This window comes from Homo sapiens, chromosome 6 (genome assembly GCF_000001405.40).
Source record: "Homo sapiens chromosome 6, GRCh38.p14 Primary Assembly".
Lineage (NCBI taxonomy): Eukaryota > Metazoa > Chordata > Mammalia > Primates > Hominidae > Homo > Homo sapiens.
In genome coordinates this window covers 450,375-946,258 of record NC_000006.12, presented here as the reverse complement: position 1 = coordinate 946,258, position 495,884 = coordinate 450,375, and the positions used below count along the sequence as shown (strand labels likewise).

Below are 495,884 nucleotides of genomic sequence, written 5' to 3'. Positions count from 1 at the left end.
CATATGTGGACAGTGCTGACAATTTGAAACAAAGGCTAAAGAGACATAACAACAAATTGCAATGTGTGACACTTGATTGGATCCTGGTTTAAGAAATAAACAATTATTATAAAAAACATTATTGAAACACTTGCAGAAATTTGAGTATGTACTGCGTGCTAGATATTATGAAATTATTTCTATGGAATTATTGTTTTCTTAGATATAATAATGGTATCACAGTTATATAGGATGTTGTTCTTTTAAAACAAATGCTAGTATAATTAGGGGTGAAATATCACGATGGCTAAATTTATTTTAAAACATGTGGCCATATATATTTATAATTTAACACTTTATAATCATATTTGTATTTAAATATTTTATTTATGTTATTTTAAAAATATATTTTATATAATAAATATATTTTGATCATGTTATATTTATATATTTACACATTTACATGTATTTATACATATATATCTGTGTGTATACATAGATAGCTAAATATGAATCTGAATGAAAGTTAACTTGGTATTCATTGTGCCATTCTTTTAACAGCCATTCTCTTTGTTAGGCATGTTTCATGACAAAAACTTGTGGAGAAGTTCACAGCCCCCCAAAAACACCTTTTGACTAAAATCAAATGTCAAAATCATACCACAGTGACAATCAGTTGGAAGAAAGCCTGTATAAAGTAGTCACAGTTCAGAGAGTCAGATTATAAATAGCTATTTTAAGATAATGTATATATTTTATGCAATCTTATAGACTAATTTATCTATGAATATACAAAATCCCCTTAAGTCTTGAAGTTGTTTGTTTTGCTTTGAAGAAGCAATACTTTGAGGTATACCAAAGACAACATTTTACCTGCTAGAAATTGCCATTCATCCATTTGAGAGTAGATAGATGAGTATTCACTTTCTGAGGATGGTAACCTTCAGTCCATGTCTTTGGTGTAATAGTATACATCTTTTGAACCATACCAATAGGCCCTACCCATGGTAATCGCTCTCAATCTGACAGCTCCAATTTTTGCATTCACATCCACATCCACTTCTACAGAACTTAATCAACAGTAATAGCCTTAAATACTGCCTGAGGGTTTCTTCTATTAGGATGACATGCAAAACAAAGCTTATAGCAGTACAGAAGACTAATGACACTGTGCTTGACAGGTTTAAGGACTGAGTAATACTGGTTGTGAAACAGAAGTAGTTTTTTGGTAACATATTTATTTGGAAGCAAAGACTATGGTATCACCACATTACTTCAGTCAGAGAATGGTTCTTAATATCACTGCAAACATTAAATGGCAAGGAAAACTAGGTTTGTGGAAGACAATTGTTTAAATTTCTTTAAGTACAAGGAGATATTTGACGTTTATAAGAAAAATCTATTATGGTCCAAAGAATATGTCTTTATGATATCACAGGCACCAACTTAATTCCTGGACAGCTCTAGCTCTTGGGACTTCAGGAGATGATCCTGGAAGTCAATCCAAAGGAAACTGGTGTAAGATCAGGTGCCCTAAAGAAAGTTCAAATGTAACCAGAATGTCTGGAGTGTGGCAAAGTCAATATATAAACTACATATTCACTATGTAATGTAAATATTTTTCTGGAGTTGTCCTACCATTCCTCTCCATCTTGAATTGCCCAGCTCAGAAAACCCATTCCCAGGGACCTTTCCTTTCCCAATCCTGCCAAGGAGGCCCATCATATCAACCCTTGTGCCTCTGTCATGCTTTCTTCTTTTCCTGAGAGGATACTTGACATTTCCTTGTCATTTCCTTATGCCCACTGAGCTTGCTCGAAAGCACAGCTGAGCTTTTAAGGCCTTTGATCTTGCCACAGAGCCTGGATCACAGTAGGTTCTCAACATATGCTCAGAGGAGTGGCTTTCAACATTTTTTGACTGAAATCCCCCATGGTCACCAATACTTTTTTGGGGGGTGGGGAAGGCGTCTCACACTGTCACCCAGGCTGGAGTGCAGTGGCATGATCTCAGCTCACTGCAAGATCCGCCTCCTGAGTTCACGACATTCTCCTGCCTCAGCCTCCTGAGTATCTGGGACTACAGGCACCCACCACCACGCCCAGCTAATTTTTTTTGTATTTTTAGTACAGATGGGGTTTCACCGTATTAGGCAGGATGGTCTTGATCTCCTGACCTCATGATCCACCTGCCTTGGCCTCCCAAAGTGCTGAGATTACAGGTGTGAGCCACCATGCCCAGCCCAGTCACCAGTATATTTTAAATGCAGCTCAGCAGACATGCCCAGAGGCCTTGCCTATATAAACTGGAACAAGTATTTCATTAAAAAGCATTTAATCTTACTACATGAAATGCATGGATATTTTTTAATGTACTATAGTTTGGATTTTATAAATATTGTTTTTTAAAAATAAATATCAATACCATTCAATTGATTTCAAGTTTAATGAACTCTACTTTTAAATTGCAGAAGTTACCCACCTGCTAATGATCAGTTAATTGGCTTATTTAGGATAAGTGCAATGAAAAAATAGTCTTTCACCAAAGGTAAATGTAGATTTCCTTGGGGCCTGTTATATTTATTGCTAGTCTAATATAAATTTAGGGAAAAATCACTGCTGTGGATGTTCCATCAACTTCTTACCACCTATTACCCACCTAAGAAGGCATGACAACGTCAGCCTCAGCATTGTCTCTTATACTATGACCTCTGCAGTTACCTATATTTAGCCCCTGCTACTTGCTTGGTACAGATTCCTTGCGATCTCATTCCTTTAGTCAATCTGGAAGAAAGTGGATATAAACCTTAGTGCCACCATTCAGTGGAGTAGAGCAGTAAGTCATACTCCCAAAACTCAGGATTAAGAGGCTGAGCCTCAACTCTGGCTGCCATGTTTGACCTCCCCATCCCTCCCAAGTCCTTGGTGCCCAAGCTGCCCACGAATTGGAAAAGTCCACAGAATCCTGAGTGCCTGTATATCCATCCTGTAGTTCCTCTGCTCTTCTTTAGACCTGGGTTTCTGCCTTGAACCCCAACAGAAGCTGGGATCCTGGGACCCTAGTTCAATCTTGCCAACCTTCCTGCCTTTTGCACCCTCAGGAGATCATTGCTTGGTGCTCAGTAGGTCCCATGTCCTGCACTGTGCTAGCATGGAGTAGGGGTTGAGACCACATGCAGTGGCCTTTCTTAGAGCAGCCCTGCTGCTGGTCAGGACATGGACCTCCTGGGGCTGCCTGCTGCCCAGGCTAGCTCACCAGTTAAACAGCTTTATGAGATCATGAGCAACCACATACCATGGTTGGTCCCTTAGGGTCTTGTCCTTGCCTGCTGCATTCTTTTTGCACTGTGGCTTGAAGAGCTCCATCCAGAGCCCCAGAGTGTGGATTCAAGCCCTTGCCAACTGCTTCCCTCTCCCACTCAACCTGTGTTGCAGGGTCTCAGCCACTGTCATAGCCCCAAGACCAAGGGACAGGGGATGGAATATGCCAAATCCTCCTCTGGAGGTAGAAAAAATGAAAAACGTAGGGATTGCCTGAAGAAGCCCATAAACAACATGTATCTCTCCAAAAGGGTCTGTGGTTAAATGCCCTTCTTAGGGCAAGGAGCCTGAGATCTATGAAGTCAGCCCATTCTGACTTTTGTTTTAGGTTTGGTTAGGTGATTAATGTGGAGAAGCAAAGTGAGCATGAACTCCAGATCCCACTCTCCACTCACTTGCTCTGTGACCCTGAGCAGATTACTTAACCCTCTGTGCCTCAGTCTCCTCATCTGTGAAACTGGGAAAATAATGGTGCATATCACTTAGGGTTGTGATATGGTTTGGGTATTTGTCCCCTTCAAACCTCATGTTGAAATCTGATCCCCAGTGTTGGAGGTGGGGCTTAGTGGCAGGTGTTTGGGTCATGGAACCGGATTCCTCATGAATGGCTTAGTGCTATCCTTGCAGTAATGCATGAGTTCTCACCTTAGTAGTTCCCACAATAACTGAATGTTAAAAAGAGCCTAGCACCTCCCAGCCTTGCTTCCACGTTCATCATTGGATCTCTCTTCTCCAGCTCCCCTTTCCCTCCACCATGAGTAGAAGCAGCCTGAAGCCCTCACCAGAAGCAGATGCTGGCACCATGCCTCTTGTACAACCTGCAGAACCATGAGCCAAATAAACCTCAAGTTCCCCAGCCCCAGGTATTCCTTTATAGCAACACCAATGGAATAAGACAAGTTGTTATTAGGATCAAGTGAGTTAAAGAACTAATGTACTTAGAGCAGTGCCTGCAAGGGAGACTAAGTGTGATAACGGATCACAGGAAGTTAAGGATGGCAGGTACCTCAGGGTCTTTCACATGAGGGCATTGAGACCCAAGGCGGTGAAGGGACAAGCCCAAGGTTCATCTCACAAAGAGAAAGTGAGAACCACAAGAAGCTCTGATCCTTCCCTAGCTGGTTTTTTTCCTTCACTCTAGTTTGTGTACTTTGGAGGCATTTATAGGTAGCATGATCATTAATCTGGTCTGCAAGAGGCATAGGACAAGACAATAAAAATATTCCAAAGTCCCAGGAGAGAGAGCAGCCCCTCCTGGCTGGCCACCTCCTTCCCCAGTGCAGATATAATTAATGCACAGAAGAGAAGCAGGGGTGAGTTTACATGGTCCAAATGCCCCTTTCTGGTATGTCCTCTAAAATATGTTTAGCAAGAAAAAAGGGAAAAACCAATATTAATCAAACATCCTCCTGCCAACCATTGATTAAAATCATCAAGATAACTTGGGAAATAAATAATATTCCCATTTTACAGATGAAGAAACTGAGGGTCACAGGGTTAGACAATTTGTCCAGTTTAAGCTTGCTCTTTAGGGTGAAGTTGGGAATCAAACCCAAGACACTGACTCCAACCCTGTGTCTGCCACTGACTTACAGCTGCATCCTTTACCAGGTGAGATGTCTTCCCTCAACACACATGGCCGTTCCACCCAGGAAAATCTGAGGCATCCAGGTGCTGTCTCTCACTCACTCAATTGATGAAACTTTGTGAGTTCATAAAAAAAGGAGCAACAAGAATTTTTTCCACACTTTTCCACATTTTTATTCCATGAGTAGTTTCATAAGTAGCTTATTGACTGTGAGACCTGGAATCTCATAAAAAGTCCATAAAAATCCATCTGATGATAGTGGGCTATGTCTTTAGGAGTAAGCCCCTACTTGAGTTGGGGAATGGTTCCTTGCATTATAGAAGAATCTTCCAGAAGCAACCTTTAAACAAATGCTTACTCAATTAAACTCCAGTTCAACTCCCCAAAATTCCATTTCCTCCCACAACTCTCCACAAGAATTTCCTACCTTCTAAGTCTTTACCACCTACTGACTAAACCACGCCAACCAGTGGTGAGTGTGGCCCTGTTTTCCTCACGAGAAGCAGTCCTGGGAGGTAGAGCAGCTGGGCCTGGCTCTCGTCTTCCTGTCCAGGCCACTACTAGTGTAACCACCTTGTCCAGAGGGCCCCGGGTGTACCCAGCTGCACTTTCCATTGTGAATTCAGCATCACCATGGATGCAAGAGCCCCTGGGTCCATGGGTTTGGATTCTATCTGTGCAGATGCGTAAGGTGGGCCCTGAAATGGCAAGTCTGAGCTCCTCTTCCCATCCTCTCAGCCCCAAAACCACCTCCACTCAGTCCAACCTGCACAAAATCATAGCTGTACCGCCTTGTCACTGCATCCCCACAGCTACTCATCACTTTGGAGGAATGAGTTTACGCTCCAGTTCACAGGACTTCTGTTTTCCACCTCTGCCTTCATTTCTGCTATGTCCAATTGGGCTGCCCCGCTCCGTTTGCGATGCGGCCCTGTGTTTCTGGGCCAGCATCAACCAGGCCTCTGCCCAAAAGACACTGCTAAGGCCTGCTGGGCTGACGGACCTGGCGGCCCTTGAGTGCTAGCTGCTTTCCCCCCAGCAGGGGTGGGGCGGGGACAGGGGCCTGACTGCACATCTTTCTCCTCCTCTTCTTTCCCCAGAGATTCAGCCGCTCCTGGCCCATCCCTTTTCATGGGATTCATTTGTAATAAAGCATGTATATCGTGCGGCACGTTGAAGTCATGATTGAACAGAGGTTGAAAGAGTTTGAGAACCCCTGTGAGATGATATCTCAATGGGACCTGAGTGTGGGAGCATCAGCAGCACAGTCTCGGGGCAGGTGATGGCCAAAACTGACACTTGTGGGTTTCCAAACCTCTCCTAGGGTGGCAGAGGGTGAGGGAGGACTGAAGGTCACGAAGCCGGGGATGGGGACCCCTGCACTGCTCCCAGCCAGGCCTGAGAGGGGAGCTTCCCCCACACACCTGCAGCAAATCCCCAATGCTCACTCAACGAGTCCACTGCAGGAGCCATAGCCCAAGCTGGCTTTGGTCCCTTCCTGGGGCTGGGGAGGAAGGCTGGAAAGAAATCAAGAGGAGGAAGAATTGGGCATTGAGCGTGACCACAGCACAGCAGTGAGAACAGCTCTATTCCAAGGAAGCAGGACAGCTGTGGCTCACACGTAAGAACAGCGCCCACTTCCTGGCGCTGTCTGCAGCAGCACTGGGTGTGCACTGACCATGGGCTGGCACTGTGCAAAGTACAGCTGCCAGGGTTATGTGGGCCCTGGACACAGGCTGCCCAGATATGCCTCCCAAGCATTTCACCTCCTTTTCTTGTCTATACAACGGCCCCTGCATCCTAAGGCCATTTAGAGAACTCACTTAGTGAATAACAGAAAGCACTGAAAACAAGGGCACATCAGAATTCCTCAGGAAATGTCACTTCTTATTCCCTTCTCCATCTTACAAATGAACAAGAGGCTTAGGGACGTTCCATGATTTTTCCAAGATCACACAGCTAATAAGAGAAAGAGAACTGGAAGCGAGTTTTGTCTGGCCCATTGCCCATGCTCTCCGTGAACTTTCTTTCATTTGCACTTACCATGGGACCCCCGCCTCCTCGTCACCCTCCCCATGCCCCTTGCCAAGAAGAAAAAGAAGCAACTCCACTGTCATTTGAACCCACGTCAGCTCTGCCCCCACCACCTCCCTGTGCTTGGAGCTTGGCAGCCACCTTTTCCAAGGCACTTAGAAGGAAAGCTATTATTCAGGTCAGGCGCCTGAGTCTGGGGTGGGGACGCATGACTCAGGTTCAGGATTTCAGCCCCCACCCAGATCCCACTAATAGGAATTTAAATGAAAAGCCCAGGAGATTAAAGGTGGAAAAGGCCGACTAGAGATTTTGAAGTGATTTTTTTTTCCCCAGCAGAAGTTAAATGCCCTCCTTCAAAGCAGGTGGTTCTGGCTGGATGATCAGAAGTGCGGCTGATCAGGCCCCTGTCGAATGGCCAGAGAGAAGCCATCTGGGATCCCTTCAGTGCCCCTGTGTGTGGGCTTGGCTGGCCTCATGAACCACACAGGGGTAGGAGCACCTGATTTGCCGGCTGGGCATTGGCCTCTCTGTGGCTGAAGATACAATGCATTGGTAGAAAATGTGAGGTTCGGTAAGGCCAAAGTTCATGAAAAGACCATAGAAAGATAGTGTGTTACAGATCCCAGGAGGAGGGGGCACGCCATGCCAAGGGGGCCGCGTGGGGAAGAACGGTTGGGTCAGGAGGTGGGGGACTGAGGAGCTGTGCAAGGGCCTTTACTGCGGTTTCTGTGGAACAGGCAAGGGAGGGCACGCAGGGTTAGGATTGTCTCGTTTGGATAGTTTCAGCAGGTTCGGGGATGTGAGACCTGTCCCTAGTTATCTGTTACCTGGCCCTGGGGGATTAGGGCAGGGAGTTAGCGGCCTGAGTGTGAGACCCCAGTGGAGGAGGAGGTTGGGGCATGGGCTCTGGATGGGTTTGCATGTGAAAGGCCACGGTGAGTCAGGGCTGCATTAAGGGGAATAGGAGTAGCAGGAAGAGTGCCTGCCGGAGGCCGAAGAGACCTGAATTCCGGCTCCAGACCACGGTCATCCTAGCTCTATGACCCCAGGAAAGGCACCAGCCTCTCCCCATCTCAGTTCCCTTATCTACAGAATGTGGGTTTGGACTAGGTAGCCTTGGACTAAGCTTTTGAGCCTTCCACCTGTACAGATGCAGAATGAATACTACTTGTACAAAAATGGGTTTAGAAAGACACAAAAATACTTTCAAATATCCTTCTACTTGGGAGACAAAATGGTTTTGAACATCCTTATTCTTCTACACAGCAGCATTTGACTCCTGCAGAGCTGACTGTAACGAGAGATTTATCTCCTGCTACTTCTCTAAAATGTCATTTCTTCCAATGTCTCCCAAGTTTAAGCGCTGAATTTTAATGTCATCCTAGTCTAAACACATTATATTTTATACATGGATCCATATTGACAAAAATGTCACAGTTGCTTATTAACTTGATAGGATCTGAGCACAGGATCAGGTAAAGGAAAAGGTATTTTTAAAAATCCAAGGGTGATGTACCCTGAAGGGGCCTTTTCCCACTAGAAAGAGGCTCCAACCTCCAGACCAGGGCTTTTGGTTTTTTCAGATTTTTAATCACCAATCCAGTCCAGTGAATGGCTCCTGTTATTTGTTGCATGAGAAGAGGAAGAAGAAGAAGAAGGAGAAGAAGAAGAGAAAGAGAAAGAAAGAAAGAAAGAAGATAGAAGAAGGGGAAGGGAAAGGGGGAGAAGGTACAAGAGAAGGAGGGGGAGAAGGAGGGTGAGAAGGAGGAGAAGGAAGAGAAGGAGGAGGAGGAGAAGGAGGAGGAGGAGAAGGAGGAGAAGGAGAAGAAGAACTCCTTGGAGAGCTCCCTGGAGAGCTCTCAGTGAATGGCTCCTGCTATTTGTTGCATGAAAAGAAGAAGAAGAAGAAGGAGAAGGAGGAGGAGGAGGAAAAGGAGAAGGAGAGGAGGAAGACAAGGAGGAGGAGGAGGATGGAGGGGGAGGGGGTAGGGGGAGGGGATGGGGTGGGGAAGGGGAGGAGGAAAGAAGAATTGTGACTTCTGTAATTAATTGTCTGGAGGGCTGGAGATTTGCTCTCTTGTTTCACAGGTGAGGAAACTGATCAGTGAATCTGCATTTCCTGCCCGGGCAGTAGTGGAACTTGGATTAGAGACCTGGGTCTTTGGGCTTTTTTACCCAAGGGCCTCCACCTGGTATGTTTTCCAAAGTAGATTTAAGAAAGTCAACTATCTTTTCAACCAACAAAGAGAATTTTGGATAAACTCGTGCTAAGTAAGGAGGAGGTTAAGCTATATCAGCAGAGGTTTATGAATTTGAAGAACTAGTTTGGAATCTCAGTTGACCTTAAAAGCTCTTAAACTCGCTTTCAATGCAGGTGACACCGGGCTTGAAACTTTCACCTGCCCACCTGGCCACACAGACCACGCACCTGTTGTGCAAGAGCCCAAGAGGAAAACGCCCTGGAGCCTCACAGCAATATGTGAAAGGAGCAGAATATATTCTGCAGAATATATTCCAGGAGCAGAAGAAAACAGCAAGCTAGGAAAAGCAAGAGGCAGCGCTGGGGACTCACCTGCCCATATGGTGATTCCTATCTCTTCCCCAGACCTAAGAAGTCTGTCGTCGCTCCCTTCCCATGTGCCACTTCTTGGTTTTATTACTCCTTGAAGTTTAGTATTAAAATTTAATCGCCTCTAGAAAAGACACAATTATGAAGAAAATCAAAAGGATCAGTGGTGCCAGGAGGTAGACCTGGTCGACCAGGTCGACCACCTGGTCTCCCTAACAGGAGGTAGTGGGGAGGAAGGCATGAGTCGGCAGAGCACAGGGGGTTTCTAGGGCAGTGAGGTGATTCCACATATTACCATAACAGGGGATACAGGTCATTACACATTTGGCCAAACCCACGGAATGTCCAGCACCAGGAGTGACCCTAAGGTGAACCGTGGACTCCAGGTGATGATGATGGGCCAGTGCAGGATCCTTGATCATATCAGATGTCCCCCTCTGGTGGGGAGTTGATAATGGGGGAAGTTGTGCCTGTGCGGGGGCCGGGAGGGGCTGGGAATTCTCTTTTCCTTCCTCTCAATTTTGCTGTGAACCCAAACCTGCTCTAAAAAAAAATCAAGCCTATTAATAAAACACATAACATGGTAATACTATAAACATATTTAATTGGCTAACAAGGATCTAATGTAATACTGGGCAATTCCTATCTCTATGTGAATTCATCATGGCTGCCTAGAATGGATCGGAGTTTTGGAGAAGCGAGGAGACAATTTACGAATTGTGAGCGTGAATCTCTGTGGCAGACTGGACGGCATGGGGTGCATGGGTAGCAGAAGGGCCCTTGGGGCAGCAGAGGAGAGAACGGCCGACAGGAAGGTGTAGACAGACGAACACAACTCTGGACTGGCCATCAGAGACATTGGAAACAGATCTCCTCTTCCGAGGAGAACTCCCAAGACCTGGAATTTGGGCTGGAAGTATCAGTCCCCTGGTTCAGGTTAAATAGAACAGCTCTGGGGCCACACAACTGAACCACACGGACTGGGGTCACACAGAAGGCGTGGGGAAGCCAGGGGCTGCCCTGGGGCTGCTGGGGTGTGTACACAGTGTCCATTGCCTCAGCCTCCAGCTCTGATATCAGAGCCTGGGGAACGAGTTTCCTCCCTAACCCTGGTGCAGATTTGGAGAAGATTGCAGGTGTGGCTCTGGCCAGGATGGAACGCTCTTTCTCATGCCCTCCTCTCCCAACACGTACCTTAGCCTCCCACCCTGGGGTCATGTGCACAGTGATTACCAGCCAGTTGTGCCCCAGCTCATGGGGTTCTGTGTGCCAATCACTGTGGCATGTTTCATGGCCTCTTTTCTTGTCTCTGGATTCGGACACAAGTCCCTGGAGAGTGGAGTCTGCAGCCCAGCAGTGCCCGGCGGGTAAACAATTACTGTGAGTGGATGAATGCACGAGCCAATCTCCTAGACACAGCCTCTCCCACATCCCGTTGCTCACGCGCTCTCCAAAGCTCAGTCTGGCCGCCTGATTCTAGCGACCCTGTCCTCCCTCCTTCCTGCTTAGCTCTTCCACAGGTCATCCTCCAAATTTCAGCCACACGCAGCATCTGTGGGGTGGAATTCTGCTCACAGCCAGCATCCTTGCTTACAGAAACCTTTCTCTGGCTCCCCTGGAAACCTCTCTCCAAGTTCTCATCCTTTCAGGCCTCTTTCATGCTTTCTCCTCATGCTTCCTGTAGAGGTCAAACTCCTCTTCACCATCATATCTTTTTGTGACTCCAGATAAAACTTACACTCTCCCCTTTGCTCTGGCAGATTCCTGCAGGGCTTTGGCAGTGGACTGACAGACACCAGGTGACCTGCCTCTCCAGGAGGATGGAGCAGAAGCCCTGCCAGTGTCCCCTGAAGGGCAGGGCTGGGGACCGCATGAGGACAAGGCTGGAGAGTATCCAGAGCCTTGTGGGCAGTCTCTCCAGCCTCCATGCAGCCACTGCGCACACACCCACAACAAAGAGGCATGTGCCATTCATCCATTTAGCCTGAGCCGGGTTCAAGGAGCTTCTGCTCAGGATAATCATGTACAGTTGCACAGTTCTTACACTGAACAAAGACAGCAGGCTGAAATCCATTCTACACTGTACTCTGTGTGCCCTGGCAAAGGGATGCTTTTCTAAATCTGGACAGACAGGACTCATTTTCCTAATTTGCACACAGCTACCTTGTAGGGTAGTAAACCAGCTCTCCCCACCTCACAACTTCTCTCTTGTGTTACTGCTGCATGCAGGGCTTTGATGACAAGTCACACAGGTGTTCTGTGTTTACCAGCATCCCCCAAACCTTGCACTACCAATCCCCCAATGCAGAAGCACAGGAGACAGAGTTGAGCCTCTATTTCCTACACTTTGCCTGTGCGACAGCCTTACAAGTTGTGGAGAACATTGCACATGCTGAACCTTTAACGTGGACGATGAATCCTGTGAAGTTAGGGACCCCAGCTGTTCTGTTCCCCACCTTCCTAGCAAAGCCCCCAGCACACAGACGGGGCTGCAGCAACGTCCATTGAATAGCTCAGACATCCACTTGTCTGCAGGAGGCTCTGCTCCCCCATCCTTCCCCCAGGCCTGCCTGGTCCCTTGGGCTGGCACTTATGCGTCCCACAGCATTTGGTTCTTGATCTTTTCCTTGGTGAAACCTTCCTTGCAACTCCTGTACAAAGCTCTTTGGGATCGGACCCATATGCCATGCCCATGATGGCTGCCAACTGTGGGTCCCCTTTCTATCCTGTTCAGGCGTCAAGGACAGGGGCAATGGCGTCTTCATTTTGTGAGTCCAATGCCCAGTGCACTGTTTAGACTGCGGAGAAATGGGTCTTCAGTGATTAAATAAGAGTCCCTAAGATTTTGCTTCTGAGAATCTTTCACATCTTTAATTAATAACAATAATAATACTTAGTTACTGCGTTACATATTTTCCTTATCTTGAATTGAGAAACATTTCAAACATACAGAAAAGCAGAGTAATACAATAACAACTACCACCTTCTACTGAGGCCAGACAAAAGCTAATATTTACTACGTTGATGCAGGCTTTTTTTTTTTTTTTTTTTTTTTTTCAAAATAAAGCACCATGAATACAGGTAACTACAGATAAACCTCTCTGTCTCCATTTCCTGTCCCCCTGACACAACTTCTCCACTCAAGTTGGTGTGGCTTCATCCATGTATATTTTTGGCTTTTACTACATATGTATGTGTTCAAAAACTATGAACTCTTCTGTGTATTTAAATATTACATATATCGGATTACATGGCATGAAACATTTTATAACTTGCTTTTAAAAATTTAACACTTGAAATTTTTCCAGGTAGATACATGTAGATCCAGTTCATTCATTTTATTTCAAAACTGTATTATTTCAAAACTAGAGTTTATCAATTCCATGAAAACCTCATCATTATGCACATTCTTGTACTAATCTCCTGGTTCGGGGTACAAGATTTCTCTAAGATATATCCCTGGAGGTGGGACTTCTAAGCTGTGGATAATATCCAGCTTTAATTTTACCAGATATTGCCCGAGTGATTTCAAAGTTGTAACAATGTGCACTATAACTGGACTCTCTAAGAGCTCTGTGCCCTGCACGACTGAGACTGAAATCACAAGCAAGTGTCAATGAATCTCAAGCATGTGAATGTGGAAATGGAGATCATCCACCAAGCCCTGCACCACACCCACTGTTAGAGGGTAGCTGGCCAATGGACTCAACGTGGACCGTGCCTCATTTAATTTGCATTCGCTCAAAGATCTTCACATATACATTGGCTGTTTGGATTTTGTTCTCTTTCAATTCCTTTTTAATTTTTTTGCCATTTTTCTGTTGTTCTTTATTTTTCCTTTCCTCATCTCTTTAAGGAAGTATTTTTTAAAAATATTCTGAGTACTTGTCAGTTTTATTTATTACAAATAACTTCATCCACTCTGTGGCTTGTGCAGTTTTCCTCCAGTGAGGTTATATATTTCCCATACTGTAATTTCTGGGCTGGGGTCAGGCCTGTAATCCCAGCACCTTGAAAGGCTGAGGTAGGACTTGAGCCCAGGAGTTTGAGACCAGCTGGGAAACATAGTGAAGCCTCATATCTACAAATATATGTATATACAAAATATATATTAGCCAGGCTTGGTGGCATGCACCTTTAGCCCCAGCTGCTCAGGAAATTGAGGTGGGAGAATCACCTGAGCCCCGGAGGTTGAAGCTGCAGTGAGCTGAGATTGCTTCACTACACTCTAGCCTGGGCATTGGAGTGAGACTCTATGCAAATCAAAACCACAGTGAGATACCATCTCATGCCAGTTAGAATGGTGATCATTAAAAAGTCAGGAAACAACAGATGCTGGAGAGGATGTGGAGAAATAGGAACGCTTCTACACTGTCGGTGGGAGTGTAAATTAGTTCAACCATTGTGGAAGACAGTGTGGCAATTCCTCAAGGATCTAGAACTAGAAATAACATTTGACCCAGCAATCCCATTACTGGGTATATACCCAAAGGATTATAAATCATTCTACTATAAAGACACATGCAGACGTATGTTTATTGCAGCATTGTTAACAATAGCAAAGACTTGGAACCAACCCAAATGCCCATCAATGATAGACTGGATAAAGAAAATGTGGCACATATACACTATGGAATACTATGCAGCCATAAAAAGGATGAGTTCATGTCCTTTGCAGGGATATGGATGAAGCTGGAAACCATCATTCCTAGCAAACTAACACAGGAACAGAAAACCAAACACCGCATGTTCTCACTCATAAGTGGGAGCTGAACAATGAGAACACGCGGACACAGGGAGAGGAACATCACACACTGTGGCCTGTTGGCTGGTGGGAGGCTAGGGGAGGGACAGCATTAGGAGAAATACCTAATGTAGATGATGGGTTGGTGGGTGCAGCAAACAACTTTGGCACGTGTATACCTATGTAACAAACCTGCACGTTCTGCACATGTATCCCAGAACTTAAAGTATAATAAAAATGTTTTGTTTTAAAGACCCTATGTCTGTGTAATTTGATCTCTGGAAAGATTATTTTAGCTTTTGGAGGGTAAGTTACTGAGGAAGCCCATGTATAATAAACCAACTAAAACACACTTTTATACCAACCCACAAACTTCGTCGGCACTTATCAAACAATAAATAATTAAAAATCATCCTTGGCAGTACAAAATAAATTTAAATAATAATTCCTGAAGTGATTGTGGCTGGGATTTTTGTCCTGTTAGCTCTTCAGATTTTCTGATTGATATTGATGACATATATTATCATTTTTCAGCTTTCGTATTTTATTCAGCAACTTTAGTGAACTATCTTGTAAGTACTCAGGGAATAATGTGAGTTACATTTTTTTCTTTCCATTTCTTATAACTCTTGTTTCTGTCCTTGTCTGAGACATGTCGGAGATATGACTTTAACAGGGATGTTTCTAAAGTTTGACCAATCTGTCATGTTTGCTGTGCTTCTGATAGATTCCACTTTCTAGTGCACCTTTCACAAACTGTGTTGGTAATTTCCTTTCCCAGGAATTTCTCTTTCGACCTCCATTACCACAGTAACTTGCTTAAGATTCATTTATATTTGCTTGTGATTCCAATCTCAGCTGTGTTTACTCTTCCCTCGACCTTTCCAATTCTAATATTTTTGTAAGGACTTTTCCCTTCTCTCTTCTGCATATCACTTCTCTATATGTTTCTAATAATATTTGCTAGGGGTTTGTTTATATCATGAGCCTATTCCAATGAATAGATTTTTCCGTTTTAATCTTTTGTGTTATTGTTTTCTTTTTTATTTCAATGATTTCTGATCACAATTTCTTCCCTTCTTGTTTCCCTAGTTTGTTAGGTCGCTCTTGTCCTAATTTCTGGAATAAGAATATGAGCCCATTAATTATTTTTTCTAATGTAATTATTTAGGATTATAAATATTCCTTTAAGTATTTCTTTAGCATTATATCAGAGGTTTTTCATGTAGTATATTCATTGTGGATCAGTGCTAAACGTTTTAAGATCACATTGTCACATTTTAATTGATTCTTCCATTGTTAGTTTTTGTCTTGAGTTATGTTTAAATTGTTTAAGGTGCATTAATTGTAATTGTACAGTTTGATGGATACTTATTTACATCTATGCCTATATTTAACCACCACCCAGCTCGGATGTGAAAATTTGCTGGGCTTCAGAAGTTTTCCTCATGCACTTCCTAGTCTATAGCCATCTCCCTGCCCCTGAGAAAAGTACTATTTTCTACTTGTGTAAGAAAGTATTCGTTTTGCCTATTCTTTTGCATTTCCAAATAAATTTGAGAATCTGCTTCTCAGTATCTTTAAGAAACCAGTTGAAAATTTGATCGGGGATTGTATTGAACCTGCAGATCAATTTGGGGAGGTTTGACATCCTACAGTATTGAGTCTTCCGAAGCAAACATGACATGTTTCATCACTCACATAGGTCTTGGGCAATTTTTGTCAACAACGCTTTGTATTTTTCAGTGTAGTGATTTTGCATATCTTTTCTTACATAGATTCCTAGATATGTAATGCTTTAGTTGTTACTGCGAATTGTACATTTTAAATTTAATGCTCCTCTTATCACTTGCTAGAAAATAAAAATGCAAATAAGTTTTTGTTTGTTTTGAGACGGAATCTCGCTCTGTCGCCCAGGCTGGAGTGCAGTGGTGCGAGCTCAGCTCACTGCAAGCTCCGCCTCCCGGGTTCACACTGTTCTCCTGCCTCAGCCTCCCGAGTAGCCGGGACTACAGGTGCCCGCCACCACGCCCAGCTAATTTTTTTTGTATTTTTAGTAGAGACGGGGTTTCCCCGTGTTAGCCAGGATGGTCTCGATCTCCTGACCTCGTGATCCGCCCACCTCGGCCTCCCAAAGTGCTGGGATGACAGGCGTGAGCCACCGCGCCAGGCCCCAAGTGAGTTTTGTGTATTAGCTTTCTGGTGAGTTTCCCGTGAATGTGCTGAATCCATGTATCAAACCAGCAGCTTTCTGTAAATTCTCCAGGATTCCTTATGTACACAGTTTGGTTCTTCCTTCCCAAACTTTATGTCTTTTAGGTATTTTTTCTGCGTTAGAGCACTGACTAGGATCACCAAGACAATGTTGAATAGAAACGGTGATGCTGGACACATTTACCTTCCCTGATCTCAGGGAGAAAGCATCCAGTATATTCATCAAGGGTGCTGGCAGCAGAAGCACCCTCATATGCCTGGTTTGCACGAGTGGAGGATATGAACAAACTTTTAGTTTTACCAAATGCTTTTCCTCCACATCTATGGAGATGATCAAATGGTTTTCTCCTTTATTCTGTAATGTTCTGAATTCTGTTGATAGATTTTGAAATATTAAACTTACGTTGCTAGGATTAATCCAAATGGGTCATGTTATATATATATATATATATGAATTTGATTTTAGGTTGGCAGTTTTATTTTTTTATTATACTTTAAGTTCTAGGGTACATGGGCACAATGTGCAGGTTTGTTACATATGTAGACATGTGCCATGTTTTTGTGTTGTACCCATTAACGCGTCATTTACATTAGGTATATCTCCTAATGTTATCCCTCCCCCCTCCCCCCACCCCACAACAGGCCCCAGTGTGTGATGTTCCCCTTCCTGTGTCCATGTGTTCTCATTGTTCAATTCCCACCTATGAGTGAGAAAATGCGGTGTTTGGTGTTCTATCCTTGTGATAGTTTGCTGAGAATGATGGTTTCCAGCTTCATCCATGTCCCTACAAAGGACATGAACTCATCATTTTTTACAGTTGCATAGTACTCCATGGTGTATATGTGCCACATTTTCTTAATCCAGTCTATCATTGATGGACATTTGGGTTGGTTCCAAGTCTTTGCTATTGTGAATAGTGCTGCAATAAACATATGTATGCATGTGTCTTTATAGCAGCATGATTTATAATCCTTTGGGTATATACCCAGTAATGGGATGGCTGGGTCAAATGGTATTTCTAGTTCTAGATCCCTGAGGAATCGCCACACTGACTTCCACAATGGTTGAACTAGTTTATTTTTCTTTTTGGCACTTTAAAGACAGCATTGTACTGTTTACAAGACTCCACTGATGTTGATGAGACGTCATTTCTTGTTTGGGACTGATATGGTTCAGCTGTGTCCCCACCCAAATCTCATCTTGAATTGTAGCTCCCATAATCCCCAAGTGTCATGGGAGGGACCTGGTGGAAAGTAATTGAATCATGGGGGCAGATTTTTCCCATGCCGTTCTCATGATAGTGAATAAGTCTCCGGAGAGCTGATGGTTTTATAAAGGACCATTCCCCTGCACACACTCTCTTGCCTGCTGCCATGTAAGACGTGCCTTTGCTCCTCCTTTGCCTTCTACCATGATTGTGAGGCCTCCCCAGCCATGTGGAACTGTGAGTCCATTAAACCTCTTTTTCTTTATAAATTACCCAGTCTCTGGTATGCCTTTATTAGTAGCACGAGAACGGATTAATTCAGGGACACTGTTCGCTTGTAGGAAAGATGTTTTTCTCTGACTGCTTTGAATATTTCATCTTTATGGTATATTTTCAGAATTTGACTATTTATGTGTCTAGATGTGATTTTCTTGTATTTACCTGGCTTGATGTTTGAAGAGCTTTGCAAACATAAAAAAAGTTAATGCTATTTAAATAAATTTGGGGCAATTTCAACCACTATTATTTCAAATGCTTTTTTATTCCAGCCTGTCTTTTGTGAATTTATTACATTCATGTTACAGTGCATGGTAGGTCTCCAATACCGATGAGCCTCTGTCTATTTTTAAAAACTCTTCCCTTTTTGTTCCTCAGATGAGATCATTTGTATTGACTGTCTTTAAGTTTACTGTACCTCCTTCTATTGTTTCCAATGTGTTATTAAGTCATTCAGCACTTTTGAAATTTCAGGTACTCTTCAGTTCTTGAATTCTCCCTCAACTTGTAGGGAGTGTGTGTGTACAACATCATGCTGGATGTAATAGGCAATGCATTGCAAGGATTTGGGATTATGTTGTCTTTCTTTAATGGGCATTAAAACTTCACTCTGACAGACAAGTTTCTGGCAAGCTCATAAGTTTGTCAGGCTTTACTTTATTCTTTACTGGAGTTGTGTGTTTTGTTCTTTACTGGAGTTGTATGTTGTTTGCTTTATTCTTTACCGGAGTTTTGTGCTTATTCAGGCCTGTGGACCATTCTCAGGGGTGTAGTCCTTGTTCCTGGGACCTCATCTGAATGTCCCACATCCTCCCTGCAGTCTCTCCAGCCAGCGGGTGCCCTGTGTCCTGGGGATCTAGAGTGGCCCCTTCAACCCCTCAGCTCCACAGTGGCCGCTTGCCCTCAGGAGCCTCATGGAATCTCACCTGTGCAAAGCACAGCACAGCCATGAGCTGAGGACACACGGCTGAAGTCCGCAGACCCCGGGGCCCTCCCGTTCCTCATCTCCGGTGCCTGCCCCGGTGTCCCAGGCGTTGAGCAGTGCTCCCGTCACCTCTTCAGTGCAGCAGGAGCGCTGAGCTGTGTTTGTGCTCATCTCCCTGAGTGACCCAGAAAGTACCTCCAGGGAGATGGCCAGGGTGAAAGTGTGGCTTAACTCATTTTCCCTGCTCTTCAGGGCCATGGTCCTGCACTGCCTGCTGTCCAGGGGCGCATAGATTTTGTTCAGTTTTATTGTTTCTCACCACACGTGTGGCTGGTAGCAATGACTCAGCCAAGACTGGAAGCACTGGACCTGGGTTTAACCCCCAGGCCCCAGGATGGCTCCATCCTCTGACTGCTTCTTGTCCAGCAGCTCCTTCAGCACCTGATTACCAGGACAGTGTGGTGGCCAAGAGCCCGCCTGCCTGGGTTCTAAGCCTGCTTCCACCCCCAGGACCTCTGAGACACCAGGTGAGAACCTCTGTAGCTCTGTGCCTCAGTTTCCCGGGCTGCAAAACAAGGATGGTGATAGCGTCTACCTCACAACGTTGTTAACGGGGATCAAACAAGTTAATCTCCATAAAATACTTAGAACACTGCCAGGTACAGCACACCTTCTCAGTGAATATTAGCTGTTATCATTGATGCTGCTTTGCACTTTTTGGACAAATTTAACTGTTTTTATTTCATTATTTAAAATACATTGTTTATTTTAGAATAGTTTTAGATTTACAGAAAAATTCAAAGATGACATAGGGAGTTCTCTTCAGCTCACAGCCTGTTTCTCCTGCACAGTTATAGCGTTCATTTGGTACAATTCAGGAATGAATACTGACACGTTATCAGCAACTGAAGTTCATATTTTATTCAGATTTCCGTATGGTTTGCCTAATTTTCATTTTCCGCATCAGGATCCCGTCCAAACACCACATTACATTTAGTTGCCACATCTCCTCAGGCTCCTCTTGGCTGTGACAGTTTCTCAGACTTCCTTTGTTTCTGAGACTTTCAGAGTTGACAGGAACACTGCTCAGGTATTGCTCAGATCTCCCTCAACTGGGATTTGTCTGCCTTTTCCCTTGTGATTAGACAGGGATGCTGTGTTCTACGTAGGAGGGCCATAGGGGTGAAGTGCCATTACCACCACAGCCTTTCAAGGGCACAAACAAAGGGCGAGTCAGCAGGACTCAGCCCTGCAGATGCTCACCTCCAACACCTGCTGAGGACACAAGCCATCCTCAGGACTCACCCCCACGGAGCCTCACCTCCCTCACCTGCTAAGGACACAAACCATCCCCAGGACTCACTCCCACTGAGGCTCACCTCCATCACCTGCTGAGAACACAAACCATCACCAGGACTCACCCCTGCTGAGGCTCACCTCCTTCACCTGCTGAAAACACCAACAATCCCCAGGACTCACCCCTGCTAATGCTCACCTCCATCACCAGCTGAGAATACAAACCATCCCTAGGACTCACCTGCTGAGGGAGAGAGCACCAGCAGGACTCACTGCTGCTGATGCAATGAGTCACCTCCATTACCTGGCTCTGGGAAGACCTTCTCTGGTTTTATTTAAGTGGATCTGGCCCTGGCTGTTCTTGAACCAACAAAGTGGGAAATTTCTTGGAAGCTGCAAATGTGCTAATTATTTACAACTTCCTATTGCCTAGCATAGTAGTATGCACACTCAGGAAATGTCTTTTACACTATTTTCTAAGAATGCAGTGGGACTTTATTCCATAGAAGAGGAAGGCAAAGGCTGTGACAGGCATCTTTCTCATTGTGAGCTGCTGCCAAAGCCAGTGCTCCTGTGTATCTCCTGGGTGAGGGTTTCCCAAGGGGCCTTTTCACTCCTGAGGCTCAAGATGAATTCTTCCAGTTACTGTCTCAAGCTCTGAATCCAACTTGATCTCAACTCCAGGTAGGTGCTCTCAGGTATGGAGAAGGGAAGAAAAGGTAAAAATTAATAAGGGCTTCATATAACTCTGCAACATCATGGGGCTATGGAGCGTGTATCTCTTGTAAATATTTGAAATTTCTGTAATTCTATCTTGAAAACACCTCTAAATTTGCTGGGTTTTTTTCCGACTAATTATCCTCTTTAATGGACTCTATAAATAGTTTAAAATATCTGCTTCTCCTTGACCTTCCTGTGAGGAAAATTATTACTGGAAACAATTATTATATACCTGGAAATTTTCCATTGGGATTTGTGCCCTTAAAGCAGCTGATAACATTTAAATACTTTCAACATAGTGAAATTTTGCTTCGTGATCATGCATTTTTAAAAGTCTAGCCAGGGGCCCTGAAAGTAATTCTATAACCACATAATGGTCCTCTGCCCTTTAAGGTACAAAAATGTGTTACAGAAAATGTTGAACAGAAGTTGCTCCATGTGAAACAGGAAAGGTTCCCTTGTTCCCCTCGCAGGGCGTGCGCTGGGGGCGTGGCTCGCTTCTTCTGTGCCCCGCTGCTCAAACCTCTACGGAAACACACAGACAGGCAGGTTGTGGGGCTCCCACCCTACAGCAGTGTCTAAGGGTGAATGTTTACAGTTCCTGAAGCCCCTGTGGGCGTGTGTTACAGGGTGCTCTCTTAATTTGCCATCTATAGGCAGCTTGTGTTAGCTCAATTAGACCCTCTACCTTGTCACAAAGACAGAGGGCTTTCTGTATCCCGGGCTTTCTTGCCTTAGTTTACTGGAAGAATTGGATCACACGTGGGCTTAGAGAATGAGTGCAAGGTTTTATTGAGTAGAAGTAGCTCTCAGCAGATGGGGCAGCCAGAAGGGAGATGGTTTTCCCCTGGAGTCCAGCAGCTCAATGACCCGACTCTTCTCTGACAACTCTGGCCAAACTCTGTGTTGCTCCACCAGCCAATGGCTCCATGGCCTGCTGGCCTGCCCGTGCCTGTCGGCATGCTCTTCCGCAGGGTGGGCGCTCCACGACCAGCTGCTTGTGTCTTATTCCACCGATATCTTCCTCGTGACGTCCAGCCTCTTCTATCTCTGCCTTGCTAGGGTCTTGGGTTTTTATAGGCACAGGACAGGAACATGGCAGGTCACAGTGGTCTTGGGAAATGCAACAATAATGCCTGTCCTCACCTAGGTCCGTGTGGGTGGAGCCCCAGCCAGGGACCACACCCTCCTCTACCCAGCACTTCCCTTCTCCCTTCCGTATCATTTAAAGGGACCAGGCTCTTCCCTTCCCAGCACTTCCATATCATTTCCCCTCTCTGAAGAAGTGCATTTAACTGCCATTAGAATAGGGATGATGACCAGTCTTAGCTGCTTCCTGCTGACAGGGGGCGTTGTTTTGGGGAAAATGGCAGTCAGACTCCTCCCAGAGGTCTACCTAAGGGTTCCTAGCAAAGCAGAGCCACTGTTGGAGGCTCTGGTTGCCTGACCTTTTGGAGTTTGATGGCTTCTAGGCGTGAGAGAAAAAAACAAGTTTTATAAGGTTAAGTATGCATGGGTTCAATATATGTATTATACAAGGAAAGAATTTAGTTCCAAAGATTAAACAGAAAAGAAGATAAATATACTAACAACAACATTGTACCCGAAGCTGTTCCACCCTGGTGAAAGACATTCAACCTTGTATGGGAGCAGTTAAACTTTAGAAGAGGTAACTGTTCTTGACATATCTTTTAGCAGTTAGCAAGTGCACCCCAGGAATACCTGTATCTCCTCACTCTTTCCTGGGCCTCCTTTTTTATTATAAAAGACCGAGGTGACCACTTTCAGGTGGTCCTCTAATGTACTATCTGGTCTAAGGGTCCATTTATGCAACTTTCTGCTGATATCAGGAGCTGCCTGAGTAATAAGTTTATCCTTTAGGATTAGCTATCCCTCAGCTGAATCAGGGGATGGTGAGGTGTGTTTTACCAAGGACTCTCTTAGCCTTTCCAGGAAGGTGGTGGTCTTTTCATCCAATCCCTGGTCAGTCATGGACAAGTTAGTATAATTGAGAGGCTTGGTCCTAGTCCTACGTAAGCCCTCCATTATGCACACCTGAAAGTGTCTCCTCTTCTTCCAGTCTGCCACCTCGTCATTGGGATCCCATTTACGGTCATTCACTTGTACTGCTTCTCTCCCAGTTGGATAATATTCACCCCCTTCCCTGACGCTATATGTGATACAAAGCTCATCCACAAATCTCTCTGCTGCTTGCAGGGCAGCCTGCTTCTCAGTGTCTGTCAAGGTCTAATTCAAAAGTAACATAACGTCTCTCCAGGAGAGTTCAAATATTTGGGTGAAATTCTGGAAAGCCTCTATATATCTATCAGGGTTATCTGAAAACTTGCCAAGATTCCCCTTAATTGGCTATAAATCCTGTAGGGAGAAGGGGACCTGGACCTTACTGGGCCCAAATTCACTGGGCATCTGTTGGAGGGTCAAAAGTGAGACTGGGGCTTGTTTAGGTTGAGAATTTCTAGGCAGGAGCAAGTGAGAGGCTGAAGCTGGATAGGGAGATCAGGGTGAACCCAGAGAAGCAGGGATGGAGGGAGCTGGATCCTCTCCTGGAGGTGCCTCTGGGACTCGTATCTTTACTTCCCTGGGCCTGCCCCTTGCAGCCTTCCCTGAGACAGCAAACAGGAGGGCTGGATCAATCCTGCACTGTCGGCAAAGGTCTGGATTGACTTGCAAGTTATACAAAGCCTGCACATATGGGGCCATCTGTCCTCACATCTACAGAAAAGTTCCAATTGCCAGATTGTATCAAAATGAATTGTTCCTTCTTGAGGCCAAGCCTTTGTGCAGAGCGCTATGAGGCACTTTTCCTCCAGATTTGGAGGGTCAAAGCAGTGGTTCAGGACACACTCCAGAGGAGTATAAGCTGGGAGTGGTGAAGAGAACTGGTTGTCCTTCTGAAAGACAGGGAATAGAGGTGTCCCTCATTTCCTTCCTTCTTTCAGTGAAAACCCAGGCGTGACGGAGAAAGTGAGCATCCTCCCTCCACTCCCCATCCTTTATCCCTGAGCTGGACATAGGTACCACTGCAGTATGTACCCCTGAAGCAAGGAAACCTGGAGAGTAGGAATTAACCACCCTCACCTATGCTTCACTTTCTCCCTGCTGTTGGCACACTGATTTCCCTGGGTCTGTTTATTCCATGAAGCATAGCCTCCTTCCATGGGGTGGGAGATTTAGTCAGCGGGAATTGGTCCTGCCCATTTACATTATGCCTGGGGTGGGGGATTTAGTCAGTGGGAATTGGTCCTACCCATTTACATTATGCCTGCTGCCTGGCTTTGGGTCCCTCAGACCTGGTTTTTCTTTTTAAGTCCTCAGCCTGAAGCTTGGAATCAAGTTTGGGACTGAAAAAGTATTTTAGAGGCTGTTTGTATCTGTTTAGAGTGTCCCAAAGATGCCCTGCTGAATTTGCAGTTCTCAGCCAGCAGAGTCCATTCCTCCATTAACTTCTCTGTCAGAAACAGTGTGTGGCGGGGGACCTCTCACTTAGAAAAGGAAACAAAGAGAAAAACAGTTTAAGGGGTAAAATGGGGGAGATTCTGGGGGAAGAATCCCTTGCTTAGTGCAAGTGGGCCCCCTAATCCTTATATCTTTCCCCTAGTTCAGACCAGGTTGAATTCCTTGGACAAGGGAGAAAAGGTTCCATTGGCATGGCAGGTGAGAAGCACCCTGTCCATTGGCCCTGTGGGGTTGTGGCTACTGTCACAGCTTTCTCCCGCAACCACTTGTGGATGTTGGGATCAGCCTTTGTCTACCGTGGGCAAACCTAAGTGCCCGAGCTAGGAGAAGAAAGGATAAGGAGAGGTGCACTGAGCCATGAGTGCCTGTGGCTGTAGAGATGGAGGCATACATGGCACTTCTAGGAACAGTTGGTCTGATTTGCACCTTTGACAGCTGAGTCAAATGCTTACTTTACTTAGTGACATTGCTGTAGCCTGTAGTGAAACTCTTAACGCTATAAAGACACAAGAGCCATTTCAAACCATGTGAGAGAGAGAAAAGAGACAAAGTCTGGGGGTTTTGACTGGCCAGTTAGGGCAGAGTTTTTGAAGGAAAACACAGCCTCTTACCCACGGAGAGAGAGATGGCAGGGTTTTGGAAGAGAGGCAGGCCCAACAGCTTTGCATTCATTCACACTCACCTTCCAGGATCCCGGACAAGCCCCCAGTTGAAATAGGGAAGGTTCCCTTGTTCCCCTCACAGGGGATGCGATGGGGGTGTGGCTCACTTCTTCAGTGCCCTGCTGCTCAAACCTCTAGGGGAGCATTTGGACAGGCAAGCTGTGGGGCTCCAATCCCATGGCAGTGTCTAGGGGTGAATGTTTACAGCTCCTGAAGCTCCAGTGGGCATGTGTTACAAGGTGCTCTTTTAGTTTGCCATCTACAGGCAGCTTGTGTTAACCAGCTCAGTTAGACCCTCTACCTTGTCACAAGGACAGAGGGCTTTCTGTATCCTGGGGTTTCTTGCCTTGATGTACCAGAAGAATCAGATCACATGTGGGCCTGGAGAATGACTGCAAGGTTTTATTGAGTAGAAATAGCTCTCAGTGGATGGGGGAGCCAGAAGGGAGATGGTTTTCCCCTGGAGTCCGGCAGCTCAGTGACCTGGCTCTTCTCTGACCACTCCAGCCAAATTCGGCATCATTTTGCCAGTCGATGGCCTGCTGGCATGCCGGTACCTGCCTGCGTGCCAGTGCCTATCGGCGTGCTCTTCCACTGGTGAGCTCTTGATGACTAGCCGCTTGTGTGGTCTTCCACTGATGTGTTCCTCATGACGTCCAGCTGCTTCTATCTCTGCCTTATTAGGGTCTTGGGTTTTTATAGGCACAGGATGGGGGCATGGCAGGCCAGGGTGGTCTTGGGAAATGCAACAAAAATGCCTGTCCTTAACCTAGGTCTGTGTGGTTGGAGTACTAGCCAGGGACCACATCCTCCTCCACACAGCACTTCCTTTCCCCCTTCTGTATCATTTAAAGGGACCACGCTCTTCCCTTCCCAGCACTCCCATATCACATGTTCACTAAATTACACAATAAAACATAACAAATACATTTATATGTTTAATATGTTAATCCTTTTTTGTTCTTTATCACCGAAACCATTTTCTAGTATTCTTTTATTTAGAAAAATATGAATAAACATATTTTACTGATTATTTCTCATTTTGTCCTTGCATAATAATTCAACATGGTCATCCTCTTAGAAACTAGCAAAGATTTGTACTCAGACATGTAGCAGGTTGGTGAAGGAATGCTAGTAGAACATAGAGCCATATGCTATTTCCTCTATAGCTTCTGCTTGCTCCTTAGGCACAAAAAGTGGTGAGAGAGCATATTAAACCTCTGAGGGACTATGACCCCATTAATTCCTTTCCCTAGGGAGTCCTGGGAGTAATCCCGAGAAGTATGAAAGCTACTTAACTCCAGAAGTTTTTAGTCTCATTATGTAAATGACCTATTTCAGGGTAATAAATGTTGCCCAAATGCCCTGCAAGAAATGTTGCCACACATAGAGTATTCAGTTCTATTTTGTTTTGGGAACCCATCATTGAGCAAAAGAATACTCCATGTAGGAAAATGCTTTTCAAAGAGAAAAGAAAGCTGAAAGTAGAAGTCAGCAGACCCAACTTTCTCTTCTGATTTTTCAGTTCACCTGCTGACCCCTAGTGCCCTGCTGGCCCCAGGTTCACATGTTGCCTTAAATATTTTCCTTTACTCTGAGTTAGTCTGCCATTTCATAAATGGAATTTAATACGAAGGAAAAGATGGGGAAAAAAGGCAAAGAAACATAAAAGAGTAGTGTGCAAAAGTTCTGATTAAGGAAATCAATAATTCTTTTAGGAAAAGGGCTCTACAAAACTCCAGTGTCATTACTGTGATGCTTAAAATATCAACTTGAATGTCCCTTGCCCAATTCCTTTCTCCCAGCATTTTGAGCGCTATCTTGTTTCCCAGGCACCAGGAAACTGGTCTACCTGAACATCTGACTCTATTCCAGAACATATTTGAACTTTCCAAAACAGAACCTTTTCTTTTGTCTGAGATAGGAACTCAACTTCATACTCATTTTCCATTTTTATTCTGGGAAAACCTTACATGCACCTATTTTCTCTTAGCAGTGAGTCCCAATGAGCTGTAGCTTGTCCTGGCTCAGGTCTCAGATGTCCCCTCTCTGGAATCCTTGGATGACTCATTAAGATAAGCCTCACCTCCTTTCACACACACAGATTTGCAGAGTCCATCCATGGCAGGTGCACAATTTAATATTATGTTAGCCATATAGTAAAAATGATAGGCATACAATAAAAATTGGTATACATGTAGCCACAGAAGGCACCTCCTCTCACTCTTGCCTTAATCACAGTAATGAATCTCACAGCAATACCATCTAGAAATGATGTGATATACAGCCTGAGTGAGAAATTATGTCTGCAAGTGATTTCTTCAGCCTTTGGGTCTAAAAGACAGTGTAAACTTTCATGACAAGATAAGAATTTTTCAAACTATGCACTTACTTCTTCTGATGCACCCACAGGCCTAAAAGACCTTGGCAGGGGGCAGCCGTCCACTGCATTTTGAAGCAGGTAAATGTGTCGTTGTGTCTTTCCACCACTTCACTTTCCCCAGTTGACCTCCTGGCTTCTCCTGCAAGCCCATCCAAGATTTGTACAACGCATACCATTTCTCAAAATCTCCCATGTGCCAAAATATTCCAGTCTAATCTTCAATCATAATCATATTTTTAAATTCTAATCTCTGTTGAAAGCTAAAGGAAAGCATTCTGATTAACAAGCCCATGAGGCAGGAGTAAACTAGAACCACTGCATTTTCTTCACTTTCCCCTCATGCATTAAACTCTCTCTTCCCTTGGCGTCTGCCATGTGATCATTCTACTTGTGAAACCAACCCAATAATCCCATAGACAGGGTTTTTTTTAATAAACATGGAAATTGACCTTTCTAGTCTTAAAGTGTGACACTTACAATTGTTTTATCTGAGCTTCCCCTTCAGGAAAGGACCCCCAGGCCTCTCAGAAAGTAACAAAGGACTGAAACTCACCAGATCATGGCATCCAGACCATGAGACGACCAGGGCCCTCACTGATCATGATTGCTTTCCTACCCCTCCGGAGTTCCTGTTTTCCACACATTGTTAAATTTCTCTCCTGCTAGATAAGCCCCTAGTTTTAGTCAGTCAGGAGTTGGATTCGAGATGGACCATCCCCCATCTCCTCAGCTGCAGCACCCAACTAAAGCCTTCTTCCTTGGCAACATACCTCATCTCAGTGATAGACTTCTGTGAGGCCAGCAGCAGGATTTAGAACAAGCCCCTGGGGTTTCAATAACAATTGTTTTTACATTTTTTCTGCTTTTCCCTCCCTCCAACTGCTACTCTATTGTTTCTTTCACAAGCCTATTTCCCTTTACATGGCTGTTTAATGTTGTTCCTCAAGGCTGGGTCCTAGGCCTTCTTAGATGTGCCCACTGAGCTCCCTAATTTTCAGGCTATCTTTAAATCTGCTCTCCCCCTACCTGGAATGTATTTCCCTCTCCTCCTAACTTGGAGAATTTAACTCATCTTTAAGAATCAACTGAAGCATTGTCTCCCTCACAAGGCTTCCCTGATCAGCTTCTCCTGGGGGCAGTGCCTTTCTGGCTTTGGTGAGTGTCCCTGGAGTAGCCCCTGTGATCTGCTTCATTGTTTAGCTCTGATGAGCATGAGGACGTTGGCCATCCATCTCCTCCTCTTGACAGGGGCTGCATGGCCATCATGCTTGGCTCCCCAGTGCCCACCAGAGTTCCTGATGCAAAGTAGTCACATCAGTATTTACTGAAGAAAGGAACTTGGAAAGGTGGTAAACAGGAACTGATGCTTGGCACTTTCAGGCACATCATAGCCTCCTGGCAAACACTGTACAGTTGACCTTTGAATAACACAGGGGTCAGGAGTGCCACTGACCCGTGCTGTTGACTCCTCAAAAACTTAACTACTTATAGCCTGCTGTTGACTGAAACCTTCTCAACAACATAAACAGTGGTTTAACACATATTGTGTATGTTGTATGCATTATATCCTATATTCTCACAATGAAGTAAGTTAGGGAAAAGAAAATGTTATTAAGAAAATGATAAGGAAGGAAAGTATATTAATTATTCACAAAGTGGAAGTGGATTATCATAAAGGTCTTCATCCTTGTCTTCACATTGAGTAGGTTGAGAAGTGGGAGGAAGGAGGAGGGTTGGTTTTGCTGGCTTAGGCGTGGCAGAGGAAGAAGAAAATCTACATGTAAGTGGACACTCACAGCTCAAACTCATGTTGTTCAACGGTCAACTATACTTATAAAATACACAAGACCTGGGATATGAAGAGCCCAGAGAGGAAAATATATATCACAGTGGTCAATAAGAACATTTGTATAGGGCTTTGTAGTTAAAATTACTTTTCCTATCTTCTCCCCACAGTAATCTCATGAGGTAGACAGGGCACCATCATCTCCACTGGGCAGCTGTAGAAACCGTGACTCTGCGAGTTTAAGTGATTGACAGAAGGTTATAGGTTTATACATTCTAGGGGCGGACAAAGAACACAGGTTTTCCATGGTGATGTGGAACTTTTTCCATAATACCTTAGACGTGACTTCTTTTTCTGTATAATTTGATGAGAAAAGACCCAGAAGTGGTAGTTTCTAACTTATCAATATATAGCAACCTAATATGTGTCTCCTAGAACTGTACATCTTTACCTATACTACAGAGAAAGCCACACCAGACAGAAACTTAGTTAAAACTCTTCTTGTATTTGCTGTATAACTCATTTATGACTCTGAAACCCTGTAATACTATTGTGTTCAGAATTGGTTCCTCCCAGTGGGTTCTTGGTCTGGCTGACTTAAGTAATGAAGGCCCAGGCCCCTCACAGTGAGTGTTACAGCTCTTAAAGGTGGCACGTCTGGACTTGTTTGTTCCTCTGGGTGGGTTCGCGGTCTCACTGACTTCAGGAGGAAAGCTGCAGACCTTCGCAGTGTTACGGCTCTTAAAGGTAGTGTAGACCCAAAGAGTGAGCAGCAACAATGAAGAGCGAAAAAACAAACCTTCCGCAGCCGAGAAGGGGACCTGAACAGGTTGCTGCTGCTGGCTTGGATGGCCAGCTTTTATTTCCTTATTTGGCCCTGCCTATGTCCTGCTGATTGATCAATCTTACAGAGTGCTGACTGGTCCATTTTTACAGAGTCCTGATTGGTGCATTTAGAAACCTTTACCTAGACACAGAGCACTGATTGGTGCGTTTACAATCCTTTAGCTAGAAAGAGAAGTTCTCCAAGTCCCCACCCGACCCAGAAGCCCAGCCGCTTCATATCTCACTATCAGCTGTGATCATAAGCTTACCTAGAAAGGTGGGGGCTTGGGCTGGGCGCAGTGGCTCACATGTGTAATCCCAGAACTTTGAGAGGCTGAGGTGGGTGGATCACAAAATCAAGAGTTCGAGACCAGCCTGACCAACATGGTGAAACCCCATCTCTACTAAAAATACAAAAATTAGCTGGACGTGGTGGCAGGTGCCTTTAATCCCAGCTACTCAGGAGGCTGAGGCAGGAGAATCACTTGAATCCAGGAGGTGGAGGTTGCAGTGAGGTGAGATTGCGCCATTGCACTCCAGTGCTCCAGCCTGGGTAACAGAGCAAGACACCGTCTCAAAAAAAAAAAAAAAATGTGGGGGCTTGATATGAGGTGCTCAGATCTGGTCACCTTCCAGGGGTGCAGGTGGCCAAGGGGCAGCAGGACATGGCTAGGGGTGGGACACAATCAAATCAGAGATGTTTCCTATACTTGAATGGTCTCTCATACATCTCACTGCAGTGCTGTCTCCTTGGTGCAGAGTACACACAGGAAAATCTTTTGAGGCTACATCACTTGGTTGGACTGGAGCATGGCTACGAAGAAAACTATTGGGGCCAATCCCCAACCTCTAAACTTCACAGATTTATTTTTCCATCAAACTATTGACATACGGCAACATTGAGAACTTCAGCATCATCGAAACCTCCGCCAGGTGTCTTGCAGAGCCGTCACAGTTCACATCAGCATACTGCACAAACAAAAAAGACTTGAAGAATGAGGGAATTGAATACACAGCGTTCTCGAGCCTGAGAGATATGCTGGGAGAAGATCTATGAAAACAGATTCGGTGCTGCATACACACTGTGCCCATCACAGCCTCCAGAGATGATGCTGGCTGGTAGGTGCCAAGCATGGGACTCTGCACTCACTTGTACTCATAGACGCTAATGGATACTTTCAATTTAAATCTAGAATTGTCTTTTCATTTCGAGAGTAAACATGAAAAAGAATGGTTTCAAGACAGCGAGCCTGCCATGAAATAGTTACTGTGTCTTATAATTTGATGTTATTGAATTTAATGAAAAGTCCAGAAAGACAGCACAATTGATGTCAACATGCTGAAGCTTGAGGTCAGGAACCATGAAACCCTTCTGTGGGTCCATCAAAGATGGGAAGCCAAAATCTTCCAATGATGTGGAGACCATGGATTGCTCACCCACAGAGTCCCCTACAGAGGGGCTTTTAGGAGGTCACCAGTAAGACCAGGAACTTTTTCTCATAATTGAACAGAATTTGTGTGCTTCTAGTCACTCATTTGTTAATTTATAATGAATTATTACGGAACATGTCAGGCATGATACTTGGCAAAATAAATACTACAACCAATGTTGGGAGGCCGAGGTGGATGGATCATGAGGTCAGGAGATTGAGACCATCCTGGCTAACACAGTGAAACCCTGTCTCTACTAAAAATACAAAAAAATTAGCCAGGCGTGGTGGCATGCACCTGTAACCCCAGGTACTCGGGAGGCTGAGGCAGGAGAATCGCTTGGACCCAGGAGGCGGAGGTTGCAGTGAGCCTGAGATTGTGCCACTGCACTCCAGCCTGGGCGACAGAGTGAGACTCTGTCTCAAAAAAAAAAAAGAAATATTACAACCAACAATGCATGGCCCCTGCCTTAGCTCAGGGTGGGTGTGATGATGGCTTTTTGGCTGACAGGGCCAAAGGAGCCCTGACCACAGACCAGGCAGGGGTGGGGTTCCCAGTGCAGAGCCCCGACCCTAAGGCTGCCAGCAGCCATCTCTGCAGAAGGGACTAGAAGCTGCTTCCTGCATGCACAGGTTGGTGAAGCAGTGGGAAGCTCCTGTTGCTTGCACCTCTGGCTCTAGTGACCGCATGAAGGAGGTGCCAGCAAGCACGAGTCCACATCAGGAGCCCAGAGGCCAGGATGGGAAGGGGGTGTACAGTGGTGGTTAGTGCCCGGGCTCTCAAGTCAGCACCTGCGTTCCCATCTCAGCCCTCCCATTTATTATTAATAGTTGGGAGACTTTGGACAACTGGATACTCTTTCCTGAATCTTAGTTGTTCCAGCTATGAAACAGTCTAAGCCTGGTACGTGCCTCCTGAGTCTATGCAAACTGCAAGGGATCGTGTATGGAAAGCATCAGCACAGCACCTGGCCATGACACAGTTTCCCTGGGTTCATCCTAACGGTGGCCCCCCACTGGGGCTCCCTGCCACAGTGCCCCCATCCCGGGGCTCCCCCCAACAGGACCTTTGCATGGCCTGAGCTTGGCTTCAGCTTGCTGAATTATAACTCGTTAGTTCACATGTCTGCCTCCTGCCTATTCCAAGAACAGCTCCCACCTGGAACAGCAGCTTGTGTGTATCTGTATTCCTAGCACATACCATCTATTCCCAACACATAGTAAATATGCAATAAACATTTTTGAGTCAAATACTTGTGTTACGAAGGAAAGTTATGAGTCATAAAGTTTTCTTAGATTTTGATAAAACCAGGGGGCTAACATAAGATAAGGAAATGTCAAGTCTGCAATGTTGAGTATTTTCTCTTCCATACCTTCATTATTACCCCAGTTCTGACCACGTGGGCCAGGAGACACAAAAGGACTTGCTCCTGTTTTTCTTTTAGGTAAATCATTTCTCATACTTTCTCAGTGAGTCTGTGATAATAGAGACAACAGTGATGTCAGAATATTCTGGAAGGACGGAAAGCATGGCCCGGTTTCAGCTTGGGATGCTGATATCATTCTGGGGTTTTTCCAGCACATTCATCAATAAAGACCCATGCAAATTAGAATCCTGGAACAGCATGACAAAGTCAGTCCTAAAATCCTGCAGGTGCTTCTGATGCCGGCAGGAGGTGGGGGCGGGGGAGGGGGGCGCGGGGGGTGGGGAGCGGGGGAAGGAGCCTGACGGAGGAGGTAGCAGCGACCTGGATCTCGAACCACTGCTGTCCTCTTGTGGCCTGGCAGATGATGTGCTTCTGCTCACCAACTCAGTTCAGTCAGAAACTGGAGCTTCCAGGGCCACCCTCGTCATGCTCCAAAAGCTGCAGTGGAAATTGAGTTTATTTTTCCAAAGAATGCATAATAAGAAAGAACTCTCTGCTTAATGCATTGCCCAGGATGAGTGTGACCTACTGCAACTGGGTTATGAAAAGACAAAAATAACTGTGCCTGTCAGGAAAGAAGGCTGCATTCTGAAGTGGAATTTACCCAGACCCTTGGTCCTGGTAGAAGGGTAGTATTCTTTCACTGAGGTGTGGACACCTTGGCGTCAACATCACGGTGGGACAGAGGGCACCCCAGCTGATGTGACACGAGGGGTCCTGTCTCAGCCTCAGGACCGAATGGTAGCAAGGAGCTGGATATGACAAATCTCTCCCCTTCTAAACTCAGGACTTCAGAGCAGTCAGTATGTTAGGCTATTTCACCAGAAATCATTATCTTTGTTCTATAAGTCCCTCATTTTGAGCAGCATCAAAATACACTTTGTCATTTTTGTCATTTGGCTCATTTGTTTAGTTAACAAATGTGCACTTAGCACTCACCATGAGCCAGCCATCTCAAGGGTCCCACAGACACTCATCCCTGTCCTGGGGCTCACCTTGTTAAACTCTCTCTCTCTCTCTTTCTCTCTCTCTGTGTCTGTCTGCCCCCCATTTCTACCCACCCCATGACCACACACACTTGGATGCCTAGGTTTTTGTGTGAGGCTCACATGACAACTCATTAGCTGCTAGTTGAGTTGGCTGCTGCAAAGTTCTCCACAGGGACGCCCAGAGCACATTTCTGCCCAGATCAGACTGAAATCCATGTGGACACCAGGAATAAATGACTGGTATATAGAAAGCTTTCTACATCTCAAAGATTCTCTACTTCAGGCATGCACAGGAAGAGGTCCTCTCAGCCTCTCAGGATGCAAAGCAGGAGCCCGGGTTTCTCTGGAGAAAGGAAAGGGGCTGTTCCACAGAGTAGCCCTAAGGATGCCCCGATCAGGCCTTCCTAGGGGTGGCAAAGAGTCCTCCAGGCTGTTACCTACTGAGAGCTAGAGATGCTGTCTGCTGGAACCTTCCTTTCTGTCCAGTGTTTTCTTGCATCTACCTTCGGATTAACAAAATAGTAAATGCTGGATGTAGAACACCGTGCAATGTTTGGAGTTTTCTAATCCAGCTAGTGTAGTTGCCCAAGGCTGGGTCTGCTGGTCTGTGTGGCTGTGGCCCCAGGGGACGCCAAGCCCCAGCTGCAGGTCCAGGCCCTACTGGGACGAACATGAGGAAGGAAAGACCAACAGAAGTGCCCCTGTCCTCCCATACCCCATGGGAGTACTGCTGTGAGGGCTGCATGACAGGTGCCAGAGCAAGGGTGGCTTTTCCGGGGCTCTTCACGCTGGAGGGCTTACTTTCTCACTCACAGCTCCTCTGCGCATTCATTTGAGTAACATTTCAATGTGGAGCTCAGTGTCCCAAGGAGCTGTCTGCCTGGGGCCCCTCACCTGTCTGTAGGGGGCCCCTCACCTGTCTGTAGATGGCCCCGAGAAGAGCATGCAAAGTGAGGAGAATGAGTGGGATGGTTGAACAGGTACATCAGTCCCATTCTGCATCCCTGATCCTTCATCAGAGGAAGCAGCGCATCATCCTGAAGGAAAAGTCAGGCTGACCTCAGATCGAATCCAGCTCTGCCATTCAGCTGTGTTAATCAACCTACTGACCCTATTTCCTCATCTGTAAAATGGGTGCAAGAATATAAACCTCACAGGATGGTCATGAGACTTAAGTGAGCTTATATAAAGTGTCTAGGACAGTTTCTGGAACATAGAAATTAATAAATGGGAATAGTTGTGTACATTGCATTTTTGCCTAAAAGGAATGGGAAACCTTTAGGGCCAATGAAGGAGAACAGGGGAACACCATGTCCACTTTCCCAAAAAAGTGCATCTCAGGATACAGTGAGACCACCAGCTAAAGCGTGCAAAGCAGAATTCAATAGATGACCACTGAGGTCCGACAGGCCTGACTTCTTCCACACACTCAGTGTATCAGACTGGATGAAAGAAGGAAATAGGGGCCTCTGTGAGCACATCAGAAGTTATCCTTGCAAAAGTGAAGAAAGGTGAGCCGCACGATCCTGTCTGTGGCGCATTGGAGGAAGCCTGATTGACTGTCTTTATAGGAGCACACGGGGGCCTCACAGGAGCTGAGGGACAGCATGGGATGTGAGGGGCTCTGAGTGAGAAGACCGTTGATGACATGATGTCAGGGGCTCTGAGGGAGAAGGGGCCCATGAGATGATGTGAGGGGCTCTGAGCTGAGAAGACCGTTGATGACATGATGTCAGGGGCTCTGAGGGAGAAGGGGCCCATGAGATGATGTGAGGGGCTCAGAGCTGAGAAGACCGTTGATGAGATGATGTCAGGGGCTCTGAGGGAGAAGGGGCCCATGAGATGATGTGAGGGGCTCTGAGCTGAGAAGACCGTTGATGACATGATGTCAGGGGCTCTGAGGGAGAAGGGGCCCATGAGATGATGTGAGGGGCTCTGAGCTGAGAAGACCGTTGATGACATGATGTCAGGGGCTCTGAGGGAGAAGGGGCCCATGAGATGATGTGAGGGGCTCTGAGCTGAGAAGACCGTTGATGACATGATGTCAGGGGCTCTGAGGGAGAAGGGGCCCATGAGATGATGTGAGGGGCTCTGAGCTGAGAAGACCGTTGATGACATGATGTCAGGGGCTCTGAGGGAGAAGGGGCCCATGAGATGATGTGAGGGGCTCTGAGCTGAGAAGACCGTTGATGACATGATGTCAGGGGCTCTGAGGGAGAAGGGGCCCATGAGATGATGTGAGGGGCTCAGAGCTGAGAAGACCGTTGATGAGATGATGTCAGGGGCTCTGAGGGAGAAGGGGCCCATGAGATGATGTGAGGGGCTCTGAGCTGAGAAGACCGTTGATGACATGATGTCAGGGGCTCTGAGGGAGAAGGGGCCCATGAGATGATGTGAGGGGCTCTGAGCTGAGAAGACCGTTGATGACATGATGTCAGGGGCTCTGAGGGAGAAGGGGCCCATGAGATGATGTGAGGGGCTCTGAGCTGAGAAGACCGTTGATGACATGATGTCAGGGGCTCTGAGGGAGAAGGGGCCCATGAGATGATGTGAGGGGCTCAGAGCTGAGAAGACCGTTGATGAGATGATGTCAGGGGCTCTGAGGGAGAAGGGGCCCATGAGATGATGTGAGGGGCTCTGAGCTGAGAAGACCGTTGATGACATGATGTCAGGGGCTCTGAGGGAGAAGGGGCCCATGAGATGATGTGAGGGGCTCTGAGCTGAGAAGACCGTTGATGACATGATGTCAGGGGCTCTGAGGGAGAAGGGGCCCATGAGATGATGTGAGGGGCTCAGAGCTGAGAAGACCGTTGATGACATGATGTCAGGGGCTCTGAGGGAGAAGGGGCCCATGAGATGATGTGAGGGGCTCAGAGCTGAGAAGACCGTTGATGAGATGATGTAAGGGGCTCTGAGCTGAGAAAGGCGCCCATGAGATGATGTGAGGGGCTCTGAGGTGAGAAGACCATCGATGACATGATGTGAGGGGCTCAGAGCTGAGAAGGGTGCCCGTGAGATGATGTGAGGGGCTCTGAGGTGAGAAGACCATCGATGACATGATGTGAGGGGCTCAGAGCTGAGAAGGGTGCCCGTGAGATGATGTGAGGGGCTCTGAGGTGAGAAGACCATCGATGACATGATGTGAGGGGCTCAGAGCTGAGAAGGGTGCCCGTGAGATGATGTGAGGGGCTCTGAGCTGAGAAGACCATCAATGAGATGATGTGAGGGGCTCAGAGCTGAGAAGGGTGCCCGTGAGATGATGTGAGTTGCTCTGAGTGAGAAGGGTGCCCATAAGATGATGTGAGGGGCTCTGAGTGAGAAGGGCACCCATGAGATGATGTGAGGGGTGGCCAGTGACAAGGGCATTGATGAGCTGAGTGGCGTTTACTCCAGCTGTCATGTGGCCCTCCACAGCAGCCGAACTCCTTGTAGGTAATAGCACTTGTAGGAAGTAATTTGGGAAATCTCACCTTTATCCCTTCTTTCCATAGTCTGCTACTGACCACCCAAATTACTTTGAGGGGAACATGGTTGTAACCCCACCGTTTTGGTCCATTTGGGCTATAATAACACTATACCTTAGCATGAGTGACTTATAACAACAAAAATTTGATTCTGGTCGTTCTGCATTCTGGAAGTCCAAGATCAAGGCAGTTTTGGTATCTGGTGAGGAACTGTTCTTCCTAGACAGTGCTTTCTCACTGTGTCCCCACATGGCAGAGAAAGGACACTTGCTCTCTGGGGGCTCCTATAAGGACACGAACCCTATTCACGCGGGCTCTACTTTCATGACCTCATCTAACCCAAATTACTTCCAACAGACCCCCATCTCCTAATTCCATCATGTAAGGGGGTAGGGTTTCAACAGACACATTTGAGGCTTTTGAACATTCAGTTAATAACACCCACAAAAGGCTTTCTTAAGGTTCAAGAACATTCATCTTCTTTAACTTATCTGGTCTCTCAGGCAATGCTACATCACTATTCCAGAGAGACTTCTGTTTGAGAAGGCCACCCGACCATAGAAATTATAGTCATGCATCCATTGATGATAGAGATACTTTCTGAAAATTGACTTAGTTTGCCCTACCCTTGAAGAATATCAAGGTTTTATGAAACAGACCGTGGCTAAACAGCCAAAGGGAGTCCTTACATTGTAACCTGCCACTCCTCAACAGGTGGATTCTGTCCCTGGAGAAGGGACTCCACCTTGCACAAGATTTGAGCTCACAGATTCGCACTCTGGCTTGACTTAGCAGATGCACGTATAAAGCTGCACTGTCAGGATCTTGCTAGAGGAGATCAGGGATGCCACTTTTCCAGGCTGCAGTGGGGATGGCAGTCAGACCCTTACTGTGCATTGATCGGGGCTGCAGCACTCACATTTGAGTGATGATGCGGTAGTCAGGTTATCTCCAAATCTGATCCACATTCACAAAGAGGAGCAGCTTAGATGCCACGAGTATTACTACCAATAACATCTTATGCCAATAGAAAAGCTTATTAGAGACTTTTCTTATCCTTATTTTCATATTGATCTTTAAACTGCCCAGTGAAGGAAGTGAAACAAATTTTTTTTTCCCTTTTGCAAAGGTCTGGAGAGATGGAGTGATCTGTCCAGATCTGGGGAAGTAATGAGTAGGCTCAGGGAGAGAGATGGTGAAAAATCACTGCCCTGCTAGTCTCTTGGGTGAGTGAGATTGGGTGAAACAGGTTTTTATGGTAGAAAGCACAATGTAAATAGTAAGATTTTTATGGTTAATTAAGCATTTCAAATAAATCAGGACACTCAGAGAAACATTTTCCATTGCCCCAAATACCAATAGATGTGTTTGTGTTTGTTTTGTTTTAATTCATTTCTGGCTTCTTTAAGAGATATTTAAGGTGGAAGGAAAATACAACTTCATCCTCAGTTTTCAAAACTCTGCAGGTTTATATTAATATAATGAATAGAAAAAAGCTGGAGAAATGGATAAATGGTCTTCAAAGAAAGATGAAGATGCCATAAAAATGGTCCTGTTCCCAACAGTTGTCACCGTGGACGCGGGCTGCAGGGAGGCCCGGACGCCCATCCCAGGTTTCGGCCTCACCCTCAGGCTGATGCAGCGTGCCCAGCGGGGAGCAGCAGGACGGGATCTCCTTGCTGGCGTGCCTGCATCCAGCTGTTTACTGCACGTTAATCCTGAATCTGGGGGGCCATCTGTTTGAAAGATGCTATTCCAAGGTGGCCCCCTTGTGTGGCGGCCCAGGGATGGTGACTCAAGGCTTTGGTTCGGGCAGATCTGAAGGACCTATCGGTTATTTTGTCTACACAGAAGGAAGGTTACAATAAGCTGATGTCATTGTGACGGCCATTGGTCTGTTCCCGTCCGAAAGAATTCATTTTCAGCAGTGGGGGGTATCTGTTAGTTCTTTGTTTATCTTGCAGCTGAATTCTCAGCCAGGTCCATGGAATTTTGAGTCACCAACTTGTGTGCAATAATCCAGAGGATTAAAGAATTCTTTTTTTCTTCTTGATACAAAAAGGTATTTTTTTTAAATTCACAGAGGAGAAACATAATTTAATTTTTGAATATTTTCTTTAACATTTTCAAATACATGTGAAAGAGAGAGGGCTTGGCTGGCTTCAACAATTGAAACAAATGCAGCATCTCTCATATTAAAAGTGTTACATAAAATGTAAGCACAATACTACAAATGCTAATGTAATTTATTCTAATTGAGGAATTACTCTGATTCACTATAACTGTGTATAACTATATATAAATTAATGGTATTTTTAAAAGAGTGTGGTAAAAAGATATATAAATAGGAAACACTAGAAATGATAATATGATATTTATTTAATGACTATTTGATGTGTCGGAACATTTTGATTCTGAATAAATATGAGTTTAGTGTATCAGTAATATATAAATATAGCATCATCAAATATAGCAAAACTAATATAATTCAAATATAATATATAATTATATACAATTATATATTTTATATATAATATATAATTATATTATATACAATTATATATTTTATATATAATATATAATTATATTATATACAATTATATATTTTATATATAATATATAATTATAAATGTATATTATAAGAAATAATTATATATCATTATATGGTATATAATATAATAATTATATAATAACATAATTATAATTCAAATATAGTTCAAATTAAATATAGTCAAATTAATACTTTGATAACAAACTAATTAAAAATAAAAACAAGTCTCAGAGGCTTAAAATACAAAAGAATATTTCTCTGCCACGTTTGGTGAGCAGAATCAATTACTACCTTAATAGCATTATATTTATTAATAAAGAGCCTAAATAATTTTCTTTCATTTTAGAATTACTATTGCATTTCAACTTTCTTATTCAGAAACAATAAATTAGCATGGCAGAGATGGCTAATTGCCTCCTGGTTTGGGGGCATTGGTCTGAACATTTTCCATTTTCTTAATAACAAGACCCCAATTTTATTAACATTTATTTATTAAGGGCTAAGCATGACTGTGTGCTCAGCTACATTTCCTGCCTCTCTTGCAGTTCACAGTGGCCACATGATACAGTTCTGGTCAAGTGAGACTTCTGGGAAAGCCTTTACAAGTGAACAGATTTGTCTAGATTGTCCCTTTTGCCCTTTGCCATAGTCTTTCTTTGAGCCAGGAATGTGGATGTGATGGCTTGAGTGCCAGTAGCCATCTTGCACACATGACACAAAAGCTCACACCCTGTGGACTATGGATGGCTACAAAATCCCTAGAAAGGAGATTTAGAATGAACTAGAGTCCCTAATAACATCTATTGCTTATTTTCTTGTTAGTGAGACATGAACATGTATCTTCTATGAACAACTGTTATGGAATTTTCTGTTAAATACAGCCAAACGCAATTTCCACATGATACAATTAAGACAAGGAATAAACTACTAAGATGATAAAAAAAACATTGTGTTCTTCTTGTATATTTCTTGTTCATGATTATTAAATATTTTCTGAAAATCTTGGATTGCTGAAGGAGAAGCCTCAAAATGAAATTTAACCTTCCATTGTGGGCCAGTGTCCTCTACATTTAGTCTTTTTTCATACTTTTTATGAAATATGTACCACTTACAAAGGAAAATCTGATAGATGATAGGTAGATAGACAAATGATATGTAGGTAGATAGGTAGATAAATAAATAGATGATAGATAAATTATAGATTGATGATAGATGATTGATAGATTGATAGATGATAGATAATAAACAGATAAATGGTAGATGATAGAGAGAGAGAGATAGATGATAGATAGATAAATGATAGATGATAGATGATAGATAGATAATAGATAGATAATACATAATAAATAGATAATAGATAATAGGTAGATAATAGATAGATAGATAGATAATAGATAACAGATAATAGATAATAGATAGATAGATAATAGATGATAGATAGATAATAGATAACAGATAGATAGATAATAGATAGATAATAGAAAGCAGATAGATAGATAATAGATAGATAATAGATAATAGATAACAGATAGATCGATAATAGATAGGGAATAGATAATAGCTATATAGATAGATAATAGATAGATAATAGATAATAGCAGAAAGATAGATAGATAATAGACAATAGATAGATAGATAATAGATAATAGATAGATAATTGATAATAGATAGATAATAGATAAATAGATATTAGATAGATAGATATAGATAGATAATAGATCGATAGATATATAGATGGATAATAGATAGATAATAGATAATAGGTTGTAGACACCTTGGTTCCTTCAGGGCTCCTCCACTATCCTATTCTACTCCATGTCTTCCCGAAGTCGCCATTATCATGGATTTTATGTTTATCATTTTCTTGATATTCTTTTTATGTATGTGTTCTTAAGCAATATTGTTTAGTTTTGCATATATTTTATACAGATGAGATTATGCTGTTTGTATTCTTGTGTAACTTCTTTTTCACCCAACATCGTGTTTCTGAAGCTCATCCACATCGATCTATTTGGCTATAATTGATTGATTTTTCACTGCCATGTAGCGTTCGAAAGTATGAGTATACCAAATATATTTATCCACTCTCTAAACACATTTGAGTTGTCATGTCCAGTTTGGGGTTTTTACAAAGAATATTGCTATGACCATTCTTAAAATGTCTCCTGGAGCACATGTATGAGATTCTACCTGGTGTAAATATTTAGAGAGAGAGTTGCTATGTTGCAGAATTGTCACTGGACTCTGGAAAATTATTTTACAAATGAATTTGTCCCAATTTACACTTCCACCAGCATCACAGAAGACTTTCTGTTGTTCCATATGCTCATCGATAAGTATTCACTCTGCCAAGTGCAGCCTGCCAGGAGTGGGGAAAAGGCTGCCTTGGAACATAGGCCCAGCTGCAGCGTCCATGAGACTACAGTCATTGATGCACTCAGGCCACTTGTCAATCGAGCTTATCAAATCCAATCCACTGATTGGTCTTTCACTAAGGAGTCATGAAAGAAAAATGTGGAAAAGAATTTAATGTAGTGCAAAGAGCCAAGTACTGAACCACAAGTCGCATATTCAAGTTCCCGGTTAATTTATTTTCTTGGGTCTAATTTCCTCGACCTGCTCAATAAGGATGTCACACTTGGATGACTTCTGATCACCCCTGGTGGGGGTCTTCAGCTCTGAAATCTTAAAATACCTTACTTCTATTTTACAAAGCAGAAGAGAGGCTTATATTTGACAAACTGTGAGACTCACTAAGTTTCTGAAAATTTTTTACCACATAATCCCTTAATTTAGACTCTGAATTCTTCCAACTACTGGTTTAAAAATAATAATAACTTTTGCTTGAACTTGGCGACAGGCTTAAATTAAAACTTGTACTTAGTGGTGACTTGGTCATAAACCATTGCTTTATGCTGGAAACACTCAGCTTGCTAACTTATGTTGGGCTTTTTTTTTTTTTTTTACAGAGTCTCACTCTGTCACCCAGGCTGGAGTGCAGTGGCGTGATCTCAGCTCACTGCAACCTCCGCCTCCTGAGTTCAAGTGATTCTCCTGCCTCAGCCTCCTGAGTAGCTGGGATTACAGGTGCACACCATCACGCCTGGCTAATTTTTGTATTTTTAGTAGAGATGGGGTTTCCCCCATGTTAGCCAGGATGGTCTCAAACTCCTGAACTCAGGTGATCTGCCCACCTCGGCCTCCCAGAGTGCTGGTACTTACAATTCAATACAGTTCCATGTTTGCAGGGCTGAATCATTACTTCAGGCAACCCTTGCTGCCAGTGACCCCAGCCTCAGAAGGTCCCTGGACTTGATAATGCTCTGTCGTTCCCATGTGGCACTTCTTAATCCTTTTGAACTAGGGGCCTCAAATTTTCATTTTGCACTGGGCCCCGCAAATTATGTCGCTGGTTCTGGGTGTTTTGTATGTAAAATCACCTCTGTGCAAATTTCTCCATAAAACACAATCACGACAAAACCAAGAGAAAGAGGTAAATTGTTTCTAAGACAAAATGAGCAACGTTTTTGTTGTTTTTTCTTTCTTTTTTCCTTTCTTTAATTGCAGTCCACATGCAGAAATGCTGCTTTGCAGAGTTTGGAAAAGATAGCTTTACCTTTCTCCTCACCCCTGCTCCAGAGAAAAGAGTTCTTCCATAGGTCTGTTCCTAGCCACTTTAAAACAGCAGTTCTGACCAGGTGGCTCACACTTGTAACCCGGCCCTTTGGGAGATGGAGGCAGGAGGATCCCTTGAGACCAGGAGTGTGAGACCAGCCTGGGCAACAAAGCGAGATGCTGCCCCTACAAAAAGCAATTATTTCGCTATTTAGCAGGGCATGATGGGCCTGTAGTCCCAGCTACTCAAGAGACTGAGGTGGGAGGATCGCCTGAGTCCAGGAGGTCCAGGCTGCAGTGAGCCGTGATGAAGCCACTGCTCTCCAGCCTGGGCAATGGAGTGAGACCCTGTCTCAAAAATATTTTTTTAAATAGCCAGCAACTCCTACATCTCCCTACCCACGTACATGTGCTTATAAGAAGGAAAGGGTGAGAGAGGGAGGGTAAAGGGAGGGAGGAGTTAGGGAACTTACATCTGTCATCCCCTCAACACACATGCACACACACAATGCCACACACCAAGAGCTTTCTATCCACGGCATACTTGGGAATTTTCAGCGTGCTCATCATCTGATGGACACTTTATGGGAAGAGGGATTTCATTGCTTCTTTTATAGAGCATTAAAGATTTTTTTAATGTTGCTTCAGTGCTATGTACACTGGGCAAGAAATCTCCAGTGTTTCTGCATTTGTTTTAGCTTCCATTTAAGACTATTCCATTAAATAAAATTTCTTAAAAGCTGCACGTCAGTGTGTTTTGACTTAAAAGAACACGGCAATTCTTTTGATTTTGTTAATATTCCAAAAATAAATATTTGACTCATAAAGGTTAAGGAAAATTCATTCTTGTTTACAGTGGCTGCACATGTCCTATGCTCGTTCCAATTCTGGCAGCCAAGCAGCTGGCCCCTTCCACCGGAGCTCCCCGGCCAGCTGTGTGCCCAAGGTTGCTTGAAAACTGTTAAAAAGCATTTACAAACGTTCATATAGACAGGTGTTCTTGCATAAAGCAAAGCTGCCTTCTAAGAATCTAATAAGAAGGATCACACATTTAACTCCATAAAATAGTCAAAATTAAATGCAGGTAATGAAACAAAAGGGACGCCCAAACAACTTAAACAATAGGCTACTTCTGTGCCAAATCGCCTTTTGCCTCCGTCTCCCAAAGGGCTGGGTCCAGGACGTGGGATGCGCTATGGCCCTACCCAGGGGTACTCTCTGTTGGTCAGATTTCTATACCAGGAACATCTGTGCCTACAGAAAACACCTCCCTTAGGATTCGTAGGTGCTACCAAGTGTGCTAGGAGCTGGAGAAAGGGACTTCTCGTGTAGAAATGCCTCTCGTGCTCATTCACCTTGGTGGAGTATTTCATGGGGATTTCTCCAGCTGCGTGATTGAAATTATAGGGAGAAGCAGCTCTCACTGCCACATCAGGACACAGCCAGCACCAGCACATGCTGGATTCAAGCCAACGTGTTAGAAACACGCAAACTCAGGTCGCTCCATGTCTTGTCAGATCGTGTAACTTGGAATGCCTCTGCGGGAACCATAAGCCACCCACCCTTGAGCAGAAACCGAGAGTAAACATTTAGAAACTTTTCTAGCAAATGTTTAACTTTTTATATTTTGAAATAACTGCAAATTTACTGAAAAGTTGCAAAAGGGGTACAAAGAGCTTCCTTCCTGCTGTGTACTCTTCACCGGGGGGGTCCCTAATTGTTAGCATTTATCTCAATACCGTCACATTCGATGTGTGAGGACGGGGCTGGGTGGTTGTCGTGTACACCTGGGTGTTCCTGAACCAGCCAGTGAGCTGCTCATGTGACGCTGTGTCATCTGTTCTTATTAATACTACACTGTGCATTCCCTACGCACAAGGACATTGTTCTACATAAACTAAGCACAGCGTCAAAATCAAGACATTCACACGGCTCTATACAGCACTGTCACATCAACCCCCATTCAAGTTTCCCCGACGGCACTAATAGTGTTTTTCAAAGGTCCAGAGTGCAATTCAGGGTCACACGTTGCCTGTGGTTTCACAACTCCAATTCCCTTCCATCCGAAACAGTTTCAAAGCCTTTGTCTTTCACGATCTTCACTTTTTAAATACAGGTCTTTCGTTGGATAAAAATGCTCCTTGGTTTGGACTTGTCTCAGGTTTGTCACTTGTGCATTTTGGGCAAGAATCCCTTAGAAATGACCCTGTGCTCTTCTCAGTGTACCACATCTGGGGGCACTGTGTCAGGCTGTTCTTGTGTTGCTATAAAGAAACACCTGAGGCCAGGTGCGGTGGCTCACGCCTGTAATCCCAGCACTTTGGGAGGCCAAGGCAGGAGGATCACCTGAGGTCTGGAGTTTGAGACCAGCCTGGCCAACATGGTGAAACCCTGTCACTACTAAAAATACAAAAAATTAGCTGGGTGTGGCGGTGGGCACCTGTAATCCCAGCTACTCTGGAGGCTGAGGCAGGAGAATCATGGGAACACAGGAGGCAGAGGTTGCAGTGAGCTGAGATTGTGCCATTGCACTCCAGCCTGGGTGACAAGAGTGAAATTCCATCTCAAAAAAAAAAAAGAAAGAAAAGGAAAGAAACACCTAAGGCCAAGTGCGGTGGCTCACGCCTGTTATCCCAGGACTCAGGGAGGCCAAGGCAGGTGGGTCACCTGAGGTCAGGAGTTCGAGAGTAGCCTGGCCAACATGGTGAAACCCTGTCTCTGTTAAAAATACAAAATTAGGCGGGCATGGTGGTTGGCTTCTGTAATCCCAGCTACTCGGGAGGCTGAGGCAGGAGAATTGCTTGAACGGGCGGGGAGCCGGAGGTTTCTGTGAGCCGAAACCCTGCCAATGCACTCCAGCCTGGGCAACAAGAGTGAGACTGTCAAAAACAAACAAACAAACAAACAAAAACAAACAAACAAACAAAAACACCTGAGACTGGGTAATTTATAAATAAGAGGTTTAACTGGCTCATTGGCTCATGGTTCTACAGGCTGTACAGGAAGCATGGTGATCGCTCCACTTCTGGGGACCTCAGGAATCTTCTAATCATGGCAGAGGGAAAAGGGGAGCAGGCATCTCACATGACAGGAGGAGGAGCAAGAGAGAGTTTGAGGGGAGATGCCATCACCTTTAAATGACCACATCTCTTGAACTCAGAGCAAGAACTCACTTATCACCAAGGAGATGACCCAAGCCATTCATGGAGGGATCTGCCCCATGATCCAAACACCTCCCACCGGGCCCCACCTCCAACACGGGGACTCCATTTCAACATGAGATTTGGGCAGGGAGAAATATCGAAACTGTACCAGGCACCCGAGGTTAGTTTGTCCTATTGGTAGGTGAAATTAATTTATCACTTGGTTTAGAGGAGATCTGGTAGGTTTCTCCACTGTGAAGTCAGGTAATGAGTTTCTGATACTCATTAGTTGGTAAGGAATTAATGAGTATTTTGTGGAGAAAAGCTTTGAGACTTCAACAAGAAGGTAGGCTTTTCCCTTCTCTCTCATTTATTCATTCATATCAATGTGAACTCCTGAATTCCTATTTTGCTCAAAGGGTTACAAACTGTAGCGCACTATTATTTTGATGCTTAAGTGTTCCATTTGGTCAGTGGGAGTGACTTTGATCTGGTTCCTGGACTGGTTTAACAAAGCCCACATCACTTTTTGAGCACTTCCATATTTTCTGGCACAAAATAAATTCTCCAAGCTCATCTAGGATTTTCTCTGGCCAACCCTGGAGTCAGCCATCTCTCCAAGGAGCCTTGGTTCCTTTCAGTGGTGTGTGGCATTTAGAACCCAAGCTATGGGTACCAGGTGTGCTCACTGTTGCCAGGGTGTCATTGCTTCCATGCCCTAGCAGCATAGATAGAACCAGGAAATACATGGATATGCACATACATTGTAAATGCATATGTATACATATGCAAGTACATTTTATTTCTACCTATCTATTTTAAACACCATGAGCTGACAACAATACCTGCAATCCCACCCAACACTGTAGGACTTATTTTTACTCATTCCTCTTTCCATATATGTAACTTCCTCCTCCAGCAATGTGAAACATCAACTCTCGTCATCTCAAAGGACTTGTTTATTGTCTGGATTTCACCTGTGTAACAGTCTCTGGCCTAAGCTGGCTAAAAACTAGGCCCACAGGCACACATCCTCTTCCTGGCCAGGTGCAGAGCCAAAGCTCTGACCCATTGAAGGGAAAGGGGAAAGGGAGGGAGAAAGCAAAGGATGGAGGTGGGAGAGAAGAACAGGGAGCAGGGAGGAAGGAGGAAGGAGCTACTGCTGCGGAGCAAGTGGACACAACAGTTTCACGTCTGTGGAATCTCATGACAAAACCATGTGGCTTGTATTTTGGAAGCTTTCATTTTATGTTCTAGTGATTCATGTTACCGTATTTTACAAAATGATTGGTCTGCAAAGGACTTGAAGTAAAAGTCCAACACTAGCTCATCACCACGGGGAGTTTGGAAGCAATGCTCCCATCACACTTCCTTCCTCAAATAAGGAGATTGGCAAAGCCCAGCCTGGGGCTGGCACACATCCTTACGGCAGCTTCTGTGGCAGGAAATGTCTGCTGACCTCTCACCTAATATTACTGTACCATTTACATATTTACTGCACATATTATTATGTTCTCCCTCCCTCCCTCTCGCCTCTCTCTTTCTCTCTGTCTCTCTGTCTCTCTCTCTCTCTCTCTCTGTCTCTCTCTCTCTCTCTCTCTGTCTCTCAGCTAAACCAATGAGGACAGGCATCTCATCTGTTTTTCTCCAGAAAAGCACCTGGGAAAGTACCTGGTGCATAACAGTGGTGCAGTCATTAGCAACCCCCAAGGTACGCTGGAATTCAGATATGTTGGATGTCATGCCTAAGGTCAGCCCAACATTTAATGACAGAGCCTGGAAAGAAGCCCATTGTCCCAGCTCCATAAATGCCTAGACGGGTTCTCTTTCCACTCTTCATCCCCCTCTTAATGCTGGGTCACTCCAGCCATCGGGCTTCCTGCACTGACGCTCAGTCGCTGTCACTGCTTGAGACCAGTTCCCCATTTCCGTAGCTGCAGTTTCATAACTTCAGTGTGAATAACACCATCCTTTCAGGGTCCCTGGAAAAGAAGGACGGCTAATGTAGGTGAAGTCCTTGAACTGGAAGGCACAAATGCTGAACGTACGTGTCTGTGTGCATACAAGTTCATACGGTTATTCTCAAGATCCAAATAATTGTATGAACCTCAGCTAAGACTGACCCCTTAAAACACCTTGTCTTGAGGCAGACCTAGAGGATTGGGCTCCGGAGGCTCCACTGCACCTCCTAGAGATGCATAACTTTTTTGGCTATAAACACGGCAAGGCTACGTTTGCAGCCATGACACATGCATTTACTCCCACTATGCAGGATTCACCTTGATGAGAGAAGCCTAGTTAGAGAGGCCAAGGGAGATGGCTGCCATCTTCCCAAGGCAGGACCTGTCTGCTTGGAAAATGGCACAAGAATCTCCTTGATTCTAAACGGTATCAGGTTTAAGATGCACCACTGATTTAAAGATAACGTTTTGCAGGGTGAGGGGGGTGGGGAGGAAATACCCCTACAATAAGCTTGTACATCAGATAAAGAAGAAATACAATTACAGAGAGATTAAAATGAAGAGCGAGAGAGGCGGGGTGCAGTGGCACATGCCTGTGGTCCCAGCAATTTGGGAGACTGAAGTGAGAGAGAAAGAAAGGAGAAATTGTATCTTCAATAGAAAAAACTACCGTACAGATTCTCCTCCTGGGGAAGTCCACTTCTTTATCCAGAAGTTCACTAACTACCTGCACTGCCACCTGCCCTGCTCTGAACAGCAGCCTGTGGCCCAGGCCTTTGCGCCCTTGTCTATCTCAGGCATGGAAAGAGAATGTAGAGAATGTGAAGCCCTCACCCTTACGTGTGTTGCTCAGCCTAATCTCCCATGTTTTCCTCCTTGCAGTTTTCTTCCTCTGGGGCGAGGAGAAAAAAAAGAGAGCAGGATTCCTCATTCATCCAGTTTGCGGGGAGTGAGTGGGAGGAAGTCTAATGATGGAGGCACAGAACAAACCCACACTCACAGCTGCTTTTAGCCTCCCCGTATCTATACCCACAACACCTCCTTACAGGGCCTAGTGGTCAGTATTCTCAGTGCCTTTCCAGAAACCACACCTGGCCCCAGAGGTATGGCATGGTGCCATCTAACAGCCTAGGTAAGGTCCCCTGAGCACTGCCAAGCAAGAGGCAGTCTGTACAGCCCTAGGGTGTACGGGATTCCTAAGTGCAGGAGATGGTGCAGCTAGGAGTGCAGATGAAAGCCCTCAGCTGCCTGAAGCTCACATGCAGTGGAGGAGGGAATTGGCTGTCCAGGTGATGGAAGTGCAGGTAAGGCAGCTGGAGACAGGTAAGCCATCGTGGAAGCTGCGACCAAGCCCAGGGATAGAGGAGCAGGGCGGGGGGTTGCGGGGAGGGCAGTTCTTGCACACAGCAAAAGGTGGGGGGGCAGAGGGTGACCCCAGAGGCAGGAGAAGGGGTGTACATTCCTGAGCCGTGAACCCTGGGACAGCTGGAACTCAGGATGCAGAGGGAGGGAGATGAGGGATGCTGCAAATCATCTGTTTAGAGAGGAAGTAAGGTAGACTGAGGCCAGACCACATCAGCACGTCCCTTGCCAGGACCTACATTAGGGTAAAATAATACCAGATTTCAGTCATTCCGGGCTTCCAAGCACTTTCTTCAGACGATTCATCATTAACACCCCTAAACATCTTTGCAGAAAATTCAAAAACATGGCCTTCCGGAAATATTTGCTGCTAGACAAATGTAAAAGCCCTAAAGTGCCTATACCAAGGGGAAATGAGAACAGTCAACATCCTCATGTCCCTCCAGAAAGTGTCATCAGCTTCAGGCCCACGGGCACCCAGCTACCTGCAAGCCACCTTCGCACCAAGCTGCGGGCTCTGAAATGCACTCAGCGGAAGATGACCCTGAGTCCTGTGCAGCAAGACAGCAGTTAACTTTATCCCCAGAACTTCCTGCATGAAACTAGCTAAGATAAAGAGCCAACTCGAGTCCTCAGAACACACTGTGAGGGCACCAGGCTGTGTAGACCACCCACTCGGTGCCAACTTCACCCCCACTTCCGTTGAGGCAGGCATGTTTATTGGAAATGTAACACGTTTTTGGTTGGGGGACATTGAGTGCTTTTGAGTGATTTTCATTAGAGTATAAGGTATCTTGATTAAAGCATTTAGTTAAAATGCTTTCATGCTGTGTCTCTTGTAAAAAAAAAAAAAAAAAAGCCCGTAAGGTCTCAGGACCCACAAGGACAAGGTTGCAGTTTGTTTATCAAAAGCTTTCCCCTCCTAAGCAGAAGAAATGCCAACCCTTCACAAATGCTGTTTTGTTAGTAATTCATATCTGCCATATCCTTATAAGGGGAAAGAGAAAATATGATCTTTATATGTTTTATTTTTTAAACTGACAAATAGTAACTCTACATATTCATGGGGTACATAGTAATGTTTCCATACATATAAGATATGGTGGTCAGATTAGGGTAACCAGCATATCCATCAGATCAAACACTTATCACTTCTTTGAGTTGGGAACATTCCATATCCTCCTTCTAGCTATTGAAACTGTATATTATTGTTAACTGCAGTCATCCTATGGTGCCACAGAACACTAGAACTTTTTCCTCCTATACCTTGCAATTTTGTATCATCTTTGTGTTTTATCACTGCTAAAATGCAGGGACCCCGTGACATGGATTGGGGAAAGAGTCAGAATTTGAGCCCAGGGGTGTGGTGGCTCACGCCTGTAATCCCAGCACTTTGAGGGGCCGAGGCAGGCGGATCACGAGGTCAGGAGTTCGAGACCAGCCTGGCCAACACGGTGAAACCCCATCTCTACTAAAAATGCAAAAAAAAATTAGCCAAGCATGGTGGTGCACACCTGTAATCCCAGCTACTTGGTAGGCTGAGGCAGGAGAATTGCTTGAACCTGGGAGGCGGAGGCTGCAGTGAGCTGAGATTGTGCCACTGCACTCCAGCCTGGGTGACAGAGGAAGCCTCTGTCTTGGGAAAAAAAAAAAAAAAAGAAGAAGAACTGGAGCCCAAGGAACAATGCTTGATACATTAAAGTCTGTTCTTCAAACGATGTCCCTGGAACCCACGCTAGCACAGGAAGACAAGAATTGGAAAGGCACCGGGGCCTTGGCCTTGTTGGATGCAACAGCTGAATCTGTTTGCAGCATGCACAGGCCTGTAGGGGGCACACCGCAGGTGAATTTTTAGTGGAGGTGGTGGTAGTGGTGATGATTACGCTGATGATGATACTGATGGAGACTGTGGGGATGGTGATTATAGACTGATGTCACCTAGCCCAAAGTAGCTTTCTGAAACAGTATCAAGTTAGCATCAAGAAATGAGTTTGGTGTGGAGGCACTTCCACTGGCCCACCACACGTGGGAGAATTAAGTAACACAACCACATGGGAAGGAGCCGTGTAGCAGCCTCACACAAGTTGCTTGCACCTTCCTCATTCCAGCGGTATCATTTGCATCTCGGCCACTTGCCTGCCAGCGAGTCGTACAATGTCTAGGGCATCTTTTGCATGGTTGTCCTGGATTGCTATTTAACTCCCAGGGTGATATAAATGTCCCTATACGCATGTATTAGATGTCCAGCTAAACAGTATAATGTTTCAGAGTAGGAGCGTGTCCTTTTCCTCCCCAGAGGCTGCTTCCTACCTGAGTCGGGGCCCGGCCTAACGTGGGGGCAGTAAATACTGGATGAATGGACACTCACTGGTTAGAGAGGCAGCCCAGCCCACGCCTGCGGCTAAGAGGTAGATATGGCCCCAGGAGGAGGCCAGGGCTGGGCAGGCAAACTGGCAGCCCTGGCATCAAGCACTCGCTTGTTTGGAGTGTGCTGGGGGCACAGGCCCCGCACCAGACCCCACTAGCCTCCAGAGACTCACTGTGGGGACAGAGGAAGAAAGGGCTCTGCCCGTCCTTCTTCAGGATGGCACAGGTACCAGCAGGCTTCAACAGCTCCATGGTGCTGGGCAGATGCGCTGGGACACAGAGATGTGCTCCAGGGCCGCGTGCAGGGAGCAGCAGATGGCTTTAGACAGCTGCCCCAGGCCCGTTGGTCTCTACGAAAATATCTCAGGACTTTCATAGCTTGTTTTTTTCCTATGAAATTTCTTTCTTCTCATTTCTGTTAACTTTGCTAGTTAAACTGTCAGGCCAATTTTGAAAGGGAATAAAATCTTTGTCCCTCCTCCCATCCTGAAGCCAAAATCTATTTTGGTTCATATAAAAATGATCAAATTACACCTTTTGGCATGTTCCTTAACTAGGAAAAAATAACTTGGATTAACTAGTGCCAATAAACTAAGTATTTTCAATTAAATTCTAACATTAGTAAAAATATCAGTCATACCACTCTAAATCCTAACCAACTTTAAAACAGTATGTGTAACCCTCAAAGCAGCTGTCTGCAAAAACAGCTTCTATTACTCATATCAAACTCTGGGCAATAAAAGGAGTTGCTTGAGGGACTCCAGCAAGGGCACATGTCCGGCGCAAAGACAGAGCCCGGGCACGTCTGGGCTTTCCATAATAGGCCATTTATGCCAAAGACAAAAAAACTTCACTTTCCCTAGTTTCTGTCCATCAGAATCCAGCTGCCTCCCAGAGCGTTCTCAGGGTCCCGCAGATGGGTGGCAGGTGGGGGTCCCACTGTGGCTGGAGGCGGATAAAGCAAACCCTCTGGAGAGGTCTGGCACAGGACATTCCTGCTGTGCACACTCTGCCCATCAGCGTTTGTTCATGTTCAAGTCCCAACATGAGGGCACAGAAGGCCCAGTGAGTCTGCGCTCCCACGCTAGGCGCTGTCCCGTAACCCCTCTGCAGCCTGTAGCGGGGCTCTGGTGGTGCATGGAGCTCTGGGGGCTCACAGGGCTCTGGTGGCACGTGGGGATCGTGGCACACGTACGTTGTGCCACCGTGTCTCAGAACCCTCCTGATCATTTGTGGGACCTGCCCATGGTACTCCTCAGCTCATCTGCACTAAGCTAGGGGCCTTACTCTTCTCATGTGAGTGGGGTACCTGGCTAAATCCCCATTATCCACTGCTTCATTCAAGAAACCTCCATGGAGCATCTGAAGGCCAGGCAAAGTGCCAGACACACAATTCTCAAGGTTGATTGAATACCATCCTGACCCAAAGGTATTCATGGTCTAATGGGACAGACATACCTCAACAGATTATCCCAGGGCAGCCCAGTAAGTGCCCCCAAAGTGTGTGCAGGACATAACCACGGGAATACAGATGGGCACCTATCCCAGGAAGAGGAGGATGTGCAGACGAAGGCTCAGCAGCTGCAAACAGGAACTGAGCAAAAGCGCACATAAGTTGGACAAACTGCATCTGCGCGCATAGAAGACAGAGGACGGGCGTCTCCATAGCCAATATCAGCAGCATCTGCATGGCACAAAATAAACATACGGAAGTCATTAGTCATTATCTGTTTAAGTTTTAGGATAAAGATTATGTGCTTACATTAAGATCACATTAGTTTGTAAAGGCTATTAATTTAAGATTGCTTGCATTAAAACTGATTTCAGTTTTCAAACCAAAAGGATGGGGAATAGGCAAATTTATATTCAACTTTTCTAAACTGTGCAGAATATATTCACTTCAACAAACAATTAACCTTCATTTTATGAGTGTAAACAGTTCAACTAATTCTTCTTTGACAGTTGTGGAATTTTTTATTCTAATGAATCGATTTCATATGTTAAAATGAAAATAAAATATTTTTGCTTAGAAACAGTTTTCAACTAATTCTTCTTTGACAATTGTGGAATTTTTTATTCTAATGAATCAATTTCATATGTTAAAATGAAAATAAAATATTTTTGCTTAGAAACAGTTTTCAAAACTGACCAGCATTTTGCAGGGTGGTTAGCAAGCTGGATGATACGATACTTGAATACTCCTGAAAAAAACTAATAAAATGCAAGATTCAACATTTACTTTCAGTTGTCAAATGACTGTATTAGTCACGGTCCAGTCAGGAACACTGAAGTCACACAAGTCCATTCGACAGAGGGAATTTAATACAGACACTTTGTTATGTAGGTGTTGGAGCTTAAGAGGCCAACATGGAAGCCCTTGGTAACCCAGATGTCATAACTGCAAGGAGAAAATACTACCCTGGGCTGTGGACACAGAGAAAAGACACTGGGGTGATGATCAGTACCACCGAGCTCATAGGAGGGGGCCCTGCAGAGCTGGGACTCGGCCCTCGAGGAGGGGCATGGTTTGGGTGGCAGCACTGGCACATTAGGGGGGCCATGATGACTGGTCTGGCAACCTGGCAGAAAAGCTCTCGAACACAGCTGGCCACCACTGCCAGGGCTTTGGGAGTGGTGCTGAAGGGAGCAACTGGCCAAAGAAAGCAGAAAATCCCTTCGCTGTCCTCCAGAATTGCAGCTTCCCCTTCGTGGAGTGGCTTTGAAGTTGAAAGACAGGAGCTTAATAACTTGCGCAATGGTTTAAGATACAATATCCATCAAGATCTAAAGAAAAACAAGAGAATACTTATCACTTCATGGCAACGTGGCCTCCTTCCCAACAGTAAACTTCAAAATTCTTTACGGAAAGGTTTCTTGAGGGTGAGAAACCAAGGATGACAAGAGACAGAACCTAATTCCTGTTCTCAGATGAAGGCTCCTGATTTTAGATGTATCTTCACAGAAAGCCCACGTCGTTCATCTCTGCAACCTGCTTGACATTCGGCATGTGTTGGGCACACAGTGAGTGTGGCTGATCCCGCCTGGCCTTCGCCTCTTCTCAGGTACTCACAGGTAAATTCTCCTGCCCAGGCCTCCTGCACTTTGTGTGGGGCCACGTGAGACGAAAGCAGAGTGTGAGCAGAAGGACGTGATGTATGTCAGTTCCCAACCAGCCGTAAGATCTCCTGGGTGCCATCCCCATTTCTCCCTTCTTCTTTCACATGTGGTTGTGATGTCACCACGTGGAAGGGGTCACACGAGGAGCAACACATCGCCCCCACCCGCCACCAGCAGCATGAGAAGCTACTGAAATGTTGAGATTTATTTATCACAGCTTAAGGCAATATACTCTAACCCAGTGGATACTCAATGGCAGTTCACTAAATTTTGTGAATATTTTAATTATGAAATGCAGGTGTAACTTTACTCATAACTACTCATAGAAATAGAATCACAATTCAGGGATTTGTTCATGAATGATCTAAATGCAGGAGGTGCTGCGTTCTCCCCATGCTTTAGAATCTAGAACAACTGGTTTGAAAATCATTATTCACATCTCATTCTTTCTAATGGAACTGACCCAGGGTCACATGGCAAGCTAGTGACAGAGGTGGAAACTGCATTCACATCTCCTAATGCAGAGTCAATTGCTCTGTAAGTGAAGTGCCGGTAAATTCAGGCCCCTGTTTCTGTGGATGTTCTTCCTCCTTAGCGGCTGCTACTGTCTGTGTTGTCAGTGCTGACACAAGCCAGTGGGGCGGGGAACCACAAAGGTGAGGGTATTGAGTGGTGAGGGGGGAAAAGTCAAGCAGCAAGCATCAGCAAAGGCCAAGGGCCCAGAGAGAAAAAGAAGAAAGGCTTTCTTGAATTGGAAGAGTCTCTGGGTCTTTAAAATGGCCGGGGGCAGAGCCTCAAGCCTGTAATCCCAGCACTTTGGGAGGCCAAGGTGGGCAGATCATTGGAGGTCAGGAGTTCGAGACCAGCCTGGCCAACATGACAAAACCCCGTCTCTAATAAAAATACAAAAATTAGCTGGGCGTGGTGGCGGGTGCCTGCAATCCCAACTACATGGGAAGCTGAAGCAGGAGAATCACTTGAACCTGGGAGGTGGAGGTTGCAGTGAGCCGAGGTTGCACCACTGCACTCCAGCCTGGGTGACAGAGTAAGACTCTGTCTCTAAATAAATAAATAAATAAATAAGTAAAATAACCTGACAGTCACTTTAGAGCATGTTACGCCTAATGGAAAGGATACTGCTAATCGCATTTGCAGAAGTAAAGCAGCAAAGGATTAGAAAACGCAGTATAGAATACATTTCCTTTTATGTTCATTTCAAATAGTTTTCTTTCCTGAGCACGCTCTGGTAGGAGTGACTATTGTGTAGGAACAGGACAGGCCTACGCAAGGGATCTCTGACCTCCTGCACATAGACTGGAGTTAATGAACTTAAGATACCCTTCAGCATGAGCCTCACTCAGGGTACAACAAACTTTTTCTGTAAAGGGCCAGATATTAAATATTTTGGGCCTTGTGGGTCAGAAGGTATCTGTCTCGACTACTCAAGTCTACCATTGTAGAGACAGCAGCCATCAAAGCAGCCACTGACAAAATGTAAACAAGTGAGCTTGGCTGGGTTCCTATAAAACTTCATTCACAAAACAGGCAGCAGGATGAATTTGGTCTGAGAGCCATAGTTTGTGACCCTTAGTATAGCTCATTAACCTGATGAAACCCCAGAGCTTCTAGGAGCTTGCCATAATCACAAATACAAAGCTATATAATAAAGTCCTAGCTTCTCTTTCTGATCATGTAATTGAGTATGGCCACTGGGGCTCGGAGAGCATTGATACCTCACACAACACCTCAGTCCTCCAAGGAAAATAGCTTAGAATGCACGTACCACTCATGTGCGTGGGTCTAATTCTGGAAGGTGGCTGGCTGGATGTGAGAAGTTTTCTGCTTCCCAAGTTGGATAGCAGAGGTAGGGCTCTTCTGATTGGAATTAACTATGTCCTTTTGTCAGCAGGGCACTCTTGTAGTTACAACAGTAGAATCTCACCTTTCCGGGAAGACTCTGCAATACCCAGCCCTGGTCACCTGCCGCGTACCTTGGGTGACTGAACGGTCCCTCACACGTCCCACTGAAGCATGATGCCTGCTGGTTGAGGGAAACTGGGAGCCTGATGCTTTTGCTGTCTTCTGCTTTGTACGGATTTCATACACAGCAAACCTACTATGAGAACACACTCTTTAAAAACAAGTGCAAACTGTCAATAAAAGGTCCTCTCTTTCAAGTCCTCGGAGGTTCGATGACTGAGCAAAGACAGTTTGGGAGCATCATTGTGCATTAAACATGCCCTTGCTGGGGATGGGAAATTGATGCTATTTTATAAATTAGTTGTTATTAATTATAATTAAATGAGAAAATGAAGTTATACAACTTTTTATTAATTACTTTAAGTAAAGAAACAATTATTTATGGAAGTATCAATGATAATAGCAAAGCCATTCATTAGCTTGATTCCAACAAGCATGCCCAGCATCTCATATTGCCCTTAAAGGAAGACTCTTCCTTCCTCACGTGTGTCCATGTAAGGATGTTCACCTAACCTTCAAATTCTAGCTCAAGTTCTTTCTAATTTTGGAAATGCCCTACGGCCTCGATGTTGCCAGAGCTCTGTGAATTGTAACTTAAAATACGCTTGTCCAGCATACCTCCCTGAGCACATTCCACATTGGAATTTCATCTAGGGGATTCTTGGGGCAGCCTAAGAAGGTCCTGCCCGGGTTTGGGAACGCTTGTCAGGACTGGTGTGTGGCTAGTAAAGGTCTCAAAGGCTGCGGCTGCGGAGTCCGTTTCTCAGGAGGCTGCCCTGAGAGCCAGGCCTGAGCGTGGAGGGCCCGCCCGTTCGCAGCAGAGTCCTTGTCACTGTAGGCAGCGCCATGCACAGGGCAGGACAGATGGTTTTCCTCCGCCACGCACCAAGGCTGCCCTTGGCTAGGTCCTGGTGCTGGGACCTGCCACCAGCACCCAGCGCGGGATGGCTGTGCGCAAACGCGCTGGGGAGAAGGCGCCCCTACACTTGGGTCCCCTCTGCTGGTGGTGCTGGCCGCACAGACGCGCTCTGGTGGCTAAAACAAAGTTGGGACAAAATGGGCTGTGAGGAATGCGCGGAGAAATCCTCCTGCCCCTGCAAGCAAGCCGCCTCCCACTTGACGTCACTGGTCCGTGGTGGGGCGCGCAGAGCCAGACGCCAGGCAGGTGCACAGGACCCGCACTAGTCCGCCTCCAGCTGTGGCGCGGGGGTGGTGGATTTTGACCGTTGGGCCTTGAAACGTGTTTGCCTCTTTCTCATCAGAAACAATTCCTTGTTCTAGAGTATTCTCTGTAACAGGGAGCTGCAATTCTTTTTTTCTGTAAATATCCAGAGAGTAAATATTTTTGGCTTTGTGGTCCATAGTGTTCTGTCGCAACTGCCAAGCCACAGACAATGTGTAAACGACTGGACAGAGCTGTTTTCCAAAAAGAACTTTATTTACAAATATAGGCAGTGGATGGACGAGTGAGTAAACAATTTTAAAAAATGGAATATTATTCAGCCTTAAAAAGGATGGAAATTCTGACCCATGCTACAACATGGATGAACTTTGCATATGTTACTCTAAGTGTAATAACCCAGGCACAAAAGAGGAAACACTGTGTGATTCCACTCATGTGAGGCACTCACATGGTATCAAACTCACAGGGACAGAAGAATGGGGTTGCCAGGGGCTGTGAGGGGAGAACGAGGAGTTCTCATTTAATGGGTACAGTCTCAGCCTGGGAAGAGAAGGTTCTGGAGATGGAAGGCGGTGATGCTGTCCAACAGCGTGAATGTATTCATCGCCAGTGAACTGCATGCGTTGGAATGGTAACGTTTATGTTGGGTGTATTTTACCACAAATGTAAACCGGCTGTGGGTGACTCTGCTCTATACTCCTGAAGGGTAATGCACTTAGGAAACACAGAAATATTAAATTTTTCACTCAGCAGATAGTCCCAGTGTTTCAACAGCATTATTCCTCTAGGGTATGGAGGGTGGGGACAAGGGGAGCAATGTGCAGTGTGGTCCCTGTTTTACTGGGGACAACAGAAAGCAGTCATAAGAATTTCTTGGATTTTTCAAGAAATTCAGAAAAGAAGATAAAGGACAAATTTACTTCTTGGAGGGAATGGGGTCATCATTTTTTTCTCAAAGACAGTCCATTGTAAACCTGTTTGAACACATAAATTGTTCTCAGTGCCTAAGAATATTTCCCAAGGGGCTGAGCGCGGTGGCTCACGCCTGTAACCCCAGCACTTTGGGAGGCCAAGGTGGGTGGATCACATGGTCAGGAGATCAAGACCATCTTGGCTAACACGGTGAAACCCCATCTCTACTAAAAATACGAAAAACTGGCCAGGATTGGTGGCAGACACCTGTAGTCCCAGCTACTCAGGAGGCTGAAGCAGGAGAATCGCTTGAACCCAGGAGGCAGAGGTTGCCGTGAGCCGAGGTTGTGCCACTGTGCTCCAGCCTGGGCGACGGAGTTGAAACTCCATCTGAAATAAATAAATAAATAAATAAATAAATAAATAAATAAATAAATAAATAATAAATGAAATAATATAATATATTTCCCAAGGAACTCATGTAACAGAAAATTTAATTCGGTTCAGACAGCCACGTTACGTTAGTCTACAAAATTCAGGAGAATGTCCTCAGTCAGTCCTTAGGGATTGAATTGTTTCCTCCCAAAATTAATATGTTGGAGCCCTAAACCCCAATGTGATGGTATTTGGAGAAGGGTCCCTTGTAGGTAATTAGGTTTAGATGATGTCATGGGGATGGAGTCCTTGTGATGGGACCTTAGAAGATGAAACCAGAGAGCTTGTGCATGTGTGCACTTTCTCCCTCTCTCCTCTCTCTCTCTTCCACACACACACACACACACACACACACACACACACACACACTCTCTCTCACACTCTCTCTCTCTCTCTCTGCCATGTAAGGACATAATGAGAAGGTGGTCTGTCTGAAACCCAAGAGAGGTCTCACAAAATCTGAACCTGCTGGGACTTTGTTCTGCTACTTCCAGCCTCCAGAACTGGGAGGAATAAATGTCTGTTGTTTAAGCCCCTCGGTCTGTGGTATTTTGTTACAGCAGCCTGAGCTAAGTTTATCACATGTATGTATATGTGTGTGCATAGGTCCTGTAGATATAATCACCTATACATCATGTATGTATGTATGTATGTGAACACACACACAAGCACACATACCATTAAATGGTATTGAATCAACCTATGTAGATGTGCAGGCATGGAGAGAGGGAGGGAGCACAAGTCCAAGGCCCCTCCATAGATACTAAATTTTCAGTAATTTTAAACGTTCTCATGGAATATGGAAACTTATAACCCAAGAGCAGGAAATTCTCTGTGGGTTCAGGAAAGAATAGAACAGGGAGTGGCCCAACAATGATACCTTTTCTTTGCCCTTCTAAGGTGTGGACTGAAGTTTGATTTGGTTAAGAAACACCCACGAGGAAATGGCAGGGGTTGGTTAGGTGACACAATCTCATTTCCTCTCCTTACATAAACTCATGAGCAGAAACACTGATTCGAGGTTTTGCTCGCAATCTAACATTATATTTCATTTTGTTCCTGTTCTCCAGCAGGGCTTGCTTTATGGAGAGCTCAGTGAGAAGGGTGCTGGGAGTCATTCATTGATATATCACATAAACCTAAAAATATTCCATCACCACCCCTCGGCCGGCTTTGAACCTGTGAACTTGTGGCACAAGGCCTGGGGTCCTGTTGGCAACCCCACTTTATCATCTCATCCGGAACCTCCATCACACCCACCTCCCAGTGTCCCCAACTTTTCATTCCAATCCTTTAAAAAAATGGTTATGTTACATCCTGATTCCACTGTATATCTACAAATAATATTGCTAGGTTTGTAGATATTTTCATCCCTAATAACTTTATGGTGTTTACTTAACCTTGCTTTGATACTGCTATTGACTTTGGAGTTACAATTACTACCACTAAATGAGAATGCTTGATGATAGATGGAGGCAGGTTGACCAACCACTATGTGGGAAAGAGTGCAATGGCCGTCATTAGAAACCAAATGGCACAGAACAATCTTAATTAGACATGACTAACATCAGCTGCCCCTGTTCTCAGGGTGATTAAGGCCCAGAGTTAAAAAAAAAATACTGAAAGTCACATTACCTTGTTTGATCTTGAGAAGGGTGGGGCTGTCACATTTGCCTCTAAGAGCTTTCCTGTCTCATTTTAAAATGAGTTTGGCTTTGGTTTAGGATTAAGCAGCCGGATGTTTTCTGCCTGTTTGGAGAAGTCGTTCTACCAGGTTTATGACCAACACCACCGAGAGGTAAAAGTGATCAGTTAGATGTTTGGATAGCTCAGGATAACGATTTGCTCTTCCTCACTGTTGAAGGCCAAACCCTTCTTAATTAAAAAGAAGCAGGCAGGGAACTGTGCTGCATGGCTCTTTCACTGAAATGGAATTAGCTTTAATGAAGACCCCATGACAGTGGCCCAAATGCTAACATAAGGGTGGTAATTATTTGTTTTTAACCCTCTAATGTGTAAGTAATCCTGAAACAAAGGCAAGGCACTCAACAAACCTCACTGAAAAAAAAGCCATACTTCAGAGGAATTCTGCTGAGACTCCTCCGAAAGTCCAGAACTCTCTTCCCCTGTGTCCCATCTCAGCAATTCTATGCACCACCAGCAATCAGCCACCATCCCTCCCCAGACCTCTCCTAACCTGCACCTCCCTACCCCGCCCTCCTTCCCCAGTGCCCTATTTTCAGTGTTCTACTGAACTTCTTCATCTCAGTTCCCAGCCCAGGCCCCAGACTTAGATGACCAGAAGCACCGTTAGCATCTCTGCCCTCACCTTCCCGTTCTTCGTTACCTAAGTCAACCAGGATTCACCTGGCTGTCTCCTTTCACTCCTCTCTCTTTCGGCTTCTAAAGCTCATCAGTGCTGGTGGTGTTTGATTTTTATTCTGTCTTGTTTTTCCATTCCTGTTGTCACTTTCTGATGGTGAACATGCCTCCCCACTTCTTCCTGAACTGCTGGAATAATCCGCTTGGTAGTCCAGTCTCCCACATAACCACGCTCCAAGCTGCTGCCAGGGTGACTGTCATCATGCACAGCTTAACTGTGTTTCTCTGCGGGTCGAAAGCTCCCAAAGTCCCCAGAAAAGTGCAAACCACTGATGGAAACCATCTGGTTCTCTGCCAAAGCCCCAACCCCAAGTCCCTTAGCACCTTGACACACTTTCATCGAAGTGGACTGTAGAAGTCTTGTCTCAGCTTACAGCAGCACAGCCTGTGGGGGTTCCTAGTGGACCACTGCTCAGAGCACAGAATTTAGAATGAGAATCGGCTTCCAAACCTCACTCCACCACTTCCTAGGTTTGAGATTCCGCTTTGGCAAACCCTCCAACTTCTCTGAAACTGTTTCCTCAAACGTGGAATTCATCATAATCTGTATGTATTTTTAAGCATGTGTTGTAAAAGTGAAATTAAATGCTTAAAACTTAAACAGCAATTTACTAGTGGAAAGAAGTATTTTTTGGGGGTCTTTGGAAGCTAAGCCAGAGGTCTTCATTAAGTTGAGAAAGCCATTGGCCAAAAGCAAACTCTGGACGAAAAGACAGTCTCAATAGAGGAACTGAGGAACAGAAGATGGTCTGATGGAGCAACAGATTTAGATAGCAGCTTCCGTCTGCTAGGGGAGAGCATGCAATGAGAGACCACGTTGTCCCCCTGGTAACTGCTGTGTTTGCAGATGAAGAATCTCACCTCTAAAAGGGGCTGCATGTCATCATGCCTGATCATAGTCATTCATCCTCTTGTTTTATTCATTGTAGTAGGAAGACCAACAATTCATGGACTCTAAAGTGCTTTCAGAATCTCAAAGATCAATGGCATTAAACCTTAAGATTAATTAATTAATTAATCTTGATTTCAATTAATCCACATTAATTGAAATAATTGTGGATATGGAGTGGAAGAAAAAACCTAAACCTTCCTGGTCTCCTATTATCTGGAACAGACTTTATATGGAGAAGCTCCCTTTTCCCTGCAAGCCCCCCATGAACAGGCCCCATCCCCATCTTCCAGGACAGAGAGTGACCAGGGAGCGGCAACAAGCACCCGGCCTCCCTGAGGTGGCTCGTGGCTCTTCGGCTTCAGGGTGCTGTTGCTGTGCTCCTGCTCCCCTCCATAAACAATCGCCTTAATACATCTCCTCCTATCTTAGTGAATTACTCTCTGGGGCTCAGGTGGGGACATGGAGGGAAGCCCTTCTGTTGGAACTGGCAGTAGCAGTTGTTTAAACGTAAAGGAGGACTTCCTCATCATGGGTTGCTTTTTTTCATTTGCAAATTACATCCACATTTATTCATAAAGGAAAAGATAAACAGAGTCCCAGCAGAGCATCTGAGCTGAAGCTGGCCCTCGCCGACGCCCCCGGCTTTCGGGTCCCCCACGCACTGGCATGACCGGCCCTGCTTGTCGCATCCTGGCTCTCTCTGTTCTGTCCTTGGCAGCCCAGATTTGGAGGTCAAGAAAAACAGGAAGGTCTGCTGGAGGCACGGGAAGCACATAGGCTGGCAGAGGGCAGAGGCCACAACCTGGGTGGGCCCACACTGAGGGCACAGTTTCCCAGTGGAGGCAAATGACCACAGGCTGCGACCCAGGCTTCCTGCCTAAGAGTAGGACAGGCACAGAGCTCTCTCACACAGCTTGTGTTTGGTGTCAAGGCTTTCTTATTTTTACATTTCTGTATTTTCCAAAAATAAGTGTTCTAAAGTTCTTATCATAAGAAAAACTAATTAAATATGAAATATATTTGAAATCAAAATAGGGCTTTCATATAACAAAAGTCAACATAATAACATAGTACACAGATACATATTTAATAATATAAAAACTTCATAAATAAAAAAGAAAATAGAATGCTTCAAAGCATCTTACATATTATTGAACATCTAGTGCATACGTCATCTTGCCCACGAAATCTTAGTGGCTCGAACACGTGCAGTACTTGAGAGACAGCGCTAATGTAGAATACAATGCACTTCCATGCATATTATCATAGAATCCACTGTATCTCTGGGAGAAGAAAAGTGACGACTATCGTTCCCCAATTTTACCCCCAAGACAATGGGCTCAGAGAGCTGATGCAATGCACAAAAGCAGCCAGCATCCAGGGCTTCTAACGCTACTCTGGGCCTGGCCAGGATAGGTAACGCCTTCCATGACTGTCTTTGGTAAAATAAATTTCTCCCTCATATATACAAACTGTCCAGAAAGAAAACAAAGATACGTAAATAACTGCTAAAGTCAGTTGCTTAAGAAAGTTATGTGTGATAAAAAGCAAACAAACAAACAAACCAGCTCCAGGAAGACGGCTGTTTCCTTGGGGTAATAGGCAGCTATTCGGAGCTCTGCGACACTGGCTGGCTCGCCTGCTGCACTGTGGCTGCTGCCACTCCAGAATTGAGCAGGGCCACCGGGCCACAGTGGTAACTACACACATTGTTGGAATGAATGAATGAATGAGTGAATGAATGACACTAAAAATAAGCAGAGTTGCCTAAAACAGGCAGACATGATGATACCCTGTCTGTGTTTTCTTAGGCATATTCTTGCCTTCTGTGAATTCTGTATGAGAATTTTTAACACAATGCTTTCTTTTCATCTAACATTTACTGTTTGCAGTGAGAGTGACCCTTTAGGATCACCCAGCTCATCTGGGCTTGCCTGGGACCGTCCCTTGTCCCTGGAAACAACTCCATCCCAGACAAACAGGGACAATTAATCACCCTACATCTAGATGGCTTCTTCAAGACAAAAATACAGTGTCAAGAATTCACAGCCTGAATTTGTCTGTGCTTAAGGTCTTGTAGCCACTTAGAGTGGCAGTGTGACCTCTGAGTGCAGTGTATTTTAAAACCGGGGAGATTCCTTTCGGTGGTCCCCGCTCTTTTGACTCTAAAAGGCACAGTACTCAGTGAGGGGTGGGGCAGTGGGCAGGAGCAGGAGGGTTTGATTTCAGCCCCTCACCCAGACCACATTGTCCCCTTCTGCAAAACCGAGGCCTTCATCCCAGCCAGGAGTTTCTTAAATTCCTTCCAAATACCCAACTCGCTGCACTGATGAAGTCAGCTTTCTGGCTGCATGGGAACCCCTTCTCACCTCCTACCCTGAACTTTGGAAAAGTTATGTCTTCTTCATCCCTAGCACTGCCTCTGCCATGAAACCTTTCTGGGCCTTCCCAAACATCCGATTACTTTGAGAACGGCTTGTCCACTCCCAACCCCTAACATGGACCCACGTCCCTCCACCTGGGTGGACCTTATGGAAATGGAACCTCTTCGGCATCAATTTCCCCACTTGTTAAACGAGGGAGATGCCCATCAAAAATGACTTTATGAGGATTCCATCCCCACCATTCCACTGAAGTTGAAAACATCTTTTTCCTTAAATGTGAGCCATTTGTTGCTTCTGTTGCTTTACTTAAGCTATTTCTTGTGCAAATAAAACAGTACTCTATGCAAAACCTTCTTCACTATGATGAACACAGACTACTCAGTGGAGTGTTAGTACATAGTAACTCCTCCATAATTCTGTGTTGGTCCTTCTCCTTCTGCACACATGGAATCAGAAGAATGTAGAGGGGCCCAGTCTGGAGCTGTATGTGACCTGGGCAGTATTATTTGAATTCAGAATCTATTCTCCAAAGTATCTAATCTGAAATCTTGTGCCTAAGGAGACTTGAGCACCAGTAAGAGTTTGATTTTGAACGTGGAAAAACTCAAAACTGTTTTTTCTCTGCTCTCACACCAAAACAACAACCAACAACACAGAAGGCTTCTGTGAGTAAGTGTAGGTGATTTCTCTCCACCAATAAATAAGCAATCAACCTGCTGCTGACACCATGGGTGCCCTCCAATTCAATTCTGACACCCTCCACCTGGAGACAGTGTCACGTCCCACAGGGTGAGGTTCAATACCACAAGACTGCCCCCTCCTCCTTAAACACCAGTCTCAAGTTCGGGTCTCTGAACTTCTGACAAACTGGCTTCAAGTTGGGGTTCCCATGACCCCCTGTTTGGGTTTGGTTAATTTGCTGGAGTGGCTCACAGAACTCAGGGAAACATGTTTTCCAGCTTATTATGAAGAATGTTTTAAAAGATGGAAGTAAACAGCCAGATGAAGAGATACCCAGGGAGGTCTGGAAGTGTACCAAGCGCAGTAGTTTTTGTCTCTGTGAAATTGAGGTGTGCTACCCTCCCAGCACGTGGATGAGCTCTTGTTCACCTTCCTGTCAGCCCCCATACGTTCAGCTATCTGGAAGCTCTCCAAATCCTATTCTTTTGGGTTTCTATGGAGGCTTCATTATGTGGCCATGAGTGGTTAAGCCATTGGTCATGGTCGATCAACCCTGGAGGCTGCATGGGGTGAGGAGGTCTAAAAGTTCCAATCCTGCCTTGGTCTTTCTGGTGGTCAGCCCCATCCTGAAGGTACCTAGGGCCTGCTGTCATTAGCATACAAAAGACATTACTTTGGAGCCTCTAAGGATTTTAGAAGTTGTATGCCAGAAAACATGAAGTTGAAGATCAGATATGTCTTTCGTACATCACAGATTTCATGATACTCTCTTTGACAACAGGAAAAGTTCTCATTTTTCCACGAGTAGATTAAATCTACCAAAGAATTTTCTTATGTGAACTATTTACATTTTTAAATATTTTGACCTAATTTCACTTTTACAGAACAGTTGTGAGAGTAAGCACAAAGATGCGCAGGTGTGCTCCACCCAGAATCTCTAAATTTTGCTGTATTCACTTTTCTTTCATAGGAACTCTTATACTTGGAGGGGGCCATAGAGAACATTTATTCCAATATTCTTGTATTTGAGACTAGGGAACCAGACCCAACCACTCAGTCTCCTGCCCATGGTACTGACTGGTACCCACAGCCTCCAAGCCTCAGCTCCGAGTCCACTTCCTTTTCCCAGCCACACATCACCACATCATCACAACAGCTCCTGTTTCAACAGCTCGCTTCCCAAATGCTTAGAGCTGTGGTTGGCACGTAAGGGATACCAACACCTCACAACCCTTCCAGACTCGTCTGAAATGGACTTGTTGCCACTGTTCACTCTACAAATCACACCTGCTGGAATATCAGCCCTTTTAGGAGAACAGGTTTGCATCAGCAATGACACCTGCTTTGGAGAGAGGAAATAATTCCGCTGGGAAAAGTGAAAAATTATTTACCCCTCCTTAGTTTGAGGAAAAATATTTAAGTCATTATCTATGTGAAATTTTCATTGTCCCAACGCCTCTTAATTTGTCCTTTTTATTTCCTAGTGAAAAGTAAAATATGTTTGCTCTTGCAAAATTGCGCAATGAAGACGCTCGGGGATATTGCCTTTCTTTCCTTCCCCTCTCTGGTTGAGCTAGTGGTGAGAAAAGGCATAAAGGAACACAGAGGAGGGAGAGGTGGAATTTGCTTTAGAGAACACTCTTTCAGCAAGCGTCTCTTCCTGCTTGTCTCCTGCCGTTGGCAACGGCAGTCCCGCTCACTCTGCACCCGCGGCTCCTGAGATAATGTGTTACAGGTGATGAAGCCGCTCATAGCCCTCACTGAGATTCCTACAGCAATAACCTGAGAGTTATAAATTCACTTATGGACCTAAACAAATGAACAGGAGTAAGTATCCTACTCTGCAGCCAACCTGTTTATCTGGTGGAGCAAACTTTGCCTTGAACATATGGTTGAACAATGCCTGTGAAGAGAAGCAAGTGCCTTCTTCCCATGTGACTAGGTCTGACTTGGGATGAGTGGGCAATGCCAAGGCCTGTACGAGTTTTCCTGTGGCTCTTTTCCAACTCTCAGGTGGGCATGGAGCATTTCAGCAGAGGAAATCTTGATTGATTATAGAGAAGTTTACCTCCACTTGTGTAGTTTTCTCATTAACATAAGTTGACGATAACTTCCCTTCAGGAAAATGTCAGGAAGGTCTCTGAAAACGCTGTATTAGGTTTCACAAGTTGCACTGGAATATGTATACTCTTATAGGGCAGGTTAAGACCATAAACATACAAAAGTCACAGTGCCCAGGTGTGGGGCCTCAAAACCACCTGCAGCTGGGGAATGGCCTTTCCACCTAAAACTGTGAAAATAAATTTTAGGGGAGAGAGAGTCAGGGAGATGAGGTGAGCAATATGGACAATTCTCTTGATCTCGTCTGAGTCCAAAGCAAATGATGTTTTGTAAACCTGTCTTTGTGGATTTTCCAATTTTCAGCTGAATGCTGAACCCTTTAAATTTGCTGCTGCCTTTCAGATACTTATTACAAAGAAGCTTGTTTGGAGAAGAGGTTACTCCCAGGTTAGGGGAAGGGCAAATGTCTCCCGTTTCAAGCATCAGAAACTGCATTTTCAGTACAGGAATAAGGGTGATGGGTTTTGTCCTGAATTTATGTGTGTATAAACCAACGAAAATGAAGCTGGAAGAAGCTTTGTATGTAGAGCAGTATTATACAGCAATGTTCATTTAGCAAAGCATGGTGATAGCATTGGAGTGTCATCTTACAAACCCACTGCAGCCCATGGCATGTGCCAGAGAAAGTCAAAGATGCACAGCCATCCCTGAGGAGAGGGACAGAGACTGAGGATCTGCTTGCTTCTTCGAGGCTGGTACTGAGATAATGTCACAAGGAGTGTTTTCTAAGGCGTGGGTGGAGAAAAGTGGAGTTTCTCTAACAGGAAATTCTTTAAGCTAGAAAAATGTTCAAGCAGCCATTGTAAAGATGTGCTTGGAAGGTCAAGAATTGAGACCTTGGATACTGACAGCAAGTACCCCTAAATTTGGAACCTGAATTAAGAAAGCTAATCCCTTTGAGTCCACTTTGACTAGTTAGCCATTGTGGAGTGAGTAGCCCCGTCTGCTCTGCAGAACTTCAGGTGATGCTGGGGGGCTGAAAAGCAGCATAGGACTCACCAAAGCATCCTCTATCAGCTACAGGAACCACACATTATACAAGTTAATAATAATCACATCCTTGAATTCCCTGCTCCCGTCCACACCATAAATGCCCTGGTGGCAACCGCCTCCTGCAAGCTCTTCGGGATCACAGACAGCTCACAGTGCAGCTCCTACCTTCTGCTTCGGAAGCAAAGTTTACCTTCTTTGAATAGTTTGGGTGAGGTCCTCGCTAACATCAAAAGGACAATGAATATCTCAATTGGTGTTTAATATTTTATTTTGTGCCATTTTAAAAAGCAATTTAGATTTTACGTGAATTAGACGGGTGTGTCTTACTCCCATCCAGATAAAATATGGGCAGGGAAGCCTGGACTCCTGGAGATGTTCCTGCAGGAAGTCCATGGGCACCTGAGTAGTTGGAATGGGAAGGGAGAGTTTGACCCGAGACAGAGCATGAGCTCCTCCCAGGAACAAAGGCTTTATGAAAATATCCTGCTTCCCATCCCTGGGAGAGGGTCAGGGTGGGCGGAAGGGTCAGGAGAAAGAAAGATCATCAAAGAAGAAAGTCAACCAAAAACTGGAAAAGAGCGGACCCATCCCATTGTTTCCACTGAATTCATGTCATGAGAACAGACTCCTGGGGTCCCATTTCCTGTCTCTCCTGCACTTTTTCTCATGAGAATCTTGTCTTGGACTATGGGCCTGTAACAGTTTTGGACAGTCAAGGGCACCAGGCTATCAGCTGAGAATAAGGTATAGGGAAAGACAGCCTCCTTGGCAATCAAATGATTAAGCCAAGAGATGAAGCATCAGCCTTTTATTAAACTCTCATGCTAGCTACGTGTTCATTTCCTAAAGCGTCTTCTCTAGACCAGTGGAAGAGTGTAAAATGGGAATGCAATCCAGCTTGCTAACATTACATCAGAAGCTCAGTTTGGTATGGTACCTCATCCCCTCGTGTTGCCCTCACCCAGCAAACAAACAAAACCCTGCTAAATCTCAGTCCCAGAAAACAAACAGCTCGACCACTATGGGAGGAGATCACTTTTCTGGGAAATCTGGAGAAGAAAACAATTGATTCCATTCTGTCACGAATGGTTTGGTCTCATCTCCACATAGACGCTGAAGTGGAACTGAACAATCTCATGGATCTATCCTCTTTTTCTCTCTTTACATAACCCACCTCCTTTTCCCATCAGGGCTACAGAAAATAGGACATAACTGGGTCATTAGGTTCAGGCCCAGAGATCTGTCAAAAGGTCAATGGAGTGATATTTTCACAGCTAACAAGAGAGTAGTTTTCCCACTGACAATGTGGGGGTGAGAGACATTTGTGCTTCCCTGATTTCCTATCAAGTTTAGATTGCAAGTTTAGATAGCTGCATGGATGGGTAGATGATAGAGAGACGATAGGAGATGGATTGATAGATACATGAGATAGGAAAATAGGCAGACAAGTGCACTCTATAAAAGAGGAGATGAAGGGGAAAATTAGAAAAATGACAAAGTTCTTTTTGGAGTTTTTCGTTTGTTGGCCTGTGTTTTGGTTCTGTTTATATTTAAAATAGAGTATAGGGATTGTAAAGACGGTGGCCAGGTGAACTCTTGTCTCAAAGCCTTGCATCTCTCTTCTAGCAGGGCTGTTGTAAGATGAGTCATCAGGACCCAGAAAAGGCAACGTAGCAAGCCACCGTCCGCCAGATCACCTTTTCTAGAGTGCAGTGGGTTATCTTCCTCATGAGTGAGCCCAGAGGAAACACTGGATCTCCATGGAAAAATCACCCCCATAAAGGGAAGCAGACCCCGACCTGGGCCGCAATCTTCACCCAGCCCTCCATCTTCTAAAAATAACAGCGCCAGGCCACTCTTCCTTCCAGCTGCAGGCTCAGGACAGGGACTTTCTAAAAAAAAAGAAAAAGAAAAAGCACTTCTTCCTGTTTCACTAGTACTAGACACAGATGGCCAAGGACTCCCCACACAGATGCCCTAAATTTCACGTCCACTGTGACCAGGATGATGTGAAAGGGAAAACAGGCTGCTGCTGGCCATGGTTAGAGAACCGGGAAACAGGGCAGCTGTCCGTGGGGCTTTGGCCATTAGAGCCACGGGAAAGACATTCGCTGATTTCGCCTGTTTTCCTACCCTCTCCACAAAGCAAGGGCAGGTGTTTTAGAGACGCTTTGGTGTTTTAGAGATAGGCGGGTGTTTTAGATATGCTTTGGGTTGGAGCTAGATGTTACATCTTCACTCAGAGGGACCTGAGTGCACACACAAGCCAGTTCCTGGGCACTGGGTTCCACTCTTGTGTGCTGCTAAGTGGTAGGGCCCTGGTTTTCTAGAAGAGCAAAGCAGCTTTCTATCATACCAAAGCAGCTTGAGTCTCACGCTGGTCCTCAGGCAGCAAAGCAAAGGATGGGTAATACTTCCCTCCACAAACGAAGGTTCAACCAGAGAGGCTCCCATGCTCCTGGGGTACCCACAATGTTCCAACAGCCTCCTGATGGGTCCTAGTGGTGAAAAGATGCAACGGCCCAGCGCCAGGCCTCAGGGGACCTCCCCCATCCCCCCACAGCATCTGTCCCACGGGTCACTGCAGCCTCAGCCTCAGGCAAAACCTCTGGAAATCAGGAAATCTCCAGCTGTTTCCACAAAACCTCTAGCCCTTCGTTCTACTCTGCACAAACCCTCTCCTGGGAACTATATTAAAAATGAAATTAAATTTTATAAGAGCAGGCATTATATTGCCAGTTCTCACTGTGTACTGTATAGGTACATAGCCTGAGCTTGATCACATATGGGATTTTTGTTCTTTGTATAACAATTTGGGAATCAAGCACTTAGTCCATACTATAACCTCCATTATAAAACTTTTCTGTTAATAAATTAGATTAGACTTACATCATTTCAACTTGTAGTGCCTTTCCCAGAAACATAACCAGCCATAAGTTCCAGGAATGCAGTTTTGACCAGAGGGAAAAAGGGGCTCAAGGCCAAAGACCTGGGTTCAATCCCCTTTCTCTGCTACTTCCTGGCTGAATTTCTTAGGGAAGTTGCTCAGCTTCCTCCCATGTGAACTGTAGTTAATGGTAACAGCCACCTGCCTTGCTTGTTTTCATGATCAACTGTGAAGATAAAATAAAAGCACTTTATAAATGCTTTATGAACATCAGCTAGAAAGATAAATACCTTTGCTTGAAGCAGTCAATAATGATGAAATCCATACAAGCCAATCAACATTTCATTTAATGTTCCATGTTCCATTTCCAAAGGGAAAAAATTCTCTCCACAGAAGTTGGTAAAAATAGAGGAGTATTAGTTTGCTAGAGCTGCCATGACAAAGTACCACAGACTGGGCAGCTTAAACAACAGAAATTTATTCTCTCACAGTTCTGGAGGCTGGAAGCCTGAGATCGGGTTGTGTAGGGCTGGATTCTCCTTGGGGCCTCCCTCCTTGGCTTGTAGATGACGTCTTCTCCCTGTGTCCTCACATGGTGGTCCTTCTGTGCGTGTCTGTGTCCTAATCTCCTCTTCTTACACAGTCCCCAGTCAGATTGGATTGGAGTCCACCGTGGTCACCTAATTTTAATTTCACGACCTCTCTAAAGGCCCTGTCTCTAAACACAGCCACATTCTGAGGAACTGGGGGAGTTGGAGCAGGACACAGTTCAGCCCACATCAGATGGGTAGGACAGAAACTTCACCCATAAATTGAACTTGTTCATTTACTTTTTTCACTCTTTAATTTCAATCATCGAGTTCATTCAAAGAATGGTCTCTGATATAATGAATCTAGAAACTTTGGGCTGGCCTCATTTTCTCTACAACTTGATTTGTGGCCACGCTTACTAAGCCCGGGAACGTTCACTTTTGTAGAAGAAGAAAAGGAACAACAACCGCAGACAGAGTCCTGGCCGTGTCTGAACCACCTGCCCCAGGGTGGGGCTGTTTCTCCAGCTCTGCCAGGGAAGCATTTGGCAGTCCAGAGCTGATGAACTTCCATGCGTTTATTTCCCTCCAAAGGTTTTCAGAGTTTGCTAGGCCTTACTTTCATTGGCCAATTCAGACAAGAAAAGCTGACGTCCTGAGTGCTCCTCATCAACAGTCTCCCTGACGTCACCATTCAGGGAACCCTGACCCTACTCTCAACAGTGCAGCTGTGCTCAGGATGAGGTACAAAATAAAATTAATGAAGAGAAACTGTAATTTTACTCAAGAATGGATGCCAAAGCCACTATTTTACTGCAGGATAATTTGACAGAAATATGCTTATACATTTCCATAAAGGATTTTCATCACACGTTCCTTCAGTGGAGGTAGGTCTCATATTTAGTAGAAAAAAGTATTTTCGTGTCCATAGTATAATAAACATTCTGCTTTCAAATAACAATTGCTTCTTATCTCTAAGCTGAAAACTTAAAAAGTAGTTTCATACTTAACATCTCACTTTAAAAATCTTACCACCACCTCTCTTTAGGTAATTGGCATTCTAAAAGGATTTTAATTTGTTTATGATTAAGAAGCTGTGTCCTGTAGTAACAAAAGGAGACATACATTAATTGGATTTAATCAAAGCTTAAAACTTTTTATTTAAGACACCATCAAGAAAGTGAAAAGACCCGGGCGCAGTGGCTCACACCTATAATCCCAACACTCTTGGAGGCCAACGTGGGTGGATCACCTGAGGTCAGGAGTTCAAGACCAGCCTGGCCAACATGATGAAACCTCGTCTCTACTAAAAATACAAAAATTAGCTGGGCATGGTGGTGCACACCTGTAATCCCAGCTACTTGGGAGGCTGAGGCACGAGAATTGCTTGAACCCAGGAGACGGAGGTTGCAGTGAGGTGAAATCACACGACCGCACTCTAGCCTGGGAGACAGAGTGAGACTCCGTTAAAAAAAAAAAAAAAAAAAAAGACAACCCACAGAATGAAAGAAAATATTCTCGAGTCATGTATCTGATAAGAGGCTTGTATCTAGAATATATGCACTCAATAATAAAAAGGCCGATAACCCAATTTCAAAATGAGCAAAAGACTTACATAGACATTTCTCTGAAGATATGCAAAAGGACGACAAGCACATGAAAACATGAAAAGATGCTCAGCCTCATTAGCCACCAGGGGAATACCAAACAAAACCACACTGAGGTGCCACTTCCCACTGACTAGCATGGCTCCAATCAAAAAGAGACAATAGCAAGTGTTGGCGAGGATGTGGAGAAATCGGAACCTCGTACGTTACTGGTGGGAATGTAAAATTGTACATCTTTGAAAAATAGTCTGGGAGTTCCTCAAAAGGTTAAAGATAGAGTTGCCATATGACCCAGCAACTCCATTCATAGATATATACCTAAGAGAAATGAAAACATACATCCACATGAAAACTTGTATAGTTTGAGCATTGGTTATCCAAAATGCTTGGGACCAGAAGTGCTTCAAGTTCCAGATTTTTTGGCGGGGAGGATTTTGGAATATTTCCATATACATAATGAGATATCTTGGGGATGGGACCCAAGTCTAAACATGGAATTCATTTATGTTTCATGTACACCTTATACACACAGCCTGATGGTAATCTTATACAACATTTCTAATAATTTTGTGCATGAAACAAAACGTGTGTACACTGAACCATCAGAAAGCGAAGGTGTCATTATCTCAGCCACCCATGTTATGGGTCTTGGCCCCTTGTGGGGCCCTGTGGGGAACCTACCATTGGTGTGTCCAGCCTGCACACTTGCCATTTTATTACCCTTTGTAGGTGTGCTGTCCTGGGGGGAGTTGGGGCATGTTATGGAAAGATATTTCCCAGCTGAAGGGGGATGTGTTTCCACTTAGGGACGCTGAATAAATTGTGTTGTGCGCCTGCATTTTTACTGGGACCCGTCACATGGGGTCAGGTGGAGAATTTTCCACTTCTGGTGTCATGTTCATGATCAAAAAGTTTCAGATTTTGGAGCATTTTGGATTTCAGATTTTTGGATTAGGGATGCTCAACCTGTATATGAATGGCATCATTATCCATAACAGGCAAAAAGTCAGAACAATCTAAATGTTCATCAGCTGATGAGTGAATAAATAGTGTGCTGTATTCATGCAATGGAATGTTATTTGGCCATGATAAGAAATGAAGTATTGGTACAAGTTTCACTGATACATGCTGCAATGAACCTTGAAAATATTAGGCTAAGTGAACGAAGCCAGACACAGAAGATCCATTTTGTCTGAGTCCGTTTACAAGAAATATCCAGAAAAGGCAGATCTAGGGAGACACAAAATAGATTTATGGGTGTCAATGACTGCGGGTGGGAGGGAGAAAGGCGGAGTGGCTGCTAAGAGGTACAGGGCTTTTTGGAGGGTGATAAATATGTTCTCACATCTATCCTGACGATGGTTACACGACTCTAATCCACTAAACAACATTGAATTGCACCCTTTAAGTCGGTAAAGGCATATGGTATGCAAGTTATATCTCAACAAAGCTGTTATTAAAGAAAGGAAAAGCTGAGTCCTGCCACACCTCATGTCATGTCACCTCTTCATTTAACAGGTCACTGGGCCTGTTCTCATAGTCTTTAAAGAAAAGAGTGGCAATATATACTTTAGTCCCACCCATGATTGTGAATGTTTGGGTAAGTTCAACTGGAAATGTGACACACCTTCAGGAAATCTGTGGCAGGACCCATACGAGAAAAACATTTGGACTAGCAAGTAGAACTCAGGGTCCACCTCATTCCTCAAGAGTGATGGCCGAGGGCACACCCCAGGGACAAGGTCAGTGGTTGATACGAGGAGGCATATTTAGAGTTCCTCTACTCAGCATCCCGGGATGTGTGTCCCAGCGGGCTTGCCTCCTGGGGCTGGGGTTGTACACAGAAAAGACGAAATCTCCATGCACATGTTGCTGGGCAACCTTGTCTATTTTATTCATCATTGTATTTCCCGGCACAGCAGATGCTCCATAAATGCTGAATGAATAAGTGAATAAAAAGCTTATGTGTTTTTTCCTTACCCCTCATCACCTTAGCATTTGTCCTGAAATATGAGGCACAGCCATCTGGAAAATGGGCTTCCTGCATGTCCAAGGAGGAAGCTGGTCTCCCTGCACAGCTGTATTTTCCATCTTGCTCTTACCCATAACAGGTATTTTAACTCAGAAGGAGAGATGTGATTGTTGCTAAATGCATAGTGGGCGCTGGGCTCAGTTCCCGATTGCAAGTGTGTAGGAAACATAACTTCCTTGTTCTGTAGGTGAGCTGACCTCGATGAGAAGCCCCATTCTGCACTGACAGAGATGCTCTGCACCAACCTGGGGTCCCTGTGATTCCACAGGAGACAGGAGGATCGCCTGGGGGTGGGTGGAGCCTCACGGTCCACTCATGCAGGGTGCTGTGGAGACACCCTGCTGGCCCTCTGGTTGGGATACAGGCAGGTCCTGGCTGCCCCTCACACCTCTCCCCTGCCACAACCATGCAGCCCTTGGGTGTCCAGGAAACGTTTGATGGCTCCAGGACAGAAACCTCCGCAAGGCTCCCAACCTGGTCCTCCAGACACACCCGCAGACCTCTCCTCTGTCCCTGCTCCACGCTGGGCACTCTGAAGTCAGCCCCCAGCCTCACCTCCACCACCAGCCCAGGGCATGAGGGGCAGAATACAGGGTCCCTGGGGAGGGCCACCACTCTCGCGGCCCACTTCCCCTCCAGCTGTCCAGCTTCCCACTCAAGAAATACTTTCTGGGGCCCATTGTGAGTTCTGTGCCAGGGTCCAGACTTTTCAGATTCAAAAACCAAGAAATCAGCTAGTGTGTTATCTGTGTTCTGCTATGTTTTACCTGAGGAGGACATTCCCTGGAAATAAAGGCAGAGTGGGCCAGTGCCCAGTGAGGGATGGTCGAAGTAACAGGAAATACCCAGGAGACCACTCAGTGGCCTTGTCCTGAAGATTCCACTGTAGAATTTTACAAAAGTTAAGAAGCATGTTGAGTGCAACCACATCAGGCAAGCAAGAGGAGAGGAGGGGAGCCTGTTGCTGCTGTACAAGGCAGATCTTCGGCCACAGACCCACCAGCTCCAGATGCAGCCCAGCTTCCACCAAAGACAAGGCGAAATGGGAGTGGGTGGGCAGATACCTGGTCCTCAAAGTTGGAAGATGAAATCCTCGCAGACTTCTGCTTCATATCTTCTACCATGACCCTTTTGGAAGGTGTCAGGGCAGATGGCCCTACTGCAGAATTTAGGTCCTGGAGGTAGAGGGAGGGCTCTGCTCTGCTGTCCCCGGGTGGGCCTGGCTCTAGAGACTTCCCCTGTGGGGCACGCTGGGAAAGAAGGAGTCTCAAACCCATGTCATGTCACAAACAGCTGACACACGCCAAGAGCTTCTAGTCCAAGCTGGAGAAAGGAGGTGCTGGAAAGGCTGGGACCAACCCAGGTTGCCTTCAAATATCCCGAGGCTGTCAGAGAACAAAAGAATGAGGAGGAAGTTACAGGGAGGTGGGGTTTATTCAAATAAGAAAGATCAGGTAGTTTCTGTGAGAGTTAGCACCTCGTCCCTAAGTGCGTCCGGGCCGAGTTTGACTAGCAAGGCAGGACTGTCATGAAAGAGGTTTTCCATTAAACAGTTTCATCCAAATGGTCTCTGAAGTCACAGCTGACTGTTAAGAGTCTATGACTACAGTGTCCAGGTCAAGGTTGGCTGATATTGGATATTGAAGCAAATATCAAACCAAAGAGCCAAATGATCCATCTTTTAGAATAGATTCACATTTTTTTTTTTTTGAGACAGAGTTTCGCTCTGTCGCCCAGGCTGGAGTGCAGTGGCGCGATCTCGACTCACTGCAAGCTCCGCCTCCCGGGTTCACGCCATTCTCCTGCCTCAGCCTCCCATGTAGCTGGGACTACAGGCGCGCGCCACCACACCCGGCTATTTTTTTGTATTTTTAGTAGAGACAGGGTTTCACCGTGTTAGCCAGGATGGTCTCGATCTCCTGACCTCGTGATCCGCCCGTCTCGGCCTCCCAAAGTGCTGGGATTACAGGCGTGAGCCACCGCGCCCGGCCTAGATTCACATTTTTTAAAATCCCATTTCTGTTTATTATGAAGTCACTTTTATCTAATTGTTCATAAAAATGAATCTTAAAAATCTACACTTAGTTGAAAGTTCATAAAACATGTAATTAGGGCATTGCACGTCCACCACACATCTGGATTTATGAGTTCATTGAAAGCTGACAACAATCACTGAGATCACTCGTGAGTCCTGGCCGCCTGTCAGAGGCCAAAGGCTGCAGCTATCCTTTAACAGCCTGGTCTTTGCACTGGCCAAAGAGACAGTCAATGTCAGTCAGCATTTGCTGTTAATAGTGGATGTGGCCAGGTGTGGTGGCTTACGCCTGTAATCCCAGCACTTTGGGAGGCCAGGGAGGGCAGATCACCTGAGGTCGGGAGTTCGAGACCAGCCTGACCAACATGGAGAAACCCCATCTCTACTAAAAATACTAAATTAGCCGGGCGTGGCGGTGCATGCCTGTAATCCCAACTACTTGGGAGGCTGAGGCAGGAGAATTGCTTGAACCCAGGAGGTGGAGGTTGCAGTGAGCCAAGGTCATGCCGCCATTGCACTCCAGCCTGGGCAACAAGAGCAAAACTCCATGTCAAAAAAAAAAATAGATGTGATATGAAACTTTTACTAAGCATTTTATCTCTGCAAATATAAATTTGTCTAACACAAGCAGATCTGCAAATTTTCAATTTTCTGACAGTAAGTCACACACTTTAAGATTATATTTAATTACAAAAAAAAAAAAAGCCTTCTTTTGGGGGTAGAGGAGTTTGCGCCAGGCAGAAGGTCTGTTTTCAGATCTGTAAATGGGAGTGATAAGGGAACGTGGAGGTCTCTAAGGAAACACTCTACTATAAAGATTATGAGTCTAAACCCGCTCCTTGTCGATGGGGCCAGCTGCAAGAGTTCTTCCCTGTTTTTCTGGAATTTAAGTGTCTAGTCATAGTTCATCAGCTCATTTGCATTACTAAGTGGCCTCTTTACGTATAGTCTCTTGAGATAAGTATCAAAAATTCTAAAATCTGAGTTCAGAGGTTTTCCTTTTCATACCAGCTGCCTTTTACCTCTCTCCCTTCCCCACACACTTATTTCATCTGGCTTTATTTTGGGCACCAAAGGAGAAAAATGTCACACACACAAAAGTCAACCTGTCTTTTATTTCTATTTGGAGGGGAAAATATGCCCTATTTGTTATTTTCGAAACAGATGATTTTGGGGGTGGGGAACATAGTATTTTCAGGAAGTAGCCAGCCAGGTACCAGCAAACTCGAACTGAAACCCTGCAGCCGGTCCCGGCCCGTTCTGTGGCCGCCAAATTCAGTGCTGAAGTCAGGAGTCTCAGCCCGGGCAAGCCAGGGAGGGCCAGTTCCACTTTTGGCTGCAAAAAGTAGATTAAATGGAAAAATACTTTTAAAAGTAGCCCACACCTTTCTTTACTTTTCGGTTTCACTTGATTAACTCTCTCGGGTTATTTTTTTCTTAATGGTAAACTTAGGCAATGGAGGGTTTGGTTGACCTGTGTCAGCCCTCGGGGTTTATTCTGACCAACTTAACCTTTATGTTAAATAACTGTTTATATCACTGTTTATCATTCCTAATGCCAGTATTGAAACAGGAGCTGATAAAATGGGTCCACGCAGCCCTGTCACCATTTTCCTCTCAGAAAAGGTATGAATTTGTGAAGGAGTTGCTATCTGTCGTCCTTAAGTAAGTAAGATAAAGGAGTTATAAAATGGGCGTACTCTACTTACAGTCAGTATGAGAAGTCCCACCTGAGATTAGCCCTTGGAAACTGTAAATTAAAATGAAAACATTGTGTGCAAACAGTCACTTGGTCTCAGCCCAGAGGAGGGCAGGGAGAGGTACTTCTGGAAAGTTAGCTGCCCCTCCTGGGTCAGCCACCCCAGCCCCTTTCCCTGATGCCCCCAGAGTGCCAAAAATGTCACCCTGAGAGGCCGCTCCTGGGCTCACACTGTTGGGCCTTCCAGCCCCCTGACGCATCAGTGGTGTCCAGGCAGGGACCCCCACACAGGCCTTGGGGCCTCCGTTTGTCTAAGGTGACTCCACCCTTCGGGCCTGTCCTGCAGAGAGCCCCGCTGCATGTGAAGGTCTTCAGGAGGCCAGCAACCCCGGTGATAGCCTTTGGGTGGTCCCTGTCTCACTGAACTAGGACCCTTGGCTTACAGCCTTGCCACCTCATGCAACCCTGAATCCCCAAGACAGGATATGCACCACCTGGCATACAGAAAATGCGCTGTCAATGCCGAACAAAGGCACAAATGTTCACTTTGCTGTCTGCAATGCTCTCACCCAAACCCAGTAAGTCAAAACCAAAATGCCAAAGTAACTACATTCCTTTCTTTTTTTTCTTTTTTTTGAGACGGAGTCTCGCTCTGTTGCCCAGGCTGGAGTGCAGTGGCACGATCTTGGCTCACTGCAACCTCCGCCTCCTGCATTCCAGTCATTCTGCTGCCTCAGCCTCCCAAGTAGCTGGAACTACAAGCATGCGCCACCACACTGGGCGAATTTTTGTATTTTTTTTTTTTAGTAGAGACGGGGTTTCAGCATATTGACCAGGTTGTCTCGAACTCCTGACCTCGTGATCAGCCCGCCTCGACCTCCCAAAGTGCTGGGATTACAGGCGTGAGCCACCGCGACCGGCCTACACTCTTTTCTGTAACATGTGGTTCTATAGCCTCTTCACACAAGGTGGGAACTGCCAGGAGTCAAACCCTAGAGAAAATGGAGAACAATTGTCCCCAGACACAGTCCCTTGGCATCTGGCGATGACACGCATTCCTGGAAACAGTAACAAGTAGGCAAATAAGGGATTTCACCAATACGCCCTCCCACCAAGAAGCTCAGGAAACACACAAGTAGTTCCCAGTGACTTTCCCATTAGCTATGTTTTCCCTCAGAGAGTAAAAAATAAATATCTCTAGGCTCTGGAATTACTTCGAAAATAAAATAAAAGCTAGGTTGTGCTATGCGGGATGCAAACCTTTACTAAAAACTCAGACAGCCTCCTATGTTCCTGACAAGCCCTTATCTTGAGGATTTTTATTTAGGAACTAATAAAAAGTCTAGGAAAACATAAGTAGCTACATAAATATCTTAGAGCTACAAATGCTTACTCAGAACAGTCTCAGGTTACTTCTGAGATTCTGAACCCCACCTAAATATCTTCACAAGTAACATTTTCTTAAACTTGTGCACAGCAAAGGCCTTTCTTGATAAGATCTGTATTTCTAGAATTAAAGAAGCTGATCTCAAAGATGCGTAAGGGAGGGTGGAGAAAGGAAAGACAGGCAGGAGTGGGCACCCTGTTCTGTGCAGTCAGGGTCTTGCTAGGTCACCAGGGCTGGTCTTGAACTCCTGGCTTTAAGCAATCCTCCCGCCTCAGCCTCCCAAAGTGCCGGGAGTAAACCACACCTGGCCACATTTTATATTCTTTATATTTAAAATTATAAACAGGATATACTTCCAAAACAATAGCATAAATCAATTACTGCTGGGTATGCAAATGACAGCAAGGAAGCTTCCTAAAGCAGGAGAAAAGCTAGGTGGGGGCCATCATTCCTCCTCTCTTTGGACAAGACTCCATTAACTGTCTGAGGTGAGAAACACCCAGGTATTATCTACCTTTCTCCTTGTGCCCTCATTTAAGCAAACAAATTGACCCCCAAAAAAGGCACTTTTGAAAGCCCTTTGCAATTTTTGCTATGATTTCAGAACAATTGTGTTCATGCTCTTACTGGCAAACCCAACTGTAACATATCCCAAGGGGGCTGTTCAACTTATTTCATGGAAATGGAATATTCCAATTGACTTAAATGTTACTTTGAGTAAGTAGACAATTGCCTGAAGCAAAGACTTGTTGGTAAAAGTATAGCACCAAGTTATATTTATGGTAATGAGATTTGATCTGTAACCAGACTTCAGTAACTGGGTGCCGAGACCAGCGTCCCTCACACAGCAGGCATGGCAGGTGAGTCTCATGCCCTAACACCTCTTTTCTTTTAATAAAGGTGCTGCCTTCCAACAGCACACTGGACTGCTGGAAGCTTGCTTTCCAGATACAGAAATAATATGACTCAGGAAGTGGTGGCTTCCCGATGTGGATTCTTGTCCTGCTCCAACAGCACACTGGACTGCTGGAAGCTTGCTTTCCAGATACAGAAATAATATGACTCAGGAAGTGGTGGCTTCCCGATGTGGATTCTTGTCCTGCTCCAACAGCACACTGGACTGCTGGAAGCTTGCTTTCCAGATACAGAAATAATATGACTCAGGAAGTGGTGGCTTCCCGATGTGGATTCTTGTCCTGCTCCAACAGCACACTGGACTGCTGGAAGCTTGCTTTCCAGATACAGAAATAATATGACTCAGGAAGTGGTGGCTTCCCGATGTGGATTCTTGTCCTGCTCCAACAGCACACTGGACTGCTGGAAGCTTGCTTTCCAGATACAGAAATAATATGACTCAGGAAGTGGCGGCTTCCCGATGTGGATTCTTGTCCTGCTCCAACAGCACACTGGACTGCTGGAAGCTTGCTTTCCAGATACAGAAATAACATGACTCAGGAAGTGGTGGCTTCCCGATGTGGATTCTTGTCCTGCTCCAACAGCACACTGGACTGCTGGAAGCTTGCTTTCCAGATACAGAAATAACATGACTCAGGAAGTGGTGGCTTCCCGATGTGGATTCTTGTCCTGCTCCAACAGCACACTGGACTGCTGGAAGCTTGCTTTCCAGATACAGAAATAATATGACTCAGGAAGTGGTGGCTTCCCGATGTGGATTCTTGTCCTGCTCCAACAGCACACTGGACTGCTGGAAGCTTGCTTTCCAGATACAGAAATAATATGACTCAGGAAGTGGTGGCTTCCCGATGTGGATTCTTGTCCTGCTCCAACAGCACACTGGACTGCTGGAAGCTTGCTTTCCAGATACAGAAATAATATGACTCAGGAAGTGGTGGCTTCCCGATGTGGATTCTTGTCCTGCTCCAACAGCACACTGGACTGCTGGAAGCTTGCTTTCCAGATACAGAAATAATATGACTCAGGAAGTGGTGGCTTCCCGATGTGGATTCTTGTCCTGCTCCAACAGCACACTGGACTGCTGGAAGCTTGCTTTCCAGATACAGAAATAATATGACTCAGGAAGTGGTGGCTTCCCGATGTGGATTCTTGTCCTGCTCCAACAGCACACTGGACTGCTGGAAGCTTGCTTTCCAGATACAGAAATAATATGACTCAGGAAGTGGTGGCTTCCCGATGTGGATTCTTGTCCTGCTCCAACAGCACACTGGACTGCTGGAAGCTTGCTTTCCAGATACAGAAATAACATGACTCAGGAAGTGGTGGCTTCCCGATGTGGATTCTTGTCCTGCTCCAACAGCACACTGGACTGCTGGAAGCTTGCTTTCCAGATACAGAAATAATATGACTCAGGAAGTGGTGGCTTCCCGATGTGGATTCTTGTCCTGCTCCAACAGCACACTGGACTGCTGGAAGCTTGCTTTCCAGATACAGAAATAACATGACTCAGGAAGTGGTGGCTTCCCGATGTGGATTCTTGTCCTGCTCCAACAGCACACTGGACTGCTGGAAGCTTGCTTTCCAGATACAGAAATAATATGACTCAGGAAGTGGTGGCTTCCCGATGTGGATTCTTGTCCTGCTCCAACAGCACACTGGACTGCTGGAAGCTTGCTTTCCAGATACAGAAATAACATGACTCAGGAAGTGGTGGCTTCCCGATGTGGATTCTTGTCCTGCTCCAACAGCACACTGGACTGCTGGAAGCTTGCTTTCCAGATACAGAAATAATATGACTCAGGAAGTGGTGGCTTCCCGATGTGGATTCTTGTCCTGCTACCTTCAGTGACGCACTCTGTTCCTCCTTCCTTCGATGACCCTGGCACTGGTGTCCAGGGCTCTGAGCCTACAGAAGCCACAGAACCTCGGGGATTCTGCATAGTGGCATCATGGTGGCTGCAGGAGCTGTCTTTCTCCCAGGCCCTTGGAGAGCAAGGCCCCACCTGCTCAGGGTGGGGCTGCTCCCTGCGCCCATCCTTGGATAATCAATGGGGTGGCCCTAATGAGGTTGTGACAGCCCTCAAGAGGCAAACATCATAAGAGGGGGTTGAGAGGCTGGTCCAGGGCCAGGCCACCTTAGTGGGGCGTGGGAAGGGAACCATACAGGAGCAGCAGCAGAAAAGTAGCCCCCTGTGCCTAGGCCAAGAGCAGCGGAACAGAGGGCCCCACGGGGGGCAGGCAGAAGGTGTGCGGGGCCTGGGGCCTGCCAGGAGGAGAGGGTGTCAGGGCTTCCACTGGGGCCACTCCCAGCCAAAGCCTATCTCAGCTACTTTTGCTGTGTTTTCCACATCTGAATGGCGCGCTTCCATGTGGGAACAGGATCCCAGTGGCTGCGGTAGAGTGTCTAAACTAGGTGAGAGAACCCGCTGAGTCTTCCCTGGGCCCCTCCCTTTGGACCCATTGGCCCCTCTAGCTCTGCCCCTTCATTCTACAGCAGTGTTGCTGTAGGTGTGTTTATGTTCCAGAGAGCACCAGCCACAAATGTGAACGTAACATACACACACACACACACACACACACACCAGACTGTGGTTAAAATGTTCGGAAAATGCCACATTACCGTAGAATCCCATTAAAGGCTCAAACTAATGTCACAGCAAGGAGCTCTTTCATTTACTTCAACCCCATGTTCCCCCAATTCATCTTCCCACAGAACCTTGCGTGGCGGAATATCTACCCTGAGGCCATTTGTGCGATGTGGAGCGCTCCCTGGGAATCGCAGATGTGACCAATTTCCTTGTCTATTGGCTAAACCATTAGATCATCTTACAGTGTGGGACTTAAGTCAGGTGAGGCAGGTGAAGACAGGCCAGTGGGGAGGAGTGGGGGGCTCCAGGCACCAGAGCCTCTCCTGCATGCTGCACCAGAGCCTCTCCTGCATGCTGCACCAGAGCCTCTCCTGCATGCTGCACCAGAGCCTCTCCTGCATGCTGCACCAGAGCCTCTCCTGCATGCTGCACCAGAGCCCAACAACGTACTTGTGGTGTGTCCCTAAATCATCCTCCAGCTCCTACGTCCAGGTGAACTGATTCTGCTTTCACCCCAAAACCAATCTGGACACAGACCAAAGAGCCTCAAGGCTTTCCAAAAGAACCCACTTGCCTGGAATTATTACTGAGTGATGTATAACTTGCCTGAGATTTTGCAGAGAAGCTGAAACTGCCTTTGCAAAAATTATAACAGAAAACTATGGTAGTAAAAGAGATCTGATCTAACCCACCCCCCATCTTGTCTTCCCCTTAATTATTTCTGGGCTTTGTGGCTGAGCTAACTTCAGAAGACATTTAGGTTAGAGCTTAAATGATGATAGCCCTTCCCCCAAGTTCTACAGCCTCTGTAAAGCTAATGAAAGGCCATCAGGGCAGGGGAGGAGAGGAGCCTGGTTCTGCCAAGGTGTGGACTGGTCAGGAGATACTCCTGCAAATAACAGCATTGTGGTAGATGGGCCTGTTGAGAAATCTTTTCAGGATTTTTGCATGTGTGACACGCACGGCTCCACCTGGACCTGATGGCTCTGCCTAAACCCACCAACCCCACCCTTGTGGCCCCACCCAGAAGTGACTCAGTGGGCAGGAGGACAGCTTCAACCCCCTGTGATTTCATCTCTGTCCCAACCCACCAGCAGTAAGCACTCATTACCTGGCCACCTCTACCCCTTCCCTAAAACGGCCTTTGAAAGCCCCCTAACCCAGGAGCCTGAGATGATATTGATTTGAGTAATGACTCTGTCTCCTACGTGAGGTGGTTGGCCTTGTGTCTATTAAACTCTTTCTTTCTTTCTTTCTTTTTGAGACAGAGTCTCACTCTGTCACCCAGGCTGGAGTGCAGTGGCTCACTGCAACCTCCGGCTCCCGGGTTTCCGCCATTCTCCTGCCTCAGCCTTCCGAGTAGCTGGGACTACAGGCACCTGCCACCATGCCCGGCTAACTTTTTGTACTTTTTTTTTTTTAGTAGAGATGGGGTTTCACCATGTTAGCCAGGATGGTCTCGATCTCCTGACCTTGTGATCCACCCGCCTCGGCCGCCCAAAGTGCTAGGATTACAGGCGTGAGCCACTGTGCCCAGCCTAAACTCTTTCTTTATTGCTATGCTGTGGTCTTTGTTTGTGCAGCAGACAGGAAGAACACATCAGGCAATTACAAAGCCAGAGAAAGGGGATTGTGTGTGATGCTCAACGCCCAATACCTACAAATTGTCCATACCAGCAAGGAGGTGGCTCCTCTCTTCCCAGAATTAGCCTCCTTGTCACCTCTTTCCCATTTTATGCTGAGCAGTTTATTTCTGCCCTGGCTTCTGTCCCCAAATGTGTATACTAAAACTTACCTAAGTGCTCAACAAATCAAAATCCCCTCTCATCAATCATTCCTACCCTTAGAAGACTATTGAGAAACTATCCTTTGTCTTTGAGCATGTTCACGGGAGTCTTATACTAAAATATTTCTTCCAAACAAATACAATACTTTCCCCAAGGGCCTTATGGTTGATTACATTTTCTCCATCACACCAGCATCTAGAAGTGGCCTCTGCCCTGCCAACAACATTCTTCTGACCCTCTCCTCGGTGACACACGGGCTTTGCAGTCCTTTTCACACTTTATCACCAAAGCCACACAAGGAATATTTCTCCTTCACTCTTGACATATTAAATGGCCAGCGTATTCCAACAATTGTTCCAGGGTGCAGGCCTCCTCTAGGCCATGGACTATTTGCTTTGCAGTTAACTAGAAACATGATGCAGTGCCGCGTAAGGCAAATTAACTGGAAGAGCCTCCAAAGGCCATCTCAGCAGGGGAGAAGGTGAGCAAGTAGAGGGTAAGCCTCCCTCTGGTTATGCTTTCATCAGAGGATCTCTGGGAAAAAGAGAAAGATTTTTAAGTATTCTACATATAAAAGATCTATCACTATCCATTGCCTCATTTACCAATAATTAATTGATCATCTATTATATGCCAGGCAGTGAGCTTTATTGCCAAAAGGCGGGATAGGGGAAAACAAAGATAAATGAGATTGAACAAGTAAATTTGATGAGAAAATCATAGAGACAAGATCCATCGAGGAATAAAATGAAACTAACGACAGGTGGCTGGCACCTAAACTGACTTAAACGATATTATCAGGAATAGGAGACAGAGAAATGGCAAAAAGTGCACACATAGAGAAGCCAGAGCCTGACAGCGAAGGCTCTATCGGGTAACTTACCCAGAGAAGATGGAAAACCAGGCCCCTCCAGAACATGTGCTCTGGGAAGAGAATGGTTCCTGGGAGCTGAGCTAAGCAGAGGGCTGCTTGTTGTCTTTGATTCGTAGTTTCCTCACTTACAACATGAGGCCTGAGTGAGGATGTTATTCTTTGCAAATGCCAGTTCTTTTCGTAATTTGGGGCATGCTATGGTTTTTGTTCTTTAATTGCCTTCATATTCTTGATTTCAAGAAAAAGAAATGCAAAAGATTAGTCACGCATGTTATGAAAACTGTACTCTCCTGATGTATGCCCAGGAGTGTGGGACCACCATAAAGGTTTCCTAACTTATGAACTTACCAAATACTAACCACTTGGAGAAAGTGTAGGGACTAAGTGCACACCTTCCCTTGGAGGAAAGTTTCCCATTGGCATCAGCCTCATCTGGAAGAGGCTCAAAGACAGAAGTTGGCCCAGGGTGTGAGCTCCAATACAGCAGGGACTTTTTTTATCTCTTTTACTCAGTTGTGTGACGTGTGACCTCAGCTCCTAAAATACTGCTGGGTACACAGTAGGTGCTGAGTAACTATTTGTTGGATAGACACATAGATGGATGGATGGATGGATGGATAGGTGGATGGATGGATAAATGAGAGGATAGGAGGATGGATGGATAGGTGGATAGGTGGATCGATGGATAAATGAGAGGATAGGAGGATGGATGGATGGATTGATAGGTGGATGGATGGATGGATTGATAGGTGGATGGATGGATAAATGAGAGGATAGGAGGATGGATGGACGGATAGGTGGATGGATGGATAAATGAGAGGATAAGAGGATGGATGGATGGGTGACTAGGTGGATGGATGGATAAATGAGAGGATAGGAGGATGGATGGATGGGTGGATAGGTGGATGGATGGATAAATGAGAGGACAGGAGGATGGATGGATGGATGGATGGATGGATGGATGGATGGATGGATGGATAGGTGGATGGATGGATAAATGAGAGGAGGATGGATGGAGGAATGGATAGGTGGATGGATGGATAAATGAGAGGATAGGAGGATGGATGGATGGGTGGATAGGTGGATGGATGGATAAATGAGAGGATAGGAGGATGGATGGATGGATGGATGGATGGATGGATGGATGGATAGGTGGATGGATGGATAAATGAGCGGATAGGAGGATGGATGGGTGGACGAGTGGCAGTGACTGAGGCACGACTTCTCCTTGAGCTAGGACTCTCACATGCACATTTCATAATCTGCATTATTTGACCACAATTATATTGAATTTTAAGGTTTAGGCTTTTCTAACACAATTAGTATATTTTAATTTATTTCCTCTGAAGAGAGCAATCTAAGAAAAAAATGCAGCGATGGTGCAATAAGCCTGAATATCTAGCCACATTTATAAAATGTCCAACCTTAGAAGGCTAGAATGCCCTTAGCAGGATTCATACATTTTGTTGCAATATTATCAGCTTTTCTATAAGGCTCCTATCAGCATTTTCACTTGTCAAAATATGCAATCTTTTTTAAAAATATAATATAGAAAAAATTATAACTGACTTTATTTTTCCAGAAAAGCAGCAAATCCAGTTTTCAACTCTATGTTTTTCTTCAGCTAGAAGATTTTAGGAGCTTCCGATTCAAAGTGGCAATCCATCTACATTTTCAGTTTACTTTCTGAGCACTAATGTTTACTACAACACTTTCTGTTTTACAAAGAGATAGGGAAAATAGACACCTGTTACCCAAGAAGCAAGGCCGGGATTGAAACCTGCCAGATGTGGCTGGGCGCAGTGGCTCACGCCTGTAATCCCAGCACTTTGGGATGCCGAGGCCGGCGGATCATGAGGTCAGGAGATCGAGACCATCCTGGCTAACACGGTGAAACCCCATCTCTACTAAAAATACAAAAAATTAGCCGGGCGTGGTGGTGGGCACCTGCAGTTCCAGCTACTCGGGAGGCTGAGGCAGGAGAATGGCGTGAACCCGGGAGGCCGAGCTTGCAGTGAGCTGAGCTCGCGCCACTGCACTCCAGCCTGGGCGACAGAGAGAGACTCTGTCTCAAAAAAAAAAAAAAAAAGAAACCTGCCAAATGTTGTCCACAGACACCCTAGAAGTTTGGCCGACCACTGTGGTGCATAGGGGTAATAAGTGCTGAGAATGGGAGGTCTCGCACTGGCTCTTGGCATCAGTGACTGGACTTCTATGGCCTAGGAACTAGATTGCAGAAGTGTGTCACCGATGGGTCAAGCCACCCTTGGAAAGAAGATAATTCCTGTTTCTGTTCCACAGAGTAGACTTTAACTTTCCATCCTGGAAAACACATGGGATTCAACACTTGAAAGCACCTTAGTTCAGTTTTCCTCTTTATAAAGGACATGTGACCTGCATTCAGAAGGCTTCCTTTATACTGAAGCCTGTGGTTTATCTGTCGTCTGGCTTTCTATAAGTCACTTACCTTCTCTGCACCTGACTTTCCTCATCCAGACACGGAAGGTTAATTTTCTTAGTGATGTGGTACCGTGTGTTCCATGTGCACGAACTCTTTGTACCCATAGACTCTTCCCTTCCTGGCTCTCTTCCTCCCAGGGTTCTACCTTCTGGAGGAGATTGCATTAGGGGGTTGGAAAAAGGCAGAGATAATGAGGAAAAACAGGCAGACTCCCGAAGTGGGGAAGGGCAGGAAAAGCGGCAGGGCCCACCATCATGAGCCTGGGAGGGGGCAAGGCTGCAGAGGAACGTGCAGAAATGTGCCTAGGGAGGTGGAATCCCCGCCCCAGGGTCCCTGAGCAAGGACTCCTGAGCCCACACAAGGCATGGAAGCAATGACACCGCAGGCTTTCAAGGAGAAAATTCCCCAAAGGTTGAATCTGCATGAGAACCCTGGGAATCTAGGACATTTCTTTGAGTCTGGGAAAGCACCCCAATAACAACGGAGAACAAATTCCTAGTTGACACCATAGACCAGGGAATAGAGTGGAATCAAACCTCTGGAAGTGGGACTGATTTAAGGAGAACAACGGAGCAGGAGGTTTTGCAGGCAGGAATGTTGTAGTGAAACACTCAAACACTCGCACCTGCCAAGTGTAACTGGTGGACCAACACTGGACGCCACGGGCCTCCGGAAGATAAGCAGTAGGGAGCTGCAAAATCTAAAATGGCATGCAAACGTCTTCATTATTTGATGGTAAAACAGTCTGACAGACGTGCGTTTTTCGTCTTGTGCTCAGCAGTCTCTATGATGGCGAGGAGGGCATTCGCTAACCCAAGGACCTCTTCCAAGTTTCTCTGGGATGTTTTTAAGATGAAACACACTCCACAACAGAGTAGGGAAGTTTAAGAGGACTTGGCATTTTGAGATTAAATTGTCTCTACTAAAGGAAAAAAATATAAAACCTCAAACACAAATCAGGCAAAGTAGTAAGGCTTTAATTCAAAAGAGCAAAAACTTTCTGTTGAGCATTACAGGATTATGCTCTAAGAAGAAAATTGGCATCAGTCTCCAAAGTCTCACAGCCTGCTGGCCTAACTTACTACGAGGGATAGAGCTCATGGGCATCTGCTCATCTTACAACCAAACCTCTCCACGTAAAGTAATGCCGGCAACTGCTCACAGGAAATAAGAAACTGGATCCAAAACATTTGAAGTGTTTTTATTTGGACAGTGGGTGGGCGAGGGCAGGGATTGGATGGAATGCTGTGTGTGCGTGCACGCTGATGAGTTCCTTTGTAGATAACAGTTTAGTTTCAGTTTAAAAAAATATAGATATATATAAAGAGCAAGCAAGAGGGAGGGAGATCATCAGGAACTGTTTAGACTGAGAAAACTCCAGCAATCTGGTGCCACATGCATTTTCCAAGGGGATTTTCATATGAACCGGTCACGTCCAACGTGTCCTCTGTGGCAGTGCCTCCCCCACGCAGACAGCCCACACACAGGACTTTAATGATCTGGGGCACATTCCTTTACTGCTCTGTCTCAAAAAAAATGTATAAGGTGCCTAACAGATGATAGATCTACAGCAGACAAAACCAGTGACTGCCCCTGGCAGGAGCCCGTGAACCACATCAGCCACAGGTGATCTCCACGTGGCTCACCTTTCTGATCCTTCAGAGAGCACACACTAGAAAATGCCTCCTCAGAGCACTGAGAAGGGCAAAGCCCCCAGGCTTCAACATTCTGGGACATTCCGGGAGCTCTGTGGAAGGAGAAGAACTGAAGCCAGCCTTAGGTCCAGTTTCTGTCTCTCAAAAGTAAACTCACTTAACATGTTCTCCTGGTACAGGACATGCTTCGTTTCTCTAACTGCCCTGTGTTAAGAAGTCTCCTTCTCAGATGCGGTTAAAATCTAGCCTCAAAATCAGAAAGCAGAAGCTCTCAACCAGAAAGTGAGAGCAAAGATATGCTCATCAAATCGTGCATTTGCTACAAGACACAAAGCTCACTCTTTCTCGTTGGACAGGAGCAAGTGATAGCGTTCTGAAGGTAGATAGCATTCAGAGGGCAAATGGCAGAATTTACCTAGGAAAAGGAGGATGACCAATATCTTCTCATTGCATCTTCAACACAGCCACCAAAAGACAGGGATGGAAGAAACTTCCCTGGCCCCAGAAAGGATGTTTTCAGATGGAGAGTCATAGGATACACTTAATTTGGCAGAGGTTGAGGACTTCTCTCATGCATGTTGGTCAAATTATGAGAAAAATTATTCTAAATTAAGTAGACAGAACCTAACTAGTTCACTGTTCAACTTCTTTGGCCTCCTGACCTGGGGGTGCAGGGTTTGGGTTGAGGATACTCACACTTACTGGAAACCTACGTTGTATAGATTGACAAGCCGTGACCTGGCTTTGTCCTGCTCCTCTGAATGGGAAATCAGCCCAGTTAGATTTGCTACAGAATAAACCAACAAGAGTTAGTGATTTCCAGCAATCATCTGGTTAGCAGCTTGGGCTGGACTAGGCCAGGCCATGCTGCTGCTCTGGGCCAGGCTCACTCACGTACCTGAAGCCCACCAGCCGGCTGAAACTGGCAATGAGTCAGCCTGCACTGGTCACAGGGGGCCTGAGTGGGCTCCAGGGAAGCCTCATCTCAAAGCCCAGCCTGGACATTTCTGGCACATTTTATTGGCTAGAATAAGTCCACAAAGTCAAGTGATAGTGAATAGTCCTTCCTCCCTGAGCTGCAAAGTCACAATGCAAAAGAGTGTAGCTGCAAGGAGGGGAGTAATTTGCAGCCATTTTGGCAATTACTGCAAAAATGAGAAAAGCCACCTGTATTCATTTGCCAGGCTCGCCATAACAAAATACCACAGACTGGCTGCTGCAAACTACAGAAATGTATTTTCCCACAGTTCTGGTGGTTGGAAGTCTAAGCTCAAGGCATCCGCAGGGTCAGTTTTGCTGGCCTCGGCTTAGCCTGCAGACAGGGCCATCTCCCTGTGTTCTCACACGGTCCTTCTTCTGTGTATCTCTGGTATCTCTACATGTCCTAATCTCCTCTGCTTATGAGGATACCAGTTAGATAGGTCCACCCCAACAGCTTCATTTTAAATAAATTACCTCTTTAAAGGCCTATCTCCAAATAGTCATACTCTAAGATATTGAGGGTTAAGGCTGAATTCTGGGAGAACACAACTCAGGCCAATACACCACCAAAATCAGAAACAATCAAAGATGTGGGAGTGTCATCCTTATGGGGCATAGTCAGTAATAGTATCATACTGTAACAGTACATTGGTGATGGGAGATAAAAATGAAATTTTTTTTATTATACTTTAAGTTCTGGGGTACATGTGCAGAACGTGCAGGATAGTTACATAGGTATACACATGCCATGGTGGTTTGCTGCACCCATCAACCCATCATCTGCATTAGGTATTTCTCCTAATGCTATCCCTCCCCTACGCCCCCACCTCCTGACAGGCCCCAGTGTGTGATGTTCCCCTACCTGCGTCCATGTGTTCTCGTTGTTCAACTCCTACTTATGAGTGAAAACATGCAGTGTTTGGTTTTCTGTTCTTGTGTTAGTTTGCTGAGAATGATGGTTTCCAGCGTCATCCATGTCCCTACAAAGACATGAACTCATCCTTTTTTATGGGTGTATAGTATTCCATGGTGTATACGTGCCACATTTTCATTATCCAGTCTATCATTTATGGGCATTTGGGTTGGTTCCAAGTCTTTGCTATTGTGAACAGTGCCACAATAAACATATGTGTGCTGTGTGCATGTGTCTTTATAGTAGAATGATTTATAATCCTTTGGGTATATACCCAGTATTGGGATTGCTGGGTCAAATAGTATTTCTAGTTCTAGATCCTTGAGGAATCACGATACTGTCTTCCACAATGGTTGAACTAATTTACACTCCCACTAACAGTGTAAAAGCATTCCTATTTCTCCACATCCTTTCCAGTATCTGTTGTTCCCTGACTTTTTAATGATTGCCATTCTAACTGGCATGAGATGGTATCTCATTGTGGTTTTGATTTGCATTTCTTTAATGACCAGGCATGATGAGCCTTTTTTCATATGTTTGTTGGCTGCATAAATGTCTTCTTTTGAGAAGTCTGTTTATATCTTTTGCCCACTTTTTGATGGGGTTGTTTTTTTTTTTCTTGTAAATAAGTTTAAGTTCCTTGTAGATTCTGGATATTAGCCCTTTGTCAGATGGATAGATTACAAACATTTTCTCCCATTCTGTAAATTGCCTGTCACTCTGATGATAGTTTCTTTTGCTGTGCAGAAGCTCTTTAGTTTAATTAGATCCCATTTGTCAGTTTTGGCTTTTGTTGCAATTGTCTTTGGTGTTTTAGTCATGAAGTCTTTGCCCATGCCTATGTCCTGAATGATATTGCCTAGGTTTTCTTCTAAGGTTTTTATGGTTTTAGGCCTTACATTTAAGTCTTTAATCCATCTTGAGTTAATTTTTGTATAAAGTGTAAGGAAGGGAACCAGTTTCAGCTTTCTGCATATGGCTAGCCAGTTTTCCCAGCACCATTTATTAAATAGGGAATCCTTTCCCCATTGCTTGTTTTTGTCAGGTTTGTCAAAGATCAGATGGTTGTAGATGTGTGGCATTATTCCTGAGGCCTCTGTTGTGTTCCATTGGTCTATATATCTATTTTGCTGTTTTGTTAATAGCACCATGCTGTTTTGGTTACTGTAGCCTTGTAGTATAGTTTAAAGTCAGGTAGCATGATCCCTCCAGCTTTGTTCTTTTTGTTTAGGATTGTCTTGGCTATGCGAGCTCTTTTTTGGTTCCATATGAAATTTTTTTTTTTTTTTTTTTTTTTTTGAGACAGAGTCTCGCTCTGTCGCCCAGGCCGGACTGCGGACTGCAGTGGCGCAATCTCGGCTCACTGCAAGCTCCGCTTCCCGGGTTCACGCCATTCTCCTGCCTCAGCCTCCCGAGTAGCTGGGACTACAGGCGCCCGCCACCGCGCCCGGCTAATTTTTTTTTGTATTTTTAGTAGAGACGGGGTTTCACCTTGTTAGCCAGGATGGTCTCGATCTCCTGACCTCATGATCCACCCGCCTCGGCCTCCCAAAGTGCTGGGATTACAGGCGTGAGCCACCGCGCCCGGCCCCATATGAAATTTAAAGTAGTGTTTTCCAATTCTGTGAAGAAAGTCAATGGTAGCTTGATTGGGATAGTATTGAATCTACAAATTACTTTGGGCAGTATGGCTATTTTGACGATATTGATTCTTCCTATCAATGAGCATGGAATATTTTTCCATTTGTTTGTGTCCTCTCTTATTTCCTTGAACAGTGGTTTGTAGTTCTCCTTGAAGAGGCCCTTCACATCCCTTGTAAGTTGTATTCCTAGGTATTTTATCCTCTTTGTAGCAATTGTGAATGGGAGTTCACTCATGATTTGGCTCTCTGTTTGTCTGTTATTAGTGTATAAGAATGCTTGTGATTTTTGCACATTGCTTTTTTATCCTGAGACTTTGCTGAAGTTGCTTATCAGCATAAGGAGATTTTGGGCTGAGATGATAGGGTTTTCTAGATATACAATCATGTCATCTGCAACACAGACAATTTGACTTCCTCTTTTCCTACTTGAATACCCTTTATTTCTTTCTCTTGCCTGATTGCCCTGGCCAGAACTTCCAACACTATGTTGAATACGAGTGGTGAGAGAGGGCATCCTTGTCTTCTGCCGGTTTTCAAAGGGAATGTTTCCAGTTTTTGCCCATTCAGTACGATATTGGCTGTGGGTTTGTCATAAATAGCTCCTATTATTTTGAGATATGTTCCATCAATGCCTAGTTTATTAAGAGTTTTTAGCCTGAAGGGATGTTGAATTTTGTCGAAGGCGTTTCCTGCATCTATTGAGATAATCATGTGGTTTTTGTCATTGGTTCTGTTTATGTGATGGATTATGTTTATTGACTTGCCTATGTTGAACCAGCCTTACATCCTAAAGATGAAGCTGACTTGATTGTGGTGGATAAGCTTTTTGATGTGCTGCTGGATTTGGTTTGCCTGTATTTTATTGAGGATTTTTGCATGATGTTCATCAAGGATATTGGCCTGAAATTTTCTGGGTTTGTGTGTATGTGTGTGTGTGTGTGTGTGGTGTCTCTGCCAGGTTTTGGTATCAGGATGATGCTGGCCTCATAAAATGAGTCAGGGAGGATTCCCTCTTTTTCTATTGTTTGGAATAGTTTCAGAAGGAATGGTACCATTTCCTCTTTGTACCTCTGGTAGAATTTGGCTGTGAATCTGTCCGGTCCTGGACTTTTTTTGATAGGTAGGCTATTAATTAAAAACAAAATCTTAAATACAAAGAACAGAAGCCAGCACAGCACCGTCTTTATCAACTGCAGCTTGAATGCAGTGGTTCACCAGTTTTTCACATCCCAAATCCCCTGAGACCTTCTACTGTACTATTCACATCTATTTAATGTCACCCTCTTCCTGCCATGTGGTCTACCTCCTCTCCTGAAAAATACCATCCACCGAAGCAGAGCTTAAATCAAAGGACACAGAGTGTAATGCACTTGTCTAATACAATTGCTTTCTAGGCCTGATGTAAGTTGTTTGAAACCCAGTGGTACCCGGTCACCTTTGGCCTAGTTAAAACTTTTCCTCTCCGTGTGATTGTTTGAGATAAAACCTGTTTGTTCTTCATCCCACTGACCCAAAACTCTGCAAAGCCCACAGCTGCTGACCATGATAAAACATAATGGTCAGCCCGAGTCATGTAAATAAGCTCTTCCCCTTGCATGTGCAATCCACAACCCCCACAGGAAGGCCCAAGGGATCACGTCCATGGCTTAGTCCCACAGGTCCCCACTCTCTCTCTCCTTCTCTCTCTCACCCACCACCCATCACTTGAGCTCCCTGCCACCTGCAAACTTCCCGTTGGTCTCCTGCTGGCACCCCTAACCTCTCTGTACCTGTGAGTAATAAATTTTGTCTGTTTCATGCATTCTGTTTTCACTTTCTCATTGTGTCTCACCAGACCCACATGTGCAATTCCCACATCAGGGTTCTCCTAAAAATGGCTGTCTTGGCTTAGGGTCACTCTCAAGAGAGACACCTCAAGACCAAATTAGAAAGAAACTGTAAGAATCACAACACTGGGGAATCTCAGAATTCTTTAAACCTGGAGTATCCTTAAGGAATCAGGAGAGCCCAGGTACATGTGGAGTATCCGCTATGCTCAAGGCAAATGCTCGGGCGATGCAAGAATCCAAGCCAGGCAGAGACGATGGGTCCTCCCAGCCCCCCAGGTACATAGAGAACAGATGGAGAATCACAGGGCCCCTCTTAGAGCTGTGGTTTCTGGGTAGGAAACCTCAGGAGTGTTTTGTTTGTTGTTTGTTTGTTTGTTTGTTTGTTTGTTTTTTAATGAAACAATTGCATCCTTGCGGCTAAAGGTCAAAATGAACCTGGGAATAAGGAGGTTTGACCCGCTCTGAGAATAAATTCATTTTTTGTTGAAAAGATATTCCCTTGGTGCTGTTAAGGACCTCTGAATATGTCCTCTGCCCCTCTGGGTGTTCAGTTCCAAGTAACCCTTCTTGCCATGTGCATTTGGGACAGGCATGGGCATGGAATCTGATATGCTCTTTTCCCTGTAAGTCTTAAAAAACATCTGCTGCTCTAATAACTAAGCCTGCAAGTTGCCAAAGCAAAATACAATACGAGGAAATAGAGCCCAGCGTTTGTCCCAGATCTGCTTTCTCATTTTTGCAGCAATGCCAGCCTTGTTTGATCAACATGGGAGAGCTGCTGTTGATTCATGCACCTCGCTCTTCCTCGTTTCTACTTAGAAAGAGCTTCGAGGAAGTTGGCCAAATACCTTAAGTCAATGCCTTGCTATTATGAACAGGAGAAGCAACGATGGAGAAAAGAGGGGTCCATATGTCATATAGTCATAAATGTTGGAATAAAATTAATGCTTCTTTTCTCTCTCAGTGAAACTCTATTTACATTTTAGCCTAACTCAATATACGTCCATACATGTGAAGTGCATAGAAGAGATTTTTCTTCTCCTTTTTGTCTTCCAGGGAAGCATGGCGGCATCAGTCCATAAAACGTGGTGATAGAGAAGGGAATCTCTTTGTAATCAGCAAAGCTCAGGGAACAGGAATATAGCACAGATCCATTCTGAGCCTGAGTAGTGAGAAAACGGAGACACACAGAGCGAGCTTGCTTCTAATAGCTGGATTCTATCCACACTTAACTTTTTAAAGATGTTTTCCTTATTTATGAATTTTATAGGTGGGCCACATTGAAACTATGGAAAAGACATGTACATCTAAAAGCATTCTTAAGTATCAGTCACCCTGTATCCATTATTGGTGAGCTGGGGGTTGGGCTTGTCACTTCGTAAGACTATGTTTCCTCTCCCACTTCCAGTGGAGTCCCCACATTTCTATATAAATGGACTTCAAAGGACTCGAGGCTGGTGTGACCCACAAATTAATATTTTTCATGTAATACATTTGGTAAACTCACAATCACATAATAGATATACTTAATTAGAATGTTATATCAACATGCAAACATAGCCATAAGGTTTCTACACATCTTATTGGCTTATGATGACTTAAGTCTTTTTTATAGGTGGTTTTTGTAGATACTCAGTAAGGCATTCTAAAATATGCCCAGTCCCACTGTCTCCACTGCATGGTGTCTGAGGAATGCTGAACGTGTCCGTCGTTCGAGAGTACACAGTGCCAGGCATCGGTCTGTGGGCAGCCCAAAGACTTGGAGTATTCTCACAATGGGGAGAGGGAGAGAAGCAAACTATTGTGGGTTCTGGGGAAAGCAGGTGCAATGGATGCCAGTAGCTGAAGATCAAGTTGCCGAGCAGCCCAGAGGAGAGCCGCCCTGATATGCCGCCCACAGGAGCTTGATCCTCAAAGATTATGTGAGTCAAGAACAGACACTTCAGCCAGGGAACCAATCTCTTGCTTGGACCTGCTTTCTATACCATGTGATGTCTCAAAACCAGAGCAAGACTGTCATGAGCCCTGTGGGGAATGGTGCCTGCACTAACCACGCATTCGTGTTTCTAAGTGGCGGGCATAATGTTGAAAGTTCTCTGCATTCATTCACTCCCTCCTGACGCTATGCAATAGGACTTCTTAGTGGCTAACACTGACTGGTATTCTTTTAATCTCTTACTCTCACTTTCTTCTCCTGAAAGACTTCTTCAGCAAAGGTGTGACCAGATAACAAGTAGCAACAACCACGTTTGAAAATGGAAAGCAACTCTGCGTGGGGTAAATACACCCTATGTCAATATCCAAGAGTTAATCCACCTTATTTAGGAAAAGATGAAGCCTTACAGAGTAGAATAGACAGACATCCAACTAACATTCCCAGAGGCAGTATCACATGTCTGGCACTGAGAAAGAATGCCCTTCCCTGCCTGGCCTTGTGGGGATACTCCCGAGACCTCCAGACTTACCACTCTGCACCGCAGTCCCGGATCCTCTCCTGGCCCCTGTGGCTAACAGGTGTGTTTCCTGACGTCTCTGCAGATTTCCACCTCCACTTCCATCTGGATACTTCGAGTCTCTCAACCTCTGGCCGCGGCTGCCCTCCTACAGCCAGGTTCATCTCTCTTTCAGTCTCAAATAAACATGAACAGTGCTCAAGGTGCCAGCTCAGTAGACCTCTCCTACCTATACCAGGAAAGCCCCCCATGCAATATGTCCTGGTGTTATTTTAAACTGGATACAAAAGGGCAATAGAGCCTTCCTTCCTGAGTTGGGAGGAGCCACAGATCACCTTGTGTAGGCTTTCATAGGGTACAACAGCCACAGGATAACAATGGTATGTTGCCACAAGTTATTAGACGGGTGAATGGATTCTCCCATGTAACAAAAGCAATAGTTGTTAAAGGTTTTCACCTTGTGCTAAGAACATCAAACAGGGATATAGTTGGCAGCCTCTGAGATGAATCCCAACGATCCTTGGCCCCTGATATTCTCGCCGGGTGTAGTTTCCTTCCACGTTGTGCTAAAGGTGGTGACCAATAACACACAGCAGAAGAGATGCTATGTCATTTCTAAGATTATGTAATTAAAAAAGACTGTGACTTCTGTATTGGATTCTCTTTCTCTCTTTCCCTCCCCACTTGTTTGGAGGTAAGCCTGCTGATCTGCTGGGAGAGACCCACATGGTGAGGAACTGAAATCTCCAGCCAGCAGCTAGCAAGAATCCAAGGTCCTGCCAGCAAGCACGTGACTGAACTCAGAAGCCCAGTTGGGTCTTCAGATGTCACTGCAGCCTTGGCCAATGGCTTGACAGCAACTGCATGAGAGACTTGAGCCAGAACCACCCACTGAGATGCTCCCAACTTCCTGACCCATGAAACTGGGAGATAACAAACGTTTGTTGTTTAAAACTGCTAAATTTAAGACAGCAATAATCTGTTATGTGGCAATAGATAGCTAATACAATGAATTAATGTCAGCCTCCTAATTGTTTCAGGCAACTTATGACGATATCTTATCATTACTTAATGTTACTCTTAATAAAATTGTTCTTTCACTCATTATTTTATGTCTTATCTATCCAACCAGATTATTTGGACTTTCTGAGCAGACACAACTGTTTAACCCAAAATGAGATGGATACACCATGCAAAAAGAATGCTGATAAATATTTGTCCATTGATTGCTTTGTAAAATCACATGTGAAACCACAGTGTCATCTGCAAAATGCTGAATGAGCCAGCATGATAGGACCACATGGGGCGGATGTCTGGGGGTGTTTCCCTGCATCCTCCCTCTTACTCTGACCAACAGCACTCCTTTCCAATCTCAGCCATTTGTCATTGGTGGGTCCTAATAAGCTCTAACCAGCCCCGGGCTGCAATGGGACATACCCTTGACTTATTTGCAGAGGCTAAATTTAGGCTGGTGAGAGAGAGGACTTGTGCAGGAGCTTCTGTGAAGATTCCTCTCATTTCCTCCAGAACTTTGGGGCAAGACTTTGGGACTCCTGGCTGCTGGGCAGCCATGAGTGGACCTAAGAGGGAAGTCAATTGGGGAGACAGAGCAGCCAAAATGACAGCTTCTGAGGTGCTGGATTACACCTCATTTAAAGTCAGGACTGTCTATCTCAGCTCCTTCTGCCTATAAATGCTTATTTTCCTCTCTCTCTCTCTCACTGAATCCATTTCTGGCCAGGATTTTCTATAACTTGTTACTGAAGTGGACATAACTAATTTACATCACCTAAAGTGTTCTGGATGTATGTAATGCTGTGTTAGATATGAAATACCTCATTCTAGAACTTTCTAAACCTTTTTACCTCAAGAAATGTGTGGGCTCAACATGATGGTGTCCTTTTACTAACTGATGATTAAGCAAATGACAGCAGTATTAAAGTTGTGTGTATTTTATTCATTACAGTAGCATCTTTAGCCAAGAAGAAAATAATAACGCATCCAAACATAGGGTGATGGTTATTCAGCCTCTAGGAGGTACTCAGAGCTCATGAGATTTTCAGTATTTTCATTTTGTGGCCTCATCCCTCTAGAAATACAAGACAAATAAAGTAAAATTTGGAGACTAGGCCAGAATAAGGGTAGAGGTAGGTTAAAATAGAGAGTTTGAGAAATAAAGATTTATCAAGATATCCTTTGCTGCTAACACACAACCACAGGTACTTTCCCAAAGGAACTGCAGGCCTGAGCCAGGCACAGGGCTGTCAGATGAGACTTTGCCATTTTCCCTGGAAATACCTCTCAGTGCAGACAAGAGGGTGCACACACCTGAAGCTTGAGGGAGTGAAGCCAGAGCTAGAAGTTGGTGCTTCGCCTTAAAAAATCACGTGAGTTTCTCATTGTCTCATATTATATTTAATAGGTATACACTTGGCATTAGAAATTTAAATCTTCTTGTCTTTTTTCTTAATTGGCAAAATGCTAAGTGAAGAGAGCTAATGTCATATATCATGTCATTTAATTAGACATTTGTCTAAGAACAGAAATATTTAAACCACCATGTTCATAAAATTACATCCTTACCACTCCATTCACCTATTGAAGGATACGTTGGGTGGCAATTATGAATAAACCTGCTCTATGTGCAGGTTTTTGTGTGGATGTAGGTTTTCAACTCATTTGAAATCCCAAGGAGTGTGATGCTGAATCATATGTTATGAACTGAATTGGGTCCCTGCTCCCTGCCCAATTCATCTGTTGAAGTCATAACCCCTAATGTGACTGTATTTGGAGATAGGGCCTTTAAGGAGGTAAGGTTAAATGAGGTCATTAGAGTGAGGCCCTAAGCCCATGGGATTGGTGTCTATACAAATAAGAAGAAACACCTGCTATCCCCCACCCCCAGACCCCCACCCACCCAGGCACACGCAGAGGAAAGGCCACATGAGGACACAGCAAGAAGGCACCATCTGCAAGCTGAGGACGGAGGCCTCACCGGGAACCAGCCCTGCTGACACCACCATCTTGGACTTCCAGCCTCCAGAACTTGTAAGAACCTAAGTTTCTGTTGTTTAAGCCACTTAACCTGTGGTACATTTTTATGGCAGCTCAAGTGGACTAATCTAACACATGGGGTAAGACCATTTACTTACTGTAAATTCCCGCCAGCAATGAGAGTTCATGCTATCTCATTGTTGTTTTAATTTGCAATTCCCTAATGACATATGATGTTGACCATCTTTTCATATGCATACTTGCCATCTGTATATATATATATATACATATATATATATATATGTATGTATCTATCTATATATATATAGGTATCTATCTATATATATATAGGTATCTATCTATATATAGGTATCTATATATATGTATATATAAGCCATCTATATATATACTTATAAATATATAGGGGGTGTGTGTGTATATATATACATATATATACATATGATGTGTTTTTTCACATCTCTTTGGGTTGTTTTGCTTCTTTTTGTTGAGTTTTAGGAGTTATTTGTGTATTTTGGATACCAGCTCTTTAGCACATATGTCTTTTGCAGATATTTTCTCCCAGTCTGTGGCTTGTGGGCACTGTTAAAACAATTTTTCATTCCCTTCATACAGGTTTCTATAAAATTGAGATATAAACACATATCATAAAATTCACCTTTATAAAATGTACGATTTCAGAGGTGTTTAGTATATTCACGAAGCTGTGCAACCATCACCACAATCTAATTTCAGAACATTTTTATCACCCCCCAAACCAACCCCATGCCCAGGAACACTTACTCCCATTTCACCTCCCCCTAGTCTTTCAGCAACCACTCACATGCTCCCTAACCCTATGGATTTGCTTATTCTGGAGTTTATATGCTGGAATCATGTAGTTACTGCTCATCTGACTCACTGATTTCACATCCCATTAGAACCATAGTTTTTAATCAAACAATTAGCTGCATCTTCAGTGAAAACAAATGGTTTTAGGCTATTTCCTTCTTTGACAAGAGTTAAAATTCCCAAGCCATGGAGTAGCTCAGGTCCCTGCAGCTCGCCGCCAAGTCTGTGAGAAACTCTGTCCCTGTCAGTGGCATTTTTGGGAGGAGGGGCATGTTTCCTGCCTAGTGAACCTCTCATCAAGTTCCAGTCCAAATAAAGCTGAAAGAGTCTTCAGATCGGGAGGCCGGAGGGCGGGGAGCTTCTGGTGAGAGCGAGGAGCTTCTGGTGAGAGCGACTCTGTCCATTTGTTGTTTCTAGTATGGGGCTTGCCAATCAAAGGAGCAAGTAAGCCAGGCCTAGCCCTGCACAGACTAAACAGCCAAAGGGCTGAGGATGGGAATTTGCTTACAAAGGGATTTCCTGCGTGGCTTAGAGGTCAGTGGCAGCGAGAAAAATTTAGTGGAGGGGCTTATTCTATGACTCAACATATGTTCCCAAATGTAAAACCCCAGACTTGCATGTGAAGCTGTAAGCAGGACACCCAGGAGGGGGGACCCTTCACTTTACCTCCACCGGTAAAGGTTCATCGCCAGCAAAATATCACACTGAGACAGGAAAGGGATCCCAATTCAGACCCCAAGAGAGGATTCTTAGATCTCACGCAAGAAAGAATTTGAGGCGAATCCATAAAGTGAAAGCAAGTTTATTAAGAGAATAAAGCAATAAAGGATGGCTACTCCATAGGCAGAGGAGTGGGATGGTCTGCTCAGCTGCTTATACTGATCGTTACTTCTACATTATACACTAAACAAGGTGTGGATTATTCATGAGTTTTCCAGGAAAGGGGTGGGCAATTCCCAGAACTGAGAGTTCCTCCTTTTTTTTTTAGACCATATAGGGTAACTTCCTGACGTTGCCATGGCATTTGCAAACTGTCATGGTGCTGCTGGGAGTGTCTTTTACTAACAGCGTGCTAACGCATTATAATTAACATATAATGAGCAATGAGGACAACCAGAGGTTACTGTGGTCCCACCTTGGTTTTGGTGGGTTTTGGCCGGCTTCTGTACTGCAACTTGCTGTATCAGCAAGGTCTTTGTGACCTGTATCTTGTGCCGACCTCCTATCTCATCCTGTGACTAAGAATGCCCGACCTCCTAAGAAGGCAGCCCAGTGCCTCTCGGCCTCATTTTACACAGCTGCTACTCAAGATGGAGTTCCTCTGCTTCAAACACCTCTGACAACACCACACGGGACACTGTACCTAGGTGTCCTGCAAAGCAACAAAACTAGATCGCATTCCCAACTGCTCGGGGCTGTATCTTTTAAGTTAAAAGAAGAAGAGAGCACATACCACGGTATGGTGCTCAGAGAGATTAGACCAGAATTTGCCTGTTCTTTTGTCAGTTTGTTTTTAAGTCGAACTGATTACTAGCAGAACTGTTTGACTAGATTTTAGTTCTTATCAATGATCAAAAATTCATTTCTTACAGAGCTGAAATAAATTGCCACAGAAAATAGTCCAAAATCACCAAGTTATCCTATAGTTAAAACATGTAAACACTGGGAGGGTAGACACTAAAAATCAGGACTTTGACTTTGGAAATTCTGAGATAAATGAGAAGCTCTCATTAGTAGGAGTAACTATCAAGAGTAACTAATTAGAATACATAATTGTGCTTTTACCAATACCTACAATCAAGGACAGTGATTCTTAAATAACCCTGGGACTTCTAAAGTATATGAAACCAATATGCCACCGTAAGAACCAACAATGGCTTACAAAAAGGAAAAATAAAAATTTGAGTTATGCAGTAACTGTAATAAATTTCGAAAGAAATGCCAGTAAAACATGTCATATGGGTTGGGGAGTTGGCCCATGAGTTGAGCAGACTAGAATCTTCCCACGGCGGCCACTTACCTTCTCCCGTAGACTCGACCTACCTGCCTGGGCAACATGGCATGTCAATAAAACATCTTCCAGAGTGGTGCATTTGTCGCAATCCATAAGCCAACATTGACACGTCATTGTTACCCAAAGTACATTAGATGTCACTCTTGGTGTTGTGCATTCTATGGGTTTAGACAAATATATAATGAATGTATCCACAATTATATTAATACTATCATACAGATCAGTTTCACTGCCCTGAAAATCTCCCGTAATCCTGTTCAGCCCTCCTTTCTCCTCCCTCCCCAGTCCTGAGCAAACTACCAATCTTTTTACTCTCCCCACAGTTTTGCCTTTTCCAGAATGTCACATAGTTGAAATCATACAGTTTGGAGCCTTTTCAGATTGGGTTATTTCACTTAGCAATGTGCTGATTCCTCCATATCTTTTCATGACATGATAGTTAATTTTGATTTTAGTGCTGAATAATATTCCATTGTCTGGTGGTGCCACAGTTTATTAATCTGTTCACCTGCTGGAGGACATATTGACTGCTTCCAAATTTGGAAAATTATGCATAAAGGGCAGCTATAAACATCCACATGTGGGTTTTTGCATGGACACAAGTTTTCAACTCATTTGGGTAAATGACAAGGAGCATGATTGCTGGATCATATAGTCAGGGTACTTTCAGTTTTGTTAGAAACCACTAAACTATTTTGCAAAGTGGTTGTACCATTTTGCATTCCCATGGGCCATAAATGAGAGTTCCCGTTGCTCCACATCCTTGCCAACATTTGATATTGTCAGTGTTTTGGACCTTATAATAGCTGTGTAGGTGTATCTCTTGTTGTTTTAAATTAAAATTCCCTAATGGCATATGAAGTAGATCATCTTTTCCTATACTTACTTGTCATTTGTGTATCTTCTTTGGTGAAGCTGCTGTTCAGATATTTCCCTGTTTTTTTTATGGGAACTCTCCATACTTTCACTAAATTTTGCTGTAAAGTTAAAAACAGCTATAAAAAAACTACTTAAAAATTTAAATAATTCTAAGAGGGACAAAAAATACAAAATATAATAAAATTCAACTGACTTTTCAACCAGACCAGTGCCTCACATCTAAATGAATATTGTGCCACCAATCCAGTATTGTGTCTTCAAACTAGAGAATTATGAAAACATCATGAATAATAATTTTTGAAGTTTCTATTTTTAGTAAACATTTGATTTACTTGTCAAAACATAATTTCCCCTGAAAGCCTTCTTGAACTCTTCTGAGCTGAGTGAGCGACTTTTCTCTCTGATCTGAGAGCATCCTGGGCATACGCATCACAGAGGTTTCCCACTGTGGAGTGATGGTGGGGTTCCTGTCTGGCTCTGCTAGAAGACTTTGAGCTCCTGGAATGTAAGGTCAGCAACTTGCTTCTCTCTGTCTCCCAAGGGCCTAGCAAAGAATCTACTAAATAACTGCTTATTGGGTTAATAACTGAGTAAATGCATTTATGTACATGCATAAATGCAGCTACAACTATGACTATTGTAATCACATCTTTCCCTAATTAATCTAAAAAAGCCAAAGCTGCTTCACACATGACTGAAACATGCTGCATGTTTAGGAAGCGATCTCTTCTACTGAAGAGCTTAGTGAAACTATTCTACATTGAATTAATCAGAGAGAAATACATATAATAAGTCACAGTGAATACATCATAAAGTGTCATGTAATATGTTAAATAATTCCTTTATTTACTGTAAAAGTCATTTTAATATATTTAAGTACGTAGCATCAGCTGCTAAGCAGAGGCTCTGCAGGGTCTTCACTAAAGAGCAATTTGTAATCAACTATTTGTGAAATTGTTCTCACAGGGTTAACAAGAATTACGTACTGGGTTCTGGACAGAAATATAATTATAATTAATCATCATCGGGCTGCACTTTGGTCCACTTTGTTGTAGCTAAAGGTCACTCAATGCTGACCATTTACATCCTCATTGTTCCTATATAGGAATCGTGTCTGACATTGGAATCATAAGGCTTTTGCTTCAGATTTACTTAAGATGTTCTTCAGACCCTGAATTCCACTGGGAATTGCTGATGCCAACCAGAGTGAAAATCCCCATGAGGAACCAAATCAGCATGAGAAGGCAGTTTCTTCATCCCCTCATCCCATAACTTCACCCTGCTCTCTTTGACCAGTCAACAATCCCCACATCCCATGACTTCACCCTGCTCTCTTTGACCAGTCAACAATCCCCACACCTTGGTCCATTCCAAACTCCTTAAAATCCCTAGCCCCGAATTCCTTGGAGAAGTGGATTTGAGGTTTCCTCCCATCTCTTTGTTCAGCTGTCCTAAGATTATTAAACTCTTTCTCTGCTGCAGTCCCCATTGTCTCAGTGTTTTGACTTGCCATGCAACTGTTTCTACAGAAGAAATTGAAAATATATATATATATCTATACATCTTTTTTGAAGCTCTTTATGCTACCAATATGCTAAGCAAATTGTTTTCTGATAAATAACTCCAAGGCAAATTTCAATTTGGTTCTGAAGGAATCATGAATTAAGGTAAATTAAATATTTGGTATTAATTAGCAAATATCAGAAAGAATGGGTTTGTAGAATATAACTATGGACAGAAACTAATTTGAATGACATAAATAATTCTCTAGTATATACTTTTGTGAGCTGATTTGTTTTACTTATTTACTTTTGGTTTGCTTTATTTTGAAAAGAAACAAACACATTTACATACCTTAGGTCTCTTAACGTTTTAAACAATATATAGCCTTCTTTGAAAAGAAAACTATTTTAACTGAGTTAGCTATCTCTGAATTAATAAATTCAAATGGCAACAAACTAAATTTAGCTTGGCTTGCTCTAAACAACTTTTCCCCCATAAAATCACTACATTAAAAGCCATGTATAACTGAACTAGTACAACCTAAAATAAAGCCCAATTTAAAAAAGTTAATTTTACAAGTCCTGACATAAACCTCAATCAGATCTTACAATTTTAACGTCCATCATTTGGACTGTAATGTAACAGAACCCAGAGGCTCTGGATTTGATGACAGGTCATTCTGTTACCAGTAGTGTGCTCTTATGTGAGTCACTTACCTTTGAGCTTTAGTTTCCTGACCTGCGAAATGTACATCATCAATGTCATCATGCATACTTTGCCTGGTGTAAGTAGACGTATTTGTTTATTGCCTAATATCCAGTAAAACACGGGCTAAGTGCACTGTGTTTTCCAAACTAGCCTGACAATAAGAACTGCCTAGCATACTTATTAAAAAATAAATAAAAGTTCCCAGAGCCCACCCCCAGACCTATTAAATCAGAATTCCCAGGGGAAAGCCCCAGTCATCTGTCTAAGTAACAAGCATCCCAAGTGATTCTTATGTTGCAAGTTTGGGAAACTGTGTTAAAGCATCTAAAAGAAGGTTATTTTTCTTTATAATGCTCATGAGCTGTTGAAGGAGTGAATACTGACCCTGAAAAAGATGCATAAAATGAATAGAATCTTACAGATCAGATTCTAAGTTCATACAAGGAAAAGATCAGTGTCGTTCTAACTGATCAAACTACATTGCTTTAAAACAGTGATTTTCCTACATTCGGATTTACTTAAGCACTGCTGCAGTAAAACCAGCCAATCTAATCCTGATGCTGTAACCAGGTAGCCTGGGGCTTTTGCACCAGGAGAAAAGGCTCCTGAGACCAGAAGCCAAGGTTGTTTCAGCCCAAGGAATGCTTATGAAGAGAGGACAGTACTGATACAAGGCAGTTCACCCGAGACTAAGAGCAAAGACCCTGGAAACCCCTTTCATCTCTGGCACGCATCACCACGCAAAAACCAAACCCCATATCCCAAGCAACGGTAGGTGAATGCCCACCCAGTGGAGCTGCCATAGGCAAAATAGCTCATGCAGCTCTTTGCAGTTTGTAATCTTTTGTCCTTTCCTTCCTCTTAGTGCTTTGCACTTCCATGCCATTCTCTTGTCCAGAAATGCCCTTTCTTGGCTTTATTCATGGGATTAGTGCATCCTTCTAAATGCTACTCCAATGTCACCTCTTCCAGGAAGCTCTCCTGAACTTTTCCCCACCCAGCGTGGGCCCCATGGTGGGTGTGGCAATGCTTCCTTTCCTCAGTGTGGCAATGCTCCCTTTCTCTTCCCATCGCTTTTTAAAGGCAGGGACTGTGTCTGTCCTTTTTGACTTTGTCTGCCCAGCACACAAATAAGCAGCCAGTGTGTAAAGGCAGGGAGGGGAGGACCAAGGGAGGGCCAAGCAAGGGGAGAGAGAGTACTGGGTGATTCACCATGAGCTGACAATATTATTAGCAACTGGGAGAGTCCAGGTGAAGTTCACAAAACTTCCCTAAATAGAGTCCATGCATGTGTTTCAGTGGGATATGTTGCCATGTTAAAAGCTTGCTCCAGCAATATTGATGGGCCAAATATGGACTGGCTGGGCTTGGAGTGCAGATTTTTACCTGAATACATATCCTAATAATACTGTTAACTGACAAAGAAGTAAACAGTAATCATTTTGTAAAGCATTAGTTCCCCTTTCATAAAATGGTTACTGTCTACCTCTTTGCCAGCGTGGAAAGTTATAGCTAGAAACTATAGCTAGTGCTGTAGAATCCTTTCAGGTCATAGAAAACAAGAATTCATGTCTTTACAGTTTTAATGACTTGTGAAGGCACAGACAAGGAGCTGGTGGAGGCATTAGGCATAGAGAGGATTTACAAGCTAGTTTAATATTTGAAAAGCCTAGATGAGTCATTGTTCAGGTTGTAGAGGTCAGCCCACACTGGGGGTGTGGGCAGAATCCTACAACATGTCTGTCATTAGAAAACTGGGGTGAAACCAAAATCCCAAGAGTATGTGAGAATATTCACAAAATCAGCTCAAAAGGGAAAGACTTTTTTAAAACATTTTTGATTCACCCAACAAGGGATCCTTGAAATGAAGCTGCAGTAGTCAAGCTTGACATTTAAAGAGGAAAGTTAAAAGACTGCTATTTTAAGACATATAAACCACTAAAATAACAACTGAGACCAGGTCTAAACATAGTCAACCAAATCTCAGAGATTAGTGTCCTTGGCCTGTCTCTGCGTGTGTCTAGCAGCCGCTGAGTGATGGCCCTGGGCTCCTTGAATGCCAAGCATAGATTCTACTCATCTTGGTGTCTCCTGTGTGTGTCTCTCTCTCCTCTTTTCTACAGTGCTTTTGTTTGGCCTTCCCACTATTCCTCCTGAATATTCCCATGAAATTTGCAATTGCTTTTCCTATCTAGCAAATTTTCTAAATGCTGTTATGGGTCTTATTTGCTGCAATGAATGGGAAGTTGCCTACATTGCTTTATATTTACCTTTTTATCCCCACTGTCCATATTTTTATATGGATTTTATTTGTATTTACAACATTACTTAATGTAAGTTTTATTTTTCCTTACAATTTGACCCAGTGGTGGTGAAATGACAGTAAACACAGATGCGGGGGGTGGTGGAGGCCCTCCAACACCCAGGCTGCATGACACAGACCAGCCTACAAGCTTCAAGGAGATTTTCTCAGTTTGATCTTGACCAAAAAAAAAAAAAAAAGTCAGCTACGACAAATGATTTTCTTTTGAAGTATTGCCTTACCAGTGGCTCACATTCAAATGTTTACTTGTCAGAAAGTTTCCTCTGTGTGAGAATCATCCTGGGATTTTGCAATAGATGAAAGATTTTGTAAATTTAGTAACATGCATAACCAAAAGCAACTGTAAAACCCTAAAATTAGGCCAGAATTACCAGTGGAACATTCACCATGCATATAATATCCCTGCAAAATCCTTCAAATGAAACTTTACACCTAAAGATCTTGAGGTGATTAATACATGGAGATTATTTCTGCTCTGCAGTGTGGTCAGGAATAAAGCTTAGCCCCTTTGATAAGGGTTTACTCAGACACCCAAGGCACAAATGTCTTTCAATAATAAAGTATTCGAAGGAATGGGGGAGGTGGGGAATCTAGAATGAATTCCAAGTAAATCCCCATTAACATATTACCATGAAGACAAGTCAGTGAACTTTAAACTAATTCATTTTTTAAAAATGAGAACTATGGAGACCAATCTTTGTGGAGTCCCATGAGAACAAAAGCCTCTCAAGTCTGTCCAGAGTCATTCCTTCTCATTGCTGACAAACACTCAGAACAGGTGTGTCACAGTGGTTGTCACCTTGCATAAGGCCTCATTTGCAGGGTTCCCTGTGTGGTAAGAAAGATGGAAAGTGAAAGGAAGGAAGGGAGGAAGGTGGGAAGAAGGAAGGAAGGAAGGAAGGAAGGTAGGAAGGAAGGAAGGAAGGAAGGTAGGAAGGAAGGAAGGTAGGAAGGAAGGAAGGAAGGAAGGAAGGAGGTGTATTAGTCCGTTCTCATGCTCCTGTGAAGAAATGCCCAAGACGGAGTAATTTATAAAAGAAAGAGGTTTAATTAACTCACAGTTCCACAGGGCTGGGGAGGCCTCAAGTATCTTACAATCATGGCAGAAGGGGAAGCAAACACATCCTTCTTCACATGGTGGCAGGAAGGAGAACTGCCGAGCAAAATGGGAAAAGCCCCTTTAAAAAACATCAGATCTCGTGAGAATCACTATCACTCACTATCACGAGAACAGCCTGAAGGTAACCGCCCCCATGATTCAATTACCTCCTACAGGTTCCCTCCCATGACGTGGGGATTATGAGAACTACAATTTAAGATGAGATTTGGGTGGGAACACAGCCAAACTATATCAGCAGGCTAAAAGACCAATTTGAATTCCAAATTTTCTGAGTTTAGATCTATTAAACTGTTAAGAGCTGTTAAGATCCTATCCCTATCCAGTTTTGACAAATTCTAAATGTTTAGAAAAATTGTTTCCAGGTCTAGAGCATAAGTAATTGGGTTGAAAGCATCCAACTAAAACACAGGCTAAAAAAGGCATAAAACCCTCATGATTAGATATATTGGACTGATGTTACTTAGGAAAGTTTTCATGTAAATGTCTGAAAAGAGAGGAGCCCATATTCAAATGATAATATATTTTCAAATTCGATTCCAACTCTCCCATCTATCAGCCAACATGTCTCCATTCATGAAATCAGTTCAAGAAATAACACCAAAAATTATTGGAAAAGTATTGCATGGTAAGTATGGTGCTAATTACTTTGAATATGCTAAGTAATTTAATTTTCACAACAAACCTTATGAGGTCAGTTTTCTTATTATCCTCATTTTATAAATGAGGTAACTGAAGCTCAAAGGTGTTAGGGAACTTATTCAAGGCACCCAACTAGAAAGGAATAGAAACTTGAGTTGAACCCAAATAATGTGGTTCTAGAACTTGTATTTTTTTTTTTTGCTAGTTTCTTATTTATTTATTCATTTATTTTAAATTTAAGTTCCAGGTTACATGTGCAGGACATGCAAGTTTGTTACATAGGTAAACGTGTGCCATCGTGGTTTGCTGCACCTATCAACCCATCACCTAGGTGTTAAGCCCAGCAACCATTAGCTATTTTTCCTGATGCTCTCCCTCCTCACACTTCACCCCAACAGGCCCCAGTGTGTGTTGTCCCCCTCTCTGTGTCCATGTGTTCTCATTGTTCAGCTCCCACTTATACGTGAGAACATGCAGTGTTTGGTTTTCTGTTCCTGTGTTAGTTTGCTGAGGATAAAGCCTTCTAGCTCCATCCATGTCCCTGCAAAGGACATGATCTCCTTCCTTTTTATGGCTGCATAGTATTCCATGATGTATATGTACCACATTTTCTTTACCCAATCTATCACTGATGGACATTTGGGTTGATTCCATGTCTTTTGTGAATAGTGCTGTAGTGAATATACGTGTGCATGTATCTTCATAATAGAATGATTTATATTCCTTTGGGTATATACCCAGTAATGGGATTGCTGGGCCAAATGGGATTTCTGGTTCTAGGTCTTTGAGAAATTGCAACACTGCCTTCCACAATGGCTGAACTAATTTACACTCCCACTAACAATGTAAAAGTGTTCCTATTTCTCCACAGCTTTGCCAGCATCTGTTGTTTCTGGACTTTTTAATACTCACCATTCTGACTGGTATAAGATAGTATCTTGTTGTGGTTTTGACTTGCATTTCTCTAATGATCAGTGACGTTGAGCTTTTTTTCATATGTTTGTTGGCTGCATAAATGTCTTCTTTTGAGAAGTGCCTGTTCATGTCTTTTCCCCACTTTTTAATGGGATTGTTTGTGTTTTTCTTGTAAATTTGTTTAAGTTCCTAGTAGATTCTGGATATTAGAACTTTGTTGGATAGATTGCAAAAACATTCTCTCATTCTGTAGGTTATGATAGTTTCTTTTGCTGTGCAGAGGCTCTTTAGTTTAATTAGATCCCATTTGTCGATTTTTGCTTTTGTTGCAATTGCTTTTGACATTAATTAATTTTTGTATAAGGTGTAAGAAAGTGGTGCAGTTTCAATTTTCTGCATATGACTAGCCAGTCTTCCCAGCACCATTTATTAAATAGGGAGCCCTTTCCCCATTGCTTGTTTTTGTCAGGTTTGTTAAATATCAGATGGTTGTATATGTGCATCTTATTTCTGAAATCTCTTTTCTGTTCCACTGGTCTATGTGTCTGTTCTTGTACCAGTACCATGCTGTTTTGGTTACTGTAGCCTTGTAGTATAGTTTGAAGTCAGGTAGTGTGATGCCTTCAGCCTTATAGAACTTATATTCTTAAATACTACTTTTAATATTTTGAGAAATTAATATTTTGAGAAATACTTTGAGATAATATTTTGAGAAATTATCATCATGGTACTGAATAAAATGGTATATATGAGCATGCACTACAGGCTGCTTGGAGTCACCAGTATCCAGTGTCTCTGATTATACTTTCTCACCCACAGGCAGGAATGTGTAACCAGTTCAGGCCAAGAAGTTGTGAGTGGCAGTGACGTGTGCATTGAATTCTAGCATGAAACTTTCCACCATTCTCCTCCCCTGCTTATAGTAGTTGAGGGAGAAGCTTCATGCTAAAGTGAGGAAGCCACAGACAGAAGCCAGTGAGGACACCGATATCTGAGAAGTGTGCCCCACACCTCCTCCCAGACCTACTTGCCCTACTATTACAGTCCTGTTCTTTTCCAGTTCTTGACCAGCCTGTTATCCACTACACATGAATCAGCATAAATTTGAAACTTGAGTCAGTGGAAAACCAGACGTATCACCCCAAATTCATCCCGCTCTATCAAATTCACAGTTTATTTTTGTGTTGATGGGTAGAATCAGGATACAGTAGCTGTTGGCACTACTTCTTGCTGGTATCACACCAGGAAGACCTCTGCTGTGCATTCCCCTTTGCCTGTCCAGGTCCATGCCCACCTTACTCCATGTTCCAGGAGCCAGACCTTTATCAAGTGCATCAGACAGACTCCCTTGCTCTCTGGCTTCCAGTTGGATTTGGCCAGCTGGTGGCAGTTATTGAAATGAGCCAATTATGGCCTCTGCAAATAGACTCCTGGGTTGTTTATTTCTTCACTGCAGGCTGAGATCTATTACCTCAAAAGCCCACAGGTGTCAAATTCAAGTTGTTGGACATCCAATTATTTTAAAAATAGCCCAACTAAGCAGATCTGGGGCTAGTTAGAGCCCATGTGCTCTGCATACTCCAGGACACCTCATCCTGCATCTGTTGGCCATTATAAGATAAAGCCTCATGGTTGCAAGCTCCCCAAGCCACTTCGGCCCTTCAGAGCTCTCCGACTTGAGCCCCCACTATCATGCTTCTGAGTGGCATCACCTGGACACGTAAGCTCCTCCTCTAATCCTCCTCTCCCCAGGAGTTCCCTTGCTCTCCTCCCCTTCTGGGTGTGTCCCTCCCATAAGCCACTGGCTAGTCTCCTGCTGTGAGGGATCCTTTATGTGATCCTATCCAAGCGCTGCCCAGTGAAGCTTGCTGGGTGTTACTGCTTCTCGTGGTCAAGTCTTCTTCTTCGGTCAGCTCCAAATCCCTTGAATCCCTTTTAAAGGCATCAGGAGAAAACTTGAGCTTGAGGGGTGAGAGAGGTCAGTGTATTCATCCTTTGAACTTTCTTTCTCCAAAATTACAACTTGGCAATGATGGTATACTTTCCCCAAATCCACAGATCTTTTGGAGGGAGGCAGCCTTCTCTGTCTAATGCAGGCCTCCTCAGGTTCTCAAAGTCATCACCTTTGCTTGCGGTTTCAGGCCTAGCATGTTATCCGTTTCTCAGTGTTGTTAGCCCTGGGGTGCTAACTATTCCTTATTTCCCTTAACCCTGCCTACCCATATGTAAATACATACTATTTAGATGGCTTGTCTGTTTCATCAAAGACCCCATTTCATACCAAGGTCCTTACTTTTTCACAAGATACATCCATTAACTAGGCCCACTGTTTTCCCTATTCTGTTCATTTTATACAGGAAACTCCCAATGAGGCCATAGATTCAGCTTGAAGGAGAGGTTATGAGGCAATAGGAAAAGGTAACGTGGTATCTGAATCCCTGTGCATGCATGCCACTTACCTGTGCCCTCTGGCACCTGCTTAGCTCCATCCCACACATACTGTTTTCTTTAATAATGAATGCAATGTGGCACAACTTTATAATTCAATTCATTGTGTAATATCCAGTTCACAATGGGCATCTACCATGTTGTCACTTGGTATCCCACGGTTAGACATTCCATCTCTGCAAGGGACAAGTAGCAAGTCAGGAGCTGCCCTGCAAGTGGAAAAGAATTGTTGTAACCACAAAAGGGCATAGCCTTCCTCTAAAACCTCAGGCATCTGCTCTGCCAGTCTCCTATTGAGACTTGCCTGTCCTTCATACCACAGCCTCACTTGCCACAGACTCCCAGTGCCATTGTGCTTGTCGGTTTATTTTCTCAAAGATTAGAACAGCTTGAAGAAGAGCTTAGAGCCATTACAGTCTTTTCTTATGCTGAGCTTACTCAGCAGGTTTACAGAGCAGCACGCTCAAATGTGGTACGTGTTGCCTACAAAATTGAAAGAGAACCACTCAGCATTGTGCCTTTTTCTCCATGGTGGGCAGAACAAGATTCAATGGTTTGTCACTCACTTTACTTCTTGCCGTTTTGCTTTGGTTTTCTGTAAGTCTCGTATCTTTCTTATTCTTTAATTCTTCCATGCTAGCTTCTTTGTGTTTAATTGATTTTTTATAGTGTATGATCTTTATTCCTTATTCATTTCCTCTTCAGAAAAGTACATTTTTATTAATAGTTGCTTTCTTAGTTGTTACCTTGGGTGTTACAATTAGGATCTTAAATTAGTAACAATGTAGTTTGAATTAATATCAATTTACAGACTCGGTACTATACAAAACTCTTTCATGCAGCTCCATTTCTCCCTTTTCAGATTGCTATATCGTCACAAATCACATCTTTAGACTTTGTGTGCCCATTAACATAGATTTATAATTATTGTTTCATGCCTTTGTCTTTTAACTCATCAAGGAAAAAAGTAAGCTGTAAACCAAAAATACAATAATACTGGTTTTAGTATTTACCTATGTAGTTACCTTTACACTTGTATTTTATTTCTTCCTATGGCAAGTTATTGCCTCCTGTCTGAATCTGAACGGTTCCCTTTAGCATTTCTTTTTTTTGAGATGGAGTCTTGCTCTGTCGCCCAGGCTGGAGCGCAGTGGTGTGATCTCAGCTCACTGCAAGCTCCACCTCCAGGTTCACATCATTCTCCTGCCTCAGCCTCCCGAGTAGCTGGGACTACAGGCTCCCGCCACCACGCCCGGCTAATTTTTTTGTATTTTTAGTAGAGACAGGGTTTCACCATGTTAGCTGGGATGGTCTCAATCTCCTGACCCCGTGATCCGCCCACCTCAGCCTCCCAAAGTGCTGGGATTACAGGCATGAGCCACTGCGCCCGGCCCCCTTTAGCATTTCTTATAGGGCAAGCCTGTCAGGAAGGAACTTCCTCAGCTTTTGTTTAGCAGAGAATGCCTTAATCTGTCCTTCAGTCTTGAAGAATATTTTTGCTGAATATGAAAAGCATTTTTTTCTTTCAGCACTTTAAATGTGTCATTCCACTGCCTCTGGTCCCATGGTTTCTGCTGTTAATATAACTGACAGTCCTTTGTATGTGCTGAGTCTGTTATCTTGCTGCTTTCGAGATTTGATTTTGGCTTTTGACTTTGACTATAAGGTGTCTTCTTGTGCATCTCTTTGAGTTTATTCTAACCAAAAAGAAGTTCATTGAGCTTCTTGAATGAATAGGTTCATGTATTTGTCAAATTGGGAGGTTTTAACTATTATCTCATCAAATATTCTCCCTGCCCCGTTCTCTCTCTCCTTGCCTCTGGGACTTCCATTATGCCTTGGTTGATGCACTTGATGTTGTTGCTTGAGTCTTTTAGGCCCTCTTCATTTTTCTCCATTTCTTTCTTTTTTCTGCTTCTCAGACTAGATTGTTTCATTTGACCTATTGACTCTTTTTTCTGTCAGCTAAAATCTGCTATTGAACCCCCTCATACGTTTTTCATTTTAGTAATACTTTTCAATTCCAGAATTTATATGTGATTCATTTTCATAATTTCATTCTCTTCTTGTAATTTTTTACATATTGAGATATTATTCTTCTTGTGCTTTTTGCTCTTTGTCCATGGTGTTCTTTAGATCATTGAGCATGTTTTAGACAGTAGACTTAAAGTTTTTGTCTAGTAAATCCAGTGTCTTCGCTCCCTCAGGGAGAGTTTCCGTTAATTTATAGTTTTTCCCTGTAAAGGCATCATAATTTCTGGCTTCTTTGCATATTTCATAATATTTCTTATTGAAGTTGAATATTTTTGAATTTTAAAATATCCATTGTCAAGTGACTTTTGAATGAATTTGTTGGAAATTTGATATTTTTAATATTACAATATGAAAAAGGAGAAATAAAATGAAGAAGGAAGAAAAGGAAAGGAATGGAAATGTTCCCAGGTATTTTCAGATTGGCTCTGTGTTAAGACACTCCACTTAGCCAGGCCATTTACAACTCTGCCTTAGCCTTCACTTCCTGTCTGTGGTTACCTCAAGACCAGCCAAAGGTGAAAGTTTACCAGCCATAAACTTTCTCAGTTCCTTTCTGAGTGTGTGTCCTTCCCTGAGCATGTGTGCGGCTTTTTAAGTTCCCCATACATGCAGTAGCTTTTCAAAACCTCTATTCCACCCCCAACAAATCATACTTCCTAAGTATTCCCACTCAGCTTTTTGCATGCCTATTGTTTGCCCAACTTTTGGCTTTTATTGCTTTTGAGAACCACATAGCTGTTTCAGTCTGACAAGGTACAGATTAGGCTTAAAAAAGGAAGCCCTTGCCACAGTCCTCTGGAGAAAGCACAGTCAGGTCAAAACAGACAGACACATTCCTCAGGGAAAACGCCCACGCTTCTCCCCTTGAATCAGGTAACCATGCTGGAAGTGCAGACTGCAGTCTTCAAGAGGGCCACTGCAGCAGGGAAGGGGTTGCTGGGGTCACGGTAAGCTAAAATGCCATGAAGCTCTCTTACCCTTTTTCAGTGGCCTTTCTCCTGGCTAAACATTTACTTGGTTGTTGCAAATCTTTTTTTTTTCTCAGTGCCATGGGAGGGATGGGCCCTAGAGGTTCCTATTCTTCCATTTTCACTGACATCATCTCTCACCAATCTTCTCTCCCACTTTAATGGAAATATCCCACATGTTCCAACCACTCTACTCCTAGAAACTTCACTAAGGCCTAAGAACTTTCTCAGGGTTTGTTTCCATCCCTCTGTTTTACAAAAGCTTCTGGGACAATTCATGTTTCTTATTTCTATGCCCAGTAATCACACAGACAAACCATAATGCTGTATGGGAAATCAAGAAAATTAATGTGATTTAAATATAACAGAGACCAGAACTGATAGAATCCTGATATGAGGCAGTGAGTGTGTACTGCTGCTCCATCCAAATGAAACTGATCTGGGCTGGGCACGGTGGCTTATGCCTATAATCCCAGCACTTTGGGAGGCTGAGGCGGGCAGATCATGAGGTCAGCCTGGCTAACATGGTGAAACCCCATCTCTACTAAAAATACAAAAAAAACAATAGCGGGTGTGAGCCTACCAACCAAAAAAAGTCCAGGACCAGATGGATTCACAGCCGAATTCTACTAGAGGTACAAAGAGGAGTTGGTACCATTCCTTCTGAAACTATTTCAATCAATAGAAAAAGAGGGAGTCCTCCCTAATTCATTTTATGAGGTCAACCTCATCCTGTTACCAAAGCCTGGCAGAGACACACACACAAAACGGAGAATTTTAGACCAATATCCCTGATGAACATCGATGCAAAAATCCTCAATAAAATACTGGCAAACCAAATCAAGCACCACATCAAAAAGCTTATCCACTACGATCAAGTTGGCTTCATCCCTGGGATGCAAGGCTGGTTCAACATACACAAATCAATAAACATAATCCATCACATAAACAGAACCAAAGACAAAAACCACATGATTATCTCTATAGATGCAGAAAAGGCCTTCAACAAAATTCAACAATCCTTCATGATAAAAACTCTCAATAAACTAGGTATTGATGGGACGTATCTCAAAATAATAAGAGCTATTTATGACAAACCCACAGCCAATATCATACCGAATGGGCAAAAACTGGAAGCATTCTCTTTCAAAACTGGCACAAGACAGGGGTGCCCTCTCTCACCACTCCTACTCAACATAGTGTTGGAAGTTCTGGCCAGGGCAATCAGGCAAGAGAAAGAAATAAAGGGTATTCAAGTAGGAAAAGAGGAAGTCAAGTTGTCCCTGTTTGCAGATGACAAGATTGTATATTTAGAAAACCCCATCGTCTCAGCCCAAAATCTCCTTAAGCTGATAAGCAACTTCAGCAAAGTCTTAGGATACAAAATCAATGTGCAAAAATCACAAGCATTCCTATACACCAATAACACAGAAACAGAGAGCCAAATCATGAGTGAACTCCCATTCACAATTGTATTCAAAGAGAATAAAATACCTGGGAATCCAACCTACAAGGGATGTGAAGGACCTCTTCAAGGAGAACTACAAACAACTGCTCAACGAAATAAAAGAGGACACAAACAAATGGAAGAACTTTCCATGCTCATGGATAAGAAGAATCAATATTGTGAAAATGGCCATACTGCCCAAGGTAATTATAGATTTAATGCCATCCCCATCAAGCTACCAATGACTTTCTTCATAGAACTGGAAAAAACTACTTTAAAGTTCATATGGAACCAAAAAAGAGCCTGCATAGCCAAGACAATCCTAAGCCAAAAGAACAAGGCTGGAGGCATCACACTACCTGACTTCAAACTATACTACAAGGCCGCAGTAATCAAAACAGCATGGTCCTGGTACCAAAACAGAGATATAGACCAATGGAACAGAATAGAGTCCTTGGAAATAATCCCACACATCTACAACCATCTGATCTTTGACAAACCTGACAAAAACAAGAAATGGGGGAAGGCTTCCCTATTTAATAAATGGTGCTGGGAAAACTGGCTAGCCATATGTGGAAAGCTGAAACTGGATCCCTTCCTTACACCTTATACAAAAATTAATTCAAGATGGATTAAAGACTTAAATGTTAGACCTAAAACCATAAAAACTCTAGAAGAAAACCTAGGCAATACCATTCAGGATATAGGCATGGGCAAGGACTTCATGACTAAAACACCAAAAGCAATGGCAACAAAAGCCAAAATTGACAAATGGGATCTAATTAAACTAAAGAGCTTCTGCACAGCAAAAGAAACTAACAGAGTGAACAGGCAACCCACAGAATGGGAGAAAATGTTCGCAATCTACCCATCTGACAAAGGGCTAATATACAGAATCTACAAAGAACTTAAACAAATTTACAAGAAAAAATCAAACAACCCCATCAAAAAGTGGGCAAAGGATATGAACAGACACTTCTCAAAAGAAGATATTTATGCAGCCAACAGACGCATGAAAAAATGCTCATCGTCACTGAATGCTCATGCATTTCTCATCAGAAATGCAAATCAAAACCACAATGAGATACCATCTCACACCAGTTAGAATGGCGATCATTAAAAAGTCAGGAAACAACAGGTGCTGGAGAGGATGTGGAGAAACAGGAATGCTTTTACACTGTTGGTGGGACTGTAAACTAGTTCAACCATTGTGGAAGACAGTGTGGCGATTCCTCAAGGATCTAGAACTAGAAATACCATTTGACCCAGCCATCCCATTACTGGGCATATACCCAAAGGATTTATAAATCATGCTGCTGTAAAGACACATGCACACGTATGTTTATTGCGGCACTATTCACAATAGCAAAGACTTGGAACCAACCCAAATGTCCAACAATGATAGACTGGATTAAGAAAATGTGGCACATATACACCATGGAATACTATGCAGCCATAAAAAAAGGTGAGTTCATGTCCTTTGCAGGGACATAGATGAAGTTAGAAACCACCATTCTGAGAAAACTATCGCAAGGACAGAAAACCAAACACCGCATGTTCTCACTCAAAGGTGGGAATTGAACAATGAGACCAACACTTGGACACAGGGTGCGGAATGTCACACATCAGGGCCTGTCGTGTTGTGGGGGGAGGGGGAGGGATAGCATTAGGAGATATACCTAAAGTAAATGACGAGTTAACGGGTGCAGCACACCAATGTGGCACATGTATACATATGTAACAAACCTGCACATTGTGCACATGTACCCCAGAAGTTAAAGTATAATAATAATAAAATAAGATAAAATAAAATAAGCAGCCAGGTGTGATAGCGGGCACCTGTAGTCCCAGCTACTCGGGAGGCTGAGGCAGAAGAATGGCATGAACCCGGGAGGCAGAGCTTGCAGTGAGCTGAGATCGCGCCACTGCACTCCAGCCTGGACGTCCAGCCTGGGCAACTGAGCGAGATTCTGTCAAAAAAAAAAAAAGTAATCTGTTTATCTTTACCTTTGCTCATTAGAGGATTATACATATCATTACAAAGAAGCATTTCCTCTAGTAAAGACGCAACATCCAGAAAATTGTAGCTGTGGGCATTAAGTTTATGATAATCCAGAGTCATTCTGCGAGACCCATCTCATTTTGCATAAGGCTCATAGGTGAGTTAAGCGAAAATGCAATAAAAATCACTACTCTGCATCTTTCACATCTTTTAAGGTGACATAAATCTCTGCAACTCCCCCAGTAATGAAGCATTGCTTTTGGTTTACCATTTTGCTGAGAGGTGACGGGAAGTGGGCAATTCTAGGGGCTTCCACTTGACTCTTTTTACTCTAAGAGCCATCGCTACATGGATCAGTAACCAGTGGTCTGCCGGTTAGAAAGGTATCTGTTCTGCCTGTGCATTTTGGGACTGGGACTGACCAGGATTTGTGGCTTGTGGTCATTCTGGATCCATTATAAGAAAGACTCAGGTTGTATCACCTGACTTTCATAAGGCCCCACTTTTACTTATAGAGGCGTTTTTAGTTTCCTGGAATAGCACCGAACTCAGAGCCAGCATTAATAACCCCTGAAAACAGCTATTTTTGTTTCTCAGGAAACAGTCACGATGGCTGAGGATAATCTGTGGATGGCTTAAAGAATTCCACATATGTGGAATAAATCCAGTGTCCTTACTTATGGGAAACTTCAAATAAGGGGCTCTGGAGCTGTTACCTGGATAAGAGAGAGCGAGTGCCCCTATAGCGATTTGAATCGGGTTTCTGCCACCACCACACTTAGACATTCCCCACTTATGCAGGTCAAGAAGGAACTTAGTGTGCCTCTGATCACTTATTTAAGCATAGTCCATAGATTCTGACGTGATATTTTCATTATCATTATTTACAATTCTGTAATTTCTATTTGTACTTCCCTTTGCCTAAGAGTTGTTTAATAGAATGTTTTCCATTTTTCATGTGGTAAGACATTTTTGTTTTGTTAATACTTTTTACTTTTATTGCATTGTGCCTAGATAGTGTAGTTTGAAATACTTCTTCTTTATGACATTTATTGATGTTTTATTTGTGACCTAATATATGATCAACTTTTGTGAATAATCAGGTGTCTGAGATAAAGTGAGGGTCATTATCACAGTATAAAATTGTACGCCCACAACATCTGTCTCAAAGGCTATGTTGTTTGGATCTTGTTTCTCATTGTGTGTTTTTGCTCACCTGTTCCCTCTCCTACTGAGAGTGGCATATTAAAGTCCCCTCTTGTCAGAGGCTTTCCAGCTATGTCTCCTTTCAGCTCCTGTAGCCTCTGCTTTATGTGAATGTTTTCTTCCTTGTCTAACTGCTAATTTCTTTTTTTTTGGTTGTTGTTTAGTGCTGTAGGCCTTAGGGAAACGGAAAGAGAGGAGGGATTCCAAAACCCAGCAGAGCTGTGGCCTAGGATAGGGAGGAGCTGGGAGCTGGGATCATACGTAAGGGGCATAGCCATTGAGAAACCAGTCGGGAAGTGGGATATGGGGGAAGCCACGCCCAACCCCTTCTCCTCCAGCCTTCTGATTTCACGCCAATGCCCCCATCGCATGAACCCAAGCTGAAGCCAGAGGGTGAGGGGACCAGCTAGATGCTGAATGTAAAGGGGCCCAGAGCAGGGCAGAACGGGGGAGTGGACCTGGTAGGGCAAATGCAGAATAACAAGGCGAGGCTATGAGTGTGTGCTATTGGGGCACAGAGACGTCCTGATTCAGCCTCATACCCCAGTGTCCAAAACAATTTTAGCTAACACGTCCCCAAAGTATCTGACTACAGAGCACTTTACAAATTATAACATAATTTTAAAGAAAATAAGAGCTCTTAAATTATAATGCTGCTGAGATTAAAATAAATAGCAGAGAAAAAATAATTTGAAATACAAAGTAATTGCTTCAAGATATACTCAAAATTTTATTATTCATTACTTATATTTCATAAAAAATGTAACTATTACCTTATTTCTACTTTATTAAGAATTAATCATGTAAGAGTAGGTGAGATTATTTCACTTTGAATTACTCTTAAAATATGTGGCATCTGCAAATGCAAATATTCTTATGAGAAACAGTTTTTGAGTCTTTTAATTACACAACTGCATCACCTTGGGCATGAGGTACTGAACCGGCTCCTCAGGTCAGCTGAAACAGCAAATGATTTACATACTTTATTTTCGATGCAGTGTTTAATAAATGTCTGGGTTTATACACACAGTGATGCAAAAAAATATTTTGTATTATTTGCATCAGTTAAGTTATTCAGTTATTGTTCTATCTTGAATGTCTTCAAATGTTATGAAAGTTAGAGACTTTGGTTATCCATCTTCTTTTGGAAATATTCAAAGCATGCTTGCTTTCTTGTCTTGACTTTTTCAAGCACTGTCTGTGCACTTCAGAGCCCTCCTTTCTATTGAAACATTTCTCCCAGCAGCTTCAGATCCCTGATGAATGGCAGATTTTAACATGATAAATGTTTAACCTATTCATTCTGAATAATATGAACAGAACAGTGTGGAGAAAAATTAATTAAAATTTCTCTTAGGAAGAGTTGTGTTTTGTGTCTGTGTGTGTTATAAGGACTGCCTTGAGAAGTTCAGGGCATGATAGAGAGAGAAATAGGCATTTGGAGTTTCTGGGGAAGAGGGGGTCGGCACTCTGGGTTGGAGGGTATTCAAAGGAGACGCAAGAGGGGAAAGGAAGGAGCGTGATCCTAGGGAGATGGCAGCTGGTTCTTCCCTGAAACACCCAGACCTTTATAAACCCTACAGAACTCAGGTGTGCTTGGTGTGAAAGGATTTGGGGGTAGAAACCCTAAAAAGGGACAGCTTTATCTACAGGGCGGGCCATTGCTGCTAGAGCCTTATAAGCCTCAGCAGACATCTGGGTTACAAAATTCAAGATCAAATACCTTCTGCTGCCCAGAAACTCTGGAGGAGTCACAGCAGCAACTTTCACAGCTAGTTGCTGGGTGCTGCTTATGCACCAGGGCATGGAAAGAATAGCATGCATTCCTCTGGCTTCTAGAAGGAAGACTGTCACATTTTAGTAAGAAAAATTCCATAAATATATAGAGTTTTCATAAGATAGACAGATAGAAAATTGATAGAGATGATAGAGAAATAGATTAGATAGATAGATAGATAGATAGATAGATAGATAGATAGATAGATAGATAGATAATTTTTGAAGAACAACTGCCACTTAGCATTATTGAAGAAGACATGGCTTTTTGGGAGGAATAGCTCTCAACACAGTCCTGCTGCTTCATCCTAAATGTCCAGCTTCCCATCAGGAATATTCCAGACATGGAAGAAGAGAGTTCTGGTAAAAGAATGGGAAGAATGATAAAAATTAAGAAAAACAAAACATTATGTTTCCTGCATGCTGAAGAAATCTACTTCAAAAAGGCAGCTATGATCCTGTATCATTGTTCTCACTTTTCCCAGCTGTGGAATTTAAAAAATAAAGCCTTAAGGAGTGAATAAAGAATGATTAGAAAACATGAGGACCTTCACTGATCAAACACACATTGTTCACTTGGACTTGTCCAGACTATATGAGCGACACTTGGAACCAAGTACTTCTTTTTGCCACTGGATTTATAAAGTAATTTATATTCGTATTGGGCAATTCTTTTCTCTTCAAGGCAATGCAAGTCAATATAATACAAAGTAACATTCTTTTCTTGCTAACAGGCAACCTTATTCATTTACTTATTTGCTCAGAAATATGTAGTTGGCACTTAAGAAGTTCAAGACTGGAAATGCTGGTGGCAAAATCACATGCAATTCGACTTCATTACAAATAAGCCACCCTGCTACAGCTCCATCCTGTCGGAAAGGTGATTTTCAGATATTGAGGAAAACGCAAAAGTCTGGCAGCTTTACTTACTTAAAAGTAATGGAACTTCAAAAGTATATTAAATTAGCATGTTTGTCATTATGTGAGAAACTTCACATTTACATTTACCTGCTGTGTGATTTTTAGAAACAAACCAGGTGTATGGAATATGGCACCAAATAACAAGCAGACTAGAGAGCCTTACAAACTAGCGTTACTTCTACTTCAAGGTCCACAAAATGTTTCCTCTTTTATAATAGCATTCCCTTTCCTTGTTTTTAATTGTCTAGTAATCAGCACTCTACTAGTGTCATTCAAACCCATGGTAATTTGCTATAGCCATTACTGCAAAAGGCAGGCATCTTGCTCTGATTTTCTACAGAGCAAGATGTCTCCCTGTACTAAGTCCCCAGAGGGAAGCAAGCTGGTTACTCAGAACTTCTGTGTTGTTTAATGAGTAACAAATACTCCTTTCAGCTGCAGTATATTATCTCATATTTGACACTCCAAGGTATGCACCGGCCTTGGACAGGACATAGCATCAGCTCTTTGGAAGATCCGGTTTGCAGGATTTTCTGTTAGTTGACTACACCCTCCTAGTGACCAAAAAGAGGCCAACTGTCCCCCTATCAGAGGCTAAACGATTGCCAAGTTCACGCTTGCTCTGCCTGGGAGCCAGCTGAGCCAGCTGGGCCACATAGTGCCTGTCCACTGAGGCATTCAACTTCCCGAACTGTGAGGACTCCAGCTCATCCCCAGGCTCCTCAAAGCAACCTCAATCTCTTTGCATAGTTTCCTGACCCTGCTTATTTTAAGGAGGCAAAGACTTGGAAGGGGCTTTCCTGCAGTGCCCCCTAGGACAGAGATCCCCTACCTGCATGATCATCAAAATCAACGGGAAAAGTTTCAAAATCATATTCCTGCTACAACCCAGGCAGCAGGGTCAATCGTACTGGGTACAGAGACCCTGAGCCCAGCAGAAGGGATGCCATTGCCCTGAAGCTGTGGCTAAGGAACCACAGTGTTCAGACAGCAATAGTTCAGCTTGGGACATCCAGAGGTTGGTCTGGTTGAAATTCCAACAAGTCTAAAATTCTGATAATTCTATGATGATGGCTATAAATGCATAAGCATTCTTTTTTGGTACTTAGAGGAATAAAAATAAGATGTAGTAAGCACAGAGTCCAGGATACAGGCAAAATTTTAGCCAGAAAGGGGAATTCATGTGGCCTCTGCCTGGCCTTTATCAAGTCACCTTTTAAATTAATGTCGTAATTGAGTTACAAGTCCAATCCTGTGCAGGTCCAGTTAATTCCTTCTTAAGGAGCTGATAATGAATAATTGTCTGCCAACTTCAAGCGGTTTGTTCCTGGACAAAGTCTAAGCCCTGGACCCCTGGAAAGGCAGGATTCTGAGAACTAAGTGCTACAGGGAACAGGGCCTGGCTGGGAAAAGGTGGCGTTCTGCTGATGAAGCTATTTTTGATCACCTATTGCTTTAGGTCTAGTTGAGGGAGAGAGGTGACTCACACATACATAGTCTGAATAATTTATATAACCTGTCTCAGGCTGTGTAAACACAAGTGATCACATTAACCTTTTCAACATTAGAAATAGAAATACTTGCTAGTTCCATATATAGAAGGGGAAAATGAAGCAAAGAGAAAATGAGTAATTATCTCCAGGAATGAGGTGCACAGAAAATGAGTAATTATCCCCAGGAATGAGGTGCACAGAAAATGAGTAATTATCCCCAGGAATGAGGTGCACAGAAAACGATTAACTATCCTGAGGTTACAGAGAGGTTTGTCCTCCGATTTTAGAGATAGATTCTCTTTGAAAGTGACAGGAGAGCTTTGACGGGGTAGGAACAGGGGGATGTCACATGGCAGCCACGGGAGATAAGAATATTTGAGTTAATGAATGTGGAGTCTTGGGACTAATACAGGTGGCAAGTGTATGATTTAAACAACCATATATTTGTTGTTGTAATGTCCTGTTACAGTGTCCACACCCTGGCACATCCACACCATGGAACGCTACTCAGCAATGAAAAGGAACAACGTTCTGATATACACAGCACTTTGGAGGCATCTCAAGGGAAGCATCCTGAGTGGGAGAAAAACACCAAAAGGTGGCATATCGTATGATTCCACTTATATAACAGCTTATTTAACATGTCTGAATGAGAAAATTATGGAGAAGGAGAACAGGTTAGTGGCTGCCAAGGACTAGGGAGGGGTTGGGTAGAAGTTGGTAGTGGTTATAAAAGGGCAGCACACGGGATCCCTGTGGGGAGCTGCTCTCTGCTTTGCATCTGGACTGTGGTGCCCACAGGATCTGCCCATGTGATGGACATACACACACACACACACACACACACACACACACACACACACACACACACGTAGAGCCAGGGAAATCTGAGTGGGGTTGGCAGATTGCACCAGTGTCATTTTCCTGGTTGTGATATTGAACGTAGTTTTTCAAAATGTTACCACTGGGGGAAACTGGATGAAGGATATGTGGGATCTAACTGCATTATTTCTTACAACTGCATGTACAGTTATCTCAAAATAAAGTTTTTAAAAAATACTTTATAAAGACAAGATGTTAAAAGCGAAATGGAAAAGTCTATGAAAGAAAAGTAGATGGCCTAAAAATATCAAAGCTACCTAAAAACACTTTACAATACCCCACCTTCACTTTAATACATTAGAAAGCTTGCTGGGAGCTGAAATACACACATACACACACACACACACACACACACACACACACACAGAGACAGACTGTGTTCGAAGGCAGCAGGAAAAAGGTAGGTTTTAAAATGTGGGTTTTATTCTTATTCAGGTATGGTGAGGCCAGCAGATCAGAAGATGACTCGATGACTGTCATTGAGAAGACAGTTTGTTATTCACAGTTCCGAAGGGGAGAGGGCAGCACACATCACATGCAACACACCACACGGGCCACACAGGGAAGTGCAGGAGGCGGAGTGAGGGGAAATTGTGACATGAGCCTCTATTGTGGTATCAGCAGGAAGGAACAGAAGAGGCGGGCAAGCAGCTTTAGGACTGGGCAGTTTGCGTAATCTCAGTGGGCTTGGGCACACGGCTGTCTCTAGCTGCCTGTTACCTGGCCCTGGGATGATTAGGGCAGAGGGATAGTGGCCTGGAGTGTGAGAACCTATAAAGGAGGTGGCTGGAATGTGGACTCTGGGCTGGTCGGTTTGCAGTTAAAAGGTGCACTCACTTTACTGTCTCTAGGAACTAGTGAACCCTGGGAGAGGCCATCCCTTCCAGGGTCAGCAAGGCCCCAGATGTCAAAGCATCAGAATGAAAAGACGTGCTTGATAGGAAGCATCGTTGGCCGACACTGATGAGCAGCAGGCCTCCTTTCATTGGCTGGCTTTCACACGCTAACCAGGCAGGACAAAATACTGGAACAAGAAGCCTTCCTGAGGTTCCCAGCAAACATTTCTTCTTCTGCACTACGGAACTTATAACTCGTAGCACCTGATTTTTTTTTAACGCTAAGATCTTACACAGATATTGAAATCTTTTTTTTTTTTAGACGGAGTCTTGCTCTGTCACCAGGCTGGAGTGCAGTGGCTTGATCTCGGTTCACTGCCACCTCCGCCTCCTGGGTTCAAGTGATTCTCCTGCCTCAGCCTCCCAAGCAGCTGGGATTACAGGCAAGTGCCACCACGCCCAGCTAATTTTTGTATTTTTAGTAGAGACGAGGTTTCACCATGTTGGCCAGGATGGTCTCGATCTCTTGACCTCCCACCCGTCTCAACCTCCCAAAGTGCTGGTATTACAGGCGTGAGCCACCACGCCCAGCCTAGATATTTAAGTCTGTGTGTGTGTGTGTGTGTGTGTGTGTGTGTGCGTGTTATCTCCCTGCTCAGACAGTATGTTTCATAGGCCCAAACTCTCTCCATTATTTTTATAAAGTGATTAGAACTGTACAAACCCCCACAAAGACGTCTCACTAACTGTGGGATTATTGATGACTTGCAATCATTAGGATAGATCACTTGAAGGACTTTCCCTTTCCCTAGAAGTGGCAGTGAGTTTGCTCCAATCCACCAACACAAGTTCAAGCAACTATTCATTACCTTAGGCAACTGGCAATAGGATAGTAACTAGTGGGAGATTTATGTTCAGAGGAGAATGGCTCAAAGGTATGGACAAGAGACAAAACGGGGAGGGAAATGTTCTTTCCATCATCCATCCAAATTGCTGTCAAACTGTGACAACATTGCTCCATTTGCACACCAACATATCTGTTGTGTTCTACAAATACCCATGAGGTAACAAGTGCAGACCACTGGGGGTGCTGCTGGACACTCCCTCCTGGTCAGCACAGTGGCTGTGACCAGTGTGAGCTGCGTCATTAAGCCCTCAGGCCACACACATGCACAGAAATTAATGGCCTGGTGGTTTAGGTTTAGTTTGTTCTGAGGATCGTTTCAAATCTTTACTATTCTATATGGATTTAGTCTTAGAAAATTTGAACACTCATTTACCTAAACAACGCCTGTACAAGGTATTCACACATTTCCACAGGATTACTTCCCTTCAACAGCAAAATACTCTCATGGAACATTTATTTACCCAATCCTGAGGAACAAATCAGCACAGCCTCAAAAGACGGAGACATCATCATTTGTACTCTCTCCCAACACTACCCAAGACAACACCCAAAACCCCAGATCAACTTCCCTCCGGGAAGCAGTGGCAGATGAAGGAAGCTCCCTGCCCAGCTTCACATTTCCGTCTGGAAAATTGCCACTGCAGCTCGTGTTCTCAACCTAGACTGGAAAACGGTTCACTTGAACAGTTTTAAAAATACAAATGCTTACCCTCAAAAACCTCTGTGTAATTCCTTTAGGTGACCTGCGCGTCAGGATTTGCCAAGCTTCTCAGCAGTTCTAATATCCAGCCAAGGCTGAGAACCGCAGCCTGCTCTCCACCTGCGGCCCTCACTCCTTCCTGCCTTGGGAGGGAGGCTGAATGGTCAGATTGGTGAGTTTGGGGAAGAATGGAGCTGGCTCAGCTCAGCATTCCCCTCTGTTTTCAGATCTTTCTGCCTGCAGATCAGGGGGAAGTCTTGACCACATGGTTGGTTAAGGAGGCCAGCAGTTGGCCAGCAGTGCCTAGCCGTGGGTAGATACATCCACTATCAAGCCCATTTGGCCACAGATCAGTCTCTGTCCTACTCCTTCGGTAACATTTCCGACCTTTTAATTTCCACCTGGTGTCTCTGTCTTATTTCTCGGTTGGTTCCACCTGGTGTCTCTGTGTCTTATTTCTCAGGTGGTTTCAAGCACAGGAAGGAAAAGTATTTTTAAAAAGGGGCTTTTTTTGGCCTTCCTCAAAAGCTCAATAGTTATAACCAAGTCAAGAAAAACATAGTCAATACCTTACTCTTGGCATTTTCCCTTTACAGGACTGAATGGCTATAGTAATAGCAACATTATCATATAATACTTTCAAATAGGAATCTTAGGCTGTCTGATTTAAATAAACAGAAGTTAATTTTAGAAGTTGCCAGTTCTCCACCATTTGAAGTGGAGACATCTGGAGTAACAAAGTTAGCTTTAAAGCCCGTATTTAAGTTTTGTAATTCCTACAAGTATAAAATATATTAGAATTTTTAAAACTAAGCGAAAGAAATTAAGTTACTATGCCTAAAAATCCCCAGCTGAACTCTGTTCCTATAATCCTTAAATACCGCAGGCTGCCCGGTTAAAGGCAACAGTGGCTGGTACCCTGCATTGCACCCTGGCCTCTGCCTATTTTCAAGAGGCGAATCTTCATACAAAGCCAGAGACAGACAGCAAAATACACCTCTTTCAGACTCTTTTTTTTTTTTTTTTTTTGAGACAGAGTTTTGCTCTGTCCCCCAGGCTGGAGTGCAATGGTGCGATCTTGGCTTACTGCAACCTCCACCTCCCCAGTTCAAGCTGTTCTCTTGCCTCAGCCTCTGGAGTAGCTGGGACTACAGGCACGTGCCACCACGCCCAGCTAACTTTTTGTATCTTTAGTACAGCTGGTGTTTCACCATGTTGGCCAGGCTGGTCTCGAGCTCCTGGCCTCAAGTGATCTGCCCTCCTCGGCCTCCCAAAGTGCTGGGATTACAGGCGTGGGCCAGGTTTCCGCTTCTCCTTTCACTTCATCAGAAATCACAATTTTCATCACCAATGAGTCACTAAGCCAAGTACCTTTTATTTAACAAAGCAACTTGCAACCCTTCAAGAACTACAACAGGGACCAACATGGACCAACAGGGACCAACATGGACCAACATGGACCAACATGGACCAACACAGCAGCTCTACAGGCTCTTGAAGGGCTACAGGTCGCTTTGTTAAATAAAAGGTGTTTGGCTTTAGTGTGTCAAATTTAGGTGCAAGGAACAGAAACCTAACTCAATGAGCTCAGATAAGTGGCAGTTTATTATGTGCACAACTTCACATAATGTAAGGGGAAAATGGAACTAAATCAGGATAGCCACAGGGATCTCAGCTTTAGGAGTTCATGGATTTTAGGGGTTGAAGGCACCCAACAAATAAATCTGCTTGTTAGTCTTTACTCGATGAAAAATTTCAACACATACCCAGGTTCATAGCTAACCTGAAGAGAGGCAGAGATAAAATGACTATTTTCATATTGGACAAAAGCTGGATCAGAGCCTACTGTTTGCATATGGGGCCAAATGGCCTTGCTAATATAATCATCATTACTTATTAAAGCATTTTACTTTTACCATTATAAATATGCATTTACACCTTAGCGACTGTTACAATTTCAACCCAGAGGGCACATAAAGAGATTGCTTTACTTCAAGTTACCTGTCTGAATGGTACATATATATGAAAGTGAATATTCAGATAGTAACAATAAAGATGAATGGCTTGCCTCATTTTTAATACATAATCTATTAGGCATGATGACCATCTATATAATTGATCACAAAGGAGATCAGAAATGTCAGAAATGGCACTGAATAGGCATCGTCTATTTGGTGTTCCACCCAAACCAAACTTAAAGACAGATTTTATCTCAAGCTTGAGGCCTAACCTCCCTAAATAAAAAGATAGACAGGGGCCAGGCGTGGTGGTTCATGCCTGTCATCCCAGCACTTTGGGAGGCCTAGGCAGGCCGATCACAAGGTCAAAAGATCGAGACCATCCTGGCCAACATGGTGAAACCCCATGTCTACTAAAAATACAAAAATTAGCTGGGTGTGGTGGCACACGCCTGTAGTCCCAGCTGCTTGGGAGGCTGAGGCAGGAGAATCGCTTGAACCTGGGAGGCAGAGGTTGCAGTGAGCCGAGATCATGCCATTGCACTCCAGCCTGGGCAACAGAGTGAGACTTCATCTCACAAACAAACAAACAAACAACAACAACAACAAAGATAGGTAGAGAATAGGCTGATGGATAGACCCATAGATAAACACTCTAGTAATGTAGAGCCTCTGAGTTATCTGGAGGCCTCCTCCTTCAGACCCCTGAAATTTGGTCATTTCATCATGGGCTGTAAATAGAAGGTAGGTAGGGTCAAAGAAAAAATATAAAATCCATCAGATTCTGGCTTACTGGTATTCAGCACTTCTTGCAAAATATTGGAAGGCCAGATAATTAAATAAAAACTAAAATTAGAGATTTCATGGTCAATTGTGGATTTCAGTGATTCTTATTTCCTTTCATTGTAATAAAAATGAAATTGGTTGTATAAGTGCACACCTGGGTTTGGTTATAAGATTTTAAATCTTCCCCACTTGGAAGTACTTCACAACAATCTTTTAAACAATATGACTAATATGCTTTGCTTGAAACTCTTGGCATCTGTTCCTGGAGGATAAAAATTTAACTATTCTGGCTCATATGCTAAGAAGTAGCAGAGTCCATTCAGAGTGCTGCTGAGCAGTCCAGAGGACCCAAGAATCACGAACGTAAAAGGTCTTCATTATCTGCTGTGCAATTCTAGATTGTGTCCAGGTTGCTACAGATTTAGGGGAGAGGAGGAGTTCAACACAAACAGAAGAATTTCAATACAAACAATACAAACCATTGTTTTGATGTATTTCAAATCACCTTAATAGGTGCTTTAAAATTCTTCCCCTAGGAGAAAATTGCTGTGCCTTTTTATGCATCTCATCTTTTGGGTATCCTACCCCCTTCTCTATTAAAGGGCTTGAATCTTGACCCTAGCCTCAGATACTGGCCATCAACACCTGATCAAACAGGCTCTCACACCAACCAGATAGTATATTCAAGTGCTGCCTTCCTCAGTTAAAGGTGAAGGTGGAATGAAAGGCATTTGGCAAGTGCTGTCCAATAGCCCAGCATGTGTGGTATACACAGTCACACTTTTTCAGATTCAAAATCCATGACACACTCCAAGACAGTTTTATATTTAATGCTTATGTGAACAATCCTCAGATATACTGCATATGCTGTAATCAAAATCACATGACGACTGCTTTCCAAAATACCAATGATATATCTACAAAGTATTCCCATGTGGAATGGCTTACAGTCATCATGAAGTTTCTCCATTTCAAGGATTCAGGCCTTCATGGAGTGGAGAGTGTGATTTGACTTGGGAAGCTGTGTAACATCAGAATATTTACAGGAAGTAACACAACATCACCTGATACCTTCATATTGCAGAGTAAGATTCACAAATTAGCCTGCCATTACTCTAAAATGTTAAAGTCATAGAGGCCGTTGTTGAACTTTCTGGTAGCCAGAGAAAGTCTCTACCAATTTATGCTATACCCATTCTGTAGATTTCTTTATTAACCATCAATAAGCAAATGTATGCACAATAAAGATGAATGTTGGGTGATTTTATATTCTCCAGCATGGACCAACACAACCAGTTTGAAAGTTAGTCAATGCCCAACATTTTAGAAAGAGTTACCTCAGGCTGAAAATGAAAATGAAATGAAAATGAATTTCGTTTTTCCAGAGTACTCAACAATGGCTGACTATAGGGAAGAATGGCATGCTGAAAGTTGAATAGGCCCTAGGAGAATGCAATGATTTCTCCGCTTTGGAAATTGGCACATAAAAATTCTAAATAAATTTAGGCAATAACTACTATTACGATGGTGAAATTTTATATTTCCTTATCTTTTGTATTTTCTTAGAAATTTGATGCATCAAAATCATATTGTATTTCCTGACGCATTTTTTGAGAAACATCTGTTGATTTGCTGATGGGAATTACATCAACCTATGGTGACATTCATTCACTCATTGCAAATACATATTGCCCCTTGACATAAAGAGGATGGGGAGAAAAGTTGCTCCTTATTCTGACTCTGATCTCATTTGTGAAAGGTAACTGTGTGCAGTAATTCTGCAATCTCGAAAGATGTGACAGTTATACTTTGCACCCAATTATTTGTGGCCCTCCTATTAGAGGATAATAGATCCTTAGTGACTGTCATGTAACTTGTGATGCCTTCCTGTGAGAGAAGGATGTCCCTGTGGCCTTTGATGCTTAGGCACGGCCCAGGACTTGCTTTAGGCGACAGAGCATGGCATACATCTTATCCGAGGTGAACTCTAAGAACTGCTCTATGATTCCCCTCTGCCTGTCTTTTCTTCTCTCATGAGAATGGTATGTTTCCAGTGAAGCTATTCCTCAAACTTACATCCTGGAATGAAAACCTTCAGACAACATATAATGAGAGTGAGAAATAAATCTTTGTTGTTTTAAGCCACTGAAATTTAGACGTTATTGGTAACTGCAGAATAAACTAAAGAAGTTGAATATGGTAGTCCACTCTTATACAAAGTTTTGCTTTTTGTTGCTTCAGTTACCCAAGATAAACAAAGAAGGCTGAGTACAGTAAAAGAAAGAAATTCTGAGAGAGAGATACAACATTCACATAACTTTTATTACAATGTACCATCCTAATTGTTCTACTTTATCTTTAGCTATTGCTGTTCGTTTCTTACCATGCCTAATTTATAAACTAAACTTTATCATAGGTATGTATGTACAGGAAAAAACATAGTCTACACAGGGTTTGATACTGTTGTTGGTCTCAGGCATTCACTGGGGGTCTTGGAGTGTATCCCTCACGGATAATGGGGGATGACTGGATACAAAGCAGTGAGGCTGAAGATGAGGAGCCCACACAGTAAGGATGGAAGCTCACAGGCAGAGGAAGTGTGGCTCCCTAGTGACACTGCCAAGCTCCCATTCCAGCCTTTGAACTACCTACCCCTAGAATTGGCAATATATGAGACAATTAATTAAACTTCACTAGTACTTAAGCCTTTCCCCTTCTTCCTTCACATCTGCCACGCTGGCAGGGGAGTCTTGCCCCTGCTTCCATGTGCCGGCCCACTCCCTTCTTACCTTCTTGGGCCGTTTCTCCATCAGTTGCCATCCCTCCCTGGACTGGGTCCTCCATGCTTGCATTTGAGTGTCATCAGTCACCATCTCTTCCTGAAAGTCTACATTGACCTGTCAACAGCTGCCTGATTCTCAGTCTGCATCTGGTTTCCTACACAGGTGGGAAATCATCCACAGTATCCTATGCTTAACTTGTCTTAACACTTAGCATACTTTATCCTCATTGTCTGTCTTCTTGCTTGTGTTCAATATTACATGTAGGTTTTAATCTGTTTTTTCATGATTCTTTCATCAATACCTGTTCAGAGAAAATTAAGAATATTTGGTAGAGAGTAAGCTCCGAACTGATAGTATCTACCAAATTATCTAGAAAATGACAGGAGCTTAGTAAATGTTTCATTTTGTTTTTCTGTTTTTTGTTTTTGTTGTTTTTGTTTGTTTTTGTTTGTTTGTTTGTTTGGGACAGAGTCTCACTGTGTCTCCAGACTGGAGTGCAGTGGGGTGACCTCGGCTCACTGCAACCTCTGCCTCCTGGGTTCAAGCGATTCTCCTGCCTCAGCCTCCCAAGTAGCTGGGACTACAGGTGCACACCACCATGCCCAACTAATTTTTGTATTTTTAGTAGAGACAAGGTTTCTCCATGTTGGCCAGGATGGTCTCGATCTCCTGACCTGGTGATCTGCCCGCCTCGGCCTCCCAGAGTGCTGGGATTACAGGAGTGAGCCACCGCGCCTAGCCTAGGGGCTTAGTAAATGTTTATTGTAAAATACATGTATCCCTGAAGGATGAAGGGAAGCAAGTATCTAGTTCTAGTACAAGGAGGTTGTAGGATAGGCAAATAATGGAGGTTGAATTGAAATGAGAGGTTGTGGTCTGCTCATAGAGAGCAATGAAAGTCCTGGTAAGGTGTGTGTTCTTCCATCTTCAGGCAATGGGATACCATTCCAAGGTTTCAAGCAAGGAAAATCATATTTCATCCTGCATCTTAGAAAGAGCACTGATGACAATGAAGGACATGAACAGGGAAAGGAATTGGCTGAAGATTATGTTTCTATCATCAGGCTAAGACATTCATTAAACTAGGCTGGTAGTATAGATTTTTAAAAAGAAGACATGATATAAGATACATTTAAGAGACAGAATTGACACAGCTAAAGACATCAGCTAGTTGTATAAAGAGAGAGGGAAGAGTTGAAGACGAGGCAGGGGTTTCTTGCTTGCCGGTGGTGGTGTTAATCAAGGCCAGAGAACAGGAGTCATCCTAAAGGATAATGGCATCACTCGCAGATGCACTGAGACTGAGGCTCGGCCAGTGCTGGGGCTGGAAGTGCAGAGAGCTGGTAATTAGGAAATGGCAGTGAGTGCTCCCCTGAGGAGAAACTGAGGGAGCAGAAAGATAATCCATTCAAGGACACAAGGCTGGGTGGTGCCTGTGATTTAGAGTAGCTCAGGCAGAGGCACCAACTGAAACACAAGAAGTGGCCGGAAATCAAGAAGTAAGAACATGTGGCTTCACAGAACCCAAGGGCAAGAGAGCTTCAGGTAGGAAAGATAGCACTTTCAATGCTTCAAATAAAGGAAAACATTGACAATGAGTCTCAGGACTCTCTCACATATAGAATTATTTTAAAATTAATGTTCAGCATTCCTAGAATCAGATAAATTGATCCTGGGATAATAGATAAGACTGGAAAAAATAAATTAATATAAAGGTGTATTAATATAAGGTTATCTGTAAACAGAAGATCTTGATTTCTAGTAATAAATGTTTACACGAACTGACTACATAACTTTACATAAATCACCTAATCCCTCTAGGGTCTCTGTTCATCATCTGAAAAACGGACTAAGTAGATTCAATAATCATCTGACCACCACATCGAGCTCTCAGAGTCTACGTATGTCCTGTCAAACTAAAGTTTTCAGTAAATTTGTCCTTTTGACTTGAAAGCACAACATTGAATATGTATGTCCACTCTGACTCCTTTATAACTTCATTCTGTAGAGCTGAAGAAGATTTTTTGGTATTAGTCACTAATTTTCTTATGAAAATTCCCAGCTCTCAAGCAATGGCCAAATCAAAGCTTAAGTTTGAAAACCATAATAAGATACATCTGTGCTTTTAAAAATTGAGAGATGCTTATGAATGTCCTTTTAAAGCCCCGTTCCTAAATCACAAAAGTATTTCTGCAAAGAAGGGTGTGGTGTGACATTTATTCACTACATTTAGATATTATTTCTTCCATACAAATAGCATTAATGTATCCAAAAGGCCCAATTATGGTAGGTAAATATTTCCATAAAGAACATCTGGCTTTTTGGCAAGATGGTTTCGCTGATAGTTATTCCGTTTCTCTGACATGCTTCATGCTCTGATGGGGCAGATACATCTATTCTTAGGCTGCTGAATGCTTTTCCCTTTCACCTAGAACGCAATTCTCTTTGCCTTGTTTTCTCTCATTCTTACTCTGGTTCTGTTCCGGGCTTAGCAGCAGTGCCAGACTTGAGAGGCAGCTGCTCACTCTCTCTCACTTGTCACACTTTCATCCATACATTTCCTTTATCTCTAAGTTTTATTTTATGCATGAACGAGTCTAAAACCATCATATATCAATTCAGGTCTGTTATTTCTAAGCCCTAGTTATGCTCAACCCTTGTCTGTGGCTGTAGGTCGATTATGAATCTGGTTCTGGGCACCAAAAGGGCAGAGAGACCACATGTTGACATCCCCCTTACCCACTCTCAACAAGAAACATCCCAGGTTGAGTATAAAAATCTTTAAGCCAATCTGTAGAGCTGAGCACATCTGGGTTTGATGCAGGCTGAAAGTTGGGCCTAGGGTTTCTACTCCATGTGTCTCCTGGTTCTGGGACACAGGCTGAAGGAGGTAGCACCAGTGGGGACCTGTGGTTCTCTGATGATCTCGAGAAGCTCAGCCCAGCAATGCAAGTGGAGGTAACACCTCCTTGGACATGGCCAATGCCAGCCCACTCATGTTCCACTGGGTGGGGAGGAATCAATATTTGTTAGCAATCATACATTTTATCACACTATTTACAATGGGAGTGGAGGAAACAAAACTGTCATCATACGTAGATGATACATTAGTTTCATGGAAAAGCCAAAAGAACATAAGTGAATACTAGCCAGATTCCTGGCTCTGAGATTGCTACACAAAAAAATCAACTATATTTCTGTACAACAACAACAACATTTTAAGATAACCACCATCTTCATTAGCAGCAGAAACAACAAAAATGCACCAAGGTGTGGGAGTGATAATTCAAATATATTAAACTTGGCATAACTCAAGTGTGGACCAACAGAAAGGACAGCATCTTAGCACTGGGAAGGGCCCCTGCAGTGATGGCCGTTATCCCTTTGGCTGCTGGATCATTGGGTGGCACAAGAGAGCCTCAAGAATGTGGCTTTGCAGGGCACTCAGTGGCTCTGTGTAGTGGTTACCAGCATATTTTTAACTTAAAATCATCAATAGATATTTTTCTAACAAAATCTAAAATTGTTTCCTTTCCTTTGCTGGAAAAATATACATTGAAGACTGTTTGTACAAGCGACCACTAAAAATAAAAAGACATAAAATGCATAACTTCCAAACATGTAAAGAAATATTTTATATCTCCAAAATCCATGGAGAAGACTGACTGATTTTGTCAATGTTTCTTCTAGAAAACTCTCATTCTGAGGCTTACACTCTCCTAAAAGTAAACAGGTCAGCAAGGAATTCCCATCTCTTGCTCTCTAGATTCTTTTTCTGATTAGAAGAGAAAGAAAAAGTATCTCCCCAGTCCCTTCCTTCTGCAAGCTGTGCCCTTCCAAAATCTTAGGCAGTTGTATTTTTTTTTTTGAGACTGAGTCTCACTCTGTCACTCAGGCTGGAGTACAGTGGCGCGATCTCGGCTCACTGCAAGCTCCGCCTCCCAGGTTCACACCGTTCTCCTGCCTCAGCCTCCCAAGCAGCTGGGACTACAGGCACCCGTCACCACCCCTGGCAGATTTTCTGTATTTTTAGTAGAGACAGGGTTTCACGGGGTTAGCCAGGATGGTCTCGATCTCTTGACCTCTTGATCCACCCGCCTCAGCCTCCCAAAGTGCTGGGATTACAGGGGTGAGCCACCGCGCCCAGCCAATCTTAGGCAGTTTTGTGTTGAACTGATAATGTGTTTGACTTTTGAACATCCTTTCTCCCCTATATAATCTAACTCAGTTTTGGTAATATTCTTCCTATATTTCCACCTGGACCAATGAATGCATGGGAAAGTTTTGAGAGGGTCCTTCGGGGAAAGAGAAAGCAATACTTTTTCTTAATATGAGCAAGGAAACTTGTTGCCCAGTTGTGACTGGTGGCCATCTTGACGCCATGAGGGAAGCTAATCAGGGGAAAATGCAGTGGGTAGATGAATGCGGCACAGAGCCGAGCGTGTCATGGAGCACTCAGCGTGGGCAGACAGGAGGAGTCAAAGGGCTTCTCATGCAGCTATGGGTCGCCGAGGAAAATCCTTCTCCAAGCCAACTTCTCCTAGAGCTCAGTGGCAGGACTGGGTCAATGCCCAGCCATGGCTGGCAAAGAGAAACCAAGTTGCCAGGATAGAGCAATCATAGCTTATGCCTTGGTGCCAGGCATGCTGCCTTCCCTGTGACGGTTCACTTCTGTTAACAAAGAAGGAGGAAGGCCGGCTGTGGAGTGGACGAACAGTCTCAGCCTCAGGAGACTGACCAGGCCCCAGTACTCCTAGGACTCCTCTCATCTGTCCTGGCATCATGGTGAGCGCCCCTAACCAACCGTCTCGCTGGGTCCCCAAGGATGCCTACACTAAAGTAAGCAAAAAGTTTAGTGAAAATAAAACACAAATTAGAGTTGGCTGAACCTGAGTTGTTTAGTAATTCTTAGCTAGCAGCGCTTCAGCGCCATGCTGCCCAGAAGCTCCACATCTCCAGGCCATGCTCCTCCTTCCCCCGCAGATGGCCGGCCGGAACGCCTGGCACGCAGCGTCCCTTCCAGTGTGTGATGAATATGAAGGCTAAGAATCATGATGGTATGAACCCTGGATCTCATACAAAAATGCCTTGTCTGCGACACACTCACTAAAGGGCACTGAAGCATTTGGTCAGAAACATGGAGGCACTGGTGGCTGTGGCCTACACAATGCCCGGCACTGCAGTCGGCCCCTTCGATGGTATTCTCATGCCTCCAGTGTTTACCCTTCCTGAGCCATCTCACCAGCAGACCCTAAGAACAGCTCACAGAGTGTTTCTCTCACTGGCAACATTAAACTTCCCATGAATTTCTCCAGATTCTGACAGCAACCTTCCTGTTCCAGTGGTGGCCACATCATTGCAGAAGTTAGCTCCATGTTAGAAGCAATGAATGTGGAATACGGACTGTTGAAAACAGAGTTTGTGATGTGTCAGCCTTGAGAAAAACGACACAAAATTAAATGAAAAAAAAAAGGTATGAAGTAAAAGTGATGAAAACAAACATAGCAAAAGAAACTCTCAATTGCTGAACAACACTTGGACATTTTCTGGTGAAGTTGTTTATCTTCAAGAGAAAGTAAAGAATCCTATGATGATTCAGGCAGCAGTTGGCCTCGTGCAAGGGAGAAGATTCAGGTTGACTCTGCTTTTTCCATGTCTACAGTCAGAGCCAGAAGACAATGAGGAGAAAGCTGTGCTGTGGCGCGGCGGGACACGGCATAGAGTTCACCGAGGGTCGACCCAAGCCTAAGGTGCTGTCTAACTACAGCTACGGGAGTGAAGGCAAGTGCTGCAAGACCTCGACTTGGAAGAAAGAGTCATGTCACTAGCTAAGATTGGAAGCTGAAAATAAGCCATGTGAAAGTGTAGAGTTGACCTAATTTCTCCATATTTCAAACTGGTTCTGTTGAATTATCAATAAACAGGGTCGAGAGGAAAGAAAGAAAGAGAGAGTGAGAGAGAGAAAGAGAGAGAAAAAGAAAGAAAGAAAGAGAAAGAAAGAAAGAAGAAAGAAAGAGAGAAGTAGAAGAAAAAGAAGGACGGAAGAAGTTGGTCCATATCTACAGGAATGGAAGGACAACAATAAGAGATAGGTGTCAGATAGATAGATAGATAGATAGATAGATAGATAATAGATGATGGATGGATAGATACATAGATAATATATAGAAGATGGATGGATAGATGATAGATAAATGGATAGAAGATGAATGGTCAGGTGATGGATATGTAGATACACAGGTGCACAGATGATGGAAGATGAATGGGTAGATGACAGATGGATAGATAGATAATGGATAGATAGGTGGATAGATATGAAATTGTAAGTGGAAAAGGCAAAGTGCAGGGCGATAGACATAGCATGATGTCATTTCTGTAAAGACAAAATTAGACTTTCTATGTGCACGGAAATGAGTCTGGAACAATATACAACAAATGGTTTCAAACTGCTAATGGTTGCTTCCTCTAGAAATTGGAATTAGGCCAGTATGCAAAACATGTTCACATTTATCTTTATATGCTTATACCTTCATGTGTATTTGAACTTTTTCAGCCTAAAGTTCCAAAAGTTACGTACCCTCCTGTAACAGCATATGATGATACTGGTCCGCGTAAGGCTTGTCTCTCACTTCATGGATGTATGGACACGTGATTGCCTTCTGTGTCCATCTGTCATCCCATTCCCTATAGCCGACTTTTCTAATGGGTTTAAAATAGATCCGTCCTCGTACTGTTTTTTTTTTTCTTTTTTTTTTAGATAGAGTCTTGCTCTATCGCCAGGCTGGAGTGCAGTAGTGCAATTTCAGCTCACTGCAATCTCTGCTTACTGCAATCTCCACCTCCCAGTTTCAAGCGATTCTCCTGCCTCAACCTCCCGAGCAGCTGGGATTACAGGAGTACCACCACACCCAGCTATTCTTTGTATTTTTAGTATAGATGGGGTTTCACCATGTTGGCCAGGCTGGTCTCGATCTCCTGACCTCATGATCCACCCACCTCGGCCTTCCAAAGTGCTGGGATTATAGGCGTGAGCCACCGCACCCAGCCATGCTGATGTATTTTTAGTTTATGTAAATGGTACTGTGTTACACACTCCATTTCTGCCTTTCAAACTCAGCACCGTGCCTTCCTGCTGTCCACACTGCAATGCCTGCAGCTTGCGGATTACCTCTAACTGCCCATGCGCTCCCTGCATGTTACCCGTCCCCTCACCCAGGAACGGATGTCTGAGTCCCCACTCCCTACCTCCTCAAACAATGTCACCAGAAAAAAAGCCTCACACCTGTTTCTGATGGAGGTAGGTGTGATTTCTTTGGTATAGGAGCCCAGGAGCAGAACTGCTGTGTAAATGAGTACATGCATATTTAATTTAACTAGGCACTGGCAGACATTTCACATTTACAAGAAAATACTAAAAAGAGCATTAATATGTTTTTAAATTAAAGAAAACACTTTAAATTTCTGGCAAAAGAAAAAAGACTTGATTTATGGAAACTTTTAAAAAAAATTAAGCTATCATTCACTCTTTACCACAAAACACTCTTGCCATATACTACAAAAATGAAAATGTTCTCTAGTGAATCACAATTTTAGAAAGAGAATATATTTCTCTTTCTCAGGGCTTCCTGTTTCCTGGTGGGGAAGGTGGTGAGAATTTGAATTCAGGTTACACCCAGTGTGACCCAGGAGAGCTCAGTTTTGGTACCCGGGGCGTTACCTGAGGACGTCGACTGGACCTAGGGGATGAGAGATTTATCCAGGTCATATGCAGTGGTGAAGAGTGCTGAATTAGAACATATTTGGCATCAGTATATGCACAATTGTCTCAAGTTGTTTTATAGTAAAAAAGCTAAATACCAGACCGGCTGGTTCGAAACCAGACACCTGGCAGCTCCAAAAAATTCAATTTTCTTCCTTAAAAAAAAAATCACACCTACAGGTATTGTATGTATGTCAACTTCCAAGTTACATTAGGGCAAGTTGTGGCACAAAGAATTGAAAAATAAAATAGAAAACAGATAATACCGCCCTGGCTGAATGCCACTGTGAGAGGAATCTTATGAAAGATTAGACAGTGTTGAAAATCACAATTGTTTTACAATTTGTAACATAAACATACTGCATAACATCCTGTGAGAAAAAATTATTTCTGTAGTTCTATTTCATGAACTTATTCATAGTTAAACTATTTCTGCTTCTGAATGGTTCCCCTAATCCTGGCTGCAAAATGTCAGTGTGTCTATTCTTTTTGCTGTCTCTGAGCATAGATTCTGTTTCTGCCAACGAGGACACCTCAGGCTGATGCCTAAAGAGGTCAGCTGACTTGCCCCAGTGCCTCAGTGACTTCGTTTTTCCTAAATCCCCTTTTCAATTAGGCTCCACGGATGGAGCTTCTTTGTCTACTTCAGGCTCAAGACAAGCATGTTCCCCTAACTCTCACCACCCGGGCGTGACGGGAGGTAGAATGTGTATGTGTGTACGTGTGTCTGCACACATTGATCTGCCTGTGTACGGTCTACATTTTCTTTCATTCACTCATTCACTCATCAACTCATTCCTTCCATGGTTTAGGCTCCACTCACTTCACAAAACCTGGAAGGCAGAATAAGAAGATGAAAGGATGCGGCCAGGCACGGTGACTCCTGCCTGTAATTCCAGCACTTTGGGAGGCCGAGGTGGGCAGATCACCTGAGCTCAGGAGTTCGAGACCAGCCTGGCCAACATGGTGAAACCCCATCTCTACTAAAAATACAAAAATTAGCCAGGCTTAGTGGTGAGCTCCTGTAATCCCAGCTACTCGGGAGGCTGAGGCAGGAGAATCCCTTGAACCCAGGAGGTGGAGGCTGCGGTAAGCCAAGATCACACCATTGCACTCCAGCCTGGACAACAAGAGCGAGACTCCATCTCAAAAAAAAAAAAAAAAAAAAAAAAAAGACAAAAGGATGCAACCAGCAATTGCCACTCAGCCTACTTCATATCAAAGATGAGCTTTATACAAACACCTATCCAACGAATCAGACACAACTTCAAGTTTCTATTTTGCCACCTCTTCATCATGATGACAGAATTCCAAGTCTCTTTCCTGTATGAACGATTAGGAATCAGAGGTTAGAACTCAAATCTAAGCATATTCTCAATTCTTAACCCATAGAGCATCATAAGCTTTTCACTGCTCAAAGAGTGAATTTTGATTACTTTTTCCTGACAAATGTATCCTGGAATCCCAGGCAGCAAGTGCCTAACGCAGATATGCTTGGAACCCTAAAGTAACAGGATATGTTTAACATGCCATCCTGCTGGCCTTATTATTAAAGGAAGCAGCCTCCTGTGGCCCTGTTCTTTGTACTAAAATGCCTTCACTGTATAGCTCTGGAGATGATGCCTCCTGATCTATGACACCGGACTTCCCGTCTCCAGAGACACTGCTCTCCATGAGCCCACAAATGTGGGTGCTTGGTCTCTAGATGAGACAGATGAGCAGTTTGTAGCCTGGACAGGGAACGAGTGCTGGGTGGTGACCTTCCCTTCCAGCCTAAGCCAACACACCCTGGCTCTTGAGATGTGAACCACTTGTTAAGGGAGTTAAATGGCCTGAGCTCCGGATGGGTGGCCCTGGACAACTAGAGAGGCAACCCTGTGTTGTAAGAGACATCAAGCTGTGACAACATGAAACGAGTTCGCCACTCAAAAGCAGTATAGCAGCCTTTAGTTCCTGGGAAAATGAGACCATGTCCTCCATGCAGAATCAGCATGATAAAAGCACTTGTCTTATTAGGTGGGAAGATGACCAGATAGCCTCAAATTACTTCCCCAGTTCCAGGATTCTACCTACAAATAGAGGATGCCCCACACATTCAAGGAGCTGAAATGTTTAACATCAGAGAAATAAGCCTCAAGAGAGATGGGCAGACATGACCGCTGCAGTCAGACTCTATGAATTAAAGAAAAGCAAACCAACACACATGCAAACACGTGAGCAAGGAAGACTGTTTCCCCAATGCTCTTGCACGTTTTCTACTGTGACACTTTCGGGGGTTTTCAACCCTCTTTTCGCATTTTTGGATACCCATAGTAAGCAATAAGACAGCGAAAAGAAAAGATCAATGCTTCACGGAGCTGAGTTAAAACTAGCAAAGTAAAAAACGTCAAGACAAATTTCACCTACCAGCATGCTGTGAGGGCTAGAGAGTATTGTGGGATTGTACAAGATTTGGGAGAACCAGACAGATGACTTTTTGTTTTGATGTCTTTAAAGTATTTATCTTGAAGAGGAAAAGAAAACAAATGTCTTAGTATGTTACAATTTTTGGCTGTATTAAAGATCCAGCGAAATGAGAGAATTCAAATGTGAACCACAAAAAAATCTTTCTTCATAAAGGGAGAGGTAAAAGAGTAGAAAGTTAATCAATTTGGAATTTTTCTCTCTCTAATTCAAAACACGTTTCTCTAAAAATGTTCCTATGTCTGAAAAATACATATCACTACTTTTCTAAATTTAAAAATGCTGGTTTAAAAAGTAAAGGGGCACAGTTAAGCTATGTATTTATTAAATATATATGAATCTGACTGCTTGCTAGATCATTTATTACATATAAAGTTCCAATTTGGGAAATTCTTATAAGTTTAATTAGGTCTTTTTAATAAAAAACTAATTTTATTAAAACCTTAAAATGTAAGTAATGTTTTATTCAGACTTCCAAATTCAAGTAATTTAGCAAAAGGTTCAAACATCTGCTTCCAAAGCAAGCTTAGCAAAAGTTAGACAAGAAAATTGTTTCTCCATCCTCACTCAGATAACATGTAAATGTACAGAGCTTGCTGGAAATGAACTGGAAGGCTCCTAGGTTTCCAGTAAGTCACAAATAAGCAAACAGCCTGAGAAGAGTCAATGGAATTTGTAGATCTAAAACAGCACCTTAGGGAGAAAGCTCAGCCCCACATTTTACAAACAGGAAAAATGAATGGAGAAAGGTTAAGCACCTGCCCAGCGGCAGCTTGCAGGCCCCTGGCGGAGTCGGGCTCGGAGCCTGGAGCTCCACACCTTCTGAGGGCCGTCCTTTTCCAAGGATCTTCTCCTGGTTGACTGCTGTCCCTTCCAGAGCTCCCAATAAACTGTTTGGGGTAAATTAATCTATCTTTATTTGAAGTGAAGTCATTGACAAAAACGTAAATCATTAAGACATATTGTAATTTATGATCCCCAAACCCATCAACACTCATAGGCAGATAAACCTGGAGATTTCCACATACAGATTTCTAAAGTGCCGTATGTGTGAAGCCATTGTTGAAACAGTTCTAGTGAGATGTCGTTTTTATAATACGCAATTCACTTAAAGCGTTCAATTCAGTGACTTTTAGTATATTGACAGAGTCGTGCATCCATCACCACAATCAATTTCAGAATATTTATTACCCAAAAGAAGCCCTAAGCCCCTCAGCCATCACCTCCATTCAAACCTCCTTTCCACCTAGCCCCCAGCCCTGGGCACCCACTACCCCCATCCCCATCGACTTGCCTCTTCAGGACATTTTGTATAAATGGGAACATACAATATATGTGGCCTTTGTAACTGATCCAAGTCATTTTTTAAAGACCTAAAACAAGCATTTATTCAAATCTATATTCTTTTTTATTTTTCAGTAATCTAGCTGACTTTTCAGTGAGTTCAAACTTCATGTTTCCCAGTTTTGAAGATGTGGTTGTAATGTTGTCCTCGGGAGCGGATAAACGTTTGGCTGTACTGGAAGGTGCTCTCTGAAAAGAAATGAACTGTTCCACAGCCATTGTGTATGCTTTTGTGACCCCTGCTGGCAGGATGTAATAGTGTGCTTTCAAAATCAGTTCCTTGAAATGCTTTTCCTATCTTAAATTTTAAAATAATGAATAGAGCACGTGACTATTAATGGGTATAAAATGTAATTAAAGTTGGTTGCTATGTGTATGTATCCTGTTCTTTTCCTAGAAATTATAAAGCTGCAGGCTGTTCCTAAAGCTGTTGTTAAAACCCTGTCCAAAGTGCTACTTACTTAACACTTTCCATTTTTCACAAGGAAAATGCTTAATCTGATAGCATTTCATCTCAATCCTAACAAAACCATAAAATCTGAAAGCTGTTTTATTACTGTTTAGAAGAATAAAATGCATGAGATGAAGATTTTATTAAAACAATGTGTGAAGGCTACTAAGAGAAAAAAGAAATATAAAAATACAAAACATGTATAAATAACAATAAAGTCCCTCTGAGGCTTAGAGGCTTGTGAAAATTATTTTTAGTACAATTATTTAACATATCTATTGCTCTTTGAGTATTTCTCAATTTTAAAGTGGGTTTAAAATTGAAACTTTGATATTTACTAGTTTTTCCTAATCTTAAATTTCCTATTTTAATTTAAAATAGAGGAGACAGAAAAAGAAAATAAATTCATAAATAGTTTTCTATGCCCTTCATAATACAACAGATTAGTGCTTCCAGTTTTATAAACATTAAAATTATTTCTGCTTTGTTAATAAGATTCCATAATCCTAGAACTAGTGCTTTAAAAAATCTATGCTTAAAATTATCCGTAGAGATTTAACTGTTTTTTAAAACCATTGTCACCAGAAATGGTTTTTATCTTGCAGAAACTTTGAGAACTCTTCAAAAGCGAATGTTTGATTTAACACACATTACTGTTAATTTATTTCCTGGTTAAAAAAAGAAAAAAGAAGAAGAAATAACATTTACAGCAGATACATGAGTTTATTTTATTAGCCCTTCAGTTATTTTACAATTATTTGTATGTTCTGGGTAAGTTTACACAGAGCACCTTGTGCTATTTTATGGAGATTTTAAAACATATTCATGTACCTCCTAAGGCAAAAAAAAAAAGTGTTTAATCAGTTTATGTATACATAAATAAACTTTTTGAGTTAAAGGATTCAAATTGGGTTACCGTACTCATTTTTATGTTTTTAATAAAATGTCAAAGCAGAAATGTATAGATAAGATATGGATAACAAATCATTGCTTTCTGAAATGCAGAGTTTACATGTTTATGTGTGTATGTGGTTATAAACATAGGCAACACACAATGAGGAAAGAAACTTTTCCTTGGATCTGCACGTCAGTAAGGCTTTGGCTTTGAAGGCTGACAAAGAATAACCAGGATCAGAAAGCACATCTAGGAACTTCGAACCTGGAGATCTGATCTGCTGTTAGAAGCAAGAAGGAAGGGATGAGGTAGTCTTCATTCAGCATTGGAGAAGAGAGCAAATCGTTTTCAGGATTATCAGAACTCATGTGGTCTATGGAAAACTGAAATGAAGGAGGACCTATATGGATTATTACTCCCATATTTAGTATGTTTCAATACTCACGATTGCAGGTACCTCTGCAGAATGTACAGATTCACACATCTTAATATTTAAAAAAAATTCTGAGTAAGAGTCCCTCTTCTTTATCATTACCTGGAAGATTAATCCAAGCTTTGCTTCTTAAATAAAACAGCTTTAATTTCTCATATATTTCAAACCTATGTAGACTATTAGCTTCCCTCATTTTTTGTATTTTTTTAAACATTCACTTAATTGTAGGTGACCTTTCTCCTTCTGATATTGGATCCTACTTTTACCTCGTTGAAAAGTCAAAGAGAAACATAAAACATAGGCAAAATGTGTCATAAGCATTTCTTACTTGTTTTTTACAATTTGTAAGCAGTTAGCTCAACCCATTTTTCCTATCCAAAGAAAAGGAATACAAAATTGGAGAATCATTTACTCTCTTGGCCTGGTGAGGCTAAATGATAGTTTCTAGTTGTAAGGGGCTAATGAGAATGGAAGACCTTGTCTTAAAGGAGTTCTACCTTTTCTCAGAAAGTGGCCAATTACCGTTTACGGCCCCAGCACTCTTTGATACTAATCAGTTAATTCAGTCTCCTGGCCCTCAGATATATTGGTGTTTACTCTATTAAGCAGCACACATTTCAATACGGTGAAACACATGTTTGGCTGAAATCGGATCCTTCTGCTCATCAGCTCCCCTATGCAGAGGTTAGGAAGACAAGACAAAAGACTGTTGGCAACAAACACAGCCAAATTAAGAGCAGTTTCCAAGTGCATTTCCTTAAAGCAGTAGGGATGTTAGAAATCGGTAGGGGAGAGTTTTTGGTGAAGCAAGTTTAAAAGAGACAGACTCCGGCGGAACATCTGGCAGCATGTGCCCCCCTTCAAGCCCCCACCCTCCTGCGGCTGGCCAGCCGTGTGCTCCAGCGATAGCCCCAATATAATTTCATTGCAGCAGGAAATCTGGAGCCACATCCTGACACTGACAAGGTAATGAGGCACTGCCAGACGCAGTGAGAGTCTCTTGTATCTGCACTGGGGTTTTATGGTTGCAGCTTCCATTTATTATCAGTCTAGATTTGTTACCTGCTTCTATGTCTTGGACAGGAATCCATCACTAGGAGCATTGAAACAGGGATGCTGAAACAGATGGCAGTCTAAGCATGTCTCCACTCTGGGGGGCTGTGTTCCCAGGGGTAACTGGGGAGATTCCTAACGTGGTCGTGATTAAATCTCCCGTTTTATACAATAGACATTTTTGCATTTTGTACTGAACTGATGAAATATGTGAAGGTGATATTTCATGAAAACCCTCTAAGAATATTTAAAATTTATCTTATATGCACATGAATTTAAAAGCCTTGTATGCCATTACAATCACATATATTAAGAAACCTATTTTTTACTACAAAATGCAAAGTTCGAACCTCAAAGTTTCATTATCTTACTCTTTCCTCTCTATGGCACCAGAGGATTGGGGACTGACAATACTTCAGGCAATAGGTCCAATGCAGGGCTCAGAGACTTCTCCTCCCTGCTGTCCCCTTAACAGATAAATAACATGTGAAGGAAAGGACCTTTGAAAAAGAAAACTCCTTGAGGCTGGTGCAGAGGCTCCCGTGAAGATGTCATCCTCAGGCAGATTAAACCATCATCTCCTAAAATCGGATCTACCCACTTTGAGACTCGCTGGACTTGCAGGGTCATCTCAGCACCGCCCCCAACCCCGTGCCTGTCCAGTGGATCACCCACCCCCAATTGTACACAGTTTCCCAAAGAAAGGAGGGTTATCATAGAGGAACACAAATAAAGCCACCATCCCAAAAACCATTTGGCAACTGCCTGCATTCAGTGGGCATCTAATCAAATCTGCTACTAATTTGTGAAAAAGTCCAGTTATTGGGGCATATAAACCCAGAACCTTATCATTACATTCTGTTTACACACTCCAGGTCATGAATGCACCTCACAAATTCATGCTACATGCGTCCTACACATATAATAAATAATCCTCTAACTATATGAATTGATGTGCACATATATGCAAAAACTGATGCAATTTATTCATTTCAGTTTTGTTAAAAGTCACAAAATAATTTAGAAATACCATTTTTAAAGAAAATAAGCAGCATATGACCAGATGTAAGGGTCCAGAGATATTCTAAAGTAAACTATGGGAGGTAAACATTGAATAAACTCTTTCTATTAAATAAACTAATACATGAACAAAAAATGGAATATGAGTAATGGGCAAAATATTTAAGTAAATGTTACCCATAAAAGGCTTTCAAACTTCGTATTAACTCCTAGATTCTATGATCTACAAATGCCTCATTTTTAAGTGGTAAAACTTACAAATGAAATACAAAAAAAAAAAAATAAGTGAGAAAGAAATTACATCAGTTGCCATTGGTGCCATTTTAACAGCGGAGTTGAAATTGAATGTCATTTATTACACACGTGCTGGCGCTCCTTAAGCCTGTGCGGAGGACTAAAACGCCCCGCAGGGATGCTCCGATCGGGATGTGGTGGTGGGAAAATAAAACCCCTGTTTCCAGCCGTCGACCATCCTGTGGCATGAAACTCCTGGAGCGAATCTTGCTTTTGCGTTTCTATGCACAGCGTTGCCTTGGTTTACATTAGTTCTTTGTCTGCATCTCACAGTCTGTTTATTCTTCCATTTCTCCTCTGAAGCAGAGTTGGGACATTTGCGAGAGCAGAGCGTGGGGTCAGGCACTTGTGCTTGGTTTGGGTCTGGAAGGAGATGCCTGCTGAGGCGCTGGCCTGGGGCTGGGAGCCTTTGGAAGGAGGCAGGATGGAGGAGTCCGACGGCTTCTCAGCTTCTCCTGTTCTTCCCCGGCTTCCTGGTGAGCCTTCTTTATTTGGTGAGAAGTGAAATTTCAGACAGAACTTCAGGCACATATTAAAATGTACGTACAGAAACAAATCCCAAAAAGCCAAATATAAATACGTTTGGGATCATAATTATTTTGGATTGTTACCGTGATTTCTTTTCTTGTCTTGGTTAAGAAATAAAGAGATAATGTGCTGCAATGGATGAAAACAGACAGATTTTCCTCGTAACTTATTTTTCTTTCCAAGAAAATAAAATATCGTAAGTGGGCACATTGTTCAGGAACGCCGCACTTCCTTCCCGAAATGAAAACAAATTACTGTCTCCTCATTGTACCATGACCAAGCCTCTGTCAAGAGCTTTCAGAATGTGTCTTCTCTCCAAAGCCTGTTGGTGAAATCCACACTGTTTCAAATACTACAGTATTTCTGGTGGTTTTGAGTGAGGCTGTGACCATTTCCATGGTAACCCTCAGCCTTTCTGTCACTACCAATTTGCTGAGAGGAACTGAAATGAGCTGAAACTTCCACGTCAGCCCTCAGCGAAAGCAGATCAATGCACCCGCCTGAACCGGAGAATGACAAAGCACGACAAGGGTCGGGAAGAGCTGCATGACCATATTTTTGGCAATCGTGTAGTTGTCAAGGAAATAGTGCAAAACCCGAAGGAAAAGCAGGTCTCATCAGTAGGTCCAATTCAATGGAAGACCTTGAGCAGAAAATGGAGTCAGCGGAATATAGTGCAGTCTTGTGAAGAATTAGGCCAAGACTTTCTGGACCAGGGTGTTGATAGCTCACCTGCGGATTTCCGCCACACACACAATCTACATCTTTTTATGCCGACTTTGTATTCCTCTGTGCATTGTAGCAACAGCTACCAGGTCTTGGCAGCAATTTAGACCAGCCTCTCTGCTAGAGAGGCTGCTTTTCATACAATAACTCTAATTTTTACAATAAGCAAGATGTCATTGTCCCATTTTACAGATGAGACAGTCGCCTTCTCAATTGCACACAATCGTGCCAGTTCTGGCTCACCCCGGCCTGTCTATTGCAGCAACGTTGCATCGTGCAGTGGTGAAATTATAAGCAGTAGCCCAGATCGCTAGCGTAAAGTGGTTTCAAATCCATAGCACACAACCCTAATCAGAGGGTATAACACACCCATGACCGCAAAACCTGTTGTGGGTGAGCAGGAGTCGTTTTTAATGTTGAAGGAATGCTCCCCTTAGACTGTTGTCTGTCAAATGCTTGCACTCTGCTAAATAGTATACACACTCAGGGTGTTGAGAAGAGTAAGTGAGACAATGCAGGTGTCCTCCTGACATCGTGAGGACCCAGAAGAGCCACCCTCTGGCCTGTGAGGGCCTGCTTTAAGGCTACGTTAAGGACAGGAAAGTCAATGAAAAATGCATGAAGACGCACATAGGCTTCTCTTAGAAGACCGGCATGAGGAGCCTCTTCCACGGGCATAGGGACATTCTAGAATTAGCAAGCAGCACAAATTGTTTTTCTTTTTCTTTTTTTTTTTTGAGATGGAGTTTCACTCTTGTTGCCCAGGCTGCTGGAGTGCAGTGGCATGATCTCGGCTCACCAAAACCTCCGCTTCCTGGGTTCAAGAGATTCTCCTACCTCAGCCTCCAGAGTAGCTGGGATTACAGGCATGCGCCACCGCACCTGGCTAATTTTTTGTATTTTTGGTAGAGACGGGGTTTCTCCATGTTGGTCTCCAACTCCCAACCTCAAGTGATCCGCCCGCCTCGGCCTCCTAAAGTGCTGGGATTACAGGTGTGAGCCACTGCGCCCGGCCGCACAAACTCTTTTTCTAGCATTGAGCATTCAGCCACTTTCCACACAAATAACTGTTTTTCAGCCCCCAAGAGCATTTTGCAGGCCATCCATGACATCCAGAAAAGTTTTGCTCTGTTAACCATTTAATCACCTAATACTTGCTTGGAAAAAGATATTTCATATCCAAGAACTTCTTTCTGCTGTTTTATGAAACATTTTCTTTTAGAACTGAGGTTCTGAGAGGTGAAGCCAACTGGACTTCCTGGGTGGAGTGGGGATTTGGAGAACTTTTCTGTCTTACAAGAGGATTGTAAAATGCACCAATCACTCTGTAGCTAGGACTGTAAAATGCACCAATCAGTGTTCTGTAGCTAGCAAGGGGATTGTAAAATGCACCAATCAGCGCTCTGCAAAATGCACCAATCAGCGCTCTGCAAAATGCACCAATCAGCACTCTGTAAAATGCACCAATCAGCAGGAGTCGAAAAGTAGCCAATCACAGGGAGGATTGAAAAAAGGGCACTCTGATAGGATGATAGGACAAAAACGGAACATGGGCAGGGACCAATAAGGGTATAAAAGCTTGCCACCCCCCGGCAGCCAACACCTCGAACTCCCTGGGTTCTCTCCCATACCGTGAAAGCTTTATTCTTTTTGCTTTTCACAATAACTCTCGTTGCTGCTCACGCTTTGGATCCGTGCCATTTTTAAGAGCTGTAACACTCACCGTGAAGGTTTGGGGCTCCGTTGTTGAAGTCACTGAGACCACGAACCCACTGGAAGGAACCAGTTCTATTACCAGGCAGAATAAAACATTTTTTGAATTTTAGTTCCATCTTAAAATGGTTATAAAGTGAATGGTCTTGAAACTGCCTGAATATTAAAATCACTGGCTCTGGTTCAGATTGATTGAAAAAGAGATGAATTGAGGAGGAGATGGAAGAAAAGGGGGCAGATGGAATTAGGTCTTGCTCACTCCTGCCTTAATTGTGTGTCCTGAAAACATGTTCCTTTACTCTCCTGCCCTTGGCTTCCTCATCTGTAAAATGAAGGTGGTTTGCTACGTTGATCCCAATACTTGAATTTCTGAATCCTATGATTCCCAGTGAACATCATCCCAGGCCCAAGTTTGACACCCACGTGGGGCTGCCAGCAGCTCCGGAGGAAACCCTAAGTAGAGCGAGTGAGTGGCAAAATGGGTTGGATCCAAATGCTTGGATCAGATGTGAAGCATCTCCGCGTTTCAGCTGCTCCCAGGCCTCACTCGTCCACTTGACGGATTTTCTTCCAGTAGTCTGCAGAGTTAAAGCGGACAGGACACGAGTGACAGTTTCTAACATAACCATCGGTCTGCGGCACCTTCCGTGAACATTTGGAAGTTGCAAATGCATCAGGGGCTGTTCCCCCTCCACCCTTTTCCCTCTCCAATTAAAATAGGTTAGCAGGGGAAAAATACGAAAAAGACTTTGACTTTACTGACAACGCTTTATTTATTTTATGTAAAGAATGATCTGAAGAAAATATTTTTAACACATTCACATTTGTTAATCTTCAAAGGTGAGCACTTGAGTTTTGGGTTTTATTATTTTCAGTATTTGTATTCTTTAAAAATTTTCCAATAGAAAAGACAGCAATAGTCATACAGGCAGGGTCTCACTCTGTCACCCAGGTGTGATCTCAGCTCACTGCAACCTCCGCCTCCCAGTCTCAAGCAATCCTCCCACCTCAGCTTTCCAAGCAGCTGAGACCACAAGTGCGCATCACCACGCCTGGCTAATTTTTGGTACTTTTTGTAGAGATGGGGTTTTGCCATGTTGCCCAGGCTGGTCTCAAACTCTTGAGCTCAAGCGATCTGCCCACCTTGGCCTCCCAAAGTGCTGGGATTACAGGCATGAGCCACCACACCCGGCCAGTGAGAGATCTCAAACACACAATATTAAAACAAGAAATTTAAGATTTCCCGAGCAACTTAACAATCTTAGAAAATTTGAAATCAGCTAAGTGTTTTATTTTCTCCATATCTAAATTTGTCAATAAAGTGAATATTTCCCTGGAAAAAAGAAGGAAGAATTCAGAAATCCCAAGGTAGTGTTCATAAATTAATATTTTGGTTTTTCATATCAGCCATAATGGCTACAAAATGTCTGTAATCCCTCAAATTCTCCATTGTCAATCTCATTATTGCCAAACCAACTACATCAAGATAACGTCACATTGAGATAAATATAATTCAATTGATTTATGTTTGCACTAGTTAGATAATTTCAGGTTGCAGGGAAATCAATACTCATAGTTTAACAATTATTTGTTATAATCATCATATTAACTTTTATACAAAATGTGCAGACATATTCAAATGCCCTTCAATTGTACAAGAAAGTTTTTTGAAAACATTCAACCTGCATTGAAAGTGATTTTAAAGTTGTGCACATGCGATATAATTTATTAACTCTAAAAGGAAAATGTCAAATCACAAAGCTAAAGAAAAAGTATAGTGGTTCATATTGGCATGTACCGAGTAACAAAATAGAGCACGTTTGCTGGAAAATTAGGTCTAATGCTAGGCACTGACACTGCGAGAGCAAATAACACCATCATATCTAGCAAATACTGGGAACTAAAAAGCCATATTATAAAATAACTTTGACTCTTTGAGTGTGAAACATGAAAGGCAAATATAGCAGTAAAACTTTTACAAATGAGCACCAAAATAAAATTGTGAATGAACAAATTCCTGGACAGGATTCAGTATATGTAAAGCAAAAATATATATATATTTACAAAAAACAGCAAAAAAAAAAAAACAGTTTTGAAGGAAGTATAATGTCATGCTTCTGCATGATTGAAAGCAAATGCAACCCTAAAATTAATACAAATGGGGAAAGAGAATAAAAAATCCTGTATTCCAACAGAAACTGGTATTTCAATTACGATCACAGCTACATATATAATATGCAGAATAAGTGTGTTTTTTAAAGTTATAAAAATTTCTATCTTTATGCCAAAAGAATGGAAAACAGTCCTCTTCAAAAGCAGGGGACCCACCCTCCTGGAAATCCACTCTTGCTGTGAGACTCCAGATGACTCCCTTTCATCATCATGGGCTTCTCCTGATTGTATCCTTAGCCATCACTACCTTCTCACAATAAATCTTTCTCCATAGAGCTGGGGACATTGCTAATTCCACATGTTGAAGGGATTTCACCACTACCTCTAGATCTTCAGCATTCCATGACGTCGTAACCGCTCACCCACATGCCTGACAAAGACGGCCACTTCCTTTTTCCTGTGGGGGGCACCCCACAAGCCCAGGCTCGCACCCACCTGTTCACTCCTTCCTGAGTCCCTTAAATCGCATTTAGAGAATCACATCTGATGCCTACAACTGGCTTCAGCTTGTCCTGAATTACCGTGTATCCGCCACACACTTGGCACAGACTACCAGAGCTGAGGTCTTAGAAAACACAACAGGTTGCCTGGGCCTCTCTTTACCTGTTAAATATTTCACTCCATCCTCATCCTCCCCCCATTTCACATGAGCATGAGCATACGTTTCATTTGAGGTTCTTTTCTGGTACAATATTTCTTCTCATAATTAGAAATGATGGTCTTTCAATAAATCAGAACAACACACTAACACACCTCTGCAGCGTGCGTCCTCATGCCCCGCAGTTTTTAACTGCACAGACTGGGGTCTCTCGGAGTTCACTTTTTTTATTTTCTTGCTTTTAGGATGTAAGTAAGTAGCAAAAGAACTTTGGCCATGTTTACTATCTGTGAAAGGCCAAAATGCAGGTCCTAGCATCATATATTTTTGTTGTTAAAGTTGATAATTTTAGCTTACTATGTACCTGGTATATTTTGTGCTCAGTATAGCTCAATTCTCCTTACTAATCTGTAGCAACAAAAGGGTGGCTCCATCTGTAAATTGCTACCAATTGTTTCCAGTACGTTTTCATTTCAACAGTTACTAAATTCTCCAGGTTTCTCTTATCTCATATTCACATGTGTAGAATGTTGTGGTTGTGGCCACGAAGATTCTTTGTCTTGTTTGATTATAGCTCCCAGCACTTTGCTTCTCTTTTTGATTTCTAGAATCTTTATTATGTATTCAGGTGGGCGGGGACACAATTCCACTCAGCAGCCCGGTTGCTGATTTCCTTTACCGAATCCATTAACAGGGGGCATCTGCCTAATATAATACCAATATCTCCACTGATTTTGAGCCACAGGTTATGTTAACAATAAACTTTAAAATAAAATGTTCTACCTATCAACATGTGCTCTGCTCTTTTTCAAAAAAAAAAAAAATAAACAAAAAGCCACAACAAATGTGAGGCCCCATCTTTGTTAAATTGTGTGTGATACTTCACTCCACCGCTAGAAGGCAGCAGTATGGCTGCGCCCATAATCCGCTCTTGCCAATGGTAGACCTGGGGACCTGCCTTACTATTATTATGATTGTTTCAATAGTTCTTGGGAAAAGGGTGGTTTGTTGTTACATGGATAAGTTCTTTAGCGGTAATTTCCGAGATTTTGGTGCACTCGTCACTCAAGCAATGTACACTGTACCCGATGTGTGGTCTTTTCTACCAGCATTTCCTTGACCTTGTTAAGTGTCTTCCTCATCACACCGTGCATAAAGTGTTGCTTAGCATTAACAAAGGAAATCATTCAAAAACCTATTCTGATGCGAGTTATGTGTGCCGTTAAGTAGCAACCAACAGTGGGAGGATGTGAAATTCCATCTGCCTTTAAGTCAGTCCATTCTTTACTGCCTTCCATTCTTTTTTTTTTTTTTTTTTTTGAGACGGAGTCTCGCTCTGTCGCCCAGGTGGGAGTGCTGTGGCGCGATCTCGGCTCACTGCAACCTCCGTCTCCCGGGTTCACGCCATTCTCCTGCCTCAGCCTCCCGAGCAGCTGGGACCACAGGCGCCCGCCACCATGCCCGGATAATTTTTTGTATTTTTAGTAGAGACGGGGTTTCACCGTGTTAGTCAGGATGGTCTCGATCTCCTGACCTCGTGATCCGCCCGCCTCGGCCTCCCAAAGTGCTGGGATTACAGGCATGAGCCACTGCGCCCAACCAGCCTTCCATTGTTAACATTCCACCCATCACACAGGCCCCGGATGCAGAGTCATTCTCTGTTATAGTTCTTTCTGGGAAAAATAATGCATCTTTTGTTCTATCAGATGTAGTAGATGTAGGAAAGCAAGAGAGAGAAGAATCTCAATAGTCAGAGAGGCTGAAATGTCATTCGCAATACATCGCTGCCCTTGTGGCCTAACACGGCTTCAGCACCTCCCTCCCCATGTCTAGATGACACCCCACCCGCCTCCCCAACACGGCTTCAGCACCTCCCTCCCCGTGTCTAGAGGACACCCCACCCGCCTCCCCAACACGGCTTCAGCACCTCCCTTCCCATGTCTACATGACACCCCACCCGCCTCCCCAACACGGCTTCAGCACCTCCCTCCCGTGTCTAGAGGACACCCTGCCTCCCTGAAGTCCTGGGGCTCCTGCAGTCATCTGCCACTCAGGTGGCCCAGTGGCTCCCTGCCTGCATCCGAGGCCAACTCTTGTCCCTCTGTCTGTCTGAACGGGAGGGTGCACTGCAGGGCCTTTGCTTACCATTTCATCTCTGGTGGTCTCTTTATTTTAGCACAATTCTGTCATTCATCCATTTTCTCCAAAATCCTTTGTTTGAGCACCTAATACGTAGCAGGCACCTTTCCAGGCACTGAGCAAACTATTAAACAAACTATGGCCTACATTTCAGTGGGGGAAATAAAATGAATAAGTACAAGAAAAAAGGATGTAAATGTTGAACACAGGGAAAAAAGGCAAGGCGGTAAGAAGGTGAGAACGTCCAGGATGGGAGGTCTGCATTTTCAGGAAGGCCATCAAGAAAGGCCTCGCTGACAAGGTGACCTTGGAGCAAAGTTTGGGTGGAGCTAAGGGAGTGGGGTGGATGAGGCTGTCTGGGGTCCGCTGGAGAGCAGCAGTCATACATCTAAGCAAGACCGGTCCACTAGCTGAGTGTCCTCCAGCTATCTTCAGCTAGATGGTACACATTAGGCTGGAGTTGGCCTAAGCCAAGTGATTTTGATGACAAGAGCAGGGGAGGGGAGCTGAGGGTGTGCGAAGGATGAACTGTCATGGTGGAGCGCAGACTTCATGCTGTTGAGAGGCTCAGCAGCCTCCAGCACCCACACAGCTGCTTCCTTTTTTGTGCCCTGGAAGAGAAAAGGCCTGGCCTTGGCAGGCACACGTGAACACGAGGGGCCCGTAGCCTAAGCTTCCTCCGTGCTGCGGCAGATCCACCTGTGCTTTCGGAAGCAGAACAGAGAAGGGGAAAGCCACGTGGGAATGGGGGTGGTGACCCTGAAGCCCTGGGCTTCTTGTGGAGATGGAGGTGAGCCAGGATGCAGAGCCTAGGGGTCTCTGGCAAGCATCAGGATAGGACTTGGGCCATGGGAAGCTGTCAACAGAGGGATGGTACTCAGAGCCCGGCCACCTTTTTGTTCCGGAAGTAGTGAGGGGAGGTTTTAGCTACAGCATCCAGGTTGTCAGGACTCCACCTTAAGCCCTGAAACACCTGAATATGTCTGACTCCATGTTAACTCCTGTTGCTAAGGGAAGTGGAGAGGCCCAGGATGAGGGTGGTCTTACCTGCAGTAAGACCTGTCTGTGTGAACTGGAGATGCGCACGCCACCTGGCTGGAGGGTGGGATGGGGCGAGCTTAGCACAGCAGGTTCTATCCACTCCAGAAAATGATGACATCGTGCATTTAGAAACCCCCATAGCATTCTCCAGGAGAGACCTGGCCTGTGCCTTCCTCTAGTGCCCACTGTCTTCTGGTTAAAAGTCAAGTCTGGGAAATGACAGGGAGAATCCAGAAGCTTCAGGCAGCTGGAGCAAGGGGTTGTTGGGTGACACCTTGGGGTACCCCCCCATCCCCAGAGGCTATAGCCTTTTGCATTCAAACTCCACCCAAGAATATCTTATGGCATTAGCCAAGTGTGGCTTACAGGGCTATGCAGAGACCATGAGGAGAGTGTGAGAGCGAACCCCTTGTTAGCTGAGTGTGTGCTGCACTATTCAGTTATTATCTTCACCACTGGAGATATTTTAACCAATACCACAGGATCACTCACAAGAAATGACGTAGAGAGGATTCATGAATTAAAAGGGAGTCGGAGAGGATGATTTCTATGGTTTCGGAACTGCTTCTGTAATTCTTTCAGCCTTCCATGAACTTGCATTGCTTTCAGGTCTCTGCGTACTTGCTGTCGGTGCCCTGTGAGTCAGTAGAGAGGCCTCTGCATAGACAGTGAACTTCCCGAGAACAGGGGCCTGGCTTTATTTTCTTTTTGTATCCCCAGAACCTTGAACACAGCATGGGAACTGGCTCTGTATGGTAAGTTCTCACTTAACGTCAGCAAGAGGTGCTTGGAAACTGTGACTTTAAGTGGAACAACAAATACAGAAACCAACTTTACCATAGGCCAGTCGATACAGACAAGACTTAAGTTCCTAACAACATATTTCTGGTCACAAAAACATCACCAGTCTTCTAAATATAGACCCAAAACATTTCTAATATTCAACACTGAAATAAATGAGCCGTACATACATTTAAGAAAGATTAATTAAAACAAGTAAGATCATTATTTATCCAATTCCTGGTGAATCAGGGAGTGACAGTAGTCATTGTGGTGGGGGGTGAAATCAAAGCAAAAACTGTGAGGACCACCTTCTACTCCCACAAAGTTAAAAACAAACAGGGTGGGCTCCCTGAGCCCTCTCCAGCCACTTGGGTCATTGCCATGCATTTGTAGGGTGATAGTAGACTTTACAAATTGTTATTTTACAATAATTTGTTTTTATGCATTCGTTTCCCAACCCGCTTATTCCAGTTCAGGGTCACAGGTGATCGGAGCCCATCCTGGCAGCAGCTCCGGGCGCAAGGCAGGAAGCAGCCCTCGGGCAACGGCAGGGCCCCTCATTCTCACACCCACGCTCACTCCCAGGACGCCCTGTAGACACACCCATTCGTGAACAGGCACATCTTTGAGATGTGGGAGAAAACCAGAGCACCGGAGAAAACCCACAGAGTCATGGGGAGAAAGTGCAAGCCCCACACACACGGTGGCCCTTGACGGGAAGCAGCTTTCTCCTCGCCAACACTGTGATGAAATGATACCGAACAGCCCGGGCGTGGTGGCTCACACCTGTAATCCCAGCACTTTGGGAGGCCAAGGCAGGTGGACCACCTGAAGTCAGGAGTTTGAGACCAGCCTGGCCAACATGATGAAACCGCTTCTCTACTAAAAATACAAAAAATTAGCGGGGCGTGGTGGTGCGTGCCTGTAGTCCCAGCTACTCAGGAGGCTGAGGCAGGAGAATCACTTGAACTCAGGGGGCAGAGGTTGCAGGGAACCATTGCACTCCAGCCTTGGCGACACAGTGAGACTTCATCTCAAAAAAAAAAAAATGACATTGAACAGAGTGGCATCATTTGAGGACCTGCCGTGTTAAGTGACTGATTGGTGGATTAGTAGATTGATGTTGCTACTGGGGTTACCTAGCACAGAAATTACAATGGCTTATGTCCCAATCAACCCATTGTAAGTTGAAAATATCATTTTGCAGACATGATGGGACGCGAACACACAAAATATCCAGAAAACGCTGGCAACAGGGCACACCGTAGCGTATGGGTTGTCTGCCCTTCTGATGGTGCAGCTGCCTGGGAGCTGGTGCTGGTGGCCCTGCCCACACGCAGAGGGCACATCACACTGCACATGGCTTCCCAGGAAAAGATCAAAATTCAAAACTTGGAGTGCTGGTTTCTACTGAATGCGTATCACTTCTGCACCATCATAAAGTTGAAGAATTAAGTCGAACCATCGTAAGTTGGAAACCATCTGTACTATGACCTTTTCTTTCAAAAATGCCGTAATATATAATTATGAAGTAAATAGGACAGAATGATAAATGTGAAGACTAGCTGTAGGGTAAAGGAATTGGTTGTGCAATTTTTGCCTTTCTTTCCCTCAAATAAAAGTGTTCTAAAGACAAATAAAACTCACTTTAAAAACAAAAATAGCTGGTACCAATGAGAGTGTGTGACCATCGGAGTTTGACTAAGTCAACGTAGTGTAGTCATAGGATGGACATGATCCAAGACCATCCTGAAAAGCAGTGCATAGCTAATGACATAAGGAAGCGGTCAGGAAATGTGGCTTTAAAAAAGACTGAAAAAAAAAAGCATTTTATCACTTTCCCTGCAGCAACCTCCCTGCCTTCTCTCCTCTGCAAACACCTGGCAGCTCCGTTCTGCTCCCAGTCCTTTCCACTGTTAGGTCAAAACAGCGTGAAGGATCTCATGCTCATCCCATCCCCATCTCAAACTTCTGACACCCTCAGAATGATGTCCTTCCAATGGGAAAAGATTTGCAACATGTTTCTTCTCATTCCCTCTAGCTAAGTTGCTTCTTTACAGCTCCTCATTTGGAACTTGTAATTAAAACTGCCCAAATATTGCATATTGTGACAAGAGGCAAAGGGGGATGTGGAGCTGACCTGACCAGTGTCCACTCAGGACCAGCTGCGCCTCCACTATGCTAATCATTTCGGCACTCACTCCTCACACAAGGCTGCAGGGCACAGGGAGTGCTGAGTCATGGAGACACCTCCATTCTCCTTCCTCAGATCTGTCCAACCCTCCTCTATCCTTATGGTTAAACAAGAAGCCTCTATTTCCATCTTCTCCTCCCCACAGGTACCTCGTGTTCTGCTGAAAGCTCTCGGCCCGGTGTGCTCCAGCTCACCTGTGGCAGACACCGAGTGCTCACTGGAGTCACAAGACACGTTCTGGCCAATGGTGACATAAATGGTGCGTGACCCTTCCAGGCTGAGGCAATCAAGATAAGTTCCATCTGCAGTCCTCGCTTCCCCCCACCCGAGGGACCTGGGAGGCCACAGCTCTGATAACATGAAAGTAGAGTCAGAATCCCCGAGTCACTGCCGGAATGTGAGCCCTGGGCAGCCCAGGCAGGATTTGGGGTGAGGGAGAAAGCTTTGTTGTGTTAAGCTGCTGAGATCTCAGGGTTTATGTACCAGCTGCAGTAATTGCCCTGATTAATGCAGAAATGAGACGTAAAAGAGGGGAGCTGCCCTAACCTCGATCTAAAATATGTGGCTTTGAGTAGCCCATGGCAAGGAATCTGTTAGAGGAGGCAGGAAAGGCAAACTTCTACCATACTCTGCAGGAAGAGGTTTGGGAAAGCTACTGCTTATAATACACGGAAGGCAGGCCAAGTGCCACCTGTCCTCGTAGCTCTAGGGCAGGACATAGGAGAACTGGGTGCCACTGGATGTTACTTGGATGTGTTGGCTGCACTGCTCAAGGTATTTCAAGGAAGAAGTGGTCTCAGGAAAGAGTCATTCAGTGTGAAACAAGCAGCCATAAAAATGAACAGAGAAAGTCCAAAACTTCCAAGTCTTAAAGTACTGGAAACATGAACTGTTTCTAGATTCCAAGGTTTAACAGATGGGACTAAAAGCGGCTTTGTGAGCAAAAGCACATAAAACCTTTCACTTTGGTAAAATCACTAAGGGCAAAGAACAGATGGGAGGTATGTGGCTTTCACAGTGATTGCCAGCAGGCCAGCGATGAAACAGAGTGCTGGCCAGAGCCAGAGCAAGAAGGAGAGACAGACAACAGACAGACAGACAGACAGACAGACCGGGGAAGCTAGGGGCAATGGGACAAGAAAGTAGAGAAATTAAACAACTTGAGGAATTTTCTTGAAACAGCCTTTGGATGTAGTTAATGGCACATGGAACTGACTGGAAACAAGTAAACCAGAAGTCTCCTTTAAAGTTTTCAACAGCTTTATTGAGATACAATCCATATGCCATAAAGTTCACCCATTTAGTGTATATAATTCAATGAGAAAGTTCACCCATTAGTGTATATAATTCAATGAGAAAGTTCACCCATTTAGTGTATATAATTCAATGAGAAAGTTCACCCATTTAGTGTATATAATTCAATGAGAAAGTTCACCCATTTAGTGTATACAATTCGATGATAAAGTTCACCCGTTTAGTGTATATAATTCAATGAATTTTACCATATTCTCAAAGTTGTGCAACCACCATCACAAGCAATTTTCAGAGACCTTTCTCACCTCCCAGAAACGCCCTCTACCCATAGCAGTCACTCCTCACTTCCCCCCAGTCGCCCCACCCCCAGCCCTAGGCAACCAGGAATCCATGTGCTGTGTCCATAGAACTGTCTACCGTGGAAACTTCATATGTGTGGAATGACACATGTGGCCTCTGCATCTGGCTTCTTTCACATAGCCTAATGTTTTCAAGGCTGGCGCATGTTGTAGCATCTATCAGAACTTCATTCCTCCTTACAGCTGATAACACTCCATTATGTGGATATGGATATGCCACACTTTATCTTTTCATCAGTTCGTGGACATCTGGATTGTCTCCACTTTTTGACTACTGTGAGTATTGCTGCTGTGATCACTCTTGCACATATTTTTGTAGGGACGTATGTTTCAATTTTCCTGGGTATGGACCTAGGAGTAGAATTTGCCAGGTCACATGGTAATTCTGTGTTTAACTTTGAAGAACTGCCAGACTGTTTGCCAAAGTGGCTGCACCATTTCCCATTCCCATGAGCAGTCTGTGAGGGCTCCGATTTCTCCACGTCCTCACCGACACGTGTTTGTCCATCTTTTTTATAATAACCATCCTAGTGGGTGTGAAATTCTATCTTACTGTAGTTATGATTGCATTTCCCAGATGGCTAATGAGGTTGAGCATCTTTGTATGTACCTGCTGGCCTTTGGTATACCTTCTTAGAAGAAATTTCTATTCAAATTCTTTGCCCATTTTTAAATTGGGTCATGTTTTTATTGTTGAATTGCAAGAGGGATATATCCTGAATTAGACCCTTATTAGACATACGATTTACAAATATTCCTGTCATTCTACGGGCTGTCTTTTCACTTTCTTGACAGTGTACTTTGAAACACAAAATTTTACAATTTGGATCAAGTCCAATTTACCTATTTTTTCTTTGGCGGCTTGTGTTTTTGGCGTCATAGCTAAGAAACCAATTTCAGCCTGTGGTAATTTCCCACTCTATACACCTCCAGTAACTTTTTATTTATTTATTTTTTTATGAGACAGAGTCTCGCTCTGTTGCCCAGGCTGGAGTGCAGTGGCACGATCTCCACTCACTATAAGCTCCACCTCCCGGGTTCACACCATTCTCCTGCCTCAGCCTCCCGAGTAGCTGGGACTACAGGCGCCCGCCACCACTCCCGGCTAATTTTTTTGTATTTTTAGTAGAAACGGGGTTTCACCACGTTAGTCAGGATGGTCTCGATCTCCTGACCCTGTGATCCACCCATCTTGGCCTCCCAAAGTGCTGAGATTACAGGCCTCAGCCACCGCACCCGGCCACACCTCCAGTAACTTTTAATAGTTACAAAAGGCTAGGACCAGCCCTCGTAAGAATTTTTGAGTTCTATTTTTTAATCAGAGATGTGATACAATACAAAAATTAGTCTGAAATGACTGAAGTATTGTATCTGCAAATGAAAACAGCATCCCTTTATCCAGAAAAGAAAATAGAGGCCAGTCACTGAGACACATCCCGGTTAGACTGTTGCACTTCACTCAAACTGTGAAGATCATGAACATTTTCTTCCAATATCCCAGAAGAAAAAGGAAGACACCTACAAAGGGGAAAATTCCTTTTAGGCTCAGGTTTTTACAGCAGGCAATGCTAGAAAATAATGCAAGTCTGCAAAACTTTGCGGGAAAGAAAGTGTGACTGTGGAATATTACATTCTTATCATTGAATAGTTTAAAAGCTGCAGTGAAGTTTTAAAAATCGTCTCTGTAGCGTCTCCTCTGTCACCAGAGAATCACACCATTCACACATCATTCTGCGCTGCTTCTTGCTTTCTAGTGGTCCTGCATGTTATTATTTCCAAACCTGGACTATAAATCCCTTGAGGGCAGAAACATTTCTCTTTTGCTCTTCACAGCACAGGGCTGCCATCGATACTCTACCCAGTGTCATAAATACTGAGGTGTCACAGACACCTCCGTGCCCAGCCTGTCCTCCTGGCTTTTAGAAAGTTGGCTTCCCTAAGGCAGGGATTCTCAAACTTCCATGCACATTAGGTCACCTGGAGGGCTTGGTAAGACAGACTGCCTGACCTCACCCTCAGAGGTCCTAATTCAGCGGGTCTGGGGTGGTCTGGGGTGGAACTGCATTTCCAACAGTTCCTGGATGACGCTGATGCTCTGGTTAGGAGCACACTTCTAGAACCCAGCTCTAATGCCGTCCCCAAATTTGGCTGCACATTGAAATCACCTGGGAGGATTATTGCTGATGTCTGGGTCTCACCTCCGATACAAAATGATTTGATCAGTCAGAGCGTGGGCTGAGTACCCAAGTGATTCTAATGCACATCCCAGGTGGAAAACCACCACTCCAGTGCCCAGGTGAGTCTGTGTTCCCCTTCATCTTCCTGTGTCTTCATTTGCATCACGACATGGATAGACACAGAGAGCTGGACCTGAATATGATTAAGGCAAGGGCTTTGGTGGGTTTATTTATCCCCTTATCCCCAGAATCTGTAACAGTAATCAATAATGGGGGCTTCAAAATGCTCTCTGAATGAAAGATGGAATGAAAGAATTAGGACAAATCACACCAGGGAGTTATCACGCAGCGTCCCAGGGGAAGTCCCCTCTCCCATCCCTCCACACAGCCTGGCTTCGTGCCTGGGACAGGATCGCACCCCCTGGACGTACTCTCCTGCCCCAGGTTACCTTACTCTGTGTGGTCTCCTCTCCTAGGTGCCTCAGGGTTTGCCCTGGCATTTGGTCATGCTCTGTCCAAGTCCCACGGGGGCGGGAGGCAGGTACGGCAGCCAGAGATCCTGTCCCATGATCTGGCGTGCACTCGAAGGCCACATCAGATTTATTTTTTCTAAATTTCTCACCATTGCAAAAAAAGAGCATGCGTGTTTCTTGAATAACTGAGCTTTTTATGTAATGTCTGTCAAATGGAGCTTTCCAATGCATTACAGAAATTACTCTTGTTAAATTCAGCAAGGACCTGCCTCTGGTCAAACACAGCGGTTAATTTTCTATCTTCATCTCACACAACTTCTCGATAGTTTAGACAGCAATGACCATTGGAGACGCTTTCATGGCCTGGCTTGGGTTGTACTCCTTTTCTCCGTGTTTCCCCTCCCTTTGCAGCTGCTGCTCAATGCTTCTTTGCTAGTCCTTTATCTTGGCTCAACCGCCAAGGCTGGAAGGTCCCTGGATTCTTTCCTGAGTGCCCTCCTCATCTACACCATCCTCATCAGTGATCCTATCTGGACCTCTTGGGTGGGAAACGGGGAGAGCAAGAAGGGAAGGCGGGGAGGCCAGTCTTTCCCATTCGATTATGTGTATATATAGTACATGGTATATCATTCACAACTAAAAATCCTCTCTGTTGCAGACACGTTCTGAATTACCAGCGATTTCACTCACTCAGAATACATAGAGACGAGGCTCCTCATTCAGAATCTCCCTGCACCTCATGATGGACTTGGCTGCACATGGGACAACTCAGTCATTTCCTGGAACTTGCATTTCACTGGGAGAGGCCTGCTCTCAGGGAGGGTGCTTTTTGTGGTCTTCCATGTACAGCTAATTAAGATTCTGACTGGGTTTAGGATCAAAGAAAGCTGTCCCATTGCATTCCCACATTCTTCCTTCTTCTTTCAATGTCTTCCAAGATCTATTTTAAACGGGAAGTGTTGTGTACTTTTCAGGGGCCCTTTGACCTGTTCCCAGTAAATCAAAACAGGAAGGTAGGTCTCAGCCCTTCGCCTAACAGCCAATCAGTGTGAGACCAAGGTCTGCACAGCTGTGTCTATGTCCAGTGCCCAACCAGGGAAGTGGTATTTCCAAAGGCTTCCCTGAGGTCGGTCTATGGTAGCTGTTTGCTAATCTGAATCCATGTTGGTGATTAATTTTGGAATTCGACTCTTTGAGTGTATAAGGGACAGGGTGCAAAGGGAAAACATCTCAGAGAACTTCTACAAATATTAGGAGTTGGTGCAAGAAGTTCACAGTGAGCTGGGAAGGAGTGGGAAGAAATAACAGGGCCTTGGATCCTTTCCAATTCCCACCCCGGTGCGCTTGGCAGCTCACATGATACCTCGACTTTTCCAAATATTGGGGAGAAAAAGCAGCCAAGGTTTTATGTAAGAATGAAAAGGGCCTGAAGCATTTCAATTTCCGGGTGGCTAAACAAAAGAGGACACACACCAGGGAAAGCCCCTTAAAGTGTGTGCAGAAGAGTTGGACAAAAGAGAAGAGGCATTTAATCAGACAGAGAAAAAAATAGAAATGATGTCATTATTTGGGTATAGTGAGGTTGCCATGTAGGTGTGTTTGTATAAATTCCTTGGGCTTTTCCTAGTAATGAGATAATGCTGTAAGGTCCCCAGTTCCTCAAAAATTTAGCTAAAACTTGGAGCGATACTAATTACAAAACACAATCGCCACGCAGGTAAAGCTATACATATCATAAATATAGTCTACTGCTTACAGGATGAGACCCTTGTTAGCATGGGAGGGGCCCGATTTCATAATTTGTACACCTGCAATGCAGGGACTGATCTCTCTGTAGGTGCACATTTGCCTCAGGGTACACTGGCCTAGTGCGGCACTGCCCTACAAAGGCAAATCCTCCATCAATACATAATGAAAAACGACCCATCAAAAAAATAAGTCAGAGTTGGGGAGGCACAGAAAAAGTGACAAATTGATTCCAGACTCTTCTTTTTTAGGCCATCATGGAAACAGTTACTGGATTTATATTGGAAAATTCCTACCAGGGTGTGACGCCTTCAATCGCCCTTCGTTTCCCGTGATCTCCCCAGGAGCAGGCAGAGGGGCATCCTGGGAACCGACCGCGAGGTGGCCTGGATCTTACTGCTGCCACTGAGTGCCGCTCCCAGGAATGTGGGCACGGGGATCCAAAACCTCAGACGCACTGCAGGAATGTGGGCACGGAGAGCCAAAACCTCAGACGCACCGCAAGGTGCCCACAACCTCATTCGTGTGCTTGGACACCTGAAAATCCTTTACCTGGTACCTTTAATTGACAAATTTCATATAATCACCACTTTTCGTAATATCTGAGGAATTCCACTAAAGAAAGAGGGATGCCTGAACACTGGAGACACACAAATGTCCGTATTTTATATAAGAAAGGTCAAGGCAATGAATTTAGCGTTCTAGACTGCTACATTTAATATGGATACCTTGAAAAGCGATGATGGAATAATTTATTGACAGCTTTGTTGTATTTTAAAAGTAATAAAGGAGGCATCCAACCAAACAAGTTCATTGAATTTTTGATGGGGCCATGAGACCTGTAGATCAGAAGGACACAGGCAGTGTGATTTCCTCAAAGTGTTTGACTTGACAAAGGAGGGAGGAATTAAAGTGTAAGGAGACGTTGATAGTTGATTAAACAACAGCGACCTAAAGGGTGCTGAGAAGTCCACTGCTGTTAACCTGGAGGAAAGTCCCCTGAGTCCCAGCTGTTGGGGACAGCTCATCTGCCAGGCAACAGAATCCATGTTCAAGATGATTTCAAGGCCCAAAGGAAGAGACAAAAACAAATACAAACAATTCATTAGAAATAAAAGTTTTTTAAAATGTGAAATTCTGATTTTAGATTCCCACAAATAATTTCATAATTTTGGCAGAGATAACATCTAGCTTGGGAGTGGGTTTTGAGAAAACAGGCTTGAAGATGAGTTGTAAGAGCACGAAAAAGGAAAAATGCAGGTGGGCTCAGTCTTCATTCATAGAAGCATGGAGTCCCTATCAAGGCAGGTAATTAGGATGTGCCTCAGTTTCCCCAGGACCCTTTCTGCTAGCTTCGTGCACTTGTGTCAGAAGAGGCCATTAACCATGCTGTCCCCAGACTCCCTCCCACATTTCTTGACTTGTCAGGCTTTCCTGTGAGACTCATTTTCCCCTCCCTGTTGTTCTATTCTTTGACCTAATTACTGGCTGAACTAACAAGCGTTACTTGCCTTCAATGTATTCTCTCACCCTTCATCTATTAAAAACATAATACCCATGCTCAACTTTGAAGGCCCAGCTTGAATCCTACCTTCTCAGTGTGGTTTTCCTCTTCCTCACCAACAGAAATGACCTGGTCTTCCTCCAGGGGCTTGTGAACCTAGTGGCCATGGTCCTTAGGACTCTTACCAGCCTTATCACATGCACTATTGTCTTCTATGAGAGTTGGTACATTTCAGAGCATCCTAAATCATTTCTTAGGCAACAGAGGACATCAGTTGTACTTTTATAAAGATTCTATTTAAGATGTAGCTTTCTGTCAATAAACTAGGTATTGAAGGAACATACCTCAAATAATAACAGCCATTTATGACAAACCCACAGCCAATATCTTATTGAATGGGCACAAGCTGGAAGCATTCCCCTTGAAAATCGGCACAAGACAAGGATGCCCTCTCTCACCACTCCTATTCAACACAGTATTGGAAGTTTTGGCCAGGGCAATCAGATAAGAGAAAGAAATAAAGGGTATTCAAATAGGAAGAGAGGAAGTCAAATTGTCTCTGTTTGCAGATGACATGATCCTATATCTAGAAAACCTCATCATGTCAGCCCAAAAGCTTCTTCTTCTTTTTTTTTTTTTTTTTTTTTTTGAGATGGAGCCTCACTTTGTCGCCAAGGCTGGAGTGCAGCAGTGCGATCTTGGCTCACTGCGACCTCCACCTCCTGGGTTCAAGCAATTCTCCTGCCTCAGCCTCCCGAGTAGCTGGGGCTACAGGCACATGCTGCCGCGCCCAGATAATTTTTTGTAATTCAGTAGAGACATGGTTTCATTGTGTTGCCCAGGCTGGTCTCGAACTCCTGAGCTCAGGCAATCTGCTTGCCCCAGCCTCCCAAAGTGCTAGGATTATAGGTGTGAGCCACTGTGACCAGCCTCAAAAGCTTCTTAAGCTAATAACCAACTTCAGCAAAGTCTCAGGATACAAAATCAGTGTGCAAAAGTCACAAGCATTCCTATACATCAACAACATACAAGCAGAGAGCCAAATCATAAATGAACTCCCATTCACAATTGCTACAAAGAGAACAAAATACACAGGAATACAACTAACAAGGGAAGTGTAGGACCTCTTCAAGGAGACTACAAACTATTGCTCAAGGAAATCAGGACACAAACAAATGGAAAAACATCTCATGCTCATGGATAGGAAGAATCATTATTGTGAAAATGGTCATACTGCTCAAAGTAATGTATAGATTCATGCTATTCCCATTAAACTACCAATGACGTTCTTCACAGAATTAGAAAAAACTATTTTAAAATTCATATGGAGCCAACAAAGAGCCCATATAGCCAAGACAATCCTAAGCAAGAAGAACAAAGCTGGAGGCATCATGTTATCCAACTTCAAACTATACTATAAGGCTACAGTAACCAAAAGAGCATGGTACTAGTACAAAAACAGACACATAGACTAATGGAACAGAATAGAAAACTCAGAAATAAGACTGTACATCTACAACCATCTGATCTTCAACAAACCTGACAAAAACAAGCAATGGGTAAAGGATTCCTTATTTAATAAATGGTGCTGGGAGAACTGGCTAGTCATATACAGAAAATTGAATATGGACCCCTTCCTTATACCTTATACAAAAGTTAACTCAAGATGGATTAAAGACTTAAATGTAAAACCCAAAACTATAAAAACCCTAGAAGAAAATCTAGGCAATACCATTCAGTGCATAGGCACGGGCAAAGATTTCATGAAGAAAATGTCAAAAGCAATTGCAACAAAAGCAAAAATTGACAAATGGGATCTAATTAAACTAAAGAGCTTCTGCACAGGAAAGGAAACTATCAGACTGAATAGACAACCTACAGAATGGGAGAAAATTTTTGCAATCTATCCACCTGACAAAGGGCTAATATCCAGAATCTACAAGGAACTTAAACAAATTTAGAAGAAAAAAACAAACAACTCCATTAAAAAGTGGGCAAAGGACATGAACAGACACTTCTCAAGAGAAGACATTTATGTAGCCAACAGACATATGAAAAAAAGCTCAACACCATTGTCATTAGAGAAATGCAAATCAAAGCCACAATAAGATACCATCTCATGCCAGTCAGAATGGTGATTATTAAAAAGTCAAGAAACAACAGATGCTGGTGAGGCTGTGGAGAAATAGGAACACTTTCTATACTGTTGGTGGGAATGTAAATTAGTTCAACCATTGTGGAACACAGTGTGGCAATTCCTCAAAGACCTAGAACCAGAAATACCATTTGACCCAGCAATCCATTACTGGGTATATACCCAAAGGACTATAAATCATTCCATTATAAAAATACATGCATGCATATGTTCACTGCAGCACTATTCACAGTAGCAAAGACAGAGAATCAACCCAAATGCCCATTAATAAAAGACTGGATAAAGAAAATGTGGTACATATACACCATGGAATACTATGCAGCCATAAAAAGGAATGAGATAATGTCCTTTGCAGGGACATGGATGGAGCCAGAAGTCATTATCCTCAGAAAACTAACACAGGAACAGAAAACCAAACACAGCATGTTCTCACTTATAAGTGGGAGATGAACAATGAGAACACATGGACACAGGGAGGGGAACAATGCACACTGGGGCCTGTCATGGATGTTAGGGAAGAAGAGCATCAGGATAAAGAGGTAATGCACATGGGGCTTAATACCTAAGTGATGGGTTGATAGGTGCAGAAAACCACCATGGCACACCATTTACCTATGTAACAAACCTGTACATCCTTCATATGTACCCTACGACTTAAAATAAAATTTAAAAAATAGTAATACTAAGATGTAGCTTTATTTATGACTTGTGTTGTAAAATTTAGACTCTCTTAGGTTCAAGCAAAAATTTCTACACATTTCTCTACTGATAAGGAAAACACTCCTCTATAAGGCATCAATATTAGCAAATGTACATAACCAAGGAATGCATGACACTGAGATACATATTTAAAGCAATAGTTACAGCAAGTAGCTTGAATGAAAATTTTAGGAGAATGCAACTGATCTTGTCTTAAGATAATATGGAATAACTGAGGTACAATGGGAAAGAAACAAACAAAGATCATCAATCAAATATGAGAAGGCTTCCTTGATTCCAGCATTTTGGGCCTAACTCTCAATCTGTAACAAGTCTCCCAAGAAAGGTAAGTGAGTGAGAGAGAGAGAGAGAGAGAGAGAGACAGAGAGAGACAGAGAGAGAGAGAGAGAGAGAGACAGAGACAGAGAGAAAGGAAGGAAGGAGGGAGGGAGGGAGGAAGGAGAAAAAAGAAAGATTTTCATTCTTCATTAACTAAATTATATTTAGTGCATACTCTGTGTCAGGCACTGCCATGTGCTTTTGAAATAAAGAAGTTAACAAAATGTACATAGTCTCTGTGTTCATGGAGCATCCATTGTACCTCAGGATCGGAATAACCCAGTAAAAGGTCAGGTACAATAATAACTATAAGAATTAACAGGTTATGTGAGGGGGATAGAGAGTGATAGCGGTGGTATTTTATAACTGGTGTTAACTGAATCTTCACAATAATGCTCTGAAGCAAATAAAGGCCGTTCATTTGAGGCTAATCTTAAAATGAGAAAACTAAAGCTCAGAGATGATTACAGGAAGCAGCAGACTCAAGACTAAGTCCCAGCATTCCCAACTCAATCTGATACTCATTTTATTTTATCACCTTGCCTGATCAGAGGATCAGGAAATTATGCTTGTTTGAAGAGCTCTTCTTAACAAAGCAAAATGTGGGGAAGCCAAAGCTGTAGGCGACCACTTTTTTATTATTATTTTTATTTATTTTTTATTTCAATAGGTTTTTACGGAGCAGATGGTGTTTGGTTACATGAATAAGTTCTTCAGAGGTGATTTCTAAGATTTTGGTGGACCAATCACCCAAGCAGTGTACCCTGTACCCAAGGTGTAGTCTTTTATTCCTCACCCCTCTCCCACCCTTTCTCCCCAAGCCCCAAAGTCCATTGTATAATTCCTATGCCTTTGCATCCTCATAGCTTAGCTCCTACTTATCAGTAAGAACATACAATGTTTGGTTTACTATTCCTGAGTTAGTTCACTTAGAATAATAGTCTCCCATTCCATCCAGGTTGCCGTGAATGCCATTATTTTGTTCCTTTATATGGAGGAGTAGTATTCCATGGTATATGGATGTAAATATGGTATATTTCCTTTCCTTTCTATATATATATATGTATATATACGTATATATGTATATATATGCATATATACGTATATATGTATGTATATGTGTGTATATATGTATGTGTATATATTATATATATGTATGTATATATGTATGTGTATATATATGTATATATATGTATGTGTGTGTGTGTGTATATATATATATCACATTTTCTTTATTCACTCATTGATTGACAGCCATTTGGGCGGATTCCACATTTTTGCAATTGCAAATTTTGCTGCTATAAACATGCATGTGCAAGTATCTTTTTTGTATAATGACTTCTTTCCCTCTGGGTAGATACCCAGTAGTGGGGTTGCTGGATAAAACTATAGACCTACTTTTAGTTCTTTAAGGAATCTCCACACTGTTTTCCACAGTGGCTGTACTAGTTTACATTCCCACCAACAACGTAAAAGTGTTCCCTTTTCACCACATCCACGCCAACACCTATTTTAAAAAATTTTTATTCTGGCCATTCTTGCAGGAGTAAGGTGATACTGCATTGCGGTTTTGATTTGCATTTCCCTGATAATTAGTGATGTTGAGCATTCTTCCATATGCTTGTTGGCCATTTGTATATCTTCTTTTGAGAATTGTCTACTCATGTCTTTAGCCCACGTTTTGATGGGATTGTTTGGTTTTTCCTTGCTGATTTGCTTGAGTTCTTAGTAGATTGTGGATGTTAGTCCTTTGTCGGACATATAGATTATGAAGATTTTCTCCCATCCTGTGAGTTGTCTGTTAACTCTGCTGATTATTTCTTTTGCTGTGCAGAAGCTTTTTAGTTTAATTAAGTTTCATCTATTCATCTTTTGTTTTTATTGCATTTGCTTTTGGGTTCTTGGTCACGAAGTCTTTGCCTAAGCCAATGTCTAGAAGGGTTTTACTGATGTTATCTTCTAGAATTTTTATTGTTTCAGGTCTTAGATTTAAGTCTTTGATCCATCTTGAGTTGATTTTTGTACAAGATGAGTGATAAGGATCCAGTTTCACTGCTACATGTGGCTTGCTGATTGTCCCAGTATTGTTTGTTGAATAGGGTGTCCATTCTCCACTTTATGTTTTTGTTTGCTTTGTCAAAGATGAGTTGGCTGTAAGTATTTGCCTTTATTTCTGGGTTCTCTATTCTGTTCCAGTTCCATTGGTCTATGTGCCTATTTTTATACCAGTGCCATGCTGTTTGGGTGACTATGGCCTTGTAGTATAGTTTGAAGTCAGGTAATGTAATGCCTCCAGATTTGTTGTTTTTGCTTAGTCTTGCTTTGGCTATGCGGGTTCTTTTTTGGTTCCATATGAATTTTAAGATTGCTTTTTCTAGTTCTGTGAAGAATGATGGTGGTATTTTGATGGGAATTACCTTGAATTTGTAGATTTCTTTTGGCAGTAGGGTCATTTTCACAATATTGATTCTACCCATCCATGAGCGTGGGATGTGTTTCCATTTGCTTGTGTCATCTACGATTCCTTTCAGCAGTGTTTTGTAGTTTTCCTTGTAAAAGTTTTCCAACTCCTTGGTTAGGTATATTCCTAAGCATTTTATGTTTTTTGCAGCTATAGTAAAAGGGGTTGAGTTCTTGATTTGATTATTAGCTTCGTTGCTATTGGTATACAGCAGAGCTATTGATTTGTATATATTGTGTATCCTGAAAGTTTGCTGAATTAATGTACCAGTTCTCAAACACTGTACTTTAAAATACAGTTCTCATAAACTGTACTTTAAAACTGTACTTTATATTACAAATAGTTGCATTTGTAATAAAAGTATATTTGTGTTATAAAGAAAGAAGGTGGGGGAAGACGGAGAGGGAGGGAGAAAGGAAGAGAAGGAAGAATACAGGGAGGGAGGGAAAGAAAGAAGAAAGGAGGACAGTAGGGAAGGAAAGAAAAAAAGGGAAGGTATGAGGGAAAGAAGGAAAAAGGGAGGCAGGAAGGAAGGAGAAAAGGAGGGAAGAAAGGAGGAAAGTACAGAAAGAAGGAAAGAGGAAAGGAAGGAGGAAGGAAGGAGAGAGGGAAGGAGGGAGGGAAGGAAGACAGGCAGGCAAAAAATGGAAGGAAGGAAGAAAAGAAGGAAAGAAAAGTAAAAAGGGAAGGAGGAAAGGGGGAAGGAAGAAAAGAAGGGAGAAAGGGGGGATATTAGCAGTCAGAATGGGCATGCCGTCACAAAGAAGGAATTACGGTCAGTCACGTGAAATGCTACACTGTATATGACACTGGTTTGTGAATTATAAAGCTCTATAGCAGTGTGAAGAGTTAAAGTAATCCTCACAAGCAATTACTTTGAGATAATCAGGCTTCATATTTGAAGAAAGACACTTCTTGGTTTACACAGATCAGTCCCTTAAAATAGGAAAATCCCATTGTTGTCATAGCCCACCCTCCAACACACACACATGTTGGCAGGTGTCTATGATAACGCAAACAAAGAGAAGCAATTCAACCCCAGAATTCCCACACATCAGGTAGGAAAACTAAGCGCAGAGAAAAATGTGTTTCTAAGCCCAGCAATAATTAATTAAAAGGTCACAGAAACATATAAGCATTTTTCCCCCTGGGGTTTATGTAGACAAAACTAGAGAAAAATGCAAGTATAAAACATATTACATTTCAAGCCAGTAAGGCTTGCCTCAAAACGTTTAAAGAGGTGCTGGCTGCATGACTAAAACTGGTAAGCGAGTCAGCCTTGGGAGAAAACAGTGTTTCGAAAATGGAAAGAGAGTGGTTCGGGAGAGGATCAACTGGGCCAGCAGACTTTTCCATTAACAAACCTAATTTGTTTGGGAAGCAAATTTCTCCCAGGCTTTCTTTTTTAGTGGATTATTGTCATTTCTATTAGTTTTCTCTGATCTCCACTTTTTGCTGAGACCTCAGATTTGCCAACCTTGATACTTTTCAGAAATGTGACTTTCGTGTTAATAACTGTGCACCCTCTCAGTATATTCTCACTATCTCTGTGTACCTATGATAGGTTTGCACATGCGAAGTCAACAGCTTTTATCTAAAGGGCTCCCAGAGGAAGATTCTAGCTCTCAACCATCATGGCTATGCATACAGCACGGTAACTAGAGGCAGGGACTCAGCCTCACCCCGTCTGTAAAGGAACAAAAAATGAAATGTTCAGAGCTGCTCATATAATCCTTGAACTTGGACATAAATACATCAAAGGTTTGGAAGAGATCATGGTAAGCCGTGAGAACAAAACTCAGATTTGTTTATGACACCACCCCAAAGCAAAGATCTGAAGGGTGCTTTCATTTTCAAATTCAGGGTTATTTGACACAAGGCTGATGGTGAAATGTACCCACGTGTTCAACCAAGATGGTTTCGCTCAAACAGTGAAGGGCATCAGCCTGTGAAAACTACATCGTTAAAAAAAAAAAAAAGTCTCATTTAACTTGCTGCAAATCCAGCCCATTAAGTTCCCCTCTAAAGTGGTTACGGAACATGTGGAACTTGCTGGATTCTTGGGATATTGCAAAGACAGATTTCTGATGGAGAACATTATGCACTTTTCCCTATTTCATACTTCAAATTTATTATTTTCTCCTTTTAAAATATTTTTTGCCGAGTAAAGTTTGGATTAAGCCAAAACCTCAATCTTTATATTTTATTTCAGAACATATTGTAAGTAGGCACTTGAAAGCAAATTTTAAAGCACTTGTTCTCTTTTAACTAATCCAGAACAAAGAATTTAAAATAAACTTTCCAAGGCGCTTATCAATTTCAAGATGTACAAAAACTTTTCAACACATGAAAATCTTACTTTTAAATATTATGTTATTTACATCATCAAAAAAATACATATTCAATATATTTTTCTTGAACAGCCAGATAGCTTTCCAGGTGAAGTATCACTAAATTTACAGCAATAATCCTATCATTAATCCAAAACAAAATTACAATAAGAACATTACAGTGTCCAAATATTCTGGAAACAAGGGAAATACCATATATTCATTGCACTTTTTCTGACTAAAGAGTGAACCTATTGCTTTAAGTTTAGACTTACTTTACCTACAAAGGTGTCTGGAGGTTGAGGAAAAATAGAATCAGTATATTATTGAATGTTAACTAATAAACCCTTTGAAATAAGTTTATCCTCTGTTTCCAGACTTTTCAGACAGCTTGTATATTATTTTGGCTCAGATAGCATTTTACATACTAATGAATTACATATGGGTTGCAAAACCACTGCCCAATATTAGCTAAAGATATGAATGTCCATACTGATCTACAGAGAGGGGCTGACTAGGGCCAGGGACAGAGCACAGACCATCTTTTAATGCTCAAGCTAAAAAATAAAACCTCGAACAAAATTAGGGACCGACTTCCTCCTGGGGGAACCTGGTTTTTAATAAGCACACGGTTACTAAAGTTCTGGGATGGCCAAGAATCTATGCCTTAGGTGTTGACGGCGAGCTCCAAGTCAATTACTTGTGCGTTTATTCCACACACACACTTACTGAGTGCCTACCCTGGTCCAGGCACACGCCAAGCATCACAGTCCCTGGGAAGCTGGGATGAAATGTAGCCAAATTCTCAGCACGAACGCCCTTTCTCTGAACATTCGAGAGAAGTGTGCACAAGAGGGGGCTGCCCACACGATGCACCCTGATAGGGGAGCCTAGGTTTCTGGGGGCACCTTTTGGGGCACCCCCTGTTGTTTGCTGGCCTGGAACCAACCTTAGGAACCAGAGAGATAACACCCTTTGGTTGCCTCTGTTCAAGAAGTGAGTCCCAAGCACAGCAGGTACCCCCAGTCCTAAGTTGTAAACTCACAGTAGCATAAGCATCGCCACGTTACTCAGAGTAAATACGTATTCAATTTCAATCCCCGATTGGGTACACACCACAAATATAGACTACTTTATCTGGTTAGATTGTACATGGTCAATACAATATGACAATTTACTTGCAGAATATCAGCTATATTGGATTGCTACTGCCACTCTACTAGGGCACCCCAACACAATTCATTTTCCCAACCAGATGTCCCTCCATAACCAGATGTTCAAACATTCATTGAAATGTAAGCACACAAACCTCTGATGTGCTTGCTCAGGGTCACACCCTATTCCTCCTTCAGAATCTTCCCAGGAAGTATCTCAGTGTCTTCCCCTCGCCGAAGCCACCTCCACCCTATACCCTCCATCAACAGCATCCCCACTGAGTCACCATATGCCAGTTTGTAAATACCAGAATTGAGGTCTGAAAGAACCGTCTGAGAGCTAAGCCTCAGAACCGTGAACGAGCTCAATGTAAGGGAGAATGCCAACGACAGAATCATCCACATGAGTCCTGTGTCCTTCCGGCTCCAAGCTTACCCTGAATATCACAGCCAGGTTAGTTTCCCTAATCTGTTAGTTAGAATATGGGTTTAGTTATGTTGACAACAGTCTGCGCTTCTACTCCATAAAGTGTCAAGGGACTCAGGTTCCTTCTGCGTTGATTTTCTGCCCCCTTCAAAATGCTGCTTCATTCACAGCCCTCTGCACCATCCGCACATCTGAGCCACCAGAAGGAAGGGTGGGGACCTGGACAGCCCGTCCTATTTCTTTAAGGGCAAAGCATAGATGTGCTCACATCATTTCTGTTCACAGTTACTTCCAGTGAACTTAGTCACATGGCCACACCTTGCTACAAGAGAGGCCGGGAATAAAGTCTGCATTTTGTTCAGCTATGTGCCCAGATGAAAATTCTATTGCTATGGAAGCTGAAAGAATGGATGCTGGGGGCCGGGCTTGGTAGCTCACTCCTGTAATCCCAGAACTTTGGCAGGCTGAGGCGTGTGGATCGCCTGAGGTCAGCAGTTCGAGACCAGCCTGGCCATTATGGTGAAACCCCATCTCTACTAAAAATACAACAATTAGCCAGGCGTGGTGGCAGGCACCTGTAATCCCAGCTATTCAGGAGACTGAGGCAGGACAATCGCTTGAACCCAAGAGGCGGAGGTTGCAGTGAGCCAAGCTCGTGCCACTGCACTCCAGCCTGGGCAACAGAGCAAGACTCCGACTCAAAAAAAAATTTTTTTTTAATTAAAAAAAAAAAAAGAATGGATGCTGGGGAGCAAGGGAGAGGCTCTGCCATACCAAAATACTTCATGTGTCTCTGCTCAAAATGTCCTGTCCATGTGGCACACTAGGGCAAACATCCGCTTGCACTGCAGCCATTCCAGAGCAGATGGTACTCAATGATCCAGCTTTCATCACCAGCTCAGGCTCTCCACAGCCTCCAAAACTACACACTCCACAACACTGCCTCACCGTGCCTCTTCCCCTCTTAGAGAGGCTGAGTCAATGCCCCAACTCCTCCATAAACTTCTCCCTTCTTACTATATCCCATAATACTCTTCCTCCCCTGAACTCCTTTTGCCCTTGTTGTCAGCCCAGTCTCCATTCCCTCAGTCATGATAGTGGATGCCGTTCAATGCTCACCCTTATGCCCTCGGTCCTCAGCTTCCAGGACCTGTGGAGAGCATCCATCTACAAGAACCTGCTGTGCTCCCTCTGAAGGCTTCTCATGATCTGCACAGCAGAGGCCAGAAGGGCTAAGGAGTTAACGCTCCCAGAAGCAGCTCTCAGGCAATGAAGGGGGAGAGAGCTGGAAGATGACTAGCCCATCTCCCTCACCCTCAGGCAGACTAACACCAGCTTCCGTTCCATACCATTTCCCAGTATGGCCCGTTGCCCCCAGTGCCAGTGAGCCTTGGCTGGCTTCCTTCCTTTCCCTGTCTCACTTCTGTCACTCTCCTTCCTACCCATGCTTCCTGGGTCATTCTTATTCAACTAGTAGTCCTCAGATTCTTGCCTCAGTGTCTCCTTCTTGGAAATCTGTATTAATTAGGGTTCTCCAGAGAATCAGAACCCAGGTGGGAGACGTGTGGGGAGATGATAAGAAATTGTCTCACATAATTGTAGAAGCCACGGCAGCTGCAAAGCTGGAGGCCCAACAGAGCCAGTGGTGTGGGTTCAGTTTGAGTCCGAAGGCCTGAGAACCAGGAGAGCCGATGGCATAAAAAGACGGCAGGAAAAGAACCATGTCCCAGCTCAAGAAGTCAGGGAGAGAGAACAAATTCCCCCTCCTCTGCGTTTTTGTTCTGTTCAGGGCCTCCTCAGATTGGATGGTGCTCACCCACTTAAGGGAGGGCCATCCGTTTTACACAGTCTACCAGTTTAAATGCCCATCTCATCCAAAACACCCTCACAGAAACACCCAGGATAAAGGTTAGCCAAATATCTGAACTAACCTGGTCTGGTCAAGATGACACGAAATTAATCATCACAGAACAACTAAGACAATCATACCTCATCCTCCCTACCCTCCCTAGAGTTCTGGACAATGCAAATGCCCCCATCTCATTGTGCCATATCCCCAGTGCCTGGTACACACACAGTAGGTGCTTAACAGATGTTGGAGGTTCGTCAGAACTGACTATATTTGCATGTATATTTTCCTCTCTGTTCTAATGCCAGTGTTGTAATTTGTTAGTTCAACACCCAGTCTGCTAAAGCAGGAGTGGTTGCTGCAAACTTTGTAACTGATGGTTCAGGCAGGTACCAGCCTTGTCATAACCACGCAGTAATTACACACGAAAGTATGTTTCCCTGTGCTTTACAAAGCATAAAGCTATTTGTTTTGGTTTCATCCCATCACTTCATTAAGCAGCAGAAGAGTTAGGTTATATACTGAACCAATTTTGTACTAAGCTTTGTTTACTTTCTGTTCAATGAACATGCTAATTCATTGTCATAAAATTCATAGTTTACATGAAAATCCATTGTCCCCTATTCTACCAAATGTTAACGATTCAAAATGTGCAGCAAATGGTTCCATTTAAAGAGCAACACGAGTGAGTATCGAGAACAGCCATGGAGCCCCGGAATAGGCGTCTCTTCCCCCTTTCTCCCCTCCCTGCCTCATACGCCCATCTTTCTTCCGTCTCCATCCGCAAAGAGAAGCTCATAAAAGAGAGAAATGTTTCCATCAGGCACAGCAGTGCAGAAGCTGCATACTGTTTGCATTTGCACAGTATCGTTTTTGTTATCTCCCCACGTCGTTTATAACAGTTTTGCAGTTGTGTGTGGGCGTATAGGTAAAAATTTCTCGAGTATTTTGAATTCTATAAAATCCAGAAGAAACTTTGCCAAATGTATTCCCATCTTGCTTTTTAAACTCACATACATTTAAAGGGATATTCAATACTTTTGTTTTTGACTTGGTTACTCATAGGCCATTAAAGGGTTGTCTTTTAAAAGCTATTTGCTATTCCAGGAGACTTGGGAGCCCATTTTACGATCCTTTCTAAGTCCTTTTTCTCGGAACGGGAAGTTGCATCTTGCCAAGAGTAGGCACACTGAGCAGTGCGGTAGGGCCGGGCTCTGTGAACGGCTGAGAGCTGCATCCCTCTCCTCCTGTGTGTGGATCTCACAGGGTGAAAGCTTGATCAAGACAATTACAGTGAGAAAGCAACGTGAGAAAAATCAGGAGCTTAAATGCCAGCCAAGAACCGGGCTTTCCTCTGGGTCTGAAACTAGACTGGGGAAGACGTGCCTTTCTCAAAATCCAGAGAGCTGCCCCTCCGGGCAGTGCCATCACCTTTCCGAGCTCCGTGCACCAGCTCCCGAGTCCTGCAGCGTGTGGCCGGCCGCGGCCATCGGCTTTCCTCACTCTCGTCATTTCACTTGTCATCAGCAGAAAAGGCAGAAGGAGCAGCTCTCCTTCCCCGCGTGGGGGGTACCCATCCCGGCCAGAGACACAGAGAGCTGGCCTTTCCTTCTCTTCTTACCGCTTCGCATCTGTCAGCCGAGGCCTGGGCTTAAGGGAAATGCACGGCCACGCTGGGCGGGTTTCTCGGAGCTGCCCTAACACGCTAGCACGGCCCGGGTGGCCTCCGACCACAGGCACATTCTCTCAGGCTTCTGGAAGCTGGAAGTCCAAAGTCACCGCGCCGAAAGGGCCGCCTGCCCCCTGCAGCCTAGGGAAGAATTCTCCCTCGCCGCTTCTCGTGGTGTTGCCAGCATTGCTTGATGCTTCCTGCTTTGCAGATGCGTTACTGCAACCTGCTCCGCCCCCCGGGTTCAAGCGATTCTCCGGCCTCAGCCTCCCCAGCAGCTGGGACCACAGGCGCCCCCCACCACGCCCGGCTCATTTTTTGTATTTTTAGTAGAGACGGGGTTTCACCGTGTTAGCCAGGATGGTCTCGATCTCCTGACCTCGTGATCCGCCCGCCTCGGCCTCCCAAAGTGCTGGGACGACAGGCGTGAGCCGCCGCGCCCGGCCCCCAACAGGTAATTTCTTATCCCCAACATTGCCTTTAATATCCATACTTCTACCAAGTGTCTTCTAGGCTTTTAAAAGCATGTACCTCAAGTTTCTTCCAGTCACTTCCCATTACCCAATTCCAATGCCACTTCTGCATTTTTAGAAATTCGCTACAGTAGAACCCAACTTCCCAGTATCAAAATGTGTGTTAGTCAGGGTTCTCAGAAAAACAGAATCAATCAAGAGTGTACATAGATACCCACGCACATGTATATAATATATACGTAAAAATCTTACTAAATATTATATATGCTATATGTTATATATGTTGTGTGTTTGATATTATTTGGCTCTGTGTCCCCACTCAAATCTCATCTCAAAATATAACCCCCACTTGTCCAGGGAGGGACCTGTAATCCCCACATGTGGAGGGAGGGAGGTGATTAGATCATGGGCACAGTTTTCTCCATGCTGTTCTCGTGATAATGAGTGAGTTCTCACAAGAGCTGATGATTCTATAAGTGTTTGACAGTTCCTCCTTCACATGCTCTCTCTCCTGCTGCATTGTGAAGAAGGTGCCTGCTTCCCCTTCTGCCATGATGGTAAATGTCCTGAGGCCTCCTCAGCAATAGGGAACTGTGAGTCAATTAAATCTCTTTCCTTTATAAATTACCCAGTCTCAAGTATTTCTTCATAGCAGTGTGAAAATGGACTGATACCGTGTTGTGTATTATTTATTAATATACATACACCTACTCCCAAAAAGAAAGAGAGAGAAGGAGATATTTATTTGAATGAATTGGCTCACATTATCGTGGGGATTGGCAAATCTAAAATGTATAGAACAGGCTGGCACGCTGTAACCTCAAGCAAGGAGTTGATGCTGCAGGCTTGATGAAGAAATTCTTCTCCGGGAAACATCAGGTTTTGCTCTCAAGGCCTTCAACTGATTGGGTGAGGTCCACCCACAACATCCAGGAGATCTTAAAAGTTAACCACATCTATAAAATGCCTTCACAGCAACACCTAGATTTGCATCTAATAAAATAATGGGGTACTATCATCTAGTCAAGTTAACACATGAAACCAACACACATTCCCAATCTAATGAGACCTCCAAGAATCAAAATCTTGTGTCTAGGTTTTATTGATCATTATTTTACTTATTTTTAAGATTCGACTGGCCTAAAATGGAATTATTATGTGAATTTCAGGGCAGCAGAATTACTTTTCCTATCAAAGTTCAGAGATGAATACAATGGAAATAACAGAATAGTACATGCACAAACAGCTAACCTGTCCTGGCTTCTACAGCCTCAATAGGTAAGTGGATTGAAGAGCAGTAAGAGAAAGGCCCTCCTATCCAATATGCAATGGTAGACTGTCCATGTGTCAAAAGCCATGTGTCATACATACAGGAAAGTACGCTTGATTTTTTTTTTTTTTTTTTGAGACGGAGTCTTGCTCTGTCACCCAGGCTGGGGTGCAGTGGCACGATCTTGGCTCACTGCAAGCTCCGCCTCCTCCCGGGTTCAAGCAATTCTCCTGCCTCAGCCTCCCGAGTAGCTGGAACTACAGGCGCCTGCCACCACGCCCGGCTAATTTGTGTGTGTGCGTGTATTTTTAGAGAGATGGGGTTTCACCGTGTTAGCCAGGATGGTCTCGATCTCCTGACCTCATGATCCACCTGCCTCGGCCTCCCAAAGTGCTGGGATTATGGGCGTGAGCCACCGTGCCCGGCCTGATTTTTTTAACTTGGCTTTTTAAACAAATCTTTATTTCCCCTGGTTACAAAAACAATGTGCTCACTTTAGATAATTTGAGAAAGGCAAGGAAGAAGAGAAGAAACATCATTTTTAATTCCACTTCAGACATAGCCCTTCCTAACACTTTAATGCTTTAATGTATTTTTTCAAGTATGTTTTGCTGAATATGCCTGTATATATTTACATGTATACATATATAATCCAGAAATATATGTGGGTATACACAGACATGCACACACGTATAATTCAAAACATCATGAAACCTTACATTCTGGTTTAGCGATCTCATGTTTCTCACAAACAATTATCTCTACTTATTTGTAAATTTACTTATTTGTGGAGAGATTAGATCCTTCACAACATCCAATGTGTATTAAAACCCATATTCTAGAACAGATGTCCAGAGACTATTAAATAAAAATTCATTTTTCATTCCAAGTTGCAAGATTTAATAAGATCAGCAGATCTACACACAGAAACCTCGACTAACTACGTGAGTCTAGTATGTTTATCTCCACAAGACTGTGGCCTCTCACTGTCATTTACGCACATTTCCTGCAATTCTGACATCCTGAGTTTGCTAGAAGGATGAGAATCTGTATAGGAGGACATCTCAAACTCTAGTTTCCACCACCGAGGTAACCTCCTGTTTAGATACCCCACATTCACATTCTAGGCATCAGGTTCTAGAATAGCTGTAATATTACTTAGCAACTATATGCAGCAATAACACGACTGACTACAAAACAATCTGATGAAAAACCTAATCACTAATTAGTCAATAATTGGTGAGTATCCACTAATATGTGAAACAAGGTCATTCCTAATGGATTTTAAAGAATCACAGCATTAAGGGTCACGAATCAGTTTCAACGAGCCTAGAAACTGAGGATGCAGAACTCAAAGCCTCTCACTCGTGTCACTGAGCTTCTTGGAGCCATAAACAGGTCTGAAAACGAGGCCTCCCAGCGCCATGGGGAGCGCTCTTCTTCCTCACCTCCTGTCCCAGATTGCATTTGGAGGAACACATGTCTCAAAATACATTCTAAACAAAAGGGTTCTGTTGCAAAGTAAGCCTAGCAGCTTCTTGGGTTGTTAGCATACTTGCCTCATAAGAGATCCCCAGTTAAATAACCTTTTTTAACCAGCGTTTTCCAAACCTCACTTATCCCAGAACCTAGAGCCCCAAAGCTTGAGTATTTGGGGTAAGGAACTGGTTTTAGAATTTGCACATCTAGGAGGAGGAGAGGGTAGGATTTAGTTTCATCTTTCTTTTATATTTTGCTATTTTAATGGCCAATTCTTCCACAATCAATGTAGTCAATCATGCAGTCTGTGCTTATTTACATAATGACAGAAACTAGAGAGAGAGATAATTCAAAACAGCAGGTTTTAAAATAAATAACAAAGAATTGGCTTTGGAGTGAGTTGTTGAACTGATATTAACTCATAATGAAGTAGGCCTGACGGGCCAGACAACGGCCCCAACACTCCAGCAAGCTCAAGGCCTTGTGAGCAACCATGGAAGGCGGTGGGAGTCTTTACGCCTGGTGGCTCCACATAGAAATAACAGGTCCTTTATCCCAAGGGTCACATAGAACACAAAAGCCTCAATATGAAGACATCACTCAGGTTAAACAGAAGAATCTGTCTCTCCCAATTACTCCCAAAAGTCTGCTCCGACTTGGTAACACCACGTCTTTTTAAAAGACAAAACCAAGAATGTTGTGATATGCTCAAAAACTTCACTCACTCTTTTCCTGTTTTAAAGAGTAAAGGCTAAAATCTGGAGTGGTTCTTAAGGCTCACATCTGACCCAGGCCCACATCTGGCTCTGTTGTTTCTCCACAGGGAAGCCTCCATCACCCCCGCTCTTTCCTTCCCTAGTCCACTTGCCTGCAGTGACTTTCTCTCTCCTTCTCAGATATGGTGTATCGGTTTCCAATTGCTGCGTAACAAGCATGATATAATGGCTTATGACCACAAATGTGTATCTCCCTGTGGTTCAGTAGGTGAGAAGTCTCACGTGGGTCTCCTGGGGATAAAGCTAAGATGTCAGCAGAGCTGCTTCGTTTCTGGAGGATCTAGGGGAGACTTCACTTTCTTATCTTTTCCAGATTTTAGAGGTCGTTAAATTCCTAAGGCCATGGCCCCTTCCTTCATCTCCAAATGCAGCAACGTTGCCTCTCTCTGACCAGCCCTCCAGAGTCATCTCCTTCTGACTCTCTTCTTATGTCTCCTTCTTCTGTTTTAAAGGATCCCTGTGATTATACTGGGCCCACCCAGATAATTCAAGACCATCTCCCTACCTTAAGGTCGGCTGATTAGCAACGTTAATGCCAATGTTAATTCCCTGCAACTTTGATTCCTATTTGCCCTGTAAAGTAATGTATTCACCAGTTCTCGGAATTAGGATGTAGAAATCTTTGGCATTGGGAGGGATTATTTTGCTAGTACAAATGACAAGAGCTCTTTACTTGTGAAGGTTCTGTGCCCCTGTAGTGTTTGTTTATTGCTTCTATTATACTTCTCATCACAGACTTATTTGTACTATTACTTACTTACAAATGTATCCTCCACTTCATTACAAGTTCCTTAAGAGCAGGGACCACTCTTGAATCCCATTTTTGTCTTCTGAGGCCAGGTCCAGTCATTGGCACAAAGAATTTTTTGATGACTGGCATTTTCCCTGACTATTGCAAATTCTGCCTTCTGTGTAAGTTTCTTGCTTAACTTAGAATCAATTAGCAATCTGCAGCCAAAGCAAATGAAACTGGTGTTCACAAAGCCTTCACTTAGGAGATTAAGTGGTAAACATCTTAAATTATCAACACAGATCAAAGAATAATCCCAATGAACACTACAATTTTATAAGATCTCTTTATAAAATAAACCCAGAGGTTTTCCAGGCCCATAATTTCAAATTGACTTTAGCAAAACAGCTTAACTTTAGCAACAGATCCGTGGCAGAAGAATATTTTCACACTTTTCCTACAAGTCTTTTTAAAAATTTGAAGAATGTGTTAAAATTCAGAAATAAATGATAAGAATGTATCTGCAGACAAGACCCAGCAGGAAACAGCACACCATACTGACTGAGTAAAGGGAGTTTAACGAAGGGGGCATTTCTAACTATGTGGGCAGAGTTTAGGAATGGCAGCAAGGGGTGATGCAGTATCTCAGGGCTAATGATGGTGGGGGGTTCTTACTGCTCTTTGACCTGAAGGGGAAAGGGAAAGGAGAAGTTACTGCAGCCCAGAGAAGGGAGCCCAGTGGGAGCCGTGGCCAGGTAGGGGGACTTCACTCTTCTCATTGCCTCCCGCCTCCTGCTGATGTTTCCCTGTAGCCCCAAGTAGGCAGAGGGAAAAAAATAATAGACAAATCATAAGTCAATAAAATAGAAAATGCAAAAACAAGACAGAAAAATCAATGTAAACAAGAGCTGATTGAGAGGCTGAACAAAATGAATAAACCTCTAGCCAGACTGATCTGGAAAAAGAGGAGTCACAAATTACTGACGGGAGGAATGAGAGTGGACCTCTCCATAGATCCTACAGACATTGACAGGATGGTTAGGGGACATTAGGAACCACTGTGTACTAATAAACTCCACCACTTTAGATGAATAGGCAAGGAAATGTGTTTCCTTGAAAGACACAGGCTAACAAAACTCACTCAAGAGGAGGCTCCTTGCCAGCTGACTATAACATCTGACTGACAGTATGTACTATATCACACTTTGGTTAAGGAAGAGCCCTCCAGGCCCCACTAGAAAGGAGGTAAAGAAGGAGGAGGAGGAGAAGAGACCTGATTAGAAGGTAGGTAAGCAGGTTGCATGTAATAGGCCCATTCTAACTTCCCCATTTTTCCTGGAACATTGGATAGAGAAATTCCAGAATTTGAGCCTCCTTGACTCCAGGTGACCATTGAGTCCAGGCTTCACTCAGCCAACCTAGTAGACTCAAGCCAACACATTACATTCCAAATCCTGAGTGTTTATACCTACCTCAATAAATACAGCCCAATCACTGCTTCCATTTGATTTTTACTAGTCTAACACCCTTAGATGGCATCCCATAATACTCCCCAGGCTCCAGCAGATGTACACTGGCAAGATCCTGTAATTCTCTTGGTAGATAGACTATCTCCTCCAAAACCAGGATTTGTGTCTCTCCATCTGGGCTGTGTTGGGATCTAATCTTATTATGGGCCTGGTGGCAGTTGAGGTGGTAGGGGCTTACAGCTGAGGGGAATGTGCACCTGTTTATGAGCAGATTCCCCAGGTGTATTCTCTGAAGGGCATTTATACCTAGAGAAGGAGTTGCCTGAAGACAAGTTCAGGGAGAATTGGAGTTTTAAACTTCTTAGCCTTTTACATGTCTCAGTCTCCCACCTCTCCCCACCCAGCCATTACCTGAGAGTGAGAGCCGTGGGGCTGTGCCTTCATCGAAGCTGCAGCTCCACAGCCCATACATCAGGCAGAGCTCAGCCACATCTACCATGATGGCAGGAAGTGAGGAGCTCCCACTAAGCTGCCAGGCTTTCTCACTGTCTAAGTGTGCTCTGAGTAAAACACAAATAATACTAATCAATAATAATAATCCTCACAATCTCCAATTTCTCCTTTTCTCTGTATACAATGTCTAGTGTCACCAGAAACAGCCAGCTGACCTCACGATCCTTATCTCACTTTTGCTGTCAAAGCAACCAGGACTGTTGCCCTTTGATCCCATCCCTAGTCCCTCCACCTGCACTTCCTCTCATGCCACCACTGAGGACAATTCGAGAAACTGATGCTACCGTGTGGAACAGCTTACCAGGGCCTCATCTCCTGCAAAGTTATTTGTATACTTCTCCACTATAGGAGCAACCCAATGCCAGAAGTCTTTTTAGAGGGTTTGTTTTCTGGGGCCATTTCTGGTACCAATGACTGTCAGTCAGATGTTATAGCTGTTACACTTAAATGGAGTAATTGAGAGAATTTAGTGAAGAAGCTATTTTAAAGGGTCTGCACAACAATGGAGATACATAGATGACAGATTATTGACAGATTGATGACAGATAAATGACAACTAAATAATATATAGACAAATGACATAGATGATAGATAATAGATAGATAGATAGATAGATAGACAGACAGATGGCATGGAAGGGGTTTGGGGAAATCTGTTAGGGATAATGAGGGATCCAATTATGTTACAACAGTATGAGAGCTACCTAGAGAAAACTGTGGCCTTGACAGAGACACGCAGTCAAACCAAGGTCCCTGGATGGAGCCAGAGGAATCAGCAGCCCAACCCCACTCTTCTCACCGTGCCTCCATAAAAAGCCACACTGATGAGGAGCATGTGGGTTACCCTTCAGAGAGAAGGGTGGAGCAGGGACCTGGAGGCCCAAACAGTAGATGCCCAGCACATGATTCATCCAAAACCTTGCCTTGCCAGACCACTAGGTCACTCAGTCACTGAAGCTTCCCTCTGACTCCAGCTCACTTTCTCCCATCGTGACCCACACAGTCCTCTGATGCTCTAACAAGGACACCAAAAGGCAAATTAGTATTCACCTAATTTTCATTGTAAATGACTGTCTTGTTAGTGAAGAGGACCCTCTCCTGCATCCTGTTTCCTTAGAACCACCACTGCTGTCAGTAAGCTGGCTAATCCAATAAATCCATGTGTGTTCGTGAGGTCAATCATGGTAAGGACTTCCTGCATTGTTTATATCACACAAAAGACCAGGGCAGACAGTGCTCCACCCTGGTGCTCACTCCCCTGTTGATAGATTTCTCAGTGTAATCCCCTTGGGAATACCACTATTCTCTGTCCTTTAAATAACTGTACTGTGCTTCCAAAGTTAATGAGATCAAACACATTTAAGCATTTTATTTAGAAAAGAATCTGATGGAAATAGTAACTCAATACAATGAAAACAATACCTTTGTTTTTTCAGTAGGATGCACATCTTTAAAAATTCCAGTGTTATATTTCTTTTAAAAATCTTCCAACTTAGGATAAAATTTCATTGGGAATTATCATAACCTGTCTTTAAAAAATCATGCTCTGGGTCGGGTACAGTGGCTTATGCCTGTAATCCCATCATTTTGGGAGGCCGAGGCAGGTGGATCACCTGAGATCAGGAGTTTGAGACCAGCCTGGACAACATGGTGAAACCCCATCTCTACTAAAAATACACAACTTAGCTGGGCGTGGTGGTGGGCACCCGTAATCCCAGCCACCCGGGAGGCTGAGGCAGGAGAATCATTTGAACTCAGGAGGTGGAGGTTGCAGTGAGCTGAGATTGCACCACTGTACTCTAGCCTGGGCGACAAGAGCGAAACTTCATTTAAAAACAAACAAACAAACAAACAAAAAGCATGTTCTGGAAAGTTAAGTAGTCTGACTCTAATGAAATAGGACAGTAGGAAAAAAATGCTTAGTCACCATAAAGCATAGAATGATGGAGATTTTGTAAACCAGAAACAGCAGGACATTTAGAAAACAAAACTGGCTGAAATGGAAGATGCCTGGAGAAAATATTTGTCTCACCCAATCAAGAAATCCATGCCATATAGCATTAGGGTTAATTCTGGGTGAAACTGTGAAATAAGCAAAGTTGATATTTGATGATTTCATTGTTGGGCTGATCTCCAGTTATTAGCAAACCTTATTTTTCCCCATAGACATTGCGTTTTCTTCCTCTCATCTCCTCTTTCTTCTCCTTCTCTTTCTCTTCTGTCTCTCTCTCTCCTCTTTTTCTCTCTCTCTTCTCTTCTTCCCCCACCTCTTTCACAGTTACCACCCTAATCTATCTGTTCTCACTCCATTTATATTCTAATTTCAATAATCAGGAAAGCATCTCAGCAATTCCTTCACATTGATGGGAAAGTGACTAACAGATCTCAGTATGTTACTATTTTATGAACTGTTACCATTTCACAGGTGACAATGGCTTTTTAAAACTCCAGGCCAAACTTATATAATTGGAATTTAGGCAATAATAAGTGGAGTGAGGATGTTCCTATGATTGAAGGTGGGCTACAACCTTCTGGTCAACCAACCACAACACATATCAAGTGCCTCCTTTGAGCTAGGCACTCTGCCAACAGTTGGAAACGCAAATGTGATAATACGCAAACTCAGCTAATTGAGAAAGCTCTCACAATGCAATCTTCTCATAAATGAACCAGGTACAGACCATTTCACCAGTAAATCGTTTCAAATATTCAAAGAATGTATACTTCTAATTCTATTTCAACTCTCGCAGAACATTGAGAAAAGTTTCACACCACTTTTATCATTATGTGAAATACTTATATTGAAATCTGAGACAAATAGCACTAAAAAGAAAAATAAATATAAGGTTTTCAGTAGTAGAATGGCTGTTCACAGAAATTACCCAAATGCAATAAGAAGAAACAGAAGGGCAAACGCAAATTCCATCTTTGACACGACCAGCATACAGCTCTAATTCCTAATCACAATATTTGAGAATGGGCTGCCAAATGTCCACCCTCGAAGATATTCACCAGCCTTACTGATGAATGGAGATGAAAACAATCCTAGATAAATGAAACTGAGCAGTGTTTGTCCAAAACGAATTCATTATAGTCAAGTAGAGTTTGTGCCAGCAATAAAAATCTATTTGTAAATGATATTAACTAAAGAAAAATTGTCTTATCTCAATAGAGGCAGAAAAATCATCACTAAAATTAAACATTCACTTACAATTATAAATAAAAAGAATGATTTATAGCTAGTAATAGAAGATATCTCTTTTGATAGAAGTCATTAAAGTAGGGCAACATCATGTGTAATGATGAAAATGCACAAGCATTCATATTAAAATCAGAAATAAGGCAAAGATGGCTGCTATCATTACTCCTATTCCACCTTGGACTGAAGGCCTTAACCATGTAATATAGCAAGAAAAAGAAATAATAGGCATGATAATTGAAAAGGAGTTGATACCTTGCCTCATAGAAAACCCAAGATAATCTATGGAAAGACAACTATAATGAATAAGAAAGTTCAGCAAGATTGCAGGATTTTAAAAAGCAACTCGCAAAATAACTGGCATTGCAGTATGCCATAATAAAATTTTTAAACGGAAAGGAAAAATGATAGATACAAAATTTCCAATAACAACAAAAACTGTAACTGACATAGATTTGATCTAGCAAAAGTTATAGGCCGGGCGCGGTAGCTCACGCCTGTAATCCCAGCACTTTGGGAGGCCGAGGCAGGTGGATCACCTGAGGTCGGGAGTTCAAGACCAGCCTGATCAACATGGAGAAACCCCGTTTCTACTAAGAATACAAAATTAGCTGGGTGTGGTGGTGCATACCTGTAATCCCAGCTATCGGGAGGCTGAGGCAGGAGAATCGCTTGAACCTGGGAGGCGGAGGTTGCAGTGAGCCGAGATCGTGCCATTGTACTCCAGCCTGCGGAACAAGAATGAAACTCCGTCTCAAAAAAAAAAATGTTTTAAAAGGCTTTTTTTGTCATTGATTACCAAACATTACTGAAAGGCAAGAATAATTGAGTAATTAGAAAGCTGAACTATACCCATGGATGAAGAGACTCAAAATCATAAGAATATCAATTCTCCCTTATTTAAAATATAAATTAAAAGCAATTACAACATAAATTCTAATAGGGTATTATAGACTTTGGCAAGATGACTCTTGCCAATATGGCCTCAAGTGGCCTTGTTCAAGCTGAAGGCTCACCTCTTGCCTTCTACGTCACTTGCCAGTATGGAATGTGGAAAAATTGAGGACCAACAATAGCTAAGAAATGTTGAAGAATGAGGAAAAGTGTGGGCGAAGGATTACCCAGGTGCCGAGGCAAGAGACTGAAGGCACAAACTGTAGCAATATAATAAAGAAAATAGTTAGAATAAAGAATAGTTGTAATACAAATTAGATATAGAGATGATCATGGACAATTATCAATCATTAGTATAAACCTTATTAATCATTAGCTTTTAATATTACTCTTTGTTGCATTACTAATATAACCTAGGAATAACCGGCAGATATAGGGTCAGGTGCCGAAGGGACATTGTAGGAAGTGACCTAGAAGGTCACTACTAGGGCGGCCCTATCTGAAATGCAATGTCTTCTGAAAACCACACTCAGCACTTCTACCTGTCTTCAAAACAGTCCAACGAGGCAATGCGTGGACACAAATGGGATGGTTCACTTAAGATAAAAGACCAAGTCGCACTTCCCAGAGGAAATTGAATCCAAACCCCCATTAAGCAGTTTTGTTCTCTCAAAGTTTCTCTTCCCTGACAACTATCTCAACCCTTGTCTTCTCTTCTCTAATAAGACCTAATCCAAATATTAAGCTCTTGTCCTCACTTTGCAAAACCCACTCAGGAGAACAAAACCCCACAGTGAGCCTTACAGTGGCAATCTATCATCTTCTCGCTAGCAGTGCCCTTAGGGACCTCATCTCCCAGGACAAGCAGCCTCTCACAACACACCTCCCTAGGAGAGGGAGAAAAGATCTTTTCCCATTCTGTGCATACACAACTGAACTTGTTTCCAAAGGGTTTTATGGAAGTCATATGATTAAATACCCACTGCAACTACACATCTACAGTTGTGAAGATACAAAAATGCACTGAACTCACAGATGCCAAAACAAGAGCACTGAAAAAATAGAGGAATTATCCAATATGCCATAGCTAATGGCAACATTTATACCATAACTTAGTCCTCTGATAGCCCAACTTTCTTCCCACTAAGGAGCTCTGCCTCCCAGCAAGGACCAATGTTTCTGCTTGCATTGGGTCCTTAGTCTTTATTTTCTCATCCATAAACTGAAGCTGCACCTTATCCTTGAAAATTGTACAAGGATCCATACTGTGAACGTGTGCATACTTTGTGTTTCGCAGAGGAAATATATTTGATCAATACAAGGTGTTTCTCTAACAACGATCTATGTTTTGACCTCTGATATATGTCAATGACTGTTGTCATACATTTCAAAGCAAAATGCAGCCCAATATTGTCCTGGTAAACCAGGCATGTAAATTAACTCAGCCATAAAACCTTTAAAAAAATTAAAGGAGGGGGCTTTGGCAACTAGATTAAAATACGGAACCACGTAAGTGTTCAGGCTGTTGGTGCTCCTTACTGCCATCCTGTATGCTACTGTCATGACATTGACAAGCCCGAGTGGGACTGGTGACTCTGCTATGGGCTAGTAGGTATTTTTAACCCTTTCAGATCATTCGTATTAATTTATCTCAAACTGCATCAGCTCAAAGAGAAGAAGAGGAAATTGAAACTACCAGCTGAGATCAAGTGGATAATCAGTCTCACCTCCTCCCTCCCTTCTCCCAGCACTTTGCCTATCAGGATATACTGTGGCAAACTGAAGCAAAGGTATAGCCAGTAAATCATTTCACTTTACAATGTGACTGATTCCACTGTGCCAAGAGAAGCACGACATCTTAAAGCATAGGTGACAGTTGGTGAACCCAGTGGCATTAACTTCATGCCCAGGAATCTGAATTTGCTGGGTTTTTTTTTTTTAAATACAGAAAACACACTTGAAATATATGTGTCTGGCAGGGGGGTAAGATTGGCATTAAGGTAAACAACTAGCAAATTGTTCGTAGCAATGAACTGGTGCAGTGCCTTTTCATTCCAAAACTGTAGAAATTAGAGACTGTTCACCAGATGTTGTTTAAAAAAATAGATTTTTAAAAACTAATTTAACTAGTAAATTGCTAAGAGGTACATTCTGGTAAGTCCTCTTTTAGTTGAAAATGTCTGTGTCTTGTTAAATGTTTATTGAATAGTGTAATTATATTGCTTTTGCTGTTAAATGATATTGACATTCTTGAATAAGAAAGATTTTTATTCAGGCAAGATGAAATGTGAACATCTGGCAGCAGCCTTATGTGGAACGTTGAAACAAACAAACAAAAATCTTGACCAGCATGTTCCTTTTTTTTTCTTTTTCCCTTTCCCAAGTTTTCTGGATGTGACTCACATCAGAATATACTTAAACATGAGGACCCTGTCACTTACCATAGAAATGTTCAAAGTAAATGCTTAGCAAACCGGTGGCTGCCGAAGATGAGGTCAATTCACCCATGAAACAACTGTTTCTCAAACAATGAGCCGGCTGCTTGGTTCACTTCAAATTATTGTGAGAGTAAAAAGAAAAAAAATAATTTTTAAAATACGTGTAATATAATGGCCATTTGTCATAATATTACGAGAAGCTTAATATTTTATATAACGAATTTATTTGGCCTCTAAGACACCACAAACGGGTAAGAAATTAATACCTAGGTGATATTGTTCTGCTTGCTAAGGGGCTTTTTCTCTACACAGAATGTCTTAGTTTTAGGAATATCTTGATTTTATCCACTAGATGACTGACCCTCACAAAGTGACTGTGACTAGGTCACAGGAAGAGGCTCAGCAGAGTGGCTGGCTCTCCACGTTCCAGCACATTTCTTTCTTCTCTTTCCCATTTCCCAATGTGTAATGGAGCACAACAGAAACTTGGCTCTCCTGCACCCTGAGAACTCTTCATTAATTTAACGGCAAGATTTTGATTCACAGGGAAAAAGAAGTTGCCTATAACCCCGAGTGTTTCCCAAGGAATCTTCTATGCAGAACTTTTGTTCTTTTAGGTATTCCTGTCAAAAAATAGATTTAGACATCAGAGCAAGTAAAATATAATCAAATGCAAATGTCTAACACCAGCTGTATCTACACAGCAAAGCAACAGTTGTCAGGCCAGTTCCCTTCATCCAAGCCCAGCTCTGAAGGCTTTCGTTCCTCTGAAATATCCAGAGTGGTTATCAAGAATGTCCCCAGTTGGCCAATTTCTCAGCTTCCTGTTTGCTTTAGTGGCTTCCTCCCATACAACTATGGCGTGACAAGACATGACCAGAGGTCTCGCTCCTGCTTTTCCGCTCATCCACACAAAGGCTCTTCTAGTTTGTCAAGAAGGCCCTGGGCAAGAGGGGAGATCCAAATTCTATAGTCCCTGAACAGATCTGAATCTAAACTATCTCCACTATCTATTAAAATAGCCTGGGAATCTCCACGGTCTTTAAAATAGGCCTGGAAAGATGAAGAGAATTGATAGGGACATTCAAGTTGGGGAATAGCATAGGAACACAAGTGTTGGTGTTCACAGGGTGGTGAAAAACGAGTGGCTGAAGCCAGTCAGAGCACGAGTTGTGTTCAGTCTTGAACATTGTGTAGGTGGAGGGTGGAAGCAAGTAACATAAGAGAACCACGTGTATAATGGCTTACATTAACCTGGCGAGTGAAGACTACTGCAAGAAGCTTGGCATGGCTGAAGCACAAATTTTGGATAAGAAGAGATTTAACCAGCAATAAAGAAATTAAGTAGGCAGGAGTCAGGTAATCAAGTCCCTGGCAGGCTGTGAAATTTGAATTTAATCCAAGAGGCAATGGTACTTTTGACAAGGGTATAATATGATCAGCTTTGTGTTTTAGAACGATCACCCTTATAATTTTAGAAGAATGGATTGGAGGGATAATAACATAAGGATGAAGAAACAACATGGATAGGAGAAATTCTGCAAAGTTAGCATACACAGGCCTCCTTGCTTGATAGAATGGGGATGGTGATGGAGAGCACCTTTGTGGTTTCAGTCACTGTCTCCATGAAGATGCTGGTCTTTTAAACTGGAGGAAGAAGATGGAGCTTGGTTTGAGATATGATACCCCCAGAGTTTCTTATGAAGCTGTATAGCAGAATCCCCAGTGGAATTCATGAAGGATAACTACAGAAAGACAGAGAGAAAAAGAGAGAGAGAGAGAATGTATAATGTATATATACACATATATATGCATATATATAAATTATTTGATTAAAATAACACATGTTCATTTTAGAAAATTGATATGCAGCTGGACTGGATATTATAGATTCAGTAGTTAAATATCTTAAGTAATAATCACCATCTAACTCATATGTGGAGCATACATTTCAAAGTTAGTATATAATAAAATGCATTTAAAAGTAGAACTGAACTGTATTGATGACGTAGTTTGACTATCATGAACTAAGGATGACCTTAAAAAGCCAAGTTACCACAAGAAAGAATAGCTCAATATTAACTATGCCAAAATCTAAATTACATTCAAATGGGAGACACTAAGTAACACAGAGTTAAGCCAGGTTAACTCTTTAACTTCATGGAAATATGTCTGCAGCTAGCTCATCTTGGCAGGCCCATTACAAAAGAGCTGCACAAGAGACAGATCCTCAGGTTCATCTACAGTTAAGGCAACTAACTCTACCCCTAGGATTTTCCATTTTCTCTGCATGGAATTCCAGGATCTCAAATAATAATTGCTCAAACACATGAGCAAATCAAAAACTCTCTTTAGGAAAAAAAAGTTGAGTTTTTTTTTCTTTTTCTCTATAACTTCCATTGGGAAGTGAAGTGGAACCTTCTTGGGACAAGAATAAAAGTCAGGACCTGCCATTTTCTAACTTTGAGGTTCAGTGGTACATGTGCAGGTTTCTTACACAGGTAAATTGCATGTTATGAGGTTTGGTATTCAGATTTAATTAATTCATCACCCAGGTAAGAGGCATAGTACCCAATAGGTAGCTTTTCAATCTTCACCCTCCTCCCACCCTTTACCCTCAAGTAGGCCCTGGTGTCTGTTGTAGGATCTGCCGTTTTCATAAAAGATCATAAACTTTAAGATTCCTATATTAGCATCTGATGTCCATGGAAACTCCTCTCTCTCACGCACATAGAATATATGCACCCCAGGCACCTCAGAAAACTGCTCAATGTTTTCTTTGTTTAATGAGGTGTAACTTACATAAAATGCACACACCTAGACCTGCATCACTGTTTGAACTCTTACATGTGTATACACCTGTGCAATCACCAAGGCAAGACAGAGAACATTTTCAACATCCAAAAATATTCCCCATGTATTTACCCAGTAACCACTGACCTGGACACTACAGATAAACACTGTTCTGACCTCTGTTGCCACAGAGTTGCTTTGCCTGTTCTTGAAATATAAGTGGAATCACACAGTATCTTTTTTATCTGGCTTCTTCTGTTCAATACATTGTTTCTGAGATTCATCCATGTTGTTGCATATGTCAGTAGCTTGTCCCTTCTTATTGTGTGGTATTCCATCATATAAATATACCGCAGTTCATGAATTCGTCTTCCTTTGATGGACGTCTGAGCTGCTTCCAGTTTCTGGCTCTATGAAAAAGCTGCTGTAAACATTCTGGTGCATATCTTTTGGTAGACATAAGCACTTCTTTTGCTCGGATATTACCTACAATGGGTATGTGTATGTGTAGCTTTGGATGTACCGTAAAACAATCTTCTAAAGTGGCTGCACAAATTTATGCTTCCACCAGCAGAAAATTTCATCGTGACTTACACACCATCTCTTTCTATGCTACTGTGGACAGAAGTAACATTATATTGGAATAATATATGAGCCATGCCAACTTCTCCTTCTGCTAGGTCATTAAGTGCAGACCTTGTTTCAAGCTAAAGCACCAGAAACGCTTGCCTTTATTATACTATTTTTGATGCTCCAAAGAATATCTCATTGTATTTTCTTAAAAATCCATATGTGAAATAGACAGAAGAAGTGTGAGAATTTCTCATTGTTACGACAGACAGCTGAAGGATCCTTCAGCTTACTCAAAACTAAAGACAGTTGGATTTGGTCATTTAAACACATTTTAATTTTTTTATTTATACATAATATACATATTTATGGGGTACATGTAATAGTTTGATATATGCATATAATGTGCCGTGATCAGATCTTGGTATTTAGGATACCCATCACCTCAAACATTTATCATTTATTTGAGTTGGCAGCATTTAAAATCTTCTCTTCTTGACATTTTAAACATATAGCCAACCTCAAAAGTAAGAATTTTAAAAATCCTTTGTGCCTTAAATTAAAAAGGACATTAAAATTAGAGTACAATATTGGAATTGACATCAAATAATCTATGCAAATATTATAATAAATGCCCAAAGTAGAGAAGCCTACACACTCACTGAGAATCAAGAGTCAAATGTTCACATCGATGCCTCCAATTGATCTTGTCCCAAGGTAAACTACTTATCTTGTGGATTTCCAAACTTAGTGAATTTCATTCACCCAATTACCCAAGCCAGATTCAGGGATTGGCAAACTTTTTCTGTAAAGACTCATACAGTAAACAGTTGAGGCTCTGCAGGCCAGATGGTCTCTGTCACTCAACTCTGTCTCTTGCAGTGCAAAAGCAACCACAGACAATGCATAAATGAACAGCCATGGCTGTATTCCTATAAAACTTTATTCATAAAAACAGGCAGCAGATCAGATTTGCACCAAGGGTTATGGTTTGCTTACCCCTGCTAATTAGGGAATCTAGGCTCCTCCAACTTATTTAATCCTTATTAAAAATTGCACTATAACCAGTTCCCTCTTCTAATGCGTTAACTACTCAAATTTATGATATTTCTGAGTCTTTCCTGTTATTGTGTATACTTCATTCACTTTCAGCCATTGCATAATATTTTGATGTGTCAACATTTTTTAAAAACCTGTTTATCCGTTTTATCGTCAATAAATATTTGGGCTGTTTCTACTTTGGGACTTCAATTTCCTCATCTATAGAATATAATACTATCTACTTTATATGTTTTTATGGATTAAATAAGACAATATATGTCAACTGCTTGAAAATGTGTCTGACACATGATACATCCAATAAAAAGTTTGCTATGATTGTTGTATTATAGTTATGTATGGATGCCCTGCTCCTACTATACTGCTATTTAACTGAGTTTGAAGGTCATGTTCCTTCACTTTCTTATTCGCAGGACCTACTATAGTCACTCAGTGAATGATTATTAAATGTTGAAAATGAATGAAAAATTTAGGAGAAAATTAAATATTATCCTTATTTAACACACACATGCTAAGGAATTCCAACCAAAATCTCAACAGGGCTTCTGTGGAATTTGATAAAATAATTCTTAAATTTATATAACATAATGAAAGACCAAAAACAGATAAAATACTTCTAATGAGGAAACTGAAGAAAGTGGAGGGGTATACCCCATCAGACATCAAGAATAAATATAAAGCTACTGAAATTAAGAAAACGTAGTATTTATATAGAGATATAAACGTTGAAAAAAAATAACAGAAAAGAGAGCCTGAAAGAGGTTTCTGCATTTGATGAACTATGATAGTTGTTGGAGATGGCATTAAAAATCAGCCAGTGGGAAAATTGGGGGCTAATTAATAAATGGTGCTGGGGCAATTAATTATCAGTATGAAAAAAATAACATTGGATCCCTACATCACACCATAAACAAAAATCAAAGGCATAAATATATGAAACAATTCTCTAAAATTTTTAGAACTATAAATATAAAACTTAATATATGCTAAAATTAAACATTTCTATTAATCAAACGGCACTCCTTAAAAGGGAAATTATGTTGGTAAACTAGGAGAAATTATTTGCAATCCATACAGGCATACCTTTTTTTATTGTGTTTCACTATATTGTGCTTTGCAGATACTGCTTTTATTTTTAAAAATTGAAGGTCTGTGGCAATGCTGCATCCAGAAAGTCTACCAGCGCCATTTTTCCAGCAGCATGGGCTCACCTTGTGTTCTTCTGTCACATTTTGGTAATTCACACAGTGGTTCAAACTTTTAAATTATTATTATTTCTGTTATGGTAATCTGTGATCAGTGACAGTTGTTGTTACTATTGCAATGGTGCCACAGACTGAGCCCATATAAGAAGGTGAACTTAATTGATAAATGTTGTGTGTATTCTAACAGCTCCATCAGCTGGCTTTCCCCATCTCCTGCCCTCTCCTCAGGCCTCCCTATTCTCTGAGACATAATAATATTGAAAGTAGGCCAATTCATAACCCTACAAATGGCCTCTAAGTGCTCAAGTGAAAGGAAGAGTCATCTCTCATTTTAAATCAAAAGCTAGAAATAATTAAGCTTATTGAGGAAGGCATGTCAAATGATGAGAGAGCCTAAAGCTAGGCCTCTTATGGCAAAAAATTAGCCAAGTTCTGAATGCAAAGAAAAAGTTCTTGAAGAAATTAAAAATGCTACTCCAGTGAACATTTAAATGATAACAAAGTAAGACAACCCTATTGCTGATATGGAGAAAGTGTGAGTAGTCTAGGTAGACCAGACCACAACAAACCAGCTACAACATTCTCTTAGGCCAAAGCCTAATCCAGAACACAGCTTTAACTCTCTTCAATCTTTTGAAGACTGAGAGGAGCTGCAGAAAAAAAGCTGCAGCTAGACTGAAGCTAGCAGAGGTTGGTTCATGAGATTTATGGAAAGAAGTCGTTTCTAGAAAGTACAATTACAAATGAGGCAGCAAGCGCTTTGCAGAAGCTGCAGCAGGTTATCCGGAAGATCTAGCTAAGATCACTGATGAATGTGGCTATGTGAAACAACACACTCGGAAGATCTAGCTAAGATCACTGATGAGATCACTGATGAATGTGGCTATGCGAAACAACACATTTTCAGTGTAGGTGAACCAGGCTTCTTTTGGAAGAAGATGTCATCCAGGACTTTCACAGTTAGAGAGAAGAAGTCAACATCTGCTTCAAAGCTTCAAAAGACAGGCTGACTCTCCTGTTAGAGGCCAATGTATCCAGTGACTTTCAGTTGAAGCCAGTGATTATTTACTATTCTGAAAATCCTAGAATGCTTAAAAATTATATTAAAACTACTCTGTCTGTGCTTTATAAATGGAAAAACAAAGCCAGGTGACAGCATATCTGTTTACAGCATGGTTTACAGAATATTTTAATCCCGCTTTTGAGAGTAACTGCTCAGAAAAAAATATTTCTTTCAAAATATTAACACTCATTAATAAGGCACCTAATCACCCAAGAGTTCTGATGGAGATATACAAGAATATGAATGTTGTTTCTACACCTGCTAAAACAACATCCATTCTGCAGTCCATGTATCAAGTAGTAATCTCAACTTTCAAGTCCTACAATCTCAGAAACACATTTTATAAAGGCTATAGCTGCCACAGACAGTAATTCTTCTAATGGATTCGGTCAGGCAAAGTGAATTGAAATCCTGGAAAGGATTCACTGTTCTGAATGCCATTAAAAACAGCTGTGATTCATGGGAGGAGGTCAGAATATCAACATTAACAGGAATTTGGAAGAAGCTGATTCCAGCCACTATGGATGACTTTGAAGGGTTCAAGACTTCAGTAGAAAAAGGAACTGCAGATGTGATGGAAATAGCAAGAGAACTAGAATTATAAGTGGAGCCTGAAAACGTCACTGAATTGCTGCAATCTCATGATCAAACTTGAATGGATGAAGAGTTGCTTCTTATGGAGGAACAAAGAACATGGTTCCTTGAGGTGAAATGTACTTCTGGAGAAGATGTTCTGAACATTGTTGAAAAGACAACAAAGGATTTAGAATATTAAATGAACTTAGTTGATAAGGCAACAGCAGGGTTGCTGAGGATTGACTCCAATTTTGAAAGTTCTATGGTGGCTAAAGTGCTGTCAAACAGCATCACATGCTACAGAGAAATCTTTTATGAAAGTAAGAGTTGGCCGGGCGCGGTGGCTCATGCCTGTAATCCCAGCACTTTGGGAGGCCGAGGTGAGTGGATCATCTCAGGTCAGGAGTTCGAGACCAGCCTGGCCAACATGGTGAAACCCCATCTCTGCTAAAAAAAAAAAAAAAAAAAAAAAAAAAAAAAGACTACAAAAAATTAGCTGAGTGTGGTGGCATGCGCCTGTAATCCCAACTACTCAGGAGGCTGAGGCAGGAGAATTGCTCGGACCCAGGAGGCGGAGTTTGCAGTGAGCCAAGACTGTGCCACTGCCCTCTTGCCTAGGGGACAGAGTGAGACTCCGTCTCAAATAAATACATAAATAAATGAAGGAAGAGTCAATTGATACAGCAAACTTTATTGTTGTCCTATTTTTAGAAATTACCACAGGCCAAGCCTTCAGCAACCACCACCCTGATTGGTCAGCAGCCATCAACATTGAGGTGAAACCCTTCACCAGCAAAAAAATTATGACTTGCTGAAGGCTCAAATGATTGTTAGCATTTTTAGCAATAATTGCAGTATGTGTGTGTATATATATAATATATATATTTATGTATAAATATATAATATATAAAATACCACATATATTTTTATATCTATACACATTTTTATATATACAGCATTGAAACATATGCTATTTCACACCTAATAGACTACAGTATAGTGTAAACATAACTTTTCTATGCACTGAGAAACCCCAAAATTCTCAGTCGTATTTTGAGATTTGCTTTATTGTGGTGGTCTGGAACCAAACCTGCAATATGAAGGTATGCTTGTAAAACTGAACAAATGATTCATATCTAGAATATATGAAGAAATTCTAAAAATGAAGATGAGGACAAATGACCCACTAGAATTATGAGTAAAAGATTAAAACAGGTGCTCCACAGAGGAAGAAATACATATGGCAGTGCCCTCAGCCTCAGTAATCATGGGAGTGTAAATTAGGACCACAGTAAGAGGCAAAACCTGGCAAGAGTTAAGAAATCTGGGCTGGGTGAGGTGGCTCACGCCTGTAATCTCGCACTTTGGGAGGCCGAGGCAGGTGTATCACCTGAGGTTAGGAGTTTGAGACTAGCCTGGCCAACACGGTGAAACCCCGTCTCTACTAAAAATACAAAAATTAGCCAGGTGTGGTGGCGGGCACCTGTAATCTCAGCTACTGGGAAGGCCAAGGCAGGAGAATCATTTGAACTCAAGAGGCGGAGGTTGCAGTGAGCTAAGATTGCACCATTGCACTCCAGCCTGGGGGACAAGAGCGAAACTCCATCTCAAAAAAAGAAAGAGAGAAAGAAAGAAAGAAAAGAAAGAAAGAAGAAAGAAAGAAAGAAAGAAAGAAAGAAAGAAAGAAAGAAAGAAAGAAAGAAAGAAGAAAGAAAGAAAGAGAAAAAGAAAGAAAGGGAAAAAAGAAGGAAGGAAGGAAAGGAAAGAAAGAGAAAGAAGGAAGGGAAAAAGGAAGGAGAAAAAGAAAAGAAAGAACGAAGGAGAAAGAAAGAAAGACAGATCTGACAATATAAAATGTTGCAGAGAAGGGGACCAACGGGAACTCTTACAGACTGCCAGTGGAAGTGAAAGCCACTTTGGAAACCAATTTAGCATCATCTTATAAAATTTAACATTTACCCAATGACTACCTATATGCCATAGATAAAGTCTCACACATGTGTACCATGAGGCATGTAAAGAATGTTTATAGCAATACTGTTCAGAAGAGCAAAAAACTAAAAACAGCCCAAATATCCAATGGTAGGAAAATTGGTACATTGATTTTCTTTCTATTTAGACAATGGACTACTGTACAACAGTTTAAAATAAATTAATTCTACATGACATGGAAGACTCATAGAAATATAATATTGAGTGTAAAAAGAAAGTCTCAGACCACTTAAAATTATAATTATCAAGCCCAAAAAAGTTGAACAATATATTGTTTAGAAATGTAGACAAACAAGATTATATTTTTAAGGTAAGAAGATGATAAAAATTTAAAAATTGAGATAGTATTCACTTCTGGCACCTAAGAGGCATGCGTGGGGAAATGTCAGTTACTGGAAACACTGTTGGTTTCTGTGTGGCTTTATATTCTGCCACTATGCATCAGTTTCCATATGTGTTACATATATTCTTTAATATCAAATATTATATAAAATTATAATTTAAAAATTAGAGAATGAATGAACCAATCTCGTTGGTGGGATGCCAGGCAAGATACTATTATTTGTATCATACAGAGCTTAATCTCCTGCTCAGGTTTGGGAGGGAAAAGCAACACATTCACCAGCATAATGGGGAATAGATAATTCTCTCTGGGAATATCTTGGAGTGACCAGATTTTCCCCAGGGAAAACCAGGCTTCATTTCGGTATGGAAGTAAGAAAAATTGTTTTAAAAAATATTCAGAATATAGAGGAGTTCACTCAAAATTAAACAAGAAATTCACAAAAGTAATCAAACTTCTATTTAGATAAGGAATTATAACCACATGCGAAAGCCCAAATTATAGATGCAAAAAAACCATGCGTTTCCCTTGCTTCCGTATAGTTGTGATAATATGCTCTTCTCTTTAACCTGGTCTCCACTTGCTGATAAGGAAGTAAATATTTTATTAGATCATTTCTTTGCTAATTACAATTTTAAATCATTACAAACTTTAGTTGACAGTCCTCCAGCTTATCAAATGAACTGTAATCAAATGCAGTAATTAATATACTTCTGCCAGAACTTCAAACCCAATGAAAGAATTGTGTAAATCAACTCACTTTTCTAAGCTTAAGTGTAGAAAGAATGTTCCCTATCAGCTAAGTTTCATGAGCTGGAGATACATTTATAAGTACAAAGGTACTAAAGTTTTAATATGAGGTGAAAATTGACATAGAATTTTTCCCACTAGAAACTTCCTAGGCTCTTTCTAATGTGTTATATCAGGAAAAACAAATAATTGTCTTGCTTCGATGCTGTCATGAAATTGGCACTAGAAAGAAACATGTGACTTTTAAAGCGATTTGGTCTCAGCAGCACCTAAATTCTCTTTGCTCTCATTCCCCTTACCACATTGTAGCATCTTTAAAAGATCTCTTGTTTTTCCCCGTTATAGAACAAGAACATTCCGCTAATGGTGATGCCCTGAAGCTCACTGTTTCCCTCATCATGAATTATTGAAGTCATGTGGCCTGAAAAAGTGCACACTGGGTAAGAAGCAGCCAAAGCTATGACAAGGTTTTCTTTTCAGAACTGGTTATTATGCTTAAAGCATGTGATTGAAAATCTAAGATAAGATAGGGTAAACTGAACGTTTACAGAAACCACTCCTGGTGCACCACCATTAAAAGAGAAGACGTAGGAAGATCTAGTACAATGCGTGACTGAGCTGGCAGAAGGGAAGGGAGCTCCGAACAGAAAGTCCTTATCCCAGGAAGTAAGCAGGTGTTCACCAGGGCCGGGCTGTGCCTCGGGGCCTATGCCCAATGCTGGTGGCCGAGCTCCTGGATTGTAAGGGGCCACCCCCCAGAAGAGAAGAGGCAAAACTGGGACCTGAACAGGCTGGATTAGATCAGAGCATAGACATATCTACTGGGGAGCAGTGGCTCCTTCGAGTTAGGCGGAAACACAGGGGCGGAGAAACAAGCCGGAGCCTCCCACGCTCCCCGTGCCGTGTTACTGTTCAGTTGCGTGGTGGGTACACGGGGCGTACTCTTTCCATGACATTTTTTAGTGTAATATGAAATAACTTTGCAGACGTCAAACCCATGTCAAAATATCAAGGGCAATTTCAATTCTGAAAACAATTTTTGTTGCCCATAAAAAGCACAGCTGGGCCGGGCGCGGTGGCTCACGCCTGTAATCCCAGCGCTTTGGGAGGCGGAGGCGGGCGGATCACGAGGTCAGGAGATCGAGACCATCCTGACCAACACGGTGAAACCCCGTCTCTATTAAAAATACCAAAAATTAGCCGGGCGTGGTGGCGGGCGCCTGTAGTCCCAGCTGCTCGGGAGGCTGAGGCAGGAGAATGGTGTGAACCCGGGAGGCGGAGCTTGCAGTGAGCAGAGATCGAGCCACCGCACTCCAGCCTGGGCGACGGAGCGAGACTCCACCCAAAAAAAAAAAAAAAAACAAAAAACAACCACAGCTAATATGTTTTGTTTTGTTTTTGAGACGGAGTCTCGCTCTGTCACCCAGGCTGGAGTGCAGTGGCTCGATCTCCGCTCACTGCAACTGCCGCTCCCGGGTTCACGCCCCTCTCCTGCCTCAGCCTCCCGAGTAGCTGGGACTACAGGCGCCCGCCACCACGCCCGGATAATTTTTTGTATTTTTAATAGAGACGGGGTTTCACCGTGTTGGTCAGGCTGGTTTTGACCTGCTGACCTCAGGTGATCCACCCACCTCAGCCTCCCAAAGTGCTGGGATTACAGGCATGAGCCATCACGCCCGGCCAGCTAATACGTTAAAATATCTGTACATCTTATTTCATTGCAGGGGACATGCTTTAATGTCAGTTTCATAATCATCCTCCTCCTGTGCCTCATCATTACTTGAAAAAAATCAGAGAAAATGCTGAGCCATGGCTCGTTCGATTAACTAAAGCTCCAGTGTCACGACACTCAGTGCTTTGCTGTCAGTTTCTAACAGATGACCCTCTCATCATCAGGACTAGTTGGGAATAATTTGCAAGCTTTCAAAAATCAAATTCATATGTCCAATGCAAACAGTGATCAAAAGTTTTATTTTAATTTTCCAATCTTTGGAAAAAAATTCCAATCCCAGCACTTTGGGAGGTCGAGGCAGGTGGATCATGAGGTCAGGAGTTCGAGACCAGCCTAGCCAACATGGTGAAACCCCGTCTCTACTAAAAATATAAAAAATTAGCCAGGCGTGGTGGCGGGTGCCTGTAGTTCCAGCTACTTGAGAGACTGAGGCAGGAGAATTGCTTGAGCCCAGGAGGCAGAGGTTTCAGTGAGCCAAGATCTCACCATTGCATTCCAGCCTGGGTGACAAGAGCAAAACTCTGTCAAAAAAAAAAAAAAAAAATCCAAAGAAATGCAAAATATTTTAAGCAATAGCCTCTTAGCAGACTATGTGTTCAGCCTCCCAAAGGACAACTCTGAAAAGGCCAATATTCACTGGAATATCAGAAACCTTGTGGTATGTTTCTAAAGAATTGGTTTCAAGTTGTTATACCCAAGTGGTGCTTTATTAATGAAAAATTGTCTCTGACAATCCACAAACTAGTTAGAGAAAATGCCAGCTATTAAAATATTAAAGTTAATTCTTTTTGAGTATTTGGAGAAACAAAAAAAACGTGCCATTTGCAATTTTAATTAGATTATTTTAAAATACAATCTGTAGCCTTGAGACCTAGCATCCCAGGGTGTAATCTAAACTCAGAGTCGACCCCACTCCCCAGTAGCTGTATTCTTAAAGGAAGACCTCCAATCCAGTTTCTTCGGCCTCTTGGTTCTTCCCAAACAACATCAGGCATAGTCCACCTCGGGACATTTGTACCTGTTGTTCCTTTTGCCTGAATCACCCTTCAGCCTGGTACCCACAGGGCTTAATGGCTCATCTACTCGGCTGTTTGGCTCTTTTGCAAACTGTCTTCTTTTTTCTGTGAGCCATCCCTACTATGCTGTTCACCACTGGACCCCTTCCTCCAGGATTCTCAATACCCCATTCCTTCTTTATTTCTCCGTACTAGCGGTCACATCTATATACTGTACTTTTGCATATGTTTTTATTTTCTCTCTCTCTCTCACTGGAAGGTAAGCCATGTGGGTGCAGGGATTTCGTGATTTTGGTCACACTGTGTGTTCATGTCCAGCCCCTCGGAAGTGCACCTGGTGTGTGTCAATCTGCACTAAATGTACTTGAATGAATGAGTGAAAGGAGGCTGCCTATGCCCACCTATCTCAAACAATTATAATGGGGACGCTTACAGGTAAGAATCTTTGAAAGTGAGCCCAGCCTTCCAGTCACCTTGGTTATGAGGGTCTACCAGCACGGTGACGGCCGCATCCCCAGCCACCCCCTGGCTTCCTGGCTGCGCTGCCCAATCAGAATTAGAGAGCAGGGCACACTTGCGCAAAGAGTTTCTCCTTTTGCCCACTCTCTGAATCAAACAAGCATTATAGAAACATCCCTCATTCCTATCGATCTTGCCAAAACCACCCAAAGGATGTTTCAGCACCAACTCTCCGAAGAAGAAGGCTTTCTTCACACAGCTGTCTTTCTCAGGTTGCTTTCCATGTCTGTTTTTCTCTCCCCATGTACAATGCTTAAGCCTTCAAGTTCTGTGCATTTCGTCCGATGAGAGATTTAATTACTCGTATTTTGAGTGGTACATGTTCACTACAGGAACGATGAAAGGCGCCTGGAATCCTCACTGAGAGCTGTGAGCAGGCAGTGGTGATGATGGAAGTGAGCGGGACTGGGGGCTGCGTGCGGCGGCACCCGTCACCCAGGCAGGAGACCCCAAGCCCACACAGCCATCCATCAGCTCAGAATCCCCCAGAGTATCAGATGATTTCATTTTCAGCATGATCCTCTCTTAAAATGCTCAGTGATAAAATCTTAGCGCAAACATTCAGCATTGAAAAGCCAATTGTTGTTACTATGTTTTTCCTCCTCTGTGTGCTACTTCTGAAGAAATAAGGTGGAATTGTTCAAACTGAAAATTGTTTCCTTGTACTCTGACATCCATCCATAACTCAGTTTCATTGGCTGGCACAACGGTAAAATGAATATAAATAGAATAACCAACATTTTCTCCTTTAACACACTGGTTTCTTGGCCATGTTCCAACCAGCTATTAATCCAACACAATTTACCACATTATGGAAGCTGAGAGTGCACAGGCATTGGATGACAATCACACACAGTGGAATGGAAACAAGATGATATTACTAACCAGCCACTGCTCGGCTTCCAAATCAGACAGAAACGGTAAAAAAAAAAAAAATAGCTTCCCTATTTATCTGCAGATCCAGTGTGTGATGGTTACTGTCATTTGTGCTGAGGGATTCAAAAGAAAATATAACATTTTTTTCAGTTTATTCAATAGTGCTAATTACTCAAACTCCAGATGCAAAACTAACCTCCTACAGAATCTCCTTGATCTACACAGACACGTCTATATCCTGGATGGATGGGGCTCATTTTACGTATGACTCTTGCGCGTGACTTCGAGTGCACGGAAAATGCCATAGCCTCACTTTTAACTAAGTGCATGCAGAAGGGAACATGCTGTACACAATGCTGCCCGCACTTGAGGTCCTCTCATTCCCCTCGTAGTTCTCGTCATCTACATCACATCATCTGTACTTTCACTTTTTAATAGTTCCCTTTACATTCCATCAATAATTTTCTTTACAAACCTACTTTTGTCTTCATTCCAAGTAATAAAAGTCATCAGTTTTAATCATTGCTTCATTTAGCAAGTATTTATTTGAGCATCTACTTTGTGACACACATTCTGGGGAGCTGGAAATATAGCTGTGAATAGGCCAGACAAAGGCCCTATCTCACAGTGGTTACATTTTAATGGAGAAGAGAGTCAAAAAACAAATAAATATATGACATTCCCACACATGTGAAGTTCCTCCACATTCTATCGCAAGGATCGCACGCAGTGTTCAGGGACCCTTCGTTTGTGAGATGCTAGTTCAGTGCTTTGAACCCAGGCTCTGGAACCAGATGCTTGGGTTTTACTCCCAGTTAACTAGCTTATTGCCTGACACAGCTTTTGCAAACTACTTCACCTTTCAAAGCTTCAATTTCTTTGTCTAGATAAGCAGGATGCTGATAGTTCACTCACAGGGCTATTGTAAGTATTTAGTGGGACAATGTATATGTAATACTTAGCAGAGTACTTCATAAATAATAACTAGTAACCATTGAATAACTGTGAGCAATATAATTAATGGTGACACCCAGTTCTTCTCACAATAACCACAAACAGCACTATGTTAATCTTATACATATATGTGTTAATTTTTAGTTACTGCTGTCCTCACCCCTAAGAAGAACCAATGTTTTTCTTTTTTATACTGGGCATTTAATAAACGGAATTCACATATTGAAATATTAACTGCTTTCCCATCTCAATTGGTGGTGGTATTGGTTCCCAAATAATTTTAGTGCTTCAGGTTGAAAGTTCCAGGAAGGTTTTTTTTTTTTTTTTCTCTCACAGGTGAAATAACAGCTGGAACTTACCAGAATTCTCCTCCTCAAAGAGTCTGCATGCAGTGGCATAAAACTAACACAGGTGCCCCAGCATGCTGACAAAGAATAAATAGAAGCACATGTTCTGAAAGGTCCATAAGACTTTGCTTCTTAGAATACTACTTATAAAACGTGGTCAGCTTTGTACTGCAAATTGGCTGACACCTCACACAGAGGCACCGCTGTTGATGTCCGCGTGACCGTGCCACCTGGATTCCCTTATCTCGTTTATTATTATTAACCGTTTCAAAAACACTTTGGAGATTTAAAGAAAGGGATAGATTGTGATCTCTGCTCAGAGTGTGGTCCTGCCAGGAGGCCAAATGACTTTTTAAAGGTCCCTTTAGTGACATGGTATGTCTTAACTGATATTTTCCTTTTAAAAACAACTGTCCTTTAGGGGGGCGCCCAGAGAGGATATGAGGGATTACATTTGAATAGAAACTTTGGAACTCGCTTTCCTATGCCCCTTTTTTTTCAGGGAAGAAATCCTCTTGGAATGTGGAAAAGAAATGAGTTTGAGCATACTAAATCCAAGTAACACAATGCTGATCTCTCTCAGCCACAAGTCAATACAATAGCAAAAGCCCCAATAATGTCAGACTCGCCGTCAGGAGATGGGCACAGTGACACGCTGTGCCTGCATGAGATGGATGGGTGGTCTGGAAGACGTGATCCTCCTGTAAAAACCAGCGTGTATACACACACATGCTTATAAAACTTCTCGGAGGAGGCCTTCCAAGGAATCTCTGTGCTGCCACCTCTGATTCCTCCAACTGCAATGGAAGAGCTAAGTTCCCAAACTTTCACGAAGAAATAGCAAGTACTGGGCTTCCCTGTGCTTTCCTGACTTGAGACTCACTTGACCAACCAAATCAATCACCATCCGAGGGCAGCCTCCCCAGCCGAATGCTGCACTTCCTTCTAGTCATTGACATGGGGATGGCCCCACTTCATAGATTCTCCAACATGAAATTCCGTCAATTGAAATGCCATCAAAAGACAGAATTTCAGAGTCGAGCTGAGCCCAGTGAGTGGGTTACCAAGGTCAATGACAAAATCGTTCACTGCAGCCCAAATTTACCCGAGAGTTCTTGCAAAGTTCTCACTTAGGTTGACAATGTGTAGATCTGCAGAGTTAAGCCAAAGTTAACCTAGGCTTGTGGTAGTAAAAAATACTAGAGAAAGTCCAAGGACACAGTCTTTCCAACCTGGTCTCCTGAGTCTAAATGACACGCTCGTGTCAGAAATGCTTTGGGGAATTGGTAAAAGGCTAGATTTCTCTACCCGGACTCTTTCTTCTTCTAGACTCTTATACTAACTGAATCAATCCACATATTAAAAATGTAATAAGTGCCCTATTTATGGAAAATTTTACAGCTAAAATTGTAGAAATAGCATGGTCAGACTATTTTATGAAAGAGCCAAAACACATAGTAAATTAAGATTGATTTGCATGAAATGTTGCAGACATCCAGATGATATTAAAAAAGGAAGCAAACTTTGTTTGAACTCTGTAGCTGTTAGATTAGATTATCCCCCTTTGTCTGTACTCTACTGCTGTTCCCAATTTAACACCTGTAAATTGGCATGGAAATTGTATATAAAATGTACATTTCATATTGCAAAGGTAGGAAGTTCAAATTGTGTGAGAGTCAGAATTGTATTAGAAATTCTTCAGCTCATGCCCTTCCCCAGCCTTGAAAATGTGGGCAATCCATTTTCTACTAATATCGTTTCTTTTTTGTATCTCATAGTGTTTGGCAATAGTCAACAAAGGTGGTCTGGAGAGCCCAGTGGCATTGGTGGGACCATAAGCCATGGTGAAGAGATGGAACAGATTGAGTTTGGACTTAACAGTCTTCTAATTCCCTATTTAAAATCAAGTTCTCGCTCTTAGGAATTCTCCATGTTTCTGTTGAACAAAGGGACAAATTGGATCAGCCCCCTGGGAGCTCCAGTGATTCTGGACTCTTGAGATAAATGGTCGGCCAGGTCAGGGAAGGTGGGGCTGGCTTCTCTAAAGTAAGTAGGTGGAGTCTCCCGGGCTGTGCTTTAAATGCCGCATTATATTAGCTTTCTTCTTTCCACAGATGGACTTGTTGATTCACTGCTAAAAGAGTCAAAAAGCTAAGGTGCCAATCAGAGAAATTATTTCCCAAGGGCACTTATATACAGATCCTTCCAAAATATTTCAGGAACTGGGGCTTTCCAGCAGGAGTGGTGAGACTTTGAAATCATTCTTGCCAATGTGCCTTTGCTCTTTTCTACTTTCTTGCCTGATCTCTCTCTCTCTCTCTCTCTCTCTCGTTTGTTAAGATGCAGGAGTACGGAATCAGATGCCCACAAAGTGCAGAGACATGTTTCTGAGTGTTACCGGGAGCCAGCCAGGCAGAGCTGCAGTGTGGGAGCCCGGCCTCAGAACGGGACACCCCACCATCGATCAGGAGACTGGCTTCTGCCCATCTGCTCTTTAAGCCTGTGTCTCAGATGGTGTGAAATAGGGATCACCCTGAGAGAAAGCTGTCACTGCAAGATTCCGGGATACACTGCCTTCATTTTTATAAATGCATGCAATTAGCTATGACTTTTAAATTGGCACCATGGTGAACAAGCATGTCTCAAGCATACATGCCAAGTATTACAAGCCGTTTTTCAATGGCTTCAACTTCCTCAGCTCCAAAACCTTGGATCTCACTCCAACTCAGCATCTACTATTATGTTCTGTGTCTCCATTATATTAGATTTGCAGGAGGTTAACGAGAAGCACAGCACATAATTCACATGAATAGGCTTTGAAACCTAAGTGTGATGAAAAGTATTATTATTACTGTTATGCAAAGTCCTTGCAGCAAAAATTACATTATCCTTTTTCCAAATATATTGTGAACCTATTGCTGCGCTAGAATTCAGATCTAGGCTTTCTTAAAACTCCATTTGTGATGCTTGCACTTACTTCATAAACTTCCTTGGGTATGAAAACACTTAAGTTTTCTTTTCTCCCCAATGCCCCAGGCAGTTGACAGGTGGATAATGACATCAACAGGCAGGTGGCCATCAAAGACTCAGGGTAGGTGTGTTTTTGTGAGACCCCAGGTGGTTGATTTCTGTATGATACCTCTCCATAAATGTGAATTTCCTATTCTTTATTTCTTAATCTTAATAAATCACTATTTAAATAACAAAACTTAACATTCAATCGTTATTTTAAAGATGACTTTTTAAAATAACTCAAAGAGACAAAGGCAAAAATTCCAACTAATTTGCGTCTTTTCCCCATTTTTCTGCCATATGTACAACTTCCAGTTCAAGGCTCACTTTCCTCTGGCATTTGTTGCATCTGTTTGAGCTTCCCAATAGCATCTCTCACGATCAGCTCAACTCCGATTCGGCGGCTATAGAATGGTCAAGGGCTGTACATGGCTTTAGCTATTCACCTGGAAGGTCTTTGGTGACTGGGTGTTGATTTGCACCTCCACAGACGTGTGGTAGGAGAGACGCAAGGAAGAAACTGACAAGGGGATCCCGCTGGAGCAGTCCTCCGCTGTCCAGTTAAGAAGTGGTCATTTCCACTCCGTTCTTATGAGTTCCCACCACCTGTTAGTTCCTTAACGTTGCTAGGTAGCCCTAGGGGGCAGCCGGATTTGTGTATTAAGCTCATTTATTTGTGCCTTTACTGTCGGCAACAACCTGAACCCACAAACTACTTCACAAAGAAAAGTCTGAGCAAAATGTAGACAACTCTTAGGACAGGTCTTTGCCATCATTTGATCACACCGTCTATCAACCGATGCTAATCTTCAAGTGTCACCTGGTCTTCCAGGGCAGGTTCCGGTAACGCAGTACAGCTTTGGCATAACTTCAGAACAAGAAATCCCAGTGGATCGTAGCTATCTACTTATAAATTATAATTTTCCCCTATGTAGAAGAAAATATTCAAGACCTATATAATTCACATACTTAGAAAAGAAAACAACTTATTTTTTTCCCTCTCTCAAATTGCCTGGAGGTAAAAAAAAAATGCTAAACGGATAATATCTTTCAACACTGAATTGATTTCTCAGCTTAATTTAAGCAAAGAAATTATGTGCCAGATGGCATAATCAACATGTTCTGTTGAAAGATTGCAATTTTATTCTTATAAGAAAAAATAAGCATTTTTCCACGTGGTCTACTCAGCAGGGAAGAAAGTTTATATATGCTGGCTCTAACAATGCCATCTTTGACGAGGAAAAAGACAATAGCTTTGAATGTATTAACTGATCTGTTTTGAAAGCAGAAATGGTACTTTGTTTTATTCTGCCAAAAGTATTACATAAGACCTATGGTAAGTAACTGGAAAAAGAACTATTAAAATGAATAGTCATGAATATAGTAAAATTTATCTTTGCACAGTTGGGCATTTTAAAGATTTTCTGAAGTGTATTTTATTTCTAATCATGAAATAACTGTATTCATTCAATATCCTGAACCACGGTGCTATAAAATCTGAATATGCCCTTGGCTCCCTCCTCCCAGGGAGGTCATTAAAAGATTTGCCTATCTTGGGGGAGATGGGAACTGCCTGTTTTCACAACTCATTCCATTTTTATGTGACATCTCTATTCCCTACACTTCCATAAAGCACTTTGCTAAGAAACTCGGCCATGAGCTAAAGAGAAAAGCATGATGTTTATAAGAAGGAAGAGTCCAAACAGCATTTGAGCACTCAGAGCTGCAAGGAGGGATGAGGAAAGGGGATGAGGGAAGGGGAGAGAAGGAAGGAGGAGGGCAGAAGAGAGGAGAGGGAACCACCAGATCACAGAGGAAGAAAAGCACAGGTAAAATAATTAGTGACCTTGCTTCTGAAAAATGAGCCCAGGCACGGTGGCTCATGCCTGTAATCCCAGCACTTCGGGAGGCTGAAGCGGGAGGATTGCTTGAGCCCGGGAGTTTTGAGACCAGCCTGGGCAACATAATGAGACCTCATCTCTACAAAATATTTTTTTTTAAGTAGCCAGACACACACTGGTGGTCTCAGCTACTTGGAAGGCCGAAGTGGAGAGACTGCTTGAGCCCAGGAGGTTGAGGCTGCAGTGAGCCTAGAGGGAACCACTGCACTCCGGCCTGAGCAACAGAGCCAGACCCTGTCTCAAAACAAAAAAAGAAGGAGAAGGCCGCCTTGCCTATGACAGGTAAATTATAGATAGAAAATATGGGGATCTCTCTGACGACTTTAGAACAATTTTTGTTTTTTAAAGACAAGGTTTCGCTCTGTCACCCAGGCTGGAGTGCAGTGGCATGATCATAGATCACGGGACTCACTGCAGTCTCAACCTCCAGGTTTAAGTGATCCTCCCACCTCAGCCTCACAAGTAGCTGGTACTACAGACACGTGCCACCATCCCTGGCTAATTTTCTTTTTTAACTTTTATTTTAGGTTCAGGAATACATGTACAGGTTTGTTATATAGGTAAACCCATGTCACGAGGGTTTGTTGTACAGATTATTTCATCATGCCAGTACTAAGCCTAATACCCAACAGTTATTTTTTCTGCTCCTCTCCCTCCTCTCACCCTCTACCCTCAAGTAGGCCCCAGTGTGTGTTGTTCTCCTCTTTGTGTCCATTGGTTCTCTTTATTCAGCTCTTACTTATCGGTGAGAACATGTAGTATTCGGTTTTCTGTTCCTGAATTAGTTTGCGAAGAATAATGACCTCCAGCTCCATCCATGCTCCTGCAAAGCATACGATTTCATTCTTTTTAATGGCTGAATAGTATTCCATGGTGTATATCTACCACTTAAAATGTGGTAGACTGGTCTGCCATTCACGGGCATTTAGGTTGATTCCATGTCTTTGCTATTGTGAATAGTGATGCAATGAACACACACGCATATGTCTTTATGACACAACGATTTGTATTCCTTTGGGTATATATCCAGTAATGAGACTGTTGGGTTAAAAAGTTCCATTTTTAGCTCTTTCAAGAATCCCCACACTGCTTTCCACAATGGCTGAACTAATTTACACTCCCACCAACAATGTATAAGTGTTTCCTTTTCTTTGCAACCTCACCAGCCTCTGTTAGTTTTTTACTTTTTTATAATAGTCATTCTGACTGGTGCGAGATGGTATTTCACCGTGGTTTTGATTTGCATTTCTCTAATGATTAGTGATACTTAGATTTTTTTCATATGCTGGTTGGCCACATGTATGTCTTCTTTCAAAAAGTGTCTGTTGATGTCCTTTGCCCACTTTTTAATGGGGTTGTTTTTTTTTTTCTTGCAAATTTTTTAAGTTCCTTATACACGCTAGATATTAGATCTTTGTCGAATACATAGTTTGCAAAATTTTTCTCCCATTCTTTATGTTTTCTGTTTACTCTGTTGATAGTTTCTTTTGCTGTGCAGAAGCTCTTTAGTTTAATTAGATCCCATTTGTCAATTTTTGCTTTCGTTGTGATTGCTTTTGGCATCTCCGTAATGAAATCTTTGCCAGTTCCTATGTCCTGAATGGTATTGCCTAGGTTGCCCTCAATATAATAAGAGCCATCTATGACAAACCCACAGCCAGTATCATACCGAATGGGCAAAAGCTAGAAGCATTCCCCTTGAAAACTGGCACAAGGCAAGGATGACCTCTCTCACCACTCCTATTCAACACAGTACTGAAAGTCCTGGCCAGCGCAATCAGACAAGAGAAAGAAATAAAGGGCATCCTAATAGGAAGAAAGGAAGTCAAATTACCTCTGTTTGCAGACAACATGATTCTACATCTAGGAAACCCCACCGTCTCAGCCCAAAAGCTCCTTCAGCTAATAAACAACTTCAGCAAAGTTTCAGTATACAAAATCAATGGACAAAAATCAGTAGCATTTCTGTACACCAACAACAGCCAAGCTCAGAGCCAAATCAGGAAGGCAATACCATTCACAACTGCCACAAAAAGAATAAAATACTTAGGAACACAGCCAGCCAGAGAGGTGAAAGACCCCTGCAATGAGAATGCAAAGCACTCTTCAAAGAAATCAGAGATGACACAAACAAATGGAAAAAAAGTCCATCCTCATGGAGAAGAAGATTTAGAGGCTACTGATTAGGAGTTTCAGTGGAAAGTGGGGTCTGAAGCCAAATTGCAGAAGTCTGAGGTGTATGTATGCAGTAAGTAAAGAGACAGCAGATAATGAATCTTCTTTAGAACACAGAGCAATTGTTTTCCTTTTTTTTTTTTCATGGAAGGGAAAGCAAGTGTCTAATATATCATGACAGCCCCATGTTGTTCTCTAAACACTACTATGCATCCTGAATTTTCTTTGAATTTTGCACTCCACTTATTTTACGTTTGGGAGATACTAAATATTGTGTATCCTGGTTTTGCAAACTGAGAAAAGACTTGAGTGCAGGCAGAAAGGTCAGGGAAGAAAGAAAAGGTGTTAGGAGGGCATGGTTGAGCTGGGTTGCCACTATGGGCAACTGGAGCTGGGTCTCACTGAGAGCTTTGGAGGAACCCAGCAGAACACACTTCTGAGGATCATCCCTTGGAAGGGCTGGAAGGTGGGAAATGTATGCTGACGTTCAGTGGGTGCTGACTCCTGCCTCCAAGGACCAAGAGTTGCTCCTAAGGGCATTAACTCCCCTGGCACCTCCACAATGGCTAACTGCTGGCTGAGAAGGTACTTCTGCTCTAGAGAAAGACCGTTGGTAAGCTGAGAGAGTCCATGAGCCCTCGGGAAGGCATGCATGGGGACTGTCCACTATGCTGCAACAGAGGTGGCATAGTGCAGGGCACAGGCAGCATGCCAGTTCCATCTAAAACCTCCAACTTGGCTAATCCTGGAATCCCTGCTCCAGGAGGTGCCATGCTGACTTTGTGCTCTTTCATGTCCCCTGGCACATGGCAGGAAACGCACACACACCTGTTTGAAAAGCATAAACTTAGAAGCTGCATATGTTGGATTCTTTAAAGAAACAGATATCCAAACAGGTGGAAAAAGCCTAGGCCAGGCACAGTGGCTCACGCCTGTAATTCCAGCACTTTGGGAGGCTGAGGCGGGTGGATCACGAGGTCAGGAGATCGAGACCATCCTGGCTAACATGGTGAAGCCCCATCTCTACTGAAAATACAAAAAATTAGCCGGGTGTGGTGGCGGGCGCCTGTAGTCCCAGCTACTCGGGAGGCTGAGGCAGGAGAATGGCATGAACCCAGGAGGCGGAGCTTGCAGTGAGCCAAGATCATGCCAATGCACTCCAGCCTGGGCGACAGAGTGAGACTCCATCTCAAAAAAAAAAAAAAAAAGAAAGAAAAAAGAAAAAGCCTAGACCTTGCAAAAACTGATTCAGTCGAAGCTCAGCTTCCAAAAGTCCAGGCTGAGACAGGGAGGGCCAGGCGGACTTCACTTGGAGATGGAAAGGCAAAATATTGCCTCCAGCAGACATACAACATGGGAGCAGATGATCAGTTCTCCTACTGGTTCCTGCCTGTAATTGCAAAGCCAGGACCAAACCCATGCCTCCGAAAAGTGAATGGAGAAATGAATACTTCCATTGTAGATATCACTGAGACAAATACTTCCTTTGCTAAAAAGCCTAAGTGGTTAATAATTCATACTTTAAACACTGTCATAGTGTTAATACAATAGCACAGGGAAATCAGTGAGAAGTGACTGCATACCCAGTTCCAAACAAACAACTTGACTGTTTCCATACCATCCTCTCTCCATGCCCAGAGGTCCTATTCAGTTGACAGGCATTACACGTTTAACATGGCTCAAAGATCAGTGATGCCCTTGATGAGGGTTATCTTTCCATGTGAAGACTAGCCATGTTCCCTCCCTCAGTCGAAACTGAACTCTGCAGCATCAGGCATGTCCTTTCTTCTTTCTGATGGAACTCATAATGCTCTAAACCCTGTGGGACTCAAAACTTAGCTGTCACGTCAAGAACATCACCTGGAAACTTGTTAGAATACAGATTTTCTTCCACTCCCCAGACTTTATGAATCAGAAACTCTGGGAATAGGGCCCAGAAATCCGTGTTTTTTCGAGCCCTCTAGCAGAGTTGAATGCAATCTAACGTTTGAAACCCACTGCTCTAAATGAGACCCTAAGGAAGGACTCAGCCATGCTACAAAGGCCAGGTACTAGGCAACGGGGCAGGCACGAGAACACATAGGGAAGGCCAAATCCTCATTCTCATGATCTTGCATTCTAGGGAGGGTATTTGTGGGGACATGTAGGAGATGGGCACATATGCTAACTTTCAATAAAAAGTTGAGAAAGGTTGACCTCGGATCCTTGGATAACGCATGAATGTTTCAGGCATCAGATGGTACTAATTTAAGGATCTGGACTGAAAGCATGGAGTCCTTGTGGCTCTGAAAATCCCACAGGACAGTGGCTAAAATTCTAATTGTCAGGATAAGTTCTGTGGTTCTGAACTGACCTGTGGTTTCACAAGAGAAATACCCACAGCTGTAGAGGAAACCACGAAGATCTGGAAACTGCCTGCAGGGGTCAACAGCCGTAATATATTCTACAAACCATCTTAAGGAACCACAGAAAATCATCAAAAGGAAGAAAAATGCATTTCTTGGCTTGGAACTTATTGAATGTTTAAAATCAGGGAATGGACTGGGTAAGAAAGGAAAGACCTCGTGGGCTTTATTTCCATAGAGAAATGGTAGTTGGACTCTATATATTCATTTCCCACTAAGGCTATTTGATAACAGAATACCAAAGAGGAGTTTCTTTCAGAATATATCATTATTGCGTTTTGCATTTTGATTTCATTTTTTCATCTCAAAAGACTTCAGGAACTTATATACCTCTGCAAAAGCTTAACAATATTCATCTTTTTTGTTTAACAGATGTGCTTTTACAAAAGAAATGTTCAAGTAAGGAGAAAACTTCAATCGTCTAACTTTAGCTTTTTGATCATTACCCTTAAATTCGCTGCCTAGGAAACAGCAACAAGTAAGTCATCACTGTTATGAAGCAAAATTGTTTACATTTGGTTTAAGATCCGCCTCCTAAGGAAAGGGCTCCGGCGGCTCCTTTGCGTGCCTGGAGAGGCCTTCGCATGCGCCCTCTAGTGGGTGCTTGGAGCTCATAAGCAAAGGGTCATTTCCAAAGTCTACAGTGGAAATTGACGCTGATTTTCAAATCCAAAAATTGGTCTATCGCTATTCTCCCCAAAAGGGACATTTTTCTTAATCTGCTATAAACATAGTGAAAAGTTGTTACTTCATGGTAAATTATTAGCACGATATTTGAATAGTCATTACATTCATTAAACTATTCTTTAAAATTACAATTATAATGTTAGTACTTGCATTATACATCGTGTTTATATAGTACCATTAAAGTCAAATGGCATTTAATATTCACAGCATAAAAGATAAAAGTATCATATAGTGATATTAGGAGGAAAAATCCTCCTGGTATCATTAGGAGAAAAATTTCTTCTAATGGAAAAAACCTCCATTCCCCAACTTTAGCTTTTTCAGCACCATCACTTGTGCTCCGTGCCTCACCTCACCAGCCGCAGGAGAACCCAGCTCCTTCTGACGGGCCCTGTCTCCTGCACCACCAGTTGGAAGGCTTCATTCCCGGCAGCAGACAAGCAAGGCTTGCTCTAGTTCAGCATAAATAACTCCTTCTTTTACCCCACATCCCTTGGAGATTCCCTACCCCCACTTCTCTACTCTTCTCCACAAAACTTTCCACCTTCTGGCCTCACATTCTCTCTCGAACATGCTCTGGTGAAAGCAGTTTTCATCTTCATGGCTCAGCTAAAATGGCTCTTATCAAAAGCACCAACTACGTTCCTCTGGCCAAATGCAGCGCTCCATCTGGGCCCTTTTCTTACTTCCTAAGTGGTATCTGTGAACGCATTTGCCAATCTCCCTTTCTGTAACATCTAGTACTAACATCATGTGACACATAACAAAATTTTGGTCAATGAGAGACTGCATCTATGATGGTGGGCCCATAAGACAATAAGATACCATATTTTTACTCTACCTTTCCATGTTAAGATACACAAACACCATTGTGTCACAACTGCACATGCTGTGCAGGTTTGTAGCCTAGGAGCAATAGGCTATACTAGAAGTGTCCAATCTTTTGGCTTCCCTGGGCCACACTGGAAGAAGGATTGTCTTGGGTCACACATAAAATACACTAACACTAATGATAGCTGGTGAGCTAAAAAAAAAAAAATTGAAAAAAAATATGTGTTAAGAAAGTTTACAAGTTTGTGTTGGGCTGCATTCAAAGCCATCCTGGGCCACAAGTGGCCTGCAGCCAGCAGGTTGGACAAGCTAGTGCTGTATCAGGTTTGTGCAAGTTCACTCTTTGATGTTCACAAAATGACAAAACCTGTAAATGATGAATTTCTCGGAGTGTGTCCCCATCGTTAAGTAACGCATGACTGCATCGGAAACTTACCCAAGCTAAACTGTAACTCTAAATCGGCACACCCAAACCTGCTTCTCTCAGTCCATGTCACCACCGTCCTCCTGGACACTTAATGCCCCTCTTTCACTCACAAACATATTCCACCTAATAGCAAATCCCAGCAGCTTAACTGCCAAAAGAAACTCTGAGCCTTCCATCCCCTGCCGATTCCTATTGCTGACACCCCAGTGTAGCAGCAACACCTCCACCCTCAGCAGCTAGGACCACCTTAAAATAGAGATAAAATCTTATCATCTCCCAGTTCACAACCCCCCAGAGGCCACCAGTCTAATTAGGATGAAACACACCTCCCATGGCCAACAAGATGCTATATCTAGCGCTTCTCAGTCCACAACACCTGAAATCCCTCTGACCCTGCCTGTAGGCTCCACCCATCTTATCTACTTTGCAAGAGCAGTTTCCTCTACATGGGATGTTATTCCCCTGCATGGCCAGCTACCTCTCATCTTTCATATCCCAGGAGTCCCGTCACTTCCTCTGTCCACTTATCTGACCATGCTACCAGAAGCACCCCTTCCCACCATCCCACTGCCCCTTTCAGAATCTTCATAGCACCCCTTTTCATCCTAAATCATCTCATTAACTTATGCCTATGTTTAAGTGTCTCCACTCACCAGGATAGAAGCTCAACAAAGTCAGAGATATATTTGTGCTCATTCAACATGATTGAGCAAATCAATGAATGAATAAATTCCACTTCTTGTGCGTGGCCAAGTGGCCAGCTCACTGCAGTGGCTGCTGGGGCTCCCTCTTCCCAGCGTGTCTCTGGGTTTACAGCTTGTTTCTGTCTTTCAACACTCCTGTGGTGCTTAGGAACCTGCACCCGTAGTGAGCATCCTCTTCATATTTTCTCCAGTTCTCCAACAGGTGAAGTGCCCTAAAGGGAAGCTCTGACTCCAATTAATCCTATTCCTGGCTCTGGTCCTAAGACAGATGACTTGGAAAGAGTGTAGGGAATGGGTTGATTAGGGCAGACATGAAACCAATATGAAGACTTTTCTAATGGTGCAGGAAGAAGGTAGTGAGTGCCTGAATGAGGGCACCGACAGTGGGGTTGCTGGAGAGGGAAGAGATTAAAGAGATACCATGATTAAAGAGATTAAAGAACATCATTCAAATAGGTATGTGAGGTTAAGTGTATTAGTCAGCTCCAGCTGCTGTGACAAAGTACCAGAGACAGGTTGGCTTAAACAACACGTTTTTGAGTTTCAGAGGCCGCAAGTCAGTGATCGAGATCAAGATCGGCATGCCTGGTTTCTTCTGAGACCTCTCCTTGTCTTGCAGATGGCGCCCCTTGCTGTGTCCTCCCATGGCCCTCATGCCTCTCTCTCTTCTTATAAGGACATCAGTCCTGTTGGATCAAGGCCCTACCCTTCCAATCTCATTTAACCTTGGTTATCTCCTTATAGGTCCCATCTCCACATACAGTCACATACTTCAACATGTGAATGTTGGGAAGACGCAATTAAGTCCATAAAGGAAGGGACAGGTTAAGAAGCATTAGTGGGCCAGGCGCGGTGACTCACGCCTGTAATCCCAGCACTTTGGGAGGCCGAGGTGGGTGGATCACCTGAGGTCAGGAGTTCGAGACCATCCTGGCCAACATGGTGAAACCCCCTCTCTATTAAAAATACAAAAAGTTAGCCGGGCGTAGTGGTGGGTGCCCGTAATCCCAGCTACTCAGGAGGCTGAGACAGGACAATCGCTTGAACCTGGAAGGTGGAGGTTGCAGTGAGCCAAGATCATGCCACTGCACTCCAGCCTGGGCAACAAGAGCAAAACTCTGTCTCAAAAACAAAACAAAAACAAGAAGCATTTGTGAGGATTTCCAAAATTACACGATTTGTCTGATTGCTTTTCATTGCTAGTACAGATGTCTTATTTATTTGCACATTTGTATTAAACACATAGGATCATTTTAGAGGGCAGGAAAACTTTCTATTACCTGGAGATCATCATCTATAGATTGGTTTTAGGACACAGAATCTCTCAATTTCCAACTCACATCCATAAATCCGTTTGTGCCAAATTGTGCACCATTCAGGTGAGTGTGCCAGTGTCACTAGTTTTAAGCAACAGAACCATCATTGCTGACTCTGATTCCTTCCTGAAAGAATAGGAAGGGAACAAGAAAACCATGGGCCTTACAGCAGTGCCAACATGAAAGTGAAGGGTTTGTAAAGCTCAAGCTTGCACGCATCTGGGCGGAGGCACCCTGGCGGCTGCCTTTCTAATACACCATCTGCACTTTCTCACCTGCCTGCTCTCCAGGCCCACTCCGCAAAGGCGTCTGACCTCACACAACACTGAAGCCTCTTGTACAAGTTGCAGCGTCCATGGCTCCAAACTTTACTGGACTTTGTGAGTTGGCCTTGCCTCTTTCTTGAAGCACTGTTTCTCTTAGAAAATGAACACTTAATTTTCTCCAACACTGTCGGCCCTTTCTTTTAACTCCCTTTGCTGACTCTTCCTCCTTTCCCCAAGCTCTCAATGTTTCTGATCTCTTTCAGGAGTCATGCTTTAAAGATCGCATCTCTATTTCTAGTTCCTTTTTCCCTGGGACCTTCAGATTCCTATGTCCAGCTCAACACCTCTGTGTATAAGTCTGATAAACATCTTAAACTGAACACTTCCGAAACAGAATTCCTAAGATTTTCCCCAAAATTCACTCCTCCTCCAGTCTTCTCCATCTCAGTAAATGGCACCAAATTCACCTAATTGCTTAATTCACCAATAATAGTAATTACTAACACATATATTCTTATTGGAGGCCAGATTGTGTTCTAAACACGTGTGTGTGTCCCATGCACACTCACAATCCCCAGTCGAAGGAGATACTATGATCATCCCCATTTTACAGATGGGCACAGACAGGTTAAATACCTTGCCCAAATTTACACAGCTAGTAAGGAGCAAAGACAAGACTTGAACGACGTAGGCTCTTATCATCTCCTAACCCTAGGGTTACGGTTAGTCTTTGCTCGTAAGCACTACTATGCTGTAATAGTTTATCTTTTTTCTCACCCTCCTCACATTCACTCCATCAGCAAGGCCCCCAGTTCTACCTGCAAAGCACAGCTCAAATGCACCTGCTCCTCACATTTGCCTCCACTCCTTTCAGAGCCATCACCATTGCAGGCCTAGGCTAACGCAAACGCCTGCAAATTCTTCTCCATGTTTCAGACTCTTGCAACCCTATAGCCGATCTCTATACACACAAATCATATCATCCTCTCTCCTGCCCATCAAAATCCCACAATTCCATCCAAACTCCTCACTGTGCAGCCCGTGGTATCCGCCCTGACCTGCTTCCTGCGTAGCTCATCGACCTCCACCCCATTGTTCTTGCCCTCTTTTTCTGTGATTGCCTGGAGGACCACTTTGCTCTTCCTGGATCACATTCGTGTATGCCTCAGGGCCTTTGCACTTCCCGGATCACATTCGTGTATGCCTCAGGGCCTTTGCACTTCCCGGATCACATTCGTGTATGCCTCAGGGCCTTTGCACTTGCTGGTCCTTTCCACTTAGAACACTTCCCTTCTCCCCTGAATTCTTACGACTTACTCACTTCATTAGGTCTCTTGCCAAATGTCATCTCCCTCAGTTGTTTCCCATGACCTCCATGTGAAATAGGCCCCCTGCCCTCCGGTCAGCCTTTATCTCCTCCCCTTGCTCTCTGCTTTCTCAGTGAATGCTGCCCCGTCGGGCATTATATTAAATATGCAAGTGCTCATTATCGCTCTCTCCCTCTGGAACGCCTGTGCTACCTCTGGGCAGGGAGGAGTGTTGCCTTGTTTCAGGTTCCTCACTAGAGCCTAGACCTGTGTCAAGCATATAATTAGAACTCAACACATGTGTCTTGAATGAATGAATCTGCTGTTTTTTGGTTTCACGTTTTCTATGTTGGGCTTCCTTTTTGCCTTTGTTTCTAAGGGAAGTGTTTTGTGGGCAGTGGAGGCGCACATTCAAGTGACACGCGCACCAGCTCTCCCCGGCCCAGACTCTGCTCGTTCCAGCGCAGACTGCGAGTGCTGCCTGCCCACCTCCTGGCTTTGTTGGCTCCTAAATAACCTTCCCCGCCTGGCAGATGCCATGCCCCCTTTTGTGTGGTGAGAATCACCTAATGATAATAATTATCATGGCTGTTTTACAACTGGCATAAAAAGAATTCATGCAGATGATGTTGCCTTTGAAAATTATAACAGGATGGACTATTAGAAGCACAACCACAAGAAAATACCCTGGCCAGAACTGGAGAGCCACAAGGTAACAATAGCACACGTGGTGCTTTCCAATACTTCCAACGACTGCTTTGTGTCACCTCCTTTCAGCCATGAGGAGCATGCTCTGAAAGATGCCACCCCCGTGAGCAGCTGGGGCCTGTGACGATGACCGGGAACACGCACTCCCTGCCTCAGCTTTTGGTGGCCATCTCTCATTGAAGGGCTTCGGGGCGTGCGGTTCAGTTTCATAAGCAATCCTGGGTCTGGGTAAACATGCTTGACTGATTAATGATAACAGCTCTTAAAACACCACAGACATTTCCAGTGCCCAGAAATGTTTATTTTTTATACTAAATTAAATTCATTTTCCTTCTCATTCCCTCTAAGGAAAATGGTGACAAATTTAAATTCAGAGTGGACTGCTATATTGAAGATGGCCATGTGCCACAACCTCTAAACAGGCTATGGTTTGGGAATGTATTTCATCAGGAGGATGGTGGGAGGGAGGAGATTTAAGGGCTGGGAAGGAAGGAGGGAAATCCTGGGTAAGCACCGTGCCAGTGAACATTAGCCCTGAGCCGATTGCTTTGCTCACAGAAGGAACGGTAACTATTTTGTATTTAGCAAATACAGTCACGATCAAAGGTAACTGATTGTGTAATAATTTAAAATATCATCAAAAATCAAATAAAAACCAAGTCAATAAAAAATAATTAAGTAATCATCATGAAGAATAATTTGTTACAGCACATAATAAATCCTTATTTATGATGGAAAAAGAAAAGGAAACAAATATTTAAGGTACCTGCTTGTGCCATGCACCACGATGCAGACAAGTAGAAAACATTATCTCCATCAGGCACATTAAAAAACTGCAGCTTAGAGTGGTTAATTTTCCCAAGGCAATAGAGGGCAGAACTAGTATCTAATCAACAGCCCCATTTTCCATCTGTTTATGCATGTCTACACTGCCTCCAATGATGACATCAACAGTAAGTACTTATTTATATGCAGTATCTATTTTATTTCTATAAATCATTCTGGCCATTTTGTGCTAACAAATTAATTACCTCTTTTAAAGAACTATATTAGACTCTATTAGTCATAGCATCCTGACTGATGTGGGTTTTTCCATATCACCATGGCTCAGGTAATTCCCACCAGCTGTAAGGTGTCCAGTGGAGAGATCCTTCCAGAAAAGCATGTCCGTCCACGGACAGCTGTCCCTGGTTTCTGGGGATTATAGCTCAGCCATATGATTCAGAAACATGCATGGACCATAGAATGAGCTGGGGCAGGAAGAGACATTCACATTATTGTGAATATCATTTTAAAACACTGAGCTGAAATAAACAATGGTTTGCAAATCAATTTCAAAGGGCAATTACATATTGCTTCTTCTCATTTTTTTGGTGACTAAATTTTTGTGAATTTAGTCACAAATGGATTTGCAAAGGCACCCATGGTCACAAATAAAACAGGAAGATGCCCAGCACAGCTGTGAACCCTCTTCTAAAGGAAAACATTTGACTCGCTGTTCAGGGTCGGCCATTACACACGTTGGGTGAATCATGATGATGATTTTGATTTTTCTACATATTGAAGAGAGGCACATAATACCTTCACTTCAGAAAATGGGCACATTTTCTACATTTTAAGATTGAGGCAGGCTAGCCATATTTATTGATTTATTCCTCAATAAGCATTTGCTGCATTCCCATTTGTGTCAAGAACTGTGCTCAGCTTCAGGATATCAGTTCAGCAAGACACTCACCCTGCCCTTGAGTAGCTCAGTGTCCAGGATAGAGAACACAGATAAAAGTGGACGAGTTATCCTTATACATGATCAGTGCCTAAATATCAGTAAAATGCTGTAAGCCATCAAAGACTAGGTAGACACGTGTGGTGATCCACAGCAACCTCCTCTCCTTCATAAAACAAAAACAGACAACAAAATACTTGGCCTAACCTAGTAAACATAATTGTATAGTTAGCAATTAAATTCTTTAGGTTAAGCCTCTTTCTGCTGTTAAGAGGAACATGTTCCTGTAAGAAGTAATAAAAACTGCACTACCAACTTTCTGAAACATCCCAGGCCTTTCTGTTCTAATGTCTCCGATCACAATGAGCCTTTACCACAAATGGCTGTTTCCTGCCATCTCTGAATGTCAAATTCTTATTCATTCTTCAAAGTCCAGTAGAAAAGCCACCTCCCCAGATAAGATCTGTGTGCCCTGGGCCTGCTTTCCTGCTTTCTCATAAATACGTTCCCTACTGGCCTATGTCATGGATATGTTTTCTGATTTTTTCTTTAGGAACACGTGGCTCACGTTGAGGCTATCTGAAGTTACCAAAAATACAAAGACAGAAAGCACATCTTCATCCTTTTTTTCTGGAGAGTCTCTCCCACCTGGACAGCTAAGTTGGGGCCCTGAATTTCAAATGAAAGCCTCTCAAGGCGTGGGTAAACCTGGCCACTGCAGGACAGCAGAGTCCCTGGCTTTCCAGGTGTGCCCTTCTCTGTCCATGCCCAGCCTGGGAAAAGACCAGACCGTCCACGGAGCACTGGAGCACACAGTACATGGGCGTCTTCCGTCCATGAACCCAAATCAGGATCCCAGTGCACATGAGGGTCCCGATTAAGGTTAAACTGTACAGAATGGAACAATACCTGCTCTGTTTTGACGACACTGGATGTATCAGTCGGCTGAGGCTGTGTTAGGCTGCAGTTACAAGCAGCTCTAAAATCCCAGACGCTTTCTGAAACACAGGTGGCTCTCATTCCTATTACATGCACCTTAGCTGTGGCTGAAGAAGCAGCCTTTATCCAGATTAATGTGGATGCCCTGGAAGAAAAAAAAAAAAAACAAAGGCAGATAGCTTCTGTCGCGCTACGGCATAGGTCACCTCTGCTCTCATTCCACTCTCAAAGCAAGTCAGGGCCAAGGCTGATGTTAGTGGGATGAGGGTGTGTCATTCCCTCAGTGGGAGAAGCCTGTCAGAGGGGCAGTGAATATTTTAACAGCAATTTCATCTACCACAACATGTGAGAAAGATTTGGATATTGATGCAATCCAGAAAGAGCAGCAGAGAGACCAGCAGATTTCTACGGAGTTTTAGTGGAAATCTGCTCATGTCACTGGCTAGTTCTAGGCCTTAACTTTCTCATCTATGAAATCAGAGGTTTGGTCTGCGTGGTATCAAGGTCCCTTCCATCTCTGACACTGAGCCCAAAGCCTTGCAGGGTGGTGATTTATTTTGGTATTTTATCAAGTGCCAGCATCATTTCTATATTTCTCAGAGACCTCAACAAGTAGGGTGCTTGGAAACATTTGCACATTTGCTGAATAAATCAGTTAAACCCTATGAATAACTTACACTGGTATGAATTCATTAGATAATTCTCTGGAAGCCACTTGGATGGATGGAAGGTGCTAACAAACGCCAAGAGCTGCCGGTATGGTGGTGAAAAGACAGAAGACAAGAAGAGAAGCAGACCGCGGCACCTGAGGGCCAGAGGGGCAGGCTGGAAGGCCACAGCTGCGCATGCTCCGTGGGCCATTCCTCCCAGAGCTGCCCTCCCTGGGAGTGAGAGCAGATGCTACGGCAGTTCACAGTTCTTGATTTTCCTGTGGCTGGAAATTCCTAAACTTACAAAATCTCAAGCCATGTATATTTTGAAACAGTGTGGGGATTCCTCAGGGATCTAGAACTAGAAATACCATTCGACCCAGCCATCCCATTACTGGGTACATACCCAAAGGACTATAAATCATGCTGCTATAAAGACACATGCACACGTATGTTTATTGCGGCACTATTCACAATAGCAAAGACTTGGAACCAACCCAAATGTCCAACAACGATAGACTGGATTAAGAAAATGTGGCACATATACACCATGGAATACTATGCAGCCATAAAAAATGATGAGTTCATGTCCTTTGTAGGGACATGGATGAAATTGGAAATCATCATTCTCAGTAAACTATCGCAAGGACAAAAAACCAAACACCGCATGTTCTCACTCATAGATGGGAATTGAACAATGAGAACACATGGACACAGGAAGGGGAACATCACACTCTGGGGACTGTTGTGGGGTGGGGGGAGGGGGGAGGGATAGCCTTAGGAGATATACCTAATGCTAGATGACGAGTTAATGGGTGCAGCGCACCAGCATGGCACATGTATACATATGTAACTAACCTGCACATTGTGCACATGTACCCTAAAACTTAAAGTATAATAATAATTTAAAAAAAGAAAAAAAAAAGAAACTATTGCAAATGGAAAGAGACTTTTTTTTTCTGTTCCTTGCTTTGTATTGGAAAGCTAGGTAAAGAACACACTCCCAAACCATTAGAATTCAATGACAGGAAATGCTGTAGTATTGCACAAAATGAAATTCCTGATTTTACTGTGAAAAGGAAATGATACCCTTTTCAACCTAACAAAAGAGTTGATTTGCCAAGAAAATGGGCTCAACTGGAAGAAGCTGACTAAGAAGAAATACACAGTCAGTGCTTTTGTTCCCATTCATTCTACCTTTGCAGATAAGAATTTTTAAAAAATCTCTCCTATGATTCCCACAAATACACAGCATTGCTATTTGAAAAATAACAAAGCACAATTTGAGTTTCATATTTGCTGTTTGGCTGGAGTGATGGCTATTCATCTTCTCTTTACCCAGGCCATTGTTCCTGCCCACATAATCACAGCTTGAAGAGCTCGCTTGTGAGTTCCTTCCTTTGCAACTGTGGTCCACACTAGCTACTCAATTAGTTCATTTCTTGGTTGTAAGAATAAATAGAATGTGTACATTTCCTTCTTGTTTACCAATGCAACCTGAAGGGGATCCAAAAATTTGGCCTGGCTTGAGAAGTAAAAAAGGTTTAGGCTCACAACAGATAAAACGTATCCCAAGCCGGGACACCACGGTGCTGCGGAAAAACCCACCCTTGATTTTCCCCTCGTCTTGTCTTCAGTTCAGCATGATGAGCTGGAAAGCTGCAAACGCTGTAGTGATGATCTGAGAAGTGAAACAGAAAGCAAGTGAGGGGAAGCAGGAGTCTGTACACATGTGCCCTGAAGAATCCTTTGCTTTCGTCTTTCCTTTTTCGGCTTTAAGTGCTCCCGTCACACCAGTGATTCGAACATTTCAGAGAAACACAACGGAGGGAAGGAGCCCGGCCCTGCCTTGTCAGCGCCCTGGAAGACCTGGCTTCCTCCCTGACACTCACTCTGGGGAGGGAAGACACCCGTGCGCCTCGCTCCCTCGTGGCCAGTGGCTTCCCCGGTGGGCTAGGGCGTGTCAGCAGGGCGTGCCCACCGAGGGAGCAACAGCGATTCCCAGGCCTAACGCTTTTCAAATCAAAAGCGCCTGACGCTTTTTACAACCGAGCAGAATAGGGCTGTTCCAGGTGGCTGACGCTTCCCGTGGCGGGGAGGGGGTTATGGAGAACGTGGATGAAGCTCATCGTGTAAGACGGGAAATGCCACTGGAAGTGAGCGTCCCTGCACCAGGCCGCGTCCCGCCCAGAGTGAGGCACGGCCGCCCCCTCGCTCAGAACCTGCAGCCCGGCCGGGCTGATGCGGGAAGCCGGCCCCGCCTGTGAGCGCGCAGTTCTCCCTGGAGACGGGCCACCCTCACCCTGTGCCTGCGTCCCCTCCCAGCCCTCGTCCCTGCTCTCTACCCACGACCCGGCCTGGGGTGCCTCGGACGGATCTCCTGCCATTTCCTGCATTCTGCAGGAGCACTCATTGAAAATTTGGGTGGCCTTGCTTATTTATTTTCCTGGAATGCAGTGGGTTCTATTTCCGTGGTATTTTCTCAGCAGTGCAGCGTTTCCATTTCAAACTACAAGAAGAAGAAGAAAAGCCAGTCCCCGTCAGCACGCAAACACACAACAGAAAAAAACGTCCCGGGTTTGACTCGCAGTCCTGCCTTTATAAATTGTAACTAAATATAAGCCACCAGAGTTGCCTGCTTTTGTCATGAGACTAAAAAGACAAGTTTACTTCTTCAGGGAAAAGGGGAAAACACAGTGATGTGCTCAGTTGCTGTGAAAAGCAAAAGACAAATCAGAGGTAATATAAAAAGTTATTTGGTACCATGGAACAATTGATGCCGAGTGTCTAAAATCATCATAAAATGGACTGAATCTAAATTTTGGTCAGATTAATATAAAAAAACTAAAATTAAAAAAGAGCTTGCTTCATCACTGTAGCACTGGGGCTTCACACAAATTTCAAAATGTGCGTGTTACACTAGCATTGTTAGGAATATGAAGGTTGACGGTGAAATATTTTATTTTCTCAAGATGCTATACCACGTCGCTCTAATAATCTACCACCGCTATAAATTTTGTATTGCCTACCATTCACAGAAGGCTCTATTTCAATGGATTCATGTAAAAACACAATTTTGGCAAAAATTAAATTTATATACCTGGCTTAGATAATTTACACCTTAAAACTGACTTTTGATTTCATGTTGGATGTATGCATCTTTAATTTCTAAACTAATGTAGAGAGAATAAATTGTTAAAATCTGATGCATTTTGCATGATACATATTTTTAAAAAGATTTAGAATGGTTGAAAATATGTACACGTTTGGTAGACTTAGTTATCAAAGACGGTTACTTTTATTCAATACCCTGAAAGTGTGTCCATTGAAAGGCAAATACATTTCCATTTTTCTGTCTTTAAAATGAGACTGAACTTAGGTCATTTTCTTAATCTTGAGAGCTACTTTCTCTTGGTTTATATGCATTTCTGCTATTGGTGTAACTGATGAGCATGGTAATTGCACATCAATTTACCTTGAAACGGAAAATGATAAGAACTTTCTGTGGAGCAAAAGGTGGCCATGTCTGTGAGCTGAAAGTAAAAGCTAGAAAAACATTTGATCTCTCATGTGGGCAACTGATTTAAGAAAGAAAAGAAACTTCATCTGTACATATTAATCAAAAAATTAATGGTATAAATTTGCTATTTTTCATTACTTTTTATAAATTGGTGATAGCACTAAACTGTCAATCAAATTTTATCTTTACATTTAACAAAACATGTAAAGGTATCTGACTTCTTGGCTGAAATAACTTATTAATGCCTTACTGTAATTCATAAATAGAATTTTTTCATACATATTTTGCCCTAAAATTAAAGGTGTCAAAGAGGGGAAAAAAATCTGTTTGGACTATGCAAATATTGCTAAGCTGAGCCACTTATTTTGAATATGCCCATGTGAGCTAAATAAGATAATTAGGGTTTTTCACATGATACTGATTCTGCATTTGAAATGCAGAATCATAAGAAATGCTGCACATATAATAATGGCAATACTTTATGTTTTTATAGATCTTCATAGACTATGAAAGTATTTTTACATATGCAATTGAGATTCATAATAATTCTCTGAGGCTCACTTGTTTAAAAAGTATATTAAACTAAATAAGAAAAAGATAAAGGAAAATAAGTTTGTTTATTAAAAATATACACACAGTAATAGAACCGAGTATGAAGAAAAGGAAATGTGCTGCAGTTTAAATAAAGAAGAGACTTAACCTTGGATGGCCCTGCAGAATATTTAATCCAGTACAGAGGAGGGTTCTTACAGCAATTCCACTCTTCTGAGCAGTTTAGAAAACAAGCTAGAAAGCATTCATTCACTTGGTAGATTAAAATATATTTAGCATTTTTTCTTTTCATTTAGCCGTTCTAAAATTAAAAGTTAAATGCAAATCACACTATTCATGGCCATATCATTTTCTTCCTGGTAGTGAACCTCTGGCTCTTTCTGTCTTGTTACATTAAATGATATCTTAAGAAAATAAATGACACCTGGGTTGTTATAGTCCATTTGGCTGCCTGGGCTTTTGTGGGTAAGTCTGAACTGATATGGGGAAAGGCATGTTTTACTATTTGTACAAAGTCTCAAAAAATAAAAATTATACCTCTCTAATATTTTCCACGATCATTTCCACTTTGCTAGGCTTAACAATAAATTTTAGCATGGCTGATGGTTTCCCTTCTGGGGTTGAAAAACTAAAATGTTTTTCAAAGAAATGTACGTCACAGAATAAACAAGAGCAAAATCACTTTTTGTGACTTACCCTTTCCTGGTATGGCAAGAGGCTGCCATTTCCTTTCAACAGAGACGAACGAGGCCAGAGTATGTTTTACAATCTGTGCACAGACTCATTCACAGCTGAATCTAGGCATTGCCCAAAAGCAATTAATTTCTAAAATTTCACAACTATGCCTCACAAAATGCAAAGTCGAGGCGGGAGGATTTATATGACAGAGGGTGGGCCACCACCTGCAGAGCACACCAAGGAGGGACAAGGTTGCTGAATGGTACGCAAAAAAACCCAAAACAAAACAGGAAAGCCTAAGTATGAACTACCTTCTCATCTTTGCTTTCCCTCGAAACTTAACGACTTAGACAGAAAGTTGGAGTCTATGTACAATGTGGGATAACAGAGTTATTGGATCTATGTATCAGCTTTCTCTGTTTGACATTCAACTGTAAACAACAGACAACTCACCTGATTTGGATTAGTTTACCTAAAGCATCAGGCAAAATACACCAGGTTCCTGATTTCTTTTTCTTGGGAAAATACATTGGTTCTTCTGAACACTTTCTCGTGACACACGCAGAAAGAGGCACTATAACTAAGAGAGCAAGGTACCTCTCAGACCACCAGGCCTGCAGATCGTCCAGCGCAAAGACGGTCAACTTACTGCAAGATGGGAGAGAAGATGCCTTGTGGCCAGGAAGCCGAAACCCTCCCAAACACAATTCTCCAGTTACACAATCCACAAATGATCTTAAGAGCTGTTGAAAGCAAAGGACCAGTGAACAATCCTCCTATGATGAGTGGTTCAGCCACAAAAGAGAAATGTGTTAATCAGAGAGAATTTTTTAAAAAATTCGAATGCCACTGTCAGCATTCTTTTCACATAAAATTCTGTCAAAGACCACAATTTACAGAAAAGATCAAAGAGATGTAGAGAAAACAAATATTTAAATTATGATTGATGAGACAGAATGATACAAGGTAGGTTAAAACGAGGCTAAGATACAATGGAATCTAAACATCCTAAAGGCCCGGAGCCCTGCAGCCTCTTCCCCCCAGTTCCTGACACCCACCATTGTGATTTCCAGTGGGACCTGTCCCCAGTTAGCTCACTGCAACTCTTATTAGTAGCTGCTACCTCCAAATTCAGTTTAAGTTTTCAATCTTTTCTTAACAGTGTGTGTGGGTGTGGATGTGGACGTGGATGTGTGCATGTGTGTGGGTATGTGCATGCATCTGTGCGTATGTGCATGTGAGTGTGGACGTGAGGATGTAGGAGTGTTTGCATGTGGACGTGTATGCATGGATGTGTAGGTGTATGCATGGATGTGTACGTGTATGCAGGGCTGTGTGGATGTATGCATGTATGTGGGTGGGTGTGCATGTCTGCATCTGTGTGTACCTGTGAGTGCAGGTGTGTGTACGTGGGGGGTGGTGTGTGCATGTGCACGTGTGCTTGCATACGTGCATGTGTGTATCCATGCATGTGAATGCAGGTGTGTGTATGCAGGGGGTGGGGTATGCATGTGTACATGTGTGGATGTGCTAGAGGACAGTGGTGGGCAGTGACCCACAGCCCTCCCTTAGGCTACCTGCCAGGTGAGGCTTGCCCATGATGAAGTGGGAGGCCCTTTGAGCAGGGAAAAGTGACTGGCAGCTGCAGGAGGCCTGCCTTCATCTGCCACTGCCTTGAGCTTCACCAAGAGTGAAAGCTAAAACGACAAAGTCATGGAAGTTACTTGTTACTGTTTCAGAATAAAAAGACTTCTAGTTTTCCCAGGAAAATTTGTTCTGTTAAAAAATAATATAAAGGTGGGCTAGAAGAAGGGAGGAAGGCATAGAGAAACTTATAATCAGTTTTTTGCCAGTTTTCGTCTCTGTCCACTTCCACTCATTTTTTTTTTTTGATCGGTTAACTAATAGTTCTCACTTGCCTGCTGTCAGTCATTTTTGGATTTGTAAAATTCTTTCTTCTTAATATTGAAGTGTGACTTTCAGGAAATAAAAAGGCACAGGAATAATAATCCTTATAAACTGAAGATGAATTATTCATGCAAAAGGAATTTTTAAATTGACATCAATTTCCTAATTGATGTCTGTCACCACCCTCATCTGCAGACCGAAGTGCTCGCTTCAACCTTGTGGAATGTTCTGGTGGCCATGATGTACTCAGTGCTTCCGGACGTGGGGCATTCCTGGACTGGCCATCAGGATCTCTGTGCATTATGTTTACCATGGCCTGAGGAGAACTTGGGGTGTGTCCGTAACCAAAAAAATAGATGGCAATTTTCACATCTGGGACTCCCATAATTTTTATACACGAAAGAAGGCTTTCATCTCTAAGTGCTCCTCAGCAACTGGAAACTATTTTAAATTATAAATATTAGCAATTTATTAATAATATGCAAAAAGGATGCCAGCATAAGCTCACTGATCAAAATTACTATGTTTTTATATTTAGTTATTTCATATTTAAATAAGCAGATTGCTGAGACTTCGTGGAAGTACTTCACTAAATACTGTTTTTACATCACAAAATGCTTCTACAATGGGAAATATTCTAATTTCTACTTTAAAATGTAAGGGAGCTTAGGTTCATAAAAGTTAAATTGATGTTGCTATTAGTTTGTAAGCTAAGAAAACATGAAATTTCATTGAATAAACTAGAAAGCCTTGATTCCATTAAAAACTAACTGTATTCTATAAAACATGTTTTATAAGGTCAGTATTCTAAATTATTTAGGTTCATTAAATGTTGTGAAACATAACATTCCTAATAATTTAAAATTTTAATATGTAGTTATTAGATTCCTAATCAGGATGTACATACAGATTTCAAACACTTTTGAATAATTAGCTATAATCATTTTACAAAAATAGTCATCATGATGTGTACTTAATTGTATACTTATCATTTGAAGTTTACAAATGCCTACGTAGTATTTCTACATATTTCCAATAGAAGTCTCAATAATGTGTATGTGAATGTATATGTGAATAATTTTTCCAGTATGAATAAGTTTGCATTAAAAGATGGAAAGATTAATAGACTATGGGGCACAACATTTTAAAGTCGTGAGTTTATTCATCCTTGAGTTGTAAAAAGATTAGTTGCGACAATAGCTTGTGCCTGGGACAATTTCTGCCCTCAAGTACTGCTTACATAACTGTGTTTACACATAAGCCTGACCAATAGGACAGACTTTATTCAGTTCTGCTAGAAATTTGCTGATTTAAATATGTTAGAGTGTGCTTGAAAAATAAGCAGGAAAGACAGATTCGTCAGAGTTTTAGTGGCTAGTTTCTCCAACAGAATTTCTTAGGTAACTGACTTGTATCAATCCCAATCGTAAACACTGAGCAAAGAAGACCTGGCACAAAAAATAAAAAGGAGACAAACCTGGATTTTCCATTTATTGTCCACACCTCCCACCATTCAAAATATGTTTTCCTTGTTTTGTTTTTGGAAAATTAATATTTCAATAATAATTTGAATTATCGTGTCTGTACTTTAATAGTGGATTAGCCTAACTTATAGAAAGCAAGAAAGAACGTGTAGAAAAAGGAACATTGCCTGGGGTGTAACAGGCAAATGTCAATATTTGTTGACTTGAAAACAGTTGAGCTTAAATTACTCCAATGTGCATACACAGAAGACCTCTCTGAATTAGTAGCTAGACAATTTGTGTGAAAATAAACCTTTGTTGTAAGTGCTGTCGAGAATTGCACTGCCTCTAGGATCTGTGAAACACAGATTTCTTAGACAGCTTTAAAGAAAAGAATTATTGAATTGTTGTAAACCAAGAAAAGAAAGTAATGTGAAAATTCTGTAAATATAGAAGATGGACTAAATATGTGAAAGACTCCCCTGTTTGATGTGGGAAGCTGACTCGTCTCTTTCTGGAAGAGCATCCTAAATTCTTTGAGAATTAATTTATATTTTATTTCTCTTAAAGCATGCCAAAAACCATTTGAGGGGCAAGGGCTGATACAGCCATGCATTTCATTCCCTTTTTTTTTTTTTTTTGGCTGGGGAATGGGGGCAATATCCTACTTTACATTGTAGGGTTTCTGGCCCGAAAATATGTTTACTAGCAAAATCACTGCCAAAACTGAGAGTCAGTAGTTACCAGCATATTTATGTAAAGCAAGAGCTTAGAAAGCTACATGGCGTTTAGGACTTTTTTTCTGGATACTAATCAGCATCGTGCCTCATCACACAGTGCCTAGTCATCGTTCCACGTGGCAGCGCAAGAGGACCAGTGCTTTGAAGCAATCCAGCATTGTCACCAAGGAAAGCATGGTCTATGAATTCTAGTTCAAAACTGATTTTCCTAAAAAATGAAAACTTCCTTCTCAATGTGTTTAACAAATACATGCTTGCAAACAGGAGGTGACTTAACAGCAGAAACAATTATATTTGAACAAATCCAAAACAAAACAATGTGCAGGAACAAGCAGCAATTACGAGCATTTTCTTTCACAAAATGAAGTCTGCAAAAAGGTTTACCATCCACTGAGGTGGCCTTTCTAGGATTTAATTCTAATTATTTAATTGAAGAGAGATTCTCCATTTGTTCTCAGATAAAACTCTGTTGAAAATCCTCACTAGTCTACAGAGTCCTGAAAAGCTATTGTTTCTCAGAAGGAAAGCAGATACGTGTGCTTAAATCTATCATTCATGTCTGTGCATTCATTTGAGTTCTAATGAATGTTAGTGGAATGAATATGCATCCTGTCAAACATATATATAAACCACAACAATGCTGCAAATCAACACAGACTCACATATCCGGCCTCAGAAAAAAATGTGGCCGAGCTCAGGGAGAATTACTTTATGGAAAAACAGGAATTCAATAAAAATGCAAAATTGAAAATGCAACCCACATATTTAATATTATATTGTTTTCCTCTTTATCACTATACTTCACATCTAACCTATTGTGGTTTGGCTTTCTATGTCCATAACCTAGCCAGGGACAAAAAAGCAACATCATTAGTTCACGGAGCAGAGGCTTTTGGGGAGGTGTAGAAGTAGAAAGGACAGAGGAGCAAAAAGTTATAGAAACAGAAAAGTACCAGCAATCTGCTTTAAGATCAGAGAAAGTAACCAAGTTCCCAGTTTAAAATGGATTGCGCTATAGCTAACACATTTAAAGAATGAAGCACCTGGAAGAAAAAAACCCTTTAACTGAATAGCAGAACAATCAGTGTGATCTACGACCGCTGCTGGTATACAGTTATTTGGAAAAACTCCACTACCACCACCCATATGTCCTGTTCTACGCAGATGGCCAGAGAAAGGCGCCAGAAGAGAAGGCCCCACAGTTCAGCCGAGACTTGCTGCAGAATCGTTGTTTATTAAAAAGTGCAGCCGGGCGCGGTGGCTCACGCCTGTAATCCCAGCACTTTGGGAGGCTGAGGCAGGCAGATCACGAGGTCAGGAAATCAAGACCATCCTGGCTAACATGGTGAAACCCCATCTCTACTAAAAATACAAAAAATTAGCCAGGCTTGGTGGTGGACACCTGTAGTCCCAGCTACTTGGGAGGCTGAGGCAGGAGAATAGCTTGAATCCGGGAGGCAGAGGTTGCAGTGAGCCGAGATTGCACCACTGCACTCTGGCCTGGGCGACAGAGCCAGACTCTCCCACAAAAAAAAAAAAAGAAAGAAAAAAAGAAAAAAAAAGAAAGAAAAAGAAAAGTGCAGTCATGGGATTTTTGAGCTTAAAGGGATTTTTGAGATTCTCCTATCCAACTATCTTACTTTTCAAATGAGACAACTGGAACTCTCAAGAGGTCAAACAATCAGGGTCAGTATCAGGCAGGATCCAGAATGTAAGGTTTGGAATTTTCAATGTAATTTTTTTTTCAAACCAACAGTCCTATAGTCAACTCTTGATTTTTCAGGGGCTGTGGATATTTTCATTTCTTCATTTTTAGTTTCTCACTGCTAAACATTTTTATTATTTTCTTCACCAGGTGTGAAAAAATAAATTCAAACTCAAATTAACTGGCTATGTTCTATGTTCTCATCTTTGTTACAAGGGCTCAGTCAGGAAGAACAAAGGTTCAGACTGTTGGCTAAAGTGTGTCCTGAAAATTATCTTCAATCCTGCATGTACTCCTCGTCCTTTAGTACCACAGAGAGTTCAAAGATGAGCTCACAGGAGGCAACTACCTGCAGGGGGCAGGACATCCAGGGACCTCCACTGGAGTGTGGCCAGGACACAACTGGTGGGCACTCCGGTGCATGCCATCACCTTCAGAAATTATAGTGTGTGCCTGAGAGGGGAACGCAGCTCAGTTGGCATCTTAGGGGAAACCTACCAAACACAAAGGGTGAGAAATCTGCTGTTAAGGAGTGAAAAATATTTTACTGGGTTTGTGCAAAACCAAGGGAGCAATGAAAAACTCAGATAAAATTCATGTCATGTTAGATCAAAAGAAATGAGGTATAAAGACAGGCTTTATACCGCGTTTCATATGCAAGGCGATCCTGATGCTCCTGGGCAGTGGGAAGCCTTCATAAATGAGTGTCAGCAAGGCTCAGATCCTGCAGCAAAGGCCAGAGGCCAGCACCGTGTCTCCCTCCGACGTGCAGCTGCAGCTAGTGCTTCTGCTCCGGGTGGGGTGATATGCCTGGACAGTGGAGGTGCAGAGTGGCAAGCCAGCGGCTGCTGCCCTAAGACTCAGTCCACACTGCACACCATCACATCAGTGGGTAAAACTGGGAAGATGGTGCCATTTCCCATGTCTTTCCTATTACTGCTGACATCACTGACAAAATGCAAATTGGCCTTGTTCCCACTGAATAAAGAGGACCTTCAAATGGAGAATTCCAAAAGACAAGACAAAACAAACAAACCACCCCAAAACAAAAAATCAACCACCCACTCCCAGCTAGCAATTTAAGTTAAAATGCTATCATGCGGTCCGTTAGAAATCCTTCTTTTAGAACATAAAGAGATCTAAATCCTTTTTCACAGAAAATCACATAATTAGGTTATTCCTGCCCTCTGCAGCACAGGGCAGGGCTGGCAGGGCCGGGAGAGAACCCAGGTCCTCACTAAGCACAGACATTTTCACATTCTGACTGAGTTGTTCCCTCTCTCCAGGTACTGGGCTCTCATATCTCTGGCAGTGTGTGCCTCTCCTCAATTTCTCCTTTCCTTCTGGACCACCTACAGACACAGCCCACTGCCAGAGACGCCCAGATATAAACACAGGTGCAAAACACATCTGCATTATTGTGCTGGATGGCAGCACGGCCATATGGTTGGAGTAACACTATTGTAATACCATATCCCTGCTGTAGAACCAGCTTTATTTACAATTTTCTTATTAAAATATGCAAATAGCAAGTAAATAGAAAACCACAGAGCTCTGTTTTGCTGTAAAATTGATTGGAGACGTTTGACTATTTTAAGGACTTTTGATATACAGAGCTCTGAATATAAAAAGCTCTGAAGCCAACATAAAAGAAGATGGTTAAGTCCACTTAAAGGCATTTGCTAGGAGCACACCATAGTACGATTAAGGTTAAAACAAAAGGATGTAAGGGGCTTCCTTAACTAATAGGTCCAATCCAGGAATTGCTAAAACAGAGTTGAAACTTGCAGTCCTGCAGAATTTCAAATTGTCCTGTAATCCTAAAACACAGAAGGCTCCAGCAAAGCATGGCAATGCTGGGTGGTATTTGGTGAAACATCTCAATCGTCCATTTATTGTCAAGATGTGTACATATCAAATTTTGCTGATAATTTTGTGTCTTTAAGTGGCCACTCAGCATATTTTGAACTAGACAACTGGACACAGGCATCTCCTCCAACTCTGTTACTATCACAATGTACTGTATTCTTATTTTTGTTTTTGAGGCAACGCGTATTTGTTGAGCATCTATTATGTGTGAGGCATGGATGAGCATTACAGCATCCCTCCTCTTAAGTTTACATTCTAGTGAGGGGAGAGAAACATTTTTAGAAAACAAATAGATAATACTGTATTTACAGGTTGTGGTGAGTGCTGTTACTGAATGGGCAGCCTGATGTATTGAATAACTGTGCTAGGAAGCTCTGTGGTATCTACAACAGTGAATAAGGCAGGAATCTGCAAGCATGGAGTTGAGAGCCTGTGAATAACAGAAGACCAAATAATCATTAGTCTTCAGTAAAAAGGATGTCTAAGATACAGCAAATTACAGTAGTTTTGAGGGTTAGGTTCTGTACTAATTATGGCTTACCACACACTGATGTGCCACACACTACAGAACACAAAAGGTGTTGATTTAACATTAAAAAAATCTAAGAACAGGGAATTGTGTCTCTCCTAGTACTTCTAAAGACTGTTTGCAAAGGGATTTCATGCTTCAGAGTTATTCTTTCTCTCCAGGTCAAACAAAACCTGAGACAGAATTGAAAACACAAAGCTATGCAACGATATTCAATCGCTCTAACAGCTACCACTGCAATTTTAGGTTTAATGATTTTATTTGCTGCCAACTTCTGCATATACTGCACTAATGTTTGCTAGCTGGCTTTGGAATTAGGACCAGAAATGTAAGAAAAAAGAAAGAAAACACCACCAGTACTCTTTATGTTAACAAAAGAGTCTCTTTCCTATTCTGAGTGTTTTTGTTTCAGGAATACAGTGTTATTTATTTTTTTAATCTGTGTGTTCTCAAGGCCCATACATCCTGGCTTAATGGCAGGATCACCTAACCTGGGAAACGGCAAGTCACCGAGACCCAGAGGGTTTGGTTTCACTGTGAAGGGGGCGTGCCGCTGCCAGGGATTTCTCACTTTATTTTTTTCAAATGCTGCTGCCAAGCCTCAGATTCACATTTCCTAGCTTCCCCCTTGCTCTTTATAATTGATGACGCTGGGGACAGTCAAGTGATTGCATACTGGCTGCACTTCAACACATCCTCTGATAAAAAGGAGAGGAAAATGAAGTCATGCTAGATTCCACATCACTTTTTTGTTCCAGGATGTACTTCCCTAAAAAGTGTGCAATTCAGCACATAGATATTTGAGGCTGGGTGTGGTGGCTCATGCCATGGGAGGACTGCTGGAGCACAGGAGTTCGGGACTAGCCTGGGCAGCACAGCGAGATCCCATTTCTACAAAAAACAGCAACAAAAATTACGCAGGCATGGTGGCACGCATCTGTAGTCCTAGTTACTCTGGAGGCTGAGGAGGAGCATCCCTTAAGCCCAGTAGTTCAAGGCTACAGTGAGCTAGGATCTCACAATTGCAACCCAGCCTGGGTGACAGAGTGAGACCCTGTCTCTAATAACAAATATATATATCTTTGAATTGTAATAAGTATAGGTTGTTTTAGTCTGTGATAATAACAACCTTGACTGGATTCCCCCAGAAGCTGATCCAGGGCTAGCATTTCACTTGGGAGGTGACAGCAGGAAAGAGCAGGAGGGGAGTGGGGAGGCCAGTAAAGGTGTGCTATGGGGCACTTCCCCGAGGGAGACTGGAGCAGCTCCCTGGGACTCTGCCATGCAATGGGGCACGTGCAACCAGCCAAGCTACCCCCGCCAGGGCATTTACACACCAACTCTTTGCCTGCCATTGGCCGAGGCCTTCTTCTGAATTAACTCTCTAGGGCTTCCAGCTTGCTCTGCTCCAAAAAGAAATCCCTCAAGCACAAAGAGAGATGCAGGTGTTCCCAGAAAGCAGCCTTCAGTTGGGGGAATCTGGATGGGCACTGATGGCCTCTGTTACCATCCTGCCTGGTATGGCGGATCCACGGCTACAGATCTCTGTCCTGGCCCTGATTCCTCATGATGGTGTCCAGTCATACTTTACTGGGGGAAAAAACCCACCTCAGGAGGGTCAATAGGTTGGGCTATAATGCCCACTGCTGCAGTTAGTTCTAAGGCTACAGTGATTTTCATCATCTTCTTCCTTAATCACCCGGCTCCGTTCTCTTCACCTGCAGCTAGCACTTCTGTGGCCCAGGCTGCTTCCTCAACGAGGTGACCCAGACCTTCTTCCCTGTGAGGTCTGAGCCCTTGGTTATCATTCCTTGTCAGGCCAGGGTTGCTGCATTGCCAGTTTACTGGTATCACCAGCCAAGGAAAAGATGCCCAGTGAGTCCCCTGCATTCCAGAAATAATCCTCCCTCCCGTTTCCTACTCATAACCAGGACCAAATTTTGTTGCCTGGGATCCATGAGGATCCCAAGTAAGGAGAGGCTTTTAGATTTAGTGAACCCTGTGTCACCCAGGAGAGCATCTTCGGCACATCCCAGGGGCCAGGACCCTGGCTACTGGGGATGCTGCACCATACACTGATATTAGGCTCTGAATATATACTGCATCCCACAGCACAGCTTCCAACTCTGCTGGAGCGTTCGCTGTGCCTTTGTGGGGCCATGCTGATGTCCTATCAGGGTGGCAGTCTGGGGTGTGCGATCTATGGTGGAACCAGTGGAGCTTGCGGTCACGTCCCCTCTGTCTGCCTCTTTCGCTCTTACAAGGGTGCTTGGTCCAAGGTGGTATTATGGGAAATCCTGTGATAAGGCAAGACATTCTGTAAGCAATTGGGTAGTCATGCCTGGAAGGCTCTACAAGCAAGGAAGACAAACCCAAACCCAAACCCAGAATATGCATCTGGGCCTATGGAAATCAACTTGCCACCGAGAGACGGCAGCCACCATACCATGGGCTGCCCATTGGCCTCTACGGCTGGAGAGGGCAGAGGCACTGTCTAGATCTGCCTTTTTCTGTGGGTCCCTGTAGCCTCCAACCCTGTGAATGGCCATTCCATTCACAGGCCCATTGTGCAGAGACTGCCTGACCTGCCCTAGCTGAATCATCCCATTTGCTCTGTGCTCTGCTGCGGATGCTGTCTGCCGGGCAGGCATTTGTGTAAGACACATAGATGGGCCAAATACTGTTTGTGTGAGGAGCATGTGTGAGTTCTTGAGCTGAGAGGCTGTGATATCCACAGCATGGTTATGCAGCTGCTTCCTGGCCACCCTCCTCTCCATCCAGCTCTTATGTTTCTCCAGCAGGTCTCCTACCTTTGGGAATTTCTGCACCAAAAGCAGGCACATACTCTTGGTCACATATAGTCCTGAGGGCAGCCCAACTCCGCCAAGAACTCCACACTGATGCTCAGCTCCACTCTGACAGCAGCAAGCACAGGCTCGTGGGTGCCTCGAGCCAACAGGTACTAACCCAGATTAAAACAGCTGAGTGAATTCCTCATAAGCTCCAAAAGGCATCTAACCCAGATTAAAACAGCTGAGTGAATTCCTCATAAGCTCCAAGAGGCGTCTAACCCAGATTAAAACAGCTGAGTGAATTCCTCATAAGCTTCAAGAGGTGTCTTACCCAATTGCTGGGGGCTTTCTTTTCTTCCTTTTCTTTTTTTTTGACAGCGTCTCACTCCGTAGCCTAGGCTGGAGTGCAGTGGCACAATCTCGGCTCACTGCAACCTCCGCCTCCAGGGTTCAAGTGATTCTCCTGTCTCAGCCTCCCAAGTAGCTGGGACTACAGGCACGTGCAACCACGCCCGGCTAATTTTTTGTATTTTTAGTAGAGACGGCGTTTCACCATGTTAGCCAGGATGGTCTCAACCTCCTGGCCTCATGATCCACCCGCCTTGGCCTCCCAAAGTGCTGGGATTACAAGCATGAGCCACCGCGCCCGGCCAGGGGGCTTTCTCTATAGTGCGGGGAGACTTTAGGGTGACCATATAGCGTCTAAAAGGAACACTTTTGACAGTAAAAAGGGCACTCAATAATTAAGCCTTCATAACAGACACAAATCAGTCATCCCACGCAAAGTGGAACATGTGGTCACCTTAGTTATCTGCCTTCTTTGCCAGTTCAAGTGGCCAATTCCAGGATAACCAGAAAAACCCATCTAAATATCCTGTCACACCAGCTTAAACCCCATGATCCTGTCTGATGTTATTTCTCTGCATAGAACCCGAACTCCTCTGTTCCCTGCTCCATCTTCTGTGTCAAACTCCAATCTCAGCTACAACTAATTTTCTAACTCCCTGCCTGCACTAGAGCAGCCAAAACAACACAAGCAGGCCGACTGGTTCCATTTGAGACTTAAGACCACACATCCCAAGTGGGCATTCTGCCCTGCCTGGCAATCTGGCTACATATCCTTAACAATTCGCCTTACAATGTCTAAGTTAACAATCTCACCCCTTCTCAGTCCTCCCTCGTCCCCACCCCCTGCTCACAGATGATCTTGTTGGTTCCTTTGTTAACACAGAAGCAACCAGAAGAGTATTTTCTCACTTTCTCCTCACCATGTCTACCAACCCACAGCTATAGCTTCACATTCCGCTCACTCTCCTACTACACAGCTCAACTCTGGTGGCTCCTAAGAACAACCTCTGCCCTCGTGCAACAGGTCCTACCCTCTCTTACCTTTCTCAAAGACTTGCTCTGCAGTTGCTCCCTCTCTCCTGCATCAGCGGTTCCCTCTTTACATGTTTTGTTAATAGCTCCCATCTTAAAACAGACTTTTTCCTTGATACCATGCCTCTCTAGCAACTACCGCCCATCTCTGCTCCCTTTGTCACACAACTCCTCAGAGGGGTTGTCAAAGTAGCCAGATGAAAATACAGAACATCCAGTTAAATGTGAATTTCAGATAGTAACAATTTAGTATACGTATGTCCCGTGCAATATTGGGGCCGTACTTTTACTAACAAATACTAAAACTGTGTCTGGAATTGGTAAGTTCTTGGTCTCACTGACTTCAAGAATGAAGCCGCGGACCCTTGCGGTATGTGTTACAGTTCCTAAAGGCGGCGTATCTGGAGTTTGCTCCTTCTGATGTTCAGATGTGTTCGGAGTTTCTTCCTTCTGGTAGGGTCGTGATCTCGCTGGTTCAGGAGTGAAGCTAGAGACCTTCGCGGCGAGAGTTACAGCTCATAGAGGCAGTGTGGACCCAAAGTATAAACAGCAGCCAGATTTACCCCAAAGAGCAAAAAAATAAAACTTCCACAGTGTGGAAAGAAACCGGAGCAAACTACCACTGCCAGCTCGGGCAGGCTGCGTTTATTCTCTTATCTGGCCCCCACCCACATCCTGCTGATGATTGGTCCATTTTACAGAGAGCCGATTGGTCCATTTTACAGAGAGCTGATCGGTCCATTTTGACAGGGTGCTGATTGGTGCGTTTACAATCCCTGAGCTGGACACAAAAGTTCTCCACCTCCCCACGAGATTAGCTAGACACAGATTTTGGACACAAAGGTTCTCCAAGTCCCCACCAGAGTAGCTAGATACAGAGTGTCGATTGGTGCATTCACAAACCCTGAGCTAGACACAGGGTGCGGACTGGTGTGTTTACAAACCTTGAGCTAGATACAGTGTGCCGATTGGTGTATTTATAATCCCTGGGCTAGACATAAAGGTTCTCCAAGTCCCCACCAGACTCAGGAACCCAGCTGGCTTCACCCAGTGGATCCCGACCGGGGCCGCAGGTGGAGCCGCCTGCCAGTCCCGAGCCATGCGCCCACACTCCTCAGCCCTTGGGTGGTCGATGGGACTGGGGGCCGTGAAGCAGGGGGCAGCGCTCGTCGGGGAGGCTCGGGCGCACGGAAGCCCATGGCGGGGGGGGTTGGCTCAGGCACTGCAGGCTGCAGGTCCCCAGCCCTGCCCCGCGGGAAGGCAGCTAAGGCCCGGGGAGAAATTGAGCACAGCAGCTGCTGGCCCAGGTGCTAAGCCCCTCACTGCCCAGGGCCGGCGGGTTGGCTGGCCGCTCCGAGTGCCGGCCCGCTGAGCCCACGCCCACCCAGAACTCGCGCTGGCCCGCAAGTGCCGCACGCAGCCCGGGTTCCCACCAGCGCCTCTCCCTCCACACCTCCCCACAAGCTGAGGGAGCCGGCTCCGGCCTTGGCCAGCCTAGAAAGGGGCTCCCACAGTGCAGCGGTGGGCTGAAGGGCTCCTCAAGCACAGCCAGAGTGGGTGCCAAGGCCGAGGAGGTGCCCAGAGCGAGCGAGGGCTGTGAGGGCTGCCAGCACGCTGTCACCTCTCAAAACAATGTTTTAGTAGAAGTATATCCCATGCAACATTAGTTTAGTGATAAATATATCTATACTACAAATTACTTGTTGTTTATCTGAAATTAAACTTTACTGGGTATTTGTATTTTTATTGCTAAATCTGCCAACCTAGGTTGTTGAAACTTACTTTTTTCCACTTCACTTAATATTCTTTTCACAGTCCACTCTGACGAGATGTAGCTTCCCCACACTCCTTTGAAACTGCTTTTGTCAAGGATGCCAATGACTGGCATATGCCAAACTCAATTGTCTCTGGAGTCTTGGCCTCACAGTACTTCTGAACATTGGCTATCAATTCCTCCTTCCTGAAACTATTTAGCTTCCAGAATCCGCTACCCCCACTTTCCTGATTGTCCTTCCTCCCTGGCCATAGCCCCTGAACCCGAGCTTCCCCCAACCTAGAGCATCCCCTGACCCTAAGTATCCCCCCAACCCTGAGAACCCCCTGACCCCGAGTATCCCCCGACCTCGAGAACTCCCCGACCCCGAGCATCCCCCCAACCCCCAGCATCCCACGACCCCGGGCATCTCCCCCGATCCTGCGCATCCCCTGACCTGGTATGGCGCCCTGACCCAGTGCAGCCCTCAAACCCCTGCAGCCCCCTGACCCCATGCATCCTCCTGACCTAGGGCTGCCCCTGACTCAATGTTGCCCCCGGACCCCAGTGCCTCCTCCTGACCTGAGGCACGCCCCCCAACCTGGTACAGTCCCCTGATTCCAGTGCATCCTTCTGACCCAGTGCTGCCTCCTAACCTGGTGCATCCTCCTTACCCAGTGTGGCCCCCTGGGGATGCACACTCCAGTGCATCCTCCTGACCTGATGCTTCCTCTGGTCTCGGTGCAGCCCCCCTGACCTGGTGCAGCCCTCTGATTCCATGCATTCTCTTGACCTTGTGCATCCCCCTGTTCCGGAGGGGTCCTCTGACCCGATGCAGGGCCCATCGTTGTGAACTGTGGCCCACAAACGCACTATCATCCCACAGTCTCCCTGAGATGACCCGAGGGCACGGGGATGGATGGTGCACCCGGCCTGCCCCTTGAGCTTGTATCCTTCTTTCCCTCCCTCACCGCTTCCCGCCACCGCAAAGACGCCCAGCAAAAACCTCCTACTCGTGTCCATTCAGGCAGCTGGGTCCCTCGGAACCCAAGGCATTCCAGCGTCCACCGCCCACGGCCCCTGCTGACCTCCAGCACCCGCGCCGGTCTCCTCCCCTCCTCTACCCTCCCCTGAAGGCTCCGCCCATCGAGGACTCGGCGCTCGACTGCCAGGCGGATCTACACGCTCGGCGCTCGCGGCGGGCGGAAGTGAGGTGCCGGCGGCTGGCGGCCGCGGAGTCTTCGGCGAGACCTACCGGGCCCTGTCTGTGCCGGCCGTGAGCTGCGGCAGGACGGCTGGAGGTATGTGTGGGAGGCTGGAGGGCCTGGCCGAAGGCCAGCGGGACATGGACGTCAGCTGCACGGAGGTGGCCGCCTGCGGCGTCCGTCCAGGCCTCAGCGGTGAAGGGACAGCCGCGCCCACTGGCGCCGTCGGTCACCTGCGGGGCCCCGCGACCCCCCGCGGTTCCCAGCCCCGCAGCCCCCATCCCCGCCGTCAGCCGCCTGCTGGGCTCCGCGCCCACCCCCGCCAGTTCGCACCCCCGCGGTCCCCACCTGCGCCGGTGAGGGGCGTGGGCTGCAGAGGGCTGACTCCAGGCCCCGCCCGCTGGAGCTGGCCCCAGACTGCGCCGCTTCGCCCTTGCGCAGTTGCCACTCCGTGAGATTTGAGAATTTCTCCGGAAAAGTGAACGCGAGGCGGGTGTTACCTGTCTGCCTAGGCGTGCATCCCGCTCTGGCTGTCCTGAGCGCTTAAAAGGCGCCTGCCGCTGTTGTCAGCGTTTGCGTGCACGTACTTGATCCTCGCGCGGGTGTATGTACGCTGCCGTGTGACCCATTTTACGGATAGGGGAGCGGCGGCTCAGAGTGCTTGAGCAAAGAGCCTGAGGTCCTGTTGTAGCTGCCATTGAGACCTTGCGCGCCGGCTCCAGGTCCGCACACCAGCAGCCTGGAAGCCTGGTGATGCGTAACCCTGTATCCCAAGATTGTTAAGAAAACACTTTAGTAATTCCGAGAAATAGTTCTTGAAAGAACTCGTCTTTGAATGGAAGTAAGTTATTTTTAATCTGCCAAAGGTCAACATACTAATAAGTCTGAGAAATTTTAAGTCTGATGCCTTTATGAATCTGTGAGTAAACTTACAAGGAACACTTAAAAAATATTTTTTCTAAGTTAGCCACACTTTAATTAAATCTTTTTGTGTGCACTATGCAATATTGAAAAGTTACTTCTGAGCTTATGTGGATCTGTCTTCTAATGCATAATAATGTTTTGTTTATGAATGTTAGTATGTACTGGCCCATGCTTTGTGTAACTGACTCCTTTAATGACAAATCAACTGAAAGCCAGAATCTTCTCAAAGATGATTTTTTTGTGCTAAAAGTTGGCGATTCCCAGAGTAGTAATAGAAAGAGGGTGATGTGTGCTTAGTACTTACATGTTCACTTGTTTGTCTAAGTAGAAACTTAATAAATTAAAGCAGAGAAGCAGAGTTCCCCCAGTGTGACTTGGACCAACTCTTGGAAGTTTTAGAAAGTGATCTTTTTTTCTTGTCAAGTATTTAATTTCCTGTATTGAATGCCATTTTGAACTACAGTTGACCCTTGAACAACACTGGGGTTAGGGGTGCCCACGCAGTCAAAAATTTCCATGTAACTTTTGACTTTCCCAGGACTTTACTAATAGCCTACTGTTGACCAGAAGCCTTACTGATACATAAACAGTTGACTTACATGTATTTTGTATGTTATACGTATTATATACTGTATTCTTAAAGTAAGCTGAGAGAGGAAAATGTTAAAATCACAACAAATGTATTTACTCTTCTTTAAATGAAAGTGGAGAATCATGAAGGTTATTATCCCCATAGTCTGCATGAGTAGATTGTGGAGGAGGAAGAAGAGGAGGGATTTTCTCAGGAATGGCAGAGATGGAAGAGATGGAGGAAGTGAAAGGGGAGTGGGAGATGCAGGCACACTCAGTGCAACTTTTGTTGAAAAAATCCGTGTATAAGTGGATCTGTCTCATTCAAACCCATGTTGCTTAAGGGTCAACTGTATTACTTTTCTAAAAGATGGTTATTAACTTGCTAAGTTCTTGGGAGCCCATTATGTAAGAATCATATGGGAAATGAAGTTGGTACTGAAAAAATAGTCTTCTAGCAAAGAACTTTTAATATTTCTAGTGTCAAGCAGCAGCAAGATTAGGCCATACAGGAAGTGCTGGTTACAGAGGTGTCCTCTCAGTTACTTTTCCACTCATTCTCCAGTTTACGCATCTTAATCCAGCCTGGGTTCCTAGTCCAGCGTCTGCCACATAGTAGGTGCTTAAATGTTTATTGAATGGATGAATTTTAGGTCACTGTTGAGAGGATTTTGAAACTGGGAAATAACATTCATTGATCACTCTGCTAAGCGGTGTACTAGGATGTTGATTGTACTCAGATCCTGGGGAATATGTTCTTGGACCTTCTGGACTGCCTGCTGAAATCACATGGTGATAGTGTGGACTTCTAATCATATGCTTTAGAGTATGTTTATATTAGTCAAAAATTATTATTGATATGAATACACAAACTTAAAAGTAATTGTAATGAAATTATGAATCTTTTTTGTATTTTTAAAGACAGAGTCTCACCCTGTTGCCTAGGCTGAAGTACAGTGGCGAGATCTCTGCTCAGTGCAAGCTCTGCCTCCCGGGTTCACGCCATTCTGCCGCCTCAGCCTCCCAAGTAGCTGGGACTACAGGCGCCCGTCACCACGCCCGACTAACTTTTTGTATTTTTAGTAGAGACGGGGTTTCACCGTCGCGATCCTCGTGACGGTGGACCTCGTGATCCACCCACCTCGGCCTCCCAGAGTGCTGGGATTACAGGCGTGAACCCCTGCGCCGGGCCGGGAAATTATGAATCTTAAAGCGATGGGTGACACACGCATCGGCATCCTTCAATCTCAGTTTGTTTATTGATTGAAAGGGGGTCTTGTTCTGTCACCCAGGCTAGAGTGCAGTGGCACAGTCACAACACACTGCAGCCTTGAGCGCCATGATTCCAGAAATCCTTCTACCTCAGCCTCCCAAGTAGCTGGGACTATAGGTGCGTGCCACCGGGTTCGGCTCATTTTAAAAATTATTTGTGGAGGTGAGGTCTTCCTACGTTGCCCAGGCTGGTCTTGAACTCCTGAATGCAAGTGATGCGCTGGCCTCAGCTTCCCAGTGCTGGGACTATAGGTGTGACCCACTGTGCCTGGCTGATCTCAATTTGAAAATCACAGAGTCAAAAGGTATTTTTGGCTTAGGCGTCAAAGCAACTATACACTGGTCCTTGGTCTAATCTGGTCTGCTTCATAGTACTGGCTGAGTTGCTTAGATGCTTTGGACTGTTTCCTTTTTTGTGTATTCAGAGAATACATGCAGTTAGATTATCTCTGAAATCCTTCCTGCCTTGAAATTTTCCAACTCAGTGAATCCTATAACCACCTAGCACTTGTCTTATAGCACTTGTGTTGTGTTAGGGACAATATTATTAATGGTGTTTACATACACCAGTAAAAGACTAAGCTCATTCTGGATCGGGATTAGTTTTAATTATTTTTGTATCTTCCAGTCTTACTGTATGCCTGACACATATATTAAAAATCAAATAATATTAGCCTGGATTCATAAGGGGTATTTTTGCCCTCTCAATTAAAGAATAGCTAAGAACTAAACTCTGTAGTATTGAGTGTAAGTCCAGCAGAAGCTCAGAGGTAGGAAGGATCCGTTGGGGCTAGAGTAATTGGGAAGCTTTGATGATAAGAGCTTGATGAAGGAAGGCGTGTGAACACCTGGGCTGCATACCAGGAGCAAAGGCCCAGGGGCTGGTAAGTGAGTGCATTTTGGATTATGGGTGGAGTGCCTTGACTGACAGGCAGAAGAGTTTGGAACTGATTTGTTAGACAGTTCTTTTTTGTTGTTTGTTTTTCCTGGAAAGTTTTATTAGGCCAGCTCAAAAGCTTCCTGAACATCCTTTACCTTAATTCCCTTGGTAGCATTTCAGATTAAAAATACATCATCCAGTTTGCTTTATTTTTGTTTTTGGGTTTATCAGTTTTTCTATGTAATATTTTCCACAGTAAATCTTGGTGCCAATAATGGAACGAACACTGGACACAGGACTGGGGAAGACTGGATTTCAGCTTAGGAGAAGGTGAGCTGCTCAGGGTGGATCCAGAGAGCTTCAAGACTAGTGCCCGGCACATCTTAAGCACTCAGTGACAAGTGCAGCGTTGAAGGCTTTTTTCCCTTTACTGCTTGCTAACAGTGCCACTTTGCACAAGGCTGCCCCTTCGTTTCATTTGTAAGCATGGATGAATTTTTAAAGGCCTTTTCTCATTTTAAAGGTTTGTGATTTTGGAGGGCATATGATTTAACTTTCATTGTATTATAATTTTAGCAAAAGACAAAACGAGACAAAAGGCCATGTTTGGCTTTAGTTTAATTTTAATGAAAACCCCATGTGAATGATAATGATGTATGTCTCAGCAGGAATCAGAAGTCATGCCAGATAGCTCAAATGAAGAAAGGTGCAGAGGGGATTAGGGAATATACAAGGAGTGGTGAGGAGCAAAGGGAAGCTAACAGTAACCAGAAAGGACAGAAGGAGAAAGTAGGGCTGTCTGGAGGAGGATCCGACTGTTGCCAGAGAAGTAGTGCTGGGGGCTGGAAGAGTAACACCGAACTGCCTCAGTGTTGGAACTGGTCCACTTCTGAAATCCAAAGTGCAGGCCTCCCACTGTTTGCTTATAGTCCCTCAACTTTCTCAGTCTCACTCACCCCCACTGCATCTATCAGGCGCTTCTGTGATCTTCAGTCACTGTCATGCCAGTGTGCTCAGTTGTATCGTTGTTGTTCTGTAGCATCTGCCTGGCAGCTTCTCAGCCTTGGGCAGTCTCAACTCTCTGCCTCCTGTAATGCTTGACCTGAGTTGCTGGGGCCAGCTGGGGAAAATCACAGTATCCAGATCTGTGCCCCTATAAATCCATGGTCACCAGCTCAGCTGGGCCATCAAGGAATCTTCCAGAATTTTCCTCATCAGTACCCGCTTCTTATCTCTGCAGAATGTACTTTTCAGCATTTTCACGCTTTTCGAACCTTTCATCCTTTCACATCATTTACACACACTCTTAGCAAGCGGTCTTGCCACCTACATCATAAATGAAAGAGATGTAAGTGGAGAATCGCAGGGGCTTCCTGCCAAAAACTGTTCCTCCTCCCCAGTCACAGTGGAAGAGGTTGTATTTATGCTAAGACCAATCTCCTACCTGGGCTGTGGATCCCATCTACCCCGCCTTTGTGAGGACTTCACTCAGGTGTTCATGTCTTACTAAAGCCTTCCTTCTGTTGGCCTTTATACATGCTTAGAGACAGACAAGAATAAAGTAAAACAGAAAAAACTAGAATCCTCCCTTGATTTCACATTGCCCTTTTAAAATTCCTCTCTTTTTCACTTTCCTGCCACATTTCTTAAAATAGTTGTTTGTAGCCAACTTCTCACCCATCCCAGTGCTGTCTGGTTTCAGCTACGATCACTCTCCTGAAGGCCAAAGTCATTCTTGAGCTTCTGGTCACAAAATCTTGTTCCTGTCATTTCTTCAGGGTAATGCCTGGGACATAGCAAGTGTATAATAAACATTTATTTGACTGAATAAATCCAAGGATGTTTCCTTTTCACAGCCCTAGTTTTTCTGTTTTTCTGGGGTATAGGAGTCCAATACTGTCATCTTTTGAGGATCTGGGTGACTAGTCATTGTATCGCAAATCATCTTGACGGACTAGGTAAAGATACAAATAAATATTATTTGAGGATAAGTTCAGTGGCTCAGTGCCTGTAATCCCAGCACTTTGAGAGGCCGAGGTGGAAGGATAGCTTGAGCCCAGGAGTTTGAGACCAGCCTGGGCAACATAATGAGGCCCCTTTTCTACAAAAATTAGAAAAAAGTTAGCCGAGTGTGGTGGTACATGTCTGTGGTCCCAGTTACTCAGGAGGCTGAAGTGGGAGGATCACTTGAGCCTGGATCACCTGAGGCTGCAGTGAGCTATGATTGCACCACTGCACTCCAGCAGCCTGGGTGACTGAGTGAGACCCTGTCTCAAAAAAAAAAAAAAAAAAAAAAAGAATATTATTTGATAATGACTTCTTCAATCTTGTTCAGGTGATCTGTCTTTCTGGGAAAATAAAACCCTGACATCTTTTTTTCTGAAAAACTATACTTCCTAAAATACTAAGACTTACTGTTTTTATCTATGCATATAGATCTAATAAGAGTAGTAGGGCATTGGGTACTACTGGCAATAGATTTGTGAATAAATAATGCTGTGCTCTTGTATGAAACTCTTTTGTTTTCCTATTAAGTAGTGTATCTTCTTTGAAGTTTTTGTCTTCATTTATTTGTTGGGGGTGGATGGAGGGGGATGAATTTGCACTGGCCTGGTTCATTTTTGACATGTCATCAATGTCCAGTGGCATCGGTTGGAAGTCCAGTCACCTTTAGACCTGCAGCCTTTCCCTGTGCAACATAGTGACAGTCCTTGTCCTCTAGGAGGAGACATGGCATGCTAAGGCAGAGGGCTTTATGGTTCCTGGGGGAATAAAGCAGACCTCTAAGTAACTTTTCCAATTAAGATAGAATCCAGTGCTTGTTTTATGAGAACAGCTGAGTAATCCGGTATATATATAACAGATCTCTTTTATGGGGGCTCTGAGAGCTAAGTTGTCAGGCATTCCCTATATACTTGTCTGGCTTCCAGTATTCCTTCCTAGTCATCTCATGCACATTCTCGTCCCCTTAATCTCTCACCTCCAAACATTGTAGAGGGAGGGAAGGCCTTTATTCCCATTCCTAAAATAAATAAATAAAAATCAAGTGTCATTTATCAGTTATATGGTTTAAATTATTGGATTATTTTCCCAAAAGAATTAAAATATAAACAAATATGCTTTCATTTGAAACCATAGATAGTAGTTCATGTATTTTTTTGTTTGTAGAGGTAGAGAAGGAAAAGAAGTATAAAAAGAGGTCCAGGAGGCCGGGCGCGGCGGCTCACACCTGTAATCCCAGCACTTTGGGAGGCCGAGGAGGGCGAATCATGAGGTCAGGAGTTTGAGACCATCCTGGCCAATATGATGAAACCCCGTCTCTACTAAAAATACAAAAAAATTAGCTGGGCATGGTGGCGCATGCCTGTAATCCCAGCTACTTGGGAGGCTGAGGCAGGAGAATCGCTTGAACCAAGGAGTCGGAGGTTGCAGTGAGCCCCACTGCACTTCAGCCTAGTGACAGAGTAAAACTCCGTCTCAAAAAAAAAAAAAAGAGGTCCAGGAAAGCAGGATACATTAATACATTACTTCTTACCTGTTCAGTCCAACCTGGCGACAGAGCAAGACTCCGTCTCAAAAAAAAAAAAAAAAAAAAAAAAGAGGTCCAGGAAAGCAGGATACATTACTTCTTACCTGTTCAGTCCTCCCCTTCTGCAAATGGCCCTTCTGAGACCCAGCGAGTCTTCTGCCCTTATCAGGCCGTAACTCTATACAATTTGGCCCCTATGAGTTCTTTCAGATCTGTGCATGCTTGTATTTTTGTTAACTATGATTTGGGGATGGAGCAGGAGGAGCAAGAGGATTAATTTGGAAAACTGGATTACAGAGTTCATGACCCTGTCTCTGAGACTTGTCCCACTGTGTGCTGTTATATGGTAGAATTTGTGGCAGTGCTAATGTAACTTGCACTTGATCTCACTCAGGAAGTGTGGAGTCTGTGTTTATAGAGAACTGGGGAAGAAAATCACCATTTTCCCGAACCCTTTCCCCAATATCTCTGGGCAATCCCTTTGGGTCCAGCCCAACCCAGCCCAGCAGGGACAAGTCTGTCTTAGGTTAGGTTGGGCCTGACTCTAGAAAGATTTGGTGAATTCTCTACTTTGATTATATTTTATGGTGCCCTGAGAGTTGGCTGAGCCTAATTTTACTGTTGAAACTCACTAGGCAGCTCTGCAACAGGATTCTTCTGGGGTCCTCTGGACCCAAAGTGGTTCTGGACAGCTAAGGCTACTGAGATTCTGCTTGATTTGTTCCCTGGTGATGCCAGTGCTGCCAGGTTGAGGCATATATGGGGAAGGGTGGACGTTTGGGAGGGTTGTGTGTGTGTGTGTGTGTGTGTGTTTTCAAATGATTGTGGGGAAAATCACCTTTCTATAGTCTGATCTGTTAGCGAAATAGTGTTTTCACATCATGAGGCCTTCCGTGGCCTGTTGAGTAGAGGTTATCCTAGTCTTCAGTGAGTCAGAACTTCTGTATTTTTCTGGTTCCTGGCCTTCTCTAGCTGAGAAGAACATCTGGGAGCATGACAAGGTGAGACCGTGATCACTCATTTTGTTCAGATTTCTTGTCTGCTGTTGAAATCAGCGAAACTCTTCATTACTAAATAGTAAAAAGTACTGCTTTTATGATTCTAAAACTACTTTCAGTTGTGGTTTCATTTCTGATTTTTTTCTTTATATTATTACTGCTAACTTTTTCTGTGTATTTTTAGTCTGAAGTTCTGTGAAAAATGACAACTTACTGTCTTTTTTTCTAGTAGTAAATATTTTGGAAAATTAAAATTGTGCCACAGTTTTAATTTGAGAAATTAAATATGGGAAAATTATAGAATTAAAATTTTCTGACTTCTGTTGCAGAAAACACTTTAAATCCATCCCTGTATGCTTCATTAAAGGAAAAGAGGCAGATGGTTTAAAATTAATATAGTATATCTATAAGGAAAATGTATTTACTTAAGTGTACAGTATAAATTGTAAGAAAATGTGGCCTTTTGTCTTGATTTTAGTGAAATGCTTTTGTAATAGTAATTTTCTCTTTTGACCTGTGATGGATAGGAGGTTAATTGATGTTAAATGGATGCTTTGTTAATCCTTCATCAGCTACTAAATTGGTATGGGGGAGTACAGGTCAAGACTACACAAGGCCATGACCAGCTTGTTTTCTCAGGGAGGTTTATGGATTCCACCCCTCCCCCTTCTCTAAACCACACATCACTCTCTCCAGCTGCACATAGGGAAGACTCTCCTGTCTCCCCTCCCCCTCTTCCTGCGGTCCTGTCTCCCCCTCCCTAACCTCATCCTTCTCCCTCTCTGGGCTGCTGCAGAGTGACAGCTTGTAGATGTTGCGTGCGAGGGAGTTCAGCTGGCGCTGTGTGGTCCGAGTGTGTGGTCTCCCGCTCAGCCGAGAGGCTGCTAACAGGGTGGATGAGAGAGAGAGCAACACTGTTTACTTTAATTTATTTCGGATGCCGGAATTGTGCCCAGAGTTTCTCCTGAGCTTGATTCCATAGCTAGCAGCTTCAATCCTTCGCAGCTGCGGTGCGTTCTGAACTCTGGGCTGTCCTTTCCTGACAGGCACTTTCCATAGCATCTGCCTGCTTAATCCCTCACGGCTCAGAAATGTTAACGGCACTGTTGAGTGCTGTGATTATTTTGCTTTCACTATGTCAAGATTTATGGCCTTCGAGAAGCTTCTTTTGAGATAGAGCTAGAGAAGGAAAGCAGAATTTGTAAGATCAGTGACAAAGTTGATGTATTTTTGGAAATTGGAAAAGCTATTATACAAAATTTGGGTCAAATTAATCCAACTTTGCTCATATAAAAGAACCTGGGAGTTAGCGACATCCTGTCATGTTTAACAGTTTTAATGAAATTAACCAATTTAAGCTGACGGTTGGTTTCTTGACCTTTTCTGAAACTCTGCATTGATTTTGGCATGCCTGTTTACCATAGTTATTATATTTGTCAGCGGTGATATTGGTTTATTTCATCCTAAAGATTTGACAAGTCGAGACAAATGAAACTTTGTTTTTATGTAGTAGTATAAATTTAGGAGAATATCTTTTTATCCAATCCTTTCATTATGAATAGCTTAGTAATATTTTCTTGATTTTGTTCCTCTCTCATTCCTGAACATTATTGTTGAGATGGTCAAGTATTTTGTTATTTGAATAAACATATGTAGACTCTTGATATCACTTGGGATTTTGCATTGTTTAGCTTCTTTATTTTCATGTCTTCCTGGCAGTCTTGCTGGAATGGAGTTGGTGGTGTTGATGTTTGTCAAGGATTAGAAAGTCTAGGCCACTCACATCTTCCCGCAAGGTCAGTCTGTTTAGCTTGGAGTTGTTCTGCTGCTTTATTTGCTACTCTTCACCCTGGGTTTCAGTACCTGAGCTCTGTTTCCATCACTGCGAGGGTAAAGCTTTCTCCTACCCTCCTGGTACCTTTTCACTCCTCGCCCTGGTGTACCTTTGCCTCAACTGATCTGGAATCAGACTTCAGGAATTTAGTCATGTTGGGCACTTTTTAAAAAATGATACCATCCTGTATTTCTTTTTGTGTTCAGTTTTTTGGGGTTCTGTGTTTATGGTGCTAATGATGTTAAACTAATGCTCAGAGGAATTCTGAAGCACAGTTATTCACAAAGTTGTACAACCATCACCATTATCTAAGTCCAGAACAGTTTCATCACACCCGGAGAAAACCCTGAATCCATTATCAATCCTTTCCCACTTTCTGCATCCATGGATTTACTTATTCTGAACTTTCATATAAGTGGAATCATATATGTGGCCTTTTATGTCAATTATGACATAATATATGCATAATATTGTTAGTCATTACTGTATGACTTTTACCTAGGAAGTGAAAATTCTTTGGAGAGAGAGAGAGAGGAAAAAATACTGATAAATGATGGTTATAGTTAAGTAATCATGTGTGGAAATGAACTTGTATTTTAGAAACTCGGGGCCGGGCGCGGTGGCTCACACCTGTAATCCCAGCACTTTGAGAGGCCAAGGCGGGCAGATCACGAGGTCAGGAGATCTAGACCATCCTGGCTAACACAGAGAAACCCTGTCTCTACTAAAAATACAAAAAAATTAGCCGGGCGTGGTAGTGGTTGCCTGTAGTCCCAGCTATTCGGGAGGCTGAGGCAGGAGAATGGCATGAACCCGGAAGGCAGAGCTTGCAGTGACCCCAGATCCTGCCACTGCACTCCAGCATGGGTGACAGAGCGAGACTCCGTCTCAAAAAAAAAAAAAAAAAAGAAACTGGGAAATATTTAATAGGAACTGCGGAATGGTCAAGGCTTGTGTTGGATAGAAGTGCCCTATGTGTGACTGGCTGTTAGTCACCAGCACTTTTCTGCAGTGCTGTGTCATGCAGGTTCCTGTTCCCAGCCCTTCTGGAGTTTCACCAATGCCGGTGCTAATTGGTTGTTTAAAATTCGATGTAGAACTCTAAATGAATAAATCCTGACTGAACAGATTCCCTCCATTTCTACCTTAGCTTTTACTGGGCAAAATCCTCCAGGAGTTAGCAGTGAGCAGGAAAAGGACCAGGGTTTTGCTCTCTGGTAACTAAAGGGGGAATTATCCTCCAGAGCAGTTGATTCTCTTGCAAGGGCAGAGAAGCAAAGTATCTGTAGAACCACAGTACCTTGACAGCACTTTAAAAACCCTATTTCCAAGTGCATTTCTGTGAAAACAAGGTTATCTTTAAGAAAAAGATTACTACCTTTATTTGCACTTTTCATTAGAACTGAAAAGTTAGAATTGTTTTATATATTCTCAGTACTATCCCATTCTCTTTTATGGCTGGATTTTTTAAATGGAAAAATCAAGCTTAAATGAGTTTTGGCCTAGTTTTTATAGGACTAAAGGATAGTTGAAAAACAAGTTTCTCTGGTAACTTTCATTATAAATATCTTAGTAATATTTTAAAATTTATTAGGGGCAAAACTCATTTTGGTTTAAACATTTAAAATACTTCTTTGGTGGGGGGAGAAAGGAGACACAGCATTAAAGATCTGCACCTACAAATTAGAATTTCTGGTTTTCGTGTAATTCTGTGTGGAAGCAGTAATAGAATATCAAACTTTTCACCTCTTGGACCTTTCAGTTAAAGGTCAGATTTGAACTGGACCTCTTGTCACCCAGAGGTGACCGATAGAAAAGGAGTTGTTCTGCTTAGATGTTTGGTTAATTTGGATTTATCTGATTGTTTTCCTTAGCATGAATTGTATTGAAGATCAGGAGGAGCTGTCACAGGTTGATTGTGACCTTTTAGGATGTAATTAGGGCACTCAGGTTTTATAGTGGTTTTGGCAGTTGCTCTTGTGACCAGATTTATTGGTTTAAAAGACAGTGCATGGCACACAGTACAGAATCAAGGAATGGCATCTGTCCTGTGAAACAAATCTAGCTGACACCCCTCTCAGAAGCCGCATCTTATAGCTTCTTATGGCAGGAATTTCACACAGCCTTTTGAGGTCTCTGCTGCTGTTGTTGAGGAGATGAAAGAAGAGCCCGTGCATCCCCAGATCTGGTCAGCCCGGCCACCGTTTCACTGAGTGTCTGGCACTGGACTAGACACTAGAGTGAAGAAAGAATATGATGACAAGCCCAGGCAAGCCCACTGAAGATTGCTGGCAGAGAGCTTGGCACAGTAACTTTTTTTCATCCCTTTTTCTTTAATGTAAAGGATACTATCATTTGTTATAATCACTTTCTTAAGATAGTTAATTTACAGGAGAAATGAGCACCACCCCCAGCCCAAAAAAATGCATATAACTCAGAGCTGCCAAGAGGAAGCCTCATGTGGTCAGCGTTCTTAAGGAGACCCTCTGCTGCCTGGATCTCCAGCCAGCAGCTGCCCTGCAGGGCTCTGGAAGTGGGCTATTCTGTGTGGTCTAAGGCCTACCTACGTTTCTAAAACATGTATATACATGCTTATTGCCACAGGGAAGGCAATGTAAAAATATTTAAAGGCACAATTTCCCTGGCCCCTCCACCCTTCTCCAATCTCATTCTCAGGATAATTGACCCCTGGTGTGCATCCTTCTAGCCCTTTCTCTGTATTCATATAAGCATAGGCCCTTGTTTGTATAAAGGTAGCTTTTGTTCTTCTTTTTTAAATGGAAACATTGATTGGGTCCTGATTCTAACACATCAACTGCAAAATAACTTTTAGACCATATGAAAAAATTGACCTGGGGCTGGGTGCAATGTCATTTGTAGAGGTACAAACTAAGTCATTTATGGATGAAATGATACAATGCTTTAAAGAGCTCCCTCAACAAACAACATGAAAGTATGTTGAAGGGGAGAGGCAGCTAAAACAAGACACAGAATGTTGAAGCTGGGTGATGGGAACTTGGAGGTTCCTTATGCTAGTCTCTCTTATGTATGTTTAAGATTTCCATAATAAATAAAAAAAAAAATAGTCATCCGGAGTATAGCATAGAGCAAGGGTCTGGTTTTGAATCCCACCTCTTTCACTTAATAGCTGTGATTTTTGACAAGCTATTGAATCTCTGATAATCCTACCCTTGTTAATAAACCATTTGGCATTTTAGAATACTTCCTTCTAGGAACTTTTTCTGTACATCTGTCTGTTCATACCTATCTGCCTATTTATTTATTCGTATGTCTTTCTATTTCGCTAATTTGTTGTAAGTATTCTCTTGGTTTCGCATGTTTTTCATAATGTTTCACTGGCTGCATAGTTTCCTTGACTGAACCTTTACATTTTACTGGATGTTTTGGTGGATGTTTCCGTTTTTTCCCCGTCTTGCTGTAATACATTTTTGCAGTTATGGGAATCTTCATGCCTAATAGCAATCCCCATGGTTTGAATTATTTTAGTCATTGTTCACTTTTCAAGAATACATTTTGAGTCAAACTGTGGAAGCATGTCTAAGGCTTTGACACGTGGCCGAATTATTTTTCAGAGTATTGGAACAGTTGTGCTGCTGCCAGCGATCCGTGGGAGCTGTGTACAGATTCAGCCGACAACTATGAGCCTTCGAGATCATCTTAAATATCTTGTGTTGTTAATAGGCCAGCGGTGGAACCTCTTTTAGTTGATGTTTCTCTGAGGTTGGGTTTTGTCTTTATGTTCGTTGGTTGGTTGCATCTCCTCTCTTGTGAACTGTAAGCTTATACCTTCTCAATTTTTTTTTGAAGCTCTTGGTGTTTTCTGGATTGATTTTTGTGAGCTGTTTATATAATAAAGTTATTTGTATTTTGACATTTTGAATATATTTGCAGACTTCCTGTTTGGCTTTCAAATTTCTTATCTTTTATTTATTAACTTATAGAAGATGTATATTTCTTTATGGCTAGGAACTTAGTGTGTTCACCGTTGTGATTTTTCTGTCAAGTCCAAATGTTGTCCTTCCACCCCAACAGCTGTAATATACACTTACTTTATGTTCTTCTAGTTTTTTTAATATACATATAATTAAAATTATATGTATATTTGACTTTTTACATCACCAGGAATTCTTTAACTCTATAGATGTTTGAAGTTATGTAAGCAAGAACATTATGCTTTTGGAGTGTAACTGAAACATTTCTGGGATTGGAGTTAATATGCTAAAAATTAAGAGGCAAGAAAATAAAGCAGTAGTTTGTTTAGAATAAAATTCAGCTTAATCTTTGGCTGTCCTGACTACGGCCCATCATCAGTGTTTGGAATTTTCCCACCGTGTTATGTAGTGCAGTGCTGTGGCTTTAAAGAAGCACTTCCCCCTGTTGCCCTGGAGCCCCATGCCCTGGTTCTGGGAGGTAATCACGATTGTGTACTGTTACTATATTGTGTCAGCCCTCTCTGCCTGCTGCTTTCATCTTTCTTAAGTTATGCAGCACAAATCTTAGAATGTTTCTCTATTTTTTCTAATTAAAATACTTTCTATCCTAAAACAATTGAGGACCATTCTCCTAGAAGGTTGCTCACCCAGTCTCTGGCGTGTCAGCGCAGCTAATGACGCACCTGGCCCACGAATTCACTTACAGTTGGTTTTTGATGCATGAATGGTAGCAATACTAGGTTACTTTTATTTTGGCCTTTAAAGTTTGCAGAGATCTTTGGTACACATGATTCCATTTAATCCTTACAGGATTCCTGTGACATTAGTTATTATTCCTATTTTAAGATGAGAAAACTGATAGAAATTAAAGGGACCTGAATAAATCATATAGTTAGGATTTGAATTTCTGCCTTCTGACTCTTGGTTAAGTGTCTTTTCTCCCTCTCCATGGCTGAACAAGTTGATTTGTCTGGCAAAAGTGTGCTGTTAATGACACCAGTGTTCTTTACCCCATATTGGTCAATCCACTTTGCACTGATTAAAAACTGTTGGTCATGTCCTTCGTGCCAGTTAGCATCTCTCATTGCGTGCTCACGGTCACACTGAAGAACTGGTCAGGGAGGGAGGCACTTTGGGGAAAACAGTTCTTTTGGGGGACCCTTTTCATATGTGAGTGACAACGTGAAGAGTGTGTGTGTGTGTGTGTGTGTGTGTGTGTGAGAGATTATAAGCACAGCCCCTGATGCAAACTGCCTAGGTGTGATTCCTGCTGTGATAGTTATTGGTTGTGGAGTATTGGACAAAGTATTTAATGAGCCATCCTCATAGGAGAGTTCTGAGGATTAAAAGTTATTGCATGGCAAGAACATAGAAAAGTACTTGGATAAGGCTGGGCGCAGTGGCTCATGCCTGTAATCCCAGCACTTTGGGAGGCCGAGGCAAGCGGATCACAAGGTCAGGAATTTTAGACCAGCCCGACCAACATGGTGAAACCCCATCTCTACTAAAAATACAAAAATTAGTCAGGCATGGTGGTGCACGCCTGTTATCCCAGCTACTCAGGAGGCTGAGGCAGGAGAATCGCTTGAACCCAGGAGGCAGACTCCATCTCAAAAAAAAATTAAGTACCTGGATAAAATAAGTCATCAATGTTTGCTTAATATCTAAGATATATTATCTGTTGATTGATGGCTAGTTGTGTCCTAATGTAATTGGTATTGTTTCTGATTTTATATTGAAAAATATTTTAAATAAAGGCAAGAGCCATGTTTATTCCTACATATACCACCTCAAATGCTAACTGTGCACTAAACACAAAAACTTCAACCCACTAATGAAGGGGTCAAAATCCCTATAAAGTGTAATATGGGAAACCACAGAGTCGCCAGGGGAACCTGTCCTTTCCGTAATGTTGAAGAGTATGGGGAACCGCAGAGTCTCCAGAGGAACCTGTCCTTTCCGTAATGCTGAAGAGTATGGGGAACCGCAGTCTCCAGAGAAAGCTGTCCTTTCCGTAATGTTGAAGAGTATGGGAAACCGCAGTCTCCAGAGAAAGCTGTCCTTTCCGTAATGTTGAAGAGTATGGGGAACCGCAGAGTCTCCAGAGAAAGCTGTCCTTTCCGTAATGTTGAAGAGTATGGGGAACCGCAGTCTCCAGAGAAAGCTGTCCTTTCCGTAATGTTGAAGAGTATGGGGAACCGCAGAGTCTTCAGAGGAACCTGTCCTTTCTGTAATGTTGAAGAGTATGGGGAACCGCAGTCTCCAGAGGAACCTGTCCTTTCCGTAATGTTGAAGAGTATGGGGAACCGCAGAGTCACCAGAGGAACCTGTCCTTTCCGTAATGTTGAAGAGTATGGGGAACCGCAGAGTCTCCCGAGGAACCTGTCCTTTCCGTAATGCTGAAGAGTATGGGAAACCACAGTCTCCAGAGGAACCTGTCCTTTCCGTAATGTTGAAGAGTATGGGGAACCGCAGAGTCACCAGAGGAACCTATCCTTTCCGTAATGTTGAAGAGTATGGGGAACCGCAGAGTCACCAGAGGAACCTGTCCTTTCCGTAATGTTGAAGAGTATGGGGAACCGCAGAGTCTCCAGAGGAACCTGTCCTTTCCGTAATGTTGAAGAGTATGGGGAACCGCAGAGTCACCAGAGGAACCTGTCCTTTCCGTAATGTTGAAGAGTATGGGGAACCGCAGAGTCACCAGAGGAACCTGTCCTTTCCGTAATGTTGAAGAGTATGGGGAACCGCAGAGTCACCAGAGGAACCTGTCCTTTCCGTAATGTTGAAGAGTATGGGGAACCGCAGAGTCACCAGAGGAACCTGTCCTTTCCGTAATGTTGAAGAGTATGGGGAACCGCAGAGTCTCCAGAGGAACCTGTCCTTTCCGTAATGTTGAAGAGTATGGGGAACCGCAGTCTCCAGAGGAACCTGTCCTTTCCGTAATGTTGAAGAGTATGGGGAACCGCAGTCTCCAGAGGAACCTGTCCTTTCCGTAATGTTGAAGAGTATGGGGAACCTCAGAGTCTCCAGAGGAACCTGTCCTTTCCGTAATGTTGAAGAGTATGGGGAACCGCAGTCGCCAGAGGAACCTGTCCTTTCTGTAATGCTGAAGAGTATGGGGAACCGCAGTTGCCAGAGGAGGCTGTCCTTTCCGTAATGTTGAAGAGTATGGGGAACCTCAGAGTCTCCAGAGGAACCTGTCCTTTCTGTAATGTTGAAGAGTATGGGAAACCGCAGTCTCCAGAGGAAACTGTCCTTTCCGTAATGTTGAAGAGTATGGGGAACCGCAGTCTCCAGAGAAAGCTGTCCTTTCCGTAATGTTGAAGAGTATGGGGAACCTCAGAGTCTCCAGAGGAACCTATCCTTTCTGTAATGTTGAAGAGTATGGGAAACCGCAGTCTCCAGAGGAAACTGTCCTTTCCGTAATGTTGAAGAGTATGGGGAACCGCAGTCTCCAGAGGAACCTGTCCTTTCCGTAATGTTGAAGAGTATGGGGAACTGCAGTCGCCAGAGGAACCTGTCCTTTCTGTAATGCTGAAGAGTATGGGGAACCGCAGTTGCCAGAGGAGGCTGTCCTTTCCGTAATGTTGAAGAGTATGGGGAACCTCAGAGTCTCCAGAGGAACCTGTCCTTTCTGTAATGTTGAAGAGGTTTAAAGCAATGGGTTGATGGGGCGCCCATTTCTTTTAGAATGGAGAACACGTCTCTTCATGTACTCCTGCATGTCTGCGCACTATCACTGACCTTCCTTGATCATTTGAATAAATGAAAAAGAAAAGCAAAAAACAATGCTATTACCATGGCCAGTTCCCCCTAAAGTACTTAAAGGAGTTGAGAATTTCTAAATGTTTTTTGCTTTCTTTCCTCCACCCCCAGCCTGAGAGTCTCTTTTTTGGTGAAGAGCGAGAATTAGTATTGAGTCACAGTGGCTCAGAAAGGTTGAAAAGGGAAGACTTTTAAAATGTAGGTTTTATTATCAACAAGCAGGATAAGATTGTTGTTGAAAATTGTGTTACTCACAGTTCCAAGAGGGTGGGCAAGCCGCACCACACAGGAAGCACTGGGGGTAGGTCAGGAGGCAGAGGGAGCCAGGGAAAGCATGGGCCAGACCCTTTGTTATGGTTTTCCCGGGAAGGAATGGCTAGGCAGGGTAGGCAAGCTGAGCAAGTTTAGGATTGGATCATCTGAATAATTTTTTGGAGGGCTCTGGGCTGTAGGAGTGGTCCCTAGTTGGCTGGCACCTGGGGTATGTAGGGCTGGGGGCAGTGTCCCTGATTGGAGGAGCCTAATTGAAGGGTATTCAGACCAGGCAAGTAGTTTGTGACCTCTAGGAATTAGCCAGTTCTCAGAGGGGCAGTCCCTTCCCTGGTCCACAGGCTCCAAAATGTCAAAGCATCATAAAGCACTGACAACAAACAAACAAACAAACAAACAAACAAACATGGTTAATACAAGGGCCAGGACTTTTTGTACCACAGCTTTAGGATTTAGTAGCAGAGAGGAGAAAAGATCAGTACAGTAGTGTTTCTTATTGCCAAGGAGAAGAGGCATAAATTTGACCTAGAAAAGAGTATGAGAAAAAGCCTTTACAATAGCTTACTCATTTCTCCCAGCAATTTTTGAAATTATTGTGTTTTGCACATTTTCTTTGTTTCCAACATAGCTTACCCTCATTATTACTGCAAGGCTTTGAGAAGTGTTCACAGTTCATATTTAGTACAAGGTAATTTTTTTTTAACAGGGTACATGAACTTTTTTGAGGAAACATGATCCAAATGCTAGCTAGCTGAAAGAGTAAATAAATAAGTCACTTCCAAGGCTAAACAAATTCTGTCTTTATTTTTTTTTATAGAATTATTGAGGGAAAGGAAGTAATCATGTCAGCAGTCTTCATCATTCATTTGGAACCAACACTTGTTCTGTAATTATCATGGCAATAAAAAACTCATTTTGGCCTTATGTATTTTGGTATAATGATTCAAATTTGGCTAATTGCATGAGAATTATGATCAAGTTGGTATTTTTGCTTAATTTCTAGCTCAGAGTTTGTTAGTTTTGTTATTCTTTGAACCAAGCATCGTAATATAAAATTTGATTGAAAGTGTTGGTAGTTCTCAATTTCTCATTTTTGGATTATTAGGGGTTTGGAGAGTTTTCAGTCATAACTCGCTTAATTGCAGTTCGCTTTATTGTGCCTTGTAGATACTGCATTTCACAGATAATACTTTTTTTAAAAAAAGCAAAATGAAGGTTTGTGGTAACCCTGTATTAAGCAAGTGTCTCAGCATCATTTTTCCAACAGCATGTGCTCACTTCATGTCTCTGCGTCACATTTTGGTATTTCTTGCAATATTTCATACTTTTTAATTATTATATTTTTAAGTTCATTTGTGTTTCATATTGGGAAGGCAAATACAGATGAGAGAGATCCCTGCCAAAATAGTAAAAAGTTATATATTTTTTGAGTTTTGAAGTGTAAATCTGCTTTGTTTGGAGGTTTCCTCTAGGCAGAACCCCTCCTTGCCGATGGCATCTAGTAAATGAGGCCTTGGTGCATTATGCTGTACTTCTGAAAACATAGATCTCAAAATCTGTACTGTTAGAAACGTTTTCGCTCCTCCTCACCCTAACGAATCTGTTATTCCAAGAAATAGAAATCTTTTCTGTTTCCAGATAGTTTAAAAATTGCACTTTATATTTCTGAATAAATAAAATATATGACTATACACTGCTGCAGTTTCATAGCTTAACTTCTGTTAAGCCAAATACTGTTGAGGCTTAAGTGGTACTAATTTAATGGAACACTAACCAGTGCAAATAAAAGACAATTGTATTGTTATCTTTTTTCTTAGATAAATGTGAATTTTTTTTTTTTTTTTTTTTTTTTTTTTTTTTTTTTTTTGGCTATGGAGTCTCACTTTTGTCACCCAGGCTGGAGTGCAATGGCGCGATCTTGCCTCTGCAACCCAGATTCAAGTGATTCTCCTGCCTCAGCCTCATGAGTAGCCGGTATCCCAGGTGCCCGCCACCACGCCCAGCTAATTTTTTTGTATTTTTAGTAGAGATGGGGTTTCACCATGTTGGCCAGGGTGGTCTCAAACTACTGACCTCAAGTGATCTGCCCGCCTTGGCCTCCCAAAGTGCTGGGATTACAGGGCTGAGCCACCGCGCCCAGTCATGAATTTTAAAACAGAGTCTACAAACTTAATGAAATTTACCTTATCGTTTAGATCACATACACTAAAGCTCTGAGTAAATTGTAAAATGTACTTTAATTTTATAAGAATGCAACTTACTTATGTAAATATTGAAAACAAAGCTCTTGCAGTTTCTGGTCAGAGATGTAGGAGCTTGGAAGTCACCACTCGAATCCTCACAATAAGGAAAAAGCTAAACAGACTGAAAATCAGCAACTTCCCTTATATCCCTCAGAAAATTGAGGCCACAGGATAAGGAAAAAGCTAAACAAACTGAAAATCAACAACTTTCCTTATATCCCTCAGAAAATTGAGGCCACAGGGTAAACCACTGTCCCCTAAATGGGAGAGACAACAGGCAGATACAGAGCATCCCAACTTCTTAGTGCAGAAGCCTAGGAATGGAAGTTTCTGTGGGAAACCAGTATTGAGTTGCTTTAACCAATACAGCATATCCAGCTTTGAACAAAAAATTACACGGCAGAAATGAAAGACAAAAACCACATTTTGAAGAAACAGAGCAAGCATTAGAACCAGATTCAGGTATGGTGGAGGATGTTAGAATGATCAAACCAGCAATTTAAAACAACTATGATTATATGCTAAGGGTCCTAATGGGAAAAGTGGGGAACATGCAGCAGATAAGTAATGTGCACAGAGAGATGGAAACTTTAAGAAGGAATGAAAAAGAAATGGTAGAAATAACACTAACAGAAGAGAAGAGTGCCATTGATGAGCACATCAGTAGGCCAGACATAGCTGAGGAAAGAATCAGTGAACTGGAAGAAACATCAATAGAGTCTTCAGAAACTATAATAGAGAAAAAAGGTGGAAGAAAATGGAATGGAACAGCCAAGAATTGTGGGACAGTTACACAAAGTATAATGTATGTATAGTGGGAACCAAGAAGGGGAAGGAAAAAAATAACAGAAGAAATATTTGCCGTAATAATGGCTGAGAGTTTTTTGTAATTAATGATAGTCCCAGATCTGGAAAGCTCAGAGAACAGTAGGCAAGCAAGTACCAAAAAATAAATAAATAAATAAAAAATAAAAAATCTACACTTAGCATATTGTATTCAAACTGTAGAAAAATATAAAAAATACTGAAGGATACTGAAGGAAGCTGGGGTTGGGGATGAGATGGACACCTTACATAAGGGAGACAAGAATGGAAATTACATCAGACTTTTTTTCAGCAACCATGCAAACAAGTAAGGAAAAAAGACCCACCTACATAGAATTCCGTATCCAGTGAAATTATCCTTCAAACGTGAAGGAGAAATAAACTTTTTCCAGACGAAATTGAGGGGATTTATTGCCATTAGATTTGCCTTAACTATTAAAAGAAGTTAAAATGTTAAAAGTTGTTCTTTAGGGAGAAGCAAAATGATATAGGTCAAATACTTGGATCTGAAAAATTCAAGGATGAATTTTAGAGAAGGAATAAATGCAGTGGCTTCTGGGTTCCCTCCCCTCAGGTCCTGGCATCTGGCACCATGCCCAGCACCTACACCCCACATTCATGCTGAATGATACGGATGTGGAATGTAATGAATTGTTGGCTTAAAAAACAAATAGTTTTTCTTTTTTTGTTTTTTTTTGTTGTTGTTGTTGTTGTTTTGAGACAGTCTCACTCTGTCACCCAGGCTCGGCTCACTGCAATCTCCACCTCCCAGGTTCAAGTGATCCTCCTGCCTCAGCCTCCCAGGTAGCTGGGACTACAGGAGTGCATCACCAAGCCTGGCTAGTTTTTGTACTTTTAGTAGAGACGGGATTTTGCCATGTTGGCCAGACTGGTCTCTAACTCCTGACCTCAAGTGATTTGCCTGCCTTAGCCTCGCGAAGTGTTGGGATTACAGGCGTGAGCCACCATGCCCAGCCTTAATTTTTTTTTTTTTTTTTTTTTTGAGATGGAGTCTCATGATGTTACCCAGGCTGGTCTTGAACTCCTGGGCTTAGGTGGTCCTTCTGCCTCAGCCTCCTAAGTAGCTGGGACTACAGGTGTGCACCACTGTGCCTGGCTGAAAAAGACTTACTTTCTTGACCTACAGTTGCAACTTCTACATTTAAAGCTACCCCAATGGGCTCATGGAAGAGAGGAATTTATTCCAGAGACTTGGCAAAACTCTAAATAAGAAATGAAAATATGTCTTTCTCTCAGCTCTATAGATGTTAATAATTACCTTATTGTGTCTTATGCAACAGAACATTTTCTTATGTGATGCGAGTTGTGGCATCATTTTTGAGACCAATCATTCAGAGATTAAAGAGAAAGGAATTGAATATTTTCAGTGTAGACACTATGAGTTTTTAAAAGTCAAAAATTATTACAGATTTTCAGACTGGAAATGAAAGGTCACTGAAGCATTCTGTGGATTTAATTTGCCATATTGAAAAGTATTGATCACTTTAACCTATGTGAACAGAAAGCTGTTTGAAGTCCTCCTTCCCTTTTTTTTTTTTAAATTAAAAAAAGTAAAGAGTTCTTCAGACCAAAAATGAGAAAACCACAGTGGATTATCCTCAGCTGTGATTGGTCCATTTCTTGCTGTGACCTCAGTAGGAGTCATTATTGTAAAATGCCAAACACTTATTTTCGTCCCTGGCTCTGCCTAAATTTTTGGCCCAAGGCAGAATCCAACAGATAGTACTGCCACCAGAAGGGGATCCTGCACAGGGACATACAGCCAAAGAACCTGCTTGTGTGGATGCTGAACTGAACCTCACGTTTGCAGACTTTGGCTTTAGCAACGAGCTCACCTTTGGCAGCAGGGTAGATAACTTCTGTGTCAGTGCTTCTTACACTGTCCTGGAACTCTTCTAGGCAACGTACGCAAAAGTACGATGGCTCTGAGATGGATGTTGGCAGCCTGGGAGTCATTCTCTGTGCAGTGGTCGGTGATCATCAGGTTTCTGTCTTACAATGGACAGAACTATAGCAGAGCTTCCAAAGTAGGTATATATCACATTCCCTTTACATGTCTATGGAGTATGAACACCTAAATAAATTCCTGCTCCCAAACCCCAGTAAGAGAGGCACTGCAGAGGAAATCATGAGGGACCCATGGATAAATGTGGGCTATGAAGAGGAACTAAAACTACATCCAGCCACTCCCTGACTCCAGGGATCCCTGGCACACTGAGTTAATGCTGTCCTTGGGCTACATGTAAGGGAAATTCTGGACTCATTGATGGGCTACAGGACACCTCAGCTGGAGGGCCACACCATCACTGTGAAGTCCTTTCCTTAGCTGATCCCACCAACTGTTGCCATCCTTCTCCATCCTTCCAGGTACAGCCTAGGGTCTCTGCCAGCCCAAAGCAGCGAGCCTGCTCTTCCCACATTTTCTTTTTCCTCTAATAGAAAATCAGTGGCTTGAGGAGGATCAGGAGTCAGGTTGAAAGGCCAGCAGAACAGTCAAAGTGCCTGCCAGTCTTCTGCCTCACCTTGAGATGAAGACTGGCCCAGCAAAGCCTCCAGCATGGCCTTGTGGCCTCCCCCTCCACCCACAGCACCAGCAGCAGTGGTGGAACCCCAGACAGAATCAACTGTTCCTAGGGTGTGTCCTCCAAAGGAGAACTCCCTTCATACTGTGCAGCTTTGGTTAGGACCGGCAGAATTTGCCAGAATGTATAACCTCAGCCATTCCCTCTCGCAACATTCAGGGCTGGCAGGGGGCCACAGGAGGTTCCTTATCTTCATCCACAGACACCTGTGTTTCAGGTTGGCTGGGAAGATCTGGCATGTAGCTGGAATGTGGGGAGTTCAAGCTGTGCTCGCTGCATTTCACATGGAGCAGGAAGATCCTGAGCTCCATGGAGTCCAAGGACATGGTGCAGGAGATCAGCCGGGTGTGGGATGCAGACAGTTGCAGGTGGTAATACTTGTCCTCGAGGAGCAAACATACCAGTTGGAGGTTCATTCATAAGCGTTTATTCCGCACCTTCATGTGCCTAGCACCAAGTAAGTAAAAAAGAAATACAGTCAGCTCTCCATATCCATGGGTTCTGCATGGACAGATTCAACCAATCACAGATGGAAAATATTCAGAAAAAAACAATGCAGCAATAAAAAAACAACAAAAACAATACAGTTTGATAACTTACATTGTATTATGTATTATAAGTAATCTAGAGATGATTAGTAATCTAGAGTATGCTGGTGGATGTGTGTGGGTTATATGCAAATACTATGCAATTTTATGTAGGGAACCTGAGCATCCCCAGATTTTGGTATCCACAGAATGCCTTAGGACGAATTACTGGTAGATCCCAAGAGACCATAGTATCTCTACTTTTACTGGCTGAATGGTAGAGATAAGTATACATGGGGTACGATTAATCCAACCTGGGGCTGAGGGAGGTTAGGTTGTTGGAAGTGAGGTGAGGGAAGGTGTAGCTTCCCACAGAAAGTGATGACTGAATGGGTGAATGGTGGAAGTTAGTTGGCTAAGAAGCAGGTGGGATGGGTGTTGAGGGACCTAACGCTGAGTGTGACAGAACGCAGATTTCAGCAGTGAGCACAGGGCTGTGCAGGCAATGAGAACAGCACTTCTTTCACCTGGAAGGATAGGACAGAAGAATTAAGTTCTGGAATGCTGGAGGCCAACAGAGGGAGAAAGCATGCGTCACCCAGAAGACAGTGTGGGAGACAATGAGGGGACTGTAGGAGAGACATGATGGAGGCACAGCATGGCTGAGTATCTTCCTGGGCATGACTTAAAGCATTAATGCCTAAAAATTTTCCAAAATTAATAATAGGCAACTATCCATAGATCCTGGGAGCCCAGAGAACACGGAGCAAGACAAATACCAAAAAATCTACACTCAGACATATCCTATTCCAGTTGCAGAAAATCAAAAACCAATAGAAACTCTTGAAAGAAGCACCTTTCTATAGGGGAGCATAGATCAGAGTTATATGAGATGTCTCTTCAGAAACCATGCAAGGAAGAATAGAGTGGAGTGAAATAAAGTGCTGAAAGAAAAAAACCCAGTGTATTAGGGCTTTCCAGAGAAACAGAATCAACAGGATATGGACGGATGGATGGATGGATGGATGGATGGATGGATGGATGGATGGATGGATGGATGGGAGGGGATTTATTAGGGGAACTGGCTTACATGACTATGGAGGCTGAGAAGTCCCATGACAGGCGTCGGCAAGCCACAGAATCAGAGAAGCCAGTAGCATGGCTCAGTCTAAGTTTGAAGGCCTCAACCAGGGGAGCCCGCAGTGTATCTCTCAGTCTGAGGCCAAAGGCCTCAGAACCTGGGGGGCAGGGGTCACTGGTATAAGCCTGGGAATCCAAAGCTCAGAAGACCGTGGCATTCTGGTGATTCAAGAGCAGGAAAAGATGGGTGTCCCAGTTCCAAAAAGGAGAGAATTTGCCTTTTCTCTGCCTTTTTCTTTGATCAAGACCCTCAGCGGCTTTGTGGTGCCTGCTCACAATGGGTGACAACAGAGCTTTCTTACTTGGTCCACTGATTCAAATGCCAGTTACTTCCCCAAACACCCTCACAGACACACCCAGAAATAATGCTTTACCAGCTCAGCTGTCTGGGTATCTCTTCTTCCAGTCATCACACTTACCACTGTCAAATCCTGTATACAAATGAAATTACCCTTCAGAAGCGAATGAGAAATACTTTCTCAGATAAACAAAAGTTGAGGAAATTTGTTACCAGTAAACCTTCCTTGTAAGAAACACTAAAAGATATTCATCAAAAAACAACAGTGATAATGATGTAGATTAGAAACTCAGATCTACATGAAGAAAGGAGGAGCATTATAGATGAATGAAGGTAAAATACAGTTTTTAGTTTTTCTTATTAATTGATCTGACAGACAACTGTTTGTTCTGAAGAATAACAGCAACAAAACTTACGGTGATTATAGCTTATAGATAATTAAAATGAATGACACCAGTGTTGTAAGGGATGAGAAGAAGAAAGTGGGAATACTTTGTTATAAGGTACTTCCACTATCCATGAATGGGAAAGTGTTATTTGAGAGTGAACTTGGTTTAGTTGTAAATGCATATTGCAAACTCTAAGATAGCCACTGAAAAAAAAATTAAAAAAAAAAGAACATAATTGCCATGCTAAGAGAAGAGGGAAAATGGGACTTTTAAGGCAGTGAAAGTATTCAGTATGATACTGTAATGTTGGATACATGTAATGATAAGTTATACATTTGTCAAAACTCATAGAATGTACCACACAAAGAGCCCCAGTGTAAACTATGGAACTTACTTAATAGTATATCAGTATTGGCTCCTCAGTTGTAACAGCTGTGCCACACTAATGCAAGATGTTAATAACAGAGGAAACAGGAGGGAGTGGTAGTGAAGGGGTATATGGAAACTCTAATTTTGATTTAATTTTTCTGTAAACTTAATAAAACTGCTCAGAAAAAAAAGTTGTAAAGTGCCAAAACAAAACAGTAAAGCACCAAGTTTCCCAATTCTAAATAATAATGTTAATTTAATAGACCTAAATTTTCTGGAAATTTTCTGGAAGGGATGCTGACCAGTTTTTGAAATTCCTGTTGTAAACATAAGTAACATTTGAATCATTTGCTCAATTTTGCATCAGTATGACTGCCGTGGTGAAGATGCCTTTACATATTTTCCAATGGTTTTGACTTTTCCTCCTAGTTTTTGATATATTCCAGTCAATATGAGGAAAATACCAGTGCTGGAAACAAGAGAAGTGTCTTCTACATCTGAAAATTAAGGAGTTACAGCTAAAAATGTTTCATGTGAGAATGGAGAAAGGATGCTGACTTGCCATCACCTAACGGATTGGCACACTCTTTTTGTGAAGGGCAGTGTAGTAGTTTTTGGCCATGAGGTCTCAGTTGCTATTACTCAGCTCTACTCTTCTAGTGAGAAAGCAGCCTTAGATGACATGGAATCAAATGAATGTGGCTGTGTTCTGATAAAACTTTATTCACAAGAATAGGTAGCAGACCACATTTCTCTTGATGACTATAATTTTTTGACTCTTATTTTTATTTTTATTTTCTGTAAGTTATTGGGGTACAGGTGGTATTTGGTTACATGACTAAGTTCTTAGTGGTGACTTGTGAGATTCTGGTGCACCCATCACCCAAGCAGTGTACACTGCACCACATCCTGTAGTCTTTTATTCCTCAACCCCCTCCCCCTCTTCCCCCCAAGTACCCAAAGTCCATTGTATCATTCTCATGCCTTTGCATCCTCATAGCTTAGATCCCACATATCAGTGAGAACACACGATGTTTGGTTTTCCATTCCTGATTTACTTCTCTTAGAATAATAGTCTCCAATCTCATCCACGTCACTGCAAATGCTATTAATTCATTCCTTTTTATGGCTGCATAGTATTCCATTGTATATATATACCACAGTTTCTTTATCAGCTCATTGATTGATGGGCATTTGGGTTTTCCACGATTTTGCAATTGTGAATTGTGCTGCTATAAACGTATGTGCAAGAATCTTTTTTGAATATTCAGTTATTTTCTTCTGGGTAGATACCCAGTAGTGGGATTGCTTGATCAAATGGTAGTTCTACTTTTAGTTCTTTAAGGAATCTCCACACTGTTTTCCATAGCAGCTGTACTAGTTTGCATTCCCACCAGCAGTGTAGAAGTGTTCCCTGTTCACCGCATCTACACCAACATGTACTGGTTTTTGATTTTTCGATTATGGCCATTCTTGTAGGAGTAAGATGCTATTGCATTGTGGTTTTGATTGGCATTTCCCTGATCATTAGTGATGCTGAGCATTTTTTTCATATGTTTGTTGGCCATTTGTATATCTTCTTTTGAGAGTTGCCTATTCATGTCCTTAGCCCATTTTTTGATGTGATTGTTTTTTTTCTTACAGATTTGTTTGACTTCATTGTAGATTCTGGGTATTAGTCCTTTGTCAGATGTATAGATTGTGAAGATTTTCTCCCCCTCTGTGTGTTGTCTGTTTACTCTGCTGTTTCTTTTGCCATGCAAAAGCTCTTTAGTTTAGTTAGGTCCCAGCTATTTATCTTTGTTTTTACTGTCTTTGCTTTTGGGTTCTTGGCATGAAATCCTTGCCTAAGCCAATGTCTAGAAGGGGTTTTCCAACATTATCTTCTAGAATTTTTATAGTTTCAGGTCTTAGGTTTAAGTCCTTAATCCACCTTGAGTTGATTTTTGTATAAGGTGAGAGACGAGGATCCAGTTTTATTCTCCTACATGTGGCTAGCCAGTTATACTAGCACCATTTGTTGAAATGGGTGTCCTTTCCCCACTTTATGGTTTTGTTTGCTTTGTCAAGGATCAGTTGGCTGTAAGTATTTGGCTTTATTTCTGGGTTCTCTATTCTTTTCCACTGGTCTGTGTGTCTGTTTTTATACCAGTACCACACTGTTTTGGTGACTATGGCCTTATAGTATAGTTTGAAATCAGGTAGTGTGATGCCTCCAGATTTGTTGTTTTTGCTTAGTCTTGCTTTGGCTATGCGGGCTCTTTTTTGGTTTCATATGAATTTTAGAATTGCTTTTTCTAATTTTGTGTAGAGTGATGGTGGTAGGATTGCATGGAATTTGTAGATTGCTTTTGACAGTATGGTCATTTTCACAATATTGATTCTACTCATCCATGAGCATGGGATGTGTTTTCATTTTTTTGTGTCATCTACAATTTCTTTCAGCAGGGTTTTGTAGTTTTCTCTGTAGAGGTCCTCCGAAAGACCTGTTTTTGGTTAGGTATATTCCTAAGTATTTTATTTTATTTTATTTTTGCAGCTATAGTAAAAGGGGTTGAGTTCTTGATTTGATTCTCCACTTGGTTGCTTTCGCTATAGAGAAGAGCTACTGATTTGTGTACATTAATCTTGTATCTGGAAACTTTGCTGAATTCTTTTATCAGTTCTAGGAGCTTTCTGGTGGAGTCCTTAGAGTTTTCAAGGTAAACGATAATATCTTCAGCAAACAGTGACAGATTGACTTCCTCTTTACCGATTTGGATGCCTTTCTTTCTCTTGTCTGATTGCTCTGGCTAGGACTTGCAGTACTATGTTGAAGAGGAGTGGTGAGAGTGGGCATCCTTGTCTTGTTCCCGTTCTCAGAGGGAATGCTTTCAACTTTTCCCCATTCAGTATTATGTTGGCTGTGGGTTTGTCATACATGGCTTTTATTACATTAAGGTATGTCTCTTGTATGTCAGTTTTGCTGAGAGTTTTAATTATAAAGGGAAGTTGGATTTTGTCAAATGCTTTTTCTGTGTCTATTGAGATGATCATGTGATTTTTGTTTTTAATTCTGTTTATGTGGTGTATCATATTTATTGACTTGTGTATGTTAAACTACCCCTGCATCCCTGGTATGAAACTCCCTTGATCATGGTGGATTATCTTTTTGATATGTCGCTGGATTCAGTTAGCTAGTATTTTGTTAAGGATTTTAGCATCTATGTTCATCAAGGATATTGGTCTGTAGTTTTCTTTTTTGTTATGTCCTTTCCTGGTTTTGATATTAGGGTGATGCTGGTTTCATAGAATGAATTAGGGAGGGTTCCTTCTTTATCTTGTGGAATAGTGTCAAAAGGATTGGTACCAATTCTTTGAGTGTTTGGTGGAATTCTGCTGTGAATCCCTCTGGTCCTGGACTTTTCTTTGGTGGTAATTTCTTAATTACCATTTCAATCTTGCTGCTTGTTATTGGTCTGTTCGGGGTGTCTATTTCTTCCTGATTTAAGCTAGGAGGGTTATATTTATCCAGGAATTTATCCATCTCTTCTAGGTTTCTAATTTATGTGTGTAAAGGTGTTCATATTAGCCTTGAGGGATCTTTTGTATTTCAGTGGTGTCAGTTGTAATATCTCCTGTTGCATTTCTTAGTGCGATCATTTGGCTTTTCTCTCTTCTTTTGTTGGTTAATCGTGCTCATGGTCTGTCAATTTTATTTATCTTTTCAAAGAACCAGGATTTGTTTTTTTTTTTGAGACAAAGTCTTGCTCTGCCACCCAGGCTGGAGTGCAGTGGTGTGATCTCGGCTCACTGCAGCCTCCACCTTCCAGGTTCAAGCAGTTCTCCTGCCTCAGCCTTGTAGAACCAGCTTTTTGTTTCATTTATCTTTTGTATTTTGTTGGTGTTTTTTCAATTTCATTTAATTCTGCTCTGATCATGGTTATTTCCTTTTTTCCGCTGGGTTTGGGTTTGGGTTTGGTTTGTTCTTGTTTCTCTAGTTCCTTGAGGTGTGACCTTAGAGCATCTGTTTGTGCTCTTTCAGACTTTTTGATACAGGTGCTTGGGGCTATGAACTTTCCTCATGGCACCACCTTTGCTGAATCCCAGAGGTTTTGATAGGTTGTGTCATTATTGTCATTCAGTTTGAAGAATTTTTTAATTCCCATCTTGATTTTGTTTTTGACCCAATGCTCATTTGGGAGCAGGTTATTTAATTTCCATGTATTTGCATGGTTTTGAAGGTTCTGTTTGGAGTTGATTTCCAGTTTTATTTTACTGTGGTCTGAGAGAGTGCTTGATATAATTTCAATTTTCTTAAATTTATTGAGGCTCATTTTATGGCCTGTCATATAGTCTATCTTGGAGAAAGTTCCATGTGCTGTTGAATAGAATGTATATTCTGCAGTTGTTGGATGAAATGTTTTGTATATATCTGTTAAGTCCATTTGTTCCAAGGTATCATTTAAATCCGTTGTTTCTTTGTTGACTTTCTGTCTTGATGACCAGTCTAGTGCTGTCAGTGGAGTATTGAAGTCCCCCACTATTATTGTGTTTCTGTTTGTCTCATTGCTTAGATCTATTAGTAATTGTTTTATAAATTTGGGAGCTCCAGTTTTAGTGCATATATGTTTAGGATTGTGATATTTTCCTGTTGAATAAGGCCTTTTACCATTACATAATGTCCCTCTTTGTCTGTTTTAACTGCTGTTGCTTTAAAGTTTGTTTTGTCTGATATAAGAATAGCTACCCCTGCTCTCTTTTGGTGTCCATTTGCATGAAATGCCTTTTTCCACCCCTTTACTTTAACTTTATGTGAGTCCTTATGTGTTAGCTGAGTCTCCTGAAGGCAGCAGATTGTTGGTTGGTGAGTTCTTATCCATTCTGTGGTTCTGTATCTTTTAAGTGGAGCATTTAGGCCATTTACTTTCAGCGTTAGCATTGAAATGTGAGGTACCATTGCTTTCATCATGCTCTTTTTGGCCTGTGTACTTTTTTTTTGTTTGTTTTTGCTTTGTAACGTGTATTTTTGTTATAGGTCCTGTGTGATTTATGCTTTAAAGAGGTTCTGTTTTGTTGTGTTTCCAGGATTTGTTTCAAGAGTTAGAGCTCCTTTTAGCAGTTCTTGTAGTGGTGGCTTGGTAATGGTGAATTCTCTCAGAATTGGTTTGAAAACAACTGTATCTTTCCTTCATATATGATGCATAGGTTCAATGGATACAAAATTCTTTGTTGATAATTGGTTTGAGGAGGCTGAAGATAGGGCCTCAACCCCTTCTAGCTTATAGGGTTTCTGCTGAGAAATCTGCTGTTAATCTGATAGGTTTTCCTTTATAGACTACCTGGTGCTTCTATCTCACAGCTCTTAGTCTTAGCTCTTTCCTTAGTCTGAACTGTGTATAACCTGATGACAGTGTGCCTAGGTGATGATCTTTTTGCAATGAATTTCCCAGGTGTTCTTTGTGCTTCTTGTATTTGGATGTCTGGGTCTCTAGCAGGGCTGGGGAAGTTTTCCATGATTATTCCCCATGTTTTCCAAGCTTTTAGAATTCTCTTCTTCCTCAGGAACACCGATTATTAGGTTTGGTCATTTAACATAACCCCAGACTCCTTGGAGGCTTTGTTCATATTTTCTTATTCTTTTTTATTTGTCATTGTTGGATTGGTTAATTTGTAGACCTTCGAGCTCTGAATTTCTTCCTTCTACTTGTTCATTTCCATTGCTGAGGCTTTCCAGAGTATTTTGCATTTCTAAAAGTGTGTCCAAAGTTTCCTGAATTTTTGATTGTTTTTTCTTTAAGCTATCTATTTCCTTGAATATTTCTCCCTTTACTTTTTGTATTGTTTATTTGATTTCCTTGCATTGGGCTCCGCCTTTCCCTGATCCCTCCTTGATTAGCTTAATAACTAACCTCCTGAATTTTTTTTTCAGGTAAATCAGGGATTCCTTCATGGTTTAGATCCATAGCTGGTGAACTAGTGTGATTTTTTCGGGGGTGTTGAAGAGCCTTGTTTTGTCATATTACCGGGGTTGGTTTTCTGGTTCCTTCTCATTTGGGTAGCCTTGTCAGAGGGAAGGTCTAGGGCTGAAAGCTGTTGTTCAGATTCTTTTGTCCCACAAAGTGTTCCCTTGATGTAGTGCTCTCCCCATCTTCCTGTGGATGTGGCTTCCTGTGAGCCAGACTGCAAGATTGTTGTCTCTCTTCTGGGTCTAGCACCCAGCGAGTCTACCCAGCTCTGTGCTGGTACTGGGGGTTGCCTGCACAGAGTCCTGTGATGTGAACCATCTATGGTCTCTCAGCCGTGAATGTGAATATCAGCGCCTGTTCCAGTGGAGGTGGCGGAGGGTGCAATGGACTCCCTGAGGGAGGGTCCTTAGCTTTGGTGGTTTAATGCTCTAGTTTGGTGCTAGTTGGCCTTTTGCCAGGAGGTGGTGCTTTCCAGAAAGCATCAGCTGTAGTAGTGTGGAGAGGGACTGGCAGTGGGCGGGGCCCTAGAACTCCCAAGATTATATGTCCTTTGTCTTCCACTACCAGGTTGGGTAGGGAAGGACCATCGGGTTGGGGGGGATGGGTGGGTCTTGGGGGATGGGGGTGGAGTTCTGTACCTAGGGGGATTATGGCTGTCTCTGCTGAGTCATGCAGGTTGTCAGGGAAGTGGGGGAAAGTCTGCAGTCACAGGCCTCACCCAGCTCCCACGCAAAACTGAAGGGCCAGTCTCACAACCACCGTGCCCCCCGTGTCCCCCCCCCAACAGCCCTGAGTGGCAAGACGGCTTGAAAATCTGCCCCAGGCTACCTGCCTCCCAGCTGCGAACTAAAAAGGCTGGGTTCTGTCCCCGCCTGTGGAGTCTGCACACCAGATTTGCGTCCTCTCCCAAGTTCTGGCCAGGAGGCTTCTCAGTCCCTTGAAATTGTTACAAAGTTCAGTTAGAGATTTCCTTCTCCCTGTGGAGTTGTACCCCCTGCTCCTCAGGCCACCTTCCAGATGGATCCCTGTGGTGCCAGGCAGGAATGGCCTGCAAGGGGACACAGTGAGCTCCCAGGGCTTTTCTGCTGCCTCTACCCCTGTGTTTCGCTCACCCCTCCAGATTGACTCAGCTCCAGGTAAAGTCGGAAACTTCTCCCGCAAACAGACCTTCAGCTTCTCCAGTGGGAGTGTGTGTTCGGGAGAGGAAGGGCTCCTTTTCCCACTTCCACAGTTGGGGCACTCACAGTATTTGGAGTGTCTCCCAGGTCCTGCAAGAGCAGTTTACTTCCTTCAGAGGGTCTGAGATTGCTGGTTTGTTCTTGCAGTCTATCTGGGGCTAAAATTCACAATGCGAGCCTTCGCATGCTGCTCTGTCTGGACCTGTGATCTAAAATTCCATGGAGGGCAGTTAGGGAAAACACCTAAAAAGACTCTTGGGGGCGCTAATGACAGTTTGGGAAACACTGCTCTAGAGGATTCGTCATTAGTTACAAATAAGACAAAGATGCTTTCTGGCACCACTGTTATTCAGCAGTGTTTTGAAAATTACAGCAAACGCAATGTCAGTTAAATAAATGACATAAACTTTGAAGAGTAAAAGCCATAATTACAGTACATGAAGATAGTAAGATTTTCTACATTAGAGACATAAAAGGTCAATTGAAAAATGATTTCAGGAGAGCTCAGTGACTTGACTGACTTCAAGATACTGTATATTATGTGAACTCCCTAAGAACAGAACTGAATAATTCATTGACAGTCATAAAAAATGGTTTGAATAAGTGGGAGGATTTAATGTAAATATTTTAAATATCTTGGCTGGGCGCAGTGGCTCACGCCTATAATCCCAGCACTTTGAGAGGCCAAGGTGGGCAGATTACCTGAGATCAGGAGTTCGAGACCAGCCTGGCCAACATGGTGAAACCTCGTCTTTACTAAAAATACAAAAATTAGCTGGGCATGGTGGCAGGCGCCTGTAATCCCAGCTACTCGGGAGGCTGAGGCAAGAGAATCGCTTGAACCTGAGAGGTAGAGGTCGCAGTGAGCCGAGATCACGCCATTGCACTCTAGCCTGGGCGACAAAAGCAAGACTTCGTCTAAAAAAAAAAAAAATATATATATATATATATATAAAATATATATATATATTTTAAATATCCTGAAATTATCTTGAAATTTATACATTTCATACATTCATTTAAAAATTTGTGTTGAACACCAGTTGCATGGCAAATACTGTTCTAAATGCTGGGTGTACAGCAGTGTATGGAACAGATAAGAACTCCTCTAACTTACATCATTGTGGTTAGAGCTAGACGGCAAACAAAGAAGTCTAAGTATGTACTATATCAGGCTGGTGATAATTCCCATCAGAATTCCAGGAAGATTATTTTTAGACTCTGACAAAATATTTTAGAATTCATCTGGAGCAGTATCTGTGAGAGAATGAGAGAAGTTCTGAAAGATTGTCCTATTCGATATTGAAATATAATACAGAAATTAAATCACTGGTACAGGTTCAAGATAGGGCAGTGGGAGAAAATATAGAGAGGGCCAGGAAACATTCAAGCAAAAATGAGAATTTTTGTCTAAAACAAAATTGACATTTCAGGTTAGTGGAGAAGTGGATTGTTTAGTGAATTATGTGTATCAGCTAGGCATTCGGTACTCCAAAAAAGATTTCAACTGAGTCAAACAACTAAGTCATAAAAACAGATAACATTAAAGTACCAGAAACAGGACTTTGAAAGCATGACCCTAGAAGTAGTAGAGAAAAGGTCAATAGGTTTGACATGAAAATACTCAGTATTTCCCAAGGGCAAAGAATACCAAAAACAGTGTGAAAAGTCACATGATAAACTGGGGAAGATATTTACAGTACATGTAATGGACAGAGGGTTAATGTTCTTGCTAGATATCTTAAAATCAAGAAAAATAAACTCAGTAAAAAGATGCAAAGGGCATAAGATGGAATTCACACACAGTGCAAGTTGAATTTTTTTTTTTTTTTTTTGCCTGCCAGAGTGCTACAGGTAAAACAGATTGCTACTACCCAGTGTTGCTGGTGGGCTAGAGTGTTCATGTAGCTTTCTGCAGGCCAGTCTGAGAATATTTATTAGGATTTTAAAAGTGCATTCATTGACCAGCACTTCACTTCTGAATTTAATGCAAGGAAATAGTTGGGTAAATGGGCAAAACTATTTTGTACAAAAATATTCATTGTGTTCATAATAGCAAAAAATTGGAAATCATCCAAATGTCATTTGTGTTATAACTCCATACACTGGAAAAGTGAGCAGCCATGAAGATGGTGTAGATTTGTTTCACCAGCATGGAAAGGTGCCTGTTACATATTTAAGTGTGAAGATGAGGTTGTAAAATGTATGCCTGGTATGCTATGATTTCATAAGACACGTGGAACTATATCTTCTTATATGCCGATTGATGAAGATGGAATCAGTGTATATACCAAAGAGATTAAAAGTGGTTCTTTATCTGAGTGATGATTTTGTCTTCATTGTGTTTAGAATACTAAGAAGTTTCAGCAGTGGAATGCCTACTCTTCTTATAACCGGAGTGGAAACGGAAGCATTTTGTGAGAGGGCTGGAGGGAAGGTGAGAACGGGCGTTGGGAGGCCCTTCCGTGGCTCCAGGCCTAGGGCTGCGGAACCCACAACAGAACCCGCAACCGCAACCGGGAACCCGAGTGCCTGCCTAGCTGGGGGGCCGGAGGGAGGGCGGGGAGGGCAGCGCCACGGACCCCAGCGGACCGGAAGGGCTTGTGGCACGCGGAATCCCCCTCAGAGGCCCCCAGCTGCCTTCCCTGTGGCATCATGAAGTTTCGCGCCAAGATCACCGGCAAAGGCTGTCTAGAGCTGTTCATTCACGTCAGCGGCACCGTCGCGAGGCTAGCGAAGGTCTGCGTGCTCCGCGTGCGCCCTGACAGCCTGTGCTTCGGCCCCGCGGGTTCCGGCGGCCTCCACGAGGCCAGGCTGTGGTGCGAGGTGCGGCAGGGGGCCTTCCAGCAGTTTCGCATGGAAGGTGTCTCGGAAGATCTCGATGAGATCCACCTGGAGCTGACGGCGGAGCACCTGTCCCGGGCGGCGAGAAGCGCAGCGGGCGCGTCCTCCCTGAAGCTGCAGCTGACCCACAAGCGCCGCCCCTCCCTCACGGTGGCGGTGGAGCTGGTCTCGTCCCTGGGCCGCGCTCGCAGCGTGGTGCACGATCTGCCCGTGCGGGTGCTTCCCAGGAGAGTGTGGCGGGACTGCCTGCCGCCCAGCCTGCGCGCCTCCGACGCGAGCATCCGCCTGCCGCGCTGGAGGACGCTGAGGAGCATCGTGGAGAGGATGGCGAACGTGGGCAGTCACGTGCTGGTGGAAGCAAACCTCAGTGGCAGGATGACCCTGAGTATAGAGACGGAGGTGGTGTCCATTCAAAGTTATTTTAAAAATCTTGGAAACCCTCCCCAGTCGGCTGTGGGTGTGCCTGAAAACAGAGACCTGGAGAGCATGGTGCAAGTGCGGGTGGACAATCGGAAGCTTCTGCAGTTTTTGGAGGGACAGCAAATACATCCTACGACGGCCCTGTGCAATATTTGGGACAATACTCTTCTTCAGCTTGTTTTGGTTCAAGAAGATGTCTCTCTTCAGTATTTCATTCCTGCCTTGTAAAAATTCAGCCAGCTTAGATTTTTTTTTTAAGGTTTTGATCTTTTCAAAACTAAAACAGACCCTGAGTTAATTGGGTTGAAAATTTGGACCTTCACTGACTTATGCAGGGCGTATATTTTGTTGAGCCCTTCCTCCTTTGCAAAATTTATATTAAAGCATTGGTAAAACAGTTGGGTAGTTCATGTTTTGTTTATTGGGTTTGTCAGGTTTTTTTCCTGCTTAAGATTCTATCAAAGTTATTCTTCAACTCTTTTTTTCGGGGGGGAAAAACAGGGTTGTAATGAAATAAGTATTTTTGAATCCTGAAACAATTGCATCAGTATTTTATTATAAAATGCTGCTGTGTAAAGCGGGAAAGTTCTCCTTTTAAAATATGTATGAATGTTTTCCGAGGGCATTTCTTATGTAGAGAGCTAAATATATCTGCAAGATAAAAGGTATTTAGCATGTGTGTGCATTACATATTCTTTGTTAAGCCGTGTTCTGTATAGGATATGTCAAAGAATATATCAGTGTACATGGTTTTTAGATTTATTATCTACATAGTTTGAATTGCTTATTAGGTTCATTTTTCACATGTATCATATTCACATTAGAAATCAAGGAAATATAGGCATGTCTCAGAGATACTCCAAGTTTGGTTCCAGACCACTGCAAAAAGCAAATATTGCAATAAAGACAGATGAGTTTTTTGGATTTTCAGTACATATAAAAGTTATGTTTGCATTATACTGTAGTCTGTTGAGAGTACAATAGTACTATGTCTAAAAAATGTACACATCTTAATTTTAAAATACTTCATTGGTAAAAAATGCTGCTGCTCATCTGAGCCCTCAGCAAGTCATAATCTTTTTGCTGGTGGGAGGTCTTTACCTCCCTCTTGATAGCTGCTGACTGATTCCAGTGGTGGTTGTTGAAGGCTCAGGTAGCTGTGGCAATTTCTTAAAATAAAGTAGTTAACTTGCTGGATCGATTGACTTTCATGAAAGATTTCTCTTTAGCATGGGATGCTTTGGGTATTTTATCCACAGTAGAACTTCTTTCAAAACAGTCCTCTCAGACCCTGCCACTGGTTTATCAACCAAGTTTATACACTGTACTAAATCTTTTGTTGTTGTTTCAACAGTTTTCACAGCATCTTCAGGATGCTGTGATTCCATCCAGGAGTAGATTCTATCTCAAAAAAGTCACTTTCTTTGCTTATGTATAAGAAGCAACTCTTCATCTGTTTGTTTTATCTTAAGAGTGTAGCAATTCCTTAAGGCTCTACTTTTTTTTTTTTTTTTTTTTTTTTTTTTTTTTTTGAGACAGGGTCTTACTCTGTCACCCAGACTGGAATGCAGTGGTACAATCATGGCTCACTGCAGCTTCAAACTTCTGAGCTCAAACGATCCTCCTGCCACAGCCTCCCCTGTAGCTGGGACTACAGGCTCATGCCACCATGCCCAGCTAACTTTTTAATTTTTCTTTTGTAGAGAGGGAGTCTCACTATGTTGACCAGGCTGGTTTTGAACTTCTGTCCTCAAGCAATCCTCCCGCCTTAGCCTTCCATAGTGCTGGGATTACAGGCATGAGCCACCATGCCCAGCCTCTACTTCTAATTTTAGTTCTCCTGCTACTTCCACCATACTTGCGGTGACATCCTCCACCAAAGTCTTGAACTCCTTAAAGTCATCCGTGCTGGTTGGAATCAACTTCTTTTTTATTCCTGTTAATGTTGATATTTTTACCTCTTCCCATGAATCATCAGTGTTCTTAATGCCATCTAGAATGATGAATCCTTTCCAGAAAGTTTTCCATTCACTTTGCCAAGATCCATTAGAGAATCAGTATCCATGGCAGCTATAAACGTACAAAATTTATTTCTGAAATAATAAGACTTGCAAGATGAAATTACTCCTTGATCCATGAACTGCGGAATGGATATTGTGTTAGCAGTCATGAAAACATTCATCTCCTTTTGTATCTTCACCAGAACTCTTGAGTGACCAGGTGCATTGTTAATGAACAGTGATATTCTGAAAGAAATCTTTTTTTCTGAGGATTAGGTTTCAACAGTGGGCTTAAATTATTCACTAAACCAGATGCTGTAAACAGATGTGCTGTCATGTAGGCTCTGTTGTTCTATTGATAGAACACAGGCAGAGTAGATTTATCATAATTCTTAAGGGCCCTAGGATTTTCAGAATGGTAAGTGAGCATTGGCTTCAACTGAAAATTACCAGCTACATTAGCCCCTAACAACAGAGTCAACCTGTCCTTGAAGCTTTGAAGCCAGGTATTGACTTCTCCTCTCTAGCTATGAAAGTCCTAGATGGCATCTTCTTCCAATTGAAGGCTATTTGTCTTCAATGAAAATGTGTCGTTGAGTGTAGCCACCTTCATCAGTGATCTTATAATAGCTAGATCTTCTGGATAACTTGCTGCAGCTTCTGCATAAGTACTCATTGCATCACCTTGCATTTTTATGTTCTGGAAATAGCTTCTTTCCGTAAACCTTATGAACCATCCTCTAACTACAGCCTTTTCTTCTGCAGCTTCCTCACTTCTCTAAGCCTTCATAGCATTGAAGAGAGTTAGGGCTTTACACTGGGTTAGGTTTTGGCTTAAGGGAATGTTGTGGCTGGTTTATCTTCAATCTAGATCACTCACACTTTCTCCATATCAGCAATAAAGCTGTTTTAGTTTGTTATCATTCGTGTGTTCACTAGAGTAGCAATTTTAATTTCCATCAATAATTTTTCCTTTGCATTCACAGCTTGGCCAATTGTTTGCCACAAGAAGGCCTGGCTTTAGACTGTCAGGTCATTAGACATGGCTTCCTTACTAAGCTTAATTATTTCTAGCTTTTGATTTACAGTGAGAGACTTGAAACTCTTGCTTTCACTTGAGCACTTAGAGGCCGTTGTAGGATTATGAATTGGCCTACTTTCAATATTGTCGCATCTCAGGGAATAGGGAGGCTTGAGGAGAGGGAGAGAGAATGCTGGTTGGTGGAACAGTCACACACACATTTATCAATTAAGTTCCCTGTCTCATATGAGCATGGTTTGTGGTGCCCCGGAACAGTTACAATAGTATCATCAAAGAACACTCATCACAGATCACCATGACAGATGTAATGATAATGAATAAGTTTGAGATAATGCAAGAATTACCAAAATGTGACACAGAGACATGGAGTGAGCACATGCTTTTAGAAGAATGGCACTGATAGGCTTGCTTGATGCAGGGTTGTCACAAACCTTCAATTTGTAAAAAGTGCAGTATCTGAGTAGTACAGTAAAGTGAAGCACAATAAAAGGAGGTAAACTGTAGTCAAGTTCATGTTAACCAAAATGTTGCTTTAAGGGTAATTTTTGGATAAATCAGGTTTCCATTCATCCTCTTCCCTTCCCCACCCCCAGCCCCGCCAGTATTCCAGTACTTTACTTAGAAAATAATTCTTAATGTTTCATTGTTTTGAGAAAAACGAAGAGAGGTTATAAAAGGATGGTATAGTGATGAACAGTCTCAGGGAGAGGAGTAGCTTATATTCTTTTATATTAAATTTTAGTTTAGTTTTTTTGGTGGCTTATGCAGTAAGATAAGCCATTAACTTGGCAACCTTTATGTTTACATAGTAAATTCCCATGACTACATTTTTATCAGTAATGAAGAGTTTCCTACTAGATTTGGTGATAAAACACTTAAACTTGTTAATTTATTTTGTTTTGGTGATTTCTAAATTCCACCTGTGGTAGTGTGGAAAGAACACACAAACATTGGACCCAGGCGAGTCGCTTGAACCCTCTGGCTTACTAAGATGTGTTTCCGTTGGGCTAGATTCTGATTTAATGCTATTAAAGTTATAACATGGGAAGTTTAAACAGTTGTTTTCAAAAGTATTTCTGAAGTAGTCTTTAAAAATTATTAATAACCACTTTGGAGGTATAGTGTATGCTCTTTGAAACTATTTACTTCATATCTTCTGAGTTACGTACAAAAATATGTGAATTATTTTGTTTGGTGAGTATTTTCAGAGCTGTTTGTGAAGTTTTTTTTTTTTTTTTGAGATGGAATCTCACTCTGTCGCCCAGGCTGGAGTGCAGTGGCGTAATCTTGGCTCACTGCAACCTTCGCCTCCCGGGTTCAAGCGATTCTCCTGCCTCAGTCTCCTGAGTAGCTGGGATTACAGGCGCGCACCACCGCACCCGGCTAGTTTTTGTATTTTTAGTAGAGGTGGGGTTTCACTATGTTCATCAGACTGGTCTCGAATTCCTGACCTTATGATCTGCCCGCCTCGGCCTCCCAAAGTGCTGGGGTTACAGGCGTGAGCCACTGTGCCCGGCCTGTGAAGATTTTTAATCAAGCCATTTTTTGGTTCATTTAAAAAATCTTCTGCCCTCATGAGCACTTCTGTAGACTTTATTTTTTATTTTTTTATTATTTATTTATTTATTTATTTATTTTTCTGAGACGGAGTCTTGCTCTGTTGCCCAGGTTGGAGTGCAGTGGCACAATCTTGGCTTACCCTAACCTCGGCCTCCGGGTTCAAGTGATTCTCATACCTCAGCTTCCCGAGTAGCTGGGATTACAGGTGCCCACCATCACACCCAGATAATTTTTGTATTTTTATTAGAGATGGGGTTTCACCATGTTGGCCAGGCTGGTTTCAAACTCCTGACCTCAAGTTATCTGCCCGCCTCAGCCTCCCAAAGTGTTGGGATTACAAGCATCAGCCACTACACCTGGCCTTTTGTAGACTTTAAATGCAAGATAAAAATGGAGAACACGGCCGGGCGCGGTGGCTCACGCCTGTAATCCCAGCACTTTGGGAGGCCGAGGCAGGAGGATCACAAGGTCAGGAGATCAAGACCATCCTGGCTAACATAGTGAAACCCCGTCTCTATTAAAAATACAAAAAAAAATTAGCTGGGCATGGTGGCGGGCGCCTGTAGTCTCAGCTATTTGGGAGGCTGAGGCAGGAGAATGGCGTGAACCTGCGAGGCAGAGCTTGCAGTGAGCCGAGATCACACGCTACTGCCCTCCAGCCTGGGCAACAGAGCGAGATTCTGCCTCAAAAAAAAAAAAAAAAGAACACATGCCTTACTACAGTGAGGAAGTTATAAGATCTGCAGGTTTTGATTTTGACATAACAAATTGCTTATCGTGTTTGTTTCAGGCATCTCTTCCAAATTTTTTCCTTTTTAGAAAAATTAAATGAAAATTTTCAAGCTATAATAAAAGATATTTTTTACTAGTTTCATACTCTCTCCTCTTCTTTCCTCCAGTTGTCTGTCTCTAGTTCTGTTGCTTTGTCTTGATGTACTTAATAATACCAACAGAAATGAAAAATCTAATAGTTTGTTTTAGAACATAAATAATTTTACAGTTTAGTCTTTCATGAATTATTATGGTTTACTTTTAATAATTCATTAACAGGGAGTATCTATCAAAAGTTTTATAGCCTAGTTTTGTAATGTAGCTTTTGAAAATGGAAAAGATAATTTATTCTTCTACTTAGGTTATTCCCTAATCTGCAGAGATACGTTGCCTATAATATTAAACATCAATAGACCATCTAAATATAATGTTTTAACTAATATTGTGTAATTATACAGTAAAAACGTTTTACAATACAGAAATTTTAAAATGAATAGCAAGCTATTATTAAAGTTTTTAGTTTAATTGTGAAAAACTAGAGAGTGCCCGTTTCTATAGTCATGCATTAGTTGCTGAATTTAAAAGCTTTGTAAAGGACTCTCCTAGGAACAAGAGCTCAGAGATGCCTTAGAGCTGATCTCATCCAATCATCTTGTTTATAGATAAGAAACGTTTCACAGTGCGTAAAAGTGAACAAGCGTTTTTATTTCCTAATGCCAGAACTCAGTTTAGAACCCAGTCTCCAGACTGTTCATAAATGTTTCAATAGACTTACAGCTTGGATATACTTTTGTTCATTACAATAAATCTAGAGTACCATATGATTGTTTTACTTAATCTATAAAGATAAAATTTAAATTTAAAAAATCTCAAACCTTTTGGAGGGGCATTGTCATTTTGTCCTTGTTTGAAGATGTCCTTTGCTCTTGCAGGCAGGAAGGAATTTATTTGCCACACAAAATGATAATTCAATGAAAATAAAGTCTTACATTAAAAAAAGTCAAAGTCTCAAGTTTACAAATTATTTAAGCATCTTCCATTGTTTCTCATAGGGAGACTACTGAGAAGCAAGAAAACACTATGCCTTTTATGTTTCACTGTATCTGTAGAAAATAAATCATTGGAAAATGTATTAAAGTGCTTTCTTATATCCAGAATTTATTGTCCCACTAGATACCATTTGCTGAAAGCTAAACTGGCTTATTCATATGACAGACTTGTACTTTTTAAACATTTTACTGCTAAAAAGAAATTACTCTTGCGTGTATATTTATTCAGTGAATAGGTTGCCATTATCAAAAGAAATCAGACAAGTGTCTCTTTCCACGGTTAATTTCCATAAGGACCCTCCTAGTTCTGGTTATCCCCATTCGGGTCCAGGCATTTGAGAAATACTTGGTGAATTAACATGAGTCTGGAAACACATCAGAATTATGATTTTTTTTTAAGCAAACCAGTAATTCTCTTTGGTAATGGATAGTACGTAAGTGTGTAGTGTGGTTCTTAGGCTAGGAGCCAGTAAGTAATAATTTGTAGCCCATCTTATATACCTGTGTATATATGTGAAGTTCCCAGTAAGTACTCCCATTCCCCCAACGTTTATTATTTGCCCATTTGCATTATTTAGTACTTTGTATATTATTAGTTTTCTTGTACCAGAATCTGACCTAATAAAAGTTCCTGATTCTCATCTGTATTAACTTTCCTTACATGAGTAATAATAGCTGTTATACCTCTTTATCCCTATGCTTTCCAAAGATAAAATTAGTTTGTGGCCGGGCACAGTGGTGCGGGCCTGTAGTTCCAGCTACTCTGGAGGCTGAGGAAGGAGGATCACTGGAAGCCAGAAATTGGAGGCAGTAATGCACCCTGATCGCACCTGTGAATTTCCACGGCCCTCCAGCATGGGAAACACAACGAGGCTCCGTCTCTTACAAAGAAAAGAGTTAGGGCCCAGTGCAGTGGCTCATGCCTGTAATCCCAGCACGTTGGGAGGCGGAAGCGGGCAGATTGCTTGAGCCTAGGAGTTCAAGAGCAAGACCCTGTCTCTATTAAAAAAAAAATATAACAAAAATTAGGCAGGCATGGTGGTGCATGCCTGTGGTCCCAGCTACTTGTAAGGCTGAGGTGGAAGGATTGCTTGAGCCCAGGAGTTCGAGGCTGCAGTGAGCCGTGGTCACGCTACTGCTCTCCAGCCTGGTTGACAGAGTGATACCTTGTCTCAAAAAAAAAAAAAAAAAAAAAAAGAGTTTTTAAAAGTTTGTGGTATGTGCTTTTAGGATAGGCTTATTCACTTTATTCCTTAGTGCTTTCTTAATTGTCTTAAATGGCTATGAAGTTAAAAGACTATATATTGCTTTAGTTAAACAAATGAGGTTTATGACAGGCAAAGTCAGACTTTTGTTGACCTCCGTTTAGTGTATTTATATAAGAAAGAGCTTATGACACATTTTTGATGTCATTGTTTTATGGCAATTGGAATATTTGTGAGGAAAATTTGTAGACAATGACAACTGTAGACTAGAGCGTTCCTTTAAACTCAAGGGAGTCTGGCATGGATCGTCAAACTGAAAATGTTCAGAAGCTGAATTCTGTTTCCTTAAAGCCTTAGACTCTTTCCTGAGAGTGATAAGAAATTATTTCTTTTATTAGAGATTTTAAACATAAGAGCATTACTTATTGATAAGAACATATCAACAAACATAAGAACATACTATCTTGTAGTATGTTTTTAACTGAAGGCAGGTTGAGAAGAGACATCTCTTCCTATAGTTCATTCACAAATTACTGAGTGTATATTATGTCGCAGGCACTGTTGGATGTGCTACGGATACTGCAGTGTGAAAAGCAGATATGTTCTTATATTTGTAAATTAAATGACAGGTCTTCCTGGCATAATGGTCTGTTCTGGTTTGGATATATGTAGGTAATTCTTCATGGTAAGGAAATACGATTGTTGCAAATGAACCAGTGTAATGCCTGTTGGCTTTTCAGTTGTCTGCTTTGTGCGTCTGGAAGACACCTGCCTGTACTCTTCAGTCATAAATAAGAAAGTAGATCAGACTTTTTGATTCATGGCTATCCATGGTGGCCCAGACATTACCTTTTATGACCAGACATTACTTTTAGTTGGACAGATTTTGAGGGTAACATAGTTAAGATTAAGAGCCCTGTGTAAATGACCTCAAAATGGATTTGAAATAGTGGGAGTAAATTGGAATTGCCCTGTCCTAGTTTTTTAGTTTTGCGTTCTTTGAGACCAGAGGTATTCTAATTGCAGTTATGTTTCACACCAGAGTGAGCCAGAGCCCCAGTCACTGGAGACACAATGAAGGTTATTAGAATGTGAGCGGTCACATTCACAAATGACCTCACAGGACATATGGTGGTACAGAAGGAAGAGGATACTAGACTCTTACAGATCCGGTCACCAGGAATCTGGTCTGTTTGACAACTCATCAGGTGTGTGCTCTTGAAAAAGACACTCAGCATCTCTAGGTTACAGTGTCTTCAGGTGAAGAGACTAGATACCAGTTGTGTCAGCTCTCCTTTGGCTCTGATTCTGTGAAATACCACCCCTGCTGATAATCAAAACCGCTGAGGATCTCTGACAGTCTGATGTTTGTACTAATCATCTTTTCAGTAACATTAATGTCAACGGTAATTATTTTCATTAAGTTTTAATACTACTGTTTTTCTGGAAACAAGGAGAGCAGCATATTTCTACTTAAAAATTTGGTTCTTTATGTGATCTAGACCAGAATCTGAAAGTACTCACTTTTAACCACATGCTTATTTAATTTGTGCTGTAATACTGAGGACATACCTTAATAGTGTCAAGAAAATAATTGAATCACCACTCAGTGGAGCCTAATTTTCCATGCCAATTGAAGAAAGTATTTTCCTCTCACAAATTGGTTTGTAAGCATTAATTAATGTGGTGGGTTAATTATCCACATTTTTCTTAATATTTGCTCTCCCTGCAGTGTTTTGGTATCTTTGGAGCAACATGATGTCTGTTTATTGAAGCAGTTGTTGAAGAACTTTGTGTTGAAATATGCCTTTGCTGTCCTATAATTTTTATTAATATGCTACCATACTAAATCTCATGTTTATCAGTTTATAATAGTTTTCTAGCACATTGTCAAAACAAGCTTTCCACACTTTTGTCTGCGTTTAGAAGCATGTTTAAAGAGGTAGCAATAGTGTATTCCAGTAAAATAATAATTCTGAAACATACAATTTTATATAAACGTAACTATTAAATTACCTAGTATCTTTATGTAATATCAGTTTATTCATTGCTTATTTGTGCATTTTGCTGATGTCAAATGTGAAAATAAATATCTTTCAATTTTCAGGAACAATGAGCCTAATATGTTGTGTAGCTTAGCAGGCTAATGTTAATGGGATGTGTTTGTGTTTAATTTCAAAATATTACCAAAGCATTATATTTGATAACTTTTTATTTTGCTATAACTTCAAACTTACAGAAAACTTTCCAGAATAGTAAAAGTAACTCCTATAAACCCCTTACTTACTTCCTTCATTTTGGTGACTAGTAACTCCAGGAAGCCCTTTAACCACGCCCACCAGTTGTTTCCTTTTTCCCCAATTTCTGTATCATTCTGTCCATCTGTCTGTCTATGTTTTTGTGAACCATTTGAAAGTGGGATGAGGCATCATTCCTTGACTCCTAAATACTTCAGTATGTAGTTATTAAGAATAAGGACATTCTCTTATATTATAATACAGTTACCAAAATCAGGAAATAAAATATTGGTACCATACTGTCTAATCCAAAGTTGAAACAGACAAACATGAGGAGCCTTTCTTGATATGAATCACTGAGAAGGATCTGTGAAGTCCCTGTGAAAGATACATAACCCAAATCAAATCAACAGGGATGATCAGACAGAGCCAAATTGATAGGCATTCCATAAAATAACCTGTACTCTTTGAAAATGTCAAGGTCAAGAAAATACTAATTTTTGGTTCTCAGATTGTCTGGTTTGGACAGTGGGCACTGCTTCAGTCTGGCTCTGTGGCCTTTTGACATACACTTCCTTAGTGGTACAGCAGAATCTTTCAGGCTTACCTTGTCCTTGCCCTGCCTCAGCCCTGCATCAGCCATTTCTCCAAGGTCACTGGTTCCTTTCATTGAAAAATGGTATTTGGGAGTTAGATATGCTCATCGCTACTGTTGTATTATTGCTTCTAGCCTCTCTCAATGTACAAAGCTAGAAAATACACACTTGCACACACACATAAATCTACCAGTACACTTCTTTGTCACATACCATATTAAAAACTGAGTTCATATATCTGCCTTTATGAAGAGTCTCCTCAAATCTTTTGCTCAAAAAAAAAAGGGTTGCTTCCTTTGTTATCAGATTGCAAAAGTTCTTTATGTGTTGTTTGTATAAAGTCCTTTGTCATTTGTATCTATTGTGAATATTTCCTTCTAGGCAGTAGTTGCCTATTTATTTTCTCTTGATAAGCAGAAGATTTTAATTTGGATGAAGTCAGAAAATTTAGTGTTTTTCATTGTACTTGTGTTTGTCATATTGAACACAAGTCTTTACCTACGCCCAGGTAATGGAGATAATCTCCTATGTTATCTTCTTTATAGTTTATAATTTTAGTTTTTATGTTTATGAGCCATTTTGAAATAATTTTTGTAAGTGATGTGAGGTTGCAGTTAACATTCCTTTTTTTTTTTTTATGTAGCTATCCAGTTTTTTCAACACCATTAAAATATTTTTCCCATTGAATTACTTTGGTGCCTTGTCAAAACTCATATAATCATATGTGTTTGTTTCTGGATTCTAGTCTATTTCATTCGTCCATTAGTTTATCCTAATGTCAACAACACTGTCTTGATTACTGTAGATTTGTAATAAGTCTTGAAGTCATGAACTGTGTTACAACTTTTTTCTTCCTCCTAAGATTGGTTTGGCTCTTGCTAGATGTTCGAATATCTACTGGAATTTTAGAATGACCTTGACAATATCTCTATATAAGCTTGCATGAATTTATAATCAGTTTGGGGAGAATTGATACTTTAACAACATTGAGTCTTCTGATCCATGGTCATGATATAGATCTTCACTTATTTAGGTCTTTATTTTGTCTCTGCAGTATATTGTAGTTTTTAATGTAGAAGTCTTGTACATTTCTTTTATTAAGTGTATTTTTAGGTATTTGGTTTTATAATGGCATTTTCAAAATTTAAAAAATTTTATTTTCTAATCATTTCCTACTAAAATATGTAAATAACTGATTTTTATATATTGACCATGAATACTAAGTCTTTGCTAAATTCGGCTATTAGTGCTATTAGTTGCTTAGTAGATTTCTTAGGATTTTTTATATAAGCAATCATGTCATCTGCAAATAGATGTTTACTTCTTCCTTTGCCATCTTTCTGCTTTTTATTTCTTTAATTCGCCCTATTGCACTGCTAGAACTTCTAGAACAGTGTTGAATAGGCAAGGAAAGAGAGGTATCTTTTCTATGTTACTGTTCGAAAGGGGGGAAAGCATTCTGTATTTCACCATTAAGTAGGATGTTAGGTGATCCTCCCCACTCAAATAGTTCTTTATTAGATTGAGGAGATGCTCTGTAGTCTTAGTTTGTTGAGAGTTTTTAATCATGAATAGTTTTTAATCATGAGTTTTATCAAAGGCTTCTTTGACATCTATTTAGGGTAACATACGGTTTTTCCTTTACTTTTAATATGGTAATTCACAGTGATTGATGTCTGAAAAACTGGCCTTGCTTGGTTGGAATAAACCCTACTTGATCATGATGTATTCCTCTTTTGCTTTTTGAAATAATTCATATAGGCTTGATATTTCTTCTTCCTTAAATGTTTTATGGAATCCATCTGTGAAGGCATCTAGGTTTGAGTTTTCTTTGTAGGAAAGTTTTGATAATGAATTTAATTTATTTAATCTTTATGAAGATATTGAGATTTTCTATTTCATCTTGTTTAGTTTGGGTAACTTGTCTTTCAAGGAATTCATTTCATCTAAGTTGTAAAATTTATCAGCATAAAGCTGTTCATTGTCTTTATTGCTATTTAAATGTCTTTAGTATCTATGGTTATTCCCTCTTTCATTACTGAAATTGATAATTTTTGTTTCATTTCTAGAGAGTTTTTTTGAAACATCAATTCATTAATTGTTGGTGAAGAACTTTTGGCTTTAATTTTTTTCAAATTCTTTTTACTTATGTTATTGGTTTCCACTGTTTATTTTTTTCCTATTTCTGTCATTCTGCTTCCTTTTCCTGCCCTCCTTCCCCTTTACTTTGAGTTTATTTAGCCCTTATTTTTCTAGTTTTTTTTTTAAAAGGTGGAAACATAGATTCTTAATTTTAAATATTTTTTCTCTAAGATTTTAAGTTACTGCTTTGGTGGCATTCCACAAATTTTGATAAATGTTTCTTATCATTCATTTCAAAATATTTTGTTTCCCTCTTAATTTCTACTTTGAATGTTGGGTTATTTAGAAGTGTATTAATTTCCAAATACCTGGATACTTTTCTGGATATTGTGTTTCTATTGCTAACGAAGATTCCTTTGTAATCTTCGGAATTTCGGTCTTTGGAATTGCCTGTGACTTACTTTATGGCCCAGCATATCGTCTATCTTGGTGAACATTCCATGAGCACCTGAAAAGGAGTTTTATAAATGTCAGGTCAGGATGACCAACAGTGCTGTTCATATCTTCTATGTTTTTTGTTTGTTTTTTAATATCTAGTTATTAATATTGAAAGGGAATATTAAAACCTCAAACTATGATTGTGTATTTATCTCTCCCTATCAATCAGTTTTTGTTTAATGGGTTTTGAAGCTCTTGTATTAGGTGTATACAGTTTTGATTGTTATGTCTTTCTGATGAATTTGTCCTTTCATCATTATAAACTCTCCTACCAAATTGCTTTGTGGTATCACTTCCCCTTCAGATTGAAGAACTTCTTTCAGCATTTCTTGTCATACAGATTTGTTTGCAATGAACTTTTTTTTTTTTACTTGAAAAATGCCTTTTACAACTTTAATTTCAGACTTTTTTTCTTCCAGTACTTTAAAGAACTATATATCTTTAGATAAATCTATTTCTATAACTATATTGATCTATAATCATGTTCACTGACTGTTTCTTCAAATATCTTCTACCTACTGTGCAGCCTAATCAGTGTATTTTTCATTTCAGACAGTATACCTTTCAGTTCTAGAATTTGCATTGCATTTCTTTTTAAAAAATAATTTTATAATTTTAATTCCTCTATTTAGAACAACCATCTGTTTATTCATTATGATTACATATATTTTAATAACATTTGTTATAGACTCTTTTAAGTTCTTATCTACTAATTCTTCTGTCTGGTTCATCTTGGGGTCCATTTCGGTTATCTGCTTATTTGCTTATAAAGAGATAGGAAAAAATCCAAGTGTTTTTCCTACTTTCTATGTTCACACAGCCACTAACTCAGTACACACTCCTGATACCAGGTGTGTGTGAAGTTTTCCCCACACACCAAGCAAGCAGCTCTCCAGCGGACACCAGCTAGATGTCCTCTAATTCAGTTCAGTCCTGACATGAGCATGTCAGATCCCACAGCTTGAGAAGTGGGGATATAAAATTGATTAAAGATGTGTTTTCAAAGAAGAAACAAATAAAATATCTAAAATTTAACACAGTGAATATTAACATTATGTAGTAGAAGTTTAATAGAAGGAGGGATCAGGGAGACTAAAATAACATTTGAGCATGACTTGAAATATTGGTAAAGATTTAATAAACTTGGAAATTTCTCTTTGGTGCAAAGAGGTTGAATTACATGAATACAAGCATGTGGCAGGTTCGTAAGAGGTGAATGGGCTCATGTGGGGAATGTCAGAGGAGAGGAGTGGTGGAGATGAAGTAGGCAGTGTGGACGGGTCTAGCTGTGACAGGCTTTGAACGGGATGTGGAGGAGGTTGTGGGCTGTGCAGACCACAAAACAGTGGATTTCATAGAAGATTATTTTAAAGGTAGGGATAATATTGATTAGCTCCATATTTTAGAGAACTAACTGGCATTTGCTGAGGGTGGATTGCAGTGGAGAGAAAATGGGGCAGAGTTACCAGTTATACGTCTGTTGCAGCATTGAGGGGAGAAGACGAAGGTCTTAAGTGGGAGAGCAACAGGAGGAAACAGTAGGATTGAGAGGAATAGTTGATTTTTGATTCAGACAAAAGATACTGATTATTTGATTCAGGGGGTGCCAGAGGGAAGGAGAGGAACTCAAGGTAACCTTGAGTTGTCTCATTGGGTTTATTGGATGAATGATAATGTTTTTCTGGACTTCCTTTTTTGTTGTTTTGCCATTTTATTTGTATTAAATAAGTTACGTAGGCATGATTGATTAAGTCGTGTTGGACTGAACCTAATCTGCAGCCCCGCCTCTCCACAGGAGGTTGGTTTGCTGGTGCTTTGCTCAAAACCCTAACCCTCTAATCCCATGGTCTTTCTGGAATGGCCAGTCCTGCTGTTGAGTCATCTTGGCCTATACTAGGGCGTGGTTTGAGAGGATCATGAATAACAAAGACCCTCCTATTGCCGGAAAACACCAAGGATTTAAGACTCGCTCCCAGAAACCAGGGACAGAGGTCAAATACTCTATTATACAACATACCCCAGACTCATTCCACTCTCTCCTGCCATCCACTGCAACATTTCCAGATTCTTCTAATCTGCCATTTCTTGGTGGTCCGTTTTAGACATTAGCTGTCAGCCTCCCATTATGTGAGAGAAAAGATGGTCACTCCCTGGTTTACCTGTCTTGCCTGCCCCCAAACACACATCCGCCTTTTGTGCCTTATTTCAATTTTGTTTAAACCGGTGGTCAGTTACTACATTATTATGACTGTATAAGTCATGTGTCTTTGGACCTTTTTGAAAATTTCAAGAGCTTTTATTCTTGGATTCATTTATTTTCATGGCATCTAGTTCTTTTAGGGGTAAAAAATTTCTCTCGATATTAATTTGGTATCAAACTTTAGAATGATTTCGAAGTTTTTTTTTTTCTGTACCTGCTGTTAGTAGTTTGGTAGGGCTGTTATAACAAAGTATACTAGACCGAGTGGCTTAAACAACATACATTTATTTTCTCACCCTTTTGGAAGCTAGAAGTCTGAGATGAGGGAGTCAGTGGGGTTGGTTTCTTTTGAGGGCCGTGAGGAATGATCTGTTTTAGGCCTCTCTCCTTGGCTTGTAGACAGCGTCTTCTCATGAGTCTTCGTATGTCCTTCCCTCTGTGTGTGTCTCTGTCCAAATTCTTCCAATAAGGACACCAGTCATACTGGATTAGGACCCACCCATGTGACCTCGTTTCACCTTTATTACCTCTTTAAAGGCCCCCTTTCTGAATACAGCCACATTCTGGGGTACTGGGGCTGGGTTTAACATATGAAATTTGGCAGTGGCGGAGTGAGGTGGGTGGGCATAATTCAGGCCATACAACACCTGCAATATGTTTGTTCTGTGTTTTTTTCTTGTTTGTCTTTCTTCCATCTCTGTCTTACATATCTTTCCTCATTCCCTTTGGCTGTCCAATGTTGGGGGTCAGAAAACGATACCCTAAAATATGGTGCTTTGACATTCTGCGCTAAGGAAGCAGCCTCAAGCTCTCCCCGCACCCCTTCTGTCTCTCCCAAAGCACAGAATGAGGCTGTTTATCTGAAGTTCCCTTACCTACGGAGAAACTAGACCAACCAAAGAAGAACACATTTGCCTTCAGTTTCCTCCCTGAAATTTCATTAATCAGAGAAGATTAAAACTCATATCATAGAAAAAGAGACTGAAAATCAAACACTACACCTGGAGCCCAGATGGGCTTTGTCCAAACTGTTGTCTGTTCTCAGGTCCCATTTAATTCTCAGAATTATTTATTAACTACCATCTGAGCATTGGGCCCATTCATTCCCCCTAAAAATTATTTACTACCCCTCCAAATGGCCACATTTCGCCTATCCTCCCTTTCCCTTTGAAGAAGGGTCTGTAAGCATCTGGACCTCACCGGTTTGTTGGGTAACCATGCTCCTGCGAGTCCATGCACATTAAAGAAATGTGTCTGCCCTTTGCTCCTGTTAACCAGCCTCATTCATCTCCAGCGACCCTTTAGAGGGCAGAGGGGAAGCTTTCACTCATGGCCTGTACGCCTCCCACATCTTAGAGTGAGACTATTAACCGCTGATTTGATTGAGTTTGTGTGTGGGCAGTTTACAGTGAGTGGCTGTACAGGTGATGGGCGGACAAGCAAGCGGCCCTTCCCTTTTTGCAGGGAAGACACTCAGGTGTCAGGATCTTTGGGTCTTATTTTCCTAGGACTCTTCAGTTTCTGCGGGGAATAATGCTTCAGTTGTGTGGACAGGGTGGGATTGGCAGGAGGGGCTTGCACACCTGCTCACAGTGGCAAGGGCAGGAGGGGCTTGCACACCTGCTCACAGTGGCAAGGGCAGGAGGGGCTTGCACACCTGCTCACAGTGGCAAGGGCAGGAGGGGCTTGCACACCTGCTCACAGTGGCAAGGGCAGGAGGGGCTTGCACACCTGCTCACAGTGGCAAGGGCAGGAGGGGCTTGCACACCTGCTCACAGTGGCAAGGGCAGGAGGGGCTTGCACACCTGCTCACAGTGGCAAGGGCAGGAGAAGGGAGGCAGCCTGAGTCCCACGGCTTTGCTGCACAGGTTTACCCCAAATCCCTGGTCAGCCTGCCCCCAAGTTTCCCACACCTCTGCTGTGCTGGGGGTCTCTGAGTCCTGGTGCTCTTGCTTGGTTTCTTAAAAGACTAAACTTCTCTTCTCCAGACTGTGAAGGATGGAGGCAGGGGCCAGGGAATCTAACTTTTTAGTCCATAAAGATACAGGTCACCAGCAAGTCTCACTGTTCTGCTCTGAGCCTCACCCCACCTTCTGGGGCATCTGAAGCCCTGAGCACTTGAGTTCTCGGGTTTATTAGTAAAATTTTATTATTTTTATTATTATTTGAGATAGAGTCTCACTCTGTCACCCAGGCTAGAGTGCAGTGGCGCAATCTCGGCTCACTGCAACCTCCGCCTCCTGGGTTCAAGCAGTTCTCTTGCCTCAGCCTCCTGAGTAGCTGGGATTACAGGCGTGCACCACCACGTCGGCTAATTTTTGTATTTTTAGTAAAGACGGGGTTTCACCACGTTGGTCAGGCTGGTCTCAAACTCCTGACTCGTGATCCGCCCGCCTCGGCCTCCGACAGTGCTGGGATTACAGGCATGAGCCACCGCACCCGGCAAACTTTTATTATTTATTGCTTGCCTCCTGTATGCCAGGTACTGGGCTTTCCAAGGATTATCCTGTATGTTCTTTACAATAACCTTATGAAATGTTTTCTGTTTCTAGCTCCACTTTACATACAAGAAGAGGGAGATTTAGAACAGATTTAGTAAATGGGAGCAGCAGTACTTGAACACAAGTCTACCTGGTCTCAGAAACTACACTTTTCCCTCCTCTGTTATACTCACAACAGCTAGCAAATTCATGCTTCTGCCTGTATCTACGTTCTAGGTTTTGTAGAAATGTCAGTATATTGCATTGATTTGAGCATATTAAAAAAGAGTTGCTATACTATATAAACACAAAAGTAAACTGAAATTCAGTACACCTGTGGGAATGTAAGTGTGTTTTTATTTTTATGAGTATAGTTAATCAGAATATCTCCTTTAAACAGCCCTGGGGGTAGAACAGTAGAACAGTTCCTAGTATCAATTTAGGGTTCAGCAGAGGTAGTCATGGAGCTACGTGGTGACATTAGTTTCTCTCTGCCCTTGTGCTGAAAGTTTTTAGAACCCAGGGCTTAGCATTCTGTTATTCTTATGTCTTTCTTGCAATACTAACCAGAGTGTCCTTAGTAACTTAATGTTCAGTAGATGTTGGCTGATTGGCTAAATGACCCCTAAAAAATTCAAAACTCTGTGTTTAAGAATACTTTTTATATTTTGGTACTGACTGTCTAGCATTCTTATATTTTCAGCCAATGCTTGTCTCAGTTGGTACTAATCCTTTTTTCTTTCTCTTTTAACAGATTACTTCTCTAACAGGATCACCAGTTTGCTCCACAAAGCACAATGTCTCGATCACGACAACCCCCCCTTGTGACCGGCATCTCTCCAAATGAAGGGATACCATGGACGAAGGTCACAATCAGGGGAGAAAATCTGGGGACTGGCCCCACCGACCTCATAGGTAAGGGCAGAGGCCCTGCGACGCACCCTGCTAATCGGATTTTTATGTGGACAAGGGAGACAAGATATGTAATTTTCAAACAGTGAAGGTGATAGAACAAACATCTTTGTGATCTCTACAGAATGCTCCAAAAAGACGAAAGAATTATCTGGCTTTCTGAGTTTTGTGTGAAAATCATTATTTTGTCAAATCTTGCCTTATATTGTCTTTCAAATCCTTCAGAAGGTTTCCCAGGGCTGAGATTTGCCTCTGAATTTTCTGAAGCTTTGATGTCTTGATTGTCAAAAGAGCTGCTTTTATAGTTTTGCTCTCATTAGTTTTCCTTCCCTTGTCTGACTTGTCTGTTGCTTCTCAGGGGCTGTGTGAATTACACCTTTTCTGTTCCTTATTGCTCTTCAAAGCAAGTCTCAGCCCCATCTCCTGGTGACACGGGCAGCAGTTGGCTCTGTCTTCACTCCACCTGGCGGGCATGTGTCCTCATCGTGATCTGTGGATCCTATCTGGAGCGAGCCAAAGTTTAGTTTTTAGGGGCAGTTTATGTTTTTTATCTTTTCTAGCGGAGTTTAAGCTCAAGGTCATGAATGGTTAGGACACCACACCTCCAGCTGGTGTGGTATAAATATTTCTGGATGTTGGCTTGCATGGTAGCCTTCCTCCTTCCATGATGTGGCGGCCTTTACTGATGGCCTGTTCTTGAAGCTCTCAGGTCTGCGAGTGCTTCTCAGCCCTGGCTTTTCTGAATCTCTCTAGAACTTTAAACGTAAATCATTTGGCCTACTAAGTTTCAGTCTCTAAAGATGGAGCCTAAACATTATTTTTAAAAATATACACGGGTATTAGGGACAGCCAGGGTAGAGAGTTTTAAGTATAATTTTATGGCCAGTTACGATTACTTGCCTGTGAACTGCTCAGGTGGGTATACAGATGCATTCAGAATGAGGAAGGGAAAGGCCCCTCTCTGTGCTACTGAATGAATATTCTGGCTTCCCATTTACATTTCTTCTGGACTCAGACATTCTCTTGACTCATTTCTGCACTGATGACGGAGCTGTTACTAAGGTTCTGAAATCACGAATTGGAACTTGCTTTTCCTGCATTATGACTGCTGGTTGATAGATTGGTTTTTGGCCATCCAGAAAACTCTTTAAAAAGAAAAAGTGAACGGGAGCTCAGCACTGTGTTTAGTGACTGAGTTTTGCACTGCCTAGCCAATTCTTTTTGCTAGTGTTATGTCTCATTTGATATTGTTTTCTCTAACTGTGACCGGCATCTCTCCAAATGAAGGAATACCATGGACAAAGGTTACAGTCGGGAGAAAACCTGGGTAGTTTTTGATTGTTTAGTAAACATCACTTCAATTTATTCCTGCAAAAGTAGTCTTACCTAATCCTATGCCTTGGTTTTTGATAAAGCTCATTCCAGATGTTTCTTTACCTAAGTGTAAAAATCCCCAGAATGCATAGAAATCTACTCACACAGGTGGGGGTTCCGTCCAGAATTTTCGCTGGCAGTCATTGTGCGCTCCCAAACATGACAATAGTCTAGGTAAATTTTAATCTTGTTTGAGCTTCAGGCAATGCTATTCTTACTTGACTAAGCGTGTATTACTTTTCTTTTTGTTGCTGTTGTTTTTTGTTTTGAGACGGAGTCTCGCTCTGTTGCCAGGCTAGAGTGCAGTGGCGTGATCTTGGCTGACTGCAACCTCCGCCTCCTGGGTTCAAGCGATTCTCCTGCCTCAGCCTCCCCAGTAGCTGGGACTACAGGCGCATGTGCCGCCATACCCAGCTAATTTTTGTATTTTTAGTAGAGATGGGGTTTTACCATATTGGCCAGGATGGTCACAATCTCTTGACCTCGTGATCCGCCTGCCTCGGTCTCCCAAAGTGCTGGCATTACAGGCGTGCGCCGCCTTGCCTGGCCTGTGTATTACTTTTCTAAACCATGCTAGTTCAGCTTTCAACCTGCCTTATATATTGCCAAGAAACCATTTTTTAAAAAAGCAAACTTAACCTGCTAAATAATTTAAGTGTTTTTAACTCAGATGATATCTACACTAGCCAAGCAAAGCACTATAAAAAGTACTTTACTTGGAATTCTATGAGTTACTTTTTTTTTTCTAAAAGGTGCTATTTTATTTCATGAAGCAGATTTCTTAGCGTAGCTTAGCAAACGTGCTTAAGAAATCAAGAAATAGGTCTTAACGATCTTTTTTCTTTTCATAACATTTAAAATGATCTACTTGAATCTGTGTTTGAATTATTTGCTGATTATTCATTTTTTTGGAGTAAAAATGCACAACAGATATTAAATCAGAGGAATCGTGAAAGCAGCTGAGACCCAATGAATAAGCTATTGTTCTAGGGGCACTTTTGTGCCAACGGGGACCTCCATGCATATCATTCAGGTTTGCTCATGTGAACATGTTTTAATACTTTATATCTGAAATTTGCTCTTATTCCTCAGTTTTAAAAATAAGGTAGTTCTCTAGCAAGGAAATTTCATTAGGGATGACTTTTTTCCTTTAATGAAGATACTATTTGTATTTTTACATTGCTACCTGACGTTAATTGTTGGGTTGTTCTTCATTCTGAAGTGGGTTAATATTTAAAATCACAAAAATCTGATATTAAAATACTTAAAAATATTAAGTTGTCTGTTGACCTGGAGTGATACCAAAATACCTACTGTCAATAATTAAGCAGGTTATACATTGAAACAGTTGTTTAAAAAACATATAGACTGGTTTTTATATGCACAGAATCACTTGAGCAAGTGAACATTGACATGTTAGCAGTATTTCTCTCGCGAGGTGGAGTTTGGAGAGGCTTTCAATCTCTTAAGTTATTTAAGTTTTTCATAACAAAAATTATTAGAAAAAATATCAAAGACATGCCCATTTTGAAAAAAATAATTTTGAATAATGAATATATTTAAAAATGTGTTATTATAATTAAAATATACCAGTAGAAACCATAGTCCTGAGGAAACCTTTTAATGCCATTATTAGAAAAACAAAGTTGCAGACATTAGTGAATTATAGGTATTTTAGAGAAACCCCTAAAATTCATTATTTCAAGCAATGTATCTTTAAAGCATAGTTGCTTTTATTCCTTTATGGTTTAACATTCTTACTAAATAGTTCTTTAAGTTGGAACAAAAGATGATTTGACTTTGTGCCTCCATTTTAAAGTCAGATTTGGCATTAGGTGATATATTTCTGGTATCTGAAAAAAAGCCGAAAGAAAACATTGCCATTGCTAAACCTTAGTGCTGAACATTATAGAAAGTTAAATAATGAGAAAAAGTGTGAAGTGTCTGCCGGGCATGGTGGCTCACACCTGTAATCCTAGCACTTTGGGAGGCCAAGGCAGGTGGATCACTTGAGGCCAGGAGTTCGAGACCAGCCTGACCAGCATGACGAAACTGTGTCTCTAAAAAAAATACAAAAACAAAACAACAACAAAAAAACTAGCCGAGCGTGGTGGTGCTCACCGGTAGTCCCAGCTGCTTGGGAGGCTGAGGCTGGAGAATTGCTTGAGCGTGGGAGATGGAGGTTGCATTGAGCCAAGATCACGCCACTGCATTCCAGCCTGGGCAACAGAGCAAGACCCTGTCTCAAAAAAAAAAAAGAAAACGTCAAGTGTCTGTGTCTGTGCCACATACATTCTGGTTTCTTTTCTCCATAAATATTAATTACATTGGTCTCTGTTTTGTGGAAATGGAAAATCTAAAGGAAGTAAGTTGGAAGGCTAGCTGACCAGTGTGGTGCCATGCTGGTATTCCCCCTGAGGTGTGTGCCTTACTCACTGCATCTTTCAGTGCCTCTCTGTTTGGTTATTACCTAAATTTTGTTTTACATGGTATGAGGGAGGTGACATCATGAGTTGACCTTCTGGGAGTGTAGGTTTACTGTAAGAGCAGAATGTAGTGTAGTGACAGTTTCATTAGGAAAGCACTAGGGCAGGAGGAACTACTATGCCAGCAGCTGACACACCGATGTAAAAGTGAGATGGTAATCCAGTAATGCCTGAGCACACTTCACTAGATTACCTGACTCTTGGTTATGCTTAAATAAAAAACCTACTTTAGTTCATTCTGTAATGCCATGTATAAGTGAACACTAGAAAAAGCACGTGAAGATTTGTCTCAGGAAGATGGGTGAATGTAGAATGTTTTTAGAAAATGATACATACGTTTATTAATACACTTTAAAATTCTATGTTAATAACTGAGACTTCAAATAATAGCAGTAGTTTCCCTTTTATTACCTCTGAAAGCATTTTAAGATTCTCGTAATCTAAGTAATCTGGAATTCCTGCAACATAGTTGTTGTGGTGTTCGTTTTCTAATTCTACGGATGTTTGAAGAAACTCAAATGTAGCCTAAAAGAAGTCTTAAATATTGGAGAAAAAAACAGGTAAGAGGAAAAGTCAATAGAGATAACAGTATATCTGCAAATAATATTGGGTATATTCAATAATGTCATTATTGAACAAGACTAGATTTAAAAAATGTAATCTACACGATTAAGGTCTTATTGTTCTTGTCTTTGAATTTTGTTATGCACATGCGTTTATTTTCAGGCTTGACCATTTGTGGACATAATTGCCTCCTGACGGCAGAATGGATGTCTGCAAGTAAAATAGTATGTCGAGTGGGACAAGCCAAAAATGACAAAGGAGACATTATTGTCACCACTAAGTCAGGTGGCAGAGGAACCTCAACAGTCTCTTTCAAGCTACTCAAACCTGAGAAAATAGGTAAAGTCTTTCATGGGTTTATTCTAAAGAAGAAAGTAAAAATGAGTTTGTCTTTTAAGCTGTAAAGCTGGTAGATTCGTGTAAAACCTACCTACTTGCATATCTCAACTTAGATTTAGTTTATGTTTATTTTGACAGGATTGGGATGTTGGTTAATATTTGTGTTACTTTCGGGAAGGCAGTGTGCTGAGGTAACAGTCAGTGAAGCCTAAGGATGACGGTCGTATGAGAACTACTCTTCTCAGTTCTTAAAATCTGTTCGTTCACTTGATATACCAGTTTTGGTTCCTTGATCTTGAATATAATGACATTGCTTTAAACTCTTAAACAAGGTTTGAGGTGAAAAATCCTGATTTGGCCAAATTAGTAATAATATATCTAAATAATATTCCCTTTTCCTTCATTTTATCCATCCTTCAAGGCCCAGATGATACATTTCCTAGCTTGGCTGCTTTTAACGCCCCTGTTAGTAATACTCACTCTTCTTTGAACCACATAGCACTTTGTTTTCCTTCTTTATGCGCTGACCACTTGCTGCCTTCCGTTAGCAGTGTTAGGAACTTGCTGCCTTACGTTAGCAGCGTTAGGAACTTGGTCTGAGAAGTCATGCTCTTTGAATTCTAACCTGGACTCTCTTACCATGACTGAGTATGTAACTTTAATACCTTCTTTATCCATGAGCAAAAGTGGAATATATTGGCTACCTCATAGGATTGGGTGAGTTAGAACATAAATGTAAAGTGCTTAGCATAGTCCCTTACCCAGCAAATTAATAATTTCTGATGATCTTTCTTGTAGCTATTTCTGTGCATGTCTCTTTCCCTTTTTAGAATAAGAGTAATGTCAGATTCATCTTTGTGGTCCTGTAATGTCTTGCACCTGGTCAGCATTTGATAAATATTTGTATAATGTAGGAATATCAGAGGCGTAATTAAACCCAGCCAGTACTTCTCTTTATAAAGAAAATAAATAATTTTGCAAATTGTTTTTTTAATCTTAGAGCATAGAGGCTTTCTGCAGCATTGTTCTCCACAAATTCCTAGATTATTTTTATAAATAAAAATTCAAGGAATTTCAGGGAAAATTCAGAGTGGACTTTATATATGTACATGTACGTGCATGTGTACATATATACATATATAACATTTCTATTTTTGTTTACTCTTTTTATTTAGTGTCTTCAAAAACTAAACTGAAACTAAAGCAGGAACTTGTTGTACAGTTTTCTAGAGGGACTTAAACATTTTGATAAAAATCTAATATCTTATGATCTATTTATATAGCAGATAAAGAAAACTTAGGCAAAAGTGGTAATTTTATTATTCTGGAATACTCATTCCAGGACCTAGCACATAGTAGGCTTAGTAAAGGTTTCTTTTTTTTTTTCTTTTTGTTTTGAGACAGAGTCTTGCTCTGTCGCCCATGCTGGAGTGCAATGGCGCGATCTCAATCTTGGCTTACTGCAACCTCCGCCTCCCAGGTTCAAGCAATTCTCCTGCCTCAGCCTCTGCAGTAGCCGGGATTACAGGTGCGTGCCACCATGCCCAGCTAATTTTTGTATTTTTAGTAGAGATGGGGTTTCACCATGTTGGTCAGGCTGGTCTCGAACTCCGGACCTTGTGATTCGCCCACCTCGGCCTCCCAAAGTGCTGGGATTACAGGTGTGAGCTACTGCACCCGGCCAGTAAAGCTTTCTTGAACTGAACTCAAGAGTGCCTGGACTTGAGCAGAAGCCCCTGTTGCATGCTGGCAGAACCACGAGTGCTGAGAGAATGAGTGGGTTCATAGAGGGCCTTGCAGCTACAGGTTGCCTGGTATTCAGACAGCCTTCTCCCATGAAGCCTTCTGATCCTCGCCTGGGGAGGCAGGCACGCTTTGTCTGTGCTCCCTGGCACTTGGCTCTTTTTCTGTTGCAGCCCAGGGCCTTGGAGGCCTAGCTGGTAAGCCCTGTGCTAGGTTGAATGATAACGGAGTTCAGTCCCATAAAGGAAGATGCTGTTTTTAGAGCTTATGTTGTCTTGTTCACAGGGTCCACACCCAGTCAGTTTTCCCTGAATAACCTGGTTATTTCCATTATACAAGCCATGCGTTCCTTGAAAGGTGTTTGATTTAATCGTTAGATATTTTATTGAATTTACCAAATTGATTTCAGCCTAATACGGAAAAAAATCCCTGCTGTTTCTACCATCTAGGACATTTCCAGCACTGATAACAGCAAAAAGAATGAGAAATAGCAAGTAGCATATTATTTTTGCATAACTATTCATGAAAACATGCCAGAGTTTGTAGAGGAAAAGAAAATAAAAGATATTTCTTGAGAGCTTTCAAGAACCATTTAAAAAACATTTGGTTTTCATTTGTAGTGAAATGTCCTTAGGTAGCTTATGGAACCCAGAAGCAGAAACTCACAGTATTAAATATAAAATCATATATGCATAATGGTTTTTCGGCATTTATCATAAACCAGAAGCTTTCCACTGAGCTAACATTTTACTCGAATGTTTTGTGCTTGGATATTTCCCAGACATTTTCCAAGAGTTTACATGATTTCAGAATATTCTCTTGAATAAACAGATATTATAGGTCATATTATTTCATCTTACTGACTTTCTGAATTTTTTGTGCAGATTTAATCAGCTACATTTAACAATGTTTAATTGTAGTGTTTATTATTTGTAAAATATGTTTGTTATTGCAAAACTTTGTCTAAGCAGCTTAATTTGTCTTCTCTGTTGAGTAATGTACAATGAAACCATAAGCTGAGAGGTGTAATTTTTGCCTTTTTATAAATTTTTTTAGTGCTTATAATTAAACTACTAGTCATTTTTTAAAAATTTAGCTGTTATGTCCTCAAATCTCTTAAAGATTATCCAACAGGCATTTTGTATTAGGTCTTTAAGAAGTCAGACAATAGGCCAGACGTAGAAGGTGCCTGGGGTAGGCTTCATCTTATTAAGCATATGCTCCTCATTTCTGTAGGCATTTTGGATCAGTCTGCTGTGTGGGTTGATGAAATGAATTATTATGATATGCGCACTGACAGGAACAAAGGAATTCCGCCCTTGTCCTTACGTCCTGCTAACCCGCTTGGCATTGAGATTGAAAAGTGAGTACCATCTTGCTTTCAGTCTTCTTTATTTTTCAGTTCCTGAAAAGTTTTATATACTTACAGGAAAGGGACTCAAACTCCAGAAACATCCCAGGAAACACAGTTGAAGACACCTCAGTTGTTTGGAGATGGGTGTTATTTATGAAGCCTTGTTAGCTATGCTGCAAGTAAACTTTGCAGTTAGTTAAAACTTGTGGCTAAAACTACTTTTACCTCTTCAGTTTTTTGATTTTGCATTTTGTGAAAAAGAAAAGTCTTTAGTATGTTGTCTAGAGATGGTTAAGTTTAAATAGGTAGATGGCACCTGAAGTCAAAATAGCATACATAATCTGTTTTTTTGATTTTTCTAGAAGTATTTTAGAATAGCCAGGTCTAATCTGGTCTTTAATTTTGTCTATAATGTCTACTCATTCTTGCTTAATCCAGACTTATTTAACTTTAATCATCAGAATTCTGCCAGGTAAATGATATCTTTCAAGATGCCTTATAACTGAATCTAGAGTTTTTTTCTGAATTCCTAGTACAGTGTTTTAGTAACTTTTATAATTAGTGCCTTTCTACTTAAACAATTCACCTAATGTGTTAATCGCAGCTAATTTATCTTCTGGCCTTAGTGCTTCTGCTTATGGAATTGTATACTGAGTATTGCTCTGTAAACTCTTACCAAAAGTGACAAATTAGCACTGTTAATACTTTAACCATGGTTTTAGTTTAGGGTTTTCTAGGAATGGGGAAAATTCTCCAATAATCTCTCTATATATAATCTTCAAGCCTACTCTTGAAGATCATTAGTTTCATTTTCACCTGCTGGGGTTTGCCCCTGGCTGAGGGGAAGTAGCATGTTTGTCTTGGGAAAGTAGCACGTGTTGAAAAAGTCTGGGGCTTAGCAGCTTCACGTGAGCTTTGACTGTTCTAGGTAACATCTTTGAAACATTTTTGCAGTATGGGTCATTCTAGAGCCGTTTAAGGATTCCAGTGCCTCCAAAATTAAGAGTTCAAAGATTGAGAAGGTTTAGAAAATAATGGTAACAGTTGGGTATTTATTTGAGCACAGTTTTAAGCATGAATAGACTTGCAGTTGATAGTAAGCCCCTTATGGGTGCTTCAAGGCTCTGGAAAGCCAGTCTCTTTCCAACCTGCCTGAGAAGTGTGGAGCAGGAGGCCCTCTGAGCTGCTCTTCATAACCAAGAGCCAGTTTTATACATGGGCAAAAGGAATATGGAGATATACAAAATATATTTAGTATGAGACTTGGACAAAATTATCAGTTAGGGTTCATTCAGACGTTTACTATCATAAACGTGATTTCTTCAACTTCTGTTTTGGTGTTTACCCCCACCCCTGTTCTCTCTACCTCCCCACACCTTCTCAGCCTTTGAATCTCTTTATTATTCCTGTTGCTGCTGCCCACAGTGTGGTTTGGCCTGAACTGCGTCTAACAGCAGTGTTCCTAATAAGTGTCAGGTTAATTATTTGATGAGATTGGTAATGGCAGTGAAGAATAATGGCACTGAAAGTACTTAGCTTTCTTAAAATGTTCTTTTCTTCTCTGAGAGGTAGTTTGATTTTGTGTGGGGCAAAACTCTCTCAATTTGAACTTGGGCTGTGCCACTTACTAGCAATATGACATTGAGTAAGTTACTTAGATTCCTTTTGCCTCAGTTTCCTCAGGTGTACAATGCAGTACCTGTTCCTTAGGGTCGATGCGAGGAATCAGGAAGTGAGGAGGTAAACAACTTGGAGCATAGCAAGTGCCTCACAAGTGTTCATCCTTACAGGATTCTTTGCTCTTCTTGGATATATACTATTCATTGTTCTGCCACATAGGAAAAGTTTTTGTTTAATGACTTAAGATTCCAGGGTACTAAAGTGTTTTAAAATTTTAAAATAACATTATGTACATTTATCCAATAAGTACTTCAGTGGGAATAAAATTAACAGATTTTGATGTTACTGTACAGATTGTTACTTAAGTTTCAGAAATATTTGCTCAGCCATGGGATAAAGTAAAATATTAAAGGATAATTTTTGAAAAAGGGAAAATCATGATTCTTATACAAATATAAAATAAATAGATGTCAGAGCTTTTATTTAACTCATAATTAAGGAAAGAACCAATAAGATGTTAAATCCAGCCCAAAGGAAAGTCCAGAGGGGAGACATACGCAATGAGAAATGCCGAAAGATGCAAGACCGTCACTCCGTCTCGGAGGAGCCAGTGGTATCCTCACCTGATGTGCATTTCTGTGGACAGGAATCCCTGGCATCGCCATTAGCCCTCCACAAGCCAGCTCTGTCTTTCTAATAGAGACTCAGAATAGCCAATGATCAGAGAAAGGCGCGGATCCTGTAGCATCAGGGAACACGGGGAGGGCCCTTTAGGCCGTGAACAGACATCCAGTCATCCTTCTGTCCGTCTGAAAGTGTTTGGCAAAAGACTTTCAAAAGAAAGAGAGGCTAGATGTAGAGATTCCAGGAAGCAAGAAAATGAAAGATGAAAGTAAGAATAGGTGTAGAAACCAAGAGAAGATAATGCTTTTGGCCAGAAAAATGCTTTTCCAGGCTTCTTTTTTTTTTTTTTTTTTTTTGGATACTGTCAAGAAAGCTGTGTTTATCTTACTGAATTCTTTGACCTCTGTTAGATAAATCTTGTTTTAGAGAAAGATAAAAGGAAGGAAAGGCAGACTGTAGAATGTTGATGTGGGTTTTATTTTGCTGATTTACTTACTATTTTTCAGATGAAGGCTTTGGTAGAGGATGGTATTGTACTCAGGTCAGGATCCCTACTGTCTTTTAGTTCTGTTTATTAATGTCATTTGGGGCTTTTAAAAAAATAATTAAAAACCTAGAGAGCACCTACTTTTTGAAAATGTCAGTATTGAAGGAATAATAGGGTTTTAGTATTATTTGTTTGTGGAAACATACTTAAAAAAGTTTGCGGCCGGGCGTGGTGGCTCACGCCTGTAATCCCAGCACTTTGAGAGGCCGAGGCGGGCGGATCACTTGAGGTCAGGAGTTTGAGACCAGCCTGGCCAACGTGGTGAAACCCCGTCTCTACTAAAAATACAAAAAATTAGCTGGGCGTGGTGGCAGGCGCATGTAATCTCAGCTACTTGGGAGGCTGAGGCAGGAGAATCACTTGAACTCAGGAGGTGGAAGTTGCAGTGAGCAGAGGTCGGGTCACTGCACTTCAACCTGGGTGACAGAGTGAGAGTCTGTCTCAAAAAAAAAAAGGTTTGAAGAATTTGTGAGTGCTGTGGTCCTAGTGAGTTATCAGATTGCAGTGGGGAGGCAGCCTTCAGGAGAGAAGTCAGTTTGTGGTGATAAATTCTCGACAGCTGACGGTCTAGCGTGCACACTGGGAACGTGAGGGGCCCTGCGTGTGGTGTCCGGTTCAGCTGAAGATGGCAAAGCCAGTGAGAGTAACACAGTACGGTTGCCTTGTGGCTCTTTGGGGTGAGTCAGAGTTTAATAAATATTTTACCGGTGGACCCAGGCTGCATGCTTTTTTCTTTCAGCCTGCAAGTTTAACAACGTGGCATTTGTTGGCTGTCTTTGACTGTTAAGACCCTTCATATTCCTAAATTTTTAACTGATGTTTTTGCACACAGAGTGTCATGATACTTATAAAAATGTTACTAATTGCTCAGAAAAAATAACTTCACTTTGAATTGAGACTAGGATTTGCTTGTAAAAAGTCTATATTTCTGCTTTACGATGGCAGTTGTCACAAATATATGTGGTCTTTGCATGACTTCAGTTGTAATGCTGACAAACTATTTAAACCAAAAAGGAAGGTAAAAACAGGTTCATGTTAAGTAAGAACCTTTGCTAGGCTTTGTTTCTTGAAATCAATACTCAATTGCCTAACAAGAGGGTATTTATGGGTAATGTGTAGGAGACGGTCTGTATATGGGCGCAGGGGCAGAAATCAGGAGCTTTGTACTGTTTTTATATGATCTCAACTGTTTTTGTGACTTATTACCTGGGAATGGCTGTCTAGAAGAGTCAGTTGTTGCACCACTAGTGTCTGTTTTATTTCTACATGGGTGTTATGGGCGATGCAAACCTGATTTTCTTCGAATCGGCCTGGCTTCAAACAGAAAGAAAAGACCAATTTCAATTTTCCCACCACATTTAGAAGACTGTATTTTAAAAGAGGAAAACTGACGGCAAATTAATTCTTAATATGAGTGCAGAAGAAAAGAGCCTTAGGTGACTTTACCTTTAGAACTTGTGTAAAAATAGATGGGCAATGAGAACGCCTTCAAGTCCAGAAACTGGGTCAGACAAAAAAAAAAAAAAAAAAAAAAGAACGGAAACAAACTTATAATACGTAATACAACAGAGTGTAAACAATGTTGGTAAAAATTGAAAGCTACGAGAGATATGTGTAGCATGCACACAAAGAACTAGCAATGCCCACTTTCACTGTTGGCCTCCCCCCTCCGTCTTCCATCCGCCAAATCAAGAAAGTGTGTTCTCTTTGCCGCAAGCGCGGAATAACACCGCTGCAGCCAGGCCTCACTGTGTGTGGGGTGGCTGGGGCTGTCTCAGAAGGAGGCCCATTGATTTGCATGCTGCATGGGTCATTGCTGCAGAGAGTCCTCATACTGGAAAGCAAGTGCTGAAGTGTGAAGAACGTGCCTGTTTGTGTCTCTTCGCTCAGTCCACAGGCCTGTGTCTTCTCCTGGCTTGGGGCTAGCTGTTTTTTAGAAGGTTTAAATCTGACCTTACACTGCCATCTAATGGAAAACATATCTGTTCAGGGTGGCAGGAATTGTCCGTGACTGAAACTGTGTGTTTCGATTCCTCGATGAAAACATTTCGTGAGTTTACACAGTAGGGTCTCTGTCACTTTCAGTCCTAACTCTGTGCTAGTGGATTTAAAATGCAGGCTTGGTTTGAAGTACTCAGAGCGTATGTTGCTTTTTCTGATGTGTCTGAGCCGGGACTTCACTTGGAAATGTAGAATCCGAAATCCAGTTATTCTGAACAAACGTAAGAGTTTTTACTCCGTGCTTCATTAGCTGTGTTGATATACTACCTCTTCCTTTCCTGTTACTGTTATTAAGGGCATTAGCAATTCTCTTCATTTGAAAGCAGCTCCCCTTTCGCACTCTCCTGCATTGTCATCTTTACGGATTTGTAGTTGTGATCGTATTTCCCACCTAAAACCCTCTGGTTCTCTGTTTGACAGTAGAAGTACCAGGTTCAAATCTCGACTGTTTACATATAACCTCTCAGAGGCCATTTCCTCATCTGGAACATGGAAATATTTAACTCAGTTATTGTCATGGGAATCAAATAATACTTAGGAAATTAGTCTGTAAGATATAAATAAGTATAAATAATAAAAATAATAGCAAATAACATTTTTGAGCATTTATCATGTGTCAGAAACTGCTAGGCTTCCACAAGCATTATCTACTCTGATCTTCAAAACATTCCTAAGAGGAAGGTATGGTGATCCATTCATAATGGAATAACTTCTCGAGATTATACAGGTGGATTGAGCAAACATCGAGATTGAACCCAGAGCCTGTGCTCTTAGCCACTGCTTATTACTGCTGCTTCCCGTTGGGAATACTGAGATGAGCCACCTGTACTTTTGCAGCTGTGTTACCCATGGAGCTTCATGGACTCTGGCATTGGTATTCATTTTTTGTTTTTTCTAACTCATTTATTTCACATTTTTGAGGTGTTTGCATAAAAGATCAGTATATTTAGGCATATATTTTGCAATAGAATATGGAATCAGGATGCCTTCACCTGCAATTAAGATTGATTTAAACAAAAATAAAATCTACTTTTTCATAATATACAATATTCATTGATGGCAGACTCCAAAGGTTGGTTGAGTCAGTCATGTCACCAAGATGTGAGGAGCCTGGGTTTGCTGGCTGTTCTGTTGCCCTTAGCATAAAACACATTTCCTTAGCAATTGTGGTTGAAACTGGACATAATGATGTTCTCAGGCAGAAAGATGGTGTCTCTTCTTGGTTTCCCTTCTTGAAAGTATGGAGACCTTTCCCAGATGTGCTCCAACAGACCTTCCTCCGACATCACTGTTCAAAAACAAGTTTATCCAATCAAGAGCAGGGGGAATATGACAAGCGCGGTTGGCTTATGGTGGTTGATCTCTCCCCAGTTAAGGGGCAATTGGGGGGCTGTGTTTCAGCAGAGAGGGTCCAGGGTGATTGGTGGGTCATAGCCAACAGTGTCCACTAGAAACAGGCTCTGTGTGTCCGGGCAAGGTTAGTCCTGGCCTTAATGGTGTGATTTGGGGAAGATTATTTGACATCTGTGTTAGAATTTCACCATCTTGAAAATAATGTCTGTCTTGTTCTTGTAAGGCTGATTTCTGCTATAAGTCTCAATACATGTCTTCCAATTAAGATCAGTGAAAGAGTTTTAATGTCTTCAGTAAGAACTCTCAGAATAATCAGCTCCGTCTTAGGGGAGGTGGTATTTTGACCAAGAGATGTAGTGCTTTTCAAATTGTACCTGGCCCAGTTCAGGGGCCTGAAGGAACGACGCATCCGGGTAGGGGTGCTGGCGGGTGGGTGGGGCTCGAATCTCAGAATCCAGCTCCAGGGGCTTGGGCCTCCCTGCTCACTCCAATGCAGAAGCCAAGTCTCAGGCTCTGCCACCCGTGTCCTCCCAGCGGCCTGTGGTGCACGGGATGTTCATGGCTGAAGAGCTGGGAGTGCAGGGCCAGTGGGGACCTCACCAGACCCACTGCTTTCTGGCCAGGGGCCCCACTGCTAGGGACTGGCTAGACCCATCCCTGCTCCTTCTGAGGATGAGGGAGGGAGGGACTCCTGGGGGTAGGAGAGTTTCTTAAAATCTTAACAGTCCCTCTCCTGGAGCCCTCCACTAGACATCAGGCCTTTATGTTATGATATAACTGAGAGCAGTTTAGATTTGTAAAAATAACAATTTAGTAATGCATTGTAAGTGAGATGTTACCAGAGTTTAAGTATCAGGGGAATTTTAAAAATGGAGTACAGAATGGAAAGCTCTGAGCTGCTGGTTTACATTGTTCAGTACCATCAGTACCACCAATTTAAGCATTGTAACTGTTTAGGACAGAGCCTTTTCTGTATGTGCTGTGTACATTCTGTTTTTTAAAACATTTTTTATTTTGGCTAAACACGTGGAGTATGACGTAGCTGCCAGACCCATGGGGACTGTGTGTTCTTAGCCGTTTCTCCAGGGCATGCAGCTGCTGTATTTTTGAGTTTTGTGTCTGCATTTTATACTTTCTTGCGTTACTTGCTACCATTGTGTCACAGATCCTTTCTTCACATCATCAGCTCTTAACGCTAGCAACTGCCGTTCATTCCCTGTTCGATTATGGGCAGAGAAACACCGAGGCACAGCGCAGCACCATGGGCGTGGGGGAGGGGCACAGAAGCTGTTTGACTTCTCAGCCTTCTTTCGTTTCTTTTTTCTCAGCTGTGTCCTTAGGTTACTTGGACTTGATCCCTGCTGGATGAGGATGTCTTGTACTTAAATCAGGTGTGAAGACTGTTGTTAGTAGGAACTTAGTTGATACCAGTAGCGCATTTTGATTCTGTTCAGACCATTTAACTCTCTGACCAAGTGAAGTGTGAGACACCACATTGAATGGCCGTGTCTAGAAGGAAGGTCGACAGAAACATGGTCTGCAGCCACCATGACTTCTGCCCGCGATGACACGCCTTACTAATTGGTCATGTCATTCTTTCTAGCTGAGTTGAGACAAAGCCCGTGATCCCTCACACAGTGCTCCAGGCAGATGCTGCCTGCCGGTTAGAGCAGGACTGCAGAAGGAGGCACTTCTGGGTCACTTAGCCGGGGTTCAGCATGTCACAGCTTAGCCTAAGCCTCCACTCAGTCTCTATATTCCCCCAAAGCTCTAACTTGGAGGCATGGGGTGCAGATAAATAAAGTGAGAAAAACTTCCAAAGGTGAAAGGATTTTCTTACTAAGTAAAGTATGAGAACCAGCATGAAGAATCCAAACCAAAATAAACTTCTAAAAACTCAAAGTTCTCCACCTCCCTCCCAGAGACTGCTGACCGGTGAAAAGGACCAGCAAGTAATGAATGCCACATGCATGTATCGGGAGGATTCAGACTATAAATCTTTTAACTCGTGAAGCTAGTGAGAAAAGATGCACGATCGACTCAGTCTCGGTGGAAGTGGTGCCACCTCCCAAAATCTCATCTGTCTTCTTTTCTGTTATCATCATTCTAAGCAAGGCATCCCCCACCCAGTCAAAAAAGGAACATAGTGAAGAAGGACAGTGTTACCGAATGTGAATGGGACGCCCTGTCCTGGCTGAGATGCTCACGCAGTAGGCATTAGACTTTGGAGTGAGTGGCGTCTCGCTGTGCAGGGTTGATAGAGGAACTCCTCGAGATCTGGTTTTGCAGCTCACATTCCCTGTTCTTCTAGGGACCACAGAGGGAGAGGATGTGTAGAGAGGCAAGGAGGGTTTGTGCAGAGATATCTGTGGGGAGAGCTGGGGTAGGCCATGAAGTGGGAGGATGCAGAGCATGTGACCGTCTTCACTGAGGCCTGGTGAGTGGGACCTCCAGGTGACAGTGTTCCCTGCAGCTGTGAGACACAGAGCCTGCATGGACAGTAGAGGTGGCTGCATTTTAGGGGTGTTCTCCATGTCCAGGTGTGCAAGCACCTTGCTAGAGAGAGTGGGCTCCAGGCCATTGGAAGTTGTGCCTATGGGCACTGGTCACCTGAACGTGGAGGGGCTCCAGCAGGGAGTGTCTGCGGTAAGACTGAGACCACTGGAGGCTGAGGAGTGGCAATAGGAAGCAGATGCATCCATGAGTCATGGCTGGAGGAGTCCTCCAGAGCCCTTTAGGGAACCCGTGAAAATGCCCCCAAGACTCAAGTAGGTTCGAATACCTGGCAGGCAGAGAGCACAGACCACCTATGGCAGTACCAGGCACAGGCCCCGAAGGACATTCCATTCTTGTCTCTCTGTCCATCCCACCCTTAACCTCTACGAGAGAGCTGCCATTTTTCCCCCAAACGAGTAAGCAGCCTATTAACTATTGACCTTGGCTGGGAAGAGGGAAGAAAAAAATGTTACCTTTGGGTGAAGTTGGAGTGTGGATCACGAACTAAGCTGCCTAATTTCTGAATTGAGGCTGTGTTTGTAATGAGGAGACAGCAAGACTCTCCCAGAGAATACCAAAGTCATCGGACCTACCCACATTAAAATTCTTTTGGGGTAGGAGTGTTTTCCCCACTGCGTAACTGTTAAAGAGATACTACCCTATCAAATGATCTGTGTCTGGTTTATACCTTATGAGTTGGGCTTGTCCAGTGTTTTGGGGTAGGGGACACATCTTAGAGGGGGCGGCAAATCAGACGAACAAAGTAAACCCCAAGATGGTGGAGACCAACATGCGAGACAGTATAGTCCCTTTGAGGCTGCCGAAGCGTCAGGTTTCATGCCTAGAGTGGCAGAAATGAGCCCTGAGGGACAAGCAGATTCAGTTCATAGACATGCTTGGATTTCATCCTGCAAATGGGGCAGGGGGCGCCAGCAAAGGCTGCCACGTTGTGAGCCTCGGTGGGTACATCTGGCATCCCAGCATGGAACCTGATCTATTGTCGATACTTGATTAATAGTCGAACGAATATATAAATGAATTGATCCAGAAGTCAGTCTTAAACATGTAGGCAAGATGAGGGAGCAGCAGATTATGTATATACCCTGTTGTTATCACAAGCTTTTCTTAAAGTCATTCTAGACATGGACGCAAATGTGAGTGCTTTGTGATTAGATGTGGTTTTATTAGTACTTTGATGATTTCTTAGTATGTCTTAAAACAACTTTCATCTAGGTTTTAACAAAAATCATTTTAACAAAGTGATTTAATATTTTAGAATTTCACTGTATTCAAATTTTGATTTTTATACATTGAATGGGGATTGATGTCATATTTTGATAGGTTTAATAAAACTGTCAACTCAGCCAGATGTCTTAATCCTCTTTAAACCTTATATTCTTTTATTGATGTAATTTCTGTATTTCAACTAGTTTCCTATCTTTTCTATATAAAATCAAAGTTTAAGTGATAGAAAAATCAGCCATGATGTGGGAAATATATTTTGTACATATATACAAACATGTTCTGGGTAATGTATGATTAATATGTATTGTTGTAATGGTTAGTATTCATATGTGTTATACTGGATACTTAGTGATACCTTTTCCATTTTTGTCATAATAACCATTGAAATATATTTTAAACGTTTTTTCCCCTCAGAAGTAAATTTTCGCAGAAGGACTTAGAAATGCTATTCCATGGAATGAGTGCTGATTTTACAAGTGAGAATTTCTCAGCAGCCTGGTATCTTATAGAGAATCACTCAAACACCAGGTTAGTGGATATGGGACTGTCAACTGTGAAGGGTTTCACTCAGATGCTAAAGATGGAATTACACGGTAACTCGAGTTTTAGGTCTGGCTCTGCATACAGTTACATGGTTTTAGGTCTGCGAGCTCTTTGACTTTGCGTTTACCCGTGAACATCTCAGGGTGTCTGTTTCCCTGTTTGTGCAATGGGATGATTCTTTAGAGGTCTCTCATTTCCTACTGTCATTTTATGTTCAATATATTTCATTATTGATGCAGGTTATTAAAAATTTATGGAGCCTTAGCTGGGGACTTAAACTGACATGTATGAATGTGATCTCTCCCTACTCAAATAACATAAAAATTTTAAGTTCTGGGGTAAAACATGGAACACACTGCCTTCTCTGACCATAGGGCAAAGGAAGATGAGTTGGTTTATCATCATGTAAGGACCTGGCTTAAAATTAGCAAAAAAGTAGACAAGGTCATATATCCAATTTGAAGGTTCCCTTCTGTCTTCTAATTACATTTTACTCTGTACAAGAGCAAGTTTGTAGCTTATTTGCAAGATTGATTTAAAATAATTATATTCAGCAAAAAATGTTTGGATAAATCAATGGTTTATTGCTTAAAACTTAAATTATTGATAAATTAGTGTGTTAAAATATACCTTAATATAAATGTTTCATTCATTTATTAGGGTGAAAAGCATTACTAGAAAACATCAGGAAAAGTTGGCATTTTAATACACAGGATAAATTTAACCTGATTGCTTTTTAAAGCAAATGTCCAAGATGAGGAAAGGTTGGCATTTTAATACATAGGGTAAATTTAACCTGATTGCTTTTTAAAGCAAATGTCCAAGATGAATTTTTTCATTGTAGAAGATGATTCTGATTTTACATTACAGATGTAGAATTTCTATTATTATAAGTCAGAATTGAGCTCTGTTTCTTGTGTAGGTCTATCAAGAATACGTTTAAAGTTTTATAGCCGGATTTTCTTAGCTCAAATGGACATAAAACTTCTGAAATACAGAGGCCTGTCTTTAGTTTTCTCTGCTTTAGATATTGAGATGAGATATTGTGGTCTTCCTAGTTATTTAAGTTGTGAATCGACCCACAGGATTCATGTAATTTTATGACTAAGGACAGAGGACTGGATACTGATAAGTATAACATTATGCTTAGTGTTCCACAATGCTTCAGTGAATGTACAAAGCAGTTCCATCTTTGAAATGTTGTCTATCACTGGATGATCTGTGTCTTCTTACCTAGTACAGGATGTTCAAAACTCTTTATCTGGTAAATTGTATATATTATATATAGGTTATAAAAACATCTACACATTTACTTCTTAGGGGTCTAATGTATTTGGAATTACCATCGAGGGCTCCGAAAGTCTTGTAGCTGTTGTAATTTAGGCATTCATAATAAATAAAAGGTTTAGATCTACGCAACAATTTGAAAGCTTTTTGATTTCATCTGGCTTCGTATGATATTAATCTGTGTGCTACTTAGCATCGGTTTTAGCATATTTAGTGTTCTCCACTGAAGGAATTATTTTTTCTTTCTTGCATGTTAGAAGTGTCAAACTTTGGTTTCTTTATTTCATTTCAGTTTTGAGCAGCTCAAAATGGCAGTCACCAACCTAAAGAGACAGGCTAACAAGAAGAGTGAGGGCAGCCTGGCCTATGTGAAAGGCGGTCTCAGTACATTCTTCGAAGCACAGGATGCCCTCTCAGGTAAGGCGATCCTCAGAGCCATCTGCTGGCAGCTTCCGCCATGGAAACCCGGCACTGCCTGCAGGGTGTTTACAGGGTGTGACACTCGGTCTGTTTTTATCAAAGTAGAGATCTCAAATGTGCTATAAATATTTGTTGCAGAGTAGGCTGGCATCTCTTTGAAGACTTGGTACTTTAAAAATTTATCTCTGAGGCTTTTGTTAACCCATCTTACATGTGTGAAATGGGAGACTACTTTAACTCTCTGTGATGTCCACACTCCAGGGCTGATACGAAATTAAATCCCAATGCACAACCACCAATATCTTACATATGTGACTAATTCTATAAATGCAACCCATTGTGTGTTCACTTTGGAAAGGCTGATGATAGGATACCAGTCTCTTCAGCCCTTATCGCACAGGCGCCCACGTATGCACGCAGGTAGCTGTCACTGTGCCATCTGTGTATGGGAGGGACGTTGTATGGAGTACAGATGTCATAGCTTTAGACATTTTAATGCAAGATGTTGGTAGAGTTTTTTTTTTATAAAACTGCTTTTAATTAATGAAAGTTTAATTATTGCTATTTAGTAAAAAGTAATCTATATCAATAAAAGTTAACTCAATTCTTTTTAATAGCTAAGATACTTAAAACTAAATACCCATATAGCTTAAGTATCCATAACTCTAACCATGCATTGAGGCCACATCTTCTTCAATTCAGGAAGGTAAATTTTAAAAATTATTTTTATTCCTAAAGTATAGACATTCTTTTATTATTTTAAAAGTCCCCCTCCTCCCTCTCTACTAAAAATACAAAAAATTAGCCAGGCGTAGTGCATACCTGTAGTCCTAGCTCCTTGGGAGGCTGAGGCTGGAGAATTGCTTGAGCGTGGGAGGCGGAGGTTGCAGTGAGCCGAGATCGCGCCACTGCACTCCAGCCTGGTGACAGAGCGAGACCCCATCTCTAAATAAATTAAATAAATAAATAAATAAATAAGCCCCCCTCTTCCTGTGCCATATATACTTAATTGACCTCCAACACATTAAATGTGTATGTGATGCAGTGTATGTGATGCAGCTTCTTCCTTGCAGGTAGAAGTTAGTTTTTTTTTTTTTTTTTTTTTGAGACGGAGTTTCGCTCTGTCGCCCAGGCGGGAGTGCTGTGGCGCGATCTCAGCTCACTGCAAGCTCCGCCTCCCGGGTTCACGCCATTCTCCTGCCTCAGCCTCCCGAGGAGCTGGGACTACAGGCGCCCGCCACTGCGCCCGGCTAATTTTTTGTATTTTTAGTAGAGACGGGGTTTCACCGTGTTAGCCAGGATGGTCTCGATCTCCTGACCTCGTGATCCGCCCGCCTCGGCCTCCCAAAGTGCTGGGATTACAGGCGTGAGCCACCGCGCCCGGCAGAAGTTAGGTTTTTGAAGGGGTAAAATGTGAATGTCTAAGAGGGAACAGAGAAGGTAGGTGCTCTTCCTGATAAATATGTGTGCCTTATGTTTCTTGATGGTGTGCCATTCTTTATTTGTGCTTATTGCTCTTCTCTCTAAATTACCACTGACAGCACATAGAGCAACACAGAGAGATCCACTATTGTCAGTGGACTATGTAGACTAGGAATTACATGGTTCAAATTTGACAGAGCTGATATGTAAAGTTGCTCGGGTAAGTTGTTTTTACTTTTCTGTTATGAAAATTTTGAAATGTGAAAAGTGGAGATGAAAGTATAATCTCCCAAGTAAGGGCAAGGACATTTATGTGCATAATCACAATGATATTATCATAGTTAACCAAATTGGCAATAATTGTTTAATATCATCTCATTCCCAGTTCAGATTTCTCAAATTATCCCCAAACTTTATTTTTATAGGTGATATGTCCAAATCAAGATTCAAATAAAATTCAGGCATTTCACTTAATTTTTAAATCTCTTAAGCCTCTTTTAAACTAAAACCATCCCCTCACCTTTCTTACCCTGTTTCTGGTTTTTCTTTTTTTTTTTTTTTCTTTTGAGATGGAGTCTCACTCTGTTGCCCAGGCTGGAGTGCGGTGGTGCGATTTCAGCTTACTGCAACCTCTGCCTCCTGGGTTCACATGATTCTCCTGCCTCAGCCTCCCAAGTAGCTGGGATTACAGGTGCCCACCACCACGCCCAGCTAATTTCCACGCCCAGCCTGTTTCTGGTTTTTCATGCTATTGATTTGTTGAAGAAACAAGGTCATTTGTCCTGGAAGATATCCCCCACTCTGAATTTGACTGATGACTTCCTTGTGGTGTCATTTAACTTATTTTTCTTGCCATTAAATTGCTTGGACTCATCTAATTGGATATTAGATAAGATTCACTTTCAACACTTTTAGGCATGGATAGTGCTGTGCTTCCTGTTTCATCACACCAGGCAGGAGTGCATTCGTGTCTGGGGTCTCCTGAACAGACACTGCAGTGGATCAGTAGCTTCAAGGGGGGACTGGGAACGAACAGGTGAGACAGATAGATAAATATGTATGTATACACATACATACACACACACACACACACACACACACACCCACACCCACATATACTTTTCAAACCTCTACTGTCTCTGCTTTATTTTGGTTTGTTTTCCCTGAAATTCTCTATTAAGATTTTCATGTTTTATTAGCATTGCATTCTAATTTTTAAATCATTTAAAATTCATGTTATAGGCCCTTTCGTTATCTGTTTAGTATTTGTATGTTCTGTGTGATTTTTTTAACATTGATTCTTCAGAGATATCTTTTTTGTGTTTTTAAAATGTGTATTGTAATTTTCCTCCTTAGTAGTTTTTAGTAAATTTTTGTTTTCATAGTCTCTGTTCTCATAGTATTGTGAACAGAGAATATGTTTCTTAATATATATTTAAGTTTTTGTAAGTATGCCAAAAATTAAAAAGGACGGACGGATGTGGTTTCTTCAGGGTCCACTATTTGATATAGTATCAATGCCTGATTGATTATATTATTTAAATATAGCTTATTTATATTAAACATGACAGACAAATCTCTTTCTTTAATTTGGATTCTGTCGGCTTTTCTTCATATGTAAAGCATGTATTTACTTTGTCACTTTTGATGGTTTAGATTCTCTTGATGATAATATATTTATAAGTAGTCCCCAAGATTACCCTCAGTTTGGTGTTTTGCTAGAAGGACTCACAGAACTCAGTGAAAGCTGTTGTACTCAGACTTATGGTTCATTACAGGGAAATTACAGGTTATAGTCAGCCAGGGATAGAGATTCATGGAGCAGGTCTAGGAAATTTTCATCCATGGAGCTTCCAGTAGTCTCCCAGTGGAATTGCAGGCAGCACTGACTTTCCTGGTAACAGTCCGTGACACACACATGGAGTACTTGCAGCCAAGGAAGCTCCCCAAACCTTGTTGTCCAGATCCGGAGTCTGTAGTACGGCCCCGTCACATGGACATGGTCAAGGCCGACTTCAATCTTCATTCCCTCAGATCAGGCTGATATTGAGTGACCCTAAGTCCTCACCGTAAATTCCATTGTTAGATTATCTAGTGTGGCCCGTGGTCCACAGGCAAACAAAGACACTCTTATCAGGCAGAACATTTCAAGAGTTTAGAGATTACCTCCCAGGACCTAAGGACAAAGGCCAGACCTTTTGGGGGGCAAGATTAAATTCTTTGGTGCATAATAACATGATATTAATATTTTATACCCTTCCTTTTATATACATTGGCTTGATATATTATTTGTAATATTCTTTGTAACCTTTTAGAAATTTTTCTTTTGGCATGTGTCTTGTGTTGCTACATGTGGCAGGATTTTTATTTTTTATTATTTTATTTTATTTATTTATTTATTTAAATTATACTTTAAGTTTTAGGGTACATGTGCACAACGTGCAGGTTTGTTACATATGTATACATGTGCCATGTTGGTGTGCTGCACCCATTAACTCATCATTTAACATTAGGTATATCTCCTGATGCTATCCAAATACTATTCTGAGAGCCTTTGCTCTGAGTTGACCAGCAGTGGATGCCTCCTCCCGGTTTCCTTCTGTTTTCCTGCCATTCTGGGATGTGGGGAAATTGTTCTCCAAATGGTTATCAAAGGAAACGAGCTGTGTGGTTAAGAAAAATGGGGGAACAGAACTGTAGTCCTGAAGATGGTTATGGAAACATTGGAAAATGTTTCTGGTCTGTGCCATCCTTGTGTTCCAGTGTTGGGCACAGGGGACAGGTACAAATCAGAGCCCTTCTCTGCTCTTTTTTTGTTGTTTTTTTCTTTCTTTCTTTCTTTTTTTTACATCATCTGCATTCTTCAGTTCCATCCAGTGGACTATTTCATACCCAGTCCAAGTCTGGTTTTTTTCAGTCCATCCCAACCCGGTATTCCATTAGTAGCTTTTGTTCATCCTTAAGTTTTTATGCCATTGTCGGTTTTGTTTCTTCCTGTGTGTCCCCACAGGTATTTTAATTAGAACTTGACAAGAAGTGTGTCTGGCATAACACCTGCCAATAGCAACCTTGGTATGTTTAGTACAGTTTTTTTTCTTTATTCTGCAAAAATGTTTCTAGCACCAGACTTCATTTTGCCATGGCCTTCCCTCTGTCATTCCCTTCTGTTCCCTTGAAGTGGGAGTGACCTGTGGGTTGTTAGCAGATACTGCTCACGCTGGTCCTCCTGGGTGGTGGTGAGGTTCCTGGAGCTGTTTGTAGTGTGAAAGGCCTTCCTGAGCTCCTTGGTGCCTCTGGGCACCTCCTTTGTTTTGGTGGCGATTTCCCTGAATGCCCCTTGAGCTTGTGCATTTAGTGACCTGTATAATCTCTTGTTTTTAGCGGCAAGTCCAGCATTATCACTTGCCCCTTTCAAGAACAACTGTGGGTCAAAACTGTGTGAGTGAATATTCGTTATGGTACACTGGGGTAAAAAGCCGAAACAGACTAAATTACGCATGTTCCTCCCTGCGCTCTGTCTTATTTGTCTTCCTTCCCCTGTTCCTTTTATTGCTGCTGCTTAACTCTGTGTGGCTTGAGCCGTAATTGATTTTTTGACACATTCTGTTGTTAGTGTCTATTGATGTATGAAGATAATTCAGGTAGGTATCATTTTCTGGGACTCAGTTATCTAAGTGAGAATCATTCCTGTTACTCTTCTGTGTAATAGTTGCAATTATTTTACTGTTTGTTTATTTTCTTTAGTATAATTTGGGAAGAAAAGGAACCACAGATTACGTAACCAGTTTAAATATAATTTATATATGATTTGTCTACTCTGATAAAAGTTTGGTAAAATAAGAAATAGAAACTAAATGTTTGAAGGGCTCTCTATCAATTTAAAATATTAATGCATCTTACACTAACCCTTCCTCTTCTCCTACTTTAGTAAATATAATCCTACTCAGAGGTCAGCATGTGAGCCAAATTAGGCCACAGCCTTTGTACAGGCCGGGAGCTAAGCATGGCTGTGTTTTCCCATGCTAAAAACAAAAAAAGAAGAATATGTGATAGAGGCCGTATGTGGCCCACAAAGCCTAAAGTGTTGACTGTTTGGTTCTTCATAGCAATAGTTTGCTCATCTGTCATCCGGCTTGAATATTCCTGTCTCACACAGGCTAGCATTAACATAGATTGGTTAGAGCATATACATACTTCTGTGCCCAACACTGGATCCTTTAGATACTACCCTACACAGACATTATTCCTTGGTGCCTCGTTTAACAATGATATTTACATAAATGCATGGATGGATATTATGAATTTCTTATTGTAATTGCAAATTTGATATCTACATTTTATTTGAGTGTTAAAATGATCAAATAATTGTAGTGAAGTAATAGGCAGTCTTTCTATAACCTTGATTTTTCTTTGAGAAGTACTGTTGTACATACTTTTTTTTGTTTCTCAAATACAAACTTATAATGTTCAACTGCTTCACATATTTAAGTTTTAATAGATTAGAAACAATAACAAACCTATGATCATGTACCAAGTTGCTTATTGAGTTATTCTACTTAAAGATGTTTTCAGAGAAAATAAAAGGTCAAGTGAACCAGACATTGGGTTATTTGGTTTAATTTTCTGGAAAATAGGATTGCCTTTATCAGATCCCAGTGTCTCTCAGTCCTCATGCTTGGCTGACAGCTTGGCAGTGGCTCTGCTGTGGTGGAGATGGGCGGAGGAAGTTAGTCTGTCAGCAAAAAGGGCTGTAAACTGAGCCGGGGGGCCAGGGTCACCTCATCTTGACCTGCTCATCAGTGATGGGTTTTGTCAGCATCAGAAAATGTGGCTACATGATTTCCTTTAATGCTAATTTTGACTTAGAAAGCAACCTGTGGAGCAGGGCTACTGTGGGGTGTGACATCTCAGCGCAGTGTCTGTTCATTGCAGCTGCAGTGGGTGCCCACTCGGTGCAGCTGCAGTGGGTGCCAGGTGTCCTTCTCAGCCAGGACTATCAGAACATCACAGCAGCATTTAAACCAAGAGGGAGAGCAGATCTGCACACATGCAGCATGGAAGTCTTTCCAGTTTAGCTTTCTAATGCTTAGGCATAGTCCATCTCCTTTCCTTACAGAGAGGGAAGGAAGTTCCTTTCCGTTTCAGCTTTCTAATGCTTAGGCATAGTCCATCTCCTTTCCTTACAGAGAGGGAAGGAAGTTCCTTTCCGTTTCACTTAGTAAGTTGAACCCCAGTTTCAGCTTTGGTATGTAGAAACATCTTATGTCACTGTTACCACACAATTCAAATTTTGAAACATTACAGAAATTACTTTCTCCTCACTCCAAGTCAACCAAGACAATTCAACTGCAGTAGCTGGGTTCTTCCCCAAATATACTCCTTCTTTCTCTGAATGTGTTTCTTTGATAGAGGAGCAGTCTGTTTATTTTAGAATTTCAAAGAAAATTTGAGGTGGCTTACAGAAAGAAAAAAAGATGAAAAATAACAAGATCATAATTAGAAACTAAAAGGAGCAGAGAGATAGATATTAGCAGGCATTGAGTGTGTATTCATAGTGCATTTGAGAACCGAATTTACTCAGAATTTTCTGACCAATTATCTGAAATGCTTGGGACCCAGCAATGTTTCAGATTTCAGATTTTTTCAGATTTTTAAATATTTGCATTACCTAGTTACTGGTTGAACATCCCAAATCTGAACATCTGAAATGTGAAGTGCTCCAATGAACATTTCCTTTGAATGTCATGTGAGTGCTTCAAGTTTCAGATTTTGGAGCATTTTGGATTTTCGGATTGGAGATACTCAACCTGTGTAATGAGACCCAGGATGCCTCAAGTCTCCCTTTTCTTTTTCAATTCAACTGTTTTTACCACTTGTTCTTGAAGACAGATGATTATGTGTGTTAGGTACTATTTTAATAGTGTTAAACTGTGAATAACTTAGACTGGTGTCTGCTGGGTACCTTGTACAGGGTAGCATGTTTTTGCTGCTTTTCAGCAGTGAAAATAATATGACCATTTTAAAAAGCTGTTTAAAAATATCATTTTGATTTAATGTATCTCCACCCATTAAAATGGCCTACATTTTAACTAGATTTTTTTTTCTAGCCATCCATCAAAAACTAGAAGCAGATGGAACGGAAAAAGTAGAAGGATCCATGACGCAGAAACTGGAGAATGTTCTGAACAGTAAGTTTTGTCCTACTACCCAGAACTATTTATGGATTTTACAACATGCTTTAAAATTAGTTCTTGGACCTGATATCGCGGGACAAGGCAGTAAGTTGCATTTTACTATTTATTTCTAAATAGTAGTGATTTAATGAACACAAAGGAGAATAGAAACATTGAAAATGAATGTTCTGTTTCTGCTTGCATTTTATTTATGAGAAATCATAATTTGAAAACAATCCAATATACTTCTTAAGAAATAAAGTTTCCTACCCTAAAACCAACCAGCATATAAACAGCATCTTCAAAGCGAGGAAAGCACTGAAGCAGTAGCCAGGATTGTCACTGACCAGCAACGTGGAGGAGCCATCATCAGGCGTCTCCCAGCATTAATGCAAATAACCTCAGCCACAAGAGTAACAGATTCTTAGGGGTCATTTATTTGTGTATAACTTGCCTTTTTCTAAAAAAGAATTTAAGGCAGCTGGCTATTTAAGAAGGTGTCTAAATCTGAGATATTTTGTAAAAATTATAGGCCCAGGGAAAATGGCTATGTGCAAAGTTTTGAGTTCTGTCCACGTCCCTTGTCTGTCCTTTTTCTGATGTCCTAGGTCCCAGCTACTTATCCTGCTGATTTAGAAGAAAGTGATCAGATGAATTAATCCTTACTATGATGTTAGTGGCTTAAAAATAAGTCATTTAAAATAAATCTTTTCACAACTATAGTTTACATTTGATAGGAATGCCCATGGGCATCTCCTTAGGTTTAAATATAATGTACAATCTCATCAGGAAGTAGAGTTAAGAATCATTGGAAGAATGAAAAAACCTCACACCAGATCTTTAAAAATTCTGTGAATTTAAGGCTGTGATGTGAAGCTAGTTTTGCCCTTCCGGCTTAAGTGAGTCCCGTGGGTGGAACGTTCTGAGCCTGTATGTGAATATCTTTTCACAAACCTGAGTGATCCCTAAAAGAAAGCATTTTCTAGAAAGAAGTGTTCTCTTGGTAGTAGCATTTGAGGACTTGGATTTCATTCTAAATTTAGGAATTTAACAGCACTTAATTTTTTCCTCTGATTATTATTACTTAATTGCCCTGAGATCTTCCCTTGTTTTTATCTTTGAGAACCAAGTCACCAATGTTGTTAAAATGAAGATATTCTGAATTTAACTCAAACACTTATTGAAGCTGTTTCTATATTAGCATAGTCAGACATTTTAAGATCTTGGAAGGATATTTTCTACTCAAGGATGTTATTTGCCCTGGAGAAGTTATCAAACTATGATATCTGTATAAAAAACATGTTTACTTCAGTAATTTTAAAAAGGTGGCTTATAGGAACAGTTGACATAGTAAGTATATGATGGTATCAGAGAAGGAGATCCTTGTTCCGGTTTGGGAAATTCTAGGGTCTGTTTCATGTGTTAGGCTTACCATAGTGTGGTAATGTGATTTTTTTTATTTCTTTGAAGCAGTAGTTTGAGAAATCGTCCCTTGGGACTTGGGGTATTAAAAATTGCCTTTTTCCATATATTCCTTTATAACCATGAATTTTTTTTTCCAGAAAAGTGTCGTATTAACTTTCTATTGAAGTTTGCTCTTTTTGGATAAAGTTCAGCTTAATATAAATGGTCACTTCTTTATGAGACCATTCGTCAGGACTTTTTGCTATTAAAATTTCCCTAAAATACATTTCTTTATAACAATTCCCCCTTTTCTAGAAACATTTTTTAACAACATGATGTTGATTGCTGTCTTAGGATATGTTTTTCCTAATTCAGGTCAACTTGACAGACGTTTATTTAACTCTGGTTGTGTCAAGCCCCGTGCTAAGCCAGCCTGGGAGCAAAGCCGGAGGGGATGCAGCTCTGGCCCCGAGAGAGTCCCGCCCAGGCGGGTTCGTAGTTATCAGACTTCAGTACTGCAGAACTGGTGAAAACAGAACTAAAGTCACAAAGATTCAGTCAGTTCTGTTGAAAATTGAATTTATTTTGTTGTAGAAAGGAAGGAAAGCATAAATGAGTATGAGTGTCATTTACTTCACTTAGATGATTACTAATGCTTTTTACCTGATGTATAATTATATACTAATGTATATGGATATTTCTTCAGTTTTTTTAAAAGATTTTTTTTTAAATTGGGCAATCTTTCTGACTTTTAAGCTAAGTTTCTAAAGGATACTGTTGGCTGCAGGAAACTTAGGTCATTTATTCAGAGTTTATCAGTTTTGACACTTTCTTTTGAAATTGTTAAAAAAAAGAAATTGTTTTTTGTTTTCATGATATGTGTTTCTCATGTCTGTGTTTGAACTTAATAACTTATTCTTGATTTCAAGCCAATGATGACTATTAGTTTATTTACATCAAATTTGCATATTCAACTCTGTGTTCTTACCTGTTTCAAATATATAGAACAGCATTGTTCAATAGAATTTCTGCAATGATGAAAATGTAGCTACTGAGCACTTCCAATGTGACTAGTACAACTGAGGAATTGAGTTTTAAATTTTTATTTAATTTTAATTAATTCTGCTTTAAATTGAAATAGTCCCGTGTGGCTGGTAGTTACTGTGTTAGACAGTGCAGGTGTAGACATGCTGTGTAAGTATTTGTAGCAGTAGCTGTGGCAGTCGTAGCTCACGCTTGTGGAGGGCCTACTGCAGGGCAGGTGTTGCTCGAAACTATCTAGGTATATTTAGTCCTCACAACAACACTTTGAGGTTTGTGCTGTTATCTTCGCTTTATTGATGAAAAAAACTAAAGCCCAGAAGATTAATTGAGCCATGTAAGGTTATGTAAGTAGTAAGTAGCAGAGCTGCAATTTATATCCAGAAATATGGCTCCAGACTTGTGCTTTGAACTGCAGGCAGGCCGTGCTGTGTGTGTGGTTTTGATAGGCGCAGGTTTCAGTCATCACGGTTCAGTTCATGACAGCCGTCCCCCAGCAACACCGTGGAGAACTGCGGTTCCCACAGGGCAGTCACCATAGCTGCATAAAGTACAGTTCCCCTCCAGCCCTTTAATTCACACGTCGCTGTGTAAATGACAGGTGCTCTGGATGATCAGCCACACTGCCTCCTTCAAGGCCACCAGCGATAGTCACTGTACGTCTGTTACCAGTTCTCAGCAGACAGCAAAGTGTGCAGTTGTGCTACCTCCTTATCTCCCAGTGACAAACCCTCCTGACATTTTACAAAAATGGATGATCGGGAAGGGATTGGTCGATAAAGATGAAAGTGCATCAAAAACCAGGAAGCTCTAACACTGGAAGTGAAACGCAAATCCACCAAATGGAGAGTGACGGAAGGAATAGCTGGCTGTGGGGATGTAGGTCCTCCTGTCTTTGAGACTCAAGAGTAACTCAGTGGAGGGGAACTTCCCAACAAAGGTGAGCAAATGTGAAGAAAAGCATGAGATGTCCCAAAGGAAGCAATGCTCAGAGAACCTCAGAGATGTTTCATGATGTGGACGGTGCAAAGGAAAAAATATCAGAAGTTGATTCACGCTTAGAAAGGAGCAGGATAATCTGTCAGAGCACAGAAAAGAGGCTTGATTCATATTGTAAATATTACAACAAAAAAGAAGGCAAACACTCTTGATAAGTTTTTCTACAAAGAAATATGACGCTTTAATTTTAAATGTTTCTGATGTTTTATTTTTTATTTTTTTTCTTGTGATGTGGAGATTCTTTTTTTTATTATTATACTTTAAGTTCTAGGGTACATGTGCACAACGTGCAGGTTTGTTACATGTGTATACATGTGCCATGTTGGTGTGCTGCACCCATTAACTCGTCATTTACATTAGGTATATCTCCTAATGCTATCCCTTCCCCCTCCCCCAACTCCACGACGGGCCTCAGTGTGTGATGGTCCCCTTCCTGTGTCCAGGTGTTCTCATTGTTCAATTCCCACCTATGAGTGAGAACATACGGTGTTTGGTTTTTTGTCCTTGTGATAGTTTGCTGAGAATGATGGTTTCCAGCTTCATCCATGTCCCTACGAAGGACACGAACTCTTCCTTTTTTATGGCTGCATAGTATTCCCTGGTGTATATGTGCCACATTTTCTTAATCCAGTCTGTCATTGATGGAAACTCACTCAAAACTGCTCAACTACATGGAAACTGAACAACCTGCTCCTGAATGACTACTGGATACATAACAAAATGAAGGCAGAAATAAAGATGTTCTTTGAAACCAACAAGAACAAAGACACAACATACCAGAATCTCTGGGACACATTTAAAGCAGTGTGTAGAGGGAAATTTATAGCACTAAATGCCCAGAAGAGAAAGCAGGAAAGATCTAAAATTGACACCCTAACATCACAATTAAAAGAACTAGAGAAGCAAGAGCAAACACATTCAAAAGCGAGCAGAAGGCAAGAAATAACTAAGATCAGAGCAGAATTGAAGGAGATAGAGACACAAAAAACCCTTCAAAAAATCAGTGAATCCAGGAGCTGGCTTTTGAAAAGATCAGCAAACTTGATAAACCGCTAGCAAGACTAATAAAGAAGAAAAGAGAGAAGAATCAAATAGATGCAATAAAAAATGATAAAGGGGATATCACCACCGATCCCACAGAAATACAAACTACCATCAGAGAATACTATAAACACCTCTACGCAAATGAACTAGAAAATCTAGAAGAAATGGATAAATTCCTGGACACATACACCCTCCCAAGTCTAAACCAGGAAGAAGTTGAATCTCTGATGTTTTAAATTGTATATTAAATATTAGTTGTACTTTAAAAAATTGTTATTCATTCGTAACCAACAATAAGTGAGTTTTTAATGTTTCAACAAACGTTTTTGGATATCACAGAACAAATGTAATTTTCCCATTGATTATTAGATGGTCTTGCTGGATTTTAGCTTGCACAGCCCCTGTCATAGCCCTGCACACTGTGCAAAGCCAGGCCTGCCCATGGGGTGTTGTACCACCTCTCTGAGTAGTAAGAATACTGGTCATTGATTCAGACAGCAATTTTTAGTCCTTCCTCTGTAAGCATTTATTGAGCACATGTTTGTTTTATCCTAGGGATATAAAAATAAAACTTGTACTTTACTTCTAGAGATTATAACTGAATGGAAAATACACATATTCAGGTGATCAAATGATGGTTTGATAATACTGCTCTGGTGGGAGTCCTCAGGTGTGGCTACAGCCCACAAAAGGGGAAGCAAGCCAAAAAGTTGAGTGCAGAGAATACCAGGGGAGGACACAGGAGCCTTAAGAGAGGAGCAGGAAGTACCCAGACAAGCAGAGGCCGGCGGTGGGCGGCTGAGTGGAGGGAGGCAGGTGTGTCCCCGCGGGGCCAGCGCGTGAGTTCAGAGACAAGCAGAGGCCAGCGGTGGGTGGCTGAGTGGAGGGAGGCAGGTGTGTCCCCGCAGGGCCAGCGCGTGAGTTCAGAGAGGAGATAGGCCGCAGCCCAGGAAGCAGGGTCCAGTGTGGCTGTGTGCAGATAGGAGAGGTGTGGCCGCAGGGTAGACGAGGTCTGCCCCTGACGAACTGGCTGTGCAGTAGTGTGGAATCTGTCTTTATTCTGAAGACAAATAGTGAGCCATCGCAGAAGTTTAACAGAACGATAGGAGATTTTTAAAGAGCAATCTGCCATCTGTATAGAGAATGGACGAGAAGGGAGGTACGCCAGAGGCAAGAGGAGAGCAGCCAGAAGTGGACGGTAGGCATGTTAAGCCAGGTCAGCAGTAATGTGTGTAGTAATGGAATAAAGTAACGTGAGGGTGACGTGGCTGCTAGTGAAGGTAGAGCGAGTGGCAGGTGAGAAAGGTGAAGGGACAGGGAAGGTTTGACATGTTACATAGGGAAAAGGAAGTAGTCATTGGTGATTTACAGATGTCTGGCCTCAGATGGATGAAGGAGCACGTTTGGCGCATAAGGAGAGGCATAGAGATGAGAACATTCAGTTCAACATGTTGAATTTGAGATTCCTGAGGGTCGTGCTGATGGGTTTTGCTAGCTCTCACTATGTCCCCATGATGTCACACTGGGCAACTTGAATAACCTCTGTGTCTCAGTTGCCTCCAACATAAAACGGGGGTAAAAACAGTGCCTGTCTTACAGCGACATAACCATGTGCAGGTGAACTAATACCCATGAGGGTTTTCGAATCACACCTGGCATAGCATCAGTGCTTCCTGTCGTTATTAGCTGTCATTATTGTATGTCCAGTGAAAATATTCCTGTCATTATTAGCTATCATTATTGCATGTCTAGTGAAAATATTTTTAAGGATTGGTCTTACGCTCGCAAACACATCTTGAAACACAGATTTGGGAGTCACCAGCATAAAGATGGTAGTTGGACAAACAGGATTGAATGATTTAACCCAAGTACCACGTGCAAAATGAAAGAAGAATGCTAAGGATTTGGAACACTAGGGAATATCCAGAAGGGCCAGGATGTGGAAAAGAAACTGACGTTTGCTCAGTGGCTGGCTGGCAAATATTTCACAACATGCATTCAAAAAAAAAAAGAAGAAGATAGAAAAAATTAACCTAATATTAGCATTTCCCAATTTCCAAGGTGTAAATACTCCCATTGGGGTTGGTTTCAAGCTGCCAACTCAGCTTGGAGGTGAAGAGATACTGACAGTTGCTCTTGAGAGGGGTACGTGCTGACGTCAGCTCTTTCCTCAGTTCCATCTACTCCACACAGAGTGTCAGGCATAGTGCTGTGAAACAGGCTTTCAGTACTGTTAATGATCCTGTCCGTATAGCATCGTTATGGTATAGCCGGCAGCCTATCTCGTCATTTTCTAGCCTGTTGAAATTGAGGTAGTTAGGTCTCTTTGTGAATTTGTACATTTTAGGGTTACTCTGATATTCCAGGCACCCTAATGTTTCACTTCCTAATCTCATTCAACTTGCTTATTCCTGGGATACATTGTGCTGTGGTGGGTGGGGTAGCAGGTGAGGGGGCGTTCCTTCTGTCCTGCCTCTGACCTCTCCAATTCACAGCAAGTGGAGAGCAGATTAGAAATCACTTCCGTGATCTGTCTCAAGTGTCAGTACCAAGGAAAGGACCAAATGGTCACTTTGAAATAAGAGAAAGCATAATATTTACTTTAAATAAACATGGTTGAAATTATAAGACACCATCAGAATTACAGGACTAGGTTTTCTAGATGACTGGAGTTCCTGGCACATACAAAGATGTTTGTTCCGTTGTTAAGGATGTAAGATCACTGGGCAGGTATGAGTTCCACCGACTGGTGTGTAATGCTACCTGGACTTTCCTTCCCATCTTGCACTGTAGGGAAATTTTACTGCTCCACAGACCCGACTACACTGGTGGCAACCACGCTGTGTTTACATCATTGCTGTTAGTTCTTGCAGTTCCTGTGTGACCGAGACAGTGAGAGGCATTGTCCAAATTCACTGGTGCTGGAGACCATCTTTGGGTGAGGAGAAAGGACCAAGTTCCAGACCTTGGTTTGCCCAAGGCTGGCAAATAGAGATCAGGGTTTGTCCTACAGCCTATGAGGCCAAAGTCATGGCCATCCACTCCAGGTGGACTTGTTCTGTGGTTGGACACTGATGTTCAAACCCTTACCAGCTGCCTTAAAATTGGGTGTTCTTGGTGTGAGAATGTGTGTGGATTTGCACACGGGGTGTTCTTGGTGTGAGAATGTGTGTGGATTTGCACACGGGGTGTTCTTGGTGTGAGAATGTGTGTGGATTCGCACACGGGGTGTTCTTGGTGTGAGAATGTGTGTGGATTCGCACACGGGGTGTTCTTGGTGTGAGAATGTGTGTGGATTCGCACACGGGGTGTTCTTGGTGTGAGAATGTGTGTGGATTCGCAGACGGGGTGTTCTTGGTGTGAGAATGTGTGTGGATTCGCACACGGGGTGTTCTTGGTGTGAGAATGTGTGTGGATTCGCACACGGGGTGTTCTTGGTGTGAGAATGTGTGTGGATTCGCACACGGGGTGTTCTTGGTGTGAGAATGTGTGTGGATTCGCACACGGGGTGTTCTTGGTGTGAGAATGTGTGTGGATTCGCACACGGGGTGTTCTTGGTGTGAGAATGTGTGTGGATTCGCACACGGGGTGTTCTTGGTGTGAGAATGTGTGTGGATTCGCACACGGGGTGTTCTTGGTGTGAGAATGTGTGTGGATTCGCACACGGGGTGTTCTTGGTGTGAGAATGTGTGTGGATTCGCACACGGGGTGTTCTTGGTGTGAGAATGTGTGTGGATTCGCACACGGGGTGTTCTTGGTGTGAGAATGTGTGTGGATTCGCACACGGGGTGTTCTTGGTGTGAGAATGTGTGTGGATTCGCACACGGGGTGTTCTTGGTGTGAGAATGTGTGTGGATTCGCACACGGGGTGTTCTTGGTGTGAGAATGTGTGTGGATTCGCACACGGGGTGTTCTTGGTGTGAGAATGTGTGTGGATTCGCACACGGGGTGTTCTTGGTGTGAGAATGTGTGTGGATTCGCACACGGGGTGTTCTTGGTGTGAGAATGTGTGTGGATTCGCACACGGGGTGTTCTTGGTGTGAGAATGTGTGTGGATTCGCACACGGGGTGTTCTTGGTGTGAGAATGTGTGTGGATTCGCACACGGGGTGTTCTTGGTGTGAGAATGTGTGTGGATTCGCACACGGGGTGTTCTTGGTGTGAGAATGTGTGTGGATTCGCACACGGGGTGTTCTTGGTGTGAGAATGTGTGTGGATTCGCACACGGGGTGTTCTTGGTGTGAGAATGTGTGTGGATTCGCACACGGGGTGTTCTTGGTGTGAGAATGTGTGTGGATTCGCAGACGGGGTGTTCTTGGTGTGAGAATGTGTGTGGATTCGCACACGGGGTGTTCTTGGTGTGAGAATGTGTGTGGATTCGTACACGGGGTGTTCTTGGTGTGAGAATGTGTGTGGATTCGCACAAGGGGATTTTATGGGATGACCTTTGTTGATGCCTTCCTGGTGGCGTTATCTGTGACATCAGCCTCACATGTGAAGAGCACCCCTTTTCTTCAATAGTTTTGTTTTCTTATTAGTAGCCCTAAAGAAGAAAGACATAAAATGCATTTTGTGAGCTACTGGTGATTTTTATCTATTTGCACAAATCTTGGTTTCACTGCCCTCATGTATTTTATTACTGAATACATTATCTGATAATCAGAGTTAGGAACTTCAGTTTTATTGTGAATACAATTAAATTTACAGCAGAACAGTAATTTACAGACAGAAGTTATCTCTAAATTAAAAATTATAATCTCATAACTTATAATTTGTCAGTATTCACATAAAATTTTCAACATATAAGTACATGTATTTTGGCATAAATAAACATAATTTTATAGTTTATAATTTCTGCATATAAATTTTTCTCTGTCTCTATTTTATTTAATTATAAGTGAGTTTTCTTCCTGTACTTGTTTTCATACTTTTTAGAGAAGTTAAAATTATTAGTTGATAATATTTTACGACTTTAATAAGATGAGAAAAATCTAATTTTGAATTCATACTTTTTGCCCCAAATTTCATTATACTAAAAACTAATAAAAAATGTAAAACAACAGTGCTTGGTGATTTAACATCCAAACCTAACATATAAGTAATTAACCTTTTAAAAAGATTTAGTCTCCTTTACATATCTATTCATTTATGAGCCTCAATTCTTGAAATTTATATTTTTTAAGTGATAAATACTTTAAAATAGTTTTCTTTGATGACCAAAAGTTTTAACCCTAATCAGATTTCAAATACTAATTTAGCCTCCATTGTGTGGTTTGGTGGCAAGAAGGAAATATATTTTTTCTCATCTTATAATAGAAATGTAGAATTCTACTTAAATAGCATGTGGTGAAAACAGTTATCTTGACAAAACAAAGTTTTTATATGAGGCCTTTAAAATTTCAACAGAATTTAAACATTATTTAGATAAAACAATCATGTTACAAAGATGACTTTTAACAGGATCAGGCCACCCACAGTGTGCTCTAGAGAATATTGCATGCGAGCCACCCAGTGAGACTGAGGCAATTTTTTCATCTTTGCTTAAAGTATAGTCACTAGACCAGATAATGCAGAAACTTTTTACAAGCAGCGATCAAACAGGCAAAAACAGTTTATCTTTTTTCTCTCCTTTCGTTGTGGAATTAAAACTAATTCACAAGTTGCAAAATTTAAACTGTTTTTGTACACAGCAAATTTTGCTTTAAATAAAGCAACTCTTTCATTACAGTGATTCATATGGTTTGGGGTCTTTTAGGTGAAAAAAAAAAAAACTTAGGAAATGTGCAGCTCATGTATACTTTTATAAGATTAGCTGATTTAAGAAATATTCATGATGCTGCCTTCACATTTGTCATTTGTAAATTACTTATATAATTTTCTTTGCCTGCTACGTAGAGGTAATTCTGCCAAGGAATAGAATTTGTTTTAAATATTTCTATTGAGCAACTTTCCTGAAAATGATTTCCTTGTTTTGTTTATTGTCCCATATGTAGATATTGAGTCCGCAGAATTTAGCTAATGTACACGTGTATGCACATACATGCGTATGTGTGTGTTTTACCCTATTGTATGAAGTTCTGAAATAACCTAAGGGCCCATAATTGCTATACAGTTTAGAAGTGTAATGAAAATAAATGTAGGTTCACATTAGAGAATTTATTTGGGCATGGTAAATATGGTGCTTTTTATATTGGATACCATTCTTAACATATGAAAAGACTTAGGCAAAATGGAAATTTTATTTTAGCAAACCATAAAAGATCCCCTAAACTGAAAAACAGTCTGAGTTTTAACGTAAAACTACAATAGCAGTATTAACATTTTGTTTCTAGTGCCCAGTTACACATTTTCTGATTAAAATCAGCTTTCATCTAAGTTTCCTTTCCTCTTTTTAAAACAGGAGCAAGTAATACTGCAGACACATTGTTTCAAGAAGTATTAGGTCGGAAAGACAAGGCAGATTCCACTAGAAATGCACTCAATGTGCTTCAGCGATTTAAGTTTCTTTTCAACCTTCCTCTAAATATTGAAAGGAATATTCAAAAGGTAGAGTACATGTTTATTTATTTACATATGGTTGTAGATGTCATACATTTTTAAGATTTTTTAAGATGTTTTTTATATTAACCAAATGTCTTCATTTTGCATTACTGACAGTTTTCAAAATGTTTCTTTATTTTAAAGGGTGATTATGATGTGGTTATTAATGATTATGAAAAGGCCAAGTCACTTTTTGGGAAAACGGAGGTGCAAGTTTTCAAGAAATGTAAGATTCATGTATTACTTTTAGATCTTCTCCTTTCCTTTTATAGGAAGAATGTGGAATGTGTTCTGCAAAGAATGTTATATGAGTTTTTAGTTTTTGTTTATATGAGGCTCTCTTTACAATGTAAAGCAATTACTTCAGAAATAACAGTATGACTTTTCTTATTTGATACGCAGTGAAAATGAGCAACCACGACTCTAGGTTGTTCGCCTGAGACGTTCTCTGCCGTTTGTTAACCATCACGCTGTTAGAAAGTCTTAGTTTACTGGAAGGAATCAATGACAAGTATTTTCTAGAGATGGAAACCTACATTTTAATCTTCCCGTCTTCAGAGAGACCCATAGACTGAAGAATTCCAACCTCCTTTAAAGGAAGCTCAGCAACTTTTGAAGTTATGTCTAATGCCAGAGTTACAGTCCACCAGGAGAAATATCACAGGGCCTTATTAAATTTAAAAATGAAATCTGTAAGGACCCAGAAAACTAAATTTATTTTTTTATTGTGGTAAAATATACATGCAGTGAAATGTACAGACCTCACATGTTAGAGGTCAGTGAGTTTTGACAAATATGTACACCCTTGTAACCTACATCGGAGATAGTGTTCTGATCACTCTAGACACGGCCCTGGTGCCTCTTAGCCCTCACCCCACAAAAGCAACTACTATTCTGCTTTTTGAAATTTGATATTAAATTTTCATTCTGTAAATCTTGTGTATTCTTTTCTTTTTAAATAGATTATGCTGAAGTAGAAACAAGGATTGAAGCTTTAAGAGAATTACTTCTGGATAAATTGCTTGAGACACCATCAACTTTACATGACCAAAAACGTTACATAAGGTAAATCTTCTGCAAACATTTTGTTGAATCACATGTATCTGTTTGGTACTGTATGCATCTTGTAACCCTTAAGGCTAACTTGAGGGACTTTAGGAGATTGATGAAATGGTGAAGGGGAAGACAAATAGCAGAAATTTAGGGTTATCTGGCGTAGGACATCAAAATTCTTTTGAATACTAATAGATTTGGGAGTAGTTATGGAGTTACTCACTTTTTGAGAAAACTCTGCCATTTTCGGGAAAGGAAAAGTAGTCTCAACCTCTTCCTCCTGCTGAGCAAAGGGGTACCTTGCCTAGTGGGATGGTGTGGGTACCCATAATCTGTGAAGGAGGGGCTCCCTGCATGGCTTAAAGCAGAATACTGTCACACACTGGGTGGGAAATGCATTATGCCACAAGAATGTGCTGCTGCTTAACAGCACAGTAAGTTCTGGAAGGTTTTAACCTTGAATAGCTTTCTGATTTCCAAGCCTTTAGTGGTCAGTGAAAGAGAAATAAAGTCACTAAGTGAGCATACTTTTTAAAAAATTGCAGTAATATTGGGCCGGGCACCGTGGCTCATGCCTGTAATCCCAGCACAGCACTTTGGGAGGCTGAGGCGGGCGGATCACTAGGTCAGGAGTTTGAGACCAGCCTGACCAATGTGGTGAAACCCCATCTCTACTAAAAATACAAAAATCAGCCTGGCATGGTGATGTGCGCCTGTAATCCCAGCTACTCAGGAGGCTGAGGCAGGAGAATCGCTTGAACCCGGGAGGCAGAGGTTGCAGTGAACCGAGATCTCACACCACTGCACTCCAGCCTGGGCAACAGAGTGAGACTCTGTCTTAAAAAAAAAAATTTGCAGTGATATTAAGAGAGGTGAATTTCACAGGATATGAAGAGAAGGCCTTAGAGAGAAACAGTATCACATAATGGGAACTAGCTGTTAACTTTGGGCAACCGACTTGAGTTCTATTTTTCGGTTTCTTCATCTGAAATGGACATGGTAATCAAATCTGCATCTCAGGATAGTTGCAAAGATAATCAGAAATACATTTAAGGGTTTAATACCTCACCCGGCACATAAAAAGTAGTCAGTAAATTTTATGTACATGTAGTTTATGTCAGGGTTTGGAGATAAAGCATATAAATTTTAAGTTTTTTATATCTGTGATTAAAAATATTAACTTCATTTTCTGCTAGGATTTTTTGAGTATGGCCTTTGTTCTCAGAATAAATTATTTTCCAAATTTAATGGTTTTTCCACTTGAATTAGTGAAGTTTATTGACTATTCAGTGGTTGTAAAATGACAGACTATGTATTTATGAATTTAGCTGTGGTCCCCATGTGACCTTTGAAAATAATGTCTCAGGAACAGACACAGTGGCCCAGACCTGTGATCCCAGCACTTTGGGAGGCCAAGGCAGAAGGATTGTTTGAGTCTAAGAGTTCAAGACTAGCCTGGGCAATATAGCAAAACCTGGTCTCTGCAAAAAATCAAAAATTAGCCAGATGCGGGGATGCATGCCTGTAGACCCAGCCACTCAGGAGCCTGAGGCAGTAGGATCTCTTGAGCCCAGGAGTTCGAGACTGCACTGAGATGTGATCGTACCACTGCACTCGAGCCTGGGTGACAGCAAGATCCTGTCTCTGAAAAGAAAAGACTGTCTTGAAAAGAGCGTCTGGCCTGAAAGCTGCTGTGTGTGCAAGTGTGAACGGGGGAAAAGATCCGCACCTGGACCTGTGTCCTAGTGATGAGGCGTACGGCGGGAGTATGAGCCGTCGTCATTGGCAGCACACTAGTATTGCCCAGGAGGAAGCAAGCAGAGGCAGTGGCGGTGGGATGAAGAGAGGGTGCTGTGTTTGCATGCTGCCACCCCTGCACGTGTGCAGCATGCTCAGGCGCTGTGCGGGATGTGTTCTACATGTCCTCTCTAATCCTGATCACCACCATGAAAGGACGCTTGTGCGGTGCCCATTGTACAGGTGAAAACACGGAAGCTTGCCCAGCACACACAGTGACCCGGGGGACGGGACGCCTGTTTGGCTTCAGAGCCCACTCTTGTTTCTCTCTAAGCTGCCTCCATAAGAAAGAATGTATATAGGGGATTTTCCTGGTTTGTAGAATCCTAGAAATGTAAAGCTGGAAATAAACCACACATTTGTCATCCAACTGCTTTATTTTCTACCTAGAAAGCGACAGAGTTGCAGGGAGGTTGAGCGTAGTGTCCAGGACACGCAGCTGGGTAGCCTCAGACGTCCTGAGGCTGCTGTTTCCTGCCCTGCTCCTTCACTGCGTGTGCTTTGTATATTTCTGGCCTGTTTACACTTGTTATGTTAAACTTGCCTATAGTAGTGTGTTAAATCTTGTTGAGTGTACAAATTCTTTATGTTGTGGGTTACCATCTATATGGATAACTCATGTGCAGTTTTTATGAGTATATAACTTACTGGATATCGTTTAAAAGGTGGTAGTGCCAAAAAAGATTCTTTTAAGGAGCCTTTTAACTACGATTTTTCCTGTCATCTTAAAGGCAAAAGAGCAAAAATATAAACAAGTCAACAATAGTTTATGTATTTGTTAATGATTATTTTATTTACGATGCTTTGAGAAAATACTGAGCAATTGTTACCTTTTTAAATGAAATTTTTAGTCGCTAAGAAATAGAAAAATAAGATCAGAACCAGGTCAAATACCTGTTGGACTTTGAAATTTATGAGCATCAAGTAGGAATAGAGATAGCTTTATCATGAACAAAAATGTATTAGTTTTCTTACATAATCCAGATTATGCATAGTAGAGGGGAAAATCAGATTACCACTATATTGTCTTACTGTTCACAATTTTTTCTAATATCATTCACTATTTTATCTAATTTAAACCTTCCCTATTCTTCTCCCTCTCCTTATTTCTATCTTGATGTTGGCAGGAAGCAAAGCTCTGCATATTCCTTTCCACAGCAGTGTGATCTTATCCCTGGTAGCTGTGAGAAGATCATGTCAGAATATGACTAAAAACTTCCTTTATTCTTAAATTTTAAAATACTGAGCCTGTGTTAATCATAATTAACATTCTTTACATTGCTTTTGAATCTAAAAAGCCTTTTTAAAGTGTTCTTAATATGCAGTTTTAAAAGAAATGGCGATAACATGTATCATTCTAAACAGAGTTTTGAAATGTAACTACTTATTTTTAGCTGCATACTGAAAGGAAACAAGAAACTTATTTGAAGAGCCCAGCACAAGTTGTCATGCTTTTGAACTGAGTCTAGAATTTCTAAAAGAACAACTTTATCTTGCTTTGTAAAACTTTTATAAACTCCTTTACTTTAATACCCGTTAATAAGATGATAGAAAAAGTCTTTTGTTATTAGGTTTTGCAAGGACACAGTCAACATTTTAAAGAGACGTATAATGTAAAAAGCCACTAAGCAAAGCTTATTGATTCCTCTTGCTGTACTCCTGGAGAAAGAACCCTTGTACGGAACTGTCTACACTCCTATTCAGTAATTTAAACATTAAAAGGAACACCGTCCCTAAAAGAGTATCTCTTTATTTTACTACTAACACCAAATCTGAGGGCTACGTGAGTGAAAGTGTTAGGAGAAAGCGTTGCAGAGGTGTTGGGAGGCAAAACAAGCCTATTTAGGGAGAACGCTGAAATGCATCATCCCCAGCAAGAAAGCATAGAATCACGTTCTTTGGGAAGAAAGACACAGTGTACTATTTGTTATATTTATCGTTCAGGTAATAAAAGAAGAAAGCCTTGTGTGAGAGAAAGAATCAGACTGCATTTTGGAATCTGAAATGAATCCCCTGTGCCAAGCTAAATGTAACTTGTTAGATTGTAGTTTTCTTCTCAGGATACTATTCTCATTTATGAGGAGGAGTGCTGGTGACTTCTTAATCTGAGTAAAGCTCTTCCTTCTAATTGACCTGCCACTTTCTCAGCACAGAGACACATCCTGTTTGCAACCTGTAGGTGGTCACAAGGGGGAGGAGATGGCAGCTCTCAGCCACCTCTGGGCAGCCTGAGTGTGGCCCGTCTGCAGATGCCTGGATATCCGGCTCCCCACAGCACCCAGTCCCTCCCCATCAGCTGGGAATGTCAGTGTTCTCAGCATTTTATTTGTTGCTAACATATTACAAAGTGGATTTGTTTCTCCTCTGATTGGCTGCTGATTGAGATACCTGAGTAACACACACTCACTACTGGAAGAATGGGCTGGAAGCATGGGTGCACCCCTGAGGGATTGAGGTCTGGCCCAAGGTCAGCCTGGAGCCATTGATGATGATTTACCACTGAACAAAAACCTCTAACCCAGAGACAAAGAATGGCATATGGCTTAACAACAGTTTTAAGACAATAAATTCATTTGGACATGCTTTTGGAGTTGATTTAATTGGATTTAGCTTGCTATATTTATATATTTTGTGAGGGCTGAGGGCCAAATCTTAAATAATATTTGACAGAAATTTTTCTATGGAAGTAAATGGTCTCTATGGATTTGGGTGTTTTATAGACAAAGACTTGATATATTTTAAGAATATTTAGAAACTAAGAAAAACACCGAACTATACTATATTTCCTAGAGAAATATTTTCTCAGTCGTGAGTGTGGACTTTAGAGGTGAGTGTTGTCACCAAATCTCTTCACAGTTCGGTTAGCCCTCATTTAGCTAGTTTTAGAAAGCGGTGCCATACTGCCATCTCGTGGCCATATTTCATATCAGAAAGGAATTAAAAAACATCTGAAATTTTAAAAGTATTTGCCCAGTATCTGCTGGCTCCCACCTGTGTCTAATATAATGACTCTGAACTAAGTAGAAAAACTCCTGTGAACTAAATATAAATATAAAGAAAAATGCTCATCAGGTAGATAGGATCACTGCAAATTGTCCTTATCTTTTTACAAAGAGCTGTTTTTAATAGTTTTATCATTTATATGAAAAAATTTTAAAGCTCTGCTGTTTATTTTTTTATTTTTTGTTTGCTTGTTTGTTTGTTTGGAGATGGCGTCTCACTCTGTCGCCCAGGCTGCAGTACAGTGGTGAGATCTCAGCTCATTGCAACCTCTGCCTCTCGGGTTCAAGCGATTCTCCTGCCTCAGCCGCCCGAGTAGCTGAGATTACAGGCTTGCACCAACACACTTGGCTAATTTTTGTATTTTTTTTTAGTAGCGACGGGGTTTCAGCACGTTGGCCAGGCTGGTCTTGAACTGCTGACCTCAGGTGATCCATCCACCTCAGCCTCCCAAAGTGCTGGGATTACAGGCAGGAGCCATCTCACCTAGCCAAGAAATTTGAATATATTTCATTGAGAATTAAATATTAAAGACTAATATTTGACAGGGCACAAGACTAATTGATAAAATTTTAGCCTTTAAAAAGTAATGATTTTAAAATATGCCAGCATTTCCCTTTGGCCTCAACCTTGGACTTGCTTTTTCAGGTACCTGTCTGACCTTCATGCGTCTGGTGACCCTGCTTGGCAATGCATTGGAGCCCAACACAAGTGGATCCTTCAGCTCATGCACAGTTGCAAAGAGGGCTACGTGAAAGATCTGAAAGGCAAGGATTTCTCTTCCAATGTGTTGTGTGATTCCTTCATGTCATTTTGATGCATTCTGGGAATGTTTAATGATGAAGGCACTGACTACCTAATTTACTTGGTATCTCTTATTATTGTCTTTTGCTTGTTTTGTGGTTTTTTTGGCCACTGGTTAGCATTGTACTAATGAAAAGGGACAACTCTTTTATCATGTCTGTTTTTGCGATTGGTGGACAGCGTTGACGTTTCGGGGCAGGCAGCGTGATGCCGAGGAGGTGACATTGGTCTTTGGTAACTATCAGTCTGCACATCGTCTCGTCAGGTGTATGTTGAGTCCTGCTCTGTGCCAGGCACTGCACCCATCGCTAGTAAGACATAGCTGCTGCCTCCCAGAGTTACCGCTAGAGGAAGGAAAAGCCACTAAACATGTAACTAACCAAATAAAATGCTGGGACATGTGATGAAAGAAAAAAAGAAAATCAAGATGTTCCAAAAGGGAGTAACTGAGGAGAATGCTTTAGATGGCTGGTGTGGGAATGTCTCAGAGAAGCCTCCGTATTAGAACTGGAAGGATAAAAGGTAGCTTACTAGCCATCTCAGCTTGAGAAAGGGACCACCTGTGTGGAGGCCCTGAGGGAAGCTGGGGGAGAGAAGTCAAAGGTCTATTTGTGTGCAGGTGTATTGGCTTTTGTTTGTATACTATCATTTGGAGAATATTGAGTATATTGAATGCCTGCTATGCTGCAGACACTGTTGGGTGCCAAAGTCACAGTAGTCAGGACAACAGACAAGGGCCTAGCTCATGCAAGCTCACAAAATAGTAGGGTAGACAGATAACCAGCCAGCTGTTAGAATATTGTGTGCTGTTTCATATGACTGGGGAAGTTCTGAGTGACATTGGAGTGCTTAGGAGTAGCCTCTGATCCAGGGTTTTGAGGTCAGGGGAGTGACATTCTGAGAGCTGAAGGGAGTGACATCTCTTTTGAGATCAGAAGGGTATCTGTACTTGACAGTTGAAATAGAGAAGGAAAGCATTTAAGACTTCCAGGAAGGGAGAATGTGCACAGGTTACAAGCACAAGAAGGCCTCTGAATCCTGTGTGGTTGGAGCTTAGATCGTGGAGGTGGAGTGAAGAGACGAACTTTCTTGGCTGCTGTGACAGGTTTGGACTTCACCCAGAGTGCGATGGGGAGTCGCTGACGGATTTTAAGCTGGGGTCAATGGATTGGGGGAAGACAAGCTCAGACTTACTTTTGAAAAGATGACGACTCTGGCCGCCCATAGTGGGTGGATGAGAGGGAGCAAGCCCAGAGCAGTGAAGCTGGTGAGGAGACAGGCACCCCACCTGATGTGGAGGTGGTGGGAATGTGAAGAAGAGCATGGACTCCAGGGCCGTTCAGGAATAGAACTGATAGGGCTGGATGATGGACAAATGAAGAGGAGGAAGGGATGAGCAGTGATTTCCAGATGGCTGACTGGCAGCTAGTTAGGGTGATGGTGCCACTGAGTTAGGGAACATAGGGGAGAAAAGTGATTCCGCCTCTTTGTTTGGACAGCTTGACTTGGGGTTGTCTGACATGTAAGTAGAGATGGAAGTAGTTGGATCTAGAGACTGAGAAATTTGAGCTTGGTGGGCATACAGGTGGTCCCTTGGAACTCGTGCATTTACCCAAGAAGACGAAAAAAGAAGCAAACTCAGGAAAGAGTCCTGACAAGTGATGTTTTAGGGGCTGGTAGAAGAAGAGAAGCCTTCAAAGGAAACGAAGAAGGGGTGGTCATGGCGGGAGGAAAACAGAAGGGAGTGGTCAGCAAAATCTCCAAGATGAAGCAGAAGATGAAAGAGAAATGTCCTTAGGATTGCTCTTACGCTGTTGGTGGTGACTCTGGCAAATGCAGGGCCTGAGACCTGAGCCCCTAACTGGATGACATGAAAAGGAGTAATGGCCCTCATCAGGTCCCTGGGAGGATCAGGAGCTGTAACAGGAGAGCAGTCTTGGTAGAGAAGGAAGTACAATGGAGAGGTCGCCGTTGTTTCTTTCTAGCATAGTTTTGTCATGAATTAGTTGGCTTGGATTTGAGTACTTTCCAGCTCTGATGCCATTTTTTTCTATGCTTGGTATTTAAGAAAACCCAGGTATCTCTGCTGAAGCCATGTCAACATCCCCATTAATGTCATTAATTATTTTATATTTTTAGCAAGTGAAAATGACAGCAAATGTTACACACAGTCTGCAGTCTTTGGGAATATTTAGAAAGCCTTACATATTTATTTCTCTGTTGATTCAACCAATAATTTTTGAGTCTACTCTGTTCGGCAGAGCTCTCAACCTTAAGGGCCCATCAGAGTCCACTGGGGATTTTTTTTTTTTTTTTCCAGACAGAGTCTCGCTTTGTCGCCCAGGCTGGAGTGCAGTGGCTCGATCTCAGCTCACTGCAAGCTCCGCCTCCCAGGTTCACACCATTCTCCTGCCTCAGCCTCCCAAGTAGCTGGGACTACAGGCGCCCGCTACCACGCCTAGCTAATTTTTTTGTATTTTTAGTAGAGACGGGGTTTCACCCCATCACGGTGTTAGCCAGGATGGTCTCGATCTCCTGACCTCGTGATCCACCCGCCTCGGCCTCCCAAAGTGCTGGGATTACAGGCGTGAGCTACCACGCGTCCACTGGGGCTTTTTAACAACCAGTTATCAATTCTTGGCCTTACCCCTTCCCTCCGTGCCAAGCACATTCTAATCTCTGTGGCTGGAGTCCAGGCAATTTCAAGCTCCCGGGCGATTCATGTGCAGCCAGGGCTGGTCACCAGGGTGCTGGCTGCTGTGCCAGGAGCCGGAAGTGCAGTGCGAGCTGGCCTCTTGGAGCTTGTGGTCTAGGGAGAAACACACCATCTAAAAAATCACATAGGCATGTATTCAGTTGGAATAGTGAAAAGTGTGAGGTAGTGGGGAGTACAAAATTGTATGAAAATGTATGATAGGAAGGGTGCAGTCCGGTTGAGGGGAAGTCCAGGGAAGTTTTCTAGAGGAGGTGAAATCTCAGTTGAACCTAAACAACGACAGTCAGTTCTCCGGATCGGCATTGAGACGCGTTCCAGACACCGTGCGGGTGCTGGACAGTCAGTTCTCTAGATCAGCATTGAGAAGCGTTCCAGACACCGTGCAGGTGCTCGACAGTCAGTTCTCTGGATCGGCATTGAGACGCGTTCCAGACACCGTGCGGGTGCTCGACGGTCAGTTCTCTAGATCGGCATTGAGAAGCGTTCCAGACACCGTGCGGGTGCTCGACAAATGTCACTGCTCTCCAGCAAAGGTGGTGATGAATGCAGTCACCATATTCACTGGATACAGATAGGATATGTGGTCTGACCAAGGATTTTCCTACTTATACTTTCAGGAAACAAACTGAATACCTAATTTGGTATGAAAATATTTGAATTTCTGGAATATGTGTGTAATTTATGAAGACAACATATGGACTTTTTGAAACTGGAAAAATTCCAGAAAATTTCATCTATCTCGTCATATCTTTACCTCAAATATCTGATAACCAGTATTCCATCACCAAAGGTCTGAATCTTTCTCAAAGATAGAGGGAAACACACCGTCATCTTTCCTTCCCTGACATCTTAATTTATTGCTATATATATTCATTCTAAATTGCTTAAAATCAGTGTTTTGGAAAAAAAAAAGGTGACAGAAGCTTTCTTGTAACTCACTTACTCTGAGCAAGCTTGTTGCGCACCTTGTTCATCACTTGGGAAATAATCGAAAGAATGTGCGTGGAATGGGAGCAGTGCCTCAGGTTACTTTCATTACTTCATCTTTTCATTAGAAAGTGAAGGGCCGGTGCGGTGGCCCACGCCTGTAATCCCAACACTTTGGGAGGCCGAGGCGGGCGGATCACAAGGTCAGGAGTTCAACACCAGCCTGGCCAACATAGTGAAACCCTGTCTCTACTAAAAATACAAAAATTAGCCAGGTATGGTGGTATAGCCAGGTATAGGCCCAGCTACTCAGGAGGCTGAGGCAGGAGAATCACTTGAACCCAGGAGGCAGAGGTTATGGTAAGCCGAGATCGTACCACTGCACTCCAGCCTGGGCAACAGAGTGAGACTCACTCCATCTCAAAAAATAAAAAAGTGGAAACAATTCCTTACAACTCTTTGAACTTTACAGTTTTAATGACAATACAATATAAATGTCTTAAATTCACATTTTATTTTTTCTTTTGACATTCAGAACATGCTTAACTGTTCCCTCTGTCATTGTCAGTAAACACTGCTAATCTAAATGTAGGTAATTCTAGCACATGAGAGGCTTTTAACTGGAAAATTGGGGTGGTTTTTTGAACTTAGGTCAGAAGCGATTTTCACTATTAAATTTTGGAAAATCCCACTTATATTTAAAAGCAGAAAGGATAATGTAACAATACCCCATGTACTCACGCTGACTTCAGCAGTTACCAACTCATAGCCAATCTCATTTTATCAGCTCATAGCCAGTCTTACCTGCTTCTCTCCCCTCCCTCACCCTGGATTATTCTAAAACAGATCACATCATTTTATCCATAATTAATTCAGTATGTAATTCTTAGAAATAAGGATTCTTTTTAAAAACTGTAGCCAAAATACCATGACCATTACCTAAAATATGAATATTTTTTAAATATGAAATACTCCAGTTTCAAATTCAGAAAGTTTAATTTCTTCAGTATCTTTCTGAGTGCATCGATAGCATTGCCCTTGAGCTGATACTCAGTGCACAGGCAAATGGTAAATGAAATGCGGCACAGACGCGGACAGAACGTTTCCTCGGATGGAAGGAGGATTCGCCATTAGTGAAATAGAGTGTGCTTTGGCCAGTTTGCATGTCGGTGTTTTTCTGTATGTGATCATTTCTATATGTGTATGTCATTGCACACATGTTAACTTTAATATACACATATCTATGGCCGGGCGCGGTGGCTCACGCCTGTAATCCCAGCACTTTGGGAGGCTGAGGCTGGCGGACCATGAGGTCAGGAGATCGAGACCATCCTGGCTAACACAGTGAAACCCCGTCTCTACTAAAAATACAAAAAATTAGCCGGACATGGTGGCATTTGCCTGTAGTCCCAGCTACTTGGGAGGCTGGGGCAGGAGAATGGCAGGAACCTGGGAGGCGGAGCTTGCACTGAGCCCAGATTGTGCCACTGCACTCCAGCCTGGGCGACAGAGCAAGACTCCGTCTCAAAAAAAAAAAAAATACACATATCTACATTTACATCTACAGGTAATGTCATATCTATGTTTGTGTATGTGTGCGTGTGTTTATATAAAATATTTGCCTTAATTATAAGTTTGCTGGGAATACACACAAATTTTCTTTTGTGTGATCTACAACTGTTGTTGACTAGGGACCCTTGGTGGATGTTTTATTATTGTCCTAATTATATATAATATAAATGTAAGGTAATATGGGGGAATGCCTACTAAATATTGTTTGGAATTTCCTTTGAGCATCCTCTCATAATTGTGACATTTTAGATGTGGAAGAAATCTGGGAAACTGTCTAGTTTTGTGGATGCCTTTAGCTCTATTTCGCATGTGACAAAGGTGTCTCAGAGAAGCCACAGGACAGACCCACGTCCTCCGTATCCTGAGTAGGGGTGGGACTAGTGGGTGTCCAGACACGTCCTCCGTATCCTGAGCAGGGGTGGGACTAGTGGGTGTCCAGGTCACTCCCCCTCTCACCTGATCACACTCCCTCCAGACCAGTGAGTTATGGAATAGGTTACTGAACACCTCCCTCTGAGTTACATTGTTGGAGCAAATATTGCATCAAACAGGATTTCTCAATGTGATGTCAGAGCAGGTGAGCGTTCCCCTGGTAAGGGAAGGCTGGCTGGTATTTGGGGATTCATGAAGAGCTGCACCTGAAACTAGCCAAGCTCGATGAAGTGCTTCTGGTCTTTATTACTTTTATGCTATTTTGCTATACATAGGTGAATTCTATTAAGGAAATTTTACACAGACCTCATCACTCACTTCTAAAATTATATGTGCAATGTAAATAAATGCTCTGAGAATGAGCAAGTTAAGAAAATGGAGGTGAGTGAGAGAGCATCCAGTCCCTTAGGAGGGATCCTGGGAAATGTAAGGCTGTCCCTGGGAAGGCCCGCAGTGCCCCCATCAGAGCCAAAGGAACTCATGGCACATACATTGGATGTAAAGCTTCAGAGCCGGCAGCCTGCAGCGGATGCCACCTCTCTCTTGACTCGAGTGTGTCTGGTTATTTTCTGATGCCCGGGGCTCGGTGACAGAGTACTTACTTGTTTGCTTGGCACCTGCTGTTTCCTTGAATTGATTATAGCTGTCTACTGAAGGCTAGAGCATTTGAAAACACAATTACTACCGTAAGAAATTGCTTACAAATGATCTGCGGTAAAAGGACTGCCTACATTTTATCTGGTACTTTGTTATAAAGCTACATTGTTTTTATGCGGGTTTTCTCAGGAGCCTGCTTTTAAAATGAAAGCTTACTACATTCCAATATAAAGAAAACAAGTTTTAAGTAGTTCCTTTATTATAATATCTGTACTTAGACTACTAACACTGTAAAGTTGTTTAGGTAAATCCACTAGCAGAACAATGGATAAGAAGAAGAATAGCTTTGTGAAATGAAATGCAATTTTAAATGGATAGACTATAAATATTTCAAACGGAAAAATAATTCTTGATGTCTGTTTAAAGTAAATGTGGTCTTTGTGCATGAATCTAAGAAATCTAACATATAAATATTTTTTTAAGTCTGCTTTTTTAAAGCAAAGACTTTTGCTTTTCACTTTGGTGGTTTGGGAAAAAAATGTTAATTGTATGTAGCCCTGTGGTATTCAGAGAAAATGTTATGAGCAAAGATGGTGACAGATTTTCAGAGACAGCAGTCCTACATACAAAGCTACCTTTTTCCGAGAAAGCTCCTTTTGTAGATGAAGCATTTGGCAGCAGAGTTTGCCGTACAGTTGATAATTCTATGAGTCCTGCATTAGATCCTTGTCTGGACTCGTTTTTGTAGTAATAATATACACTGGTGCTAGCAGATGGTGCCCTTCGGAGTATAACACGAGGCCAGGACAGGAGCTCACCCTTGCACCTCACACACCTGGTCCTTTACCCCCAAACGCTCCACATGCCTCTTGCATCCTCTAACTCTGTAGCCCAAATGTGATCATTTAGGTTTTTCTAAGGGTGGAAAAAGATGGGAAAAACAAGAGCAAAACTAAGGTTAATATTTTAAAAACTCATCTTGAAACCTTCTAAATACTGATGGAAGAGTTTATGGTGTTTGTCCAGCCTGAACAGGTTAACCATTTTGCTTCTCTTCCCCTATGTTCAAAGCAGCCTTGTGTTCTGAATTGTTATACATGTTAAACTTTTACTACCTTATTAAGAAGTGTCACCCGTCTCTTAAAATTCCTGTGAAATAGGTCCAAAATTAGACTGCGTCTTCAGAGGTTTCCTGCCAGGAAAAGCCTTTGGTTAACCCCCTACTGACATTCACAAACAGGATTTTTAAAGGTGGTCTTCAAAGGTGTTTTTTTCTTTGTTCTGAATGTGAGTTAAAATATATGCTGGCTATGTCTGATAACTTAAGGGAGAAGGCATCAGGCTACTCATAGAGAAAGTGTTACCTTCTTTCAGAGATGCACTTAATTAGAACTTCTAAAAGGACATCATTAGAATTAGGGTTCAGTAGGCAACATTTAGAACATGGCCACACTGTTAAGTAAGCAGTAAGTTCTCGAGAATAGCCGCAGAGCAGAAGAAAAGACATTTATACCTGGCTCAGGTTCTCTTTGAAAACTTAGAGATGGTATGTTCCATCTGAGTGGTTTATTTCGAGTCTTCACAGTGGTGGAGCTATTATAGAAAGAAAACTGAATAACAGGCTGTGCTAAACATCTACCCTTTTAATAATTTCTGACACTCACTAGAGTATTAATTACTTGCTGAAAGAAATAAAAACATTTATGTTACTCCAAGAACCTTAAGATACACAAAGTCCATATTTTCAGTACAAGCTCATAACATACATGCATAAATCATAGTATTACAATTTATGATTTTGAATTTACATAGTATAAACTGTTATATCTTGCTATTTTAAAAAATACAGCTAGGACCTTTACGTACATATTTTATATCATTTTTACAAATATTATTGGGGTTAATATTACATATAATTCTGGTATTACCATAATGCAGGGTCAGGTAGACTTCCTGTATGCGAGATTAAATTACAGCCCCCATTAGGAAACCATTAGCAGATTCATTGAATTTTCTGTGGAACCACGCAAATAATTTCATAGTTAAAAAGTCAGTGTAAGTGTATTGTTGTATATGTGCTAAATCTTTTAATAAAATTATCATTTTAATTTTAAAGTTATCATAATAAGGTTGCACATTAGGAAGCTTCTTTTTTTATGGAGTTAATTTTCTAGAGATTTAAAAAATTGTTTCTCTCCTGAATATTGATCACAGCCTGAACCCAGGTTGAGAGAGGTTGGTTTAAAAAAAGGAAAGGCACAACTGCAGCGAGCACAGATATGAGATGCTAGTTTCTTTCCATCTTGCCCTCCCTGCAGCTCAGCACTGGGGTGGTGCCTTTGTGACCTGTGTACGGCTGCCAGTGGGCGGACCTCCAGGGAAGGCTTCTGCTGTGCACTTGTTCGTTTGCATGCTGTGATGACAGAGTTTTTCAAAATTGTCTTTGGAAGATGAAATGCTTAGTGGGGTTTTATTTACCTGCTTTAAGATGTATAAGCTGCGCTATGTATGCAGCGTATGTGCACACAGTGAGAAAGTAGATTCAGGAGAGGGAAGTGGAAGAAGTCAGTAACCTGGGACTTGAGAATTTGATTTCTTTTGGAATAGCATAGCACTCATTTGTAGATCCCCATGTAGTAAAGTAACAGCTGTTGAATATCACAAGAAAAAGTTGGATTAAGGTCTCTTTTTTTTGTGTCTCCTGTTTTGTAATAGATTCTATTCACCTTACAATGAATAATCTTTTTTAGATCACACAGGCCAAAAAGGCTATGTGAAAAGGACCTTGTCAATTTGTGATTGTAGCAGCTGGTTCTTTTCCACTGCCCTGGCTTACTGTGCATCTGGAAGAAGACTTCTGGCAGCCGGAAGTCATTTCATGTCTAAACTTGTCCCCATCCTTCATAGAAAAAAAATTTTGATGATGAATGTCAAACACACATTGAATGCTAACTTTACTTGGTAATTAAAAATACTGATAATTGTAAGTACTTTTGTTCTGTATTCTGTTATTTTTGTAATTCCTTTATATGTTCTAAGCATTTTTCTGCATGTAAATCTATATGAAACTGCTAAAAGACATAGGACTTTGACAAAAACATACATTTCATTTTGGTCATTCACTTCTCCAGCTTACTTATTACAAATATATGATTCTCACATAACTGGCCAATGGTAGCTAATAAATGCTTCTTCAAAGTTTATACCTGTAGTTTTGCTTTTAATTTACATTTCCTTTGGTGAACTCTTGCTTTGAATGATACTGAAATGCACGTCCGAAATGCTGCCTGGAGCTTGTGAAGGACAGTCCTGAGTGAGTGAGTTAACAGGGGCTTCTTAACTGTGCCTCCCTTTGTTTAATTTGGATTAAGTGATTCTCTTTAAATTAAGGAAATGCCCCTGTCAGGACTTTAAAAATGTTATATATATATACATATATATGTATATGTATACATGTATAATCAGAAGATCAAAAAGCATTTTTATCTGTTGACACAGGTCTAATTCCTGAGGAATTTGTAACTCTGCCTTGATACGCCCACCGCACCCCCACCCCCACCCCCAGCTTTGGCATTGAAATTCTTGTGTGTGGTGCGCTTGAAAGGAATCCCATCCTGCCTGCGTCTGCGGAGGCTCCCGGCCCGTGTTTGGTCAGCAAGCAACAGTGGGTGGTCGGGCTGCTGTGCAGGACAACGGCCCGCTGTGCGCAGGAAAATGTGTTCAAAGGTGTTTAAGGGCCATGAGGAAGTCGGCCACCCTTCTGAGAGTCTGAGGCTGCAGATCAGTGTTCCCTACACTATTGTAGACTGTGAGAAAACTTGCTGTAGTAGGCATGAAGGATGAGAAAATACAGTAACCTTACTCACCTGGCTCCGTGTCTGCAGGCTTCCCTTAAGAAGGGTCTCTTCTGCCCTTTTTGTGGTATAGAGTCTGTTAAAAAAAAAAATACCGACTATTGAAAATCAGAAAGACTTGCACAGCTTTGAGTGGAAAGGATTTGACTGATATGGTTTCCTGGAAGTCCTACAGAATTCTAGGTATAATAAGCATTTTCTATAGAGTCTCGATTGTCAAAGATTGTTTACTTTCTTTTAGAAAAATGATAAATTTTAAATTTTTGATTATTTCTACACTTCTAGTGAAGTGACTAGGATTGTTTCATTAGTTTTCTGAAGAAAATTATTTCTGCAACTCCTGAAAACAAATTTTCCAACTGTTTTTCTCTTGTTAAAATGTCTAGAGGTATTTTTTTCTAATTTTATGTTTGTTTATAATTTGTTAAATGTATCTGCATACTTAAAATTAGAAAAGGAATTTTGAGGATATTGCAAGCATATGTTATAGAAGCAGTATTTAACTGGAAAAATAAAATACTAACTTTTGACTTCCAGTAGTTAAAAACAGTTGTGTCTTTTTTTTAATGTTAAGTGGTTAAAGGATTTTTTTTTCCTTCCAAGATACTAATTCCAGGCATTTGTGATAACATATGTATGTTTTCTTTGACATATTGACAAAATAATAACTCAAATACTAATGTGGGGAAGTTAAAAGATATAGCTAGATCCTAAGAATATTTATTTCCAGAATTTTGTTTTGTATCATTTTTCCTGCAAATATCACATAGAATTTTGCAATTAGAAATACTACGGTGATGATTTCCCACACTATAGGGTGATGTGCCTGTTCGCAATTTTGTATTCAGAGTAATCTGTAGTTATTCCTCAGGTAATGTTGAGAGATTACAACCAAATGTTTTTGATCTTACAAGCACTCACTCATTTGAGTATGTTTATTACTGTGCTTACTATCTTTAAGATAGCCAGGCTGAAGTCCATAACAAATATTATAAAATTCTGATACAGTTTTCACTGTTACTTTTTTTTTTTTTTTTTGAGACAGAGTCTCGCTCTGTCTCCCAGACTGGAGTGCGGTGATGTGATCTTGGCATTCTGCAATCTCTGTCTCCCAGGTACAAGCAGTTCTCCTGCCTCAGCCTCTCGAGTAGCTGGGACTACAGGCATGTGCCACCGCGCTGGCTAATTTTTTTGTATTTTTAGTGGAGATGGGGGTTTCACCATGTTGGTCAGGCCGGTCTCGAACTCCTGACCTCAAATGATCCACCCACCTCGGCCTCCCAAAGTGCTGGGATTACAGGCATGAGCCACCGCGCCCGGCCACACTGTTACTTTTTTATTGCTTTTAGTATTTTTGTGATGTAATTTCCATTTTAAGACATAATTTTCACATTTGCTCCATGTGTAGAGGCAAACTTTTTATACATTTAAAACGACACCACCACTGATCAGTGTCCAAAACTGTACGAACAGTGATCGGAATAAATGTCTTTTCTGTGTTGTTCTCAGTGGTGATTTAAGGTTTCTGATTTAAACTTTGAATCATAGAGTCAGAATTTTATAGCTAAAAAGACTTTTAGAATTGCATAGTATAAAGCCCTAATCTTTACAGGTATATTTTACAGGATAGGTTAGTGCCTCGGTGAGCTGCCACAGAACCTGATACCAACTGCATGGCCATGGAAATTCTTCATAAAATTAGTCCCTGCCTCAATTTCAAACTTAGGGAACAATTTGGTAGTATTGGCCCAAATGAAAACATAGTTATAACCTTTTCATCAGGGCCCAAGGTAATCATTTCCTGCTTTAAAAAAAAGGCTTTTTAAAAATTTTCATCCAGAAAACAAATTCTAGGAACAGTTAATTTCTATAGAAAATTTACTGCCAAGAGAACAAGTAACCTCTGAAAACTCCTATCAATGCAGCATTAGTTTGAAAAGGGCAGAGTCAAACACAATTTTATGTTGTTACGGGATGTTAAAAACTGCACCCAGGGCTGGACACGGTGGCTCACTCCTGTAATCCCAGCACCTGGGGAGGCTGACGCAGGCAGATCACAAGGTCAGGAGTTCAAGACCAGCCTGGCCAACATAGTGAAACCCTGTCTCTACTAAAAATACAAAAATTAGCTGGGCATGGTGGTGCATGCCTGTAGTCTCAGCTACTTGAGAGGCTGAGGCAAGAGAATCGCTTGAACCCAGGAGTTGGAGGTTGCAGTGAGCCAAGATTGTGCCACTGGGCTCCAGCTTGGGCAACAGAGTGACACTTCATCTCAAAAAAAAAAACAAAAAAAACTGCACCCGGCCACCATATGCTTTATGTAATGTGTATAGTTTTTTAAATGAGATATTGCTGTCATATTGTAAGATGAAACAAAATAGACTGATATGTGAAATATTTAAAGACTTTTGCTGATTTTATATTTTATGGAAACTGTTTTTTTCTTTTTTTTATAGAAATGCTTACTCATGAAACCAGTTCATATTTGTAATAATTTTGTGAGTCAGAAATAGTAAGTTATGTAATTTAAAAGGAGTGTCAGAATTATCAAGTTGTTTGTTTTTTTTTTGACACTTGGTCATACATAATTTGTGACAACTGGTATTTAAAAAGTTTGTGTTGCTTTTCTCTTCAAAACATAAGCTTTCTAATTCTCTATAAAATAACTCATTCTGAGATTATTTTTTGACAGTAAGAAAAGTACGAGTGTTAGGGAGAGAAATACATTTCTAAGCTAGTACCCACTGTTTAGTTGACAGGGCACATTATGCATTTGTGTGCAGCTGTGAAGCGCTACCTTCTGGACACTCAGCAAAAATACATCTTCCGAATGTATTCCAGATGCTGATAGTCCGGAGGGGCATGTGCTCTTCTAGCTCCCTGCTGCTGTGTTATACTTCTGGTAATGCCAGGGTACCAATTGGAAAATTTGTTCACGGTTACCTTTGTTTTCCTGATATAGAAAACTGATGATGTGGTTTCTAATAGAACAAAAGCATAGTAATACAGTTTCTGTTATTAAAGGAAAAAAAATCAATCTTTTAACCATTACAAAACTCAGGATGTACTTAAACTATACAAATGGTTTAATATTAAACAATTTAAAGTTATAAAAATACCAGTTATAAGGAGAAAACTTTTTCTGAAATAATTGTATTTTTGCAGGAATGGTATATGCGTATTTTCAGGAAACTAGGAAGTGTTTTCCTTCTTAATCATAAATTCATAGTCCTAAAAACCTTCAAGAGTAAGTGAAATGTAACAGTTTAAAGCATTCTTTTTTATACTTTAAAAATGTACATTTTAATATAAATTAGAAGTTTTTATATGTATTTTTAATGTGACGCTAAGTTTGGGCCCCTTTATTTTTCTCTTTAAAGTATGTTAGAAAATTCATATTTTGATATTCATTTCCTGAATTCCACAATTGATAGAAGTGACAACTGTATAAACTTCAAAGGAAAATGTCATAAATCACTAGAACATCCACACAAACATTTTTATATGAAAAAAAGTCAATTAGAAAAAAATACTTTCTTCACTGTATTTTTTTTCTCTGTCACATTTTTTTGGTAACACAGTGGATTTTATAAGTCTTCTTATCTTAGCTTTAATATTTTCAAAAATACAAATGTATGCACAGCATTTATTTAGCACAGTGGCCAAAACATAGTAAGTCTTCAAAAAAACTTCTGTTGCACTAAAAAATCTGTTCAAATGATTTATTTTCTATTTATCTAAGACCTACCAGCTAGAATTTGTGGGGATCTGGAGAGAGAGATGATAGTGTGTCACGTCCAGGGGCACACGGTAGGAGGGCCTCAGTCAGATCAAGCCTTTTCTTACCACACAATCACTATTTACCTCCTCTGCTTAGCGTTTTTTTGCTATAGTTTTGTTGTTTATTTATCTATTGGTTTATTTTCTGCCTCCACCACCAGAATGTAAACATCTTGAGAGCAGGGCCTTAGATATTATTCATCACTTTATCCCCCGGGCCTGCAATTCCTCACATGCGGGAGGGAGCTCAATAAATACCTGTTAAATGTTATTGAATAGTTTGCATTATCAGAGACACCAAAATGTTACTTTAATTTGGAAATATGTTTTATATTAGCACCTGAAAACAACTCCATAGGCTTTTAATATTCTATTAAGTTATAAAGTAAAAAATATATTTTTTAGTGTCAGTCACTTACTACATGTGGTGGGAGTTATTTGTGGAAGGTCCAATGACTGTGGGGAACATGGAGATATATTTACTTCTTATCCCTGAGAAAACAGCAGTCTTTGGTGGAGATAGGCAATACCTAGCTGTTAATGAACTACAGACTCTAGAATGTGAAGTCGATTAAATTATATACATAAATTATATACATTCTCACTGCTGTCAGAGGGCAGAAAAGATAGGTAGCACTTTAGGTAGATAAGAGGAAGAGGTGACCTTGTGTAATAGCTGTATTTCAAGTGGCATCTTTCAGGATGTGGGTTTAAATGGATGAAGAAGAAAAACTGAGTGAGGCCTTTCCAGTAGAGAGGATAGCAAATAAGGCAGCAAAATGTAAGGTGTATTTTTGTAGGGAGAATATTCAAGTGTCCTATGCACAGTACTGTAAATACTCTGTAAATGCACTTTGAATTCAGTTTATTTTGAAGCTCTTTGAATACTCAGCTAAAGAGTGGTGTTTTAGACTAACAAGGTAAATTTTACCTCTTCAAGCCAATGTCCTTACTAACATGCTTGGCAACATGGAATTCTATTCCTAAAGGCTTTTGTGATCCATTTTAGAAAAATTGTTTCCTAATTCTCAGCATAATTTGGATTGGAAAACATCGGGGTAGACTTTATCCTGCCGGTTTTCTGGAAGACTTCTCAGATGAGAATCAAAAAAGCAGTATTTGAGTGTGAGACAATAAAGACAATTTCTTGATGGTAGTAGAATGTTCTGGCTTCTGGCATATGAAGTGTGAGGTGAAAAGGATCCACACTAGATGACTGGCATCAAGAAACGCCATAGGGAGTGAAATCCCATGTGTCCAAGAAACAAATGGTGGGATTTGGGGATTTAAGTGTAAAGTGTGGCATTAAGGGAGAAGTCAGAGGAGATTTATGCTACAAAAATGTGTAAGTCAGCTACATTTAAAGAAACAGAAGATTCTGAACTCCATTATCTTTCCTAGTGCCAAAAGTTGTTTTGCAAAATGTGATTTTTCCTGCTACTTTTTGTGTTTATAGCATTATCCTCCCACCACCACCCAATTTTGCTGAACTGAGAATGACTTTTAAAATCTGTTTAGAGAAAATACTTTTTATTTTATTTAATAAATGCCTTATTTAAGAGTGGAGCAATTGAGCAAGAAATAGCCTCAGAGAAGCAGACCATTAAATCAACTAAGCAAGAGTATATAGAGCATGCTATATACTCTGTATATCTCTCCTTTCTTCCCCAGGTAACCCAGGCCTGCACAGTCCCATGTTGGATCTTGATAATGATACACGTCCCTCAGTGTTGGGCCATCTCAGTCAGACAGCGTCCCTGAAGAGGGGCAGCAGCTTTCAGTCTGGTCGAGACGACAGTAAGTATCTCCCTCCACTGCCACTGGGTCTTTTAAATTTGTACTCGTGTAATTTCAAACATTCTTCTCTTGGAAAATTCCCCAATTTGTGTTGATACTGGTGCTAAGTATTATCAGCCATCATCGCTTTTGCTTGTTACAGTAACTACCAGTAATTTAATAATTAAAATATATATTACATTTAAAGGAATGCTATTTGATTTTTAAGTCATTGGGTGCAGGTCAGTGCTTATTAAACATATTTAGTTCAAGTCTAGTTTTACTTTTTCTGTGGTTGAATTTTTTTAAAGTGCCACAGAAAAAAATTCTGTGAGAACTTCATTAAGATGGAATTTGCGATAAAAGTAGTATCAGTATACCTTTTTTGATGAAATTTAAACTTTGGTCTGGAAAGAGGGATTGGCTGTTAATTAACCATAAAATACTTGCTAATAATTTTTCCTAAGATGAAGCATCTAAAATTTTAAGTATGTTGCATTTCTGAACTTTCTGGAGTGGATATTTACCATTTTCCTATTTGAGATACAACATGATCGACTATCAGGCATTCTTGCACCAAATTAGATGCCACTAGTCAGGAGCCATTTGTGATCTCAATAACAGATATAAGAAACCCAAATAGACTAATAGAAATACCTTACATTGTATTAAATTCAGATACCTGTACAGTTGTTTTAAAATGTCTTATATTATTCTTAACAAGCATTGCAGTAGGGAATTTTTCGAAGGTTTTATTAATATAAATGAATGTTCATCATAAGAGCACCTTAAAATTAGATGATTCATTTGTACTAAATGAAAGGCTTCCATAACTGTTGGTATTCCTTCTTCTTGTCCGATTCTCATTCCTCTCCCAGCTCACCAAACATTAGAACAAACAATGTTAGATCAGAACCGTTTGCTCCTACATTCTGTGGGACAGCAGCTAACATTATATAATGTTCAATGTAATTGCACAGAGGAGCTGAGATCTTTTGAAACATTATTCTTGGGAAAGATACCATGTAAGAATCCATTTGCTGCCATATTAAGCTGTGTTAGTCTGTTTGTGTTGCTATAAAGGAACACTGAGGCTGGGTAGTTTATAAAGAAAAGAGGTTTATTGGCTCACAGTTCTGCAGGCTGTACAGGAAGCATTGCGCCGGCATCTGCTACTGGGAGGCCTCAGGAAGCTTCCAGTCATGGCAGAAGGCAAAAGGGGAGCCAGCATGTCGCATGGCAGGAGATGGAGCGAGGGAGAGGATGGAGAGGGAGCGAGGGAGAGGATGGAGAGGGAGCGAGGGAGAGGATGGAGAGGGAGTGAGGGAGAGGATGGAGATGCCAGGCTCTTTTAACCCATTTCCCATTTAGGGAAAAAAGGTGCAGCTCACTGCTGGTGCTCACTTAATTTACATAAACATGTTCTTTGAGGCTGAAGCAAATATCACTGATTTTCAGTGTGAAAACAAAATATAAGAACTGTTCTTGGAATTATTTCTAAACAACTCGTCTCTAATCCTAATGTAATAGAAATGTAAATGGTGTTCCATTAGGATTAGAGACAAGAGTGTTCTCGGGGCACACGGGCAATGGGTGAAACAACTAGATCTTGTGTGAACTCATAGAGCAAGAACTCACTCATTATTGCAAGGACACCAAGCCATTCACGAGGGGCCCGCCCCCATGGCCCTCCTGCAACATTGGGGATCACATTTCAACATGAGATTTGGTGGGGACAAAACATCCAAATCGATCAAAGGCAAATCTTTCAGTGCTTCCATTTTTAGATTTTCTTGTCCTGTTTTTCACCTTGTCATTGGACCCTTGACGCAGCTGGCCATGGCCTCGCCCTGTGGCACGCCACCTGCCATCTGGAAAACAGGCATTACCAACTACTGTTGGGGAGAGGAGTCTGTAACTGCTGTCTCCAGATGAAACCCACTCACCTCAGATTACCATCATGGTGTATTCAATTGGTTAATTGACTGTTCTGTTAGATTCTAAGCTGTGAAGGCAGAGCCTGCCTTGTTCAGCATTCAGAGTGAGTTTTGATCTTGGGTGGAGCCACATGATAAGCACACGGTTAATCCTCAATAAATATTAGCTGAATGAAAAATAAAAGTTTACAGTGTGCCCTTAAGTAAAGAACCGTTCCTTTCACACCTGTGAAAATGAGTTTAAAACTTTTTCCTGCAACTCCTAGCATAGACAAAGGGCTAATATACCTAATAAATAAAGAGGCTCTATAGCCTACACAGAGGACGTGTCAGTGGTTCTTACACGTGTGAGTAGACACTCAACCCCACAATAGTAAGAAGAAAGGTCGCATAACACTACAATGAGATACGAGGTTGGCAAAAACTCTGAGTGTTTATCGTTTTGTTTTGGGTTTTCTATGTTTGTTTGTTCATTGATGAGGCCACTACTTGCACGTGTCACCGGTGGAAGTATGAGGGCATACTTCCTTTAGAGGGCAGTTCAATAATATCTATCAAAATTACAACCACAGGTGCTCTTTGTCCCAGCAATTCTTGTTCTGGACGTTTTCTATGCTTTCACTTGAGCATGTGCTAAATGATATAGGTATACAGTTACTGGCTGAAACATTCATTTTAATTGCAAAAGACCGAAGACAGTCTTGTCCATTGGAAGGGAACTTGTTAAATTACGATACGTCAAAAATGTGAAAGGCAGTATAACTGTGGGGAGAAAAAGAGGAAGCCTTTGCCTTACGTTTGAATACAGAAGAACTCCAGGATCCATCGCTAAATGGAAGAAGCCAAGCTTCAAAAGAGTGTGTTTGGCCTTTCGTTTGTGTAAAAACCAAAAACGTGTAAAGAACAGTTGGGAGGGAGAAAAACACATTTATACTTGCTTGTGTATATAAAAAATATTTCAGAAAGAGTCACAATAACTAGTGACAGTGGTTTCTTCCGGCTGGGAACTAGGCACTTGGGAGTGGAGGGGCAGGAGGTAGACTTTTCACTGTGTACCTTTCAGGTGTCATTTTCTAACCATGTATTACCTGATCAAATAACTATTTAAATTATTAAATCATTAATAAATTATTAATACAATTTTATTAATAAAATTTCTTAATAAAATTAAGAAATTTTATTAATACAGTTTATAAAATTTGCCCTTCCTTCACTGGACTAACAACAGCAAATCCTTTTGCTTGGGGGTATTTGGAAAGGAAGCTAGCAATTAGCCTGGCCCAGGGAATAAACGTTCTCATGGGAGTCCACCTGCCCCTGAAGTTGCTGAGTAGGAGTTAGAGCCTGATCCGCGGCGTCATTGTGCTGAGGACTGGACGGGGTGGACTCTGCAGTGCCCCTGCCATGGCCACCGAGTGGAGTGCGGGGCGGGAGGCAGGTGGGAGGCAGCAGGGCGAAGGCATGGCCCTGGGAGTGAAAAGAAAGAAGGGAGACAGAGGACATGGTGAGTGGGTCCTGAATTTCTACACTTGCTTTATTCCCATGAACCTGTTCTTCCCACAAGAAGTCTAAGCCCTTATTTCCCAGTTACAGCAATAGCTATGTTAAATGATGTATAGCCAAAGAGGTTTCAACGTTTCTAGTTTTTCTTAAATTTCTTTATTTTAGGTGGGGTTATTTAGTATGTGATTGCACTAGAATGTTTCCTTGTGATAACTGGATTCCTTCCTGCATTCTCACTTCCCAGGGTGTATGATGGCATTTCTCACAGGCTGATCAGCTGCAATTTCACAACTGGCTGCACAGCAGCCCCTGCCTTTGCTGTTAGAAGGCGGGACTTTTTGAAGAGACGTTTACTATCCAGAGGACAAGGCTGATAAGTCAAAGCCACCTCCTCTCGGTAGCCCTCCCAGTACTGAGGCTGTGGCCACCTGGTCCCTTGCCCTGGCTTGCTGGTCAGCCATGAGGGAGAGGGGCTCTTCCTTGCCAGAGGGCAAGGAGAAATGCGGGGGTGTCTGGTGACGAGCGTACCGCTGCCGGTGTCAGCCAGGTGGGCCGCGAGCGTCCACGCAGACTCAGGCTATTCCTAGTGCATGTTGGAGTTTTGCGGGAGTGGAGGGGGGTGCGCCAATATGCTCAAAGGTGTTTTCTTGATTCAGAAGTACAATCATAGTATTTTATTCTTTTCCCCCTTAGCGTGGAGATACAAAACTCCCCACAGGGTGGCCTTTGTTGAAAAATTGACAAAACTCGTCTTGAGCCAGCTGCCTAACTTCTGGAAACTCTGGATCTCCTACGTTAATGGAAGCCTCTTCAGTGAGGTGTGTATACGGACTCGGCTAGAGGTGGAGCTGAGTCACCGTGCATTTCTGGTCTTTAAAATGTTAGATTTAAGTGATTTTTTAAAATGTAGAGGCCCAACATCTCTAGCCATCGTCATAGTTTAAAATCAGTTAAAGCATTATAAAGCCCTCTCACTTAGTAGCTGTGTGACCTCGAACAAGTCACTTTTCCTCATGTACAAAAAGAATAGTCTGGGCACCTGTCTCAAAAGGTGGTTGTAGGGATTAAATGAGATAGGCAATTAAAGAAAAAAGAAAGCTCGAACTCTTTTCAGGGACTCCGAATTGAGATATTGCCAGTCAGGCCAAATTCTGGGTGATGTGCGGTAGACTGTGAACAAATGAGGAAACAAGGATAGCACCTTGGCAGCCGGCACCCGGAACAAAGTCATCCATAGAGTATGCAATTTCCCTTGGAAAGGATGTAAACATTCTGCAGTCTAGCCCCATTGTTATCAGCTTACAGAAGTTTTTATGAGCCCGTCCACCTTCTGCAGTCACACATTTATTAATGCTTTAGTATCTTCATCATCATATGACTGATAGCATAGAAGGCATGAACATAAAGGAATGACTCTGTTATGTGTGGCACATGGAAGTCAGTCACTTTCTAACCTCACCTCAAGTGCGCCATGAAAGGCCTCCGGCTCCTGGACATAGATTCTAACGCCCTTTGTCCTAGGCTGCCAAGGGCACCCCCGTGGGAGACTGAGAAGACAGGTGTTTCGTGTCTCTGCAGGAGACCGACTCTACACCAAGAGCTCTGGGGGAGATAGGGGTCTTCTGAGAGTAAAGGCTACTTTCTGCTTCTTTTTGACTTGGCAACACACAAAATGGACATGGGCAAAGGCTAAAACCATTTTTGGTTTTTTGCACAAAGGCACAGCCTTTGTGGTTTAAACCTCTCCTCCTTGGCGGAAAGTGGCTAAGTGTCAGAGTACCTCAGGTGTCTTTGGAGTCTCATTTGGCCATGACCATAAATTCATGCTGATATTAAGGAAATAGAGATGTGCTCTGGAACTTTTTTCTTTGTATATTTGAACTCCAAGTGCCTAGTATCTCCGTTGTAAACCCGCTGGATTCCTGCAGCCTTGTTTATGTGAATGGTTGGTTTTCTAACCTATAAAATTTACTATGTGCATAAAAACAGAAATGTGTAATGCATGAACACAAACTCCTTAGTGCAGAAAAACCAATCGTGTAAGCACAACTTATCAATGCATTTTTTCTTTAGTTTCAGTTATCAGTTACTTTATAAGTGAACATTCAAATATTAAAGCAATACACAACTTTCTTTTCTTTGTTAGTTATGTATGAACTCTATTGAAAAGTTGACTATACAGAGGAAGTTCTTCCATGAAACGAACGTCAGGTTTCGCAGGTCTACATAATGAGAGTTGCTTATTGCTGGCTTAGGAAGTGAATAATTTCAGTTTTGTCCTGATAAGTCTTTCCAGTACTCTGCTTCTGTGTGTCACCATCAGTTTGTGTCTCTGTGATCTCAGCTGGGTGAGCTGTGGGGCTCACCATGCTGAGGTCAAGCCTTGGGTCCCCCTTGCCCTCTGCACAGTGACAGTAGTGGCACCGCAGGCACCAGCTTCCTCTCTGTGTCTGCTCTGTCCCTAAACCAAATTGTTCGTGTGGGCAGGAAAGATTAGATGCTCCCCTGTCATGCCTTTGGACAGATGGCATTCATAGGTTTTCACGCAGAACACTAGGAGCATAATAGAAACATCCAGTGTCTATCACTTCCTAGCCGTGACCTTAGGCAAATTACTTCTCTGCACCTGCTTCCATAGGACTGGTTTGAGAATTCAATGAGTTAGCATGAGTGAAGTGCTGATAATAATGTCTGACAGATAAGTAAGAGTTTGCTGTTATTATTTGGAGTAAAATTTATTCCAGTATTTCCACTGTTTGAAATCTCATCGGCCTGGCACATGGTAGGTGTTCAGTGAACAAAATTTTGTAACATTAGAAAATAGTAGACTGATGAACTGCTGGAGTAGAATTGAATAATGTCAAGCTGAATCAACTCATCTAAAGAATTAGAATTACTCTTTTAGGGCCAGGCGCGGTGGCTCATGCCTATAATCCCAGCACTTTGGGAGGCCGAGGCGGGTGGATCACGAGGTCAGGAGATTGAAATCATCCTGGCTGACACGGTGAAACCCCATCTCTACTAAAAATACAAAAAATTAGCCAGGCGTGGTGGCGGGCGCCTGTAGTTGCAGCTACTCGGGAGGCTGAGGCAGGAGAATGGCGTGAACCCGGGAGGCGGAGCCTGCAGTGAGCCGAGATCGCGCCACCACACTCCAGCCTGGGCGACAGCGCGAGACTCCGTCTCAAAAAAAAAAAAAAAGAGAAAGAATTAGTCTTTTAGGACATGGATTTTAAGCCGTAGTGTTTGTTTCCAGCCAAGTGTTTTTCCCTCATTTGCATCAGTTCCTACAAGTGGCCCACCACACATGGACAGTAGTTGCCTTCCCTGGAGTCTTTTTGAGTCATAAGATTCCTAAGAATTTTTGATCTAGGATATTTTAGTGAAAAGGGAGTATGTTTTGCTTTCTTACAGATTACATACCAAACATATAAATGAAATATTTGGTCGTAGATGAAAAATAAATCATCTACTTCAGAACTCATGCACAACATTAATGGTGAAATGAAAAAATGACTCTTAATTGGTTGTGCTGAATTGGATATGCCTATGACGTGTCTACCTGTCTATGTTTATAAACTTAAAAGCTTATAGCAATAATTACTAATTACGTGTAATTTGCTCTGCAGATTTGGGCATGCTTTGAAACTGTGTGCCCTCTTCTGAAGAGCTAGAGGAAAGCGCAGGGCTGTAGGAAGGAGCAGAGGAGCTGGGGACACTTGCTTCCCTTGCCGGTCTGCAAGTGAAACCCAGAAGCTGGATTGAATTCTGGGAAGAGTTCTGGGGCTTTTGATAGCTATTTAATCTCACACAAGAAAGCATGATAGTTTTTAAACACAATTTATTTGAATTTTCTTATTTTTCTTGTTATAAAACTATCTTGTTGTATTAAGAGCCCATCCGTTAAAAATTTAGATGAAGTTTCCAACAGTTTAAAAAATAGTCAGTTCTTCAAGCCAGTGAAGGCCATGTGAAATAACAAATGTGAATCAAAACAGTGAAATCAGCCGTTGCTCTCACCACAAAGCAGTTTTGGTCTGCGTGTGCAGGAAAGAGTTAAGGTTTCTAGTTAACGAAATGGTTAATAGTAGGTTAAGATCTCACCTTTAGATATATCTTAAATATAGTGTATTTTTAGATAAAAATCTTTAAAACAGCCAAATAATTGATGAATATTAAGAGTCAGCATTTTAAAAAGTTACATAACTCAATAATATATAAATTAAAATGCCTTACATATTCCAAAATTAGATTTTCTTTTAAAAATAGGGCAAACTTTACATAATCCATTGTGTTGGAGATATTCAGCTCTATTAAATTAAAACAGTAAGTAACAACTGAAAGCGGTCTGCCCCACAACTAGTTCCCTTCCCCGTCTACTTTTCATGTGTTTGGAGACAAATCCTTGAATTTTACAAAATTACTGTCCAGTACATTTCCTCATGCACTCATGAACACCTATTTGTTGGGCAAAATTGTTGTGGCAAAATTTAGCCTTAATTTTTATATGTTTTTTAACAACAGATTTTCACGCTTTTCTTTGATTTAAAAATATGTAATAGAACAAATGACTATGAAATAATCTTCGCATTGCACAGTCTTACTATGTACAAAGTTTGGTATCAGGTACTGTGGAGGATACAAGCAGAGGATATGCCCTTTGACAGTCAAGACTCTTGCAGTTTTATACTGGCATGTGCCTCCCTCCATAGCAGGTGAAGCAAGCGTCCACGAATCAGGGTGCTCCAGGGCAATAGAACCAATAGGATGTGTATGCCTATCCCTGCACTCACACACACACATACACGAAGAGATCTATGCTAAGGGGTTGGCACATGTCATTATGGAGACTGACAAGCCGCAAGGGTCTGCAGGATGCATTGCCCAGCTGGATGGCCGATGCTGTAAGCTCCAGTTTGAATGCCAGCCGGCTCGAGACCTAAGGAGAGCACATGTTTCGGTTCAACTATGAAGGCACATAAAGCCCACAGTGTCCCAGCTTGAAGGCAGTCAGACAGGAGGAGTGCCTCTAACTCATGGGAGGATCAGCTCTTTTGTGCTGTTCAGGCCTTCAACTGATTGAGCGAGGCCCATCCACATCCCGGAGAGGTTCTGCCGTGCACAGTGCATTGATGCGCATGTTAATCTATCCAGAAACACCTCACAGACACACCTAGAGTAATGTTTCACCAAATGTCTAGCACCCTGTGGCCCAGCCAAGATGACACCAAATTAACCATCACAAGGTCCTTAACAAAGATTTAGCTCCTGACATTCCAGTAGGTGCTGGGCTCCGCAGCAGTGTCTGAATTCAACAAGCAAAGCAGTCCTCCTAACCCCCAACCGTCACACAAAGCTCTCCAACCTCTGCTCATCCCATTTGCTGACATCTGACATCTCCGGGAGAAGAATTGGGCATGTTAGGTTTTTCAGGAGTAAATCATAGGGTTACGCCTGGCAGATCTGCCTCCCGGGGCCACTCTCATGTCGGGACCCAGAGCGTTTGGGGCAGTTACACTTTCTTAAGTATATTCAAGAAGATCTTGGAGAACCCTAACCCTAGGTGATCATTTATTCACCAGGGCCCAGGTACTGAGACACACATGCATGCATGCACACGTAATATACACATGCACATGTATGCATGCACACACACAACAGACACACAACACATCATGTACACGTATGTAGACATGTATGAAACATTAATGTATAACACATGCATATAAATGCATGCATGTACTCAGTATGTAGACATACACATAAATTTACACATATACATATCTACAATATAAATAAAAGTCACCAAAGTAAGCATGACCTTTCCTCTTCTAGAGACAGAACTCAAATAATTTTTTTAAATTATTATTTTAAAAATTCTGGTAACAGCTATAAAAGAAACAAATAGGGTTGTAAGACAGAATATCAGCAATGGGTTGGAGGTCAGGGAAGGCCGCTCTCTGGAGGTGATATTGAAACTGACACATGGCACAAGAGAAGGACACAACCACACAGAGGATGGGGGGAAGCAGGCCCCAGGCAGCGAGAAGGACGCCTGCAGCACCAGGAGGGCAGCTCAGCTTATCAGAAAAGGAAGAAGCGTCCTGAGCAGTGGGAGGGCTGGGAGGGACAGGCCCAGCTGGCAGTGGCTTCATCCCAGGCCATGGGGCGGGGAACAGACCAGCTTTCCAGTTTTAAAAAACCCACCTTGGTGGTGTGTTCAGAATCAATTGGTGGGGACAAATGTGGGGGAAACCATGGAGGTCCTCCAGGCAGGAAACAGTGGTGGTTTGGATAAGGTTTCGTCAGTGGAGTTGGAGAGCAGTTGGTAGGTTTGGTTGTATTTTGGACGTGGTGTTCAGGTGAGGGAGAGGAAAGCAAGAATTCTGACGTTGCTCGCAGTGGGCTCCTGAGCAGGAGTGCCGTATGCCAAGCCAGAAAGACCTAAGAAAGAGCATGCTTGGAGGAAGCTTCAGATTTCCATTGATAATGTGGTAGATTGAGATTCCTGGGAGTTATTCAATATTCACATATGGGTCACAGAGGAGATATTTGGGCTGGAGATAGACTTTGGAAGGCATTAGATAGAAATGATATTTGAAGCCACGGGAACAAACTAGACGGTATAGACAGCAAAGAAAAAAAGTACCCAAGCCTAAGACCTAACAAACTGCAACATGTAGAAAAGAGCTATTTGTCACCTCAGTGAGCAGGGCATTCATTTGCTCGATGCCCATACCCCATACCACCAACCACGTTCTGATTCTGGTCTTCACACTGGGCAGACAGAAAGCAGCTGAACAGACACTCAGAGCCGCTGGTGTTAGCCGAGCGGGCGTGCGTTAGGTGGGGGTCCCTCTGCGCATGCCTCCTTCCTCACTGCAGCACCAGGGCAGTAGGTTCTCCTTCAGGCGGCCTGTCTCAGCCACCTGGGCTCACCTGCTGCTGTCTCAGTGTGGCTGTGTTCACCTGGGCCACTGCAACATCCTGCTGGCTGGTCATACTCGCACACTGGCCCCTCATTCCTTCTTCTTAATGTAGGCCTCACAGCACTCACCTGCTTAAAACACTTCAGTTCCTTCTCATTTGTCTTAAAAATAAAGGAAAAATCAACCTATGAGTTAAACCCTGGGGTACAAAGAATTTTAAGTGTCATTGACCAGTGAACTCAGGAGCTAGCTTTTTGAATGATTATTGAGATGGATTGCAGGTTTAGTTTTTATACATACCTTTAATTCTTTCAAGACAAAAACATATTTCTACAAAGAAAAAAATGATAAAAGCTGCGTAGTTTAATATAAAATTTAAAAATGAATGGAAACTACAGTTTGAAGGATGTTGGTCTGTGTATGTGCTGCCCGTTTTTTTGTCAGGTTTGTCTGATAGTTCTGTTGAAAACACCCAACAATCCTAACCCATATTTTACTTACATTGATATGTTCATTATATAAACTAACCCTACACGCAGTTTTTATAGCTTATACAGAAATAAATATATATACAACGTGCATAACATTGCTTGTATTTTAAAACTGACTTAAAGTCAATATCATGATAATTTATAATGCAACTGTTCTTAACTTGAAAGGTCTCTTGACTTGTCATGCGTTAACCGATAAGGCATGAGCATTTTCACCTTAAAGGTTAACTTTTGCATTATGTCAATGAAGTGTCAGAATTTTATTTTACATTGTATAATTTTGTTAATGCTTCTTTATTTAGAAAGCTTCCTGGGCTTGTCCTTCTAGGTTATTTTATATAAAAATATTTAGTTAGAAAATTTGTTAATAAACAGTTCTCTGAAATCCAACTGAACAGGCTTCTCTTTTAGTCAATATAAAGTAGTTTTCCATACATTAAGGGGAAAGAGACAATGGAAAAAAACATGAGTTATATCAGTAAACAAACAAAAATTAATTCTAGAATGATAGAATGTATTTTATCCTAAATTACACTGAAATCTCTGAAGGAAGAGCCATAGTTTATAGTATTTAAAACTAAAATGACAGATTTCAGAGTTTAGGCTTCCTTTGGTTTCTTTACTAGCTAATGAGAAATGATGTTGACAGTGTTGTCGTGGGTATGATACCTGATGGTTTAACCATACGACATCGTTGGTGAAAATGGTAGATGAAATTCACCTGTAAAATCGGTAGTTTCAACTTAATTCTTGGATTCATTCATGGGAATTGTACGTAAAGGTTTTAGAAAGATAAATAACTTCTCATTGGGATAAGAAAGGTTTTCTAATGAATCATTCTTTAATCAGAAACATAGATTATGTCTTAAGCATTTCTTTTAATCAAGTTATAACCATATTTAATGTTCTCTTGATGTACAAGTGCTAAAGCATTTCTTATTTTTAAATTATTTCTAATATGTTTTATTTTGTTTTTTTAATTTTTAAGACTGCTGAGAAGTCAGGCCAGATTGAAAGATCAAAGAATGTAAGGCAAAGACAAAATGATTTTAAGGTGAGTAAGGGTGATAAGTATGTAGACCTTTTCACAGGGTAGGGTTTTTCCTTTCTCACTTTGTATTCAAGACATCCATTACTGCCCAGGCAGCATCTTTTAGTTAATGTAACCCGATTAATCACATTTGAACACGGTTATGCTTGTTCCTGGTTTTCTAGAAAATGATTCAGGAAGTAATGCACTCCCTGGTGAAGCTTACCCGCGGAGCCCTGCTTCCCCTCAGCATCCGGGATGGGGAAGCCAAGCAGTACGGAGGCTGGGAGGTGAAGTGCGAGCTCTCCGGACAGTGGCTCGCTCACGCCATCCAGACTGTAAGGTGAGTATGGACACATTCTCAGAGAAAGGCGTACTTCTGTTTTTTTTAACTTTTTGGAAAGAATTAATACATTCAGTGAAGAAGAAATTCTTCTTTTTCTTCTTTTTGTCCTTTTGCCTCCACTGTTTCCTGTTCATCATCTGACAGCTAAGCTCCTCACTGTTCCTGGTTTTTGTGTTGGACTAGAATGTTCTTGAGTTTACGCATCTTCTCCGTTGTTTCACTCAGTATTACTCTGACAGTACAGTCCCAGTTGTGGTCTGTTTCTGTTTTCAGCCTAATGCTGTAGCTCGTAAGCTCCGTGAGGAATGATTATACAGTGAAAGAGATGCTAGGGATTGCTTTGCGATCCCACTCTGCTCACTTCTGTTTGGATGTGTTTGTTCGCAGACTTACTCATGAATCGTTGACTGCCCTTGAAATTCCTAATGACCTGTTACAGACTATCCAGGATCTCATCTTGGATCTCCGAGTACGTTGCGTAATGGCCACGTTGCAGCACACGGCGGAAGGTGTGTTTTGATAAATCGGTGACGTTCACTGTGCAATGATTATCTGAATGTGCCACCTCCTTTCAGTGTCCAAATCCTTGAAAACAAGGGAAAATTACTCTTCTGGAAATTGGAATATATTAGTTCATCTTATTTCTAGCTGCTCAATAAGTGTTTTTTCTTTTTGTGATGTATTGTTGAGAATTAAGACCATGCAGAAACTAAGATGGATACACTTGAAAATGTTTAAAGATATAAGAATATTGTTATGATAAATGTTAAGTAGAAAACATAGGGTATAAAATGTACATAAAGTCTGATCTCACTTTTGAAAATATATGGATGTATATTTTTAAATTTTAATTTACAGAAATCAATGTCCAATCAAAGGAAACTCTGTTAGTGTTGGTTCTCTGGATTCCAGAAATTATAGATGATTCTTGTTTTCTTTATACTTTTTAAATTTTTCAGGCTTTTCTACATAAAATCATAAAAAAACCATAAAGGTTTTCTTTACAAAGCAGCCTTTTAGTTATTAAATATTTTCAAAAATAAGAACATTGCTAAAATGGCACAGGCCTTTACTATCTACTACCAGGCTTGGCTTTTTAGGTAGGAAGCTTACATCTCTGCAAAATTGGTGGGCGATACTGTGTAAATGGGAAGGGAATGGAACCCAGGTGAGAAGTTGGATATTCCCCTCTTAGTTGATTACCTCCTCCTCACCTAGGAACCTGAGCCTGCCCCAAGGCCGAAGGTTTGAGCAGGTGGCATTCCCTTAGCCAACTGAGAATCATATTGCCCTTGTCAGGAATCTGTAGGATTCAAAAAACAGCCAAATTACTCATCAGAAATTTTAGGAAAAAAAATACTGTATGACTTATTTTGTACATGCCTAGTGTTGTGAAGAATCCTGAATAAGTAATAAATGATTGTCTCAAGTTGTCATTAAATCCAACGTAGAATTCCCCAAATTGGGCTATACAGTAAAAACTTTTATTCACATTAATATCTTAGTAGAATCATCCAGTGAACAATATGTACTTAAATCATCAAGTCTACCAAAATTATATTCTTTGCCTACTTTCATCGAGTTTTTACAAACCTATATAAAACAATGAAAAACCATAACCTGTATACATTTTTAATCTGTATAAAATTTAGTGAGATAATTATAATAAAGTATTTGTGTGCTTCTTCTCATATAGAAATAAAGAGATTAGCTGAAAAAGAAGACTGGATTGTTGACAATGAAGGACTGACTTCTCTAGTAAGTTTAAGTTCTTTTCAATTATTAGTCATTAGTGTGTATTTAAAATAAATAGTTTATCATATTAATAGGGAGCATGTGCTCCATGTGTTGCAGCTCTAAATAGAAATAGAAGCTTCTTAAAGGTTTTCTTCTCAGAGACATTTTTGCTTAACACGAACCATAAATATTGAAAAATTAATGAGAACAATGCGTTTCTTTTAGACTTGACCTTTTTCATCCTGTATAACTTACGATTTTTGTTTGAATTAGTTTTTTAAAAACAGAGTATGCTCAATTCTAAATTACTCAGCAACTTGAGCTTTTCCGGAAAGCAGGATAGAAGAGATGACGTTGCTGGCTCCAAAGCCAAAACAAACCAAACAAACAAAAACAACCACCACAGACCACTGCAGATACATTCTCAGGCCAGGCAGCCAACTGTGACCTGTTTCTAGAATCTTCATCTTTTCAGCTGGGACTTTTAGGTTTAAAAATCATCTTCATGATTTCACGGGTTTTCACACTTGTCTCACGGGTGCCCCTCGCGGTCCTGTGGGTGGCTGTGCCAGTGACGATGGCCAGGCAGCGGCCGACACATCCCAGTGGCTTTCACCAGGGGGGGACTTCTGTCTCTCACAGCAGCCTGGCAGCGTGGTCACACAGTCAGTGCCCAGGGCTGCCTCCATCCTTCTTCCCTGTGACCCTTCACACTGCCTTCTACTCAGGCTGGCCTCGGGGTCACTCGTGGCCTGGCTGCTGTCAGGAAGAAAGTCCAGTCCCCTCCCAGGAGCCATAACTTGCAACTCTCCTCCATCTAATTGGTCAGAACACATTCCATGCCTGTCCCTGTTGGCAACAGAGGTCGGGAGAGCACGTGGCTGCTCCTGTTTTCTGTCTTACCTTATTAAGAAAAAAGGATAGGCTGGGTGCGGTGGCTCACGCCTATAATCCCAGCACTTTTGGAGGCCGAGGTGGGCGGATCATGAGGTCAAGAGCGAGACCATCCTGGCCAACATGCTGAAACCCCGTCTCTACTAAAAATACAAAATTTTGCTGGGCATGGTGGTGGGCGCCTGTAATCCTAGCTACTCAGGAGGCTGAGGCAGGAGAATCACTTGAACCCAGGAGGCAGAGATTGCAGTGAGCCGAGATCGCGCCACTGTACTCCAGCCTGGTGACAGAGCGAGACTCTGTCAAAAAAAGAAAAAAAGATAGCAATCCTAGGAGGCAACTAGCAGTTTCTGCCTCAGATAAGGAAACTAGAATGAAATGGTCTTGACTTGCCCAGATTTACAAACCAGTGATGAGTCAGGCTATCAGGAAACAATGATCCTGCACAGTATTTTTAAATTCCCTTGAATTTCTATATAGTCGTGCCTTGGTATCCTCAGCGAAGGCTGGTTCCAGATCCCTTCATATACCAAGATCTGAGGACTCTCAAGCCCCTAAAAGTTGGCTTTCTATATCCTTGGACTCTCTATCCAGCCAGTTCCACCATTGGTGGAATTCACAGAGGCAGAACCTGGGGCATGAAGGGCAGACTGTACTTCTCATGGACTGTCTTCTGGGGGCTGGGGAATTTTTGACTCATTCTATTCCTCCAAAGTTCAAGGTCCTATCTTAAGTTAATATATCATTGTACCTTACTTTATATATAACAAGGTGATTTAGAAAAGCAATGCTTTTTTGCAAATTAAATCATGCTTGAAATGAGTTAGGGAAGTTTATTATTTTTAATAAGTCAATTAAGATTCTATTTTAAATGCTTTATTTTTAATAAAAATATTTTAATTGGGCCGGGTGCTGTGGCTCATGCCTGTAATCCCAGCACTTTGAGAGGCTCAGGCGGGCGGATCACCTGAGGTCAGGAGTTCGAGACCAGCCTGACCAACATGGTGAAACCCTGTCTCTACTAAAAATACAAAAATTAGCCAGGCACGGTGGTACATGCCTGTAATCCCAGCTACCTGGGAGGCTGAGACAGGGGAATCACTTGAACCCGGGAGGCAGAGGTTGCAGTGAGCCGAGACCGCGCCATTGCACTCCAGCCTGGGCAACAAGAGCAAAACTCTCATCTCAAAAAAAAAAAAAGAAAGAAAATTTTAATCGATTGGGTTTCTATTCGTCACAATTATTTGTATTTAAATAGTGACTAGTCTATAGCTAATTCTCCCTCACACTAAATCTTTAGAGAAAGGTATGGACCTGCACCACCTGCACAAAAGGCAGAATGTGAACCATCTCCACGTTTTACATGCACTACCTGGGAAATAATAATATTTGGATAGACTGCATTAAATAGATTATATGAAAATTGACTTTATGGGTTTATTTTTTAAAAGCTTTTTAAAATGTGATTACCGGTAAATCTAAGATTTCTTACATGGCTTCTGTTTGTGGCTAACATTATACACCTATCGGACAGCACTGGTGTGAAGGGAAAACTTATTGCACTTGATTTGGAATCAGAACCTACTTCAATCTTCCATGTGGTCCTAAAGAAGCCATGTAGTCTGTCTGACCCTAGAGTCTTAGTCTGTAAACAGGGAGCAGAACACATCTTCACAGTGATGTGGGTTAGGATACAATGAGATACTGTGGACCGAAGCACCTGGTAAACTGCAAAGCTCTGGACAAACATAAAGGATTTTTATTTGTTAAATTAATACTTGTGATCACTGGGCTACTATGATAATAATACATGAAGTTTACTGTGTTCAGAGCTCTTTTCTATAGACCTATCCTAATGATCACAGCAAGCCTGAAGACAGGCCAGAAGGGATCATTGGGCCACCATCCACTGAATCACTTGCCCGAGATGAAGCAGGTGCAGGCAGGTTAGACATACCTGCCTCAAGTCAGTTATGTGCAAATGGAAAAAAATTATATGTTCAGTTTGAGAAGGCAGAGTCTGCTGTCAGGGTCCTATTCCTCATTCTTAAAATCTGCCATCAATTCAGTAACTCTGAGCCATAAAACAGGGATTGGCTTCAGGTCCTTCTTCAGGTCAGTGCCTCGGGTACACGTGGTCAGCCAGTGTGTGCTTCCCTGGAAGCCTCCAGACCTCGTTTGCCTGATTGTAGTATATCAGCCTCTGTGAAAATGCTCTGAAATAGTTACTTCAGAAGCTTCTTTGTAGTTTATTTTTAAACTTTAAGTAGTGCAACTGCAACCATAAAATAACTGATTTCATGTTTGATCTCTCACACAAGCCACATAACTATCTGCAGGGACGAAAGAACTGACCCCCAGTGCACCTTGCGAATGAATGAGCCCTAGGAAATAGCACGTCTGGAGTCAGCCAAGACATTGTCTAGCCAGAGGTCCTTGAAGAAGTGTCCTACCACGATAGACCTGATAACACTGAGTCAGTTTTTTAGCTATTCCGCGTGGACCTCTTAAGAGAAAACGTGAATCAATGTTTAGAAAATCCCATTTTTCTAAACATTAGATATCCCTTAATGGGATAATCCCATTGCTTATCCCATTGAGGACATCAAGGTCAAGCACTGCCTCACTATGACTGTCCCTCGGCTGAGGCATTCTCTCTGATTAGAGCTTTGCTTCAGAGCTCAGAAACAGCTCACTCGAAAGCATCCTGTTTTCTTCTCATGCTGAAAATGGTTTCTGCCTCTTTTCAATTTGGATAATTCTGAGATTCTGAGAATTTTCTTCTTTCAGAAGAACTGGAATGATTTGTGATAACTTTTGACAGTCATCTAAATTGGATGACTCACTGACAATACACAGAGACAGAACTATTTCTTTTGAGAAAAAAGAAATAGTGAATGTGTAGACTATCACCTACTCCCGGTTCAACTGAAAGCACTCATTGAACTTTCTAGTATTCTGTTTCTACTTATTATATTAGTGTGGGTATAAAAATAAAATTAATAAGAAAGTTGAGTCCAAATTTTAATAGAAGAAATCTAAACAACCACACATGAACATCAACATTTACTTATTTTTTTTTTAATTTTTAATTTTTTTGAGCCGGAGTCTCGCCTGTCACCCAGGCTGGAGTGCAGTGGCATGATCTCGGCTTACTGCAACATCTGCCTCCCTGGTTCAAGTGATTCTCCTGCCTCAGCCTCCTGAGTACCTAGGACTACAGGCACGCACCACCACACCCAGCTAATTTTTTGTATTTTTAGTAGAGATGGGGTTTCATCATGTTGGCCAGGCTGGTCTCGAACTTCTGACCTCAAGCAATCCACCCGCCTCAGCCTCCCAAAGTGCCGGGATTACGAGCGTGAGCCATCGCACCTGGCCAAACATCAACATTTAATGGCCCACGGTTGAATTTCAGATTCGATTGTCAATATTATAGTAATAATTATCATTGTAACATCTTAAATTTTCATACCTTCTGAGGTGGGTAGGTTAGATGAGTAAGGTCAGTAACCTAACAAACATTTTGCCTCTTTAAATGCTTTCTGTGCAGTTGGTATTTCATCCTCTATTTCTTATTTTATTACTGTTTTTGTACTTTCACTTTTAAGTATTCTTTATAATGCCCTCTGGTGGTTTCAAAGTGCAGAAATAACATGACATTAAAGCTGAGGCACTGTTTTAGCTTTCATTAAGTCTGGGTTCCTTTCCATAAGAAAATAAACTTGTCTTTTTAAAAGATGTATATAGATGTCACTTCCTTTCTTCTCTTCAGTTTTTTTCCCAAACTCTTTTAAAAATTAATGCATGTGTTGAAGAGAGGTTCTCAGTCCCAGTGTTTTGCACACAACTGCTTGGTTGAGCCTTGAGCCTTCCATGTCTCGCTGCTCCGGATGAAGCCCGGCCGCCTACCCCATCTCTCAAGACCTGTGCTCATGTTTGGTGGTTCTGACACGCTGCTCTTGTCTCGCTGCTCCGGATGAAGCCTGGCCTCCTACCCCATCTCTCAAGACTTGTGCTCATGTTTGTTGGTTGTGACACGCTGCTCTTCCTGTGCTCCTGCTTTCCCAGTGGTTTCTTGCCCACTCTGCGGGGTGGGTACACTGTCGTCCTCTGAGAACTTGCTCCTCTCCTTCCCTGTTCCTTCAAAGGGCTGGTCCCTCTTCCCCTTCCCGTCTCAGCATCAATGTTCTCACAGTCTTGGGGGCCTTCTATGACCATCCTATTTACAGCCGATCCCCCATCATGATTGTTCTCTCAGTTCTTCTTCTTTTCTTTTTTTTTTTTTTTTTTGAGATGAAGTCTCTCTCTGTCACCCAGGCTGGAGTGCAGTGGCGCAATCTTGGCTCACTGCAACCTCCGCCTCCTAGGTTCAAGCGATTCTCCTGTCTCAGCCTCCCGAGTAGCTGGGACTACAGGCGCGTGCCACCACGCCTGGCTAATTTTTGTATTTTTAGTAGAGATGGGTTTTCACCATGTTGGCCAGGACGGTCTCAATCTCTTGACCTCGTGATCCGCCCACCGCAGCCTCCCAAAATGCTGGGATTACAGGCGTGAGCCACTGCGCCCGGCCAAATTCTACTTCTTTTATTCATGACACTTACTATTTTAATTATTTTATTTCTATACTTTTTTAAACCATTTTGTCAACTTTGACTTTCATGATCGTGTCTTCTGCCTGAAATATACACATAATGAGAATTCTGTCTTACTTATTCCTGTATCTTCCTTAACCTAGAGTAGTTCCTGGCACAAAGTGAAAACTTAAACACCCTTAGGAGCTAAGATTCATTCTAGCTTGTCTTGAAATGCCATTGGTTGGGCATATTTTCAGGTTTCATTTTCTGACTTAATGTAGATAGAAAATGACTGTTTACAATCTATCTGATATAAAGATCCTGTACATCCTCTAGGTCATTATTATTATCATTAAATTTTGTTTAACAGTTCCAGAGATGTGGAAGATCTAGGAGACTCAGCTCATCCCAGAATATCCTTCAGAATTAGCATTCAAAATATAAACTCATTATATCTGCTCCTCGTTGTATATTGGCCTCTTAGAAGAGTAGAATTTTGAAGAAAATTTTTAGTCATATCTGAGTTTTATTGTAGTTGAATTAGATATACTTTGGAGTCTCAAGATTGATTCATTCTAAAATACGAAGTACAAAACATATGCCAAACCTCTGAAACTCAATGACTAGGAGATGACTTTTCAGATCGTGTGTCTGTTCCATTCCATTAATCTGGAAAATGTGGGGCTTGGGGCCATATTCGCTTGTGTTAAACATGTCTTCACAGCCAGTGCTCATTTTTGAGTTTTACAATATGCTGTTTTCCCTTCAGCCATGTCAGTTTGAACAGTGCATCGTGTGTTCTCTGCAGTCACTGAAGGGGGTTCTGGAGTGCAAGCCGGGAGAGGCCAGTGTAAGTATTCCAGCTCCGCTTGGACTCCAGTTTCCCAGGGAGCCTTGGGAATCATAGTTGTAAATTTTTGACTCATCGTACTGCAAGATCTTTTCTCCCTCTTCGCCTGCTTGTTCCATTTAGTTTAACTGCGTAGATGTGCTGATTTCCGATTCCAAGCCAGGCCGATGCAAGTTAAAGTGTGAGTGCAGGTGTTGTAGGTGGAGTGGTTACAGTGATAGCACTTTGTGGACAGCTATTGATGGGCCTGGCTCTTGACCATCAGCCCAGGACTGCGTTGTCTTCTCCAGCCCAAGTCACTACAGTAAGGAACACCTCCCAGTAGGCCCACTCTTCGCACGCCTCCTTTTATAGGAAGGGCACCACTCCTGCAGCAGCGTTCCACGTTTTAACTGTTCATATCTAACTTCATATACAAAAACCTTTTCTTAGCAAAGTCCAAAAATTTTCATCAAAATTCTTCCTTACAGGTCTTCCAACAACCTAAAACACAGGAGGAGGTTTGCCAGCTAAGCATCAATATAATGCAGGTAATAATAGAAAGCAGTAATGCTGAAAGCCTCAAATAATACTAAGTGTCAGTCAACCCCTCTCCTATTTATAATCTGCAGATGACGTTCACCAAATAGGTATTCTTTTTTCATCTTGTCTGTGTACATAATAGTTTAAGGTAAGTGGGTAACAAAGTTTAATGTAAGATTAATTCCAACTTGTTTTAGCAATACCCAAATGTTTCATTTATGTTATGCTCCCCTTTTTTGTGTTCTCTTGGTACTTTCTATGTATTCTGTTCGAGCACAACGTAAATTAAATGATATTTAGTTGTTCACATTATATCTAGGGTATAAAGTATTGTTATTGGGACCAGTGCTTTGCAGGCACATAAAGTTGAGAATGTGGGTGAATGAATAAGAGAAAGTCTTTTTCCGGAATATATCTTTACAAACTTAATAATTGATCAAAACATAGGCACTTCTAATTGTCTATTACTTATGTGATAGATATGGCTGGGATATATATTTCTGTCATTAATGGGGCATATACAGTATATACACATATTCATACATGCACACAACACCACACCACTAATGAGATATATAATTCTACTTTATGTAAAGTTATCTTTAGTGTCCAAATAGATTAATGTCTAGGAGTTCATTCCTCTGAGAGTTCTGAAACTTATGTTTTCACTTAGGTTTTTATATACTGTCTGGAACAGTTGAGCACCAAGCCTGATGCAGATATAGATACTACACAGTAAGTAAAAATTAAATTAATCTCATTAATGCATTTAAGAGAATTAAAAATACAGGCTCAAGTTTTATGCTTGGTCTTATATCCTAAGACTTCTAGTAAGAAAGAAAGATTGTTCATATCGAAGTAATAGTTTTTTTTTATATTCGACCTATATTCTTTCCATAGTTTATCTTTTCAACTCATCTTTGCCTTATTAGAGACAAATCAAGCAAATTGAAGACATGATTAGCTTATTAATTATCCAAAGAACAGGTTTTATAAATAATAAAGTGTTAAATGTAAATATGTAACTCCTAGTTGATGATTTTTACAATTCTGGTGTTAGGGGGAGGCACCATTGCTCTTGCTAGAGACTAAGCATGTTGGTAGAATTATGTCAAGCTTAGTTATTGGAGCTCCAGTGGACACATGTTAGCTCTTGATGTTTACAAATCCATATGGTAATTCTTTTATAATGCTGTTGTATAGGACAGCATTGTAAAGTGCTGGTTTTTTTTTTAAGAAATCCGTTCTTTCTGAATTATACTTGGCATGTGTAACTTCTGTGTACTTTATGCTCTGACACAGATAATACTGAAATAAATGCCTCTTATATCTTCAGTTGACAACTTGGGAATTTATCCATGTTTGTCTATTTACTGGTTTTGGCTTTTGCTTTTCAGTATATAAAACTATCACCTCCCTAGAGACCCAATAAGTTTTTAATTCTCCTAGGTTTTCTTTGATTTGATTTCATATTTTTAGCTCATTATTTCACCAGGAATTGGTTGTTAGTCAGATCCCTCATATTATGGATTAAATGTCATGTTGCCCATGTTAACAGATTATCCATAGTACCTTCTTCGAGCTGTTAACTGTTAAGTCTAAAACACTTATTAAAAGTTTCTGGCCGGACATGGTGGTTCATGCCTGTAATTCCAGCACTTTGGGAGGCCGAGGCAGGCGGATCACGAGGTCAGGAGTTTGAGACCAGCCTGGCCAACATGGTGAAACCCTGTCTCTACTAAAAATATAAAAATTAGCCAGGCATGGTGGCGGGCGCCTGTAATCCCAGCTACTCAGGAGGCTGAGGCAGAAGAATGGGTTGAACCCAGGAGGAGGAGGTTGCAGTGAGCCAAGAACGCACCATTTGCACTCCAGCCTGGGGGACAAGAGCAAGACTTCATCTCAAAAAAAAAAAAGTTATGTGACTTTCACCAAATGTTTTCCATATAATTCATTGCACGTTTAAATTTGCGTATAGTTCATTGCATTTTTGAATTTGAGTGCTTTATTTGTAACTGTTCCTACTTGCTTCTATGTTCAGTCTCTCTGTTGATGTTTCTTCCCCTGACTTGTTTGGAAGTATCCATGAAGACTTCAGCTTGACCTCAGTAAGTCAGACGATAACTAGAAAGTAAACCATTTTAAAACTGTGTAACAACAATTTCGCAAATCTAATGACTGTGTTCCTGCATCCTTGCTATAGCACGTGGTATAGGACACTGTGCTGTGCTTTGGAGCTCTATTATGTGAAATTTTCAGGAAAGTATAATTTATATGAATTTCACAATTAACACTTTTAGCTGGAGTTGCAGTGTCAGTCATTCCATATACTGTCTGCATCTGTGTGGTTTCCGAGTGTTAAATGGGTGCCCTTATAGTTCCTGGTGCTTGAGAGTTGCCAGGGTGGGTTGGGGAGCAGGCAGAGGACAAGGATGCCCACCCCCTCACGGCTCCTGCCTCTTCAACCAGAGTAGTTCTGCTTTTCTCTGTTTTATTTCTATAAGTTCCATCGTAGCCTTTTATTTGAGCACAGCCTCAAATAGATACACACACACACACACACACACACACTTATACACAAACAGATGTATGCATACACTGCATATATACATATGTATATATACACACACACTTTTTAAAATGTATACATGTATTTAAGGAGATTCACAAACATATATTATCATGTGTATAAATTCATCTGTTGAAACTCAAACTCTAGCTATCATAAATAAAATAACCCTTTCTGGCCAGGCACGGTTGTCATGCCTGTCATCCCAGCACTTTAGGAGGCCGAGGCAAGTGGATCACTTGAGATCAGGAATTCCAGACCAGCCTGGCCAACAGGGCAAAACCTCGTCTGTACCAAAAGTACAAAAATTAGTCTGGTGTGGTGTCGGGTGCCTGTAATCCCAGCTACTCGGGAGGCTGAGGCAGGAGAATCGCTTCAGCCCAAGAGGAGAAGCTTGCAGTGAGCCAAGATGGCTCCACTGTGCTCCAGCCTGGGTGACAGAGTGAGACTCCATCTCAGAAAAATAATAATAATAAATAACCCTCTCTGGTTTGTCATGAGTTTGAAGGGGGGGTGTGTGTGTGTGTGTGTGGTCTGTGTCTGTCTCAAGGTAAAACTGTTTGACCCAAATGTTCTACTATATATGTAAGTATGAATACCTAAATAAGGGATTTGGTATATTAGAAAAAATATAGTTTGGTCAAAGTAATTTAAAAAATTATTCTAGATTCAATTCCTTGGATGACTAGGTAGAGAATGATACCATTCACTGAGACAGAAATTCAGGGAAAACACAGGCTCACGAGAACCTGGGTTTTTTTTTGTTGTTGTTGAATGGGTGACATACAGGTAGAGATATCCAGTGGGTGATTGAATGTCCTTGTTTAGATCCCAGGAGAGAAATCTAGATACAGATTTGTGAATCAGCAGTATATAAGCAATATATAAGGCCTGGGAGTAGATAAGAACACCAAGAATTCTGGCTGAACAAAAGAAAAATGCTGGTTCTTCTGTTCACCCAGAATTGCAGGTGGAGTCGCCCCAAGAGTGGTGGCGGGCCATCCCGAGCCACCCCAAAATGAGGTCAGCTGGCCTTCCAAAGCAAGAAGCATGAAATGCAGGGTCATCAGTGCAAAGCATTAGGGAACGACACACAGAGGGGGCGGCACTTGGTCCTCACAAGGAAAAGCAGGGAGCGACGTCCTGCCTAGGTATGTCGGCAGTGAGGGGGCCTGGGTGTGGACTTCATGGGAGGGTTTAAAGCATTTGCCTCAGGGCGGGGCTGATTTCTGCTATTTAGCAACGTGGTTGATCTCTGTGTTTTCTGCTATAGCTTAAAGAGCTTCATCGGTGCCTGGGAGGTCATGGTCCCCACTTGGGTGCAAGCCTGCAGGGGAAGGCAGTCAGCTGGCCCAGTCAGAGCCGCCAAGGCACTCTGTGCTCCTCCAACAGGGCGCGGAGAGAAAGCGAGGGAAGCTGGGGAACCCTACCCTCACTGAATGAGAGAAGGGCCAAATATATAAAAATAATGTTGAGGGTGCCAGTATTTATGGGCTCACCAGTAGCAGAGAGCCTCAGTTTGCCCTGAAAAGGGTTAATCAGAGAGACAGAAGGAAATCCAGATAGAGCAGCACTCCTGAGAGGGATGGAAAATCCCATTTAAACAAAGGAATGCTTAGCAGCCCCAAGGGCTGAGGGGCTTGTGGAGCATGGAAATGCGGCAGGCTAGGGGAGTCCTGTGGAGACAGGGCTGCAGGAGAGGGCCTCCCGAATGGAGACTGCTGGAGTCTTCCCCTTGCTGGCACTCTGAATCCTCAGGCACTCCCTCCTGGTGTGCTGTGTCCCTGCACTTGGGGTGGTCCTGCTCTTGTGCCTCTTCCAGTGGGTGGAGCACAAGAGTCAGCCCTGGACTCCCTGTGACGCGGCAGCTCTCAGCTGACTCACATTGAGCCTATTCTCAGCTATCCCCCCAGGCACCTCACATGTGTCTCTGCAGGTTGCAGGGCCTCCTCTCTCCTGCCTTAGTCTCCAGTGTTTTTTTGTGACCAAATTCAGTTCCTCTGTATTCTCCATTGAAAGCTATCTCATCAGATTTGGTGCGATCTTCTTAGGGTCTTGTTCTGTTATCCAGAAGGGAAGCAGCTGTGGTAAGGAAGGTATCTAGATTCGGAGTCAGAAGACACTGGTTCGCATCCTGTGTGACCTCAGGCACATCACTGAGCGGGTTCTCCTGAACGGAACGTGGGGGATCACTGAAATAATCTAAGACCATATTCATCACCTGCACGTGCTACATTTGATGGGCGGCGTTGTTTTCAAACGTGCGTCTCCATCTTAGTTGTTAATAAGCTTTTGACTAGTCATCCACGGTCCAGAGTCTGTGCTGTTCAGTTTTTCTTTCCACTTTTATTGCATCTGAATGATTACATTTGAGCAACAAATGTACTTATAGGAGGAAGACTTTAAATCACTCAAATAGCTTTTCTGTTTTTTAAGAGTCATGCAAATTACAGTGAGAAAAACAAAGAGAATTTACAGGGCAGAGAAGATGTGGCAGGCTCAGGTCTGCTAGATAAGGAGACTTGACTCTGGAAGGAAAAAGTAACTAAGGATTGATTTTCAAAACTGAGCAACCAGCTGAGGTTTTTGAGGCGAACAGCATGTTGAAGGCAGCTGATGAAATGTGAGGTTTACTTACTCCTTGTCCTTACAGGGACTGCGTCATGGTGACTCCAGGCCCGGGGACTGGAGGGGAATGTAGCGTCCTCGTCCCTCCCTCACCTGGGCGAGTTTCCAGTGCTTATTCACTGTTTTCCTTCTGGCCGTTTATTCACGAAACGTGGAGGAGTATCATACATAATACAACCCTATTTACCTTGTCTTATACCCCATTTCCTAGCCATAGAGTAACTCAAGGCCGTTCGCTTGTTTGAAGATCCTTTAATACTCCCTAGGCCTTTTACTTATGTTTGTTGATGACTAGAAACAGGTAGTGAATAGGCTACACACTCTGCCAGAAATAAAGATGGGAACATTCAAAATAAAAGAATCTAGAAAGTTTTTGGAAACTGCTGAGCTGAATGAAATTATTGGGAGATATAAAATACTCTTGGTGACTAAATTCAAGGATGTTATCTTTTTTCACATATCCAAAAAAATAGGAAGCTCTTTCCACATTGACTATATCGAATTACTTTCCTGTAAGTTATTCTGGTTATGCACAGAAAGAGCATGCAGAGTATGTGATGGAAAGTGTTTTTTGCCAAAGGTTTAGTCAAAGGATCTAACTCAAGGCTCTAGATTAGTCAAAGTTGTTCCAGAGAAGGCCCGCCTGCCTGCGGGAGCACAGGTTGGGTGCCTCGGTGAACCGCACCAGCAGCAAAAGGGCAATTCCTGGAATTTTATTTACCAGGTAGTCTTGAACTGTGAAAGGACACTGTGTTTATCAGCATTTGTGTCTGGTAGTTTTCGTAAGAAATTACTTTAGGTGGACAGAACCCTGGAGAATGTAGAAGTAACTGGCTTGTACCCCTTCCTCTTGGCAACACTGACCGTGTCCTAAGGTGGAGTCCTCCACCCTCAGTGACCCTCACTCCCCATTAGAGGGAGATTATTCCTTGTTTTCTTCTGCAAACACAAGCAATTCTTAATGCCCTAAGGTATTTAAAGGAGCCCATCATACAGATATATGGCAGTGTAATTCTGTTCCAGGTTATAAAAATTTATAAACTACTTTATAATAGTTTCTACATTTTAAATGTAATTAGTTATTAAAAATATTCCTGTAGCCTTTTCTTGTATACAAAGTATTAAGTAAACAATATAGTAGAACACTTTTCATAAGCAACACTGATCCCAGTTCCCAGCTGATCCTAGTTAATGGAATTTTCTCAATCTGTTTTTCCATCCAAGCTGTTAAGTCTTAAAGGAAATATTTGATTCTTTAGTATATTGCATGTAATTATAAGCAAATAGTAGAGTTGCAGGATTTTACTGTGTTTCTCTTTATGTTATAATATTGGGAAAGAAGCAGCCAAGAAAAGCAAAGCATTGGATATTGACGTTAAAGAGCAGAGATTATAATTAAACTTGACAAGTGTTAATCAGCTATTCTCTCTGGCACCATAAAGGTGATTTTCTAAACATTTGTTTTGCTTTTAGGAACAGCGCCTTTTGATAGTCCTAAGTAATTGCTGCTATCTAGAACGTCACACCTTCCTAAATATCGCAGAACATTTTGAAAAGCACAACTTCCAGGGAATAGAAAAAATCACACAGGTAAGCGAGTTCATGTAAAACGCACAAGTCGGTGGTTTTACCAGCTCAGTTTTCAAGCTGTTTCCTAGCCTGTGTTCTGCTAGCAGTGCCCATTCCCTCTGCGTGCCGCCCCCACAGCCACACTGCTTCCCCGCCTTCACCCTGCTAAAGCTTTGGATGATTCCCTTCCTTCCCATGGTTCACCTTGAATGGTTAATTTAATACCCTTTTCTTTTCTCTAGAGCAGAGCTCCCTCAAGGTTACAGCTGGTTTACTCCTCACCTGAGCTGTTCAAAAGTGAGGGAAGAAAATGAGGAGGGAAAGGCAGCAAACCCAGATCTTTCAGAATTATCTCATATTTGACTCCTTTTAGGTGAACGCTTTAGATACAGCCAGCAGCAAACTCCCTGAGCCTGCAGAAAAACCTCTTCCTGCGTATTCACACCTCTCCTTCCTCTCTCCCTTTCTGTATGACCTCAAGGATGCTTTTGCTTTGCTGCTTTGTGCATGCACGCGTGCACACACAGCCGCTGGCTCAGAACAGCTGCAGGATGCTCTGCATCCTACCTGAAAAATATGTCCTCCCCACTCTCCAATCACTGCACGCAGAAAGATTGGGCAAAAGGGAGTCCAGTAGAAATTAATGGAGTGAGTTTTCTTTTTAATGTTACACTTTGTTGTTTATATTTTTTTCAACTAAGCAGAAAAGGAAAAAATGAAGTAACCTTGTTATTAAGGTTGATTGGTTCCTGGGCAAAGGTTTATCAGATTTCTCAGTAAAACTATGCTAGTACCACTTTTTAATGTCAGTACAGTTTTCTCAATGCAAAGAATGAGAACGATAATGATCTGGTTAATCTTATAATCAACACGCACTCAGGGTTACCTACTTTTTATAAATGGTGGTTCCAGTTCGTGAACTACATTGGGATTTTTTTTTCAAAGAGTGAAAATGTCAAAGTGGGCGGCCCTGTCTTGTTTTCCTGCCTTTTTGTAAAGATTAATCATCCTGATGAGAAATGTCGTGACTTAAGCCTTTGGGGCCAAATGTCTAGTTTATTTCCAGAAATTTTTGTGTTAAGAATTGCAAGGTGCTATCTTGCAGTAAAAAAGTGGCTATTTGTAGAAGGTGGTTGCTTTGTTTTTATATAACAACAATGACATGAATATATTTATTGGAGAAATGTTATTTATCATTTTAAAATATGTGAAATGATTAGGAATTGCATGTAAAAGAAGCAAGTTTGGTTTTCTCTAGGTTTTTTGCAGTACTAAGTAGGAACTGTTGCTTCACTTTATATCACTAAGAAGTAGAATTAAATTAATTCTTAAAAAGATTTTTTCATATCCTTCCTTGTCTTTGTCCAGATCATTTTGAGACCAAGATAATACAAAGGATCTGGAGATTTAGCAGTATAAATGGTAGGCTCTTTCCCACTCAGAATTTGGATTTTTTTTTCATCGACCGTCTTGAATATTTTGAAATTCAGTTGTGTTTAGAATGAATAGATAGTAAACTAGATTTAGATGATAACATTTGCACTGATTTTATTCATTTGTGAATCTGTTAATTTCATGATTCCAACCAAGTAAAGTCTATTTCTGGCATCAAAGGGAAAGGTCTGCTGACTCTGCCACTGTTTTTCATAGTTTTCCCTCCAAAAGACAAATAATTCTAGGGGCATCGATCCCAGAAGAGTCACAGGGCACAGGTCACAGTGGATGGCTTATTCATTCCCTCTCTGTTTCCGCACTTGAAGATGAGGGTCTCTCATAGGGGGACCTCATGTCACTGGGTGTGAGACCTTCTCTCAGACTCCTCTGGTGTGAGCCAGGGCAGGCCAAGTGTTTCCTCCGGGGATATTTCCTCCTGCTTTCTTACTGGTACTTACGCCAGGAAAGGCATTAAACGGCCAGTTTTTCATTCCCTTCACCTGTTCCTCACCTTGAAACATGGAGATAAATTAGTCTTAATATAGGAACAGGAGACAAATAAATGTTTTTAGGGGATTATTAAAATGTAATGATCAGTGACATTTGAAGCTAGAATGATTTTATACATACACTTTTATTTGGTGCATGAAATCAGGAATGGTATCATCAGCTCCATAATCTTCATAGGGAAAGATACCCAGAGAGGTCAAGGACTTGACCTGTAAGAGCACAGCAAGGCAGGACTCAAAATTACATTTTCTCATTCTAAATCCGGAATGCTTTCTGGTCCAGCACCATGCATCTTAAAGAATAAAACTGGTCTCATGATAATACAGTTGACCCTTAAACAACTCAGAGGTTGGGGTGCCAACCCCCTGTGCAGTCGAAAATCTAAGTGTAACTTTTGACCACCCTAAAACCTAACTACTAGTAGCCTCCTGTTGGCTGGAAGCCTTATGAATAAAACAGCCTATCAGCATGTATTTTGTTTATCTATTGCATACTGTATTCCTGTAATATAGTAAGCTGGAGAAAAGAGAATGTTAAGACAATTATTAGGAAGACAAAATATATTAACACTATTCATAAAGTGGAAGTGAATAATTATTATGAAGGTCTTCATCCTCCTCATCTTCATGTGGACTAGGCTGAGGAAGAGCAAGAGGAGGGGTTGGTCTTGCTGTGTCAGGGGTGGCGGAGGCAGAAGAAAATGCGTGTATAAGTGGACCCACATAGTTCAGACCCGTGGTGTTCAAGGGTCACCTGCACACCAAAGAAATGAAAATAGGACCTGAAGCTGGTTGATTAGTGTACATTGTTTTGGCCTTTATGAAACCACATTGAATGATAATTCATGAGATCAGGGTATCCAAATCATCTTCTTCTACATTGTTCCTCCTTAAAAATAAGCCCCGTTATAAACCTTTGGTGGACTCGGTGCTGTCTGAATCCAGAAGTATGTGCCAACAGGGAGCGTCCTGCCATGTGCATGCATTTTCATTAGTATTGCCTGTACCATTTAGCTTTTGCTCAAGTCCTGGAGATGTCTTTTTCCAGTCATGCATTTTTTTTTCAACTTATAAAAGTAAGATCCAACCGTTATTCTTAAAAAGAAAAAATATTGGGAAGTCTAAAAAAAAATAAAAATTAAAATAATCTATAATGCACCAACCAAAGGTAGACACTACGATTTTAATATTTATAGTAACCATGACTTTATATATCCTATCTATATGTTATAAAAATATGAAACATGGTGAAAAGGAATTTGAGAAAAAAAGAAACATTTTTCTGAATTCATTTGACATTGTATTTTTCTACTGAATATATTCTATCATGAGTACTTTTCCATTTTTATTTAATATTTTTGTAAAATGTGTCTTATGGCTTTATAACATTTGTTAATGTGGGTATACGTAGTATTTTTAACCTCTCCCATACTAGTAACCTTAAGGTTATTTTTAATTTTTGTTGTTGTTACTGAGAAGTGAAGATAATCTTTGATCACATGTCTAATTACTTCCTCACGATAGAATCCTGAAGTAGATTCACAGCCCCAGAGGTACTTGGTAAATATTGCCAGATAGCTTTTTGGAAGCTGATCTCATCACATTTCTGTCATCTTTTTAATTACGATGTTTAATTCGATAGGTTAAAATAGGCTTTCATTGTATTTTAATTTGCATGCCTTTTTCTATTTAGGAGGTTAGCGCTTTTTCTTCTGTTATTGACTGTTTATATTCTAGAAGAACTAATTTTGAAGGCTCTTAGAGAGTTAAGATACATGTTGCAAATAAGTTGCAATTTAAGTGTGCAAACCAAATTTGCCACCAACCAAATTCTTTCATACCTTTGAGAAAGGAAAACCAGAGTTGTATGGTTAATAAACTTCAGCGTATAATTTTATTGTGGTAGGTATAATTACATAATTCCAGGGAGTGCTTTTACATATATAAAATACTTTTTTAATCTGTCCCAGTCTTTAAAAATAAGCATCTAATTCAGAATTTGTATACTTCCAGATTTTCACCTGACGAAGCCTGTAGACATTAAACATGGCTGGCATTAAATTTTTAATTGAAGTTTTTTTTTTTTTTTTTTTTTTTTTGAGACGGAGTCTCGCTCTGTCGCCCAGGCCGGACTGCGGACTGCAGTGGCGCAATCTCGGCTCACTGCAAGCTCCGCTTCCCGGGTTCACGCCATTCTCCTGCCTCAGCCTCCCGAGTAGCTGGGACTACAGGCACCCGCCACTGCGCCCGGCTAATTTTTTGTATTTTTAGTAGAGACGGGGTTTCACCTTGTTAGCCAGGATGGTCTCGATCTCCTGACCTCATGATCCACCCGCCTCGGCCTCCCAAAGTGCTGGGATTACAGGCGTGAGCCACCGCGCCCGGCCTGAAGTTTTATTTTAAGCCTGTAAATCTCTTTGAGAAACTCCGGCGTGAAAGGTGTGGAGGGGCAGCTCCTTTTTCTTATATGTCCAGGGAAGTTCCTTTATGCTGAGCAGCTGATTCTAGAGTTTTGCGTTGCTTTAACTGCATGTACTGTATTTTACATGTTTGATTATTGTAGCTTATTTGAATATCACTAAATTTCAAGTTGGAAACCATTTGAATACCTAGATGTGAGTGAGTACAGTTTTGTGTCTTCACTGCTGTATTATCTCTATATATATGTGTTTCATTTTCCTTGTGTTATACGTATAAACAAAATCAGCTAAATTTTGTTTACAGGCTATTTTATATAATAAATAAGTTGTAACTTAATCTGTTTCAGAGTTTAAGATCTTACAGACAGAAATTATAAGTTGATCAGATGTGTTTCTGCTTTCAAAACACTGATCCTAATTTTTGACCCTATTTGGCTGCCTTGAGTTTCTTGTTCAAACAGGAAGGGAAAGAATAAACATACATACTTAGAGAGATACCCCATCAGAAGGACTCAGAGACCTTGTCATTTACAAAGTGCTACCTCCCCAATACAGAAAGTACCTGAGAAAAGGTTTCACAAAGCAAGAAAGAACATAAGATTTCACATTCCAGATGCTGTTTCAGAGAGCGGAGGAAAGGCACCACATCTCTTTGGAAAGCTGGGAAGTGCAGGAAATAAGGAGTAAAACAGCTGGTTCTCCAGTTGGGTAGGGTGTGGCATTCCTAAGCCAAAAACTTTGAACCCAAGCCAACAAAATGTAGATAATTGTGGTACCATCCCCTGTATTTCTGTTCTCTGAGCATTTGATTTGTCTGCTTCCTCTTCATACTCAGCAGTTTCTGTAGACGACCTCATCTGCCTCCACAGCTTCACCCATCACTGACGGATGCCCATGATTCCCAGATTCTTTATTTTTGACCTGCATGTCATTCTGATACCTTCGATCTGTTTCCTACCAGACGTCCTCCCTGGAAGTTTCCATCGAGATTTCAAAGCAACCTGGCCTAACCAGTCATCTTCCTCCTTCAAAACAGCTTCTCTTTTATGTGTTCCCTGACTTAGTCAGTAGCCACTGTGGATCACTGAGCCACAGCTTGGGAATGGCTCCTTTTTTTCTGTTTTATTTATTCATTTTTAATTGACAAATAATAATTATGCATATTTATGGTGCACAATGTGATGTTCAACCTAAGCATACATTATAGAAAAGTCAGTCGAACTAATTAACATATTCATCACCTCACCAACTTACCTTTGTTGAGGACATTAAAAATCTTTTAACACTTTTGAAATACACAATACATTATTATTAACTGTGGTTACCATGCCATGCCCTTTGATCAACACCTCCCCTTTCCTGGCCTCACTCTGCCCTCAGCCCCCGGTAACTACCATTCTACTCTCTGTTTCTATGATAATGACTTTTGTAGATTCCACATATAAGTGAGATCACAGTATTTGTCTTTCCGTGCCTGGTTTATTTCATTTAGCATAAGGTCCTCCAGTACCATCCATGTTGCAGATGACAGAATTTCCTTCTTCTTTAAGGCTGTGTAGTATTCTATTGTGTATATGCACCACATTTTAAAATTCATTCATCCATTACTGGGAATTATTCTTGACATCATTCCTCATGATGGTTTTTGCCAAGTCTTTCTTCTCAACTCAACCCCTGAACCATCTTCCAAATCCTTCTCTACCTCTCTAATTTGCTGTTCCTGTCCAAGCTTAGCCCTTTTGCATCATCCGACAGCCGTGGTGTTGTAGGAACCTTCCTAGCGGTTGCTTTGCTTAATGTCTAAACGTTTCCACTCTCCAGCTTATCATCCAGAGTGTCCAGGATGGGCTTTCAAAAACCCAGAGCTCCTCTTGTTCTTCCTCCTCCTGTGTTTCAGGACTCCGTACTGCCTGAAGAGCTAAGCTCCGTAGGCTGGCGTTTGTGTAGGATTTTCATCTGGCTCTCTTGCCTCTTTCTCTCATGGCTTTTTGTCCCCCTACTCCAACACCTTATCATTCAGCCTGGGCACCTGCTCATCTTTACTTGAACATTTCATATACTTTCTCTGTTCATTCACTCATTCAATAAGTACACATTCAATGCCAGCTTACTACGGTGCTCTGTTGTAGGAACATTTATCTGTAGCTTGTGTTGTACTCTCTAGGCCCAGTATTTTCTTTATGAGGTGATGGTTAATGACTGGTCCAATTTCTTAAGTGGTTATAGAACCATTCAGCTTTTTTATTTCTTCCTGTTAGTTGTAGTCATCTGTATTTTTCTAGGACTGCCTTTTCCTCAGTCAATCCGGACTTCACAAAATCTTGATCGTCCACCAAAGCCCACTTGAGATGCAGATGTCTCATCCTTTGTTAAGCCTGTAGGGCCTCTCCTCCTCCATTCCCGAAGTGCAAGGTGCACCGTACCGTCCTCTTTCTCCTTTGATGCCTTGTTCTCGGCACTAGAACAGCATGTCACACATTGCATTATGATTAGTTTAATGGAGATGCACTTCTTTTCTAGATGTACATTCTTTTTAAATGTTTTTATGTTAAATATTTTATCCATATAATAGAATAGATATCGCATAATGTAGGATGTAAGAGAGTGATAAAATGAACCCAGGTGCTCCCACACCACCAAGCTGAAGGAACAAAGCATCCCAGAGGCCTTATGTCCACTTGTGCCCCTGCACAGCCATGCCACCCACCTTCTCCTATAGAGAACTACTTCTGAATTGTGTGGTTTCTAAACAATATTTTGTTTGAAATTACCTTTTTTGACTTTTACATTAGCATAAATAAGATTATATGGTGTGTGTTTTTCTGTGACTTTGTTTTCCCACTCAGTATTATTTTGAGATGTATCCATGTTGTAGCATGTAGGTCATGCTCGTTTGTAACATGAATTAAAGAATATATTCCTTTTTCTTCTTTGAAAGAGTTTGCATAAGATTGGAATTATTTATTCTTTGAATATTTAGAAAAACGCTCTGGTAGTGGTATTTTCCGTATGCCCAGATTTTCTTTGTGAGATGATTGCTAATGACTGGCCCAATTTCTTTAATGGTTATAGAACCATCCAGCTTTTTATTTCTTCATGTTAATCGTAGTCATCTATATTTTTCTAGGACTTTGCCCATTTTGCTTAAATTTTCAAATCTGTTGGCGTAAAATTGTTTTATAACAGTTTTATTACTTCAACCTCAGCTGCGATGTGGTCCTTATTTGTACTTACTATCGCTTGTTTGTATTTTTATTCCTTCAACCTCAGCTGCGATATGGTCATTTTTTGTACTTACTATCGCTTGTTTGTATTTTTATTCTTTGTTTCTTGCCAGAGTCTTTTTCAGAGAATAACTTTTGACTTTAGTAGTGCTCTCTCGTTATATCCTTGCTTTCTCTTGCAGTAATTTGGACTCTAATCTTGTTTATTTACATAGTTCATTAATTCTAAACCTTTCTGTCTTTTAATATGAACATTTAAGGCTGTGAATTTCCCTCTAAGTGTCTTTTTAGCTGTGTTTCCCATGTTTTCGCAAGTGGTATTTTAGTTATTCTTCATTTTTTTTAGTTTTGAATTTTAATATTCTATTTTAGTCTTGGCTAGAAGTATGATTTTAAATTTCCAAGCTAAGGGAGCAGAGGAGCAGTTGGAATTAGTTTTCTCTTTGTTAGAGATTTCTAACATCATTGTTCTGAGGTCAGAGAATATCATGTTTTTAGGTTTGCTGAGGCTTGCTTTGTAAGCTCATATGTGGACAGTTTTCTGAAACCCTACCTCGGTTGAAAAGATCGTGTCCTTACGTTTTGGATACCACATTCCACAGATGTCTATTACATCGGGTTTGTGGATTATGTTGTTCAGTCCTTTTGTTTGTTTGGTTTGGACTTTGATCTCTTGATTACTGAGAAAAATGTAGTAAGGTTTTTCCTTGGCTCCTTTTTAGATACTTTATTTGCCTCTTCTGTTCTGTATTTTTATTATGTGTCTTGGTATTATTATGTTTTTTGGCCTGTTTGTTCCCTTGGCTCTGGTTGATGTCTTTAATCAATTCTGGAAAGTTCTAAGCCATTATCTCTTCAAATATTTTTTCTTCTCCATTCAAACTTTTCTGTCCTTTAAGATCTCCTATTGGGTGTATGTTAGACCTTCTCACTCTATTCTTCACATCTCTTAATTTTTTTCTTTTTTATTCTCCTCATCTTTAATTGTCTGTACTGATTGGGGTAATCTCCTCAGCTCTCTCTTTTTGTTCCTTGTTTCTTCAGTTGTGTCTAATCTTGCTGAAATTTACTGTGTATTGAAATGTTATTTCAGTTGTGTTTCTTCTCCAGAAACTTTGTTTTTTGTTACTAAGTAAGGGGAAATTATTAACTTACTCTGGAATGGTATAATTCAGAAATCAGGGAAGGAGATAGTGGTAGCAGTAAAGTTCTTTCCAGTGTCTTTCCGATTATTCTGTATAGATAGAAAATCAAATCGTCAAGGATAAGATTATCCTATTGAGAACAGTGGAGCAAACAATTGAAGCCTAATATATAGGATGTGAGGTGACTAACTTGATTATTAAAAATTCCTGGCTGGGTGTGGTGGCTCCTGCCTGTAATCCCTGCACTCTGGGAGGCTGAGGTGGGTGGATCACCTAAGGTGAGGAGTTCAAGACGAGCCTGGCCAACATGGTGAAACCCCATCTCTACTAAAAATAAAAAAATTAGCTGGGCATGGTGTGCGCATGTGTGGCTTGGAAGCCCTCGCTAACAAGTCCTGGAGACACAGGCTGTCCTTCTGTTTCAGGTGACAGTATATCCTGTTTCATCTGTAGTTTTCTTTTTTGTGTTAATACTTCTCCTAGGAATTAAGAGGTTTTTTAAAATTAGTTATTTACTTGGCATTTATTTTGCCCCCATTTGACAAGTTGTGGTTCAGTAATATAAAGGAATGTCAGTTTGCCACCTGTCCTGCCATCCATTTGAAAAGAGCTAAAAAAAATTAATTTGTCTGAACCTAGTTATCCAGAGTCACTTGGATAGATGTTCTAATGATAGTTTGATGACCTTATTTCTATACAGATGGCCAAATTGGAATGAAAATAATTGTTTGTTGTTTATTTTCTTTCTTGGAAGCATAATTTTTAAAAAACATTATTATCAAAAAGTTTTTAAAATCACAAATTGGAAATTTTAAATTGGAAACATTAAAATACATCAAAATAATGATGTTATCTTTTAAACCATTGTGACTGTGTTGAAGACAACAGTAAAGAAGTTAGAGAAATTTGACAATCGACTTAGGCATCTCTTCTCCAGGACTGTCCATTGGGAGCACTGGCTGGCATCAGTGCCTGGTGCGTGAGATGGAAATGTTGTTGAGTGTACGTGATTGCTGCTAAGAAAGGCAGGGCGGTGGCTTATTGGGAGCACTGGCTGGCATCAGTGCCGGTGCGTGAGATGGAAATGTTGTTGAGTATATACATGATTGCTGCTAAGGTGGCAGGGCGCTGGCTTATTGGGAGTATTGTCCATTACACCAGAATTCTGCCTCCAGCATACGCCTTTTACTTCTGTAAGTTATTACCCACAGTTTTTTAATGCTTCGAAAGACCCTCCTCAGTGCTAATATGTACGAATTCAGTGAGTAAGTCTATTTCTGAATACAGATATTCCTGAACTTATGATGGGGCTACCTCCAGATAAACCCTTCCAAAATTGAAAATATCGTAAGCGCATTTTCTACTTATGATATTTTCTTTTTTTTTTTTTTCTTCAGACAGAGTCTTGCTCTGTCACCCAGGCTGTAGTGCAGTGGTGTGATCTTGGCTCACTGCAACCTCCGCCTCCCGGGTTCAAGCAATTCCTGCCTCAACCTCCCTAGTAGCTGGGATTACAGGCACCTGTCACCACAGCCGGCTAATTTTCGTATTTTTAGTAGAGACAGGGTTTCACCATCTTGGCCAGGCTGGTCTTGAACTCCTGACCCCGTGATCCACCCGCCTCAGCCTCCCAGCGTGCTAGGATTATAGGCGTGAGCCACTGTGCCCGGCCAGATATTTTCTACTTACAGTGGGTTTAACCTGACGTAGCACATCATAAGCCAGGGAACATACTGAATGCGCATTGCTTTTACACCCTGGTAAAGTGGGAAAATCATGAGTTGAACTCTCATAAGTTGGGACTGTCTGTACACAATTAAATTGTTATCTTTTTTAAAGGAGGCACTGTGTTTTTGTTAGAGACACCTGCCCTAAAAGGCCACTGGACCCTCAGGCATGTCTACTCTGCTGCCTTTCTCACCCCCATCAGTGACCCTTTAGCGCTCCGTCTCTGTTTAACCACTGCATTCCTTAAACACATCACTTTATAAGACTGATTTCCTTAGTGTCAGGATGTTTTTAAAGTTAATCTTTCTTCCTCACTCTCAGATAGCGATTAATGGTAGATGGATCTGACCCTTGCTTTTTGAGCAGGAATCAAGCAGACCCAGTTTTCTATGTTCAGCAGCCAGTGTGAACAGGGTGTTAGTGAAAATGAGGCTGTTGAGTTAATAGAAATAGCTGCTAGCATTTATTATGTATTTGCTTTCAGTGTGCTATGCAAGTTTCCTGAATTATCTGTTTAAATCCTTACAACAAAAAGTATGAGCTGTGTACTCCTGACATTGATCCTGCCTCATCACACATTAATACTGCCATTCTACTCTCTTTTTGTAGCATTTGCCTATTAACTGTTTGCACATCTATTTATTTTCAACTCCTCTTTTCCCTTCTTTTTTTAAAAAATGAGGTGTAATTTACCTACAGTAAAAGACACAAATCTTAAGCTTATGGATTGATGGCTTTTTACATATGCACACGTTCCAGCATCCACCACCAGATGAAAATACAAAACCTTCCCTTGTGCCCTGTTTGAGTAGGCTCCCTTCTCAGCAACGTTCCAGCTGCTATCTGCAGAGAATCATTTTGCCTGTCCCAGAACTTTACGTGGAGTTCCATGCAGTTTGTTGTCTTTTGTATCTGGCTTCTTTTGCTCCAAATTAATTTTTTGAGATTCATCCAGTTGTGTGTACCAGTGAGTCATTTTCTTTTATTGCTGAGTTTGGATAACCAGATTTTGTTTAATCATTCTCATGGTGATGGACATGGGGTTGTCTCCAGTTTTAGGCCTTTATGGATAAAGTTGTGGTGAATATTCCTGTAAGTCTCTTTGTGGATGTTTGTACTCACTGATCTTGGATATAAACCTTGAAGTACAATAGCTGGTCGTGGCACAAGCTGATTAGGAACTCTGAGTAGTTTTCCAGAGTGTACACTCCATCGGTCATCAACTCGAGTGTACGCTCCGTCGGTCATCATCTTGAGTGTACGCTCCGTCGGCCATCAACTCGAGTGTACGCTCCGTCGGCCGTCACCTCATGTGTACGCTCCGTCGGTCATGAACTCGAGTGTACGCTCCGTCGGCCATCAACTCGAGTGTGCGCTCCGTCGGCCGTCAACTCGAGTGTACGCTCCGTCGGCCGTCATCTCGTGTGTGCGCTCCGTCGGCTGTCAACTCGAGTGTACGCTCCGTCGGCCGTCATCTCGTGTGTGCCCTCCGTCGGCCGTCATCTCGTGTGTGCGCTCCGTCGGTCGTCATCTCGAGTGTACGCTCCGTCGGTCGTCAACTCAAGTGTACGCTCCGTCGGTCATAAACTCGGTTATAAACTGCATCCTAGCCAACACTTAATATTACCAATCTTGTTTATTTCAGCCAGTCTCATTGTTGCTTTATTTGGTTTTCCCTAACAATGATGTTAAGCACCTTTTCTTGTATATTCAGATACATTCAGGTAGCTTCTTTCTTGAAGTGCTGTTTAACCCCAGCTCATTTTTAAATTGGATCAGTCATCTTTCTATTGACGATTTTTAGAAGGCTCTAAATAAGTCCTTTGTCATGCATACATATTTTTTCAGTTCATGGCTTGCTGTTTTGTTTTTATAATATCTTTTGAACAGAATTGTTTAATTTTGATGAGATCCATTGTATCAAGCTTTTAAAATGTTTAATGCCTTTCATATGTTGTCAGAATCTTTACCTGCTTCAATGTCCTGAATATTTTTTCCCAGAAGTTTTGTAATGTTAACTTTTATGTTTAGGTCTATGATGTCTATCCTTATGCCAATATTGCATTGTTTTATTTATTATAGGTTTATAGTCAGTCTTGATATCAAGTAGTATGAGTCTTCCAACTTTGTTCTTTTTAAATTGTTTGGGCTATTTTAGGTCCTTTCCATTTATATATAAATTTTAGCCTGTGAATTTTTACCAAGAAAAGGCCTTTTAGGGGTTCATTGAATTTGGAGAAAATTACCAATATTGATGATCCTATTTATTTGTTTAGGCCATCTTTAATTTCTTTCAGCAGTGTTTTGTAGTTTCCATTAGAGATTTTCCATGTCTTTTGTTAAGTTTATTCCTAGGTATTTTATTTTTTATGGTATTGTATTATAATCCTTCGATGTCTATTATATAGAAATATAATTGATTTTTGTTATTGACTCTGCTGCCTCCATAAATTTACTTATTCCATTAGTATGTCAACCTGCTTAGAATTTCTAAATACGTAATGATGTCTTCTGTTAATAAAAACAGTTTTACTTCTTCTTTTTTGGTATTATTTCTTGCCAGATCTCATGGACTAGGACCTCTGGTATAATCTTGAAATAGTGGTGAAAGGGGACAACTTTGCCTTATTCCTGATCTTCTGGAGAAAGCACTCTATATTTGTACCATTTTGTAGATGCCCTTTACACAGCTGATTTTCTTTCTAGTCTTAGTTTACTGAGAATTTTTGTCATGAAAGTATATTGAATTTTCTCAAGTGCTTTTTCATCTGTTGAAAAAATACCACTTCTGCATGATATGTTTTTAAAATTTATTTATAGTTTCTATTTGCCAATAGTTTGTTTGGGTTTTTATGTCTTTGTTCATGAAGGCTATTGGCGTGTGATTTTTTTCTTACAATATCTTGCTCAGTTTGGATATTAGGGTTATACTGGCTTCATTAAACAAAATAGGAAATGCTTTCAGCCTCTATTCTATGAAAATGTTTGTGTGTGCTATAATTTCTTCCTTACATGCTTGGTAGAGTCACAAATGAAACCACCTGGACCTGAAGTTCTCATTGTCAAGTCCTTGTCTATAATGGATTCAATTAGTTTAATAAATATAGGACTACTTGTGCCAGTTTTTGAAGGTTGTGTTTTTCAGCAGATTAGCAATTTCCTCTATGTTGTCAAGACTTGATGGCATAAAACTGTAATGTCCTTTTACTATCCTTTTAATGTCTTCAGGATCTATAGGAATGTTTCTTTTTTCATTTCTGTTCTTGGCAATATGTGGGTTTTTTTCTTTATTTCTTCATCAGTCTTGCCCAGGAGCTTATCGTTTCTGTTGTTATTCCTTTTTAATTTTTAAAAAATTTCAAATTTTTTAAGAGACAGGGTCTTGCTCTGTTACCTAGATTGGAGTACGGTAGTTGAATCATACCACGCTGCAGCCTCGATCTCCTGGGCTAAAGTCATTCTCTCACCATAGCCCCCAAGTAGCTGGGACCACAGATGCGCACCACCATGCCTGGCTAATCATTTTTATTATTATTTCCAAAGATCCTACTTTTGGCATTGGTGGTTTTCTTTAATATTTACCTTTTTAAGATATTGATTTCTGTTCTTTATCTTTTCCTTCTATTTTCTTTGGGTTTAATTTTCTCTTTTTCTAGATACTTGGGGCAGAAAATTAGAGCAGTGATTTAAGTTTTTCTCCTTTTAAACTTTTCTTTTAAAACATTTTCAGCTATAAATTTCTAGCCACTGGTTCTCTCTTGCAGATTTTGATATGTTATCTCTTCATTGTGTGTTATTAGTATTTCCCTTTTGGATGCCTCCTTCCTTTGAAGAAATCTTACTTCACACTTGTATTTCACATGTCCAGGGAGTCTCTAATCATCTATTTCGGTTTGTGTTTATAGATACTAGAGAAAGAGAGAGATAAAGAAGGGCGAGAGGGAACTCAGAGTTATTGCCTGTCACTGTTTTCCTCAGTAGTTCATCTTCTTCGTTCTGATGTGTTTGATTTTAGGTTAGAGCCCTTTCTCATTACATGGGTGAAATACTCCTTGAACCCTTGCATATCCAAAAATATCTTTCTCGGACTCTGTTAAGAGAATGACACGCTGGCTAAATACAGGATTCTTGGGTTCTGTTCTTTCATTCCTGTAGATTTTAATCCAGTGATTTCAGCTCCCAGTACTGCATGTGAGAAATCTGACGTCAGACCAGTTCTTTCTTCTTTGTAAGTAAATTATTGTTTTGATCTAGAAGCTTGAAAGTCAGTCTGTCTCTGTCTCTCTCTCTCTCTCTCTCTCTGTCTCTCTCTCATTTAGAGTAAATGTATTAGAAACTAGAAACTTTAACAGTAGTTGCCTAGATATGTGGGCTGTCTTACCAGTCTAGCCTGGCACTCTGCAAGCCTACTCAAGTTGCAAACTTGGGTCTTTCTTTAGATCCAGTTAAATTTTCTCCTACTGCTTGTTTAATGAATACCTTTTCTCTATCTGCTTGTATTTCTTTACTTGAATTTCTATTTTTTGCATGTTAGAGCTCCTGGGTTTATCTTCTAGTCTTGTTGTTCATAGTTTTCATGTCTTTACACTTTTACTCTATGTTTTGAAGTAGTTCTTGCACTTCAGATCAGTCTCAACAGTGACCAGGAGTTCCTTGTGTTAATCTACTCATTTGTTAGCTTTGGAAGTTGTATGTTTCACCTCTGGAAATCTTGTTTTGTATTATACTTTAATCGTCATGAGGGTTTTCTTTCTTTTTTCTGTTCAAGTTGTTGCTTGTCTCTTCTGCAGCTGAGTTTCACTGCTTGGTGGATGTGCCTGTGCATAGCAGCGGACTCCCTTAGACGTGTGTTTATTTTTCACTGTAGTTCGTTGCAGCTCAGGCCTGGCATTGGAGAGAAGCCTATCCCTCTCAGGCCAGTGCTGCAGAAGCAGAACGGCCACCAGCCCCCTGCAGGGTGACCTGGGCCCACAGACTCTCCACACCCCAGACTTCCCATATCCTCCATGCTTGGGTCTCTGCCTCCCCCCTCTTCTTCTTCTGGCCTCCTGCCTGCTGGTGAGACAAGGCACACTCACGTAGGGCTGATGCCAGCCTCCTTACCCTCTTCTGCTCCCACTCCCATCGGGAGCCCCCACAGTCCATGCAGCTGAACTGTGCCAAGGACAGGACTTACTGATAGGGGTCTTTCCTGTTCCTTTTTGCCCATGACAGCGAGCGTGTGTCTGGCCTCCCTGTGGAGTTGCCTTAGACTCGAAGGCCTGACCTGCACGCCCCTCAAGCAGAGCTGTAACTGGAGGGAGAATCCAGGGGAGCCACACTGGGGTTACTGGAGTGTCAGAGCAGGCTTATTTTCTATTGGTCACACTTTTCAAATGAATTAGTTAATATGAAGAAACAGAACATGATTTTAAATGGTTCCTTTTTAATTGTAGTTTACTGGCTATTACAATTTAGTATTTATAATGCCTCTTGCTCTGTGTACAGAAATGAGTGGTTAGTATTTTCAAAAATGAATGATATGGTTAGGCTTTCTGTCCCTACCCAAATCTCCTCTTGATTTGTAATCCCCATAATCCCCACGTGTCAAGGGAGAGACCAGGTGGAGGTCATTGAATCGTAGTGGCCGTTTCCCCCATGCTCTTCTCATGATAGTAAGTTCTAATGGGATCTAATGGTTTTATAAGGGGCTCTCTTCCCCTTCCACTGGGTACTTCTCCTTCTGGCCACCTTCTCCTTCTTCTTGTGAAGAAGATGCCTTGCTTCCCCTTTGCCTTCCACCAAGACTGTAAGTTTCCTGAGGGCTCCCCAGCCATGCATAACATAATTGAGTCAATTAAACTTCTTTCTTTTATAAATTACCTAATCTTGGGCAGTTCTTTATAGCAGTATGAGAACGGACTAATACAATGACCTGTAGTCCATATATGGAGATTATTTTTTCTCCTGCAAAATAGCTATGCTAAAAGAGATCTTTGTTACTGAAAATATATAAAAGTCACGAGTTTTTGTAGGAAAATTGAGAAGTGCTTTTATTATAGTCTGAAGTATTTATTGTTAACATTATTTTACTTTTTCCATCACCCTCAAATAGGCAACTCATACTCTTCATTATGTGTTTATAGGTTAGCATGGCCTCATTGAAAGAACTAGATCAAAGACTCTTTGAAAATTACATCGAGTTGAAAGCAGATCCCATCGTTGGCTCCTTAGAACCTGGAATTTATGCAGGATATTTTGATTGGAAGGACTGCCTGCCTCCAACAGGTAAGTAATAAAGTTTCTTGAGTAATAGATGTGGATATACTTTTATCAATTGATACTTGCTTGAATTCTTTTCATTTTATTCTCATTTTTCTCATATCTACTGAGAGTGAGAGATTAATTTGATTTTAACTTTTTGTTTGCTTAAACCCATTTCTTGGATAGTTTGGAAATTGGACACTTTGTATTATTAGTGGCTTAAAGCTGTTCTTAAATTCTAGAGAATAATTAATGATAACTTGTAATAATTGATCGTTTTAGTAATGCATTCCTGCTTCCTGTGATCTTCTCACATAGATACAATAGAGTGATTGTGAGTGACAGTGGCATGCAATGACCTTGTGTACATCATCAAAAAATGTATTAAAGAAATCTGGTCACTTCTATGTAAGACCTGATTAGTGATGCTGTAAAGGCGAAGGATAGGAGAAAAGTGTGTAGGAGTAAGATTATTATAGTAATTTAGCAAAGAGAATTGAGCCACAGAAGGATGAATGACACAGTTCAAGTATTATCTTTGTGATTTCAAATGAAAGTCACTTGAATCACTTCAAAATATATATTTTTAAAATAACTATTGCTTTCTGAATCAAGTAAACTTTTGATTGATCAAATAGTTGTTTCTTTGTATGAAATAACGTGGAATACCTAAAACCAAGCTGCCTGTTGGCACTTTTGTAGAGAAGTAGTTTATGTAGAAGTGGTCATGCTGGTATCGGACACGGGTTCTTCATGGGTGTACATATGCAGATATAACAAAGCACCAGTGAGTTGTTAACAGGTTTGGTAACTTCATTGTTTTAACCAATCACTTTAACCTCCTTTTGTTTTTATTGTATGGCACTTATACTAAACGATGATAAAATTGTTTACTGTTTAAACACCTTTGGTTTTTATTGTATAGTGTTCACGTATAGTGATGCCAAAAGTGTAAACTAAAAACTGGGATCATTAAATTAGCCACAGTTACTTAATGTGACCACAGTTATTGAATTTCCTGAGCTCACAGTCATGGCAGTCATGCCAGCCCTTATTCCTCATGTGCTTTTCTGTGCACACACTTTTCTGTGCACACACTTTCTGTGCCCAAACCACATTCAGTTCATACCCTCAAAGTACATCCTTTTAAAGTTTAAGGCAGGTTCTATCAGTATCTTACTTAAAATTCTTACAACATCTTCTCATGATAGTAAAACCGGGGAAGCTGTGCTGTGCCCACCTCTGCCCTGGCACTCTGCCCACTGCCCCAATGCTCCACCTCACAGCCCCTCTCCAGCTGGACTCAACCTCTGCCTTTTTGAAAAGCTCATCCTTCTAAAATATAAATTGGATCCTGTCAATCCCCTGCTGAAAAACCTTCGAGGAGGCTCATTCTCCCTGAGGCTAACCCCAGACTTCTCAGACAAGGTAGCATCCCCACAGGTACCAGATTCCACGGATGCTCAAGTTCCCAGTGTGAAATGGTGTCATATTCGCATGTAACCTATGCACATCCTCCTGTATGCTTTAAATCATTTCTAGATTACTTATAACACCTAATACAATGCCCGTGCTTTGTGAATAGTTGTTAAACTGTATCATTTAGGGAGTCATGACAAGGAAGAAAGTTTGTATATGCTCAGTACAGATGCAGCCATCTGGGTCCCCCACCCCGGAATATTTTCCATTCATGGTTGGTTGAATCCACAGATGCAGAAGCCACTGTTGTGGAGGCCACAGATGCAGAGGCCACAGATGCAGAGGGCCAGCAGTACTCCCTGTGCTTGCTATGAGTTACTTCCCTCTCCACGGGCTCCCCCAGGCAGCAGGCAGGCTGGGTGCTTCGTGCACTGTGAACCCTGTGCCTAGTCCCTCTCACCTCTGCCCCTCTCCTAACCTCTCCTGCCCTTCCGGGCCCTGTGTCCTCTGGGAGCTCACCCAGCCCATCCCCTGCATGTCTCCAGGTCGCATTGGCCTACCTCCATTCGTGATGCTCCCAGAGCAGCTCTTGCCACTCTCTGTGCCCGCGGGAAATGTTTTGTCGTTATCTAGCTCCTTGCTGGACAGTCTCAGCACAAGGCCGTCATTTGGGTGTCTTGTTCTCAGAGTTTTTAGCATAGTGCAGTCTGTGACACTCAGCTGATGCTGTGTGTGTGTTTGTGGAGTAAATGAAGATTGGCATTTTCTATAATAATATACCATCTCTCTAAATGTGCCAGTTGCTCCTTCTCTTCTAAGTGTTTGCCATATGCTTTTGCCTGATTTTTCTCAAAATTTTCTCAGTAGGAAAGTACATTATACAGTGTTCTAGCTTCCACTGTTCTTCTGATTTGCTTTTTAATAAACAGTACACGGTGGATATTCATATTTGCTGAATGGGAATGAGTGAGAGTGCTCATTTTCTTGTCCTTTGTGAATTCTCATATGGTAGTTGCATAGACTTGCTAAATTTGAGCAGCTGCGTTTCAATTAAAATGCGACTGTCAAGTGTATCTAACACATCAGCACGTCTGTCTGTTTAACTATTTAAACTCTTACCGAACAATGTATTACCTTGCACCATGCAAAAAGTAATACATTTTTCGGTAATAGTTAAAATGAATTTTGTTAAAGTTCGTATCTTCCCCTGTGATTAGCATGTAACGACATTAACTGTTCACACATCTAACACATCAGCAATTCTATCTGTTTAGTTATGTAAACTATTACTGAACAATGTATTACTTTGCATCACCATGCAAAAAGTAATACATTGTTCAGTAATAGTTTAAATGAATTTTGTCAAAGTTCATATCTTTTCCTGTGATTCACATGTAAGTACGTTAACTGTTCACTCTGAAATCATGCTTATCTTAATTGGTTATGTTCAAGGCTATTAAATCACTTGTGATATTTCTTTGAGAATAGAAAAAAATCATGACACAGCCCCTCTGAGTTTCCTGCGCTTCAGTGATGACTATAAAAATTTAGAATGGGCCACCGAGTTTCACTCTCAACAAAGTGATTCTTCTCTGTCGTCACTGAAATCTCCGATTGTTACCGAGAAAGAGGATTTATTTGCCCCTGATGCAGAAGAAGACTTTTCTTTGCCAGCCCTCTCTCAGACCTGCTGCCTCCGTTAACAAACAGCGAGGCATCTTTAGTGTATGCCGAACACCGGCAGGGGCAGTCGAGAATGTCTGTCAGGTGAAAGGCAGGTCTTTCCCATCCACCCGCTCCAAGGTGTCTTCGGAAAACAGACATCTATGAAGGCCCATTCCCTGAAGGGCGGCGTTAGGTCACAGGACTTCAAGTGCAGGGGCTGCTGGCCATTATCACGAGGCTGTGAATCGTGTGGCAGCACTTGAGTGAGCAGTAACCAGGGCGCGGGGGGGGGTAAAAGGCAGGCGATGCCGGGCTAACGGGGATCTTAGGGTTCTTCTGCATCCGGCTAGTTACCACCACTTGGAATTTCAAAGTCCTCACTGGATTTATCTTAGGGTTCTTCTGCATCCGGCTAGTTACCACCACTTGGAATTTCAAAGTCCTCACTGGATTTATCTTAGGGTTCTTCTGCATCCAGCTAGTTACCACCACTTGGAATTTCAAAGTCCTCACTGGATTTATTTAAGGTACCCAGAATCCTGTCTCTGTGACCTTCATATTTTCCAGCCATGACATTGAACTAGACAAGCCTCGGTTGTGAATTAGGATCAGAGCCTAAATGTAATCCTGAGGTTGATCTTAATAAGAGTCTGTAACCTCAGATAATCTTCACTACAAAATTAAGATTCTTCTGGCTGTGTGACATTAAGTGGTGAGGCTTTTTTTTTTAACATAGCTTCGTTTATTGGTTTTGTTTTTTTCCTGACAAACTTTCTTTCATAAGCAAATGGCACATGGCACCATACTACCAGCAATTTATTTACTCTTCCTCAGATTCCAAAAACATGTAGAAGTCATCGGTGCTCGTTTCACTTTTATAAACTCTATTTAGTTCTGTTCTTTGTGTAGTTTTGACTTCATGATTACTAACTGAACCTCAGCCTTGCATAGTCATATAGTGATTTTTAGTTTGTTTAAAGCTGACTTAAGTTGAGACCTTGTGTAAAGTGAGCAGCCAAAATAGTTTGACTATTAATCTTCCAAAATAATTTCAATTAACAACTTTAGTATTATCTTCAGAGTTTACTTCTTCAGAAACTGAATTTTGCAAATCATGTAGGTAACTGATTACTTATTGCTGTAGTTACCAATAAATTTAGTTTCCGATACTGTATGTAGTGATTAAAAAAAAAAATCCAGTTGATTAATTTCATGATTCAACAAGAGATATCCGTTAAAGCCGTAGCGATGTTTTTTTAAATCTTACCGTTGGGTATTTAAATTGTTGTCACCTCTTTATTTGTGTATATGTCAGTAAAGATTATTCTAGTTAGTTCTGAGTCACAAAACTGCTGTTAAGATTTTAATTGTTCTGTTATCTGCAATTATTAAGAGTTCTTAGTATTTGAATTTTATAAATTTTAAATAAGAATACTGTTGGTCTTTACTTACAAATACACATTGAAGTTCACGTCTTTGAAACATTAAATAAGAAAAAAGTATTATTTAAGTTTTCTGTTAAATACTGGTTTTATTTTTTCTATCAAAAAGTCATAAAAATTTAAATTAATGTATATTATTTAAAGTTATTTACTAAGTGAATCTAAACTTAATCATTTTCTATAGGTAAATAGTGAACTTATTTTTGATTCAAATGTGCTTATACTAATTATAGTAATTGAAATTATAATGGGAAAGGGAAAACTTTATATAATTTGTGACATGAGTATGTCTAGGACCATTCTAAAAATAACAGCAGAGTTGGTTGCTTCCATGTATGATGCATATAACCTAGAGTAGGGTAACCTCCTGCCCGTCAGTGGTGTGCCAGAGCACAGGCTTGGGGTGCACAGTCCATCAGTGAGCGAAACTTGTAAGTGTGTTGTCCAGGCAGTGTGCCAAGCAGCATATTCCAACAAATTGAAGAGAAAGAAAATGTAAGTCTAATTATGGAGACAGAGGCAGAAGCACAGCTCTTCTCAAGTCTATGTTTGTTGAATTTTATTTTAAGATCTCTGCCTTTTGGAATGTATCTTGCAGATGTTTTCACTGAATTTTACAAGAGACATTGCACAATTAGGTTATCTCTTGCATCCTGTAACTTAAATCATTCAAAGCTCAGGTCCAGCGTAGAATTTCTAGAGAATAAGAAAAATGCTACAAGAATGGAGATAAGGAGAAATTGTAATTTTTGTTTGATTTTCAAAAAATGGAAAACTGCAGACAGACCTCAAAGTTTAATGTAGCTCTCTGAGAAAATGGACCATTAAAATGTTTTCAGGTCCTTATAAAATAAGTTGTATGTTACATGTATATGTGAATTTATACATATATTCCTTATACATGCATTTATATACACACATTACTAGGTACCCATGTTTAGTAACGTAGTCAGCATTTATTGCATATATACCATGTGCAAGGCAGAGGGCTTTGCATAAATCACCTGATTTAATCTATATAACAGCACCTCAAGGAGTAAGCAGTATTTTTATTCTCATTTTATAGATGAAGCCACTGAGCACAAAGAAGTTAAGTGACTTGCTCAAGTTCATGTAGCTAGGAAATGGTGAGGTAGGGGTTCCGAGTTCAAATCCAGGCAGCCCTTAATTTTAGGCATTGTGCTGTGTTGCTAGACAATAAACAGCCTCCATTAGAAATCCACGAAGAGCCGGGCGCGGTGGCTCACTCCTGTAATCCCGGCATTTTGGGAGGCTGAGGCGGGCGGATCACCTGAGGTCGGGAGTTCAAGACCAGCCTGACCAAAATGGAGAAACCCCATCTCTACTAAAAATATAAAATTAACCGGGCACGGTGGTGCATTCCTGTCATCCCAGCTACTCGGAAGGTTGAGGCAGGAGAATCGCTTGAACCCAGGAGGCAGAGGTTGCCGTGAGCCGAGATTACGCCATTGCACTCCAGCCTGGGCAACAAGAGCGAAACTCTGTCTCAAAAAAAAAAAAAAAAAAAAAAAAATCCACAAAGAAAAAGGCAGATGTGCTGGTAGAATAGACACAAGTTCATGAAATTCACAAAATAACTAATATGGCCAATAAATATAAGAATAGGATAAAATTCATCAATTCTCAAAGAATGTAATTTAAAATACCATTAGGGTATCATTTTATTAAAACCCTCTGGATTGACAGATACTGTAAAGCTTGATAATACCTGCTTTTTGGCAAAGGTACAGAGAAAAAAACTATTCCGTCATCTTTCTAGGAGTGTAAATTGGCCCATCTATACACATACGTGTGTGTGCGTGTGTGTGTATGCACACATTTATATGTATAGAATTTACTTAGAAATTTTGTGTCTAAGAATTTGTCTTAAGGAAAGTTTTACAGAAGTAAGTAAAGAATTATGTACAGTGATGTTTATTGAAACATTTTTTAATATATGTAGAATCTGAAAAACTAAATGCCCATCAGTAGTGAATTGGTTAGATAATTTGTTATATATCTAAACAAATATTATACTTTCTTTATAATGGATGAGATGGATAGATGGATAAGTAAATGCATACCTATATGTGGGGGACTGTACATATATTGGTAGAAAATGTTGATTAAGGAGACATGCATTCATTCTTTCCTCATTTTTATTGAAAAAGACAATGTATCTATTTCATATGTACAATTTGACATGTATACACATATCTTGAAAGGGGATAAGAAGGAGCATGCTAGAAAACTTTAATTTTCTACTTTAAAATTTTGTTTTTAAAAATATTGGGGCAGAATAGATGTATTTTTATTTTAAAAAAAGAAATTTCTATATTTTAAAGAAATGAAAAACTTCATGGAGACAGCATACCCACAAAGAACAGGCACATGCAGTACTAACTTGTTTTCTTCTTGGACACACACTTGATTTGATAGAGAAATGGCATACATGGTGAATTTAGGTTTCTGCAAGTCATTTGACAGTTTTTCCTGATATTTTCAGGAGTCCTAGTTGCTGACTTATTGCCATCATGTCTTCATGTCAGTCTAGAGGAAAGCCTCTAGTCATTGCAAGAACACTCATTGAACAATGTTCAACATTTTATTAGACATTTGAAAATGGAATAAATTCCACTTTGGGTAAATTTGTGAAGAAAAACCTAGTAAAGTTAGCTTAGTAGTAGCACTATCTTACACTTAGAAAGTTTTTACAATGCCTTTATGTAAGCCTGTGATGGAACTATCCTAAAATTAATGATAAAATGTAGCATGCTTTCTTAATTAGAACTACCACAGAATAAAAAGTGCAAGCTTCAGAGGAATTTTGGTTTCAGTAATAGAGGAAGAACTTATCAGACTAACCGTTCCACAGTTAAAAATTGAACTCTGCACAGAATATAGAAACCCAGCTGTGAGAAGCACTGGAGAGCCGTCAAAAGCCGACAGACTGGAGGGGGCGCTTGAACCCTTGCAGGAGGGGAGCTTGCACCAGCCAGATCTGAGGGCCATCCACGACTGCAGCAGGTGCCCAGCACTCCTGCAGAAGGCACAGAGGGATGCAGCCAAAGAAACACTCGATGGAAACTTGAATCTAAAGGAAGGAATAAAAAGAATCAGAAATGGTTGATATGTGGGAAAATAGAAAAGACAAACTTTTTGGGTTTTGACTTTTGATTTTTTAAAAGATGATTAAATATAGAAAAATTTCTATATTTATTAAGTTGAATTCACAATCAAAGACCTTTCTTTGTGGAAAATTCCAAGTCCAAATGGTTTTACTGATAAGTTCTATGTAACATTTAAGGAATAAATAATACCAATTTTATACAAACTTTATCAGAAAATATAATAGGAAGCATATTCAATCTTATTTTATGAAACCTGCATAACCCCAAATCAAAAATGTGACAAGAACATTACAAGGAGAGAAAATTACAGACTAGCGTCCCTCATGAACGTTGGAACAAAAAATTGTAACAATTATTTTTAGCAGATCAAAGCACTATTGTCCATGCAGTGGAACACTAATTCATTATGACTAAGTAGGGCTTCTTTTTTTTAATGTTTGAAATTTTTGTTTTATTTATTTTTATTTTATTTCATTTTCCTTTAAGTTCTGGGACACATGTGCAGAGCGTGCAGGTTTCTTACATAGATACAGATGTGCCGTGGTGTTTGGTAGTCATGGGACGACCAGAGGCAGGAGCCATGCTGACCTCTTCACAAGATGACACCTCTACGTAATTACAGTCATTGCCGAGTCTGGTGGTTCTTCCCCATACGTAAATGTCCTAATGAATGACCGAATAAGGATTATAAGACATTTTTCTTTCCACTCAGCATATATTGCTCTTACTTTTCTATCAATAAAAAAATAAATCCATAAGCAGAGCTACCCCCTCTGTTTAACATAATCAAACTTCAAGTTCTCCTCCCTTTGCGGCTTTTTCAGTTTTGGTGGAAGCATCTAGATATATTGTAATGTCTTAGTTCAGCTCTGCACCCCACCCACACCTTCATACTACCCCAAACATCACCTTCAAATAATAACATTGTATTCACGTTATCAATTCAGCGGAAAATAGAGGTAGTTTTCCATTCCCCATTGTACATTTTTAAGAGGAATTTAGAAAGCTGCATTTTAATCATATGAGTTAGTGATATCACCAATAAGGTCATTTGAGGCCAGGGCTTCAGGGTTATAGTGAGCTATGATTGCACCACTGCACTCCAGCCTGGGCAACAGGGAGAGACCCTGTCTCAAAAAACAAACAATTTTTTTAAAAGAACTGATTATACTTTGGCACCTGCCAAAATAAACCATACATTCATTGCCCTGTTTAAACTTAGTCTAACTTGAATTCATAGATATGAAAATATACATGTTTGAAACAGCAAGAGTAGAATAAAGTGAAATTAATCTCTTAATCTGTATACTCAATGTCTACAAAATACTTCATGTACAGATAGAAAGTACATTTTTCATTCATAAAGTCAACAAATATTACCAAGTCTATACTATACAAAGCACTGTCCAAGTTTTCCAAGTTGTTCAAATAGCAGTTTCTGATTTCCAGGTTTAAAGCATAAATAGAGAAGCCGACAGTTCTGTGCGTAGGAGGTGGACGCACTGCGTTCTCACTTAACCAAGGTGGTAAGCACGAGTGTGCTCCCTCAGCATCTGGGGAGCCAGGGTACTGATCTCAAGAGTGTGCCCTGAATGTTCTCCATTTGAAGGACACCAAACTGGTAGCACTTGGACACACCCCCTTGGCCAGCAGAGGCTCTAAATGTCCCTTTCTGCATAGCGCCATCCCATCTCTGGTTTCTTTATCTTACCTATCAGATTTAGATTTTCAGATGTTACCTGTCAGAACAGATTTTTTTTTCCCTATCTGATCTCTTCCTCTCCAGTCTCACTCCCTCAAATCCTGCTGAAATATTCTTTCGAAGTTCATTTTTGTTCAGGTTTCTTCTTTCCTCACAGCCATTTCATGGCGCCTGGCCTTTGGAGGAAAACAGCTTTAGTACTGGTCATGTGCTGACCTGCTTAGCTCTGAAGCCTCATCTCTTCATACCAGCCGTTCCTGGTCATCTGTACTCAGTCTACACTGGGCCATTGCTAGTCCTCAAAGACCCAGCATTCCCTTTCCCAGATGCCCTCAAGCACACTGCTGCCTTCACTTGACCTTCCTTTCATCCCCTCAGACCTGGCTGAGGCCTGGAGACACCTTGCTGCACCATCATTTCACCTGAGCCCAGCCCAGCTCAATGCTCCCCCACACGCTGTCCTGCAGTCCGCATGGACCTGCCTGAGACCTGGAGACACCTTGCTGCACCATCATTTCACCTGAGCCCAGCCCAGTTCAATGCTTCCCACACACTGTCATGTCGTCCACGTGGGCCTGGCTGAGGCCTGGAGACACTTTGCTGTCCCCATCAGTTCACTTGAGCCCAGCCCAGTTCAGCGCTCCCCACACGCTGTCCTGCAGTCCGCATGGACCTGCCTGAGACCTAGAGACACCTTGCTGTCCCCATCATTTCACCTGAGCCCAGCCCAGCTCACAGTGCTCCCCACACGCTGTCCTGCAGTCCGCATGGGCCTGGCTGAGGCCTGGAGACACCTTGCTGTACCATCATTTCACCTGTGCCCAGCCCAGCTCAATGCTCCCCCACACGCTGTCCTGCAGTCCGCGTGGACCTGCCTGAGGCCTGGAGACACCTTGCTGTACCATCATTTCACCTAAGACCAGCCCAGCTCACAGTGCTCACCACACACTGTCCTGCTGGTCCACCTGTCTGGATGTGAACCCTCCTGCTTGTGTCTCCTCTCTGTATCCATGATTAGCCAGGCACCTGGCTTGGAGTAAGCATCCAGTAATAGATTTATTCAGTTATTAGTTGATTAGCTAATGCCTTGGTAAGGGTTACTCAAGCCATAGATGATAGGTGAAAATGAACATCAATAAAATACGAAATTTACCCTTGGGTTTTTTATATTAATAGTTATTTTCAACAGAAAGTCAAATTGAGTCAACTATTTTTTATTCAATAAATGTCAAAAAGAGAACTTTGGTTTATTAATTAGGATAAATAACCAAAAATAACATGGACACCCCATTTACAAAGAATTCGAGACCAGGCATGGTGGTTCACACCTGTAATCCCAGCACTTTGGGAGGCTGAGGTAGGTGAATCGCTTGAGCCCAGGAGTTAGAGACCAACCTGGGCAACATAGTGAGACCCCATCCCTACAAAAAAACACAAAAATTAGCTGGGCATGGTGGCACATACCTGTGGTCCCAGCTACTCAGGAGGCTGAGGTGGGAGGATCACGTGAGCCTGGGAGGTCAAGGCGTGGTGAGCCAAGATCCCATCACTGCACACCAGCCTGGGTGACAGACAGACCCTGTCTCAGGAAAAAAAAAAAAAAGAATTCAAATGCTATAAAATACTGTAACACCAAAGATCTCCTAAATGTAGTTCTACCTTTCTTCATTATTCTAAAGACACTTTGAGCCCCACAGAATTTTAAGGCTACCATCATGAACATCATATTCCTAGTGCTGTTTGTTGGGACACTTTTCAGAATCTGTTTTTGTCTCCGAGTGTGGACAGTGACTGTCGGCACTCAGTGCGTGGTGGTTTTCATCTCCGAGTGTGGACGGTGAGTGTCGGCGCTCGGTGGGTGGTGGTTTTCGTCTCCGAGTGTGGACGGTGCGTGTCGGTGCTCAGTGGGTGGTGGTTTTCATCTCCGAGTGTGGACGGTGAGTATTGGCAGTCAGTGGGTGGTTGTTTTCATCTCCGAGTGTGGACAGTGAGTGTAGGCACTCGGTGGGTGGTTGTTTTCATGTCCGAGTGTGGACGGCGAGTGTCGGCGCTCGGTGGGTGGTGGTTTTCCTCTCCGAGTGTGGACGGCGAGTGTCGGCGCTCGGTGGGCGGTTGTTTTCATCTCCGAGTGTGGACGGTGAGTATCGGGGCTCGGTGGGTGGTTGTTTTCATCTCCGAGTGTGGACGGTGAGTGTTGGCGCTCGGTGGGTGGTGATTTTCATGTCCGAGTGTGGACGGTGAGTGTTGGCGCTCGGTGGGTGGTGGTTTTCATCTACGAGTGTGGACGGTGATTGTTGGCACTCAATAGGTGGTGGTTTTCATCTCCGAGTGTGGACGGTGAGTGTTGGTGCTCGGTGGGTGGTGGTTTTCATGTCCGAGTGTGGACGGTGAGTGTCGGCGCTCCGTGCGTGGTTGTTTTCGTCTCCGAGTGTGGACGGCGAGTGTCGGCGCTCGGTGGGTGGTTGTTTTCGTCTCCGAGTGTGGACGGCGAGTGTCGGCGCTCGGTGGGTGGTGGTTCTCGTCTCCGAGTGTGGACGGCGAGTGTCGGCGCTCGGTGGGTGGTGGTTCTCGTCTCCGAGTGTGGACGGTGAGTGTCGGCGCTCGGTGGGTGGTGGTTCTCGTCTCCGAGTGTGGACGGTGAGTGTCGGCGCTCGGTGGGTGGTGGTTCTCGTCTCCGAGTGTGGACGGTGAGTGTCGGCGCTCGGTGGGTGGTGGTTCTCGTCTCCGAGTGTGGACGGTGAGTGTCGGCGCTCGGTGGGTGGTGGTTCTCGTCTCCGAGTGTGGACGGTGAGTGTCGGCGCTCGGTGGGTGGTGGTTCTCGTCTCCGAGTGTGGACGGTGAGTGTCGGCGCTCGGTGGGTGGTGGTTCTCGTCTCCGAGTGTGGACGGTGAGTGTCGGCGCTCGGTGGGTGGTGGTTCTCGTCTCCGAGTGTGGACGGTGAGTGTCGGCGCTCGGTGGGTGGTGGTTCTCGTCTCCGAGTGTGGACGGTGAGTGTCGGCGCTCGGTGGGTGGTGGTTCTCGTCTCCGAGTGTGGACGGTGAGTGTCGGCGCTCGGTGGGTGGTGGTTCTCGTCTCCGAGTGTGGACGGTGAGTGTCGGCGCTCGGTGGGTGGTGGTTCTCGTCTCCGAGTGTGGACGGTGAGTGTCGGCGCTCGGTGGGTGGTGGTTCTCGTCTCCGAGTGTGGACGGTGAGTGTCGGCGCTCGGTGGGTGGTGGTTCTCGTCTCCGAGTGTGGACGGTGAGTGTCGGCGCTCGGTGGGTGGTGGTTCTCGTCTCCGAGTGTGGACGGTGAGTGTCGGCGCTCGGTGCGTGGTGGTTCTCGTCTCCGAGTGTGGACGGTGAGTGTCGGCGCTCGGTGCGTGGTGGTTCTCGTCTCCGAGTGTGGACGGTGAGTGTCGGCGCTCGGTGCGTGGTGGTTCTCGTCTCCGAGTGTGGACGGTGAGTGTCGGCGCTCGGTGCGTGGTGGTTCTCGTCTCCGAGTGTGGACGGTGAGTGTCGGCGCTCGGTGCGTGGTGGTTCTCGTCTCCGAGTGTGGACGGTGAGTGTCGGCGCTCGGTGCGTGGTGGTTCTCGTCTCCGAGTGTGGACGGTGAGTGTCGGCGCTCGGTGGGTGGTGGTTCTCGTCTCCGAGTGTGGACGGTGAGTGTCGGCGCTCGGTGGGTGGTGGTTCTCGTCTCCGAGTGTGGACGGTGAGTGTCGGCGCTCGGTGGGTGGTGGTTCTCGTCTCCGAGTGTGGACGGTGAGTGTCGGCGCTCGGTGGGTGGTGGTTCTCGTCTCCGAGTGTGGACGGTGAGTGTCGGCGCTCGGTGGGTGGTGGTTCTCGTCTCCGAGTGTGGACGGTGAGTGTCGGCGCTCGGTGGGTGGTGGTTCTCGTCTCCGAGTGTGGACGGTGAGTGTCGGCGCTCGGTGGGTGTTGGTTCTCGTCTCCGAGTGTGGACGGTGAGTGTCGGCGCTCAGTGGGTGGTGGTTCTCGTCTCCGAGTGTGGACGGTGAGTGTCGGCGCTCGGTGGGTGGTGGTTTTCGTCTCCGAGTGTGGACGGTGAGTGTCGGCGCTCGGTGGGTGATGGTTTCCCTGTCACCCACCCATCCCTCACGCGGTTCTGTGTCCTTGTCATTGAGTACTTGGCACTTTACGACTTCTGCTTTTGATCAAAACGGATACCAGTTGAGTGGACTTCATCTCTGAAGAGGGAAGCCTAAGTCAATAATCTTTTTTTCTTTACTGAACTCTGATGGAAAACTATCAATCCCTAGGACTATTCTGAATTACATTTACGAAGTTTGGAGGTAGATATTAATAGTCTTGTACTTAATCTCTTTAAAGCAAAAAGGAATTTTACATTTTCTAAAGGAGTATAATTTTCATTGGTCATCTTTTTTTAAGAAAACAACAGTTTCATTAATCTTGCTTGTTTTCAGATATTTTCTTCTTCTTTATAAGCTGTTTGATATATTAGAGTCAGTGCTGTAAAACCATTTGTCCAATGCTTTAGGCATTTGGTTATAGTTTCTTTGTCTGCCAAGCATTTTTCAATAAAGCTAGTTGTTGGCTCAAATGGTCTTAAATGTGAAATTTATTAACTTCAAGATGACCCGTGGCCTACATATTTTCTTCATTGCATGTCTTATCTGCTAAAGTATTTATTTTATTATGTTTTAAATTGATAGCTATAAACTATGCTGTTTGGCATCAGGGTAAACTAACATACTATTGTACAAATAAACAGTCCAAGTCATTTAAAAACTTTTGGTTATGGAAATTTTGAGACATATCTCCAAACCGAACAGTCTGACAAATCCAGTTGACCTGTTGGCCGACTTAAGCAGCGATCATCTCACAGCCAGTCTTGTCTGATCTGTGCCCCTGGGCTCCCCACTGCCTCTGAGATCTGTTATTTTGAAGTAAATCCCAGATATTCGATCATTTCATCCATACACAGATAAGATAAGGACTGATTTTTTTTAAAGAAACGTAATCATAATACCATTATGAGATCTGGAGAAAGTTAACAGTAATTCCTTAATTTTATCAGCTATTTAGTCAATGTTCAAATTCTCGTAGAAGCTTTTTAGACAGTTTGTTCGTATCAGGATTCAGTCAAGGTCCACACATTACTTTTGGTTGATATGTCTCTTAATTAAGAAAAATAAACCTCTCTTGAGTCACTTTTGGTGCTCAGTGAAGTGGTTGTTTGCCTGTTACCCACCCATCTTTAAATGAATAAATCGGGTTTTTTGTTCTGTAGATTTTCTCATATTCTATATTTTTCAGATAGCTTCCTCATGGTGTCATTTAACCTGTTCCTTTGTCCCTTATGTTTCCTATAAATTTGTGGTTAATAATGAAGCTATCAGTTTGAGGTTTGATTTTATATTGTTTACTTCCATCAGGAGATACCTTATGTTTGGTTGTCTCTGCTTTTGATGATAAGATTGAAAATTGAATTCAAGTGTTATCAGCTTGGTATACCCTTTAAAAGTTCACCATAAACTTTTCATCTAATGGTTTTAGCACCATTGGTAATTGTTTTCATAATCTATTTCTTATTAGAAATTGAAAATAATAATTGTTAGCTGGAACACTAAGTTTTTTTCATTAAGCTCTGAAGTACAGTTCATACAGGAGGGGCAGGATAGATGCCTGATTAGTTAGCAGTTTTCAGAATGAGTTGGTTTGCTAGTATTTCTCAAAGGTCATTACTAAGGTATTTTTTTATTTTTTGATTACCTTTATGAAGTCATGATGTAAACATAATTTGATGAGCTTCAATTCATTGTAGTTGATTTTTTTTTAATTTAGTTGTGCCCTCTTTGTGGGAGTCTCTTCAGGTGGGCCCTGGGTCCTGACAGTACAGCCTCGCCATAGGGTGCCATGTTCCACACTCATGCTGGTTTCCTTGCTTCGTAGAATCAGCCGTTGGGAGGAATTGATGGAATATGAAATATGAACATCTTCCTTCTTCTCTTTTATTTCTTTCCACACTGTGTCTCTGTCCACCCTGTCTACCCCCAACTGGCTTTTTCTAACCCCATAGCTCTCGTTCAGTCTCACCCCAAAGTCAGTTCTACAGCTGGGCGGGCTGTGGCAGCATCAGTCATGGTCCCTTCTCATATTCCAGCAGCACCACCACTTCCATTCAGGTCATTGCCAGCTGGACCTGCTCCCACCAGGCAGGTGAGAAAGGCTGCCTGCGTTCCCTCTACCGTGGTCTCTCCGTCAGTGAGGCGCTGGGGAAGGTGTGTGTGTTTCTTCTGTCATATTCTATATCTGTACTAGGAACTCTGAGAATTTAGGCTTCTGAGGTGCTATGGAAAGCATTAGGGATTTTTTGTCACTTGACCTGGTTTTGTTTATCTAATTATGGAGGGACTCTCTCCAAAACTCATTTACATGCTTCACAGCTGTGTGCCCTGTGGTACACAGATAGTGACAGATACTTGCGTAGATGCTACCGTCTTGGCATCCTCTTCCCCCAGCCCAGCTATTATTTCCTCCTGGTCTTGGCTACATTTGGTGTGAATGTTAGCCCTGAATTTGTTGCTGTTCTTAAACAGTTTAGTCAGAAGACTTCGTGGGGCATTGGAAAACCTGCCTTTCTTTTGATCCCTTGGCTTCAGGCCTGCCCTGCAGAGCCAGGGAAGCCTCTGGTGTCTGCACATATGATGACAGCTCAGCCAGCTGTGCCACACAGCTCTGTTGGGCCGGGGCTAGGGGTGCAGTGATGGAGCTAGACGAGCTAGCTCTGTGCGTGGGAACATTGAAAGCTGACAACGAGCGCTGCAGTTTGGATCATCTTCATGTACGCGTGGCCTAGCAGCTGTCTTCCCTCTCCTCCAGTGCCGCCCCAGAACCAGAGCCTTAGGTCACAGTTAGAAATGCGTATTCTCCCAGCGTCAGGAGCAAAGATGGCCTGCTAGAACAAAACCACTTGATTAGTATCTTTGCCCTCTGCGGTAAGGTGAGATTTAATGAAACGCTTTCAGGACTGTCTCAGTATTTGGATGGGTGGAGTGCACTGGAGTAGCGTAGGGTTATAGACAGTTCCAGATTATTCCTTTGAACTGGAAAACTGAAAAACGTTCTGCTTTCCCAGTTATTTATAACATGCCTCACAGTAGACAGCTGAGGCTCCAATGATTTCCAAATGTTATGGTTGGACTTCCTAACAAACCAAGTCACCATACGCCTTGGTAGTTTAGTCGCTGGTGAACAGAATCTAAGGGATTAAATCACAACAGTGAACCTAAGGACGGGCAAGTTTTCTAAAAGAAACCCCCGGAAGCCACTTGGTGCTCACTGCAGATACCCACCAGCTGTGTGCGTCTCTCCTTTGTTGTTGGAAATCGTTGTATGATTACAGTCACTCTGGCTTCTCGCTCCCTCCTAGGACCGCCCCAGCTGTGTGCGTCTCTCCTTTGTTGTTGGAAATCGTTGTATGATTACGGTCACTCTGGCTTCTCGCTCCCTCCTAGGACCGCCCCAGCTGTGTGCGTCTCTCCTTTGTTGTTGGAAATCGTTGTATGATTACGGTCACTCTGGCTTCTCGCTCCCTCCTAGGACTGCCGTGTGCCCTGTCACCCTAGCACCCTGGAGCCACACTGGCTGCATTCAGCCCTGAACCTGCTGTCTGTGCTCAGGGCGTCAGGGTATCAGTCCCTGGGTAAGCCTGCCTCCTGCTGTGGTGCCGACATTCTAAGGATTGTAGAGAGCAACAGCCATGACAGGAAAGCAGGGGACAGACGGGGAGGACAGAAGACTGTGTGGACAGGACGGACAGATGTTAAGACATGAACTTTTTTTCATGTATTTTCATTTACCTTCAATGCCCACATTTCCTAACCTACCTTCCTGGTTTTGTTTGCGTGTTTGTTTTTCTTTGTTTCTGGGGTAGGGTGAGGTGGAGTGGGGTGGAAGTAAGTTATAGTTCTTAATTGCCAACCTGGGGCAAGGGAAAAGTAATTCTTAGAGCTCAGCTGAAAAATGTGTATTCCAAGTATTCCTGCTGTTATACCATAACAATGTTATAAATTTGTTTCTGGCATGATACTGTATAAAAGCCAATATCTTTATAGTTTCATCAAAAGCAACATAATTCAAATGCCTTTATTATGGCTAGAACTGAAAGCAGTTTTAAGAACTGTTCGTTTAGAGCGAAGCCACCAGTGCCTAATGTTTTCTTTTAAGCTGTTTGCATGCGCCGATCTGGTCATTGGCTTCTGGAACTTCATGGAGAACTCCCTGCCCTCAGAGGGCCCTGCCTCCCTGGCTCCCTCGCTCCCCTCCGACTCCGCCCTCCTCCCCTCCTCCTGGGACATCACGGGGCTTGACCCAGGGCCTGCCTGCTGGTTCTCTGTCCTTTGGGCTCCTCCCCCACACATCTGCCTGTGGTGTGTGCTCCTCCCCTGGCCTCTGCGTCCCTTGGGCTTCTCCCATAGACATCTGCCCCAGGGGCGACCCCTTTGGCCTCCCTGGAGCCCCTGGAGCAGCTGTGTCTTCACAGCCCTCGCCCTGCAGCTCCTAAGAAAGCCTCACATGCACACCAGGGGCTCCAAACCACGCGCTCAGAGCATGGGAAAGTGGGAGCAGCGCATGGATTTACTCATTTTAGTAGAAAATGAGCATCTGATAGAATTTGTTAAGAAAGTTAAACCACAGAGCAACTCTCTCTATGTTTCCTGTTTTCTACTCTTGAGGTCATAAATGCCATCTCTGTGACTTTCTCCCAAAACCAGGATAGAACCTTCAAGATAAAAGGTACTTGGTAAATATTGGGTAATCATCTCCAATTTTCTTAACCACCTTCTCTTAGTAAGCAGCAAAAACTAACCCCAGAATACTTACAGGGCAGCTTAGTAGTTAGTAATAAATAGTTACTATTTGTTCTAAACCTTCAAGGTGGAAAAATTTTGAGTGTTCATTGAAAACAACTTGAACATTTCCTAAGAGACCACAGTAAAAGGGTTACTTGTCGGCCTGGAAGAGGCAGAGAAGACCTATCACACCCCTTTCTTTTACAGCCAAGGAAACTGAAGTCCAGACGAAACACTGTCTACAGCCGTCAAGGAGCATTTGGTTGACAAACTGGGACTTCTGCCTCTGCCTCCTAACACTTTTCAAAAGTATATCATTTTTCAGCAAGCTAATCAATGTGCTTAAACTCTACATTGTATCAAGAGTCTAAAAATAGTACAATTAGCATAAAAAGCTCAGTTTGTGGCTAGATTTTTAAGTGTGTGGAGCAAGAGACATCAACAAAGCAGTTTGTGTCTATGGGAGCAAATTAAAGGCAATGTTATTAAAATCCTTATATTGCAGAGGATATTTACTTGAGACTTAGATTCTTTTTGTATCAATTTACTTCAGTTTTCTCATAATATCACATACTAATAATCAAAATGTTTGAGTGACAACCAGAGTAAATTCATAAATGTAATATATCTGAAAACCCATTTTTCTTTTTTGAAATTGCTGTCATTTCTGGTTGCAAATGGTGTGACAGCCTATGATTACAGTAATAGGGACTTTAAGGATTATACATAGAATGCATGTGACTTTTAGCAAGTTTGTGTATTGAAGGAATTTAATAAGAGGTTTTATGGAATCACAAAAGCTACCTTCATGGACTTTAAATATGATGGATATGAAAGAAACTAATATTCTTGTACTCTACGGTCGGGTTGTATTAATGAAAAGAAAAATTGGTGTGTGTGCTTGGACTTTCGTTTCTTCTCATTTTCCTCCTTGGTTTGTGCTGGGGCTTCCTTTTTCATATTCTGCTAAGGAAAACAGGTTCGGCAGATCATTTAGCCTCACTGGGGCTGTGCTGCTCGTGGACACGTGGGCCGTGTGCAGCCGCACTGCACGTAAACCGTGGGTGACCACGCCGTGCTCTTGGTACGGCACGTGGTCTGGCTCTTCCCCACGGGGACTGGAGCACACTGAAGATAACACACATGCAGTGACCCAGTTCCATTCCAGCCTGTGACCCAAGAGAATGAGTGTTTATGCCCGCCAAAAGACACCACCAGCTGCATTCATAACGGCTCTGCTGGAAATACCTGAAAATGGGAGCTGGGAAACATAGAGTCGCAGAGTCGGCCTATTTTGTGGGGTTTAAGCGTCCATTGTTGAAAATAAAATGCCAGACGACATTTTGCTTTGGTTCATATTGAAAACCTCATGGATTTATTCAGGTATTTCATTTGGTCCATTTTCAAATGAAAATATTTTACAGTTTACTTACTGCTTTCACATACATTCTTGTATGTTATCTTCACACCAACCGTGTTGGGGTTAGATACTGTTTTCCCCATGTGGCAAATTTTTAAAATTTGGAGAATCAAGAAAGGCTGTGTAACTTGCTCAAATAAGGGAACTAGGCCCAACTTTTCATCTCCAATTCTAACTTTATCACTCTTACCAAGAAACATGTACAGGGCATGGGTCAGACCACGGGGCTAACAATACGGTGTCGTTTTGTATATCTTCATGTTTGTAAATACAGCAGACCCCTGTACGACAGATAGTTGGGGTGCCAACCTGCTGTACAGTCTGAAATCTTTGTTTACCCCCAGAATTTAACTAGGAATAGCCTGCTGTTGCCCAGATGACTTATTAATAACATAAACAGTCTGTTACATATTTTACGTATATACTATATTCTGTATTCTTAAAGTAAGCTAGAGAAAAGAAAATGCTATTAAGAAAATCATAAGAAAGGAAAATACATTTACTACTCATGAAGTGGAAGTGGATCATCATAAAGGTCTTCATCCTCATCTTCACATTGAGTAGGCTGAGGAGGAAGAGGAGGATCGGAGCTGGTTTAGCTGTGTCAGGGGCAGCAGAGGCATGAGAAAACCCACCTATGGGTGGACCCACGCGGTTCAAACCTGTATTGTTCGTGGACCAACTGGAATTGAGTTTGCAAAGTACTGTGGGCCTTCCTCAGTCCCAGGTGCTGTTAACAGAGCTGAGAAGGGGCTCAAGGACCATGGCCTGGTGGCCCTCCCCTGCTGACAAAAGGGCAGTGGCTTAACCCCAAGGAAGAAGACTGTGTGTGTATATGCACCTTGCCCTTCTGACAAACACCAACCCATGAGGGAGAGTTTCCAAGTATGGCAAAGCTGTGAATGAACGATAAAGATACCAGGAAGAGTAAAGGGGTTGCACTTATTTTTGGATAAAGCATCTGCACAACAGTGTACCAGGCACGAAGCAACAGATGTGGCGGAGTGATGCGAGTGATCATTGATACTGAAGACGGGAGAACAGATGAGTCATTGCTAATAGAATCTCAAGAGAAATAACAAGCAACATGGAATTCAGTATTTGAATGAGATTTTCTTAGAAAAAGAAACAAGTCTATGAAACGAGGCACTGTTCCTGCCCTTGCTGCCCTGAGCCTGTGGGCCTCATTGGTGACATCCTTGGAGTGCACTCTAAGCTGGCCTTGCAGCTTTAGAAACGCAGGCCCCTGCAGGTGAGCGGCTTGTCCCGCTCGGGCTGGGTTCAATCCAGATGCCCCCGTGCAGCCCTCTCTTGGCCTCACACTTCAATGTCGTCAGTCCCAACAGGGTGCAAGGCCAGTGCTTTGTGGTTTTAGCCATCTAAACAGATGTGTGGCATATTCAAAAATTAGTCTCCTTAAATGTATGCATTTCTACCTAGATTTCTTACTCTGTAAATGGGACTTTAAAATCCCAGTTAGCAATTGGGTTTTCATATTTTTTTTTTGCCTTCCATTTTATTATGACTCAAAATTGTTTTTAATTTCAAGGTGTTTTCTTTTTGGAAGGTTTTACGGCTATTTCTTCAATTGCATATGGACCCCCGCTATATTGAGAATAGGAGCTATACCCTATTACTTCTTTCCCGTGCTCCACGGTAATGACTGCAGTCAAAGGGGTGCGGGACCCGCTCAGCAGCAGGCACGGCACTGCCTGGCATTTTGCACCATCTTGCGTGCCAGGCCATGGCAGGAACCCTTCCCAGCATTCACTCGTGTAGCCACAGGGACCACGCAGGAAAATAGGGGTCAGGACCCCAGCTGCTTCCAGACCTGCTTCTCTCATAGCAGTCATTGGTTTTGATCTCAGCTCATTAAAATCTTTAAAAACAAAAACAAAACACCTTCTTGAAATTGTGAAAATCAACAGTTAACCCAGGCCTGTTTATGAAGTAGTATGTCCAGAAGTAACACCTCACAGTGCAAAACAAACGCATTCATCTGCATGTATAGAATGAATCCTGTTTTCTTGTCACTTTCACTTTTCTAACTGAAGTTTCCTTGTAATGAAAAAAAAATTTCTGACAAAAAACTAAATTCAAACAAATGGTTTGTCTGTTTATATTAAGTTAATTAACTTTCTACCTTTATGTCTAAAATTCAGTGTATCAAGTTTGTGAAACGTATTCTATGCTAAGTGTGTAATGAGTTCTGTGACATCTTATGTTAGGATAATTCATGGTCTGTTCTACACATCAGACTTTACATTTTGAAATGAGAGGGGAGAGTTTTTTCCACTTGCGTATATTTGAGTCTTGAAAGCTGTTTGTCTATGAAGTTTATGAATCTAAACTCTTATGAATATAAAGTCTTTCTTACAGATGGGAAAAAATAAACCATGTAACCATTTCACTGTTATTTTCACTGTTGGCAATGTTTTCTCTTTTCTCGAGGAAAGAGTTTTCCTATTGAGATTGATCACGCTGATCAATAAGAGATCCTACTGATGAAAGCAATGAAAAAAAAAATCCTGGGATGGAAAACAGAAAGCAGGAGAGGGCGAAGGTACCCATTCATGTGCTACATAGGAAGGGTGTCCTTTCCTCAAATAGTCATTGAAAAAATCCACTTTAGGGCAAAAGACATTTATCAATTTGGGAATGAGGGCACTAAAACCTGACGAAGGGGAACTTAAAACTCTTTAGTTAGTCCAACAAGAGCTGATTTTGCTGCAGAATGGTTAGGACTTTCTCTCTGTTCTACTAATAGTGATACAGTTTCTGGTTATCTTTTTCTTTTTTTTAATTAGGCAGTAATTTCGATAATGTGTGTTCAGAGTGTAATTGAATAGATAATTCACTTGAAAAAAATACACCAAAGTTTTTTCAGTAGTGTTTCAGTTTGACAATAAAAAAAAGTACATTGTGGGATATTTATAGTATTTTTGAATCTATTTTTACCAGTAGACTGGGAGTGATAACTGATTTGGGGCATAGGGGTTAAAAACAGGAAATGTGGTTTATACAGTAGGTAGTATCTCCAGAGTTTCCAGGGTTGATTTCTTATAGTATTGTCTGAAGAGTGTTATGCGTCAAAACAACATTAGGCCGAGTACCTTGAAATCCGCCTGTGTTTAAAGGAGCCGTCTTTCCAATTACAACAGGAAATGCTTCATGGAAAAGTTTGCATTCTTGGTATAGGTTAAGATGGCATAGCAGTTGTTTATTGTAATTACAACACGTTCTTCCTCTCCAGCACTTTTCAGACACTTTTTATACAGTCAGAGTAAATCTTGTGTCACTTCTAGTAAATTTCCTTCAATTTTCGTATTAAAATTTTATTTTATTTTCATGAAAAGTTTTGTCAAATAGCTGTTAAGAATGTTTTAAAATAGACTATCATAGCTGAGGAGGAGCATATATTAGGGATACTGTTAATTACAGTAATCAGAGAATCCAAGTTAAGAGGATAAAAAGGCATGAAGAAATAGGAGTATAATTCTGTGTGGCCTTTTGCATGATAGGTTGGCAGAATCCATGAAAACTGAATAGCTTGATTACCTTTGCACTCAGCAATTCCACTTCTGGGAAGATATCTTACATAAACTGTTGTATTAGAATCCAAGAATCTATGTTTATTGCAGCATTATTTATGGTAGTAAATTGAAAGGCAACATAAGTTCCCCATAGTAGGAGAATGGTCAAATAGATTATGATACATCCATGCTAGAATACTAAGCAGCCATCAAAAATTATAAGGTAGATACGTATGCACTGAAGAGCAAACAGGTTGTTTGCTTAAGTCAAAGACCTTCACAGACAACTTACCAAAGTAAATATGCAGATGGAGAATAAGCATATGAAAAGATGTTCCACATTGTGTGTCATTAGGGAATTGCAAATTAAAACAACAGTAAGATACCATTGCACACCTAGTAGAATGGCCAAAATCCAGAACACTGAAAACACCAACTGCTGGTGAGCATGTGGAGCACCAGGATCTCTCCTTCATTGCTAGTGGGACTACAGAATTACCCAGCCACTTTGGAAGACAGTTTGGCAGCCTCTTACGAAACTAGACATCCTCTTACCATATAATCCATGATTGGCACCACTTGGCATTTAGCCAAGGGAGTGGAAAAGTTACATCCACACAAAAACCTGCACACCAATGCTTGTAGCAATCTTATTCATAATTGCCAAAACTTGGAAGCAACCAAGTAATCCTTCAGTAGGTGAATAAATGTGTTACGGTCCATCTGGAAAATGAATATTACTCGGCACTAAGATGAAATGAGCAAGGCATGGAAGGAACCTTAAATGCATGTTACTAAGTGAAATAAGATAAACTGAAAAGGCTGCATATTGTGTGATTCCAACTATACGACACTCTGTAACAGGAGAAACTATGGAGAGATTAAAAAGATCAGTGGTTGTCGGGGGTTACTGGGGAAGGAGGGAGCACAGAGGAGTTTTAGGGCAGTGAAGCTACTGTGTGTGTTACCGTAACGGTTGGTACCTGTCGTTATATATTTGTCCAAACCTGTAACATGTACACCACCAAAATTGACCCTAATGTAAACTGTGGAATTTGGGTAATAATGACACATGTCAGTGTAGGTCTTTCGACTGTAACAAATGCACCCCTCTGGTGGGGATGCTGACAGTTGGGGCGGCCGTGTGTATGTGGTGGCGGGCGGGACGGCATATGTGAAATCTCTGCACCTTCTGCTCAGTTTTGCTGTGAAACTCAAACTGCTCTAAAAAGTATAGTCAATTAAAAAATTGTTATAGATTACAGAATGAAATTTAGCAAGTTTCAAGAAGAGAATGTGTAACATCTCATTTTTTAGGAAAAAAATATATTCATAGGAAAAGATCTGGAAGAACATACACTAACCTGTCAATAGTGGTTATTCCTAAGAAGGATGAAAGAGGAGTTTATTGGGCAACTGTGTTCTTTACAATGAGCATTTAATTACTCAGTTTTCTGAATAAAAAATTAAGGACGAAGACTTGGTGAATCCAAAGTGTTCAATATTTTATTCTTTAATGTCGACCTTCTCTAATGAGGTTTCTCCAAATTATTAAGAAGAAGAAGAATCCTGTCTGCCTGTAGAACACTTTTTATTTTACAAAGCATTTTCCCATAAAGAAAATCAGAAGCTCAGATTAACTGATTTTCCAGCTAAGATTTAAATCCAGGTCATTCCAATACATAGCTAAACATTATGTGGTATCAGGTACTGCTGGGCATTATTCCCATGAGATCAGCACTAAAGGAACACGAGCACCCACATGCAAAGGGGATCATTTTTTCATGAATGATTCTCATCAAGCAAAAGCCCTCTCTTTCTCATGTAAGCTTTGCTGTTTGCCTGAACAATTGTATTTCATGCATTTGCTTTCTTGCACTGTTTAAAGACAGTGTAAGATTCTTCTCTCCCATGTGCAAGATGGTCATTTGTCATATTAAACCTGGGTGTGTCCCTACTAGAGTGCAATCCCTGGGAGTGCAGGAGCACTCTGTGTGTGTGTGTGTGTGTGTGGGGTCACTGCTGTGGTGTGTGTGGGGGGGGTCACTTCTTTGTGTGTGTGTGTGTGTGTGTGTGTAGTCACTGCTGTGTGTGTGTGTGTAGTCACTGCTGTGTGTGTGTGGGGGGGTCACTGCTGTGTGTGTGTGTGTGTGTGGTCACTGCTGTGTGTGTGTGTGGGGGGGGTCACTGCTGTGTGTGTGGGTGGGGGGGTCACTTCTTGTGTGTGTGTGTGTATGTGTGTGTGTATGTGTGTAGTCACTGCTGTGTGTGTGTGTGTATGTAGTCACTGCTGTGTGTGTGTGTGTGGGATCACTGCTCTGTGTGTGTGTGTGTGTGGTCACTGCTGTGTGTGTGTGTGTAGTCCCTGCTATATCCCCAGCCCCTGGAAAAGTGTCCTGCATGTAATAATAATGGACACTCAGGAAGTATTTTTAATAGTGTGCCAGTTTGCCTGTTCCAAAATCAAGTGACCTTCCTATATGATTAAAAGAGGAAACTGACAAATATACCAAGAAAGAAGGCTGCTCTACTATTTTGATGCATGAAAACAAGATCTTCGTTGCTGGAGAATATGCTGGGTTACACCGGCTGGCTTACAGGAAACAGCCTACAAGTTCTTGCTCAGTAGAGATGAGCCTTGTTTTCTCCATGGGGAATTTCCACACGGGGCTACTAGATTAATTGCTAAGTGGTAGTAGTCTAGGTTGATACTGTGTGGGTGGGGACACTTTTTGTCAAATATCATGACACATTCTAATTTCATATTCAGACAGTGGAGGAGATACATGTTGTAAATGCTTAGAAACTGTTTCTCATTCCCTCGCTTGAACAACATGGAAAGTTGTGGGGGTTTATTGAAGGGGAACCTTTTTAAAAACAGTACTTATTACTGCAGCATAATAATGTAGCCTTTAACTCCAAGGAGCAAATCCGTTTGCCTTGTATTTTTCTTGGCACACTGTCCACACTGATGATCCCTCCCTAATACTGTGTGCACCATACATTTGGCATTGTATGGCCCACTGTTGTTGGAGCACAAACTGAAACTTAGGTTTCCCTGCACACTTACGTGTTCACTCCATCCTGATATACCTGGACATCTTCCTAATATCCAGCACGTGCGGAGCATTCAGCAAATACCTAATGACATTATTTCAGTATATTGCTGGAAAAATAAAGCATATTTTGGAAAGCAAATAGATTAAGCCTCAGCAATATTCTATACTACTGTACTTACTTTATTCAAACTATATTTTTCAAATGGATCCTGATGCTCAAAAGGACTGTCTTTGTGAGAAGCGAGAGATTGTATGCTTTCCCAAGGAATACCTTCTTTCCATGTATGCCGAGGCACTTACTTTTAGTAGATGACGCAGATATATTCTGACTTGAGCATTATAGAATTCTACATATATTTAGGTTTTTCTCTGATGTGTTTATTCCCTCATTCATTCACTTATCAACTGCATAAGTCTTCAGAACTTAGTAGTGAGCAAGACAGACATGGTCTTTGCCTTCCTTTGTTTGTCATTCACGGATATTTTTGAACATCTTGTGCCATCTGTGTGCCAACCTCTGTGATGGGAGCTGAGGCTATGATGAGAAGGAGAATGGCAGATGATCCCTGTGCTGTGGAGTGTACGGTCCAATAGGAGAGACAGTTGTTCACTGAGTGATCACACAAAGGACTGCAGAGCTGCCCCAGTGGGACCGGGGACACAGTGCCCAGGAGGACAACGGTGGATCCAGGCAGCACCTGGGAATGCAGAGTGGGGTGGGGCGGGGCCGTCCTAACACCTCCCGCTTGTTGGCTGCCTGCTGTCTGGCGGATGCCTCCCTAGCCTCTTAAAAACGTTATTCCACTTAAATGTTGTCTCTGTTTTACAAAGGAGAAAGCTACAAGTCAGAGCAGTCCAGAAACTTGCCCCCAGGTGACTACTCAGTAATGAGTGTCTGAGGCCCAGTCTAATTCTGTCTGTGTCCCCCGATCCTCTTCGCTCAGGCCACGGCTCAGATGTCGCCACAGAAGCAAAGTCTTCCCCAGCCATCACCGGCATTTGACATTGAGCCATTCTCAACACCAGTGCAAAGTATGGTGAGAGTTGAACGGAAATTCTAACTTCCAAGGACTATGTATGAAACCAGCAAAATGAGGAGTACTGTCAAGGACAAACGTTTCCAGTTCTAGCACATCACAGCCATATTTCATGTTGTATTCGTGTTTTTTTTTTCTGCCGTTGTTGTGTTCCTATATGCAAACTCAACTGTTAGCCATTCCTTGTACCACTCAAAAGAATTAATGTACAGCCAGGATCTGCAGCAGCTAGACAGTCATGGCAGGACCATTGTCCAAACTTAATACCTTGCATTTCAGAAAGAGAAATCAGTGTGCTGTTTCTAGTCATTATGCTTTTTAGTCAACTGTTATGTCTTTAATTTTAAATTAACACCTGAAATATGTGTACTACTTTAGAATTGGCAAGATGCTCCTCCCCACTGACCTGTAAGCTCTCTTAGGGTGGGGGGTCCTGTCTGTTTTGCCCACTTTCTTATATCACCACCTGTTGATGCCCAGCACATGATAGATACACAGCACGTGTTGGAAGAATGGGGGAATTGCACACACGTGGCATTTTCATAACAGCTTCGTTAGCAAAATGGGTCTCGTGATCTGTCTGTTTCGCAGAGTAGGCAGTTGTCTGAAAGATAAGCTGAGTTGTGGAAGGTCATACGATTGGTGTAGGGTTAGCCAGGAAATTCCATCTCAAGTGTTCTTTCTGTCACCTCAATAAACTTAAAAGGAATTATCAAGCACTAACGTTACTGATAGTGACATTGGAATGAAATTCAATGGGAGGAGGACATATGCCACCAAAAATAATTGCAGCATGGCCCCTCTGTCACCGTCACTGGCCCTTTGAAAAAGGTTCTGTCACCAAAAATCAGATTCTGGTCCTGCCGCCAGGAGCCACAACTGAGGTCCTTTGAAACTCATCCCACACATCGTTCTGCCATCACCGCGAGGCCTCAGCCGCTTCCATAACGGATGCACACGGAGCCCCTCTCTGACGGCCTCTGCCTCACCTTCTCCGTCTGACCTCCCATTTAAGGAAGAGACTGCGAGGCCGCAGGCGAGCCCTGCATCACCGTACGTCACCGTCCCAGCCCCTGCCTGGTCTGGGCCTCCTCTCAGTGTTCGCATGTGCATGCCTTTACCCTGGCTGCCAGCACCTTCCTCTGCCCAGTCGGGAAAGCACGTGGCTACTGCTTTTGCCAACGGTGTTGGCCGTCAGAGCTGCATGGAGCCAGCGAGCCGGGCCACCCCAGCACCTGTCCCAGCACGGGCTTCTTTGGACACAGGTGTTTGAAAGAGCTGACATCCTCCCACAGACAGATTTTGGATAACATTTTGAAACAGAAAACAAGCAATTGGAAGTGAGTGCTTTATGGGAGTAAAAGTCTTACTTGGACCCAAGAGCCCACGGGACAGGCTGAGGAGGAAGGCGAGGGTGCGGGCGTGCTACTCGGCTGGTCTCTCCCTAGGCCAGTACCCAGCTGTGGCCGGAGTGAAGAGAGAAAGGAAGCGAAATTCTGAACGAGGAAGACCACAGAGATCTTACCGGTTTCCCAGACACGGACACTATCTGGTCTCTAGGCCCTTTGCCCTTCCTCTGTTCCTATCCAGTACTATTCTTTAACCGTTTAAGGACTTCACAAAATAAATATAGCAACCAAACATATAACAAATTATTTTAAATTGAAGTATAAATTTTTTTATGTTTAGTTTTTGTGGGTTCATAGTAGGTGTATACACTTAGCAGTTACAAGAGAGATTTTGATACAGGCTTGCAAATGCGTAATAAATAAATACCACATCATCAGGGCAAATGCGTAATAAATACCACATCAGGGTAAATGGGGCAAAGATGTTTTTTACAACATGAAATTCTTTCATATGGCCATCCTGCATATATTGGCAGGTCAAACTTGTAATAACTAAGCACTTTGGGGTCTTACATATACTGGAGATGTATACGTGTTCTACTTGGAGCACCATATGCCTTGAGCACCTCTGCCATGTGCCTAGTGGCATCCTCCATGTAGTAGGATCTCAATGAATTTATGTTAGTTGAATGAATGAGAACTTTTAGCCATTCCCTTAGAATGAACAATTTCAGCCCAATCGGTAATAAAAAAAAAAAAAAGTACTTGCTCCTGTATTTAATTCAGCGATTAGCTTTTTGGAGAGAGACCATCAATGATTTATTTTTATATTAAAGTTTTTGTTACCAAAAATTATAATACCAGCACAGGCACTGCACTGGGAGGTTATGATGGCAGCTCGCAGAGCTCCGCCTCACTCCGGCCCTTTCCGATGCATCCAGTTGAATGCTGCCTCTTTGAACCTCACTGGCCTGATGTGTGGTTTGACTAGCGGTACCACTTCCTGTCCACACAGGACCACACATTTTTCCCTTCTCTTTTTCCAACATTACCAGTTATTTGTATGAAGCAGTTATTTCGTTTTTTTGTGTGAGGGGAAAGAAGGCAATTATTTCCTTTTTTTCATTCAAAAAGATAAAATCTAGAAATACAAAAGTTCTTTCTTGTCCAAGGTTACGTCTTTGAGCTCCTTATATTATCCATGTGAAACCTGTGCTCGACCCAAAATAGGAAGCTTGATTTTTTTTTTCCAAATTTTCTGCCCACAAAAATATGGTTCTTTTGGTTCAAAGGGTCCTGTGCCTTTATTCTTCCCATTCATAGCTTTGTCTTCAGAATTGCATTGAGCAGTTTACACTTCACCTCTTTTACGGGGTGTCTTATTAGTAATGCTTAGGCGGGTGGGTTCTTGCCAGGAAGTGTTTATGATGTCGGGGTCCGAGTGGGAGTTGAGTTCACAGCAGGCTGTCACTGAGCATGTGACACCGCCTGGCTTCACTCTAAGTATAATTTTCTGCTTTTTAGTCAGCACTCTGCCCCCACTCTTTTCTTTTACATTGAGGAATTTCAAAAGTTAAAAACTGCCTTCGCATTTCCAGTCATCCTTGCACCGTAGCACATCGTTAGAGCCCCAAATCCTGACACTTGTTCTTGCAGGAGTGTTGACAGGACCCCGGTTCTCACTGAGGGCAGAGGCTGTGAATTTTTTATTCTGTTCCTTAGAGCATCGAAAATAGCAGCTTACTATTGTGCTTCGATTTTCAGTAAGTATGTATGTTACCTGTGCGTCTACATGAGCTGGTCCTCCATGGCGTGCGGCTTAGAGACCAGACCTGAGCATGTGGATCTCCGCCCCTGGGTGGGGCTGCCCAGAGGGTATGAGCGGCGAGGCCAGGCCCCAGTGCCCCCACAGCAGCGGGAGCAGTCTGGGGACACCGGGGGGTGTGGCTTTCCTCCTGCGGGAAGAAAGCCTCTCTGGTCTCCAGACGAGTTCGTTTATTTCACTTTCACTTACAACAGGCTCTTTCTGTTCTTCTCTCCTGCCTCCTAGATAAGACTTCTTACCTTGCAATTATCCTTTTTCTCAGGAAGAATCCATTAATTTCTGGATTATATTGAATTACTCTTCACTCAGCCATCTCAGCAAAATAGACTTAATAAGCACACTGTTTTTGTTTTGAGGAGCCAATATATATACATAGATAGATATATCTTTTATATAGAGATATATATATCTTTTATAGATATATATATCTTTTATAGATAGATATATCTATCTATATATATCGATATATATAGATATATAATATATAGATATATAATATATATAATATAATATAGATATTATATATAGATATATATAATATATATAGATATATATAATATATAGATATATATAATATATATAGATATATATAATATATAGATATATATAATATATATAGATATATATAATATATATAGATATATATAATATATAGATATATATAATATATATAGATATATATAATATATAGATATATATAATATATATAGATATATATAATATATATATATAGATATATATAATATATAGATATATATAATATATATAGATATATATAATATATATAGATATATATAATATATAGATATATATAATATATATAGATATATATAATATATAGATATATATAATATATATAGATATATATAATATATATAGATATATATAATATATATATAATATATATAGATATATATAATATATAGATATATATAATATATATAGATATATATAATATATATAGATATATATAATATATATAGATATATATAATATATATATCTTTTGAGGAGCCAATAGATATATAGATATATAGATATATATAGATATGTATATCTATATGTCTCTATATATATCTCGATATATACCTATGCCCTTGATATTGATCTGTATATGAAATTGGCTCCTCAAAAGAAAAACCGTGTCCTTATTTGTATACCGTAGTGTGTGACACAATCAAAACCTAGTTCTATATTTGGAATATGCAAATGCCCGTTCAAAAGGTTGATTATAGTTCTTGATCTCTATCTCAACTTTCCCAACTAACCAGTAGCGTGGATGAGACTCTGGGAGAATATTTTCCTTAATGTTGTTACTGGGAACATCCATGCTTTTACAGTGCAGCATTTTCCCTGTTCTATAGAGGAGATGTTCTCAGTGTGTGCAGCTCTAGAAGGCATCTGGAATCTCCCACTTCAAGGGAAAGGAATTGTTTTGGAAACACAATAAAACAGTATTTTGTTTTTATGGGGTTTTTTTCCTGCAAAATGATGATAATGAAAGCTCTTAGTGAACGCTGTGAATGCCAGGACCTATGGCATGCATCCCCCTTCATCCTCACTGCAGCCCCCCAAGGGTGGGACAATTATTATTCTCCTGTGACAGATGAGAAAACTGAGGCTCACAGCCTTCTTGCCAAAAGTCACAACTAGCAGCTGTCGAAACTGGGGTTTGGTCCCCAATAGTCAGACCTCAGACCCCACATTCTTAAATCCTGTGTGTTTCTGCTTTTGAGCAAAGTGAGGCTCATTGAACTTGTACCTAAAATCTGATGTTTTATTTTGTCCAGGCTTTAACTTGCTTACAGAATCAAATTCAGTTTTATAAGGAGTTTCTCCTAAAAGTGATTCCTTAAGACAAAAATGGTCCTTCTGCTCAATAACTTGACTTTCACCTTTGGTAGTAAGATGCTATAATTGATATTTAATGTGCATTTTATAAGCATTGTTAAACACCCTCTGTATTTTGTGTTACTGCTTATACTGAGTGTGTGTGTGTGTTTTACAGTATATATGTTTTACCGTATATGTTTTACAGTGTGTATATGTTTTACAGTATATATAGATACTTATCTATATATATTCTCTGTGTGTGTGTGCGTGAAGAAACTGAAGAACATTCTTAAATTTTCATTTTGAGGCCGACTGAGAGCCAGTTATAGAGAACATAAACAGTGACAGAAATGAAAAACAATAAAAGAAAACTTCTCATTTCTTTTTTTTTCTTTTTGACCTGTATGGAAATACTCCTTTCACCATTTGATTCTCAAAAGGAAATAGTGGTGGTGTTACTTTCTGTTTCTCCTCAGAAAACTCTAAAGCATGGGGTACAGCCTGCCAGCAGGGGAGGGGAGCTTGTGTTATTATTAATGCCTTCTTTCTCTCCTTTATTTCAATTTCAGGTGTCAGAAACTATTTAAAAGAAGCACTGGTGAATATAATTGCCGTGCATGCAGAGGTAAAGTATCATTAGATGTTCCTAAGAGATATGGATAACCAAAAAAAAGAAAAAAGAAAGATGTAAATTTGATTATTTCTATGGTGGTCTTTTTTTTCCCTCAGAATGTGTCTTGGGTATAAATAAGATACAGTTCAGCTCTTGCTCGCACTGTCTGTCTCTCTCTGTCTCTGTGTGTGTGTGTGTGTGTGTGTGTGTGTGTGTGTGTGTGTGTTTAACTGTGAGTCTTTCTCTGAAATTGTATGTTTTCTTTGATAATTCCAGCTAAATTCATAAATATTTGAAAGGTGAAGATAGATTGCAAGGATGTTTATCCTTCAAAGAATAGTAAATCCCTTATCTTGGAAAATGAATTAACCTCTTTTTAGCCTGTGTACAAATAAGCACTGGTATCTGATTCCTGTAGCAGTGGCTGGGATTCCAGAAAGGCAGACACTGCTTAGAAAGAGACTCGGGGCAGGCCGACACTGGAACAGATGCGTGGTTTCCTGTCCGTGGTTGACTTAGGGTCATGCAGACAGTATTGGTGCTTCTGGGCCATGCGAAAACTTGCTCTCACTTGACACGCTTTCATCTTAAGCTTTGTGTTAACATCCTCAGTGAACATCCTGGTTAGGAGGACTCTTCTGAGGAACATTGAAAGAAGAGACCAGAGCTACCACCATGATCTATGGCTGCCTGTTTTCATTCAGTCATTTCAGGATTTGTTACTCACTGCTTTGCCAACACTTTGAGAGTGGCTGTGGCTCACAGACTAATGGGGGACCAGATAAAGTGGGGCAGATCAAAGAGGCTACCATTCAGTCGTTTCCACCGTTGCCCAGGTGCCTCTTGGGCGACAAGCATCCAAGAAGGGTGTTTTTAGGTTTATGCCGCCTGCTGCATCCAAAAGTATCTGAGGCCATCAAGGTAAACTGAAAAAACATGGTTAATTAAGAGTGAAACCCGAATATGACCAGGGAAGACAAAGATAACACTACCTGGTTCCTAAATTTGGCTAGAAGTTTGAAGCGCCAAGAGCAGAAAGAAAACTATAGAACGTTACAGTTTCCAGTTCTTATGAAAGGGAAACATACAAATTCATCTCTAACAATAGAGTTTTTATATGATTTAACTCAGGCAGGAAGTCACCACATAGATCTTTTTATAAGGAGCAATATTTTTAATTGTGATCTTATAAAAAATATAAAAATTCTGTTTTTGTTATGGTAGCATCCTATAGAATTTGAGCCCAAAGTGCAAATTTAGGTGCAGTTGTTGCAAGCATTTCTTCGGTAGGTGGGCAGAACTGTGAGATCTGTGGAAATTGTAGTGATGGTGCTGATTCCTAGTGAGGCAGCTTTTATTAATGTCTATTATCAATTGCCATGGGCTTATAATGACTGAAAGGAGAATTTCATTCATAGTATTTACTATTTGCTACATAATCTTAAATTGCCAAAAATTTCCTTGGACACTCAAGTTATGTTTGGGTTAATTCAAATATTTAATGCTAGTGGCTCAATCTGAAAAAAGGAAAAGCTTAAAAAGAAAATATGATTTACTGTCATTTATGAGTCAGCAGAGTCAGATGTTTCAGTAAATCTCCAAAGACAGTAACTCTCAGTTTGAAAGTCTCAAACTTTAAGGTTTGAAAATAATGTAAGTCAAATAAAATGAAATACATATTGAGTACAGTATGTGTAAAATTGTGGAGGGGGGGCTTGTTCTCCAATACAGAATGGGGTACCCCATATGAAATGGTGTTTGTCAGAGTTTAAGGAGAGTCTGACACAATATTTTTTTAAATTGTGGTAAAATATTGACCCAGTATGTTCTTATTTCTCTAATTTCTTCTTTAGAGATGTTTCTTTCCAGTGAAAGGGGCAAGAGGCAAAAGAAATGTTCAAAACAGTTTTTATTTTGTCAACATCAGTAATGCCTTTCAAAATTATATTTGCCAATATTGTATTTTTAAGAGAATTTTTGTTGTTAATCAGTCAATAGAATTTAAATATAAGTCTGTATCTTCCTTTCATTTATAATTTTGGCCTTTTAAAAATGACTTAGAAGTCCTGTTGATTTTCTTTTGTTTTGTTTTGAATGTTAACTTTGTCTTTAACAAATTCAAGTCAAAAAGCCCCACAAAGCACCATGTCTTCCTATTTCAAACCAGGTGTTCACCATTTCCAAAGAACTGGTCCCTCGGGTACTATCCAAGGTGATAGAAGCAGTTTCTGAAGAGCTCAGTCGACTGATGCAGTGTGTTTCATCCTTCAGCAAAAATGGAGCTTTACAGGTAACAAAATCATTCAATTTCATATTGAACTTCTGTTGTTATTTAAAGCATATAAAATGTTTTTAGTCATCAATCTTATGATATGACAGGCTTCTTTTAATGGATCTACTGATTGAAGAAGTTCATATTCTTTCTTGCATAAGCCATACCCATGAAGCATTGTCTACAAGTTTCAGAGTTTCTGTTTCTTTACAGTAGAGCAAGATCTTAAAGACTTCTGCCAAATTATCTGAATGCAGAATCCTTCAAAAGTTTTGTGATTTTTATTTTTATTTTCCAACTATCTTCATGACATTCCATTCCGCAGGAAATTTTTAACAACTTGCTTTTAATAAGTCTTTTGAAAGCATTCAGTGCAGTTTGCATAGAAACAACAAATAACTGTCTCTTTTGTTTAAATTACATAATTATAACTGCCGTAAACACCAGTTGACTTTGGCATGCACATAACCAGCTGGTAGTTGCTAGGCATGCCTGCAGATGGAAGCGTGCACTTCTGCCTGGGAGCTCCTCATGTGATGGCTGGCAGCGTGGCAGTGAGTTTCAAAAAGCAGTGCCCTTCGTCCAGCCATGGCTGAGGAAGCTCCTATCAGGCCAGCCCACCACAAATAACAACTGTAAACTTAAATATCAAAAAATAAAATTTTTTTTTTAATTTTGAAAAAATCCCTGAAGACACCAGAGAACGACCATTGGTGGGCAGATTCTAGAGGAAATGGCACCCGCATGAATTTCTTATTTCTTATGGATTTTAACCTAAAGCCAGGTCCAGGAGTGCCTAAAACTCCAAGACAAAACGTGCTTTCTGGCTTGAAAAACAGGCTTTGGAGCAGCCACAACTACGGCTAGGTGAGAGAGGTATCCCATAGAGGAGTCTCTCCATATGCATGGTCCGACTCCACTCCAGCCAGCCCAGCGAAGGCTAGAAGAACTGAAGTAAGAATTGGATGCTGCCCAAGAGCCAAGAGTTAGAGTCCAAATAAGTTAACTGCTTGCTAAAACAAACAAATAAAAAATCAACAGTCCTTAGAGATATATTACAGAATCCAGAGTCTCCACAGCATAACATTCACAATGTCCGGGATGCAAATTTAATTGAATTCAAATTTAATTGAAATGCACAAATAACTGGGAAAACACGACTTATTCCTAATACAAAACATGATCACCTGAAGCCACCCTTAAGATGACCCAGGTATTGGAATTAGCAGACAAGGATTTTAACACAGCGGCATCAGATGATGTAAAGGAAACTGCGCTCCTCATAAATCAGTAGGTGGGAAATCTCGGCGGAGAAATAGAAACCCTAAAACAGGAACTAAATGGAATTTCTGGAATGGAAAAACACAGTAGATGAATTTTTAAAAATCTACTAGATGATAATAATAGATTTTTTAAAAAGTCAGTTAACTTGTAAACCAATAGAAATTATCCAGTATGAACAACAGAAATAAGGATAATTGGGGGAAAAAAGCAAGCGGAGCTCTCGACCCGTGGGACAATGTCTCAATATCCAGCATGCATGTAATTAGATTTTCAAAAGTGTAAGAATGACCCATCAGCCACATGAAAGGATGAACAACATCGTTAGTTAGCAGGGAAATGAAAATTAACACTACAATGCGATGCCATCACACATCCATCAGGATAAAAATTAAAGACTGACTCTAGTAGACGTCGGCAAGAATGTGATGGAACTAGAGCTCTCACACGTCATCGAGGACGCGATGCAGCAACTGCTTAGGGAAGAGCTCCTGCACTTTCTTCTCAAGCTAAACATACACATACGTACCCTATGACCCAGCTATTCCGATCCTAGTTATTTAAGCAAGAGAACTGAAAACGTATTTTCAGTTTCGTATATGTTGTATAAATGTTACAAAACATTTGTAAGAATGTTCACCATGGGTTCGAGACACAAAACATATTTATAAGAATGTTCAGGCCGGGCGCGGTGGCTCACACCTGTAATCCCAGCACTTTGGGAGGCCGAGGCGGGCGGATCACGAGGTCAGGAGATCGAGACCATCCTGGCTAACACGGTGAAACCCGTCTCTACTAAAAATACAAAAAATTAGCCGGGCGCGGTGGCGGGCGCCTGTAGTCCCAGCTACTCGGGAGGCTGAGGCAGGAGAATGGCGTGAACCCTGGAGGTGGAGCTCGCAGTGAGCCGAGATCGCACCACTGCAGTCTGGCCTGGACGAAAGAGCGAGACTCCGTCTCAAAAAAAAAAAAAAAAGAATGTTCACCATGGGTTCGAGAGGAGCCTGGGCAACATAGTAACACCTTGTCTCTACAAAAAAAAAAAAAAATTGTTTTAATTATCCAAGTGTGGTGCTGTGTGCCTGTGGTCCCAGCTGTTTGGGAGGCTAAGGTGGGAGGCTTGCTTGAGCCCAGGAAGTCAAGGCTGCAGTGAACTGTGATCGTGCTACTGCATCCAGACTGGGCGACAGAGTGACACCCTTTCTCAAAAAAATAAGAATGTTCGTAGTCAATTTTATTCATAATCAAAAACTGAAAACCCAGGTGTCCATCAATACAGTAAATAAACTAATATATTCATACAGTCAAATACTATTCCACATTAAAGAGAATAAATTACTGATACAGCACAGTGAATCCCAGGAGCATTATGCGAAATGAAGGAATCCTTACACAGACATATACGTATACTGTATAGTTTTCATTTACATGAAGTTCTAGAACAAATAAAACTAACTGTGATGAGAAACTCAGAACAGTGGCTTCCTGTGGGTGGTGGGGGTTCCTAGGGTGGGGCCTTAGGGATCGTCACAGGGTGCTGGTTCTGTATTGTGATCTGGGTTTCCATCACAGGTGTATACATCAGTCAAAACTCATCAAATGCCACACTTCGAGATTTGTCTGTTGTGTAGTATGTACATTCTAACTATAAAAAAAAAAAAACGGGTGCAAATAGTCCACTGTAGTTAATGATATGCACACTGAAGTGGATCAGAACTACAGGACTGAGTGACGGATGGAAGCCATGTGGTCATGTGAGGCTGTGTTACTGGGAGAGCCTGTGAGTAAACAGGCATTCACTGTAAAGTTCTTTCAGAGCCTCCATACATTTGAAATTTTTTCAAAATACATATTTGGGAAAGAAAAAGAGCAGAGAGCACTTGTTAATTTGGTTAGGGGAGAATCTGTTGCAAAAGCTTCTGCTGTGTTTCCATTTGCCACCAGTTTTCTCTGAAAATTGATGTATCAGATCTTTGATATTATCGTTTAAGTTGAAAGGTCATGGTTATTATAATAGTTCCATCACAGGAGATGAGTAGTATAAACTGTGTAATACTACAGATGAATTAACAGGCAGTCGCAGTCGCTACTGTGGGCCTTAGCAGTCTTAGAATTTTAACAGGCATCCGCCCTCTCTACACATTACCTCCGTAATCCATTTATCTGATGGCTAAACCACTCTCAAAACCAGCAGGGAGAGGTTGGAAAGTGATCTCAGAATTAGCTGGAAAATTTTTTCACGTACACATGTCCAGAAACTACTGGCCATCAAACTGTTCCAGCCTCCAGTTTTTGAGACCTCCTCGGGCCTGGACAGACATGTGTATTTTGAAAAAGGTCGTGAGTCTAAACTCCCGCTTCACTCTCCCACTGAGAATGACTTTGAGAGCTTCCTTCCTTGAGGCCATAGCTCTAAGAGGGATAGCAGGTTAACCTTTGATAGGCAATTAGGTGCCAAACTCCAGAACTGTCCTGAGAGCTTGGTGAAAAGGGGAGTGACAGTTTGGTGATTTTGGCAGATCTTTTAGCATGATGTTTTCTGGATTACAGTTTTGTAGGTATTATATAGCTAACCACAGTTTTTATAATTGGCATAACTTACAGGTTAATTAAAACACTCTATCACCTTGATTGAATAAAATTTCTACCAGAAGATTGGTTTTGTAGTAATTTAATCTTTCTCCTAAAATGGTCAGCTGAAAGTTCTACCTTTTTTCCTGGTAGGTCTGTTTTTACCTATACTAGAATATAAACAAAATAGAGACAGAAATTGTCATACTTTCTAGCATTTGTAACTTTCTAGTTATATACTGTTTTTCAGGCTTCTAAGGGACTGAAAAAATGAAACCAAACAATTGCCTTCCAAACAGAAAAAGGTCACTGAATATCCTGTGTCATATATATCTGCTTTGATCTAGATGGCTTACAGAATTTCTAATAAACTGTGAAGAGCTGGCTGTGTCTTTTGTCATTGTTTTATGTTTTGTCCACTCCTTGAGAATAAGGGATATTTCTTTTAAATGTTCTCCTGTGTGTCCCACTCACTGTGGGCACCTACTTCAGAACATCAAGTTATCATTGTCAGTGGGTCTGCTGGAGCTCCCAGGAAACTGACTTGTATGTCAGATCACACTTATTCATGCTTGCGTAGAAGTGAAAGCTTAACTTTTTTCTTAAAACTTTTATGAAATATTTCACATAGCATACGATCTGTCTACAATAGAAAAAGAATATGCAATTCAATGATTTTTGGTATATTCAAAGAGCTGTCCAGTCATCACCATCATCAATTTTAGAACATTTCATCCCAAAAGAAACCCCTGACCCATTAAGTCTAATCATTTGCCTCCCAAACCACCCTTTCCCCCTACAGACAACTACCAATTGGCTTTCTATCTCTATGATTTGTCTACTCTGAAAATTTCGTATAAATGGAAACATGAAAATATGACCCTTTGTGACTGGCTTCTTTCATGTAGCGTAATGTTTCAGGGTTCATCCATGTTGTGACATATGCCAGTGCCTCGCTTCTTTTTACATATAATATTCCACTTTAAATATGCCACATTTTATTTATCCATTCATCAGCTGATGGGCATTTGTGGTTTTCCCACCTTTGATTAATATGCAGAATGCTTCTGTGAACACTCCTATACAAGTTCTTGTGTGGACATGTGTTTTCATGTCTCGTGCGTGCATACCAAGGAGCGGAATTGCTAGGTCATGTGGTTACTCTATACTTAATCTTCTGAGGAACTGCCAGACGGTTCTCCAAAGTGGCAGACATTCCTACCAGCAATTTTTGAGGGTTCCAATGTCTCTACATCCTCACCATTATTTGTTATTGTCTCTTATTGATTATAGCCATCCTAGTGGGTGTGAAGTGATACCTCATTCTGTGGGTCGTCCTTTCACATTCTGGATGGTGTCTTTGTAGCACTGGATTTTTAATTTTGGTGAAGTCCACTTTATCTGTTTTGTTGTTTATACTTTCGGCATGATTTCTAAGAAGGGTTTCCTAGCCTAAGGTCACAAAGATTTACACTGGGTTTCTTCTGATAGTTTCATAAGTTTCTTACATTTAGATCTGTGATCCGTGTTAATTTTTGTGTTAAGGAAAGGATTCAACTTCATTCTTCTGCATGTGGATATCCAGTTGCCCTAGCACCATTTGTTGAACAGACTGTTCTTCCCCCACTGAGTGGTCTTGGCACCCTTGTTGAATAGCAGTTGATCATAAATATGAGGGTATACAATATTTAAATATATTTTAGCTTTGGAGTATGGCTGAAGTCAGAAAGTCTGAGGCCTCTAAATGTGTTACTCTAAGATTGTTTTGGCTGTTCTGAGTGCCTTGCATTTCCTTATGAATTTTACAATCAGCTTGCCAGTTTCCATTAAGGAAAAAAAAAGCAGCTGTGATTTTAATAGAGATTGCATTGAATCCATAGAGCAGAGTTTAGGTTTTGAGATTAAGGCAGTGTGCCTGCAAGGGCATAGGTGTCAGGAAGCATGCCAAGCCACATCCTTACCTCTGTGGGACACGGGCCCTTTCAGGGCAGTGTTTCAAAGTGTCTTTCCTCTTGCAAGACTAAAAGAAAAATTAGTGGTTAGAGAGTAAATACAGATGGCTGGAAAATCATGACACAGTTTGTACTTTTCATAGTGAGATATCTAGTTCCCTGCCCTCACACAGTCATCCTTGACTACAAGTTAATTTTCAGTCAACGAACATTTTGTGGTAGCAAATTTCTTCGGACTGTTTTAGAAACTCTACTCATGACTGGCGGTCACCATGGTGGTATTACGCCAACCCCATCCTACGATGAGCAGGCTGGAGACCCTTAACCTTAGTACTTGTTTATATTTGATAATATAAATTTTCCTGTTGTCACTTTGTCTTTTTCTCATTTTCAGGCGAGACTTGAAATCTGTGCTTTGAGGGACACTGTGGCTGTTTACCTGACACCCGAAAGCAAGTAAGTGGCAGTGTTCTTTAGTTGAGTGCTCTATTAAAAATAAAGGTTGTCTTACTAGTCAATTCTGTCCTCTGTAAAGATGACTGATCAGAGCACATGCTCATGAATTTGTGATGTGATAAAGTTTATGTCAAGGCCACTTTGTAACACAATGTAAATGAAAGGGGTTTAATATAATTTTTTCATTTACTACTGACAAATCTTAGTCTTATAATACAGCAGAGTATGACATACTTCTTAAAGCAAAAGAGGATAAGAACTGAGTCTTAGTCTGTTCATAGCAGACTCTGAAGGACAGCTCAAGTGCTGTAAATATCAGTATAAGAGGAAGCCTTGTGGTTTCTCTGCAAAATTTTGTAGTGGAAATTTGATAATTTTTAGCTGTTTTGAATGAAAGTCAGGATTTCCTACCATTGAAATATCAGTAGGTGAAGTGAAGCAGAACTACTGTTTGTCTGTGCAAAATTGTTTACTACGTGGGCAACATTACCTAGGAAATACTGGGTTATAGTGTTGATGTGCCTGAGAAGCCAAGTCGTATGCAAATGAAATGTTTGAGGACACTGTAATATGCTTACTCACTCATTTCCAGCATCTGATAACATGGCTTGCTGTCATTCTGTCAGCTTTGCAACTGAAAATACGTTTTCCATTTTTTCCTAACCAATGAAGTTAGCCTTTCATTCCCGTCGGTCACAGCTCACCAGCAGCCATTTTTAGTGGGCCATGTTCACTGTTGAGCCACACCTTTTCCCAGCCATCGTTTGTCTGTACAACATACTAACAGGATGGAAAGCACCCAGCCCATGTTGGATGTGTGCACACTTCATGCAAATGCCTACCCTCTTCCTGCTGACTTAGTTTTAGAGTATAAGGTACTCATCTATAGAGGAAGTTTAAAATATTCTAGGCAAGCTTTTGAGGGTGTTAAATGAGAAAATGTGCCAAATCACTTTTTAATTTTCAGTACCCTGCCAATAATATGTAGTATGTTTATCATTATTGTCATACTGTCAAAACAATTACATCACATTTCTTTCAATTAATCAAAAAGAGGTTCATAAGAAACAAGCTGATGGTGGAGGTAGCGGCAGTGGCTTCCACACCAGGAAAGAGGCCGCTGAATGTGGGAAGGGACCCGAGTGCGCCAAGCCACCCGTCCCACACCCCACCGCGCCCTCCCGGGAGCAGCTGGAGATGCCCAGCACCGGGTTTTATGACTCTGTTGGAACTTTTCAGTCTTTCTCTCTGTTGCTGTGACACTTGCCCCTGATTTGAGGAATATTGCTCAAAAACGTATTTCCTGGTAGATTGAGGATGTTTTTACAATATAAAAGCAACGACCCCCTAAAGTCAAGAATTGCAGTATTTCTTCACCTTAACCAATCATAAGAGAGATAAAAGAACTGTTCCTTTGTGAATGGTACAAGTTAATTACCACAGTCTCCCCTATGATGCTTTTCATTTGGTTTGGTAATTTTTCTAATACTTTCTCCTTGTAAAAGCTAAACATCCCACAGTTTTCTTTTTAAAATTCTTTCCTTTTACCTTCATGTAAAGAACTTACATTGAATTTTTAAAGCATCTATATAGCTCTCCATTTTTCTACAAGTTTTAAGTAGACTGTAATTATTACAAGACATTGGCTGTAGATCAGGCCCTGTGCAGGCCAAATACTGTAAACACCCCACTGTGTCATCTTTCAGAAGGTCATCCCCATTTCTTAGAGTAACTGGATTATCCCCAGCTGCTTGTTTTGAAAAGACTCCTTTTAAATTAAACATGTTCACATTAAGCTCTCCTCTATCACTAGCATCCTTTCGAAGATGTTTTTCCTTTAGCTTTTCAAGTAGCGTTTCATTTCCTATTTGAGTTTTTCTGACCCCGTTGCTACAAAGCCTCCACCTGGTAGCTACACCTTCGCTTTTACTTTTACTTTTTCTATTGTTTTTCACTTTTACTTTTTCTCATATTTCCTTGCTTCACTGGCTTTTATTGGCTTCTCAATAATTAAGGGATGCTTAAGAATTTGTCAGCAGTTCTCCTGTGCAAGGCTTCAACTTCAGTGTGGCTGTTTGTGTTTCAGGTCAAGTTTTAAGCAGGCTTTGGAAGCCCTGCCCCAGCTTTCCAGTGGAGCAGATAAAAAGTAAGTCCTGTGTGCTGTTCTTAGGAGCCAGTTGAATGTGCTCAACAAGGTTTTGTTTCCTAAAATACCTTTTAAAAATAATGATTTGGATTCTAGGAAGAGCAGAATCCAAATAAGAATCAGAATAAGCAGATATACCTACTTAATAGCGTTAGTAGGTACATCTCGTCACCTGTAACTTGCATGTCTTCTGAGTGACAGAATAAGGTAAGACCTTTCTTCTGGGTTTAGGAGAATTTAGAAGTTGGCTCTCGTTTCAAGTGACTGGTATAGAAAAGGTCTTAAGAAAGCTATCTATGACTTATTCAGTAAACTGTATTAGTAGCATACATAAGAAGTAATGGAAAAAAGAAGACAGCATAGTAAAATGCAGGAGTCGGTGATTTTTTTTTTAATTTTTGAGTAATTCAGTAGTATTTATTTTGTGTTCTATAAAATACAAAATGTTATGAAAGTAGATGTGCACATATGGCATAATAAAGTTTTATATATACATATATATTTCATTAGACCACACTGATGATCTCAACCTGAATTTAAACTTTACTACTCATAGAACAGGAAACGGACCTAAGAGAAAATCTAGGCCAGGTAAATTTCATAAATGCCCAGGCTCCCCCGAGCTGAGGCAGTCTTCATTCCTTCACCACCCGCCCTGCACGTGGCTGCCGGGCCCATAGACAGGCACATGTGGTGCACTGACTGAAATGCTGGCACCGTGAATGCAGTGCAGACTCAGTGCAGGGCAGAGAGATCACATAGGCTGGGCCATGGGGGGGAGCTGTCACATGGCATCGACGCACAGAGCAGGCAGCAGACCAGCCCTTCCACCATCAGTCCCCGGGGGCATCGCCGCCCCGCCCCGCACGCATCCCACGTGGGCACATGGCAGCTGTGCAGACAGTGCCTGCACAATCAGCCCTTTCTTCCTTTTTCTTGCTGCTTCTCTAACTTCCATCCTCTATTTGAATTGGTTCCAAACCCTGTTCATTTCTTTAAAATAAATATGATAAAAGATTGAAACAGTCACTGCTACGTTTCATATGTGGAACAGGGCTCAAAAGGTAGTGTGTCACGAACAATACACACCCTGAAATGGCCCCAGGTCAGGACTATATTTTAGATTTGCTGTGGGGATAGCATTCTAATATTGAACATTGTTAAACCGTGAAATAATCTCTTGACCTCAGTACTGTTAAACCCAGTTCTTGGTTGCTGCATCCAAACCAGGAAAACTCTAAGATCCTTCCTAGCTTTAAAAATTAGATGACTTGGGCCGGGCGCAGTGGCTCATGCCTGTAATCCCAGCACTTTGGGAGGCTGAGGTGGGCGGATCACGACTTCAGGAAATCAAGACCATCCTGGCCAACATGGTAAAACCCCGTCTCTACTAAAAATACAAAAATTAGCCGGGTGTGGTGGCGGGCACCTGTAGTTTCAGCTACTCAGGAGGCTGAGGCAGGAGAATTGCTTGAATCCGGGAGGTGGAGGTTGCAGTGAGCCGAAATCGCGCCACTGCACTCCAGCCTGGGCGACAGAGCAAAACTCCATCTGAAAAAAAGAAAAAAAATTAGATGACTGTATCACATCAGTTGGGGAAACAGATTGCGATATCAGGCAGCAAAGCGATTTGCCTAGTGGAATTAGCCCCTAACCCTGCTTGCCCTGGTGGTTAACTCACTGCTTTCGCTCCCCACTCTCTAATACCTGTTAATACAAAATGAGAGGAAGGGAAAGTCAGCAGTGGCTGCTGGGAGATGGGGTTAGGGAAGAGGCTGACTAGAGGGGCAGCAGGGGAAAGGGTGCAGCCATGCCACGTGCTGTAGCCTGTTACACTCCGGTATGGCTTTGCCAGCGTTCATAGAACCATCTAACAAAAAGTGAATTTGAAGGTGTGTAAATTATTTTAGAGTTGAATTTCTAAAAAAGAATAGGCCCAAACATCAGTCTGTATTAGGGAGGAATCTAATCTTGGGAGGGGATAGGAAGGAGATGTTTCTGTACAAACATAAATACGTTATCAGTATATCCTATTTGATCAACTTCTTTGATGTGTTTCTTTTGCTGAGTTAAGGATCCATAGGTAGAACTTTTCAGCTGCCTTCTCCACACAGCAAGCCCAGGCAGAGCCGGGCACTGGCTCCCCTGGTGTTTTCTTGCGTTGCTAGGCCGCCCCATCTGTCGGGCTGTAAAACAAGTGTCTCCGTCCTGCAGGTTACTGGAAGAGCTCCTGAACAAGTTCAAGAGTAGCATGCACTTGCAGCTCACCTGTTTCCAAGCAGCTTCTTCAACCATGATGAAAACATAAATATCTGCCACATAAAAGAAGTCCAGGAAAATAACACGTAATAAGACTGTTCACTCTCTAAGTACCCTAAAGGTATTTGGTGTATTAAACATTGGGTTTGCCATTTTTCTCTTTTTTCTTCCTCTGACTTCGAAAATTGTTGGTATACATTTCAACCAAAATGACCTCATTTGAAATGCCCAGGAAGTATTTGTTTTGCCATTCTTACTAGATCAGATCCTGTATGACTTTAAAATACATTTTAAAATATATTTTGCATCTCAGCAGAAGGTTGAGTGCTGCAGGAAGAGCTGCTTCTGCAGGGAGTTTTCTGGAATGGCGTGGCACATATTGAAGCATTTCTCAGTGTCCCGTTCACGGAAGCGCAGGCAGCTCCCACGACACACGGAGAGACTGACTGATACGAGATTTGGAAAGCTATGTAGACATCTTTGGAGCTCTTACTGTCCTAAACTGTACAGCTGTGCTTAAAACCCTCATTTCATATAAATGGCCTTAAGTTTTCTAATTCAAGCGGGTTTTTGGAAAAATTTATGGTCTCCATTAAAATACATATTACAACTGGGGTAGATTATTTGTGGTCCAGGTGTCTGTGATTTAACTTTGCGTTTTGCTATCTGATTTTTATTTTTCACAGGGCTAAGCATGAGCTTTCATTCTCACTCACTCTTAATTTGTCGTGCGTCACTACACATGCACGTGTTGCAGTCCCTGAGGCCCTGTGTGTTATCTGTGATGGAGTGTGAATGTGTAACGGGCACTGTGTTACACTCTGAGGTGTTGGCGGGGCGGTCGCAGACTTCAGGGTCCCCTAACGGAAAGGCCAGGCTCCGCGTGGACGGCCAACTCCCTGCCCGCTCCTTCAGCAGGTGACTGTCTCTGCCACTTCTTACCTGCTGAAGGATCTTGCTCAGTAGCTGGAACAATGCTGCTGTCACACAGTCTCTTCTCTGAAACTTCAGGATGCTCCTTGGTCACCAGGCAATGGGAGCTGTAGACCAGCCGCATGCACTTGCCCCACATTCACTGCTGACTGGCTTCACTGGAATAGGTTCAGGTCACCGGGACTTCTCTCAGAGTCAGCGGCCCACCCAACTCCCTCATACCGTCGCATCTGAAAATTTTCAGAGAGGAATTCTCTTTGTAGTCGGCTTGTCAGGGTTTTCAAGTTTTTCTATGGTTATTTTTAAATCTCTTTTTTTAAATGCTAAAATTAATGTCCTCATTAATGCAAGTAATTTTAGAGCACAGTGTAGCCATGTACAGTTTCCATTATTTAAAATAAATAAATGTGTTGGTTCATTTGGTGTATGGGGGGACATCATGGTAACTGGAAATGAAAGTTTAATCTTTCACAAATGTGCTTGATAAAGCTGTTAAGAATTGTCTTTCCTAAGTATGTTAACTGTTGTATCTAACTCAACTGTGAGCTAAGTTTAAAAACTGCAATCATGAATGTTTGTGATATTTTAAATATCTACTACAGCACATTCAGCCAATAAAGAATCTGCCTTTAATGTAAGTTGTAATTTACTTGACATTTTTCCCTAAGTGTCTTTATTTCAACATTTTCATATTTCTACTGTTAACACCCAAAATACTTACATTCTGGTTAACCCTGTATTGGTAAACACATTGTCAGAAACCATCTGTCAGGTCCTGCTAATTCTGTTTGCTGGGGACTTACCATGTGCGAGGCACACCATGAAGTGCCTCGTTGAATCCTCACAACAGCCTTATGATACATGTGGGCTAGCTTACCGCCACGTCCATTTAGCAGAGGAAGGAATCAGGGCTTAGAGAGAGGTTGGTGACTTCCGTAAGACTGCAAGGCAGTAAGTAGCAGGACTCATGTTCACACTCTGGCTCTGTATGTCCTTGACTTCACTACTGCTCAGCTCTTCCTTCCAGCGGAATATGCTTTCTGACATCCATCCACCTGGGTCACAGCTCAGAGAAAGTTCATCAATTCCAGAGGCTAATAAACAGTAGCAACACGGAAACCGGTAGTGCTTTTATGGCTCAGAGTGGAAGGTAAAGGCCTAAAAACCCCATACCCAAGTGAGGGAGTTCAAGGACTACTATTCCAACAAGTCAGGGGGGACTTCTTGGAAGAAAGGGGGATTTCAAGAGCTACTTGAGTTACAGAACCCTGGTTTAGTGGGTAAGAGGAGATGAATATGAAATAAGTTAGATGAAAGCCGAGAGAGAAACCAGGACCTGGAGCAAGTTAACGAGGCAGCTGAGAAAACAAATTAGGGAGGTTCAAGGTACTTCAGTGCTCCAGTGGCATTTCATTTCCAGCACACCCATGTTCTTTGTGGGTCACAGCATGGCTTCATGTGAGTTAGCTGAGCTGGCCTCACTTGAATGGGAAAGAGCTATTAGAAATCACTTGGTTTTTTACTAAGACTTTCTTTATCAGTGTACCATGAAAGAGCATATTCTAGAAATGATTTGGGCATTGCAAAACAAGCATCATTGCCTTAGGCTGAGCACACTGACTCATTCTCCTGTCTCTTGTCATCTTTGCATGTAGATTTTTTTAAAGGGAAGAAATAGAAGAGATTATATTTTTATTCTGGATTTGGTACAAGGTGGTGGTGTGTATTTCTGTTTTGATCACGTGCTATGGGATATTCTGTTAGTTTCATAAGCGTGTTGTGTAATGTTTTCAGAAAAGTTACAAATTTTAACTAGTTTTTAAATCAAGATTAGGTTTCTAAAAGTCAAATATATTTTATGTAATATTCATAAAATAATTATGCATAGACTAAACTTGCATACATTTTTGTCACTGAACATTTATCTGTTGGTTCTGTTGCAAAGATTTTCATATAGATCTGTGAACTGCTCTGAAAGATATATTTAATATATCACTCCTCAATTAGAGCAGCAGCCATAATTATTTTAGCTTTGCTTTAAACACAGTTGCATATTACTCTATACTAGGGCCATTATGCTTTTTGTGTGCTGATCTCATCTCATTTCTGCTCCCCCAGAGGAGGATTTATTACATTGAGGTTTATTACGTGTATTACTGGAAAGCCTTTCTGTACCTGGCCAGGTTAGAAATATATAGCAATAAACATCTTACGGACAAGACCTGGGTCTTTGGGTAACTTGTTTGCAGTTTGGCTAATGAAAGGCAGTAGGATATCAGAGTGTCTTTCTCCTGTCTAGGCACAGAAAATCCTAGACAAAGTGGGCAGTGAAGCTTGTCTTGTGCCTTCAACAGTGTTTTACCATGACTGGAAGCCGTTGGTTTTCTTCTTGTGGTCACTGTTGATATTTTCATGGTTGTTATCATTATCATCTCGTCACATGTTAAAAAAAGATTCTCGTACCACCTTCCTACAACCCCTCTAGCCAGACACAAATCCCTGAGAACCAAGACCACTTTATCCACAATGAAGTAAAATAAAATACGTTAGCAACAATTTAATAGGAGATATCAGCAGACATAGAAACAATTTTTAAAATGAAAAATTTAGAACCAAAAAATATAATTTCTGAAATAAAGCAAAAATACTGACTGGGCTTAAATAGCAGTGAGGATAACTGAGGAAAGAGTAAAGGAACTTGAAAATAGACAGATCAACGAGACAAAGTTAACAAGGATACCCAGGAATTGAACTCAGCTCTGCACCAAGTGGACCTAATAGACATCTACAGAACTCTCCACCCCAAATCAACAGAATATACATTCTTTTCAGCACCACACCACACCTATTCCAAAACTGACCACATACTTGGAAGTAAAGCTCTCCTCAGCAAATGTAAAAGAACAGAAATTATAACAAACTATCTCTCAGACCACAGTGCAATCAAACTACAACTCAGGATTAAGAATCTCACTCAAAACCGCTCAACTACATGGAAACTGAACAACCTGCTCCTGAATGACTACTGGGTACATAACGAAATGAAGGCAGAAATAAAGATGTTCTTTCAAACCAACAAGAACAAAGACACAACATACCAGAATCTCTGGGACACATTCAAAGCAGTGTGTAGAGGGAAATTTATAGCACTAAATGCCCACAAGAGAAAGCAGGAAAGATCCAAAATTGGCACCCTAACGTCACAATTAAAAGAACCTGAGAAGCAAGAGCAAACACATTCAAAAGCTAGCAGAAGGCAAGAAATAACTAAAATCAAGAGCAGAACTGAAGGAAATAGACACAAAAAACCCTTCAAAAAAATCAATGAATCCAGGAGCTGGTTTTTTGAAAAGATCAACAAAATCGATAGACCGCTAGCAAGACTAGTAAGACAGAAGAATCAAATAGACGCAATAAAAAATGATAAAGCGGATATCACCACCTATCCCACAGAAATACAAACTACCATCAGAGAACACTACAAACACCTCTACGCAAATAAACTAGAAAATCTAGAAGAAATGGATAAATTCCTCGACACATACACCCTCCCAAGACTAAACCAGGAAGAAGTTGACTCTCTGAATAGACCAATAACAGGCTCTGAAATTGAGGCAATAATTAATAGCTTACCAACCAAAAAAAGTCCAGGACCAGATGGATTCACAGCCGAATTCTACCAGAGGTACAAGGAGGAGCTGGTACCATTTCTTCTGAAATTATTCCAATCAATAGAAAAAGAGGGAATCCTCCCTAACTCATTTTATGAGGCCAGCATCATCCTGATACCAAAGCCTGGCAGAGACAACCAAAAAAGAGAATTTTAGACCAATATCCTTGATGAACATTGATGCAAAAATCCTCAATAAAATACTGGCAAACTGAATCCAGCAGCACATCAAAAAGCTTATCCACCATGATCAAGTGGGCTTCATCCCTGGGATGCAAAGCTGGTTCAATATACACAAATCAATAAATGTAATACAGCATATAAATAGAACCAAAGACAAAAACCACATGATTATCTCAATAGATGCAGAAAAGGCCTTTGACAAAAATTCAACAGCCCTTCATGCTAAAAACTCTCAATAAATTAGGTATTGATGGGACGTATCTCAAAATAATAAGAGCTATCTATCACAAACCCACAGCCAATATCATACTGAATGGGCAAAAACTGGAAGCATTCCCTTTGAAAACTGGCACAAGACAGGGATGGCCTCTCTCACCACTCCTATTCAACATAGTGTTGGAAGTTCTGGCCAGGGCAATTAGGCAGCAGACAAAGGTTTTAATGCACTTTATCCGCAATGAAGTAAAATAAAATATGTTAGCAACAATTTAATAGGAGATATCAGCAGAGACATAGAAACAATTTTTAAAATGAAAAATTTAGAACCGAAAAATACAGTTTCTGAAATAAAGCAAAAATACTGACTGGACTTAAATAGCACAGTGATGATAACTGAGGAAAGAATAAAGGAACTTGAAGATAGATCAGTGGATATTATCCAATATGAAGAATAGAGAGGGAAATGTTTGGGCAAGTTTTCTAGAGACCTGTTCAATATAATCAAATGGTCTTAACACATGGATAATTGTGGTCCTAGAAGGCAAGCAAAGAGAGAATCAGGCAGGAAAAAATATTTGAAGAAATAATGGCTGGCAATTTCCCAAATTTATGGCAGATACAAATTTACAGATTCATAATGCTCAACAAACAGCAAAAAAGATAAAGACAAAAAATGCCACACTGCCATAAACTGTTAAAGCCAAAGCTAAAAAACAGATCTAGTCAGCAGCAGTTGAACAACTACCTGCTACATACAGGAGAAGAACATTGGACTCAACTTCTGGCTTAACATCAGAAATTATGGAGGCCAGAGAGAGTGAAATAGGCATCTTTAAAGTGATAGAAGAAAAAAGCTGTCAATCCAGAGTTCTTCACTTCTAAGTGAAGATACTCTTTCACAGCTAAAGACATTTCTAGATAAAAGAAAACTAAGACAATTTGTTGTCAGCAGACGTGCACTATAAGAAATGTTAAACGAAGTTCTTCAAACGGAAAGGAAATGGTATCTGATGGAAGTGCATATCCTCACAAAGCAATGAAGAGCATTAGAGATGGTAAACAGCTCGGTAAATACAGAATTCTTTCTTTTTGCTTTTTCTTCTTAAAGGTTTTATAATATATGACTGCGAGCTCCAGCGGCACAATCAGTTAGCGTGAGGTACTTATATATGACTGTTTATAAAGTAGTATAGCATTGTCCTGTGGGTTTATAGCCTATATAGATGTAAAATAAGGGGGGGGGGAATGGACCTATATTGGTGCAAGATTTCTACATTTCACATGAAGTGGTAATATATTACATGTAAAGGGACTGTGAAAAGTTAAGGATATATGTTGTAGTCCCCAGAACAATCACTGAAACAATAATGTAGAGGCGTATAGCTAAAAAGCCAGTAAGAAAAGTATAATTGCATTTTTAAAATAGTCGTGTAATTTTAAAAAGGCATAAAAGGAAGAACAGAGAACAGATAGAAAATAACACAATGATATGTCCAGACACAACCATAGCAATAATTTCATTAAACATTAATGGATTCAGCATTTCAATTAAAAGGCAGAGGTTGTCAGAAGGAATAAAGAAGCATGGCCCAACTATATGCTGTATATAAGAGATGAAACTTTATATTTTAAAATGGCGCAGATAGGTTGAAAGGAACCGGATGGGAAAAAAATACACTATGCAAATAGTAAGCATAAAGAAGGCTGGAGTTGCCATATCAATATAAGGTAATGGAGATTTTAAGATAAAAACATCATAACAGAAGGACTTTTCATAAGTATAAAATGGTCACTCAAAGATATAACAATCATGTATGTATCTAGTAACAAAGCATGAAGATCATTAAAATACGTAAGACAAAACTGACAGGATTAAAGGAAAAATGGGCAGTATCATTCTCAGATTGGAAGTTTTAAGCTCCTCTTAGCAGCTGATAGAACTAGATGAAGAAAATCATCAAAGACATAGAAGATCTGAATAATGATTGATATGCTGTGTCATGAAACAAATCTCAAAGAAAATTAAAATTTTCAAATTATGCAGTTCTCTGCCCACAGTGGAATTAAACTGAAAATCAATAACAATAAAATATCAAGAAAAGCCCTAAATATTTGGAAGTTAAAAAGTGCACTTCCAAATACCCCAGGAATCAAAGAGGAAAACACCACAGAAATTAGAAAATATTTGAATTGAATGAAAAGTTAAAACATATCAAAATTTGAGGGATACAGCTATAGGGTGCTTACAGGAAAAGATTTGTAAAACTTCATGCTTACGTTAGAAAACAGATCTACATTCAGTGATCTAAGGTTCCATCTTAAGATATTAACAAATAACAAATTCAACCCCAATCCCAAGTTAGTAGAATGACAGAAATCATAAAGGAAAGGGCAGAAGTCAAGGAAATAGAAAAATGCATAAGCAATAGAGAAAATGAGATCAAAAGACAATGGGCTGGTTTCTCCTTTCAGTTGTCATCAGCTCTGCGCAGTGCTGGCAAAGTCACATGGCCTTTGGCTGTATCTGTTTCCTTGCGTGTAATAAGGGTGGCTGGACTTAAATGATACACGAAGTGCTCTAAATTGGTGCTTGTAGAAGCAGAAGAGGAGTAATAGTGGAATTTTCTAAAATAAGCCTGTTCTCGCCATTGCTTAGTAAATATGCTGAGCATGAGTACATGAACCCTTAAAGGCTATGATCACTTCTCCAACTATTTATTTTCACAATCTGTAACATCAATTAATTTTGCATTGTTTTAATACTTGAGGAATAGATACCATGGGCGTAGACACAACTCACAGAAGCAGTGTTGTTCTGCATCAAACAGGAGTTTCAGACTCTGCAAACCACAAGTTAGAGGTCCCAAGCTTGTTATCTGTTTGACTTTCTCCTGAGGTCTTTGGATAATCATTGTCCTTGTTCTGTGGGTCTATTTCCCCATATGAGTTGTCTGCTTTTTTTGCCTTTTTTTTTTTTTAGACAAAGCCTTGCTCTGTCACTCAGGCTGGAGTGCAGTGGCACAACTTTGGCTCACTGCAACCTCTGCTTCCTGAGTTCAAGCGATTCTCCTGCCTCAGCCTCCCAAGTAGCTGGGATTGCAGGCATGTGCTACCATGCCCGGCTAATTTTTCTATTTTTAGTAGAGACGGGGTTTCACCATGTTGTCCAGGCTGGTCTCGAACTCCTGACCTCGTGATCCACCCGCCTCGGCCTCCCAAAGTGCTGGGATTACAGGCGTGAGCCACCACGCCCGGCCATCTGCATTATTTTTAAGACTTAATCAGACACTCAGCAAGCCAAATTGTTTCCTGATGCAAATAAGTTCTGGTAAGACTGCCATGAGGGCCCATCCTTGATTTACCCCTTAGCTGTCTTTAAATCAGGTTTCTTTCTTAAAGTTACTTGGATTCTTAAAGTGACTGTTGAGAATATGCTTTTAAGGTTCAGGAGGAAGCACGACACTAAAACCCTACACTTCAAAGGGTGTAAAGAATCCCCCTGTTCCTTGTAGGTTGTGCTGGACATAATGTTAATTAGATGCTCTCCAGACCAGTTCTGGAGAGTCGGCACACTCTGCTGCACCCAACAGCCGTCATGGGGTCTGCTGTTGGCCCGTGGCCATCACGGTCTAGGACTACCTCTTGAAGCTGTCAGGACTCCTGGATCTAAGTCTCCTCCTGCCCACGAATTAGGAAGTTTGAATAGGAGGACAGGATGTGGTGAGCGTAATATCTGGAGGAAAAAGCAGATTGGAACCGAGACATCTCTGGTTTGCTGATATTTCACTCTTCTAGAACAAGCAGTGTTAACTTACATTTTTGGCAAAAAATACCAGAGAAAGGATGCTCATAACTTGAATTTAATCCCAAAAAACATTAAACACAATTGAGGCACATTCTACAAAATACCCAACCAATACTCTTCAGAATTATCAAGGTCACAGAAGACAGAGACTTGAGGAACTACCCCAGATTGGAGACGTGACAATTAAATGCAATGTGTGGTCCTGGATTGGATCTTGAACCAGAAAAAGGACGTCAGTGAGCCAACCGGTGAAATTTTCGTAAGATCTGTAAATTAGCTCACAATAGTATATCAATGTTAATTTCCTGCTTTTGATCATTGTGTTGTGGCTATTTGAGATATTAATACTTGGAGAAGCTGGGAGAGGACAAGGAATATGGGAATTCTTCATTCTATTTTTAAAACATTTTTATGTCTGAAATTCTTTTAAAATGAAAAATTGTGTTTTAATTTTTAAAAAAGAATAGATGTAGAATAGAAAACTTTCATAGCAGTGTATGTTGGTGAGGAATTAAAAAATCAGTAGGAGTAACTAACATGGAAGGGGATTGGTGAAGCACACAAAAAGGAAAGTGAATAGAAAATCCAAACTAAGGGGTAAAAATATTTTCTAATGGATTAGCACAGTAACATCAATGAACTAATGTTTTCAGATGAAATAGATCCTCAGATTAGATCCCAGCCCCCCCCAAAAAAATTCATCTATGTGGTATTTCTAAATATGTGCTATTTCTGGGTCCTAAATAAAAGGACTCAAAGGTTGAAAGCAAAAGAATGCCAGCCCTACCCCACTCCCACCCCAAAAAAAATGTTTGCTAGGGAAATATTCATGAAAAGAAAGCTAGTGGTGCTAAGTTGATATCACACAAAATATACTTGATGGCAAAATGTTATTTAGGAATATATTAAGGCTATTGTGTAATGATGAAAGTAATAATTTGCCAGGAAGATAAAACGATTTCTAAACTTAGGTACATTTAATAATATTAATAACTTCAGGCCGGGCAAGGTGGCTCACACCCGTAATCCCAGCACTTTGGGAGACCAAGGCAGAAGGATCCCCTGAGGTTAGGAGTTCGAGACCAGCCTGGCCAACATGCTGAAACCCCGTCTCTATTAAAAACAGAAGAATTAGCCAGGCATGGTGACAGGCGCCTGTAGTCCCAGCTACTTGGGAGACTGAGGCAGGAGAATCACTTGAACCCAGGAGGCAGAGGTTGCAGTGAGCCGAGATCACGCCATTGCACCCCAGCTTGGGCAAAAAGAGCAAAACTGTCTCAAAAAAAAAAGTAAATAATAATATATTAATAACTTCAATAGATATAATTTTTTAGTTTTACCTATATAATTTTTTAGTTATAGGGTTTGGGATTTGCAATCCATAAACATACTAGTAGATTTTTAACACATTTTTCTCAATATTGATGGATTAAGCAGTCAAAATAATTATCAAATGTATAGAAAATTTGAAAAGCACCATTAGCAAGCTTAATCTGGCAGAAATTTGTATAACCTTCTGACTTTAGTTAGAAGACTGACCACATTCTAGCCACAAACAAGTCTGAAGAAATAAAAAATTAGTATCAAATTATCTGACCACAGTAAAATTATATTAGACATTAGTAACAAGAAGATAACTTTTAAAACCCTGCATGTATTTGGAAATTTATTTTTTGTAGAAATAGAGTCTCACTATGTTGCCCAGACTGGTCTTGAACTCTTGGCTTCAAGCGATCCTCCTGCCTCAGCCTCCCAAAGTGGCTGGATTACAGGTGTAAGCCATGCCTGGCTAACATTTGGAAGTTTTAAAACAGACTTCTGAATACCACATAGGTCAAAAAAGAAATTATTAACAAACATTAGAGAAACTGATATCTGAACAGTAATGAAAAATTTTATATCAAAATGTGGCTTGCAGCTGAAGAAACACTTCAAGGTAAATGTAGACTTTAAGTGCCTGTGTTAGAGAGGAAAAGAGACTGAACATGAGCTATGCATGAAACTCAAAAGAATGAGCTCAAAGAAAGTAGAGGGAAAGAGCTAATAAACACAAAATAGAACACAAGATGCAACGGAGATAGTCAAATCAATAAGGCCAATAGCTGGTTCTTTGAGAACATGTAAACAGAAAATCAAAATCTTGGGGCCCCAAACTCACTAAGCCATTGGGAAAAGTTAACCTTGGGTTAACTGCCTCCTGCTTTGTTCCTAAGTAGATAGATAGAAGGCCACATACCTCCCTAGGCGGCCTCCCTCAGTTTTCTCACAAGGTACCTCCCTGTGGGCCCCAAGATCTTTACCCTAAAACAATGTTCTGTTGAATTTCACCCTGACAATGTGAATTCACAGCTTATCTTCACAGGCACAGGACAAAGGCAGGACTGGACGTCATTTCTCCCTCACCCGAGACAAATGCGTGCGTGACTGCCCCATTTGCTCTTCCTCCTGTCAAAAGCATGCTCGCTGAGCAGGAGAGGAACGCATAGGTGACCGTCCGTCTGCCCCGTTCTTTCCATGGCAGCATATGGATTTACGGAGCCCTCATCAGAGCTTCGCGAGAAGGTGACCGTATCCTCCCCTTTTTTCTTTCCTCTCCTGCCCATTTTTTCCCCTCTAAATATTGAAGCCCTGATGCCTTCTTTAGAGAAAGCATGGGTCACAGACGTTCCTGTGGTCCTGTGTTTCTTTTTCCCAGTCACATCCTATCAAAGGAGAAAAAGGAGATACAGAAGAAACATTAGGAATGCAGAGGGAAGCAAGGAAACATATACCCACTTTTGAAAATTCAGATATTTCTATGATAAAACAGTTCCTGAACACAGCAGCGTGAGGACCGGTACCTCAGCTGGAGGATGGGCGGGAAGCGCAGGCGTCCAGAGAGAAAGCCTCTGGTGTCTTCACTTCTCACTCGCTGTGATCCTGACCACACAGGAAGCAGCACCGAGCCAGCCCTCCCCCAGCCCCGAGTCCTGTCAGTCACTCACACACAGCTTACACACATCCTCATCAGAAAAGAACACAATTCTTTTGAGTGGGAACACTAACATACAGTTTTCAGGTTTATTATCCTAGGTTTGACACACCAAGTCACAACATGAAATCCCATTGTGTGTATAGTCTGATGGATTAATTATCCACGATGACATTTTGAATGACAAGCAGGTTTTGAAAATGTAGGTTCCTGATCAGACGTTTGAAAAATGCCACTGTGAGAATAAAACTGCTGCTGCTTGCCGACACACAAATGGTGTCCCAGCCACGCGGGAGCCCAGCGCCCCACGCCCTGCCCCACACCTGTGCAAAGCCAGGCTCCCCACAGCTAACTCCTCCAGACTCGCGGAGGCAGAGGATGAGGGAAGAGTGCCTTGGCGACTGGCTTTTTCCCTTTTTAGTTGTGTGTGTGTGGAGCGGATAACCCTTAATTTTGTCTGAGGAGGTGGCTCTGCAGCCTTACAGTGCATTGGAGTGACCTGCTGGACTCAGAGTCAAGTAACAGCCAGCGTGGGGCAGGGACCCAGGCGTCTGCGCTTATCACGGACTCCGGGTGGTCCGAGGTGCAACAAGGCTTGCGTGCCACAGCTAACAGCTTCGGCATCTGAGCTTCCCAGGCTCGGTCATGGTGCCCCTGGGCTGTTTGTCAGACAGTCCCGCATTTACAGGGATTAGCAGCTACTCTCACGATACCATTTTCAGATCTGCATAACTATCCCCATTTTACACAGGAGGAAACTGCAGTAAACAGGTCAAATAATGCCCAAGGTCATGTAACTAGGTAGACACAGCTCAGATTGGAACGCAGAGTCTTGCTCAGCACCCGTCCCCCTCACCACCGTGCCTGGAGGTAGCACTGTTCATGCACAGCACTCTCCTGAGAGCCCACTGTCAGAGTAGCCCTCACATAGGAGAAGCACGTGCTCAAGTCTGCGGGACTCCACAGTGGGAACTGAGAGCAGCCCTGGGGCACGGGCGAGCCCTAGGCCTGGGAGGCTGTGGAGCTGAAGCGCATGTAGTTCTGCTCTCAGGGGGTGCACAGGCTCTCCGGGGAAACAGAAGGGGTACCCCCACGTGCTCCACGCCAAGCAGACGTGCAAGCACCAAGCAACGAAAGGGCTGTTCTTGGCCCTGTCCTCGCTCGCCGTGGGCAAATCTATTATCGCAAAAGAGGAGGGAAGCATTTAACCAAAGACAGCTAGACTGACAGAAGTTTGGAATAAGTTTATTTTCCCCAACTCCCTGAGACTTCTGCTTAGGTGTGAAGAAGTTAGACGTGCCAGGTGTGCTACTCAGAGACCCCCATGGCTGTGAGGACAGCAAGAAACCACAGTGGGCTTATAGATGTTAACTGAAGCCATGGAGAGGGTGGATGAGATCATATGAGATGAAGTTAGGACAGAACCACGAAGTGGACCAGGGCTGAGGGCAGATCATAGAAGACAGGGCTGCAAGAGGGAGCTGGGAGCACAGAGGCTCTGGCCAGAAGCAAAAGGAAAGGGATACATCACAGTTTGCTGGTTAGAAAATGTCTACAAACTTAGCCATTTAACTGACCAGTGTCCTAGAGTTTTCAGAAGGAAATCCTACACAGCAGTTTCTCTACCCGCTGCCCCTGTATCTTCATATGCCACCTAGCATTGATGGGAGAAATACTGCATTCACGGAGATACCAGGTGTGTGATGTCTATGTGCTGTTATATAACAAGGTAATTATTCAGCTGTGCCAATAACAAAACTGATATCATACACAATGATGTCCTCAGCTCCCGCCCCGCATGTCTGCACAGGTGTGCCTATATTTAACCGTTCCTGCTAACCCTGACATCACCTTTCATAGGCATAGAATGTGGTGCTTTTCCAAGAACCTTCATGTATAACGTTGTTGAGTTCCTGTGAAGTGAGCAGACTATTTTCACATCTGGACTTTACCAAGGAGAAAGCTGAGGCTAGCAGACATTTAGTTCGTTAGTTATAATCACAAAAGAGCTCGTGACAGAAAGGCAAGGAAACCAAGATGTACCAAGTCCTAGTGCAAACGCCTCTGGTCGTGGGGATGAAGACAGTGTGTGACCTCAGGAAATATCGCAGCTCCTGCCACTCTTCTCAAGCAAGGTATCCTGGGATCAGCTTCTTGCTCCAGAGTGCTAAGTAAATGCCCTCCACCTATGGGCTAGAAACGCCAGGGCCTTGCCCTAAAGAAAGGGAGTGGTTTTTTTTTTTTTTTTCAAAGACACTTGTTTTAAACTCACATCAAAACTTACACATCCAGCCGGACGCGGTGGCTCATGCCTGTAATCCCAGTACTTTGGGAGGCCGAGGCGAGCGGATCATCTGAGATCAGGAGTTCGAGACCAGCATGACCAACATAGGGAAACCCTGTCTCTACTAAAAATACAAAAATTAGCTGGGTGTGGTGGTGCATGCCTGTAATTCCAACTACTTGGGAGGCTGAGGCAGGAGAATCACTTCAACTTGGGAGGCAGAAGTTGTAGTGAGCTGAGATTGAGCCACTGCACTCAAGCCTGGACGACAGAGAGACTCCATCTTAAAAAAAAAAAAAACCACAAAAAACTTACACATCCAAATGAATTCTGCCCTCGATGTAATTTATTTTAATATGCAATAGTTGGTAAACCAACTGTGCAGACATCATCTTGAAGATATTCAGAGGTCTCTTAAATATGGTCCAGGTATTGGATGAGATTTAGAAATTAGTTTTGGTAGGTGTGGGGATGGTGTTGGGCCTGTGAGAGACAATGGCCTTGTTTTTAAAGCTGCCTGGAGATGTACATAGGCTCAAAACAAGGTGGCATTTGGGCTGGACTTCTGCAGCAGGATGGCAGCATTACATTTATGTAGATGAATCACACATCCTCAGAGTAGATGAGAGCTCTGCCGCCTGGACGTTAGAACATTCCATCTGGGAGTTTATTGAATTTTCAGCAATGCCCTCAGAACCAATTTGCAAACCCCAGAGCAGTGGGATCCCATTGCTTTAGAGAACTACATCTGAACGTCTGAGCACCTGCCGATGTCGGGCCTGCACAGCAGCACCATAGCCCGTGCTTGTCGCCTCCCAGCACTCCTGCTTCGAGCTGTGATGCGGGAGACTGAGCCTGGAAGACAGCGAATCCTGACACTAGGACTTGGCGGTTTGATTTCTTCCTGTGCAAGGACCTTCAGTTGTTTTATTAAGTTCCACGATCAAGTCTTAGGCCAAGGCTGCAACCAAGTGTCTCCAACCAGGCTTCGGGTATAGATTTTACAGAGCAGGGCGATTCTCTACCACCCAGCCCGCTGCCTGGGCCTTGCTGCATGGGACCGAGGACGGGGCTCCTGATGGTGGAAAAACATCCCCAGGTGGGACAGGGACGGCTCAGCTCACTGAAGAGGAGGAAGTGGAGGCAGGTGGGCAGAGGTGAAGCCTGGCTTGTTGAGCGCATGGTAGTGAGCGAGGTGCTAAGAGGTGTGCCTGGAAACCATCTGGACAATGAGGTGTTGCAGAGAATGCCACAGCCGATGACTGGAAACTACATAACCAAAGCATCTGTCAGGCTAGGCTGACGGAAGCATCGGGCAGGGGAATGTCCCTCTCCCACACCCAACCCCCAGGGATTTCTTTAAGGTGAGGAAGAGATTTTCTACTGTAAGATATCAGGGGTTTTTTCCTCACTATTCAGGAAAATACCATACACTAAAGTTTCCTTTTTATAAGCAGCGACTGCTGAACTGGCAGCCCAGACATCCCCATTGCTGGGGGTGGGGCAGCCTCTGGGAGTGTGCAACCCCACCTGCAGCCTCGAGCCCCGCCGGGGCTCTCCCACCCGGGCTAAGATGCCGCTGTTAAAAATCACGGTTCAGTAAGCACCGCCTGCCCTGTCTTTGTGTGCAGGACTATGTCCAGTTAAACCCTCAACAGTGGAAGGCCACCCCACAGGGACAGGCAGGGTGGCCTGGCCGCTCCCTCCACCCTTGGTACGGGGGCCACCGCCCAGCCTCCGCACCCTGGCGGGGCAGGGGGAGAGGTGTGCTGCTTGACACCCAGAGGAAGTGCATCTGCAGCAGTCCCCCTTATCCCTGCTTTCACTTTCCGCTGTTTCAGCGACCCGCACTCAACCGTGGTCCGAATCTATTAAGTGGAAAATTCTAGAAATACATAATTCCTGGGTTTTAAAAGGTGCACAGCTCTGAGTAGTGTGATGCAATCTTGCATGGGGACGTGATTCATCGCTTTGCCCAGGGGATCCACGATGGAGGTGCTGCCTGTCCCTCAGCCACTGAGGAACCCTGTCCCTTATGAGGCCGACTCTCCAGGTGGCCGTGCGTGTGTTCAAAGAACCCGTATTTTCCTTGAAAATGGCACCAAGGTGCAGGAGCGGTGATGCCGGCAATTCAGATTGCCAGAGAGGAGCCATCGAGGGCTTTCTTTACGTGAAACGGTGAACGTTCCTAAGAAAATAAAAGCTGCCAGGTGCGGTGTCTCACGCCTGGAATCCCAGCAGTTTTGGAGGCTGAGGTGGGCAGATCACTCGAGCCCAGGAGTTTGAGACCAGTCTGGGCAACACAGCAAAACCCTGTCTCTACAAGAAATACAAAATGTAGCCAGGCATGGTGGTATGCCTGTAATCCCAAGTACGGGGGGGTGAGGCTGGAGGATGATTGAGCCCCACAGGTCAAGGCTGCAAGGAGCCTTAACTGATCCATCACACTCCAGCCTGGGCGACAGAGCCAGACCCTGTCTCAAAACAAAACAGAAAGAAAAAACAATTGTAAGCTGAACTTGCTAAGATCTACAGTAAAAATAAGTCTATTCATGAAAATGTGATGAGGGAAAAGGAAATTTGCGCTCGTTTTACTATCACATCTCAAACTGCAAAAGTTATGGCCACAGGGCCTGATAGTGCTCAGTTAAGAAGGAGAAGGCATTAAATGTATGGGTGGAAAACGAACAGACACGTGTCCTGATTGACAGCGACTGGATTTAGGACTCTCCATGGTTTCAGGTGTCCCTGGGAAGCATATCCCCTTATTGACAAGGGGGTCCACAATGAAACTGCTCTTCTGGGCCCCAGATTTTCCATGTACCACTGGCAGATCCTATGAGAGAAGCCTCTGCAGAGGCCATGTTGTGACCTTCGCACGACAGAAAGAGGGAGGGGCGGAGGCAGAAAGAGGAGGAAGAGAGAGACACAGAGACAGAGAGAGGAGGGGGAGAGAGGAGGGAGACGGAGAGGAGGGAGACGGAGAGGAGGGAGACGGAGAGGAGGGAGACGGAGAGGAGGGAGACGGAGACGGAGAGGAGGGAGACGGAGAGGAGGGAGAGAGAGAGACACAGACAGAGAGAGAGACAGAGACAGAGAGAGACAGAGACAGAGAGAGACAGACAGACAGAGAGACAGAGACAGAGACAGAGAGAGACAGAGACAGAGAGAGACAGAGACAGAGAGAGAGACAGAGACAGGGAGAGGAGGGGGAGAGAGGAGGGGGACGGAGAGGAGGGAGACGGAGAGGAGGGAGACGGAGACGGAGAGGAGGGAGACGGAGACGGAGAGGAGGGAGACGGAGACGGAGAGGAGGGAGACGGAGACGGAGAGGAGGGAGACGGAGAGGAGGGAGACGGAGAGGAGGGAGACGGAGACGGAGAGGAGGGAGACGGAGAGGAGGGAGACGGAGAGGAGGGAGAGAGAGAGACACAGAGACAGAGACAGAGAGACAGAGACAGAGAGAGACAGAGACAGAGAGAGACAGACAGAGAGACAGAGAGACAGAGACAGAGACAGAGAGAGACAGAGACAGAGAGAGACAGAGACAGAGACAGAGAGAGACAGAGACAGAGACAGAGAGAGACAGAGAGACAGAGACAGAGAGAGACAGAGAGAGACAGAGAGAGACAGAGACAGACAGAGAGAGAAACACAGAGACTCTCCCTGCAGGCTTCACCAAGGCCAGGTCAGAATGAGATCCTGCTACACTTCATTTCGGGAACCCTCAACACCCTTTCATTTGTAAGAAAATCCCATAAATGCTTTATAAAAGTAGGCAATATCTTTGATAATTCAGCTCGCAAATGAAACTTAATTTTGGATATTTTAAAACATGAAGATAGTCATTTAAAGAACACACAAAAAACAACAAGTGACGTGAAAGTCATTAGGCATTCGGACTTCCTAAGCATTGCAGAATTTATAAAACTCTCCAAGTCAGTGTCTCCGAGCACGTGGCTCTAGGTCAACGTAAGAAACTAACATTCCACATTCTAAAACCAGGAGCTTCCTAAGCCCTCCTTTTTGGCTCAAAACAAAAATTCTCCTCTTTGGATGGGTCTGTTCCAGCTGAGCTGATGTAAAGCCTCCAATTTCCTTGCCTCCTACCTGATACTTTTTTTTTTTTTTTTTTTGAGACAGTCTCACTCTGTCACCCAGGCTGGAGTGCAGTGGTGCGATCTCCGCTCACTGCAACCTCCGCCTCCTGGGTTCAAGTGATTCTCCTGCCTCAGCCTCCTGAGTAGCTGGGATTACAGGCATGCGCCACCACACCCAGCTAATTTTTGTATTTTTAATAGATGAGGTTTCACCCTGTTGGCCAGGCTGGTCTCGAACTCCTGACCTCAGGTGATCCTCCCCCCTCGGCCTCCCAAAGTGCTGGGGTTACAGCTACCTAATACTCTTCATGGAAAAGGCACCGTGAAGAGCAGGCCATCACATTTCTGTTTATTCAGAAGTGAGTTCTACCACAGGAGCAGGGTGCCTTGGAGATTGGAGTCGCAACATCCACCGGCCGGGTAGGACAAACAGAAGCTGCTGTCCTCCCCTCTGCGAGTGGAGCAGAACCCAGGCATCCCAAGGCTCCTCTCAGCTCTGTCACTAACCTGCGGTTACCAAGCTCGGATTCTGGACACCCATTAGTCATTTTGTGAAAAAGTTTGTAAACTGTAAAGTGTCCCACAACCATTATCTCTCTCTGTATCAGGTAGCTGGTCTCTTCCCACAATAAGCCACAATAGAACTGGTGTGCTGGCACTTTCACCCTCAGGGCGGGGACCTGAGCGAGGGGTGGGGACGGAGGTGTGTGGTGGGCACTCCCTGCGCCTGCACTATCCCTTCCCGAATGGCTGTAAGTTCCACTTCGTGTGGCGGACCAAGTCCCTCCGCTTCTCCCTCCATCCTGCTTAGCTGCAGCTGGAGCTTCAGGGCTGAAAGTCGCCGTGGTCCCCAAGGAAGGTGCGGTGCCCGACGCACTCTTGCCGGCCACTGTGATAATGCCTGGCTCCTTCCCGATGGCACAAGAATCACTTCTATTTTAATTTCATTCAGATCTGAATAAAAATCTATTTTAGTGGTACTGATGTCATCATTTTCCTAATTGTACTGTTTCTATAAAACATTAACATTGGGGAAACTAGATGAAGGGGTATATGGACCCTCTCTGCACTAACTTTGCAACTCTTCTCTATGTCTGAAATTATTTCAAAATAAATAGTTGGGGAGAAACCTGAGGGCCATTTTCCAGACCTGTTAGAAGTTCCAGTAACACCCAAACAGCTCTTGCCCTTGCCACGGAAGGTCTGGAGCAGGCATGAGGGCAGGGAGGCGGTTGGAGCGGCCGTCAGAGCTGCACACTGGCCGGTCTGGTCTCCAGTTAGCTCCAGGAATCTCGCCAAAAAGACTCTGCCCGTGTTCCCATTCGCCACTGTCAGCTGTGCGACTAAGCCCACCCAGAGCCCCTCATTCTTCTTTGCTGTCCCTGGTTTGAGTCTCCAAATGGGACTGGGGTGAGGATGGATCTCCGGACTCGAGGACAGGTGACGTGCGTTTCCCACTTATAGACAGCCTTGTGCCCTGAGTCAGAATTTTACCAGAGGGAAAAACTCAAAAAACCTCTGAGGAAACAGATTCATTTCTAACTCCTTTCTTCATCCATTTTTTCCAACAACTATTATTGCATGCCTCCTACACGTGAAGTGTCCTGCTAGTCAGAAACGAATGGCTGGTCCAGAGCCAGCATGTGGCCGCACCGTGTCTCGCGGGTCCCCCGACTGCCGGCGCAGGCTCGAGTGCCATTCTGATTCCTTCCCACCATCCCCTGACCACAGGGAGGCATGTCCCTGTGACTCAGAGAACCGTTTGTGCCTTGGTGAACTCGTTGTCAGGAAGCAAGTGAACGCAGGTTAGACCAAATTAACCTCCTCCGGTCTCATCTGCAAATGCCGCCTGCTACCTCCATGGACAGCCAGAAAGCGGTGGCCTCGAATGACAAAGCCAAGCTCTTCAGCCTCAGATTCATTTCACTCATTTTCCTGTTGCCATGAGTTGCGTTCTCCTTCAAAGATCCCCCACTCACCCTGAAACCTTCTTGAATTATTTCGCCTCCATCCTGCACCTCCCTCCCTGGCCAGCCCCCTGTCCTACCCATGCTTTCCAACAGGGCTTCCTGGATCCAGCCCTTTCCTCACTGTCCCCTTCACCTGACCCAGGAAGAATAACATTCTAAAGGAAGTCCAGCTGTTCTATCAACATAAAAATCGTGGTGACTTTGACACAATACAAGCTTATAACCTGCTCCCATGGAAGTCCAGCGTGGTGTGGTGTTCCTGGTCAGGTTGTTCCTGGAAGGCTCCCCTTTCAACAGCAGCTCCCGCCTCCCGGGGCTCCAGGATGAGCTGGCCTGTGGCGCGCTCTCCACCCAGTCCTCAGCTGGAAATGGGAAACCTGAGGCTTGCACGGCAGGACTTCTCTGGGGAGGGCCAGGCCAGGACACGGTCCTCCTGCCCACATTCCTTCAGCCTGGCTCAGCCCCATGCCCCCACACTGAAGACCACACTCAAGTCCAGGGCACATGGAGTCTGGCCATGTGCCCACCACACACGTGATAGACTGAGCTCAGCCAACTCGTGCAGTTCATAACACAGAAACCCTCCTCTCTCTTCTACCATAAACTGCCAAGCTTGCCTCATTTCCTTCCTTCAGAGGATACGAGACGTAGATGTCCACAGGTTACTGTCATGTTTTCTACCCTAGTCCTTGCCTTTCGAATGTCTTTGAAGACTCACCAAGCAATATAAGATCAAAATTCCTGGGTCTCATCAATACCAGATCACCAGCCCCGGTTTTCAGTCCCCAATCCTAAACCGGGCTCCGGGAGCTGGATGTTCCATCTGTGCCCCGAGGCGTCCCTGCTCTGACCTCTGCCTTGGCAAACCAGCACCCAGCATTCTGGCTCCTGGATGCCTGTGAACGACAGGAACCTGGCAGGAGAAAGGAGAAAGAGGATGGGGCAGGTGGCGGGAGCAGATGTGCCACTGGTTGGAAGGCCACCTGTCCTTTCAGTCACCCTCTGCACTGGAGGGGAGTCTGCCCTTGATTTTCCTCCTCCAGGCCCTCGGGTGGGAGGACCTCTGCAGCCTGCAGCTCCCCCCATGCTGTGTCCTGTGTTTCCACAGGACCTTCTCTCACCTCTGCAAACAGCCACCTTTTTAAACCATTGCTGAATTCTCCGAGTTTATGGGTACCATCGGATGGATTCCTGGTGAGATGTTGCCTGGGATTCCTGGATCCCATCAGCTTCCAGCTGGATGTTTAAGTCCAGGCCAACCCTGTCCCTGCCTGCTTCCTGCCCCGCCACCCCCCCCCCCCCCACAGTGTCCATGGCAGCCTTCACCTCTGTCTTCAGGCCACAGCTGAATCTTCATCTTCTTTATTCTCAGACACCTCCCAACCTCCGACCCCAGCTTTAGGGGTGCACAAGCATTGGGGCAGCTTGACCACCCCAGCCGCTGATGAGTTTAGCCCACTCTCTGCTCAGTTTGTTTTAAAAAGGATTAGAGGCGAGGTGCGGTGGCTCATGCCTGTAATCCCAGCACTTTGGGAGGCTAAGGCAGGTGGATTTCCTGAGGTCAGGAGTTCATGACCAGCCTTGGCCAACATGGTGAAACCCTGTCTCTACTAAAAATATAAAAAATTAGCTGGGCATGGTGGTGCACACCTGTAATCCCAGCTACTACGGAGGCTGAGGCAGGAGAATCACTTGAACCCGGGAGGCAGAGGTTGCAGTGAGCTGAGGTCGCACCACTGCACTCTAGACTGGGCAACAAGAGCAAAACTCCATCTCAAAAATAACAAAATAAAAAATAAAATAAAAATAAAAAAGATTAGACACCTCCCACACTCAGTCACCACCTACCACTGGCTTCGGAATCCCCCGTATTCCACCTTCTGGCTCACTAAGGAAAGTCTCCTCACTAAGATGACCAGTGGCTTCCAAATTGCCAGGTCATACCCACGTTTCAGATCTTATCTCATGAGGCTTTTGGACCTTTTGATCAGTCCTTCAAATAATTTTTCATAACCCAAGTCGTTTTGGTAAATGTTGAAGAAAATGCTGAAATAAAGGTAAGCCAAAAAAAAAAAAATTTATGGTCCTACTACCTAGAGACAACCACTATTAACATTTTACTGTTAGCCTTCCGGACTCTTCTGTGCTTACATATTAAATGGATGTTAACGAATTAATAATACATAACATGTAGCAACCACCTTTAAAATATGATCATCTTGCCTTATTAAAAATATGAAGACATTCATTTTAGTGGCTGCATTGGGTTGCAGGGCGTGGACTTGCCTACCTTTGGGAATGTTGATTGTTGCCCATTTTCCTTGTTGGAGAACAATCTTGTGATGAATGAACTCCTTAGTACTTCATATCTATTCACTCTCATTGTTTTCTTAGAAAAAATTGCTAGAAGTTAAAGCCCCACTGCCAGCTGTCAGCCCCCACACATCCCCTTTCTGCATGGTTGTTTCCTAGGAGTATACCCTTTTCCTAAGTGCAGAAAAGGACGGAGGAAGAGCTGCGACGTGGTTGCAGGTGTCAGACTCCCCCATGAAGGAGGGAAATCTGTCTGCCTGCCTGGGCGCTAGGACTGGAGACAGGTGCCAGGGAGGGTGGCAGCGCTTCTCTGCCTGGAAAACAAAGTGGAAGCCTGAGCTGGTATCTCTCCGGCATACTCCTCCCTCCGGGCCATCACTGCGTCCTCCTGCGTCCGGCATTATGTTCCCTCTGCAGGCCTTTGCTGCTGGTGCGGTGAGACTTTACTTAAGGGGTAGCATTTTAGTAAGAAGTCTGACAAGCAAGGCTATTGACATCTTGAATGTGAAGTGAAGTCCGTGCTTTCCTGCTTCCTGAGATTCCTCTGGCCCCGTGGCTTCAGTGAAACCACACCTTCCTGTTTCCCTCTGAGCCCTTCCTCCTCATCTTTCCGTCTCCTTCTTAGGCTCCTCTTCTTCCACACAGCCCCTAAATTCCAACAATCACCAGGCTTTCCCCCAGAAATCACTCTGCTTACGCTCCCCACTCGCTGTGCCTGTATGGTGGGGTGGGGTCCAACCCACTCAAATTATTAGCCACTAAGACACCCTTGACCCCTTCTTCTCTCAGACTCGAAATTCATCTGCCCAACTGCCTGCTAAGCACCACCTGTGTAATTTATGGATCTCAAAGTTGTTGGGCTCAAAGCGGATTTCACCTCCCTGCCCCTCACTCAGGGCTCCCCTGAGCTGTCTGTGTCAGGGGATACACTGCTGTCCACCCAGCACATAATCCACAAACCCAGCCGTTCCCGTGTGTTCTTCTCCCTCACGCCTCCCACCTGGCCAACCACCACCCATCATCAACTTCACCCTGGAGGAATCTGTCCAATGGGCAACTACTTCATCATCACTGCCCTGGCTAATGCAGGCCCTGGCCATCTGCCACCAGGAAAACGTACCAGCTGGCCTCCCTGCCTCCCACCACCCTTTTCCGACCCAAATGCAACCTCGCAGCACAGTGTGGTAAGTATTTCTATATCTGGATACTGGATACCATACCCTATGCTACTCCTCCACCAAGACTTTCCAATGCTCTTACTGCATACGGGATACAGCAGACAGCCCTGCAGGATGTGCTTCCCGACCACCTTGCCTGCTTTAGCTTTCACTCCTTTCTTTACGTACCAGAATCCACACCTGGATTTTTTGTGATTTCCATGATGCACACCTCCAACCCTTTGCTAATAACATTCATTGCCTGGAATGTCCTTCCTCTCTATGTGACCAATTTGACCTCTCCATAAGTTTCAGCTCTCTTAGACAGCCATTCCTAACTTTTTTTTTTTGTCCCCACAAATAGATGCTTTTCTTCGTGTTCCCAAAATGCTCTTTGAAAATGTATGCCATTACTCTTACCACATTGCATTGCAGTTACGTGCTTTTACAACTAGACTTTGAGATCCAGGAAAGCAAGACTATGCCTTTTCCATGTCTGATTCCCTGGTTTCTATTCTAGTATCTGGCACATTGACACTCAATAACTTTTTAAATATATGGGTGAGTAATATTTGTCTTCCAATATTAGAAGAGCTGCCATTAGAACATGTAATAAGCTTACATTTAGCCGAAAGAGATAGGTTTAACGAGCGAAAATTATGAAAGGACCAATTGAAACTTGACACGAGAGAGATCTTCTGGCAATCAGAGCTGCCCAGAGATAAAATAGGCTGCCCTGAATGCTGGAGAGTCCCATTATCTCTGGGAGATACGAATACACAGGCCAGACAATTAGAGAATTTGGGTAAATGGTTGGACCAGTTAGCCTTGAAGTTCCTCTTCAGGAACCCTTGTACACTGTTTGTGGGAATGAAAATTGCTTTAGCCATTATGGAGAACAGTATAGAAGTTCCTAAAAAAATTAAAAATAGAACTACCATGTGATCTGACAATCCCACTACTGGTTATCTATCCAAAGGAAATACATTACTATCTCAAAGTGATATCTGCACTCTCATATTTACTACAGCACTATCCACAACAGCCAAAGATACAGAAACAGTGCAAGTGTGCATCAACAGGTGAATGAGGAAAGAGACTGTGGTGTATCTACACAATGGAATACTATTCAGCCACAAAAAGAAGGAAATTCTACCATTTGCAACAACATGGATGAACCTTGAGGATGTCATGCCAAGTGAAATAAGCCAGGCTCAGGAAGAGAAAGATAAATTCCACATATTCACTTACATGTGGAATCTTAAAAAGTCAAACTCAGAAACAAAGTAGAAGGGTGATTATCATGGGTTGGGGTCGGGTGGAGGAAAGGGGTAGATGTTGGTCAAAGGACATAAATTGCAGTTATGAGAAATTCTGGAGACCTAATGTACAGCATGGTTAACTGTAGTTAACAATGGTGAATTGTATACTCGAAATTCATAAGAGTAGATCTTAAGTATTCTCACCACAAAAAGTAACCATGTGAGCTGATGGATATGTTAACCATCTTGCTTGTGGAAATCATTTCACAATATATAGGTATATCAAAACATCGCATTGTACATATTGAATATATACAATTTTTAAATGTCAATTATACCTCAATAAAGCTGAAAGTACTATTAAAAACGGCTCTGAGAGTCTAAGGGTTAACTAAATCCTTAAGATGGGTCCTGGAATATCAATAGAGACAGTGGTGAGAGAGCAAAGTACACTAGATGGCCACACTCTCAGGACCCAGGTGCACAGATCCTGCCTGAGACTGAGGCTGGACCTGGAGAACTGAAAAGTCCCTAACATCATTAATATTAGGCTTGATATGAGCCTAACATTGAGTAACAGCATCAGTCTACTCAGGGGAGGAGAACAAGCATAAATATAGCCCCCCCTCTATGGTGGGGAAGGGGGCTGCAGAGACTGCTGAAAGGTGAGGGTGGAATTCTCTACCACCCGGGCTCCCACCAAGCAAAATCTACAGAAGCCCACTGCTAGAGGTTTTTTACAGCCACTAAAGGTAATGAAAGCAAAAGCAAAAAACAAACCCAGCTCAACTGCTGACTCAGTTGACTCTACCCTCCACCCTAATGAAGAGCCTGCGTATTTCCAAATGTATATGTTATTTACCTCAGTAAATTATTTTCTACACATCATATCTGTGCCATTCAATCAAAAATTGAGACACAATAAAGATTTAAGAAAAAAACATTTTCAAGAAATCAAGCAATCAACAGACCACATACACAGATGACCAAATGTTAGAAGTATCTGATAGGACTTTAAAATAACTAATCTATGAAAGAACCTAGTGGAAAAAGTGAACAACATGTATGGACAGATAGAAAATTTTAGCAGAAAGTTGGAGACAATAAAAAAGTTGAATGGCAATGTTAGAAATGAAAATAGTGTCAGATACAAAGAATTCCTTCAATGAGCTTTTAGCAGAATGAATATAATGTAGCAATGAAGTCAGTAGAAACTATCCAAAGGAAATAAAAGAAGACCAGGGGTTGGGGGGATGGCAGGAACTGAACACAGCATCCTAGAAATGTGGAACAATATCAAATGGTCTAACATATCCTTATTTGGACCTCCAGAAGAAGAGAGACAAAATGAAGTGAAGGTATTTGAAGAGACAGTAGCTGAAAATTTTCCAAAATTAATGAAATACAACAAACCACAGATCTAAGAGGCTCTAAGAACCTTAAGCAATATAAATACATTTATACACATACACGACACACAGACACACACACACACGACACACAGTCCAACTAGTATTTTGCAAAGATAGACAAAAAATCTTAAAAGGCAGCTGTAGAAAAAGAAACATTATGTATAGATTTACAGATTATTTCTTATCTAAAATTATGCAGGCCAAAGACAATACAGTGAAATTTGTTTAGTAGGGGTTTCCCTTTCTGGCAGTCAATCAGGGTCTGAAAATATTAAATGGAATATTCCAGAAACAAACAACTTATAAGACTTAAATTGCATGTCATTCTAACTAGTGTGATGAATCTCTTGCTGTCCCACTCCAGCCTTTGTTCATCACAAGAAGGGTGAGTATAGCACAGAAAAGATATTTTGAGAAAGAGGGCAAAAGAGAAAGGCCACAATCACATAACTGTTCTATTTTATTATGAGTTATTGTTGTTACTCTCTTACCCTGCCAAGGTTAAAAATTAAACTTTATCATAGGTATGCATGTGTGAAGGGAAAATAAAATCTCAGCCACTACACCAAAGGGAAAAGTTAAGCTTGAGGTCTGAGTCATGCAAAAACTGCCTTCCTTTTGTTCCCAAAAATACTGCTGTAATTTCACTTGCTTATTTTGTCTTATGAAAAACGTAGATTTACTGAGTGCAAGCCAAGTACCTAATTTTTTCCTCTACCCCCTCCTTTTCGTGTGTAAAACGTAGATTCACTCAGTCCTAACCAAAGCCTCACAAGAATGTAACCACTTGCTTCGTGGCCCTTTTTCCCCCTTCCTCCTTTCTTCTATTTGCTTTTTGCCCTTAAATACTGAAGTCCTCAAAACTCTCTTTGGAAAAAGCACAGGCCACAGATCCTACTGTAACTTATGTTTTCCCCCCAAGGTGCAGCCTCAACCTTTGCAAAATAAACCACTAAACTGATTGAGATCTGCCTTGCTCACTTTTTGGTTTACATATATATGTATATGTATATATTATATATATGTATATGTGTATACACATATATACGATATACATATACCGTTTGACCCAGTGATCCTATTTTTTATATATATACATATATATACACATATGTACAAAAATAGTTTATATAAGATTCAGTAATAGTCATTTGCAGGAATCTACTCAGGGTCTTAGAATGCATCTTCTGTGGATAAAAGGGAATAGTATACTGAGACAAAAAACTGCTTACCTAGAATTCTATACCAAATAAATGTATCTTTCAAAAATGAGGATAAAATATAGATTTCTTTAGATAAATTCAATCTGTGACCATTTATTTTCAGCAAACAGAGGCTGAGAAAATTAGAGCAGAACTACATTGGAATGTGATGCTACACGGAAGTTATTTTAATAGTATCTCCACACACACCAAAGAACACTGAAAATTGTAAAAATGAAAATCTATAATCAAAGGAATTTTTCTTATTTTTAGTTGCACTCAGGACATAGGCATGGGAAAGACTTCATGACTAAAACACCAAAAGCAATTGCAACAGATGTCAAAACTGACAAACAGATCTAATTAAAGAGCCTCTCCACAACCAAAGAAACTATCATCAGAGTGAACAGGCAACCTACAGAATGGCAGAAAATTTTTGCAATCTACCCATCTGTCAAAGGTCTAATATCCAGAATCTACAAGGAACTTAAATTTATAAGAAAAAAAAAAAAACAACCCTATCAAAAAGTGGGCAAAGGACATGAACAGACAGTTCTCAAAAGATGACATTTATGCAGCCAACAAATATATGAAAAAAAAGCTCATCACTGATCATTGCAGAAATGCAAATCAAAACCACAATGAGATACCATTTCATGCCAGTCAGAACAGTGATTATTAAAAAGTCAGGAAACAATAGATAATGGTGAGGCTGTGGAGAAATAGGAATGCTTTTGCACCATTGGTAGGAGTGTAAATTAGTTCAACCATTGTGGAAGACAGTGTGGCAATTCCTCAAGGATCTAGAACCAGAAATACCATTTAATCCAGCAATCCCATTACTGGGTATATAACCAAACGAGTATAAATCATTCTTCTATAAAGATACATGCACACATGTTTATTGCAGCACTGTTCACAATAGCAAAGACTTAGAATCAACCCAAATACCTATCAGATAGACGGGAGAAAGAAAATGTGGTGCATATACACCACGGAATATTATGCAGCCATAAAAAAGAATTATATCACCTCCTTTGCAGGGATGTGGATGAAGCTGGAAGCCATCATTCTCAGCAAACACAGGAACAGAAAACCAAACACCGTATGTTCTCACTCATAAGTGGGAGTTGAACAATGAGAACACATGGACACAGTGAGGGGAACAACACACACTGGGACCTGTCAGGGGGTGGGGGGGGGGTGAGGGGTGAGGGGAGAGAGAGTGTTAGGACATATACTTAATGCATGCGGGGCTTAAAACCTAGGTAACGGGTTGATAGGTGCAAACCACCATGTCACATGTATACCTATGTAACAAGCCTGCACATTCTGCACATGTATCCCAGAACTTAAAAAAAAGACTAAGCAAAAATAGGAAAAATGTACTCTAGAGTTTATAACTTATGTAGAAGTAAAAGTTATGACAATAACAGCACAAAGGATGGAAAAGAACCACCATGTCAGTGTTCTTACCCCCTGTGGAAGTGGCATAGTGTCATAGTTTGGATGTGTTCCTCACCCAGATCTCATGTTGAATCGTAAACCCCAGTATTGGAGGTGGGGATTGGTGGGAGGTGACTGGATCGTGGGGGTAGATTTCTCATGATGGTGTGGCACCATCCACTTGATGTTGTTTCTGTGATAGTGAGTTCTTGTGAGACGTAGTTGTTTAAAAATGTGGCATCCTCCCACTCTTTCTCTGTCTCCTGCTTTTGGCATGTGACATGCCTGCTCCCTCTTCACCTTCTGGCATGATTGCAACCTTCTTGAGGCATCCCCAGAATCTGAGCAGATGTCAGCATCATGCTTCCTGTCAGCCTGCAAAACTGTGAGCCAATCAGATCTCTTGTCTTCATAAATTAGCCAGTCTCAGGTATTTCTTTATAGCAACGTGAGAATGGACTAACAGAAAATTGGTACCACGGAGTAGGACATTGCTATAAAGATACCTGAAAATGTGAAAGCAGCCTTGGAACTGGGTGACGGGCAGAGGTTGGAAGAGTTTGGAGGGCTCAGAAGACAGGAAGATGGGGGAAGTTTGAAACTTCCTAGAGACTGGTTGAATGTTTGTGACCTATATGGTGACAGTGATATATGGACCGTGAAGGCCAAGCTGAGGAGTTCCCAGATGGAAGTGAGAAACTTATGGGGAACTACAGCAAAGGTCACTTTTGTTATGCCTTAGCTAGGAGCATAGCTGGATTGTGTCCATGCCCTCGGGATCTGTGGACATTTGAACTTCAGAGTGATGACCTAGGGTATCTGGCAGAAGAAATTTCTAAGTAGCAAAGTGTCAAGAAGTGACCTGGGTGTTTCTAACAACTTACACTCGGATGCAGAAGTAAAGAATTAAGTTAGAACTTACATCCGAAAGGGAAACAGCATAAAAGTTTGGAAAATCCGCAGCCTGGCCATGTGGTAGAAAAGCAAAGGCCAGTTTTCAGGGGAAGAATTCAAATGGGGTGCTGAGCAACCATCTGCTGGAGAAATTTGCATAATTAAAAGAAAGGCAAGTGCTGATAGCCAAGACAATGGGGAAAAGGCCTGGAAGGCATTTCACAGACCTTCAAGGCAGCCCCTCCCATCATAGGCCCTGAGGCCTAGGAGAACTGAATGGTTTCATGGGCCAGGCTCCAGGCCCCACTTCCCTGTGCAACCTCCAGAGACTGCTCCCTGCATCCCTGCCACTCCAGTTCCAGCTGTGGCTCAAAGGGGCCCAGGTATAGCTTGGGCCACTGCTTCAGAGGGTGCAAGCTGTAAACTTTGGTGGCTTCCATGTGGGATTAAGCCTGCGGGTGTACAGAGTGCAAGAGTTGAGGCTTAGGAGCCGCCACCTAGATGTCAGAGAATGTTTGGAAAAGCCTGGACGTCCAGAGAGAAGCCTGCTGCAGGGGCAAAGCCTTCACAGAGAACCTCTACCAGGGCAGTGCAAAAGGGAAATGTGGGGTTGGAGCCCCCACAGTCCCCACTGGGGCACTGCCTAGTGGCGCTTTGAAAAGAGGACTACTGTTCTTTAGACCATGGAATGGTAGATCCACCAACAGCTTGCACCCCGTTACTGAGAAAAATCCATCCATTAAAAGAAACCAATTGCTGCCCACAGTCACTGTGTGGAGGTTGCATGTTCTCACATCTGCATGGGTTTTCTCCAGGTGCTTTGGTTTTCTCCCACATCCCAAAGATGTGCACATTATGTGAACTGGCGTGCCTGTCCCTATTCCCTATGCCACAGTCCCTGTCTGGGTGATTGTGGGTGTGGGTGTGAGCGTGCCTGTGATGGCATGGCATCCTCACCAGGGTTGGTTCCTGCCTAGTGCCCCGAGCTGCTGGGACACCCACAACCGTTAACTGGAATGAATGCATTAGAAAAGAATGAATGAGGATGGGCGCGGTGGCTCACGCCTGTAATCCCAGCACTTTGGGAGGCTGAGGGGAGTGGATCAGGAGGTCAGGAGATCGAGACCATCCTGGCTAACAGTGAAACCCTGTCTCTACTAAAAATACAACAAATTAGCCGGGCATGGTAGCACGTGCCTGTAGTCCCAGCAATTCGGGAGGCTGAGGCAGGAGAATCGCTTGAACCAGAGAGGCAGAGGTTGCAGTGAGCCGAGATCGCGCCACTGCACTCCAGCCTGGGTAACAGAGCAAGACTTCATCTCCAAAAAAACAAAAAAACAAAAACAAAAAAGAATACAATTTATTGTAAAATAAAAATTTGTGACGTATACGATAAGCATACAAATGCATGACAATGAAAGCGGTAAGGAAGTGCTCGACAAGCCCAACATATTTGATCTTGTCTGTTTTTGAACTCGCAGTGATGGGGTGCTTCCTACACTTCTCACTTTCAAACATGTATTCCTTGATGTACCCTGTTGCAGTGAGTGCTAAGGGTACACCGTGCTCCCCTGAGGTCTGTGGCCACTAAAAAGCAGAAAGTGTGACATTTGAAACAAAAACACAAGTGATAAAGAGCTTTGAGGCTGGACAGGTGAGGGGTGGCTGTCAGACGATTCACCTTCGCCTGTCACCAGACATGAAGACTAAGCCTTCCTCCCTGCACCACTCACCACCACCACAGCTGCCGTCCCTCACTGACTCACCAGAAATCGGGTTAATAGTCATCTTACTTGTTTGTATTAATCTTTCTGAATGTATGTATGGCTCCCATTTACTTCAATGCTTTGTATTAGAAGTGTGCGGGGTCTTTATGTAGAAATTTGGTGCTGTTTTTGTGACCAGGAATATGCCATAGGAACTTAACCCTTGTTTATATCAATTAGCCTGGGATCCAACTGGTTTCATTATATGTTGTTTCACTTACAATTTCCAAGAACCTATCAAGGACATTGAGGACTTACTGCATAGAAAAGCTGAGTGATACTATCAACCAGCTTCACTTAATTGACATGTATATGCTCTGCCACATGGCATAATTCACATTATTTTCAAATGCACATGGAACATTCACCAAGATAGACCATAAAACATTTGCTCATCTATTAAATAAATCTTACCCAACTTTAAAAGAACCGAACTCATATAAAGTATGTTCTCTGGCTACAACAGAATTAAAGTAGAAATAACAAACAGAAAGTTATCTGGAAAATTCCCAAGTATTTGGAAATTAAACACACTTCTAAATATCCCATGGGTCAAAAAAGAAATCACAAGATAACTTAGAAAATATTTTGAAATGAATGAGATAATACAATGTATCAAAAATTATGGGGCAATCTAAGGCAGTGCTGAAAGGAAAATGAACGTCATTAAATGCTTTCACTAGAAAACAAAAAAAGTCTCCAATCAACACACGAACCTTCCACCTTAAGAAAAGAGGACAAGGAGAACAAATTAAATCCAGAGTAAGTGCAAGGAAGGAAATAGTATGAGAGCAGAAAGGAATCAAACTGAAAACGAGAAAAGCCAAAGAAAAAGAATCTATAAAACCAAAATCAAATTCTTTGAAAAAAATCAATAAAATTGATAAATCCTTAGAGTGATGTAGAAAAAAAAAAGACACAAGTTGCTGATATCTGGGCTGAAAGCCTACCGACATTATGAGGGTGTTATGAACAACACTATGCCAAGAAATTTGGTATCATGGATGAAATGGACAAACTTGCAAATACAAACTACCAAAGCTCACTCAGGAAGATTTAGATAACCCAAATATTTTTGTATTGAAGAAACTGACTTCACAGTTTAAAATCTTCTCAAAACAAAAGCTCCAGGCCTAGATGTCTTCACTACTGAATTCTACTAAATATTTAAAGAATAATTATTTTACAATATAGGACTCTCTTAGCATATAGGAGCAAACTCTTTCCAATTCTTTTTCTAATTCCTGCGTTTCCCTAATGCCAAAACCAGATACAGACATTATGAGAAAAGCAAACTACTGACCAGTGACACTGATGAACATAGATGGTAAGGGTTTGATACAATGTTGCCAAGCAGAATCCAGCGATACACAAAAAGGGTAAAAAGCATGACCAAGTGTGGCTTACCCCAGAAGTGAAAGGTTGGTTCAACGTTTGAAAATTAACGAATGTAATTCATCTTCTGAAAAGATTTTTTTAAAAAAGAAAAACTGATCATCTCAATTGATGGAGCAAAAGCACGTTGGCTGTGGGTCCCGGCCTCAGCTCCCATGTCGTTTCTGCTGCTCACCCATCTGTGGCCTTTGCTAAAGGACTAACAGCCCTGAGTGGACTCCCCTCATCTGATGACAGGCAGAGCCATTCCGTCCTCCCTGTGCTGGAGCGAGAACTAGCGATGGTAATGGAATTGTTGCCTTAAGAGCTTGAGAAGCAAGAACGGGCACTCATCAGCGTCCCTGCCCTACTGGCCCGTGGAGGCAGCGCTGGGGGCTGGCCTCCTGAAAGAGGCAGCAGCGGCATTCCCAGCTGGCCCCCGGAGCATCACAGGGTGAGTCTGTGCCAGAAACGAGTCAGGCTCACACGCAGACCGTGGCTCAGGGCTCTGTGTGCAAAGGGCAGCTGGCCGTGTGTCTGATCCTTGCCAGAGGCAGCTGTGTCACCAGTTCCAAAATCCCATCAAAAGCTGCATTTAATTCAGTGAGCCACAGAGAGTCCTCAGAGATTTCTTAGCAGACCAGTAACGACTGCAGAAATGCTGGGAGTTATTGGAAATCCAGATCGCACACGTTAATTGTAACTGACAAGGGACCCAGGTGATGAGGATGCTAAGTTCACCAAAAGCACTGCTCAGAAAAAGGCACCCTTGCCTTGCCAACATCCCCAGGTCCCTGGGATCTGGCCAGGACCCCACATGGACTTTCACCGTAGCAGGCTATGGCTTCCTGCTGTTTCCTTGAGTGAGCTTGTGTGTCTGTCTCCCAGCTCCCCTGGAGTCGTGCCGAGAGCAGCTGTAGGTTCTTCTCCCCAGGTCAACCACATGGAGAGACAAGGAGGACACACGCAGGTGCACCCAAGGAGGGGAGGGGGGCACTCCATGCTGGAGCAGACACACTGCTCAGTTCCATTGGTAGCACTGCCATCCCTTCCACTAAAGGTTTTGCTTCGTAACGCAGTAGCCCCCTGTGTTCTCAGAGTCCTTTCCCCTGGCCCTTCCCATTCCAGGATGGGAGGCCCACTAGGTGTTCAGCCCTGGCTGTAGCAGTCATCTCCTGGGATGCTGGCTGGCGCATTTGTGCATTCATTGAAGCTGAGCTACATGACTTTTAGTGTCAGATGCTTCGAGTCTCTGGGGAAACTGGCTCAGGACAAAGGCATTTGGGATAGTTCAAAAATGGTAGGAAGCCTCAGAAAGTGAGACCAAGCTGGGTGAATTTAAGCAACATTTATCCAGCATATTGTGTAATGCCCAACCATTCATGTGTTCATTAAATTATAGCTATTTTTAATTTCTTTCAAGAAAAAAAAGAAATGGCCACAGGTCAGTTATAATGTAGCACATTTGACACCCAGCACCATGACTGCCTTACACATGGGAATCTATTTAATCTGAGGTGGGCTCTATTATCGCCATTTCACATTTGTGGAAACAGCCATGGAAGAACTAAAGAATTTGCCCCAGGTCCTCCCAAAAGCACCTGCAAGTTGCCAGGCACACCACCTCATCACGGACGCACTCCAGCCCCATAGTCAGGGCTGCCTTGCGCCTACAGCTTGGCCATCCCCGAATGACATCTTGGCTCCTGGCCTCGTCCGCACACCCCCAAGCCTGTTTACCCTACTACTACCTGGAACTGACTCTGGAACACTCTGGAACAAGCAGAGACTTTCCTAGGCTGAACTTAAAACTTCTGTGCCTGTTTGCCAAAAGCAAATCAAAACCTCAGACATGGATATGTCAGAGAAGCGGTGGCATTTCTTATTACTTCAGCCCCAGGCTGAAGGCTGGAGATTGATTACAAGCGACCCAGTGACATCAGGGACCCAGAACACTGCCATGCCCACCTTGTAGGTTTTTCTTAAAACGATCCCCTTACTATCCCCACACAGCTACCACAAGCAGAGGAGAAATCAGTAGTTGGAAAAAGGAACCATTCCTTCACTTTTTCTCCCTTTATACGTGAAGAAGGTCCTACCTTGAACCCAGCGGCAACCGCATAGTGCCCACAGCTGTGTCCTGGCTAAAGGACTGAGGTCAACCTAGCAGTGCTGGCTTCCTGTGGCTCCTGGAATGGCGTGGCCCCATGGGGTGAACAGACGCTGGGTCCTGGGAACAGTTAAGAAACGGAGCATGGTTCAGGGACCAAGCCCCTTACTGCGGAGAAGCCCTGTGTGCACATCTTCAGCTTCCCGAGCAACAGCATTCAGAATCCGTCCTGCGCTCCTCTGAATCCCCACGTGTCCGCCATTACTGGGTTCTTAGTCTTACTCACAGAATAAAGCAGTGGACCCTTGCAGAGAATGGTGCAGCTTCTTAAAGGCGGCGTGTGCGGGAGCGCGCCCCGTTTGTTCCTTCCTATATGCAGATATGTTAGCAATTTCTGCCTTCTGGGGGGTTCATGGTATCGCTGGTTCACGAGTGAAGCTACAAACCTCCGTGGTGAGTGTTAGAGTTCTTAAGGCAACACACCTGGAGTTGTTTGTTCCTGCCAATACATCCGGGGCCTCTAGCTTCAAATACGAAGCTGCAAACCTTTGGGGTGAGTATTACAACTCATAAAAGCAGTATGGACCCAAACACTAAACAATAAAATTTTTGGCAAAAAGCAAAAAAAAAAAAAAAAAAAAAAAAAAAAAAAAAAAAAACAAAGTTTCAACAGCATAGAAATAGACCAGAGCACGTTACTACCGTTGGCCCGGGCAGCCCGCTTTTATTCTCTTATCTGGCCCCCCCACCCACATCCTGCTGATTGGTCCATTTTACAGAGAGCCGATTGGTCTGTTTTACAGAGAGCTGATTGGTCCGTTTTGACAGGGTGCTGATTGGTGTGCTTACAATCCCAGAGCTAGACACAAAAGTTCTCCAGGTCCCCACTAGATTAGCTAGATACAGAGTGTCCATTGGTGTATTTACAAACCCTGAGCCAGACACAGAGTGCTGATTGGTGCATTTACAAATCTTGAGCTATATACAGAGTGCCGATTGGTGCATTCACAATCCCTTAGCTAGACATAAAGATTCTCCAAGTCCCCACCAGATTAACTAGATACGGAGTGCCCATTGGTGCATTCACAAACCCTGAGCTGGACACAGGGTGCTGATTGGTGTGTTTACAAACCTTGAGCTAGATACATAGTGACGATTGGTGCATTCACGATCCCTCAGCTAGACATAAACGTTCTCCAAGTCCCCCCTAGACTCAGGAGTCCAGGTGGCTTCACCCAGTGGATCTCACACTGGGGCCGCAGGTGGAGCTACTT

General features: G+C 42.2%; 2 protein-coding genes, 3 long non-coding RNA genes and 1 pseudogene across 26 annotated transcripts, besides 35 other annotated features; 4 read left to right on the top strand and 2 right to left on the bottom strand.

Annotated features, from left to right (window-relative positions):
- Positions 18,437–18,933: an enhancer, noted in NCBI's record as "H3K4me1 hESC enhancer chr6:927575-928075 (GRCh37/hg19 assembly coordinates)". NCBI's record gives its function as "activates a minimal SCP1, AML or CMV promoter by ChIP-STARR-seq in naive H9 embryonic stem cells {active_cell/tissue: H9 hESC(naive)}" and the evidence as "EXISTENCE:reporter gene assay evidence [ECO:0000049][PMID:30033119]".
- Positions 18,934–19,434: an enhancer, noted in NCBI's record as "H3K4me1 hESC enhancer chr6:927074-927574 (GRCh37/hg19 assembly coordinates)". NCBI's record gives its function as "activates a minimal SCP1, AML or CMV promoter by ChIP-STARR-seq in naive H9 embryonic stem cells {active_cell/tissue: H9 hESC(naive)}" and the evidence as "EXISTENCE:reporter gene assay evidence [ECO:0000049][PMID:30033119]".
- On the bottom strand, positions 30,836–34,878 carry LOC124901236 (uncharacterized). Of its 4 annotated transcripts, none has more exons than XR_007059391.1 (5): positions 34,769–34,878; positions 34,294–34,355; positions 33,185–33,301; positions 32,810–33,051; positions 30,836–30,975 (listed from the first exon to the last, which is right to left on the bottom strand). It is a non-coding gene; the product is annotated as an uncharacterized LOC124901236 (long non-coding RNA). The 4 variants fall into 4 exon arrangements; XR_007059390.1 differs by having other exon boundaries at positions 32,810–32,912; XR_007059393.1 differs by lacking the exon at positions 34,294–34,355 and having other exon boundaries at positions 32,810–32,912.
- Positions 34,879–69,645: 34,767 nt separating this feature from the next.
- On the bottom strand, positions 69,646–77,761 carry LOC101927691 (uncharacterized). Its single transcript, NR_110853.1, has 3 exons — positions 77,219–77,761; positions 72,285–72,508; positions 69,646–71,287 (listed from the first exon to the last, which is right to left on the bottom strand). It is a non-coding gene; the product is annotated as an uncharacterized LOC101927691 (long non-coding RNA).
- Positions 78,116–78,298: a silencer, noted in NCBI's record as "fragment chr6:867961-868143 (GRCh37/hg19 assembly coordinates)". NCBI's record gives its function as "represses an EF-1alpha promoter that drives an FKBP-Casp9 reporter gene in an ReSE screen in K562 erythroleukemia cells {active_cell/tissue: K562}" and the evidence as "EXISTENCE:reporter gene assay evidence [ECO:0000049][PMID:32094911]".
- Positions 82,275–82,968: an enhancer, noted in NCBI's record as "H3K27ac hESC enhancer chr6:863291-863984 (GRCh37/hg19 assembly coordinates)". NCBI's record gives its function as "activates a minimal SCP1, AML or CMV promoter by ChIP-STARR-seq in primed H9 embryonic stem cells {active_cell/tissue: H9 hESC(primed)}" and the evidence as "EXISTENCE:reporter gene assay evidence [ECO:0000049][PMID:30033119]".
- Positions 82,275–84,356: a biological region, named in NCBI's record as "CDK7 strongly-dependent group 2 enhancer GRCh37_chr6:862355-863554".
- Positions 82,705–83,904: an enhancer, noted in NCBI's record as "CDK7 strongly-dependent group 2 enhancer chr6:862355-863554 (GRCh37/hg19 assembly coordinates)". NCBI's record gives its function as "activates an origin of replication core promoter dependent on BRD2, BRD4, P300/CBP, MED14 and CDK7 cofactors, with strong dependence on CDK7, by STARR-seq in HCT116 cells {active_cell/tissue: HCT116}" and the evidence as "EXISTENCE:reporter gene assay evidence [ECO:0000049][PMID:35650434]".
- Positions 82,969–83,662: an enhancer, noted in NCBI's record as "H3K27ac hESC enhancer chr6:862597-863290 (GRCh37/hg19 assembly coordinates)". NCBI's record gives its function as "activates a minimal SCP1, AML or CMV promoter by ChIP-STARR-seq in primed H9 embryonic stem cells {active_cell/tissue: H9 hESC(primed)}" and the evidence as "EXISTENCE:reporter gene assay evidence [ECO:0000049][PMID:30033119]".
- Positions 83,663–84,356: an enhancer, noted in NCBI's record as "H3K27ac-H3K4me1 hESC enhancer chr6:861903-862596 (GRCh37/hg19 assembly coordinates)". NCBI's record gives its function as "activates a minimal SCP1, AML or CMV promoter by ChIP-STARR-seq in primed H9 embryonic stem cells {active_cell/tissue: H9 hESC(primed)}" and the evidence as "EXISTENCE:reporter gene assay evidence [ECO:0000049][PMID:30033119]".
- Positions 106,557–107,106: an enhancer, noted in NCBI's record as "OCT4-NANOG hESC enhancer chr6:839153-839702 (GRCh37/hg19 assembly coordinates)". NCBI's record gives its function as "activates a minimal SCP1, AML or CMV promoter by ChIP-STARR-seq in primed H9 embryonic stem cells {active_cell/tissue: H9 hESC(primed)}" and the evidence as "EXISTENCE:reporter gene assay evidence [ECO:0000049][PMID:30033119]".
- Positions 115,833–116,378: an enhancer, noted in NCBI's record as "OCT4-NANOG-H3K4me1 hESC enhancer chr6:829881-830426 (GRCh37/hg19 assembly coordinates)". NCBI's record gives its function as "activates a minimal SCP1, AML or CMV promoter by ChIP-STARR-seq in naive and primed H9 embryonic stem cells {active_cell/tissue: H9 hESC(naive and primed)}" and the evidence as "EXISTENCE:reporter gene assay evidence [ECO:0000049][PMID:30033119]".
- Positions 115,833–116,926: a biological region, named in NCBI's record as "OCT4-NANOG-H3K4me1 hESC enhancers GRCh37_chr6:829333-829880 and GRCh37_chr6:829881-830426".
- Positions 116,356–116,650: a silencer, noted in NCBI's record as "tiled region #881; HepG2 Repressive non-DNase unmatched - State 22:ReprW". NCBI's record gives its function as "represses a minimal TATA promoter and a strong SV40 promoter by Sharpr-MPRA in HepG2 cells {active_cell/tissue: HepG2}" and the evidence as "EXISTENCE:reporter gene assay evidence [ECO:0000049][PMID:27701403]".
- Positions 116,379–116,926: an enhancer, noted in NCBI's record as "OCT4-NANOG-H3K4me1 hESC enhancer chr6:829333-829880 (GRCh37/hg19 assembly coordinates)". NCBI's record gives its function as "activates a minimal SCP1, AML or CMV promoter by ChIP-STARR-seq in naive and primed H9 embryonic stem cells {active_cell/tissue: H9 hESC(naive and primed)}" and the evidence as "EXISTENCE:reporter gene assay evidence [ECO:0000049][PMID:30033119]".
- On the top strand, positions 187,879–218,423 carry LOC105374873 (uncharacterized). Of its 2 annotated transcripts, XR_926363.3 has the most exons (4): positions 187,879–187,946; positions 208,901–208,995; positions 216,114–216,243; positions 216,340–216,432. It is a non-coding gene; the product is annotated as an uncharacterized LOC105374873 (long non-coding RNA). The 2 variants fall into 2 exon arrangements; XR_001743915.2 differs by lacking the exon at positions 216,114–216,243 and having other exon boundaries at positions 216,340–218,423.
- Positions 224,077–224,156: a silencer, noted in NCBI's record as "silent region_16818". NCBI's record gives its function as "represses an Ori minimal core promoter by ATAC-STARR-seq in GM12878 lymphoblastoid cells {active_cell/tissue: GM12878}" and the evidence as "EXISTENCE:reporter gene assay evidence [ECO:0000049][PMID:35858748]".
- Positions 236,804–237,004: a silencer, noted in NCBI's record as "peak5620 fragment used in MPRA reporter construct". NCBI's record gives its function as "represses an SCP1 promoter by STARR-seq MPRAs in K562 erythroleukemia cells {active_cell/tissue: K562}" and the evidence as "EXISTENCE:reporter gene assay evidence [ECO:0000049][PMID:32103011]".
- Positions 244,409–244,928: an enhancer, noted in NCBI's record as "H3K4me1 hESC enhancer chr6:701331-701850 (GRCh37/hg19 assembly coordinates)". NCBI's record gives its function as "activates a minimal SCP1, AML or CMV promoter by ChIP-STARR-seq in primed H9 embryonic stem cells {active_cell/tissue: H9 hESC(primed)}" and the evidence as "EXISTENCE:reporter gene assay evidence [ECO:0000049][PMID:30033119]".
- Positions 250,969–251,477: an enhancer, noted in NCBI's record as "H3K27ac-H3K4me1 hESC enhancer chr6:694782-695290 (GRCh37/hg19 assembly coordinates)". NCBI's record gives its function as "activates a minimal SCP1, AML or CMV promoter by ChIP-STARR-seq in primed H9 embryonic stem cells {active_cell/tissue: H9 hESC(primed)}" and the evidence as "EXISTENCE:reporter gene assay evidence [ECO:0000049][PMID:30033119]".
- Positions 252,907–253,793: an enhancer, noted in NCBI's record as "H3K27ac-H3K4me1 hESC enhancer chr6:692466-693352 (GRCh37/hg19 assembly coordinates)". NCBI's record gives its function as "activates a minimal SCP1, AML or CMV promoter by ChIP-STARR-seq in naive H9 embryonic stem cells {active_cell/tissue: H9 hESC(naive)}" and the evidence as "EXISTENCE:reporter gene assay evidence [ECO:0000049][PMID:30033119]".
- Positions 253,120–461,105, top strand: EXOC2 (exocyst complex component 2). Of its 18 annotated transcripts, none has more exons than XM_047419013.1 (31): positions 253,120–253,240; positions 257,047–257,120; positions 289,009–289,096; positions 308,398–308,558; positions 313,142–313,318; positions 316,298–316,424; positions 326,716–326,829; positions 328,424–328,548; positions 336,081–336,161; positions 347,034–347,179; positions 347,318–347,399; positions 348,136–348,238; positions 353,672–353,790; positions 369,377–369,502; positions 373,615–373,739; positions 381,330–381,395; positions 381,557–381,714; positions 382,105–382,226; positions 383,414–383,475; positions 389,695–389,775; positions 390,246–390,305; positions 390,971–391,032; positions 392,339–392,405; positions 396,968–397,084; positions 413,649–413,790; positions 446,559–446,614; positions 448,770–448,892; positions 455,073–455,134; positions 457,221–457,280; positions 459,495–459,625; positions 459,856–461,105. In XM_047419013.1, exons 4-30 carry the CDS (start codon positions 308,441–308,443, stop codon positions 459,586–459,588), a joined length of 2,775 nt encoding a protein of 924 aa, XP_047274969.1. In that variant the 5' UTR covers positions 253,120–253,240; positions 257,047–257,120; positions 289,009–289,096; positions 308,398–308,440; the 3' UTR covers positions 459,589–459,625; positions 459,856–461,105. The 18 variants fall into 18 exon arrangements, 17 of the variants coding, with proteins under 17 accessions (XP_047274969.1, XP_047274970.1, XP_047274966.1 ...); XM_047419014.1 differs by having other exon boundaries at positions 459,853–461,105; NR_073064.2 differs by having other exon boundaries at positions 459,495–461,105.
- Positions 253,361–253,420: a silencer, noted in NCBI's record as "silent region_16817". NCBI's record gives its function as "represses an Ori minimal core promoter by ATAC-STARR-seq in GM12878 lymphoblastoid cells {active_cell/tissue: GM12878}" and the evidence as "EXISTENCE:reporter gene assay evidence [ECO:0000049][PMID:35858748]".
- Positions 253,431–253,500: a silencer, noted in NCBI's record as "silent region_16816". NCBI's record gives its function as "represses an Ori minimal core promoter by ATAC-STARR-seq in GM12878 lymphoblastoid cells {active_cell/tissue: GM12878}" and the evidence as "EXISTENCE:reporter gene assay evidence [ECO:0000049][PMID:35858748]".
- Positions 261,390–261,469: an enhancer, noted in NCBI's record as "active region_23858". NCBI's record gives its function as "activates an Ori minimal core promoter by ATAC-STARR-seq in GM12878 lymphoblastoid cells {active_cell/tissue: GM12878}" and the evidence as "EXISTENCE:reporter gene assay evidence [ECO:0000049][PMID:35858748]".
- Positions 262,229–262,308: an enhancer, noted in NCBI's record as "active region_23857". NCBI's record gives its function as "activates an Ori minimal core promoter by ATAC-STARR-seq in GM12878 lymphoblastoid cells {active_cell/tissue: GM12878}" and the evidence as "EXISTENCE:reporter gene assay evidence [ECO:0000049][PMID:35858748]".
- MARK2P18 (MARK2 pseudogene 18) lies at positions 275,952–277,179 on the top strand (annotated as a pseudogene).
- Positions 285,249–286,196: an enhancer, noted in NCBI's record as "NANOG-H3K27ac-H3K4me1 hESC enhancer chr6:660063-661010 (GRCh37/hg19 assembly coordinates)". NCBI's record gives its function as "activates a minimal SCP1, AML or CMV promoter by ChIP-STARR-seq in primed H9 embryonic stem cells {active_cell/tissue: H9 hESC(primed)}" and the evidence as "EXISTENCE:reporter gene assay evidence [ECO:0000049][PMID:30033119]".
- Positions 286,197–287,145: an enhancer, noted in NCBI's record as "NANOG-H3K27ac-H3K4me1 hESC enhancer chr6:659114-660062 (GRCh37/hg19 assembly coordinates)". NCBI's record gives its function as "activates a minimal SCP1, AML or CMV promoter by ChIP-STARR-seq in naive H9 embryonic stem cells {active_cell/tissue: H9 hESC(naive)}" and the evidence as "EXISTENCE:reporter gene assay evidence [ECO:0000049][PMID:30033119]".
- HUS1B (HUS1 checkpoint clamp component B) lies at positions 289,159–290,320 on the top strand. The gene has a single exon (NM_148959.4). The coding sequence runs from the start codon at positions 289,315–289,317 to the stop codon at positions 290,149–290,151; it is 837 nt and encodes a 278-aa protein (NP_683762.2). The 5' UTR covers positions 289,159–289,314; the 3' UTR covers positions 290,152–290,320.
- Positions 338,812–339,011: an enhancer, noted in NCBI's record as "active region_23856". NCBI's record gives its function as "activates an Ori minimal core promoter by ATAC-STARR-seq in GM12878 lymphoblastoid cells {active_cell/tissue: GM12878}" and the evidence as "EXISTENCE:reporter gene assay evidence [ECO:0000049][PMID:35858748]".
- Positions 339,072–339,171: a silencer, noted in NCBI's record as "silent region_16815". NCBI's record gives its function as "represses an Ori minimal core promoter by ATAC-STARR-seq in GM12878 lymphoblastoid cells {active_cell/tissue: GM12878}" and the evidence as "EXISTENCE:reporter gene assay evidence [ECO:0000049][PMID:35858748]".
- Positions 341,444–341,513: an enhancer, noted in NCBI's record as "active region_23855". NCBI's record gives its function as "activates an Ori minimal core promoter by ATAC-STARR-seq in GM12878 lymphoblastoid cells {active_cell/tissue: GM12878}" and the evidence as "EXISTENCE:reporter gene assay evidence [ECO:0000049][PMID:35858748]".
- Positions 362,389–363,588: an enhancer, noted in NCBI's record as "MED14-independent group 3 enhancer chr6:582671-583870 (GRCh37/hg19 assembly coordinates)". NCBI's record gives its function as "activates an origin of replication core promoter dependent on BRD2, BRD4, P300/CBP and CDK7 cofactors, and independent of MED14, by STARR-seq in HCT116 cells {active_cell/tissue: HCT116}" and the evidence as "EXISTENCE:reporter gene assay evidence [ECO:0000049][PMID:35650434]".
- Positions 381,339–382,538: an enhancer, noted in NCBI's record as "CDK7 strongly-dependent group 2 enhancer chr6:563721-564920 (GRCh37/hg19 assembly coordinates)". NCBI's record gives its function as "activates an origin of replication core promoter dependent on BRD2, BRD4, P300/CBP, MED14 and CDK7 cofactors, with strong dependence on CDK7, by STARR-seq in HCT116 cells {active_cell/tissue: HCT116}" and the evidence as "EXISTENCE:reporter gene assay evidence [ECO:0000049][PMID:35650434]".
- Positions 388,797–388,984: a silencer, noted in NCBI's record as "fragment chr6:557275-557462 (GRCh37/hg19 assembly coordinates)". NCBI's record gives its function as "represses an EF-1alpha promoter that drives an FKBP-Casp9 reporter gene in an ReSE screen in K562 erythroleukemia cells {active_cell/tissue: K562}" and the evidence as "EXISTENCE:reporter gene assay evidence [ECO:0000049][PMID:32094911]".
- Positions 393,529–394,350: an enhancer, noted in NCBI's record as "H3K27ac-H3K4me1 hESC enhancer chr6:551909-552730 (GRCh37/hg19 assembly coordinates)". NCBI's record gives its function as "activates a minimal SCP1, AML or CMV promoter by ChIP-STARR-seq in naive H9 embryonic stem cells {active_cell/tissue: H9 hESC(naive)}" and the evidence as "EXISTENCE:reporter gene assay evidence [ECO:0000049][PMID:30033119]".
- Positions 428,814–429,004: a silencer, noted in NCBI's record as "fragment chr6:517255-517445 (GRCh37/hg19 assembly coordinates)". NCBI's record gives its function as "represses an EF-1alpha promoter that drives an FKBP-Casp9 reporter gene in an ReSE screen in K562 erythroleukemia cells {active_cell/tissue: K562}" and the evidence as "EXISTENCE:reporter gene assay evidence [ECO:0000049][PMID:32094911]".
- Positions 467,304–467,504: a silencer, noted in NCBI's record as "peak5618 fragment used in MPRA reporter construct". NCBI's record gives its function as "represses an SCP1 promoter by STARR-seq MPRAs in K562 erythroleukemia cells {active_cell/tissue: K562}" and the evidence as "EXISTENCE:reporter gene assay evidence [ECO:0000049][PMID:32103011]".
- Positions 474,868–475,027: an enhancer, noted in NCBI's record as "active region_23854". NCBI's record gives its function as "activates an Ori minimal core promoter by ATAC-STARR-seq in GM12878 lymphoblastoid cells {active_cell/tissue: GM12878}" and the evidence as "EXISTENCE:reporter gene assay evidence [ECO:0000049][PMID:35858748]".
- Positions 475,188–475,287: a silencer, noted in NCBI's record as "silent region_16814". NCBI's record gives its function as "represses an Ori minimal core promoter by ATAC-STARR-seq in GM12878 lymphoblastoid cells {active_cell/tissue: GM12878}" and the evidence as "EXISTENCE:reporter gene assay evidence [ECO:0000049][PMID:35858748]".

Bases quoted from the DNA above. Each gene is read 5' to 3' on its own strand.
- EXOC2 (XM_017011022.2), top strand. From the start codon at position 308,441: ATGTCTCGATCACGACAACCCCCCCTTGTGACCGGCATCTCTCCAAAT. The intron at 383,476-389,694 runs GTAAGTTTAAGT...TTTTCCCTTCAG, and splicing joins ATGAAGGACTGACTTCTCTA to CCATGTCAGTTTGAACAGTG. The intron at 413,791-446,558 runs GTAAGTAATAAA...TTTCAATTTCAG, and splicing joins GGACTGCCTGCCTCCAACAG to GTGTCAGAAACTATTTAAAA.
- HUS1B (NM_148959.4), top strand. From the start codon at position 289,315: ATGAAGTTTCGCGCCAAGATCACCGGCAAAGGCTGTCTAGAGCTGTTC.